This window comes from Hemitrygon akajei, chromosome 26, assembly GCF_048418815.1.
Source record: "Hemitrygon akajei chromosome 26, sHemAka1.3, whole genome shotgun sequence".
NCBI classification, from domain to species: Eukaryota; Metazoa; Chordata; class Chondrichthyes; order Myliobatiformes; family Dasyatidae; genus Hemitrygon; species Hemitrygon akajei.
The window spans coordinates 29,671,205-30,247,920 of NC_133149.1; the positions used below are offsets into that span (position 1 = coordinate 29,671,205).

Consider the following 576,716-nt stretch of genomic DNA (forward strand, 5'->3'; position numbering starts at 1 on the left):
TTCGATCACAGACACACTGGAAAACTGACTCAGAATCATTTTATTGCCTGTATGTAAAACGTACTGTACCATTATTTTATTGTGGTTCGGTGCCGAGCATAAAACACAACAATACTACAACGGAGAACACGATAGCAACCAACAATTTACATACAATAGCGCAAACAGCACTGAGCAATCAACAATTAGCGGAGACGCCAATGGTCAAATTAAAATAAATATGAACATATGAATGGACTAAATAATTATCAATAGAACAGGGAGAGCAAAAATGTCCATTTAACGGATGTTGTACAGGAACAGTTAAGGTATTGCACCGGAGTGAGTTTTATTGAGCTACAGGAAAGAAGCTTCGGAGATGGCGAACAAGCTACTATATTTGGTCATATCTGTCCAGAGAACAGAAAACTTGACATAGAACCACTACTCGTCATATTTATCTTCTAAATGAAAGTTGCCAGCCTGTTGGGCATATCCACAAAATCCTGTTCTTATGGTTACATTGATTTTTGAATCACAAAAGAACAATTACAATGTGCCTGGTTGGTGGATGGGGTATATTTTAGAATTTGATAACATACTTCTTTTTGCGTATAAGATAACTTTTTTGTTAAAAGAAACGCAAAGCGCCTGCAGTAATTATTATAATTGATGTGTATCATCACGCGCTTCTTTCAGTACCTGGGCCAGCTCCTGATAAAAAAACGCTATCTGCGCCAACATGCCCAGCAAGCAGAGTCATTGATTCCTATCCTCCGCCCAGAGCTTCCCCATTGGCTAATCGCGGTCATATTCCCTTGAGAAGTGCAAATCTTTTACTTCAGTAAATAGTCTCTCAGCCTCCTACAAACCTGTTGCATCTAAAATAAGAGTCTCGCCAATAAAAGACCAGTCGGACCAGTTAGTGGTGTTTCCACGCACAAACAGAAAACGAAAGAAACCCTCTTTGGACTGCCAGTCAGAGAAGTTGGAATGATGAATCTGAATTTTACGTCCCCGATACACCAGGTTTCGGCCCAGCGGCCAACGTCTTTCTTCATCGAAGATATTTTACTCCACAAACCCAAGCCCGTGAGAGAAGCCCCTCCCGTTTCCTATGCCAGTTCCTTGGCATCCCGTGTCCCTTTGCTAGAATATGGATACCCTATAATGCCTACTCCGACGATACTGGCACCTCATCCTCATCACCCACTCCACAAACCGGAGCATCATCACCCTTACTTTCTCACATCGCCTGGTAAGTCCATCTGCTAGTTTATAAGCTAGAGTAAATCAGTAAAAGGATGTGTTTTCCAGTGGAAGGAAGGCGAGAGAGGAATTTTAACTTTAAAATGTATTTCTCGGTAGGTGCAGCGCTGTCATCACTGAACATGCAAGCAGCGTCCAAACATTCACACTTTACGTTTATTTAGTTACCTCACTCCTATTATTTAATCGAACACATTAAATATACATTTTTGCAGCTACAAACATTCAACATTTGCATTCCGGCCACTGGTTGCAATTGCTCAGGTTCGGAGAAACCGCGTGGCAGTGTAATGGAACGAAAGTCTTAGACAGCACTGTGATATAAATGAAGGAAATTTAATCAAGTATTCAGGTCATAAGTAAGTCGTAGGCGTTAGGAGCAATGTTAAAATGATTTTGCGAATGCAATGGATTTTAATGCTAACCTCTCTGTCATACTGCAAATTAGAACTTGGCGGGTTAAGTTTCAAACATTTATTTCAAACCTCACGATACAGTTGTTTCTTCTTTAGAAGACTTTGTTTAAAGGGGAACCCTTGCTAAAGTTGATTTACAGTACTTTGTTGCAATGGAATCTCGACTGACTGCAGGCAAATAAACAGTTCTATCAATTTATTTAATGAATGAAAGTTAGCAAACTCATACTTGTTTTATCCAGTCCAGGGGAATAAAAGTCTCGTTTTAAAGAGGTGTTAATCACCGCTTCAAAGTCCCCCGTTTATTAAGAAATCTGAATGTATTGTGGTCTTTAATTCTTAAGGCCTTGTTTTTAAAAGCATATTTTAAATTAATAAGCTTCAGCTACAGTTTCTGCTAAGGAGTTACATGTATTAAGCGCTTAGTTACGTCTTTTCAAACTTCAACTTCCGGTGGGATATTAGCAGGGCACATTTTTTTCTCGACTACTTTGCGATTTCTTTTGAGGGTTTAAGCTAATTTAAGCACTTATTAAACTCATCTCCCGCTCCCGCATTCGGACTTACATCCATTCTATTTTCTTGATAATCCTATAAAACACATACTAGATAAACTGTACCTTTTCGCCAGAATAAAATACAAAACAGGTTTCCAAAACTGAGCTCTAACAACTCTTCATCTTATTCTAAGTGACATTAATATTGAAATATTGCTAAAAATCCATTGCAATTATCTAGAGTAAAATGAAACCAATACATTTCTTCTATTAAATATATGAAATGGTTATTAACATTGTAAACGGCAGACTCGTGCCAATATTACCTACTTTGTTAGCTTACTAGGCATTTCGAGAGACACTTTTATGGGCAGGGCACAGAAGGATATTGCCCTAATACGTGTGAATGACATTAGGGTAAATGGACAAATAAGTCGGCACTCACGAGATGGGGCGAGAGGCCCATTTTGCTCTTCTACAACTCTTTCACTCTACCGCTTATTGATCTGAACTTCCACAGTAACTCAGCAAATTAGTTAGCACCTTTAAAGCACAGTTCAACGTTTCAAAAGGAGCGCTATCAAACAAAACAAATGTCCCCGGCCCATGAAGGCTTGCGGTTAAATGGCCAGAGCATGCTCAAAGTGGGAGGTTTGAAGATACGTTTAACATGTATATACCTTGAAATCGATATTTAGGAAACTGCCGAGTGAGAGTTGTAACTTGCTCTGGAACATATAATCATGGATATAATATATAACGACCATCTTTAAATCGAAGTACAATGAATCCCGGTTTACATTCGGGAAGTTGGCAAACATAAATATCTATATGCCAATTTATGTCTTAAGGATTATGACCTACTAATTAGGACAAAAGTGTGACTCGAATATGTTCCCCTCCGTCACTACACATTGGCTTTCACGCTTTGAAAGACTTCATCTCCTTCTGGAATTTTAAAGGAATTCGTGATATATTTTGTGTCTTAACCATAATCTTTGTAAAACATAACGATTATTTCAAACTGTCAAATGGTTCAAAGCTGTTAAAGGTATATCCGATTTTTACTTGTTATCTCATGACCCAAAGCAAAACCAGAGTTTGAAAAAAAAATGTAAACGTTTTAAAACTTCATAGTGGATCTTCGCTGACGAGTTAAGAGGTGCCAATATGGTGTTAACAATGTTTTAATTGTTATCCATATAAACAAATCTCAGAGATCTACATCATATTTCGTTGTTTTAAAAGGGCGCGGAAAAATCAGGTATATTCAGCTAAGGCCGTCATGGTCGTTATTTATTACAGTGCCTTACGGCGCCGGTCTGATACAAGCCTCCTTTATTGCCCTGCACCAAACGATTCAAAACAAACGCCAGTTCTACCATGAATCAGTACAGAATCGAAAATGATCAGAACGGGCAAAGATTTACCCGTTCTTTAAATAGATAACCCAATCTCACAAAGACTGTCCTGTTAATATATAGAAAATCACATCAAAGAACATTTTGAGTCGCATTCAAAATTTACAATGAAAAGACGTTTTACAGAAGTAATCGTTTAACGAGTAAATAGCCAAATGTTTACGATTTGCACTCTTAAATGCTTCTGTTATTTTCGTACCATCTTAGCGCCTAATGAGATAGTCATTGATTTTCAATCTACCTCTAATGAAATGTATAAATAGGGAAACGTTCCAATGGGTTGCTGCTACAGTAGATAGGCTGTTGTTTAGTGGGGTAATTCGAAACATCTGCCCTTAGTGAACGCCCACTAGAATTCTTTGACAAATGGTGATGATGGAGGAGAATATTCGGCAACCCGCTGATACCATCACTATGGGATATTTTATCGCGCAAAGGAATCTGCGATAACGGTGAGTGCTGATTTGAGAAAACATTAATGTTAAACATTGTGCCCTTGTTATCAGTAGGGATGCACGTGCCGGCTCTCTTCCAGCATCCCCCCGAACTCCCAGGTAAACACTGCAGGCGACGGAAAGCCCGGACCGTCTTCTCGGATTCTCAGCTCTCGGGACTGGAGAAACGCTTCGAGATTCAGCGCTATCTATCAACCCCGGAGAGGGTGGAACTGGCGTCAGCGCTGAGTCTCTCGGAGACCCAGGTACAGCTGGGAGGGTGATTGCATTAAAACCATGTTGACTCAAATGTTTTTTGGTTTATACAGAGAGTCCTTTAGCATTTTTCAAAATAATCTCATTACACAAGATCGACCTAATCGATGTAAGACATACAATGAGCGATAAAAACATCGAGGTTTTCAAATAAACTCACTGATGTTTTACAGCCTCGAACGAAGTTTAATTCGGGCACTTCAAATTTTGTGAGTCGACTGATTACGTTGTTTATGTCCCTACGGGGCCTAGTTGTATTTAACTCCAAAATCTTAATGCTACCGATGAAATCACCCCTCTCCCAAGGCTTCAGTCTCCCTAAAGCGCACGCAAACACGCTTGCCATCACTTAAAACTTTATATTGTAAATTCCACGCCTAAATTCACAAGACCAGGACACAGAGCTATTTCTCAAATCAAAATACTTTCGAATAGAATCAGCAGTGAGCAGATATTGTAGTAGTAAAGGTATATTGTCTATCAAGTGAAAATGATGCAGTAGAGTGACGGACTATCCTTAATTAAAACATGTTTACAGATACTCACTAGTATCGGCTCATTCACTACACCTAGTTCAATAACCAGTCAATAACAAGTCACCTGTAGCAACAAAAGTGATCCCTGTGAAATTTCTAATCTTCCCTCTTTTTCTTCATGCTGTGATTTGTGATGCTGACACTTTGTCAAATCCAACTGACAGCGAAACACTGTTAGCAGTTTGTTTTTAAAATAAATATTATTTGAATAAAGCTTCCGGCCGTAAAGCGTCCAATTTGTTTTTAACCCTTTGAGATTAAGTATAAATTCCAATTAAAAAAACATTTTGTTATGTTTCTCCAGAAATAAGTCACTACGAATATTTTTATAAGCCTCACGGAAACACATTTGATTTGACATTGCGAAATTTATATTTGGGAATTCGTCCGTTGATTTGAGGAATTATTTTAAAATGTTATCTTATGGTCAACGGCTGTTAGTGTCATCCTTCCCCAACAGTAATATCGTCGTGCGCCAGGGCTCATCTTTAAACCCACTTGGGTCAGTGGTGTTCTCATTCCGGTCAAATTCTTTGTGCTTCTGGCTGGTGTGTTTTCCAGGTTAAAACGTGGTTCCAGAATCGAAGAATGAAGCATAAAAAACAATTAAGAAAGTCTCGGGATGATCACGGCCAGAAAAACTCACCCACCGGCGACCAGCGCCTCGACTCCAGTGTCAGTGAGACGGAAATAAATCCGAAAAGTTCCATAGAGATAAAGTCTTTAAGCAGCCAGAACACCTTTCTGTTAGAGAACCATGAAGATGATGTGGATATTATTGAAGACGATGATATTTGCTCTGCTGAACATATAGCGTAAAATTAGATTAAAACTTAAAATCCCGAAATACATCAGAAAGAGCTATTGTTCACACGGGAAATACTTTGAGACTGTTGGATTTGTGAGGGGGCTGGGCGAAGACTACAGCAACCCTACCGACCTTACGCGCCAATCGCCCGACAGTAGCTTCTGATTGTTTCCAAATCGGAAGCTCTTTCCTGTATATAGTTAACTAACGAAAATCTAATATTTATGTCAAATATATTAGGTTGAAATAATCTTGATGCTACCTATATTGTTAATGTTGACTCTTCAGTAGCACTTGTAGAATGCATCTCGTCAATAATTTTAAGTTATATTGATGTTAATAAAATAATTTACAAGCAAATAGTTTTTAAACCATTGCCTACTGCAGTTAAGCATTTAAAAGATACGGAATTAACTTTGTGAAGTCCGTCTGAATTCAATCTGTTGTCAACCGATTTTCCTAGAGATTGATGTAAGCGTAACTTTAAAACAGTGATAAATAAGGTTTGAAGCTAAACCCTGTACAAAGAAACACGGCGTTGGATTTGTGTATATAATGCGTACTTATTTATTACGCATTATTATTGCTAGAAACTAATTGATACTATGCTCCAGATTATTACAGTGTTCACTACATTAATTGTGTTCTTAGAAAGTTTGAATAATTCACTAACTAGACTTTCAAACATGGAGAAAAATTAGATTGTGTTATTCTCTTCATAGTATATATTGTATATGGTATTTTCTATATAATATATGGTAAATGTAATCTTAATTATATGGTATATGCTTTTTAACTATACTGTATGTGTTATCCTATGTATAATATACAGTATAATATGAAACATTCTCTACATAACATATATAATGTGTTGTACTGTACCATACATATTGTTATGTGTGTTATTTGCCAGAAAGCTAAATAACATGGGCAGGGGTTTTAACATTTATGAGTTGCTCACAATCTGTTTCAACACAGTCAATCTTTTTTATCTCCTCTGTCTGCATAATGTCTCCCTGCAGTCAGTCTATTAATAGTATTAGAGAATTTATTCTGATCACAAAATTCAAATTATGACTCAGAAAAAGACAATCAGTTAAAGGCTATAATATTGTATAAGCCTCAGAACATGCTTTTAAATTCATTAAATTCACTTGCTTGATGTCAATATAAAATCAAATAGGATTAAAATTGCTGTCTTTTAATGTCATTTTGAAAGTTATCATATTGTATTCAGTTGCATATCATTGAACGTGAAGCAGTTTGGAACACTTAGGGTCAGGAAAGGTGCATTTTATTCTGTTAACAGTGGTTATAATGATCAGAATAAGACATCAATATGTACAAACCATGTTGTGCTGGCTTCCAAAATATTTTAACAGCTTTATCTCCTTAAAAGTTCCAGTTTTCAGTTTCAAGATAAATTTTCCACCTCTTCAGCAGGTTTATGATAAAACATGCATGAAAACATGAATGAATTTGCAAATATCATTCAAATAATGACCATTCCTTTAAGTTCCAAAATAGTACTCACTACCTGTTAATCACACTTTAATCAGAACTCATTCAGCGCACCATTTAAGCATGTTGAAACTCCAGTATGGAATGAGATATACTTGAATTAGTCTTGGAACATATTTAAAACAATTGTGATATATTTTTCAGTGAAAATATAAAGAAATAATTCAGCCACATTAAGGTATTACCTAAATAATGGAGTACATTTTAAAAACAGTTCACAACAAATAATCAAATTAGTTTAACTTTCTTGCTGCTATTTTAATTCCTTTGGTATGGAAATTTTGCCATTCTACTTAGTTTTATAAAGACCTCATCAACAATTGCGAGTCTGTACCCATGAATCACAATCAAAATCTGGTTTAAAATCATGGGCATATGTCATGAAATTCGTTGTTTTGCAGCAGCAGCACATTGCAATACATAATAATAAAAACTATGAATTACAATAAATACATAGAAAAATTAAATTAAGCAGTGGAAAAAGAGAGGAAAAAGAGTGAGGTAGTGTTCATGGGTTCATTGTCCATTCAGAAATCTGATTGTGAAAGGGAAGAAGCTGTTCCTGAAATGTTGAGTGTGTGTCTTCAGGCTCCTGCACCTCCTCCTTGATGGCAACAATGAGAAGAGGGCATATCCTGGGTGATGGGGGTCCTTAATGATGGATGCCACTTTTCTGAGGCATTGCCTTCTGAAGGTGTGCTGGATGCTGGGAAGGCTACTGCCCATGATGGAACTGACTGAGTTCACAACTTTCTGCAGCTATTTCTGATCCTGTGCAGTGGCCCCTCCATGATGCAACCAGTTAGAATGCTCTCCATGTTATGACCATAAAGCCATAAGACATAGGAGAAAAATTAGGCCATTCAGCCCATCAAGGCTGATCCCAGATCCCACTCAACCCATACAGCTGCTTTCTCACCATATCCTTTGATGCTCTGACCAATCAGGAAACAATCAACTTCCACTTTAAATATATGCATGGACTTGACCTCCACCACGGTCAGTGGCAGAGTATTCCACAGATTTACTACTCTTTACCTAAAAAACTTCTTCCTTACCTCTGTTCTAAAGGGTCACTCCTCAATTTTGAGGCTGTGCCCTCTAGTTCTGGATAGCCCCACGATAGAAAACATCCTCTCCGCATCCACCTTATCTAGTCCTTTCAACATTCAGTAGGTTTCAATGAGATCCCCTCGCATTCTTCTAAATTCCAGTCTGCACAGTCCCAAAGCTGCCACAAGTTTCTCATATGTTAACCCCTTCATTCTCGTGAACCTGCTCTGGAATCACTCCAGTGACAGCACATCCTTTCTGAGATATGGGGCCCAAATCTGTTGACAATACTCCAAGTGCAGCCTGACTAGTGTCTTATAAAGGCTCAGCATTATCTCCTTGCTTTTATATTCTATTCCCCGTGAAATAACTGCCAACATTGCATTTGCCTTCTTTACCACAGACTCAACCTGTTAATTAACCTTCCAGTAGTCTTGCACGAGGGCTCCTAAGTCCCTGTGCACCTCTGATGTTTGAGCCTTCTCCCCATTTAGATAATAGTCCACACTATTGCTCCTTTTACCAAAATGCATTATCATCCATTTCCCAACACTGTATTCCATCTGTCACTTTTTTTGCCCATTCTTCCAATTTGTCTAAGTCCTGCTGCAATTGCATTGCTTCCTCAGCACTACCCACCCTGCACCTATCTTCGTATCATCCGCAAACTTTGCCACAAAGCCATCAATTCCATTATCCAAATCATTGACAAATAATGTGAAATACAGCGGTCCCAATACTGACCCCTGAGGAACACTACTAGTCACTGGCAGCCAACAAGAAAAGGCCCACCTTATTCCCACCTGTTGCCTCCTGCCTATCAGCCATTCAGCTATCCGTACCAGTATCTTTTCTGTAACGGAATAAGATTTTATCTTGTTAAGTAGACTCATGTGTGACACCTTATCAAATGCCTTCTGAAAATCTAAGTAAATGACATCCACTGCCTCTCCTTTGTCCATCCTGCTTGTAACTTCCTCGAAAAACTCAAAGATTTCGCTTTACAGAAACCATGCTGACTTTGGCTTATTTTATCATTTGTCTCCAGTACCTCAAAACCTCACCATTAATAATAGACTCCCACACTTTCCCAACAACTAAGGTTAGGCTAACTGGCCTATAACTTCCTTCCTTTTGCCTTTCTCCCTTCTTAAAGAGTGGAGTGACACTTGTAATCTTCCAGTCCTCCAGGACCTTACCAGAATCAAGTGATTCTTGAAAGATCATGACCAATGCATCCGTTATCTCTTCAGCAACCTCTCTCAGGACTCTGGGATGTAGTCCATCTAGCCCAGGTGACTTATCCACCTTAAGACCTTTGAGTTTGCCTAGCACTTTTTCCTTTTTAATAGCAATACCATTCACTCCTGCTCACTGACACTCATAGACCTCTGGCACACTGCTAGTGTCTTTAACAGTGAAGACAGATGCCAAGTATCCATTAAGCACATCTGCCATTTCTTTGGCCTCCAGTACTACCTCACCAGCATCATTTTCCTGTGGTCCAATATCAACTCTCACCTTCCTTTTACTCTTCAAGTAACTGAAAAAACTTTTGGTATCCTGCTTTATAGTATTGGCTAGTTTTCCCTCATATTTCATGGTTTCCATTCTTACAGCTTTTTTTGTTGCCTTTTGTTGGATTTAAAAAGTTTCCCAATCATCCAACTTCCCACTCACTTTTGCAACCTTATATGCCCTTTCTTTGGCTTTTATGCAGTCCTTAACTACCCTTGTCAGCCATGGTTGCCTACCCCTGCCATTTGAGAACTTCTTCCTCTGTGGGGCATATCTATCTTGCACCTAGTGAACTATTCCCAGGAACTTCAGCCAGCTGTACTCTGCCACCATCCCCGCCAGTATCCTCCTCAAATCCATCTGGGCAAGCTCCTCTCTCATGCCCCTGTAATTCCCTTTATTCCATTGCGAAACTGATACATGTGAATTATGCTTCTCCCTCTCAAATTGCAGTATGAATTCAAATGTATTATGATCACTCCAGCTTGCTAACATGGTCTCTAAGGAGCTGCATCTTGATGCACCTGGAGCAGATATGGCAATCGGGGAGGCTGGGAATCTCCTGGAAATCCCACATCAGAAACTCAGAACGGAACACTGGTTCTGTAGACATACCCCCTATTCTCTCAACAGTTAAATAAGAAATAAGGAATGAACTTCCCTTGCCTCTGCCTGTTCTTGCTGAAGCCCTGTTGTGCCAAAGCCTAACTACTCTGCCTCAGATTACTCTGATGGCAGAGTAGTCTTTTTGTGAGTGTCTTTAGTGACATACCAAGTCTCCTCAAACTCCTAATGAAGTATAGCCACTGTCACACCTTCTTTGTAATTGTATCAATATGTTGGACCCTGGGTAGATCCTCAGAGATGTTGACACTGAGGAAATTGAAACTGCTCACCCTTTCCACTGCTACTCCCTTTATGAGGACTGGTGTGTTTTCCCTCAACTTCCCCTTCCTGAAGTCTATAATCACTTCCTTAGTCTTACAGATGTTAAGTGCAAAGTTGTTTTTGTGACAAAAAAAAACGTGTTATCGGCAAAGTTATAGGTGGCATTTGAGCTGTGCCCAGCCACACAGTCGTGGGTGCAGAAAGAGTAGAGTAGTGGGGTGCTCCAGTGTTGATGTGTGTGAATGTTGATTGTCAACTAGGAGGTGTTATTTTTGATCCGCACAGCCTGTAGTCTGCTAATGAGGAAGTTAAGGATCCATTTGCAGGGGCCCAGGTTTTGGAGTTTGTTGATTCGAACTAAGGGTACGATTGTGTTGAACGCTGAGCTGTAATCAATAAACAGCAGCCTGATGTAGGTATTACTATTATCCAGGTGATTCAAGTCTGAGTGGAGAGCCAGTGAGATTCCAACCACTGTAGACCTTTTGTAGCAATAGGCAAATTACAGCAGGTCCAAGTCCTTGCTTGGGCAGGAGTTGATTCTAACCAGGACCAACCTCTCAAAGCACTTCATCATAGTGGATGTGAGTGGTCACTGGGCGATAGTCATTGAGGCAGCTCACCCTGCTCCTCTTGGACACTGGTAAGATTGTCACCCTTTTGAAGCAGGTGGGGACCTCTGACTGCAGTAGTGAGTGATTGAAGTTATCCTCGAACACTCCCACCAGTTCGTTGGCACAAGTTTTCAGTGCCCTACAAAGTATACTATCAGGGCCTGATGCCTTGTGAGGGTTCACCTTATTGAAAGACGTTATGGCATTGGCCTCCAAGGTGTCAGCAGGGTCACCAGATGCTGGAGGGATTTGCACAGGCATAGTTTTATTCTCCCTTTCAATGCGTGTATAAAAAGGCATTGCACTCACCTGGAAGTGAAGCATCACTGCCATTCATGACGTTAGGTTTCCCTTTGTAGGAAGTAATGGCAAGCAGACCCTGCCAGAGCTGACGTGCATCTAATTCCGTCTCTAACCTCAATCAGAATTGTTTTTATCGCTCTTAATGTAGCCTTCCGTAGGTCATAACTGGACGTCTTGTATAGTTCTGGATCACTGGTCTTGAACGCCAGAGATCTAGCCTTCAGCAGACCATGAATCTGCTGGTTCATCCATGGCTTTTGATTTGGGTATGCCTGGTACATTCTGGAAGGCACACACTCATCTACATAGGGTTTTTATTAAATCAGTGACAACTGTGGCATATTCATTCAGACGCAAAGATGAATTCTGAATATTGTCTAGTCCACGGATTCAAAGCAGTCCTATATCCACTCCTCTGCCTCCTTTGCCCATACTATTATAGTCCTCAACACTGGTCCCATGGCCTTTAGTCTCTGTTTAGATACTGGGAGTAAAAATACAGCCAGGTGATCAGGCTTTACAAAGTGTAGGTGTGGGATGGCACAGTAAACATTCTTGATGGTGGCATAACAGTGGTCAAGTGTGTTGGCTCCTTGGGTTTCACAGGTGATATGTTGGTGGTAGTTGTTCAGAGACTTCTTCAAGCTAGCCTGCTTGAAATCTCCTGCAATGAAAGAGAAGACATCACGGTGCACAATTTTGTGCCTGCTGATTACATTGCTCAGCTCCTCCAGAGCCTGCCTGACATTGGCCTGAGATGAAAGTTACACTGCTACCAGGATGATGGCGGAAAACTCCCTTGGCAGATAAAATGGACGACACTTGACCGCTGGAAGTTCTAGGTCAGCTGAGCAGGACTGAGACAGAAACACAACGTTTTTGCACCACAATGAGTTTATCATAAAGCAAACTTCACCTCCACTGCCTTTAAAAGACTCAGCTGTCCTGTCTTTGTGGAGAATGATGAAGCCGTCGAGCTGCAGAGGGTCTGAAATAGTGGGTGTGAGTCATGTTTCCATGAAGCAAAGTACACAGCAGAACTGAACTGAATTCAAGGTTATTTATTGATGTCAGGGAGCCATGCTGAGTGCATCACAGTCACATGATCACATGAACCAAGCACAGCACACATTCCCTCTACTATTCTCATACATAAAGGCACACACATTTTCTTTTCTCTCATAATTTAAAACATAAAAAGACTTGACAATGTAGAGTAACTAAGCACTCTAATGGTGTTAACATGATATTTTAGTCAACACCAGAAGCAAAATCAGGAAACACTTTCAGACAAAATAAAACAGAGCCAAAATCTAAAACTATCTCACCAAAAATATTCTGCTTGCTGGAACATTTGGCCTTTCCAGTGTAAGGTCAAAGCATTTTCATTTGTTTAGCATATGAAGACATATGGAGCTATGGTGGATAATTGGAGTTAAGGTACTGATCAGCAATGATTTAATTGTATGTTGAACAAGCTTAAGCAACTAAATTGCCCTCTCCTTTGTTCCTATGTTCCCCTACTTGGCCAGTAGCCTGAAGTAACAACACAATTAATAATACTTTTCAGTGAATCAGAGAATGGGCTATGTAATGTTCTGCAATGATAAAAATATGTTAGAAGCTGGTTCAGACTTTGTAGTATTTACCCTGATAAATATCAATTCTATTATTAGATACTGTTTAGACAGTAGCTTGAAAAGATATGAAGAAGCTCCCTTACAGACTTTATATAATATTCTAGGTGAGACAAAAATAAAGGTGTTAAAATTCTAAGGCAGTTTTAACACATACAAACAAGCTGGATGAACTCAGCAGGTCGGGCAGCATCCGTTGAAATGAGCAGTCAACGTTTCGGGCTGAGACCCTTCATCAGGACAGTTTTAGTAGCTGAGCTTTTTTTAAGATTTAATAAGCAAAGTTATTATCAAAAGTAATTTTCTAAAACATTGACCTTGTGAAATTAAGCACATTGGAATTTAATTTAGAGATTCAAAATATATGGAGAAATATTAGAAATAGCTGTATACTTCTCATGAGCACACAAAAAGTCTGCATTGCTGGAAATCCAATGCAACACACACAAAATGCCGGCAGAACTCAGCAGGTCAGGCTGCATCTATGGCAATGAATAGACAACAATCAATGTTTCGGGCCGTGATGCCTTTTCAGTCCAGAAGAAGAGTCTTGGCTCGAAATGTCGATTGTTTATTCATTTCCATAGACGCTACCTGGCTTGCTGAGTTCCTCCAGCATTTTGAGTGCATTGCATACTTCTCATTTTGTTATTGAAATAAATCAAAAATCTAAACATTTATCATTTAAGGTTTTAAATCAATAATTAGAGTCATAGAGTCAAAGAGCAAAGCAGCATGGATTCAAGCACTTTGGCTCAACAAATCCATGCTGACCACGGTACCCACCCAGCTGGTCCCAAGTCTATTTTTAAGATATGTGACTTTCTAGGATCCTAATGTTTAGTTGAAGTATGGGTTCAAATCCATTCTCTAGTGGCTTTAGTCAACAATGGCTCTTTTTTGATCATTTCATTCATGGTGTAGCTCCAAAGGACAACATTGCCTTTGAGTTAAAATTGATGGCCATTTTCTCTTAAAAAGATCTCTGCATAGCTGGTTGACTGGTATAGAAAATCTCATTATGCAACTTTGTTAAGGCATGGAAATGAGAAATAAACTTCATTCTGTTGCGGGATGTAAAAGGCAAGATTGTCAAAGTGTGTTCATAAGACAGAGTTTTGCTTTATTCAAATTAATGTCAAAAGACACTTAGGAATGGATAATGAAGTGAAATAATTAAGGAATTTCTAGAATGACATCTACTGGGGCTCAACAAACACGGGGGTGATGGGTGAAATGAAAAAAAAAAAGAGTTCTGCCACAGAAGCAATTTTACATAAGTCCAAAGTATGGAGTTAGGCTGACATCTGGTCTCATTATCTACTAGTTCTGTCAACTGCATCTAGAAGTTTAAATTACAGACCATAGAGCACTGCAGCACAGTACAAGTCCTTTGGCCCACAATACTGTGCTGACACTTTAACAAACTCTAATATCAATCTAACACTTTCCTCGCGCATAGCCCTGCATTTTTCATTCTATAAGTTTTATTTTACTTTAAGTAAAGCTGCAGATATTACCTGACAACATCAGCTCCTCCTTATAGCTCAAATCTGCTTCAGCTTTTCAGAGGAACTGATGATGAATTAAAATCATATACTGTTCCATGATCCCCCCGGTCCCATATTGTATACCTTCTAGAATGGGCTTTCACAGTCAATGCCAGATGATCTCTCATTCTGACTGGTTCCTAAGCAACAATTTAAATCATAAACTGAAATGCTATTATGCCATTTTATTTGTTAGAACTTTCTACTCTTTCTATATTACATCCCCATATCATTGAAGGGGTGGCAGGGTGGAGATAGGTCTCTATCAAAGGATGTGTAAGGTGTCACCCGCCTTGCAAAGCCATTGCTCAGAAGAGGGCAATGGCCAACCACTTCTGTAGAAAAATTTGCCAAGAACAATCATGGTCACGGAAAGTCCATGATTGACCACGTCATACAATATGGCACATAACGAACAACATCATTGATAACTTGCTATCCAGATACAGTATACCACAGAATTGCAGCAAATTGTAGAAACACCTTAGTCCATCATGAACACAAGCCTCTCCTCCATTGACTCTGTCTACACTTCTCGCTGCCTTAAAAAAAACAGTCAGCATAATCAAAGCCCCACCCACCCTGGATGCTTTCCCTTCCCTTCCATAGATGCTGCCTGACCTGCTGAGCTCCCCCAGCATTTTGCGTGTTGCTTTGGATTTCCAGCATCTGCAGAATCTCTTGCCTTTTCCTTGGCCGGAGGACTTAGAACCAGGGTTTATAAACTCAGGATAAGGCGTCAAACATTTAGGACTGAGGTCAGGAACCACTCTGATGATTATGAACCTTTTGAATGCTCAGTGCTACATAGTTCTGGATGTTCTGTGGATGAGTGCAATTCAAGCAGAAATTGAGTTTTGGAATCCAGAGAAACCAAAAAATATGCTATCAAGCATAAAACTGGACAGGGTAGAAGATCTTATACATCTTGTGGGATATCACAGCAAGTTCAAGAGGCTGAGTGGCTTACTGTTCCCATTACTTGTATCTGGTCTCCTTATAAATATCAGAACCATCATGTTGTTACATTACTTTTGTCTAACACTGATTAACCAGTCAGTATTAAAGTATTTTAATAGTTGTAAAATAAAAATCCAAATAAATTGGTTAAGATTTCTTTGGAGCTCACTTGCAATACACTTTTTTTTTATTAATGCCTTTATTCAGAGCATGAACCACTCACTAGGGGTAGATTTCAGCAATGAGTATCTGATGGTAGATTGGTGGCTTTTTATAATCCTGTAATAAAGACAGGACTGGGAGCTGGCAGTGCTGTTTACTGGAGAAACATAAAGATGACCATTACATCTAAAAAGCTTTTCACAATTAAAGATCAGTTCTTGCCTATTTGTATCACAGCCATCTGCAAAGGAAGAAAATAACTAAATTATCTGGATGAATTCAAAGGATAAAAAGGATAGTAACTGAACCTTCAATAAATTGTTGTTAGTATAATTATCAGACAGCAAAAAGAGTTGAGAATATGGTCATTTATGTGATTTATGACTTTTATTGATATATTTTCAAATACAGCAAAGGCAGTTTCACCATGGGTGGCTGTTTTACACTTAAACCTCTAGCCAGGTGATACATTATCTAATTTTGTATTAGAGTCCAGGATCTTCAAAACCTTTATTTTGTATTGAATTAACAAAATGATAATGGAAAAAAATATTACAGGCTGAAATTTGCTCCTATTGAGAGATCAAAATAATCCCTTCATACACCCCACACCTCCATTCTCCAGAGCATATTCATTCATCAATACGACGCTGTTCATTGAAGTTACTGTTGCTGGTAGTTGGATTTACATTTACATTCTAGTTTAGACTGAAAGTTAGCACCTTTGTCTTTCTAGAACTACTGCACATTTGAGCATTTCATCAGAAAAATAGGAAGAAGGCATGATTGGATTGAGAAAAAGGAACGAGAGAGGAAAATGTCAAAACTTTGATAAATTTGAAGTAAAGACACATAGTTTTCTGGGATGTTTAATTTGTGGCTATCATTCAAATATAGCAACATCACATCATTCAGTACTGTTTAATGATGAAAGAGACATTGAAAATTTGCCTTTTCAAACAGGAAATTTTGTAAATGACTTTTAAGCATCCTGCACTTGACAGTGTGCCCTTGCCACATAAAGTAACATAAAGTGGTAAAATTATCTAATGCATTTCTAAACATTTCTTTATTAGAATTAATATTTTACTCAGCAGGGAATGCCTAAGAAGGGGACTCCATTTTCTATTTTCATTGCTTCAGGTTGTTATTTTTTGTTCTTTAGTTATCGCACTAAGTTTCAATATTTCAGTTGGATTCACTTTTTATCCAGAACCCCTTTATTTTTCTGCTGATTGTCAAATTTTGGTATCTTGTGCTAAAACAAGACTGCAACTAGTTATTGGCTGCAATTTTGTTAGAACAATTACCTGTCATTTAATGATCTTTGTAAATTATCTGTTTGTTAACTAGTCATACTTAATTATAATTCCAGTTTTGTGTATCTACCTTTCCTCTACATTTTGAATTTGTAAATAAATTACATGTGCATAACAAGAGAAAATCTGCAGATATTGGAAATCCGAGCAACACACACACAAAATGCTGGAGGAACTCAGCAGGCCAGGCTGCAGCTATGGAAAAGAGTTGATGTTTCGGGCTGAAACCCTTCGTCAGTCCTGTTGTGTATTACTTGTACATAATGTCATTTCAATTATGAAATAATAGTAATATCTTACACCACAATAATTAATTTAAGATAACTATTAATTTGTTATCCACTAATAATCTACAGATGAAATTGTAACTGATGAGTCACATTGGATATTCTGGGTTTGACGATTAAAACTATTTTGGAAGAGTTAAAGGGGAAAATCTGATGCACTCAGAAATAGATTAATCAGATGCAAATCCTGTTAATAGCTGTCAGAGAAATGTTAATGATTGACATGGCTATAACACTTCCATTGTTCTTTTAATTCCTCCATAATGTTTGAGAATGAATTTGATATTAATTGAAGTTTAGAACAAACTCACAAACATAAATACTCTCAACTTCATTTTCTTTCCGATGCAATAGCATACTTGCTGCAGATGTGTTACACATTGGTAAAGACTTCAATAAAACCAATATGATTATTCCAGAACTATAAAACTCTAGTAATCAACACACTTGGGACTTGTTGGTGGCCCACTGGTGGATTTTCCTGACTAAATGATGGTATTATTAACACTTGCACTTTTTTTCAGAATCTACAAAGTTTTTTTTAACACATTTTCCAGTGTACCAAGGAAGTTTAAAGGGTGTTGGGGAACTGGAGCCTTGGTCAGTTTCACAATGTTAGGTAAATAGGACCCAGGTCAGTTTAGAGGAAGCTTAAAAGTAGTGACTGATGAGCCCAATGCTGAACTAACAGGGCTTAAAAATAATCAGACTGCAGATTCTTGGAGCTTTACTCTAACACAGATTTGAAGTATTTCTCTTTTTCTTCTCCTTTCTTGAATATGCAATTTCAGGTAATGCTTGCAGATACTTCATCACAGTATTTTTTTCTTGTCTGTCTAATTAATAAGCATCAGATAACTCACATTGAATTTGGATGCCACAAAGAAATTAGATGAGATAACAGTGCATTTCATCTGTTAACAGTTCATGGAGGGTTGAAGGGCCTGGACTGTGCTGTAGTGCATTAACATTACTTCCTTGGTTGTTGCCAGATGGAAACTGTAACAATTTACCTGTGTACTCCTTAGAAAAGAATTAAATCAGAGGACATGAGCACGGCAAAATGGTGGTGGAATATGCAAAAATGATTGTGTCAGTAAGATTTTTTAAAATTTCAGTGGCTTAATTGCCCTTTGGCATGTAGGACATCATTCAAAGCATGCAGATGTCTCAAAGCTGAGAAAGGAAATGAATGGCAAGTGGTTACTCCAAGAGGACAGAGAAAAATTCATGAAAGTTGTCAAGTAGAAATATGAAGTGATTTAATTTGGTAGGGGGATTGAGGAGAGACAATATATGTCAAACTATGCAATTTTAAAGAATGTGTACAATTAAAACATAAGCACAGGACATTGAAGATGGCCAACCATGTTGAGCACCATTGATATGTGATCCTTAGATTAATGAATAAAGGTTATAGGAACACAATTGACATCTACCTACCTCTAACCATCATTTCCTAACCAGCCCCCTCAATCTCCCCTCTCAGCCCCATCACCATGAGGTTGGAAAAGCATGTTTGCAATCTAAGTTTTCAACTTTTGTGTCATTCCCTTATACAACTATGCTAATAATGCTACTAAATTAAAATAAATGAACTAATCACCTTTAGTAAATTGGCTATATTATTTTAGACAGTTGTTGCTATTGTCAGTTTCATTTCTTGACCTTATTTGACATTAATTGTACATTGCTTTCTCCAACTTGAGTAATGGCATGGACTCAGTTCCATATTCTATATTCCCTAAGGTGTAATGCTTCTATTGTAACTTCTAATGCTTTCTCGTGTTTATCTGAGGGTTGCTTTGTGAATATTATCAGTACATTAACAAGAAACCATGACACCATGTTTTAAATTAATTTAGTTCCAGTGGAATTATATCTAATGGGTCTCAAATCAGCAGGTTGGCTGGGAAGGCACTGGTAATTTCAGTCTCACCAAAGAAAAGAATGCACAAAGTTCACGGTTTTATGCCCTGCCTGGAAAGTATCTACTTGTTTCCATAATTTATAAAATTTATTAGCCTTTGCTTTTCACAGGTGCATATTAGTCATTTCCTTCTACAGATTTTTTTGTGCATATTGCACATATTCAGTCATGAAAAGCATTTGCATTATTATTTATCTGCAAAACATCAAAAGATCCCCTTTCCTTGTAAAGCACTTAACAGTATACACCGTAACACTTTTTAAAAGTATCACAGATCATGAAAATTGACAAATAATTCTGGTGAAAATTTTTAAATGGTTATGTAAGGAAGCCAATTATTTAGAGCGAACATTATATGTGAAAGAAGAAAATGGAGTGCATTGGAGATCTTATAAGGTAAACCAGTTCATTTTCCAAAATGTGACTTTGATATGCTGCCAATTTAAAAGGAAAGCATTGGTGTACGGATAGTGCGGAAGGTGATCAATTAAGAGATTAAGCATTTTGCAGCACATGGGGCACATCTGCATTTTCTCCTAATAACAAGGCCATCAGCTCATTTTCAGAACACTGTTGTCTACTTCAGTGCAGGCTTCACTTCAAAGACCCAATGTCTGCCTGTGCTATTTAATCAGAGAAGGGATGCTAATTTGGCCTTCTTAATGTGTGGTGGTAAGAGACTCCTTCAATTAACTGAATTCTATAGTAAGAGAATAAAGGGATGCAAACAGAGTCGAACTGGAAAGGCAGAGTTCTCATTAAATCAAAAGGTCCGGCATTCATTAACTCTCGCATCTGAGGCTAAACACTAAATACACACAGAGCATCAAAGGGTCCGTGATGGGTTAAATAGGGAATGCAATCTAATTAAAATATTACATATGAGTAAATAGCTCTTTGATATTCATCTAAAGGTTCCATTAAAGAAATAGGTGCTTCAGATTTGCATTATGGTGGGGATTATCACTTTTAAGTACGGACAACAAGTTTCTGCCTAATCAGAACTGCTTCAAAGTGTCATCATTTTGTGACCCATTTGCAGAAGCAGCCAAGAATGAGAAAATATACTGATATCTGGGCTAAGAAAGACCATTTAATAGTGGCGCAATGTAGCAGCAGGTGCACCAATCACAGAGGCTGTGCAGAAAGGGATGCAGAGAGAGAAGATAGATAAAGGAAGACAGCATAATTCAACAGTTGAAAAGAACAGGATAAAACCAATGACTATACAGTATATATATTTATCCATCTGTGTATATGTACACATCAAGATTCAATCATTCATATAGTGATTGCATGGGTTGACCTTGCAAATTGGCAATAAAAATGCTCTTTTCAGCTGTTAATATTTTTGGACCTCCTACCACTTCTGATGAATTTTGTCAGCTGTTGCACTTGTATGTCATTTCCTGCAATAGGGCTCTGCTTATACTGGATTCTGGATGGGACAATCTGATGAGGTCCCTAATTTTTTGTGAAGTTTTCAAATTATGATTTTGTCTGGGTTGTCTGTCAATTAACCCCAGTGGCCATGCATAGAGCAAACACAATTCTGTTCAGGAGCATTGAATCCTTTGCTTAAGGCATCTGGACTAGGTTGTGACGAAAATTCAAAGAAGGCAGTTTTCAAAACTCAGTGTAATATTAAAATGTTAATGATAACCACCATGCACAAACCACCATTCTCTTTACTTATTATACACTAATATAGAGTCAAAAAATGGGAGGCCAACAGGTTGCATTCTATTTGTGATGTGCCAGCTGCCGTTCAGTAACTGATTGCACATTGGAACAAAAGGAAGAAATAAGCTTGGGCCCTGGTACAAAGGTATATTCCAAATTCATGAAGCATTATCTATTTTAAATCATCACAATGCTCTGTTAAAATTGGCCTCACACCACCTTTCGCATACAGAATGCTTTAAGAACAAATCCTATGTTTTACATGTCAGAAAACTGGATCATTCCATATGCCACTATGTTACCTAGTTCTCTGCTTTAGATTTTCCTGGTAGAATACTTGCATGCACACTATTTTAGATACAGAGTATATTTTGTACAAAGCTAGTATGCAAAATTAAGTACAGCCAGATGACAGATATACACAAATAATGTAATCCATTATTTTTTACTATCCTTTGAAGTAACAAAATAATTGAGTCACTTCAAGGCATTCTACATACTAATAACTTTTATAATGATTGGTGCCACTTCGGGATTACATTTGAGCTCTTTTATTGAAGAATACACAACATTTTCCCTTTTCTGCTTGTCTACAACTGCAGGAAAAAAAATCTAAACTGCAGTTTTATTTGAGATTAGAATCTAAAGTTCTATGTTCACAAATCCACTGAAATAGTTTTTATGCTCACACATCTGTGATTTTCATTATTTTAAAAAAAATTACATTCTTTCTTCATAGTACTTATCTGACTCCTCTGACTTATCAGTCTACTTTAAAATATGACTTAAGCAATGCATGTTTCTTGATGTGGTGAAATACATGTGATTGCTCACCAAAACATTGAGGCACCATGGTAGCAAGTGGTTAGTGTGATGTTATTACAGCTCAGGGTGTTCCAGAGTTCAGAGTTCAACTCTTGCACCATCTGTAAGGAGTTTGTACATTCTCCCTGTGACTGTGTAGTTAGTAGGTCAACTGGTCATTGTAAATTGTCCTGTGATTAGGCTGGTGTTAAATAGGTGGGTTGCAGGGCAGTGTGGCTTGTTGGGCCAGAATGGCCTGTTCTACACTGTATCTCTAAATAAAATAAAATTTAGAAGTGCAAAATATGGAAAACTCTGAAAATACTCACCAGGTCAAGACAAATCAGTGAAGGGTTAACAGTCAGCATCTGATGCTGATGATAATTCACTGGAAATAGAAAATAGGCGAGAAAGATGTACCAGATTTAATGCTTGAGAGGCACACAGAAAGTGGGAAAGAAGAGAACATCTATAACAGAAGAACAGGGGAGAAAAGTTAAGACTATTAACTTGTCTCAGTGAATTTCCTTAAATGTCACGGGCAATGAAAAGCACAGAATATTAGAGAGGTTGAAAGGCCAGATAAGTTGCTTAAAGTCTACAAAAGAAAGTGAATGCTCAATGTTGCATTCAGGGTCAGTGGATTTTACACAGTCAGAAAGCTGGACACGATCACATAATGTTATCCAAAGTAAAAGTCATAACACCATACACTATAAAAGCAAAATCCAAATTCTCCGCAGCCCCTGATATTTCTGACACCAGTCCAGTCGTACATCATCATAGAAGTACTCTTTACAACATTTTGGCTCCGGCCAAAATCAATGATGTCTGTAACAACTTAAATTATTCAACAAATTAATAATAATATAATTTGAGACCATTTTGAAAACAGAGTACAATTAATTTAATTGAAATACAGAGAAGGATTCACAATCTGATCATATTTTCTTTAATTACATAGCAAAAAACTAAAAGTATTTTAAACATTAAAATAATGAACAAATACGATAATTCATAAAAATATATTTTGAAACATTAACACTTCTCATCAAGAAATAGTATATGAAATTAGAGTTGAATCAATCCAGTCCATGTAAAGTTTAATGGATCATACTTTAAGTAGTCTTATCAGAAAAAAAGTCCAGGCACATTGAGATTATGGGCTGATTTTAATAACTTAAAATACAGAATAGATTTTTTTTTAGGTATTTAATGAATGTTAGAAATTGTAATACACATGTGCTTAAACATTTTTTTGTCTCAGTTTCTCTTACTTTCTCTCACTGTTCCATTTGGCGTACTAACAGTAAGCAATAACCTTGCGCTAGTTCATGAAATGGTGATCTTGTTCAATTGTATGGGTCATTAGTCTGTATCAATGAGGTTGATGTGTTTTCTATTCACACAAGGTTGCAAAAGATCCTTTATATCAAGTAAGTTGATTTATATAATTAAATAAAATGTTTTTTAAAAGAATGCTTTCATATACAGTAGTGTCTTTCAAACCCAATGCAACTTAGAACTAATGATGTATTTTTTGAAGTCTAGTCACTATAATAACGCAGAAATAGGAAAACAAATCATTACACAGTAAGCTCCCAAAACAGCACTGTGATAATAATATAAAATACTTTAGTAATGTTGATGGAGAGGTAGGTATTGGCCAGAGGACTGGATGCATCTCCTGCTCATCTTCAATAGTGCATTGATCTTTTATGCTTAAATGGAAGTGTAGATGTGGCTTTGCCTTAATATCTCAACCAAAATACAGGATGGCACTATCTCAATATTACACTGAAGAGTCAATCTCAATTTCTATCCTAAGGCCATAGAATGCGACCTATTTTAAGGCTTTGTGATTCAGAGGCTACTAAATCCAAAAAGGATCATTGGAATGATCATCGAAAATAATGATCAATGTTTGTGAAGATGAAAAGATTAAGATATATTTATCATATATTTAACTGATAAATATATATCCATGCACCTTTTGCAGTTGAACATTATGAAATTAGTTGGGATTTAAAAAGAAATGTAAAACTGTAAGTTAAAATTACATTTAGCACCTATGGAAGTAGAACAAAATGTGTATAAAAGTGCTCATGCTTCAAAACAATAAATAATGGGGCAGTGATATGTCTAGTGTATTTTCATATTATTTGGTCTACAGATGAGAGCTGCTTTTATATTATCTGATGTCATATGTATTGCACTCACTTTGTGATTATATTAAATCCAATTATATTTCTTCACTTCTGGGTGATTGAGAGGACACCAGTTGTAAGTATTAGTTCTTAGGCCTGTGCACATTTGATATTTGGGTTACTAACTGTTCAGTGCTGCCTCGAGGACTGGCAGGATTGAAAGCAACAACATTAAATGTACCTTGCTTTTACCCTTATTAACTGAAATAATAAGATAACAGAAATAATAATATTTTAAAATTACAATAAAATAATCATTAGAGAGGAACACTGGTATAGAATACATTTTATATTCTAATTTACTTTTTCACTAAAATTAACAAAGGAAAACACACATGTATATAAGCTGGAAAAAATGTAAAACTACCTACAATAGTAGGGTTATATCATCAGTGTAATATCTCATTTAATTTTGTTGAACTCAGTTACAAGTTCAGAGTAACCCTGTGCCTCTATCATTATTTCTATGCATGTTATCTCTACTAACAGTGAGATCAAACATAGAGATGATTAATCTTTCAAACAATTTGCCCACTTTAATTTGACAAATAATTTTTAAATTACTATTGGAAGTAATTTACTCAGTGAAGGTTTTTGGTTTAGTTGTATATTATAAAATCAGAGGATCGGGGGAATAGAAGGTAGTCATTAAGTCCTTTGTGCCCGGTCATGTTTTAAAAAAGATCCTTCTATTAATATCCTCTCTCTGCACTTTGCCCATAGCCTAAAAATGATTAACGGCTATGCTGTAGGTGGGGTTGAAAACTGTTGGAAACAACAGCAAATATTGGTTCCCAAATGGCCTTTAATCTGATTTAAATAAGTGTTTAGATATTCTGATATTTCAAATAAGTTTGATATTTCAAAGAAATGCATTGGAAGATATTTTTAGAAAAGAAGTTAAACATAGTTTTCCCTTCACCATCTTTGTGTAGACTGCATAGAGCATTATTTGCTTCTCAACAACAGAATGATTGTTCTATGACATAACATGCAATTGTGATCATTTAAAAAGGCAATATAAACTTAGAGTGCTGTTAATGTGACATTATAAGACCTTTCAGTATGATTCATTATATATACGAAACATTCAAGTATTTCTTATCTTTAGGTCATGTGCATTGCCTTAAAGGCTGCCACAATTTGCTTCTCCTTTTCATGTCGATCCTGCATCATCTCAAGCATTGTATTTTCAGATGGGTCCAGCTGTACACATTGACCAAGTTTTGTTAACTTTTCCTTACCCAGCATCTCGTTGGCCACCTTGGAATTAGCTGGAAGTGGTTTTGGCTTATGAATGCTTTTAGCATATTCTTTTGCCTAGGATTTTGTAAAATAAAACAGGAAAAAGTCTATTTTAATGTATAGTATGACTCATTGTGTTCTGGAACAAAGTTTGTAAATTCAATTGCATTGTGAAACTGAGAATGGTCTTTTCTGAAACACAATAATGACCATTTTCAGGTTAATTTGCATCATTAAGAAAGAATAATGTAGTTCCTTATCATCAGTCACTCCTGCATCCTGAATGGGATTTTCGTATCAGCATATGATAATATCATTACCCATGCTATACTTCTTCTGGGAGCACAAGAACCAAGACCTCAATGGTGGAGATAGCGGAAGATGATGACACTTCACAATGGCAGTGAAGGGTTCCCATTTGTCTTACATTACACCCCACTGGACCCTGACCTTGATCTGTCAAGGACCATGTGGCAGCTTCCCATGCAACAGCCTCTCCACATTAAACAAAATCACACAGAGGCGTTCCCCATTAAGGGAATCCACACTACCATCCCAGAGACAAGCCTTTAAGAGAACATCATACTTGACTCAAGTGATCACACTATTTCTTTTGGAACAAAACATGTAAGTTTATCCAATTTACCCTCTAGACACCCATCATGGACACTCCTGAAGGAAAGTGTTTTTAAAACTGCAACACTGAACTAGAATCGTCCTTTATACTCTCCCTATAATGCCTATAATCCCATAATCCCATCCCTACTGAGAATTTAACTTCCCCAATACTCTTGATTTCTAGGTAGCTTCCCAACCCTACAATATACCCAGAGGCTGACCACCGCTGCCTTCCAAACAATCTAATGGCTTCTGTCTCCAATCTGCATCTCCCATTTTTACCCTACCCTACTAAGTCAGCCTTGGGCCATCTGCTGCCTCTGATCTCCTCCTATCAGAAAAATCACTCAGCTTCTGATTTCCTTTCCTCAATAAAGAAGTGCTGGTCTCATTCCTAATCTCAGTCTCCCATTCCCAGTCGCTGAGCTCTGTTGCTCTCCTGTTAAAGGAAGATTTGGATCTGTAGGTTAACCTCACAATCTGAGCTTTGAGAGAGGAAGTTTGAGAGGCATACTTTTATTATGGGTTTCAACCACAGAGGAACTATTATGCAATATTTCATTCTTAGCACACCGTAATGGATGTGTAACAATTTTTAGCCTATTGATTGTGAAACTGGGCTAAAGCAATTTATCATATGAAGATATAATCAAATCTCAAAGGTGGTTCTTTTGTATAAGAATTGATTTTTGAGGCCTGGCAAGGATAATAGAGAAAATATGTTGTTAGATCCATGGAAACATCCCTCACATTCACAAAGACATCAAACAACACTGATTACCGAAACCATGAAAAAGTATCCTTTTAAAAGTGTTTCAGTAAGTGGCTTAGTAATATTACCCTTATGATATCCATATCAACATGCTTGTAGTAAACTTTCCAGCCATAGCAGCTGCAAAAAATGATTCACTTGGAAATATATTTTCTGATTTTTTTTTATCAGAAGCTCTCTTTATTTGAGGTGTAAATTAAGATTGTAGTGGGCTTACTCCACAAGAATATTTCATTATGCAGATTGAAGTGCAATATAAGTTTACAGGAAAAAAAACTTGAAAGATACATGCAGAAGATTGCAGTCATTGGAATCACAATATCCCTGTTAGAAAATATCTGTATATGTGGGAGGGGAAGCAAATTCAATCGTAACTTTAAAATCAAAAATTGCATATACAGTACCTACATATTGGTTTTAGAAAAGTAAAAGAAATACACAAGGCCAAAGTAACTGACCTAATCATTTAACAAGTGGACATACAGCTACTAAAATCAAGGTAATGCTACTATGATTTCAGGTTAGATTTTATCCCTTTCCCCATTTATTAGACTGAAAATCCAGACATGTATAATATTTTTTGTAAATAATATGGCCTATATTAATGTATTTTGTGTAATGTATTTTGTAATTTTCAAGAAAGGAGGGAGAGAGAAAACAGGGAATTATAGACCGGTTAGCCTGACGTCAGTGGTGGGAAAGATGCTGGAGTCAATTATAAAAGAGGAAATTACGACACATTTGGATAGCAGTAGAAGGACCAGTCTGAGTCAGCATGGATTTATGAAGGGAAAATCATGCTTGACTAATCTTCTGGAGTTTTTTGAGGATATAACTATGAAAATGGACAAGGGAGAGCCAGTGGATGTAATGTACCTGGACTTCCAGAAAGCTTTTGATAAAGTCCCACATAGGAGATTAATGGGCAAAATTAGGGCACATGATATTGGGGGCAGAGTACTGACATGGATTGAAAATTGGCTGGCTGACAGGAAACAAAGAGTAGGGATTAACGGGTCCCTTTCGGAAAGGCAGGCTGTGACCAGTGGGGTACCACAAGGTTCGGTGCTGGGACCGCAGCTGTTTACAATATACATTAATGATTTTGATGAAGGGATTAAAAGTAACATTAGCAAATTTGCTGATGACACAAAGCTGGGTGGCAGTGTGAAATGTCAGGAGGATGTTATGAGAATGCAGGGTGACTTGGACAGGTTGGGTGAGTGGGCAAATGTATGGCAGATGCAGTTTAATGTGGATAAATGTGAGGTTATCCACTTTGGTGGCAAGAACAGGAAGGTAGATTACTATCTAAATGGAGTCAAGTTAGGAAAAGGGGAAGTACAACTAGATCTAGGTGTTCTTGTACATCAGTCAATGAAAGCAAGCATGCAGGTACAGCAGGCAGTGAAGAAAGCTAATGGCATGCTGGCCTTTATAACAAGAGGTCCTTCTGCAGCTGTACAGGGCCCTGGTGAGACCCCACCTGGAGTATTGTGTGCAGTTTTGGTCTCCAAATTTGAGGAAGGACATTCTTGCTATTGAGGGAGTGCAGCGTAGGTTCACAAGGTTAATTCCCGGAATGGCAGGACTGTCATATGTTGAAAGATTGGAGCGAATGGGCTTGTATACACTGGAAGTTAGAAGGATGAGAGGGGATCTGATTGAAACATATAAGATTATTAAGGGATTGGACACACTGGAGGCAGGAAACATGTTCCCGCTGATGGGTGAGTCCAGAACTAGAGGCCACAGTTTAAGAATAAGGGGTAGGCCATTTAGAACAGAGATGCGGAAAAACTTTTTCACCCAGAGAGTGGTGGATATGTGGAATGCTCTGCCCCAGAAGGCAGTGGAGGCCAAGTCTCTGGATGCATTCAAGAGAGAGTTGGATAGAGCTCTTATAGATAGCGGGGTCAAGGGATATGGGGAGAGGGTAGGAACAGGGTACTGATTGTGTATGATCAGCCATGATCAAGTTAGGAAAAGGGGAAGTACAACTAGATCTACAAGTACAACATCATGAATGGCGGTGCTGGCTAGAAGGGCCGAATGGCCTACTCCTGCACCTACTGTCTATTGTCTATTGTGTCTACTTGGTATGCAGTAGGCCGATACATGTTTTGAGTGAGAGAGTCCACTGCTGTTGTTCTACTTCACACGATGCCCAAAAGGTCAAGTACTTTATCACTTATAAAAATAATATACAGTGGATACCAGTTAATTGAGCCATTGGTTAATTGGGGCAGCCATTTATTTGGGACAAATCTTAAAGAACTAAAACTAATTGAGGAAATTGCTGGGATTCCCCTTGTTTATTTGGGACAATATGCCGCTTAGTTGGGAAAGAAGACTGTTGCTGAACAGGGTCTATCTAGTATCAGTCGTGTGCACTTGTGTGGCTGCTAGATGCTACACTGAGCTTAGAGCGAACAACTTTTAAATAGCATCAAATGTGTGCATTTATGTTTTTAAAAAGCAGTGATATTTGTCACTGATATCTTACGAGAAATACATAGTAAGACAATTCAGAACTATTTTGCTCACTGTGGTTTCAAGTACTCAGGCTGGGAGATGCTAGAAATGGCTGGGAGTGAAAATGAAACAACTTCATTACTTTAACAAATTAAGAACTATCAAGAACTAGAAGGTATTAACAATTATCCTGAATGTTACAATGAAAATTAAGATTTTGAGGATGCAATCTTTGAAAGTATTGTATGAAGGTAGCTCGTTATCTTCTCTAGGTATCAGCGCTGATTTTCTTCATTTCCACTTGAAAAGAATACGGCAGCATGCACTGGATAAATTCCTCTGTCGGTAACTAATACACAGTTTTATAGTACTAGTAGTATTGATAGTGTTCTCATTCATTCTGTATTTCAGTTAAATACATAATTAGAAACTCTACTTTTTTTTTTATACCATTTTAGCTATTTCCATGAAACTTTAGTGAATTGGGGCAGCCGCTTAATTGGGCCAAAATGTATTGGTCCTGATGCATCCCAATTAACTGGAACCCACTGTATAATATAATTTTAAATATATTGGTGAAGAAGGTTAAGGTTACCAGGAAAAAGACCTGGACACTAGTGCAGGCATAAGATGAGGTGGATAGGAAGCTTGACATCTGGAGTAGAATATCAAAGCAGGGATCATGATTGACTGCTGAACAGTGAGTCAATATCTTGATCAGGATAAGAGTGGAAAACTTGAAGGTGGGATAGGATTGGAGTCATAATCATATTGGTGGGGGGGGGATTGGGCAAGAGGAATAGTGGGTACCAAAAAAGACTCAATGTGAGATGCTGGTTCTTGGCATTGGACTGCATGGACTGAGACCATTTAAGGAACATTCTCAGTATAAGTGTACTTATGAAGAACTCACTATTGTAAGGAAGGGCTACTTGGAATAAATGCCTATTTATGCATGAATAGGCCACAAAATAAATGTTGTGAAAGTAGATCCCATTGTGCTTTCATGCATTATATGCATGGAGAACTCAGGAGAGACATGACAAACTGCAGAGCAGATGCTGTAAATAACTACCATCTCCAGTACTTAGTTTCCTGATAGAATTCTACACATTACAACAGCTAGGTTTTCCAAAATAAGAAAATGCATTTGGTTCAATAACTGTGTCACAGTATTTTACATCTATTTGAATAGATCTCCATGAAGGGTTGAAAGGTTCAATTTAAATCTTCTTGCTGGTTCATTGTAAAATATTCCTTCAAAATCTTATCATTACCTAAACAGTATGTATCACTAATGACGGAAATAAAATATGAATTAAATTTAATTAGACACACCAGTTTCCAGCTTGAATTAATATTTTTGTTCTCAGTGCTTGTTGGCTGTTTCTGTGGGGAAGATGATGATTTACATCCATCTCTCAGGTTCTGTTCTTTAATTTGCTTTGCATATTCCTTTTGCCGTTTCATTTTCTCTGCCTTCACATATAAACACATAAATAAATATTAAAAGGAAAACCAACATTGTTGTGATTTGAAGAAAGAAAAATACAAAGAATGAGTTTGACATTTCCATTCTCAGGCAGTCCCATGATGTACCAAGTTTACAGCACCACCAGGTATAAAACACTAGATTTTCATGACCACAGTTTGCAAAATCAGATTCTGGTCAGATGTTGCAAGAATTGACAGCTAGACACAGAATGAGGGCAGAAATTTAGGTGTTGATTTGGTTCTATGGATGGTTGCCAGAACAAGGGGGGGATGCAGAGGCTTGTTGAATGTAATGCCATCTGATAGAATGAAGGGGGAATTCAGGGTGGGAATGAATGATGATGGAAATGGGTGAAGGTTTTCTTGAGGGACCAGAGGAATACCTCTAGGTCAAAAAGAAACTTAAAAATATACTGGGCTGTAGCTTTGGTTTTCAGCAGCTCTTCTGACCTGGCAAGACAACCATCACTGCTTTCCTGCTCAACACAAAGGGATAATGGTAGTTTGGAGCCCAAATCAACCTCTGTATGTAATGAATACCTCACCAATGTGGGATATTCTGAAATTTTCCAGATTGAGGATGGACACTAGTGGTTTAACACATGGCTCCATTATAACAAATCCCTGCTTTTGTGATATAGAGAAATGCTGAAAACACTTGCCTTCTCCTGAATGGATTTGTAATCAGGACCCAAACCTCCAAGTTTCACATCCTGTTTTATGTTAATGTGGTCTCTCATCGTATAAGGCTGCAGAAGAAACAAATGGATTCAGATCAACATACTTCAACCTGTAGTGTAGAAAACACACAATCCAAAGAATGAAGAGAACTGTAGGTCAGGGAAAATCAGAAACTTCATCAAAGGGGTTGTGAAGAGTTTACAGATAGTGAGAGCTGAAGGTATTTGGATGTGAACAGGGGTTGAGTGATAGGAAGGTGAATTCTTTAAGGAATCAAAGTTCAATGTACATTTATTATCAAAGTACATATATGTCACCATTAACAACCCTGAGATTCATTTTCTTGGAGGTAATCACAGTAAATACAAGAAACACAATAGAATCAGTGAAAGACCACACCCAACAGGATGGACAACAACCAAGGTTTAGTAATCATGGAATGAAAATTGTTTTCTGGAAATACCCAGATGGAACTCAAAATAAAAAATTATTATAAACTTCTACACTTGAAGTTCGTTGAAATTACATACTTCCATTACTTCTAAAATCTAATGTGAAATATGGTATTGTAATGCAAATAACTTGGGGGAGAAATCTTGAACCCCAAACTTACTGCTAGCTGGGGCCATAGCTATCTTAAATGCCTTACTCATTAAGATGGGCATAGAAAGAAAGGATTAGTTCAACCCATCTGCGGTTCTTGACTAGCAAAGAGTGATGCATTTCTGTTTACTGATCATTTTATGAGAAGCATATATTTCATTCACGCAGAACCTTTTGTGTAGAAAATACCCAACTCAATAGAGCAAAGAAAAAATTAGGTCAGAAAAAAGTGAAAGTCGTTTCTCTTTCTGGAGATAGTGCCTGAGTTGATGAGGACCACAATAGTGTAGCGGTGAGCGTAATGAAATTACACTTCTGAGTGTCAAGAATTCGGAGTTTAATTCCAGTGCCGACTGTAAGGAGTCTTTGTACGTTACCCCCATGGAATGTGTGGGTTTTCCCCGGATGCTCCAGTTTACTCGCACAGTCCAAAATGGCTGGGTATGTTAATAGGTCGATGTAAATTGACCCGTGATTAGGTTAGGCTTAATTGCGGTTGCTAGGGCAGCATGGCTTGAAGAGACAGAAGGCACTACTCCATGCTGTATTGCTAAATAAATGAGTACTTATGGCTTTTAGATTTTTAATATCCACAGTTATTAGACTTTACAATTTAGCAATCAAGAGCATGGGAAGGACGTATTGCTGGAGGAAGTCATAAAGAATTCTGGTGTGGGATAAAGCAATGGAAGGAACTGAAAATAAGGGTGTGGATTCTAAATTAAAGGTTTACTTCAAGTTTTATTGGCAAACAGAATTTAAACAACTAGATTTATGAACTGTTTGTTTAAAATTAAGTCAAAGATTTTGCTAAAAACATATGTTATTAAAATATTTATATACAAGTTGCTCAGAGAAACAACATGCAACGTTAAAAAAAACTATTCAGTTGTATTAGAATGAGGGAAAGAATTTGTGATGTTTCAAGATTCACAAACACAATTCTTGTGACAGAATCAACTTCATAACATCTAGAATTAGTTGAGGATTGTACTGGTGATCCCATAAAGCTTAAAGAAAACTATAATAAATTGAAGAAGGGTTTAAATCTCAGAAGTTTAGAACCAATCTATAAATTTACTCAGAAAAGTGTTTTCAGCATATGTTCACATATATGACTACCTCAATGATTAAATAACAATTCACAATAAAGGAGTCACTAATTCTCCCTGAAAGGGAAAGAATACAAGACTCAAGAGCTATGCCAGCCAGATATCACAGATTCTTCTTTTAAAGTCTTGCAGTTTCAGAATTGATAATATCAACTAATCATTTTCAAAATTCAGTTTGAGAAAACAAGTATTTACTTTCGATTGTAAAGTTTTTCATATACAGCTTCAAGATTATGAGGAAATTTGATAAAGTTCTCACAGGTAAAATGTGAAAAATTCAAATGCAAAATTAAAATCAAGAGGAAGCACAATTACCTTTTTGGTTGATGAAGAGCACAATTAAGACAATTTCCCAAAGAAGGCAATTGAAGAAAGCAATATAAATGTGCAAAAACAAGAATAAATGCACACCTGAACAGTGATAAGATTGATGGTCACAATCAAAAATATCTGGTCCTTGGCCATGTCTAGCAAGGAAATTTTAACAGTTGAAGTGTGATGCCATATTTACTTCTGGTATAAATACTGATTAAGTGGAGGAGATTCCTGAGACACACTTCAGCTTGCAATACAACAGATATCAGATCAAAGGGTCAGTTCTAAGCAACTTCTACCCATTCTTATGTTGCACCATTTAATAACAAGATTACAACTTCTTAATGAGTAAATAAATACCTAAAGGGCCTACAACTGACAGAATTAATAAACACAAAGAGAAATAATTATTATAGTGTAGGGGGAATGAATGAATCAGACAGATCTGTGTTTTGGGCAGAGGTTAATCCCCAAAGCCAGTCTACAGGGCAGGGAGCTGAGAATAGCTAGATCAAAAGTGAAAGACACATTACCCCAGTTTACCAAGTCTGTTTCTAGGCTTTATGCTAACATTCTAAGTGCAGTTTGGTCATGGTTCTGATAATCACTTTAACCATTTGTTGCTTTGGCTGCTTCACTGGTACATTTCAATCGTCCATCAACATTATCAATATTCTCTCTAGTAAGAAAGTGGAACACTTAATTAGAATCCAAGATCAAAAAGATAAAGAAATACACAAGCCACAGTTGGCATCAGTTGATCAGATCCATGACTGGAATATTCACATGCCTCCTCAACTGTGAAACAATACTTTAATTTACATTATCAAAATCAATTAATTGATAGGATGTAAATGTACCTAACACACTTCATTAAATAAAGTATAAAACAATACACCAAATGAATCTACTTATCATGGTGAACTAGTTTCAAGTCTTCTGCTGAATAATCAAACTAATATTCTATTCTAGCTGAACAACTATTCAACCATTCAAAGAATTAGACAACTGCATACAAATCATTGCAAAACAATATTCTCATAGAATATGACAATGTAAAAACTAAAGTTAATGTGTTAACTTCATCTGCCTAGGATTTCCTTTTTCTCTCTTCTACCTGCTGAGAGAAGACAAAGGATTTTGAAATCCCAGAAAACCAGACTGAAGACCAGCTTCTTCCCCACTGCTATCAGATCAGTACTCTTCCTTCACTTACCCTTCCTGGTGGTGCTGCCACGTTATCACACTCTCAACTCTACCTCTCTTGGCTATCCCATTATTACCACTTTAGCAATTCTTTTGCACTGCTTCAGCTTGCAGTACTCTCTTTGCACCATTCTGCTGTATTGCACTTATCACTATATTTATCACTGTGATATTACCATGTTTTCTGTTCACCCTAAGAGCTTTATGAGAGAAATTAATTACATTGCACTCAATGACAATAAACTATTTGAATCAGAAAATCAGGTACCTAGCTTTGCACATCTGTTATCTCTGAAATTACATGCAATATAATTTCAAATATTTTAAAAATTATAACCTAATAGTTTCAAAACTTGGACTCAGTATAAAAATATAAACTTTAATACTAGATCTGCTAATAATTCATTTCAATTTCAATTAATATACAGTGTCTATCACCATGCCAGTGGGAATCACTGTTAGCATTTTCTGCACTGGGTCAATGTGCACCAACCCACCTACCAATCTCTCCCTCCTACCCCATGTCCATTTCATGAATTAAAGCTAACCACATCACAGTCATAATAAAAATCACTATACTACTTCCTTAAAGAGGCTTAAAAGGTTCCCACCTACCCAAATCTTACTGATCACTGTTTAGATTTTAAAATCACAAATTTATTTAAAACTTTATGCTTTGAATTAAAAGCTAGAAAGGGAATTTTGAGAAATAAATACAAAGCATAGTGGATATAATTTTATCTATCATTTTCTAAAAAAATCAATCTGCCAATGTTTAAAGTTTACATTGTGATAGTAAAATGTTGACATAGATCAAGTCTTTAACATAAGCTCTTTGCCAGTCGATACAAAGTATTTTTTTCAACCAAGCTACAAAACAGGGGCACCGCAGCCTAGGAAGTGATGATCTATTGGTATAGTCATATAAAGTGTTCAGTGTTACCTCTTCACTTACTACAGGAACTTAACTGGGGTCCCATCAGTTCTGATTTGAAATTGTGAATAGATTTAAGTAGGTTGCTGATGGTTCATAGTGCAACGAAGGATTTTTCTTCATGTTAAAACAATAACATTAATAGTTCCTGAATGTCTCTTTGAACTCTTCTTTCTTTCTTTTTCAATCTTTTTATTAGTATTAATAATATTATGAACAAAGTACAATTGATATATTAATAAAGGGATTACAAACATACAAATTCCCATTACACATGAAAGAATACATAAGCAATGAATACAGTATAAATAAGTTTTCCCAAAACATGAACCATACAGTATATGTATGAACAATGTAAATCTAGATATTTCATAATATATAATATAAAAAAAGAAAAAATATATATTTGCAAAATTGTCTAACCCACTAATCTAATATCTAAAGAAGAAAAAAAGAAGCAAAAAAGAAAAAAAAAGAAAAACTAAAAAAAAGAGAGAAAAAAGGGCTGTTTATAATATTTCACAAGAATATATAAACATCAATGTCGTCAACTCCGAACCTCTCAACATAAATAAGATTAAAGCTGAAAAATCCAATAAGCTTGGAACAGGGTCATATTACATCATATGAAAATATTGAATAAATGGTCTCCATATCTTTTCAAATTTAATAGAAGTATCGAATACACCACTTCTAATTTTTTCTAAATTTAAACATAACATAGTTTGAGAAAGCCAATGAAATACAGTGGGGGGATTAATTTCCTTCCAATTCAACAAAATAGATCTTCTAGCCATCAAAGTGAGAAAAGCAATCATTCAACAGGCGGAAGGAGATAAATGAAGTGAGTCCATCATCGGTAAACCAAAAATTGCGGTAATAGGATGGGGTTGTAAATCGATGTTCAATACCGCAGAGATAATATCGAAAATATCTTTCCAATATTTTTTCAAAAGCGGACATGACCAAAACATATGAGTTAAAGACGCGATTTCCAATTGACATCTATCACAAATAGGGTTTATATAAGAATAAAAATGAGCTAATTTATCCTTGGACATATGGGCCCTATGTACGACCTTAAATTGTATTAATGAATGTTTGGCACATATAGATGATGTATTAACTAATTGAAGAATTCTATCCCAATTCTCAATAGGAATAATAAGATTAAGCTCTCTTTCCCAATCATTTTTGGTCTTATCAAGGGGCACTGAACGTATCTTCATAATTACATTATAAAGTTTTGATATAAGCCCTTTTTGAAAAGGGTTTAATTCAAACAAACTCTCCAAAATATCTGAAGACACAAAATTTGGAAACGTAGGAAGTACCGTACTTAAAAAATGCCTAACCTGTAAATATCTAAAAAAAATGAAATCTAGGCAAATTATATTTATTAGATAATTGCTCAAAAGACATAAAACAGTTATCCAAAAATAAATCAGAAAATCTTTATAAACCCTTAGTTTTCCAAGCCAAAAAAGCTTGATCTATAATTGAAGAGTGGAAAAAACAATTAGATACAATAGGAATATTTAAAACGAATTGAGTCAACCCGAAAAATTTCCAAAATTGAAACCATATACGTAAGGTATATTTAACTATCGGGTTGTCAATTCGTTTCGGCAATTTAGAAAGAGCAAAAGGGAGAGAAGTCCCTAAAATAGAACCCAGAGCATAACCTGGTACCGATTTAATTTCCAAACTCACCCAATGAGGGTCAAAAGGACCATCCCAGTCTTTCAACCAACATAACAGATATCTAATATTAACTGCCCAATAATAAAATCTGAAATTAGGTAATGCCAACCCACCTTCCTTCTTTGTCTTCTGTAAGTATGTTTTACCTAACCTGGGATTTTTATTCTGCCATATATATGAGGAAATTTTTGAATCAACATTAGTAAAAAAGGATTTCGGAATAAAAATTGGTACCGCTTGAAAAATATATAAAAACTTAGGTAAAATAACCATCTTAATAGCATTAATCCTACCTATCAGAGATAAAGATAATGGTGACCACTTAGTAAACAAGCCTTTAATCTGATCAATTAAGGGTAAAAAATTAAACCTAAATAATTCTTTATGGTTTTTTGTGATTTTAATCCCTAAGTAAATAAAAGAGTCATTAACTAATTTAAAAGGTAAATTACCATAGCTTGGGACCTGTCTATTCAAAGGAAACAATTCACTCTTATTAAGATTTAACTTATACCCAGAAAACTCACTAAATTGAGCCAACAATGATAGAACTGCTGGAATAGATTTCTCAGGGTTAGAAATGAATAATAATAAATCATCTGCATACAAAGATACCTTATGAATATCTGTCCCACGATTAATACCTGAAATATCCTGTGATTCTCTGATGGCAATTGCCAAAGGTTCTAAAGCAATGTTAAATAGTAATGGGCTAAGAGGACAACCTTGTCTAGTGCCCCGAAATAAACGAAAGAAGGGAGATCTTTGATTATTAGTAAACACCGAGGCTACTGGAGTGTGATAAATCAGTTTAATCCAAGAAATGAAGGTCAGACTAAAATTAAACTTCTCCAACACATAAAATAAGTAAGGCCATTCAACTCTATCAAATGCTTTCTCCGCATCTAATGAAATAACACATTCTGAAGTGCTATGTGAAGGAGTATAAACAATATTCAGTAATCTCCTAACATTGAAAAAAGAATAGCGATTTTTAATAAAACCGGTTTGATCTTCCGAAATAATTTGGGGTAATACCTTCTCCAGCCTGGAAGCCAGTAACTTGGAAAAGATCTTGGAGTCCACATTCAATAAAGATATTGGTCTATAAGATGCACAGTCAGTAGGGTCTTTATCTTTCTTCAGTATTAAAGAAATGGAAGCTCTATAAAAAGATTGTGGCAAATTCCCCAATCTAATTGCTTCTTCAAAAACCTTGCATAACCAAGGAGAGAGAGTAGCGGAAAAACATTTAAAAAATTCTAATTCTACTGTATACCCATCTGGACCTGGTGCTTTCCCAGAATTCATTGAGGAAATAACCCCTTTAATTTCTGCATCCGTAATTGGAGTATCTAATACTGAAAGATCATCGGATGATAATTTTGGAAAATTCAATTTCCCAAGAAAATCACACATGGTATTATGATCCTGAGGGAATTCAGATTGATACAGGGAGGTATAAAAGTCTTGAAAAGACTTATTTATCTCATCATGGTTAACTGTCAAATCCCCATTCTGCTGACGAATCTTAGTGATTTGACGTTTAACCAAAACATTCTTCAGCTGACTAGCTAACAGTTTACCCGATTTATCACTATGTATATAAAAATCAGATCTGGTTTTCATTAATTGATTTTCAATCAGAGATGTAAGTAATAAACTATGTTCCATTTGAAGTTCAACCCTTTGTTTGTAAAGCTCCCTACTAGGAGTGGTCAAATATTTCTTGTCAATCTCTTTAATTTTATCAACCAATAAAAGAGTTTCCTTCTTAATGCGTTTTCTCAGACCAACAGAGTAAGAGATAATCTGTCCACGTATATACGCTTTAAAAGTGTCCCAAAGTGTTCCGCAAGAGATATCATCCGTGGAATTAGTTGAAAAGAAGAAATCGATCTGCTCCTTCATAAATTTAATAAAGTCCGGATCTTGCAATAAGGTAGAGTCAAATCGCCATTGTCTAGCACTTGAAGCTGTATCCGTAAATTTAATAGAAAGTTTTAATGGAGCATGGTCAGAGATAGCTATAATATCATAATTACAACCAATTACTGATGGAATAAAACAAGAGTCAATAAAAAAATAATCAATTCTCAAATAGGAATGATAAACATGTGAGAAAAAAGAAAACTCTTTGTCGTTAGGATGCCGAAATCTCCAAATATCAAAAACTCCATTATCAGTTAAAAAGGAGTTAATACAAGTGGCCGACTTATTGGGTAAAGTCTGAATAGATATAGATTTGTCTATCAAAGGATTTAAACAACAATTAAAGTCACCACCCATTATTAACTTATATTCATTTAGATTAGGTAAAGAAGTAAATAAGGACTTAAAAAAATCAGGACAATCCACATTTGGAGCATAAACATTAACCATAGCAACCTTTTTATTACAGAGTAAACCCGTAATTAACAAAAATCTACCATTCGGATCCGAAAGGATATCATGTTGAACAAATGCAATAGAGGAGTCAATAAAAATTGAAACTCCCTTAACTTTGGCATTCGAATTCGAATGATACTGTTGACCCCGCCAAGACCTAGAAAAGCGATATTTGTCCTCCTTCCTCACATGAGTTTCTTGTACAAAAATGATATGAGCATTAAGTCTTTGGAATACTTTGAAAATCTTCTTTCGTTTAATCGGATGGTTTAAACCATTAGTATTCCAAGACACAAAATTAATGGTTTGAGCCATGCTTCTAAAGTCAACCCTTTGGTATAGAAAGGGTTAACCAAATTATAAACTCATGCACCCGGAAGAGGAACAAAAATAAAGGGCGGACCCGGAAGTGACGACATCGTAGACATATTTGTAGTTCAAAAACAGCCCAAATGAAAAAACTAAAACAAACTGGTAAAAGAAAAATAAAATTAGAAAACAGACCATCCCCCACCCCCACAAGAAAAAGAAAAAAAGCCAAAATATGGCTCAAAAAAGGAAAAAATGAGACTAATTCTACCCCCATATCAGCGGAAGACCACTCCATATTTAAAGGATATATATTAAAAAAAACCACCCCAACTTTAAAAATTATAATCACAATACTAAAATCCACACTTCTTAATATACTTAGTTGTAAAAAAAAAGAATATAATCACTAAAAGTTTATAAATCGGGTTATAACCCAAACAAATCAAGAAATATTTAAACTATGATAAGTGATGCATTATAGGAAGAAGACGAAAAAAGAAAACATAACGCCATCTTAAACAAAACCAAGAATATTTTTCCAAAAAACCACCATCTTAATAATAAAAAAAAATCCCTTCGAAAGGTTAAAAATATACCTTCAAGGGAACAAAAATAATAGTCAAAAATATAGTATAATGGTTAAAGTGTATAAAACAGAGCGATTAATATAACAAAAACACACTTTAACTTAAATATGAAGTATAGGATAAACCTACACCAATAACCAGAGACTAACTCTGGTTTGAGGAATCGAAAACCATCTTACACGATCAGAATCACTCATTTATTAGAGAGTAGTGTCTATAGCAGTAGGGAAGTTCTCCTCCAGATACTTTCTCGCTTCAGATGTAGAAAGGAAAACCTGGCGTGGAGCACTTGACGGAGAGATTCTAAGCTTCGCAGGGTATAAGAGCGCAGGTTTTAGATTTTTCTCATAACATTCAGACATCAGAGGTTTAAAAAGAAGCCTTTTTTTCATAACTTCAGGACTAAAATCTTCAACCAAACGGAAGTAGTAATCGTGAAATTTAATCATCCCAGCCCGCCGAGCCACACGAATAAGTTGTTCTTTGTCGTGTACATAGTGAAACCGGACAATTACAACCGAGGGTTTAGCTGGAGCACTCAATGAACGACGCCAAATTCTATGTGCTCGATCAAGTAACGGGGGGGTTCTCTGGGAAAACCGACGGGAACGCATCTTTTAAAAGTTGAGCAAAATATTTCGAAGGATCGCCTTTTTCTATGCCATCTGGGAGACCAAGTATACGTAGGTTCTGTCTTCTGGACCGATTCTCAAAGTCGACACTCTTGGCTTTAAGCGTTTCCACCAATTTAATGGTCGAAATTAAATCCTGTTGCAATTTTTCAATTGTCAAATCTCGTTTCCGAGCTTCTTCTTGCAGAGACGCGATAAGAACTTGCTGCTGGTTAATTACTGAATCCGTCTTAACCATATAATCTTGAAAAGCCTTTATATCTTGTTTAAAAACTTGTTGTAGTTCATCAAATTTTTTATCCAAAACCTCCAATAAACAGTTCATAAGTTAACTCAGTGCGTTGCGGATGAGCTTGCTTCTTTCCATTACCGTTCGGGTTGCGCCCCGGTTCTCGTCCTTTGGATCTAAGAGCCATTTCTGTTTGCACATCTTCAAAAATTCACAATAAACTCTTAACGATAAGCCCAAGAAAATAGCAAGAATCTTTTGGTGTAGGTAAAAATAAGTTGGATAAGGGTGATCAAAGGTTAAAAAAAGTAAAGATTATGGAGCGGATCTAAAACAGTACTCACTCCATGAGCGTCTCCCGCTGACCTCCTCTTTGAACTCTTAAGGGAAACCTGGAATACCTTAAGAAGAACAGTACACTCAAAATAGCAAACTTCTAGCATTTCTAATCTAGCTAGAATTGGGGAGGTGGAGGGTAGGGATGCTAATATGGAAAGGTGGCAGGATATCTGGAGAACCAGTGACAGTAAAGTCAGCTAGAAAGAACTAAGCTCATGGGAATCCTTCCCCTCCCAGGACAGTTTATAGGTTTAGGATAACATAGCTGGGTTTCTTTGAGGAGCAGTAAATAAGGAGCTTGACAGGAAGGCCCTCACTTCTATCTGCAACATACTTAATACTAGCAAGGAAAAGCCACGATAACCAGGTCTTTGGTGCTGAGTCTGCGTCTGTGGCTGACCGGGGGGGGGGGGGGGGCGCAAAGTAGAAGGGAAGAGCAATGGTGACATAGGGGTCAATAGGGGATCAGACAGGAAATTCTGTGGACATGAATAAGACTCCCAGATGGCATGTTGTCTCTCGGGTACCAGGGTCACAGGGACTTCTCAGATTGAGTCTACATATAGCTAGGAAAAAGGATGAGGTCCTAAAAAACGAACTAGGAAGGAAGCTGAAAAGCAGGACCTCAAGGGTAGTACTCTTAGGATTGCTGCTTGTGCCACGCATGAATGAGGGTAAGAATAGGATAATATGGCATATGAATGTATGGTTGAAGATTTGGTACAGGGGGCAGGGTTTCAGATTTGTAGATCATCGAGATCTCTCTGGGAAAGGTATGAGCTGTTACACTGGCTGCACCTTAACTTGAGGGCGACCAATGTCTTTGCTACGGTTGTTGGGGAGGATTTAAACTAGTTTGACAGGAGCATGGGAACAACAGAGATAGGTCAGATGATGGAGCATTTGGTGTAAAGGTAGATGCAATGATGAGAGAAACTGAGAGGAAGGATAGGATATAAATGCAGTCAAACTGGATGGGTTGTAAAGTGTTTAACTTAATGCGAGAAGTATCAGCAACAAGGGTGATGAACTTAGAGCATGTATCAGAACTTGGACCTACAATGTTGTGGCCATTGCATATACTTGGCTATCACAAGAGCAGGATTAATTGCTGGATATTCTGGGGCTTAGATTTTCAAAAGGGACGGGGAGGGAGATAAAAGAGGTGGGGAGTGGCATTGCTTATAGAGGATAGTATCACAGCTGCAGAAAGGGAGGATACCATGGCGATATCATCTACTGAGCCAGTGTGGGTGAAGGTCAGAAACAGGAAGGGAGCATTCAATATTAGGAGTATTCTATAGACATCTAATTGTAACAGGGACATTGACAGCAGATCAATAGGCAGATTTGGGAAATGTGCAAAAATAACAGGATTATTGTCATGGGTGACTTCAGCTTCCCTATTATTTATTGGCATCTCCTTAGTACAAAAGTTTTAGATGGGGCAGAATTTGTTAGGTGTTTCCAGGAAGGATTCCTGAAACAATATGTGGACAAGCCAACTGAAGGAGAGGCCATATTGGGTCTAGTACTAGGCAAGAAATCTGGTCAGGTGACAGAATTCTCAGTGGGCGAGCATTTCGGAGACAGTGACCACAACTCCCTGACCTTTACCATAGCCTTAGACAAGGACCCCAACCTCTTACTCAGTGTCAGCAAAACCAAAGAGTTGATTATTGACTACAGGAGGGGGAAAACAAAGGTCCATGAACCTGTTCTCATTAGGGGATCTGAGATGGAGAGGAACAATAACTTTAAATTACTTAGCATTATCATTTTAGAGGATCTGTCTTGGGACCAGCACACGCCATTACAAAGAAGCAAACGAGACACAGCAGTGCCTCTGCCTTATTAGAAGTTTGCACAGATTTGGCATGTCATCTGAAACTTTAACAAACTTCTAAAGATGCACAGTGAAGTGTGTCCTGACTGCTTGCATCATGGCTTGGTATGGAAACACCAATGCCCAAGAACGGAAAAGGCTTAAAAAACCGGTAGATTCAGCCTGGTCATTGAGCACATCTACAAAGAGCATTGCCACAAGAAAAGTGTCCATCATCAAGGACCCCCACCATCCAGCCATACTCTCTTCTAACTGCTGCATTTGGTAAACAGTTACAGGAGCCTTAGATCCCACACCACCAGGTTCAGGAACAGTTATTCCCCTTCAACCATCAGGCTTCTGAACTAGTGTGGATAACTTCACTCACCTCAACACTGAAATGATTCCACAACCTATGCATTCACTTTCAAGGACTCTGAAACTCATGTTCTCAATATTATTTATTTACTATTTAGTTGTTATTATTTTCTATTTGCACAGTTTGTCTTCTTTTGCACATTTTTTTTTGGCCATCTTTGTTTGAGTGGAGTTTTTCAGTAATTCAATTGTATTTCTTTGTTCAACTGTGAATGCCCTCAGGAAAATGAATCTCAGATAGTATATGGCGACATATATGAACTTTGATAATAAATTTACTTTGAATTTTGAACTTTGAAGGATAAGAACTAATAGTGTGGAGAAGTATTTAATTGGCAGAGGGCTCATTATGATACTACAGGTTGAGTACACCTGATCCGAAAATCAAAATTCCAAAAACCTCCGAGATTCTAATTTTATTTGAGCACTGACATGACGCACAAGTGGAAAATTCCACAAGGCACTAGCAAGGTTCCCAGATGATGTGCAGGTCTCTGTGCACCACAGACAGTTCTTAGAAGTGATCTCACATATGTAATGAACAGAAGTGAATGAAAAATAGAAAAACTGCAGAGCAAAAAATTAAGATCTCAATCGTGTATTGAAAGAGTGGATTCATAAGCGTCTCAGTGAACATATGACACTTAACGGTATGCTGATCATGAAACAATCAAAGATCTATCATGATGAACTGAAAATTAAAGGTAATTGTGAATATTCAGGCTAGTTGCAGAAATTTAAGAAAAGGCACGGCATTAAATTTTTAAAGATTTGTTGTGATGAAACATCTGCTGATCACAAGCAGCAGAGAAATTCTTTGATGAGTTTGCCAAGATCATTGCTGATGAAAACCTAACACCAGAGCAAGTCTACAATGTTGATTGTTTTTATACCTTACATAAAACATAAAAAAAGTAAATTACAAGTATAGTGTACTGTAACCTTTCAATCAAAACATGGTATTGTAGGTGGAGACTGAAAGCCTGTCAATGTTTGTTGTTGTTCAACAGTTGATTCAGGTATTCTCCCAATGCTTTTGTTACCCTGCACACATTATATTTTCATTATAATAATGGTATCTAATAATTTTCACTGTTAACTACATCTGTGTAATGAACAAGTATAAGACACAGACTGCTATCTGTAGTAAATAAATTCAGAGTTGGAAATGATGGCGATCACAATCATCTTATTATATGTTCAAAATCCAAAATCTAAAATACTTCTGGCCTCAAGCTTTTTGGATAAGGGTTATTCAACCTATATTAGACAGAAACTTGGGAGTGTAAATTGGGAACAGATGTTCTCAGAGAAATGTACAATGGAAATGTGAAGGTTGATTAGGGAGTATTTGCATGAGATTCTTGATAGGTTTACTCTATTGAAAGGAGAACTAGAAGTGAAGTCGGATGAGTCGGATTAGGGAAAGCCCCAAGGCATTCTACATGTATGTGAAGAACAGGAGGATGACTAAACTGAAGGCAAGACCAATCAGGGATAGAGGAGGAAACATGTGCTTGGAATTGGAAGAGGTAGGGGAGGTATTTAAAGGTGCTTCAGCATTCATCAGTGAGAGGGACTTGATGAATTTGAGATCAGCACAGAACAGGCTAATGTACTGGAACATGTTGAGGTTAAGAAAGAAGAACTTCTTTGGAATTTTTGAAAAATACTAAAATAGATAAGTCTCTGGGGCTGGACAAGATATACCCCAGGTTACTACAGGGAAGAGATTGCCATGCCTTTGGCAATGATCCTTGTGTCCTAATTGGCTACAGGGGTAATAACAGAAGAATGGAAGTGGCAAATGTTTTTCCTTTGTTCAGTTAATGTAATAGGGATAATCCTGAGAATTATAGACTAGTGGGTCTTACATCAGTGGTGGACAAACTATTGAAGAAGATTCTTAGAGAAAGGATTTACAAGCATTTAGAGAAGCATTGTCTGATTAGGTATTTGTGAGGGGCAGGATGTGCCTCACAAGCTTGATTGAATTATTCAAAGAAATGTCGAAACAGCTTGATGAAGGCAGAGCAATAGTTGCGATACATATGAATTTTACTACGGTGTTTGGCAAGGTTCCCCATGGTGGGCTCATTCAGAAAGTCAAGAAGTGGAGATGGGGATCAATCCAGAAAAGTGTGAAGTGATGCACTTTGAAGGTTGAACTCAAAGGCAGAGTACAGGATTAATGGAGGTACTCTTAGCAGTGTGGAGTAACAGAGGGATCTCGAAGTCCACGTCCATAGATATCTCAAAGTTGCAGCGCAAGTTGACAGGGTGGTAAGAAGGCGTATGTGTGTTGGCCTTCATTATTCAGGTGACTGAGCTCAAGAGCCTTGAGGTAATGTTACAGCTCTATAAAACTCTGGTTAGAACATAATAGGAATACTATATTCCGTTCCAGTCATTACATTATAGGAAAAAAGTGGAAGATTTTGAGAGGGTACAAAAGAGACTAACCAGAACGCTGCCTGGATCAGAGAGCATGACTTATGAGGAAATGTTGAGGAAGCTAGGGTTTTTCTCTTTGGAGTGAAGGAGGATGAGAAGAGACTTGATAAAGGTGTATAAGATGATGAGGCATTGGTAGAGTGGATCATCAGCATCTTTTTCCTCAGGTGCAATGGCTAATACAAGAGGAAATACTTTTAAGGTGACTGGAGAAAAGTATAGGAGGGATGTCAGAGTTATTTTTTTTAAAGCTGAGATTGGTAAATGTATTGAACACACTGCCTGGGGTGGTGATAAAGCAGATACACTGGGGATTTTAAGAGAATCTTAGATAGGCACATGGATGAATGAGGGCCATGTAGGAGAGAAGGGTTAGATTGACCTTGGAGTAAGTTAATAGGTCGGCACATCATCATGGGCTGAGAGGAGTGTACAGTGCTGTTCTCTTCCATATTCTATATTCAATCTATGGTCATGGCATTGTTGCTTCCAGGAAAAAATCTGTACTGTCCTAAAGAGCCTATAAGAGATATCAGTCAGTCTAAAATTCACAACTGTACTGCTCTTCTTTTAAAGCAAAACTGAAAGAAGCAAGCTCAGGTTTGGCGCCTACACATTCTGCTGGGTGTATTGAAGGGTGTTGATAATTTCAATAATAAGAACTAAACTTTTCTGTATACATAAAATGGTCTCATAGTTATTTAATAAAACAAATAAATACTTGGTAATTTCTCATTTTACCTTGTAGTGCTTTTTTTCCTTGAGCTTATTAACCTTCTCCATCTGTGCCAAGTAGCCATCCGAGTTACAGCGTATCATTGATGGTAGTATTTTTTTATTTGGTCTTGCATCCAGTTCAGAATCACTCTCTGCCATGGGATAAATGGAGGGCAAAACCATGTGGGAGTCAGGGTGTGTGTGAGCCAGACGTGGTGTATCCTTATAAATGTTCTCCATTTGCTGAATGAGTCGCGTGCTTGTAGACTGAACCAAATTCTGCTGATGCGAAGATAGAAAGGGAAGTGCAGGGAACCTTGGGAAAAGCAGAAAGGAAATTCAACTACTTTCATTCATCTGAATGTTACCCGCCTACATTATTGTTGTACAAACAGGAATTATTTGGTGAAGATTCTAATCATTCAGAGTAGACTTATGGATGTAGTCCTCATTCCCTGCAATGGCATGGAACAGAAAGCAAGGAAATAGGAGCATGGGTAGTTCACCCAGGCCCCCAAACTTGCCCCAGCATTCAGAATGATCATGCTGATTTACCTCAGGCCTTAACACCTGTTCTGTGATAGTTACCTACTGACATCAATTGCACTTTCTTTCAAAAAATTATCTACCTTTACTCCAATTATATTCCCTCCACAAGTATATAGGATTATTTAGCTTTGGTGCATAAAGGAAAACACTGGATTTCAGGAAACTGTTGGATAGCTTTACGTTACAAAATGTCAAATTTCTCTTCTACCGTGGCCAAAATGATAACATGTAGTTTAGTAAAGAGGAACTTACACTATAAATTACTGTACTTAGAAACAACAGATTATTCTAATTTATCAAAATACCGTATTTAATCTCATCACCCATGGCTTTCATTTTGAGTCGGAAAGCCATAGATGAATTTTTCAATCAACTTCACTTTGCAGGCCTATCATTGAATACCCACTATGACAGGGCATAAAAACATTCTTTTCAGTCCTGATTGCTGAATAGGAGCCATCTGGCAGATGAAAACTAAGTGTCAGCAAGTTAAAGTAACAATTGTTAGGTACACTCAAACTTGCTCAAAGGGCTTACAATGTACAATACGTTAAAAAAAACAAATAACTCTTTCATCTGATTTTTCTGATTTTTTTTTTCAAAATATGACAGAAACCATTCTATTCAATAATTGGAAAACAATTAAAATGTTAGTTATAATAAATATATACAGGTATATGATTAATGTAACCTATATAAAACATCTTAAAATGAATGAGATTTAAGTATATCATTAATGTGTTTATGAGTTGAATGTATTAACTTTCAGGACACCATAGTAACATTGCAGTTAGCACAAAGTTATTGTAACTTAGGGCATCAGAGTTCGGAGTTCAATTCCTGCATCCTCTGTAAGAAGTTTGCATGTCCTTCCTGTGAGTGCATGGGTTTCTTCCAGGTTCTCCGATTTCCTCTCACATTCCAAAGACGTATCAGTTAGTAGATTAATTGGCCATTGTAAATTGCCTTGTGATTAGGCTAGGATTAAATAGGTGGGTTTCTGAGCAAATCAGCTTGTTGAGCCAGTAGGGCCTGTTCCATGCTGTATCTCTAAATAAATAAATACATAGATAATCAAATAAATAGATAAATAAACAAACTTTGCTTAAAAAGAAGCCATGTAATTTTGAGATAACCAGACAAAGTAATCAACTATCTGGCAATAAGTAGAGAGACAAATTCCATACCAAATGAGTTGAAAACACATATTACTACTTCTTGTTTCTTCAGTTTGCAAGGCCTGCTAAGAAAAGCCAGTTCACACAAGCCACTGTCATTGCAACAATGCAGAAACTGATAATCTCTATTGCTGACCAATGGTTCAGTGGTTTTTGATAGATAAATCAGGCAGCAGTCATCTTTAGTAGCACCAGTCACTGAGTGATCTGTGCAATGGTCTGAATCAAATAGCACTTGTAGCTGCCAGCTTTACATGCCTTCAGCAAATACCAATCACATTGATGAGATATACTGTAGTAGTAAATATGAAGAGCTGTATATTGAATGTCAACATATGCTCTTTAATGCTGATTTGTACTAGGAACTGGGGGAACCAGAAGGCAGGAAATTAATTAATTGCTATGTTGAGAGACTGCCCATCTCAAAACAACCAGGCAGTGCTTGGAAGACAGTGAAATTACTGACAGTAAAATCCATATTCCTTTCGTAAAACTGAAGTACTGCTGATCACCAGGAGAAATGTACTAAAATAACTTAATATTTCCAGTGACTAAGGTTCTCCGATTGTCAAAAAGGAGAAGAATCTCAATTTTTCCCCACATTATTCTCGGACAACATGATTGCATACAGATACACAGTAACTCTCCTTATCTATCCTGTCACCAAATAATAGCTTGCATTTTTATAGCAATTTTGTAGTAAAATATCACAAAGTACTTAAGCAATCAAATTTTGATGTCAATATGTTCTAGGATATTTAGGTATAGGGCCACAACTGAAACAAATTTATTGGTTTTAAGGAGATTCTTAAATGAGCAGGAGGTGGGTAGAGAAACAGAGAGGTTAATTTCAAGAGTTTGAAGAATGAAGCAAACAATGGCATGGCTGCTAATGGACAATCATTTACAGCTGGGAATGTGCAACAGCAAGGAAATGGAGGAATACACGCATCACTGTCTGAAGCAGGTGAGGAGGAGACATGGACATGGTGGGATCTGATAATAAATCTGATTCTTCAGCAAGGAAAAAGATTTTGTTTGATCACATAGGCTGAACGCAGTCTATTAGCACTAAATGCTTAACCTATTCAGAAACATCAATATCAACTTAATGAACAAAATCTAGGCACGAAGCATTGACTTCACTGCAGGTATTTTGTCGTTTGACCTTGCAGATTTACATCATTATTTTCCCCAAGAACCACTGGTAGATTTGAATTCCTTTATGACAACTTGTTATATATTTTAGAAACAGATTACTGGCAAACAGAATTGCACATTTATCTGAAGAAGCCAGCACTATGTTTTCTAACATCAAAAGAAGTGAGACATAAATTGATTCCTTGATGTACTTAAGAGTTGCATATGATGTTTAATCTTCAGCAATACTGAGGAAATGTGTTGATGGCTATACTGTTTTCTGATGTTTGTCCACTTATTTTTCTTTTTGACTCTCCCAAACTTGATAAATTACAATTTTCTTCTTGGATACATTCCAAAGCATCCTTTTTTTCAACATGCCTCATTAACCTTAAAAGGATCATATATACACAGAACAAATGAATAAATATTCTTCATTGACATTAAAAGACTCTTTTAAAAAAACTGTAATACATCTTCCATAATCTCTCACAATAATAAAACTTTTCATATATGGGTTTTAGTTAACAGTATTATGATTTCATTTTACAGATGTTGATTCTATCAAAGCTTACTGAAATTTTAAAAGCCAGTGTTATTTTCTGCTTACCCTAAACTCCCATATTCCTTTCCAAAAGAGTTGTGATCTTCTGTCATCGCTTTTTCCTGATTCATTGAGTAGGGCATCGGATTTAATCGAGGTTGATTGTAAAGACCTGGCACTAATGTTCTAGCATATGCAGCTTGGTGATATTTCGGAGTGAGCATTAGATCATGATGAGTCTGTGCATGGCGTACTTCAAAAGGACTTTGTACATTATACATGAGTTGACGCTGCCCATTTTCTCGTGGATTCAAAGTTGTTAAAAATTTTGATCTACCAGTGCTGTATTGGTGTGAATTGTGTATGGTCCCTTGAGAGTCCTGAAAATATGGGAGAGGATTTTGGGGCTGAAGTGCATTATAAACTTTGTGGCTTTTGTAATAAGAAGAGTCTTGGCTCATTGGATGATGTGATGGTACTAGCCTAACAGTTGTTTGTGTGGTATCACTAGATATAGCTGGGATAAAATCTGAGGAAGTATTTAAATGAATGTTGAGATTCACTGTTGGCTGAAGGTTGGGAATAAAAGCTGGACCAACTTGACTGTGTAATGATGATGCAAATGTATGGTCACTGCTAGGGGTTAATGGAACACTGTCATCATCTCTATGAACTATCAGCAAATCAGAAGTATTTTTATTCTGACGAGCTCCTGCATCTTCAATATGTTGCATCTTCTCTTCCTTCTGGGTTTTCTGTGCATGCTGTTTAGTTGAAGGCTTATCAGGAGGCCGTGGAGGTTTCTCTCTCACCATATTCATCAATCCTTTTTTCTTAGTAGATAATTGTTTTGTCTTGCAGTTCTGAAAAAATATCATTAGCATAAACATACAAAATATCAATACCAAAATATTGTGGGTGATTTCCATTTGTCCATTTCCTGCTTGATAAATGAACAATCTGCAATTAAAGAACTCGGGTGCTTTGGTAGTACCAATCATTCCCTGTTTCAGCCAGATGCAAATTTTTGTGATGTCTGCAAATAGGGGATCAGTTCATGTTAAATGAGCAAATGTGCAAATCAAGGTCCTTTTTGTTGGTTGTTAGATGCTGTTTCTAATCTTTGCATACAAAGAGGTAGACAACATGTAACAAATGCTCAACCCTGTTGTATTAGGTGCTCCATGACATAATTTGAGATTATTGAGGCTGTAGGCCTCTCAATAAACAAGTCAGAAATCTTTCACTTATTTGCTCGCCATGGACAACTACCACATTCTTCTCAGAATATTCAGATACCTTGCTGATTAGTTGATACATAAACCTTTTGAGGTCTCTTCAGAGGATTAGTCATCATGAATAAGCCTCTCGTTATCTAACAACTAGGCATTTAAATTAGCTGCTCTGTAGAATCATGGGTTTATTGGCTCTACTTAAAAGTTGCACTTTGCATCAGAAATTTGAAATCATACAATACAATTAGTGATAAATTCTAAGACAGAAGTCATCATTGGGAGGTAAGAAAATCCATCATATGATGAAGAACAATACTGCATCAGAGTGCAGAAAGAGAAAGGAAGATTAATTAGTGGCCATCCAACATAACTGAGGGTACTACATTTTGAGTATGTATCTTTTCCTTTAAGGCAATGTTAGTGATTTGTTTATGTTGAAGTAATGTCTTACTTGAAGGCCAATTTAACTACTAATTTACCACTACAACCATGAGTCAAATTACTTCTTGCACAATATTATTTTGTGCTATCACATATGGATGGCACTCACTGATGGGTTTGCATCTCTGACTGTCAACCTGGTAAGCTTCTGATATGTAAGAACATAAGACAAAAAGAAGCAGGATTAGACAATTCTGCCCTTCACAACTGTTACCCATTTAATAACTTCATGGCTAATCCTTTACAGCAGTGGCACTTTCCTCCACTAATTGCAACTTTGTTTATTACTCTAGTATTCAAATAGCTATTAAAATAGTTAGTGACTGAGTCTCCATGGTCTCTTTTGTAGACAATTTCAAAAATTCACTATTGTCTAGGACCCAGCTGACGAAGCTTTTACTCATCTTAACTGTGAATTGTAGACACCTTGTTTTGAAATTGAGACACTTAGTTCTAGATCCCCAGCCATGGAATCTCTACCTCTCCCCTGTCAAGCCCTTTAAGATTTTTTATATTTTAATAATGTCACGACTCATTTTTCTAAACTGAGGAGATTATTGGAGGACATTTCACAATAATAAAATTAAAAAATGATTATGTCAGGAATTAATCTAGTGAATCTTTGTTGCATTTTTGTTATAATAAGGACAGGAAATCTCCACATTACAGCTGTTTGAGTAATGGAAATTCATCATTTCAAGATTCACAAACTACAATCCAAAATTTGGGCTAAGCAAATTAGCTCTCATGGAATTTGTGTGAGAAAAAGTAAATAAATCAAAACAGTTTTTAAACATTTAAATTCCTTGATAGGTATACATTTGACAAACTTCCTATATGGAAAATCACATTATAGACCATTTCTCGGAATGTAACCCTCTTATAACGTGAGGTTTGCCTATATGTCATTTCTTAGGTAGGGATAACAGATTTGTACACAACAGTTCAGGTGTAATCTCAACAGAGCCTGAAATCCATGCTTTTATCATTCTATTAAAATCCCTTTGCAGTGAAGGCCAACACAGAACTTGCCTCTCTATTTTTAAGATGGATCCCAACTTATTCAATTGAAAGCCATCGCAATGGAACATTTTTTTTCTCCAGCACTGCTGCAAATGCCTCATGAATTGAAATCCATTTTTCCCACATCAATCTCTGAGTGATACATTCAAATTCCTGGTCTCACTGACCCCAAGTTTCTGTTTTTAATTATGTCCATGCAGTTCGAGCAGCAAAAGGACTGTTGGTTCTATCGGAACTAGTAAGGAATAATTGGACAAATAGTTATCAAGTTGCTCCATTTTGTAAGAGCTATTTGGTTTACTCTTTAGAGGCTGTCCTTCTTTGCTGAAGAATAAGCAGGGTGAGGGGAGAGTTGAACCTTAGGTCAGTGAGTATTCATTGTTCTGCAGCCACAGGAATACAGAACATCATATTCTTCTTAGGACCAGAGCTGACAGTTGGTAAAAGGCCCCAGTTAACACCCCTTTTAAACTGTACTCAAGCACATCTACCAATTATTAAGTCACTATGTGTTGTAATCTGCCCCGTATTCTATTTGTGATGACCAGCAATTATTAAAGCTATGTTCAAAATACCACATTAAATTTGCATCTCATTAATTTCTGACATTAATGACCCATTTCAACATTATATTATAAATGACATTGGTCAAAATAAGTGTATTAAATAGTAAGAATTAGCAAATAATCCAACTTACCTGTAATCTCTGTGCCCTTTGCATCCACTTCATTTCAGTACTGTTCTCCTGACCATCCACAGTATTTTGTTTGGATTCCCTAACAGTCATGGTCTTGGAACTTTTCGTTGTGGATACCTATAAACATAAACAATTGGTTTGAAAATACAAAAAAAAATCTACATATTATCAAAATCAGATTATATAATTATATTTAAACATGGTCATTTCAATGTAAATTATGTATCAAATTTGTTGTCCTACCTCAGCATTTTTCCTATAAGATTCCTGAATAAGACTTACAGTGTCAAAGAAAATGTAAAAAGTCTGTGTATACAGTATGTGAAGTTCTATAGTATCATGCTCAGCATATCCCTTTCCAAATTTTTGGGTTCCAATATAAAAACCATCTTGATACAGGTTAGTAATGTAGGGTAAGTACTGAATTTTAGAGGTTCAGCGTTACAAAGATTCATTTATTATCAAAGTATGTATCCATATACAACTTTGAGATTCATCTTCTCCAGATAGCCACACAACAAAGAAAGAACATGGAAGTCATTCAGGAAGAAACATCAACCCCCCCACCCCTGCATAAAAAAGAACGGCATCCCAATCATCAACCCCCAAACCCCTCTCCCCACATATAAAACACAACAAAAACATTGACTCCCCTGGACACTCCAACCCCACACAAAACACAACAAGGACATCGACCCCCCCCCCCAAATCCCCTCTCCTGCACAAAATACAACATTGACCCCCAAACCCTTCCCCACACAAAATGCAACAGGAACATTGAACCCTCCCCAAACCCAACTCCCCTACACAAAATACAACAAGATCATCGACCCCCAAACCCCCCTCCCCATACAAAAAGCCAGCAGAACACAACAAGAACAGCAACCCCCAAATCCCCAACCCCTCACACAACAAAATGGAAAGAAATGGGAGAAAAACACAGAATATAAAAAACATAAAACTGAAAATGTCCACAGCCTATAAATACACTTACTCTCCAATCTGCCAAAAATCTACTTTAATGTCCTCCTTCCCTTGGTTTTGTCACATTTGCAATGCTATTTTTGCCTCCCAGTGAATCCAACACTTTGGCACTTCCACCATTTGCCACTACCAGGTGTCTACATAAGAGGAGTCTATAACATCCTTAAATGATGCCAATGGATGCTCACCTTTTCCATCCCTGGCAGTTGTTGACTTGAACTGCTTATGCTCCGCACCTTTGGTTATTTGCTTAATGTTCACTCAGTTTCTATTGTCTAAGATGGTCATCCACCCATTAGCCTGATGATGTAAGTCTCTCAACCTATTTTTATCAATGATCTGTTCTTCCATTTAAAAACAAGGTGCATAGTAATTCCTCCTCTCGGTGGATAAAGAACCTCTGGAACTGTCTGTCCCAGAAGGTGGTGAGTCACTGGAAATAATTGAAGTGGATATAGATAAACAATTGAAAGTTCTAAGAATTGGGGGCCATGGGAACCGGCACAGAAGAAGTGATGAGGCCAGCATTGATCATCCATGATCATATTGAAAAACCTGAGGGGCCTGGTTTCCTACACCTGCTCCAAATTTTCTCTGTCAATGTGTTCTTGCATTGTATGTTAGGAAGGCTGCAGGTCATAATCATATTACATCATTATTCCAGGCCCCAATCGCTCAAGCCATTTGCAAGCTATTCTGTTCTGTTCAACTTTATCCACCAAACTGGGCCGACATAAACTTTGTAGCATGTAATTAGCACTTGTGACATACTCCATCATCTCCTGTTCTTTTCACCTTTGGCTCACATTTCCGGCCTGCAGGTTCTACATTTGATACACAACTGCCTGCATTTTCCAACATCTCCAGTGTGATTGCAGTATTGAATCAATCTTCCTAGCCTCACCACTTTTTTCAAAGATTAACAATCGTTTTGTGATACCCTTTGGTACCTTGGCACAATGGACTAATTATTCAGATGCCTGGACAAACAACCCAGAGAACTAACTTCAAACTCCACCATGACAACTGCGGATATTTTATGCAATAAATGCTTCAAAGTTTGGGAAAACATTAGTCTTAGTAACAATGACTAGAAATATGACAAGATTGTGGGAAAATTCTTTTTAATTCACTTCTATAGTTGCATAGCTGATGGCTAAACTTCTACCAAGCATACAGTAATTGGAAAAGAAATCAACTTTACATGAAAAATAGGTAATTGTGAAAAGAGCAACAGGTTAAACACAATTATCTCAGAACAGTGTACAAATATCTACAGTTAATGGTCAAAAGCTAAGACAATTGATAACTGATTCCTAGATGACTGCTCTACAGTTTTAATTGACTAATCAAAGAATTGTGCATTGGAAGCTGTCACGAGAAGAAATCTGTGACATTTAAACTATGAGCAGCACTACTTTCAACCTTAGAGGTTTCTCTCCAAGTCAAATATTGTCCTAAACTGAAAATACTGTATACCACAATCCTTTAATTGTCACTGGTCTAACAATATAAAAGTGCCATTCCACTGAGGCAGATGAATAATACCATATGCTAGATGATCCATTAAACTGAGTCAGTACCAATTCACTTCCTGCAGTTTGCAGCAAAGCTTTTGAGCTAAAAGATTTAGGGGAAAAAAATTCAGTGAGGTGTTGCAAAAGATGCTCCATTCTTGCAAAACTTGGGTTATTATTGCATTGTCTTCACCAGTTTTGTAAAGCCATTCAGTTAATTTTGTCAAAATGTGACAAAAATTGTAATTTCAACAGCTATTTGATTAGTTTGCTCTAATAAAAACATATTCTACCCCTGCTTCTATTCACTAAACTGTCTTTGTAAATCCTGTCCTCTTTCCTTCAACCACGCCTAGAACAAATGGAAATAAAAACTCAATACTTCTTTGTCACTAAAAATGAGATCACATATTCAACTACCCCTGCAGTAGTAAAACAGTTTTGCAGAAAGGTGATCGATCTTAAATATTAATTTTGTATTTCTCTCCAGATTTACAGAACCTACAATTAATTGTTATTATCTTTCTTACAAATGATGGTGAGTTGCAGCATATGTTATGTAACATGGATTATTATGATCGCAGACTTCTAGTGTTTGCCTGATAACAGGTAAGACTTATATAAATATATTAAAAAATTAGACCAGAAGGGACAATCCCTCAATTCCCTACTAGATATTTTAGTATCTGTGATGTCAGCATAGATTGTTTGGGTTTCAATACATTTGTAGAGCGAGTCAGATGACAAAGTGATGTTTTTGTGGAGCTGATAGAAGTGAAGAACAACTGCGATTTTCATGTTAACTGTGCATGCATGTTTGTTGGAGGCTGTTGTCCCATTTGTGCACAAAGAATGGAGAGCCTCACACCATTACAGCCAATTGTGAGTTAATTATATCAGTATAAATACCTAAAAATTGTACTGCCAAATTACATACACAATATGCAACAATCAAGGAAGGCAAATTAATTATGTGGATGGTCACAGGGTCAATCAATTTGGAGGATAAAGGGAGTGCATAGGTGAAGCACTTCAGGCATGAAGCAACATCGATGCACTCTTAATCAGCCCCCTCATTCACAGAGATGAATAATGCACATTACAATAATGTATAATTGAAGCAAAGATATTGGTTTGTAATGAAGATACAAATATAAAAGTCACACCAATATGATCTTGTGGCACTTTTTGTTTTTATTTAATCTATAATATGCACAAATGTGATATACAAGTTTCTGAAAATGAATAGGAGAAATCTAATTTCCACCGTCCTTCTTCCCAATTACCTCAAGTTCAATGCCACTAACTTAATCAATTTCCATTGGGTGGTTAAGATTAAAATTGTCCATAAACAGAGAAATGGCATATTCTATTGTCAATAGCAAAAATATTATAGACTCCAATTCAGAATATGTGAATTACATTTCAGCTATGGCTTACATACAAATGCTCTATTCTGTTAGTAATTTCTGGACAGGGCAATTATATGGAGATATTTATTCAAAGGGTAAATTGTTTGTGAAAATATTATGAAGAATCCATTTTCCCACCAAGAAAATGCTGGCACACAGTAAAAACATGATATTATTAGTGCAAGCAGCAAAATCAAATCATTGTAACAAATAGTTGGAAATATTCTAAGCTTAAAGGTGAAATTCCCTTAAGTGAGAAGAAATTATATAAGTAACTTACTACTGTATATGATAACATTTTCTAAGTTACAGATAGCTAAGCTATTTTAAATTATATGTGTAATCATTGTATTAAAGTCCAACACAATACATATTTTGGGGGTATTTCGCTGAAAGAAAATTAATGCTGTCTTGGAGAGAAAACACACAATGCACTTAGCAGGCCGTTAACCTGAAACACTAACTTTATTTCTCTGTTCACATGTGATACCCATTTTTTTCCCATTACTGGATTTATGTCATTATAAATATAATTAAGAATTTTAAGGGCCACATTACGTTCACACATGTGGACAAATAATATTACCTTCTGCTAAAATAATCCACAATATGTCAGTCTTTCATAGAATCTGCTGCTAACCATCTGAATTGGGTTTTGTGGGACACAAAATTTACATAAATGGATGAACTAAATGTCTCGATTTCTCCATTGACTAAGTGCTATAACTTCAGAAAGGTGGCCTGGAAAGTTAATTAAATTGGCAATATCGCTAAAACTCCCTCTCTCGAAATGCATTTAATTTTATGTTGGATGATCAAGAGATGCTCAGCAGAGAAGTCACCTAATACTATAACACATATAATAATACAAAATGCTGGGAATACTCATCAGGTCAGGTCATTTCTGTGCTAAGGGAAAGAGTTTCAGTTTCAGGCTGAAGACCCTTCATCAGATTATCATTTAGCATTATAACACATTGATTTAATTGTACTGAAAACTTGAGGCACATTCATAGTTTAAGGTAGAAATGCAAAATTTGCTGCAACAAATAATGTGCAGGAGGCACCCCAGGGAATGAAGGCACTGTCAACGTTTTAGGATGAAACGCGACATCAGGTCTGCAGATGTTTCAGCAAGCCTCAGGGTTTTGTCTCACCATTCCTTTTCACCTCTCAACTCTCACTCCTAATGCAGACTTTTGATCCAAAATATCAACGATTCATCTCCCCTACAGATCCTGCTCAATCTGCTGAGTTCTTCCAGTGGACTGCTGCATGGGTATGGGTTTTGAATGAAAATTTGTATTGTGCAATTACTCATGTGAATCCTTCTTTTCTAACCTTCAAAATACTTGATGTGGTACTAAGCATCTTTAATATTAGTTAGTCTAATAAGTGCAAAGTAAATATCACCCAGGAAGTTTAATCAATCCCTAACAAATAAATGTATGTGAATTATTTTGACAACCTATTACATTGCCATTATAGTTGTACTAACACAAGAATATTTTGGTTACAAGCTAGATAAGCATTTTTATTTCACTTTGTTACCATGAAGTTTAAAAATGAAAAAGTGAAAATTGATTATATTGTATTAACAAGAGAACAGTTTCTACTGAATACATTATTTTATGTTTAATAGTTGATAACATTTTCTAAAACCCGACAGCTGAATTCCAACTTGGAAAGGATAGCTTACACAATGAATTATTATCTCCATTAATAATTACAGAAATAGATACTGACTAATGCTTAAATAAATTTGCAGTTGCTTTAATGTACAACCATCACTTGATTCCTTGGCTTTAAACCATTTTAGTACTTGTCAATAAATTGAAAAAGAGGATGATTCTTCACCACATGAGACCAATGTTGGAAGCTTTTCTGAATAATATGGTTGTACACCTAGTGAAAAATCAATAAAATGTATTGCTTTGAAGTATTCTTTATCTATTTTATATCAGTGGAGGACGGCAAAAATGGCCTTTGACTCATCAGTGCTGATTACTAGGGCATTTATCAGTGAAGTAATGGCATGATTAAATGTTTACTAAACCAATCTTTGCCTTATGTTTGATACATGCTTTAAATATAAATTGAATTGACTTTATTTCTTACATCCTTCACATACGTGAGTAAAAATCTTTACATTACGTCTCCGTCTGAATGTGCAATGTGCAATTTATAGTAATTTGTAATAAATAGTATGTACAGTAAGATATACAACAGAACAGTCAATATAGCATAGAAATACAATTGTGTCAGTGTGAATTAATCAGTCTGATAGCCTGGTGGAAGAAGTTGTCCTGGAGCCTGCTGGTCCTGGCTTTTATGCCGCTGTACCGTTTTCCCGATGGTAGCAGCTAGAACAGTTTGTGGTTGGGGTGACTCAAGTCCCCAATGATCCTTTGGGCCCTTTTTATGAACCGGTTGCTGTAAATGTCCTGAATAGTGGGAAGTTCGCATCCACAGATGCGCTGGGCTGTCTGCACCACTCTCTGCAGAGTCCTGCGATTGAGGGAAGTACAGTTCCCATACCAGGCAGTGATACAGCCAGTCAGGATGCTCTCAATTGTGTCCCTGTAGAAAGTCCTTAGGATTTGGGGACTCATGCTGAAGTTCCTCAACCCTCTGAGGTGAACAAACAATATGCTTCATTCTAGATGTTTTTGTGACATATCAAAGAATACAAATATAGGTTACTCCCATTGTAGATATATTTATCCATCCTTGCAACAAATTTGGCATAGTTAGTATGATTACTTGGAGGGCTTTCTCAATTAGAGTTAAAAACTTCTATGACTGCAAATCTTTGTGAACTCAGTCATATATTTGGTCACTCTCCTCTTCAGATGTTAGTCCTGAAGACAACTACCAGAGCACAGCTTCACCAGGGACAAAATAGTGTTGCTAATGCATCTCACTTCTTACTGCACCACTGGACTCAATACTTGATTCTGGAGCAGAGCTCAATTGTGCCAAAATTCGCACTTCATATCTGGCACCTCAGCATTACACCAGCCATTTATCTGAGTGTGGTCAATAACTTGAATGGTCAACTTAAAAATATTTTTCTTCCCTTGCAATTAATATTAATATTTTTACTTGTGGAATTTAATTGTGTATTAAATACATGTTAAAGTAATGTTATTATTTAATTATATTTCCTGATTATCAGAGACATTTAGAAATAGTTGAAATGGTCTTTGACGATACGACCCATTAAATGACATTCAGGCAATTCAGAGGGGTAGCCTCAAAATCCACATCTAGAGTCAAATCGCTGCTTACAGACCGCTGCACTTCATGATACATCCATGGCACAGTAGCCTCAAATTCAACTGGAACCAAGGGGCTGTAAATATGTAGTGAAGCCATGGTGAATGCAAAGGGAAGAACACAAGACTGCCCATAACATTTTACACATAAAAGAAATGAGACAGCCTACTGCATTAATTGTCCAATGTGAAAAAGTAACTATTAATAGAAAATAATTTTTATTTCCAACTCTAAGCCAGAAACGTGTAAAATCAAGTGATAGATTTTGTAAAGAAAATTTTGTATCTATAACAAAATGGTGTCCATATTAAAGTACAAAACATACTGAGACTACATGCAAATATTGTACTGCTAATGATAAGCCAGAATTTATACTGTTGCACTGTGCCAGGACACAGAACTACACAAGTACATAGTTGTGTTTAAGAAATTGGGAAAAGGATTTGGAAGGAATCCTTCAAAAGATGGAAATTATTCTGGTGAACAGACATCAATCCGAATGGTTAAATCTGTTTCTCTGTTCACAATGCTTTCTGATCTGCTGAGCATTTCTTATTTCCAGAATTTTCAGTTTTTTTCCGCCTCTTTCAGGTGGTGATGTAATGACTTTCTGGCAGGCTTTCTGAAAGTAAGCAAATATAATGAGCTAGTAGAGCTGCCATCTCACAGCATTAGTGCCAGGCATGATCCCCTTGGTACAGTCCGTGTGTAGTTGGCATAGTCTCCCTCTGTTCATGTGCTTTTTCTCTGGGTTCTAAAGTTTCTTGCACATCCCAAAAATGTGTGTGTGTTAGTAAGTTAACTAAAGATTGTAAACTGCCACTCGTGTAGACAAGTGATTGAATCTATAGCAGAATAACAAAGAACATAGACCAGCACAGTATTGGACAGGCCATTTGGCCCATGATGTGCCGACAGGTACTTGATTACTAGCAGAGATTTGATGGTCTTTGACAACATGAACTATCGAATTACCATTATGTAGTTCGGAAGTGGGGTCTCAAATTCCCCAGCTGGAGTTAAACCACTGCTTATTGACCACTCTACAAGCCTGTTTCTGCACTGTATTTCTCTACATATCTATGATTCTATGACAGAGGATTCTTAATTAACTAGCAACTGTCAATTTAAACAGCCTGCACTAAGTTTGAAACTCTACCCGTAGAGAGCATTTAGCAAATTTCTTAGTGCAATAGAGTACATTAACTACAGCAAATGCATTAACTATGGTTTTAGTACAGTAAGATTTCACTAAAAAGAGGCCAGAATGTCCAAAACCAAACCTTTCTGTTTTCTCACAGCTCCATGGCAGCCTTTCTGGCTGTCATAGATGATTCACTTTGCCATCCCTTACCCACTTCAAAGGTTCATTTTATTGTCAAAATATGCATGTACAATACAACTCTGATATTCGTCTTCTCCAGATAGCCAAAAAGTATAGAAAAAACATGGGCGTCATTGAAAGAAAAGACATCAACTGCCCTTGTGCTCAAGGAGTGACTGCCATCAGTGAACACACAGATTAGATTCCACCACTACACAGTAAGAGAAAAATGACAATAATATCTTAAAATGTTGTTGTTGAGGCACCACTCAGCCAGATTTTCAATCTCCCTCCTATATGTTGATTCATAACCACCTTTGATTTGGCCAACAATTGTGGCCAACAAGATTCATCTCTTTACAGGCAGCCAGAAAATAATGAAACTCAAAAGAACCCATAAAAAAGATTGTCAAACACACAATGTGCAGAGAGAAAAGAAACAAATCATGCAAACAAGAAAAGTAAGCAAACAGTAAGCAAAAGACCATAGACACGAAGTCCAGAGCAGGCCACAGCCTCTGCCTCAGTTCAGTGCAGAGCTGAGTAAACGTCACAGAGCAGCGAAGAGAACTGGCCCAGCCATTGTCTTTGTCCCAACACCTTCCTTTTTCAATCCATCTGCTTTGGTGTTTAAATTGTCTAAATATTGGGATATTCCTCACAGTGGGACCCAGGCCCTGTCACATTGATATGCTCTGGGCCTGGACCCCGCCACCACATTTTGGTCCATACCCGACCTTTCCAAATCAGCCTGGCGCTTAGATTGATCAAACATCACTCTCAATCTAGGTGGATGGGCCTTGAATCTGCCTCTCCTCTGCTCCGACTTTGCTCTGCTTGCCCCAACATTGCCCTGTATATGCCTTCACTTCACCTCATACACAATTCACTTCAAGCCTCACACACAATTCAGCCTCACCTTCGCTTGCCACTCCATTGTTTCTGGTGATCATTTACCATGAATTTTACCAGAAAAAGTGCTATTATTTAGTTGTATTCTTTGTTTAGTTTGCTGCCAGTAAGTAGTTGCTGGTCTTCACCAGCGCCATCTTAAACTGGAAGCTCACCGTGTCATGGATCAACAAACCTTGCAGCCAATATTGATCAAATATTGGACAGCTGCTAATTTCTAAGAACGAGAACTAGTGCAACATGTGTCAGGTCCACTTTTACATTTATAAATTGCAAGTTGTATTTTATTTAGCATGTCTTTACTTAACCTGTCACTGCCATTGGCTACACTTTGGTCATTTGCACTTTATTATTATAATCTTTTCAATCACTGTTTGCTGAGTGTTTGACATGGCTTATACACGTTCAACTGTGATTCCTTGATTATTTATGAATATGCATATAAAAGGCAAACCAATCAAAAAAGTTGCACATCTAATAGTATGAGATCTGAAAATTCAATGTATATTGAATCACAATCAGATTTAATATCATTGGCATTTGTCATGAAATTTGTTATTTTGTGGCAGCAGTATATTGCAATACATAATAACTGTAAACTACAATAAGTATACTGTATATTAAAAAAGAAAACTAAATAAGTAGTGCAAAAAGAGAGGGAGAAAATACTGAGGTAGTGTTCATGGGTTCATTGTCTATTCAGAAATCTGATGATGGAGGGGAAGAAGCTGTTCCTGAAACATTGAATGTGTGTCTTTAGGCTCCTGTACCTCTTCCTTGATGAGAGTAATGAGAAGAGGGCATGTCCAGGGTGATGGGGGTCTTTAATGATGGATGCTGCTTTTTTGAGGTATCAGCTTTTGAAGGTGTCCTGGATGCTGCAGAGGCTAGTTCCCATGATGAAGCTGGATGAGTTTAAAATTTTCTGCAGCTTTTCCGATCCTGTGCAGTGGCCCCTCCATACCAGATACGATGTAACTAGTTACGTGATATAATGCTCTCCATGGTACATCTGTAGAAATTTGTGTCTTTGGTGACATATCAATTCTGCTCAAATTCCTAATTAAATATAGCCCCTGTTGTGCCTTCTTTTGTAATTGCTTCAATTTGTTGGCCCAGGATAGATCCTCAGAGATTTTGACACCCAGGAACCTGAAACTGCTCACACTTCCCATTGCTGATCCCTCGATGAGGGCTGTGGTGTGTTCCCTCGATTTCCCCTCCCTGAAGTCCACAATCGATTCCTTTGTCATACTGACATTGAGTGCAAGGTCTTACAACACCCACCATTACAATCAGCCTTAAGTTCAGTTAATTATTCCTCTCTGTGCCTTGTGGTGCATTGGGTGGCAACTGTGCCTTTTTTTTTAAGCATTTGGCTGGTTTTTATGAGGCTGAGTTGTTAGCCCAATGCTCAACCTAGCACAGATGGAAAGGAGCTGGCCAGATTTGAAACTACGACAACTCGCCTCGAAGTCCAGTGCTGATGCCACTGCACCACTGACTAGCTTGAAACCTAGTTAGCCACATTTATTAAAAACAAGATGGGGAAAAGCACAAAATATGTAGAAAAAAGCATGTATATATTTAGTAAGATCTGTCCAATTAATCTCCAATCAGCAATACATCACTATTCTGTTGATTACTCAATATTATCCATATGGAAAATTATACAGTTTAAAACCCAGCATAAAAATGCTGAGTTCAGGAAGGAAGTTTTGCAGAGAGGGTATGATTAACTGCAAGTTGATTAATTATATTATGTAAAAGCTGGCAATTGATAACAAATAAGAAAACAGGATTGCAAGCAATTTTTGGAATGCTATCATTCCTAAATATTATCTTATACGCAGTGAGTTTTTCTCAATGACTAAAATTCTTCTGAATGGCTCATCTATTCAATACATTCCACTGAATGAAAGATGCACTTTGTTCAGGATTTCAAAATATACTATAGTTACAACACTGAGATAAGTACACTGCAGGAAAGTACTACAGAGGTGTTGATTGTTCAGACACAATCTCAACACAGTCCTCATTATCTCTTTCACTGTGTTACAGGCCTCAACCTCTGTCCATGTTCCTTACAACATCTTTTATGAACTATTCTAATAATACCAATTGAATTGAGAAAATGATCAAATGAAATCACATTTTAAGCATCATAAGCTGTGTTAGGTTCTCTCTGTTAAATCAAGCCTGTAATTACTTCTCTACAGAGAATATACAACAAAGGTAGCAATCATGGAATGCTATTATCCTGATCTAGGGTACAGAGTCTGCAATAGGACTTCAAAGACTCAGGGTTGTTGAATTGCATTTGGCTGTTATTGTGGGAGCTTGGGCTGCCTTGATTAGATGTTCATACTAAGGCGAAGCATGCTGCACTGAGAGCCCAAGCCCTTTGGTCCAAAGCCAATAAACTATTAATAAATAGTACATTATGTCTTCCTACTTTGAAGTGAGAGTTATCAGGAAGGAAAGTAACTAGTTTAAGTGCAGCTGAGGTAGATAGTGCAGCTACGTCTTCTATCAAAAGAAGTCAACAGGTTCTTACAGAATCACTTTTAAAAAAAGCTGAAACTTTTGCGAAACAGGAATTAACTTATATAGACTGAATATCTATTTTATGGAAATATTTTGCATTACTTCATGCAACATAAGCAATTACAAACCAAAATTTAAGCATTTTCTCAGAATAGGTAACTTTAACAAGAAATCTGTAGAGATAGGCATTGTTTCATGACATTTTCTAGTAACACAGCAATTGAGAATTACTGATGATTTTGTTTGTTCTGTTGGAGAGCTCCATAACACAGGCTTTAAAATAATAATTCCATATGGTGACACAATTGGGAACTAGTTTAATATCTCCAGAAATGGCAGTTATCATGCTGGATGATGAAACATACAGTGGAATTACCATACTCCTATTATTTACCAAACAGTAATTTAATACTAAAACTTATGTTTAACAATCATATGGTCCACAACATATTTCATGGTTCTGAAATCCTCCTACTCATTTCCCACACTAGATTAAGTAAGGAAACTAGGTGGTTAAATTACTGGATGAGCAACCAGACCTCTGGATACTGATCCACACACAGGAGTTAGAATTCCAACATGGCATCTGAAGAGTTTAAAATAAATGCATTTGGAATATATATATATATATATATATAAATAAATGTAAGCAATGACAGTAACAATGATATCATAAATCTGTCATAAAATCTCATCCACAATCTTTAGGGGGAAGAAATTTGCCATCCAAATCAATCTGGCCTATTTCTACCTCCAAGCCCAGTCATGTGGTTGGGGCTTAATTGCTTTCTTAGTTCAGGACAATAAATACCAGCTCATGAGCAAATAAATAAAAAACAGACTTTTCAACTCCGCAGCTACAATATCTGAACATATTGTGTGCCACCAAAGTACAAACTAACCAGAAAGATACACCTTCAGAAGATACATGTACTACTAGCAAACCAACATCTAATTCCCATTCTTGACTTAAGAAGTCCCTTTAACTACTACAATCCATGAGGTAAAGTTACTCCCAATTTACTGTTTGGTAGGCAATTTCAGGATTTTGAGTCAGAATGTGTTTCTTCTTCTTTGCTAACACCCCTTGAATGAAACAGTGCTTGCAGTTATTGTAAATATTTGTTGCAATGGAACTGGCAGTGAGGGGGTGGGAGTGGTGGGGTTGAATCCATTATAGTCATATGCTACCATACTCTCCCTCATCTGTTCTTAGTTTTACAAGATATAGACTTCTACCACCCATACTATATACAGTCTCACCCAATTAAAGCCACTAGCTACATTGGAGCCACTGGAGCAGCATTGCTTAATTGCATTGGGGCAAGTAAGGCCACATAAAAAACATACTCTATGGGATTAGTTTATTCTTGTAGACAGAATAGCATGATTCCATTCATATACTTAGTGTGGAATGTTTATATTATACACTTCTATTATTGCATTTTGGTCAGGTGGGTTGCAGTGTTGTTTAATGGAAAAAGGTAAGCTGTTAGTGTGTTCATGAAAACCAGGTAAAAATATTTTTTCTTTTATGTCCTGAATGGCCAGCCAACCCTTTGTATGTCCAATTCAGAGTTGGAGCAGGGCAAAAAGGTAGAAAGACAAAATTTAAAGCTCTTTATCTGAATGCATGTAACATTTGTAACAAGATAGGTGAATTGATGACAGAAATGAAAACAAAAATACCCAATCTATTAGTTATTATGGATAACTGGTTGCAAAATAACCAAGACTTAGAATTAAATATTCAGAAGATTTAACTTATACAAGAAACATAAATTTGATAGATCCAAGCTGATGGCACTGGAGCATCTCTGTCATTTTACAAAGGAACACCAATTATATATATAAAATGATTTACAAGTTAAAATTAAACGTTTCTTTGTAACAATGTTCTGACCTTTCTTGCTGCTGTCCACTATCTTGGTAATAGACATTAATCAAGTAATCTTTTAAGGATAAAATATAGCAAGAGGCTGGGTAATGAAAATGGAGATTCAAGGAGCATTTTGCTAAACGAGCTGTGAATTAGCAGTGATGAGTTAGTATTTTAGGCATGATTATTCTGCTGTGAATGAATAACAAAATAGAGAGAAATTCATGACACACATGTGAGATTGCTTATCTGTGGGAGTACAACAGTAGGTGTGCATTTTATCATGAAGATTCCAATCAGCAGCATATATAAAATCTAAGGAAATCAATGCAATGTTTACTTTAGTGCAGTTCACTGAGATGGCCATTAGTTATTACAGCAGTGCAATATAATTAATCTGTAAATTAATTTGTCTATGACAACGTGAAGTAGCTTTCACTACCACAAATATTGAAGCTTTGATAAGCTTAGTCTTAGCTAAATAGCATGAATAGTAGTAATTTGGTAGGAAATTGAGGATTGCTTACCAATTAATATGTGTAGAACCACAGGCACACTGCAATGTTTTCTTACAACATTAGCCATAATTGGCACTTGAATATGCAAATATTGGTGATAGAGGACATTATCACACTGCTGGGAATAGATGGAAGCCTGAAACAGTCATCTTAGAACATAACTAATGTGAAATTCTCATATTCCTTCATTTTCCTGTAATAATTTCAGCACTGATAATTAAGTTTCTGAAGTTCACACTTTTGCATCAATAAAAAGTAACCTCTCCATCAAATTAGCTCAGGAGATCGCAGTAAGTTAAAAGTAGACAGAGTAATGAGAAGATAACATTTGAAGGCAAAAAAATAAAATCATTGCTTGTCTTCAAATTTGCATCCAGCCTCAGTGTGACAGTGTGTCAGCGAAGGAATGGGATGAAGATTTAAAGTAGCAAGCAATAGGAAGCTTATGGTCTCCTCAATGAGCTTAATACATGTGCACCACAAGCAACCTACATTTTGTTTCTCCAATGTAGAGGAGACCAGATTGCGAGCATAAAATGCAGTTATTAATTAAATATCTGTACTTTCAGTTAAAGTATGAAATGTTCAAAATACACAAGTAATTTGTATATTTTGTTAAAATTAGTATTGTTTCATTTATACAAATCAATTTATTTCTGGTGTGATCATTTTATAGCCTTTGATTTATTTTTCACTATTCTGATTTTTTTTAAATACAACTTGACTCAATAGTAAACATGATTCTTAACAGACAAAAAATTATAGTAAATGGCAAATAAAGAAACACCCCACATATTAGATGGAAACTAACAGCATAAAATGGTGGAAATACTCAGGTTAGGAAGCATCTGTGGAGAAAGAAAGAAAAAGTAAACTTTCAGGTTAGTGACTATTCAGCAGAAGTTGGAAAATGTAAACTTAGGTTGCAGAGAAGGGGAGGGGTGGAGAGAACAAAAATAATTTCTGTGATAGGGTGTAACCTAAAGAGGACTCAAGGGCACCTTGGTGCCAGCAGTCAGTAGCCTTAAGAATTGTGGTTAATCTGTCTGGAAAAGGTTTAAATAGAGAGACAAATAAGGAAAGAAAATAAAGAAGGTTGTAACCATTAGATGTCCACTGTAGCTGGCAAAAATATGAAAGAAAATAAAATGCTGAAAATACTCAAGTGGACAGGCTGTATCCTTTGGAAAAAGAAAGAAAAGTTAAATACTACAGGTTGATAACCTTGTATCAGAATGGTGAGTTGTCATATACACTGGAAAGGCTAGTTAATTGAAATTATTGAATCGTGACCGATGTAACATAGCTAAATTGAAAAGAAGAATCCGTTTACAAAGCTATGTGGGTTTCATTTGGAGGCTGGAAGAAAAGTGCAAGAGACTGCAGAAACAGAGGTCATGGTGGAAGTTAAAACATTAGTCACATGTTGGACCTAATTTAACTCAAACATTTGGACATAATACCAGTATTAGTGGGAGACCTAATTTAAAGTGCAAAGTAAATTTATTATCAAGTATGTATGTATATGTTACCATAAACTACCTTGAGATTCATTTTCTTGCAGACATTTTCAGGGAAAAAAATTAAATACAATAGAATGTTACAAAAAACTATACATTAACAGACAAAGACTGACAAACACCAATATGCAATGTAGAAAAAGGCAAACTGGGCAAATAAAAATAATACTGAGAACATAGTCTGTAGTGTTACGTATCCCGTAACTGGATCACTTACCAGCAAAGATAGAGAGGTCCGTTGAAGTCTGATGGCACTATCTTTTAGAAGTTTTTATTTATAAAGGGGCACAAAAGTAAGGTTAATACAAACATTCAGATAACATACGTTGTCAATACTCAATCTAAAGCGCAGGTATAGTAATAATCAATAAGAAACAAGCTCTATCGTTGTCTAGGGGTAATATTATGTCCGATGTAAATATAAAAGTCTCTTGAGGTCACTGCAGTTCCACCAGCTGCCGTCTTTTGGGTGTCGCGGTGGTGCACTTTGTTGGAGAGAGAGAGAGAGAGGTATAGAATGGAACAGTTACCCGGCGGGTTTTCCAACCTTTATGAGTTCGATCCGTTGGAGTCTCGTTGGGGGGTGGCCGTTCACTTGTGGCCTCTCCTGTAGCTAAAGCCGTTCTTCCGTGGTGAGGTCGCCAATCCCAGGCAAGGAAAGGACGCACACGAGTCCCCCCCACCGGCTGTCGCTATTAAACGCTGTCACAGGATTTCTAGCGTGTCTTCTGGTGCGTCTGAGGGGCCGTCTTTACAACCCCTCTTTTATCTGAACTTACGGGGTCTCAGATGTCAATCAGGTTGGGATGATGCAATCTCTCTCCGTCTCTCCACCCACGTTGCCCTGAGGGTATACACATAGTACAGTTCCCAATTCACAAAGGTGTCTCCACGAGACAATGACCACAGTCGCCAGCTTTTGCCTCGCCGTGAAACGAGGGACACCGCACGTATCTCTCTCTTCTCTTGGGTCATTGACCCCCCCTCCCTTCACTAGGGCTCTTGCGATTCTCACAAAGGAGGGGGCTGGGATCATAACACCTCCCCTCTTAAAAACGTTTTTACCAGCGGTTAAAACGGAGTGGTACAGAGTCTTACAGGGTTTTAGGATCTAACATAGTACAAAAGCTTTTCTTTTAACTACAGAGCTGTACCGTCATACATTTTTCAGCGTCTAAACAGTTAACCATTACAGTGGCACTTCCTTTAATATGGTAACATCTTGTCCCTGACTAAAGGCTGGTAGCATCAGATTTCAACAGGCAGGGTTCCAAGGGGGTTGTCTTTGTTATTCACATGCTTTGTCAAAATCCCGTACAGCTGGTTTTTCTATTAAAAAATGGCGCCCCCATTAACCGTCACCTCTTTTCCGGTGAGTTCCTACGTGGGGGACCTGGGTAATTTGGCGAGGTACTCTCCCACCTTTCCGTTCCATAAGGGTTATTCTCTCAACACCGTGTCCCAAACTTAAATCATCGTGTGAATTTCCACCCAATTCTTTAATGTTACACAGGTAGCTTAACCCTTTTGTCAAGACCATGCAGGCTGATGGGTTTCAGTTCGAACCTTTCCCTCAGGCCGCATTTAAAATTCGGCTTTTTCACAGCGCTGTCTTGAATAACAACAGCGTGTGGGGCACCTTTACATTCCAAATCAACCTGTAATCGATGCGCAGGCACCGCGTTACCAAGCCATCGTTTCTGTAGCCTGGTTGCTTCTTCTGACACCAATCTAAACTTTAAATTTTCTTCATTCGATTTGGGAACCACAAACTTTCCGTTCCCTTCAATAATAATGTTTATCCCCCCATGGTCGAGTTCCACTTTAAGGTTCACCACCCCTTCGTGTACAAACACCTGGGAACCCTCCCTTCCCCCAATTACCAGGGTTAACCCTGTCTTCACTGAACCCAGTCCATCTGACCCACAGGGACTGCATTCCTTTTCAACTGAATCAAATACCTCAGACTTTTTCTGAGCTCCATTACTAAGTTCCGTACCACATCTTGGACACACTCAAACGGGACATCTGCCTCTTCCAGGCTTTCAATACCCGTACCCTTTTCAAATTCTAAATTCCCCTGATCCTCCCAGTTCCTCTCTGGGCAACTCCCTTCCGGAGTAAGCTCAACCCCGCGGGCTGAAACAACCTCATCTGCCAACCCAGCAGACCTCTCCAAGGTAATGGAATCCTTTTCATCTAGGACTGCCTTCATCTCATTATCGGGAACACCTTGATGACTCTCAACTTCTTCAAACAGGGTTGCCACCCCCGACAGATCATCCATGTCCAACTCTGGACCTTTTAACAGCTTTTTCCGTTTCTCATCTTTATTTCCTACCTCTAGGACCTTTTTCTTCACTAAGGGAAGATCTAGCTCCTCTCCCTTAACCCCTTTCACTTTACTACTCTTTGGTTTACCACCCTCAGAACCCTCATGGTACAGGGTCGGTAGGACCGTCTCGGCCAAATCAATACTGGCCAGATTTAAACTGCTCGCTTTCTCAGCTGCCTTTCTCGACAGGAGGACGTCCGCGTCAATTCTCGGGAATTCTGATGGCACCCCTATTTCGACTGGTCCAGATACTAGCTCACAATCCATAATTACCTGATGTAGGGGCACCATTTCTATTCTTGTACCTATTCCCTTCACGGCGACCATTCCCCTTCTCCGACCGAAATCTAGTATCTCACGGCGGATCAACGACAGCTCCGCCCCGGTGTCTCGCTAGATTCGGACGGGAATGGGTGGGTCTCCCCCTTCACGGACACGGTTCCGGGTGACAGCCAAGTCTCTGACCCCTCTTGTACTCTGTCTACCCGGGGCTCTCTCATCGATTTACTGATTACCACGGCACACCCGATAGGGACCACTGCTCTCCCTTTTTCTGGCTCCTTTCTCGGAGCAAAGCACCTAGAGGCAATATGTCCTCCCTTCCCACAATTAAAACAGGTCAAGCCCGGAAATCTCGGGCTGCCTGGCCTTTCCCCCTCAACCTTACCACTAGCTCCCGGCGGGACCTCTGCCTCAGCCGGTGGACTTTCTCGGTCGTTCCCACGGTCTCTCGGGTAACCTTTTGGCGAGGAAAACTTTGTCCTGTGGGTTAGGGCATATTCATCTGCGAACCTAGCAATTTCTGAGATGGACTTATTAGGCTTTTCATTCAAATACATCCGGATCTCCTCCGGAACACACCCTTTTAATTCCTCAATCAGAAATAACTCCCTGATACGCCCATAATCCCCGTCCACCTGTTCCGCGGTGCACCAACGGTCCAAGAGCACACCCTTCTCATGGGCTAGCTCGGTATACGTTTGATTCCAACCTTTCCGTAAATTTCGGAACCTTTGTCTATAAGCTTCAGGTACTAGCTCGTAACTCTGGAGAATGGCCTCCTTTACTTTGGCATAATTCTCTGCTTCCCCTTCCTCGACGGACAATGCCGCATATGCTCGTTGTGCCTTCCCTTTTAACACACTTTGTAACAACGCCACCCACTGCTCTTTGGGCCACTTCTGATTTACTGCCACCTTTTCAAAAAGCAAGAAATAATTATCAACATCCATCTCCCCGAACGGAGGTACTACCCTCAACTCCCGACTAACATTAAACCTCTCCTCTCGATCTAACCCTAGATCTCTTCGCTCTTTCTTTAACTTCTCCAACTCCAAGTCATGTACCCTCTGTTCTCGTCTCTCCTCATACTCTCTTTGCTTTTCAGTTCGGTCCTGCTCTCTCCTGGCCCGTTCCTTCTCGTTCTCGGCTCGTTCCTTCTCTTTCTCGGCTGCTTCTAGCTCTTTTAGCTGAATTTCATGCTGTCTTTGCCTCTCGGCTTGGTCCTGCTCTTTTTTCACCTCTAACCCCTTTAGTTGGAGCTCCTGCTCCCGTATCACCTCTAACACCTTTATGTGGAACGCCTGCTCCCTTTGTTTGTCGGCCCTTTCTTTCTCTCTCTCAGCCCGTTCTTTCTCCTTCTCAGCTGCTTCCAGCTGCTTTATTTTAAATTCATGTTCCAACCTTAATTTCTCCAACTCTAGCTGATCCATCCCACTAGCTGGTACTTTTTCAGGGATATTTTCCAATACCTCAGCTTCGAACACATTCTTCCCAATGTAATACTGAGTTATGGCCCTTCGCACCTCCCGCTTTTTCATGGACGACCTCACTTCTGTGAGGTCCAATCCCTTCACCAAATTTAACAAGTCTGATTTGGTGGCCGCCTCTAGCGCCTCCACAGTCGGGTTTTTCATATATTCACCCACGTCCATCTTTGCTGGTTTCCCGTCTGGCTACCTGCGCAACCAGATCCAAGTTTGGACTTACAAGCCCGATTCACTGGCCTCCCAATTTGGTGTCAAATCCCGAGACGAGAATCCCAAGTTGTTACGTATCCCGTAACTGGATCACTTACCAGCAAAGATAGAGAGGTCCGTTGAAGTCTGATGGCACTATCTTTTAGAAGTTTTTATTTATAAAGGGGCACAAAAGTAAGGTTAATACAAACATTCAGATAACATACGTTGTCAATACTCAATCTAAAGCGCAGGTATAGTAATAATCAATAAGAAACAAGCTCTATCGTTGTCTAGGGGTAATATTTTGTCCGATGTAAATATAAAAGTCTCTTGAGGTCACTGCAGTTCCACCAGCTGCCGTCTTTTGGGTGTCGCGGTGGTGCACTTTGTTGGAGAGAGACAGAGATAGGTATAGAATGGAACAGTTACCCGGCGGGTTTTCCAACCTTTATGAGTTTGATCCGTCGGAGTCTTGTTGGGAGGGTGGCCGTTCACTTGTGGCCTCTCCTGTAGTTAAAGCCGTTCTTCCGTGGTGAGGTCACCAATCCCAGGCAAGGAAAGGACGCACACGAGTTCCCCCCACCGGCTGTCGCTATTAAACGCTGTCACAGGATTTCTAGCGTGTCTTCTGGTGCGTCTGAGGGGCCGTCTTTACAACCCCTCTTTTATCTGAACTCACGGGGTCTCAGATGTCAATCAGGTTGGGATGATGCAATCTCTCTCTGTCTCTCCACCCACGTTCCCCTGAGGGTATACACGTATTACAGTTCCCAATTCACAAAGGTGTCTCCACGAGACAATGACCACAGTCGCCAGCTTTTGCCTCGCCGTGAAACGAGGGACACCGCACGTATCTTTCTCTTCTCTTGGGTCATTGACCCCCCCTTCACTAGGGCTCTTGCGATTCTCACAAAGGAGGGGGCTGGGATCATAACAGTAGATTGTAGAATCATTTCTGTGTAGTGGTGAATGAAGTTATCCACACTGTTTCAGGGGCCTGATGGTTGTAAGGTAATAACTGTTCCTGAACCTGGTGGTGTGGGACCTAAGACTTCTGTTCCTCCTACCCAATGGTAGTAGCAAGAAGAGGGCATGGTCTGGATGGTAAGGGACTTTGATGATGGATGCTGCTTTCTTGTGGCAGCGCTTCTTATAAATGTACTGAATGATAGGAGGGCTTCCCCTGTAATGGACTAGGCTGTACCCATCAATTTCTGTAGCCTTTTCTATTCCTGGGCACTGGCGTTTCCACACCAGGCCATGATAAAACCAATTAGGATATTTTCCACTGTGCATCTATAGAAATTGGTCAAAGTTTGTGGTAACAACTGAATCTACATGCCATAAACTCCTAAGAAGTTTAAGGCACCATCTTGGTTTCTTTGCAATGACACGTATCTGGTTTCAGGACAGATCCCCTGATCAACAGAGGAATTTAAAGCTATTGACCCACTCCACCATTATGAGGAATGGCTCACGGACCTCTGGAGGGTATATGCTATTCTAAATTCTAAGTATCTCTCAGAATCTTTAATAAGCACCTGTAACATAATATACATTTGTCAGATGAGGCACAGAAAAATGGAAATATAGCCAATAAGATTGCACTGCTGAAGATCTGTTCCTCTGCTGTGTTCTCAAGGTACACAAGAGGTAGAAAGAAACACAAGAAGATTAAAATAGGAGCTCAACGATAGATAGCATCTTTGACATTTTACAGCAAATTTTGGCTGATTACTTGTAGCTTTCAAAAGATATTTAGAAGGCTGTTGACTTTCTTGGGCCTGTATTTAGAAGTCTCTTCTGCTCTCTAGTGTCTGAAAGTTGTCACTGAACCTGTAGCTTTCATTGAAGCTTGTAAGCAATATAAGATAACAGCAATCTTAGCAGTTAAACAAAATAATACTGTTCTGTATTAGGAACATAAACACAAGGGCCATTTAGTTTTGACCTTCGACCTTATTCCACCTTTGACCAAAATCCCTCAGCACCTTTGGTAACAAAAATAAATCCATCAATCTCAGATAGCATCAATTACTGGTGAGAAAAAAAATATAGCATTGGATCATTCTTTTAATGTTACTGTATCAAAATTTCAGTCCTAAATTACTTGTCTCTAATATTTATAACTACCTGCAATATTTTGAACTCTCCAGAATGCACCTTCAATTGTTTCAGTTCTTAGTATCTTGAAAGTTAGTATTTTAAAATAAATCACCCTGAACAAGCCAAATTCTAGGGAGCGCAAGCAAAAATTTCTATCAATTTAACATTTCAATCCTCATTTCAATCTTAAATCTACGTTGCAAATCCTCACGATGCCAACACATCTTTCCTAAGATCTGCTAACATGGCTGTTAACAGTGCCACAAGCATGGTAATGTGAAGGATAAGGTGGCACAACTAGTAGAACTGCTGCCTTACATTACCAGAGACTGGATTCAATCCTGACCTTGAGTACTGTCTGTGTGGAGCTTGCATATTTTCCCCTGTAGCCACATGGATTTCCACTAGGTGCTCTGGTTTCCCCCCACATCCTAAATTGGTCAATTAACTGGTCACTATAAATTGCCTCCAGTATGTGGGAGAGTAATAGAATCTAGTGGGAATTAATGAGAATGTGGAAGAATTTTTTTTTAAATTGAATAATGTAAGATTACTGTACAATAGGCAGCTGGTGGTTGACACAAACTAGATGGGCTGAAGGGCCTGTTCCATCCTGTATATTTCTATGACTAAACTTTCCATATTGTAACATATTGTTACAGCTATGTTCTGCAACAGGTGCAGAAATTGCTCGGAAGAATGAATAGTCTGTTGGCCTTTAGACCAAGAGAATTAGAAGGGCAGCCTATATTGTTCTATACAGTAATGCAGACAACTCTTGTAATTGCAGAATAGTCTTCCTAATAACATTTTGAAACTTGTTGGATTTTAATTTAACAGTTTAATTTTTGGATGTCATGCCTTTTGCACATCTGCTTTTATAGAATTGTACGTCACGGTTTTAGTCAAGAATGAATGACAAACAACAATATCTGTCTTCTTTGCCACATTCTGGTTTCCTGGTTGCTTATCTTTTTAAAAAAATCAGTGCAACCTTATATCTCTGATACCCTTGAATTATTTTGCATTCCAATTTTTACTGAGGCACCATAGAATGCATTCTGTCGGGATACATAATGGCTTGGTATGGCAACTGCTCTGCATGTGACTGACTGCAAGAAACTGCAGAGAGCTGAGGACACTGCTCAGGCTCCCCTCAATGGCCTCTGCCTATACCTCTTGCTGACTCAGTAAAGGCACTGTGGAAAAAAATATAAAAATTGATAGCATTAAAAAATGGAGCAAGTTATATGCCAACTAGAAAAATAAAGTAGCTCAGCTGACATCTGTTGCAGACTAAGTTGTGACTACTTAGATTCCGATTCAGATTTATTTATCACATGTACATCAAAGCACACAGTGAAATGCATCATTTGCTTTAACAACCAACACACCCAAGGATGTGCTGGGGACAGCTCGCAAGTGTCAGCACACATTCTGGTGCCAACTTAGCATGCCCACAATGTTCCATACAATAACAACAAAACACAGAACAACACAAGCAGGAACAACAACAGAACAAAACTAGATCCTGATGTAGGGTGTTGGCCCGAAACGTTGACTGTTTAGCCATTTTCATAGATGCTGCCTGACCTGCTGAGTTCCTCCAGCGTCATGTGTGTGTTACTCTGCATTTCCAGCACCTGCAGAATCTCTTGTGTTTAGAACAAAACAAGGCAACAGTTTTTGGAATAGGCTTTTTGTGTGTATTCTGATGTACGTTTCTTCAATGACAAATTTTCTTTTTCACAAGTCCGGTGATCCTTCTTGGTTTCCGGGCCATATGGTATGATTATTATCAAAATTAATTAATGCTTTAAATAATCTTCTAGTTATCGAGACCCCACTTTTAGTTAATATGTGGATTTAGATTTGAAAGGTTGCAGAAATGGAATAGATTTCACTATGAGAAAATAAAACTTGTTTTGCCATTCAATAAAATTATAGCTGACTTGTGTTTTGTTCTTCTTCCAACCCTCAGCAGCACAGAACATAGAACAGTACAGTACAGCACAGCACAGCCTTTTGGCTCATGATGCCTAATTAAACTAAACCTATTGGCCTATACATGATCTATAGCTCTACATTCCCTATATACGTGTGTGCTTGTCTAAATGCCTCTTAAACATAACAACTATTGTATCTGCTTCAAGTACTGCCCCTGGCATTGCATTCCAGACACTTGCCATTCTGTGTTTTAAAAAGAAACTTAATTCAACATATTTCCTTTAAATTTTCCTCCTGTCAGCCTTAAAGCTATGCCTTCTTGTATCTGACATTTCTAATCTAGGAATAAGATTTTATCTACCTCATAATTTAATAAACCTTAATCTGATATTCCCTAAGCCTCAAGCACTCCAGAAACATCAATCCAAATTTGTCTAACCTCTCCTTATAGCTCATACTCTGTAATTCAGGCAACATTCTGGCGAACTACTTCTGCACACTCTTCAAATTCTCCACAGCCTCCCTCTAATATAGTGACTAGAAGTGCACACAAAACCAAATGCAGCTCAAAAACTGTTTTACGCAGCTGCAACATGGCTTCCTAGCTATTATTTGCAATGGCCAATTAAGGCAAGCGTGTCATACACCTCCACCACCCTACCAATATGCATTGCTATTTTCAGGGAACTATGGACTCATATCCGAAGATCCCTCTGTAAATATTTAATACTAGAGGGTGTGGACTTAAAGTTGGGGTGGGGTGGGAGAAAACTTCAAAGGAGACGTGCGGGGCAGGTTTTTTTTTACACAGAGTGGTGTGTGCCATAAATGCACTGCTAAAGGTAGTGGTGGAGACAGATATGACAAAGGCATTTAAGAGGCTCTTAGACAGGCACATGAATATGCAGCAATTGAAGGATATGGACCATGTGCGGCAGAAGGGATTAGGTGTCATTAGCCTATAAATTTGGCACAGCATCATAGGCTGAAGGGCCTGTTCCTGTGCTATGTTCTATATAAATGCTCCCCAGAGTCCTGTCATTTACTGTATATTTTCTCCTCACATTTGACCATACAAAGTGCAACATCTCATATTTGCCTGGATTAAACTCCATCTGCTATTTTTCAGCCTCTATCTACAAATGATCATGCAGCCTGCTGTATCATTTGACAACCTTCTTCACTATCTACAACTCCACCATCTGTTGCGTTATCTGCGAGCTTACTAGTCAGCCCATCAACATTTTTGTCCAAGTCATTTACACGTATCACAAACAGGGGTCCCAGCACTGATCCCTGTTGAGCATTACTGATCACAAACTTCCAGTCAGAATAACACTCCTCCACCACTATCCCATCTTCTATGGCTAGCTAATTTTGAATCCAATCATCATTTTGAAAATCTATTGATCTTAGCCTTTAATAATAACAAATGATAAAACATCCACAGCACTCTAAAGCAGTTAATTTGAAAGATTTAGCATGGTTTGCATAATGAAATTTCTCCAAATCTCAGTCCTAAATGTTCACCCCCTTTAGTCCAGTTCCTTGAATCTTCAACACAGGACAAACCTTCATCAGGGGAATCAATTTTGAAAGTTGACGCAAAACTAACTAACTAATCAACATTAACTAAGGGTAGTATATTCTTCCACTAGTTCTAAAATTAAAACAGAGCACGGTACTCCAAAAATGGTTTTAACCGAAGTCCTGGATGAATTCAGCAACCTATCCTTACCTTGTATTTCAACCTGCTTCCAATACAGGTTATTATATCCATTGCCTTTTGAAATGCATGCTGTACTTACACATTCTGAAAAAGACCTGTTAATACTCTAAACTCTGCTTGCTGTTGTTAAGCCAATTCTCTATATTATGTTGTTGTTACTGTTGGTACCATCATTTCTGAATGAAAATTACTAGATTTCAGCAAATCTTTGATTCAGTCACTAAAACACAGAATGAACATTGATTTTTTTTTTAAAAGGAGAAAACATAATCTTTATTAATCAACCTCAGGGGAAAAAAACCTGTAACTTAACTAAAAGGGTGAAACTGAGCTGTGTATCGTTTGCCGTTCCATATTGACTGCTGATGTTCAGTCAATCTCAGGTAAGGAAGTTCCAGATTTGCTAGACCCAGTGTTCGTCCAGGCTGTACAAATTAATACAAGAGAATACACAACACTCATCCTACTCAAGGCAGGCCTGGTGTAGTAGTGACAATCCCATCATATGAATTGGAATTTGCAACTCAGACATTAAATAGGAATAAGTAAAGCAACTTTAGTTACATTTTATTGCTGCTAATTACTTCCTAGTTTATAATTTTAAATGTATTTTATAAGCTTCTATTATTTTATTACTAAGGCAACTTCAATACTTTTTAAATGTTTCAAAACAATAGAAATTTTAAATTGTTTTTCCTTTGGAAAAAAAGCATCTTGGATTTGACTAGAAGGCCAACTTTGCCTCTTGTCAAAGACTGTCCAGCTATTACACAAATCGGATCTTATCAATAAACTGGCCAAGGACGACTCCTTTCTGAAGCCTTGCATATACCAAATACCTTCCAGGTTCAAAGAGTCAGCCCATTCTGCTGTCCACATCTGGCCAAAATAAGACCAAGTAGTGGGGCAAATCCAGTTTTGATTGAATTGGTAATAGGAAAATTAAAGCAAAATTCTGACTAAGAAATAATCAGAAAATGTTGAAAGTACTCAACAGCTCAGGTAGCATTTGATAAGAGAAAATCAGTTAATATTTCAAATTGATGACCTTTCATTCTTCCTTGTTGTACATAACAAAATCCCAATTATGCAATAGTTTGGTCACTTTAGTTGGAACTCATTAACCAGTTTTCATACACAGGCACTTCAACACTGAAATGTGGGAAGGTTTCTGATCTTGTATAGGGCATGGTCAACAAAATAAAATTACCATTACCTACCTCCTGAGTACTTCTGGTCTTCATTTCATTATATAATTGTTGATATGAGGTTATTTTGCGTGCACCCAGAGTTTGCTTATTACGTGCCACAATGTCATTCCCTGATCTCTCTTTTGTTTGTAATTTCCTGTCACAGGAGATCTCAGGGACATTTCTGCTTTTAACACAATTTGTGCTTTCATCACTATGCATTGACTCACACTCCCAATACTGCATATACTCTTTCTGATAGTGATCATTTAATTTTTCAAAATCTTCTTCATGGAGATGCTTATTTTTCCCCTGGTCATCCTGGGATCCTGTTTCCAAAATGTTGTCTGTTGTTATTTTCATATCTTTTTGAAAGTCACTCTTATTGGTCTCATAAGATCCAAGAGAATCTAAAGAGTCACATTCTTCTTGACTGCTTTCAATATTTTTACAATAAGGAGAAGGTGGTCTTTTCCTTTTAGATTGTTTCTCTTCATTATTTTCATTTTCTCTCAAACTAAATCTAACTCCTTGGGATTTACCCATTTGCCTTTTTTGCTCCAATAAGTTAACAGGTCTATATTTATGGTCCTTTACTTCATTGTCACTTCTAACACTGTGACATTTATTTTTCCTATTTTTAACCCATGGTGCCATTTTTGCAGTATTTTCTGATGTGATTTTCTTGTGGTTTTGCAAATTAGTTGTACTGTTATCATCAAAGTCAAAAGAATCACATTCTTCTTGATTGCTGTCACAGTTGCGAGAAGGAGAAGGTGGTCTTTGTTTTTTAGATTGCTTCTCCGCATTATTACCATTTTTTCTCACACTAAACCGAGCTCCATGAGAATTATTTGTTAACTTTTTATGTTTCAATAAATCTGGGTGCTTAAGTTCCTGGGATATTGCAACATTATCCTCTAATGAGTCATTTGACTCCTGGAGCAAATTCATCAGTGAATTATTGACATGCGGGCTTTGTTGTTGAAGCGTGTCTTTGGACAAAAGAATCTCTGTTCCCTCTCTGGTATTCCTCCAATTGGGATCATACCTTAGGCTGGCGTATTTGTCATTGGTGTGATTTCTGCAGGAGTGTAAAATAAAAATGAAATGAAACCTGATTAATTGGAAAAGCTATTGTATATGTTTTTATAGGTTAAGACTATTATATATTCTTAGGTTCATACATTAACAAGACAGTAAATTCTGAGAATGCTAACATTATAAATGGTTGCAAAATGGGGAAAAAATCCTTACTTGCAAAAGTTAGATATGACAAATTAAGGAAATATATATTGGAGATGTTGAATACAAAAAATACAACAGTAAATATTTATAGGGCTATGTAATGCCTTAAGATATATCACATCAGGTAAAACTAGAGACTGATAAGAAAGTGAGAAATGTGGTACATACATTCAGATGGCACAAATACACAATAGTTGTTTCAATAGATTTTTGAACATTGGGAAAATGGCATCAAGAGTAATGGCTTTTAGACGTTGTGTTATGTGCCCCTTGGGTTCATATTTTCTGTGGGCTATTACTTTAAAATGTCAGGAGAATGAGACTGGCTTTTGGACACTGTTTGAGTTATTACAGAGAGAGGGAGGTGTCCAATGCAGAGACCTTGTTATTAAGAGAGAGAGAGGCAAAGAATGCTCGAAAGATTGTTATTATGGTTTCTCTACAAGTTGTTTACCTTTCCACAAGGACATTTGCCTGCTTGCAAAGTTTTTTCAGAGAGAGGAGGGCGGAGAGCAGGTTGATGGACAACTGGTGTCCAACATGTGGAGATAAAAAACCAGGTCTGCTGTTACACAGACAGACACACAGGTTCGGACACTGAACGAGCTTTGTTGCACCCACAGGAAGGTGGGGTTTCATCCAGGGATATTCAATATTCAGGAGGGATAGACAGGAAAGAAAAGGAGGTGGGGTAGCATTGCTGGTTAGAGAGGAGATTAACGCAATAGAAAGGAAGGACATTAGCCTGAAGGATGTGGAATCGATATGGGTAGAGCTGCATAACACTAAGGGGCAGAAAACGCTGGTGGGAGTTGTGTACAGGCCACCTAACAGTAGTAGTGAGGTTGGGGATGGCATTAAACAGGAAATTAGAAATGCGTGCAATAAAGGAACAGTAGTTATAATGGGTGACTTCAATCTACATATAGATTGGGTGAACCAAATTGGTAAGGGTGCTGAGGAAAAGGATTTCCTGGAATGTATGCGGGGTGGTTTTCTGAACCAACATGTCGAGGAACCAACAAGTGAGTAGGCCATTCTAGATTGGGTATTGAGCAATGAGGAAAGGTTAGTTAGCAATCTTGTCGAGCGAGGCCCCTTGGGTAAGAGTGACCATAATATGGTGGAATTCTTCATTAAGATGGAGAGTGACATAGCTATTCAGAAACAAAGGTTCTGAACTTAAAGAAGGGTAAGTTTGAAGGTATGAGACGTGAATTAGCTAAGATAGACTGGCAAATGATACTTAAAGGGTTGACGGTGGATATGCAATGGCAAGCATTTAAAGATTGCATGGATGAACTACAACAATTGTTCATCCCAGTTTGGCAAAAGAATAAACCAGGGAAGGTAGTGCACCCGTGGCTGACAAGGGAAATTAGGGATAGTATCAAGTCCAAAGAAGAAACATATAAATTAGCAAAAAAAAGTGACACACCTGAGGACTGGGAGAAATTCAGAGACCAGCAGAGGAGGACAAAGGGCTTAATTAGGAAACGGAAAAAAGATTATGAGAGAAAGCTGGCAGGGAACATAAAAACTGACTGTAAAAGCTTTTATAGATACGTGAAAAGAAAAAGATTGGTCAAGACAAATGTAGGTCCTTTACAGTTAGAAGCAGGTGAATTGATCATAGGGAACAAAGACATGGCAGTCCAATTGAATAACTGCTTTGGTTCTGTCTTCACTAAGGAGGACATAAATAATCTTCCGGAAATAGTAAGGGACCGAGGGTCGAGTGAGATGGAGGAACTGAGGGAAATACATATTAGTAGGGAAGTGGTGTTAGGTAAATTGAAGGGATTAAAGGCAGATAAATCCCCAGGGCCAGATGGTCTGCATCCCAGAGTGCTTAAGGAAGTAGCCCAAGAAATAGTGGATGCATTAGTGATAATTTTTCAAAACTCCTTAGATTCTGGATTAGTTCCTGAGGATTGGAGGGTGGCTAATGTAACCCCACTTTTTAAAAAAGAAGGGAAAGAGAAACCGGGGAATTATAGACCGGTTAGTCTGACATCGGTGGTGGGGAAAATGCTAGAGTCGGTTATCAAAGATGTGATAACAGCACATTTGGAAAGAGGTGAAATCATCGGACAAAGTCAACATGGATTTGTGAAAGGAAAATCATGTCTGACAAATCTTATAGAATTTTTTGAAGAAGTACCTAGTAGAGTGGATAGGGGAGAGCCAGTGGATGTGGTATATTTAGATTTTCAAAAGGCTTTTGACAAGGTCCCACACAGGAGATTAGTGTGCAAACTTAAAGCACACAGTATTGGGGGTATGGTATTGATGTGGATAGAGAATTGGTTGGCAGACAGGAAGCAAAGAGTGGGAGTAAACGGGACCTTTTCACAATGGCAGGCAGTGACTAGTGGGGTACCGCAAGGCTCGGTGCTGGGACCCCAGTTGTTTACAATATATATTAATGATTTAGACGAGGGAATTAAATGCAGCATCTCCAAGTTTGTGGATGATACAAAGCTGGGCGGCGGTGTTAGCTGTGAGGAGGATGCTAAGAGGATGCAGGGTGACTTGGATAGGTTAGGTGAGTGGGCAAATTCATGGTAGATGCAATTTAATGTGGATAAATGTGAGGTTATCCACTTTGGTTGCAAGAAAAGGAAAACAGATTATTATCTGAACGGTGGCCGATTAGGAAAAGGGGAGATGCAACGAGACCTGGGTGTCATTGTACACCAGTCATTGAAGGTGGGCATGCAGGTACAGCAGGCAGTGAAAAAGGCAAATGGTATGTTGGCAGTCATAGCAAAAGGATTTGAGTACAGGAGCAGGGAGGTTCTACTGCAGCTGTACAAGGCCTTGGTGAAACCGCACCTAGAATATCGTGTGCAGTTTTGGTCCCCTAATCTGAGGAAAGACATTCTTGCCATAGAGGGAGTACAGAGAAGGTTCACCAGATTGATTCCTGGGATGGCAGAACTTTCATATGAAGAAGGACTTTCATATAAAGAAAGACTGGATCATCTAGGCATATACTCACTGGAATTTAGAAGACTGAGGGAGGGTCTTATTGAAACGTCTAAAATTCTAAAGGGATTGGACAGGCTAGATGCAGGAAGATTGTTTCCGATGTTGGGGAAGTCCAGAACGAGGGGTCACAGTTTAAGGATAAAGGGGAAGCCTTTTAGGACCGAGATGAGGAAAAACTTCTTCACACAGAGAGTGGTGAATCTGTGGAATTCTCTGCCACAGGAAACAGTTGAGTCCGGTTCATTGGCTATACTTCAGAGGAAGTTAGATATGGCCCTTGTGTCTAAAGGGATCAGGGGGTATGGAGAGAAAGCAGGTACAGGGTTCTGAGTTGGATGATCAGCCATGATCATACTGAATGGAGGTGCAGGCTCGAAGGGCTGAATGGCCTACTCCTGCACCTATTTTCTATGTTTCTATGTTTTTGGAGGATCGATTCGGTGAAATCGATCAGTGGCTCTCGCAGTGCAGAAAAGGTGTGACCAGTGGGGAATTATTTGTGTGTCCACCCTTGCCTGGGTGATAATTCCATCACTGAAGAACGGTCACATGTTATTATAGTCACAGTTGGTGACTTCTACAGCATTTCGGAGAACAACGGGGATTTCAGAAGACCACGGAAGACAACGGGAAGATTGACGGCATCACCTCTCTCTCTCTCTCTCTCTCTCTCTCTCTCTCTCTCTCCAACGCTTCTAAAATAACTACCTCAAACTGAACTGAACTCTCTTCATCATTGTAAGACTCTATCCATTTACCCCTAGGCTTGAAAGAGCCTAGTTTTGTTCCTAGTTCCACACATATATCTATCATTGCTAATCTGTTCAAATATATCTGCATGTATAGTACAGTATTGCATAGTTACTAATAAATATTATTGGTTTATAGCAATACCAAACTCCAATGTGTTCTCCATTTCTGCTGGTTCTCTAACCCGTCACGGGGTACGTGACAGTTGAAATATCTGCAAATAATGGTAGAGTGGTTGCATGCATGGGATTGGAACCAAACAATCGGCAGAATTAGGAGGAGGTTTGGATTTATTTTTACTTTTCCATTTGTAACAAAACCTCAGCTTTTCACTATATTCCTTAAGATCAAAAGAGCACATCTGTAAAATTGTTGACAGGCATTTAATATTAAAATCACTATTCCACCTTATGAATTTAATTTCAAACTACTTTGGGGATTAATAAATCTTATTAAAATTGGACTTTGAAATTCACATTTGCATGAGCAATCTGAAATTTGGTAGTGCATTCTGAAGATCTTCAATACAGTCTTCACTAAGCTCCTATTAGCAATTCTATACACTCCAGCATTACTAGGGTGCGGAACCAAGAATAAATACCAGATACTCCAATATGCTGGTTGAAATTTATGAATACTTTATGAAATTCATAAAGTATTATAAGTAAATACATACATCTTGGAGTTCTGTGTGGGTACTGTTTACCACCTAGGGAAATCAGGTTGTTTTTTAAATGTCTTATTTGCAAAAGGCAACTCTCACTTTAAAGTTCAACAAAAGTAATTTCAATACCTGCAACAAAGTCTTCAGGAACATTCAACACAGAGTTTTTCCAAAGGTCTCAAAGAATAGCTGTTTGAAATAATAACAGCTTTTTTTTTGCTATTTAAGTGTGCTTTCCTTTGCATGGCCTACCTTAAGGCAAATTGTGTTTGTGCTTATCAGTCTCTTAGGGAAGTGTCATTTTTGCAAAGAATATATCCATAAACACAACATGAATTAACAGCTTTAAGAGAATAAATGGAAACTAAATGTTTAATAACACTTTGCATATCCATATTGAAAAGCAAAGATCCCTGGTTATTGAAAGCGCTACCTAAGTGCATAAGGTTTAATTTTCAGTAAACTATTCCTACTCAGTCTTTCGTGCTGATTGATGAAGTATTTGTGAAGCTGTAATATATTAAATAGATACTTTGTTTTATTTGACGTGACCATGATGAGCACTAGTAACGTAGTCCATTAGGCTACATAAATATTGTTGCATAAATTTGAATCTCTTGCCTTAACCTCATTAGTTAACCAGGAATCTGAAACACTTGTTCAGCATCTCTTGCATATCTAAACAAGTGTTCTTTATCAATTGTTTGATAATCTTTTATTCAATTAGTAACAAAAGATTTAAAGTATGTTTTAAAGTGGGCCACAAAGAAGCACTTTACACTCATTTTGTTTCAATACAGCAACTTTAATTACACAATATGACAAATTAGCCATGAGATAGTGAAATAAACCTTGTGAAGTTTATATTTGGAAAATTAGTGATTAGTACCACTTGAAATGATCCATTCTGACAATAAGATTTCAAGCAAGGTTTCAAACAAAAACTACTTTTTTATTTATTTTCCTCATTTTTGTGATTTGGTCGCATAGCGGTTAGCGCAATGTTATTACAGCTTGGGGTATCGGAGTTTGGAGTTCAGTGCCGGTGTCCTCTGTAAACATATTTGCATTTTAGCTCCCATGTGCATGTGGGTGCTCCGGTTTCCTCCCACAGTCCAAAGACGTGCCGGTTAATTGGTCATTGTAAATTGTCTTGTGATTAGGCTAGAGTTAAATCGGTGGATTGTCGGGTGACGCGGCTCGAAGGGCCAGTTCCATGCTGTATCTCAACAAATAAATAAATAAATAAAATCTGGATGTCACTGGCAATACCACTCTATTCATCTCAGCCATCTTCTTGAATCGCTGCAGTCCTGGTGTGAGTATTCTCAATTGTGAAACTCATGAATTCCAGGATTTAGTGCTATTGCATTTCTAAACATAAAGGAGAACATACAAGCTATCAGAGTAGCCTGGGCCAGTAATTACAGTGCATCTTGTAGACGGTGCACACTGAAGTCGATGTGTAATCACAAAACATTCTGCAAATCACACAATACACGAAATGCTGGAGGAACTCAGCAGATCAAGCAGCATCAATGAAGAGGAAGAAACAGTCGACCTTTCGGACTGAGACCCTGCAATACAACTGGAAAGGAAGGAGGCAGAAGCCAGAATAAGGTGGGGGGGGGAGGGGAAGGAGTACAACCTGGCAGGTGATAGGTGAAACCAAATGTGGGGGAAGGTGGATTGGAGGAGAGGGAATGAAGTGAGAAGCTGAGAGGTGATAGGTGGAAGAGGAAACGGGCTGAAAAAGGAATCTGATAGAATACAATGGACCATGGGAGAAAGAGAAGGAGGAGGGGCACCAGAGGGAGGTGATGGACAGGTGAAGAGAAGGGGTCATTAATTTGCCAGAATAGGGAATGGGAAGAGAGAGAAGAGGGAGGGGGTGAAATTATGGGAAATTAGAGAAATTTATGTTCAGGTTTGAGGCTACCCAGATGGAATACAAGGTGTTGCTCCTCCTACCTGAGACCGGCCTCATTGTGACAATAGAAGAGCCCATGGACTGATATGTCGGAATGGGAATATGAAGTTGAATTGAAATGGGCGGCCACTGGGAAAGCCAGCCCTTTGTGGCAGATGAGCAAAGGTGCTCGACAAAGTGGTCCCCCAATCTGTTTTAGGTCTCAGCGATGTAGAGGAGGCCACACTGGAAGCACTAGATACAGTAGATGACCCCAACAGACTCACAGTGAAGTGTCGCCTCACCTGGTAGGACTGTTTGGGGCTCTGAATGGTTATGAGGGAGGTGGTGTAGGGGCAGGTATAACACTTGCCCCGCTTGCAAAGAAAAATGACAGGAATGAGATCAGTGGGGTGAGACGAGTGGACAAGGGATTCACATTGAGAGCAATCCCTGTGGAAGTCACTGTATAGCGGTGTAATAGATGTTTAGGGTAGTTGTTTGGACACATATGGACCAGTAGGTGGTAGTGTTGTATCTGTACTAGAACAGGTAAATGAGCTGAAGTATTATTTGGTCACAAATCCTTCATTGAATACAGACAGATATACACACACACATACAATGTGGCTGAAACAAATTCAGTTAAAGCTGGGTTGTGTGATGGTGGGGATCCAAGGCAATGCCAAGGTGGTGAATCTATATAGCACGTCTGGATGAATATGCTTGTGAATACTTGAGCCTTGGCTTGTGCACACACATGCTGGACCCCACCATTTTAAAGATGGAGATATTGTTAGAAACTTCTCTTCCCACAACCAGTCACAAATAAATGTGTTAGGATTGCAGTACTTTGATTAAATAGATCACTTAAATCTGTCTATTGCATACTCTTTCTCCTGCCTAGCATGGATTCCTGCATTGTAGCTTCGTCAAACTACACTTTGTCAACTTGTATAGTGCCTATAAAAAGTACTCACCCTGCACGGAAGTTTTCATGTTTATTGTTTTACAATATTGAATCACAGTGGATTTAATTTGACTTTTTTGACACTGATCAACAGAAAACACTGACACAAAAGAGTCTTTTTCTGTTGATCTGAGTCAAAAAAAGCCAAATTAAATCCACTATGATTCAATGTTGTAAAACATGAAAACATTCAAGGGGGATGAATACTTTTTATAAGCACTGTATATGTGCTCAGTACTCTTGGCAGGCTTTTCTGCATTCACTGAACTATGGTTGATACCCTAGCTTGATAGAACTGGTACAATGAGAGAGATGCTGAGCAATAACATTTAAAGATTGTGGTGATGTACTTTTCTACTGTTGCTAATAGCACCTTTACAAGCTTTTCATGCTTTTGTTTCAAACTTTAAGAATATTATCTCATGTTATATCTTCTAAACTGAAGACTAGATTTGGACTTGGAAATTGTACTATGGCATAGTACACAGTATCTATATGAAACAGTGCATATTAATCACCAGTGTTTCACCATTCACCATTGTAGGACCAGACACAAAATTCAAATGCAAGGTTAATCAATAGAACAACAATAGCAAAAGCATGGTTGACCAGCAGTTAATATTAAAGAGCTATTCTGCAGCACAATAGACATTTTCAGAATTGAAAGTAAGGCTATACCTTTATCAAGCAGTGGAAGTACTACAAAAAAAAGATACAAAGATGATACGTTTCAGCAATCCTTTTACCTCGGCAGTGCCAAATACAATGAGCTGAGACAAAACAAACCTGTCGTGAACAGGCTGGGATATAATGTGCAGCAGGAACATTAACTTGTTGCTTTCCCCTAGTTTGTTTCAGAATGTCTCATTAAATTGTGTATGGGGTTTATTTCTTGAAGACTGGTTCTTATTTTGGCTAATCCATAATTATGTTATTCATAATGTCATAACTCTAGAATAAAGATTAAAAACAGTTTCTGCCAGTTCAAACTGGTTCTCATTTTTTTTCCACAGTCCAGTTGTAGCTTGGCCCAAAACGTTGACTGTTTACTCTTTTCTATCGATGCTGCCTGCCATGCTGAGTTCCCCCAGCATTTTGTCTGTATTGCTTGGATTTCCAGCATCTGCAAATTTTCTTGTGTTTATGTATCAGTATTACAGTGGAGTTAAGGGAACTACAGAGGTCGTATCTGTAATAAAACTTAGTGCTTCCACATATGCTTTTATTAATAGAAAAATGATCATATAGAGTGTAAATAATGCTGAAACGTTCTACTTTTTGACATTTGAGTAAACCCAATAAAAAAATAGCTTGCCTTTAACTATTTAATACCGTGGAGAACAGACTACCTCTGCCCCTTAATGGGTGGAAGAGGTACTGCATTTTCCCTATGTAACCCTATGCCTTGAAAGCTTGGCTCAAAGCTGTTCAGTCTACATAATAAGTGAGACAATGAAAAGTTAATATGCAAAATATGATGAACTTGAATGCCAGAGGTTGAAGGTAGAAGAGACAAACAAAAAACAAGTGCTCTTCTTTCCATTTTTACTACATTCTTCCTTGCAGTCTTGATGATTAGGGAAAAGAATGCCTGAAGTTTCTCTCTCCTGACCTGTAGTGGTCTTAGTGATTATCAGGTCAGTTATAGAGATGATACGATTATTCTGAGTTAATGGAAAGGAATAACATTATCAAAAATGCAATGAAATGCTTAAAGGCATGTATAATACCATGGTATGAGTTGGAAATTAGAAATACATACAGTAGAGGTGGGGGTGTGGTAAAATGTCTAAAATCAAATTTCCCAGGCTTATATTCATAAGAAAAGCAGGGAGTTATAGGTAAGAGTAGTGAAAACAAACATTAACAATAATAATGTAAAAGTGTGAAGCTGAGCATAGAACTGAGAAGATGTATACCAAGAAAGGAGCAGGGAAATTAAATGATTGTTTGTTTAAAACAAATTATTTTGATAAGCAATAGAAATGGAATGAGTTATGGAATGTGAGAAAAAAGTGAAGATTCAGCAAGCCCTACGACTGGAACCAAGAGTCATGTAACTCAGATCAGTGGCCATAAATGCATAGGACATGCTGTGTAAAGTGCAAGCCAAAAGGATACTGTGATCAAAACCTAAATAATGTGAAAGAGGTACAGTTTATATCAAGACGTAAGAGCAGCTTTGGGCAGGGAAGCTAATGATATACATTTGCCTGTGCCTAGAAAGTGTGGAATCTTGATGATAGGTTACTTGGATGATGTAGTGAAGTTCCTACTGTGCCACAGGCACCACAGGCCAGCAAGAATCATTGAAATATTAGCATAGAAGGAAGGCATTAAACCCATGCTGGTTCATTGCAGAGATGTCCATTAATCCCATTAAGCTCTTTAAAGGAGGAAGGCAAAAGACAGGAAGTTATAGGCCAGTTAGCCTGACTTCAGTGGTTGGTAATATATTGGAGTCCATTGTTAAAGATGAGGCTTTGGGGTACTTGGAGGCACATGATAAAATAGGCCAAAATCAGCAGAGTTTTCTTAAGTAGAAATCTTGCCTGACAAATCTGTCGGTATTCTTTGAGGAAATAATAGGAAAGATAGACAAAAGGGGAGTCAGTGGATGTTGTTTACTTGGATTTTCATAAGGCCTTTAATAAGGTGCCGTCAACGAGGCTGCTAAACAACATAAGAGCCAGTGGTATTTCAGGCTGACTGGAAGGAGGCAAAGAGTGGGAATAAAGGGGGCCTTTTCTGGTTAACTGCCGGTGACTAGTTGTGTTCCACAGGGGCTGGTGTTAGGACTGCTTCTTTTCACACTATATGTCATTGATTTGGAATTCATGGCTTTGTGGCCAAGTTTGTAGATGATACAAAGATAGGCAAATGGGCAGGTAGTGTTGAGGAAGCAGGGAGTCTGCAGAAGGACTAAGACAGATTAGAAGAATGGGCAAAGAAGTGGCAGATGAAGTACAATGCAGGGAAGCATATGGTCGCGCACTTTGGCAGAAGGAATAAAGATGTGGGCTATTTTCTAAACAGGGATAAAATTCAGAAATTAGAGGTGCAAAGGGACTTGGGAGTCCTCATGCAGGTTTCCCTAAAAGCTAACTTGCAGGTTGACTCGATGGTAAGGAAGGCAAATACAATGTTAGCATTCATTTCAGGAGGATGAGAATATAAAGGTAAGGATGTAATGCTGAAGTTTTAGAAGACATTGGTCAGATCACACTTGGTGTACTGTGAGCTATGTTCCACCCTTTATCAAAGAAAGGATGTGCTGGCATTGGAGAGAGTCCAGAGGAGGTTCACGAGAATGATCCCAGGAATGAAAGGGTTAACATATCAGGAGCATTTGATGGCTTTGGCTCTGTACTCACTGGAGTTTAGAAGAATAAGGAGGGGCAGGATCTTATTGAAACTTATTCAATATTGAAAGGCCCAGACAGAGTCAAGTCGCTTTTTATTGTCATTTCGGCCATAAACTGCTGGTACAGTACACAGTAAAAACGAAACAACGTTCTTCCAGGACCATGGTGCTACATGAAACAACACAAAACTACACTAGACTATGTGAGACAACTCAAGGTTACACTACGTAAAACAACACAAAAACTACACTGGACTACAGACCTGCCCAGGACTACATAAAGTGCACAAAACAGTGCAGGGCAGTATAATAATTAATTAATTAATGGCTTGGGGGAAGAAGCTGTTGCACTGTCTGGTCCTGAGAGCTCGAATGCTTTGGTACCTTTTGCCAGATGGCAGGAGGGAGAAGAGTTTGTGTGGGGGTGCGTGGGGTCTTTCACAATGCTGTTAGCTTTGCGGGTGTGGTGTGTGGTGTAAATGTCTGTAATGGCGGGGAGAGAGACCCTGATGATCTTCTCAGTTGACCTCACTATCTGCTGCGGAGTTTTGCGATCCGAGACGGTGCAATTCCCGAACTAGGCAGTGATGCAGCTGCTCAGGATGCTCTCGATACATCCTCTGTAGAATGTGGTGAGGATGGGGGGTGGGGATGGATTTTCCTCAGCCTACATAGTCCTGTATAGGATGTTTCCTATAGTGGCGGAGTCTGGGACCAAGCACAGGACACAGCCTTAGAATACAAGGACATCCCTTTAGAACAGAGATGAGGAAGAATTTCTTCAGCTAGTGGGTGGTGAATCTGTGGAACTTATTGTCATTGAAGCTAAGTCATTGGGTATATTTGAAGCAGAGGTTCATAGGCCCTTGTTTAGTAAGCGCTTCATTGGTTACAAAAACAAGGCAGGAAAATGGGGTTGAGAGGGATAATAAATCAGCCATGATGGAATGATGGGAGCAGACTCGATGGGCCAAATGACCTAATTCTGCTCCTATGTCTTATGGTCTTGTAGCTCTGAAAGTTATTTTCCTTCAAATGCCAATCCAATTCAATTTTTAAATTCCTGAATGACTATATTCACTCCATTTACAATATCTACATCCAAAATGATCTTGTACACCTCAAATTTAGCTCATACTTGGAAACACATTGATTTTATTGACCAGATTGAGACAATTTGGCCCATTACTACTTCATTAGTCTTGCGATGAAACACATTTAGTTTTGCAGTCTTTATTTCTGCACTGCAGGAAATTCATAGTATTCAGGTACCTTTTCAATTGCTCTTTAAAATTAAGAATACTTAAGGTACCTGTATCAGCTTTCACCATTTTCTCCCCCGGTAGAATGTTCTAGATCCCAATAAACGGCAAATAATTTTCTCGATTTTTTGCCTATTATTTTGAATCTATGACCTCTGGTTACCAGATCATTCACCACAGGAGATGGATTGTCTCTCATTTAACGAAAACTCATTCGACAGAAACTATCTCTATTACAGTCACCTTCTGTCACTTTTTCCTGGTAACATTATGGTTAACAAGTTGTAGCTAAGGACATTTTAGTTTTCCTGTAGTTTAGTATGAATTCTCCATGAGAGAGCTAGCAGAGAAGTGACTAGTACAAGAAACATTGTTCAAATGCATTTTCAAAACGTACAATTACCTTGCTTCTTCACTACTCTTGTGGTCAGTTTCAGACTTGTTTCCATCAAAGTTATTTTCAACTTCTGGTTCTTCCAGACTATCATAGAGACTCTCATCATCATCTCCATTCTCTATATCAAATTTAATGTCAAAAGTCCGAAATACCAATTCTTCATTTTTCTGAATGCGATGTTTCAGCTCCAATTGGTATTGCTCCTCTTGAATTAAACTGTCAGAATCAGACTCCAGTGAGTCATATAAATTTACGTGAAAAGCATCTCCTTCCTCCAGTGGAAGTGGCCTGGCTGGCACCTCTTTCGATTGTATAAAAGTCTCTTGGTTAAAATGCATTCTGTTCAGTGTTGGATTCTTATTTGCATCCATTGTTATCATTTCCTAGATGGTGAAGCAATTTTATTGATATTCCATTGTAAAGAATCACAGGAAATAATCAGAATTAATGCCTGTATCAAGAGGATTTTCTTGATTTCATCATTTGCATAGGAAAATCACATCTTGGGTAATGTTGAGATATTTGTCTGCAACTGTTTTTAGCTGTTGAATAAAGATAAAATAAAAAGAAAATTAAACTATGAAATTTAACATAAAAATGCTGATGCTAGAAATCTGAAATAGAAATCGAAAATTCTGTAAGTATTTAGTGGGACAGACAGCAGAGGAACAGAGTTAACATTTCAGGTCGAAGAGCTTTGTCAATCCCTACATTTAACAAAGGGTCCTCGTCCCAAAATGTTAACTCTATTTCCCCTTCTGTAGATGCTGCTTGATCTGCTGAATGTTTCCTTGATTAACTTGTGAATGTATTCAAATAGTGATTACAAAGCAGACTAAAATAGGAAGCTAATATGGTAAGAAAAGTCAGAAAGTCCTCCCAGTCAATTGTAGTAAAATACACTACATCCAAATTTTATTCCAATTGACTTCAACCTGCTGCTACTATTATATAGTGGGTTTAGCATTACTAACAAAGGAAGAACTTGAAGGTGTAATTTTTTTCTAAAATATTCTATCACATATGATATTTATAACATTCAACCAGAATAGATAACTTTAGATTTTAGAGAGTTCCTCACATTAGGGCACATGTACTGTACTTTTACCTCCATTGGCTTTCATTTTAATTTATGAAGTAGAAAGCAATTAACTAGAATATATGCAACACACACAAATTGCTGGAGGAACTCAGCAGGCCAAGCAGCAATAATGGAAAAAAAGTACAGTCGATGTTTCAGGCCAAGACCTTCGGCAGGACTGGAGAAAAAAGAATGACAACTAGATTTAAAAGGTGGGGGAAGGAAGAGAGAAACACAAGGTGATAAGGTGAAACCGGGAGGGGGAGGGATGAAGTAAAGAGCTAGGAAGTTGATTGGTGAAAGAGAAACGGGGGTGGGGAAGGTGCCATCTGATGAGAGAGGACAAAAGGCCATAGGAAAAAGAAAAGGGGGAGGAGCACCAGAGGGAGGCAATGGACAGGCAAGGAGATAAGGTGAGAGAGGGAAAAGGGGATGGGGAATAGTGAAGGAGAAGAAGGAGGGGCATTACCAGAAGTTCGAGAAATCGAAGTTCATGCCATCAGATTGGAGGCAACCAGATGGAATATAAGGTGTTGTTCCTCCAACCTGAGTGTGGCATCATCACGACAGTAGGGGAGGCCATGGATTGACATATCAGAATGGGAATGGGAAGTGGAATTAAAATAGCCTTTTAAATATTTCTCATTATTCAATCCTGAGCTACAAAAAAAGGTCATTGGAGTGTTCTGAGAGCAAGGCCTCAGGACCTTCACATGAGGACTTATTACCACTTGCAGTCTTAATCATTCAGAATCAAGGCAGGGTTGACCTGTGGGTCAATAAATGCCATGAAGACAACAGATGAATGCAAATATGGAACAGTGAGTTGTATGGGTGCAGACTGGCATACAGCCGTGGGGTTGGAGGCAAATACATCTGTTCCATCAGCTCAAGGATTTGTATTTTACTGTTGGACCAGGCAGTGAGACCAACAGTGGAGCAGGAGGGTACAGATTTCTCGTGCATCTCTGATTTCCCTATTTTAGTACCTCAGTGGAAGCTTTGAAGTAAACTGACCATCAAGAACAATTTCCCTGGGATCACCAAAAGTTAATACATTTTGATCCAGTAAAGTTTCAGTCATAGACACAAACATCTGTCAGTTCTAGCAAAGGTTAAGTAACAGTCTGTTCTCTTCATAGATACCAAGAGGTTTGTTTTTTTCCAGTTCATTTGTTTTCTTCTCCCTATTTAAAATAAAAACAGCTTGCTTCCTTGAATTTCACCATAAGTATCACCAGATCTTAAGAAATGATTCTAGAGTCTGTTGGTATAATAGAATCTAACATTGAATTTTAAACAAAAACAAAACAGAATAAAAGTTCTGCTGTTAGATTTCCTGACTTCTTGTGGCAACACTTCTGCAGAAATTAAAGAAACAATTGAAGTTCATCCTCAGTACATTTTACACCTCTAAACTTACACAAGTATGATATTTTTAGGTGTCAATCCAGTCAACCCTCACAATACACTTTAACAACGGTTAGCAAAAGAACTTTCCTTGCCAGTACTTCAATACTTATATGCCTTCTCTGAAAGAGAATATCAATTTAATGTTAATTTGCAAACAAAAGTTGTATGGTTTATATGAAGATGCTACAATCACTAGGAACTCAAGAAAATGTTGTTAAAAGTGTCTTTTTAAAATCACCGTAGATTCAAAACCAATTCAAAATGTCACTTCCACAACTTCAAGTCTTTGAAATTTACATAACCATTGCCAAATCTTGAATGGGGTACATTGCTTTATGAAACTTAAGCATTACACTTTATTATAGGCTGCTATTTCATCTAGGCAGTTGATGCACCATCAATAACTCACTCTGAGACGTAGGAAGCGAGGTATCGGCTTTTATTGACTGGAAGAATGAACAACACTACATCCTGGGGAATGAGGCTGGGCAACCGGCCTCAGTCGCCTTTATACAGGGGTCTGTGGGAGGAGCCACAGAAGCAGTCAGCAGGGGTCTGTGGGAGGAGCCACAGGAGCAGTCAGCAGGGGTCTGTGGGAGGAACCACAGGAGCAGTCCAGACAGGTATATGTAGTTCACCACAGCAGTACACTAACTAATTTGAATACCATCACTAAACTTACAAGGTGTCAACCTATCACTACCAAGCAATTCATAATTATTTTATTGAAACCAATATCAACATTACTGGCATAATAACTTCCTAACATACAATGACATTTTAGTCTAGAAATGTGTACCTTTAACATGATTAAATTGGTCCTGTGAGTAACAAAGCCATGCTCTGAAAATTTGGGTGATAGCCTGCAAGAGTATTCAGTTCTGACAAGAATAGTACATGTGTCTGTTGAGTTAAAGGCCAATTGCCCATTAGATCAATGTATTCTCTTGGTCGTACCAATACTTGTTCATAGTAAAACAGGTTGCTATCATGGAAAAACCAGGAGCATCGTCTGCTGTACATAACATTGTATGAAAAAAGGGGTGTCCTACATGTTGAATATTAAAAAGAGAGTAGTTTATTACATTACATTGGTTTAATGGTTCAATATAATTTTAGATGAAAATCAACAAAACAAAAAACACCACATGCAAAAACACTGCAAAGCTAAAATCAAAAAGTATCCTAGGAAAGGATTGTTACAATTAGTTACCATCTTACATTTATCACTGTGATACAGTCTTACACAAATGTCTTGCATCAACAAAAACTGCCTTTATGACTGGAGTATGGCATTGTGCAAATGTGCGAATGCTTAACCCATTCCTGAAAAATTGCATTTAAAATAAATGGGATATGTGGTTCCTGAGTTTCATCCCCTACAGCAAAACTGAAATTACCTTATCAAGGTATCAAATTACATGGTCATGTGTCCTGTTCTTTTTCCAACCTTTGACATGATTGGTCATATAATTTTTCTCCTCTAGCTCCTCCATAGTTTTTGCCAAGAAACTCTGCAATGACTTCATTTGCCACAGCTAGTCTAGAATCCCTCAAGATCTACTGTGTTCTCTTCTATTTATCATGTGTATGCTGAGTCTTGGTAACGTAACATGAAAAATAAAACAAAACACCTAGAACTGCCTCACCACTATCTGTCAAATCTTCTGACAAATCCAATTTTTCACATTATCCCTTCAGTAGTGAATGAGACAAAATGTTTGCAACAATTAGGAAAATTAAAACCAATTATGTTAGACTCCATTTACAACTCAGATCTTGATTTAATTTTTCTTCCTAGCCAACAACTGAGGGTGAATCAAATAGTAAAACCATCACACATTATACTGAACTTCCCTATCAACAAGATGTGCTACTTGCAACACATCTCTGTCCAGGCTTTCCATACAATTGTAACTCAAATTCTCCACCACATCCCATAGTTAGCTGGTATGAGGGGAATAAATCAATTAGACTAATTGTTCATCTTCACATCAAGACAGAATGTAAAAGTTTGGAAAAGCAAGAGACTGCAGATGCTGGAATTTTGTGAAAACAAAAAACCTGGTAAATTACATTATGTGCTTGTGATGTGGCCTCCTTGACATTGACGAGAGCAAGTGTAGGCTAGGTGATCAGCTTACAGAGCACCTGCACTCTGCCTGCAATGGCCAGCTTGAACTTCCTGTGGCATTTAATTTCAACTCACCTCATTCTGTGCTTGGCCTTTACCATTCCCACAGTGCGCACAAATGCAGACTCAAAGAACACCATTTCATATTCCTCTTAGATAGCCAACAAGTCAGTGGTATGGACAGTGAATTTCCCACTTTCAGATAACCCCCTCACTTTCCCACTCCTACCCTTGGCCTCCACAGCTGCCCGTATCAGAGTTCCACAGGTTCACCACTCTCTGGTTCTTTCTTCTGCCTCTCCCCTTTCTTGAAGAGTGGAGTGACATTTGCAATTTTCCAGATTCTGGAACCGTTCTAGAATCTAATCATTCTTGAAAGATCATTACTAATGCCTCCACAATCTCTTCAGCCACCTCTTTCAGAGCCCTGGCATGCACACCATTTGGTCCAAGTGACTTATTTACCTTATTTAAATCTCTTATTATAGATAGAATAGATTCATAGAAAATACGGCACAAAACAGGCCCTTTGACCCATCTAGTCTGTGCTGAACCATTTAAACGGCCTACTCCAATCAACCTGCACCAGAACCATAAGCCATCCATGTACCTATCCAATACCCCTATCTATACCTCTCATAATTATCTATATCATGATCAAATTTCTCTTCAATCTTCTATGTTCTAAGGAATAAAGTCTACCTATGATGCCATTTTCAATGAAATATGGTCCTGTATTTCAAGATCCATTTATTCTATCGCACTCCTCTGTTCCCTACCATTCAACATATAAGACCTACCCTGGGTGGTCCTACCAAAGTGCAGTGCAGCACCTCGCACTTGTCTGTATTAACTTCCATCTGCCATTTTTCAGCCGAATTTTCTAGCTGGTAACAATCCCGCTGCAAACTCTGATTGTCACTGTCTGCTACACCCCTAATCTTTGGTGTCAGCTGTAAATTTTCTGATCCAGTTTACCACATTATCATCCAGATATCTGATATAGCTAGCAAACAACAATGGAATCAGCACTGATTCTCTGTGGCACACCGCTAGTCACAGGTCTCTAGAGGGGCAACCATCTACTACCACTCTCTGGCCTCTCCCACAAACCTAATGTCTAATTGAATTTACTATCTCATCTTGAATGTCAAGCTACTGAATCTTCCTGACCATGCAGGACCTTGTCAAATACCTTGCTAAAGTCTATGTAGATAACATTCACTGCTTTGCCTTCATCAACTTTCCTGGTAACTTCCTCGAAGAACTCTAGAAGATTGGTTAGACATGACTTACCAGGCACAAAGCCATGTGACTATCCTGAATCATTCCATGTCTATCCAAATACTCATATATCCGGTCCCTTAGAATACCTTCCAATAACTTTCCCATGACTGATGTCAGGATTTTTAGAGCAGTTTTTAAACAGTGGAAAAACATTAGCTATCCTCCAATCCTCTGGTACCTCACCAGTCACTAAGGAAGATTTAAATATTTCTGCTCGGCCCCTGCAATTTCTGCACTTGCCTCCCAGTGTCCAAGGGACCACCTTGTCAGGACTTGGGGATTTATCCACCCTAGTTTACCTCAAGACAGCAAATGCCTCCTCCTCTGTAATCTCCTCTCCATGACCTCACTGCTGCTTTGCTTCACTTCTATAGACTTAACAGATTTCTTGCATCTGCACTTACTCAGGAGACAGACCCTTTCCATCACCTGAGTAAATACAGATGCAAAAAATCCATTTAAGGTCTCCTCCATTTCCTTCGCTTCTATGGAAAGATTACCATTCTGATCTTCCACAGGACCAATTTTGCCCCTTGCTTTCCTTTTGCTCTGAATACATCTATAGAATCCCTTAGGATTCTCCTTCACTTTGTTTCCTTGGGTATCCTCATGCCTTCTTTTGGCCCTCCTGATTTCTTTATTTTGTTCTTTTGCATATCTTGTACTCCATAAGTACCTCATTTGTTCCTACCTGCCTATACCTGCCTTTTTTTCTTAATCAGAGTTTCACTATCTCTTGAAAACCAAGGTTCCCTAGCCCTGTTATCTTTACATTTAACTTCGACCAGCATATCATTTCAATATTACACTTTTGAAGGCCTCTTACTTAACACATACACCTCTGCCAGAAAACAGCCTGTCCCAATCCACATTTACGTGATCCTTTCTAATACCACCAGAATTGGCCTTTCTTCAAATTAGAATCTTGATCAACTGACCAGACATATCTTAGTTTGAAACTAATGGCACTGTGATCACCAGATGCAAAACGTTCCCCTACACAAACTTCTGTCACCTGTCCTGTCTCGTTCCCCTATAGCGGATCAAGTATCGCATAGTCTCTCGTTGGGACTTCTGTGCACTAATTAAGGAAACTTTCCTGAACACATTTGGCAAACACTATCCCATCTAGTCCTTTTACTGGGAGTACCAGTCAATACGTGGAAAGTTATAACAACCTTACATGTTTGTTGCAACAGAGTGCAATCTCTCTACAAATCTGTTCCTCTGCGAACTGTTGGGTCGTCTATAATATAGCCCCGTTAACACGGTCATACCTATCGTATTCATCAGTTCTACCCATAAAGCAAAACACTGCAGTGATTTATCTTTTGAGTTGGATAGTTAGGAACTTGACCCTCTCACGGTCCCAGAGCAGTTAGTGCGCAGGCGCAACGGCGCATCCAGTAAGTGGCGGCGAGATTCTGGATCCTCGCTGCGGGAGTTCAAGTTTAACTAACGCCACACATCACGGCCATTCTGCTGACTTTTACTCCGACCGATTTACTAATTCTTCATTCAGTAAACCTCTCATTGCCACGGATTCAGAACGCACACGGATCGGTACGCCATCATAACACTCACCAACAAGTTGGACCTATACACAGCGACAACGCCATGGCAACGGCGCCGTGGCGTCATCGCGTAATCAGTGTTCGGAGAGTCTGGTGGACCGGAAGGTGTTTCCTGAGCAGCTTCCGGAGAGTTTAGTCTAAACTTCCAAAATGTAAGATAATCAAAGCTTCACCTAATTTTAAACGTGAAACAATTCTGTTTGATTAATGCTATTTGACCTGCTAGGTGTCTCCAGCAGCTTCTTTGTTGCAAACATATTTATTTTTCCCTACCAATAATACTATCAGGTTCTATTTCCATATGTAATCCCGAAGATCGGAAAAATCATTAGTTACTTGCATTGAAAGCAAAAAGTAGAAGCACCTGGAGGAGACATTAATATGTTAAGTTGAAAATAAAGATAGAAAATGCAAATATAGATGCCTGGAATTTATTTGTTTATTTTTATTTATTGAAATATAGCGTGGCATAGACCCTTCCGGCCCTTAAAGCCACGCTGCCCAGCAAACCCCGATTTGACCTTCGTCTAATCACGGGGCAATTTGTAATGACCAATCAACCTACCAAAAAAAAACAAAGTTATAGGAAGTACATACACACTCCTTACACACAGCAACAGGAATTGAACCAGGGTCGCTGGTATTGTTAAGCGTTGAGCTAATGGCTATGCTACTGTGCCGTATAATACAAATACGTAGAGGCAATCGTTACGGAGAGAGAGTTGATATTTTCAGATCAATAGATCAAATAGTGTTCAATCTAATGCAGACTGCTCCTCTCACGGCCTTAACCTATTCTTTCTGGAAGCAAATAAGTAAATTATTGAACAAAGCTGACTATCTGTATTCAAGAGACAAGAGATTGAAGTTAAATGACCCAGCCTCAGTTAAATTACTACTAAGGCCCAGGCCCAGATGACATTTGACAGCTCATTATCCTAAAAAGGATTTTGAATAATTTTTAAATATCCTTGATAGAGTTAAAAACTATTCAAATAGATTTGTAATTAAAAACATTAATTATATTTTAAGTACGATTTTTAAAACACTAAAATAATAATAAACCAAACAGCAAAATACAACAAAATATTTTAAACACTTTTTTTCAGGTTTACCAACACAAAAAAAATGAGAAGACTGAGAATAAGCTGAAAATTTTCCACTACAGGACTGACACCTTACTGCCCTATTGTTTTGTTTATTATTTATTGTAATGCCTGCACTGTTTTGTGCACTTTATGCAGTCCTGGGTAGGTCTGCAGTCTAGTGTAGTTTTTCTCTGTGTTGTTTTTTACGTAGTTCAGTCTAGTTTTTGTACTGTGTCATGTAACACCATGGTCCTGAAAATAAGTTGTCTCATTTTTACTATGTACTGTACCAGCAGTTATGGTTGAAATGACAATAAAAAGTGACTTGACTTAACTTGATAATGAACTTGTTCTCCTTAAAACAGTGAAAATTGAATAGTATTCAAAATTGGGAAAAGTGAAAACAAACTTTTGGTGGGATGAGCAAACCTTAATCAGCATCTTATGTTGGGCGAATTGCCTCATCATTAAGGCTCTATTTACATTTAGTCGTCTGTTGGGCAGACTATGTTGATTGCATGCCTGCTATCAATTTCCCAAAATAAACATTCTGCACACGAGTATCGCATTCATGTTTGGTTGCATTCCTATAAAACAATTCTTATCACAATTTCCCATACAGCGAAGCTGCATTATCTGCACATGCATCAAGAAACTTAAAAAAAACAGATTCTGTGAGAGTGAGTTTTTGTTCCATATTTCTAATTACTGATTTGAGAATTCTGTAAGGGTGTGCTTCCATTACCTGAATAGCTGTAACATGGTCATCACCTGTATTTTGATGACTACCACAGCAAGGGATTACCAGGTGAACAGATAAAAAGTTTTGCAGATTCTCAAACACTTAAGAAAAACCAAATCCATTGAATCTCTGGTATATAACCTCTTAAAATAGATAGGATTGGGTTGAGAACATCAAGCCCATTTGCGGGGAACACACAGAAGCCCAACAAAATAGCAGATTAAGTGGAAAATTTAGCCATTGCAGAATCTCCAGAACTGGAGTTCAAGAAAATCCAAGCGACTGCCTCAGAAGAGAAAAATGAGAAGCCAAAAATTATGCAAAAAGATTTGCTTAACTTTGGTGTAAGACCATAAGACATGAGGGCAAAATTAGGCCTTTCAGCCCATCGAGTCTACTCTGCCATTTGACCATGGCTGATTTATTTCCCCTGTCAATCCCATTATCTTGTCTTTTCTCTGTAACATTTGAGGCAGATACATTTTGCTCTTGATATTGATTTGGATTTCAACTTTATCTGGTTAATCAGAGTTTGCTCTGTATTCTTTGTAATTTTGAAATAATGCTGAAATTTAAATAGCTTTGTGCATAATCTTTTTTGTTAAGAAATATCACAAATATTTGTCTAATTGAAAATTCAACTTACTGACAGGTCAGAAACTTGACCATAAAGGCACTGGGCCTTAACCTGGTTGGTTCAGAAGTAGAAAATTGAGCACAGATGTTCTCAGGACTGCAAAAATGCTCTGCTCTTTCTCGACTGTCATGCAAAAAGTGACAACATTTCAAGGATTTCATATTTGCACCTTGGCTCAGTCATGAGTGATTTTCAGAATCAGAATCAGATTTAATATCACTGGCATATGTTGTGAAATCTGTTGTTTTTGCGGAAGCAGTACAATGCAATATATAATAATAACAGAATTAAAGTATATATAATATAGTTAAATTTAATACATAGTGCAAAAACGTAATGAGGTAGTGTTCATAGGTGCAATGTCCATTCAGAGATCTGATGGCAGAGGGGATCATTGAGCATGTGCCTTCAGGCTCCTGTACTTCCTCCCTAATGGTGGCAATAAGAAGAGGGCATGTCCTTAACGATGGAAGCCACCTTTTTGAGGCATCACTCCTTGAAGATGTCCTGGTTGCTATGGAGTCTAGTGCCCATGATGAAGCTGAGTTCACAACTTTCTGCATCTTTTTTTTTGATCCTGTGCAGTAGCCCCCCCCCCCCCGCCATACCAGATGATAATGCAGCCAATTAGAATGCTCTCCACAGTACATCTAGAAATTTGCAAGTGTCTTTGGTGACATATCAAGTCTCCCCAAACTCCAAATTAAATATAGCTGCTGTCGTGCCTTCTTTGTAACTGCATCGACATGTTGGTCCAGGTTAGATCCTCAGAGATATTGACAGCCAGGAAGTTGAAATTGCCCACTCTTTCTACTTCTCATCCCTCTATGAGGACTGGTGTGTGTTCCCTCGTCTTCCCTTTTCTGGTCCACAATTAGTTCTTTGGTCTTACTGACATTGAGTGCAAAGTTGTTGCTGCAACACCACTCAACTAGCTGATTTATCTCGCTCCTGTACGCCTTCTCATCACCATCTGAAATTCTGCCAACAATAAAAATTTGTTCTTACCTGATGCTGATAGGAAGCCGGACCAGCCTAAGATATGGGGCACTGCTTCCTTTTTTCTGCCTGATATCCAGAGATCTAAGCTGGGATGTACAGAGTTTTAAAATTTACTAAATGGTCATCCTATGTCTGCATGAACATCAGCCTGGCATTTTTCACAGAGAGTTACCTACATAGATGAGGACTGGATTGTGACATACAGGCTTTTGCAAATCATTGTGCACCCTATGGGTCAGCTGAAATCAGCATATCCCCTCTACTTCCATGACCCTCAGCCACTATACCTTGGGACCTCATTCACTTGGACTAAGCTGCTTATGATTGACATCCGTTCAAAATGGTTGGAAGTGGTTCCCACAAAACTAACCAGCATTCATTGGGCTGTAAGTAATTTAAGGGGTCTCCTTGCATCAGATAAATGACAAAGAAACTGCGTATCACACAATGATGTTTGATTTGTGCCATGCTAATTTGAAATCTTCCTGTAATTAAATGGGATCCACATTATTTTTCCTCCACCATATATCACCCTGTGCTAAGGAAATAGCTGAGTATGCTGTATATACTTTTAAGAAGATTTGAATGGAACAGTTTTATTTCAGTCTATTCATTCCTTCCAAAATTAAGCTCAGTTTTTATTTTGCAAACTGGAACACAAATCACAGTCATGGAAAAGATACCTGCTGCATTGCTTTTAAAATTTTAACCTTACACTTCAATGACATTGCTCAACCCTAATTTGTCTTCTACGATTACCGTACATTAACTGCAGATGTCAACAGCTCATGATAAGATGGCCAGGCCTGCCCTGAGGTTCTATCCAGGGATAGGATGATGCTTCAGAACTTCAGATATCTAAAGCACCTGTGGATTTTCAAAGAGATCGCCAAGCTTAAGTCACCTTTGACCCATGTGGTTAAAGTACATAACAGACATTTTCATGTTCATGTGAATCACCTCTCACTTTCATGAGTTCCAAAACTGCAAACAGAAGCTGTTCCAGAATAAGATAGAGACATAAGAGACTTTGTTCCTGATTGTGGAATGCAGCAGAACCTGTTCTATGTGTTAGTGATTGCCTAACCTCACTGGTAACTATTACTTTTGGGGAAAAAAATACACTCTATGACAATGGAAAGTAATTGAGAGGGTTTAACTCTTAAATTGATATATCTTCTACATGTGAGTAGAATAAACCTCTGACATTCTGGGGTTCAACACTGTAGTTCACATCAGGATTTGGCACGAGTTTTGTTCTGTATTGATGATTTGTTATATCTTGTATACTTTGGTTCAGAGAACTTTAATCTATTGCAGGAGTTCCCAATCTTTTTTATGCCATGGACCAATATCATTAAGCAAGAGGCCTGTGGACCCCAGGTTGGAAACCCTTAATCTATTGGGAAAGATTATGGTATATTGAGTTTTATAGTATACCTACCGGTAGTTTTTTTTGTTTGTTTTTTTATTTGTCTTCAGTTGCTTTAGCTTTTTTGATATAAAAGTTAACTCTTTCATTGCCCATAATATTCCTCAATTCTGTCTCATTTGCTGCTTCACTTCCCTTCGTGGATAAAGTTGAAATAGAACACAAGAACAGAATAGGACATCCATATACACCACATCCACTAAGTGATTAATTACAGTAATTAATCACATTAGTAGATGAAATGTTCAATACTTCATTGCTTTTTCACTTTTCAGTGAGATGGATGGGCTTGGTGGGGTTATCAACTTCTCAACATCAGGGTCAATGTCACTCAGGAGGAGTCTCAAATCCCCATGTTCAGTAATTTGTAAGCTGTTTCATTGCTTTGAATAAAGTTGGGCAACTGCAGCAAAACTGTGTTCTACAATATATGATGTTGGAAAGGCATTAAATAACATATTGACCTTTTTCCATAATGCAGGGTAGTGCTCGGAGATTTTTTTCTGCAACCAAAAGTCTTAATATGATTTTTTGAACCTCAGCTTCAGCTCAAATAACAACCATGCTTTCATCTTTTATGAAGTGAACATAACAAAGAAGCAAAGATTCATTGCCTGGCAAAGCTGACGCATCCAACTGCACAGCAAATTTAGTTGTCCTAAATACATTGCACAATGTGTATTCCACATTCTCAGACATTTCATATACATTTGTGTTTGAACAGAGTTATCACTGAGTTGACTTTAATTATTTGGTCTGGTGACTTATGCAAAGCTCTACTCAGATCCTCCCTTACTGCTGGCAGAATCAGTTCTTCTCCAACTGTATGGGGCTTTCTAGATTTAGCCATGAAATGTTGTATGAAGCATGCAAATCATTGCTGTTTTGTTGTGAAATGCTGGCAAACATGTTTTTAAGTGTTTTCCATTTCTGGAAGTTTTTGCAAAGTGACTGAAAATACTGTAAACCAAGTTCTTGTCCATTTTAACGGAGTGTATATATCATCTTCAAATGTTCAAGGAGCCTGGGTGGTTTAATTGCATTATTTGAAAAAAAACTTTTTTCCACACAACAGACACATTGGCTGTTGTTGGTTGCTTAGTGCTGGTATAGATCCATACTTCAGATACCCCACACTATACTGTGTACACTTCTTTTTCATTTGGTCTACTTCTGCTATTTTCATTATGGATTAATGACCACAGCAAAACTGATTCTGCCTGAAGGTACACAAGTGGGGCAGAGATATCTCGGTTGGGCCGTGGTCTAGAGTAACACAGTCGAGACCAATCAAAAGGCAGATTTTGAACTTCACACTTTTGAACGCCATACCCTAATTCACAGGAATTCAGTCACTGCATGATTCAAGAATGGAAATCATACGAGATAACATTGTACTACAGTAGTGAATGGAAATAATGCACGAGCCAAGCCTGGAAATAACATGATTTCTTCAGTCCAAATTTCTTATGATATGCTAAACACAGAAGAGTCATATTGTTTTTCAACAACTATGATGTGCTTTCAGCAAAGTCTAAGAGAATGGCTGGTTAGCAAGAGATGAGGTGATTACCTGATCATTATGTGGTACTGAGGATCAAATGTTTATAATAAAGGATTCATTTCTTACATTAAGCCTATACCTGTAATCCCTCAGCTGCCACCCCTCCTACTGAGTCCCCCTCCCCCACTATCCCCTTTATTTTTATCATCCCTTTTAGAAACTCTCACCACCCCAGGGGACAATATCACCTACTTTAGGAACCACTGGTTTATATAAAGAAACGACCAGAGATTGAAAGACACTATTTCTGTCCTTTCATTTTTTTCAAGTTCTTCCTGCAAAAGTCTACTCAAGACAATCGGATACCTAGGAAAAATAGTAAACAGCTACTAAGATTTTTCTGGTTCCAACACAAGTACTTACACAGAAAATTGTTTATTTCAGGTTCCACAGAGCCCAAGATGTAACTTGGTAAAATTAACAAATACAAGTTATGTGACAGTGGTAAAGCAAGAACAGTTAACTTTTGCAAAGAAGTGACTTGGTCTGAATTGCTGCTCTCACTATTCTACTTTGCTGAAATATGTCAAAGGAGAAGCAATAGTGGAAAAGCACAGAACAGTGAAAACATAAAGAACTCCTTTCTCAGATGTCTCAAATAATGGATTATAGTCAAGTAGAAAGATTTTTAAAAATTTATTTAGTGCCCTGTAACATGTACTGCAACATTCTAAAATGGTTTACAAATATGTGTTACTTTTGATCAATGGGTATTATTATTGCATTGGAAAATGTGGGGGATTACCAAGTATGTGAGATCTCTCACATAGCGAGGAAGTGGTAGAGTAACTAGTTTAAATTATTTTAGCTGTCTTTCACATGAACAATTGCAATGGTTTTCTCAGCTTTGTTTTTTTCACACATTTCATTACACCTATATGGGAAATGTGATGCACTCTTTTATCTAGGAATACAGCAACAAATACATTCTATTTCTGCCAACAAGCCATGAAATGACATTCAGTGCTCATTCCCAGCATAAAAGCAAAAACCTGTCATCAGAGCTGAATTTCTACGGATGTACTATGGTGAGCATTCTAACTGGCTGCATCACAGTCTGGTAAAGTGGGGGAGAGCACTACACAGGATCAAAAGCTGCAGAAAGTTGTAAACTCAGGTTAGCTCCATGAGCATAAAGGACATCTTCAAAGAGTGATGCTTCAAAAAGGCAGTATCCATCATTGAGGACCCCCATTACCCAGGACATGCCCCGTTCTCATTGCTACCATCAGGAAGGAGGTACATGACCCTTAATGGTACTCACTCAACGATTCAGTAACCGCTTTTGTTATCTATTACAGTGTATTGCTACTGCAAAATCAACACATTTCAAGACATACGCAGCGATACTAAATCTGATTCTGATACTGAAATTGGGAGACAGATCGTGAGATTGGAGAGAGGAAGTATGTGGGGTAGGGAGAATGAGATATGAGAGTGAGTTACTTTATCTTATCGAGTTCAGTATGTGTGTGCATTCAGGCTTCTGTACCCCCATCCTAATGATAGCAATGAGAAGAGCCTTTTGAGGCATCACTCCTTGAAGATGTCCTGGATACTACGGAGGCTAGTGCTCATGATATAGCACTCATCTCCATAATACTTTCCAAATATAAAAGGAAACATAAAATAAGGTGACTTTCTTGATGTGTCATTTTCTTTAGTTTTTGGAAGAAATCAGTGATGCAGTGATGTGTTTTGCCAAATGGGAATGGTTTCAAGAGGATGCTGTTTTAAAAGAAGTTACTTTGCAGAAATTTAAATAGGAGGTGGATAGTGGGGTTAAAAAGTGCAAGAGAAAACATTTATAACTTTATGGTGTAGCTTTATGTTCAGCTCCATTTTGTTTTCTGCTCCCATTTTCTTCACCCCTATTACCGACAACCGTTCAACCTTCAATTTGTCCTCCTCTTTTCATTCTTTGTATTACTCTCCCCTTTTTATTCTTTTCGGCCTCTCAGATTTTTGTCTGTTCTACTCCCTTTCAGCATTTACCCTCCTTTATTTCCACCGCCCTTAATCCGCATTCCCCATTCGCTCTATTTCTCTTCCATATTTCCCTCCAGTGCAATACTTCCTGCTCCTCGTGGTAAACAAAACGACATACTTTCGTAGCAACTTTTACCACCAATCAAGACAGTACCCAGCTGCTAATTGATGTCTTAATCCAGCTATCAAACTTCGGAGAGGGAGGATCTAAATTGGGTCCAATGGCAGCACAGATTTCTCAGTGGAAGTGGGCGGGTGGTGTGGGAGCCGGAAGTGCTCCAGCCTCCTCCGCCTGTGGTGGTGGTGGTGTTGGTGTTGGTGCTGTTTGGAAATCCATTTTCTTAATGTTTAAGCTGTTGGTACAGAAAGGATCGCGCCCATGCAGATCATTGCAGTGAGGAGGGAGCATGTGCGGAGATTCGGACTCTTTCTTCTGATTGTAGTGCTTCTGGTTTTGTACAGATTCAGGTACTGAGTGGGAAGTCTGCAACGTAATGGTGGCTTCTTTATTTATCGTTCCTCACTTCTCCACGCACGTACACCTTTCTTTTGCAGGTGTACTCTAAGGGGTTGCATTTGCTGTCCTGGAAGGGTAACCCGCAATTCCACGGGATGTCCCAAACTGCTTTCGAATTGCAATGTATGTTAGGGGACTTCTCAAAAACGTTTTCAAAACTACACGATAAAAATCACAACAGTGACACTGACAACAGTGTCATGCTTCTGTTTGAATTGGCTACCTCAAGTAAAGGATGTCAGAGCTGGTCTGATGGAGCAGCATTAAATAACCCTGGAGACTATCGTCGGGGGGGGGGGAGGGGTAGTTGCTGCACGTAAAAGTAACAGTAAATGAAAATCTAGTAGATTGAATGTGGAGATTAGAGGGGTCATGACATAGTGGGGACGATCATATAACAATCACAGCACGGAAACAGGCCATTCCGGCCCTCCTAGTCCGTGCCGAACTCTTAATCTCACCTAGTCCCACCTACCCGCACTCAGCCCATAACCCTCCACTCCTTTCCTGTCCATATACCTATCCAATTTTACCTTAAATGACACAACTGAACTGGCCTCTACTACTTCTACAGGAAGCTCATTCCACACAGCTATCACTCTCTGAGTAAAGAAATACCCCCTCGTGTTTCCTTTAAACTTTTGCCCCCTAACTCTCAAATCATGTCCTCTCGTTTGAATCTCCCCTGCGCTCAATGGAAACAGCCTATTCACGTCAACTCTATCTATCCCTCTCAAAATTTTAAATACCTCGATCAAATCCCCCCTCAACCTTCTACGCTCCAATGAATAGAGACCTAACTTGTTCAACCTTTCTCTGTAACTTAAGTGCTGAAACCCAGGTAACATCCTAGTAAATCGTCTCTGCACTCTCTCTAATTTATTGATATCTTTCCTATAATTCGGTGACCAGAACTGTACACAATATTCCAAATTTGGCCTTACCAATGCCTTGTACAATTTTAACATTACATCCCAACTTCTGTACTCAATGCTCTGATTTATAAAGGCCAACGTTCCAAAAGCCTTCTTCACCACCCTATCTACATGAGACTCCACCTTCAGGGAACTATGCACTGTTATTCCTAGATCTCTCTGTTACACTGCATTCCTCAATGCCCTACCATTTACCCTGTATGTTCTATTTGGATTATTCCTGCCAAAATGTAGAACCTCACACTTCTCAGCATTAAACTCCATCTGCCAACGTTCAGCCCATTCTTCTAACTGGCATAAATCTCCCTGCAAGCTTTGAAAACCCACCTCACTATCCACAACACCTCCTACCTTAGTATCATCGGCATACTTACTAATGCAATTTACCACCCCATCATCCAGATCATTTATGTATATTACAAACAACATTGGGCCCAAAACAGATCCCTGAGGCACCCCGCTAGTTACCGGCGTCCATCCCGATAAACAATTATCCACCACTACTCTCTGGCATCTCCCATCTAGCCACTGTTGAATCCATTTTATTACTCCAGCATTAATGCCTAACGACTGAACCTTCTTAACTAACCTTCCATGTGGAACTTTGTCAAAGGCCTTGCTGAAGTCCATATAGACTACATCCACTGCCTTACCCTCGTCAACATTCCTCGTAACTTCTTCAAAAAATTCAATAAGGTTTGTCAAACATGACCTTCCACGCACAAATCCATGCTGGCTACTCCTAATCAGATCCTGTCTATCCAGATAATTATAAATACTATCTCTAAGAATACTTTCCATTAATTTACCCACCACTGATGTCAAACTGACAGGTCTATAATTGCTAGGCTTACTTCTAGAACCCTTTTTAAGCAATGGAACCACATGAGCAATACGCCAATCCTCCGGCACAATCCCCGTTTCTAATGACATCTGAAAGATCTCCATCAGAGCTCCTGCTATCTCTACACAAACTTCCCTCAAGGTCCTGGGGAATATCCTGTCAGGACCCGGAGATTTATCCACTTTTAAATTTCTTAAAAGCGCCAGTACTTCCACCTCTTTAATTGTCATAGGTTCCATAACTTCCTTACTTGTTTCCCACACCTTACACAATTCAATATCCTTCTCCTTAGTGAATACCGAAGAGAAGAAATTGTTCAAAATCTCTCCCATCTCCCTCGGCTCCACACATAACTGACCACCCTGATTCTCTAAGGGACCAATTTTATCCCTCACTATCCTCTTGCTTTTAATATAACTGTAGAAGCCTTTCGGATTTACTTCCACCTTATTTGCCAAACCAAACTCGTATCTTCTTTTAGCTTTTCTAATCTCTTTCTTAAGATTCCTTTTACATTCTTTATATTCCTCGAGCAATTCCTTTACTCCATGCTGCCTATATCTATTGTTGACATCCCTCTTTTTTCGAACCAAGTTTCTAATATCCCTTGAAAACCATGGCGCTTTCAAACCTTTAACCTTTCCTTTCAACCTAACAGGAACATAAAGATTCTGTACCCTCATAATTTCACCCTTAAATGACCTCCATTTCTCTATTACATCCTTCCCATAAAACAACTTGACCCAATCCACTCTCTCTAAATCCCTTCGCATCTCCTCAAAGCTAGCCTTTCTCCAATCAAAAATCTCAACTCTAGGTCCAGTCCTGTCCTTCTCCATAATTATATTGAAGCTAATGCTATTGTGATCACTGGACCCGAAGTGCTCCCCAACACATACATCTGTCAGCTGACCTATCGCATTCCCTAACAGCAGATCCAACACTGCCCCATCTCTAGTCGGTACTTCTATGTATTGTTGCAAAAAACTATCCTGCACACATTTCACAAACTCTAAACCATCCAGCCCTTTTACAGAATGAGCTTCCCAATCTAAGTGTGGAAAATTAAAATATCCCACAATCACCACCTTGTGTTTACTACAAATATCTGCTATCTCCTTACACATTTGCTCTTCCAACTCACGCTCCCCATTAGGTGGCCTATAATACACTCCTATCAGTGTTACTACACCTTTCCCATTCCTCAATTCCACCCAAATAGCCTCCCTAGAGGAGCTCTCTAATCTATCCTTCCAAAGCACCACCATAAGATTTTCTCGGACAAGCAATGCAACACCTCCTCCTCTGGCCCCTCCTACTCTATCACACCTGAAGCAACTAAATCCAGGAATATTTAGTTGCCAATCACACCCTTCCTGCAACCATGTTTCACTAATAGCTACAAAATCATAATTCCAGGTATCAATCCACGCTTTAAGCTCATCCACCTTTCTTACAATGCTCCTAGCATTAAAATAGAAACATTTAAGATACTCTCCACCTCCTCCTCTCTTTTCATCCCTAACAATGCATTCAAATTTATTATCCTTTTCTTTCTTCTCCCCTACATCTTTGGGCTGAGCGCATCCCTTCTCCATCACCTGCCTTTCCTCCCTCACACACTGTCTACTTACTTGCTCTACTGGTGAACTAACCTCCTCACCCATAGTTTCCTCAAATTGATTCCCGCCCCCCCCCCCCCATCTTACTAGTTTAAAGTCTGCCCTGTAGCCCTAGCAAACCTCCCCGCTAAGATATTGGTCCCCCCAGGATTCAAGTGTAACCCGTCCTTCTTGAACAGGTCACACTTGCCCCAGAAGAGGTCCCAATGATCCAGAAACTTGAATCCCTGCCCCCTGCTCCAATCCCTCAACCACGCATTCATCCTCCACCTAATTCCATTCCTACTCTCACTGTCGCGTGGACAGGCAGTAATCCCGAGATTACTACCTTTGCGGTCCTTCTTCTTAACTGCCTTCCTAACTCCCTATACTCTCGTTTCAGGACCTCTTCCCCTTTCCTACCTATGTCATTGGTACCTACATGTACCACAACCTCTGGCTCCTCACCCTCCCACTTCAGGATATCTTGGACGCGATCAGAAACATCCCGGACCCTGGCACCAGGGAGGCAAACTACCATCCGGGACTCCCGATCACCTCCACAGAACCGCCTGTCTGAACCCCTGACTATCGAGTCCCCTATTACTATGGTCCTCTTTCTTCTATCCCTACCCTTCTGAGCTACAGGGCCGTCCTCTGTGCCGGATGACGGGGACCATTTTGGTAATATGTCTAGAACACTCCTTTAAGTTGTTACGTTGTGTCATAATAAACTTTCAAGTGAGCCCAGTGAGCAGACGAATGCAAAAGGAAGAGCCAGGAAATGGGTTATTGGAGTTTGCCGTATGTAGACTGTGTGAAACTGTCATTTAAGATCCACAACATTGGAGCTGAACAATGCATGGGGAAGGAAGGTGATACTGCTTTTGGCGATAGGTTGGAGGCACGTGATATACTGTACAACTGCGGGTCTTGAATTACTGCTGAGATATCAAGTGGCAGCATTATATAGACCTTGAAGAGACAATGCAATGTGCTGTCATTGGGAGTTGATGAGAAGTGTTAACTGTGCTTGTATTCTAAGGAGGATACAGGATTGCAACTAGCAGGGTGAGACTGTCGGAGAGCTTTGCATAGAGTATTCCAAGATCTATCAGTGGACACTGGCAGGTCACAATGATTGCTAAAGGCAGGAGACATATGGATTGTGCTGGTGGAAATAATGGTTGCCGTTCCAGATGATTAACCTTCAAAAAATTCAAAAATGCAAACCTTACGGTTGCCATTGAATAGGGTACAGTTTATTTCAATATAATACTCCAAGGCTAATTGTGACACTTAACTGAGTACATGCTGCATCAGGTGGGGTTGGGTGGTATCAAAATACTTCCAACAATCAATTTAATGGGCCCGAAGCTGCAGCTTGGGTGAGGTAGTTACAGAAACTGTGAAAGGCGGATGGCTGCAGTGGAACTGCGTGCAGTTGGCGCGTGGCCTAGTGGATAAGGCATCGGTCTAGTGATCTGAAGGTCACTGGTTTGAGCCTCAACTGAGGCAGCGTGTTGTGTCCTTGAGTAAGGCATGTTGCTCTGCAATGACACTGGTGCCAAGCTGCTTGGGTCCTAGTGCCCTTCCCTTGGACAACGTCGGTGGCGTGGAGAGGGGAAGGCTTGCAGCTTGGGCAACTGCCGGTCTCCCATTCAACCCTGCCCAGGCCTGCACCCTGGAAACCTTCCAAGGCGCAAATCCATGGTCTCACGAGACTAACGGATGCCTATTCCTATTAGAAATAACTTGAATAGTGACATCACTGAAAGTGACAGGCCTGCTTCAGAGACCACTGGAAATACAGTTGTCAGCAGTCTTACGAAGAAAAACATTCATTTTATTTTAGTAAGTCCAACAAACTAAGGCAAGTCATGTAAAGATAGATCATGCAAATCAGGCAGCCAATCTTTGGAAAATATTGGAGTTTCTTTCAGGGGGAACGTGTTTTCAGGTGAATTTGAATTGACTTTATTTCTTACACCCTTCACATACATAAGGAGTAAAAATCTTTGTTACGTCTCCATCTAAATGTGCCATGTGCAATCATAGTAACTTATAATAAATAGAACAGTCAATGTAATATAGAGTACACTCAAATCAGCATGAGTTCATCAGTCTGATGGCCTGGTGGAAGAAGCTGTCCTGGGACCTGTTGGTCCTGGCTTTTATGCTGCGGTACCATTTCCTGGATGGTAGCAGCTGGAATAGATTGTGGTTGGGATGGCTTGGGTCCCCAATGATCCTACGGGGCCCTTTTTACACACCTGTCCTTGTAAACGTCTTGAATAGTGGGAAGTTCACAACTACAGATGCGCTGGGCTGTCTGCACCACTCTTTGCAGAAACCTGCGATTGAAGGAAGTACAGTTCCCATACCAGGCAGTGATGCAGCCAGTCAGGATGCTCTCAATTGTGCCCCTGTAGAAAGTTCATAGAAATTAGGGGCCCATACCAAACTTCCTCAACTGTCTGAGGTGAAAGAGGCGCTGTTGTGCCTTTTTCACCTCGCAGCTGGTGTGTACAGACCACATGACGTCCTCGGTGATGTAGATGCCAAGGAACTTGAAGCTGTTTACCCTCTCAACCCCAGATCCATTGATGTCATTAGGGGTTAGCCTGTCTCCATTCCTCCTGTAGTCCACAACCAGCTCCTTTGTTTTTGTGACATTGAGGGAGAGGTTGTTTTCGTGACACCACTGTCAGAGAGATGACTTCTTCCTTGTAGGCCACCTTGTTATTGTTTGAAATGAAGCCAATAAATGTAACGTTGTCGGCAAATTTAATTAGCAGATTGGAGCTGTGGGTGGCGATACAGTTGTGAGTATACAGGGAGTAAAGGAGTGGGCTCAGTGCGCAGTCCTGTGGGGCTCCTGTATTGAGAGTCAGCGGGTTGGTGGTGAGGGATTGTAAGAGTAATAAGACTTCCTTTAGAGGTGTTGGAAGGATGAGTAACTGTGTCTTTGATAAAGTTAATAGACTATTTTTCATATATTAAAGGCTGTGAAGATGATGATGCTGAAACAGTACTTTTGCATAGTAGAAACGCAGGGAATGTGACCAGTTAGAAAGTGGCAAATCTCGTCTGTTGAACAAACATCCTTGAAACCATAAATTACAAATATTTGGCCAAATGGTCCTGACGATGACAAGTAGAAAATGGCACTGCAATGGACAACTTAAAATCTAGAACATGTTGAATGCTGAGTTGCCTTGATCCATTACTCAAGTCTAAGTTACTGGAGGCCCAGTAACTTCCATTTGTTATGAATCTTGAGGAAAAATCTAATTATATTCTTGCTATATTAATGGATGGTACAGTAGTACAACTAGTTGAACTACTGCCTCATGATGCCAGGAATCTGGCTTCAGTCCTGACCTTGTGAGTGCACACTCTCCATGTGATCATGTGGGCTTCCTGTGGGAGCTTCAGTTTCCTCCCACGTCCCAGGAGTATGTAGATTGTTAGGTTAATTGGCAATTGTAAATTACCCCTAGTGTGTCAGGGAGTTGTATGATCTGATGATAGCATTGACTTGATAGGCCCAAGGGCCTATTTCTTAACTTGCAGCTTAAAAGGAGGCCATTGGCCAAATGATTCTATGCTGTCAATGTAATTCCATTTACTCCACATTTTTTTTTCTCTGTATCACATTCTCTTGATGCTTTCATTAATTATGGAAGTAATTTACAAACCCACATATCATGTGGGTGTAAACAGGAGCTTCTGGAGGAAATCATGCTCCCACAGTGTCAGAGGTCATGATTGAACTTGAGTTGCTGAAGCAGTTAAGGCCATAAGTTATAGGAGCAGAAGTAGGCCATTTGGCCCATTGAGTCTGCTATGCTATTCAATCATGGCTGATCCAATTCTTCCAGTCATCCCCACTCCCCTGCCTTCTCCCCAAACCCTTTGATGCCCTGGCTAATCAAGAACCAATCTATCTGCCTTCAATGCACCCAATGACTTGGCCTCCACAGCCACTCATGGCAACAAACTCCACAGATTTACCACCCTCTGACTAAAGTAATTTCTCCGCATCTCCGTTCTAAATGGACATCCTTCAACCCTGAAATCGTGCTCTCTTGTCCTAGAATCCCCTACCATGGGAAATAACTTTGCCATATCTGATCTATTCAGGCCTTTTAACATTTGGAATGTTTCTATGAGATCCCCCCTCATTCTCCTGAGCTCCAGGGAATACAGCCCAAGAGCTGCCAGACGTTCCTCATACAGTAACCCTTTCATTCCTGGAATCATTCTTGTGAATCTTCTCTGAACCCTCTCCAATGTCAGTATATCCTTTCTAAAATAAGGAGCCCAAAACTGCACACAATACTCCAGTGTGGTCTCACGAGTGCCTTATAGAGCCTCAACATCACATCCCTGCTCTTATATTCTGTACCTCTAGAAATGAATGCCAATATTGCATTTGCCTTCTTCACAACCGACTCAACCTGGAGGTTAACCTTTAGGGTATCTTGCACGAGGACTCTCAAGTCCCTTTGCATCTCTGCATTTTGAATTTTCTCCCCATCTAAATAATATTTCTTCCACCAAAGTGCATGACCATACACTTTACAACATTTTATTTCTGTTACGAACCCCGTAACCGGGTCACTTACCAGCAAAGATAAAGAGGTCCGTTGAAGTCTGATGGTACTATTTTTAACAGTATTTGTTAGTAAAAATACACAAAAATAATATCAATGCAAACATACAGATAATATACGTCATCAATACTAAATCTAAAAGTGCGGGTATACTAATAGTCAATAAGAAATAAGCTCTATCGTTGTCTAGGGGATAATGTATTGTCCGATGGAAATATAAAAGTCACTCAGTTCATTCAGGCTGCAGCCTTTGGTTGGAGTCAAGAGAGAGATTTTTAGAAACTTGCCAGCTTTTCCTTTTAATGATTTCGAACCTTCGAGAGTTCCGTTGGTGTGGCCTCTGTTTTAGCCAAAGCCGTTCTTCCGTAGCGAGCCCGCCAATTCCCAGGCAAGGGAACAGGATGCACGCGAGCCCCACTGGCTGTCGCTATTAAACGCTGTCACGGGATTTCTAGCGTTTCTCCTGGTGTGTCTGAAGGGGTTGTTCCCCAGACCCTCTTTTATCCTTACTCACGGGGTCTCAGATGTCAATCAGGTTGGGATGATGCAATCCCTCAACCAGCCCACTCTGGTCACCCCCTGAGGGCTTCAATGAATAGTACAGTACTCAATACACAATTCCGTCTCCAAGAGACAATAGCTATTAGCAATGGTTCCGTCTTGCTGAGGCCAGGACACATTCCAAACCCTTGTGGATTCTGCAGGTCTCTCTCTCATTTCCTGGGTCCCAGGCCTGAATTAATAGTGATCTTGCAATTCTCAAAAAAGGAGGGGGCTACTTTGTACCCTTCGGCCCCTCAGAGTTGTGGCACATTCGTAACATTTCATTTGCCACTTCTTTGCCCATTCCCCTAAACTACCTAAGTCTCTCTGCAGGCTTTCTGTTTGTACAACACTACCCACTCCTCCACCTATCTTTGTAAAGAAGCAGTTCTATTGGCTGTGTCAGCACTCAACCCCATAATAAGAATTTTATGTTGTTCAAGTTACTGGAACAATATGTATTCAAGTTAAGAGCAGGAATAGGCCACAGCCCCTCAACTCTACACTGCCAATAATGTGATAATGGATGATTGTAACTTCTGTAGCCCCAGTTACTCTGCTAGCCTTTCATCTCTGCATCAAGGATCATTTTATCCTGCCTGAGAAATACAGCTATTTCCAGCAAACTTTGGGGAAGAGTTCCAAAGGATGTCAAACAATAAGTACACGAAGTGCAATACAATCAGTGCACATCTTTTGTTACATTTACTGTGCCATGAAGCCAGTACGTGTTCTTATAATTCAGCACTGTTGCTCATGTTTCATCTTTATACAATGCCTCCTCAAAGTGTTTGATAGGCTATTACACAGGACCTATCCCCTCAGTATCCAGTGGCGGCAGAACCTGACATGGTGGTCCTTCCTCACAAAGCTTCCATGTGGCTGAACTAAGCTTCAGGTCATTCTGGATATTCTGTATCCTATAATGTGCCCATTGGCAGCATTCATTTAGACTTCTTACACCTGAAAGCCAATAAGTTTTGAGCAGGTTAAAGGGCTGATGAATTTCAAGTAGTGTTTAAGTGTGTATCCCCAGGGAGAGTGCCCAATTCAGAGAGTCTTCCATGACACAACTGCTCAGACAATTTCCAGACTTAAGCAATCACCCAGTCCACAAAGAAGTGGCCAGCTATCTCATCAACACTGCAGCCATCTGAACGGCAGGTTCAGGTTGGGAGTGGGAATTTGTACTGGAAGGGTCTTAAGTGGAGGGCTCCATTTCTAGATTTTTCCTCGAGAAAACATCCTTTCTATATCTACTCTGTGAAAACCCCTCAAGATTTTGTTTCAGTCGAGTACCTTACTCTTCTTTGTTCCAGCATAATCAAACTTAACTGGCTCAACAGTTCCCTTTGAGACAACCTGCCTAAGTATTAGCCTAGGAAACCTCCTCTGATCTGCTTCCAATGTGTTAAAAGCCCTCCTTTATTTTAGGAGATCAATACTATGTACAATGTTTCTGATGTAATGCCACCAATGACCTATATAATGAAAGCATTACCTTGCTTTTCTTGTATTCAGTTCCTCCTGGGGTAATAAATACATTTTGTTAGCTTCCTAATGACTTGCTGTATGTGCAGACTATTATTCTTGAGTCACTCCTCAAGACACCCAGATCCCACCATCACAGAGCACTGCAGTCACTTGTCATTCAGATAAGAATTTTGGTTTTGTTTCCTGCTAAAATAGATGCTTCCACATTTTCCTGTATTATACCAATTTTGTTAAATCTTTGTCCACTCGCTTAACATATTTATCTTCCTCTGTAGCCTACATATGTCCTTTTCACAGCTTGCCTCTCTACCTACCTTTATGTCATCAACAATTTCAGCAATCATGGTTTGTAAGGAGTTCAGACACACCACCTGTCCAAAATAAATAGATACATAAATTATTTATTGAGCTACAATGCAGAATAGGCCCTTCTGGTCCTTCGAGCCATGCCACCCAGTAATCTCCAATTGAATCCTAGCCTAATCACAGGACAATGTACAATGACCAATTAACCTACCAACTGGTACATCTTTGGAATGGGGAAAGAAACTGAAGCACCCGGAAGAAATGCATGTGGTCACAGGGAGAACATACAAAATCCTTACAGGCAGCTGCAAGAATTGAACCCAGGTTGCTGGAACTATAAAGCGTTGTGCTAACCACTACTGTACTGTGCCACCTTTCGTCATTCTTCATCACTTTACTTTTGCAGTAGTTAATTGGATTAACTACTTGGGTCAGACGGACCATCATGCACATCCCTGGACAACGGGGGCAAAAACGTCCCCAATGTCGCCCTCACCCTGATGGCTAGCTTCGTGTGTGGCTGCATCAGGTTGTGTGTGAATCCCAGGTACGTGGGCACCAAGTACCACTATGTGCCCAGGTTCTACCTGTCGCCCTGGCTACGAAGGATGGGTCTGGCCCCTTTCCCGTGCAACACCCCTGTCAGCTGGTCGTTGCCGCCATACCTGTCCTTCGTAGAGAAGTTCTTTCAGGTCAACGCCTTTGACCACAGGGCCATCAGGCAGTGGTCAGCACGTAAGGTCCTGCAGGCACTGCAGGAGAAGGACGAGATGGACACAGTGGGGTGGTTCCCTGAGCAGACCGTCCAGTTCATCTGGCAAAATGCCTCATCGCCAGACCTCACCAACAGGCACCAAGACCTCGCCTGGCTGGCGGTGAGAGGGGCCCTCCCAGTCCGATCCCTCTAAAAAACATTAGGTGGCAAAACATTAGAACTTTGAAAATGTAAAGACAGTAATGGTACCAACTGTAAAGAATTGAAAGTCTTTGAATGGTTATTGTATATAATTTTATTCTGGAATAAAGTATATTTTGTTTAATAAAAAAAACTACTTGGAAAAAAGCAAACCCTAGCTGGCTGGCTCTCCGGTCCATTCTGCTCTCCAATGGACATTAAATTGGACTACACCTGTGGCAATGAAATACTCGGCGGGAGTACAGTAACGGACGGAATCCCGGGCGCTGCCATTCAGCTGTTTATTTATGTAACAGAATTTCCCCCAAGCCATCGGACTACCAACCCACTGCCCTCTGCTGTGCCTATTGTCTTTTTTATTATTTATTGTAATGCCTGCACTGTTCTGTGTACTTTATGCAGTCCTGGGTAGGTCTGTAGTCTAGTGTAGTTTTTGTGTTGGTTTACGTAGTTCAGTGTAGTTTTCGTATTGTTCATGTAGCACCATTGTCCTGAAAAACATTGTCCTGTTTTTACTGTGTACTGTACCAGCAGTTATGGTCAAAATGACAATAAAAAGTGACTTGCCTTGGATTGGATTTGTCTAGTTTGTTGTTAATAGGTTTATACAGTTTTTTACATTGAATAGATGCCAATGTTGTAAATATGCTGGGATAACTTGGCTATAGCTGTAGCTAATTCTGCAGCACAGATCTTCAGTTCTACAGTTGGGTCACTTGGCCTTTTAACTTTTTCTCTATCCAATGTATTCAACTGGTACTTGATACCTCCTGGAGTGAATTGAAGTTGGCTTACGACTGGCTTCCACAGTCTTGAGAGAGTTGAGATGGATCTTCAAGTGCTTCAGTCTTGTCTTTAGCTGCCATTGTTCTCAGAGCTGACAACTCCTGTTATCTGGTTAGTTGTCCACCACCATTCAAGACCATATGTGGCACGTGTGCAGGGCTTTGATCTCATCCATGGCTGTGGGATCACCAGCTTTGTTAATTGTACGCTGTTTACTATGTAGTCCCATATTTTAGTTTCATCTGTTCGATATCTCATTTTTAGCTTTGCCTGGTGTTCCTGCCATGCACTTCTGCATTCCCCTTTGAACCATGGTATGTAGCACTGGTGGTATACATTACTACTACTATTGATAGTCCACGCCACCTCATTGCTGCCAAGTTTTAAGTGACCTGCTGTCATTTTCTACCACTTAACATGATTTTAATATAAAGTTCTGATAATTAAATACCTTCGAACTTGGGCGCTGAAGTGGAATTGAGTCAGATGCTGAACAAGGATATTTAGAGGTTTCTTATAGTACCATGTAACATGAGTGAATTGTGAAGACTGATATGTCTCCACCAGGAGCAGCTGTGTAAAGAAATGTAAAGAATTGGTATATCTGTGCACATCGATTGATAAGGATAAGCTGGTTGTTGCACTCCTTTCCCACTGTCAAACCAATCTGGCCATTTTATTCTTTGTAATTTCACCATCTCTGTCTGTTGTTGTGCTTCCAACCACTCTCGGTGATGGGTATCGAAGTTCCTCATTTATTCACATTATCAGTCATCCATTCACAATATACCATGGCTTTGCTAGTTTGGTCTTTCTTGTCTATGAGGATATTGGAAGTCAAACTTGGAATATAATTACTGACTTACTTTGTGCACTTGAGTGACATCCTAGAAGTTTCTTGCAGAAAAAGCCATTCAGCTAGCCAAGCAGGTTATTATCTTAATGCTCAGCTCTTGATTTGAGGTTGTATAGGTTGCAACATTGAAGAAGTTTGAAGTACTTACTAGTTTTTGTTAGGAAGAGTGAGAAAAGGCGATAAAATGGGTAAAACTAAAGAGAAGGCAAGTACAAAGAAAGGCTCGCATAGTGTCTGTGCGTAGACCATTGGAAGTGGTAGGGCAGGTTAACAAAGTGATATTTTAAAAAAAATTAAGGAAACAGTGGGAAGTTAGAGGATTGGGAAGCTTTTATAAACCAACGGAAGGCAACTAAAAAGTCATTAAGAAGGTAAAGATGGAATATGAAAGTAAGCTAGACAATAATATAAGAGGATACCAGAAGTTTTTTCAGGTACATAAAGTGTGAAAGAGAGGCGAGGGGGATATCAGACCGCTGGTGAGGTAGTAATGGGGGACAAGGAAATAGTGGATGGACTGAATACATATTTTGCATTAGTCTTTATTGTGGAAGACACTAGCAGTATGGTGGAAGTTCCAGGTGTCAGGGGAAATGAAGTGTTTACAGTTACTATAACTAGAGAGAAGTTTCTTGGGAAACTGAAAGGTCTGAAGGTGGATAAGTCACCTGAATCAGATGGTGTACAGCCCAGGGTTCTGAAAGAGGTGGCTGAAAAGATTGTGGAAGCAATAGTAATGAACTTTCAAGAATGATTAAATTCTAAAATGGTTCTGGAAGACTGGAAAATTGCAAATGTCACTCCACTCTACAAGACGGGAGAGAGGCAGAAGAAAGGAAACTATAGGCCAGTTCGTCTGACCTCAGTGGTTGGGAAGATGCTGGAGTGGATTATTAAGGCTGAAGTCTCAGGGTATTTGGAGGTGCATGATGGTTTTCTCAAGGGAAAATCTTGCCTGACAAATCTGTTGGAATTCTTTGAGGAAATAACAAGCAGGATAGACAAAAGAGAATCGTTTGATGTTGTGTACTTGGATTTTCAGAAAGCCTTTGACAAGGTGCCACACATGAGGCTGCTTAACAAGTCATGAGCCCATGGTATTACAAGAAACATTCCAGCATGGATAAAGCAGTGGCTGATTGGCAGGAGACAAAGAGAGGGAATAAAGGGAACCTTTTCTGGTTGGCTGCCGGTGATTAGTGGTGTTCCTCAGGGGTCTGTGTTGGGACCGCTTCTTTTTACATTGTACGTCAGTGATTTGGATGATGGAATTGATGGCTTTGTTGCAAAGTTTGCAGACGATATCAAGATAGGTGAAGGGACAGGTAGTTTTGAGGAAGTAGAGAGGCTTCAGATGGACTTGGACAGATTAGGAGAATGGACAAAGAAATAGCAAGTGGAATACAATGTCGGGAAGTGTATGGTCCTGCCCTTTGGTAGAAGAAATGAAAGGGTTGACTATTTTCTAAATGGAGAGAAAATACAAAAAAAAACTGAGGTGCAAAGGGACTTGTGAGTCCTTGTGTAGGATCCCTAAAGGTAAATTTGCAGGTTGGGTCTGTGGTGAGGAAGGCATAGTAATGTTAGCATTCATTTCAAGAGGACTAGAATATAAAACAAGGATGTAATGTTGAAACTTTATAAAGCACTGGTGAGGCCTCATTTGGAGTATTGTGAGCTGTTTTTGACCCCTTATCTTAGAAAGGATGTGCTGAAACTGGAGAGAGTTCAGAGGAGGTTCATGAAAATGATACGAGGATTGAATGCTTGTCATGTGAAGAGCAGTTGATAGTTCTGGTCCTGTATTCACTGGAATTCAGAAGAATGAGGGGTGACCTCATTGACACCAATCGGTTGGTGAAAGGCCTAGATACAGTGGATGTGGAGAAGATGTTTTCTATGGTGGGAGAGTCTATGACCAGAGGACACAGCCTCAGAATAGGGGTGGTGTCCTTTTAGAACGGAGATGAGGAATTTCCTCAGCTCAACAGTGGTGACTCTTGTTATGAAACCAGTAACTGGTTTCACTTACCAGCAAAGATAGATACGTCAGTTGAAGTCCAATGGTACTATTTTCAAAAGTTTTATTAATAAAGGGGCACAAAAATTAAGGTTAATACAAACATTCAGATAACATGCGTCAATACTCAATCTAAAACGCAGGTACATTAATAATCACTCAGAAATAAGCTCTTTCGTTGTCTAGGGTATAATACTGAGTCCAATTGGAAATATAAAGAGTCACTCTGAAGTCTGCAGGCTTTTCCCTTTTGGTTTCACGTGTTGGAGAGAGAGAGAGAGATAAACGGAAAAACTTGCCCGAAACATCCGTGGAATCAGGGGAGCGATCTTCCCCGTTGTTAGTTAAAAGCGATCTTCCGTTGGTTCCAGCCACAAACCCCGCATTCGGAATTTAACGCACGTGGCTTCGTTCAAAATGGCTTCCCGTTCCCACGGGAAGTGATATCGTGCTTCTTGGTGTCTCCTTGGTGCGTCTGAGGGTCGTCCTCTTTCAGACCCTTCTTTATACTGCCTCACGGGATCTCAGGTGTCAATCAGGTTGCAGGTGATGCAATCTCTCTCTCAACCAGCCCACTTTGCCCGAGGGCTTTACAATGTCCCTGCGAGTTGGCACGTCTGCAGTTCCCAGGTGTCTCCTGAGAACAATGCCAGTCGCCAGCTTTTGTCCCAGTGGAATGCGGTATCCAGCACGTTGCTGTCTTTCCATTTCCTGTGTCCATTCAGCCTGTCTCTCTCTCTCTCTTGCTCTCTCTCTCTCTCTCTCTCGGGTCATTGACCCCCCTTTCACTAGGGCTCTTGCAATTCTCACAAAGGAGGGGGCTGGTATCATAACACCTCCCCTCTTAAAAAGGTTTTTACCAGCGGTTAAAACCCAGAGTGGTACAGTCTTACAGAAATTTTGAATCTAATACAATACAGAAGCTTTTCTTTTCACTACAGAGTAATACAGTTATACATTCAAGTCAGCATCTAAACAGTTAACAAGTACAGTGTCCCTTTAGTTAATATCTTAACATCTTAATATCTTAAAGTCTTGTAACATCAGACTTCAATTCAATAACCACCTATTTATTTACTGTTTTCAGCAACAAAACTGCGGAGGTGTGATCTTAGCTTAGGTGCATCTACAAAAGTTTATGCGAATACTAATCGTTTCGGTCGGTTTACTTCGCCGGCAGGTCTCCAAAGGTCTGTCTTTATTATTCACAGGCTTTGGCGCAACCCGTAAAACCTGCTTTGCTATTTAAAAAAAATGGCATCCCCATTAACCGTCACCTCTTTTCTGGCGAGTCCCCCCGTTGGGACTTTGAGTAATTTGGCGTGGTGAACTCCCGCCCGCCTCGTTCATCGGGGCTATTTTTTCAACACCATGCCCCAAACTGTCAAGACCCTTCAGGCTATTTGCTTTTAATTCCAACTCCTCTTTCAGGTAGCATTTCGAATGCAACCTCTTCACACCCCACCCTGGCGTAACAATAGAGTGGGGGGCCCCGCTATTTCCCGACTCACTCTGTGAGCGATCTGCCAGGTTTAAAATTTCCTCCTTCGACTTGGGAACTACAGACTTTCCGTTTCCTTCAATAACAATCCTCATTCCCCCCTTAAATTCGGCATTAACCTTGGCCCCACTCTCGAATACAAACACCGTGGAACTCACACTTCCCACGGTTACCAAGGTTAACCCTTTTCCTACTGAACCAACCCTATCTGATCCACAAAGACGGCCGCCCCGTCCCCCTGAATCAAACACCTCAGACTTCCCCTGAGCTCTGTTACCAGGTTCAGCACCACGTGCGCCCCCATCTTGGACACACTCAAAAGGGACATTGGCCTCTTCCAGGCTTTCAATACCCGTACCTTTTTCAAATTCTAACGTCCCCCGATCCTTCCAGTTACTCTCTAGGCAGCCCCCCGTTGGGGAAGGCGCAACCCTGCGAGCTGAAACAACCTCCTCGGCCATTTCAGCTGACTTCTCCACAGTAAGGATACCCTTCCTCTCTAAGACTGCCCTCATTTCACTCTCGGGACCATCGAGAACACCTTTAGAACTCTGAACTTCTTCAAACAATTCTGCCAAACCAGACAGATTAACCATGTCCAACTCTGGACATTTTAACAACTTTATCCGTTTCTCAACTTTAGTTCCTACCTCTAGGACCTTTCTCTTCACTAAGGGCAGGGCTATTTCCTCTCCCTTACCCCCTTTTACTTTACTGCTTTCTGTTTTACCACCCTCGGAACCCTCATGGTACAGGGTCGGTAAAAACATCTTGGCCAGATTACTGCTGGCCCGATTTAAACTGCTCACTGCTTTTCTGGACAGGCTGCGTGTGACCGCGCATGCGCGATAGCTTTGGGACTCTAGGGGCGGGGCCACCGCACTCGCCAGTCTGCGGGTCGGCATCATAGCTGCCACCGTTTCAAAAAACAAGAAATAACTATCAACATCCGTCTCTTCGAACGGAGGTACTACTCTCAGCTCCCGACTAACATTAAACTGCTCTCTCCTTAGCTCCTCCCTCTCTCTTTCTCTCCCCGCTGCCGCTCTCTCGGCTGCTGCTAACTCTCTGATCCGAATTTCATGCTGTCTTTGCCTCTCAGCTTGATCCTGCTCGTTTTCCATCTCTAACCCCTTCGCCAAATTTAACAAGTCTGCTTTGGTGCTCACCTCTAGCGCCGCCACAGTCGCGTTTTTCATAAATTCACACACGTCCATCTTTGCTGGTTTTCTGTCTGGCTACCTGCGAAACCAGATTTAAGTTTGGACTTACAGCCCGATTCACTGACCTCCCCCTTTTTTGGTGTCAAATCCCGAGACGAGAACCCCACTTGTTATGAAACCAGTAACTGGTTTCACTTACCAGCAAAGATAGATACGTCAGTTGAAGTCCAATGGTACTATTTTCAAAAGTTTTATTAATAAAGGGGCACAAAAATTAAGGTTAATACAAACATTCAGATAACATGCGTCAATACTCAATCTAAAACGCAGGTACATTAATAATCACTCAGAAATAAGCTCTTTCGTTGTCTAGGGTATAATACTGAGTCCAATTGGAAATATAAAGAGTCACTCTGAAGTCTGCAGGCTTTTCCCTTTTGGTTTCACGTGTTGGAGAGAGAGAGAGAGATAAACGGAAAAACTTGCCCGAAACATCCGTGGAATCAGGGGAGCGATCTTCCCCGTTGTTAGTTAAAAGCGATCTTCCGTTGGTTCCAGCCACAAACCCCGCATTCGGAATTTAACGCACGTGGCTTCGTTCAAAATGGCTTCCCGTTCCCACGGGAAGTGATATCGTGCTTCTTGGTGTCTCCTTGGTGCGTCTGAGGGTCGTCCTCTTTCAGACCCTTCTTTATACTGCCTCACGGGATCTCAGGTGTCAATCAGGTTGCAGGTGATGCAATCTCTCTCTCAACCAGCCCACTTTGCCCGAGGGCTTTACAATGTCCCTGCGAGTTGGCACGTCTGCAGTTCCCAGGTGTCTCCTGAGAACAATGCCAGTCGCCAGCTTTTGTCCCAGTGGAATGCGGTATCCAGCACGTTGCTGTCTTTCCATTTCCTGTGTCCATTCAGCCTGTCTCTCTCTCTCTCTTGCTCTCTCTCTCTCGGGTCATTGACCCCCCTTTCACTAGGGCTCTTGCAATTCTCACAAAGGAGGGGGCTGGTATCATAACACTCTGTGGAACTCTTTGCCACAGGCAGCTGTGGAGGCCAAGTCTTCATGTATATTTAAGGCAGAAGTTGATAGATTCTTGATTGGTCAGGGCATAAAGGATGCAAGGAGAAGGCAGGAGATTGGGGCTGAGAGGAAAATTGAATCAGCCATGATGAAATGGCAGAGCAGACTCGATAGGCCAAATGGCCTAATTCTGCTCCTAGATCTTATGGTCTCATTAACATACAAGAGATCTACCGAGTCTTATAATAAGCGAGGCAGTGTGTATTTTCATGTTTTTGTATCTTTTGCCAGATGGAAGAGGAAACAAAAGCGAATGACTGAGAGGAAAATGTTCAGTTATGTTGAGTATTTTTCCGAAGCAGCAAGGTGTGTAGGCACAGTTGAGAGGGGAGTCTGATTTTTGTGGTGCACTGAGCTGTGTTTACAACTCAATGCAATTTTCTGTGGTCTTGGGAGAGCAGTTACTATACAAGCTGTGAACCATCTGGATAGGCTCTCTTTAAAAATGGGTAAGGGTTAACGGGGGGCCCTTCAGAGGAAGTGGAGGTGTTGTTGTGTTTTCTTTGCTCCGATAGCATCTTTGTGGTTGGACCAGTTCTAGCTATGGGTAATGTTTACACCCCAGTACTTGAAGCTCTTAACCATCTCCTCGTCAGCATCATTGAGACAAGCAGGTTTGTGCTCCACTCTGCTTTCTGAACTCAATGAACAGTTCTTTTATTTTGCTGATACTGAGGAAGAGTTTGCTGTCTTGACACCATACCACTTGACTTAATTTCTCTCCTCTCTCTCTTTCCTGTATTTCCTGTTATCATTGTCTGAGATCTACCCACTGCGTACTGTATAAGCTATGTATAAGCTAACCACTTCACATAAGCTAGTGTATGTATTTATATTTATGATGTTTCATTATTCTTATTGTGTTCTTTATCATTTGTTTTTTTTTTTGTGATGCATTTGATCCGGAGTAACAATTATTTTGTTCTCCTTACACTTGTGTGCAGAAAATGGCATTAACCAAACTTAAGCAATACATTGGTGTTATCTGCACACTTGTGGATGGAATTAGAGCAGAATCTGGTCTCAAAGTAGTGAGTATATTGGGAGGAAAGTAGAAGGTTGAGGTCACAGACTTGCTGGGTACCAGTGATGGGGATAATGGTGGCCGATGTGCTGATGCCATGCCTTGCTGATTGTGGTCTGTTGATAAACAGATCAGGAATCCAGTTGAAAATGGAAGTGCTAAGTCCTAGATCTTGAACCTTGAAGATGATTTTCATTGAGATGGTGGTATTGAAAGCAGAGTTTCAATCAACAAACAGGCGTCTGATGTAGGTTTCTTCGTTAATCCAGATGCTCCAGAGATGAGTGTTGGGCCAAGGAGATAGCATCTGCCATTGTTGACCTGTTTCGACAGTAGGTGAATTGCAGTGGGTCACTGTTGCCTGGTCTGGGGGCAGGTGTTAATGTGTGCCATGACCAGCCTCTGATTCTGGTGGCCTTGAAGGAGGTGGAAACCTCAAATTGGAGGAGGGAGTGTTTTAGTGTGGTTCAGCTCTAGAGGTAGTCTGGATTACAGAAAACTCTTGGTAGATGTCAGTTGTTATCAATAGGTGGTTTATTGTTTTCCATGTTTGGGCACCTCTATTCCTTCACTTCCAATTTTCTTTTGCAGATTGCTCTCATATGTTACACATTGTATATGTAAAATATTTTGAGATTTTCGTTCTGTGAAGCTGCAGCTATCTTCTGCCATGTGAAAGCTTGGTTCATGGCAATATCCTGGCATCTTGCAGAGAAATCTAGATGGTGGAATTGAGCACCCTTGTTTAAATACATTTTGCCCTTGGTTAACAGGTGTTTTTATTTAAATATGCTGTCAAGTACATTGAAAGTACCTTGAGACAAAACCCCCAGAATATCTAAATAAAGTTTGATTTGCATATAGTGGCAAAGACAAGGGTGAGCAGTTGGTTGTGAAAACAGTCTTGGTCAAATATGTCAAGATGTTTTGGACAAGATCTATGGTCTAAAGTGTATGCTGTTTGAAATGTGTGACTGTAGTGGACTTGTCTTGGCTCTATCTTTCTTTTTCTGCACTTTGTTCTACGCAACGTTAAATTCTGAACTGCAATTTAGTTTGATCATCTAGTGTTGTGGCTGGTTTCTCCATGTGCAGTAATAAAATAACTTTTATTTTCAAAGTTCAAAGTAAATTTTATTATCAAAGTACATATATGTCACTGTATACAACCCTGAGATTAATTTTCCTGTGGCCATACTCAGCAAATCTGTGGAAGAAGACTGCAGAAGGCAACAAACTATGCAAATGCAAATATAAATAAATAGCAATAAATAATGAGAACATGAGATAGTCTTTGAAAGTGATATATAGTAATTGGTTGTAGGAACATCTCAATGATGGGGCAAGTGAAGTTGAGTGTAGTTATCCTCTTTTGCTCAAGAGCCTGATGGTTGAGAGGTAGTAACTGTTCTTGAACCTGGTGGTGCGAGTCCTGAGGCTCTCATACCTTCTACCTGATGGCAGAAGCAAGACGAGTGCATGGCCTGCATGGTGGGGATCTCTGATATGCAGCTTTCTGTCCAGTAAAATAGGATATAGACTTTAAACCAGCATGAAGTTAATCTTTATTAAAATACTTTAAAAAAAAAGTCCATTTCCTGTGAGATGCTTATTTTCTCAAGTTAGTGTAGAGCTAATTTTCAAAGTGGGTTTTTGTGACCCTGCATGATGGTGGTTGAGTGGAAAATTGTACTCTTCTAATGACTTCAGAGCTCAAAAACTTCAGTCAAACATTTACATGGTCTGACTGCAGCTTCTAGAGCTATTGCGGTATATTATCTCAGGCTGGTTTCAAACACTCTGCTGATAATGTTTTTAATCACTCAGTGTAGACTTTGCCCTGAGTTCTGGCCTGTCCCAGGTTCTGATAATATCTGTGGTGTTGCATCATATGCTAATACTGTCTGTGAATTTGTGTCCAGCTACCAGTGACTGCAAATGTGTTTAATTGTTTTCACAGTGATGGCGATCCAATACCCAATGTAATGAAATGGTGTAGTAGCTGACTCTGTCAAGCAATCCTGAGAATAAAGAATGATATTTATACTGTTTGCTAATATCATCCAAAACAGGAAGCCTGCTCCCATGTTATGAACTGGGCGTGTGGCAAGGCTCTTGCGTTCTGTGGAGGGCCATCTGGATAAGAACGAGCACACTTGATTCTCTGCATATAGGAATCTATCTGAACCTTCCTGCTTCTGAGGCAGAGGCAGTGATCTTCTGGAATAGTTACAGCACAGGAAGAGGTAATTTAGTGCACTGAGTCCACGTCCAGCTTATCATGGAGCGACCTATTTATTTAGAGATACAGCTCGGTAACAGGCCCTTCTGGCCCAACAAGCCTGCGCTGCCCAATTACACCCTTGTGACCAATTAACCTACTAACCCAGAGCAACATGCACAAAATGCTGGAGGAGCTCAGCAGGCCAGGCAGCATCCATGGAAAAGAATAAACAGTCGATGTTTCAGGCCGAGACCCTTCATCAGGACTGGAAAGGAAGGGAGAAGAAGTCAAGACTAAGAAGGTGGAGGGAGGGGTGGAAAAAGTACAAGGTGGTAGGTGATCGGTGAAATCGGCAGAGGGGGTGAAGTAAAGGGCTGGAGAAGGGGGAATCTGATAGGAGAGGATAGAAGACCATGGAAGAAAGGGAGAGGGGAGGCGTACCAGAGGGAGTTGAAGGATAGGTAAGAAGATGAGGTGAGAGAGGAAAACAGGAATGGGGAATGGTGAAGGAGAGGAGGGGGACAATTACCGGAGGTTCGAGAAATCGATGTTCATGCCTACTAACCCATCCGTCTTTGAAATGTGGGAGGAAATCTACACAGTCACATGGAGAACATACAAGTTCCTTATAGATAGCAACTGGAATTGGACCCGGGTCGCAGGCGCTGTAATAGCGTTACGGTGACCGCTACGCTACCATGCAGCCCCTAGTAGGTCCATCCCATTCAGCTAGAAGTTCATTTTACTTTCTGCTTCAATGTCATTAAAAGATCTGGATTTAAATAGTGCCTTTGCCAAAAGTTCGGAGTTTCCCAAACTAAGTATTTTTGAATGATTGCTTTTGAAGTGTTGTGGAACCAAACAAGCAGCTAGATGTACAGCAAGCTTCCATATCCTGACAACGGCCAGGTCATCCGCCTGATTTCAGATTATCGTCATATACACCAGAATGCAATGAAATCCATTGCTAGCGTGGAGCTCACTGAGTAGTCAGAATCAGAGTCAGGTTTAAACAATATACATGGTAATATGAAATACAACAATAAATAGAATAAGTGTAAAATATCAAATGGTGCAGATAACAGCAGAAAAATCCTGCCCACTCTTTAAGGTGACAAAAGCCATGGGACTCTTGAATGTATAGAATCTTGATAATCTCAAAATCTTGGTCAATAGATTTTTCACAGTCATTTTCATTAATGTTATCTAGTTATTTTTACTGTTTTGTGCTATGTGAAATTTCCTACTGTTTGCTACTTCACGGAATGACTGCAGTTCAAAAGGCACTTGGACCTTAATGCACTTTGGGAGGTCCTGAAAAATGAAGGTCTTCTCCAAAATGCAGGCCATTACTTGCCTAGTTGAATAGATAGGTTCCCAAATAAATAGCACTCGTGGAAATTGTGAAAATTACAAGAAATTCTAGTCACCACAGCAAAGTAAAAAATCTTTTTAGAAGTCGATTGTGATGATCAGATGTGCAAGTGATCGCTTTTGCTGAGTGCAGTATGTTGTGATGTTTGTTATGTAATGAAAGGACAGAAAGCTCAGTACAGTTTATTTTCAAGAGTTAGTGCTGAGCTATGCACAAACTGCAGCATATTCACAGTAGTTATTAACAATTCCTTTTTGAAAGACTTTGTGAGTGTGTGTAGTAAAATCCTTTGTTTTGTTAGCAGTTGACATTCCCTTCATCCCAAACTCTAGCTCAATGATTTGGTCATATGATCTCGGACTGCCAACAAATCACACAAAGTTGTAGACGTTGAAAGCATTTTGGCCGGTCTCAACTCATTTGTTGTCAGTGCTGTCTGGCATTCAACACCACGTTTGGACAAGCTCACCATGTGCCGTCTCCATCACTGGTTTGCTTGGCTGCGTACATTCTTTAAACTAAGATGTTTCCCATCTGATTTTAGGTTCCATTGGGTAAACCTCACTCCAAAAAAAATGCAGAGCAGAAATTTGGGATTGCAGGCCAACAAAGAATACTTTCAGTTGGAGGAAGAGAAGTTTTTAATTCTGGGTGGCTCAATGCACTATTTTCGCATTCCACGGGCCTACTGGACTGACCGCATGTTGAAGATGAAAGCCATGGGATTGAATACTTTAACAACGTAAGTGATATATATTGTATGCAAAGATTTGCTCCAATGGGCTTTTAATAACTGCTATGATTTTTTTTAATTCCTAAAGCAGTTGTGCTGGGATTTCTAGAGTGCACAAAGCTTTATGGCTGTATTTTCCAGATGTTTTAATGCTGATGGCAGATTAGGAAACATAGCCACTGTTGCTTTTACATTTTTCCAAGCCTGATTTAAGAGTGAAAATAAATTGTTCTTCAGTTATAGTGTGCTTTAATTGTTTTGTATACTCAGTCTCCATGTTCTTATTACAGATATGTTCCGTGGAATCTTCATGAGCCACAGAGGGGGACATTTAATTTTAAAAATGATCTTGATCTTGAGTGAGTAGCTAACATATTTTTCCTTGATTTTTTTTTCTAATTTAAATACTCCTCTGAAAACTTTCTTGCGGATAGGGTTGCTGGACGTTGGTTGTCTGTTGGTGGCCCCATCAGCGGAAATCTACTGTATAAACCACATTGTTGCAAGAAATGTCAGAGCCACTTCTGTATCTTTCGTCATGCAGTCTGAACACAGGCTTTCGGCTGCATTTCAGGATAAAGGTTAAGCTGGCTCTGAGTTTTTTTTGTTCCTGTTGTTTTTGTTTTAAGTCTTGGTCATAGAATGCTACGGGTCAGTGCAGAAGAAATAACGTGTTATCAAGAAATGGTTGAGGCAGTTATAATAATATCAGTTAAAAGACACGTGGAAGGGTGCTGCTCAGAAGGTTACGGGCCGAATACAGGAAATTGGGACTAACTGAATGGGCACCGTGATCGGTATGTACTTGTTGGTCCAAAGGTCCTGTATCCATGCTCATTGCCGTATGAGTCTATCAGAGATGGGCAGTCAAACCTGCTGTCAATTTGATTCTATAATTGCTTCCCTAGCGCAACTAACCAGCCGCTAGGAATTCATAAATGTGGCTGTATATTTTTCTTATGGTTGTTAGTGATGTGTTCTGCAATCATGAAATTGAGTTATAGCAAAAACAACGGCATGAAACAGGCCTTTTGGTCCATCTAGTCTGTGCCAAACCATTTAAACTGCCTACTCCCATCGACCTGCACCGAGACCATAGCCCTCCATACCCTGACCCATCCATGCACCTATCCAAGCTCCTCTTAAACTTTGAAATCGAGCTTGCATGCACCACTTGTGCTGGCAGCTCGCTCCACACTCTCAAGACCCTCTGGGTGAAGAAGTTTCCCTTCGTGTTCCCCTGAAAGTTTTTATCCTTCACCCTTAACCCATGGGCTCTAATTGTTGTCCCACTGAGCCTCAGTGAAAAAAGCCTGCTTGTATTTACCCTGTCTATACCCCTCATAATTTTATATAACTCTATCAAATCTCCCCTCATTCTCCTACATTCCAAGGAATAAGGTCTTAACCTATTCAATCTTTCCTTGTAACTCAAGTCCTCCAGACCAAGCAACATCCTTGTAAATTTTCTCTGAACTCTTTCAACCTTGTTTACATCTTTCCTGTAGGTCGGCGACCAAAACAGCACACAATACTCCAAATTAGGCCTCACCAACATCTTGTACAACTTCAACATAACATGCCATCTCCTGTACTTAATACTTTGGCTAATGTACTAAAAGCTTTCTTTACATCCCTATCTACCTGTGACGCCACTTTCATTAAATTATGGACCTGTATTTCCAGATCCCTTTGTTCTACCACACTCCTCAGTGCCTTACTGTTCACTGTGTAAGACCTACCCTGGCTGGTCCTACCGAAGTGCAACACCTCAAACTTGTCTGAATTAAATTCCACCTGCCATTTTTTCAGCCCATTTCTCCAGCTGGTCCAGATCCCGCTGCAGGCTTTGATAGTCTTCCTCACTGTCCACTATACCCTCAATCTTGGTGTCATCTGCAAATTGCTAATCTGGTTAACCACGTTATCATCCAGATCATTGATATGGATAACAAACCACAACGGAACCCGCACCAATCTCTACAGCACTCTACTAGTCGCAAGTCTCCAGTCAGAGAGGCAACCATCTGCTACCACTCTCTGGCTTCTCCCACAAATCCAATTTAATACCTCATCTTGAATGCTGGGCAACTGAACCTTCTTGATCAACCTCCCATGTGGGACCTTGTCAATGGCCTTGCTAAAGTCTACGTAGACAACATCCACTGCCTCGCCTTCATCAAGTTTCCTGGTAACTTCCTCGAAAAACACTTGAAGTTTGGTTAGACACAACCTACTACATACAAAGCCATGCTGACTGTCCCTAATCAGTCCATGGCGAGTCAGATACTCATACAGTATGTCCGGTCCCTTAGAATAACTTCTCTTCCAAAAACCTTCCCGATGCCGATGTCAGGCTCACTGGCCTGTAATTTCTTGGGTTTTTTTTTAAAGAGTGTTTCTTAAGCATTGGAACATTATCTATCCTCCTATCCTCAAGTACCTCATTTGTCGCTAAGGATAATCTAAATAAAAACAAATGTGCTGGGAAATACTCAACGGACCAAGCAGCATCTCTGGAGAGAGAAACATAAAGCTCTGACGAAGGAGAATTGATCTGAGAAAGCTGGCATCTTTTTCCTCTCTCCACCAACGCTTGACTTGAGCATTTCCAGCACTTTCTGTAATTATTTCAAATGAATACCATTAGTAGATGTTTTTTAATTTATCAATTATAGTGTTGAAATAGTGTTTGGTTTAACATTGCTGAAGATATATTGTGTAAAATCTTAATGTATCCTTGCACTATTTATAAATATACTTATGTACTGTATTTTTCAACTTGTCATATTTATTTAACATACCTAATATAATTATATTTCAATAGATTAATTTATATTTTCCGTCATGCTCTTTAAGTGGACTAGCAACTGAAAGGCAAGCCTTCTTTGAGTTAGATTTACAGTAGTTTATAACTCAAAATATGTCTTTTTGGTAGTAGATCAGTATCTGAAAGATGTAGAAGTCGAGCAAGTTACAGTTTTCAAACTGAAGCTTTAAATACTTATGCTTAATTGTTTTTGCTAATTCTCCAATAAAAAAAATCCCATGCGGCTGTTTACGATTATACAGTGGTTGATGCTGCTGCCTCATAGCATTGGTGATCTTGGGTTTGCTCCTGACCTTGCATGGAATTTCTCTCTTGAAGAGTCAGCGGGAGACGCTCATGGAGTGAGTACTGTTTCAGATCCGCTCCATAACCTTTACTTTTTCTAACCTTTGATCACCCTTATTCAACTTATTGTTACCTACACCAAAAGATTTTTGCTACTTTCTCGGGCTTATCGTTAAGATTTTATTGTGAATTTTGGAAGATATGCAAACAGAAATGGCTCTTAGATCCAAAGGACGAGAACCGGGGCGAAACCCGAACGGTAATGGAAAGAAGCTAGCTCAACCGCAACGCACTGAGTTAACTTATGAACTGCTTATGGAGGTTTTGGATAAAAAATTTGAGGAACAACATCAGGCTTTTCAACGAGATATAAAGGCTTTTCAAGATTATATGGTTAAGACGGATTCAGTAATTAACCAGCAGCAAGCGCTTATCGCGTCTCTGCAACATGAAGCGCGGAAACGAGATTTGACAATTGAAAAATTGCAACAGGATTTAATTTCGACCATTAAACTGGTGGAGACACTTAAAGCCAAGAGTGTCGATTTGGAGAATCGGTCCAGAAGACAGAACCTACGCATACTTGGTCTCCCAGACGGCATAGAAAAAGGTGATCCTTCGAAATACTTTGCTCAATTTCTAAAAGATGCGTTTCCGTCGGTTTTTCCAGAAAACCCCCCGGTACTTGACCGAGCACATAGAATTTGGAGTCGTTCACCGACGGTTTCAGATAAGCCCCCGGTGGTAATCGTCCGATTTCATTACGTACACGACAAAGAACAACTCATTCGTGAAGCTCGAAGGGCTGGGATGATTAAATTTCATGATTATTGCTTTCGTTTGGTGGAAGATTTTAGCCCAGAAGTTATGAAGAAAAGGCTGCTTTTTAAACCTCTGATGTCTGAATGTTATGAGAAAAATCTAAAACCTGCGCTCTTATACCCTGCGAAGCTCAGGATCTCCCCCCCGAATGCTCCGCGTAATGTATTTCTGTCTACCTTCGAAGCGAAAAAGTTTTTGGAGGAGAACTTCCCTACTGATACAGTTACTACTCTCCATTAAATGAGTGATTCTGATCGTGAAAGATGGTTTTCGATTCCTTAAACCAGGGTTAGTCTCTGGTTATTGGTGTAGGTTTATCCTATACTTCATATTTAAGTTAAAGTGTGTTTTCGTTATATTAATCGCTTTGTCTTATACACTTTAACTACTATACTATATTCTTGTCTATTATTTTTGTTCCCTTGAAGCTATATTTTTAACCTTTCGAAGTGAATTTTTTGTTTAATATCAAGATAATGGTTTTTTGCAAAGTATTGGTTTTGTTTAAGATGGCGTTATTGTTTCTTTTTTTTCGTCTTCTTCCTATAATGCATCGCTTATCATAGTTTAAATACTTCTTGATTTGTTTGGGTTATAACCCGATTTATAAACTTTTAGTGATTATACTCCCTTTTTCTTTACAACTCAGCATATTAAGAAGCGTAGTTTTTAGTACTGCGATCATAATTCTTAAAGTTCGGGTGGTTTTTTTAATATATCCTTTAAACACGGAGTGGTCTGCCGCTGATATGGGGGTAGAGTTAGTCTCATTTTTTCTTTTTTCTAGCCATATTTTGGCTTTTTTTTCTTTTTCATGTGGGGGTGGGGGTTGGTCTGTTTTCCTTTTTAATTTTTCTCTTATCAATTTGTTTTAGTTTTTTTACTTGGGCTGTTCTTGAACTACAAATATGTCTACAATGTCGTCACTTCCGGGTCCGCTCTTTATTTTTGTTCCTCTTCCGGGTGCATGAGTTTATAACATGGTTAACCCTTTATATACCAAAGGGATGACTTTAGAAACATGGCTCAAACCATTAACTTTGTGTCTTGGAATACTAATGGATTAAACCATCCGATTAAACGAAAGAAGATTTTCAAAGTATTCCAAAGACTTAATGCTCATATCATTTTTGTACAAGAAACTCATGTGAGGAAGGAGGACAAATATCGCTTTTTTAGGTCTTGGCGGGGTCAACAGTATCATTCGAATTCGAATGCCAAAGTTAAGGGAGTTTCAATTTTTATTGACTCCTCTATTGCATTTGTTCAACATGATATCCTTTTGGATCCGAATGGTAGATTTTTGTTAATTACAGGTTTACTCGGTAATAAAAAGGTTGCTATGGTTAATGTTTATGCCCCAAATGTGGATTGTCCTGATTTCTTTAAGTCCTTATTTACTTCTTTACCTAATTTAAATGAATATAAGTTAATAATGGGTGGTGACTTTAATTGTTGTCTAATTCCTTTCATGGACAAATCTACACCTATTCAGACTCTACCCAATAAGTCAGCCACTTGTATTAACTCCTTTTTGACTGATAATGGAGTTTTTGATATTTGGAGATTTCGTCATCCTAATGACAAAGAGTTTTATTTTTTCTCACATGTTTATCACTCCTATTCGAGAATTGATTATTTTTTTATTGACTCTTGTTTTATTCCATCGGTAATTGGTTGTAATTATGATATTATAGCTATTTCCGACCATGCTCCATTAAAACTTTCTATTAATTTTACGGATACAGCTTTAAGTGCTAGACAATGGCGATTTGACTCTACCTTATTGCAAGAGCCGGACTTTATTAAATTTATGAAGGAACAGATCGATTTCTTCTTTTCAACTAATTCCACGGAGGATATCTCTTGCGGAATACTTTGGGACACTTTTAAAGCGTATATACGTGGACAGATTATCTCTTATTCTGCTGGTCTGAGAAAACGCATTAAGAAGGAAACTCTTTTATTGGTTGATAAAATTAAAGAGATTGACAAGAAATATTCGACTACTCCTAGCAAGGAGCTTTACAAACAAAGGGTTGAACTTCAAATGGAACATAGTTTATTACTCACATCTCCGATTGAAAATCAATTAATGAAAACCAGATCTGATTTTTATATACATAGTGATAAATCGGGAAAACTGTTAGCTAGTCAGCTGAAGAATGTTTCAGTTAAACGTCAAATCACTATGGTTCGTCAGCAGAACGGGGATTTGACAGTTAACCATGATGAGATAAATAAGTCTTTTCAAGACTTTTATACCTCCCTGTATCAATCTGAATTCCCTCAGGATCATAATACCATGTGTGATTTTCTCGGGAAATTGAATTGTCCAAAACTATCATCTGATGATCTTTCAGTAATAGATACTTCGTTTACGGATGCGGAAATTAAAGGGGTCATTTCCTCAATGAATTCTGGGAAAGCACCAGGTCCAGATGGGTACACAGTAGAATTTTTTAAATGTTTTTCTGCTACTCTATCTCCTTGGCTATGCAAGGTTTTTGAAGAAGCAATTAGATTGGGGAATTTGCCTCAATCTTTTTATAGAGCTTCCATTTCCTTAATACTGAAGAAAGATAAAGACCCTACTGATTGTGCATCTTATAGACCAATATCTTTATTGAATGTGGATTCTAAGATTTTTTCCAAGTTACTGGCTTCCAGGCTGGAGAAGGTACTACCCCAAATTATTTCGGAAGACCAAACCGGTTTTATTAAAAATCGCTATTCTTTTTTCAATGTTAGGAGATTATTGAATATTGTTTATACTCCTTCACACAATACTTCAGAATGTGTTATTTCATTAGATGCGGAGAAAGCATTTGATAGAGTTGAATGGCCTTACTTATTTTATGTGCTGGAGAAGTTTAATTTCAGTCCGACCTTTATTTCTTGGATTAAACTGATATATCAAACTCCAGTAGCTTCGGTGTTTACTAATAATCAAAGATCTCCATTTTTTCGTTTATTTCGGGGCACTAGACAAGGTTGTCCTCTTAGTCCATTACTATTTAACATCGCTTTAGAACCTTTGGCAATTGCCATCAGAGAATCACAGGATATTTTGGGTATTAATCGTGGAACAGATATTCATAAGGTATCTTTATACGCAGATGATTTATTATTATTCATCTCTAACCCTGAGAAATCTATTCCAGCAGTCTTATCATTGTTGGCTCAATTTAGTGAGTTTTTTGGGTATAAGTTGAATCTTAATAAGAGTGAATTGTTTCCTTTGAATAGACAGGTCCCAAACTATGGTATTTTACCGTTTAAATTAGTTAAAGACTCTTTTACTTACTTAGGGATTAAAATTACAAAAAACCATAAAGAATTATTTAGGTTTAATTTTCTACCCTTAATTGATCAGATTAAAGGCTTGTTTACTAAGTGGTCACCATTATCTTTGTCTCTGATAGGTAGGATTAATGCTATTAAGATGGTTATTTTACCTAAATTTTTATATATTTTTCAAGCGGTACCAATTTTTATTCCGAAATCCTTTTTTACTAATGTTGATTCAAAAATTTCCTCATATATATGGCAGAATAAAAATCCCAGGTTAGGTAAAATATACTTACAGAAGACAAGGAAGGAAGGTGGGTTGGCATTACCCAATTTCAGATTTTACTATTGGGCAGTTAATATTAGATATTTGATATGTTGGTTGAAAGAATGGGATGGTCCTTTTGGCCCTCATTGGGTGAGTTTGGAAACTAAATTGGTATCTGCTTATGCTCTGGGTTCTATTTTAGGGACATCTCTCCCTTTTGCTCTTTCTAAATTGCCGAATCGAATCGACAACCCGATAGTTAAATATACCTTACGTATATGGTTTCAATTTCGGAAATTTTTCGGGTTGACTCAATTCGTGTTAAATAGTCCTATTGTATCTAATTGTTTTTTCCACCCCTCAATTATAGATCAAGCTTTTTTGGCTTGGAAAACTAAGGGATTATTAAGATTTTCTGACTTATTTTTGGACAACTGTTTTATGTCTTTTGAGCAATTAGCAAATAAATATAATTTGCCTAGATTTCATTTTTTTAGATACTTACAGGTTAGGCATTTTTTAAGTACGGTACTTCCTTCATTCCCAAATTTTGTGTCTTCAGATATTTTGGAGAGTTTGCTTGAATTAAACCCTTTTCAAAAAGGGCTTATATCAAAACTTTATAATATAATTATGAAGATACGTTCAGTGCCCTTTGATAAGACCAAAAATGATTGGGAAAGAGAGCTTAATCTTATTATTCCTATTGAGAATTGGGATAGAATTCTTCAATTAGTTAATACATCATCTATATGTGCCAAACATTCATTAATACAATTTAAGGTTGTGCATAGGGCCCATATGTCCAAGGATAAATTAGCTCATTTTTATTCTCATATAAACCCTATTTGTGACAGATGTCAATCAGAAATCGCGTCTTTAACTCATATGTTTTGGTCATGTCCGATTTTGGAAAAATATTGGAAAGATATTTTTGATATTATTTCGGCGGTACTGAACATTGATTTACAACCCCATCCTATTACCGCAATTTTTGGTTTACCGATGATGGGCTCACTTCACTTATCTCCTTCCGCCTGTCGAATGATTGCTTTTCTCACTTTGATGGCTAGAAGATCTATTTTGTTGAATTGGAAGGAAATTAATCCTCCCACGGTATTTCATTGTCTAAATTTAGAAAAAATTAGAAGTGCTGTATTTGATACTTCTATTAAATTTGAAAAGATATGGAGACCATTTATTCAATATTTTCATATGATGTAATGGCCCTGTGCCAGGCTCATTGGTTTTTTCAGCTTTAATCGTATGTATGTTGAGAGGATCGGAGTTGACGACATTGATGTTTATGTATGCTTGTGAGATACTATGAACAGCCCTTTTTTTTTCTTCTCTTTTTTTTTAGTTTTTTTTTTAGTTTTTTCTTCCTTTTTTGTTTTTTTTCTTAGATATTAGATTAGTAGATTAGTTAACTTTCATATATAGATTTTTTTTCTCTTTTTTTATATTATATATTACCTTGTTCATATATATACTATATGGTTTATGTTTTGGGAAAGCTTACTTATACTGTAATCATTGTTTATGTATTCCTTCATGTGTAATGGGAGTTTATATGTTTGTAATCCATTATTAATATTTTAATTGTATTTTGTTCATAATATTTTTAATACTAATAAAAAGATTAAATAGAGGGAATTTCTCTCTTATGACAAGAATTTAATCCATGCTCCCCAAAGACATGCTTATCAGTAGATAATTTGCTACTGCAAATTGCCCATACTGTGCAGGTGAGTTGTTGAATTTGGGGGGGGGGGGTGGGATGGTAGGGGGAGTTGATTGGAATAGGGGAGAATAAAGTGGGATTATCTGTAACTGGGTGCTTGAAATCGGCATGGGTCTAGGTGGTCAGAAGGGCTTGTTTCCTTGCTGTATGGGTACAGGTAGTGCGCAAGGACCACACGACCTGTGCTTTGAGAATTTAAACACTTTGATAACAACCGAGGATCAGGAACCTCCAGTGAGTGCAGGATGTGCAGTTCATTTTGTAAGGCACCACTTTTTTAAAAAATGGTTCAACATGTTATACTTTCTTTTGCAGGGCATATCTCAAATTAGCCAATGATTTGGATTTATGGGTAATATTGCGCCCAGGAGCTTATATCTGCTCAGAGTGGGACCTTGGTGGTTTGCCCAGGTAAATGTGGCAGGAATCTTGTTTGAAACAAAACAAAATAGCTACCTTTGCAGTTATGCAAGCTGAGGTAAAATCGTCAGAATAATACCCCAAGGTGCAATGTTCACTTAGCTGAAAATAGATTTGAAACCTCACCATCAATGCTGATGTAAACAGGTAGATCTAAAAATAGGCCGCATTTTGTGGTAGGATAAGAACTGGGCATCAGATGACCCAGTAAACCGAGAATCGAAACCTTGAGTCAGTTTAATTAAAATTTCTCCCTGATGCACTATTCTTTAAAACTGAGATTCCTGAACTTTTCTTCACTTCACACCTACTTTCCTGTGTGCCTTTACCTGGTTACATGTTTATGTTTCGTTCCATGAATGCTCCTCAACAAATCATCCACATAATCAATTTCCCTGATCGAATCCCGTTATCTTCCCTGACTTTGGGTATGAATATACAGTACATGGCATTATTAGCAAGTTTGCTGATGATACTAATTTAAGGGGTCTTGTTGATAGTGAAGCAAGTTACAATTAATTGCAAAGAGATCTTGATCAGTTAGGGAGTTTGGCTGAGGAACAGAAAATAGACTTCAACTTGGATCAGTCTGAAGTGATACAATTTTGACAGTCAAACCACAGTCAGATTTGGACTTGTACAGGGTACTGATGAGTGTTGTGGAACAGAGCGACTTGGAAGTACAAGTGTACAAATTGCTGAAGGCAACTCCACAAGTAGACAGGTGGTGAAAAAGGCATTTAGCAGGTCAGGGTATTAATTTTAGGAGCAAGGACATTTTGCTGCAGTTGTGAGACCGCTTTTGGAGTATTGTATACAGTTTTGGTCACCCTTTTATAAGAAAGATATTTTCAAGTTAGAGACTGTGCAGATGAGGATAGGGAGAGGTTGGCCATGTTGGATCTTTATTCACTAACATGTAGGAGAATGAGGGGTAACCTTATAGAAGTTTATAAAATCATGAGAGGTATAAAGAAGGTGGATGATCATAGGCTTTTCCCCAGGGTTGAGAGTCCAAAACTAGAGGGCAAAGGTACAAGATAAGAGAGGAGACATTTAAAAGTGACCTGAAATATAATTTTTTTACATAGAATGAGCTCCCAGAGGAAATGGTAGAGATGGGTAAAATTGCAGCATTTAAGAGGTATTTGGATAGATACAGTACGTAGAGGGGAGGTCTTTCGATAGTTATGGCCTAGCAGGGAGGCTGCTGTAGTTGGCATCAAGCAGTTGGGCTGAAGGAATTGTTTCCACACTGGGTATTATTGTCTCTGCTCCCTGAACACCCTACTCTCGGCTCAGTTCCAAAAATACCTTCTAATTCTGCCATTGCAGGATTATGTACACACAATTAGCAAACTACTGGATCAAAGCTACTGAAAAATGTATAGAAATGTAGAAATTCTATATCCATCTGTATAAAATATGTATAGTCTAATATTGTTGGTAGAAAGGAGCCATATCCTTTCTGTTTCGGTTATACACTTATTCTTCTCTTCAGAGAGAATAATTCTCTTTTGAAATGTATTTGCAACATTAGCAAGAACATTCTTGTATTATAAAGAGTAATGCTGAAAGTTTAGTTGAAGGCAGTAGAAGAAGAACTCGTGCAAGACTAAGTAGTGGAGATGGAGATAATAAAAAATCACAAACGAGAAAATCTGTAGGTGCTGGAAATCCGAGAAGCACACACAAAATGCTGGAGGAACTCAGCAGGCCAGGCAGCATCTATGGAAAAGAGTACAGTCGACATTTCTGACCGAGACCCAGAATGTCGACCGTCTCCCATGGGGATGAATAAAGTATCTATCTATCTATCTTTTCCATAGATGCTGCCTGGCCTGCTGAGTTCCTCCTGCATTTTGCGTCTGCTGTTTTAATAACAAAAGATGAGTTCTATAATTGCGTAGCATGGCAATGGACCATTTGGCCCAACTCATCTATGCTGACTAGTGAGCATCCTTCCATGTTGACCCATTGCTCAGCACTTGGCCCATAACCTTCTTTGACAAAGTGATTCATGTGCTTATCTACACATTTCTAAATGCTTAGAGGTTGAATTGGTAAGCTTTTGAACCAAAGTATTTCTTTGTGTTTACTTCAATGTTTTGGTTGGTGTCACAGAAGTTTTTTCTTTTATGGATATCAATTGTATAAGTACACCCTATTCTCGTTATATGCGTCTCCAGACAATGCAGATTCACAGTTATGCGTAAAACCTATTTCTACCAACTTCCCCTTATATGCGTCCAAAACTCACAGTTATGCGAGGCTGTTGGGACGAGAAGCACCACTTTCCAGCCAATACAATTCACGTGCGCACGCCTCACAGTCTCACTCCCGCCAGTCTTGCATTGGTTTTAGCAGTGTGTGTGGATGTGCGATCTTGCGCACTTAAATTTTTGTTGTTGTTACCTACGGTGCACTGATTTTGTGCTTGAAATATTTAACTGTGCCTCCTAAGCTTTAGTAAAATAGAGGGCTATAGGTAAGCCTAGTAATTTCTAAGGTAGGGACATGTTCGACACAAGTTTGTGGGCTGAAGGGCCTGTATTGCGCTGTAGGTTTTCTATGTTTCTATGTTTTTAAGCATTCTATGTCAAGTCCTGGGCCGTCAACCAAGCGGCAGAAAACCGCTTTAACACTTGAAAAAAAGTTGGAAGCTATAAACAGGGCCGCGTCAGGTGAAGGTAACACAGCTCTGGGATGCTACTTTGGCCTGGGTGAGTCCACAATCAGAAGCATAAAGAAAAATGCTGAGAAAATAAAAAGTGCAGTGATTGATTCATCACAAGTGTCTTCAAAGATTGTTACCAAAGTGCGTCACTCGATTATGACAAAAATGGAGAAAATGTTGAGTTTGTACATTGAGCATGAAACAAAAAAACAACACTCAGTTCCGATCATCTTCGTGTGAAAGCTTTGGAAATTTATGGTCGCCTTTGTTCACTGGCTAGTGAGGAAGTGTCAAGTGATATTGTTAGCTTTAATTCAAATAGGGGGTGGTTTTCTAAGTTTGTTAATCGTCACAGGCTTCACAACTTAGCTGTGTGTGGTGAGCAAGCTAGTGCTGACCACGAAGCTGCTGAACGCTACCCTTTGCAGTTGCGGGCCATGATAGCTGAGTTAGGCATCACACCAAAGCAGGTGTTTAATGCAGACTAGACCGGGCATTTTTTTGGAAGTGTATGCCGAAACACACTTACATAAGTAAGGATGAAAAGACTGCGTCAGGTTTCAAGGTTAGTTTCTCAGCTAACAGGAAACCATGGATCACTAGTCAAATCTTTGAATATTGGCTTGCTAAATCACTCATCTCCCGGAGCCAACACACCTGCCATTGTTGGTGAATACTGTACACCCTAGTATGTTAACTTTCTATGATTTATTACATTGAATATTACCTTAAATTGATGAAATATAATATGAATGTTGCCTTGTGGTACTGCTTTTGTGTCGTATTGGTATGAAAATGTGGATAAATTACAGATAAAACATATTTAAGAAGCCTTCCGGAACGCATCCCTATTTTCTCCATTTAAATAATCATTCACATTATGAGTTTCCACACTATGCGTCGACTGCGAGGAACGTATCCCCTGCATATAACGAGGATAGGATGTAATCATATTTTCTAAATACATTCATTTATATAAGGAATAGTTAAAATTAGTCAAAGTAATAATAATTATGAGCTATAAATTTTACTAGAAAAGTTTATTATATGGTCCTATGCCAATATTGTAATTTCCATATGTGGCCCTGAGTCTCGTAGTACATTGAGAGTATTACTTCACGTGCTGCAAGTTTGCATATCATTTGCAAGAATTTACTATGTAGATTATATGTACAAAGGATACATTTGACTGTGTCAGACTCGGTGTACTGATTGCACTGGAACTGATCCATTCCAACCAGCGAGCACCCTTCCATATGAAGGATCTCTGCCCAAAAAGTCGACTGTTTATTTATTTCCATGGATGCTGCCTTACCTGCTCAGTTCCTGCTGCATTTTATGTGTATTATTCTGGATTTCCAGCATCTGCAGAATCTTTTGTGTTAGTAACTAGAATTATAGATTCAGGTCACTGATAACTGGCTGTGTTAGCACTAACATAACTTTAAAAAAAAGACTCATTGTATTTGATTATGGCTCTTAGAACCTTATTTAAATAAAAATCAACAGGCTGTCTTTAAGTGTTAACAATTTTCCAGTAGTGGAATCCTATGCTGGACTGCTCTCCATATTTTGACTGCTATAATTATATTTGATTTTATTATGTTAATAGATATGGGGGAATATATAGATTCTTTATGTTTAAGTGTATTAATGCTGAGGGGAAAAAGCATGGGTCATTGGAAATTCTGATCAGTATGTGATATTTAATTTTACTTATTATCTGATCCTTTTGCTTTTAGTTGGCTGCTCAGAGACAAGAACATGAAACTGCGCACAACTTATCCTGGGTTTACTGATGCAGTAGATGCTTTTTTCAATGTGCTAATTCCTAAAGTCCTCCCCTTTCAGGTGAGTCAGACCAGTTCACTAAGTTTGCTACTCTGTGGATGTTCAGCATCTCTAAGAAATGTGGTTTATTTTGTAATAATTGGACAGATTCTTCTATCACTACCAACTTGGCAGATTGTTTCTCTGACAAATGATATTTGATGTGCCCCATCTAAGCTTGATTTCCAACCTGTAGGTCTGTTGGTATTGTAAAAGAACATTTAGATGATGAACATCACTGGATTGGTTTCCTATACCTTAGGTTTATACTGAACACTGCAATTTTAAAGTTAATTATGTTAAGGCAGAAGTCATGTGACAGTATTCAGTATTCCTCATTCCTTTGTAAGGATTTTTTTCTTTATGCAAAGCTTTATGGCATATGAAAATTTATGTTCGTTGATGACAACAGCCAAAATTTGGTGCAGTGCATGAGTTGTGCCAACAGCACCCCATCTAGGATTAGAACTTAGACATGCTGCTTTTGAACCAAAAACATTTCTTATTTATTGAGAGATACAATACAGAATAGTACTTTCTTGCCTTTCAGCCCCCAACAACCATGATCTAACCTTAACCTAATTGCAGAACAATTTACTATGACCAATTAACCAACCCCATATATCTTTGGACTGTGGGAGGGAACCCATGCATTGCACGGGGAAGGCGTACCAACTCCTTGCAGAGGATGCCGGGATTGAACTCTGAACTCTGACGCCCCGAGCTGTAATAGCATCATGCTAACTGCTACACTACAGGGGTGCCCAAAAAAGGCCCATATCTGGCCTTTAGCTTAATGCTGGGATAGTTGGGTTCTGCAGAGTGGCCCAATTCACTTGCGTGTCGGAAGCAGTTTAAAAAGGTGAGCAGTCCAAAAGGACAGTAGAAGGTGGGCCTCGGGATCCACCAGCTGAGGACTGATCAGCACCCATTGATCGCTGTGCCGATTGAGTTGGCTGTAAAACAGAGCCCAGAGCATGGCTTGCCCACAGAACTGCAAAGTTTGCTGTTGTATGGAGTAACCTGAGACATGGGGTTGACTCAGGAATGACTCGGTCCTTCGTGCTCTTAGAAACATCAGCAGAAACATTTAAAAATAGTGACTGAGAATGCAGATTTAGAGTAAATAAAGGAATGAACCATTAATGAGGCCATGGGAAATTAGCTGCATTTGCCAATTCTTGCATGTACAGCAACACTTGCTAGTAGTGTTTGCATTTGAATATTTTCTCATCTAGCCTTTCACTCTCTCAACCTTCCATGAGACCCATCTTGGAACCCAGATGTTTGAACAAACCTTTTTTGTCCACCTTTCCGATATCTCCTTCTTTGGATTCTAATCCATTTATTTAGTTGTTGTGATGTGCACAATTTTTAGAGGCACATCTACATGGTAAATACACACATGATTTACTAATGTTCTCCAAGAAAGGGAGCATAATATCTTTAATTCTTTGTGCCTACAAATGACCCCAGTCCTTCTCTAATGTCTAGTTCAGTTAACTACTCAATTGCATTCAGTTGCTATTGGTGATGTACCACAGGCTTCTCAGTGCAAATTTGGATGGGCAGCGAGTCAAACTACATTCTGAGAAAGGTCAAGAATAGCTCAGACTTGGCTGTGAAAGTGGTACTAGAGCTATTGTTTACTGATGCTCCCTACCTAACCTTACTAGCTGAAGGATAGTCAGTCGAACAAAGCATTGGCAAATGTCCCCAGTGAGAGATCAACACCTCCCGGGATGTAGAGAATTGAAGAAAATAAATAAAACAGGAATAAGTAAGTGAAATTAGAGCAGGTTCTGACCCTGTGTTTTTGATTTGTAGTACAAACGGGGAGGTCCAATTATTGCTGTACAAGTAGAAAATGAATATGGTGGCTACGCCAAAGATGATAAGTACATGGAATATGTAAAGGAGGTAATAATGTTTTTTTAATGTTTTAGAATGAAAGTATATCTTAGTGTGATTTAAGTCAGCTTCTTCCACCAGGCCATCAGACTGATTAACTCATGCTGATTTGAGTGTATTTCTATGTTACACTGACTGTTCTATTTATTATAAATTACTATGATTGCATGCTTAGACAGAGACATAATGTAAAGATTTTTACTCCTCATGTATGTGAAGGATGTAAGAAATAGTCAATTCAATTCAAGTATTGTCCCTCTTTCTTCACTTTGTTAATGATTGGGCAGGAAAGATTGGCATTCCCTGAAATTCTGATAATTCTGCCTGGAAGAAATTTCTGAAAAGGGTGCAGGATAACCTTTAGTAACTCACTTTTACCTCTGTTCTTTGTTTTCTTGTTTTCTTATCATTGACTAAAATATTTTAGTGTCAGCGACCAATATCATTTATTGTTGCAAGTTTCTAGTAGGCTTTGTGGATTTTTGCTAAATAGAATAAAGAAACATAACTATGATATAGCACAAATCTAGCTCTTGGCATTCTTGCCATTCCCAGCCTATGCAGCAGCAGTATCTGCATGGAAGAAAGGTCTGCTATATCTTACCTCAAAAACTCTATAGACGCTATATCCGTAGGGTTGTCATGAGTTGACGACAACTTGACAGCACTCAACAACAACAGTACCTCTTCTCTAAGTTTGTTTTGGGTCACTTTACCCACACACATTCCATGCTGATGCACAGGACAAAGTGTAACTTGCCACTTGAGAATTTCTCGGAGACTATATATGAGCTTCGAAAACAACTGAGGCTGAAACGGTGGTTATTTTACTTTGCATCTATTCTGTGCGCCATTCTTTCAAGACCTAGTTAGCAGTATTTACAATCAGTGCAAAATATATTTCTGTTTAATCCTGAAAGGCCTTGTTGAGCAGAGGAATAGTGGAATTATTGATGACTTCTGACAACAAGGATGGATTAAGCAAAGGATCCATTGCAGGAGGTAAGCACTAACATGGGGATTAGGGTGATGAATAATATCGTAAAGTTTTAATAATTATTGTGCAGGGATTACAAGGTAGAAGGTAAATCATACCTCCACTGTTATGTATGAAATGGCTTCAGTTAATTTTTCTTTGAGAAATTAGAAAACAATTTTTAATTTGCAAACTACCAGGCTCATTCCAAAATGTATTGAAGCAGCAAAGTATAATGTCCTAAACATGATGTTCCTAATTGCTCATTTAAATCAGCTTTGCCCAGGTACTCTTTCATGTTGACAACAATTATCATGCAACTGTATGTGGGGTCTGTGCATATAAGATTAGAAATACGGAGATTTTATGCAGAAAGCAGGTGTACGCGAGAAGATGATTGTGAAGCTACCTTTAATGAAGGAACAAGAGAAATGAATTTCTTTAGGCCAACTTAGACCAACTCATTCTCACCACTTGTAATCTAAATTGTCTTGCCTAGCCAGCTACATTCAGTATTGTTGCGCTGCAAAGTATTTGTAAAAGTGAATTTCTTCTTTGTGTGATTGCTGTTGACAACACTAATACATTTTGATACCTTTATAGCTTTACCAACTTTCAACTTTCAGAAGCTGGAAACTGGACTAGCATTAACGAAAGATCTGGACGTAAGATTTTTTTCAGTATGTCTTTGGACATATCTTAAGTCGTGCTTAGTTATTGACAGGTATAATTTATGAAGGTCAGATTTAAAATGAAACTACAATAGCTGGAAATCTGAAATACAAACAAAATGTTGGGAATGCTCAGCACATCAGGCAGCATTCGTGTGAAGAGAAACAAAGTTGAGAATTCACACTGCAGATCCTTTGTCAGAACATAGAAACAGAAAATAGGTGCAGGAGAAGGCCATTCGGCCCTTTGAGCCTGCATCGCCATTCAGTATGATCATGACTGATTATCCATCTCAGAACCCTGTACCTGCTTTCTCTCCATACCCCCGATCCCTTTAGCCACAAGGGCCATATCTAACTTCCTCTTAAATATAGCCAATGAACCGGCCTCAACTGTTTCCTGTGGCAGAGAATTCCACAGATTCACCACTCTCTGTGTGAAGAAGTTTTTCCTCATCTCGGTCCTAAAAGGCTTCCCCTTTATCCTTAAACTGTGACCCCTCGTTCTGGACTTCCCCAACATCGGAAACAATCTTCCTACATCTAGCCTGTCCAATCCCTTTAGAATTTTATATGTTTCTATAAGATCCCCCCTCAATCTTCTAAATTCAAGAACAGACAAGGAAAGAAAGTAAACTTGTGTCAAGCTGCATGGAGGGGTGAGCAGGGGTGGATAGAATGATGGGAATATCTGAGAGGCCAAGGTTGCCATGGGAATGTGCTGTAAATAAGGTCATGATGGATGCATTAATAGGAGCAGTAAGGAAGAGAGGGAGGAGATGATTCTTCATTCCCGAAAACCATGAAATGAGGGGAGTTAGCGTGGGAGAGTAATGACAAAGGAGTGTCGGTGTTGTGAAATGCAGGGCATGTCCAAAAGGTCAGGCTGTGCTACTGGATAAAGGCAAACAACTGATATTGCAGATGGAAGAGCTGGCCCGTTCTGCTACAGATAGAGAAGGCGAGTCACCTAAGTTGTAGAACTCAGTATCGAGTCTGGAAGGCTGCAACAAGCCCAGGCAGAAGATGAGTTGTTGCTCCTCAAACTTATGTTGGGCCTCGCTGTATCAATGCAGGTGGCTACAGACTGATGGGACAGAGTAGAAGTGGGATGAAAAAATAAAGTCAGAAGCAAAACGAAGATGAGGGTTATCCTTGCGGATTGAATGCAAGTGTTCTGCAAAATAGTCAATAAATCTATATGTGGATCTCCTGTGTCAAAGAGACCACGATGTAAGCACCAAATTCTGTACACTATGTGGGAAGTAGGGTAAGTTCAATGTAAATTTATTATCAAAGTACATATGTCACCATGTACAACACTGACATTCATTATCTTGTAGGCAATCTCAATAAATCCAATAATAGAATAATAACCTTAATAGAATCAATGAAAGACCATTTGTCTTTTCTTCTACCAGAATGCAAAAGACAACGAACTGTGCAAATACAAAAAAAAATAAGCAGTAAATATCAAGAGCATTTGATGAGTCCTTGAAAGAAAGTCCATAAGTCATGGGAACAGTTCCGTAATAGGGCAAGTGAAATTGAGTGAAGTTATCCCCTTTGGCTCAAGAGCCTGATGGTTGACAGGTACAGGTTTCCCCCGCTATTCGAAGGTAGAGCGTTCCTATGAAATGGTTCGTAAGCTGGAATGTCGTAAAGTGAAGAAGCAATTACCATTTATTTATAAGGGAAAAATTTGTGAGCGTTCGCAGACCCAAAAAATAACCTACCAAATCATGCCAAATAACACATAAAGCCTAAAGTAACAGTAACATATAGTAAAAGCAGGAATGATCTGATAAATACACAGCCTATATAATGTAGGAATACTTTTCTGCAATTATTGCAGCAACTGTCCACCGCAGCGAAAATCTCACGCAAGCGGTCTCGGCAGCACTCGCGGCAAAAACACACGGCGCAAACGCTCCTGGCAGAAACACACGGCGCAAGCGCTCTCGGCAGAAGCACTCTTTCCAGTAACCTTTAAGCTATGAAGCTACCAAATAACACATAAAAATACACAGCCTATATAAAGTGGAAATAATGTATGTACGGTGTAGTTTCACTTACCGGAATCGGGAAGACAGCGAGCGCACTGATGATGGTGTGTTAGGCTGAGTCGTCAGAGGTTGGGGTGGTGGGAGGTAGAGGAGACTGGGGTGTCATCTCATCGTCTTCTGTTTCCATCAGGGCAGGCAGGTCACCTTCTATGTCTGCCTGCCTCGATGTCGAAGGTCGAGGTTCGCCGTCTGCTGTGGCTGATGTGGAAGGATTGAAAAACGAAAGTATGCTTGACTGCTTAGCCTCGCGCATTTTTTCTATCATATAGTTCTCTGTAAGCACTCAAACCATCCTGCAAATATGCCCTAAACCTATGTACCCTTTCATAATTAAAGTCATACTTTTCTGCAATGAGTGCAGCGTTGTCAATTGCAGCGAAAATTTCATGCAATTGCTTCATGTTCAGTTCCTGGACGACTTCACTTTTGAGACGTTTGCTACTGCGTTCTGTTTCGATTGTTATCCTTTCCTCTTCATCAGCTCTTCATCTCTCAGTTCTTGGTCATGGGATGCCAAAACCTCTTCAACATCATCTTCGTCAACTTCCACAAACACTTAGCCAAACTCACTATATTCTTACTTTGTTCACCATGATCGAAACGCTTAATTATGTCTAGTTTTATGCTAAGTGTAACACCCTTAGCTTTTCCGATACTTTAGAACTCATCTTGCTAACGGGCGCACAAAATAAATTGACATAAAGCACAGATGCTCACAGGCATGTATTTAAGCAATGGCGGCTAGAATGCAGTTCCGGGGGAGGAACTTGGTTGCTTGGCGTGCGCGCTGCCTTTTTTTCGTAACAGTGAAAACGCCTTCTGTTAGCGAAAACAGGTAACTAATGTAGGTGTTTCGTAACAGCGAGGTGTCGTAAAGCGAACATTCAAAAAACGGGGGACACCTGTAATAACTGTTCCCGAACCTAGTGTTGTGAGTCCTGAGGCTCCAGTACCACCTTCCTGATGGCGGCAGTGAGAAGAGAGCATGGCTTGGGTGGTGGGGCTTCCTGATGATGGATGCTGCTTTCCTGTGACGGCACTCTGTGTAAATGTGCTCAGTGGAGGGGAGGACTTTACCCGTGATGGACTGGGATGAATCCACTACTTCTTGTACGATCTTCCATTCAAGGGCATTGGTGTTTTCATGCCAGGCTGTGATACAGCCAGTGAATATGCTCTCCAGTACACATCTTTAGAAGTTTGTCAAAGTTTTAAATGAAATGCCGAATCCTTGCAAACTCTTAAGGAAGTAGAGGCGCTGCCGTGCTCTCTTCACAATTGCACTGCGTGCGCTGGGCCCAGGACAGGTCCTCTGAAATGATAACACCGAGGAATTTAAAGTTTTTGACCCTCTCCACCTCTAGTCAGCAGATGAGGACTGGCTCATGGACCTCGGTTTCCTTCTCCTGAAATCAATAATCAGCTCTTTGGTCTTGCTGACATTGAGTAACAGGCTGTTGTTGTGGCACCACACAGCCAGATTTTAAACCTCCCTCCTGTAATGCTGATTCGTCACCACTTTTGATTCGGCCTATGACAGTGGTGTTGTCAGCAAGTGAATCACTACTTCACCTAAACTGACTATTTTGGTTCCTGGATGGTGGGAGTAAAGAGTTAAAACGCCAGGTGTTTCCTCTTCTGCAGCATCATGGGAAAGTGCAGTAAAGGGGGGTGGGGGTGTTTGTGGAGATGAAAGAGTGAACCAGGAAGTTGTAAAAGGAAAGCGAGTTGGGTCGGGGAGGGATGGAATACAGTTGTATTTGACGATACAATCTTATTGAAGCGCAGTTGAGATGGGGACTTGAGGTAGGGCTGAAACAAAAGCTGTTCCATGCCTCTGATATAATTTATCGTTGGTTTCTTGGTTTGTGTGGGGACAGAAAAGACTCAATATTGGTAAATAGGTTAACTATTTATTTACAAGGCAGAAATTAAACATTCAGTAAACCCTTTGATCTAAACTCAATTACAAATACTTATCTAAACTGAGCACCTGAAGCGGCAGGACAAAATAGACACTAACCCTATGCACCATGGCAAATACTTACCTAAAGTGCGTGCATGGGCCCTCTTTACTGCAGCACACCTCCACTGTTTACTGTTCCCATGACACTGGCAATAAGCCCGTAATAACCCAGAGAGTGTTTGGTTACCACGCACTAGATTCAAACTCTGCGGGCACCGTGAAGTTAACAGCTAAATGGAAGCTAGTGGGAGGGCTGCAATGTTCCTTCCACGGGCCAATCACTATTGGAGAGCAGTTTTCACTTAAAAGGTAAGATGGACACCTACTGCGTTGTTCCACCCCTGAAAGATGCAACACTGTGAAACTCAGGTCACAAGCTAGTATAATCCCCGCAGACGCTCGTCGTCGTCATGACGTAGGTGATCAAGGTCCCAAGACTGTGATTATTCTTCGTAAATTTTTCTACAGAAGTGGTTTGTCCATTGCCGCCTTCTGGGCAATGTCATTACAAGACGGGTGACCCCCGCCATTATCAACACTCTTCAGAGATTGTCTCCCTGGTGTCAGTGCTCGCATAATCAGGACTTGTGACATACACCAGCTGCTCCTACAACCATCTATCACCTGCTCTCATGGCTTCACATGACCCTGATCTGCGGGGGGGGGGGGGGTGTTGCTAAGCAGGTGCTACACCTTGTCACCTTGTCTAAAGTTGACCTGCAGGCTAGCAGAGAGAAGGAGCTCCTTCTACCTCCTTTGGTAGAGACATCGTATCTCCACCCCACCATCCACAGCACTATACAGAAAAGATAACCCAATAATACGCAGAATTATCAACCCACCAGTTATGACCCCATGTATTACAGCAGTCCACCAGCATCCCAGTGCCCCAAAAGACCACCAAACTTCTCCTGGGGTGTAGAACTTACGGAGCTGGCCTCCCACTTTCCTCTCTGCTGGATATGATCCCAGACTCATTGGCAATGTAGGTGCAGCACTCCTGACCAATTACAGGCAGTCCAGGGTCATCCTATTTTTCAATGCCACCAGTTGAATATCCATCATCTCAGTTGCTACTCAGCTGATCCCCTTTTCCTAATTTATACTTGCTACTTTATTTCTATGCAATTTAAAGTTCAGTACGTGCAAGTATGTAGATGAGCAGTGGACTGCTGTTACATTTGGGCAGGAACCAATACCCCATTTACCACCCACCTATCAGGCTGCACACCTGTCTTTACTTTGACTGCACACTCCCTCAGTATGACTGCTGGAATTAGCTCAACAATTTGGAGTGATAAACTTTCACAAATAAACTTAAGTTAAGGGGAGGGAAGTTTAAGGGGATATTAGAGGAAGGTTTTTCACTCAGAGAGTGGTTGGTGCATGGAATGCACTGCCTGAGTCAGTGGTGGAGGCAGACACACTAGAGAAGTTTAAGAGACTACTAGACAGGTATATGGAGGAATTTAAGGTGGGGGGTTATATGTGAGGCAGGGTTTGAGGGTCAGCACAACATTGTGGGCCGAAGGCCTGCAATGTGCTGTACTGTTCTATGTTAAACTGCAAGGAATGATTTTTTTTTTAATACATCCTCCCTCTCCTTCCACATCTAGAGTTAATTGCCCCCAGCAATACATCTACCACGTATTTTGGGCTATCAATAGTCTGAAAACTGCTCAACAGGCAACGGCTATCTAATTTGTTCAACTATAGTTTACAATAAAAATAGAAAATCTTGAAAATTCTCAGCAAGTAAGACAACATTTTAGTGTGTAAACAAATAGGTTGTGTTTCAGATCAATAGCTTTTCATCAGAGCTTCTTCCATTATGTTGAGTTTTTATTTCAAATTTCCAGCTTCTGCAGTATTTTGTGTTTGGACGAATAATCAATTGGAAACTTAGTTCAGTGTCTTGCATTGTTTTTAAAGAAAGTTTAAAAGAAGTAACTAGTTTGCTCACTTTGGGAAATGAGTCCAGTCATATAAAAGATTCATAAAATTAATTAATTTCAATCTGACCAAGGTCTAAAGAACTAAAATGGAATGGATTATCAGTGCCAGTACTGAAATTGAGGATTAGACAAATAATACTCGGTCTCAAATTGTGCATTGTTATTCATCTTTGCAAGTGCCTTTGTAGAAAAGCAGCATGAAAGCTTGCGTGATCTCATTTCTGTAGTGCTGCTAAAGTTTCTTGTGTTTAGTGCGCAAATGATTGTATATTTTGTCTGAATATGCAATTAGATTGTTATTTAACACAAATTAGTTCCATTCTCTTTGCAGATTCAGAATGTGCCAGATCTGCGATTTTCCACCGTCCCATGACAATTTCCAAAGCATGATTAAGAATAGTTACTGGTCTGAAGCACCTTTCCTTCAGCAAAGCCTTTAGAACAGACCAGTCTTCTCAATGAGCAAGGATGCAACAGGGATGTAGCTTGTACATTATTACTGGACAATGCAGGATGGAAGAGGAACGATGTTGCAGTTGGTCTCAGTTTCTTGGACAAGGAGAAGTTTTGGAGAGGAAATAAATTGCTGTGTGTTAGAATTCTGGGAGTTCTTTGTTTATGTGTGTGTCCGCAATGAACATATTTTGGAATGTGGTATGTTGCCTTTAGAAGTCAAATAGCTGACGAATTTTAAAAGAAGAAACTGGGACAAATTACTACCCAGCTTTAGAATTTAACAGATTTTATTGTGAATAATAATCAGAAGGAAGTCTGAGCAGTTGACCTCCCTTAGTAATGCTTGCTCTATGGGAAAACTTTTGCCTATGTATTTTAGTTTACCTATTTTACATATCTTGTAAAATGTCTTTTAAATTGTGATCTTGTACTTAGATTTTTCTCATCTACTTTTAGCCTGGCAAACCCAAGATGGTAATGGAATACTGGAGTGGCTGGTTTGACCACTGGGGCAGTACTCATCACATCTATCGGGAAGGTACGTGGAATTGTTTGAGATTTTTTTCTTGTATTTTGAATGAATTTCACTGTCTTTCACTGGCCCTGTCCCTCCTCTCACTCTCTGGAATTCTCTACCTAGATGATTGTGGACAGTTCATTATTGGAGGTATTTAAAGAGGAAATAAATAAATCTTGGAGTGATCAGGAAATTGAGAGCCATGTGGACCTGGCAAAGAAGGAAAGTAGAGACCTGGGGCAGATGATCTATTGAACGGCAGGATGGGTTTAGAGGCCAGGTAGCCTCTCACTGTGCCTATTTTTTGCTGTTCTGGGTTCATGTGTCTGTAATAAAAATTGTTTTTGTGAAGTTGATGAAAGAATTCCATTGCTTAGTTTGCTTTTGATTTATGTGAATTTTCTGCAACCTATTTGTCAAAACAATAAGGGCCAAGCAAATCCTTGCCATGGTCATTAAGTTCCTGGCAGATTTCAAGGAAATTAAAATGTGTCATATTGGCTCTTGGCTCCCAGGTGAATTATTTTCTTGTGCAATCTGTTATTTACTCGGTAAGAACCACATTTAAAATGAGATTTTTGCCCAAACCTGTACAGCAGTTATGGTTTAGTGCATCCTAGTGGAATTCTTAGTCATCAGAGCAAATGCAATTCCTTCGAGCTGCTCCAGGAGAGAAGAGTTGAGTGTCATTACTGCAGTCTCTGTCTCTGCATGATTGCATGAAGCATTTTAGATTTTCTGATAACATGGGCAGAGCAAACAAGCGGGGAAGGATTTTTATTTGTGTAGCTTCTTTCACGAACACAAGACATTCTAAATCACTTTACATCCAGTTGGTGATGTGACGTAGAAAGTCACTGAGTTAGAGGGATGCACAACAGAAATGGGATCTTTATCCCTTCTAGTCCACACTATCAACCACCCATGCAGACTGATCATACAGTATAGCCATACTTAATTCTCCTGATATTCTCATTAACTCCCCCACACCAGACTCAACCAATCACCTTCATAGTTGGGGCAATTTACAGTGTCAGTTAACTTACCAGCTCAAACATTTTGGGGATGTGGGAGGGAAGTGGAGAACCTGGAGGAAACCCACTTGCTCCCAAAATTAAACCACAATGTCTGGTGCTGTGAGGGTATTTTTTTTGGTCTCGTTTTGCACTCTGCTGCTTTTGTTGGAGTTGTAAGTGCTTGTATCAATTTGTACTTTGCCAAGTTCTTTTATCAGCAATATGGCATTACTGCCTAATCTCTTTCAGTGGCATTACTTGAGGGGTAAAAATTATGCAGGTTATGGGGGTTGGGGTTGAGAGGAAACTGCATAGCTCCTGTAGAAAATAGTACAGCAAGCTCTTTTATGAGAAAGAAGTTGGGGAACTGATGTAACATTTTATTTTGAAGCATGATAGTTCCTCTGGATGCAGCTGAAGAGTGAATCTGGATTATGCAAGAGTGGACTTGGGTCAAGCCAGAGACAGAACACAAGAGTCCACTCAGAACAAGTTGAACTATCTGGAAATATGTTGAAATAGAATTATGGAATTTCATTGAACCTGAAAGGGAGTACTCCACTGCTGGCTCCTGGAAAAAGTCCTCCACCAAATCACATGGGGACACTCTTTTGCTCAATTTCCAAAATGATTTTTGTCAAAAATTTCTCCTTCTCCTTTTCACAGATGTTTATGGAATCTGCTATCCCTCACTGGCATGGGATCAAACAATCCTTTTTTCCAAAAAGACCCTTCTTAAACAAATAATTTCCCAACCTTTCTTCCTCCGTCTTTGTGTTAATGTTAACTTTAAACAGATTTTCCGCGGTTGCTATCAAGTTGCTAATTTGCTTTCATGATTTTTGTATGGTGTGAGTTTTAAACTGCTATATTTTCAAGAAACAATTAGTACATACCTCACGTTAAAGACAGTTAGTTGTTTTGGGCAAATATCAACATGCAAGAAATCTGAACAAGGTGCCATCAAGATTTACATGTATAAAACATGTAGATTGTGCTAGAAATGGAAAATAACTGATGAGAAGCAGCAATTGTTGGCTTTGAAGTCCTGGGAACAAATGATTTAGGGTGTGCAGGTATGTATTAAATCTCTGGAGACAGCATGCTCATTTACAGCTTTGTAGGAATAAGTAAAGAAAATTAAGTAAAGCATTGATTATGGAAGTATAAATAAATGGGGTAAGGCTGTCATTGCTCCAATTGGAAGGTAGCAGTGAGCCTGGGTCTAATCAACAATACAACCATCAATCTGCCTTCAATAAGTTTTTCTATACAAATGTCTGCTGTGTAATTCAGTGGCTATATGTAAGGCTTTATGTTAAGCTTCCTATGCATGTAATATGTACCAAAATCCCCTCTGCACATTAGAAATAGATTGTAGTTGAGCCTTGATAAGTATGTTTCCAAACTTTATCTCGTGCAGAGATTTTAGACTTGTTTGATTTCTCCTGCAGGAATATTGAATACCATTGAGGCTCTTTTAAGCAAAGGAGTTTCTATCAATCTCTATATGTTTCACGGTGGGACTAACTTTGGCTTTATGAATGGTGCTCAGGATTTTGGCACCTATATTGCTGATGTCACCAGTTATGGTAAGTTTATGGGAGATGCTGTTGGATTTCTCAGTGGAATGGCAATTGTTCATTTTTGAGATCAGAATCACAATTGATTTTTTTGAATTGGAGATATCAGTTTGATCATACTCAGTAGATGGGGCCTGTGATTCGTTCTGGACTGCTTAAGCCAGTCTTTGGCTGAAAGACAGGTAATGGGTTACAGCATAGACAAATAAAAAAAAAAATCACAGATGCTGAAAATCTAAAATAAAAGTGAATGCACCGGAATCGGTCAGCAGGACAGGCAGTGTCTATGGAAAAAGAACAAGTCAACAGTTGAAATGTTTTTGTCAGAATTAGGAAAAAGTATTCAGGTTATTTTAATTAGCAGAGATTGTGCTGGAGGTGGAAGGTGGATAGGATGATGGGAACAACTCTGATACAGTGAGGCCAGGGATGCTGTGGTGATATGCTGATGAAAGATTAGTGAGGGCAATTGGAAAAAGAATATAAACAGAAGAATATATAAAATCTGTGAAATGTGGAGCAGCAGGAAATGTCCAGCTGGTTAGACCTTGAGTGGAGAGAGAAAGTGGAACTTAATATTACAGATAAACTTGTAGCAGAACTGCCAGTTCTATAAAGGAAGTGAACTACATGAAATTGCTCTATCTAATATAGAGTCTAGAATTAATAAGACAATATTTTCTTGCACCTTGCCTTAATTTTGGTCTTTTCCAGATTATGATGCACCCTTGTCTGAAGCAGGAGATTACACAGAGAAATACGTGCAAATTCGGAAACTCTACAGCAAGTATTTGGGTGAATTCTCTTTACTTTGTGAAATTTATACATTTTGGGGGGGGGGGGGTGGAACTATGACTGCATTTGTTTGTTCCTTCCTGTAGTAACAAGCCAATTCAATGTTGGGTGAGAAGAACTCAATCATCAAATTCAGATGAACATGTTTCAAAAAGAGGTTTCCTGAAATCCCGAAAACCCTGGCAATTTCTGTAGAACATCCTTTACTTTGCCTGTGATCATTGACTTGACAGTGAAATTTGTTATTTAAAACATGAATTGCAAAGAAATTCCGAATTGTTTCTGAATTATGCCCAGAAATGGTGGAATAAAATATCCACAATTTACCATTTTCTTAGTGATTGCTGCTTAACTTTCTGTGTCGCTACTATGAGATAGGCAGCTTTAGCAGAGAAAATTTGGACATCATTATTTATTTTTATTTATTGAGATAAAGCATGGAGTAGACCCTTCCGGCCCTTTGAGCTGCGATGCCCAGCAATTAACTGATTTAACCCTAGCCTAAGCATGGGTCAACGTACAATGACCAATTAACCTACTAACTGGTACATCTTTGGACTATGGGAGGAAACCGGAGCACCCAGCGGAAACCCACACTGTCACAGGGATGACGTGCAAATTCCTTACAGACAGCAATAGGAATTGAAATTGGGTGGCTGGTACTGAGAAGCACTCTATGCATGGGGCATAATTATTTTGCACTTATTCTATGCTATAGCTGCTTTTTGCACAATGCTGACACCAACAGTCTATTCACAGTACTTTTTGCATATCACAGACTAATTATTTAGTATACTGCATCATCCTCGTGGAATAACTTCCTACCTTTTTGTTTATGAGGATTCAACTTGAATACAATTTACCTTCTTGGGTGCTGACTGTTAATGCATATTTACTTACTACACGTCATGAACCAGCATAATGTTTCATTGTACATAATGTTTCACTGCATATTAGCATTTTCTAATCTTTGATCATTTAAAATGTATCCTGTCATATTGTTTTTTCCATCAAACAGGTTTTCTCATGTTGCTCAAAATTTGCCATTCGTGCCAACTTGTTTAACTTGTCCATAATCCCTTGTAGTCTGTTTCCTTACACTTATTGTCCAGTGCTTCAAACTTGTGCATGCAAGTCCTGAAGAAGGCTCTTGGCCTGAAATGTCGACTGTTTATTCTTTTCCATCGATGCTGTCTGACCTACTGAGTTCCTCCAGATTTTAGTGTGTGTTGCTTTGGATTTCCATCGTCTGCAGATTTTCTCATTTTTATGATATACTACTCCACTGCAAAGTCCCTTTGAGGGATGCCTACCCCAAAGAAGTTTAAATCTTCCCTTCAGACATTCAGTGAAACCTTCTCTCACTGCTCCCCCTGTGTGATCTCTGCTGCCCTCTGACTGTCCTGAAGATGGGTCTTGGCCCAGAACATCGACTACTTACTTTTTTCCATGGATACTGCCTCACCTGAGTTCCTCCAGCATTTTGTGTGCGTTGCATATAAAATTTTGTTTTCTCATCTATGCCATTCACAGAACATGTGAAAAGCAGAAGGATCATTATTGATTCCTATGCATCCTTTAACCAAACCTGGATTACTGTTTCCCTGGACCTCATGAGCCCATATTTCTGTAACTACTTTTAATATGGTGCTTTGTCAAGTGCTTTTTTTTTTGAAAATGCTGAGTTACTAAATCCACTCTTTACCCTACTAATTACACCCTAATGATTTAGTCAAACTTGATTTTCTCTTCATAAAGCAATGTCTTTACTGCATACTGTTAAGACATATTACTGCATCCTTAATGGTGAAGTCAAGCATTTTGCCAGAATATGTTCTCTTTTTATAGGTTATGTTAGATCACAGGTTGCATTTTAAAATTAGACAAAATTTTCTCACACTTTCTCACAGGTGGAGAAATACCTGAAATGCCACCTATGATGAAAAAGCAACGATATGCTCCTATTCAACCAAAGGAATACATTTCATTATGGGATGCACTCGGTCAGGTAGAAAAGGTACATTTTGTTGATTATTGTTTACTACGTAGCCATCCATTAAACCTAAATGTGCAGGGTGAGTGATGCTGACACACATTGGATGCAGTTGTTAATAGGTTTGGCAAAGTCAGTCCTGATCATAAACATTGGAAGTGATGGCATTTTCCAGTTGGAGGCAACCGTTGCTTTTAACTTGAATGCTTCTAATTTCCATCTTGCATAATGGAGTATCACTTCAAAGTGAGACTTGAAATTTGAATGTTCATTGCACTTACACTGGGTTCCTTATAGGTGAGGTTGTACACGGTTTGGCTTTAAAATAAATACTTATATAAAACTCTGGTTAGGCCACATCTAGAGTATTGCATACAGTTCTGGTTGCCCCACAATAGGAAAGATGTTTGAGGCTTTGGTGAGAGTGGGAAGAGGTTTACCAGGATGCTGCCTGGTTTAGAGGGCATGTGCTATCGTGAGAGGCTGGGCAAACTTGGATTGTTTTCATCGGCGCAGCGGAAGCTGAGGGGAGATCGGAGAGTTTTACAAGATTATAGGAGGCATAGGTAGATAGGGGGTATCTGTTTCCCAGGGTAGAAAGGTGTAAAACCAGAGGTCTTGCATTGAAGGTGAGAGTGGGTAGGTTCAAAGGGGATGTGAGGGGTAAGTTTTTTTACTCAGAGAATGGTGGATGCCTGGAATGTGCTGTCTGGTACGGTGGTAGAAGCAAATACATTAGAGGCTTTTAAAAGACATTTAGATAGGTACATCAATGTGAGGAAGATGGAGAGATATGGACATTTGTGTAGGTAGGAGGGATTAGTTTTTGGGGCTTTCAAATTTACTTTTTAACTGATTCAGCACAACATTGTGGGCCGAAAGGTCTGCTCCTGTGCTGTACTATTCTGTGTTCTATTAACCAATCAGTTCTTCCTAAACGAGTTTCAAATATAGGAACTATGTGCCTCCTGAGATGAGACTTTCTAATAAGTGCCCTGACATTTACTCTGGCATGTAACTTCATTGCATTCTCACTACATCACTTTAAAATGTAAACGTATGCCAGGTCTCTCAGATGATGAACGGTTTGGGGGGAATAAACTAAAATTGAGAGGAAAGTTAATGCAATGGAAGTATCAGGGGACATCATAACATACATGCATTATATCTTTGAAAATCGGAAATGTTGAAATGATCAACATTTCAAGCTTCTAATGCCTGGATTTTCTAATGTAAGAGGAACAAAAAAATAAACTTTACGAAGCTTGAAATGTGCACTTTTAGATTTGCTCTGAAGTTAAATTCCCCAGTCTAAGATTAGTTCTTACCTTCAGTCACATCCAGTAGCATTTATCTACTGTGAGTCAGTTGACCACATTGCTATATATTTCATAGGGATTAACATGTAGGTGACTGAATAGTCTAAATATGTGGATATACAGTATCTGAATGATTGGTAATGCAGCTGTTTGTTTGCACAACAGAAAGTCCTTGATTTTGTGAATAGTTTGCTTGATTCATCGAAACATAATACATTTACCAGCAATAAATGTTGTTTGTTTTATCCATTGTAATGCATCATGGGCTGGTTGAGCAATGCAGCCAGGCTTGTAAACATTAGGAAGCTGTTGGGAAAGTAAGGAGGTCAAAGAGGCTGCAAAGAGATATCAACATTTAAAGTGATTTGGTAGGGTCTACAGATGGATGTGTTATATCGGCCAATGTATTAATCAGAAATGGAGGCAAAGTAAGCTGTGAAGGCTTTAATCACTGAAGTTTAGAAGAATGAGGGGAAACCTATTGAATATTGAAAGGCCTAGGCAGAGTGGATGTGGAGAGGATGTTTCCTGTATTGGATGAGTCTTGGACCAGAGGGTACAGCCTCAGAATAGAGGGGCATCCACTTAGAACAGAGATGAGAAGGAATTTCTTTAACGAGAGAGTGGTGAATCTGTGAAATTCATTGCCACAGACAGCTGTGGAGGCCAAGTCATTTGGTATATTTAAAGCAGAGTTTTATAGCTTCTTGGTTAGGCAGGGGAATGGGGTTGAGATGGACAATAAATCAGCCATGATAGAATGGCAGATGAGGCTCGATGGGCCAAATGGCCTAATTCTGCTCCTGTGTCTTACGGTCTTGTACAGAAGGCAATCAGCAAGACAAATAGTGGCAGTTGTCTTGCTTGAAAGTGTGGTGGGGATTAAGTAAAACCATATGAAAATTTTGCTTTGGTTATACATTTGGAGACTTATTTATGATAAATATTTATGTAGAGTGGGGAAATTAATGTATTTTTTACAGTGTATAATGTGGTTGTATATTGCTGTTGAATTTCTAGACAATATCATTTTAGTGCGTCAGGCTGTTTGCTGGGAGACTATCTTGCCTTGCTGAAAGCTTAGTATTAGATCCATAGTTTCAGGATAAAGTATTAGCTATGCAGGTCTGAGGTCAGGTTTTTTTTAACTTGGAATGCATGATTTTTTTGGAATTCTGCTTCCCAGGATCTTGTGGATAATCAATCATTTTAGGCCTAAAGAGAATACAAAGATATTGTAATGAAGTAGGACAATAGAATTAATGAAGAAACCAACTCATTAGGAACATTACAGTGCATTTTTTTTGTTCTCAACCATTTAGCAAGTCAGGTGATTTTAAAGTTTTTGTGCGTTTGTTGTCTGTTGCTACTTGACGATTAGTACTTGGCAATTAACCAGGTTTGTTGAAGAGGATTGAATTAATGCTATTTCAGGTTATTTCTGTTTGTTCCCCTACTGAATGTGTGCTGTTTTAGCTGGCTTAGTACCACAGCATGAAGGGCCTTAACATGCAAGCCAATTGGGTTCAATTACAAAAAATTCTTGAGTTTTCAGTGTGATGTTTTAAATGTACTGGTTTACTGGTTAACCCTTGGGATCGAATGACGGACAAGTCAAAGGTTTGAAACAATTGCAAATGTTTGGATCTATAGAAGCTCCTGTTTCATCCTTGCTTTAATGTCTCTGTTGCTCTGTAACCTCTTCGCCATCCTCCAGCCCCAGATCTTGGCTATTCCTATGACTTCTAACAAGCTTTCATATTTCAAGATCTTTCTTGTATCTTGGATGCTGGTCCTTTGCACTTCTTCAGATTTTAATCCCATGGAATTGCTTTGGTGCTGAGCTCGGGAATTATATCTCTGAAGTTTTGTTTGTTCATTTAAGATGTTCTATAACTATAACCATTGCCTTGGGAAAGGAAGGGTGTCGGGACCAGGGGCGAGGGTCGGGCCGGTTCTGCTCGCTGCTTTGCAGTGTTTACTGAGCTCTGCACTGAGCTGAAGCTGTGGCTTGCACTGGCTGCAGCTTTGCCTGGCTTCATGTCTGAGGGCTCACTTTCGTTCTGAAGGCTATTTGCTTACTTTTGTTTGCACGGTTTGTTTTTTCCCCCTCTGCACATTGGGTGCTTCATGGTCTCTTTTTTTTAAATGAGTTCTTTTGGGTTTCTTTGTTTTGTGACTGCCTGGAAGGAGACGAATCGCAAGATTGTATAATGTATACATACTTTGAACTTTGTGGTCAAGTCTTTGGCTATGTGCCCTTTTCTCAATCTGTATGGGTTTCAGATTTTTGTTTGATAATACAGGTTTCCCCCGCTATCTGAAAGTAGGCCGTTCCTATGAAACCTTTCATAAGCTGAAATGGTGTAAAGCAAAGAAGCAGTTACCATTAATTTGTGTGGGAAGAATTTTTGAGTGTTCCCAGACCCAAAAAAAACCTACCAAATCATACCAAATAGCACATAAAACCTAAAATAACACTAACATATAGTAAATGCAGGAATGATATGATAAATACACAGCCTATATAAAATAGAAATAATGTATGTACAGAGTAGTTTCACTTACCAGAATCGGGATTTAGCCAAAAACTGATTTGTAGAAAAAAAATCAGCACGTACACGCATGTGCACACATCTGCCCGCGCAAGGCCTCACGGTCACGGTAGTCTTTCTCAGGGTAAACACAAGTTTAAAGCAGGCGCCTTTTTCATAAAAGCGAAAATCCTCCAGATATCTTTCGGTTAGCGAAAACAGGTACTAATGTAGGTCTTTGGTAAAAGCGAAGTGGCGTAAAAGCGAACTTTCGTAAAGCACGGGACACCTGTATGTCAATACAGTGCTTTGGGAGATTTCATTATGCTAAAATTATTATTTTGAGTGTAGATTGTTTTTATTAAAGCTACTATGTATTCATCTGTCTTTGTAGTCAATCAGGAGTGAAAGACCAATCAATATGGAGAACCTGCCAATAAACAATGGAAGTGGGCAGTCCTACGGATACACGTTATATACTACAGTAATAAGTAGTGGTGGAGTACTACATGCTGGCCAGAATGTCCGTGACAGAGCACAGGTAAACAAGTTTGATTTTATATAGACAATGGTTTCCGGTTAATTGGGACACATTGCGACCAGTACATTTTGACCGAAGTAAGTGTCTGCCCCAATTAACTGACGTTTCGTGGAAATAGTTGAAAATGTTTTTTTTTAAAAAAGAAAACTGCTATTTAACCAAGTAACGAATGGTGTGTCTAAATGAAATGCAGAACAAATTAGAACACTACCAATCCTACTACAGTACTATAAAACTGTATTAGTTCCTAATAGTTACCAACAGAGGAATTCATCCAGTGAACGTTGCTGGGTTCTTTTGATTGACTGGAAATGAACAAAATCAGTACTGACAACTAGTGCAGCTATCAGACTGCTTTCATTGCCTTCTTGTACGTTCTCCCCATGACCATGTAGGTTTCTTCCAGGTACTCTGGTTTCCTCCCACAGTCCAAAGATGTATCAGTTGGTAGGTTAATCGGTCGTTGTAAACTGTCCTGTGATTAAGTCGGGGGTTGCTGGACAACACAGTTTGAAGGACTGAAAGAGCCTGTTCTGTGCTGTGTCCCAATAAATAAATAAATAACTGCTATATAGGCATCCATAGCATAGTAAATTTTAAATTGTCCCATTTAGGCCTAAAGATTTAATTGCTGTAGAGGCTTTCTTACTCTTGTGGGATAACTTCTTTCCTGATGAGGAGGATCACTGTGCTTGGCAGCTGAGACTTATGGCTTTGTAAACAATCTGGGGTCTGGGGCCTCCTCTGTGGTGGTTGTAGGAGTTAACTCTGGAACTGCAGGAACTGAATCTACTTTGATCATTGCTTCTCTCCTGTTCAACTTCTTGTCTTCCTTTTTCTCACCTTCCTTTTTCTTCTAGTTTCTTGTATCTCTGAATTTGTAATACCTTGAGCAATCCGGTGGGACTAGGTGAGAGTAGCGTTCGGCACGGACTAGAAGGGCCGAGATGGCCTGTTTCCGTGCTGTAATTGTTATATGTTATATGGTTATATTAGGTGTTGTTTATCCTCTTTCATTTCCGTAGCACTTATGTAATCCTCCTTTTTTCTTTTCCTTTTTCTTCTTTCTAGTTTGTGCATTTTGATCTTGGGAAGGTACATTTTGTTCACTGAAGTATCCTCTCATTAATCCTTCTATTGCTCCCTTTACAATCTGATCTTTCGACTTGTTTTTTTCATCCACAACATCATCTGACTAACCCTCTCCTGTGGCTCCATGTTTACAAGCAACTTTTTGACTCCCACAAGAAGTTCATGTAATAACCTTAATTTCCCTTCCAGCTTAAAACCAAGCCACATTTCACAACCCCATATGTTGGCCCTCCTGTTTTTACCATGTATAAGCCCAGTTTGACTTGTTGGTTGTTGTATTTCACTGTTACGAATGTCTGTTATGAAAGATCACAGAAATGATTTTTTCTCCAATACAAGTTCTTAGTTAGATATCCACAGGCTTCAGTACAGCATCTTTGAAATGCTGTTCAAACTCATCTTGTGGAATGGTTGAAACAGCTGAATCAGCATCCAATTCCATTTTAATTAATTTGACGTTCACTTCTGGTGTAAGCCATATTGCTTGTCTGTTGCTAGTTTTCACATTGTAAATCTCTAGACTGCTCAGTCCCATGTCACTCTCATTATTGTCAGATTTTTCATCAACAGCATGTAGATTAGTGCTCTTTTTGAAACTGCAACTTATCTTTTTCACTTCCTGTAAAGTCCATTTGTTTTTGTTTGCCCAGCATGTTCTTTGTACGTGTCCTAGTTTGTGTATGTGAGCCCCGGCCACAAGGGTAACACAGTTCATTCGGCCAAGTACCGTAGATGTCGGATTATAAGCTGCTACTTTTTTCCCACATTTTGAACAGCTTTGAACTCTGCGGCCTTTAATACGGAGCGGCTAATACATGATTTTTTTCATGCCGCCAAAAACATTTTGCCTCATAACAGTAGACCAATAAAATTGATGAGTAGTTCACAGAGGTCCAATGAAATTGTACGATAAATCAAGCGCACTTTCACAATTAAATTATTGTAAATCAGTCATTTGTACTCACCCTCATCAACATGGAAAACACTCGAAGAAAAGCATTGTGCTGCCTTTATGGCAGTTATTTAGTTTATAATATTTTCGCTTAGTAATTCATTTTCTAGTTAAAGTTAGAAGAGTTTTAACTATATTTGTTTTCTGTACTACATCGCGGGATGCTATGACGTCACACCCGGTTTCGCCGCGTCTTGTGGGATACCGGTTTGAGATAAACGGGACGGCGGGGGGCGAGCGGCGGAGCGAAAACGCTGCTTTTAAGTTAAAGGCGATCAATAACTTTTCCTGGTAGGCTGCAGTATATATATTTTTTACCAGTCGTTAGGAGATATTGGAATGTTGTTCAGTAAAAAAGTATACGCAACGTATATTTAAAAGTAGCCGCGTTACAGGCACGGTTCGAAAAAAAGCATTTGCAATATGTATTTGTTTATGTTACCATATGGATTTAATTAAAAGTTAAAAAATCCTCACGTGTAATATCTTTCTGTGTAAATATCTCATATTACAATGTGGGACACCTGCGGCCAAAAATCCGGTGCGGCCGAAAATCCGGTGCGGCCTAAAATCCGGTGCGGCCCGTACAAGTAAAAAATTGATTTTCTTTCTAAAATTAGAGCCAGCGGCTTTTAATCAGGTGCGCTCTGTAGTCCGGAATCTACGGTAGGTTTTTGTTTAGATGATGCAATTTTGTTCACCCTCACTTTCATTCCTGACTGTAACTCTGTCTGCAGTTTCCAATGAAACAGCAATTTCAACTGCTCTTAAATGTAAGTCGTGCTTCAGTTAGGAGCCAATTTTTAGTGCTTTCTTGTAAGATTCCACAAACTAAATGATCTCTCTGTTCATCATTAAGCCCTTTACTGAACTGACAATACTTAAGCCAACTTCTTCAGTTTAGTGGCGTAAGCTGAAATGAACTTCTCTTCCTTTTGATTCTGCTTATGAAGCCAAACTGTTTTGCAGTCAGCAATTATATTCATGATATCAGCAAAGCTAGATTTGGCTGGTTTTGTTGGAGCAGTCAAAATTCTAAGGAAACTGTATGCCTTTAAACCTAATGCACTCTACAAAATTGGTACTTGTTTCTCATTGGCTATTTAATTTGCTTTAAAATACGGATCAGTTTGCTCCTTATCTCTTGTATAATCAAACGTGTCAGTCTTTCCAATGTCGTCAACCTATTCTGATTTTTTTTAAAATTATGATTAGTATCACCTGGTACATATTGTTTATGAACCCTTGAATTTGTCCCTGAATTTGTCCATTTCTTGCCTTATTTTAAAACTTGATCCACTTTATCCCCTCGCAAAGAAAGAGTGCTGCACTTTTTTTTACTCCACCGTTTTTCTCTGCTTTTATTTTTTATTCGAATGTCTCGCTGTGCTTCAACAGGTAGGTAGTCATCTCTGGTTTGTTTAAAACTTCCTCGTTGCCACTGTTATGTAACTCCAAAACATCAAGCTATTCAAAAGAAAAACAAGTCCGAAACGGCGTGATGACATAAGCAATCTACATTTGTGTGCACTTTTACGTATAACCCATAATGAATTATTTAAACAACAAAGGATGCTTAATCAAACAATTTATTTACAATATTACTGAAATATCAAATACACAACAACTAGCAGCACTGGGACCCTACGGGGGATGGTATTGGCTCCCTTCCTGTTTACCCTGTATACCTTGAACTTCAGATGCAATACTGAGTCATGTCATCTGCAGAAATTCTCTGATGACTCAGCAATAGTTAGGTGTATAAAGGGAGGATGAATACAGGGCCCTGATGGAGGACTTTGTAACTGAGAATGTATGGTGACGTCATGCAGCCAATGCAGTTTCTGCCTTGGGCACCTACAAACTGATACTACATTGAGATTGAACAATAATGAGCAGATAATTCTGCCCAGTACCTTGTAAGACAAATTGCCAGCATCACCAGCATTGTTACCATCACTACTGTTTACTGTGGTTAGGTGTACCGAGTGGAATCTGTGTAGAGTTTGCATGTTCTACCAGTGACAGTGGGAACTTCCTCTGGATACTCCAGCGGAATCCATATCCCAAACTTGCGTTAGCTGGTCGATCAACAGGCTAGTGTAAATTATTTGTCATATATGCACGTGACAGGAGTTAATTGAGGCATTTGTGGGGGGAAAATAGGTTAACTGGAGAAATAAGTGGAGGAATGAGTTTGAGGGAATTGCTCTCAGATTTGATAGGCAGAATGGCCTCATTCTATGACCTAAGGGAAATCTTGAAAAATGGTATCACGTTGTGTTTATTTTGTTACTTTGTATGCACCTATTTGTTGCTCTGTCCCATTTCTGTTAGGAGTTTATTGTCCATGCTTCCTGGTTTCTATTTACATAATTTACGGTAGTTCATTTTATTTTCCAGGTATTCCTTAATGATCTTTCTATTGGATTCCTGGACTACAAAAATGTGGAATTGACGGTCCCAGACATTACGGTGAATGCCCTTAAAATATCATATTTTTAGATCAAGGAGCAAACGGGTATTTCTTTTAAAGGTAGCAGCCATACAAAATCATGCTATAAGATCACAATATTATAAGAATATTGATTACAGTAGAAGGTGAGGTCACTTTCATGTCATGCCTTTCATCCCTTCTGGGCATCCAAAACTCATTGATACCTTTACTTTGAATTATGAGCAAACGGACAGAGGAGTTTGTATACAGCAAATGAGATAATTATCAAGTTCATCATTTTCTGAAGCAATAGACCAAGGGATAAATATGAAACAAAATGGACTCTTTACCTCAAAATCTACCCCTTTTGACTTTGCACCTTATTGTCTACCTGCAGTGCACTTTCTCTATAACTGTAATACTTTATTCTGCACCTTGTTATTGTTTTACTTTGTACTATTTAAATGAACTTTTGTAATGAATTGATCTGTATGAACAGTACATAAGACAATTGAAAGTCTTGCATAATAAATAAAGCAATTTCCATGGGGAGAAGATTCATGGAATTTTAATGGCTCAAGCACAAAGTGTATCTATTTGATCCACTAAGCTCCTGCTAGCTCTATTCAAGAACACCTCATCTAGTTGCACCCCCTACCCTTTGACCCTACAATTGCTTTTTTCCCCCTTTCCTTTCAAGTACAGATCCAGGTTCTGATTTTGAACAGTATGGTTGAATCCCTGACATGAATTCAGATTTGAACCACATGCTGAGTGAAAAGGGTTTTCCTTTGTCATCTCTTTTGGAAATTTTGCAAATTATTGCATTCCATCTCCTCTAGTTTTTAAGCCCTTAGATGATCTGAGAACCTAAAAATCAGGAAGGTTTTATATTAGATCAACAATGTCCTTTTTTTTTACAAAGAGAACAACTTTCTTCTCCTGTTGAACACAAAATGCTGGAGGAATTCAGCAGCCCAGGCAGCATCTAAGGAAAAGAGTAAACAGGCCAAAACCCTTCAGCAGCACTGGAGAAGAAAAGCTGAGGAATAGATTGAAAAGGTGGGGAGAGGGGAGAGAGGAACACCAGGTGACAGGTGAAATCTGAAAGGGGGAGGGATGAAGCAAAGAGCTGGGAAGTTGGCTGGTGAAAGAGACAGAAGACCATGGAAGAAAGAAAAGGGGGTGGGAGCACCAGAGGGAGGCGATGAGCGAGCAAAGAGATAGGGTGAGAGAGGGGAAAGGGGATGGGGAATGGTGAAGGAGAGGGGGAGTGGGGGCATTACCAGAAATTTGAGAAATTGATGTTCATGCCATCAGGCTGGAGACTACCCAAACAGAATATGAGATGTTATTCCTCCAACCTAAATGTGGCCTCATCACAACAGTGGAGGAGGCCGTGGATGGACATATCGGAATGGGAAGTGGAATTAAAATGGGTGGCCACTGGAGGATTCGGCTTTTTCTGGCAGATGGAGCGTAGGTGCTCGGCAAAGTGATCTCCCAATCTATGTTGGGTCTCGCCAATATACAGGAGGCCACACCAGGAGCACCGGATACAGTAGATGGCCCCTGCAGACTCACAGATGAATTGTCCCTGGAAGGACTGTTTGGGGCCCTGAATTGCAGTGAGGGAGGAGGTGTACGAGCAGGTGTAGCACTTGTTCTGTTTGCAGGGATAAGTACTAGGAGGGAGATCAGTGGGGAGGGACAGATGGACAAGGGAGTCGTGAAGGGAGCGATCCCTGCGGAAAGCAGAAAATGGGATGGGAGGGAAAGATGTGCTTGGTGGTGGAATCCCATTGGAGGTGGTGGAAGTTTCGGAGAATTGTGTGCTGGATGCAGAGGCTGGTGGGGTGGTAGGTGAGGACAAGAGGAACCCTAGCCCTGGTAAGATGGTGGGAGGGTGGGGTAAGACCAGACATGCGTGAAATGGAAAAGATGCAGTTGTGGGCAGCATTGATAGTGGAGGAAGGGAAGCCCCTTTCTTTGAAAAACCGAGGGCATCTCCTTCGTTCTAGAATGAAAAGCCTCATCCTGAGAACAGATGTGGCAGAGACAGAGGAATTGAGAGAAGGGGATGGCGTTTTTACAAGTAACAGGTAGCTGTGAGAGTCTGTGGGTTTATAATAGACATTAGTAGATAAGCTGTCTCTGGAGATAGAGACAGTGAGATCGAGAAAGGGGAGGGAGATGTTCGGAATGGGCCAGGTAAATTTGAGGGCAAGGTTGGAGGTGAAGTGGATGAAGTCGACAAGTTCAACTTCTCCCCCCCCCCCCCCCCCCCCCACCCACCTTTTGAATCTACTCCTCAGCTTTTATCTCCAGACCTGCCGAAGGGTTTTGGCCTGAAGTGTTGACTGTACTCTTTTCCATAAACCCTACAGCATTTTGTGTGTGCTGCTCGGATTTCCAGCATTTGCAGATTTTCCCTTGTTTGATAATGCAGATCAACAGGAGATGAAACAGAGCCCCTCATCCCTGCCCCGATTCAGCACTACCTCAATGGTCTTCACATTTTTCCTGGAGTCCAATGCCCAGCACTAGGCAGAAGAATCAATTGTGGCTGAAATAAGTGTTTTATAAAGGTGCCTCAAATCTCTCTTGTTCTTGTGTTTTTATGCTTTGTTTTCTCCATTATGCTTTCTTAATGTTGCTATGCCATTTCATTTGTCTCTGCATGAATATTCTCTGATCTCTCTGTGTCTGTCCCTATTTGTGAATTTTGTCCTTTGTCTCTCTGTTGTGTTTTTAATTGTTGTGTTCTTTTCCAACAGCTGAACATGATTTAGACTCTCATCTAAAAGTTGGTCTATCTCAACCAATGAAGTACTTTGTACTGTATTTTAATATTAGCTTAGATTATGCTCTGACACAAGAGGAAGATTTGGAGCACAACTTATGATTTAGATGCAGTTATGATGGTAAATTCAAGAGTAACACTGAAAGGAGTCCAGAATGTAGGTTGTGAAATATTTGATATCTCAAAGGACATAAAAACTGAAACATATAATCTTTATGTAAACTCATGCATTGTAATTGGAATTGAATGAATGGGCTCTGTTTGTTTAGTGGAACCTTCAATTGGATTCAGACTTAAAACAAAAACATTGACATTGCACATTATGACCAAAGTGGAAGGCTGGCATAGGGAATAGTGGAATAATTGAATTTGAAGCAGAAGATTCTAACAGCTTATAGCTAAATGCATCACCTAACTTTGCAAGTGGTGTGTTTAATTTGGCGATCTTGGTAGAAGGTAAATGATTTACAATAAACCCAGTCTGAGATGCCTACATTAGCTAATTATATTAAGAATTTCATTTTGGCCCACTGTGGTGAGACCCCCCCAAAACAGAGTGACCCTTCTACACAGCCAGCTGGCTTTGGAAAATCCTAGTCTTAAGAACATTTAAAATGTGGAAACCATGTGGAAAAATTGAAAGGCCTAGATAGAGTAAATGTGGAGAGGATGTATCAGATAGTGAGGTAGTCTTAAGACCAGAGGGCCTCAGAATAAAATATATTTATAGATAAAAGATATGTGTATATGTAAGCTCGTGGGGTGAGAAAGGAGGCAAACGAGTGGGGTTGAGAGGGAAAATAAATCAGGCATCATCAAATAGCAAAGCAGCCTCGGAGGTCTAAATTCTGCTCCTATGTCTTATTGCTAAACCAAAGCCACAATTCCTCCATCTGCATGTGGAGCTCCAGCAATGTGAGATTTGGTCACATGTCTTATTGTTGTAATTGGCCATTTGTGGAAATATACCACTTCTATTCTGTGATTTTTAAATTGCTGTTATGCCTGCTTTATATTATCCCTTTTTTAATTGCTCATTTCCATTGTAATTTGCAATAAGATTAATATTGCCCAGTTACTTTACATAATGATTTCAGAAATTAATTTTATTATGAAATTCTCTTGTTTCTTTATTAAAACTGGATTATTTTTCTTCAAGGGTAAACAAAATTTAAGCCTTTTGGTGGAAAACCGTGGTAGAGTGAACTATGGCTTTAAAATTGATGAACAACGTAAAGGTAATTTGCTAAAACGATTGACAACATAGTTAGTGTTGTGTAGCACATGGTTACAATGTACTAATTCCCTAAGCTATTCCATTAATTTCTTTTTAATTCCCACATATAAAATCTAACTACCAAGAAGAATCGTGCAGTTTAACAAAAATACAAATATCTGATGGGCTCAGATAACTAGATTGTTATCTAGATTTAATTTCAGACATGAGAAGACTTTCCCTCTGATAACTGTCTTGTTATGCACCAGAGGATCATTTTTCAATTGGATGAGCAAGCCTCAGTTTGCTCGAGGTGGTATTAGAAGGATAAATTGTTATTTTCAGCTAAGGTAGTTAAATTAACAGAGTACTTCATGTGATCACTTGCAAAATATTTAGTTTTTAGCCCATCAGAACTTCAAGGCCTCTTTCAACGTTGTCTTATAAGCCTTGTATCTTTTGCCTTCTATCGACTTGGGTCAATAAAAACCCATTGCTCTGATAGTAACTCCTTCAAATGTTGTTTTCCTAAAACCTTAAACATACTAAATTACTCTGATCTCCAGACTGAAATTCTCATTGCATGTTTAAATCACTTTGAGCTGCTGTCTGTTCTTTTACCCTGCAATGTTTGCCAACCTGATAATTCTCTAAGTTCCTCTGACTCTGGTCTTATTTACATCCCTTCTCTATCACAATGCCTTACAAACCCACTCACCCTCCCCCACCACTTTTTTGACACCCCGCTCTGGCCTTCTGCCTGCTCTGGATCTTTTTATCACTTAACTGCCAGCCAGACATCAACAGTCTCGACTTTAACTCTCCTCTCTCCAATTCAAACCTCATTCCTTCTAAGGGAATTCTTTCTCTCCACACTAATCCCAACCTCCCCATCAAACTCACAGATGCTGTAATAGACTGGCGGGCTGACCTCTACCTTGCTGAGGCCCAGCGCCAACTCTCAGACACCTCCTCTTAATTACCTCTAGAACAGGACCCCACTAAGGAGCATCAGGCCATTGCCTCCTGTACCATCACTGACCTCAATGACTCTGGGGATCTCCCATCCACTGCCACCAATCTCATGGCTCCCGCACCCCGCACCTCCCATTTCTACCTCCTACCCAAATCCACGAACCTGACTGTCTATGTGAACCCATTGTTTCTACTTGTTCCTGCCCCACTGAACCCGTGTCTCTGTCTTATTCACTCCCCCCACACCCTCGGTTCAGTCTCTTCCTACCTACATCCATGATGCTTCATACACTCTGGATCTTTTCAATGACTTCAAGTTCCCTTGCCCTGATCGTCTCATTTTCACCATGGACATCCAGTCCCTATACACTTCCATCCTTCATCAGGAGGACCTTAAAACTCTCCGCTTCTTTCTGGACAATAGACCCAACCGGTCTCCTCCGTCTGGCAGAACTGCTCCTCGCCCTTAGCAATTTCTGTTTCGATTCCTCCCACTTCTTACAAACCCAAGGTGTAGCCATGGACACTCACATGGCTCCCAGCTATGCCTGCCTTTTTGTTGGCGATGTGGAACGTACCAAGCCTACACCATTATCGCTCACAAAATGCTGGTGGAACACAGCAGGCCAGGCAGCATCTACAAAGTATAAGGAGAAGCACTGTCGACGTTTCAGGCTGAGACCCTTTGTCAGGTTGTGCTGTTTGAATTTCCAGCATCTGCAGATTTCTTCGTGTTTGACCATTATCACTCCCCAAGTCTTCCTATGCTACATTGACGTCTGCATCGGTGCTGCTTCCTGCACCCATGCTGAGTTCAGCGACTTCATCAACTTTGCTTCCAACTTCCACCCTACCCTCAAATTTACTTTGTCCATTTCTGACACCTCTCTCACTTTTCTCAATCTCTCTGGCTCCATCTCTGTCTATCCACTGATATCTTTTATAAACCTACTGACCCAGGCCTGTACCAGAAAACGAGGTATGATTTGTGGAGGACTATTTCAAGGGTGAAGAGACAATTTCGAATGAGGTTGGAGGCAACATCGGATGCATGGCGACTCTGGCAGGGTCTGCAAGACATTACTTCCAACAAAGTGAAACATGAATGGCAGCGATGCTTCACTACCAGATGAACTTAACACCTTCTATGCACGCTTTGAAAGGGAGAACACAACTACAGCTGGGAAGATCCCTGCTGTACCTGATGACCCTGTGATCTCTGTCTCAGAGGCCGATGTTAGGCTGTCTTTAAAGACTGAACCCTCACAAGGTGGAAGGTCCCGATGGAGTACCCGGTGAGGCTCTGAAAACCTGTGCCAACCAACTAGTGGGAGTATTCAAGGACATCTTCAACCTTTCTCTGCTACGGGCAGAAGTTCCCATTTGCTTCGAAAAGGCAACCATTATACCACAAGCTTAAGAAGAATAACATGGGCTGCCTTAATGACTATCACCTGGTAGCACTCACATCGACAGTGATGAAATGCTTTGAGAGGTTGGTCATGACTAGACTGAACTCCTGCCTCAGCAAGGACCTGAACCTATTGCAATTTGCCTATCGCCGCAATAGGTCAATGGCAGACACAATCTCAATGGCTCTCCACACGGCTTTAGACCACCTGGACAACACAAACGCCTATGTCAGGATGCTGTTCATTGACTATAGCTCAGCATTTAATACCATCATTCCCACAACCCTGATTGAAAAGTTGCAGAACCTGGGCCTCTGTACCTCCCTCTGCAATTGTGTGGATTGGTGATAACATATCCTCCCCTCCTCACTGATGATCAACACTGGCGCACCTCAGGGGTGTGTGCTTAGTCCACTGCTCTACTGTCGATATACACATATCTGTGTGGCTAGGCATAGCTCAAATACCATCTATAAATTTGCTGATGATACAACCATTGTTGCTAGAATCTCAGATGGTGATGAGAGGGTTACAGGAGCAAAATATGCCATCTAGTGGATTGGTGTCACAGCAACAACCTGGCACTCAAAGTCAATAAGACGAAAGAGCTGATTGTGGACTTCCAGAAGGGTAAGACAAAGGAACACATATCTATCCTCATAGAGGTATCAGAAGTGGAGAGAGTGAGCAACTTCAAGTTCCGGGGTGACAAGATCTCTGAGGATCTAACCTGGTCCCAATATATTGATGTAGTTATAAAGAAGGTAAGACAGCAGCTATACTTTATTAGGAGTTTGAAGAGATTTGGCATGTCAACAAATACACTCAAAAACTTCTATAGATGTACCATGGAGAGCATTCTGACAGGCTGCATCACTGTCTGGTATGGAGGGGCTACTGCACAGGACCGAAAGAAGCTGCAGAAGGTTGTAAATCTAGTCAGCTTCATCTTGGGCACCAGCCTACAAAGTACCCAGGACATCTTCAGGGAGCGGTGTCTCAGAAAGACAGCGTCAATTAATAAGGAACTCCAGCACCCAGGGCATGCCCTTTTCTCACTGTTACCATCAGGTAGGAGGTACAGAAGCCTGAAGGCAGACACTCAGCAATTCAGGAAGAGCTTCTTCCCTTCTGCCATCCGATTCCTAAATGGACATTGAATCTTTGGACACTACCTCACTTTTTTTAAATATACAGTATTTCTACTTTGCAAGCTTTTTAAAATCTATTCAATATACGTAATTGATTTAATTTGTTTAATTATTGTTATTATTTTTACATTATTTATTTTTTTCTCTCTGCTAGATTATGTATTGCATTGAACTGCTGCTGCTAAGTTAACAAATTTCACATCACATGCCGGTGATAATAAACCTGATTCTGATTCTAATTCACAGCTGTCTTAATTTTTGTGTTTTCCTATCCTGTCGCTTGTAAAAATGCCATCCCCTTCTCTCAATTCCTTTGTCTCTGCCACATCTGCTCTTGGAATGAAGCTTTTCATTCCAGAATAATGAGATGCCCCCCTTCTTCAAAGAAAGGAGCTTTGCTTCCTCCACCATCAACGCTGCTCTCAAACTGCATCTCTTTCATTTCATGCACCCACCGCCACACCAGGGATAAGGTTCTTCTTGTCCTCACCTACTGCCCCACAAGGCCACACATCCAGTACATAATTCTCCGTTAACTTCTGCCATATCCAACGTGATCCCACCATCAAGCACCTCTTTCCCTTCTTTCCTTTGCCCTTTGTCCACTTGTCCCTCCCCACTGATCTCCCTCCTGGCATTTGTCCTTGCAAGCAGAACAAGTGCCACACCTGCCCCTACACCATCTACCTTTCAGGGCCGCAAACAGTCCTTCCCGGTGAGGTGACAACTCACTGTGAGTCTGTTGGGGTCATCTACTGTGTCTGGTGCTTCCGGTGCGGCCTACTGTACATTGATGAGACCCAGCATAGATTGGGAGACCGCGACATTGGGCACCTTCGCTGCATCTGCCACAGAAAGCAGGGTTTCCCAGTGGCCACCCACTTCAATTCTATTTCCCATTCCCATTCCAACCTGTCAGCCCGTTATTACCACAAAGAGGCCACACTAAGGTTGGGGGAGTGACACCTTACATTCTGTCTGGGTCATCTCCAACCTGATGGCATGAGCAGCGATTTCTTGAAGTTCTGCTAATTGCCCACCCTCTCCTCCCCTTCACCATTCCCCGTTCCTGTTTCCCTCTGACACCTCCTCCTTACTTGCCCATCACCTCCCTCTGGTGCTCTGCCTTTCTTCCATGGTCTTCTGTCCTCTCCCATTAGATTTCCCCTTCTCCAGCTCTCGTTCTCTTTCACCAATCAACTTCCCAACACGTTAATTCATTCCTCTCACATCCCCCAGTTTCACCTTTCACCTATCACCTACAACCTTGTTCTTCTTCCTCTCCTTCCCCCACCTTCTTGCTCTGACTTTTTCCAGTCCTGATGAAGGGTCTCGACCTGAAGCATTGACTGTCTACTCTTCTCTATAGACGCTGCCTAGCCTGCTGAGTTCCTCCAACATTTTGTGTGTGTTGCCTTTCAAAGTTCATCTTTACTGTCAAGATCCTACTTAAAGCATACGTCTTTGAGGTGTTAGCCATCCTGTTAATATTACCTCTGGATTGACATCCATTTTTGATGTAGTAATGTTCTTTCTATGATAAAGATGCTTTGTAAGTGCATTTTTTAAAGTTTGCAATGAAATCAATTGATCACATTATGGGCACTTGAAGATGTTCTGTTCCCTTGGCATCACTTCTGAGTTTTGTTTCTTCAGGTCTTCTGGGAGATATCTTTCTCAATAAGCAGCCTTTGAAGGACTTTATAATCTATCCCCTAGAGATGAAAACAAACTTTATTGAGAGGTAAGGCATTATATTTATCATGCTTTCAACTGTCCCGTCTCTGATCACTGTGTTTAAAACAAATGTTGTAAAGTTGGTTTACAATTTTTGGAGGTATTTGAAATATTTGTGTTGGGTCAAATGAAGACGGTTGTTGCTTCTGCAGGTTAACATTTAGAGTGGGAATTTTCTCCCCTTACTCCATTAAGTATAATGAATTTTCATTGTTCCCCACCCCGAGGTTATCATAGCCCATACATGAAATATTTAAAATATTGGTGCCTGACCAAAGATTCAAAGGTTCATTTATCATCAAAGTATACAACTCCAAAGTTCTTCTTCTCCTCCAGATAGCCATGAAACCAAGAAAGAAAAAAGTGGCATGGTCATCAACCCCCAAATCTCTCCTCCCTGCACAAAAGAAAGAACAAAAATGGAACAGGCACTTCGACCCCCAAACCCCCTCCCCGCACACAAAAAAAAAACAAGAAAGATCAGATGAAAAACATAGAATACAAAAAAATTTAGACATAACTCCACAGTCCAAGTCCACCTCCAAAACGCAGAAAACCATTTTCCCTCTCCATAGCAGAGCGATCTCACCAAGCAAAAGGTGTTTGGATATTAATATTGTCTTAGTTATTGACAGTTTATTGAATTTGAAACAAAGCTTATAAAGTCATAGCTTCAATAAGTTTTTAAGTAAGTATACCCAAGAATGATTGTAATTGTAGTTCAGATAGAACTGAAATCAGTCCAGAGAAGTTATTACAGTCTTTACAGCAGGTAAATTAAAATCACAGATTACTCCTTGTATCACTGATCTAGTTTAGATGAATTTTGTATTCAGCACTATGTACCTCTGATGACTTACCTTGATTGCACACTACAAACATTAAACCCTCCAGATCCTCTCAATGCCAGCCATTGCTCTCTGCACTGGATCAGTGTTGATATATTTTACTCCTCACACTGTTCAATTAGTTTTCATTTTAGTGACCCTTTAGTTTTTGTGAATTACATTCAAATTGATTATGGGCTAGACCGTAGTTATCATTTGATCATTAATTAAGAGCTCACTGGCCTCAGCTATGCTATCCTTGTATATGTGTGTGTATGTGCGCGCGCACACACACACTCTCTCTCTCTCTCTCCCTCTCCCTCTCCCTCTCTCCCCCAACATAATGACATCCCCTGGAGGGTCGACATTTCCAGACATGAAAGACTTCAAGGAAGGAATTCCTCATCTTAGGTGGATGTCCCTTCATCTTTTTACTTCAAGATTCTTCCACTCATGAAAGCATTCACAGAGCAACTAGTCTTTCACTCATTACCCAGGTGCATGGATACTTTGTAAAGAAACTAATTTGTGGGTCCATTTTCATCCAATATTTAGTCTATAGACATCAGCCAGTGTAATTTTGCACAAGGTTTCTGATATGAGAGGTTAAATTCATTGAATGGTTAATTTCTTAACATTGGGAATAACACTTTTATTGTCTCCCTGGACTAAAGTTTCTCAGCTATCAAACTGAATCGTGTTCCGGAAAAACCTGTCCTTCCTGCCTTCTTCTATGGCACACTCTACTTGGAGTCATTGCCCTATGATAGCTTTATACAACTCAAGGTGAGGAGAATTAGTTTTATTAATTATAGCTTCCTGCTTGGGATAGTATGTTATAGAATGACTATTGATTTATATATGAAATTTGAGACTGAATGAAGCAGTTGAAAAAGCATCAACTTCTAAATCTCAAACTTGTGAAGATACTTGGAGATGTTTTGGTATATTGATGACATTATTCAGATTAAAGTTAATTTGAAGTTATCTTTTGATGTGTCTTATACAGTAACTAAGTAATGCTCCTCTTCTATTTGCTTGGACTGAAAGTGCAAATCCTACATTTCCTTGTATTGAAATCAGGATACCTTAGTCTCTGATTCTTATTGAAGATGCCAAGCCAATGTGATACCATTCCTCCTGTCTGTGTTTCGCCAGTAACATTAAAACACCTGCTTAGTATCGGTTGTTGGTTGTTGCAGACTTGTCTAACCTGTTAGCTCCAAGTTAGCATTCTAGAAGAAAAGTTCAGTTTCAGTTTATTGTCATTCAACCGTACGCATGTATACTACCAAATGAAACAACATTCCTTGGACCAAGATGCACAGCACAGTACATATAACTTGCATATACTTTACATAACACATCAAGTAATAAACACGAGAAAGTCTGCTGATGCTGGAAATCCAAAACAACACACAAAATGCTGGGAGGGCTCAACAGGTCAGGCGGCATCTTTGGAAATTAATAAACAGTCAATGTTTCAGGCCGAGACCCTTCTTCAGAACTGAAGAGGAAAGAGGAAAGACGCCAGAATAAAAAAAAGTGGAGAGAGGGGAAGGAGGCTAGCTGGAAGGTAACATTAGCACAAATAAGTTAACAAATAATAAGGTACATTTATAATACATGTTTAAAAAGTAAACAGTATAAAGCTACTGGCGCTTCATATGTGATGAGACCTGAGAGGTAGCAGGGAATTCAGTAGACTTGTGGCCTGGGGAAAGAAGCTGTTTCCCATCCTAACAATTTGTGTCTTGATGCTATGGTACTTTCTGCCTGATAGTAGATGGTCAAAGAGATTATTGAGCAGATGGGAAGCATGATTGACAAAGGATATTGATCATTACTACTGCCCATAGAATCACTGAATGATCTGAATGAATCACTGATGTCAGCTGAAAGTTCCTAGTATGAAATATGAATTCCTGAGCCTATGCATGTGCATGCATTGTTTGATTTGTTAAGGAGCTGTATTTGAAATGGAATTGAAAATCATGCAACTGAGAGTGAACGACCCTACTTCTGATTTGTGATGGAAAGAAAATAATTGATAAAGCAGTGGAAGGGTATGATGCTTCCAGAGGTGAACTCCTACAGTTAAGTCCTTGGGTTGAAAGAAGTAAAGATTAGCTTTAAAGATTTGTCACATGTATGTCATAGCGTACAGTGAAATGCATCATTTGAGTCAGATCAAATCAGTGAGAATTGTGCTGAGGGCAGCCCACAAGTATGCCACAATTCCACCACCAGCATGCCCACAACTTACTAAACCTAACAGTACATCTTTGGAAAGTGGAAGGAAACTGGAGGACCTGGAGGAATCATAGTCACAGGGAGAACATACAAGTTTCTTACAGACGGCGGTGGGAATTGAACCCTGATCTTACAGCTAGTACTGTAAAACAATTGTGCTAACTACTATGCTACAGTGCTGCCCGGGTAGCTAAGATGTTTCCCCACCAACAACACAACTTGATGCATAGCACCAACTACTGAAAACTTGTCCGCCTTGATGCCCATTGTCTTCAGTCATATCAGGACTCCTTGATGCCACACTTGTCAGCAACCATGTCTCTTACACCTCACTTTTGAAATTCATCTCCTTGGTGCCTTTTTTGGGCAAGATTGTAAATCTGGGGCTAAGTGGTCCTGGTAGAATGAAACCAAAGTTGATGATGAAGCTGATGGTGAGAAAATGCTGCTTGATAGCATTGTCAATTACATCTCCCATGACTTTGCTGATGATTTTAGTGTCGATAATTGGATAGGAGTTAATAAGGCTGGAATTGATCTGCTTTTTGTAGGCCTGACGTACCTTGGCACATTTCTACATTGTTGAATAAATGCCAGTGCTATAATTACATTGTAACAACATGGCTAGAAGAACAGCTAGTTATGCAGTGCAAGTCTTCAGTTCTGGAACCTGGATGTTTTCTGATACCACAGCCTTATCTGTATGGAGTTCTCTTGGCTGTTTCTTGAGATGACATTGAGTGAATCAAATTGGCTGAGGACTTTGTTGATGGGGAGATCTTGAAAGGAATCCGAAATGGATCTTTCTCTCAGCACTTTCCTCTGAGTATGGTTATGAATGCTTGAGCTTTATCTCTTGCACCTTTTTGCTGGGCCCCACCATTATTGTAGATAGAAATGTCCCATTTTGTTAGCTGTTTTCATTAACTGCTGGCTGTGACAGGACTGCAGGGGTTTGATGTGATTCCTCATGCGTGTGTTTGTTTACCTGTCATTTGCATGATTTGTAAGCTGGTTCTGCTTGACTCTTTAATTGAAGATATACTTTGTGATGACCCTCACCTGCCCTTCAGTCCTCCTTTGATCCAGATGTGATCCTTTGTCTTGTTACCACAGGGAGGTGAGAGATATGATGGACTATGAGTTTATAGATTGTGGAGGTTTATAGTTTTCTCCTTCTGCTGATCATCCACTGATCTGCGATGTCCACGAACTGTCAACCCATGTTGCTGAGTCACTGTTGAAGGACATGGAAGTCATGCAGCCAGAATACGTTCTGTGCTCCTCCTCCAAATGTCGTTCAAATTGGAGGAATATTTGCTGAGGAAGCATGGTTGGGGAGAATCAAGAGGCTGTTTCCTTGTTTAATCGAGTGCCATGAGACTTCATGGGATCTGGAATCATGTTGAGGGCTCCCACTGTTATTCTGTCCAATCTGTACACCATTGCTCCATTCTATTTTCTGGGCCTATCCTGCAAATGGGAAGGACCTACCCAGGGATTGTGATGGGGCAGCACACAGTGTACTTATCTGCAATATCAGGCAAATATAGGATTAGTCTGTGGGATAACTCTTGACTCCAGTCTTCAAATGTGTTAAGGATTTCTTTGTTGTGAATGGCCTTTGCATGTCTGAATTCACCACTTGAGTTATGCTGTGTGGTCAGTCCAAATTTGCCCTTGTAGTGATCCTGATGCAATTGAGTGTCTCGCCAAGGCTTTTCAAGGGAAATTTAACTACATCAATGTGCTTAGATTGTGGACAAGTCAAAGGTGGTGAGGGCAGCAGATAATCCCCCATCTAATCCAAATAGTATTGGTGAGCCACATAGGTTTTATAATTCTGTACTTTTCAGTTCACTACCCTCCAACATTAGTTCAAAAGCAGTTTGCATTTTTTTAAGTATCTGCAAACGAGTCCTTATGTACTTCTGATGTGCATTTTAGGGCTGGGAAAAAGGTGTGGTGTTTGTGAATGGATTGAACTTGGGCCGCTACTGGGATATAGGGCCACAAAAGACACTATACTTACCTGCTCCATGGATACAGCATGGCAACAATGAGGTAAGACAAACTGATGGCAACAATTCCTGAAAATGTTGGATTCTTTTTGCAGTGACAGTTGAGAGTCATGTTTGCAAGAAATTGGATGATTCAAATTTCACACCTATTGCAAGATTCTAACTTTGTTGTCTTCCGCTGCCATTTAAGTTTTTAGAGCAGAATAGCCCAGAACTCAAAGTATGTGAGGATTTGGTGATCAGGTTATTCCAGTTTCCCTTTAGCTAAAACATTTTAACAATAACTTTTAAAACAAAAAAAACTTTGTATTATTTTCATGCACCTTCTGCATTTTGTGAAAAAGGCTTTGATTAATCCCTGTGGAAGTGTTGAAGAAGCCCAGTGCCAGAGATATTAGCTCAGTGGTAGCACTTTGAGCTAGAAGGCTAAGAGACTTAAAGAGCACAATTTAACCTAGTATTCTGATACGCTGCTGCATTGCCTTTCAAGTTCACTGTTAAACCGCATCCTGTTTGGGTGTTTGACACTAGCTCAGCAAGAAAATCTCATGTTCTCTCAGCTGTTGAACTTACAACTGTGTTCAGCCAATCCCTCCAAGTCTAGATAATTTATTTTGCCTTTTGTGGGATTTGCCGTGTACAAACTAATGCTGAGATAGAAATGTCTGCAGTGTACACGCTGAAATAAAAGAATATTCTATAAATAGAATGGAAATTTCTCTGTGTGGGGCAATAAAAACAAAAGTGGGAAGAGCTGCCTTAAATTGGAACATCTTTATGGCTTTTGCTCTGTTATCAGAGCCCAAGTTGGTAATCAGTCATAGCCAGTAATGGCTGCTGTAGAATACAGACCAATCCTCCTTCCTGTCTTTGGAATTGCTAAGCGTTGTCCAATGAAAGGAAATTTCATGCACAGGATCTACTGACAGAAAATCCAAGGTGATTTTTCATTAAGAAATGACATGCTTTAATAGTCTTTTATTTAAGTCTGCATCACGATCCACCCTTCTGCCTTATTTGCACAGTTTTTTACTATTTTATCTTTTTTTACAAATTAGATTGTAATATTTGAAGAGAGTAAAGCTGGAAAAATAATTGAATTTGTTGACCAGCCAGACCTTGGACAAAGTGTATATGTGTGAAGACAAGCAAAAATATATTTTTGGTAACTTCCTGAATTATTTTATGTTCTGATAAAGGGGAGAAAAGTGTTACTGTGACTAATCAGCACTACATTTTAAATATTGAAATTAATTTTCTTTGAAATGTAATGGGTCAAATTATGGTTAAATTGGTTAGAAATATAACAGAATTGTCACCTTTTAAAGTATTCGTGTTATTCCGAGTAAATATGAAAATTTTTGATGTATTTTGTAATGTTACATCAGATTTTTAATTGAGGAATTAACTTGTTTGAAATAAATATATAGATGTTTCAACTGAGGGTGGAACATTAAGAAATATAAGACTATTTTTTTTGTATAGTATTTGGTGAAAATCAATTTAATATGTTTGGGTATAATTAATTTTACTGAACTTTTTATTCACTGGATATAAATTTGTAAAGCAGGGTGATTGCACTAAAATTCTTTGTGGCTTTCTCAGGAAGCATTGTGTAGCAAACTGTTTTTGTGCTAAACAGGAGCTATCCTCACATCTTAAACTTGTGAATTAGTTGTGCACAGTGCCATAGGGTCTTGTAGGAAGTGGCAGGTAGATAATTATTTTTGCTTGTTAACAATGGTGTGATTTTCTCCCTGTTGCTATTAAGGGAACTCAACCAAGTCATAAAGTAACAATTGAGCTGCTTATGAGCAGTATAACTAGTCAATAAGTCTAACCATGTCACCAGTAGTTTACAGCCCAACTTGCACTACATTGGTAGATATCAAATATGAGAGAGATCAGAACTGTTTCACGTCTAGTTAATTGTTCTTGGTTAGCTAACTCAGAAAGAAACAAAATCATGTGAATGTTCTATTTTTCTTGAGAATCCAGTAGTTGCAGCATTCCCAGGAAAGCTCTTTAATATCAGGCTCTTCCCAGAAAACAAAAATCAGCATTGATCCCAAAGATATAAAGAGAAGTGACTGCATTCAAACTGGTTGTATAGTTAAGGACAGAATCAAGCACGAGCAATTCCTATTAAGTTGATTTATTGAGGAGAAGCATTGGAAAGTGATGTAGATTGCAGTGCAGTGAAGGGGCATAACACACCACACTTACCACCATGAGAGATGTCAATGAAATCAGCCTTATCAAAATTGCAATTAGCTTCCTTTGTGACAGTGATCTGAAGCCCTATGCTTCATTGAACTTCTCCTAACTGACCTCCACACTCTCCAGAGATCAGCATCTTCCTTCATTTAAATGGTTTCTCGATTACTTTAAAAGCTGCATTTCTCACTATCTCCACTACTGCATTGATAAGACATGCTGTTCTTTGATCTCACCTTTCATTTTCTTGGTAATATTTTTTCTTTCTAACGCTGTTAATATCTTTGCAGCTTTTAACGACTTAAGGGAGTTCACTAAATGTTATTTTACATGGCTACCACCGGAAGATGTTGAGTCCATCAAAACAAAATCCTGTAACATTTGTAACTGCTAGTTCCATAATGTTCTTGAAGTGCTGTAACTAATGGAAGATTGTAAACTTGCACAATTGAACAAAACACAGATGTCAAAGGGAATTAAATCTCACTGATCTCTTGTCGTCCTGCCTGTTTGTTTTGTCAATGTTTTAATGTTCAAGCTCATTCTCTCTAGTTCCTGGAATAGGGATGGGAGTCAAAAGGGAAAGTTGAGCTTTATCAGGTGTCTTCCAGGTCCTGTAAGAGACCTAATGCTGAAATAAGTTATACTGAATGTGAAGAAAAAGGGTGGTTTCAGCTGTGCAGATAAATAAGTTGTATTTATGGATCAGCTCATGGGTAAGCCTAAATTACTGATGTTCTGCATGTATTATTTATAAGTTCTGCAGACAGAACCAAAGAAGTTAACAAACCATTTGAACCTTTGACAGAGAGGTCCACATCTATTCTCATGGGCTGTGTTGGTGGGTATTACTGTTGTGAGTAGTTTTTAACTTGGCACGGCCTTTAAGTTGCGAATTTGGGTTGTTAATACTGACAGATTCAAATGTAAAATTTATTCACCAAGGCAAAGGTCATCATATAGTAGTTTCCAAATGTTGCAGGTTTAGAGGGAAGTCAGAGTGTATAGAATAAAGTTGAGTGGCTGCAGCTTAGACCTCCAGTTTCATTAGCAGGAGAGGTGGGAGAAGCCGGAAATTTTCTCCTCAAGCCCTAAAGCTTAATAGTCATAATCTTCAATGCCACCAGTCATAGTGTCCAACAGTACTGATTAACTGTCACTAAAGAGAAGTGTCACTTGTTTTTTGAACTTACTCAGATGATTTACAGCTTTAAAAAAAAAGAGAAAGTCTATCAGTTATTTTAAGTAACATCTATAAACTGGGTCTGTTTCAAGCAGGTTTTTTTTTTAGTTGACATCTAGAAATTTATTATCTTGGAATTCTTGAGCCATTACAAATTGATGCTAATGTACTGGTAATTATCTATTCATTTGTCATTGAGGAAGATTAATGAGAAAAAGTGCATTTTTTATTACATGTGGAAAATTGTGGGATGGTGAATAAACTTGGGCATCAAACATCATGACAGACAGCTCAGTGTTGAGCTGATTGATTTCTTTTTATACTCCCCGCCCCCCCACCCCCACTATGCTTGAGTCAGATGTCGATTGCTCAATGGATGAGAAAATCGAGACTAGGTTGAAAGCTGCTAGACAGCTTAAAACTGACTATTAAAAACAAAAAAAGGCATTCAACTTTTCAGGTTCTTTGTCTCCTACTGGACAAGAGCAGATCAGGCTGGTAGTGTGGAAGTTTTCTCTAAAAATATTGTGTGCTACACTCTAATCCAGTTGGTAATATAGTTAGATTCTATAGCTGGTTCAACTACTGCTCATTATGAGCAAGGAAGATCCAAAAGTCCCTTTCTGCTCTGTTTATCCAAAGACCAACTGTTAACTGTTCTACATTGATCAATGAAACTTGTAGGGTATCTTGTCCCATGATCCACAGTTGGAAGCAAATACTGTTCTCCTCAAACAGTGTCATGCTATTTGTTAACCTGAGCCACCAGTTAAGGGATTCAGGCTTTAATCTTCCATTAGAGGAACATTCTGAATCATTTCAACAACCTGATATTAAAAAAGGATCTAGTGCTTTTCCAGCATATATGATGAATAAACTTCTCGGGCTTCAAGACGGGTACGGGTATCAATTTTATAACCGGCATTTTGATGACAAAATCTGCCATCTTCTTCAGGGATAATGCCTGGGTAAGTCTAATCCAGTGGTATTTATACCCCAGTAGTTCATCCCTCCTGATTGGTTGACCCTCATCCAATCAGGTTTTCACTCTCATACCTTGTTTACAATCGAATTCCAGTTCTTTCTTAGAGTGGGACCTTCGCCTTTGTTAAAATTCTTTTCCTCTAGTGTTATTTCAATGGCTTCCTTCACAGGGCAGTCCCAAAAGCCATTAGTGTGGCACAGTAGTTTTGTGCCGTCGAAGTCAATCCTATGGCCATTGCAAATGCAATGTCCTGCTACCACTAATTTCTCCGGGTAACCCAAACAGATACACCTCCTACGCTCCTTGATGCGGGTTTCCACCATGTGTCCCATCTGGCTGATATACACTGCTCCGCATTGACAGGGAATTCTGTAAACGCCAGCTGACTTAAAGTGAGTGTAAACAAGGTGGGAGAGCGGACACCTGATTGGTTAGCTCTCACCCAATCAGGAGGGACGGATGACGGGTGTATAAGTACCACTGGGTTTGACTTACCCAGGCATCATCACTGACGAAGATGGCAGTTTGTCATCAAAACGCCAGTTAAAATCGATACCTGTAACTGGCTTGAAGCCTGAGAAGAGTTTTTTCATTAACCTGATATTAGTTGGAAGCAAGCAACTAGGCGGGTGAAAGTTAATCACAATGAATCAATCCATTTTGCCTTGTATGTTAACAATTTGGATAAATACAATTAAAAAAACTCCTACAATTACTTCAAATCAGTTGGAATGTTGAGAAACTTGGGTTCCAGACTTTAATTATATTTAATCCATGCAGTGATATTTTCTACAAAGAATTGGTCATAAAATCAGCTTGCCAACAATTATAGCAGATAGCATTGCTTTGTCAGATTTTATTTAGGGTTTTTTTTAAACTAAAATGACAAGATGAGGAATTGTGTGCAATCAACAGTACATTAACATGCAAAAGAAAGTGCAACCCTCACAGAGACAGAAAATGTTGCAATCTATGGAGAAAAAAATCAAATACATTTATTACATAGAAATAAAACTCATTCTGATATTAGGACAGCCTTCTCAGCAGTGTGACCTAAAAATGCTCAGGGAAGTAGCAGTTTTGGCATTCTGGGTGTGGGGAAAATTGTGAAACCTTTTCTAGTGGGAATTGTGTGACTGGCAGGTTTAGAATAAAGTTGGCATTCATTGTATGTCTTGAGCATTTAGATTTTAAAATCCCTCTACTGAGCCCAAGCTGAAGTCCAGGGTTGAAGCCTATTTGGTAATCTTGTTTTCTCACACAGCTAAAACAACTCTGCAGTTGCTGCATTAATCAAATCTAATTTTTATCCAACAGAACTAACATGATTTCAGCTTTTATGTGGAGCGTCAAAAAAAGATTTGTGACGGTATTTTTGCCCCGTCTGCAAAACTGCATGGTTATTTTGCCACCTGGTGGTATTAAAGAAAATGGCAGGACGAGTTTTAGTTTGCTTTTGAAAGTTACTGGCTTAAAATATGAAAGCTAATGTAACAAAGTGAAATGTGAGAACTTGAAGTGTTTTCAAATAAAAAAGAAAACAGGGAACACTTAGGGTAACAGTGTAAAGAAAAATTTCCTAAAATGAAAGTGTCAGGAAATGATTGGAGTATTCATTTATTGCAGCTTGTTTGGTGCTCTGAGTCTGTCTTACTCTCTTTGAATACCAGAATCTGGTAACTACAGCCAAGGATGTGACTAACGTGTAGTGTATGTTTGCCGTTACTGATTGTGCATATGAAATGTAAATGTTTACAATAACCAAGATGTAATTGTTGTTTATTGAGAATCAGGAAAGAGAAATGCTTTAGAAAAATAGCTTTAATGTGTTATAGATGTCCTTCCACTTTTCTCACTAATTTCAAACCTATTGATTATTAAATTCTCCCAGTTTTGTTGGAAGGCAGTCAACCGTAATTATTAACTCTGTTTCTCTCTGTACAGATGTTGTCTGGCCTACTAAGCATTTCCATTATTTTTCTGTTTTATTTCAGACTTTTAGCATCTGCAACATTTTGCTTTTGTCTGAGTGTTTGAATTGTGATGAGGAGTAGAAGTAAGAGGCTAACATGGTGATTCTAATTCACAGCGACCATAAATGTGAGGGCCATCTTAGGGGTAAATCTAAAATTTGACTCCATCAATTTGTGTAGCAGATCACAAAACTATGCTGTGGAAGCAAGAAGGCAACAGAAGCTGCAAATTCAGCTGCAGCTTGCAGGCTTGGGGACCCACCTGTAGTAATCTGGAAACAAAATTACTGCAGATGCTGGGCATCTGAAATAAAAACAGAAAATGTGAATACTGTATTCAGCAGTACTTCCTGAAGAAAAAAAATTACAGTTTTCCTCAGATTTCATGATCTCTCTTTTCAGATAATACTTGACCAACTAAGTGTTCCTGTGTTTTGAATTTTTATTTCGCAACTACGTTTGTTTTGTAATTTGACAAGGTGTCTGTGTATAAATTATCAATGCAAGGATCCATTTGTCCAATTATGAGTTGAGGTTTATTGAGTTCATGTTAGGTTACAGACTATACTTGGTTAATGTCAGTCCCATGTGTAACAAAGTGAATCACATTTAGAAAAAAGAATCTGCAGGGCTAAGAGTTTGAGTGTGGTTGAAACCGAGCAAATGTGTGCTCATAGTTAATGAGCCCCAAGATGAACATGATAGTGAAGGGAGTGGATCTTATTTTTAACTGTCGTGCATGGTGTATATCTTTGTGATTGTTTTAGATGTATTGCAAGCTGAATAGGTTTGGTGTGAAGCATTAGGCGCCCTGCAAGTTGATTCTGGATCATAGAACTTAGTTTACCTTTGTTTTAATAAACAAATTTCACATTCAAGCCCATTCTCTCTACAACACACACAAAATTCTGGAGGAACTCAGCGGGTCAGGCAGCATCTATGGGGAGAAAAGTACAGTTGATGTTTCGAGCTGAAACCTGTCTCTGTCATTCTCTCTACATCTCACTGAACACCAGGGGGAATGGCAGGTAAACTAGTAAATGGATTAGACTCTCAGATCACTTCTTGTTCCTCAGAAATAATTTTCAAACTGATAGGTAACCGTGATCCTGGTGTCAGAACCATCATACCGCAAATCTATTTGACCTTGACTGGGGGAAAGGAATGGGGATGTGTGAATGGGACACAATGTCCTGGTTAAAGCCAGCATCAGCACATGAGATCTGCGAACACTACTTCAGTAGTTTCTATTTTGAATTACCCTGCCTTCTATATTCTGTTGCTTTTTTTTTTAACAAGGAGGTCAGCAAGATTATTGTGATGAATAAACTTCAGTGGAATCAATGTCCTGTTCTCCCTAAATTGGGAGCCTGTTGCACATGTCCAGCACTGTGCAAGGCTTTGGTTCAGTTTTGAACTAAATCATTTTCTGCTTTTGCTCTCCCTGCTTCACACGCTCACACTCAAAACTGCTGGGCATTAACCATGGCTTGAAATACTTCAGTCATATCTCCTTTTATTCCAATGATGCCCAGTTTTGTGAACTTCTCCTCATTAGTGAGAGTCAGGCATTTATTTGCCAATTCCTCTGCATCATTCGCATGCAGGTACCTTGAAAAGCAGTTTACCATCAAGTACTATGAAGCTCTGTCCAGAAAACTGATTTGTCTGATTGATAGCAAGCCCTGAAAACTGCCTCTGAAATTGGTCAACAGTCATTTCCCCCCTCTCTCACGCACAGTTTACTGTGTAGTAATAATTAATACTTGCTTGCACCTTGTTTTAATTTGCTTTTGTTTCTGCCTTAATTATCTGGTCATGTCAGTGAAAAGTGTAAGGAAAATATTGGATATACTAATTAATGAATTATCTTACCTCGGGTAAAGATGTTGATAAACTGGCTCCAATGCTTTTCAGACAGTAACTAGCTGTATCACAGTGTCACTCTCGTGAGGTGCACACTGTCACAGAGTTAGTTCTGTCTCTGGTCAAGAGAACGTGACCTTTGTGCTTAAACATACTGCAAAGGCAAATCCAATATATTAGAGTTGATGTAGTAGTCTTGTTACCTAGAAAACAACTGTAAACTAGAAGGCTACTTTTACATATTCAGCCAATTCCATTAATATAAATACAGTTCAGATCAATTGAAAAGAAATTTTTTAAAAAGCTACAAATGTTCCTGTGAATTCTCCCATCTGACTTCTTCTGTTGTTCTGATGAAACACTGAAAGATGGTTGATTTGCCATGATCCTTTTTTAGGATTGTTGACCAGTGATGTCTCCTTGAAAGCAGCAGATTACATCAGGTCCCTTTTTTTTTTAACCAGAGCAATGAAGCAATACAGAAAAAAAGGCAGAAAGTTGGCATTTGATGTTTATCCAAATTGCAGTTGCCTTACAATCTCTTGATAATTTTCTGTTTGGTGGCATAGCACAATAAGTAATGGAATCATCTCTGCCCTTGCCAATGGACTGTATGTATTTTCAAGCACAGATTTGAATCACAAGATAAAATTACTCAGATTTGCTGTTTAAAAAATCATTAATCATTTTTTTAAAATCATAAATAGAAATAAATTAAACAGGGTAGCAAGCGGCACATGTTAGAGAATTCAGCAGAAAGTATAAAGAGAAAGATTTGTTCAATATTCTAATAGTTCTAAGAGGATAAAAGGAACACTCATTTGTCAAGTGTTAAGGATTATATCTAGTAAAATTGTGCTTCACATTTTAGATTTGATACCACAGTATTAACTGTAGCATGTTCTGCTCCAGCTCCTCATGAGGTGTGTAAACATCAGTCACTGTAATGTTACACTCTACCCACATACTCATCCCATAATGGTACAAGATGTTAGCCAGTCTTAATTACTTGTAGAACTCAAATGTAATTAATTTCCTGTCACCCACAGCTCCTTCAGTCAATGTAATGCATTTACAAGATAATCCTTCAGCTGGCGTTTAAAATAGTTCCTCAAGAAGAAATATGCTGCTAGACCAAACTAGTGGTCAACTGAAGCTAATGGCACTTTTGAGGTCATCTCTCCTGCTGGAGATGATGTGTCAAATAAGAACTAATTTCCCTCTGACGTGAATTATTCACATATTTATGCTAGAAGTTCTAAATGTTGGGTCCTATGATGAGAGCTTTAGCTTTAAAGGGGGAATTTCTAATGAGTCTTCAGTGTGAATAACATGATATTGCAGTAGAACTAAATTTAAAAATAAAAGTTTGTTGTTTGGATGGTAAAGTCAGCATTTGTTGCTCATCTCCAGTTGCACTTCAGAGTTGGCCACATTACTGTAAGGCTGGGGTTGCACCAGTTCAGGTCTCTAAGGCTGAATTTGCCCTGATAATTCTGAAAGCTGATTATTTCTGATTCAAAGTATTGGAGCACACTCAAAACACTGGAGGAACTCAGCAGGTCAGGAAGCATCTATGGAGGGAAATGGACAGTTGACACTTCCCTCCCAGATTTTGGCATCAGCAGTCTCTTGTGTCTTCAAAATGCAAGTCCTTACTCTGCCATTTCACAATTAATACCTTATGACTTAATGTTGTTTAATTCTATGATTTTTAATTATCTTTCACATAGGTTTCTGAACTACATCCATTTCTTCCTTTTCTCTCCATCTTAGCTGTGCAGGGGTTCCCAACCTTTTTATGTCAGGGAGCCTTACCATTAACCAAGTGGTCCATTGACCCCAGGTTGGGAACCCCTGTGGTCTTATATAGTTTCAAGCTGGTATGTGCAAAAATTTAAATTCATCAACTCCAGGAGGGATAAGCACATTTCTCTTTAAAATTATGTGATGAGTGAGCACTAGCACACCTGTAACCAAATTTTTTAGATGGTTATTGCTGATGAGTGGGTTTGATCTCTCACTCCCACTTCTCTTCTCCAGTCCCACCTTGTATATTCTCTGGTTTCAAAGCAGGAAACCCTTATTGTGCCCTACTCACACAGCAATTCCTCATGAGAAGCCCAATGGCTTCAACTTTGAAACTTCAACACCGTACCTAATCCTATCCTCCAATTTGTAGCCACATGATCAGCAGATAGTAATGGGAAGTAGGAATTCAGACCAGACTTGCTTTTCTATTGCCAAGAGTTGATGAAGTTGATTATGACACTAATTAGTTAATGTGGGGAGGGTATGTAGGGGAAGTAAATTACTAAATGCAATTTTACGGATAATAAATGGTCTGTGGATGTTAAAATTTTTTAAAAACTCTTAAACCTTTTTGCATAGCCTCTCTAAAGTTTAATGAAATTTTGTGAAACTTGGTAATAGTTTAATGTATAAATGGCAAGTACAGTATTCCTGAAAAGAAATGCACCAGTGCAGATGCCTTTCCTGGTGTTCATTATTGTTTAAATAGAAGCAATTACTTTTGTACAGCAGAACCTTGATATGACCCAATTCATTTAACAAGGAACAATGTACAATGTAATGTTTTCTAGTATAATGGGAATACGTTAAGAAAGTTTGCTTAATGTATATAGTGTATTTCTTATAAAATTCCTAGTGATGACATAATGAAAAGGCTTTCCTTTCTCTTGCATTATCCTTGAAAGGATACAATTAATTTGAAAAGTTACTCGAAGTCCAAAATAACTCCAGTTGCTGAAATACAAATGCTGGAAATAATCAACAGGTCTATAGAGAAGAGGAGAACTAATTGCTGTTAAGTTCACTGCAGCTTTTCTTCCAGGAATGAATGTCCACCACGAAGATGGTTTGCTGCTTTGTGTGATGGAATTTCCATTTGTTTTCCTTACTCTGCTCACCTTTGTTGGTTTCCATTCTTGTTTCCGATAAGCTGTTGATCAAAATTTGCTCGCGGACTTATGTGTGTTTTCTTAAAAATTGTCTCCAGCGCTGTTATTCCACAGTCTTACAAATGAAATTCCAGCTTTAAGGATTGGATCCACCAATGATTACGCTTTATTGTTGAAGGATATAATTTCTTGAATTGCTATTCTCTTTGCATCCTGAGATCCATACGTAATGCACATGCATGGTCTTGTCCGCACCCCAACAACCCTGATCAGCTCTTTCTCAAAGTTGTTCTAGCCCACACTTCTCTTTATCCTTCTCAGTCTTATGTCCTTCAATGGAAAGTTTTTGTTCTTCCTCTTGGCCATCAAAAATCATATACTTCAACTGTTGAATTCTTGTACAATTGCACTCTGTGTTCCATTTTACTCGGATACCATCTCTCTGCTCAATTTTATCTGTTGCCATGTTTTCAGTATTACTTTAGAACATCTCTGATCCTCTGTGTTTTTCAGCAAGGTTCTAATTAAAGGTCAGCAGTCTGAAATAGTAACCGATTTTCTGTTTAGCCATCCTGTGTGACCAACCACGTATTTGAGTTATAAAGTTGAAAAGCCCAATTAGGCCCTTGAGCTTAGATCCACACTAACCATAAAGCACCCACATACACTAATTCCATACTCATACCATTTTATTCTCTCCACATTCCTGTCAATTCCCACACTCTTTATCACTTACCTCTACACCAGGGACAATCTCCAGGTCAATTAGCATACTAACCTAGGCAAAAATAAAAACTGCTGGAGGTTTTTTCCTCCAAATTCCAGCATCTGCGTTCTCTTGCGGGTTTGTAGTCTGGCAACACGTGTCTTTGGGTGTGGGAGGAAACGGAGAAATCAATGAAGTCACAGGGAATGTGCAAACTTCACATAGACAGAACCAGAGGTCAGAATTGAATCTGGGTCATTGGAGCTGAGAGGCAATGGTTCTGCTAGTTGCACCAAAGTAAAAAGTCTACAAGATTTCACAAAAGCAATGAAGTCCAAGATTCCAGTGGCACTTACTTAATTTGTTACAATGACTGAATAAGCTGAGATATCTTGCTTTTTTTTGGGGGGGGGGGGGGAAGAATGTACCTTGATGATTTATTGGTGCTAAAATATCCATAACCTTGAATCAAAATGGTTGTGCTGAAATATTTTTGTGTGCTGCTGAGTTCATCCAGCTTATTGCTGTCATATGATCCAAATTATAACAGTGGAGTCCAGCAAGTTAATTTAAAATGTTTTGTTTTAATACAACAGTGCCCTCACTTATGGTTTTCTGCTAAGTAGACATTGGAAGGTTTAATGCTCACAAGAAACCCTGCACTAATATCAATTGTAAGTTGTTTTCAGAATCCAAGGAAATCTTACCACGGTGTTTTGAGGTCTGGGTAAGCAGTTTCACTTGGACAGCCAAAGACATAAAAACCAAAACAGGTTCAGTTCTTGTCCTGCACATTTTCTTTTAAGACAAGCCACAGCTGGTTCACAGTTAAAATCTAAGAGATTGTTTCCAAGTTCCATAATTATAGTGAGGATTCTGGATTGCATATGGAAATATAAGTGGCACGTGGTTTTCTAATTGCTAAAATCAATAGTGGAAATGATCAGTAATATGTAACATTTGGATGGGTTTATTAATTATCTGAGGCTCCAGACTGATTACACTGGAATACAAACATCCTCGATATGTGAACTCTATAAAGGGAGTAAGTTGTTATTTACAATGTACAATAATTGGTTAACTTGGAAATGTATCCAAATGTACAAGTCTGGATGCCCCTGTTCCCACTAAGGTGCTAATGATAGAACTTGCCACATGAAAGTCCTGTTGCCCAGAGGTGTGGTGTGAGCCTAAGTCAGCGTTGTTTCTTTCAGCACCTGTGGACTCCTTTAGTGTTGAAGGAGACAATGAGAGAATCTCAAGTCTACCAAGCCAACAGGCTGGGAGATTACACTTAGCCAGTGCTGAATTAAATATGCCACAATTAATACAACCCCTCCCCCCATGAAATGAATGGAAGAAATCTGCTATTGGGAGAAAATATATATTATTTACTGAATAAAATGTAAATAATAGTAATTGATTCTTAGATTTTGGTACACAAAGGGCAAAGAAAATCAAAAAGACTTGACACGCTTAAAACTGTACTGTGCATTATTGCTAATGATACTGCTCCTGTTAACACAGATTTCAGTGGAATTTCATATTAAACCATTAACCTGTTAACTAATATGGCACCCTATTGCTTAGTGTTTTAGGTGTCCATGGTTCTTATTTCATACTGTGCTAAGATTCTTTACTTTTTTCAAGAAAACACATCAGTTTATGGGTTTGAGCCAAAATTAAACTTTTCAATACAATTGATTCAACCAGATTTGCAATGGTTCTGACTTGGACTCGTTTGCTGCACAGCTTTTATGATACAGTTAATGAAAATCAAATAACGGCAGTTGCTGGGATGTGAATTAAAGACAAAAAATGCTAAAGATACTCAGCAGATCAGGCAACATCTGTCAAAAGGGAAACAGAACTTCCCAGATCCTTCACCATAAAGTTAGCTGTTTCTCTTTCTGCAGATGCTACCTGACCTGCATTTCCAGCTTTTTATTGCTATACTGAAATTGTTAGATCAATGCACACAAAAATGTTACAGCATGCCATCTAAGTTAAACATTTCACGATCTCTTGAGTGAACATTCTGATATACATTTTGTGAGGCCATTTCCACCAGATACCCGCTAGTTACTGAAGACAGGCAGGTAACAGATGCAGTGATGTTACAACTTCGAATAAGAGTTTATTGGACCAGATGTTCTCCCCTGAATCAGGAGGAGATGGAAAGGAAACTGAAATAAACTGTTGCTGTGATATTTCACTCATGGAACCATTAGGATCTGTAAGAAAGGTATGGAAAACTGTTTGACTCTCATTGACATTCAACCTCTAATTTAGGTGCACCATAGTAATATAAACTGAGCAGAAATAGAAATCATGCCCTAATCAGTAAGCATCATAAGAGAAATTGGAGGATAATTTTTAGGTGGGACAAATAATTAGACACTCGCTATCTACAAATTGGTATAATTTCTTGAGAAATTGACCTTACTAATTGCCTTCCTGTTTCAAGCATATTTTCAGTTATTAAATTATAGGTTAGATGCTCTCTGCATTCTTTTTTGCAAAGAAGGTGTAATGCATACTATACACCAAGATTAGGATCAATTTATCCTGAAGCAGAATGACCTTTGCAATTTCAATATCACCCATCCAACAACATATTCAGGAGATATAATCAAACTCATGCTGAATCTGCTAAAATCTTGTGCATATTAACCTATAAAAGACTAGGTATCACTAAATCTGGATTGTATTTTCTTACTAAAAATTGCAGGGAAACTGGCAACCATAGCAGTAAAAGTGTGGTCATATCATATGAGGTGGGGGCACTTACATGGCATAACTTTAGGTATTTGTACATTTGTCACGTCCATTAAGCATAACCTAATCTGTAAAGGAGGCATCTTTGTTGCATTCCATTGAATGTAGCCTTCCTTGATGACTGACTTGAGTCACAGATTTTTTTTTCCTGGTACCCATTTTCCCCTCAGCTAACTAGCACAGATGATCAAAGTTATCAAGGTTCACGTATGCACCTCTCAGAATGCAGTTGCCCTCTGAATATGCATATGCACTACTGGAAGCAAGGTGAAGAAATAGGATGTGTTTTTTTTTCACTAAAGTTGTGGTGACTGATAAGTTACCAAGACTCAAAGGAGCCCTTGCTAAAAGGAGATGAACACTACAGTTTGACAACTTTACACACCTCGTGGAAACTTTGAGTCCAATTTCACATGGTCTGAATGAAGGTGGAATACAATACGTACACATGTAAAGAATAAACAAACAGTAACAGGCTCACGAGGTATGTAAACCAGAACATTCTTTTAAGTATCCTCAGGTTAATGGTAGAAAGGATTTCTTGTAGAAAGTCACTCCTACAAGCCAGTCTTCTTCACCGCTTTTCTGTACTTTGTGGAAGCCTTTTAAGGCTGGTGTTTATTTCTGGTTTGGAATTCACACTGAGTGCATGCATCCTTCCCATGCAACAGAACACATTGCAACAGAGCCAACTTTACAGGGATATACTCACACATACAAAGGAATCTAGCATCCTTGGTCATAAGTAATAGAACCTCGCCTAGTGAAATCACACGTCGCAGTCCACGCTTCAATTATTACAGATCATTTCTCAAGGATCTCCTCTGTGCTTTTTTTTCAGTTTAATTATTCTTTGTCCAGTTACGCTAGGTACATCATCTAAAATTTTTGCTTTTGCTAAAAGTAAACCACTACCATTAAATCCATTGTATGTGTGGTGAAGGAATAGGGCAATCAGATTTTAGCCTGATTTAAGGTCAATTCATCTGCAAGAAAAAAAAGGCAAATAAGTTGAATGAAAATGCTTGTGAATGAGCTTTAAATCCTGTGAAATAATATGTTGATCAGAGACTGCAGAAAAAATGAACGAAGTATTTAATCTCTTGGCAGTCTAGTGGACAGATATAACAGATCCGCTGAAATAGTGAACAACAGCATTCATTTGTGTCACTTATATTCACCAATGTGCTTTTCATCCACAAACACAACAGCCCTTGCTGTCCTATATCAATTTTCATTCTTATTTAAGAAGCAAAAATAAGTCATTTGGCGCTTCAAGCATGCTGTTCCTTCAGAAAGTTATTGCTGATCTCCCACCTCAATCCCATATTTGCTGGCTGATCCCAAATCCTTATTTTTTTTTTTGGCATTCAGACATCTAACGAGCCCTGACCTAAAATGTAAACAATGGCTGAATCGGGTCCATTTGAGTTCCAGTTAAGAAATCAAATGACACATCATAGGGGTAATTTGCCACCGACCATCGTTAGTTTTGCCCCCGGAAAAACCCAGGGGAAACCTGTATTAGATCCACATTCTAACCAGTGACTAACGTACAAAGTTACTGATATGATGGTCAACGAAAAAAACAGCTCCATCTTGTCTATTAACCAAGATTATAACATCTATAAGAACAATCTTACGGAGACACGGTATTGCGTGGAGGGAAAGCGATTTTAAAACAAGCAAGCGGGGACAGTCAGTACATTTTGCGCACCACAGTTACGATGAGACACCGGATTGCACAGAGGTAGAGTAGGTTTAAAGAAGCGAGCGGGGATAGCATATTTTGCGCGCCACCGTCCTGAGGAAACACCAGATTGCGCAGATGGAGAGTTTAAAAGAAGTGAGCGGGCCAGTCGGCACATTGCGCACCACAGTTGCCGAGGAGACGTTGGATTGCGCAGAAGGAGAGAGTTTAAAAGTTGTGAGCTGGGACAGTCGGCATATTTTACGCGCCACAGACTCCAGCAGACATTGGATTGCGTAGAGAGAGAGAGCCAGACAGACGACAATCAGAGAAAAGAGTGTTTAAAAGAAGGGAGCAAGGGCAGTTGGCATATTTTTGCGCGCCGCAGTACCCAAGGAGGCATTCGATTGCGTAGAGGGAGAGAGAGTTTAAAAGTTGCGAGCGGGAGCATTCGGCACATTTTGCATGCCGTGGTCCCGAGGAGACACCGGAATGCTTGGAGATAGCGAGGGTTTAAACGAAGCGAGCGTGGAGTCGGCACATTTTGCGCGGAACAGTTACCGAGGACACTTGGGATTGCATCGAGGGAGAGAGTTCAAAAGAAGCCAGCGGGGGTAGTCGGCACATTTTTGTGCGCCACAATTCCTGAGGAAACATTGGATTGCTTATAGGGAGAGAGAGCGGGGCAGCCGGTACATTTTGCACGCCACAGTCCCGAGGAGACACCAATTGCTTGGAGGTAGACTGAGCTTAAAAAGAAGCGAGCAGGGGCATTCGACATATTTTGCGTGCCCCGGTCCCGAGGAGACACCGGATTGCTTGGAGGGAGAGAGGACTTAAAAGAAGCGAGCGTGGAGTCGGCACATGTTGCGCGCCACAGTACCCAAGGAAACATTTGATTGCGCAGAGGAAGAGAGAGTTTAAAATTTGCGAGCGGGGGCAATCGGCACATTTTGCGTGCCACGGTCTCGAGGAGGCACCGGATTGATTGGAGAGAGAGAGGGAGCTTAAAAGAAGCGAGTGTTAAATCGGTACATTTTGCGCGTCGAAGTTACCGAGGAGACATGAGATTGCATAGAGGGAGAGAGTTTAAAAGTTGCGACCGGGGCGGTCGGCACATATTGCACGGCACAGTCCCGAGGAGACATTGGACTGCGTATAATTAGGCACTTGACAAGGGCCAATTTAAATAAGTTAGGTTTAAACGTAGTGGCCATTGTCGGAGCGGCCATCGTGTGAGTGGGCTAGTGTTGCATTGGGGAGTTGAGGCTAGGCCATAGCTAAATTTTTGTGTTTATTATTCTTTATTTCTTATTGTCCATTTAGAGCAGTGGAGATGCCAGACAGGAGGCAGGAATGCTAGTCTTATGGGATGTGGGAAGGTAGAGGGACATCCTGTGTCCCCAATGACTACTACTGCGAGAAGTGCATCCAGCTGCAGCTTCTAACAGACGTGTTAAGGGGTTGGAGCTGGAACTGGATGTACTCTGGGTCATTCGGGAGGCTAAGGGGTTGATAGACAGGACATACAGAGATGTAGTTACAACCAAGCTGCAGGACACAAGTAACTGGGTGACCATCAGGAGGGTGAAAGGGGATAGGCAGCCAGTGCAGAGTACCCCTGCTGCCATTCCCCCCCCCCCAACAATAGGTGTACCACTTTGGATACTGTTGGGGGGAATGGCCAGTCAGAGGAAAGCCACACTGGTCAGGTCTCTGGCTCTGTGGCACAGAAGGAAAGGTGGAGGGAGAAGATGTGAGTTGTAGTGAAAGGGGATTCGTTGGTTAGGGGAACAGAAAGAGGTTCTGTGGACAAGAATGAGATTTCCAGATGGTTTGTTGCCCAGGGTCAGGGATATCTCAGATCTCGGATCAAGCTTCCAACTTGAAGTGGGAGGGTGAGCAGCCAGAGGTCATGGACCACATCGGTACCAATGACATGGGTAAGCTGGGTGATGAGGTCTTGCAAAGTGAGTTCAGGGAGTTTGGTTCCAAGTTAAAGGACAGGATCTCCAGGGTTGTGATCTCACAATTGCCACCCATGCCATGTGCTAGTGAGGCCGGAAATAGGAAGATCATACAGTTTAGCATGTGGCTAAGGAGATGCTGCAGGGGGAAGGGCTTCAGATTTCTGGATTATTGGTGGCTCTCTTCCAGGGAAGGTGGGAGCAGTGCAGAAGGGTTGGTTTGCACCTGAACTGGAGGGGGACTAATATCCTAGTGGGAAGGTTTGTGGGAGAGTTGCAGAGGGATGGGAACCAGAGTGCCAGAACAAATAGTTTAGTGGTTGTGGGGTAAGATGTTGTTAAGCCCACATACAAAGTCAAGAATCAAAAGGTTGAACATGGTGGGACTAATGTTCGGAGCTGCATATATTTCAATGTAAGGAATATTTTAGGAAAAGCAGATGAGCAGAGGGCATGGTTCAGCATGTGGAATTATGACATTGTGGCCATTAGTGAGACTTAGTCGCAGGAGGGGCAGGACTGGCAGGTCAGTGTTACAGGGTTCTGTTGTACTAGACATGCTAGAACAGGAGGGATTAAAGGAGAAGGGGTGGCAATTCTAGTCAGGGAAACAATCACAATGATGCTCAGGACAGACTGGAGAGCTCATCTAGTGAGGCTTTTTGGGTAGAACTGAGGAAAAAGAAAGATATGGCCACATTAATGGGATTATATTATAGCACACCCAAAAGTCTGCAGGACTTGGAGGAGCAAATTTGTAGAGAGATCACAGACCATTGCAAGCAATATAAGTTTCTGATAGTAGGTGATCTTAACTTTACATATATTGACTGCGACTTCCATATAGTAAAAGGGCTGGATGGGAAAGAGTTTGTCAAATGCGTTCAGCAAAGTTTCCTGAATTAGTACATAGAAGTCTCCGATAGTATGTGATACTTGATCTCCTATTAGGGAATAAGATAGGGTAGGTGACAGAAGTTTGTGTAGGGGAACATTTGCATCAAGTGACCATAATGCCATTAGTTTCAAGGCAATAATGCAGGAAGATAGGTCTGGTCCTCAGGCTGAGATTCTAAATTGGTGAACGGCCAATTTTGATGGTATCATAAGGATCTGGCAAGTGTGGATTGGGGCAGGTCATTTTCTGGTAAAGGTGTACTTGATAAGTGGGAGGCCTTCAAACGTGAAATTTTGAGAATACAGAGATTGTATGTTCCTGTCAGAATAGAAGGCAAGGATAACAGGTTTGGGGAATGTTGGTTTTCAAAAGATATTGAGGCCCAAATGAAGAAAAAGAATGAGGTGCATAACGGGTATAGGCAAGCAAGAACAATAGAGGTACTTGAGGAGTATAAGAAACACAACAGAATACTTCAGAAAAAAAAAAACAGGCTAAAATAAATCATGAGGTTGCTTTAGCAGACAAGGTGAAGGAGAATCCTAAGCACTTCTACAGATATATTAAGAGCAAAATGATAGCAAGGGACAAAATTGGTCCTCTGGAAGATCAGAGTGGTAATTTATGTGTATAGCTGAAAGAGATGGGGAAGGTCTTAAAATAATTTTTTGCATCTGTATTTACTCAGGAGAATGATACGGGATCAATAGAAGTGAGGCAAAGCAGCAGCAAAGTCATGGACCTTATACAGATTACAGAGGAGGAAGTGTTTGCTGTCTTAAGTCAAATTAGGATACATAAATCCCCAGAGCAGGGTGTTCCCTCAGACCCTGTGGGAGGTTAATGCAGAAATTGCAGGGGCCTAGCAGAGATATTCAAAATCTCCTTAGCGATGGGTGAGGTGCTGGAGGATTGGAGGACAGCTAATGTTGTTTTGTTCTTTAAGAAAGGCTGTATGACTAAGCCAGGAAATTACAGGCCAGTGAGCCTGACATCGGTAGTGGGAAGGATATTGGAATGTATTCTAAAGGGCTGGATATATGAGTATTTGGATAGGCATGGACTGATTAGGGATAGTCAACATGGCTTTATGCATGGTAAGTCATGTCTAACAAATCTTACAGAGTTTTTTGAGGAATTTACCAGGAAAGTTGATGAAGAAAAGGCAGTGGATGTTGTCTGCATGGCCTTTGATAAGTTCCTGCATGGGAAGTTGGTCAAGAAGGTTCAGTTGCTTGTCATTCAAGGTGAGGTAGTGAATTAGATGATACATTGGCTTCATGGAAGAAGCCAGAGAGTAGTTGTAGATGGTTGCCTGGCTGACTGGAGGCCTGTGACCATTGGTGTGCTGCAGGGATCAGTGCTGGGCCCATTGTTGTTTGTCATCTACAGTGCCTATAAAACGTATTCACCCCCCTTGGAAATTTTCATGTTTTATTGTTTTACAACATTGAATCACAGTGGATTTAATTTGGCTTTTTTGACACTGATCAACAGAAAAAGACACTTTTGTATCAATTGAAAACTCATTTCTACAAAGTGATCTAAATCAATTACAAAAATAAAACACAAAATAATTGATTGCATGAGTATTTACCCCCTTCAGGTCAGTAGTTAGTAAATGCACTTTTAGCAGCAATTATAGCCTTGTGTCTGTGTGGATGAGTCTCTATCAGCTTTGCGCATCTGGACACTGCAATTTTTCCCCATTCTTTACAAAACTGCTCAAGCTCTTGTCAGATTGCATGGGGATCATGAGTGAAAAGCCATTTTCAAGTCCAGCCATAAATTCTCAATTGGATTGAGGTCTGGACTCTGATTTGGCTACCCCAGGACATTAACATTGTTGTTTTTAAGCCATTCCTGCATAGCTTTAGCTTTACGCTTGGGGGTCATCATCTTGCTGGAAAACAAATCTTCTCCTATGTCACAGTTCTCTTGCAGACTGCATCAGGTTTTCCTCCAGGATTCCCTGTATTTTGCTGCATTCATTTTACCCTCTAACTTCACAAGCCTTCCAGGGCCTGCTGCAGTGAAGCATCCCCACAGCATGATATAGCCACTGCCATGCTAGGAATAGTGTGTTTTTGATGACGTGCGGTGTTTGCCTTATGCCAAACATAGCATTTAGTCTGATGGCCAAAAAGCTCAATTTTAGTTTTATCAGATCATAGAACTTTCTTCCAGCTGACTTCAGAGTCTTCCACATGCCTTCTGGCTAACCCTAGCTGAGATTTCATGTGAGTTTTTTTCAACAGTGCCTTTCTCTTTGCCAATCTCCCATAAAGCTGCAACTGGCGAAGCACCCGGGCGACAGTTGTATGCATGGTCTCTCCCATCTCGGCCACTGAAGCTTGTAACTCCTCCAGAATTGTCATAGGTCTCTTGGTGGCCTCCCTCACTAGTCCCCTTCTTGAACAGTCACTCAGTTTTTGAAGACGGCCTGCTGTAGACAGATTTACAGCTGTGCCATATTCTTTCCATTTCCTGATGATTGACTTAACTGTACTCCAAGGGATATTCAGTGCCATGGAAATTTTCTTGTGCCGTTCAATAACCTTTTCGTGGAGTTGCTTGAAGTGTTCTTTTGTCTTCAGAAAGTTTTTGCCAGGATACTGACTCACTATAAGTTGGACCTTCCAGATACAGGTGTATTTTTACTACAATCAATTGAAACACCTTGGCTGCACACAGGTCTCCAAAAACAGATATCTATTTAACTAATTATGTGACTTCTAAAACCAATTGGCTGCACCAGTGATGATTTGTTGTGTCATATCAAAAGGGGATGAACACTTATGCAATCAATTATTTTGGGTTTTATATTTGTAATTAATTTGGATCACTTTTTGGAGATGTGTTTTCACTTTGGCACAAAAGAGTCTTTTCCTGTTAGAAAAGCCAAATTAAATCCTCTGTAATTCATTGTTGTTAAACAATAAAACATGAAAACTTCCAAGGGGAATGAATACTTTTCATAGTCACTGCATATTAATGATCTGGATGATAACGTGGTATACTTGATCAGCAAATTTGCGGATGATACCAACATTGGGGGTGTAGTAGACAGTGAGGAACTCTATCAAAGCTTGCAGTCGAATCAGGATCAGCTGGTGAAATGGGCTGTAATATGACAGATGGTATTTAATACAGACATGTGTGAGGTGTTGCACTTTGGTGTGGAGCAACCAGGGTAGATCTTACACGGTGAGAGGTAGGGCACTGAGGAGTGTGGTGGAACAAAGGGATTTGGGAATACAATTCCATAGTTCCTTGAAAGTGGCATCACAGGTAGATAAGGTTGCAAAGAAAGCTTTTGGTCTTCATAAGTCAATGTATTGAGTACAGGAGTTGAGATATTTTGTTGAAATTTTATAAGACTTTGGTGAGGCCTAATTTGGAGTATTGTGTCCAGTTTTGGTCACCTACCTACAGGAAAGATGTAAGTAAGATTGAAAGAGCATGGAGAAAATTTGCAAGGATGTTGCTGGGACTTGAGGACCTGAGTTATAGGGAAAGGTTAAATAGGTTAGGACTTTATTCACTGGAACATAGAAGAGTGAGTGGAGATTTGATAGCAGTGTACAAAATTATGAGGGGTAAAGAGGGTAAATGCAAGCAGGCTTTTTCCACTGAGGGTAGGTGAGACTAGGACTAGGGATCATGGGTTAAGGGTGAAAGATGAAATGTATAAGGGGATCATGAAGGAGAGCTTCTTCAATCAGAGGGTGGTGAGAGTGTGGAACAAGTTTTCAGCTCAACTGGTGGATGCAGGGTCGATTTCAACATTTAAGAAAAATTTGGATAGGTACACAGATTGGAGGGGTATGAAGGACTGTGGTCCATGTGCAGGTCGATGGGACTTGACAGATTAATGGTTCAGCATGCCTTAGATGGGCTGAAGAGCCTATTTTTGTGCTGTAGTTTTCTGTGACTCTATAACAACACTGATTCTGAAGCATCTCTCTCTGTCTCCTTCAGACCTTAAAACTCTTCCAATCAAACTTTTGGTTAAATTCCTTAATACTTTTGGTATGTGGCTAGACATCATGTTTTGTTTAATAGCATCTTCAGATATTTTGCTAAGCTACTATATAAATGAAAGTTGTTACTCTTCGCGTTCCATTTACATTATGTATTTCACTCAGTATGCTGACAATTCTGAAACCCAGAAAGAAGGATGTGAATTCTGCTAACTTTTATTACCTGTGCATTTATATTTCAACATTTGGATCCGTGAAACCTTTTTTCCCTTCATTCACCAGTACAGGTTTCTCAGTCCGTGTATGCCATGCTAATATCTGTTAGCAACAAAAGAAAAAGTAAAGTTTAGAATCAAATAACATCCATCATAACATAATGTTCAGTAGGAATGTAATCTCCAAAGCACAATTTGATCTCCATTCTTATTGAAATACATACAGAAACTGTGAGTTGTGGTGGGAGGACTGATTGCATTAATTAAGTTGTTTATGAAACATTGTGTGAATTTCTGAACATCAAGGATCCACTGAAAATGAGATGGAATTAAATAATGCTTGAATCATTCAGCCATTTCTTCCCTGCTTTACTCATTGCCTGAACTGCTTATTTCCTTCATTCATATATCCAACCCTATTTGTACAATACTCTGTTAAAAAAATCATGATTGAAACCAATTCCGTCATTATTTCAGGCAGAAAGATCCAGATCATTAAACCATGTTGCCTAATATTTTTTTTTCATTTGTAAATTGTTTAGTGAAATGTTGCCAATCATATTCAATCTGTCTTTTCTGGTTTGTGACACTGTGATACCATTCTAGGATCAGAGCTGTTTAATCTGGAACTCCTTGTAAGTTAATAAAGGTGAGCAGTGATCCTATAGAATTTAAATGTTTGAGTTCTGTATCAAAAAAATGTAGACCCTGGAAATCTGAAACAAAATCTGAGAATACTAGAAGTACTAGTAGGTCAGGCAGCATTTGTGGGGAGAGAAACTGAGTTGGCATTTTGATTCAAAATCAGAAATGGAAAAGTGAGAAGCATGTTTAAAGTTGCAAAGAGGGGGAGGTAGAGAACATGGGTGGGTGTCTATGATAGAGTGTAGGCTGAAAGAATTACAGCCCTCGGGACTTAACAGTGACTTTAACAATTTCAGGTAAATCCTTTCTTTGTATATATGTGGCTTTTGTTTCTGTGCCATTTTGTTCCAATTGCCATTTTTAAAACATTATTGACAACTTTGGCCTGCACCCTATCACAGGCATTCCCTCTGTTCTCTGTACTAACCCCTCGATAGCTTTCAAGAGGCATGATTTCTAATTTTTCCATTTTGATTGAAGGACCTTTGTCCCAAATTTTCCACCTTGCTTCGTACCTCACTGTTGTGTGATCTATGGGCGCTTCCAGCATTCTGTGTTCATTAATAATTTGGCACCGTTACTTGCTGAATTAATGTGATATATTACATAATGGTTTATCTTCTTGGCTGGGCCATAAATGGAAGAATTTATGAAAGAAGTTCCTTCCACTGCAACCCTGGATGGCCAAAAATTCAAAGCCAAGAAGATTGTTAAATCTGTTGGTAATAGAATGCCTCATGCAGAGATTCAAGTTGTCAAATAAGTTTCTCGAGCTATTAGAACTTGCTTTGATCTGAGTTGTTTTGTGATTCAGTTAGGGAATTATATAATTCTTGATTTAAAACAACAAAGAATGCTACATACCTAAACCTCTGAAAACAAAGCAGATCATTTTAAAATCCTTTGGCTACAGTAGCTTGCTTCAAAGCAGTTGATTCAAATTAATTCAGCCAAGGTTCGCTGGTGTCTGCAGCTGCACTAGCGCATGATAAGGAACTGCTACGTACTTGTTCTCGCAGAAACATGGCTCCAGGACAACATCCCATGCACCAACAACCTTCAGGCCATGCCACTCATGGACTTGGGATAATTTTTTTTGTGACTGTATGTGCAATCGTAACTACTTTCAGTGGCCATTTTATTAGGCACATCCTGTACCAAATAAAATGGCCACCGAGCGTACATTCATCGTCTTCTGCTGTAGTCCATCCACTTCAAGGCTCAACATGTTGTGCACTCAGCGATACTCTTCTGCTGAAAATGGTAATGCATGTTTCTTTGATTTACTATCACCTTCCTGGCAGTTTGAACCAGTCTGGCCATTCTCCAATGAACTCTCTCATTAACAAGGAATTTTTGCTGACAGAACTACCACTCACTGGATTATTTTTGTTTTTTTTCCACCATTGCTTGTAAACTCTGGAGACTTGTGCATAAAAATCGTAGGAGATCAACATTTTCTAAGATACTCAAATCACCCTGTCTGGCACCAATAATCGTTCCACTGTCAAAGTCACTTAAATCACATTTCTTTCCCATTCTGATGTTTGGTCTGAAAAACAACTGAACGGCTTGACCATATCTGCATGTTTTTACGCATTGAGATCCCACCATATGATTGGCTGATTAGATATTTGCATTAACGAACAGATGTATAGGTGTACCTAATAGAATGGCCACTGAGTTTGTATGTGCTATATGTGGCTGCATATGCTGGGTTTTGCACTTTGGCCCCAGAGGGACACAGTTTCATTTAGCTGTACACAGTGTATAGTTGAATAACAATTAAACTTGAATTGAACTTTAAAATTGTTGTACCCACTGCTTGCGTTGAACAGAGGGTTACTTCAATTTTTAGTGGGCCCAACAATGACATAAACCATTTAACTGGCAAATTAATCAAAAAAGTTATCTTAACTAACTACCACCAGTGTGGAACAAACTTTTTTATAGATGGTGTGGTGGAGGAGGGGAACGGGAGACATTCAAATTCTTATGGTTATTTTTCTTTATCGCAAGTATATACTGCTGTTCTTAGGTAACTATAGTATACAGATACCCAGCATTCAACTGTTCGCTTAAAGCACTCAGTGACCCCAATGACTGTCGCAAAACGTCAGCTGCTGAATGCTAGCAGGCATGGATAGATTCATTAATTGTAATTACTAAACTAATTAAAGTCATTAATACGCATTTTTATTTGAATTTAAGCACTCATTCACTGGTCAGAATCTGGAACCATTTTGCAGGGATCTTTGTCCTCTTGAGCACTGAAGTAAAGATGTACATTCAGTGGCCACTTAATGAGGTACACCTGTACACCTGCTCATTAATGCTATTGTTTTATCAGCCAATCGTGACAGCAACTCAATGCATAAAAGAATGCAAATACGGCCAAGCGTTTCAGTTGTTGTTCAGACCAAACATCAGAGTGGGGAAGAGATGTGATCTAAGTGACTTTGACCTTGGAATGATTGTTGGTGCCAGATGCTGTGATTTGATTGTCTCAGAAACTGCCGATCTCCTGGAATTTTCATACACGACAGTCTCTAGAGTTTACAGAAAATGGTGTGATAAACAAAAAAAACATCCAGTGATTGGCAGTTCTGTGGATGAAAATGCCTTGTTAATGAGAGAGGTCAGAGGAGAATGGCCAGACTTTTTCAAACTGACAGGAAGGTGGCAGTAACTCAAATAACCACAAGTTCCAACAGTGGCGTGCAGAAAGGCAGCTCTGAACATATAACAGATTGAAACTTAAAGTGGATGGGCTACAGCAGCAGAAAACTCTGAACCTACATTCAGTGGCCACTTTTTTAGGTACAGGAGATACATGTATTTGATAAACATACAATCACAGGGTGGAAAGGAAAAAAAAAACAAAGTGCACATTTTTATTTTAGTCCCTGAAAAATTGTTGGATGAGAAATTTGACAAGAGGTTAAATAAGATCTAATGGATACAAAACCAAGCTGAGATACATATATCCAGTTTAAAAGCCTCACTCTTACACCTCCCTACAAGTGAGTTAAAGATTTCCTCATCCGATTCATTCCTCTAGACCAAGGGTTCCCAACCTGGGGTCCACGGATCCCTTGGTTAATAGTAGGGGTCCATGGCATAAAAAAGGTTGGGAACCCCTTCACTAGACAAAAGTCATTGCAACTTCACAGGAAATTTAAATAAATGAATTTAAACAGTAAAAGCTACACCAGGCCAGTTATTGAAGGAGAAGAGATGAGTTTACAATTTCTGGAAACCTTCTATCAGAGCAGTTGTAGAAAAAACTTCTCCAAACCATTTTTTAAGTATTTATCTCTTAGAGTCTGCTAATATTCACAGAGTTTCTTAAATGAAACTGAACTTCATGTTTAATTACGAATCATCATAAAAGATGAGGAAAATATGAGGCTAAATATCTCAGGAAAAACTAGAAAAAGAAACTTATTAATGTTACCTTCGTACTCGCTGAAACAAATAGAAATGTATTCATCAAAAGTGTTTATCATATAATTTTCTTATATCAGAATTTCAGCAATGTCTCTTTGGAAAATTATAGCATGGGGCAAATAAAAATCTCCTTAGCATCAGAATGAAAATTGGTGGTGGGAATGGGGCAGAATTTAGGTGGGGTCAGTACACAGAAAAGTCACATGAAGTTTGAGGGAAAGATTATTGAAAAGTGGGCTAATGTTGAGAAGAGATGGTGGATTTGTATGGAGGCCATGTTGCTATGAGCTATGTTGTGTACTTAATGCTTTAAATTGGCAATGTGAATCACTGTGGTGTTGTGTTAAGATTTATATTGTAGATGTGAACTGCAGAAATTGAACTTTATTGCACAGTGCTTTAAATACATCTTTAGAATAGATGACTTATTATCTATAGTTCTTTATGTAAGGTTATTATAATCTCTTTTCTCCTTTCACGAATTCTGGTCTAATAATGGATTTAGAATTCTGAGGTGAGGCAAGGTTACAAAATATCCCCTCCAGGAAAGGTTTTCTGGCTGAAGTGACCAAATGGGGATTTACAAAAATAAAAGTTCATCCAGTGATGGACATGCCTATATGAGCACCATGGAAATACTCCGAGATATTTTTCTTTTATTTTTAATTATAGAATCATAGAATAATACAACACAGAAACAATTCCTTTGCCCCAACACTCATCCATGCTAACTAAAATGGCCATCTAAGCTGGTCCCATTTGGCCTATGTTTGGTACATTTCCTCTAAACCGTACCTATCCATGTACCATCCAAATTTATTCTTTCATCACACTCTCTATTTCTTAAACAGTTTTCTTCTTTCTTCTCCTGAAGGGACATAGAGTTCTCCCTGAGCAGGATACTCATGCCAAGACATCATCCTTCATTTGTGGATCTTAACCTGCAGTAAACATCACTGCCAGACGTAAACCTTCCCAAATGAGCTCCTTTATCAATTGCCGTTATACAATGATGTAAATAGAAACTCTAGCCAACTTTCTAATATCTAAACCACTGGAGCCAATTGGCAGAGATCAGTTAATACACAACAGATGGAGATTTGGCTCAGTCGCTTTCTACTTTACACAATAGGAGTAGCTAATATGTTTGTAGAGGTACTTCCAATCAAATGCCACAGGTCCAGGCAATTTAGACAAGTTCTATCATAATGAGAATACAAAGACATGGATACTTTTATTTTAGTTTATTCATTATTTTTGGTGCTGTTCCACAAGTGGAGGCTGCTCTCGAATATATTTTGAAACTCCAGTCTCTGAAGTATATTTTGCTGAAATGTAAAGGCTGCTTTTTAAGATGGATAGTATAGGTCATTCACTTTATCTAATTGTTACACTGCAATTTCACGCAAAGGAAGTCTCCCCACCTTAGTTCATGCACAGTCCAAACTTGATGGCACAAGTGACAGAATGATTCAGCCCTTTTTAGGCAGCTTTTTATTGATAAGTACCTCAGTTGCCCATATTTGGCATATATTTGGCAAATATGTTGCCCATATTTTTCTTCTTCCGCTCACTCTGTACAATATTCTAAAAATTCTTCTCTTCAGTACTGAGAAGCACTCTACACAGGCTCAGAAACATTGCCCAGTGAATTGAAATATGATGAAAGAAAGTCTATTAACACAGAATATAGAACAGTACAGCACAGGAATAGGCCCTTTGTCCCACAATGCTAAAAAGTAAATCAAAAAAACCCTAAAAGCTATTTCCTTCTACCTACACAATGTCCATATCCCTCTATCTTCCTCACATTCATGTGCTAGCCAAACTTCTGTTAAATGTATTTGCCTCTACCACCATACCAGGCAGCGCATTCCAGACATCCACCCCTCTGTGCGTAAAAAAACTTAACCTCTCATATCCCCTTTGAACTTACTCTCTCCTCACTTGCAATGCATGCCCTCTGGGTAGTAGACATTCCTACGCTGGGGAAAAGATACTCCCAGTCTACTCTATCGATGCCTCCTCTCAGAGTCTTATAGACCTCCATCAGATCTCCCGTCAGTCTCCGCCGCTCCAAAGAAAACAAACCAAGTTTGTCCAGCCTCTCATGATAGCACATGCCATCTAAACCAGGCAGCATCCTGGTAAACCTCTCCTGCACCCTCTCCAAAGCCTCAACATCCCTCCTATAGTGGGTGACCAGATCTGTATGCAATACTCCAGATGTGGCCTCACAGATTTATAAAGTTGCAACTTAACCTCTTGACTTTTGAACTCAATGGAAACTTAATGAACTTAATGGAAACTCTCTTATCTTCATATCTATCATATAATCATTTGATATCTATCATATCATATTCATACCAATGCCCATCATTGTTTGCACCTTAGGAGTTTGCCCTTCACAGTTAGAATCTGTTCTTTATTAATATCAGGCTATTGTAAGTATTATGGCTGCACATAAATAAATCCAAATAACATTTAAACAGTATGTAGTCCATTGTATCCTTAGTAAGTTACTAATTAATTAACTTAGTAAGCCTGGACTGGCTTCACTTGCCTCAGTACTGAACTAACCCGGCTGCCCTGTACTCTGCAGCTCATGTTCTATGTATTATGTGCTTACTATTTTTTACTATTTGCACGATTTGTCCACTTTTGCACATTGGTTGTGTTTTTTTCATGGATTCTATTGCGTTTCTTTGTTTTGTGGGTGCCTGCAAGAAGATGAATCTCGAGGTTATTTGTGCTATACATACTTTGATCCTTCAAGAGGGGTTGGAGGCTTTGACCCAGAGTGCAGTATTGGCTTGAGTCAGAGCCTTGTGCTGTGTCTCTTGGTAGGGTCACCCATGCCAAACAGGTCAAAGGGTAAAGGCCAAACTAATAGTGGTCCAGGTTCAGTGTTTCACCTCAATCCTAACAACCCTGACTGGATAAAAATTTTCTTTTAACCAATCAGGAAAACAGCAATGAAGAATCCTTCTATATCTGCGTGTGATGGTATGGACAGACAGAGATGGAGTGGCATAACACCAGTGGCATAACGGGCAGTTTAAAAAAACATACTTCGATAATAAATTTGAACATCGAACTTAAATTATAACTAACTAAGCCCATCTTGACAGAAATCTTTTTGAAGTATTAAAGGTTTTACCAGCATTCATTCCCTTCAGGTTCAGAATAAGAATGTAGCAATTGATCATTGGCATAGTGATTTTACTGAAAAATAAACAATTGTATTTTTGAAATTATAGTTTTCTTTCTTGCCCTTTAACTTGCATCTTGCAAAGTGCTTTGGGATTGTTGTGCCAAATTATAGAGTGCTTGATAGCAGCCCTCTTGACTTTCTCACTACCTTCTCAAGCTATAGATTTCTACATCATATAAAAAAAATTATCATTTTAATTTATACAAGGGCTTCTGGCACTGGACACTGTTATTTCAAGATCCCCTCCTTCATTTAATGCTGTCAAAATCTAGTGTTTACACATTTTTCTTAAGTTTGCTTGGGTAACTTGATAACCAAAGGAGAAAATAACAGACAGCTTTATGACTGATCATTACCTCGAAACACAGTGAATATATGAAAGAAAAGACCTATGCATGTTTGCTTTTGAAGGGTTCGCTAACTTGGGAAAAGCAGAAAAAGGGCGTTCAAAAATGGAAACTGGTTCTTTTCTACATTTTATATATAGCAAATTTATTTATTTTCTGTATTCAGAGACCATGTGTGTGGTAAAGTTTATTAACTGAGACATTAAAATTTCTTTAAATTACTTGAGTGTATTGACTTTGCAGCATTGTATGAGAGTAACAAATTTGTACGAAAGATTTATTAGATACAATCGCATGGGAAATATTCTAATACAGTTAAAATTGATATGAGGTACCAGAGGTACTTTAATCGCTATCCAATGATTACACACTCGATAACTTATAGAGCAATCATGAGAACATACCCTCATTATTACACACATTAACAGTACATTTTCTGCAAGCATGTAGGCTGATCTCTAGTGCTTTCTGGGAGAAGGAGAAAATGTCACTTGGTTGTTAAACCTACTCTTTATAAAAACATGGATTGAAACTCTGGTCTATAACCTTAGCTATTAGAGACATAGAGCACTAAATATAGAAACAGGCCCTTTACCCCCATCTAGTCCATGCGAATATTATTCTGCCTGATCTTGCTGCAATTCTGAAAGCTGTACTGTTATTTAAAGGACTCAACTGGACTTTATATTTCTTAAGAATCTCACACAAACCAATGCAAATGATTTGGAAGTTAGTGCCATTTGAGATTCCAGAAGTCTTCAACACTTGTTTAAAAGACTTTATAATAAAAGTTGGTGCTGGTCACTCTCTCTAATAAAATTTATCATTACCTCGTTTCTGATTCTGCTTCTTTCATGTCCTTGTGGAGGCTCTAAAATTTACCTGAATTTTTTCTGTTGCATGGATATTAATGAACACATTTAAACACCTTTAAATGGAGCAATGTTTCAATTTACTAGAGAATAGACTACACAAATGATTGATTCTATCTGGCTTTACTTTGTGTAGTTTTCAAAGTTATTTTAGTCAGTTCAAATTAACTTTCTCACAGACAGTACTATTCTGACCCAAAACATATTTCTTGTGTGAAATGTACTTTTAAGCCAAATGCGTAGTTGTTACTTTTTAATATTGCAAAGCAAAGGTTAAAAGAAAAAGATACTGTGATCTAAAGTGTTCTATTCTGTGATAGCTCATGGCAGATTTAGTCATGGATCAGTGAATCTGCTTGGAAACTCGGTGTTGGGGGGAATATAAATACTTCTTAAAACAAACACAATCTTGGCACATTTTGTATCTGGGTTGGTGACTGTGGTCAAAATGGAAATCCATCCCTATATTCATTCTGATCAAATGTCAAGTCTTTTCTCTATAGTGTGTATGAAAATCCCAAGACTCCAGACGAGCATGACAGAAAATTCTCCCTGTTGTGTATTTAATATTTCAGTAATATTGTAAATATATTGTTCGGTTAAGCATTATTAGTTGTTTACATAATGCATTGTGGGTTATATGTAAAAGTACGAAAACACCATACATCATTATCCCACCACATCATAAATGTGCACTTTGCTTAAAGTAAAAACAAAGTTAGACTCATATTCCTGGTGCTATATCTTTCTTTTAATTAGTTTAATGTTTTGGAGTTACAAAACATAACATTCCTGATCATGTGACCAAAATTTATTCCTGTGCCAACATTTAAAGATTCAAATTTAACTACTTATTCATTGCATCTTTCTCTGCAGGACTTGCTATAAAATGCTGTGTTTATCTACAAAACAACTCAAGAAGAAAGCATTTGGCCATATAGTAATACCTCATGGATGTGAATATTGCATCATATAGTGCTCCTTTTGTTATCAAGATTGGGATTTATACAAAAAGAGCTACCTTAGTGCAATTGGCTGCTTTAGGTTCCAGGTCATTGAGTGTCACCAACTCTCGAAGGAGACTACTTTCTTGATAACCTCCCTTGACTCCACGCAGCTTAAAGTAAGCTTGAGGTCTCTGCAGAATTAATCGGAGATTTATTGCAAACCCTGCCATGTCTATGGCAAAGGGTCTGTGTGGATCAAACACTGTTTTCCATCCATAAACCTTTCCTGCTGCATTTACTTTTGGAGATTCGTAGCGGAGTCCGCCTACAAAGGCAACAGGCCAGACTGAGACTTTCCTTGTAGTGCGCATCTGTAAGTAAAGAAAAATAAACAATTATTCCCTTTACCTACTTCACAAGGATTTTATGCTTCAAATTTGACATGACTGCTTAATCAATATGGATTGAGGACTTGGACCAAAGGCCTTGTGTTTGGAGCTAGTCTGGCCATTCAGTGTAATCGATTATTCTTAGGCCAGTTATTGAACAGATACATGGCATCTGTTTTACTGAACAGTAGAAGTCTCAAAGACTGACTTCACCAATGAAGAAGACTACATCAAAATGAAGTGAACAATTCGGGTGACAGAATCAGCAACCATTTGAGATCCCTCCAGTTGCTGAAAATTAACTAGTTAAATATTGCGGCACAAAGCAATTGCTGTATTGTGTTTTAATATCTGTTTTTCTCTTGTGTAAGAGAACTACAACAGGAACATTTTCCCCATTCAGCAGATCAATAGTTTCATTTCATTGAAATTCACAGTGTTAAATTATCTTGGTCTAGACTTACCTCCCTGAAAAAGAATCTGAAAAAGAACATAGTAAGAACATTGATGTCTTTTACAAGAATGTACTTTTGATTCATTTTCACTATTTAATATTTTTATTCCTTTGTTACTCCCCTGATTTTTATGTGTCAGCATTTTCTATGGAAAGATCAAGTCCTCTTTAAGTTCTAAAGTGACTGACTTACAAACCAGTTGCATGCCAGTGCACTGCATTTTTGTGGAATTCACAGAGAGCCAGTCTTTCACATGGATCCATCAGGATCGCATCACTGGAATTAACTCAATATTGGTGGAATACAAGTCTAGTGATTGATGAGTCTCCATTGTCAACATAAAAGTACATGTATTTCAGCACATATGTACACATTCACTCATCCACAAACATTCATATACTAAACTAATAATACGGACACTTACACATCAGCACTCAGTGCAAACACCAATTGTGTACATTCTTTAACAATTATATAGAATCCTATTACTGGTAAATTAATATTCTTCCACATATATTAAGCTGTTTTTCCTCTCTATGCATCTTTTGAGGTATTATTGCCAAGCTCCTGACCCAAGCTATGCAAATCCTCAATAGGTTTTGGACTATGTAGACTTATAGGCATTCTTTATGTCATTGGAACTATCTTTCTCAGCAGTGGGAGGCACTGATCTTCACAAGAGTTAACAACAGTTAACAGCACTAAAACAATATGACTTTGCCTCATTTTACTTTCTGTTGGTGGCATGATTGAGTTGTGTCTGTGATATGATGTTTCTCTGATGAGTCCTGATGAAAGATCTCAGCCCGAAATGTTAACTGTTTATTCCCTTCCATAGATGCTACATGATCTGCTGAGTTCCTCCAGCATATTGTGTGTGTTACATTAATTCACCTTCTTGTGACCCACTTCATCCATGTTGTAAGTATGCATCTCATTTTGTCACCCCCCCCCTCATCTTATGACCCCATGCTTTTGTCTATGAACTTACTGTCCCACCTGGCTTGACCCTAAGCTCTAGGACAGGAAAGCAGGATAATGACCCATCACATGATCTGATGCTCATAGCCTTCAGCTCAGATACAGGCATGCTGCACACTTGGAGGATATTTTAGAAGCAGAATTTAAGCAGTATGAGTTATTGGGAACATGACCCAGAGGGCTAATGACAGTGTGGATCATTGGAGAATGGATGAACCAAATGAGGGCTTCAGTGGGACCTGCCGGAGAGAGAGCCTGAGAGGCTCTGCCAAGAAGACAGGGATAACATGGTTTATTGCAGAGCTTAGAGACTGTTTCCTTCTGTGTGACACTGGTGGCTGGCTTCAGTTCAGCAGTGTTAGGTCTGCAATAAACCATGTTGAAGGTCGGGCCTGGACTCACAGAGTCACTGCGCCACACTGGAAGCCATCGTGCAGTGTGGCAGAAACCATGCAAACTGATGTTGTATTCAGGGCTTTGGCTTCTCGCACCGAAGCTCCGATTGATGCCCTCATGGTTGCAGATACTGAAACTCTGAAGAAAGCCTGTGGCACTCGAGCAATGTGCTGTCCAACAGGGGTGCCTAGGGTGTCCTTCAGGGTGGCAACATTCACCGACCCTTGATCAGAGGTGTGGACCTTCTGCCAACCATCCTCAGCTATTGCTGCTTATGCTGTGATGACTCAGTCCAAGGCCACTTGAACCCGAGAGTTGCTTAAAGGACTCATAGCCTTCCTCATTTTGCAATGGAGCCAACTGAAAGCTGGCTGTAGGTCTAAAGGGAGCACTCCTAGCAGCAGTGAGATGTGTAGAGACTGGTCAGAGGTAACTGGTTAGAGACTGTGTGGTTTTAATCTTGTCTGGATGTATAAACAGTTTGAATTGAGCTTCAAATTTGTGAATTGTGAATTAGATGCTGAGGCAATCAATTGCATGGAGAATGTGGAGGATGAGGAAAGCTTATTTCTTAAAAAAGGATCTAGTGCTTTCCCAGCGTATATGACAAACAAACTCTACTTGGGCTTCCAGCCGGGTAAAGGTATCGATTATAATCAACGTTTCGATGACAAACTCCGCCACTGTCATCAGGGATGATGCCTGGGCATGTCTAGTCCGGTGGTGTCTATATCCCCCATCGTCCGTCCCTCCTGACTGGTTAGTCTGTATCCAATCAGGTTTCCGCTGTCCCACCTTGTTTACAATGGAATTCCAGTTTTTACTTAGAGTGAGACCTTCGTCTTTGTTAAAATTCTTCTCCTCTAGTTTTATTTCAATGGCTTCCTTCATCAGGCGGTCCAAAAGCCATTGGTGCAGCATAGTAGTTTTGTGCCGTCGAAGTCAATCCTATGGCCATTGCAAATGCAATGTTCTGCAGCTGCGGATTTCTCCAGGTAACCCAAATGGATAGACCTCCTTGATGTGGATTTGCATTGTGTGCCCTGTCTGGTTGATATATGCTACTCTGCATTCACTGGCCTGAGTCCCAGGTTATCTTTGACCCACATCAGCTGTGATTTGAGCTTCCTTACGGATATGTGGATGGTATTAATCTGGTATTTCTTGGTGATCCTTCCAGAAACTGTTGAAATACAGGGAAGACAGACAGTAGCAGCAGGTTTCCTGGTTTTTCTATCAGCCCATTTAAGGGTCTGATTGATTTCCTTCACCTGGTAGCCATTCTGTAGAAACGTTGTGGGTAATCATTTTATTTCCTTGGGGAGACTCCCCAGGTCTGAAATAGTTTTTGCACGATTAATCAAAGCAGAAAGAACTGCTCGACATTGGGGGGCATAATGGTGGCTGATACTGTTGAGGTACAAGTCCATCTGAGTGGGTTTCCAACAGACACCGTGTCCAAGGCTCCGGTTTCCATTGTACTAGAATGTCCAGGAATGGGAGGCTTCTTTTCTTCTTCTTGAATAAAGTACCATGTGTTGGGCTCAGCTGACAGTGCAGTCCATATGCTATGGTCTATTAGATCACCCAGATCTGCCACTGGCAATGCACTGCTGTGTATGGATTGCAGCTCCTTTCCGGAAGGAATGAGAGGCAAAATAAAATGAAGATCATGGGCAGCTGGTCTTTGGCTGTCTTCAGCAAGTGGCAGATCCTTCTGAATACCTCTTTATGGAACCTCCGCCTCTGCTCAGATCAGACCTCTGGAAAGCATTTGGCAGTTTGAATTCATGTTCCTCACTCTTCAGTGCCCTTCAAATCCCCCCACCCATCCTCAAGCCACTTTTGTTGTGAGGCTCCCTCCTTCTCTCTTCCCTCTTGTGCACGTGAATCATTGGGGAAGTCTATTTATTTCTGTATCCAGCAGCCTATTCAAGCAGCAGATGACCGATGACTTCAATGTCATAGTGTCATATAAAGATACAATACAGCGACAGGCCCTTATTCCCGCTCAGTCTGTACTTACCATTAACTGCACATTAATGTAACACAGGTGTTCCCAACCTTTTTTATGTCATGGACCCCTACCATTAACTGTGGGGTTCATGAATGCTAGGTTGGGAAATCCTGTCCTAATCTAACATTCATTATTCTCCCGTCTTTCCTACATCCTCATCATTCTCCTCGAGTTGTTACATTTGCTTGCAAGTTCTACCATGATAGGCAACTAAAGGAACTAAGGTCACTCGCACTGTGAGGCAACAACACTTTCTGCTGCATCACTTTGTCAAACACTCAAGAAGAGATAAGGATTTTCTGTAGGATTTTGTTTTTTGCTGGGATTCTGAAAGAATGGTTAAAAATATCATCCCAATTAAATGACACAAGGATGTGTACTTGAAGCTATAGGTCAGAGCTCATTCTCTACAAGCAAGGACACAATGGGCTGAATGGCTTCCTGTTATACATTTTCCAAGATTGAACAATCTTCTGGCCAAAGGGTCTCCAACTTATAGTTGCTTAGAATTCCTTATAACTTTCTATCTGTTTGGTTGTCATCAATCACCAAATAATAACCAGGCTGGAATAATGCTTGAAGGAGCATGATAACTGTCAGAGATGCAAATTTAAATGCAAAGCTTGTGAAAGACAAATGGTGGAAATATGTTTCATCTGTCACTGTCTCATTATCATATTTATCATTATACTGTCACTGTGGGCTATCAAGCATTGTGATTTATGTCAGCTATATTACATACTGTTACTATTGTAATGGGCTGAACATTGTTTTTCATGTTGAGGCATAATGGGCCATGTAAGACTGAAAGTCAACTTGGAAAAAATTTGCCCTGGGGTAACATTGCTGACTCTCAACCTTCCAATGAGCTAAGACACTGCTTGGAGTCATCATAATTCTGGGACATTTAAAAGTTGCTTGCAATGGACCAAAACATGACCATTTGAATCAAGAATTAGCTGACAAAGATTGCAATTATAAAATGGAGTGATAAGATTGAATCTATGAAGCATTATGCGGCAGAGTGCTGGATTTAGGTTGGAATGCGGAGAATTTTGCATCATGACCTTTGGTGGATGCTGCATAAAGCTGTTACAGGAAAATTTAACAGAGAAACCTGGAAGAGTGTCAGAGGTAAAGTGGAGGTCAAAAGAAAGAGAAGTGATGATGAGAAAGATTAATGATAATGATTTGGTTATGTCAGGCTTGGATATGTAAGGTTTGCAGGAGGAAGGCCGTGGATGGTATTGGTAGAGCTGCTGCCACATCCTGACCTCTAGTCCCATCCATACGGAGGTTGTGTGTTTTCCCTGTAACTGTGACACTATTTTTGTGGTTATTTTTTCCTTGCACTATCTTGGAGTACTTAGGTTTTGAAATTATATGCACAGATGGCATAGAAAACAAAGTTTTTCTTCAGCATCTTGGTATGCGTGACAATAAGAAACGAATTATCAAATGCCCTGGATGTTCTGGGTTCCCTCCATCTTCCAGAGACCTGTGAATTAGCCACTGTAAATCGGTATATGTGTCGTGGGACTGAGGGAGCTGTTAAATGGAAAATGGGGAGAATATGTCACAGGGAAACTCTTGAAGGAATGGGATAGCTCTGTGAGTAGCAGAGTCTTAATGGATTTCTTTGCCATAAGGAAGTATATACTCAATGGTCACTTCATTATGTACCTCCTGTAGCTAATAAAGTGGCCACAGAGTGTACGTTCGTGGTCTTCTGCTGTTGCAGCCCATCCACTTCAAAATTCAACATGCTGTATGTTTAGAGATGCTTTTCTGCACACCACTGTTGTAATGTGTGGTTGTTTGAGTTCCTGTAACCTTCCTGTCAGCTGGATCAGTCTGGCCATTCTCCTCTGACCTCTCTTATTAACAAGGCATTTTTGCCCACAGAATTGGCATTCATCAGACGTTTTATATTTTTTGCACCATTCTCTGTAAACTGTTGTGCATGAAAATCCCAGGAGATCAACAGTCTCTGAAATACTCAAACCACCGCATCTGGCACCAACAATCATTCAACAGTCAGTCACTTAGATCACATTTCTTTCCCATGTTGATGTTTGGTTTGAACAACGACTGAACCTTTTGACCATGTCTGCATGCTTTTATGCATTGAGTTGCTGCCACGTGATTGGGTGACTAGATATTTGCATTAATGGATAGGTGTACGGGTATATCTAGTAAAGTGGCTGCTGAGTGTATATGATATAAGAAACTTAATAAGTTCATAGATATTAACAGAGAAAATCAAGCAGATGAAGCAAATGGGAAGAGAATGTGTGAGGGACATAGTGGTGTGATGTAGGGCAATGTTAACAACATTACTCTGTGCTTGAACTTAAAGAACAGGTCAGATTTTAGGTGTTCTAGAGTGGGTGACCTATCTACTGATTTCCTCAATTCTTTCTACCATCTGTAGAATGCAAAACGAGAATAACTGCATTTCAACAGCAGAAAAAGTATCAACAAGATGCCCTGCAGCAACTCATCAGGGATTTCTCCGTAGCACCAGACAAACTGAAGAATCCTATCACACAAAAGAACAGAACAACAGCAGGCCAATGGTAATACTGCTTTTTTTAAGCACTGTTCCAAGATGGCCACCATTTTGATTTGTGGGATGTTATTTGTCCATTTACTGATGGTGGATAAAGTCTTGGAAATCCATTTGTGTACTCATTGTGGGACTCTTCCCACCACAAAAGCTAGTCTCTTGGGTGATTGCTCTCTTCTTATGGGTAATAGGAATGGGAACTAAATATTGATTTAGCATTATCAAATGTCCTGTGAATATCAGCCTCAAATGTCCTTCTTGAATGACCTGTTTAATATCTCATCCTGATTTTATGTAACATGCACAATCCTACTTTCAGATGACCTACTGTTCTCCATAATTTAATACAGTCAATGCCCTCATTTTAAAATTCTCCTTTTTGCCTTCAAAATTTTCAATAGCTTCACCCGTCTTTATGATATTATACTCCTTGAGATCTTTGCACATTTACAGTGAACTCTACACCCCCCCCCCAGAATAACTGCCCCACCAATAGTGGTAGATCCTTCAGCTGTGCTGACCCAAATCCCTTGAACCACTCCACTCCTTCAGATACTTCCTTAGCTTCTTTGATTGACTAAGTAGCTCAGTGAGAAATTTTGTTTTGTAGCACTCTGGCTGCACACAGTGGAATGCTTTACAGCATTAAATCTGCAAGTAAGCAACGGCTGTCTTCCTGTCCTTCCTGTCCTGCCTTGTTCTGATTGTCAAAAGTCACTTCCGTTGTGATTGGTTAGCTTAGAAGCTGCAGCTGCTTTTCCCATTGGATAGATGCCTGGTGTCCAGTTTCAGATATCCTGGGTATATGAAATAGCATATGGAAGAGGCTTTCTTTCTTCTTCCTTTGTTTAAGGCGAGGCCATTGGGAAGGTATGCTTTGTGCACACTTTTAACCAAGTATGTTTATTGAATGTATGTGTGTTTGTTGAGTATTCAGCTTTGTATTGTCTGTAACTTGGGGAACATGAATGTTTGGTTGAATTTTTACTGTTTGTAAATGTGTAGGCCTCCGTTAGTCTCGATAGACCATGGATTTGCGTCTTGGAAAGTTTCCAGGGCGCAAGCCTGGGCAAGGTTTTTTTTATGGAAGAACGGCAGTTGCCCAAGCTGCAAGCCTCCCCTCTCCACCGTTGTTGTCCAAGGAAAGGGCATTAGGACCGATACAGCTTGGCACCGGTGTCGTCGCAGAGCAATGTGTGGTTAAGTGCCTTGCTCAAGGACACACACGCAGCCTCAGCCAAGGCTCGAACTTGCGACCTCATATCACTAGACGAACACCTTAACCACTTGACCATGCACCAACACTGTTTGTAAATAAATTATTAATATAACTATTTAAAGTCAGTGCAGTTCCTGTCTCCTTTGCCAGACCTGCGAACCTGATTGAACATTACAATTCTTTAACCTTTATGCCATGTTATCAGATGAAACAACAGAACTTCCTTCCAGACGCCAAATTACATATTCCACTTTGATGTGGAACTTCAGATTGTTAATATTCCACAATAAATAAAACATACTGAAGGGAACAAAGCATGCAAGCATTTGAGGTTACTGTACTTGTAACTAAACATTTAAATAGAGAAATGTTGACAAAATACATCTTGAGCACATAATGTGTCATATTCTCAAATGGACAGGTTCATTATAATCTAAATCATCTGAGATACACAACTAAAATTAATTTTTGTAACTCATTCCATTTAACTTCATACATCACTCTTCATTCTGTTTCATTCATTCGTTTCTAATATAATAACGAGATACTTTCCTAATTATAGCAAAACCATAAAATGTCATGTTTTACAAGGACATGAGATCCTAGACTGAAAAGAGTTTTTTTTTGGCAAACGTGTTCTATTCACCAACCATATAATTATTATAATACATAGTTTCCAGTAGTTAACCAAGGAATCCTACCTTCCCTCCTCTACTAATGAAAAAGCAAGTATATCTAATGGCGTTAACATATCTTTCTCAACAACAATCATTAACTGGCTTTGATGAAAATCTCTCCCATTATCAGGTGGTAGATGGAGCTGTGTAGGGAATGGGGTAAAACTAATTTTAGTTCAAAAAGATATGAATATTATTCTTTTGCCGCCTGACTCACGGCTCATTGTTCATGGCCGTGATTAACTCACATGCGTCACCATTTTGAAGACTACATTATGCTCCCTCTTAAGGGTTGGTAAATTGATTTTTTTTAAATTCAAGTTCCCAGCCCTTAAGGATGATGCCCTTGATCAGGAAAACCTACTAAAAGTAGAGGATACAGCTCAGTCCATCCACGGGCAAAGCCCTCCCCACCATTGTACACATTTTCAAAGAGCACCGTCGCAAGAAAACAGCATCCATCGTCAAGGATCCCCACCATCCAGGCTATTCTCTCTTCTTGCTGCTGCCATCGAGAAAGAGGTACAGGAGTCTCAAGTCCCACACCACTAGGTTCAGGAAGAGTTATGACCCCTCGATCATAAGGCTCTTGAACCAGAGGTGATAACTTCACTCACCCCAACACTGAACTGATTCCACAATCAATGGACTCACTCTTAAGGACTCTATAGCTCATGTTCTTGATATTGATTGCTTATTTATTTATTATTATTATTTTTGTATTTGCAGTTTGTTGTCTTTTGCACATTGATTGTTTGTGGATTGTGTGTGGTTTTTCATTGATTCTATTGTGTTTCTTTGTATCTACTGTGAACGTCCATAAGAAAATGAATCTCAGGATAGTATATGGTGGCATATATGTACTTCGATAATAAGCTAACTTTGAACTTTTAAATCTCTAGGAGTCTGAGGAAACAAAACTGCAAGTAATATTACAATTGCTCTGTATAATTTTGATACAACTAGTTCTAACAAACAATAACGTGTCTTGCAGACAGTCTAGCTTATTGATAATTGCTTCATGCTCCCTCAAGATTTTCAGAATTTTTGAAGACATTAATTCACACTATGCACTTCTACTGTTCTCTGGTCACACTTATATTGTTCACATTTCTCAACGTTTACAGCCCATCTCTCTGAGCAGGAATTCTTTTGTCTCTTTGTTATCAATTTACACAATTTTTGGATCACCTTCAATATCTAAGGTTGTGAATACAGACATTACAGAAACATATCTAATACTGGGAAATCTTTTTCAATTCAGTAGGTATCCTATCACCATTGTTCATACAAAAGTTTCCTCTTCCACCCCAGGCCAAGAGTGTGTGCAGAGAAGAATGCTTCTCGGCAGGATAAATAGCCCATTTACACAAAAGCCATATGCTTTTTGTAGAGTTGATGTTTGGAACTGAGAAATGAGGCAAATAATCTGAGATTCCAAATGCAAACTTTTTGGGTTATTGAAGAGAATAGGAGCACAGTGTTGCAGGCTGTAACTCGAGGATTCAGACAGCGTTTCTGATTGGCACCATTTCTGAATCCATTATTCAGTGAGCAGTCTTGATGAAAGATGACAGCTTTCTCAGAATCTACCTATTTATGGGAATACATGACTAAATTATATACTAAATATCAAGAAGATAACTCCCAATCAATAAAACTTTTAACCAATATTAAGATCCTTCTATAATCCAACAACATAAAGGTTGGTGATTGGGACATAAATCTACCAGCTAAACATTGAAGGGATATCAAGAGCAAACATGATATACTAGGTTCATTAGTAACATCATCGATATTCTCACACCACAAGAAATCCTCATCTTTAATGATGAACAAGTACAGTATAACAATCCAAGTTCAGGCCACAAATTATAACCTGTTTTAATTGTTGTCACCCTTTTTGATACAACTTACCTCCTCAAACAACTCTAAACTGTATGTATTGTCATCATCTGCAAAATATACGATTCCTTGTTGGGTGTTGTTCAAATTGAACATTTCCCGCAACCACCTCAGTGCCAGGTTTCTCTGCATGGTGCCACGCGGAAATCGAGGATCCCGAATGTCCCCTCTCAGCTTGTAACTGCGCGGTGTCTCTACATTCAAGTGTGTGTAGTTAAGGCCCGTCTCTTTGAGGAGTCGGGTCACCAGTGTGGTTCTTCTCTGTGAATCCTCCACCACTATCCAGTGGAGGTTGGGCACATGAAGCAGGGTGTTAGCAACTCGCGTCAGTTCTGCCTTCTGTACAGGCCTACTGTAAGTTGGAGTGATGACGTGAATTGTGGGGAGGATGTCTGACCATGGAGGAGGTCGAGTGTAAACATACTCTGTTCTGATCACCTCCACAATATCCTTATCTGATGGGCAATATTCCTTGGAGTCTGATGACTGACCAAAATCTCGACGGTTGCCAACCTCACTCCCATCATCTGAAAGAAAAATGACACAAGTTCACCAACATAGTTTTGCTTGCCTACATTTGCAGAAAATGATATTTGACCAGGTATCCAATTCCTTTGCCAGGGAAATCGAGCTCTCACTCCAACACTAGATGGCACTCTACTACTTCATTGCATCTAAAAATCTGTGGTATGCCATTATGCAAGATGATATCACAACATTGACTACAACTGGATTTATATAGTATTTAACAAGCCAAATTTATCACTGTACATCATCCAATTAATTATTATTAGAAGATAGTTACCCATAGAAATTGCTATTGTACACAAAAGAAAGACTTATTGATTTGGTATTGTCACCAGATACACTGAGAAAATCTGCACTTTTCATTTTAAAATCTATATACAGCCAGACAATTAGATGGGATGTTGTGTTAATAACACATCAAAGTTGGTGCTCTTGACATTGCAGAATGCAGTCAATTCTATGATACCATTACAGTTCGGATGATGTACTCAATGCGGGCACTGGGCAGATGACATGATTCTCTGACCCAAAATGAAGAAAGTTAGGAGCTGAGCCAAGATGCCATTCAATGACGCGTTCAATGCATTTACAGTCCAAAGTGTTGAAATCTATATTTGGCCAAGTGTGTGGATTCATCATAGCCATTTTGCACCAAGCTCACTTCTATCTGTTTCACTTTGCAGCCAAGAACTTGACTGGAGATTGAGAACTACCCAAAAGAAGGAGGGGATCAAAAAAGTTGGAGGAAATTACCTCGGGCTGCATGTAGTTCACAGGGATTAGTTACAGAGCATTATTAAAGACAGTTATAAGACCAAGTGTTTTAGCCCTTGATCAAAGACCATGGATAAAATAGGTAAGCTGAAAATGTGCCACCTAGTGCTGGAGTGTTGGTTCTTCATTTTGGGTCAGAGAATCATGTCATCTGCCCAGTGCCCGCATTGAGTACATCACCCGAACTGAAATGGTATCATAGAATTGACTGCATTCTGCAATGTCAAGAGCACCAACTTTGATGTGTTATTAACACAACATCCCATCTATTTGTCTGGCTGTATATAGATTTTAAAATGAAAAGTGCAGATTTTCTCAGTGTATCTGGTGACAATACCAAATCAATAAGTCTTTCTTTTGTGTACAATAGTAATTTCTATGGGTAACTATCTTCTAATAATAATTAATTGGATGATGTACAGTGATAAATTTGGCTTGTTAAATACTATATAAATCCAGTTGTAGTCAATGTTGTGATATCATCTTGCATAGTGGCATACCACAGATTTGCCTAGTGCCTGATTTCACTGGCAAAGGATTATTATTTGTTTCTAAAAGCACAAACATGTTTAAAGTATGTTAATTTATGGAGTATCCCATTTGCTTTAATGCTGCAAAAATCGTAAAGTGTTTGTTCATATTACATACTGTACAGTATGTCCAAAAATATAGCAGCTCTTCCCATCACCAACACTAGTTGTCAACTCTCATTATCCAGTACTCCCAGGCAATTATGTTATCCATCTTTAACATGCAGCTTGGAGCTTCCAGTGATTCATGCCTGACTTAGACTGTTCCAGGCAGATATGAATTCCTTTATTCATCTTAATAAAAGTTGAGTGCTAATGGGACTTTATAGAATGAGAATTCTCAGAATGGAGAATGGGAGAATGTGACTGTTGAACAGGTGCAGCATTGAATATCTTAGCAAAGTTTTGATTTTATCGGTTGAAAGACTCATTCAAAAATTAACCCTCAAGAATAAATAATGAGGATAATAAACTGAGTATTACCATTGTAAACCTGAGCATTAGGAATGCACATACTTAAAAATTAGACAAATATGATTACTCTCATTTTGATTATCTAAAAACATTGACTGAAACACAATCAATTTGGTTAAATCTAAAACATTATCAATATTGCTGTTTAATTGCAAAATAAAAGGTAGTTATATGTTAGTATAATTAAATTCCAGGTTGTTTTTCGGCCTTGATCTACAGAGTATTTTCAATATTCCTGTTTGATTTCAGAGTTACTTTTTCTGCCCGATTTTGCTTTTTGTTGTGATTTTCAATCTTTCCTGTGATAATAAATTAAGAGAAGACAGGGGAAAGAGAGGGAGAGGGAGAGAGCAAAGGGTGAGGGGGGAGGGGAGAGAGAGAGGGAGGGGAGAGAGAGAGAGGGAGGGGAGAGAGAGAGGGAGGGGAGAGAGAAAGGGAGGGGGAGAGAGAAAGGGAGGGGGAGAGAGGTAGGGGGAGGGAGATGGTGAGAACAACAACATCATGCCTAGTCCAGCGAACTTTTTTGCTTGGGACAAAGGCGAGACACCATCATGTCCTCTCTGCCCGGCTGAGGGACACTGGAGCACATCCTCAGCTGCGTTTAAAAGCTCTGGGAGAAGGCCGCTACTGCTGGCACCATGACCAGGTGCTGAAGGCAGTGGGAGAAAATATCTCCTTGGCCATTAACAACAGTAGGCACCTCTGCCAACCCAGAAAGCCCATAGCCTTTGTCAAAGCTAGAGACCAACCACAGCCTCAGTCCAGATCACCAGCAGGCTTGGTCGTCACGGCATCTGACTGGCAACTGGAAGTTGATATTGGCAAGCAACTAAAGTTCCCCAACTTCATCACTTCATCATCATCCCTGAGGCCTGACATGGTCATTCTGTCAGAAACCTCAAAGCAGGTGGTCATGGCAGAACTGACAGTGCCCTCAGAAGACTGAATTGGGAAGGAATTTGAGTATAAGAAAGTCTAATACCAGGAGCTGGTAGAGCAGTGCCAGAGGCAGGGATGGCAGGCATGATATGAGCCTATAGAGGTGGGGTGTAAAGGATTTTCTGGCTGCAGAACCTACTCTCTCCTTGGAATTACAGAGGCTGCAAAGAGGAGAGCCATTTGGACCATCACAGAGGCTGCTGATTGAGCCTCCAGAGGCTATGGAGGTGTGACCCTGTGGACCAATGTTGCTGGGACACAAGCTGGTGCCTGATCAACCCTGGCTGAGTTACCTGTGTGAAGGTGTCTGATGTTGAAAGACCTGAAACATCCGATGACCCTAGGTTACATCACTGATGATGTGTCCCAACGCATCCTAATATTTTCATATACTCCATGCTGGAGGGATCAACCGTTTACTGAAGTATTAAATATAATTTACTCAGTGGATAAGTGTCCACGTGCAATGTAGAAGCACATTGTGAACTATCAGGACCACAGAGCTAGGGACTAAACAAAAGATAACCTGCTGATATTGTGCAGATATTTGGGACCTGTAAGTACTGAGTAACCTGCACCCATGGAATTAAGTGGCCATTTATTGTTTCTCTAAATTCATTGCAACAAATTCTTGGTCCTATGTACCTTGATAAAGCTGAGTTTTCATTATGAAAGACTCATAAATAAAGGCTCATAGATCATACTCAGCAATTCAGGAACAGCTTCTTCCCCTCTGCCATCCAATTCCTAAATGGACATTGAAGCTTCGGACACAACCTCACTTTTTAAAAAAATATACAGTATTTCTGTTTTTGCACATTTTTAAAAATCTATTCAATATACGGAATTGATTTACTTGTTTATTAATTATGCTTTATTTTATTTATTATTATTATTATTTTTCTCTCTGCTAGATTATGTATTGCATTGAACTGCTGCTGCTAAGTTAACAAATTTCACGTCACATGCCGGTGATAATAAACCTGATTCTGATTCTGATTCAAGGCAGCTAGGAATCTATAGAGGTCTCTCATAACCTGTAAGCAGCAGTAATGATTTCAGTCACTAGTGAGTAGTGGGATCCCTCAAGGATTGTAATTAGTGCTGATTTTCTTCACTATTTTTGTCAATGATTTTGAGAACTGGAACATTATTAGTTGATAAAATAGATTGCAGTCAGATATTGATCTGGTGATAGAGGGGCCCATATCTGGGAAATGTAAGTTGGTAAACTGGTTTACTATTGTCAAGTATATCAGGATACGTGTAAAGCTTGCTTTGTATACTGTTGTACTGTGGGGGGTGCAGCTTATGCTGATTGTCAAAAGTTGCTTTGTTGTGATTGGCTAGTTTAGAAACTGCAGCTGCTTTTCCCATTGGTTAGCTGCTTGGTGTTCAGTTTCAAATATTCTGGCTATCTGGAGAGCGCATGTGGGAGGTCCTTTCTCTCTTGTTTAAGGGAAGTGGTGCTGATGACCAGTGGGAAGGTATCTTCTGTGCACGCTTTTAAGTAAGTATGTCTATTGAATATTCAGCTTTGTAGTTTCTGTAACTTGGGGAACATGAATGTTTGATTCAATTATTACTGTTTTTGTGAGTAAATACATATTTGCAGTCGGTGTTTTCTATCTCACTTGCCAGTCCCTTGACCCTGATTCAACATTACAGCTGTTCATCCAGATTACTTCATTGCATCAGTGCGCTGAGATAGTACAAGGCAAAGCAATAAAAGTATGCAGAATAAAGTGTCACAGCTATAAAGAAAGTGCCAAGTAGGTAGGTAATAAGGTGCAAGGTCATAACATGGTAGACTATGAGGACAAGTGTCCATCTTATCATATTAGGGAACCAATCAGCCTTTTAACAGCACGGTAGAAGATCTTAAACATGATGGTACTTGCTTACAGGCTTTTTGTATCTTCTGCAACACACACAAAATACTGGAGGATCTCAGCAGGTCAGGCAGCATCCATGGAAATGAATAAACAGTCGATTTTAAAATTGCTCTGTCCATTTTGGTCAGATCATCACTTACCTTTTCGCAGTGTCAGCAGTGGTGAAACAGTGTTCTGGTGCCAGACAGTTATAAGCAGCGTCCATGGTAAAACAATCAATACAATTGCGAGGATGTCTCGTCTCTTCGGCATCTCCAGGGCTAGTCCAACATTTCTTCATCACCTAACACAAAATCCAAAGATTCAGAGCCACATGATATTCAACAGATATTCCACACAAGAAATTCTTATTCTATACATTGTTATGAAGGATGAACAACTCTGATGGGCAGAAGGGTGCAGAGTCACCCATGCCCCCCCTTTTGGAGAATCGCAAATCGCTACTATTCCGATGCTGTTATCAAGGAAGTGAGAGAGACACAGGAAAGCTGCCAGGACAGTTGTTATTGATAACAGCTCATGAAAGTTAATGAGAGAGAGGCACAGCTAAGGTGGAATGTCTCCTACTAACAAAAGAGGGACGGAACCATTGATTACTGCTATTGTCTTTTGGAGAAGGATTGTTTACTTGGTACTGTTCTATTCATTGAAACCCCTCAGGGGGCAACCAGAGTAGGCTGGTTTGATGGGTTACATCATCCCAACTTGATTGACACCTGAGACCCCGTGAGTGAGGATAAAAGTGGGGTCTGGGGTAACACCCCTCAGACGCACCAGGAGGAACGCTAGTGAGCATCAGAAACCCCCACGAGACAGGGTGGGAGATCGGAAACCGAACGAAGGGTCGGTAAATTTTAACTCACAGTGTTTTGTAGCGAGACTGGTGGGGGCTTGTGTGTATTTCCACCCTGTGCCTAGGTGAGGAGTCCACCACGGAAGAACGGTCTAGCTAAAGGACAGAGGGGTCATAAGTGAATGGCCACAACAACAACGCATCAATGGATCAAGATTGTAAAGGAAAGTTGGCAAGTCAATAGCTGTACTGTTCTCTCTCTCTCTCTCTCCAACAATTGCAACACAGCGACCAACAACTACCGCAGCCTGCATGAACTGAACTGAACTTTATATTTCCATCTGACAATTCATTATCCCCTAGACAACGATAGAGCTTATTTCTTATTGATTATTATTATACCCGCACTTTTAGGTTTAGTATTGATGACGTATATTATCTGTATATTTGCATTGATATTATTTTTGTGTATTTTTACTAATAAATACTGTTGAAAATAGTATCACCAGACTCCAACGGACACTTCTATCTTTGCTGGTAAGACACCCAGTTACGGGGTTCATAACAACATGAATGGTAGGACACAAATACAGTATAGCAGATCTTACACCATGGTGTTGAGGTACCATTTTATCAAGCTTTGAGGCAAAGGGTGACAGCAGAGTGGGACACAACATAAACAAAATGCTGGAGGAACTCAGCAGATCAGGCAGCATCTATGGAAATAAATAAACAATTGACGTTTCAGGCCAAGTTGTAATGTATGGATCTATTCCTGTTAGAGCAATGATCAGCCACCCCCCCCCCGGAACTACATATTGACCTGTTGTCTGCATATGTGCTGTTGTCTACGCATGCTCATTGTTCTCTCTCTCTCTCTCCCTGAATACACCAGTTAAAGCCATCTCCCGCATGTATGCTTTTAATTAATTGATATGTAGTTGTGCACAGACACAGCAACTTGCTGACAAGTATGATCCTGAATGTCAGAAAATATCACCAACTGCACCGATAGTTACGGGACAAAACAGCGGGAGGTAAGCAGTACAGAGAAGGGCTTCACAGACGCTAACAAAGGCGTGAGTACAGTGCACAGTAACGGTGAAAGATGCGCTGAATTTAAAGTGAAAATAACATGGCGATAGCTTCAGTCAGGGAAGTTGAGGAATTTGATAGCGCTAATGAAGGTTGGGAGTCATATATTGAGAGGATTGAACTTTGGAGGAGTGAAAGAAAGCCCCTGCACTTAGCTTAATGGACCCAAGAACACACAGTCTCTTACATAACTTAGTCACCCCTGAAAAGTCAGCAAGCAAGACGTTTGACAAAATTGTTACAATTTTATAAAATCACTTGAGGCCTGAACTGATGGTATTAACTGAGAAATTTGGATGTTACGAAAGGAACCAGTCAAAATTTGAAAGCTTTACTGAATATATTGCAGGACTGCGCAAACTTTCCCAGTACTGTGACTTTAGAGATGGACTTTGTGATGTATTAAGGAACAGGCTTGTACGTGGCATGCATACTCAAAGCACCCAAATGAGGCTACTGGTCAAAAGAGACCTAACCTTAGATTGGGCATTGACCATTGCAATATCGTTAGAGACTGCAGCAAAGGATGCAGCAGAACTACAGAAAAGGAGGTTAAAAGGGAAATGCACAAAATGTTTCCTGAATGGTGCAAGAAGTCAAAAATGTCATCGATGTGGTAAATCCTGCCATGATGCAAATGACTGTTGGTTCAAAGAAAAAGTGTGCAGAAAGTGTCAAAAACCAGATCACATAGAGAGAGTGTGCAAGGCAGACAAAAAGCACAATTGAGTGAAAGTCAAACACAAAACTATGTAAGTACATAAAGTTACCGAATGTAAAACAGAATCGGACAACATAGAGTCTGACAAAGGTGAGCTGTCATGCCTAGAACTGGGCAAAGTATTACTGAAGCAGATCGCATTATATGGATCACAATAGATGTCTGATGTAAAACTGAAAATGGAGCTGGATACAGGGTCAGCTCCAGAGGCTGACTATAACAGACTGTTTTCTAAGATACCGGTAGAGAAGACTTCAGTGATGCTAAGGTCTAACACAGGCAAAAAAGTGTCTCCCAAAGGCAGACTGAAAGGAAATGTGACAAATGGAGGCCAAACACAACAGTTAGAGCTTTATGCATTGAAAAGTGGAGGGCCAGCACTTTTTGGACATGAGTGGTTGAGAAAAATCCAACTAGACTGGCACTCAGTCAATGCTCTCAGTGTGGCATCAACAGGCAATGGCAGCCCAGATGGTAGCTAACTGGCACAGCTGCTTAATGCAAATGAGAAGGTGTTTGAGAAGGAGAATCGGTAAACTCAAAGGCAGTAAGGCCAGAATTGAATTAAATGCAAGAGCAACACCAAGATTCCACAAAGCGTGTCCAGTGCCTTACACACTACATCCTAAAGTGGAGATCTTGGAGGCATCTGGAATTCTCTCCAAAGCTGAGTGGAGCGATTGGACCATATCCATTGTCCTGGTGATCAAGAAAGGGAAGGCTGGAGCCGTTCGCATATGTGGGGATTTCAAGGTGAACATCAACCCTGTGCTGCATACTGTGCATGTATATCCCCTGCCACGAATAGAAGACATTCTTGCATATTTGACAGATGGGGAGAGGTTTTCAAAGATTGATAACACAAGCCTATCTGCAAATGGAGATTGAGGAGTCAAGCAGGAAGTTCCTCACAATCAACACTCACAAGGGACTGTTCCAGTATAATTGTCTCACCTTTGGTGTTTCATCAACTCCAGCAATCTGGCAAAGAGCAATGGAACAAGTGCTCCAAGATATTCCCAGGAACACAATGTTACCTTGATGACATTATCATGCCTGGCAAGAATGATGAAGAGCACCTCCAGAGCCTTGGTAAAGTGCTGAGTGAGAATGGTCTGCGAGACATCGGAAACCAAGAACGTTGTCTTAGACAAGACACCTACCAAACTTGGTGCCTTCCCACAGGCCCAGAGGTGCGATGAGAGCATTGTCGTTGACAAGACACCTGTCAAACCTGATGCCTTTCCACAGGCCCAGAGGCGCTATCCTGAAAGAAGCAAAGTGCCACCCAAAAGACTGAATCTTTAGAACTGTGAAGTTAGTTATGGACTGTTATTGTGAAAGCATGTTTATTTGGAATATGGGTTTATGAAAAAAGTGGATGTTTTGTACATGTACAGTTTTTTGAGAGTGGACCTAGAGAAACAACTCAGATTCCCTGAGCACATCTCCTCAACCATGCTTAGGCCAGACTTAGTGCTGCTGTCAGTCATCTAGACAGGTGGTCACGTTGGAGCTGACCATTCCCTGGGAAGACCGGATGGAGGAGACCTATGAAAGGAAGAAGACAAAATACCAAAACTTGATAGAGTGCTGCAGTAAGGGGTGGCGGACACACTGTATGCCCATAGAGGTGACCTGCAGAGGGTTTGCTGGTCAATTCCTCTGCCTAGCTGACTGTTAGATGGGCATCTCAGGAACCCAGAAGAGGAAAGCCATTAGGAACACCATAGAGGTAACAGAGCAAGGATTGAATTGGCTGTGGATCGGGAGGAGTGATCCGTGACAGAATGCTACTCAGACACAAGTCTAGGCCTGATCAATCCTGGCGAGGGTGTCTGATGTTGAAAGACCTGAAACAGCCTGGTTCCATCACTGATGATGCGTCTGAGTGCATCGCAAGATGTATCATTCTATCTATAATGTTGCATTAATCTAAAGGAAGAGGAAATATAATGTACGGATCTATTTCTTTTCGAGCAATGAATTCCCCTCCAGCACTACAAATTAATCTGTTGTCAGCACATGTGCAGTTGTCTACGCATGTGAATTGTTCTCTCTCTCTCTCTCACTGCAATGTGAATACACCAGTTAAAGCCATCTCCATGTGTGTGCTTTTATTTAATTGTTATGTGGTTGTGCACAGACACAACACAAGTCTCTTCATCAGGATCCCCATCAAGTGGGAGTATCTTCCACTCATTTTCTTCCCATTGTTGAATTCTTGACTTCAGCTGTATCATGTAAACCAGATGAGAAAGCCAAAGGAAACTGCGAGAAGAACTGCTCCAGATATTTGAAGTGTTTACTGAAAAAGACAGTAATAGCCCACTTCGATTTTCTTGTCTTATGTTTAGGTATCAAGCCAGGAGTTATCAACTGGACAGAAAAGTGGCAAATGGATTTAAATTGGGCTAACTAGGAGAATTCATTCAGTAATAAATTAAAGGAATATACAATTAATTGGAGGGAATGTATATCCATGGATGCCTGAAAACAGGTAATGGGTACTAAGGCATACAGGATAGCTGCTTTTATTGGCACAAGCATAGGGCAGGGACGTCATACTAAAACATATGAAACATTATTAAAGCCATAGCTGAGGTACTATGTTCAACCTTGATTATAATTTTACAAGGATCAGTTTCATGAGTGACATTCCCAGGAAGAGGTTCGGCCATGAGAAGATACTGTTTGAGTTGGGCTTGTTTTGATTCCAAGGAAAAAACTGAGAGGAAATATAATCAATGTATATAAAATTAAGAGAGACCTAAACAGAGTGAACCAGTTTCCAAGCGATGTCATTAACTTGGAGGGAAAGATTTAAAGCAGAAAATAATTGAGGAAAGGTTCCTTGCCAATGAAAGAGTTGGCGTCTGTTGCTCATTGACTATGGTTTACTGGGGACAGAATCTCATTGTAAAAGTACTTGGATATGCACATGAAATCTCAGAATCTACCAGACTATAGTCCAAAATCTTTCAAGTGGGATTAATGTAAATAGCTTTTGTTGGGCCAGCATGGAATAAATGAACCAAATAGCCTTTTTTGGCAACATTAATTAATCTGAATCATGAATCTCTGATACAACAATACAAAGTCAAACTGCAAGGCACACTCTACTGTAAATTCCAACCCCAAAACAGTGCAGCAGTAATATGTTAATTTAGTGGAATACCATTAGGACAATCTCATTCCTAAATGTTAATGTTTCACACTTCTCGCTAAAATAAAGAGTTAAAAAGTGTGCTTGAATATTACATTTTTACTTAATTACTGTGTGAAGTAGTTAGGTACATCATGCTGCATGCAAGATTCGGAGAACAATGAGCTGTTAGTGTGAAATAATGTCAGGTACATGACATCTCACTAAATCATGCATTATAGCTACTGTCAGCATAACTGTGCATAAATTGGACGAATTATGATAAAAATCAAATTCAAGGTCCATACCTATTAATTTCTAACTCTTTTACCTATAAAACATTTCAGTCAATTAGTTGGAGTAAAGTGTAATGCACTGATTAGCTAAACACCATGCTTTCATGTCTGACTGCGATGTCACTGTAGACAAAGAGGATACTTAATACCACTGAATTAAATAAGGCTGACTTTCAAAATATTACCTTGCAATGTTTCAAAAGAGTCCCGTCTATATGTATTTTACTATGTGATGTAGGCAGATAGATTAATTAAGGAACTCAAAGTAGCAGTTGGTTCATTTAAAATACGTGCCTCAATCCCATTTAATGATATTCAGGAGGTTGCCTGCTAGTGCTCAAATAGTAACAATTAAGGCTGTCTCCTTCACCACACACAATAAAATAAATTACCTTCAGTGAGCCAACTGAGAGCCTTTCCACTTCACACTGGTCTACAGTTATATGGTGAGTTAAAACTAATACTCGGAGGAGAATCCCTTTCTCCATCTCTCAGACCTGCCAAATTTTGTCTAAATTAACTCTGGGTGATAGTGCAGCATAATTAGAGCACATAGTTTCTGTTTCGCATATATACAACTCTTCAGTAGAACTGACCAGTAACTGCAGTTTACAGCCATAGAGAATTTCCTCTGTGCACTGTAGGTGTTTATTAAAAAAAAGATTTATCATAACACTGCAAGATATGCACAGAGGAATTCTTCCCTCCAAATGAGCTGAATTCATTCCAAAGTGCTCTAGATTGAAAGTGCTTACAATTACTCACACATCAGGAAATTTTGTTTCTGAGTTACATATACTTTGAAATGCTTTTGACAAAGTTCAAAATGACAACATTTGTCATTGATGAAACATTAAATAAAGCAGTCTGTCCTTCAATTTTTCTTTATGTGTATGTGCGTGATCAACATATGCAGACACACACACACATTTACAGTGTCATGAATATCACAGACACACACACACAGAGTGGCAACGGGGAAATTATAATCATAAAGAATATGGAAAACACACCTGATCAATAAAGTGAATTAATAGGCATGATAAACATGCAATTCAAAGTGCTGTCAATTACTGGACTGGAATGTTTCATTATGCTGCAGGCACCATGTAAATGCAAAGTTGTTGGTAAATATGAAAAAAAATGACTGTACGGTTAATTGTATAGACCAGAAACAGGTTAATTAAGACATAACTGATAGGACAACGGTACCACAAATATGCTAAGATTTAAAACTCACCTGTTTTAATCTGGCTCACAATAGAAAGACATTCCCTATTTCAGCCACCTGGGGCAGGAACTAGTGATACTGTATGGGAAATCAGCAACTCTAGGCAGTTCACTGAAGGATGGATATTATCAGCACTGGTGATTCCTATGCTAACTGAGCATGTTAGAAAATTGCAGAGAAATTGTGAGAAGTAAAATGTAATTAATTTGCTGGTTTGGGTTTAATTCAGTGTTAATTGGTTGGTTAACAGAAGACTCTGATTGAGCCATTCATTAAGGGGCCAGAACTAAATGCTGAACTAATACATAGATTTTTCAGTTATTATAGACTATCAAACTGTATCAGTTATGACAATAGTCATAATGATGTAAGCTATGGGGATGGGGGGGGGCATAATTCCTACTCTGAATGTTATCCAGTGACAGAAGCAATGACAGTGACATTGTGAAGCAGTGACACCACCCTCCCTCAAATTTGTAAGAATCACTGATCGGGGTGATTGACAAGTTCGTGGCCTAAGGTAGAAGGAGATGAAGTATTAACTTCAAACTTCTCAACTCATTATAGAGCTGGCAAAGCTTGATTAAAACAGCTGAACTCCAAAGGGAAAGTGAGAGCAATGTGGTATCATGGAGCCCTGGCTAAACTGAAGACAATGGGAATCGGGTGGAGAGGTGGGGACCATACCTAGTGTGAAGGAAGATGGTTATGGTAAAATGGTAAACCTCTCAGCCACAGGACATCATTGCTGGAGTTCCTCAGAGTAACATCCTAGGGCCAAGCATCTGCAGCTGCTTCATCAATATTTTTCCTTTAATAATAAGGTAAGAAGTAGCTAATGTTTGTACAATGTTCGGTGCCATTTATGAGTCTTTAGATAATGAAGCAAGACTGAGATAATATCTCGTTCAAGACTGATAGATGGACGGAGCCATTTACACCACCCAAGTGCTTGGCAATGATGACACCCAACAAGAAAAAAATTGAGCTGTCACCCTTGACACTCATTGGCATCACCTTCTCTGAGTCCTCCACTATCAATCTCCTGGCATGGTTGCCATTGACAAGAAACTGAACCAGAGTAGCCATATACACAATCGGCAATGAGGCCGCCGTTGGTCGGGGCCAACCATGGACGTTGCGTTCTAGCTGTCTAGATACGCAAGCCTGGACAGCAAGCTGTTGCTCATGTAGCAAGCTCCCCCTCTCCACACATATGATGAACCCAAAGCAATCACAGAGACCAAAACAATTTGGCAGCAGCAGTGTCGCACGAGTTGCCAGCCAGCATTGAACTCAACGTAGGATTGCCTTAGGGAGTCAATTGGAGTAGCCTGTCTGTGACGTACAAGACTGAAGTCAGGAGTGTAATGAAATACACTGCCCTTGCCTGGATGAGTGCAGCTTCAACAACACTCAAGACGCTTAACACCATACTGGACATAGTAGCTGGCTTCGTAGGCCCCCTGTTCACACCACCTGGAAATTGCTTCCCAAGTGACACACCATCTTGCCTTGGAATTATATCATGGTTCTTTCACCATCACTGGGAAAATCAAAATCCTGGAACTTCCCCTTTACAATAGTAGGTATCCACAAACCTCAAGGACTGAAGTGGTTCAAGCTCTCCATCACCTTCTCAAGGGTAATGGGCAATTAAATGCTGGTTTAGTCTATGTCCAGACCCCTAGAGTGATTAAAAAAAAATAAGAAAAGTCTTATTTGTGGCTATTGCTACTGTTAAAGAGTCCAGGCCTTTAGTAAAATGGAGCCTTTTAATTGTTAATATCAGAGGTTTACCCAAGACCAACATATTTATCTGATGCACAGAACCACACCTTTGGAGACAAAACTGTCAAATTTCCTCAGTATACAAATTCAGAAGTAGATAGTAGACGTAGGAGTTCTTGTAATAATAAATGAGGCTTTTTGCCAGTTTTTGCAAACTTTGCTCCAAATTAAAATACATTCACAAACATTAATGCACACAAATTTCTTGGCAGAATAGTCTTGCATAATTTATGTATAATTTATGCTCTGTGTGTAGTTTGAACCTATCTGCCTGTGATGCTGCTGCAAGCAGGTTTCTCATTAGACCTGTAATTCAATGTACTTGTGCAAATCACAATGAGAAGGATTTGACTTCATGTTCTCATGGCACAGTATCACAGAAGAACAGGTGAGTTACCTCCTGGCTATTTGGTTGGCCCTAGCTATCTGATAATGTAATGTTTATTCAAAATTACATTAACAGATAATCTGCCTTTTGTCATTTTACTGATCAAAGAGATTTGCTGTACACAAAATGGATGTGCTGTTTAGGACATTACAATGGTATAAAAGATTATTTCAAAAATTTCAACATGCCTTGAGGTATCCTGAAAGGACTGTGAAAAGCATTATGTAAATACACGTTGTTCCATTTTGTTGTCTGGTTGAAGGTCTAACAAAGAACCATGTATGGAATATTGCAATCGTTTGAAGGACATTCTGAGCTTTTGACCAGAGCTGCTGTTAACGTAATGGATGGGAAAAAAAAGTGACGCAATAAATGCATATTCCAGACCAGGAATCTCAACATCTGGAAGTGCATTTAGGAAAATTATAGTCAGTTAAATCATTGAGTGAAAATGAGATCTGGGATTTCCCCTTTTATATGCACTATAGTAGGTAGAGCTAGTGAACACGGCACGGAACTCAGAAAATCCCTTCCTCTGGAGTCATCAGTTCAGCAACCCCACCATTCAGCAGTGCAATTTCTTCAGGACAACGCTACTTCAGAAGCCTGGTACATTTTCTCCTCTCCCACTAGCTACCCCAATGCTACTTGCTTGGGCATCCTGCCTGTAGTCCATATGTAACACAGATGGAATGTGACTGTTCAATGGATCACATTACTCAAATGCATGTTGCCTTTTTCCACAGTCGTTTGATGTCTAAAAGAAAGCAGTAGCATTTTGTAATGAATACACAATTCTAGATATATAACCAAAAAGCAAGTATGCTAAGAAGCATTTGGAACAGTGCTACTTATTATATGAGCACTCTACTCTTCCACTAGATTCAACGGCTTTCAGTTGTATCCATCTCATTTGGGGTGATCGATGAATTACAATCAAACTCATCCTCTATTATACACAACTGATCCTGCTCAAAAATAGATCACTTTTAGCATCTCTGTCAGCATTACTAAGATTCTGCGTAGTCCTCTGAGAGTGACATGTAGTTCTATTTTAATAAAAAATCTTTATGAAATATACCACTGATAGGGAAAGGAAAAAGTTTCACTCTGTGCACTAAATCTGTTCTTAAGTGCTCTATTATAAATTTAGCACTGAAGTTATCTACGGACAGGGGTTACAGCTATCCTCACCCTTGTCCACCCTCGAAAGACATGTATTGGCAGTTAAAGCTGTCTATTTCAAATACTGTATTGTCCAATTCCCTTTAAACAATCATTCTGGCAAATTGAGCAGCAGTGCCCAACATTTCCAAAGAGAACGACTGCTTTTCAACTGATCCCATGCATGTCTATCTCAGATTTACATGTAGCCATTTGTCACTCAGTGTTGCTGCTGGTGTTTAGTGGAAAAGCCTGGTAATAGTGCAACTCTCCAACATGACACGGACAAATGCACCTCTGCTGTCTCACCGCAGTCACTGATGTTGGAGTGGTGACACCTTTAATTTAAATACAGGTGCCCATCTTTGCAGATTAGGTGGGAAAGGGTATTATTTATTTTATTGAAATATTCAGGTTTTAATGTGTATATTATTGTTTTGTTCACACAATTTGAGATATTAAGGAGTGACTGTCATTTCACTAAAGCCGGACTGATTCTGGACATAAAAGTTGCAAGTTTGGAATTTGAGATTGATGTTTTCCACAAGAGGATTTAATCTGGAACTTCAGACAGAGACAGGTCATTTAACCTGGTCAGACTCTGTCTATGCTTAAGCTCCCCAAGGTTCTCTTCTCTCCCTACTTCATCTTAATCAGCATAGCCTTCGATTTCTCTCTCTGTATTACTGTTTTTTTTCTGTCTTACACTTAAAGACACCAATGTACCAATGTGAAAAAGTTTCACGTTCAAATCATAGAAAACACTTGGAACTTATTAAAACAATCACCGCTCTGATCCGGTGGATGAAAGAATATTCCCTTTTCCACCTTATTAGAACCCATCAAAATTAAAAGGAAATTTCACTTGGTTATTTTCCATAGAACCATAGAACATTGCAGCACAGAAACAGGCCTTTTGGCCCTTCTTGGCTGTGCTGAACCATTTTTCTGCCTAGTCCCACTGACCTGCACCTGGACCATATCCCTCCATACACCTCTCATTTACCACTTCATCTGGCAGTTCATTCCACACTCCCACCACTCTCTGTGTGAAGAAACCACCGCCCCCCTGTTCCCTTTAAACTTTTCCCCCTTCACCCTTAACCCATGTCCTCTTTTTTTTTTCTCCCCTAGCCTCAGTGGAAAAAGCCTGCTTTCATTCGCTCTATCTATACCCATCATAATTTTATATACCTCTATCAAGTCTCCCCTCATTCTTCTACGCTACAGGGAATAAAGTCCTAACCTATTCAACCTTTCTCTGTAACTCAGTTTCTCAAGTCCCGGCAACATCCTTGTAAACCTTCTCTGCACTCTTTTAACCTTATAAATATCCTTCCTGTAATTCGGTGACCAAAACTGCACACAATACTCCAAATTCGGCCTCACCAATTCTTTATATAACCTCACCATAACATTCCAACTCTTATACTCAATATTTTGATTTATAAAGACCAATGTACCAAAAGCTCTCTTTACGACCCTATCTACCTGTGACACCACTTTTAAGGAATTTTGTATCTGTATTCCCAGATCCCTTGGTTCTACTGCACTCCTCAGCACCCTACCAATTACTTTGTATGTTCTACCTTGGTGTATCCTTCCAAAGTGCAACCTCTATTTTGTAGTGAAAAGAGCTCAAGCCTGTCTAACTATTTCTGATTGCTATGTCCTCTGTTTATCACGATTTCCGTCACAGACTTGATGCTATCGACACTGAAAGATTCTACTTCAACAAAGATGGAACAGACTTGTGACAAATATTAAAATATTGCTTTAAAATCAGATTTAGTTAAAAGAATTTCTGAGCTTGTAAGGAAGCTTGTAAGATGTGTGTGAGGATCTGGAAGTGTGTGTGTGCGTGGAGTAGTGCTAGCACTGTATCATTCTCCTCAGAGACAGCGAGAATCATTAACTCATGCCAGATAAGAGATTGGGTGATAATGCTGATTTATCTTCTTTTCTCTGAGCCATTGCTCATTAAAACTAGACAATTTTATTAATTTGTGAAATTGAAGTAGTTTTCAAAGAAGATGCTACCCAGAGACAAAGTAGTCCGTCTAAATGGCAGCCCTCCTGGCCAATCTTGGAAAGGGGTCAAATGGATCACTTGTTGTCTGGCTAAGAGCAAAGGATGGCTTGGAGTCAGTTTGGGAGCAACAGCTTTCTTGCAACAACAGACAGGTTGGCTTCAACACCTTTTCCCTAAGATAAAACAAACACCTGCCCAAACAGGTGAATATTTTGCTTGCAAGAGGTCGAGGCTAATTTAGTTCGATTGTGAAAGGACTATGAAGTATCAGAGAAATGGTCTTTGTTTACTTAAGAATTACAAAACATATCAATTTGTACAGAAACAGAGAATGATGGAAATACTCACCAGGTCAGGCAGCACCTGACAAGTGAGAAACAGAGTTTCTAGGCAATGAACTATTGTCAGTGTTTTTGCTGAGGTGAGTTTGCTGAGTGCTGAGGATAGAGCTAAATGGGAGCTCTTTCAAAATCTGGCAACAACACAGTGGACCCAACAGCCTCCAGGTGGGTATTGTTACTCCGTGACTCACAATTCATGACCAAGGTTTAATCTTCTGTCCTTAAGCTGAGTGTTTGTCCCCAATGGAAATGATAGCATGATAATGACAATGGTATCCATTTTATTCAACCTGAGCCTTTGTTATTTTGTTATTTTCCACCTGCAATCAATCTGCACCATATATCTGCTCTTGCCTGAGCCTATTTCTTATTTGGATCAATGTCACCTTTTGTTTTACTTAGAGGTGTACATAGATCATAGAGTGCTCATCCATGCCAACTAAGGTGCCCACCGAACTAGTGGCATTTGCCCATGTTTAGTACATATTCCACTAAATATTTCCTGTCCATCTGTATTTTAGGTGTTATTGCTGTACCTGCCTCATCCTCTTCCTCTGATAGGTTAATATTTCTTTCCTATGAAATGTGCTTGGAAATTTTATTATGTTCAAGGTATTATTACAAGTTACTGTTGGGTTAAAATATATGTCTAAATGAAGTGCAGTGAAGCCCTTTTGTAAAGGAGCATGTGATTTGCTAAATGTGAGCTTGCTGTGGTGAGGGTCTATCGACAACTTTTACACAAGGAGTGCTTTAATTTATTCCCGCTACCGTAGAATGAAGACAGTTGCAAGGAGATGCTCCTGCAGTGTGGGAAAGGGCAAGCATTCCAGCCTTAAACATTGATTGAAAATGCACGCGGGACATGCTTGAATTGGACTAACTGAAGTTCCATGTCAGTCTTGAACCATCACAAGTTGACAGACACAAATTACTACAGGCACCAAGCCACCTACTCTCTATGTAGAATGTTTCCACCAAAATGCAGAAGTTACATAGGATTTGCAGTAAAGCAAAAGACTAGTTAGCCCAGTCACAGTTGGTATTTATACCCAATATGAAGTTTATTTTTTTCATACAAATCTATTAGTGTAAATTATATTTCCCCGCCTTAAAAGCATCTTAATACTCACCTCTCTCTTTGACTCTATCTCGGCTTGTCAATTTGTCTGTCTGTCTATCTGTCTCTCTTTCTTTCTCTGTCTGTGAACATATTCCACATTCTTACTGTCTCTGAGTATAGAAATTCCCAAATGGAATTCTACCAACACCTTCTCCCTACTTCCCCAAAGGCTAAGCCAATCACTACAAAGCAAAAGCAAATAAAAAAATAAACAACCCCTTGAAGGACTTTAGAGAGCTCCCACATTGCCTAAGATCACACTTCCCCTCTTCCAACTGAACTCCTCAGCTGACTTAACGTTCTTTATCCTTAAAACTGAACAGAGAGTCTTTGAGGATGACACAACTAAGCCATGCCACTTTGTTATTCAGTTCCTGAAGATCAACATCCTCATTCTCTGAAGACCTCACAGGACAGAAACAATGCCCTCTACCTAAACTTCTGACTTGTTCCATCCTGATGGTAAGACTTCCATAAGACTGTATGTCATAGGAGCAGAATTAGGCCATTCAGCCCATTGAGTCTGCTCCACCATTCCATCATGGTTGTGTTATGAATGTACCACAGCTCTGAGGGGCCGAAGGGTGCGGGACCAGCCCCCTCCTTCCGGAGAATCGCAAGATCGCTATTAATTTGGGTCTTGGACCCAGGAAATGAGAGACAATGCAACGGATTTGACCATTGTTCTTAGAGGCACCTGTGTGAATTGCAACTCTATAGTACGTGTCAGCTATCAGGGACATGGACACCCTCGGGCAATGTGGGGTGGGGATTGTATCCCCCCACCTTGATTGACATTTACAAATCTGCCAGCCATGATAAAAAGGAGACTGCAGGAGGCGGTACTCCAGTGACGCACCAGACGGAGACACCATCGCTCATCGCTCCCGTAAGGACGGGAAGCTGCTCGGGAGCCACGTGTGATTTGGTTCCCCTAGCTAGGGAATCGAGTGGCTAATAACCCCGAAAAGGATTCCGAACTGACAACGGGGAACACGATTTGAGTCCAACAGGCTGGCAAGTTTATTTTCTCTCTCCAACCCGTGAACACCCAGCGGTTCCACGATTTGAGTCCAACAGGCTGGCAAGTTTATTTTCTCTCTCCAACCCGTGAACACCCAGCGGTCCCTCAAACGGCTAAAAGCCTTCATGAACTGGCGAGACTTTTTATATTTCCATCGGACAATAGTTTTACCCCTAGACAAACGATAGAGCTACTTCGAATTGTTGATTATTACTATACCCGTGCTTTAGATTGAGTATTGACGATGTATATTATCTGAATGTTTGTATTAACCTTACTTTTGTGCCCCTTTATAAATAAAAACGTTTAAAAATGATACCATCAGACTTCAGCGGACCTCTCTATCTTTACTGGTAAGTGACCCAGTTATGGGGTTCATAACAGTTGACTTATTATTCCTCTCAACCCCATTCTCCTATCTTCTCCCCATAACCTTTGATGCCCTTACTAATCAAGAACCTCTGCTTTAAATATACAAAATTATTTGGCCCTCACAGACACCGATGGCAATGAATTCCACAGATCACCATCTTGTGCCTAAAGACATTCAGACATTCCTTCTCATCCCTGTTCTAAAGGGATGACCTTCTATTCTGAGGCTGTGCCGTCTGGTCCTAAACTCCCTCACTATAGGAAACATTCACTCCCACCCGACATCCACTCTGTATATGCCATCCAAGATTCAATAGGTTTCAATGCAATATCTCTTCATTATTCTCAACTCAAGTAACTACTAGCCTGGAATCATCAAATGCTCCTCATATATTAACCCTTTCATTCCCAGAATCATTCTTGTGAACCTCCTCTGAACCCTCTCCAATGCCAGTACATTCTTTCTTAGATTAGGGGCCCAAAACTGCTCACAATACTCCAAGTGTGGTGTGACCAATGCCCTTTAAAGCCTCAGCATTACATCCTTGCTTTTATATTCTCGTCCTCTCGAAATAAATGCTAACATTGCATTTGCCTTCCTTACCACTGACTCTATCTGTAAGTTAACTTTTATGGAATCCTGCACAAAAACTCCTAAGTCCCTTTGCACCCCTGATTTCTAAATGTTCTCCCCATTTAGAAAACAGACTTAAGTTTTTAATCCTTTAACCAAAGTACATGACTATACACTTCCCTACACTATATTCTATCTGCTATTTCTTTGCCATTCTCCTAATCTGTCTAAGTCCTTCTACAGGCTCCCTGCTTCCTCAATACTACTTGCTCCTCTGCCCATCTTTGTATCCCCTGCAAGCTTGGCTACGAAACCATCAATTCCATCATCCAAATCATTGGCATCTAATGTGAAAAGAAGCAGTCCCAATACCGACCCCTGTGGAACGCCAATAATCACTGGCAGCCAACCAGAAAAGGCTCCCTTTATTCCTACTCTTTGCCTCACACCAGTCAGCCAATCTTCCATGCTAGAATCTCTCCTGTAATACCCCACACTCTTATCCTGTTTAGCAGCCTCATGTGCGGCACCTTGTCCAAGGCTACTGTAAAACCAAGTAAACAATATCCACTGACTCTCCTTGGTCTTTCCTGCCTGTCATTTCCTCAAAGAATTTCAACAGAGTTGTTAGGCAAGATTTCCCCTTAAGGAAACATTGCTGACTTTGGCCTAATTTTATCATGTGCCTCCAAGTACCCTGAAACATTATCCTTAATAATCAACTCCAACATCTTCCCAACCACTGCGGTCAGGCTAACTGGCCTATAGTTTCCTTTCTTTTGCCTCACTCCCTTCTTGAAGAGTGCAGTGACATTTGCAATTTTTCAGTCCTCTGGACCCATTCCAGAATCTAGTGATTCTTAAAAGATCATTACTAATACCTCCACAATTTCCTCAGTTACCTCCTTCAGAACCCTGAGGTGTAGTCCAGCTGGTCCAGATGATTCATCTGCCTTCAGACCTTTCAGCATCCCAAACATTTTCTCCTTAGTAATTGCAACTACACTCACATCTGCCACCTGACACTCTTGAATTTCTGGCATGCTGCTGGTGTCTTCCAAAGTGAAGACTGACGCAAAATGCATCTTAAGTTTGTCTGCCATTTCTTTGTGCCCCCTTACAGGCTCTCCAGCATAATTTTTTAGCAGTCCATTATTCACTCTCACATCACTTTTACTCTTTTTCTATCTGAAAAATGGGCACTATGGTAGCCTCATGGTTGGTGCAACACTATTATAACTTGTGGTGTTCCAGAGTTTGGAGTTCAATTGCAGCGCTGTTCCGTAAGAAATCTCTGTATGTCTTCCCCATGGAATGTGTGGGTTTTCCCCGGTGCTCCGGTTTCCTCCCACATTCCAAAGTACTGGGTAGGTTAATTGGTCATTGTAAATTCTCCATGATGAGGTTAGGGTTAATTGGGGTTGTGGGGTTGATGGGGCAATTTGGCTCGAAGGGTCTACTCTACGCTGTATTACTAAATAAATAGAATTTTTGGTATCCTCTTATATTATTGGCTAGCTTACCTTCATATTTCATCTTTTCTCTCCTTATTACTTTTTTAGTTGCCTTCTGTTGATTTTAAAAGTTTCCCAATCCTCTAACTTCCCTCTATATTTTTGCTATATTATATGCCCTCTCTTCTGCTTTTATGCTGTCATTGACTTCCCTTGTTAGCCATGGTGCCTCATCTTCCCTTTAGAATACTTCTTCTTCTTTGGGATGTATCTATCTTGTGCCTAGCAAATTGTATCAGAAGCTCTAGCCATTGTTGTTCTGTCATCATCCTTGCTTGTGTCCCCTTTCAATCAACTTTGGCTAGCTCCTCTGTCATGCCTCTTATTACCTTAGCTTCCATAATCAAACCTGGTTCCTTACACAACACCCAATTCAGAATTGCCTTTTCCCTAGTGACCTCAACCATAAGGCTGCTCTACAAAGCTATCCCATAGGCATTGTATAAATTGTATAAATTCACTCTATTGAGATCCAGTACCAACCTTATTTTCCCAGTTTTCCTGCATTTTGAAAACCCCCAAGATTTCCTTCTTATACTTTGGAAAGGAATTATAATTTTACCTTGTGGATGCATTATTTACATGGGAAACCCCTCCCCAGGTCATTTTATTCAAATATACTTGAATTTGGAGCTCTGTGATATCAAAGGAAACTTCACAGGGAAGTAAATTCCTCTTTTTAAAAAATCTTCCATTAGAACAGGGCTTTATAAAGTAAATACTGCAGGTATTTTGTCAGAGACTGTGGCCTTTAAACTATAGCTGGGTTAAATGGACATATTAGATTTTTGTATGTGTTATGGCACGTTCATCCAGCCAAAAATGACTCTTTATGTACTTCTGGCAAAAGGCATTAGCTGTGCTGGTCCCCATTCATAGGTTAGACTGCCCCTCTAATCTCGGTTGCTGGAGAAGAATGGCACTTGTAAGAGAGGCTATTGTGTTGACAACAGTCACTCTGAGTGAGATACAGAAGTCAATGGCTGCAACTGGAGATGAAGTTCATGGCTCCACAATTTCTGAGGCTTTGTATGAAATGGGTATTTATGGAAAAGTAGCAAGGAAGAAGCCCTGACTGAAAAAAAAGCATATCCTTGGCAGTAAAGACTTAGGAAAACATCACTTAGAAGATACTATAATGATGTGGAAGAAGGTCTTGTGGTTGGATGAGACTAAAGTGGATCTTTTTGGCCTCAACACTAGCAGTACATGTGGTGTAAATCTAACACTGCACATCAGCCAGGTAACACCTTCCCTACTGTAAAGCAGCAGGGACTTCAAATCTGGTTAGGATTGATAGGAAGATGAATGCTGCTAAATACAAAGAGATCCTTGGTAAAAGCCTGCTAGCCTCTCCCAGAAATCTTATGATGGTATTTAACTTCTTTCTTTTCATTCTAGTCTTGTCAAGACTTGATGAAAAGCACGGCAACATTTACACTCCCTGCTTACTCTTGTTCTTGTCCAGGAAAGAGGACTGCCATTTCAACCAACACTGTAAAGGAGTGGTATTCATTAGCATTTGGTTATTGCTTCCAGCCGCAATGTTGGCATTCAACTTTCAGTTTGAGAGTTTTAGTTAACTGACCTGGTGGCCTAGCATTTATTGCTTTTCTATTCCTTTAAATTCTGCAACAGTTCTCATTAAAATCAGCGAACTGTTGACCAGCTTCAGCATCTTGGGATATATCCGAGTTTTCTGACACAAAATTATCAATCTCAGAGTCACACCACCAAAAAAAAGTGCAGAAGGAAACACTGACCAAGCACATAAAAAAGCGAGTAAAGTGTTGCATGTTAAAGCTGTTAATACCTATTTCATATCCCTGTTATTTCTAATGAATGTATTAGTAATACTATATAAGACTGAGAGGTGTAGAACAGATAAATAGTACAAAGACTTTTTCCCATGGCAGAGGTATATAAAACTAAAGCAAATGAGTTCCTGTTGAAGATTTGAAAGAAGAAATTTGAGGAAGAAATTTCCTCAGGGCATCTCCTTTTTGCAAAGGGTGGTGTGTATTTGGAATGAGTTGATGTAATAATATTTGAGGTGGGCACATTAGCAACATATAAAGACCATCTGGAGGAGTACATGGATAGGAGAGGTTTAAAGGGCTATTGGCCAAAGATGGGTAGATGTGACTCGCTCACTGGGCAACATAGTTGGCATGGATGGTTTGGGCCGAAGGACATGTTTCCATGCCTTGTGTCACTATGCCTCTAAGATATTGAACCAGGGGTGGTCATAATTTGGAACATGATTGTACTAAACAGTGGTGCTCTACAAGGTTGTGTCCTCAGCCCCCTACTCCCTGTACACTCATGGCTGTCTGACCAGATTCTGCTTGAACTTCATCTGCAAGTTTGCAGATGGTATCACCATAGTGGGCCACATCTCAAATAACAAGGGGGTCAGGAATGAGATAGAGAGCTTAGTGGCATGTTGTCATGACAATAGCCTTTCCTCAATGTCAACGTACCTAAAGAGTCGATCATTGACTTCAGAAAAGCTGATCATGTGACTTCACATGCTCCTGTCTACATCAACTGTGATCAGTTTGAGAGGATTGAGAACTTCATGTGGTGTGAACATCACCAACAGCCTGTCCTGGTCCAACCATGCTGGTATCATGGCCAGGAAAGCTCATCAACACCTCTACTTTCTCAGGAGGCTAAAGAAATTTAGCATATCCCAGTCAACTCTTGCCAACTTTTACTGATGCACCATAGAAAGCATTCTGTCTGGATGCATAATGGCAACTGCTCTCTACATGACTGACTGCAAGAAACTGCAGAGACATGTAGACTCAGCTCAGCATGTCAAAGGGACCAACCTCCTCTCTATAGATTCTGTCCATAATTGTCATTCTTCCAGTAAAGCAGCCAGCATAATAAAAGACCCCACCCACCCTGGACTTTCTCCCCTCCCCTCTTCCATCAGGCAGAGGATTCAAATGCCTGAAAGCATGTACTAGCAGACTCAGGAAGGCTTCTATCCCACTGTTAGTAGACTCTTGAACAGACCTCTTATGCAATAAGATGGACTCTTGACCTCACAATCTACTTTGTTATGATCTTGCACTTTATCATTTATATGCACTGCACTTGGTTATTGTTATTGTTTTATCTTATTCTAGCTCAATTCACTCTGTAATAATTTGATCAGTATGAATAGTATGCAAGATAACTTTTCCACTGTATCTTGGTACATATGACAATAACGAACCAATACCAATACAATACTGCTGAGAAAGTGGTGGGGGCAGGCATTCTCATATTTACAAAGCAGCTGGTGGAGTACTTTAGCTACCAATACCTAGTAGGCTATGGACCAAGTGCTGATAAAATGGGGTTAGTATAGATAGGTATTTGATAGTCAGCATGGCAATGATGGGCCAAAGGGCATGTTTCTGTGCTGTATGACGTTAAGATCATGTAACACTGCTTCACATAATTAACTGATAGGCTTTATGTTATTAAAAATATCTCTAAGACAATTTTACCAATATATCACATGAAAGGCCAGGTGTTACCTAAAGACTTTCTCTATCCTTGTCATTTCTTTTTGCAGTGCCTGATAGTACCGATTATTTCCAATATCTCTACTGTCACATCTTACCCCAAAAAAGTTGTTTTCTGTGGTGGCACTTTTGAGGATCAATACAAAATCCTTATATACAGTACATGGCATAAACTCAGAATATCAGCCAGTGTTGATATTCCCTGTACTATGACATTGCTTAGAATTTAGCTCCAGCATTTTATTCTTTTCCTCTGTATAATTATTGTGTGTGACAGGCTCAATCTGAAGAATTGTTTTAACTGTAATTGGATTATTTATGTAAAATTTCAAGGTTTTAAATCACTTCTTGATTCTTCAGTGTTTTCAGTCTCTGTGGTTTAGAATAATACTTTCTGGGATACAGCTCAACAAATGTTCAGCCTCTGAAATGTAAATCATGAAATACTAGTCTCCTTCAGTTATTCAGTTGCTTGGTGCTCTACAATATTTGTCATTGAGAAAATGGATTGTATGGAGCTAATTTTTGAGGTGAAAATGTATGGGTGAGAAGTCTGCATGTAAAGTACTGTTTCTATCCTGGAGAATATTGCATGAAAAGTTAACAAACATGTTCCAAATTCATGGACTTCCTCCTTTATCCTTTCCTCACTTCAGCTTAAAATATAGATCTATTCATTTGCCTAAAGAAGGTTAAGGATCTTTTCCAGCATCCATGGTGGGAGAGCAAATCTGGTCCTCAACCAAGTTGTAAATCCAAAGCATAAAGAATTTTCTGAAAAGTTGGAACAGATTTTTCATAATGATTTCAATGCAGAATATTCATACTCAAATCAAGAAGCTATCTGCTCCCTACTCAGATACTGCCTAATATATGAGTTATTCCAACAATTTGTATTTCTTGCATTTGCATCTTTTTTTTTGTTTATCTGTTTCAGTTCAAAAACTAGTTAAATCTCCAGCTGGATCTTTTGCAGATTGTTAGCAAAAAGGGTTGGTCAGAGGAAGCTCAGGAAATTGTACAGAGGTTCTTTAAAGATCATGATAATTATTTATAAACCATCAATGATTTTTTATTTGGTTGTAATCCAAAATAAAAATAGAAAGTGCGGATCAAGCATTATCACTCAGCACATCAAGCAGCATCTAATGAAAGATAAAAAATAAACATTTCAGGTTGATTTTCCTGCAGGGTGTGTCTACAAATTTTCTGGCATATTTTAAGAAAATTTGTTAAATAACCAGAACAAGGTGAAATGAGATGCAGTCTTTATACAGGATTTTGACCTTTAATGTCAACAGTTCCCCACAACAGATGCTGCTTGACCCATTGTATTTGTCCAGCCCATTGCCTATTGCTTCAGATTCCAACATCAGCATCTCTCGTGCCTCCAAGATGATAATGTTCCTGTTTTAATGTGGATTCTTGTTATGATTTTGAAAGAAAACATTGAAACAGTGAGTTGTTGGTCTCCCCTCTCGCTGTGACAGGAGTGATACCTCTCTCACTCATTTGTGAGAGAGAGAGCCTGTGGATGTTGAAGTGTTGAGATGAACGGTGGCTTTTTCATGGACTCTAGATCATTGTCTCTTTGGAGGCTTTGCTGTTGCTTACATGGCAGGTGGTGGGGTGGTGAGGCAGGTGGGGGGAGGGTTGATACTTTACTGCTGCTTGTGCATGGGAGGGGGAAAGGGGCTTTAGGGTTCTAATGTTTTTCTGTCATTCATTCTTTGGGGTTTTCCCTCTGTTTCATGGATGTCTGAGAAGAGTAAGAATTTCAGGTTATATACTGTATATATTGTCTGATATTAAATGGAACCATTAAACCATTGAACTGTGGTAACAGTACATTCAATAATATTTACAGAAGGGAACTGGATGATTGCTTGTAAAAGCTTGTCCAGGTGTAGGGCACAGATATACATGCAATTTAAGTGCTTTCAAAGGGACGAATAGGCAAAATGGATTGAATTTTCTCCTTTATTGTATCATCCTATAAAACCTGTTGATTTACAATTGGCCATTTTGGGAGGTCACAATCTAATATCAGAAAACATAAAGTGGAATCTGCTATTTACATTCATTTGCTTTAAGATCTGTAATTCCTGGACGTTTTTTTAACAGACCTACATAAACAAATAATTCAAAGAACAATGCAATAGAAATACCAGGGTGCAGGAAGAGAAAAATAATGAAAACCAAAGAGTAAAGAAGAAATCTTGTTTCTTTTTTGTGATTAAAGTGCTATAGATTCATGGATTCAAGATTGAATTCAAGATTGTTTATTGTCATCCTTCAGTACACGAGTGCAAAGGAGAACAAAATGATTGTTGCTCTGGGAGTGATAGGGAGCCGGAAAAAGCTGCTGCATCTCTGCGCATTTTAAGCAAAACAAAATTGATTGCAGTCAAAATGTAACAGATTAAAAATGTAAGTGAGATGGATGTCTATTTCTTTTCCTGATAAGCTCTTTCTTTCCCAGTCACCAACACTGGGAAAATGCAAAGAGAACTCAATATTATATCCCCAGAAAGAAAGGAAACAAAAACAGCTTTTTCAGTTTTAATTGGTTTTGCAGCAAGTATTGAAGTGGATATTTTTATCTGCTGTTAATATTCCTCACCATGCTGACCAGTGAAGAGGTGTGATATTATCTAAAGCATGTTATTATCTGTAAAAACCATGACCACATTATTCATTGCCCATTTTTGGCACTGTGTAATCCTGAATGAGCAATGACAAGACAACAGTAATAAATAGATTGTCATGAAGAGTCTCTTTCCTACAAAATATACATCTGAAAACTTCATTCATTCTGGTTCCTATTTCTTGTAAAATAAACCTCAACTTTCCTTTAGGTAACTAATTTTAATACACATCATCTCAGCACCCTGCAGCTTGTAATCATGTTTAATATACTGTATTTACATTACTAAACTGCAATTATTGTAAATCTGAATTAAAATACATAAATATCATAGATGTGAAAAAAAGGCTTGCCAGGAATTTAAAATAACAGTTTCATACACATACTGCATGAATTGTTAACCTAGATTTTCTCCTTACTGAAGCTACTGACTTGCTTTGTTTTAGCAGTGTTCCCAGATTAGTTCTGAGGTTCAGTTGCCCTCTTTAATAAATGCAAAAAAATTGAAAAGGCAAGTCAAAATAGTTCTCTCTTCTTATTTTATACTTGCAATGACACAAAAGGAGGTCATTACGGGTGTACAGAGACATAAGGAGAGAGGAAATGGGACTAATAGGTTGCTGCCCTGGGAATGACATAGACTGAAACTGGAGAATGTCCTCTTTCTGTGTCATATAAGAGCAGTGCATTATCTCAATGTTGAAGTCAAATTTTATTGTCATATGTATGCACATGTGCAATGAAAAACATAATTGCAGCACCGTCAGAACACAAATATTCACAAGAAACAGAAACAAAGTAAGCACAAAATATACAAAATTGTAAAAGAACACAAAACAAAGCGAGTCCATTATAGTGCAAAGTGGTGAAAGTGGTCATAGTGAGGTAGTGAATGTAATTGATGCAATTGATTTAAGAGAACTCATGGCTGTTCTTTAACAATTGCATACGAGCTCTGCTTCTGAAATTCAGTTCTGCACATTTCATATATTATTGCATTGCGTGTTTAGAGCAGACAAACAGTTGTAGTTCTCACTGTGTTACTGGTGTCTCTAGCAGGGTAGCATAGTGATGCAGCAGGAAATGCCTCTTCCTCATAATCCCAACGCCTTTGCTTTGGTATGGACCTAGGTTGCTGTTTGTCCATGTTCTCTCCTTAACTGCTTGGATTTCCTCTGGCTGCTCTGTTTACATTCCACATCCCAAGGATAGACTGGTAGGTTAATTGACTACTGTACATGAATCTTTAGTGTAGTTATTAACACAAAACATTCAAAGGAATATTAATGGGCATGTGTGAGATAGAATAAGTTGCTGGTGTGCAGGGAAATAAGGGGAGTGGAAATGGGACAAATAGGATACCTCTCCTGGGAGCTAGCATAGACTCAATGGGACAAATGTAGTGTAGGCGTCTGTTAGTCTCGATAGACCATGGATTTGCAACTTGGAAAGTTTCCGGGGTGCAAGCCTGGGCAAGGTTTTTTTTTATGGAAGACCGGCAGTTGCCCAAGCTGCAAGTCTCCCCTCTCCACGCCACCGATGTTGTCCAAGGAGAGGGCATTAGGACCCATACAGCTTGGCACCGGTGTCATCGCAGAGCAATGTGTGGTTAAGTGCCTTGCTCAAGGACAGACATGCAAGCCTCAGCCAAGGCTCGAACTAGCGACCTTCAGATAACTAGACGAACGCCTTAACCATGGGACGAATAGCTTCTTTCTGTGTCATTATAACCATACAAACTTCTATTCTTGTTGAGCTGCAGCATGGTCCTCATTATACATTACCCACCAGAAGTCAGTAATGATTATTAAGTTACTCCAGCCATGATCATTCAGTTTTTATTTGGATCCGGCTTGTGTACAAATTTCTGTATAAGATTATCTTAAAGTTTGGATCAGTGTGCAGTAGCAGCTGAACATCATATGCTCTGAGCACACCAAGCAAGCAGAAAGTGGGAACTTTGATTTGTAAAACTAAGCTAGATGCAAGCACACATAAATCTGAGGAACTAGAAGACATTAATGCATATTACTATTTCTGCTCATATTTAGACCTAAGGCAATAGATAAATGAGCTTTTAAAAAATTCATTAAGCTTTACTATATCAGTTACTCATAATGATGATGAAAACCTTGCTCAGTCTATCTCAGTGAAATTCCTGGGGAGAAAAGATCATGGAATTGTTTCACTGGAGAAATACAACACACATAAATTGGAAATTCTAAGCACACGCTTCAATGGTATTCTGAGTGTAGCATCCTGACAAAATCTAACAGGTTTGTGAAAGGATTACTCTTTGAATTCTCAGGAGCAGAAGGTATGTTTCCCTTCTTGCTCTGACACTCTGATATACCATCGCATCTCTTGTACAACTTAAATTCCACCCAGGTCCCTCGCAGTGTCAAGAAAATCACTATTCTCAAACTTGCCCGTGACCTTAACAAGTTTGCTTTATTTCCCACCGACAGCATTAAGAATGGACTCTAGACTATGTAATCAACATCAAAAGATAGCTACATTTTTAATCAAAGAAGCAATTAGATTATTCTTGTATAATTATCTTCTCTGAAAAGATTATGTGTGACAAATGGAATGTTAAAAGAGCACACTAAGAATTCTATTATCACCTACTCCTTATTCATACACATGCACACAGCAGGATAAAGTTAGAAAGGAACTTTGATGTTATTTACAAATCACTAGAATTCCTACACTGACAGAAGCAGCATTTTTACAACAGTGTATGGGTTTCCACTGACAGCTCCTGATAAACATATATCCTTCAGGGGAAAATTACTGCATTTCTATAACAACTTTTACAAATTCTGGAGTTTCTCAAAGGAATTTGTAGCTAGTGATGTCTTTCTCAGATGTATTTACTGCTGTAATATAGGAGAGGTAGCACTGATTTGCATCATTTATGTTCCATAATTAGCACTGAGATATTGATGGATCAATACGGGCCAGGATGCCAGAAGTAACTGCACTGTTCATCAGAATGGTGTTTGGGAATATATTTTGTCTACCTGAGAGAACAGACAGAGCTCTCATGCAAGTCTCATCCGAAGGGCAACAACTCTGACAATGCAACTTTCCTTCAGTTCTGCACTGGAATGTCAGTCAGATCTTGACCCACAGCCTTTTGACACAGAAGTAATTGAGTACAATCAACTCAGCCAGAGGAAACTCTCCAATAAGGAAAGAATCCCTCGTGCTGTCAGCAAAATATAAGACATGTGGTGGGCACTCCATCTCTCTGAATTAAAAGGATTTCAATAGATTTCTAAGCATGGATTTTACATTGCTATATAACTTTCAGATAGGGGGAGCCTAGTTGGTAGATTATTTGGCTGTTGTAAATTAGCCATATTGTGTAGGTAAGTGATAGAATCTGGTGGGGAGTTATTGGAAAGTAGAGAAGATGATCTTCTCTATGGACTGGCTGGTGGTGTGGTGGCATCAGCACTGGGCTTTAAGGCAGATGGTCCAGAGTTCAAACCCAGCCGGGTCCCAACCTGGGCAGCAGAAGTATCTGCACGGAAGAAAGGTCTGGCAATCTACTTCCATATCTTGCCATGAAAACCCTATGGACCCTACAGTCCATGAGGTCACGAAGAGTCGGACTTGACTAAACAACTGAACAGCAACAAGAGAAGATGAAATGTGATTATTGTTGATTAATATAAATGGGTACTTGATGGATAGTGCAAACCTGATGGGCCAGAGCCCGTTTCCTATATCCCTATGAGTTTATAATATATTTTCAAAGTGTAATCTGTATTGTAATATAGAAATAAGCATTATATTTATAATTTGCATTTTCATAACACACATCTAGATATATACTGTATATATAAATTTATTATTCACAAATATATAAATAATTCATTCAAAGATGGCCGATATTTGACATTTCTGGTATTGGTTGCTGATTTTAATTAATGTATTCCAGTTAGGCTGCAGGGGAAAAGAAGCTGCAGTATCAGACTCGACATGAGGTGTCAAGTGAATGAAGCAAACAATAGTGCAATAGTTAGAGGTCAGATTTGTGGGACAGCTTTTTTCCTGAGGTGATTAAGTATGTCAGGCTGAATGAGAACATCATCTATGAGAGGAACAGATTTGTTGCTTACTTTGTGTTTTTTTAATGTCCTTAAGTTCACATCATTTTAGATCAATTCTGGAAATTTGTACTCATGGGATCAGACAAGGGCTGTCATTTAGGAAATGGTACTGTACATTTTACTGGTCTTGCTCCCCATTTAAAACCTTGTCCAACAGGAACTGGGGGATGTCCTTCTTAGGAACTTCCAATCATTAGTTTCAGCTACCCTGACACAGACCATTTCAACTCATGCCGTGAATTCAGGTGCAGAATGGATTTACTATTCATTAAGATTAATCAGGACCTTCAAAATCCTGTCTTTGATTTTCAGGAGTTAACCACCCATCCATTGGAGTGAGCAGCTGGAGGTGGGGGAAGATAAACTAGAGCCATGATACGCGTTGCAAAAGGGACGGAAGAAGATTTGACTGAAGGGAGAATCAGCTTATCAGAGGGCAAGTTTGTCAGTTGATAATGTGTGATAAGGATGGTGTGACAATGGGGTAATGGCAGGAATTGGGGACAGGTGAAGAGCATTGGAAGTGCCCCACTGACACCATAAACAGTATGGAGTCTTGTGGGTTATTTCCAGTCAAGGTTTGAAACCAAATTGAAGATTGTAATGGTAATTATTCATCATGGATGACAGATAGACCACAGGATAAACTTCAGGCAACTGTTGAACTTCATCCAAAAAGTTTTATCCTGCATTTCTCTTTCAGAATTTTTCAAAGACCGTAGTTTATTCTTATTTTCCAACCACACTCAGCACTTGGCTTTTCAATGTAAAACTACAAACCAAGAAAAGTGAAAACCTAAAGTCTTTTGACAAATGCTGTGTTTTTCCTTCTGAAAATTAGAGCCCTCTGGTATCTGTATTCCATAGAGATACACCTGTATCATAAGATAACAACTTGCCCTTGCTCAAGGAGTCTCGACGTTTACAGAAAGCCTTCTGCATTATTTTCATTATGTCAGGGCAAACACAAACCATTGACTCTGAAGTTTGAAGTCACACAGGGATCTGTTTCCAGACATGTTCCAACCAGGTGAAGGGCTCAGAGTTAAATAGCCCATGCTATTGCCTGGTCCTTGTATTTCTTTCATTGAAAGTGCTGGTAAGGCCCCTTTGATATCACCAATTTGCTGGTAAAGGACACCATTCTTCTCAGCTGCAGTTGATGTGGTGCCTGGATTGCCAAGTAGTAACTAACATTTATGCCACAGGAAAATCAAGTGCCAGGTATTGAACACCTCTACCTAGAGAGTGTCTAACTGCATTACCATGATGTGTAGTGACATTTTCATCACCACCTTCTCTAACAAGCAAGTCACCTCTTGTACTGAAGCAGCCACAAAATACCGTGGCTACCAGAGCAGTTAACTCTTGGCTTAAGTTTTTCTCACAGTCTACAATGGGCAAATGAATAGTGTTTTGGGATTCAGAGTACTTGCCCAAATGTTTACAGCTCCAACAGCACTCAACACACATCTCCATCCAGAGTGAAGGAGCTAGTTTGATTATCACCTGAGCTATCACCCGACACATTCATGGCCTTGACCAACGATACATCAATCACAGTCTATGCTTTTCTGCAGCAGCTTAATGTGGCTCCTTTAACGCAATATTAAAAACACACGGTATTTAATGCACAAATAAGGTCAACAATAGTAGGTCCATGGAACATTATGACTTCCAAGTTCTCTCCAAATTCAAATACTATCCTGACATACATTTTCAACATTATCACTAGGTCAAAATTCTATTCCCCCTTGCTATTGTACTATGAGGGTTCCTTCACTTGATAGGCTGGAATAGTTTAAGTAGGCAGCACATTTTTCACGGGTGATTGTGGATGCACAATGAGTACTGACTGGCCTTACTAGCAATCCCTATGTGCCATGATAAAATAAAGGCACCTCATGTGATACTAAGGACTGAATCTTAACAATAACATGGCAACTCCATTATCCCATTAATAAGGACATGACTAGAATGACTTGGGAGGAATTTATCACTCTTTTCAGTGCATATCCACCTGGAATTGAATGGAAAGAAAATTAGGACTTTTCTAGGACATATCTCTAAGGACATGGGAAGAAATTCAATTCAAATTCAAGCTTCCAGTGGGGTTTGTTTGAATGTTTTTTGTTCTTTTTTAAAGCAGGAGAGACACCGAATCCTCGCCATACTATCTGGTTACATTTTCAGTGACACCAAAAGGCTACGGAGATTGCTTCTAGCAGAAATAGTATTTGAAATAGCAGCTCTAGATCACCTTAAGATTTAGAATGGTGAAGTATAGTTCTTTAATTACTTTCTTAAAGAAAGGATAATTACTGTTCAAGAAAGGGCTAACCAGTCTCAGCTTATGGTCTACTACTTGTCAATTTAAAGATTAATAAATTTAATTCACAATTCATAGTTTAAGCTATGGCACAAACCATTGTTCACTCTCCCATTTTCCAAAGTCAAGAAATAAAGATAGAATAACAGGTTTTCCAGCTGATCCCTGGACACATTCTAAATTAGCCATCAAATGGTTTTGATGGCCAATCAAAAGGGCAGCTCAAATTGTACTTAAAATATTTGAAAGTACTGAATTGATAGAAAACGTATCCAGAATAAAACTGGAAAGGCATAAAATTCATATTTGCTCATTCCTCTAAAAATTCCAATAAATTGATATAACCAAATTTGATCACAACCAAATTATAATCATTAAAAATCTACAGAAAATGCTGGCTATAATAATTAACCAAAATGTTTTATAAGGCCGTAAGACATAGGAACAGACTTAGGCTACTTGACCCATCAAGTCTGCTCCCTAATCCCATTGTGCCTGATTTATTATCCTTCTCAATCCCATTCTCCTGTCTTCTCCCCATAACCTTTGATGCCCTGATTAATCAAGAACTTATCAGTCTTCACTTTAAATATAGTCACTGACTTGGCCTCCACAGCCACCTGCCATAATGAATTCCACAGTTTCACCAACCTCTAGCTAAAGAAATTACTTCTTATCTCTGTTCTAAGGGGATTTCCTTCTATGCTGAGGCTGTGGGTGCCCTCTGGTCCTTGACTCCTCCACTATAGGAAACATCCTCTCCACCCACTCTATCCAGACCTTTCAATATTCAATAGGTTTCAATAAAGTCCCCTTCATTCATTTAAACTCCAGCGAGTACAGGCCTAGAGCCACCAAATGCTCCTCGTACATTAACTCTTTCATTTCTGGGTTTGGTTGATTTCTGGTTCACTGGTTGAAAGTGAAGTCTGCTAAGATATCAGCTGCTCCATTTTGAAATCATGAAGCAGAAATTGATAAAACAGCATAATTACTATAGAGTGTCATAAGCCAAAATACTGTGAAGTAGCTGGCTGCAATTGCTCTGTTTCACTGTTTCCCTGATCGATGCTGAACATATTCTCCATCCACAAAGGTATTGACTCATACCAATAAGTGGGATCTGCATTTGGTCCTAAGCTTGTAAGGAGTTAGCCTGTAATATGAAAGCTATAACTGATCCAAGTTCCCAGGAACATCTAAACAGATACTTGGTTGCATTCCTGTTCAGAATCGTCATGCTGCATGTTTGTACAGTGTGCAGAGAGGGACAGTTTGGTCTGACATTTGCACTGGTCCAGAATCTATAATGCTTGATTCTATTCCACATGCAGAAAATTCATCTGGCCAGGGTCAGGGGTAATGTCCCAAATATCTGGCAAAGAAGGTGAGAAGCCTGGTGGGCAAAAGAGAGATATCAAGATTCAGGACAGGTTGAAGTCAGCTTTATCATAACTGATTTCCAGAAAATAAATCCATACAGACTTTAAAGAAATGGAGGTTTAAGAGGTCACCCCACTACCACACCTTCCCCACTTCACACTGGCCACAGGTTAAACTATCAGAATCAGAGCTAGCAAGGAAAGAAACACAGAAAGATCACATTGAAAGAGTCACTGGGAGGCAGTTTAAACCAATGCAATCATGATTGTTCTAAGGTAGTTTAAGATCTTAAAACCAAGATTGATTTACTTTAATTGTTGCAATGCTAATAACCTATCAAAATATTATCTTTTTCCTGAAATTCCTATTCTGGCCTAGCTCTTGAAGTACTCTTGCCTCTCAGTCAGTTGTTGCTCCAGGATACTTAATGTATTATCAAAGCTGACTCTGCATTACTGAGGAGAGTCCCCCCTTTGGATGTCCCCTTCAGATCAGACAATGAACTCATTCTGCATTCTCAAGTGGACCTAAATGGCTATTTAAAGAGGAAGGTAGTCCTAAGTAACCTGAAATCCTTTAATCAACAGCAACAAAACAGATTGTTTGGTTATTGTTCAAAGTTCAAAGTACATTAATTATCTTAAGTATGTATACATTATACATAATGCAGTCTTGAGATTTGTCTCCTTACAGGCAGCCACAAAACAAAGAAACCCAAAAGAAACAATTAAAAAAAGACCGTCAAACACCCAATGCACAGATAGAAAAAAATACAAAAAAAAATCATTGGTGTTTGAGGGCCCTCTTATGTGCAACTTTGCTGATGTGCTTCCTTTGTTATAAATGAGGATTATATTCCCTAAATATTTTATTGGTTGCCAAATGCTATAGAATGCACAAAAGTCCCAGCGGCACTATGTGAAGTCAAGGTTTGCAATATGTAGCACTTTGCTTATCACGCAATAATTTCAGTTTCACCTGATCATAGATTATATTCTAGAAATGGATGTGGGGAGTACTTGAAAATGATTTGCATTTCTATAATTATAATGTTATAATTTTTTACCAGTGCATGGCATATGATTGTAAAGAAGTTGTGGAATGAAAATTGTAATGCTATATATGGAACCTAAAATATCATGTGATTTCAGCAGTGCAAGGGTTAAAGTGAAGAATCAGTCACAAAGTTAAAGCAATTTGATTTATTTAAATGTCAAGCACTCTTATCTAAGTGACAAGTGGGTGTATGAGACTAATGCAAGCTATGCAGGGTGTGATTCAAGCTATACAAGATGCAGCAGCCCTGCAAGCTTTGAGATGAGAAGAAATTTCTTCAGCCAGGGTATACTGGATTTTTGGATTCACTCAAGGCTGTGGAGGCTCAGTGCTCAAGTATATTGAAGACAGAGATAAAGAGATTTTTTTAAATATTAAGAGAATTAAGAGATTACAGAAGAAAAATAATATTGTGGTAAAAGATCAGCAACAAAATTATTGAATGGTGAAACAGACATTAGGAGCCTTTTTTCTTATATGTTTGAATATATGCAATAGGAAAAGCTTAAATAAATTCCAAAATAATCTGTAAGACCAACTGGGAGGATCATAGGGGTCTCCCAACCATTCATCAGGGACATTTATCAGGTATGCAGGGCTCTTAGTATTATTAAGGATCCCATCCATCCATCCATCCATCCAATATCCCTTTTGACTTTCTGCCATCAGGCAGGAGACTCTGATGCACAAAGACAAGAATAATCAGGGTGGAACACAGTTTCTTCCCTCAGGCTATTGGGTTTCTGAACTCCCTGACACATCGTATTCAACGTGTCACTTGTTAATCTGTTCTGTACCTTACAATATTTAATTTATGCACTTTAGTTTGTTTATTTATGTATAATCCATCTGTAGATTTCAGTCTTACTTTCATAAGTTATTGTGTGTTTTGTGTTATGTGTACTATAGTGCTTTACACCCTGGGCAGAAAAAAAACGTTGTCTTGTTTGACGGTATATATAGTTAAATGACAATAAAGTTGGCTTGTCTTGACTAATCTTGCCATTGTGATGAACACAGTATTCATTCCATCTTCCACTCAGAAAGGGTCTGTTCCAAATGGAATTGTTTTCCAATGTAGATTTTCTATCAATACAACACATAATATGGCTGCAACAAGCAATCTGCTGAGGGACCTCAGCAAGTCAAGCAGCATCTGTGGGAGGAAGGGAACTTTCAACGTTTTGGACTGAAACCTTGCATCAGGACTGAGAGTGGAGAAACGAGGTGGCCAGTGTAAAGAGGAGAACGGGAGAGGTAGGAACGGTGTCTGAGGTGTTTGGTGGATTTGGGGGGGGGGGGGTTGTAAAATGAAAGATGGGTTGTGCCAGGAAGGGAGGGGAAAAGGGATAAATTTCAGGTTTCTAATCTTTACAATATGTACTTATTGAGATATAGCGCGGAATAGGCCCTTTGAGCCACGCCATCTAGCAATCCCTTGATTTAATCCTAGACTAATCACGGGACAGTTTACAGTGATCAATTAACCTACCAATATGGGAGGAAGCTGGAGCACCTGGAGGTGCTGATACCCAGGCAATCACGGGGAGAATGTACAAACCCTTTACAGACAGCGGCAGGAATTGAACCTGGGTTGCTGGTACTGTAGAGCATTGTGCTAACCATTATGCTACCATGCTGCCCCACATTAGCAAACTTTAAGAAGGAACTTACTATTATAATTCAGATAGAGTACAATTGTATTCATAATTGCACAAAGTTTAATGTTCTGTTAGTTAAAAATTGAATGAATCATCTCCTTTTAAATATTTCAAGAGTACTTGTCTTTTTTCAGACCACAACATTATCTTGGAAAAGCACAATTATCAGGAAAACTCCTTGTCATATCTTTCCAATAACTAATCAGTATGTCCAATATACCTGTAGAAGAAAAATATATTACCTATTTGAAATCATTAATTTTAGGAAAGATTAATCTTCTCTCAATCTTGATAAAATAATTAATTATCCAATTAATTAAGGAACCAGCCAATGAAAGCTGTATTTAAGATACAAAATTATTAATACCTTTTCAAAAGAAATTGCTTATGGAAGTCCTTATAATTAATATAATACAGGTGGTTAGTTAACAGCTGCAATTCACACAACAGAGAAAGGAATACCTTGACATACAAGGCAAAGCTCGAAGAATTGAATGTCCATTTGATATCAGTTCAACATTTTATCTTCTCTCAAAGTCCCAAAGAACATTTAAAATTACATTATAAATGATATATGTTGGTGAGATCAAATGCATTTATTTGTGGGACTTGCATAGAAATTTCATTTTTATTTTAGCTTCAATACACCATGCCCCCAGGGAGTCACAGACCCTGTGCTGCCACTGGTAATTGCATTGAATTTATACACTATGAATATTTGTAATGCATCAGCAATATAATTCGTTGCAATACCATCTCTAGTCCTTGGATTTTTTAGCCTTCAGCATCTTTTAAATGATCCCGCTGTATAAATTGCAGGGAATTAAATAGTACAAAAGAGTTTTTCAGCCCATTTAAAACCAAGAGTGAATTCTGAATTCTGCAGTTTATTGGAAATAGATACAGAATAGATCTAAAAATCTGATGACAAGCTCTTATCCTTGTCCCTTTCTATTCTTTCTCATAGGAATTTTATCAATAGAGTATTGTCTTTCTTAATTCTGAAGGCACTGGAGGTTATAACAGCCTTTGTAAAAACAATTACAACTCTTACATCATTTGTTCACCGAAAATTCTGAATGGAAGAAGAGGTTCTGGGTAAAATCAGTGATCCAGATCACTTCAAATGCCCACAAATGAAATAGAACATAGAATAGTACAGCACGAAAGCAGGCTCTTTGCACCACAATGTTGTGCCAAGCCAATTAAATTAGCAAATCAAGTGGCCAACTGTACCAATTCTTTCTGCCTACACAATTACCATATCCATCCATTTCCCTCACATTCACGTGTCTATCTAAACATCTCTTAAAGTCCCTAATTGAGTTGAGTTGAATTGAATTCACATTTTTCATATATCCTTCATATACACGAGGAGTAAAAATCTTTACATGATATCTCTGTCTAAATGTGCAATTTGCAATTTATAGTAATTTATAATAAATATATAACACACTCAATATAACTTAGAAATACAGTTGAGTCAGCATGAATTAAACAGTCTGATGGCCTGATGGAAGAAGCTGTCCCGGAGCCTGTTGGTCCTGGCTTTTATGCTGCGGTACTGTTTCCCAGATGGTAGCAGCTGGGACAGTTTGTGGATGGGGGTGACTTTGGTCCCCAATTATACTTCGGGCCCTTTTTACACACCTGTCACTGTAAATGTCCTGAATAGTGGGAAGTTCACATCCTCAAATGTGCTGGGCTGTCCGCACCACTCTCTGCAGAGTCCTGCGCTTGAGGGAAGTACAGTTCCCATACCAGGCAGTGATGCAGCCAGTCAGGATGCTCTCAATTGTGCCCCTGTAGAAGGTTCTTAACCACCAACCCAGCAATGCATCCCAGGCACCCACCACTCTCTGCGTAAAGAAACTTGCCCCTCACATCTCCTTTGAATTTACGCCCTCTCACCTTAAATGATGATTGCAGGGAGATTGACAAAGGGCAGGAAATATACTAAAGATCTATCAGTCTGGTCTCCATTTATTCTTCTTTCCATTTCCAGATGGATCTTGTGTGGGAATAGGGAATAGGGTGATTGGCGGATAGGGAGAAGATTGGTTGGGGTTACCACTACAGAAGTCAAATTTGAGACGGACATGAGTGACGTTGAAGTAAATAAACTGGGATGGGGAGATTCTGCATGCAGTTCCTCTATGACTGGGCAAGCACTAATTGTAATTCATACCAGGAAACATTGCAGTAAAGGCTGCTACAGTTTGGCAATCCGGTGGGAGTATAAACATAAACTCATTCAAAACTCTGTTATCTGGATCTGATCATTATGGGAAATTGGTCTATAAATTTCATGCTAATTTTCTCAAGTCTACCTTCAGAGAAGAAAGAGTCAACATCAGCACACAGTGATGCAGCTTGCCGCTCCAGCATCCTGCATTATCAGAATCACAAACAGGTTTATTATTACTGACATATATCATAAAATTTGTTTTGTGGCAGCAGTACAGTGCAACACATAAAAAGGATTACTGTAAGTTACAATAAACAAATAAAAAGTGCCAAAGATGAAAAACAAGGTAGTGTTCGTGGGTTTGTGGACCGTTCTGAATGACAGAGGGGAAGACACGGTTCCTGAAACATTGAGTGTGGGTCTTCACTGTCATCTGTGTGGAGTTTGCACGTTCTCTCTGTGACTGCACCAATACTCTCTGGCAGCCTCAATTTTCTCTCACGTACCTAAGATATAAGGGTTGTTGGGTTAATTGCCTCAAGTGATCTTTGAATATTAGGGTCTGGGTTGTAGGGGTACTTGGTAGGGATTTAGGAAGAATAAGGTGTAAGATTAGTGCAAAGCCATGCTTGGTGGTTGGCACTGATTTAGTGGGCTGAAGGGCCTGATTCTGTGCTGTGAAATATCATAACTAAACAATATATTGTAGAATTTTTAGCTGCATGTGTTTGAACTGAAATTAGGAAGAATAAGACCAATATCCTCCAATGTATTTGCATTTTCCATTACCTGGGAAGGTCTGAAAAAACTTGTACAGGCTTACAATAACCCAGCTATGAAAACTAATGCTCTGTCAACTATACTAATCACTTGCTAACAAATGAACATTGGATAGAAAGCCGTGCAGGTCATGGAGTGGGCAAGCTGACCTCCGCACTGATCTCGCTCTTTCATGTGCTCTTTCTTGCTCTCTATTAAACAATATAATGCCACTGTAACAGCACTTGAAGGTTGTTCTCCAAGTTTCAATACAATTAGGTTTATATCATTTTACAATGCCTCAGAGAACCTGGGATCTTAAGGTCAGAAAAAGGCAAATATACTATCTTCTTCACTCTTGGTTGTCATTCACCCTGCGTCTGAGCCAAAAGGTTGTGGATTCGAGTCCAGTCAATAATTTATGCATTCAGGTGCAATATCTAATCATATTTAAAAGAGTAATTACAGATCAGCTGAAAGTAGAAATGAGGTGGAGAAAGAAGACTAAAGAAGCATGTGCAGTGAATATAGGACAGAATAGTAATCGTTGCAGAGTTTAACTACAGCCAAATAAACTGTCTAGAAACATTGGCAGAAGTGGTGCAGGGAACAGAGATTTTACGATTTATTGGATTCCTAATTTAAACAACATATACAAAGCCCAACAAGAGAAAAGTAGCCAAGGATGATAGAAACCAATAATAATCACTTCAGAAAGAGTGTTATCATATTGAATGAAAGGTGAGGTGAAAACCTTACTTCTCATTCAGTATCATGGCACTTTTAAGAACAATAAGTAATAAGAGCAAAAACTTATTTTTAAGGGAATAATTTATTATTATTGTTCCTCTTTGTGCCTTGTGGTGTATCGGGTGGTAACCTTGCCATTTCTTTAGCATTTGTCTGTTTTTTTTATATGAGGCCGAGGTGCTAGCTCGATGCACAGATGGAAAGCATGGAAGGAGTTGGCGGGATTCAAACCCAGGACCACTCATCTCAATGTCTGGCGTGGATGCCACTACACCACCGGCCAGCATATTTTAAGGGAAAGAAGGAAGAAATTGATAATGAAATGAAAAAGAAAAACATGCTGACAAACTAAGAACTGGACAAGCAGTGGAAAGTATGCAAATTGGTGAATAATACAGTCAAGGAGATGGATATTCAACCAATTATTAATGTCAGGCTGGTCAGTTGATTAAGAATACAATTATAGACCAGCTTTGATTAACAATGCAGACATTCACTAGTCTAGGGGCAACAACAAAAAGAAAGTTTAAAAAAAGCAATTAGGAAGGCAAATGAAATGACACAATGAGGATATCTAAGAATAGACAAAGAATACCATAGGAAAATATAAAAAAGCTGAACTAACAAACCAGAAATCAGGATGGGATAGCACTACAAATAAACCCAATAAACTCATGGGTGACAACAGCAAATCAGTAAAACTATTAAGTAGTTACTTTCACCTTACTTATCATAAAGATTAACATAATGGACATAATGTTAGTAAGTGTGTTTAAAGATAATTAATGTAGAAAGAGGGAGATAACTAATAAACTAATTAAAGATAATGGGGTAAAACCCATTGTCCTGATAGACATGTTAATTTTAAAGGTATTTCTGGAAGAAATAGCCAACATACTTTTAAAATATGAAAATTCATTAGTCTACATCATGCTGCGATGGATCTGCTGCCCATGATCACTGCCCAAGATTCCTGGAGATCTGGATTTAATCATGGCAGATGGAGGGGTTTATCACATTGACCTTCTGCATCTTAGACTCCAGGGCTGAGATCCAAAAGCCTTTATGTGCTCTAATACAAAGATCCATTGCCTGAAGCACTCCTGATTGGCGTGAGGTAAAACCCCAACGTAGAACTTCTGCTTTTGCAATGCTGTCATTGAATTTAAATGACATTTACTATTGAATTCAATAAAATATACTGTAAAACATGTTTTCAAATGGTAAAAAGTAAAAGATGAAGAAATAATTATAAATATCAAACTAACACAAAATATTTTAAAGGATTTCTTCCTCTTTCCCTCCTAATCTGAGTGTCTACATTTCCCACTGAAGTCAATAGGGTTTCAGATCTCTACGTTGTTCACCTTGTGAAAGATCTATTCATGTTTCCCTGGCACACTACAGGATCATTCCACTAAAGTGAAGCCTTCTTGTTGAACTGAACATGAAGAGAACATCAAGAAGCCATGAGGAATGAGAGGCAGGCCTGGTCCTGAGTCCAGAACTTAAATGATTTTGAGTGGCTGAATGCTGATAAGATCCGAACACAACCACCAGTCACAGTCAACACAGTTCAACTCACAAAAAAGCAATGGTGCTACTAGAGCAATAGTGGGGCAGCTATTGAGATTCCAATATTTTATAAAGATCAATTCCATGAACTATAACTTAAAAGTTATATTTTGGTAGGATAAAAGTGCAGGAGTTAGTGCTGCTGCCTCCCTGTTCCAGGGACCCGTATTTGATCCTGACCTCAGGTTCTGACTGAGTGGAGTTTGCACATTCTCCCTGCGATTACAAGGGCAGGTGCTCTTCTTTCTTTACACGTTGGAGATTAATTGGCTACTGTAAATCTTACTAAGTGTTGGCAAGTGGCAACTGAAAGGGGAATTGGTGGGTCGTAACAGAGAATAAGTTGCAGGGCTGCAGAGAAATTAAGGAAATGGAATTTAAATGATGGGATTGCTCTCCTGGGAGTTGACATTAACCCACTAGAATGAATGGCTTACTTGTGTGTCATAATAAATAACAAAGTAGTGATCATCAGCCAATTTATTATCTCTGACTGTGATATCAGAACAAATATTACAGGATGTACAAAGCATTGTTGCTCCATGAATAAGGCACTACTATACATGAATTGTCCCATTGTCCACATTCCTTTATTTCTGGGTGGATTAATAAGAAGCGATGGTTTCCTTTGTCACAAAGTTATATAGCACAGACACAGACCCTTTAGACCAACTTGGGACCAACTGGAGCTGCACAGTAACGTAGTGGTTAGCGCAGTGCTTTACAATACAGGTGACCTGGGTTCAATTCCCGCCGCTGCCTGTAAGTAGCTTGTACGTTCCCCCGTTTCCTCCCACAGTCCAACGACCTACCAGTTGATAGGTTAATTGGTCATTGTAAATTGTCCCGTGATTAGGCTAGGGTTAAATCGGGGTTTGCTGGCCAGAGTGGCTCAATGGGCTGGAAGGGCCTATTCTGTGCTGTATCTCAATAAAATAAAACAAAAATTATCCAGGATGACCAAATTGTGTACTCGAGTTAATCCCATTTTCCAACATTTGGCCCATATGCCTGTAAATCTTTTTATCCATAGACCTGTTCCAATGTATTTTAAATGCCATGATTGTACCTGTCTCTACCATTTCCTCTTGTAGCACATTTCATAAACCCACCACCTTTGTGCAAAAATGTTGGCCCTCAGATCCCTTTTCTTCCTGAAAGATGTATTAGAGAACAGCATCGACAGACTGGAAATAGGATTAACAGTGGTCAGTGTGTAGCTACAAAGAAAAGGTCATGTTGAGCAGCTACATGGAATTCTTTGAAGGAGTAATATAGAAAGGAATATAGCAGTTATTGTATATAGTGGATGTATTGTTTTCATAGCACACGACTGAGTTGATAATTAAGTAAGGTCAGTACTCATGCAAAATAGACTACTTATTTGCCATATTGAATTCTATGTTAATGTCCAAGCCTACGCCAACTTGAGTTCTAACAAGAAACATGGTAAATTCCAACTACTGTGGAAGTCATTAATGGTGACACCTATCTTTCATTGGCTTATTATGTGGAGTCAGGTGTCAAGTTGCAGAATGGGCAGCAAAACACAAACACTGAGGCACGTTTACCCAGTCTGCGTAAAGTGGGGACATATAGGCACGCAGCAGGCAAATGTACTTCAGTATAAATAAATGCCTTTTGGTTTACGTTGGTGGAGAATATGTCAAATTGGACAGGGAGATCTGGAAGATGAGTTCACAATCACTAGTAACTGGTTGGCAAAGCAAGTGAGGGAGCACGATCACAACCAGAGTCAAAATTATGTTTAACATCACTGACAAACGTAAAATATGTTGTTTTGCGACAGCAGTACAGTGCAATACATCATAAAAATATAAATTAATATAATATATATTTATATTTATATTTTTGAATTTTTTTCTCACCCCTTATGGGTGGTGTGTATGTGTATTTTTCCCTCAATCTCGGGTCCTCTACCGGAGACCTGTGAGCATGAAGGTTGGGTGCGGTGTCCTTGCTGTTCCTAGTAGTCCGCTCTTCCATAATGTGATCTCAGATGTTGTTCTCAGGACTTGTTGGAGCCACTCTCTCAGTCCAGGTGTCACAGCTCCAAGTGCTCCTATCAACACCGGGATTACTCTGGCTTTAACCTTCCACATCCTTTCTACCTGCCTTTTCAAGCCCTAGTATTTCTCCAGCTTCTCGTATTCTTTCTTCCTGATGTTACTGTCATTCAGGATTGCCACATCTTTTACTATTGCTTTCTTCTGTTCCTTGTCCAGTATTACTACATCTGGTTGGTTGGCCAGTACCTGCTTATCAGTCTGTATTTGGAAGTCCCACAAGATTGAAGCTCTGCCATTCTCCACTACCTTCCCAATTGTTTCCATTTGGACTTGGGAGTGTCCAATCCATACTCAGTGCAGATGTTCCTGTACACAATTCCTGCAATGTTGTTGTGCCGTTCAGTGTATGCTGTCCCTGCCTGCATCTTGCACCCTGCTTCTATGTGCTGGATGGTTTCAGTGGACTCCCTGCACAGTCTGCACCTTGGGTCCGTGTCTGGTGTGATAGACCCCTGCTTCTATTGCCCTTGTGCTCAGCGTCTGTTCTTGTGCAGCCATGATCAGCACCTCTGTGCTGTCCCCAGCCCTGTCATTTCCAGCCATTGGTAGGACTTTCTTATGTCAGTCACCTCTGATATCTGGTGATGGTACATCCTGTACCGTGGCTTGTCCTGCCACGCCCTCTGGTCCCCTGGCTCTGCTTCACCCACTCCTATTTCCATATCCCCTGTCTGCTGTCTGAGATATTCTCCAGCAGGTCGTCCTTAGTGGCCATCCTCCTGACATACTCAAGGATGTTTTGCATTTCTTCCAGGATTGTGACCTTGACACTTCCAAGCCCTCATCCTTCTTTATTCTGGAAAGTGTACAGTCGCTCAATATTAGACTTTGGGTGGAATCCTCCATGTAAATGAGTAGTTTCCTGGTCTTGATGTCAGCAGCTTCCAGTTCATTCCTTGGTCAGCATACTATTGTAGCTGGGTATCTGATGACTGGTAGGGTTAATGAGTTGATGGTTCTGTTCTTGTTCTTCCCATTCAGCTGGCTTTTTAGGACCTGTCTCATTCTTTGGAGGTACTTGATGTTGCAGCCTTCCTTGTGTCCTCATCCTGGCTTCCATGCACCTGCAGGATCCCCAGGTAATGTAGATGTCCTATACATCTGGTATGTAGATATAATTAAATTAAATAAGTAGTGTAAAAATAGAGCAAAAAGAAGAAAAAAAACAGTGAGGTAGTGCACATGGGTTCATTGTCCATTCAGAAATCTGATGGTAGAGGGGAAGAAGCTGTTCTTAAAATGTTGAGTGTGTATCTTCAGGCTCCTGTACCGCCTCAGTAGTACAATGAGATGAGTGACATGGGTCCTTAATGATGAATGCCGCCTTTTTGAGACATCGCCTTTTGAAGATGTCCTCGAAGCTGGGGAGGCCAGTGCCCATTATGGAGCTGGCTGACTTTAGAACTTTTACAATCCTGTGCAGTGGTCCCTCCATCCCAGACAGTGATGCAACCAGTCAGAATACTCTCCATGGTACATCTGTAGAAATTTGTGAGGGTATTCGGTGACATACCAAGTCTCCTCAAGTTCCTAATGAAATATAGCTGCTGTTGTGCCTTCTTTGTAATTGCATCAAAATCTTGGGCCCAGGGTAGATCTTCAGAGATGTTGACACCCAAGAAGTTCACCCTCTCCACCAATGATCGCTTGATGAGGACTGATGTGTGTTCCCTCAAACTCCCCTTCCTGAAGTCCACAATCTATTTCTTGGTCTTATTGACACTGAGTGCAAGGTTGTTCTTTTGATACCACTCAACCAGTTGATCCATCTCACTTCTGTATGCCTCCTCTTCACCGTCTGAACTTCTGCCAACAATATTTATGTCATCTGTAAATTTATAGATGGCGTAACCATACTGTCATGGGTGCAGAGGGAATAGAGCAGTGGCGTAAGCATGCATCCTTGAGACATTATTTCCAATCATCACTGACTGTGGTCTTCCCAATGAGAAAGTCAAGGATCCAGTTACAGAAGTCCAGGTTTTGGAACTTGTTTATTAGAACTGAGGATATGAAGGTGTTGAGTGTTGAGCTGTAGTCAATAAACAGCAGCCTGATGTAGGTATTACTATTGTCCAGGTGATCCATGACCAAGTGGAGAGACAGTGAGGTTGCATCCTGCAAGGATACAAATGCAGGATACATTTCTACAGGGGTATAAATGAAAAACAGAGAAGTGTTGTTGAACTCATATAGAACACATTACTTTGAGCTATCATTATCCCTAAGTTCTGTCCTTTTCAGTATTGGACAAAAGATAAAAGAAGAATTACTAGAATGATTCCAGATCTGTGTTATACATACAGTGTGAAGATTGAACTGGTTCTGAACCTTTTTCCAGAAAATGGAAAACTTAATTGTGACCAAGTAGAATCTTCAAGGTTATGTAAGGATAGAGAGTGGAGCTTTCACTTGCTTAGAAAGCTAGAACAGGGAGCTGTAAATACTAACATTAATGCTAAAAGAAATTGCAAACATTTTTCCCAAGGAGAATGTGGAGTTTGTTTACATCAGGAGTAATTGAAGAGATATTATGTCTGATTTAAGAGGTAAATATGACAAGGTTGCTTGAATAGGTTCATGGAAATAGATGAAGTCTTTTCTCAACTTCTCTGCATTGCTGAAATTGTCATGAAGTTAAGCAGCAGAGTGCAAAGTGATAGTACTTCTCCAACAGTTAAACAGAAACTGTTGAAAAAAACAGTGTGATATCTGAGTGGGTGAAAAAAAAACATACATTAATTTTATTAGCAAGAAAGGGCTGCAAGGTATCAGGGTAAATATTTATGTTGTTTCTTTCATTTTGCCAGAATGTTATAAAGAATCCAAATGTATTTACTTTTGAGTATGGTCCTTGTGTTTATGCATGCAGATAACAGCTACTTGGAAGCTCCACTTCCTTAGAAGTTTGCAAAGATTCGGCATGATATCTACAACTTTGACTAACTTCTACAGGTATGTCATGGAGAGTATATTGACTGGCTGCATTACAATGGATATGGAAACACTAATGCCCTTGACCAGAAAATTCTGCAAAAAGTAATGGATACAGCCCAGTCCGTCACAGGTAAAGCTCTCTGCGCCATTGAGCACATCAACACGGAGTGTTGCCAGAGGAAAGCAGTATCTACCATCAGGGACCTGCACCACTCAGGGCATGCTCTCTTCCGCTGCTGCCATTGGGAAGAACGTAGAGGAGCCTCAGGACCCACACCACCAGGTTCAGAAACAGTTCAACCATCAAGATCCTGAGCCAATGGGGATAGCTTCACTTGCTCCATCACTGAACTGTTCCCACGACCTGTTCTCACTTTCAAGGACTCTTCATCTCCTGTTCTTGATATTTATTGCTTATTTATTTGTTATTATTATAATAACAATTTTTTTCTTTCTTTTTGTATTTTGCACACTGGTTATCCTCCCTGTTGGTGCGGTCCTTCATTGATTCTATTATGGTTATTGGAATGAGTATGCCTGCAAAAAAATGAATCTCAGGGTTGTATATGGTGACATATAATTTACTTTGATAATAAATTTACTTTGAGCTTTGAACTTTGAAAGAGAGAATACTCAACCTGAATTCACTCTGCTGTGCAGATAAAACTGTATCAATAAAAGCTACGAGTACATTAAGAATAAAGGTTTAACAGTCAACAAATTGTTTCTATTAATAATATGTGCCTGTACTATACTAATCTATATAACATTTTTGTTCGATTTTTATTTAAAAAGTTATTTATTCACATGAAGGCTCTTGGTCTATTTTTAATGCAAACCTGAGATATTGGGTGGTTTCTGGATCATGCATCTAATCTGCCCAATACCAATTCTTCATGTGGTAAGCAGATTGAATATTGACCCACTACATCTTGCTGAAATATTATCCCATGAGCAGCAATGTTGTGATCATCACTCAAGTTACTACATGTTGTGAAAAATATGTACAAATAGATCTAATTTATCTTGGCCAGAAATGCAAGATGAGCAATAGGAAAAGAAATGATTGCAAAACAAGATGATTACTTGTTTTCTATTTTGTATTTTATGCTAACACCCAAGTCTTTGATGAGTTGAGTTCTAGCAAGTAAGTTCCAGCTACTGCAGAAGTCATTATCTGTGACTGATTTTTCCTCAGCTTATTATTAGGTGGACTCTTCAGCAATGGTTTAAGAATTAGGAGCTATGGTTTTTTCTCCCCCTTTTTAGTGAGGGATGGGCAGAATTTTGACTACAAGGGAATAACTTTAATTTATGTTGTTTCTTTTGTACAGCCAGAATGTTACAAGAAATCTCAAAGCATTTGCTTTCGCATATGATCCTCACCTTTATGCAAGCAGGTAACTTAGCCATTTGGTAAAATAGAGAATTAGGGTACAATGCAATGCATGATAAATGTAGAAAAAAACTAAATTAATTACAGTAAGTATATATATGTATATTAAACAATTAACAAGAATAGTGCAAAAATAGAAATTAAAAAATGAGGTGGTGTTCATGGGTTTCAATGTCCATTCAGAAATCAGATGGCAGAGAGGAAGAAGCTGTTCCTGAATCGCTGAGTGTGTGCCTACACACTTCTGTACCTCCTTCCTGACAGTAACAATGAGAAAAGGGCATGTCCCGGGTGATAGGGGTCCTTAATAATGGACACCGCCTTTCTGAGGCACCGCTTCTTGAAGATGTCTTGGATACTACAGAGGCTAGTACCCATGATGGAGCTGACTAATTTTACAACTCTCGGTAGCTTCTTTCGATGCTGTGCAGTAGCACGCCCACCCACCATACCAGACGGTGAGGCAGCCTGTCAGCATCTCCAAGATGCAGTACCCCCATACTCTTTACAAAATTTGTCGAGAACGTGGATTTTAGAACTCGAGCATGGATTGAACACATATTGACCTTTTGCCTCACGTCATAGAGTAGCCCACTGACTCAATCTTATTAAACAGTGTAAAGGAGTCTAGGAACATTGTGTCATTTCCTGATCAGAATCAGGTTTATTATTAATGACATTAGTAAGGAAAATTGTTTTTTGTGGCAGCAGAACAATGCAGGCATAACAAATTGCTATAGATTACAATATAAATAGATAAATAGGGCAAAAGAAGAATAGTTCATGAACTATTCAAAAAACCGATGACAGAGAGGAAAAAAGCTGTTCCTAAATCGTTGAACTGTTCCTAAATCTTGTACGTCCACATTGATGGTAGTATTTAGAAGGGGACATTTTGTGGGTGGTGATGAACATTAATAAAGGGATGCCTCCTTCTTGAGGTACTACCTTTTGAAGATGACATCGATTTTGGGGAAGAATGTGGCTGTGATGAAACGAGCTGAGTCTACAACTCTCTGAAGCCAGACAGCGAGGTCACAAGTGAGAATGTTCTCCGTGGTAACATCTGCAGAAATTTGCCGGAGCCTTTGATGATGTATTGACTCTCCTCATGCTCCTTATGAAATATAGTTGCTGGCTGCATTTGTTGTGATTGCATCACTATCTTGTGTCCCAGGTAAATCCTCTGAGATGTTGATGTCCAAGAACTAGCAGCTCACCCTTTCCACTGCTGACCGCTCAACAAGGACTGGTGTGTGTTCTCCCGACTTCCCCTTCCTGAAGTCCGCAATCAATACCTTGGTCTTGTTGACATTGAGTGCAAGGTGGCACCTCTCGTCCAGCCTATCTGTTTCACTCTTGTACACCAGAATTCTATCAGCAACAGTAATGTTATTGACAAATTTATAGATGCTACTTGAGCTGCGCCTAGCTACACAGCTATAAGAATATTATGAAAATATGCAGTGAATTATGCAGTAAAAATGCTATGAATCATTCAGGACCCCTAACAACTAGCACTATGCAAAATATGCCGATGCTGGTGGAAAGTGATAGAAGCTAATGCATATCTGAAGCTGGCAAGGTGTCTGACATTTAACCGATTAAAGGAACTAATTTTCATGGTAGATTATGCGAAAGTAGGTTTACACATTGACAAAGTATACAATCCACAGAGAATGAGAGGATGAAAAACAAAATTGAATCTAATTATTGGAGGTGCTGATCTTTACTGAATAATTACAATTTCCCTGCATGGTATGTATTTTGTCATTTTGAATTAACAGATGAGTAGTTTATATAAATGCAATTTAATGCCAGAATTTTTAAAGAGCATTATGTGGTTAGACACATACTTGATAATTTTGTTTTACTGATTGGTTTCCTAGATGGAGTTGGAACATTAATGAAATGAATTAAGCAATATGCTGTAGGTTGTAGGAATGGACATATGTCACTTGGAATAGTATGCAAATTTATTTTCAGGAAAACCAGCTAAAAGCCTCTGTTGGAGGAATCACTTCTCTGGTGCCTTTGGATTTTGTAGAGCGCAGGACTGACTTGTATAAATTTGTGTGTGTGCACGCATCTGTACGTGTGTGTGTCTGTGAGCGTACATGAGTGTACGTGCATAGGGTGTGCATATGATTTTGGCTGTGTGTGTGTGTGTGTTGAACAGAAGGCCTCAAGTTGGGAGAGGAATGTCATTGGTTTGATTGGAGTGAATTTGGAGGGTTTTACAGAGACAGCGGTAAGGATATCCTTCCAGTGGCTTGAGGTGGTGATGTAGGTCGTCTAGATCTGGAAAACATATTGGACATTAGGGATCACTGCTGTCTAAAATACCATGAACTTTGAGCCATTTCTGAGGTCTTGACCTTCAAATACCCTTCATCTCAGTCGATGAAAGGCTATGCATTGAATGTGATGGTGAATTTCACCACTGATGCCAGAGATGGTTCCCATGCCTGACACTGCACTCACAAACTGGCCATTCTGCTCTAAGTACTCTCATGGGAAGTACTTAGTGGGTTGAGGATTCCCTGGGTAGAGGGATGTACTCAAGCCTCTTTGTAAAAATACATCGATCACCCCAATTCTTAGAAATTTCTAGCTCAGATTGGAAAAGGAGCAGTGGGTGGGTGGTTTATTATTGACACCTTTAGGTTCATGCACTGGAAGCCTGTCTAGATGACAGAAAGAATGTATTGTCTCCAAACTATTACCCATCTGATCTGTCAGTTGCTCGTGCTTTACATGCGGAAGTGTCTGTTGTTTTCACATTGACATCACCGGTAGCCTCAGAGTCACAAAGCTGTTGTTGAACAAGTATTGGGCTCACCTTGTTTTAGTTGCACTAAACATGAGCTGGTATACTGCTGTCACCATGAGCCCTGCGGGCCTCTGCGGCAAGTCATTGATCACTGAGATTCTAGGTTTCTTGAACACGTATTTACTAATTGTTGTCTTAACTAGAGTCACTAAGCCCTTGTGCTTTCTGTTTAATCTTGTCAGGTTAATTGTGACTGGCATGGGTTTTCCTCATTCTGTGATTATTTAAGTGGACTCCCTAGCAGTGCTTATTGTGGAGTCCTTGTTTTGAGAATGATTCATCTTGTGGTGTCATTTGGTTGTGCCAATATTCAGTTAGAATTCATAAGTATAACCTCTTGTTTCCGTCTTTACACGGGAGTCTGCCGTTCCTCCACTCATCAGTTCAGTCGTTGCCAGCGCTCACCGTGACAGCTATAGTGCTGATGTCCAATCAGACCCCCCCAAACCCCCCTTTACAACCAGTTCTACCCAGAATCATGCAGTAAAGAAGAGATCTGAGGCTGATAGGATGAAAAGTTCCTGACTCCCTGGCCCTAGCTGGAGAGGTTGCTTGATCTTAAATAAGCTCTTCCTTTGGAAGGCACAGAACAGCTGTAGAGGTGCGGATGATGGAGGTGAGGTGGGATACAGACCGAGGCAATCATCCATCCTGATCTGATCCTTTGCATCATATGGTTCACAGCAAAACAATGTGACAGATGCTATGTGCAAGGCATCAGTGCCAGGTTACAATCACTTCATTTGATGTCTTATTGAGGATCTCAGCATCTTGTGCTCCTTTACCCCCCCCCCCCCCCCACGTTTGCTCAACAGAAATTGTAGGTAGTGCACAGAAGTGCCAATTTTAGCTAGTCTGCGAGGAAACATGGAGATAACATACAGTGCTATTTGTGGCGTGCAGCTGACACTGGGAGAACCTGCTTAAATGAACAGCATATGGAATGCCCAGATCAGTTTCCTGATGGATTTGCTGCACAGATTTGTGCCTATAAAGGACACAGTTTTTAAGCTTTATTTGTGAAGCAATGCACTGGAAATTCTTGCTAAATTAGTGGGTGGAGTGTGGGGGGTTGATTTGCATTTGTTTTTCTGTTGTAACAGTATGTATTGTTTATCTGCCAACAAATGTGAATCAGCTATCAGGAATAACAACAATTTTGTCTTTGTTGGATAATGGTGCTCAAAGGGTTAGCTGAGTAATACGTTAATCATATAGTAAGAGCAAGGGTGAGTTATCATCAGTACATATTGAAATATTGCAAAACACAGCCAGATCCTTTCTATCTACTTAAACACAGAGCTCAGATAATCTTTTCAATAAAGAGTGAAACTATTGTACTCATTTGAATTATTCCACAGAAAGATTAATTGGGTCGATTTTCCACACTTTTTCCCCGGGCAATGCTGATTACACTGTAACGAAGGATATTTAACCGGAATAAAGCTGGTGGGACCTTGATGTATGTAAATTGGATGCCCCATTTCCCTCCAAAAGTGACAACACTGCAAACGTTCTTCATTGCTTATGCAGGCTTTTTTATGATTTGAGAATGTGGAAAGTATCTTATAATTGTGAGTCTTTCTTTAACAATTACTACACTTCAAAAAATGTCTCGAACACTTCAATAATCATTAAAAAGGCACACCATGTTATAATTGTTGATATTTGTTATAATGCCAGTGTAGAATTTGCCTTTTTTAGCCTTAGACAAGATGAAGTTAAATGAAAAAGGAGCTTTAATCAGTGTAGACCACATATTAAATTGATCATTTACATCTCTCTCAATGTTCCCAATGCATAGATTTCCTGATTTCAGCTTAATTAAAAAAGCAGATGACAATTTTTGATCCCAGATCATTTCAGTATGTTGATTTAAATTGCTAATGACTTCATCAGTGTAAATAACATAGGAGCTGTCTAATATGAGTGAGTTCAATGTGCATGCGTGACTATTTCATGCAACTGATTGCTAGACTGAAAATGTCTGCCCTAAATCATGGTTCTATATTCTTTCAATGTAATCATATTCAGATTTGATTTTTTAGGTAAAATAAATTTGTGAAAATTTCAGCAAAACAAACTTTGCTTCCATGTCATCAACAGTTATAATTGCCAAATAAGTTAATTTGACATTCATGAATAGTGAATACTGTAAAAGGAAACTTACTTTTAAGTGCTACCTAAAAGAAGTATTCCAGTCTAATCATATGGTAGTGAAAGAGACAAATGAACTTAATTAAGACACAAAATGCTGGCAGAACTCAGCAGGCCAGACAGCATCTATGGGAGGAGGTAGTGACGACATTTCGGGCCGAAACCCTTCAGCAGGAGTGAAGTAACATGGGATGGTCGAGGGGGGATAAGAAGTGGGGGGAGGGAACTTAACCTGTTTTTGAAAGAACCATCCAGCCACATAGCCGTCATAATACTTGGAGACTCAAGATACTGCAGATGCTGGAATCTGGAGCAGCAATCTGCTGAAGGAATTCAGCAGGTCAGGCAGCATCTGTGGGAGGTAAAATAATGTTGATATTTTGGATCAAAACCCTGCATTAGGACCGGCTGCAGGTTTTCGAGTCGAAATGTTGACAACTTCTTTCCTCCCACAGGATGCATGACCTATTGAGTTTCTCCAGCATATTTTATGTCCCTCCATAACACTCTCCTGCTGGCTGTGTAACGTTTTCCTATTCAGTGTCCCGACTGAAATTTACTGTTCAACTTGCTTCTATGAGTCGTCATACCTCAATAAGAGTGGGTAACTGTAAGGCTGGTTGAACAAAAAAGCAGTTTGAGACTGCACAGTGCTTGTTGTTCTGCCTGTTTATCCATGATGATGTGGATGAACAATCACATCAAATCCAACTTTTTCTGACTACCAGCAGCTGACAATCACAGATTGCCATCCAAAAATAGTGAAAAATCTTTAGAATTAAAGCAATTGAATTAACCTCTGGAAACCTAGACTATTGGTCAAAAAATTAAGTTCAAATCTCACATATGAATTTTCAATAGTTAATTAAGTGAACCTGAGTTACAGGGAAAGGTTAAATAAGTTAGGAATTTATTCCCCAGAGCGCAGGAGAATGAGGGGAGATCTTATAGAGGTATATAAAATCATTGTGCGTGCGTTTCACTTGGGCCAATAAAAAGAAGTGAATATCAAGCAGAGAGGCCATTGTGGCAGCGGCCATTGTTGGAGTGAGCAAAGTTAGAATGGGGAACTGAGGCTCTGCCTCAAGTTGCTTCAGTGGGAAAAGCCAGAGGCTACAGTGAGTTTCTGGTAAGCTTCTCATTCTTTCTCTTTTTAATATTGCACAGAATGAGCAGTGACAATGGGTCCCAGTACAGTAGTGTGCATCTCTTCCATGGAAAGCGGCCAGTGAGTGAGTGGGCCAGTGAAGGAGTGGAGATTTGAGGCTTTGACTCGAGAGGCTTCGATGAGAAGAGGTGGAGGACGAGCTTCACTCCAAGTGAGGTAAGGCCGGGTAAGTTCCTTTCAAAGGAGAAAGTTTCAAAAGTTGACGCAAGTATTGGGTAGGTCATGGCAGCTGAGATCGGCCCCGTGGTTTGTTCATCCTGCAGCATGTGGGAAATCAGGGATACTTCCAGTGTCCCTGATGACTATGTGTGCAGGTAGTGTGTCCAACTGCAGCTTCTGGCAGACCGCATTGAGCGTCTGGAGCTGCGATTGGATTCATACTGGAGCATCCACGATGCTGAGAAAGTCGTGAATAGCACGTACAGTGAGTTGGCCACACCGCAGGTAAAGGCTACACAGGCAGAAAGGGAAGGGGTGGCCACTAGACAGCATAGCAGTAGGCAGGTAGTGCAGGAGTCCCCTGAGGTCATCTCCCTCCTAAATAGATATACTGTTTTGGATACTGTTGGGGGAGATGTCTCATCAGGGGAAGGCAGCAGCAGCCGAGTTCATTGCACCATGGGTGGCTCTGCAGCACAGGAGGGAAGGAAAAGGAGTGGGAGAGCTATAGTGATAGGGGATTCGATTGTAAGGGGAATAGATAGGCGTTCCTGCGGCCGCAAACGAGACTCCAGGAAGGTATGTTGCTTGGAAGGCATGGCTCCAGAGTGACCAAGGATGGGAGCTCAACATCCAGGGATATTCAATATTCAGGAGGGATAGACAGGAAAGAAAAGGAAGTGAGGTAGCATTGCTGGTTAGAGAGGAGATTAACGCAATAGAAAGGAAGGACATTAGCCTGGAGGATGTGGAATTGATATGGGTAGAGCTGCATAACACTAAGGGGTAGAAAACGCTGGTGGGAGTTGTGTACAGGCCACCTAATGGTAGTAGTGAGGTTGGGGATGGCATTAAACAGGAAATTAGAAATGCGTGCAATAAAGGAACAGTAGTTATAATGGGTGACTTCAATCTACATATAGATTGGGTGAACCAAATTGGTAAGGGTGCTGAGGAAGAGGATTTCTTGGAATGTATGCGGGATGGTTATCTGAACCAACATGTCAAGGAACCAACTAGAGAGCAGGCCATTCCAGATTGGGTATTGAGCAATGAGGAAGGGTTAGTTAGCAATCTTGTTGTGCGAGGCTCCTTGGGTAAGAGTGACCATAATATGGTGGAATTCTTCATTAAGATGGGGAGTGACATAGTTAATTCAGAAACAAAGGTTCTGAACTTAAAGAAGGGTAACTTTGAAGGTATGAGACGTGAATTAGCTAAGATAGACTGGCAAATGATACTTAAAGGGTTGACGGTGGATATGCAATGGCAAGCATTTAAAGATCGCATGGATGAACTACAACAATTGTTCATCCCAGTTTGGCAAAAGAATAAACCAGGGAAGGTAGTGCACCCGTGGCTGACAAGGGAAATTAGGGATAGTATCAAGTCCAAAGAAGAAACATATAAATTAGCAAAAAAAATGCGGCACACCTGAGGACTGGGAGAAATTCAGAGACCAGCAGAGGAGGACAAAGGGCTTAATTAGGAAAGGGAAAAAAGATTATGAGAGAAAGCTGGCAGGGAACATAAAAACTGACTGTAAAAGCTTTTATAGATACGTGAGAAGAAAAAGATTGGTCAAGACAAATGTAGGTCCTTTACAGTCAGAAACAGGTGAATTGATCATAGGGAACAAAGACATGGCAGACCAATTGAATAACTACTTTGGTTCTGTCTTCACTAAGGAGGACATAAATAATCTTCCGGAAATAGTAAGGGACCGAGGGTCTAGTGAGATGGAGGAACTGAGGGAAATACATGTTAGTAGGGAAGTGGTGTTAGGTAAATTGAAGGGATTAAAGGCAGATAAATCCCCAGGGCCAGATGGTCTGCCTCCCAGAGTGCTTAAGGAAGTAGCCCAAGAAATAGTGGATGCATTAGTGATAATTTTTCAAAACCCCTTAGATTCTGGATTAATTCCTGAGGATTGGAGGGTGGCTAATGTAACCCCACATTTTAAAAAAGGAGGGAGAGAGAAACCGGGGAATTATAGACCGGTTAGTCTAACATTGGTGGTGGGGAAAATGCTAGAGTCCGTTATCAAAGATGTGATAACAGCACATTTGGAAAGAGGTGAAATCATCGGATAAAGTCAGCATGGATTTGTGAAAGGAAAATCATGTCTGACGAATTTTATAGAATTTTTTGAAGGTGTAACTAGTAGAGTGGATGGGGAGAGCCAGTGGATGTGGTATATTTAGATTTTCAAAAGGCTTTTGACAAGGTCCCACACAGGAGATTAGTGTGCAAACTTCAAACACACGGTATTGGGGGTATGGTATTGATGTGGATAGAGAATTGGTTGGCAGACAGGAAGCAAAGAGTGGGAGTAAACGGGACCTTTTCAGAATGGCAGGCAGTGACTAGTGGGGTACCACAAGGCTCAGTGCTGGGACCCCAGTTGTTTACAATATATATGAATGATTTAGACGAGGGAATTAAATGCAGCATCTCCAAGTTTGTGGATGACACGAAGCTGGGCGGCAGTGTTAGCTGTGAGGAGGATGCTAAGAGGATGCAGGGTGACTTGGATAGGTTAGGTGAGTGGGCAAATTCATGGCAGATGCAATTTAATGTGGATAAATGTGAGGTTATCCACTTTGGTTGCAAGAACAGGAAAACAGATTATTATCTGAACGGTGGCCGATTAGGAAAAGGGGAGATGCAACGAGACCTGGGTGTCATTGTACACCAGTCATTGAAGGTGAGCATGCAGGTACAGCAGGTGGTGAAAAAGGCAAATGGTATGTTGGCATTCATAGCAAAACGATTTGAGTACAGGAGCAGGGAGGTTCTACTGCTGTTGTACAAGGCCTTGGTGAGACCGCACCTAGAATATTGTGTGCAGTTTTGGTCCCCTAATCTGAGGAAAGACATTCTTGCCATAGAGGGAGTACAGAGAAGGTTCACCAGATTGATTCCTGGGATGTCGGGACTTTCATATGAAGAAAGACTGAATCGACTAGGCTTATACTCACTGAAATTTAGAAGATTGAGGGGGGATCTTATTGAAACGTATAAAATTCTAAAGGGATTGGACAGGCTAGATGCAGGAAGATTGTTTCTGATGTTGGGGAAGTCCAGAACAAGGGGTCACAGTTTAAGGATAAAGGGGAAGCCTTTTAGGACCGAGATGAGGAAAAACTTCTTCACACAGAGAGTGGTGAATCTGTGGAATTCTCTGCCACAGGAAACAGTTGAGGCCAGTTCATTGGCTATATTTAAGCGGAAGTTAGATATGGCCCTTATGGCTAAAGGGATCGGGGGTATGGAGAGAAAGCAGGTACAAGGTTCTGAGTTGGATGATCAGCCATGATCATACTGAATGGCGGTGCAGGCTCGAAGGGCCGAATGGCCTACTCCTGCACCTATTTTCTATGTTTCTATGTGGGAATTCAGGGTGATCACTAGTTTCCTGAATTGCTACACCTGCAAGAAGTGTATTTGGCTGCAGCTCCTTACAGTTAGGGAACTGGAACTGGAGCTGAGTGACCTTCAAGTCATTCAGGAGAATGTGGAGTTGATAGATAGGAGCTACAGGGTGAGAGTGAAACCTGAGCTGCAGGAGGCAGGTATCTGGATGACTGTCATGAGAGGAAAAGAGAATAGGCAGACACTGCAGAATACCCTTGTGGTTATTCCCCTCAATAAAAAAATAAACTGCTTTAGATAGTGTTGGGGGAAGCACCAGCGACCAGGTCTCTCGCACTGAGTCTGGCTCTGTGGCTCAGAAGAGAAAGGGAGGAAGAGAAGAGTGGTTTTGAAAGGGGATTCAATATTTAGAGGAACAGATAAAAGATTTTGTGGACTCCCGGATGGTATATTGCCTCATAGTTGCCAAGGTCAGGGGTGTCTCAGATTGAATCCACAGAATTCTTAAGGCAGAGGAAGAACAGCAAGAGGTCAATGTACCAACAACATAGCAAAAGGGATGAGATCCTGAAGAGCAAATATAGGAAGTTAATAAGGAAGCTGAAAAGCAGGACCTCAAGGGTAGTAATCTTGGAATTGCCATATGCATTGAGGATAAGAGTAGAATGATATGGCAGATGAATGTGTGGCTGAAGTATTGGCATAGGAGGCAGGGTTTCAGATTTATGGATTGTTGGAATTTCCTATGGGGAAGGTATGACCTGGTACAAAAGGGATCAGTTACAACTGAATTTGGGAGGGGCCAATGGCTTTGTGGACAGGTTTGCTAAATCTGCTGTGGAGGGTTTAAACAAAGGTAGCAAGGGTATGGGATCGACAATGATTGATCAGAGGATGGAGCAATCAGGGTAAAGGGAGATGCAATGTGTAGAGAAACTGAGAAGGGTATGCATTTGACAGGGCATAAATGCAGTCAATTGGATATGCTCAAATATATTTAATTTAATGCAAGAAGTATCAGTAACAAGGGTGATGAAGTTAGAACATGGATCAGTACTTGGAACTAAAAATGGGTGGCCTTTTTTAGGGGCTGGGCTTGCAACAATACAGGCTTTGTTTCTGTGCTGTAGTGCTTTGTGACTCTGTGACTCGATCTGGAATAAAAAAACTGTCATTCATCAAACTGATGTTGAAACTACTGGATTGCCACAAAACCTTCACCAATGTAACTAAAAGCCTAGAACAGATCAGCTGTGATCATATTGAATGTTGGGGCAGGCTTGAGAGGTCAGGTGGGCTGCTTCTGCTCCTATTTCCTTGAATTCTCGTGTTCTTGTGTTCCTCAGTTCAGAGACAATACGTGCTGGACCTCTCTGCAATAAACTCATCCCATGAATACAAATTAAAATATGCCAGGAAGGAATCAACACAATCATGTTCTGGCAATAAAAGAAACTTACCATAACTTTCTGGAAGAATACCTAATAACTTTAATGTACTTGTGATAGATGGAATTTAATAAGCTGAGCCTCCATGGTAGTTCAAACAACACACACAAAATGCTGGTGGAACACAGCAGGCCAGGTAGCATCTATAAGGAGAAGCACTGTCAACGTTTCGGGCCAAGACCCTTCGTCAGGACTAACTGAAAGAAAAGATAGTAAGAGATTTGAAAGTAGTGGGTGGAGGGGAAAATGCGAAATGATAGGAGAAGACCAGAGGGGGTGGGATGAAGCTAAGAGCTGGAAAGGTGATTGGCGAAAGTGATACAGAGCTGGAGAAGGGAAAGGGTCATGGGACAGGAGGCCTCGGGAGAAAGAAAAGGGGAGGGGGGAGCACCAGAGGGAGATGGAGAACAGGCAGAGTGATAGACAGAGAGAGAGAGAAAAAAACAAACAAACAAACAAACAACTAAATATGTCAGGGATGGGGTAAGAAGGGGAGGAGGGGCATTAACGGAAGTTAGAGAAGTCGACGTTCATGCCATCAGGTTGGAGGCTACCCAGCCGGTATATAAGGTGTTGTTCCCCCAACCTGAGTTTGGATTCATTTTGACAGTAGAGGAGGCCATGGATAGACATATCAGAATGGGAATGGGTTGTGGAATTAAAATGTGTGGCCACTGGGAGATCCTGCCTGACCTGCTGTGTTCCACCAGCATTTTGTGTGTGTTGTTTGAATTTCCAGCATCTGCAGATTCCTCGTGTTTGCTCTATGGTAGTTGTGGGCCAGAGCTTTTGTTTTTTGTTTCCTTTGCTTTGTGAACATAATCTGTTTCTTTAATTAGAAATATTAGAAAGCTGATGAATAAAATAAATTGTATGGATATTTCACTGAAAAAGGTCAGGAATATGAAATTCAGTATTTGACTGCTGAACTGGTTGTGATGCTGTGATTGTGGATTTTCATGTGTGCTCTGTTTACAGCCAAGCCTTTGCCACCAGTTCAATGAATAGACTGCGATTATGCCAAGGAATTTTTAGTTTTATTCAAAAACTTACCAGGAGGTCAGATGAAATCTAATTCATAGGCATATCCCATGACAGTGGACTGATCGTGAGTGGGTACTGAAACAATGCAGAAAATCTTTCTGTGAGGCTGTGCTTCTGCGGTGTTACTATGGTAACACTACAGTATTTCTGCAATGCTTCTACAGTGACTCTAAAGTAATTCTGTGGTGTCACTATGGTGATTCGGTGGGGTGTCTGCAAAGGATTAAAAATAGGTTTACAGACATCTCCTTGATACTGGTTTCCCATATACAGAGGCAAAGAAAACATCTCAGCATTTGTGATTGGATGAAGATTCTTCATGTATTTATCCTGAACAAGTCAAAGATCTGCAGAGAATATAAAGAAAGCCTTCTGAAGAAACAGGAACAAGGTGCTCAATAGAGTTTCACAGATGTAGTTAAAGAAATCTAATTTGCACAAGGAAGACTTCTTCACCATGTTTGTATGAGATTAAAATTTATCAAACATAGTCAATAAGACAGGTCCTTTTAGTTTAAGTTACTTTTAAATACTTAGTCTGAGACAGAAGGGATGCATTCAGACCCTTGAGTTCAGGCCAGCTTTCAACAGAGCCATTCTTTCAATCCCATTCCTTCTCTTTTCCCTGCCGATATGATCTCACATATCTATATTCTTTCATTTGATTTGTTTGTCACTTTAACTAAAGAAGAGGTAATTCATTGTAGCCAATTAACCTACCAGCATGTCTTTGAGACAAGCTGCTAGCTTAATTGGATATTGTAATAATTAAATAAAACTTTGAATCAGCTAGAAACGTGTCTTTGGAAGCATTAAATGACCTAGTCCTGTCCCAGTTTCTCTTGTTTTTATAGTGCTGGTTGTTCATTGTACTCATTTTTTAAAGTTTAGTTTTATTTACTTCAATGAAGACAAATTTCGGAAGTGGATTACAATGCAAGGCTGTCAACGTGAATTTAGCATGGACCTAGAAGATGGGTATTTAGCTGTTCCTGATTTTTCAGGTATTTGTTTCTCCAAATAAAGTCAACTCAGTCTTCAGGAATCAAAAATATCCAAATTCTAGTTGGGAAGGGGCAGATGACATTGTCCTAAGTTAACTACATTTGAGCAAAGAAATGAAATAATCATAGTATTTATTAGTCATAGTGAATCATAAGCCTAAAATGAATATAATAAAGAACTGATGGATTTACTAAGGAGACTATCTCTTTAGGAAGTCTACTGATGAATTCACTATGTTTTGTATTTTAATTGATTGCTTTTGGTTATTTCTTTGTATTGTGGCAGTGATGTTTTTGTTTACCTTAAATTATATTGGCTTATCTTAGGTTTATATATAGGCAATGCATGTTTGTTACAAGGAAATTCTGAAGTTAAAATGCACTTCATGACTTAATATATTGTCTGTATTTAGGATATTGAACCAGGAACAAAATGAATTGGAAGTTTCTTATTTTATCAGCAGATGTCATGGTGCGACATTAATGTTATGTTTTAAAATTGTCCACCTAGGAAATTGGAGCTAGAAACAAATTACTGAATGACTCAGTGTGTTGGGCAACATTCTGTGATGCAAAGGGAAATTCAAAGTTTTGACTCCAAGACCTTACTGTGTCTTTTGTGTCTCCATCTAAAAAATTATTCATCTGTAGTATTATCTACAAGTTCTCAACAGACCTTAATGATAGAAGAACCATGGCTTTCAAGGAAAACTGCATTAAGATGTTATATATCATTATAACATTAATTCAAAACAAAAGCATAATAATAAAAGTATTAGACAGTTCTTTGGTCCTTTTATCAGAGGAAAGCTCAGAAGATGAGCTTGGTGAGAGAGAGTCACGAAGTGCAAAGGAAACAGCCCTTTTAGATGAACTATATCAGTCAACTAGACCTTTTTATTCTCTGACCTTTTTATTTATGAAGAACAAAACATCACTCTAAACAATCCATCCTAATATTATTTTCTTCTAGAAACTGCTAGAATCTAGACCAAGGTGGTGATCAACTCAAAACATTTTTAACCATTCAGTGAAGTCTTTGGCAGCTTCATGGCTCTATCTTATTTCATTATCTATCCTAAAAGAAAATGGCTAAGAGAGATAGAACTATGTACCAATACATTAGAAAATAATGTGAAAGTCAAAAACGTGAACTGCTCAGTTCAAACATTTTCAGTGAGAAAGTACACTGCTGATCATACTTTGTAATACTGGACAACGTTGTTCTGTCAGTCTCTTTTCCTTGTGTAACACACTTTGATCTTCACTTGCTTAAATAAACTGCTCAACCTACATTTTTGTTATTGACTTGCTTTACTGAATTACTCAAGCCTGGACTCAATTATTGATCCCAATTGGGGTAAATTGCAATCTACATAGAGTCATAGAGCACTGCAGCACAGAAACAGGCTATTTGGCCCATCTAGTCTGTGCTGAACTTTTATTCTGCTTAGTCCCATCGACCTACACCTGGACCACCCCTGTACTTATCCAAACTTCTCTTAAATGTTGAAAGCACACACACATCCAACTGTTCCGCTGGCAGCTCATTCCACACTCTCACCACCCTTTGAGTAAAGAAGTTCTCCCTCATATTTCCCTTAAACATTTCATCTTTTAGTCTTAACCTATGATCTCTAGCTCCAGTCTTACCCGACCCCAGTGGAAAAAGTCTGCTTGCATTTGCCCTATCTAGTAGTAGGCAGCCGTCAATCCCAGGGATCATGGGTTTGTGCCTCTGGTGGACTGTGTCCTCTCCAGGGTGCAAGCCTAGGTGGGAGGATTTGAAGAACGGGCTGTTGCCCATGCAGCGGGTTCCCCGTCTCCATGTCACTGATGTAGTCCAAGGGAAGGGCAAGTGCCAATACAGCTTGGTACCAGTGTCGTCGCAGAGGTTGCCAGAGTGAAGTTGTAAACAACATCAAACAGACTTAGGGACCCTGGCTCTGGATTTCTTCCTTGGGGTTTACTCCCGAAGCCTTTCCCATGGGTGTGTATGGCCACACGGCAGCAGAAGTTTAAAATCAGAGTTTTCCTTCTCCTAGGCAGACTGCCGTCCAAGGCTGATGAGCCCCATCTGCCTGATTGCCCTATCTATAGGGCAGGGCCTGTTGCACGCTGCATAAGTAAGTAAGTAAGTAAATAAATAAATAAATAAATAAAATCTTTCTTCACGACCCTATCTACCTGTAACAACACTTTCAGCGAATTATGCAGTAAATGAGAAATACTACAACAGTGAACCACAGTGGGCTACAACTACTGTTTGCATTTTTTGACGATCATAAAATAATTTACAGAGGGCAAAATCATTTTAAAGGCAGAATTGGCATCTATACAAAGAACAAATGAGTACCTTCTATAAAATATTCCTTAAAGCTCTTTTAAATGTCACAGCTTTGTTTGAAGAATTAGATAAGCTTACTCTTATTGCTTTGTAAGAGGTAAGGATTGCAGAGCAGTTTTCAGGGCAGCACTGAAGACCAACAGCCAGAATGGGTACATCCGTCTTGTTGAAAGATGGCAAGCAGACAAGATGTTGGGATAATGCACTCCTTCCCACATTTTAATGAGACCATGACAACAATCTGTAAGTGCATATTAATATGATGAATGCAGCATCCGTTAGATTTTAATTATGCTATTCTCATCAAAAGGAATCCTTCAGCAGCTAATTCACGATCTCACAATCATGCCAGGGTCAAACTTTCACTTTCTATGATTAATTAGGGGCAATAAACACTTGGGTCTTTCTTCAATTATTCCATTTACAGTACTTGTGCATGGAGTAATGGAACTCTCTGATTTTCTCATCTCACAGCAGACAACCCTCCAAACATTTTCTTTCCTACTTTTTCTTCACCTAAATCTAATACCCCATTTGGGAAAGTTCAGTTCATTCTTTGAGTCCTTTATTCCTCTTACGTTGAAGAGACTCAAGTGACTATAGATGCTGGAATCTGGAGCAAAAGAAAACTACTGGAAAATCTCAGAGAGTCAACAGCATCTGTGGAGGCAAAGCCTTAGTCAACATTTCAGGTCAAGACCTGCTTTAGGACTGAGGGTGGAGATTGGAACTGAGAGAAAGGGGTGAGACTGGGCTGGTAGATGATAAGTAAAACCTAATGAAGGAAATAATTGACATATGGAACCGGCTGCGGGAGAGAAAAGAGAAAAGAGAAAAGAAAACATGGTTTTACATTTTAACTCAATATCAGTTCAATTTTTATGTTGCATTTCATTTGTGACATGTATGCTTGTGAATGGCGAGTGCTTGCAGTATAATAATCTGTATGATCACTGGAAAAATTCACTAAACCTGGAGCAATCATGTGGATATATCATTGCAGATTAACTGCAAACTATTCAAAAGGCTATCTCATTCTCAACAATCACTAAAATAATTTTGCTTATTTTATTTTATTTTGATATACACATGATAACACATCATCCCAACACAACAAGCCCATGCCACCCAATTACACCCATGTGACAAACTAATCTACCAGCCATATTCCTTTGAATGTAGGAGGAAACCGGAGCATCTAGAGGAAACCCACATAGTCACGAGGAGATCGAAAAAATTTCTCACAGACAATGGCGGAATCAAACCTGTGTCACTTTCTCTGTAATAGGGCTACATTAACTGCTATGCTACCATGCCATATCTTCAGTTATAATGGCTTCTCTGCAAAATCAGCACCTACTCTCATTTGCTTTCCTCTTTCCTCTGTCTCATTCTGTAGAGTCCTTTATTATATCAAACCTACCTTTCTAGTATTATACTCATTTTCAAAATTTAGTTTGGAGTTACAATATTTTCTGATCATGTCAGATTTGGTTCATTGACTCTGGAAAACTCCTTTATCCCATTTTATTTCCCCTATGGGACCTTAATTCCTAACTGATAGAAGTTATTCCTTCTCCATTTTGTGCCCACTACACTAAGAAGTTACTTTCCCCACACAAACACTAATGAGCATTAAAACAAGAAATTGCTGGAAACATTCAGGAAGTCAGACAGCATCTGAGAAAGAGAAAAACCTAACATTTTAGTTCCAGAAATTTCTGCTTTTATTTCAGACTTCCAGTATTTGAAGATTTTTTGATTTTCAATAAACATGCAGTAATTATGTAATCCATTATTAGGCTTTGCCTTTTGATTTAGCTAATGAAAAGCATTCTGAAATAAATGAAGAAAAAAATATAATACAGAAAAAATACAGTCTAAAAACTTCAAATACATGCACAGCATGAGGAAAATTTTGGAGATAACCTTATGTGCCATTAAAGTAAAATATCACTTCAGCTAATTATAATCTTTTACCATAAACGCTGTGAGGAACCATTAACATTTCCAAAGAAAGTGTGATCAGAATGCATTAGCAAAACATTAATATTTGCATGATGATATGATCCCTAATAGTTATGCACCAAATTGTGTTGTAATATTTATATGAAATACAGGAAGAAAAGTTGTGCAATGGTTATAGGCCTGCAAAAAGGAGGAAATTCAGAAGAGAACAGATAAAATGGTAGTAGGAGGGAAAACATAGGAAAAGCATCAGTGGAATTTAAGGCAGCCAGTCAGAGCCATGTTTAAATAATCCTCCGTGTGTACTTACAGGACATTGTGTCACTGAGCTATTGCGTTGGCATAAAAAGGGTTGGATAAATTTCCAGATGCCCAATTTTTCTCTGAAGAACAGGTGAAAACTGAGCGGAGAATCAGCTCATCCATTCAGATTCTGAATTCTGCCAATGTGTAAAACAACCTCTGTGAAAAGCCTCTGCTATAATCCAGGGTTAGTATCATTCATGCCTTCACTAAGGTATCAGGAAATTCTCAGCAAAATTTCTAAGTTTGATATATTGGCAAATGGAACTTTATTCCAATGCGTGTGAGGTAATACATTTTTGTAAGTCAACTAAAAGTTAGAACACGCAGGGTGCTAGGGAATGTAGATGGTTTGAGAGACCAAGGTGTCCAATTAATAGTTTACAGAAGGTGGAAACACAGATAGTTATGGTGGTGAAGAAACCATATGGCATGCTTTCCTTCATAGATCATTGTATAGAATATCAGATTTGGGATTTTATGTTACAGAACGTTGATTAGATCACACTAAGAGTACTGTGTACATTTCTGCACAGAAGGTTCACCAGGATGTTAGGTGGATTGGAGAAATTTATTTACTAGGAGAGATTGAATAGATTGGAGCAAAGAGTGCTGAAGGGAGCCCTGCTAGATGTAAATAAGATTAGATTAGAAAGAAAAGAAACTCAAAATCATTTTTCCCATTGCAAGGTTATCAAAAAAAAGGCGTCACTTTAATTTGAAAAGATAGGCAGATTTAAAGAGATTTTTGGTGTGGTAATCTCAGGATTGTTTCCTAATATGCTGGCAAAGGTCTGAAACTATTGCAGGACTTCAATTGCAATTGTAAAGCATAATAGATAGTCTGTGGTTAGTTATGTGGTTAGTACATGATTTCCCCCATGCATACCAAGTTCTTCAAATCACACGGCATCTTCATTTGGAAATATTTGCTGGTCCTTCAATGTTACTGGTCTAAATTCTCCAGCTTCCTAACCAATAGCACAGGAAGAGTTCCTTCACTGGCAATGCAAAGGTTCAAGAAACTGACACACCACCATCTGCTCAAGGGGAATCAAGAGGCATAGAGTCACTGAAAACAACCTTTTACCCCACAGAGTCTGAATCATTTATGCCAATCTGCACTAATTTGATTTGAATGTCCCACAATAAAATCTTAACATGCCTGGAATTCATCTAATCACCTACTGATGTGGGCAATTTACAATGGCTGGTTAACCTACCAAACTGAGGGAGGAAACCAGAGCCCCTCGAGGAAGTCTGTGTCATGACAGAGGGATCAAATGGCACCAGCAGGATGGGTTGAACCCAAGTAACTGGATCCATGAGGAAGAGCTCCAGTTGCTCCTCTTTTTTTCCTACACCAAATGGACAGGCAGTAAATGCTGCCCTTTTCACTGATGCCCAGTTACTCAAAAATAAATAAATAAACTTTTAAAGTTGTTTGCCCTTGTTTTCCATTCAGTTGTGACCAATCCAAAATGTCCCCAGAAAGCCCTCAGACATTTACTGAGATTGTATTTTGAGGAGTCTTGGTATGTCACTAAAGACACTTGCAAAGAGTGGACACCCAGCGCCTCTTCCACAGGGCACCACTGCTCAGTACAAGAGGACATGGCTTTAAGGTAAAGGGAGGGGAGTTCAAGGGGGATATTAGAGGAAGGTTTTTTACTCAGAGTGGTTGGTGCGTGGAATGCACTGCCTGAGTCAGTGGTGGAAGCAGATACACTAGTGAAGTTTAAGAGACTACTAGACAGGTATACGGAGGAATTTAAGGTGAGGGGTTATATGGGAGGCAGGGTTTGAGGGTCGGCACTACATTGTGGGCCGAAGGGCCTGTAATGTGCTGTACTATTCTACTGTAAAATCTATTGTAAATCTATTGTAAATTTCATGGAAAGCATTCTAACTGGTTGCACCAGCATCTAGTATGGAGAGGCCACTGCACAGGGTTGGAAAAAAGCTGTAGGAAGTTGTAAACTCAGCTGTTGTCAGCTGTCACATGAACACATCTACAAAAGACAATAACATCTTTGGTCGACCTTGTAGAAGCTGCTGCAATCAAACGCATCGCCATCTTACTGGAAGAATGGATAGCGAACCTGTGGACACATCCTCAATATTTTCTGCCCCTTTTTTTCACTACTTATTTAATTTAATTTTTCTATGTACTTACTGTAATTTATAGTTTTTATTATTATGTATTGCAATGTGCTGCTGCCACAAAACAACAAAGTTCACAACATATACCAGTGATATTAAACCAGATTCTGATCCTGATTCAATGATTTAGACCCAGTAACAATGAAGGACTGGCAAATATTTTCAAATGAAGATGCTGTGTGATTTGAAGGACTTGGTATGGATGGGGAAATCGTGTACTGATCACATAACAGACCTACCTACTGTGCTTTACAATTGCAATTGGAGTCCTGCAATAATTTGGGACCTTTACCAACCTTTATCATCAAAACTGTGCCGCAGGCTCCTCCTTAAGCCTTAAATTGTGAGTTTCCCACCCTCAACACACTATTTCCAGATGGAAATGCTGGCTAAGTAGTCCCATCACATGCAACAGGCACTGTACAAGGGAAGACAGAGCAAGCACCATCCAGTAAGTAGGAACACAGCCACTGACAGCTTGCTGCTAAAAGATTTTGAATAGTTTTTAATGTCTAAAAGTGAGATTTAAATAATTAAAAACAATAAAATAATTAAAAATTAATACAGCTACATTAAAAAAATAAAAAATCATTAAAATGATGTAAAATAAAACAAGCATTTGCTGCCACTAATCCTCCCAACAGGTTTGGAGAAACCCTAGTGTCAGGCCACGAGGCTGGATGCACACAATCTTAATCAAGGCAATGCAGATCACATATTGTAAATTGCACAGTAAGTAGAGACTTGGCCTATAAAGCCATCTGTGTCATCAAATTCCATAGTTTCACACCCCCGGCTGAATGTCCTTTTATTCTGAGGTTGCGCCCTCTGGTCCTAGACTCTCTGACTAATAGAAATACCCTCTCCACATCCACTCTATCCAGGCCTATCTGGTACGTTTCAAGGAGATTCCCTTTATCCTTCTGAACGTCACCAAATGAGAAACCAAAAACTCCTCAAATGTTAAGCCTTTCATTCCTGGGATCATTCTTGTGAGCCTTCTCTAGACTCTCTCTAGAGCCAGCAGTATTCCATCTGCAACTTCATTGTCTACTCCCTCAGCCTGTCCTACCTGACTAAGTCCCTCTGCAGACTCCCTGCCTCTGTGACACCGCCTGTTCCTCCACCTATCTTGGTATACTCTGCTAATATGGCTATTATATGGCCAATATGGCCATATATGGAACTAATATGGCCATTAGTTCCTTCATCCAGATTATTAATGTATAAAGTGAAAAGTTACTGTCCCAACACCGAACCCTGTGGAACTTCCCTAGTTACCAGCAGCCATCCTGAAAAGGAATCATCTATCCTCCCTCTCTGACTTCTACCAGTCAGCCAATCTTCTATTCATGTTGGTAGCTTGGCTCTACAGCATGGGCTCTTATCTTGTTTAGCAGCCTTGTGTGTGTCACCTTGTCAAAGGCCTTCTGTAAATCCAAGTAAACACCATCCATTGACTGCCTATCCTGCATGTTGCCTTCTCAAAGATTTGTAAGGGATTTGTCAGGCAAGACCTCCACTTAATGAAACTGAGCTGAATTCATTTTATTTCATTGTATACTTCCAAGTACTTTGAAATTTCATCCTTAAGAGTGGACTCTATTCATAAATCAAGACAAAAATGGGAATCTGATTTGAATGTTAAAATTGATGGAAAAAACTGGTCAAGATTATGTTCTGATAGTATGAGAAATACAATAAATGTTCGACTTAGATTAATACAATATAATTTTTTACATCAATTGTATATAACACCACAGAAAATAAATAGATTAAATTCAAATATGCCTGACCAATGTTTTCGATGTAATCAAGAAATTGGTACTTTTTTACATTTTACTTGGTCTTGTTTTAAAATTCAACCATTTTGGATAAATTTAAGACTTTTATTGGAAGAAATTACTGGAGTACAACTCCCACATAGTCCACTATTATTTTTATTAGGAGACATTGAAGGGACAGTGCTGAAACTTAAATTGAATAAGTATCAGAAAACATTTATAAAAATTGCACTGGCAGTAGCCAAAAAAGTTATCGCAGTTACTTGGAAATCTGATTTATATTTAACTATGGATCATTGGAATAATGAAATACATAGTTGTATTCCACTTGAAAAAATTAGGTACAATCTAAGAAATTAATATGATATATTTTTGAAAATTTGGTTCCCATACTTACAAAAGATAGGATTAAATACATAGGTCCTTTGAAGATAAAATTATAAAGTAATGGGGGAAAGTAAAAATAAATATTAAAATTATTTTAAACTCCATGGAGCATGTGGGGATCCTCCGATATCCAGGCAATCTTTCTCTTCTTTCCTTTTTTTTTCTTTCTTTAGATAAGAGTTAAGGGGGGGAGGGTTAAGGGGAGGGGGGAGGGTTAATACTATTTTTCTTACTATTTTATATCACATTTATTCTTTGTAATTTCTAAAATTTAATAAATAAATAAATTAATAAAAAGGGGTGGACTCTAAAATCTTACCACCCACTGAGATCAGACTAACCATCTTATAATTTCCTATCTTTCGGCTCCCACCCTTCTTAAACAGCGCTGTTACATTTGCGATTTTCCAGTCCTGTGGGTGCTCCCTGGCTCCAGTGATCTTTGAAGGATCACTAATCATGCCTCCACAATCTCTTCAGCTATGTTGTTCAGAACCCTAGGGTGTGGTTCACCTGGTCCATGGTATTTATGCGTCTTCAGGACTTTCAGCTTCCCCAGCACCTCATCCTTAGAAATAGCCACTACACTCACACCTGCCTCTTAACTCCCTTGAATTTATGACATGTTACTGGAGACTAAGTGAAAACCATTTCTATGAGTCACCATATGCCAATGTGTAAATGTATTGAAAATGTGCATTCAAAGAACAGCATGTTGCCGATTTACTTCCACTAACTGTGAGTATATCTATTTAAATAACTGACACCAAAATATCATATGAAACCTTTTGCACAGTATACAGAATTTTGGACTATATCTCTGGATATTTATACAATAGTATTATCATTGTCTCCATTTTGTTATCGATTCCTGCAAATGGCCCGCTACATCCTGGAGATCAATTGCTTCTTGTAATTACTAGATGTATGCCAGTTCTATCATGGTATGCTTGAAGATGCTTGATTCTAATTTGAGCTGGGCCAGTAGTGTTATGCATTGAAGATCACAGAGTGAGAGATAAGAGGGATAATTGTCCTTTATTCTGGGGCCACAATGCTTAACAAAGCCAAGAGCTGGAGAGAGAAACAAAGTCCTCTTGCCAATGTCTCTGTAGGGAAGTTACATTCATCAAATCTAAAACTGGAAAGTAACCTCAATAGAAAAGCTTTTGTGGGAAGATCATAGTTTTGAACTTGTCCAGAATTAAATCTAATAAAGCTGATGCTCAAAAATCAAAATGGAACAGCTGATACTGAAAATCTGAAAACTAATAATCCTGGAAATTCTAAGCGGGTCATGTTGCATCCATGGAGTTGCAACTTAAAGGATGTTTTACATATGACTTTCTTATTTTTAATCAAAGGTTATTGATTAAAACATTAATTTACATTATTTCTTATGTGGTTGCTGATTGACATGCTGACTATTTTCAGACTATTTTCTATTTTTATTTTATTATGATCATTGACATTTCACTGTAACCAAGGTTCATGCCTATGAATGATATAACACTTGGCAAAGCTCCAAATTCTATCAGGATAAAACAAATTTGATCTCCCATCTTGCCTAGAAGCACAACATCTACATCACAGAAGTAGGTCATTTAGTCCAAAAGGTGCCCTTATATTCCACACAGCCTATCTGCAGTTCTAATTGCTTCTTCCTACTCCACCACTCTGTCTTTCTCTCATGTGCCCATCAGACCTCTGTAAGTGCAATAACTCTACCCGTATCATTGAAAAAACATTGCACTTTATAACACCAGCTCAATATGTGCAAAGAAATGCTATATTTGCTCTGTTAGCAGCTACTTAATTTGAGGTGAGGTGGCGTAATGTTTGTATTACCAATGCAAACAACAAAGTGTAGGAGCTGTTTCACCTAAAGGGTGGAGATGGGCACTGCATAAGCACCATTCTAATGAGACTCACTTGTTTGAAAGTTGAATTTAATGCGCAGTTTTGCACATAATTGCTGATTCGCATTATTTTGAGTGAAATTGCTCCGTGACACACTGACAGATTGAATATAATTTTATTGGAACAGTTTCTCTGAAGGCTTGGAATGTATTGGCTGGCTGTCAGGTAACTCAGGGACTGAAGGTCTGGATATAAAGGTCCACTAAGCTGTTGGACTGGACGTCACAGAGGAAGGATGATACACCACACCATCCTCATTGTTGAAATCTCTAATACATAGAGGGATGCATTTAAAGTGAAGGGGCTAAGTTAAAGGAGATGTGCCGGGCAAGTATTTTTTACACACAGAGTGCCTGGAATGCCCTGCCAGGGGTGGTAATGGAAGCAAATAAATCAGAAGCATTTAAGAGGCTCATGGAAATGTAATGGAGGGATATGGACCTTGTGTAGATAGAAGTGACTAGTTTAGTTAGGCAAATAATCACCAGTCTAATTAGTTCAATACAACATTGTGGGCCTGAGGGCCTGTTCACGTGTTGTACTATTCTGTTTTTGATATCCTATCCTCCTCCTGATCTCCTGCAACAGCCTGCTTCAAATCCTTTTCTTTTAACTCATTCAGCCCAAAGTGTTCCTTATCAAGATGCTCCTGACCAAACACAACCTTACCTTTGGAACAACTATAAGTTGGAATCGCTTAATCTTTTTATGAACCCCCTGGAAAATTGCTGGAATAAGTTCTGGTTAGGAATTGGTTTGCAGTCCTTTTCACATTGACCATCAAGTGTCCCAGTAAGCCGTGAATGTCCTTTTAAGAATTAGCTAAAATAAACATCATAGCTCTATCTACTCCATACCTACTGGTTACTGTTAGCAGAAGTGCAAGACACCAAAATAGTATTCACTGACTGGATGCTGACAGCTGTTGAGATGAACATTTAGTCAGTTGGTCCCTGTGTAGAGTGTATGCAATTCCTATACTAAGACAGCGGCTCACATAAAGTACAGCTAAGCTGACAAGGCCCTTATTTTGAACGGTTAATTTGTTTGGTAGAAAGGGTCTTCCATCAGTTTAAATTTCATGACAGGAATTTAAGAACTTCATTGCAGTTTTAAAAGATCTGGAAGCCAAAAGCTGGAAACAGTTGACATTGGCACAAAGAGGCTAGATTGCCAAATAAATCCTACCTTGACCACAATTGCCTTTAGAACAGAGAACATTGAATAGGACAGCACAAAAGCAGGTCCCTTATCCCATAATGTCTGTGCAGAATACAATGCTGAACTAAACAAAATCTCCTCAGGGTGCAAATGATCCATATCTTTCTCATCCTGAATATTCATGTGTAACAATGCGATGTAGCAGCACGACCCTTAAATGTTTTAACATTTGCATAAGATTTCTGGCATTCAGAAATATTTATGCACTACACAAGAGAATATAATTATATTCAAAAAATAAATACAATAAAAAAAATTTTAAAACCCAAACAGTTAAATATTATGAATAATTAAAGCACAGAACCTATTCATATAATCTATGATATCATGGTAGCACCATGTTGGTTCCTCTGAGTACCCCAGTTTCTTCCCACCTTCCAAAGACATATGGCTAGTAGGTTATTTGGTCTGTTACGATGCTGTATCTCTAAATAAAACAATTATAGAATGAAGTGAGCAGCTCCTTTGCCTCGTTTGAGTGGCCTTACAATTCCCAGTGAAGTGAACAGAGTCACAGATCTATCACTAGGTGTCAATGGACATAAAATTCAAGAGTCAATTCCCAGGTTAAACACTGATCTCTTTTCACTGGAGACGACATGGAGTTCCATGGTGAAGTGTTTTGACCGATACTGTGTTTGCAATAGCAAAACCATTTTGGGATTTCTGAAGTTGGTTACACATGCATAGAAGTCCCAGTCTGGCTGGGATTTACCTGCAAATTCCCATTGTAAAGACATGACCCAGGCCTCTGTACTTTTCTTTTAGCTCAACAATCTGCTCATGCCTTTATGATTTTCTTCTCACAAATCTTTTCTGCACAGTCTCTATAGTCAGGACTTGCACAAGATACTCTTTCTGATTAGAGTTATTAAACCAAAGTTATTAAGTCAAACTAAAATTTATCATTGTCTCTCTGTTTTTTAAAATATTATATTCCTCTACAAACAAACAACAGTATCTAATTTGCATTATTTATGGAATGAATCACTTTATGTCTTACTTTTTAAACATCTGTGTGGTTTTGCAGAAATCTTTTATTTCATTTAGGCTCTAATTTTCTTATTTCTATTACCAAAATTAATCACCTTACATTCAAAATTCTGACTTTTTTTATATAGTTGTCTACATCATGGTGTGGTACTCTATATTGGTTGCATCTGATCTACCATCAGACATCAATACAAAATTATATTTTCTGCAAATGTCACCATCCATCCAGCTTCCAAATCATTTGTGTACATGGTGAGCATGGAGCCCTGCAGAACTAAACTTCCTGCTTATCAGTCCGACATTGTTTCCTTAAATTATACACTCCATTTTCTGGTTGGCACCAAACAGTTACTTGTTCTGACTCCCCATGTCCTGACCTTCAGCTTTAATGTATGTGTGCATGTATGTACGTGTTATAGAAAATAGAGCAATACAGTGCAGCAACATACAATTCAGCCCACAATGTCCCCATAAACTAATTAAGCTATCGATGCCTAATGATACCATTCCCTTTGCCAGCATGCGTCCATACTCCTCTATTTATTGATCTTACTGAATATACACATCCATTGCATAATCGCTGGCGACCCTGTTTGTAGCAAAACAATAAAGAGCAAGATGAAAATCCTGTGAACATTGCAAATACCTCAGTTGCTCTTGCTTCCTTGCTTGATCACCTGAATTCTCCCATTAATATGATCCTATGGCATAGAATTGTTTTTGTGTATGCTTGCTGTATGGTGTGTGTGTGCATGGGGTTGAAGGGGGCAGGCAGAAATTGTAAAGAGGATTGGTGGGCTGCTGTTGGGGTATGGTGGGACCATGGTGGGAGCATTCAGTGGATTGAGTGCCCTTGGAGTGACCAACAAAGGTTGGTGTACTAAGCTTCCTTCCTCTGGATAACCAATCCACCCCAGCCCCTTCCCATCCCTTAACCATGTTGAGCTCTACAACAGTCTTCCACACAATAGTCTCTGCTCCCTCAGTCACTCACTGGAATTTAGAAGAATGCGGCGGGGTGGGGGGGGGGGGGAAGCTCATTGAAACCCGAATGTTGAAAGGACCAGATAAAGTGGATATGGAGAGGATATTTCCTGTGGTGGGATTATCCAGAAGTAGAGGGCACAGCCTCAAAATTGAAGAGTGACCCTTTAGAACAGAGGTAAGGAGGATTTCTTTTAGCCAGAGAGCAGTGAATCTTTGAAATACTCTGCCAAAGACAGCTGCGGAGGCCAAGGCCATGGGTATATTTAAAGAAAAAATTGATTGTTTCCTGATAGGTCAGGTCATCAAAGGATATGGCGAGAAGGCAGGTGTATGGGGTTGAGTGGGATCTGGGATCAGTCATGATGGAATGATGGAGCAGACTTGATGGGCTGAATGTCTTATGGTCTTACTCACTGCCTCACCTAACCATTGCTCAGTCACAAATGTTCTGAAACTCTGATGGTCTGGTCCCATTATGGTCCACACTTAATTAATTCCCTACTCCTTTGATTTCATTCCCCACATCTTCATTCCCTTGAGCAGTCTGAGAAAAATAATAAGTTTTTGAAGGAATGATAAAGATGCCTGATAAATGTAAAGCAGAAGTAATGAAAAATAAAATTGATTAAGAAGCTTTGAGCAAGGAATGCCTTCATAACGTGCGTCCAGTATTTAATATTAGATGTGTAATCAGGATTCAAGTAGAGTCCAGAGAATTTCCAGAGCAACGTGAAACAGCCTGAAAATGGCTGTAATTTCATCTCACTTCATCCATGGTGCATGTTCAGTCAAGTAGTGCTGAAAGAAAGTGCTTGAAAATTAGATTTACAGGTTCATGTATTTTATTCACCCTTTGTACCCCCTAATACTTGGCAATGTAGTACATTCCTAACTGTGTGACTAATCCCTTATTGTGGCACATGTAGATTTTAGTTCTTTCTTTATTAGTTATGCCCACTCTTACTACCATCATTCCGTCTTTTCCCTCTGATTAGCATTCCAACCCCTTTCCTTTCTTCCTTTCCTATCGTTTTTGATTATATTGATTTAATTGCCCTTCCTGAACAAGTTCTTCTTGTTAGACTGGCCCTTGGGAATGAGGATGACTTACTTTCAGTCTTTGAGTTCAGAGATGATTAATGAGGAGTTGACGTGTCTGTTTGATCTACAGACTCGTCCACAGCTGGGGCAGGAGGCATCTAACAAGGTTGTGAAGTGGTTCACTGCTTCCACTGTTTACAGAAGGCTTCTCTGTGCCCTGATGCATGACATCCAGGTGCTACATACCATCCCAATGCTACTTCTCTGCTTAGAGCAGTCATGGGTCAAAATTTCCCAAGAGCCAGTGCACTGCTACATTTTTTCAAGGAGGCTTTGAGTATATTTGAATTTTTACCTCCATCTGTCTGGTATCTCTTCCAAAGGCAGGGCTCTGAATACAGTGTCCAATAACCATCGGTCCATGCTTTTGTTACCAATTGCTCATTATTAATTCCTTCTCTTGCTTTGTGTCTAATTCCCTTGTTTAGCTGCTGATAAACCATATATTTCCACAAGGACAGCTTAACAATTTTATTTTCATTATCCAGCTTTAGTTGTATCTCATTTTCATTATTCTTTCCATAATCCTTACTTTACTCTGAGTAATCTTGCCTTTTTTTTTAGCTTTTTACCTTACTTCTTGTCATTGATTCATTTTTTTCTTATCTTTAGGTTACTCTACCAAAATCTTTCATAGAAACATAGAAAACCTACAGCACAATTCAAGCCCTTCAGCCCACAAAGTTGTGCCGAACATGTCCCTACCTTAGAAATTACTAGAGTTACCCATAGCCCTCTATTTTTCTAAGCTCCACTTACCTGTCCAGGAGTCTCTTAAAATACCCTATTGTATCTGCCTCCACCACCATTGCCAGCAGCCCATTCCATGCACTCACCACTTTTTGCATAAAAAACTTACTCCTGACATCTCCTCTGTACCTACTCCCAAGCACCTTAAACCTGTGTCCTCTTGTGGCAGCCATTTCAGTCCTGGGAAAAAGCCTCTGACTATCCACACGATCAATGCCTCTCGTCTCATTTTATTCAGTTATGTTCTGATGAAGACCTTGGTCAAGATAAGAATTCCATATTGTGCAATAAGCCATCTTTCCCCCTGCTTGAGCTGTTAATATTCCTATTCTCCTCTGAATGTTGTTCTTTTAACCATGGTATTGTATTTGTATTATCAGCAAAGATTTTCTCCTCCCTCCTTTATTGTTCGATGGAATTGGTGACTTGACACACCAACTCATTACCTAACAATAATCTTCTGGTCCTTAGCAACACCTATGCTGCGAGTCAGCGTTTTACATTCTTCAGGGGGTTTTTTTTGTTTAGCATCATAGAACGTCAAAAATTATGGAAGAGGAAGGGGCCTATTAATCTATTTGTGTAATTGCCATCTAAAGATGGACTTCATGCCAATACAGGGACTTGATCTGTGGCTCTGCAGTTCATAGCTCTCCAAGTACAAAGCTAACTGTGTTGATAACTTCACCTTCACTAAAATTCCAGACAGTAAGCTTCATGCAACTTTTTGAGTGAAATATTTTTTCTCAAATGTTCACCTGTCCTTCTATAACTTAATTTTAAATCTATGCTCCCATGTTCCTTATTGCTTTGTCAAGGAGAATTTTTTTTTGCTGTTTAACCTTTTCTTAGGCCACTTAATATTTTATACATCTCAGCAGCACTCCACAAATGTAATGTGCTATTTGTTGAAATGGAGCTGGTCACTAGCTGTTTCCTGCTTCACCTATTTCTTCAAGATAACTGGACATGGCCAAAAGCGAGCATAGGATCTACCACTGACGCATTTTTTAAGGCAGTTGAAAACCCTCCCTAAGGGTGAATTCTGGTGGAACAGAATCTCTATTAATTTCACACATTAAATGCTTGCTTTTTTTGCATGGCTATAGTGAGACCTAAGCTCTGTTTGTTGAGTTGAGTTGATTCCTTCGGGTACAACGGTCACAGTAGATCGCAAAGCACGTGGAAAAAATAATTAAATATCTAAGCTGTTCTCCATATTGCTATTATCTGACCCTAACATTCTGATGGCCAGCATCCACCCTCACAAAGATTATTAACTAGCTTACTAGTTAATTACTCCCAACTTGCTTGAAGAAAAAAATACAGAATGCAGCAGCCAAGTCTACTTAACAGACCAAAATATCCTTCAGACTGACGTCAGTTCATTTAAAAGTGAAAACAGTTTTCTCAAGTGTTACAATTAATATTTATATATGAGAAAGGTTTTGATTGGACAGTACTGTGTACTTGACCCTGAGGGAGCCAAGATTATATCCTGAACCAACGTTTCCACTTAGTATCTTTTGTTCTCCTTACAGTTGAGATATAAATAAAAGAAATTGCTTCAGTCTTTAAATTAATATGCTTGTGTCATCTGCACAGGGAGACAAAAAAAAGGTTCAAAGAGGCTGTTTGTAGGTCACAGATCGCAGCTATGCTGCAGAGCAATTACTGGAGCATCCCTGTCACCGGACCCTGGTGTTGTGTTTCTTTCTCCTGAATGAAATGAAGCAGAAAATATTTTACTTTGAGGCTTGTCTTCTGATGCATAAGTGAAAATAAAAGATCTCCTGCTGTCAAATGCATGCTAAAAGTTGTTCTATGCGTGAAAATACCAACAAACAACAACATGGTTTGGGGAGGTGTTTAGGGGTTCCTCCTCAGAGAATTATTTCCTCTTTTCAGCACCAGCACCCCACCTCAGCCCCATCTATCCAAAATCTACAATGCCATCAGCTTGAGTAATGTCATATATCCAGTTTTGGTTCAGTTTGGCAGCAGAACAATTGATTCTGGCTGAAGCTTTGTTTCTCTGGTGGCATTATCATGGGAACAGCTCGGCATTCAATATAAAAGAAGATTTATGGTCCCTGTACAGACTGTAAAGCTGCTATCCCTCGCAGAATCATTGCAAGCATCTGTTGTCTTTATGCCTGACAGAGCAGATTAGAAACTGAAACATATTCAAGTGTGGGTCAGAGAGTTTCAGATTGATTACCAGCTAAGACTTGCATTGAAATCTAAAATTCAATTCCTGTTCTATGTTTTGCAACTAATGAGAGCTGAAAATCTTCACATCAGCTTGCTTTGATTGGCAACAAGTGAATGAGAGTGGAGTAGGAAATGCAAAGCAATATAATATCACCTTGTAAAATATGTACATTAACTATGAGGCAGAATTTCTAATGTGTTACTGTATGTATTTTGCAATACAAAGATCTTGAAGTAAGTAAAAGCCATATTTGGGCTTTAAAAATGATCATTACATTTTTCTCGAAGATGTTGAATTGTAAATAAGATTTCTTATTTTGAATGTACCAAATTAAATGTAACAGTATCAGCAATGTGATATCAGTTACTCTGCAATGTCATAAAGCAGGATATTAAACCCTAGTGCAAACAATGATAATTACAAAATATTAAACTTCCTTGTAACTTCTACGTTTTTCCCAAAATAATCCCCGGTTTACCTTGTCTGTATACTAAAGACTGAAATAAACTAATTGTCCAGTTGAGTTTAGAAATCATGATAAATTATAAGCTACTCATCATTGTTTATACACAAATGATTTAACAGCTTCTGGTGAATACAGTATATTTGCATGGGTAAATGCACAAATCTGGAAGTAATTATTGAGATGTGGTGCTCCACATAAAATGTTGAAAAAAATAGCATCTCTCACCTCTGCCTTCCCATTCAATCATCACAAGAGCATGCAGGTCCTGTTCTGAAACTATAGGTATGAACAAAACTCACTAATGAAAATTAGGCTTATCCAGTTCAGTCAAAGTAATGTTGTGATTACTACCAAACAATCTCTCTAGCATTAAAAATTAATTTTTACCTCCACGGAATATTACCTCTTCAGATTGTAATTGCTGCAGTTTTAAAAGCCTTAAAAATTAGTTTTGATTTTTCTTTCCTTTTGTCCTCAATTGTATCTTTTTTCTGACTATAAATTTGACATTGACTTTGACCTTCCCTTTGTTTACAATCTTGTCTTTGAGATCCCTCTGTCTCCAGTGCATAATTTGACCATGAACTGGCTTTTCCAAAATGGTTCAGATTCTGTGCTGTTCATGAACGATCCTTCAACGTATTTGCCCAAGGAGGTAAGTGGTGCTTTGCAGGTCTGTTTCCAAATGTTCTGCAGAAGATGCTGAACCATTTTGGTTTCCAACTTGCTACAAGTGTACATCAAAATTGAACAACAGTATAGGTCTCACTTGTTAGAATAAATTGTCATCCTATATTTTTATTGCAGTTATCACAGGACCATTTGAGGTAATTTGATATTGATTTTAGATCTGCATGTAAATTGGAACTTTAAATGCTAGGTCAGTCTTGTTTTCATTGATATCACTTAATTGCTTCACAAGAGCCCTGAGTGATTTACCTCAGCCACTGGACAATCATTGTTACTTGTCATGCAGGCAACAGCATAGTTCCAATGCAAGACAGCAAATAGCTTCAGGAAGAAAAATTAATATCTCATGGAGTTCTTCTCTTGCCTGCCTGATAGTGCCGCGTGTGGGAATTGTGAGGAATTCCCTATAGAAAAACAAAGAACACTATATGATAGCAAGTCCACCAGCTTTCTTTGTTGATCTAATTCACATCCTGTTATGTGTTTCAGATCTAACAATTAAGCACCACACAACTAATTTTCAGTTAATTTCTTTACATCAGTTAATCATATGTGATTGAAAAAAACATTGCTTAGATTGGCTAGTTTCAGTGGGTTTCAACTCTGACTGATGTTATTTGCTTCAAATGTTCCTGACAAGTGCCAATCAATTACCTGTCAGAGTGACAGATGCTGGAAGTCTTGAACTATACACACACAATGCTGGAAGAATTCATCAGGTCAGGTGTCATCTACGGAGGGGAATAACCAGTCAATGTTTTGGGCCGAGAATGTTGGCTGCTTATTCCCCTCCATAGATACTGCCTGACCTGCTGAAGTTATTCCAGCATTTTGTGTGAGATTCAAAAGATTCAAAGATTCAAAGCACGCTTATTAGCAGTGTATATATACAGTTTACAACTCTGAGATTCGTCCTTCCGCAGCCAGCAACGAAACAAAGAACCACCATGGAACCAAGAAAACATCAAACACCCAAAGGCGCGAAAATAGGACAAATTGCGCAAGCAGCAAAAAAAAAATCAAGCAAAAAACGCATAGAATATCAAGCATCAAACCAGAAGTCCAGTTGTATTCAGTTCAGTTCATTTCAGCTCCGCTAGCCCCAGTCCGCATTGATCATCCCGATCATCCTCTCAGAAACAGCAAAATTAGAATCCAGGAACACATGCAACATAAACCTCAAAGTCCCCCAAAACAAGTCCACGGTCTTACTGATCAATCCTTGCAACGTGGATCCCAAGACTCCTGCACTTTCCTCTGACAGCAGCTAGCGAAAGGGAGAGGAAGACTAGTCAAATGCAGGCAGACGGCACCGAACACCCACCCGTCCTCTGCTGTCACCCCTCTTGACTTCATCTTTGCTCAGCACCTCAGTCAGAGAGGAGCTATGGGCTCACACCCTGTCTCCAAGCTTCCAGGACGTATACTCCGCTCCAGTCCTCATCAAACTCCCTCAGAGACAGGGAAGTGCCAGATCGCTCAATCGGCCCAAAAACACACCATCAAAATGTAAATCACAAGTTCCAATTGCATGCAGCTCAGTAGTAGAATTATATTTGAAAAAAGAAGTAATAAATGTAGTTTTGTGAACTGTCTGCAGGATGTCACCATTGTTTGCATTGTTTGCTGGTGCCATCTTTATACCTCTGTGGTTTCTAGTCATTCTGTGTAGCTCTCAAAATTCCAGAAACCTTCAATCCACAATCTCAATCTCTGATGCCACAACACAGACTATAGAGAAGAAAGCTCCATGTTCAACTAAAAACTAAAGCTTATCTTACTAAAGTAAGAAGTAGGGAGAATTAGGTAGAAAATGCTATTATATTGTGTTATATGTTTGCATGATTTGAAGGCATTGACATGCTCTGGAGAGGAAAATTTTGGTTCAACTCTTCTCAGTACCTTGTTGCATTACAACTGATTGCACTTTAGGACAATAGGCCTATTCTGTGTCACCTGGTTCTTCATTCCCTTTATCATGAAGCCTTTGAGATTGTCTATTTTCAAAAATAGAAGGACATAATTTGCAGATTTGCTAGTCTGCAGAAGTTAATCTTTATCTTACTTCTTCTCTATATAATATTTGGGCTATGATCTTCAACAGAAGGCCCTCAATGAATCCAATCTCAATACAGACTGGTGCCAAGGAGCACTGTTATCAGCTCAATACTGCTCTTAGTCTTTCTCAGTGTAGTGCTGTTTCTCATCTCCAAGAAGCTTTCTACTAGAATGGATTTACATTACTGGTCCAGAAGGTGAAACAATGAAGGCAAAGAGAAGAGAGCCTCATTTACTTGAGATAAAAGGAATGCAGGTTCCTGTGTATTTTTGGGTGTGTCCTAACAATGAGGGTACTGTCCTGGGGACAGACAGGCAGAGTAAGGCAGGTGCTATCATAGACTCAGGAAAAGGAGAAGTAACATGGACAAGACAGGAACAGCGAACAAGTGTGACCCACAGAGCAGACCACATGGAAACAGCCCCAAGAAGTGAGAGGACATGGGATTTTGTGCATGAATCATGCCAGTAAGTTCCAAAGGTAGGGGCCAGACACAGTCAAGAGGCGTTAAAAGCAGTGCAGCTGCCTGCAGAGGTAATAGATATTAAAGTAAATGCTCACTAGAAATGGCAGAGTAAGAAGCAGAAAGGAAAAGAATGTGCTGACCACAGGGCAAAGAGAAAATCATGAGACAATGGAAAATGGAGAGAAAGAAACTATCAACGCCAATTTAGTAAGATGTGAAGGACCTTTGTAGCCAGCTTGAATTGTTGAGGGACTGAGCAAAGCAACAGAATAGGTTGCTGATCAGAGAGAAGATAGACTTCCACCGGTAATGGTAAGGAAGCTGCCTGAAAAGGAAGGGTTCTCTCCCGGCTGATAGGACCACAGGTGGTGCTTCTGACAGATGACAACTGTGCTTGTGTGCAGACCCGGCGAGGCAACCAGTGGAAACACTGGACTCAGGTTAAACCCTGTGACTCACCTTGTCACCTTCACAGACAGAACAAGGGATCAAGTCCACCCATTAACAATGTCATTAAAGAGATCTTAAGTGATGATTACCAGCCTGATGCATCACATCTGACCACAGCTGATGGAAGTAGGCACACAAATGAAAGAACGGAAGCGCAAATGCAGAAGACACAAAGAGAGCATGACAGAAAGCCATGAATAATGTGTTAAATATAATGGTAACAGTACTCTGTAATGAATGTTGGTTCTTGGAGGTAGACGATTAGTTGTATAGATTAGAATAGAAAGATATTGGAGAAAATAGGTGGGAAGGGATCTGAGTTAAGAAAGAGAGATCAAGTTCCACAACCTTGACGGCAAGGAAGACCGAGAAAGAGAAAAGAAATTGCACACAGCATCGGAAGGCAGCCACTCCAGCTGAATGGGGAATGAACACAAATAAGCTGGCAACACACACAAAACCAGTCCTGGTGAAGGGTCTCGGCCTGAAACGTCGATGATTTACCCTTTTCCATAGATGCCGCCTGACCTGCTGAGTTCCTCCAGCATTTTGTGTGTGTTGCTTGGATTTGCAGCATCTGCAGATTTGCTGGACCCTTTCAGGGGTAGAGCCAGTGATTGAAAGGATAGTCTGGGAAGGGGTGCTATCGGGGTGAGGGCCTTACAGCTATTGCAATAGAGACCACCCCAAATAATCTGCGCAAAGGGACTGAGAGACTTGTCATACTATTTTGACAATTGACTGTCATGGCATGAAGTGTGAACTGTTGCCTTGAACCTGAAACAAAGTTACCTTGCTGTGCCCCTGCTCACAGAGTAGCTACTAACAGCCACTGCTGAGTTTTAGCTATCAGATATCAAAAGGGTGGAAGTAAAGATATGTAAACCGCAATGAGCCAGCAGGGAAGGAGGCAACAAACGCATAAATGTCAAAACTGCATTTTAAAGACTGGTTGACACTGAGAGGGTAAAAGTATCTAAGAAGAGGGCGTGTTCAAATCTCTGGGACATTTTATTGCCATCTCTGCTTAGTCTTATGGATAGGCAGTTAGGGATGATTGTGCAGATGTGGATGCACATAGAGAGATGATGGGTAAGTAATTGAGAAAGAGATCTGAAGTGAAGGGCATTTTTGCTGCCCTACTTAATTAGTTGCTCCTTAAAGTTTGGCCTGCTGGGACATATTTCTGTCCAGGGGCCAAGAGGAGGTTATGTCTGGAAGCATTCTGGAGTTATGGGAATATAGCAAATATTAATTCAAGCAAGAATCTGTCTTAATTTTTTTTACTGTAAATTACAAGCAGTGAACTGAAGTTAAAAGCCCTCAGACCAAGAGATATAGTTTGCAAAATGGTGACCATGAGATATGTACCTTTGAGTTTGTGAGACTCTACCAAGACAGTCGTCAGAATGATGCCAGCTTGTTGTGATGAATAAAGACTTCTATATCACCAGCTTTAGTCTCTCTCTTGTGACTTTGATTACTTTCACAACAATGAGATTGAGTTGAATTTCCCTGCTGTGCCCATTTCTTCCACCTAAAACTGGCACTGGACATGAATTCCCTCAACAGTTTCCGCCACTTCCCTTTACTTGCTGATATCTTATTCAGTTGTATTTTCTTGCTGGATCTCTTTCCTCTTACACCGCTGTTTGCCTGCAACAGTTCCAAAGTTCCTTTGTTATTTGTCATATTTGACATTCCACCCACGGAGACCGAGCGACCTTATGTATTTGCTTTCGATTACTGGCAGACTCCTGTTCTCGCTCAATGTTTACATATGTTCTCTACCAAGCAGAAGTCCTGGACGAGCTCTCCTTTTCCGAGTCAGGAGATGCTACAATATGTTAAAAGGAAGATTACATTTCACAGATTTCAGAGGTCCACAACGAGCTCTATACAATAAAATTTAGCAGTGTGTTATTCTGTGCCGCAGGAGTGCTCAAATTAGCTATAATCCCAATTTGATTCCAGTGCTTGAGATGTGGGCAGAGGGGGGTGGGGTGGCCCTGTTGATGAGGAATGAGATTCAGTCCTTTGCAAGGGGGGGCATAGGGTCAGGAGAAGTAGAGTCTGTGTGGATAGAACTGAGGAACAGTAAGGGCAAAAAGACCCTAATGGGTGTTGTCTACAGGCCACCAAACAGTAGCATGGATATTGGGTGCAAGTTGAATAGGGAGTTAACATTGGCATGTGGCAAAGGTAATGTCGCAGTAGTTATGGGGGATTTCAACATGCAGGTGAACTGGGAGAATCAGGTTGGTGCTGGACCCCAGGATAGGGAGTTTGTAGAGTGCCTACGGGATGCATTCTTGGAACAGCTTGTACGAGAGCCGACCAGGGACAAGGCTATTCTGGATTTAGTGTTGTGTAACGAACAGGATTTGATAAGCGACCTTGAAGTAAAGGAGCCATTAGGAGGTAGTGACCATAATATGGTAAGTTTTTATCTGCAATTTGAGAAGGATAAGGGCAGATCGGAGGTGTCAGTGTTGCAGTTGAACAAAGGAGACTATGGAGCCATGAGGGAGGAGCTGGCCAACGTTAACTGGACGGATATCCTAGCAGAAAAGACAGTAGAACAGCAATGGCAGGTATTCTTGGGAATAATGCACAAGGTGCAAAATCAGTTCATCCCCCGGAGAAGGAAGGATTCAAAGGGGGGAAAGGGGCCACAGTGGTTGACAAAGGAAGTCAGAGATTGCATAGCATTAAAAAAAAAGGAAGTATGACAGAGCTAAGGTGAGTGGGAGGACAGATGATTGGGAAATGTTTAAGGAACAACAGAACTTAACTAAAAAGGCAATACAGGGAGAAAAAATGAGGTACAAACGCAAGCTAGCCAGGAATATAAAGGAGGATAGCAAAAGCTTTTTTAGGTATGTGAAGAGAAAGAAGATAGTTAAGAACAATGTTGGGCCCTTGAAGAATGAATTGGGTGAAATTGTTATGGGAAACAGAGAAATGGCAGAAGAATTTAATAAGTACTTTAGATCTGTCTTCACTAGGGAAGACACAAGCAATCTCCCAGATGTATGGATGGGCCAAGGACATAGGGTAACAGAGGAAATGAAACAGATTGACATTCGGAAGGAAACGGTGATGAGTAGACTGATGGGACTGAAGGCTGACAAATCCCCAGATCCAGATGGTCTGCATCCTAGGGTACTAAAGGAGGTGGCTCTGGAAATTGTGGATGCATTGGTAATCATTTTCCAATGTTCCTTAGATTCAGGATCAGTTCCTGAGGATTGGAGAATGGCTAATGTTATCCGACTTTTTAAGAAAGGAGGGAGGGAGAAAACAGAGAACTATCGTCCTATCAGCCTAACATCAGTAGTGGGGAAGATGCTAGAGTCCATTATTAAAGATGAAATAGTGGCATATCTAGATAGCAGTGATAGGATTGGGCCGAGCCAGCATGGATTTACCAAGGGCAAATCATGCTTGACTAATCTATTGGAGTTTTTCGAGGATGTAACCAGGAAGTTAGACGGGGGAGATCCAGTGGATGTAGTGTACCTTGATTTTCAGAAAGCATTTGATAAGGTCCCACATAGGAGATTGCTGGGTAAAATCAGAGCTCATGGCATTGGGGGGAAGATACTGACATGGATAGAAAACTGGTTGGCAGATAGAAAGCAAAGGGTAATGGTGAATGGGTGTTTCTTGGAATGGCAGGTGGTGGCTAGTGGGGTGCCACAGGGCTCGGTATTGGGACCACAGCTGTTTACGATTTACATCAACGATTTAGATGAAGGCATTGAGAATAACATCAGCAAAGCTTGCTGATGATACTAAGCTGGGTGGCAGTGTGACATGTGATGAGGATGTTAGGAGAATTCAGGGTGACTTGGATAGGCTGAGTGAGTGGGCAGATACTTGGCAGATGACATTTAATGTGAATAAGTGTGAGGGTATCCACTTTGGGAGTAAGAACAGGAAGGCAGATTATTATCTGAATGGTGTAGAGTTAGGTAAGGGAGAAATACAAAGAGATCTAGGAGTCCTTGTTCATCAGTCACTGAAGGTGAATGAGCAAGTGCAGCAGGCAGTGAAGAAGGCTAATGGAATGTTGGCCTTTATTACAAGGGGAATTGAGTACAAGAGCAAGGAAATCTTTTTGCATTTGTACAAGGCCCTGGTGAGACCACACCTGGAGTATTGTGTACAGTTTTGGTCTCCAGGGTTAAGGAAGGACATCCTGGCTGTACAGGAAGTGCAGCGTAGATTCACAAGGTTAATTCCTGGGATGTCCGGACTGTCTTATGCAGAGAGGTTAGAAAGACTGGGCTTGTACACGCTGGAATTAAGGAGATTGAGAGGGGATCTGATTGCAACATATAAGATTATTAAGGGATTGGACAAGATAGAGGCAGGAAATATGTTCCAGATGCTGGGAGAATCCAGTACCAGAGGGCATGGTTTGAGAATAAGGGGTAGGTCATTTAGGACAGAGTTAAGGAAAAACTTCTTCTCCCAGAGAGTTGTGGGGGTCTGGAATGCACTGCCTCGGAAGGCAGTGGAGGCCAATTCTCTGGATTCTTTCAAGAAGGAGCTAGATAGGTATCTTATGGATAGGGGAATCAAGGGATATGGGGACAAGGCAGGAACCAGGTATTGATAGTAGATGATCAGCCATGATCTCAGAATGGTGGTGCAGTCTTGAAGGGCTGAATGGTCTACTTCTGCACCTATTGTCTATTGTCTATTGCTTGATTTTTTTTTTTTACTGGGCCATTATTAAAATACTGTACTGTAGATACCTCCAAACATTTATTTATTACAGCTGTGGTCCCACAATAAATGTCATCTATTTAAACAGCACTCTTGCCATCCTCTCTACCCAAATTATCTTTATCTGATGTCTACCCAATATCCCTATTCTAATCATTTTCCTGCATCCCAAGGTCACCTATCCATTTCCCATTCAAGTCAATCATCTCGCCCTAGTTATCTGCCCAATCTCATCCATATGCTGAAAAAGCCCAACGCCAGATGGCAGGGACTTCCCATCAGCCTACAACTTCCCAGCCACTCTTATCATCTGCCCAAACATCTCAGCAAAACATCAGCAAGCAGCTTACCATCTCCTGATGATCTCACCAAATGATCTATTTGGCACCGTTGTAGACACCCACTTGTCTCCCAAGCCCCCGATCAGCCCAAGTACCACAAATACCTGATTACCACCCTGCTTCCTACCATCATCTTTAGTTCCCCCTCTCAGTAACTTCCCCAACCACCAGTTATCTGCCTAACTCCACCTCCATTGATTAACCCACCGCAATGTTCAGCCAAATGACCAACCAATCACTTAACCATCTAATCCTGATAATTTCCACAAAAAACACTCAATCATTGAATGACTCCCAAGTCCACCGCGTGCTCCCAATTGTCTGCCAATCATCTCAACCAATCATTTGCCTGACATTACTCTTCCTTGATCTGCTCAATGCTCTCACCCACCAGCCCCACCCCACTGACCATCTGTCCGTCCACCCCCATTGATGTTCTAGTTGATCATTTCCAATCACCCTCCCTCCTTGCCTACCCATTGGGGAAGTACTTACTTGGGAAGGTTACTGCTTCGAAATCAGGGCCTTTTCATCTGTATTGTCGAGTGGGTGCATGCCTATATGTTGTGATGACATGAATCTGCAAGTTGCTTTCTGATACAGAATTTAAAGTGATTTTTGCTGCTCTTGACTTACATCTGTGGTTGCTTTTGAGCTAAGATTTGACATAATGCTTATTACATACTTTTTGCAGACTTGAGTTTGTGAAGGTCAGGAGAATGTTCTTCTTCTGGGAATGCTGCCAAGCTCAGAAGTCAGAGATGGAGCAGCCAGGGAGGATAGGAAAGGCTTGTTAGTTGAAGGTGAAGGAGGTAAGGCTGCAGGAGGCCTGACAGTGTGAGGTCTTCAGAATCAAAACATCATGTCTGAAACTCGTGGAGGTGCAATGTGTGAAGCATCTGCATTTCAACAAGGAGGCTCAGAAACCTGCACCAGTATTTGAAACAGGAGCAGGAGCTCAGACCAGTGATATATGCCCCCATGCATATTTGTGAAGTCTACTATGGCTATAAGTGCTCTATGCCTGACTACTTCCAAACTGGTTAAAGAACACAATACAGTACAGCACAGGGTCATTAACCTGAACAGATCTAGAAATACTCACCTCCTTAGACTGCCTAAGTTGCTGGCCACTTTGTGTGTCGCAAACATATCCTGGATGAGCCCCCAAATGTTGTGGCTGTGAAGAAAGTCACCAGAGAGACACTGAAGCTGGTGATATGGATGTCTTTATTCAGCACAACAAGCAGGCATCATTCTGGAGACACTCTCAGTAGAGGCTCACAGATCCAAAGGTACATCACATTTTATGCCCTGAAGATCAATGATAACAGTAGGTGATCCAATATAATTTCAATAGTTACAATGACAACATTTATTTCAATACTTTGGGCTAACAAAGCTTCCTTTGAATTACATATTTACAGTGGGAGATACCTCTGAATGTTCAAATATCTTTGCTAATTGCAAGCTTCCTTGAATTAGTTTACAATGTTGCAAATTACTTAAACCAATAGATGCCTGGGTTGCTGCAGGCCAATTAACACAACTCCATTCTCTGAAGCATATGCAAATATCTCATTGCCACCATTTTGTAACAAATTACTGCTTTAATTTACAATAAAAACTTTAGGCCAGTTCTTGCTTGAATTACTATCTGCTATATTCCCGTACTCCAGAGTACTCCAGAATGCTTGTGACATATTTTTCAGACTGAACTGCTAAGAAAAGATCAACTGCATTGCTAGCTCTGTCACTCTCAGCATGCATATTTATTTACAATATTCAGCATTAACTTAAAGTTATGAATTTGTTATGGCTGGACAAGACAATACATGAGTGAAGAAGAATTTTCAAAATAATATTTGGAATGAATATTGCAAAAATTTAACAGAATAACTGTTAAGATTGTTATTATTTCATAACTGACAAACATTTAAAACAAATTTATGTAACAGCTGTTTAAAAGCAGGTCATACCCTGTGCATTGCTGCCTGCTTATAATCAGTCAGATGTTTTTAAACTTCTAAATATATGTTGGAATTGTTGAATGAATGCATGAGCCTGAGTCATGTATGATGTCTTTCTATTTGGCTTCAGACTGGCCTTGCAGATGCTCCTAAGTAATGGATTTTCTCCAAAAGTCCAAACACTTCTTCCAGTAAGTTAGTGATTCACTTTTACTTCTTCCAATTTAGTCCTAATTCGGTGTTCATCATGTGGTCTCGTCTTCACTTGGGAAACTAACTGCCAAATGGGTGAATACTTTGCTGAACACCTTCTTGATCCTGTGCATCCAATTACCTGTCACTTGTATCCTCCTTCGTAGTTCCTCCCTCACTATTCCAATGAATTCCAAGCTCAAAGGTGATCATTATATCCACTGAGTTACACCTTCAGATATCAATATTTTCAAATAATCAGCTATCCATGTCTTGCTTTGCAAGTTTTCACTGTTTGTTTATTTTTTTCTCCCAACATTTCAGATTTCCGTTGTCTCCTTCAGTTTAGAACTACTCAAAACGTATCTTTCCCCCTCTTTACGTTGGCATTATCACAACAGGCAGCATTCAGTGTTGTTGTTGCTCGTTTCTATTGTTTGCATGATCTGTGTTTTTTCTCTGTGGGCACTGGGGGTTAGTCTTACTTTTTTTAAATTGGGTACTTTTGGCTTCCTTGCTTTGTGACTGCCTGTTAAGTAAACAAATCTCATATAACTTATACATTCATTAATAATAAATGCACTTTGAATTGTATTCTCCATCTACTACACACTTCCCCTTTCATTGTTCTCTCCTTCAGCCACCTGCACATTCCCTTCCCCACTTATCCCCTCTATCATCACCTCTGCTCTGCAGGTCACTTCATTTCTAGCCTCTCTCACTTCTGACAAAAAGTCATCTGTGTGAAATGTTTTGAATGTTAATTCTGTTTCTCTCTCTCTCTCCACATATGCTGTCTGCTCTAACGAATATTTCCATCTTTCTCTTTTGCCATTGCATAGCTTCAGTATCTACAGCATTTCACTTTAGAGTTTCTTCAATATGGCAGTGAGGAACCTTTTCATTATCTAAGGTGCTGTTGAGATGGAGGTCAAAATCCCACGACATATGGATTTTTACTTTCAACATCCCTCAATCAAATTTACCACCTGATTTAACACAGATCATTATTCTCAGTGCTGATTGAGGGGGCTTGCTATACACAAATTGATGACAGCTTTGTACCTATAAAACAATAGCACTATCAAGAGTTATTGTATGGTGATTAATTGATAAGGCACATCCAAAGACATGAAAGATACAAATGCAAGTTCTCTTTTTTGTATCATAAGAAATTATCATCCATATTTGCTCTTTTTTTTCAACTTTGTGTCGAGGATTGGTCTTTAAGATGGTGATAAGTATGAAGAATTGAGTTGAAGATTACCATGTGATCCAGCATAATCCACCGCCTTCACATGTAATCAGAGTCATTCTATAAAGTGAAACTGCTTAAACGACTTGTTAAAATATATGGTAAATGAATTACAGAGCAATGTGATTAAATGTGAGACTATCTGCTTTGGACATAAAAAAAGGATAATAGAGAATATTTTTAAAATGCTTAGAAATCAGAAGTAGTGGAGTACAAATAAATTTGGGGGACCTACATAATGAAATCACTTAAATATTATGAACAGGTCTAAAACTGTTCAAAAGAACATTTTCTTGCAGGGGTTCATGGACCCCTTGGTTAATGGTAAGGTTCATGGCATAAAAAAAGTTGGGATCCCCTGATGATGACCTAGTGGACATAGATTCACAATAAAGGGGATCAACTATTTTAGGCTCCTGGAGGTCCACGGCATGGACCAATAAATGTACAAACCCTGGTTAGACCATAATTTCTTGGTTTTCACCTGGTGGAGAATCTCACCTGATCCCTCAACACCAGCTCCACAGCAAAGAAAGCCCAGCAGCGTCTCTACTTTCTGCGAAGGCTGAGGAAAGACCATCTCGCACTCCCCATCACATTCTACAGGGGTTGTATTGAAAGTATCCTGAGCAGCTGCATCACTGCCTGGTTTGGAAATTGCACCATCTCGGATCGCAAGACCCTGCAGTGGATAGTGAGGTCAGCTGAGAAGATCATCGGGGTCTCTTCCCGCCATTACGGACATTTACACTACACGCTGCATCCACAAAGCAAACAGCATTATGAAGGACCCCACGCACCCCTCAAACAATCTCATCTCCCTCCTGCCGTCTGGGAAAAGGCACTGAAGCATTCGGGCTCTCACGACCAGACTGTGTAACAGTTTCTTCCCCAAAGCTATCAGACTCCTTAATACCCAGAGCCAACCTACTGCCCTATTGTCCTGTTTATTATTTATTGTAATGCCTGCACTGTTTTGTGCACTTTATGCAGACCTGGGTAGGTCTGTAGTCCAGTGTAGTTTTTTTCTTTGTTGTTTTTTACATAGTTCAGTCTAGTTTTTGTACTGTGTCATGTAACACCATAGTCCTGAAAAACGTTGTCTCATTTTTACTATGTACCGTACCAGCAGTTATGGTCGAAATGACAATAAAAAGTGACTTGACTTGACTAATAGGGGTAGATCTGATGATCTCTAATGTAGATCTATGAAGATTTGGTGCACACAGCTTATAAAGGATATAGTGGCCTTCAAAGGTTCAAATGTTCATTCATCATCAAAATATAAAACTCTGAAATTCTTCTTCTCCAGATAGTCACAAAACCACGAAAGAAAAAAAAACAGCAGCACAATCATCAACTCTCAGATCCCTCCTCCCTGCAAAAAAAACCAAAAACAGAGCAGGCACATCGACCACCAAATCCCCCTCCCCCTCACACAAAAAATGAGAAAGACTGTGCGAAAAACACAGAATATATTAAAAAAACTATAAGACTGAAAAAATGTCTATAGTCCAAGACCATATCCAAATCACAGAAATCCTGGGTTACATTCGCCGGGCACAGCTGTAGCCTTTCCCCTCTCCGATAGCAGAGCGATCCCCCAGTGATCAAAAAGGCAGGCAGCCGGTGCTCACCTTCCGCATTCACCTATATGTTTCAATCTCTTTCTTCGCTTTAATCGGCAAACAATGGAAGCTTTAATTGGCGTAATGAAGTCAAACATCGGCTCATGCCCTGTCCCACTGCCATCTCGCCTCGAGGCTCGCATTCGCTGCCTCTCTCTCTCTCTCAGAATTCCAGAACCCAAACGAGCTCCAATCTGCAAATCGCAGGCTCAAACGGTTCCATAATCACATTCAAGACAAAAACACAAATGTAAAGGACATAAACGAAACGAAGTATGTGGTTTCATGATCTATCCAGATGATGTTGACCGAAAGAGCGTTGTACGCATGCGCCATCTTGGAGAGCGTCCACAATGGATTTACGAGGACGGAGTGCAGAGATTTATTTCAGTGTGTGTAGCAATTAAACAAGCAGGTAGTATGGAACTTTGAAGGTTAAGAGGAAATTTAACCAGAATTTCTATTTGTCATAAGGAACTAATGAAATAGCTACAGAGAGGTAATTTCTTAGTTTTGGAAGCCAAAGTTAGAGACAATCTTTTTATGAGCAAATGAAGAATGTATCTGCCTATAAATGCTGGTATAAGAATAGATCTCTCTTCAGCAAATGATCACCAATCTAGGCAATTATTAATTTTAATGTGCAAGTCCTTATGCAGGATCACAACCCAAATCACTAGCAATCTCTTTGCCTTCACAGATGCGGCTTCACTTGCTGAGTTCCTTCAGCAATTTCTTTTTTGCTTCAGATTCCAGCATTGGCAGTCTTTTGTGCCTCCATTAATTTTAACTCTGAATTACTTATTTTGTTTTTGTTAATCTAGGAAGTCAAAGACATATTACTAATATTTATAGGGCTAGTGGTTCCTTAAGGTTTTCATAGCCAGGGAGTAGGGGTAGTGTGGATAGTGTGGATAAGCTTCCACTACCTTTTAAATGCTCCCAATGGCGTGTTTTTAGCTTACATTAATGATTTGGATAAGCACATAACAAAAAAACTAGTAAAGTTTGCAGATGACACAAAATTAAGGGGACAGACTGATAACATTCAGATAGCAGAATCAATACAGTTAGAACTAAACAAAATCGAGATGTGGGTAGATAAATGGCAGATGAAATTTAACATAAGTAAATGTAAAATGTTACATAGAGGAAGTAGAAATGTTAGATATAAATATACAATGGTGGGTCTTGAGTTAGAAAGTGTACTGTATGAGAAGAGTTTGGATGTCTTGGTAGACTCATCACTAGACGATGCACAGAAACGATTAGGAAGGCTAACAGAATGTTGGTTATATAATGCGCTCAGTGGAGATCAAGCCTAGAGACGTTTTCCTTAAGCCGTATAATGTGTATGTGAGGCCACACCTTGAGTACTGTGTACAATTTTGGTCTCCATGTTTTCTGAGGGATATAAAGGCACTGGAGAGAGTTCAGAGAAGGGTGATGAGACTCATTCCAGGTCTGCATGATATGAGCTATGAAGAAAGATTGAAAGAGTTAAAACTTGTTAGCCTAATAGACGTAGAATGAGAGGAGACATGGTAGAAGTGTTCAGAATCATTAAGGGTGTAAGTAAGGTGGATACCAGCTGCTACTTCAAAATTAATCCATCATCGAGGGAATGGGGGCCGTAGATGGAGACCGGTTGAAGGGAGATTTCAGACTAACATCAGGAAGCATTTCTTTACACAGTGAGCTGTAGACACATTGAACAAGCTACCTAGTTGTATAGTTGAGAGTAGTACCTTAGAGACTTTCAAATCTAAACTTGATAGTTATTTCAACACTCTATCTGAATAGGAATTTGGCAAGCTTTGTTGGGCTGAATGGCCTGTTTTTGTCAAAAACTTTCTAATGTTCTAATGTGTCTCAAATAGTCTCTGACAACCAAATCCAGCTCTTGGCCTTCACATCTAGCTTAGCTACCAAACCTGGTGGAACCATTCCTAGTGACAGGAGAAGGGGCAAAGGTGGGTTGCTGGTGCCTTAAAAACAGTTGCTTTGGGCTTGTTAGCCATGTTCGATAGCTCATCTAGGAGAAGGAAAACTCCGATCTCAAACCTGCAGTGCCTTGTGAACCATGCAGAAGGCTTTGGGAGTAAACCCTGAGAAAAAATCTGGAGCTGAAGTCCCTAAGGCGGTCCTGCATTGAGCTCACTGCTGACTGGCAACTCCTGCGACCCCACTGGTGACAAACTGTATCGGTCTCTGTCGTTGCTTTGGATTCATCAGCTGCATGGAGACAGGGAGCCTGCTGCATGGGCAACAGATGGCTCTCCATATCATACTGCCCTGGCTTGCATATCACATGGACAGCTAGGACACAGTATCCATGGTTGACCCCAACTAATAGAGGGCCTCATAGAGTTAGGTCACAGATCGGTTTGATCCCATTGAGTGGTGGATGTCTTGAGTCCGTTTCATCACTCCTCAGTTTCTGTATTCCAGCAATGAAGTACAAATTAAAAAAAACTATGCTTCAAGTATTGATTAGACTATTTATATATATGGTATCTATTGCAAACACAGGCTTTTCATTTTTATCTCATTTTGGATGTCACCTTCTAAGAGCTTCAGAATTACAGTAGGTTTACAACATGTTACTAATTATTAAAAAATTATTTAAGAAAATGCATTCACACTGTATTTGTGTTATTTAAACTTATTAATTTTTTATATGGCCCAAAGTATTCCAATGTAATTACTTTAATTTAATTTTAAATTGTGGCAGTAATGAAGACTGGGTTTATTCTTCATCCGGTAAGGTGACACATCAGCCTTGCGTCTAAATGATAGTTTAAGACAAAAATATTTAACGTAAACTACATCCATTTTCACAGTACAGTATCATAGAACTGAAATCCACAATGGTGAGCAATGGCAAGAATTGTCCCAAGTCAAATCTGAAATACCATTAAATGGACAGACAATTTACTTTTCCTTCAAAGATCCTAAATCTGAAGTCCAGTCAGTAAAAGGCAATTTATTGACAATGTCTTCTTTCCTTTCCTGTTTCTTGATATCTTACTTTTCATTTCTTCATGATATACCTTTCCCAGTTACAGCAGTTCAGCAGCGAACTCAACACTACTATTTTTTTATACTGTGGACTACTTTATTGCTTTATTTTAGTCTAGAGATCAGAACTTTAGTTTATCTTAGTTTTACCTTCCTCAATTGAATGTCACTGTTCTATTTCCTCCAAATTATATCACACTTTGCAAGTTACAATGGATAAATCTCTGATAATTTAGTACTGGCACTATTTCTGAGAAAAGAAATGGAGCCATTTTCAAGATTCTGCTCAACTAACATCAATAAACAAATCATATACAGTATCTTATTGTTATCTCATTGATTTTTATGGGAACTTGTGTGTAAGGTTCCTCCGAATTAGAACAAAGACAGTTCATGGAACATCCTGAGGTTTTGAAAGGCTCTCCATAAATGCAAGTATTTTGTAATAATGACCCTAAAGTTGTTGTTGGATTTACTAATGCATGTTTTGAGGCTTGTACCATAACATTAGCCACAAAAGCAACCCCTCTCCCAGGTGAACAGTTGTAACAGCAGCACAAGTGAGAAAGACTCTGAATCCCAGGCCGGATCCTCAGCAAGTGTGCACACTGAAATCACCACGGACATCTTCAACATTTCACTCAGCCAAGCTGCTGTCAGCACATCAAATCAGCCACCGTCGTCCTTGTACTAATGTACACTACACATTCAGAACTAAATGACTACCACCCGGTGGTACTGACGCCAATCATCATGAAGTGCTTTGAACAGCTGGTAATGGCACATATCAAAAACTCCATTCCTGCCACATTGGACACTCAGCAATATGCTTACTGACAGAACTGCTCTACGACAGATGCCATGGCATCTGTCATGCACCTGGCTGTGACACACCTGGAAAACGAGGACACTGATGTCAGAATGCTGTTTCTGGATTTCAGTTCTGCATTCAACACCATTGCCCCACAGACCTTGGTGAACAAACTCCTACTTCTTGGTCTAAATACACCACTGACCACCGTGCAGCTGGGTGTTGGACTTCCTAACCAGCCGACTTCAGATAGTCAGGATGCACAACCGCTCCTCCCTCCCCATCATCCTCAACACAGGTGTCCCCCAGGGCTGTGTGCTGAGCCTATTGCTGTCCACTCTGCTCACACACAACTGCCCGGCCAAAACCTGATTAATCACATTGTCAAGTTCACCGATGACATGACAGTGAAGGGGATCATCACCAACAACGATGAGACGGCCTATGGAGAGGACAAGGAAGAGTCAAGGGCCATGTGGTGGCTGCCCAGGCATCAGCCTCCCCACATTAAATATAGTCACATACAGGCATTCTCCATTAAGGGGATAGACAACCCCTTAGGAGAACATCATATTCGAATCAAGTGATCGCGCACTAGAACTAACTTACCAAAGCACAGAAGTCACTGGCTTCATGCCAGCTCCCAAAAGAGAAGTCCCAACAGTCCCATTTCCCCTGTAACCTTGCAATTGAACATACTGAACATCTATTGATCCCTCTTGGTTCTTTTGCCATTTGTTTACACAGATATATAGAAGCCAGTTAACTTAACAACTTATCTATGGGATGTGGAAGGAAACACATCCAGTTTTAGGGAGAATGAGAAAACTACACAGAGGGGACACAAGGTCAGGATCAGGGTTGAACACAGGTTCCTCGAGCAGTATAACAGCTGCGTTAACTGCTCTGCTGCCATTCATTACAAGTGTGGAAGGAGTTTTGTGTGGGCCAAGAACAATAATATTGACTGCTTGGACTAGCTGCCCTGTCTTTATTCTGTATTTTTTGAGGTAATTCTATGTACAGCCATGCAAGGTTATCTAAACTACAGATTATGACAAGGAAATTAAAGTCTTGGAAATGGTTAAGTTAGGATTCATTGGCAGATAAACTCAAAAGAAGGATGTCAGAAACTGTCAGTGAGGCAACTAGAAATATATGTGAATTCACATGGACATGTATTTAATGGCAGTAATATTCCACTGTGACATGGAACAGAACTGGCATCATTACACACTCTACCCAATTTTCCTCATCATTGTCTTCACTGGAGAGAGGAATCGGGTGGTTCATATAACATACAGTCAATCTGTTACAGTTAAATTTAACTATTACTCCTATAATTAGCACCCAATGCTCTACATGGCCCATGAAGATTAGATGCCTGTCAGAAAGATTCCATTTGCCATCAAGCAAATCTCTGCTTATATTGAGAGGCTGATGATTAATTCCCAATCACCCTTTTGTATTCTGGGTATACTTATATTTAGAAATTAGATTAGGTTTTCTTTAGTAAAGAAGCATATAACCTATATAAAAGAAATAATATATAAAAATATATGTTATTTACAATATAATATAATTAAAATAATAATATACAGCACATGATCAGAACAGTAATTTAATCTTTCACTGTCCTACCAGGTTGGTTCAGTTCAATAAATTATAGCCTGGCAGCTGTCTGTCAACTACCCATTTTCCTGTATTTATATGTGGCTCCCTCACTACCACAGAGGGTGCAAGTAGCTTTCCATTGTTCATCAGAACAGCATTACCATATTTCCCTTCCAGTTAAGAGGTATCTAAATAGGCCTTGTTCATGAGGTCTGACACATTAAGGCTTTGAAAGTTAAACCTAGTTTCAAGTTGCTGATAGTGTGGAAATGACCTTTCCTAGTGAATAGGAAATGGAAGCTGAGCTATACAAAACTAGCTCGTCTTAATACTTATGTAGAGCCCATTATGAAGTGACAAAGCCTTTATGGCCACTTTGGTTTCTATCTTAAATTTCTGCCTTGCTCATATCTTCTCTCATTACTTGGTGCCAGGTAGTAAGAAACTCAATGGATTTATACACAAATAAATTGCTGCTAATTAGTACTGCTGATGGTCTTCATACTGTATGAAACAGGTGAACCTCTTGGCTTAATAATTAGGGATACAACCAAACCGATAAACCATTCTTCAACTTTTGAACACACATCAGCTCTGATTCTCTCTCCTTCTCCTCTCCAGCTCTTAGTTTCTTCAGAACAATGTTGTTCCTTTTTCAATACTACCAAATTTTGTGCTTTTGATATTGCTGTGTGAGTGTTCACCCTCCTGCAACAGGTATGTAACCTGAATTCATTCATTTTAATAGATTAAAATCCATTCAGAAAGGTCTAAAATGAATTTGGAAAGGACCAAGTTTGTTTGTGGAGTAGGTTTATATAGGTCAGCATAATGCTACAGGCCAAAAGGCCCATAGTGTGCTGTACCGTTCTCAGTATATGACAGAGAGTACTCAGTAAACACACTCGATACCCAAATCTGCAGACGCTGGAAATCCAAGCAACACACATAAAATGCTGGAGGAAGTCAACAACCCAGACAGCATCTATGGAAAAAAGTACAGTCAACGTTTTGGGCCGAGACCCTCCAGACAAGACTATGCGCAATTACACACACGCACGCACAGACATTGCCTTGTCATTCTGCTGTCGTTGCACTGAGCATATGCGCCTCAGTGTCTTTACCCCATATAAGAGGAATAGACAGAGTGGACAGCCAGCGCCTCTTCCCCAGGGCACCACTGCTCAGTACAAGAGGACATGGCTTTAAGGTAAGGGGAGGAAAGTTCAAGGGGGATATTAGAGGGAGGTTTTTTACTCAGAGAGTGGTTGGTGCATGGAATGCACTGCCCGAGTCGGTGGTGGAGGCAGATACACTAGTGAAGTTTAAGAGACTACTAGACAGGTATATGGAGGAATTTAAGGTGGAGGGTTATATGGGAGGCAGGGTTTGAGGGTCGGCACAGCATTGTGGGCCGAAGGGCCTGCACTGTGCTGTATTGTTCTATGTTCTATGTTCTATTCTCATAATGGTTTGGCTTTATGGTGCTTTCCTGCCATACACAGTGAAATATTCCATTTCTTTACTAATGGAGATGTGTAAATGATGTGTATATATCGTCTACTGTACTTAAGGTAGATACTTCTGTTTATTTTGTAATATAATTGTAATTACATTGTGGGGTGCTTCATAATCTAATTCATGTGCAGTCTTAAGTTAACTTTGTGGGTAATTAAAGATGGTATGTTCTGGTGCCTAAAACAGGGGCAATTTACTATCAGTAGGACAAAATGGTATGGAACTACAAATGTGTTTTCTGGTACATATCTCTTTTTGTAAATATTGGCAGTTTTCTTTTCACAATTTTGCTGATTTTTGATGCACCTAATAAACATCCTTGCACTAAAGTGCTACGCGACACCAGCCACTTTTTTCCTTCGGTCAAGACACACGTATTGTATCAAAGTATTTATTTTAAATTTGGAATGAAGGCACATGGGGTCAGGTTGTGCATATACTCCACATAGGAATCGTCACAGTATTCCTGAACCTACCTGAGCTGTATATGTAGGGCCAAATTTAATGGCCCTCAAGTAGCCCTAATAGAGGGGCAAATCTGCAGGTGGACTTCTGGTTAAGTTCTTTTTTTTAACAGTATTTATAATTGTAGTAAGTAATCAAAAAGGTTAAATAAGAACATATAAAAGTTCTTTTGAAATAACTAAAAACATTAAACCAAAACTAAATAATCGAAAACAATACCTTTGTCTCTATGCCCAAAATCTGAAGCTTGCAATCCAAATTGAAAACAATGGACCTTGAATCCTATGTCAGCTCTGACTTGGCAAAGAACTGAAGTAGGAATTACCCAATAGAATATTCAGGAATGCCAGCAGAACCTTGTTGAGCTATTGGCTTCCCAAATCTGTCAGCATGCTCCTGATATCCATGTCTCACATCACGTGTGCATTAGCCCAGGACTTGCCAGTTTCAATGGCTGTGGTTTCATTTAGAACTGCTGGTCGCAGCCAACACGTTCCTGCTCATGATCACAATGAGTTTCAGCATTTCAATGTAAGTCCTAATAACCATATCTTTCATGCAACCTTACCTCGATTCAGCAATCAATGAGAGGCAACTACCCTTGGACAAGACCCTGATCAGATCAGCAGCATTGATCCATGTACATGCACACTGTTACCAAAAGCAATAAAGAAGCTGGACATGACAACAAATCAAACACATGGAAAAAGTTTTCCAATTATCTCATCAAATCATTCTTCAGCTAGCTGGTATCTTAGCATTGTCTGCCCATATGCAAAATATAGATCCAATTCTAATGGGGGGGATTGGAATAACAATAAGTAAAAGTATTCTGCATTTTTATTTCAAGAACAGTTCCAATGATTTTTTTTTTTGGAATAACTTTAGATGTTATTATATAGCCTTCTCAAAGGGTTCTGTTGATAACTTCCTAAAGTTCACAATCATAACCTCTAAAATATTTGTAAAACTCATAAGGTTTTCATTAAGTTATGGTTTAGTGCATTCAAATTGCTTCCCTCTAGATCAGGCAACAATTAGAACTCACATAATCATGACAGCATGGTATAAAATACTAGATGGATTGCTGATGTTTCAAGTCAAGACCCTTTAGCTGGGCAGAAAGATAGAGGGGAGATAGTCAGTATAAAGAGGTAATATGAATGGGTAAAAGCAAGTATTGTCAAGCAATAGGTAGATCCAGCTGAGGTGAAGTTCCCACTGAGATATTCCACTTACTTTCTTTCTATCTGTTCACCCCATCTCCATTATTTGGTTCCATATCCCCCCTTTCCACCCCTCACCTGTTTATACTGGCCACCTTCCTTTGATCTTTCAGCTCAAGTGAAGGATTTTGATCCAACACGTTAACTGTCAATTTCTTTCCACAGATGATGCCTAACCTACCGAGTTTCTCCAGCAGTTTGCTTTTTAAACAAGATTCCAGCATCTATAGTCCATTGTTGCTCCATAAAACATTAGTTCTTACTGTAGATGCAGTTTTCTTCATTCCTACCATTCCTCCATCTCTTCAGCAGAAATAATAGGATGCCTCAGCAGCTTTAGCGCTGTTGATTCTCTTGTGTAAATCATTTGCTGGCTGGGTCTTGTCCCAAGTGCCAGCACAGGAAATGTAAGTGTAGCATTTAGCCTGTGGCTGACCAGGTTTCAGGCCATCTATTATGGAGCCCTCATATTTCAGCTGGAGTATATCAGTTAGATGTCCAGCAGTCCAAACGTCCAATGGAAGATAATAATACTCCCCTTCAGTGAATCTGTCTTCAAACCCTCAATATTGTCCACAAATTGCCATTTAGTAACACAGAGAAGTGATTGAGCTGGGTGGAATACACAAAGGGACACTAAACCACAAACACCATATTTCTCCCTCCACCCTAGGGACCCTCAGAAATTCTAGAGCTAAAAGAAGGACAAATAGTTTTCTGTCCTTTGTTTCTGATCCTGCAGCACAGTGCAATTTTCACTTAAATGGTTATGAACAACAGTAGATTTTTCATAAAGTGGCATGCATAATATATCAGCTGGCTGTGATTTGGTTGGGAGATGAGCTGAAAATAAGATTAAGTCATAGAATCATAGAGACATACAGCATGAAAACAGGCCTTTCAGCCCATCTTGTCCATGCCAACCAAAGTGCCCACATAAGCCAGAGCTATTTGCCTGCTTTGGCCCATATCCCTCTAAACTCAGGCCTTTGATTACTATCACCACTCTCATCAGTTTCTTGAAGAGAGAGAAAATTAGTCAAAAAGTAAACAAACAAAACAAAATTCTGTTTATTAGCTTTGTAAGGAGCAAATGTAATATCACTAAAAGACCATTCAACAGATATAAATGGAGTGACTTGGAGATAGAACCATATTTTCAGCAAATGATGGAAAGATCCATCCAATGTACAATGGTCACTGCAAATCTGAGTTAAATCAATTTATAACATAAACATCATTCACGCGAGGCAGCAAAGAGAGAAATAAAAAGCTTAAGATATTAAATTTAACTTAGTTTAGACTAAATTAAGTTATTGCAGGTAGGCACACTAATTAATTTCATTTCACTTTTGTGCATCATAAGACCTTATACCATTATTATGTATGAAAAACACCTGAAATAACAAAAAAACCTTCACCATTTCTATCCAGAGTTATTCATGTTTACAAATATTTATAATAAAGGAATAGGCTATTATATCCAACAGAAGATGTCATTATTGCTGCTAACATAAGCATAATTCCTTCCTTTTTCATTATACCACATTTCTTCATCATGTACTTAACCTGATTAAATGAATCAAAGCTGTCTGCTGCTCTGGTAACAAATTCCACATTCCAAGCAGAATTCCATATTGGATTTATTAATGACTATATTACATTTATGAGCCCTAGATTTGGACTTGTCCACATGCGTACCAATTTTGATGAATCCAGCTTTTCAAATCCTTCGAGCAGGTCACTATGTTTTGAGAGAATAAGCTCACAGCTTAACGAATAAACAATATGTATGTTACTACATTCAAATATAATACCATTCAAGAGAAATTGCATTCTTGGATATCTATGAAATTATACAAACAATTATTAGCATATACAGATGGTCATCGAAGTAAGGAAGGGTCAAATAAAAATGAAAGATACTAGAAACACTCAAAAGGCCAGGCAGCATTATAGAAAGAGAAACAGGTCTGGAATTCCAGGTCAAAAATTAAAAAATCTTAAATCAGAAACAGCTCACAAAGGGTCCTTAATTTGGAATGTTAACTCTGTTCCTCTTCATACAACGCTATCTAACCTGCTGAGTATTTTAATATCTTCTTTTATTATCTTAGATTTCCTGCATCTGCAGCTTTAGGTTTTTGAGTAATGATAGGTGGATTCACAGAGGGAAAGAGGAAAGAAATGCAGTCATTTCTTGACATATCGATAGCCATTCAGCTGGTTGCTGATATTTTACTGGGTTATTATGGTGTGAGAGATGAAGAACAACATGTGTATCTATAATGCATTTGTAACAGATCTGAAGATCATGAGAACCTTAGAAATAGAGTAGGTCATGCACCCATAAGCCTGTTCTGACACACAATATTATCACTAATTCTGTACAATTGGACCACTTTCAGATCAGATTTCCTGATCTCTTGATCCCTCACTTCGAAGAATGTGTTAGGCTCAGTTATTAATGTGCTGAATGTGGATCCACAGCTCTCTGAGGGAAATAATTCCAAGGAAATTTCACCTCATCTGAGTCCTAACTGATTGACCACATGCTGAAGTTATACTCACTGGTTCCTGAATCTCTCTCCAGGGGAAGCTACCTCTCAGCATCTACCCTATCATTTCCTTTCAGAATCTTTAGCAATTCAATCAGCTCACCTCTTATTCTTTTAAATTTCATTAAATGGATGTCATTCTTTCTCACTAAAATCTATGGTGCATGAAAATACATTAACATGCAAGTGTATGTCCTTTGATTCCAAGACCAAGGCTACCAAAGTAAATGACTTCACACATTGTCTCACCATACACAGTTTTCTTTCCTTTCACTGACATTTATACTTGATAATATGTTACACGTAACCAAAGGCTCTGAGATTATATAACAAAAATTTGTATTATATCTCCTCAAATGCTTGATCTCCAAAGCTAGTGGATATATATATCCACTATTGTATCCACTAGTCTGATTGATCTCCAAAGCTAGTTCCACCTTTAACAAATCAAATTAAATTTTCTTGTCATAAACCATGTTATCTCTGCTTGCTCTAACTAGTTTGCAGTTTCTTATTTTGTTTCTCTCAATTTTCTGTAAAAGCAGTACAATATTTACTATTATCTAATCTGCTCATTCTGTTCCAGATTTCAGGGAATCTTGCTAATGAATATTTTATCTCTGCAGCCACCTCTTTTTAAGAACCCCGGGTTATGAGGTAATTTGTCAACTTCTGGTTCGCTTAATTTCTCTTCTTTTTACTAATATGAGTTACTTTGTTCCTCGTTGTCATGAGATTCTTGTAAGATTTATTGTATCTTTCACTGTGAAAACAAATACAAACTATTTAATTCTTCAGTGTTTGTTCCTTTTGCTAGTTTTCTCTCACTTTCTGCCTGCTACTTTTCATCATTTGTTTCAGTCATCTGTTGCTTGATTCTAAAACGCTTGTCATTATCAGGATTACTACCTTTTTTGAATCATTGTATTCTTCCTCTTTTAGTCAAACGTATTCTTAGTTCCTCAGTTCACCACATTTCTCAACTGAATGTACATTTGTTGCCAATTTCTTTAAACATTTGCAATTGTTTATTTACTAGCAGTTTTTCATCTCACTTCTCACTGTAAATTATTATTGCCTCTGTTTAAGATCACAATCTAGTTTTTGACTGAGTTAAGCCAAAAGTATTAAATAAGTACCATACATTTGTTTATAAAAGATATAATAAACTCCAGGACTCATGGAATCCTATGAAATTATCCTTCAAATCCAGGTCCTAGATCCCACTGAGATACAGCAGCCTCATTTAACTCTAAGCACCGTGCACTATATGTACAGATTTTTTTGTAGCGATCTTTAGTTTTAATTTTCTTCACTCTTTTTGGTTTTAGCTATGTCAACATAAAGAAGGCTTTGGGAAGTGCAGAACAAATTTACTCTGATCAGGGATATGGAACAGTAGAACAGTTCTAGTCATTTAGAATGCAGACTACAAGTATCACCTAACAAATGACATAGGACATTGTGGAATCAGGATAGTTCAAAGCCAATTTCGTGATTTTCCTTTCCTTCCTTAGGTTAATGATCTTCTCCTGACTAATACTTGGGGCTACACAAGTCTAAAGCCTGATTGACTCTGTCTTTGTTCAGAATGTAGATGATAAACAGCATCAGCATTTGCTTAATTCCATTTCACCCCTGGAAAACATAAACTGAATATTACAGAAACACCATAAGCCAATGTGCTTAAAATGGAAGTTACGGTTTCAATATATTTTTAGAAACAACACAAAATATTAAAATTCTCATGCATACATTGAAGATCATCTGACTGTGATTGGAATGAGATAACTTCCAGTGTGTTTGACACAAGCTTGCTGAAATCTGCTTATATCATTACATTGCCAGTTTTTTCCCATATCAATTTACTCCTATTTCTTATCGATCACAATCATGATATAGTTCAGTTCAGCAATTCTGCTGTAACACCAGGGGACCAAGCTTTTAAGAATTACAAGTCTCTCTTTAACAGTAGCCATGAAACTATTGGATTGTTTTAAAAATTAATTGGCACACAAATGTCCTTCAGTGAAGGAGATCTCACCAATCTGACCCAAAGAGAGAGCCCGGAAAAGAAAGAACATGTTTGAATAATAAGTCTGAAGAATTTTGCTGAACAGGATCTGGGGCAATCACATCTAACAATGGAATACTTACATGGTGTTTATTCGACAGTGGATATAAAATTATCCTTTGTTCAAGATCTAATCTTATCCTTGTGAACACAACAATGGCAAAACAGCCAGTAATCAAGGACCACAGACAGTTCTCTCATTTGATTCAAGGACATGTCTGTCAAGGCAAGCAGTAAAGAATAGAATGTTTCCTGAGAGGATCGATGTTTTACCAGGCACCCAGAGGTCAGAGGAAGGTTAAAAAATATATTTCTTATGTGAAAACCATGTAGAGAAAAGAAAAGGCTGCACAGAGATCATACAGCCAATGTTTTGAATAAATAACATTTGTCAGAACCTGCAGTTATTAATACAAAGCATTAGCAAAAAGGGCCAGGTTAAGACACTCTTCTCAGTTACAACAGGCAGCATATAATAAATTACTTCCAAACAGACAATAAGCCTTGAAATATTACATTTCAGAAGTAGGATTACTTAAGTGGCATGAGTACTTAATCTGCCATAGAAACTCAAATATTCAACACGTGCTTTGGATAAAATACTTTTTGAGTGTTCACCATCAATCTACAGGCCATGACACTCAGGGACTTGGGCTATATTATTATAATTTTGTAACTGTATGTTTTCTGCTATCATAATTATATGTGCTATACGTGCTGTGTGCTGTGTGTGAGTGTCGGTTCTGTGTTTTGCACCTTGGCCCCAGAGGAACGCTGTTTCATTTGGTTGTAACCATGGGTATGGTTGAACGACAATTAAATTTGAACTTGAACTTGAATGAAAGACTGACAGAATTATTTTTTCAACAGTTTTTTTTTTCAGCACTTTTCTTATCAAACATGTGAAGAATTTTCTAAAGTGACACACAATTTGCACGGGAGAAAAAGTGTTGAATTATGACAAAGAATGTGGTGTCACCTAATTGAAACCTATCGAAGGGTGAAAGGCCTTGATGGAGTGGATGTGGAGAGGATGTTTCCAATGGTGGGAGAGTCTAGGGCCAGAGGACACAGCCTCAGAACAGAGGGGTGTCTATTTAGAATGGAGATGAGGAGGAATTTCTTTAGCCAGGAAGTAGTGAATCTGTGGGATTCTTTGCTGCAGGCAGCTGTGGAGGCCAAGGCTTCATGTATATTTAAGGCAGAAGTTGACAGTTTCTTGATTGGTCAGGGCATGAAAGGATACAGGGAGAAGGCAGGAGATTGGGGCTGAGAGGAAATTTGGATCATCCGTGATGAAATGGCAGAGCAGACTCGATGGGACAAATGGCCTAATTCTGCAACTCTATCTTATGGTCTCATGGTCTTTTCTACACTTCCCCTCCCCTTTTTCTCTGCTCCTCACTCTGGCCTTTTACCTCTTCTTGCATGCTTACCACTTCCCTTGGGTCCTCTCTTCCTTCGCTTTGGCCTATGGTCCACTCTCCTCTCCTATTAGATTCCTTCCTCTCCAGCCCTTGACCTTTCCTGTTCACCTGGCTTCACCTATCACTGTTCAGCTAACCTCCTTGACTTGTCCCCACCTTCTTATTCTGGTGCCTTTCCCCTTCCTTTTCAATCCTGAAGATGAGCCTTGGCCTGAAATGTTGACTTTTCCATTTCCATAGATGCTGCCTGACCTGCTGAGTTCTTCCAGCATTTTGTGTGTGTGGCCTTGGATTTTCAACATCTGCAGATTTCCTTGTGTTTATGGATTTCTTGCGGTTATTGATTTTCTACCCTTACTAGCATTACTTGGGCATCACTGGGGTTCAACCTACAAGCATAACTTTTTGGCAACCATGTAGTTATGTTAGTTTGCTTAATTGCTTAGTTGAGGAGGGGTCACTCTGCAGACACCAAGATACTTGAAATGGCCACTGTCTGCTGCTTGACCATGCCCAGAATTCAATAAGTGTGCTACTAAAAGTAGTGAGTTCTTTCTTCAGCATTTAACAGCAGAGATACTCAGTTAACGGACACAGTGCTGGTAAGTCTGAGAACAATTCATTTCTCAAGGCCTCAGCATGGCTATGACTGGCCTGCCAGGAGGTGTCAGAGACTTCAGTGAAGACAGACAAGCCAGTCCATGTAAATCAAAATCCCAGATAATTTCAGGAGACATCATATCCTCCCTGGACCCCTCAGATGAACAGCGTATTCAAAGTTCAAAGTAAATTTATTATCAAAGTATGTTTATGTCACCATGTACAAACCCATGAGATTCATTCTCTTGCAGGCATTTATAGGGAAATAAAGAAATACAATAGAATTAATGATAAACTATACATAAACAAAAGGCCTGGCAATCCACATCCGTATCTTGCCATGAAAACCCTATGGGCTCTATGGTCCAGGAGGTCACGAAGAGTCGGTCTCGACTAAACGACTGAACGTGCAATGTGAAAAAGAAGACAAATTGGCGCAAATACCAAAAAAGTACATAAATAATACTGAGAATATGAGTTGTAGTGTGCTTGAAAGTGAGTCCATAAGTTGTAAAATCAGTTCCGAGTTGAGGTGAGTGAAGTTATCCATGGGTTTTCAAGCTGTTGTCGCAGAGATTTGTGAAGTTCTGCAGAAAGACCTTGTGTTGTGATTGGCACGGACTGCCCTCTGTGTGGAGATAAGCTTCAGCTTCCTCAGCACAGGATCTACCCAGTATTAGTGCAGTAGCTCTCTGCAGTGCCTCTCAACCTGTTGCTCACCACAGCATTAGGAAAATTACCCAAGCACTGCATTCATGGAGGAAGATGTAATTGTTAGATTTCCTTATGCCATTCAAGTTACTGAGTGCATGCTAGTTCCCAGACCAATTGTATCAGAATCAAAATTAAGTTTATTATCACCGGCATGTGTCGTGAAATTTGTCATCTTAGTAGTGCAGTTTAATGCATTACATGATAATATAGAAAGAAAAAAATAAATAAGGAAATCAAATACAGTAAGTATAGGTATGCATAATAAATAGATTAAAATAGTGAAAAAACAGAAATAATATATATTAAAAAGAGTGAGGTAGTGTTTATGGGTTCAATATCTATTTAGGAATTGGATGGCAGAGAGGAAGAAGCTGTTCCTGATTCGCTGAGTGTGTGCCTTCAGGCTTCTGCACCTCCTTCCTGATCATAACAATGAGAAGAGGGTGTGCTCTGGGTGATCGGGGTCCGTAACAATGGATGTCACTTTTTTGAGACCCTGCTTCTTGAAGATCTCTTGGGTACTACAGACTAATTTTACAATTTTCTGCAGCTTCTTTCAGTCCTATGCAGTAGCCCCTCTGCCATACCAGAGAGTGATACACCCAGTCAGAATGCTCTCCATGGTACATTATAGAAGTTTTCGAGTGTTTTAGTTGACATACCAAATCTCTTCAAACTCCTAATGAAATATAGCCGATGTCTTGCCTTCTTTATAGCTGCATTGATATATTGAGACCAGGTTAGGTCCTCAGAGATCTTGACAACTCAGGAACTTAAAATCGCTCACTCTTTCCACTTCTGATCCCTCTATGAGGATTGGATCATGATCCCTCATCCTGCCCTTTCTGAAGTCCACAATCAACTCTTGGTCTTACCGAGTTGAGTGCAAGTTTGTTGCTGCGACACCATTAAACTAGCTGGTATATCTCGCTCCTGTATGCCCTCACATCTTCATCTGAGATTCTACCAACAATGGTTGTCCAATACCTCACCTCATTTCCTTGCAAACTCTTCTGTCCATCATCTCTTTCCTGGATCTCCTATCGCCCAACTACACTATGGGTAATTTATAATCCCAATGAGGCATGTCTATGGGGCATAGGAGGAAACTGGAGCACAAACCAGTTATTGACATGGAGAACGTGCAATCTACTCACAAGCACCACTGGAGATCAGAATCAAACTCAGGTCCCAGGAGTTATGAAGCAGTGAGACAACAGACTGTTCAACTATGCTTCTTTACTTTGAGCTCAATAAGGAGTAGGTGGCATCTTAGGCATTAGGATTTACCTGAGATGCTTCTTAGTTCATTGAGGTGCCTTCCTATGAGTGCTGACAGCCATCAACCACAGTGATATACATGTAAAAATTTCCAAATATAAACCAAAACACAAAGGATTCTGCAGAATGCAGAAATCCAGAGTAACACACACAAAATGCTGGAAGAACTCAGTAGGTCAGGCAGCATCTATGGAGAGCAAAGAGTCAATGTTTTGGGCCGAGACTCTTTATCAAGACCTGAAATGGATGGAAATAGTAATCCGAAACTTCCCTTAACAGGAATTACTACTGCTTTCTCTGTTTCCTGATGTTTGTGAATCCCTGATGGTTGATGTTCTGTTTTCAGTGAATGCACAGGGCACATTCACAGTCACGGGCAACACCCTGACAGCATTTCCAATAATACTATTGCCAAGTTCCATACCTGTCTAACTTAGTGGACCCTCAAATCACAGCTGCTGTATTTGATTAAAAATTAACTTTATTTATCACATGTACATCAAAAAATACAGTGAAATGCATTGTTGCGTCAAATCAAACTAGCAAGTATTGTGCTGAAGCAAGTGTCACCATGCTTCTGGTGCCAACATAGCATCCCTACAACTTACTAACACTGGAATATGGGAGAAACTGGAGCACCCAGAGGAAAGCTACACAGTCTTGAGGAGAATGTACAAACGCCTTACAGACAGTGGCGGGAATCGAACATCAGTCTCACAGCTGGCACTGTGAAGCATTGCACTAACTGCTACGCTAGACAACAATATCAAACAATTACCAACAACATTGTGGAAAATCCCAGTAGCTTTATCAAAATGAGATTCGAGTGGTGACGTCCATCAGGAGTGTTCCGCAGTTTTATAGCCTGGAGATCCCTATCTGCTGGGCATTGCACAACTCTACCAGGTAGCGACTGAGGAAGAGTAGAATGGAAGACAAGAAACACAAGGCAGAGCGTGAAGGAGAGACAGGAGCTGAACGATGAAGTTCCTGCTCAATGCCTGCAAACCTGAGGAGAGAGGCATTGACTACAGGGGCAATAGAAGATTCCCTCACTACTAAATCATAGTCTCCAATCTAGGCACATTGACCATCTCCATAATACAGTCCTTAACTTCTACATAGCTCACTCATAATCAACGAGAAATACTGGATGATACATAATAAGATTATGTCTCCATTCCTATGCACAGCCACCTACACTAGTAGTGGCATATCAATGAACAAATTCCTCATCTAATTATTCACTACAATAGTCTTTGATGGGATGCACCTCATCCTAATATTTCTTGTGAGGATGTGGAATGCATTTTTTGCTTTGCCTGAATGAGTTTGGATTCTCACAGCTAAAGGAGACACTGTGGGAACCAAATTTCCTGTCAGGGTCTTCCAACTAATTCATCTTGAAGGAAGGAGCTTTCTTATGACATGCATCTCAATTCATCAAATTTCTCTGCTTTCTGTTGTCAATGGCACCATATTTTGCAGGGGAAACAGTTGGATGCTAACCCAAAATACAAATACTATTTCACGAAAGAGATTGAAATTTCTAGACATTACTATTTAATTAGGTACTTTTCAGAGACAGAGGACAATTTACCGAACAAGCTTCACTGGAGCAGATTCATATTAGAGTCAGAGACTAATCCAGCATGGTAACAAGCATTGCAGCTCAACTCCTACATTCTGACTCTCTGGAGATATAAAATATCCCATGATTCTTTTTGGAACAAAAATAGGGAAATCACTTTAGTGCCATCACCCAATAATTACCTTTTATCTTGCAACATTAAAAACAAATTATCTGGTAAATATTAATAAAAGAGACCCGAAGGGCAACTTTTTCATGTAGAGGGTGAGAAGAAATATGCGTGGGAGTAGCTCCAAATGTTAGTTCCAAGTTAATTCCATTTGCCTATGTTTGGTCCCTCCGATCCACACATTTATCCAAATGCCTTTTGAATGATGTTATTGTACTTGCCTCAACCACTTTGTATGGCAGCTCATTCCATATACTGTAAGTAGGCTGTTGTGCAGTGTCATGCAATATTTTATACTTCCTGAGATGAAAGACTGGGCCTTAGTTTTACATCTAAACTTATGAACGTGCATGTAATTTCAATTCTGTTTAGGTGTAGCGTTTTGACCCGCATTGTTGACAATTCCTTCATGTCCCCACCAACAGATTCTACGCGACCTGCTAAGTCCCTCCAGAAGATTGTTTTGTTGCTCAGGATCCCAGCATCTGCACTCTCTTGTATCTCCAACAACACTGTAGCAGAGAGTCAGCCTGAATTATGTGCACAAATCGTTATGCAGGGAATTAAATATAAAACGAGACCATGAAGTGACCATGCATGCTGTGAGCTGAGCCATGCCTGACAAGCAGTAAATTGGGGACTTCCCTAATTTGAATCGTTCAGGGGCATTTATCTGAGCCATTTATTAAATCAATTCATTGAACACATGTGCAGTGGCTCATTTCAAAGAAAACAGAAAACTCAGGAGTTAAAATATTTGCAAAGCCTGTAGCCACCCCGAAGAACCCTCAATGGAAATAGAAGAAAGACGTGTTGATTTTTTTTAACGTTGATTTTCCCTCAGAATTGTGCAATGAAATTGAAGCTGCTCTCCTTGGGTAACAGGTTTCCCGACAGTTGGAAAAACAGACGCAATATTGTCTGCCTCACGCAAAATGATCCTGCAACCAAAAATGTATGTAACTGAGAAGACACAGGAGACCACAACACTTGGCCCTTAAAGGATCAGTTCGGTTAGTGTAAGCCTTCTCTCACAAATTACAGTGTGACAGGATGTTTTCCACGTTGCCACCTTGTACAGGCAACCTTATTTTTGGTGATCTTCTCAAACGAATAAAAATATTTTTTTAAAGGAGAGAAGATGCAAATAGCTCCAGAGGAACACTACTGCATTGTTGTGGAAAATGTGCTTGAGGCCCAAGTGTGTCATCAGACTGATGCCTCGTTTCGCAGAAAATTGACAGTCAATTAAATGTGGTTTAGAAAGCTGAGAATAGGTATGGCAAAGAACATTGTTGTAAACGGAGCTGAGGTACCTGAAATTAGACCAAAAGATGGGACAGCAAGACAGAAAAATTACTGAATCAAATACTGCTGTAGTTATCGATTAACATTGCATGAATCCTTTCGAGGAGTATACAGGAGCAAGGAAAGGAGATACCAGAAAGAACAACAATAAAGATGAAATTCATTCTCATTAGACTGAAGCAGAAAAGGTTACGTGAGATTTTCAAATATATAAAAATGTTTTGCAAAGGCAAATAGCAAAGGAATATTTGGAAAGATAGCAATTAAAACCTAAAGAAACCAGAAGCTAGAGGACATTTTTGAATGAAAATTTCTTAGAGCGCTGAATATTTTATTAATTTATTCCATACAGATATCGAAGCACTTATTGGAATATAATACAGAAAGAAATGAGGTAGCAATTAAAAAGAAAAAAATGTATAATATGAAATAGGATAATGGGGTGAATGAGTGTCACTGTTTGAACAGCTGCTGATGCCACATCTGGTGATGTTAAATGGTCTGTATTGTAAGTCTCATGATTTAATGACACTTAACCCTTTGAAATTCTTCGTTTCTCAGATTACTTTTCATCCTGCATCAAGCTTCCCACTCACATCCATAAGTATATAATAGACAGATTTTCTGACTGTAAATCTATTGAGGAACTTGAGAATAAAATATAGAGTATACATGTAAATTTGCAGATAATTCATATTTTAAAAACTGTGTTCTGAGAAAGACAATTAAACAAGTACTTAGTAGTCATATACTGTATATCATCTAAGTAATGCACGGACAGCTTGGGATAATTTGCAGAGAGCACCTTGGTCTCAAGGGAAGCTTACTTAACACCAATGGCATTGGGACACCATACCCACTCAGTCTCTGATTTTTCAATATAATGGTAAGGCCTCCATTACTGAAGTGGATTTTGAAAATGACTCATTATATTTCAAGAGCTAAAACTGTCAGGGAGTCCAGGGAGTTTGTCGCAAATATTATTTTGGCATAATCCTTGATTATTTCCATTTTTCAAGTTACAATTCAGTTTTGTTGCCAGCAAGAGACTATCAGATTAAAGTCAATAAACAATTAAAGTGTTATTAAGATTAGATGCTTCCTTTTAAACTTCTGATTAAAATTTGAGTGACATATTAGGAAGACTTCTGGGAATATCAGTGAAGAATAGAACAGAGATAATTGTCCAGAAACTAATATGACCTCCTCATGCAGACCCTGCAGCCTAGAGTGACATGCTTTGTAATAGCTTCAGTTACCATGAAAAATAGGATAGGAAGGGTTAGTTTTCATCTGTTCTTGTCAATTGAAAGCTTTGTAAGTGGTTCACCATGTTTTTAATCCTGTTTCTTGTGACTCTGTTTCTTCAGCACGTATTTATGCAGTTTACGTAGAAATATAAATTTTGACCTAGAAATTATTTACATTCTGAATAACTATTTTGGAATTGCTGCAAAATATCAAATTGTTATAATGCAAAGCCAAAATTGCAACCAACAATAAATATGGAAATCCTTTTGGGATTCCTCTGTACATTAACATTCTCCTGTAGCCTTCAAAGTGGGCTTTGAAGGCTTAAAACATAGTGTTTGTGCAAAGGTGGAGGAAATACACCAGTTATTAATTTAAAGATTTGTATAATATATCACTGAGCTTGTGTAATGGAATTGGATTAAAACACATAGTACAGTGAGAAAATAATAACCAGTGTAAATAAGAAGTAAAACCGAGTTAACTGATCAGTTCTCAGTCATGTGGTCCCTGCCATTTTGTTTACTGCTGATGGTAAATTAATTAATTAATTAATTTGTTTATTTATTGAGAGCCAGCGCAGAATGGGCCGCTCCAGCCCTTCGAGCCGTGCCATGCCGTCCAGCAAGCCCCTGATTTAACGCCAGCCTTATCACTGTACAATTTACAATGATTCACCAGCTGGCGCATCTTTGAATTGTGGGAGGAAATCTGAGCACCTGGAGGAAATCCACACATTCATGGGAGAAAACGTACAAACTTCTTACAGACAGCGGCGGCAATTGAACCCGAGTCATTGATGTCCCAATGCCACTGGTGTTATATAAGCTTCCCTTGAGACCAAGGTGCTCTCTGCAAATTATCTCAAGCTGTCCCTTTATTATTTAGATGTTACACTGTTGTGCACCTTTTGCACTTCCTTAATTATCTTTCTCAGAAACTTTTTAAAATCATGAATCCTGTGTGATTTCAGAATTTAGGCAAGGCAATGAAGAGATCCTGTTCTCAAAATAATATGATTGGTCTCTGTACTAAATTTACAAGTTTCTCCCTAGCCGGCTCAAAAATCAGACTGTCATTGTGACTAGATTTCAGTTCCAGTCAATGGAGAGAGAAAACAAAACAAAGTAAATCAAAGCAACCAGAGAAAAATGGGAAGCTGAAAGTCTGCGAGAAGAAAAAAGTAAAGGAGTGAGAAATATACACTGTGGGGTTGGGAATGATCTGAGAAAGGATTTCACCTAATCTGGGGGGTTTATTTTCTTGGCTTGTTCTCAGGACACAAGAAAGTGTATAGCAGCGGATTGGGCTTAAAGAAAGAGATATGGTTTCCCCTCAAGAGGCGACTAAAGTGATACTAAGATCGAGTTAAAGCCGTTAACTGTTATTAAAAAATGCTGTTGGGATTAGTGTTCACTATTGATCTGTTGCCTTTCCTTGTGATCCAGGCAGTAAATTGGTGTTACCTCCTGATTGCTGGGACTGGTGTCTTTACTTCATTCTCATACCTTTGCTGCCACAAGAAAGCGGCATCTATCATCAAGGACCTCCACCATCCAAGCCATGCTCACTTTTTGCTGCTGTCTTCGGGAAAGAGGTTTGGAAACCGTAGGTTCCACATCGCCAGGTTCAGGAACAGTTATCACCCTTCAACCATCAGGCAACTGAACCAGCATGGATAACATCACTCACTCCAACACTGAATCGATTCCACAACCTCCGGACTCACTTTCAAGGATTCTACAACTCATGTTCTCAGCGTTATTTATTTGTACATTATTATTATCATTTGTTCCTTTTGTATATGCACAGGTTGTCTTCTTTGACAGGTTCCTTAAGGCTGTTGTAGCTGGGGTGGTAATGGGGGTAATCTCCCACTACCTGTTAAATGCTCCCAATGGCAGGCATCTCAATAGCCTCTAACAACCAAGTCCAGCTCCTGGTTATCACATGTGGCTCAGCTACTAAGTCCGGCAAAACCATTTCTACTGACAGGAGACAGGGCAAAAATGGGCTACTGGTGCCTTAAAACTAGTTGCTTTGGGCAGATGAGACTCATCAGTTGTGGTTGCCGGTTCATTGAGGAGAAGGAAATCTCTGATCTCAAACCTTGGCCATCCTGTGGCTATACCAACTCATTGGGAAGGCTTAGGAAGTAAACTCCAAGGAAAAATCCGGAGCTGGAGTCCGTAATTGAGTTGAACATTGAGTGCAACACTGACTGGCAACTCCTGCGATGCTGCTGGTGTCAAACTGCATCTGTCTCTGCCCTTCCATTGGATTCGTCAGCTGCATGGAGAGGGGTAGCCTATTGAATAGGCAACAACTTGCTTTTCATATTGTAGTGCCTTGGCTTGCGTATCACATAAACAGCTAGGATGCAATATCCATGGTCAACCCTGAAGCCTCATTGGTTGTTTGTATATAGTTTTTCATTGATTCTATTGTATAAGACCATAAGACTGTAAGACATCGCAGCAGAATTAGGCCTATTCTTTGTTCTATTGTGAATGCTTGCAAGAAAATAAATCTCTGTAGTACATGGTGACATAGAAGTGATAATAACTTTATTTTGAACTTTGAACTATTGCAAATCTTTTATTATAACCCAAGATTGCACACAGCATCAGCTATTCAACCATAATAGCCACATGGGTGTATGTTTTGGGAACTGCAACTGGCATGGGAGATTTTAATCCACATGTTGATTGAACAAGCCAAACTGCCAAGGGCATTGTTCATAAATCTTTTCTTCTAGGACAAGACTGTGCATAATATTGGATCATTAATATTATTGGGGAGGAAGGTGCAGGAGCCTGAAAACTCACACCAAACATTTTAGAAGCCGCTTCTTCCCCTCCACCATCAGATTCCTGAACAGTCCATGAACACTACCTCACTGTTCTTTTTTATTAAGTCTCAGTTATTAACTTTCGGTCGTGAGACTCTTGAACCAGACTTCACTCACCCCAACACTGAACTGTTCCCACAATCCATGGACTCACGTTCAAGGACTCTTCAGCTTATGTTCTCAATATTTATTGCCTACTTACAGTGCTTTGAAAATGTATTCAGCCCCTAACCCTTTGTTCACATAAATGAGTATTACCACCAGGGATTTTGATCAATTTAACTGAGAATTTTGATGTGTGAATCATATGCTCCTTTTTCATGGTAGGCCCAAAATACAGGGAAAATTGTAAAGCATGAAACACTAAAAACTCAAAAACTGAAATGTCAACAGTTCAAAAGCATTCACCCCCTTTGCTCAATACTTAATTGAACCATCTCTCACAGCTATTACAGCTTGTAGTTTTTTTAGATAAGTCTCCATGATGGAACAAGGTTTGCTCATTCCTCCTTGCAAAATTGTTCAAGCTGTGCCAGGTTAGTTGGGGAATGGTGGTGGACAGTAACTGATGCACCATCAGTAACTCACTCTGAGTTGTAAGAAGCGAGGTATCGGCTTTTATTGACTGGAAGAATGAACAACACTACATCCTGGAGAATGAGGCCGGGCTCAGGCCTCAATCGCCTTTATACAGGGGTCTGTGGGAGGAGCCACAGGAGCAGTCCAGACAGGTATATGTAGTTCACCACACTAACCTTGAGGTCTTGGCAGAGATGTACCAGAGATGTTCAATTGGGTTAAGGTTAAGGTCTGACTGGGCTACTCAAGGACATCTATTTTTTTCATTTGAAGTCACTCCATGGTTGGTCTGGCAGTGCTCTTTGGGTCGTTGTCCTGCTGCTAGGCAAACTCCCTCCCCAGTTTAAGCTTTCAGGCAGGGCTAGCAGGTTTTTAACCAGGATCTCTCTGTATTTAGCAGCATTCATCTTCCCATCAATCCTGACCAGATTTCCAGTCCCTGCATCCACACAGCATGATGATACCTCCACCATACTTTACAGTAGCGATGGTGTTACCTGGCTGATGCATAGTATTAGATTTACGCCACATGCACTGCTTAGTGTTGAGGCTAAAAAGCTCCACTTTAGTCTCATCTGATCACAAGACATTCTTCCACATCTGCACAGTGACACTTTGTAAAGTCTTAATGGAAAAGCATATGGTTCTTTTTTTTAGGCCAGGACTTCTTCCTTGACACTCTTCCATAAATACTCCTTTTGTGCAAGGCCTTTGAGATAGTGGAGCCATGAACTTCATCTCCAGTTGCAGCCACTGACTTCTGCAGCTCACTCAGAGTGACTGTTGGCATCACAGTCGCCTCTCTTACAAATGCCATTTTTCTCTGGCGACTAAGTTTAGAGGGGCAACCCGACCTAGGCAGTATGGCTCTGGTGTAATATGTTTTCCACTTTTTCATGATGGACTGCACTGAGCTCCAAGTTCAGTACCTTTGAGCTGATCTCGTACTCTTCCCCAGATTCGTGTTTCTCTTTTAACATTTCCCTGACTTGCCTTGAATGCTCTTTTGTCTTCATTTTGGTTTGGTCTGTTAAAAATCTACCATACTGTTGAACATTACAGAGAGAAGCGGTACTTATTCATGAATTTATTGAAAACATCAATTTTCTACATCATCAAATTGATTCAGTTGTTAATATTGTACTAAAGGATGTTAGCATAGTAATTAAAAATGGGATGAATACTTTTTCAGCCTCACAATTTTGGTTTTTAACTTTTAGTAAATCTGGAATTTTTCTTTTGGTTTAACATGATGCACAATGTTTTATAAATTAGCTCAAAAACCCTAATTCAATATACAGTACTTTAAATTTAGAAAATGAGACAATAAAATGTGAAAATAGTTGTAGGGGCTGAATGCTTTTTCAAGACATTGTATTTACTATTATTAACATTGTGCTTTTTTTTCTTTTTGTATTAGTACAGTTTTTGTATTTTGAATATTGGTTGTTTGTATTGTTGTTTGCAGTTTTTCAATTGTATTTCTTTGTACTTACCGTGGATGCCTGCAAGAAAATGAATCTCACAGTAGTACATGGTGAGATATATGTACTTTGATAATAAATTTACTTTGAACTTTAAACTTTGAAGAGATGAACTATGGGAAATTGTTGGTCCATAACACTCAACAGGAATTGATCCCTTTTATAAATAAGGGATTCCAATACACCATGCACCGATTCCTTCTCTCTACCACCCTCTAACATATGCACAGTATTGTTCTCTGAAACATTGGCTGCATATGTATTATCCAGTAATAGTTCCTCTTCAACTTTGCGGTCGCCTTCTTCCTTTGCTGATTGGAAAGATTCGATGTCCAAGATATCTGATATTAAAAATGGGAAAGAGTTGTATTCTGATCTGTGGAGAGGTGAATGTGCATACTTAGATCTTGAGTCAGCTGGCAGAGATGTGGCACAAAAGATACTATGAAAACACTTACAATTCATTGCAATGGCCCTTCTAATGATGGCTGTCACCCAGGAGGAACTGCATTTGAGTTTCTTGAGCTACTTCCTCTTGACTTGCAGGAAAATAGATTATTATTAACCACAAGGATTGTATTGATAATGACGCAAATGCTCTAAATTGCCTTATGAACAGTAAAGTAGATTAGATAGCTGCACAAAAGTAATAGGCTCATGCCTTATTGTATGGGTCTATCATCAGAGTGAGAAGTTTTCCCAATGGATTGGTTAATGTTCTTCAGGCAACTAACTGCATCAAAATCAGATTGCCTAGTCCTTTATCTAGTTGTTGTTTGTGGAAATGAAGAAATTAACTACAACGTATGTCTACATGAGCACTTCATGTCACTTCATTATACAGAACTGTTATGAGATGGGAGGCCTGTTGCAGTAAAGATTGAATGAGGATCCCGCTAGGTTCACTTGGTTGTGCTATATCTCAGTTGCAGTTGGTGCTGCTGTCTCACAGCTCTCGGGATCTTGACTTCATTCTGACCTTAGGTCCTGTTTGTACAGTGTTTGCAGGTACTCGCTGTGATGGCTGAGGTTTCCTCCTCGATCCCAAAGGCATGCAGGTAGGCTAATTGACTACCCTTTATGTAGGAGGAATCAGCGGAGAGTAGACTGACATGTGAGAAAGAATAATTAGCAACAGTACAAGGAAAGAAGCATCTGGCAGAAAACCCAGTGGGTCATATGGCCTCCATCTGTGCTGTTATAAGTATGAAAATAATATTGTTTTGGAAATTCTCAATTTAAATTTCCTCAAATGCTTTTACTTTATAGGACTTAGAGTAAGGCAGCATCAATTTTCTCCATTAATATCAATAAAACGAACTCCCATATTGCAGTGGTAGAATAGAAAGTTTATTCATTAACAAATGCAAGGGAACTGGTCTGAGTTGTGTGATGGTGGGCATAATCACCTCCCAGCTTTTCATTTCATCACCTCTCCCCACCCACCCATCTCCCCACCTCTCCTGGTTACCCCCCATCACCTGCCAGTTTGTGTCCCTTCCCCACCCCTACCTTCTTATTCTGGCATCTGCTCTCTTCTTATCCAGTCCTCGGCCTGAAATGTCAACATTTTGTTTCATTCCAAAGGTGCCGCCTGATTTGCTGAGTTCTTCCAGCAACTTGTGTGCATAGTGCTAGAGAACCACCATAAAATTCTTCAAATTGCATTGAGGAGGAGGAGCTTAGGAGAAATAATGGTGCCTAACGGTGATTCCTTTGCTTGCATCTTTGGAAACAGCTCTATTTCTATCTTTAATATCTCTATTTTCCCTTTCAGAGTACTTTTGAAGACCCTGACCTGGAGTTACACGCTGACTTTGGTTCTTTGCAGGAATGGGACCCGCTTTTGGGGTTTCACGACTGGCCGTTATTCGACATGCCCAGGATGCGGCCTAAGAGTTTTGCTCGCCTTCAGGGGTCTGAGATCTTGTGGCTCTGGAGGCCGGCAGACTGAAGGTTGGTGTCTCTGCAGGAATCCAGTGTGTCGTGGGAGTACACGGAAGATCGAAAGCAGCGAGCTAGCTGCTGGCTGTGTACCCAGAGACCCGAGTTCTTTGGGCACAGGGCTTGGAAAAAGCGATGCTTTGGACTTTTAACATCGTAAATCAGTGAATTGTTTGTTATATCTCCCCTCTCGCTGTGAAATGGAGACATCTCTTTTCCCCTTATTAGGGAGAGAGAGAGAGTCTGTGGTATGCCAGATTTCTGGGTGAATGAGTAGTCTTTGGGGTACTGCAAGTCTGTGTTTTATTGATGCTTTGCTGCACACTTGAGTCATCGGTGGTGGTGCCAATGCTTCTTTTTGCTGGCGGGGGAGGGGGGATTGTTGCTCTGCTGCTTAAATGTGGGAGGGGCTTTGGGGTTCTTCATTTAACTGTCATTCATTCTTTGGGACACTCCTCTGTTTTCGTGGATGGTTGCGAAGAAAAAGTATTTCAGGATGTACAAATGTATATTGTATACCCTTCTTTGACATTAAGTGTACCTTTGAAACCTCTGAAAATAATTTTACAAGGTCTTTACATTAACTTCAGAAGAGAGCTATTCAACACCTCAGCCGAAAAGTGATGCCTCTAATGGTGCTGCATTTCCTCAGTATTACAGTGACAGATCAAATTTAGAACATGATAAACAAATTCCCAGAAAGGAGTTAAACTTCTGCATTGTGCCTTCGCAGCCCATGGTCACTGACCTATTATCAGCATCAGGTTTCATATCACTGGCATATGTTGGGAAATTTGTTGTGATGTGGCAGCAGTACATTGCAATATATAGTAATAAAGCTGTGAATTACAGAATGTTGTCAAAAAGTTAAATTAAATAAGTAGTTCAAAATGAGAAGAAAAGAAGCAGAGAGTTAGTGCTCATGGAATCAATGTCCATTCAGAAATCTGATGGGAGAGGGGAAGAAGCTATTCCTGAATCATTGAGTGTGTGCCTTCAGGCTCCTGTACCTCCTCCCTGATGGTAGCAATGAGAAGAGGGCATGTTCTTAATGATGGCTGATGCCTTTTTGAGGCATCACTTCTTGAAGATGTCCTGGATGCTTGTGAGGCGAGTGCCCATGATTTAATTGACTGAGTTTACAACTTTCTGCAGCTTATTTCAGTCCTCTGCAGTGCCATCCCCATACCAGGCAATGACGCAGCCAGTTAGAATGCTCTTCACAGTACATCTGTAGAAATTTGCAAGTGTCTTTGGTGACATACCAAATCTCCTCAAACTCTTTATGAAATATAGCCGCTGTTGTGTGGCTATATTTCATCATAGTGATCAATGGACAGAAAAACAAAAGTGAAAATGCACTTCCAGCAAACCTCTATGTCGAGTTCCATTGGGCAGTAATGTACAGAGAGCAATAATGTCTGTCTGTAAGGATTGAACCCAGTGATTGATATAACAATATAATCGCAATGCAGGTATTGCTTTAGGATCATGTGAATGGACAACTGGAACTATATTTTTGAGTAATACTGCATTCCAAATTAAAATGGAAAACTCTAATTTGTGCCACATTTAGGATGTTCAGCATGAAAAGGTGATTGACAGTAGTATCTGTTATATCTCATTATATCTTTGTTTTTTTATCATTAGCTCATTGGCTGATAATTTCAGATTGCATAAAGTCAAGTGCTACACAGGTCAGACAACATGCTGGCAATAACCTCAAAAATAGGACTTTATTTCCATTCATCTTTCCAGTTCATCAATGTCCCTTTGTTAGCTGCCCTGCTCCTGTCCCCCAACTCCACCCCTAATTTGGTAATAGAAGACTGAAGATTTGGAACAGGAGCAACTGAGGAAATTAGAGTAATGTCGAATAGGACAGGCTTAGCGGGTATGATACGATGGCCAGCAATAGAGACTGGTCCTTGGAGGGTGAAACGAAAGCCAGAGTCAGTTTTGCATTTTAGTGAAGGCTGAAATGCCTCTTTATGAGATGAACAATGCTCTGCTTTTGGTATCCAGTTCAATGAGTTTTACCAAGCAGAAGAAACTCTGCATAACTAGAGTGATTCACACCAGTGTAGATTATATCTAATATTGTCTCAGTAAAAGGACAAGACCCAGCATTTATTTTAATTGCTAAATTATTATAGTTCCCTTGCTTCATAATATAATATTAGGTTTTACACAGAACACAGAATACAGTACAGGCTCTTCGCCACATGATGTTATGCCAACCTTTATAAACCTACACCACAATCAATCTAACTCTTCCCTGCTATGCAGTTCATAGCCCTCTGCCTTCCCTGCATCCATGTGCATATCCTGGAATTTTGCATCTACGGTTCCGGTCTTCTACTCCACCTCTGGACTTAGTTCACAGGTAACTTACTGAACTGAGAAGTCACATGCAAGTTGTATCTGTGTCCCCAGTATTATGTCAATGAAAACTGGCACATCTAGCATGGTCTAATTAAATTAAAGGCACCTAGCAAAACCCACTTGGTGATGGAGATGTTGTCTGTATTGAGATTAGTATTCTCACTGACTCAATATTATCTAACCAATTATTTATTGACAAATAAAAGGATAAGTGGTTTCTTTTTATCTGATTGTGCAGTTTCAATTAAATTAAGTCTATTAAGTGCTAGGTCAATTTATTTTTTACAGTTTCGAATCAATAGTTTTTAATTGTTTTTTTTTACTGTTTATAAATGTATCCAATAAACAGAAATATTTTGACAGCATGAGCCACCGGGAGACTATCACAATTCTGTGAGGACATGGTCTTAGTCCCAAACTTCAGAAATTACATTTCCCTCTCCCCTTACAATTGGTCAGTTTTATTTTAGGCATGAATTTGCCTTGATTATTTACTGACAATTTTTACTAAATGATCGTCAATTTTATGTGTGTACTTTTTTGACCATTAGGCACTAGTTAATTATACAAAATCATAATTTCAAGCATGATTCTTATGTAAACAAAAATACCGCAGAAAATTTTAGAGTGATAATAGCAAAAAGAAGCAATTCAGCCCTTCAAATACTTCCTCGCTTTTGCAATACCAATGCTGCAAATTCCACAGCTCAGCTTCTTGGGATGTAGACAGTGCTAATGATGCCAGCATTTATTAACAATCCCTAACTGCCCTACACAAAGTGCATCTCTAACTATACTTGAGCTGCTGTAATCGTTTCGGTGAGGAAGCTCAAACTATGCAGTTGGGTACGGGGCTGCAGGACTTCCAATAGCAACAATGTAGAAATGTGATATTGGCAGTCCTGCATTCATGCTTCTTTCATGTATTGATCCAGTTTCGATACACGTTCATCTTCTGCAGACTAAACAGCATTAAGTGAACCCCTCAGCTTTCACCATTTATAAGAGGGAAGAACAGAAAGGAAGAAAGAAATATTACTTTTATTTATCACATGTACATTGAGACATACAGTATAATGTGTCAGCTGCATTAAATCAGATCAGTGAGGATTGTGCTGGGTAGCCCACAAGCCCAATATAGCATGCCCACAACTCATTTACTCAAACTGTACACTTTTGGAAAGTGGGAGGAAACTGGAGCACCCAGAGGAAACCCATACGATCACAAGGAGAACATACAAATTGGAAGAATTGAACCCCAGACTTACAGTTGGCACTGTAAAGTGCTACACTAACCATGTCACTACTGTGCTATTTTCTCTTCCAAAGGATGGATTTGTATTGAAATGAAGCCTGTGCCATAGGGAGTATATGCAGACAATTTATTTAAATATTGTCTTGTGAATGCAATGTGCTTAAGTTACCTCATATTAATATGGCTCTCTGTGAAAAGTTAATGTGTGCCTCTGTTTCTAGTTAATGTGAGTTGAACACTCATATTTCACATCAAGCACTAATAATTCATGGTGTGGGTTTTGCTGACACTTTCAGAATATTGCAGCTCTGCGGTTTCCGATGTTCTGTTATTTACATGTTGAAGATACTAGATTTCTGAGATTGTGAATAATTTTGCTTTACAACTGTGAAATAATAAGCACTATAGTGTAACAGCCAGTTGGACTGTTTAATCAGATAACCAACTGACAAATGAATAACTCAGCTCAATAATCCACTTTGGACTTCTTGAAACCCAAATCCACAGCTGTAAAATGATAATGGGAAAGTTTGGAATATATATCTTAATGTGAGTTAGCTAAAAGGAGACTTTGCTAACCACCAAGCTTGAGTAGAATTTTTGGCATCATAATATCAAAGAATAAAGTTTGGACTGATGCCAAAGTGTTCTGGTGAACAAATTTCTCTCAAAGCCCCATTAGGAGCTAACGGCTTATGCCTATTTCAACACCATTTTCTTGTCTTTGATTCACACCTCTTGATATACTTAACACACAAAAATATATCAACGTGACTTTTGAAAACTCTGCTTAATTAAGTCGCCTCAAATTTTTTGGGGCATAAGTTCCAGATTTCCTGTATGCTTTCTATGAAAGAAGTATTTCTTGCATTTGCTATTGAATAACCTTGCTCTCATTGTAAGATTGTCACAATGTTCTTTATTCGTTCATTTGAGGAACTGATTTTTCTATATAAGTCTTAATTCATTTTTGAATGTTTTCAATATCTTCATCAGAACACCACCCCTGCTCCACTGAACCTCCAGAATACTCCACATGCAAGAGTTCTAGGCCAAGCTAAGGAGGTACAGGACGCTTAGGTCCTACACCACCAGATTCACAAACAGTTATTACTCTTCAACCATCAGGTTCTTGAACTGACATGGATAATTTCACTCACCTCAACTCTGAACTGATTCCACTAACTATAGACTCACTTTCAAGGACTCTACAACTCAAATTCTTAGATTTATTTATTCATTTATTTATTATTCTATTTGTACAATTTGTCTTCTTTTGCACATTGGTTGTTTGTCAGTCTCTGTGTGTAGTTTTTCATTGACTCTATTGTACTTCTTTGTTCTACTTTGAATGCCTGCAAGAAAATAAATCTCAGGGCAGTATATGCTGACACATATGTACTTTGATAATAAATTTACTTTGGATTTTGCTAAGTCAAGCTTGCAGAAGCAACACAAAATTGGACAATAAACTCAGCACTATTTGTAGGACCTTACTGTGTGATACATAGCAGCTATGACTGGGTATATTAAAGCCTTCTTGTAGACAAAATCAATCATTATGGGATAGATTTTACAACATAGAACCACTGGCTCACATCTTCTGGGAATGTATTTTGGGTACTTAGACCATAATCTAATGAACACTGACCTTCAATACTTGTTCCTTTGCATCAACGGCACTAATTTATAAACTCCACCTCTATATTTCAGGTTCTCTGTGGTGCCTGTAGAAAATGTGATAAAGCCATACAGATATAAGTCCTTAATGTCTTCAATAAGAATGATGCTCAAGATAAAATTAATATCAGTAAGTCATTCTCAATTCCCCACTAATTCTGCAGAACATACCGTGCATTAGCTGAGACTAATTTATTTGATTTTCACTCTCTTTTATTTTAGTCAGACTCCAATATTAAGACAGATGCCAGAAGCCAGGGCTGTCCATGCAGCTGATGTATGACAAGGCCTGTCCTCAAGGATTAATGATTGTAATAAGATCAAGACAGATTTATTGAATGATATCGGCAGTAAGTTACAAGAGGTAACACAGCCATTGCTTGTTGCAATTTAATCCCTGGATTATGGAACAAACACAAAAAGCCCAAGCACTCTTATAAAGTATCTCAGAGCTGTTGATTAAATGATGACCCTGTTACTCATATCAAACATGCATCTGTCTACATGTGGAATCCTCCTGTGACATTATTCAGCACAAGATTCTCAGTGTCTTCAGTCACTGTCACTTTTGCTCCATTTTATTTCTTTTCATGTCACTGGCACAATGGTTCCTATTGTGTGTAACTCTGGGTGGTTATGTGTGAAAAATAAGATTATCATTCATTAAGACTTTTGCATTATAAACAATCTAACTCATGGAATGAAATAATATGTTTTAAAACAGTTTTCTCTCTATACAGTATATGGTCTATTTTTAAGCATTGCTTTGTGGTTGCAGTAGGATAAATTAAATGCAAATACAGCATTGAAATAACAGTTGTTGTTGTTGTTTCTCTCTGCACTTTGTGCCACATCGAGTGGCAGACTTCAGCATTTGTCTGTGTTTTATGAGGCCATGATGCTCAATCTATCACGGATGGAAAGCAGTCGGATTCGAACTCAGGACCCCTTGTCTCAAAGTCCAGTGCAGATGCCACTACACCACTGGCTGGCATAACAAAGAGCTGTACAGCACAGAAGCAAGTTCCTTTGCCCACTATGCCCATGCCTGCCTTTGTGGCCAGCTGCACTAATCCCATTTACCTGCATTTGCCTTCTAATCCTTACCCGTGTAAGAGCCTGTCTAAATGTCTCTTAAACATAGTGATTGCATCTGATTCCACCAGCACTTAGTTCCAGATATCAGCCACTCTGCAAAAACAAAATTGTCCACTTAAATCTCCTTTAAAACTTGTACCACACACACCTTAAACCCATGTCCTCTTAATTTTGATAACCCAGCCATGAGAAAAAAAAAACCTCTATGGTCAATCTGTGCCTCTCATAATTTTATATACATCTATCAGGTCATCCATCAGCCTTCCATGTTCCAGACAAAACAAGTTCAGCCTATCGATCCAATCTCTCCTCATAATTGAGCTCCTCCAATCCAGGCAACATCCTAGTGAATTCCTCTGCAATCTCTCCAGCACAGCTACAATCTTCCTATAGTGTGGCAAAGAGAACTGCGCACAATATTCCAAATGTGATCTAACCAGTGTTCTGTAAATTTGCATAATGTGATTCAACTTATATATTTTATATATAAGTAAGGTGATGAATCAGCATGTAGGAGGGAGATTGAAAATCTGGCTGAGTGGTACCAGAACAACAACCTCTCACTCAATGTCAGCAAGATCTGATTATTGACTTCAGGAGGAGGAAGGAAACTAGAGGTCCATGAGCCAGTCCACATCAGAGAATCAGAGGCAGAGAGACTCAGCAACTTTAAATTCATCAGTATTATAATTTTGGAAGACCTGTCCTCGGCCCAGTATGTAAGTGCAATTATAAAGAAAGCACAGCAGCGATTCGATTTCCTTAGGAGTTTGTGACGATTCAGCATGACATCTAAAACTTTGATAAACTTCTATAGATGTGTAGTAGAGAGTAGTAAAGACTGCATCACAACCTGATGTGGAAACACCAATGCCCTTGAACAGAAAATCATCCAAAAAGTAGTGGATACAGCCTAGTCTATCACAAGTAAAGCCCTCCCCATGATTAAGCACATCTACATGTAGCGTTGTCGCAAGAAAGCAGCATCCATCATCAGGGACCCCCACCACCCAGGAAATGCTCTCTTCTCACTGCTGTCATCAGGAAGAAGATACAGGAGCCTTAGGACTCACACCACCAGGTTCAAGAACAATTATTACTCCTCGACCATCAGGCTTTTGCTCCAAAGGGGATAACTTCACTTGTGCTATCATTGAAATGTTCCCACAACCTATGAACTCACTTTGAAAGATTCTTATCTTATGTTCTCAATATTTATAGCTTATTTACTTATTTACTTATCTTTCTTTTTGTATTTGCACATTTTGTTGGCTTTTGTGCACTAGTTAAATGCTCAAGTTGTACGGTCTTATATTGATTCTATTATGATAATTATTCTATTATGGATTTATTGAGTATGCCTGCGAAAATGAATCTCAAGGTTGTATATGGTGACATATATGTACTTTGATAATAAATTTTCTTTGAAATTTGAAGTATGCCCTGACCTATGAAGAGAAGCAGACCAGATGTCTTCTTCACTACGCTATCTACATTTCTGTCACTCTCAGTGAACTTTGGACTAAAGCACAAAGTTCACCTCTTCTTCAACATTCCTGAGTGCCCTAAAATTTATTGTATACAGTATCTCACACCCTTATTTGCCTTCCCAAATTACAATACCTTGCACTGCTGGGATTAAATTCCATCTGTCAATATCTACACAACTTCCCATTTGATCTATGGTATATCCTTTTGCTGCTTTGACAACATTCTCTGCTATCCAAAATGCCACCAACTTTCGTGACATCAATAAACTTACTAATCATGCCTCCTGTATTCACATCCTAGTCATTAATTTACATCTCAAACAACTATGGTGCTATACCAATAATCCCTGTGCTTCACCACTGGTCACAGACTTTGACCCATCAAATCATCTGTCTACCACCACTCTCTGCTTCTTATCACACACCCAGTTTGCAATCAACCAGCTCTCCATGGATTTCATATTTCAGGGACCCATTTTGCCCTCCTAATTTCTTTCTGAAGTTCTCTCCTGCAAACTCTACATTCCCCAAGGTACAGACAGAAATCAATCAAAGTAGTAACTTGTTAAATTGGAATTAATGGATGTCATTTTTTCACCACATTTTTAGAAATATTTAATAGGCCTTTCAACATTATCATATTTATTAAATTATCTTAGTGTTTAGTGATTACAGCAGATAAAAATTGAGAATAATGGGTATCTCAATACTCTATTATGTTTTTTTTAGTTTTGGCTTTGTGCTGCTCAGGATTGAAGCAATCATCATAATTGGTTGTGACATTCCAAGCCACTGGGACTTCTTTACGATCTTGAAAGACTTTTTCACTGGTAGATTGCCTGCAACAAAATATGTAAAATCAGATCGTATTTACATCAGACCCAATAGTTCCCAAAGAACTGGAATATTTCTTAATTAAATCTCCATGACCTCCGGTTGTTTTCTCTTTGCCTTTTGCTATTCTGCTTCTATTCCACTGATATCTCCGCAGGCCACACCAAAACATTTTATGTCTAGCTTAGTTCTGAAACATTGTCTTTTCATGCCCTAAGCAGATGCCTACGTTGCTTTAAAAGGTGGTTTTTAGTATTTCCGGCTAATGTGACAGAAATTGCCAAAAATTGACAGTGATGTGACTCGAGAAAATAGAAGTATTACTCCACCCAGACCATGCGTGTTGGGTGTATAATATTTTGGCATGATTCCTTTTATGTTTAACCAGCAAATGCCTCAAATCTACAGAAAAAAACATTCTTGGGATATAGATAATTCAAGGAACATTATTATGTTTGGAAATTTAGAGATAAAAATTTAGAACACCACAGGTATGCATTGTTCATATTTATTCATGAAATACCTAATGTGAAAGAGAGGTTTTCATAACTTCTGTTTGTTTGCCTCAAAATACAGGATTAAGTAAGTTGAAAGTTGACGAAGTTCACAACGAGAGATCCAGAGTATCAAAATTAGAATTTTTTTTAAAAAGCACAGGTGCTGAAAATCTAAAATAAAAATAGGAAATGTTGAGTCCTGATGAAGTGTCTTCAACCTGAAATGTTAATACTGTTTTTCTTCCCATAGATACACCCTGACTCCCTGAATATTTTCAGTATTTTCTGTCTTCATTATGGAATCAAACTATCATTGTAAGGCAGGAAATGTCTAAATAAGAGTGGCAGGAAAATCGATATAGGATAAAATATTTGCTGATATAATAGGGACAGTTAAGAGATTCTTGCATAGGTACATACAGTAGATATATGAAAAATGGAAGGCTATGGATTGTGTAGAAGGAAAAGGTTAGATTGATCGTTGTTTCTAAAGGCTGGCATAACATTGTGGGCCAAAGAGCCTATACCGTTCTGTACTGTTCTACGTATGTTCTATGTAAAATTAATATACTATTAAAAAGCATGAGAAGTATAATAATTTTGTAATTAAAATAACTGTTAGGTCTTGTCTTTTTATCAAGTCAATATTAATGCAGTAATGATAGGGTTTCCACACTCAGAGGAGCAGACAGGAGATTCTGCGGACGTGAAAGAGACATCTTTGCCTCCCAGGTGCTAGGGTCAAAGATGTCTCAGATCAGGTCCACAGCATTCTAAAGGGAGATGGTGAGCAGCCAGAAGTCATGCTACATATTGGTATCAACAACATAGGGAGGAGGTCCTGAATAGAGAAAAAGGGAAGTTGGTAGAAAGCTGAAAAACGAGACCTCCAGGGTAGTAATCTCTGGATTGGTGCCTGTGCCGTGTGCCAGTGAGGGTAAGAATAGGATGATTTGGCAGATGAATGTGTGGTTGAGAAATTGGTGCAGAGGGTAGGGTTTCAGATTTTTGGATCAATGAGATCTCTTTTGGGCGAGGCTTGACCTGTAGAAAAAGGACAGGTTACACCTGAATCCAAGGGGTCAAATATTCTTGTGGGCAGGTTTTCTAGAGCTGTTGGGGATGGTTTAAATTAATTTGGCAGGGGGATGGGAACTGGAGTGATAGGGCTGAGGATGGGGCATTTGGTAAACAAGTAGATGCAGTGTGTATTGAGACTGATGAGGACAGACAGATGATAGGACAACATTGCAGTCAGTAGGATGAGTTGAAGTGTAACGGGGGAAAAATTGAATGTTGAAAACAGGCCTGAAAGCGTTACATCTGAATAAGGTAGATAATCGTGTAATGAAGTTAGAGATTGGCATCACTGAGTCATGGCTAAAAGAAGATCATAGTTGGGAACTTAACATCCCAAGGATATATATTGTATTGAAAGGACAGACAGTAGGCTGAGGGTGTGGAATGGCTCGGTAGATAAAAAAACAAAATCAAATCTTTAGAAAGCGGTGACATAGGATCAGAAAATGTAGAATCTAAGAAGAGTTAAGGAACTGCCAGGGTAAAAAGACCCTAATGGCAGTTTTATACAGGCCTCCGAGCAACAGCCAGGATGTGGAATACAAATTATAACAGGAGATAGAAACTGCATGTATTAAGGACCATGTTGCAATTGTGATGGGGTATTTCAATACGGAGGCAGATTGGGAAAATCAGGTTGGTGCTGGATCCCAAGAGAAAGAATATATAGAATGATGGTTCTTACCCGCTGACTATGGTTCTTTGCAGGAATGGGCCCCAATCTTGGGGTTTCATGAATGGCCGTTGTTCAGCCAAGAGCTCGGCCTAAGAGCTTCACTCGCCTTCGGAGGACCGAGATTTTGTGGCTCTGGAGACGGGGGCATCAGAGGTCGGTACCTCTGCAGGGGATCAGTGTGTCATTGGAGATGGAAGACCTCTGGCTGAGTGGCCAGAGACCCAAGAACGTTGGGTACAGAGCTTGGAAAAAGCGACGCAACGGGCTTTTAACATCGTAAACCAGCAAATCGTTTGTTATGTCTCCCCTCCTGTTGTGAAATAGAGACACCTCTTTCTCCCTTATTAGGGAGAGAGAGAGAGAGAGCCTGTGGTATGTCAAATACTGGGTGAATGAGTAGTCTTTGGGGTAACTGCAAGTCTAGGTCTTTGCTGTTGCTTTGCTCACGTTTGAGTGCTCGGTGGCAGGTACCAATGCTTTTTTGTCGGTGGAGGGAGGGGGAGATTATTGCTTGCTGCCACTTGCACGCGGGAGGGAAGGGAGCTGGGGGGACTTTGGGGTTCTAACATTTAACTGTCATGCATTCTTTGGGGCACTCCTCTGTTTTCATGGATGGTTGTGAAGAAAAAGCATTTCAGGATGTATATTGAATACATTTCTCTGACATTAAGTGTACCTTTCAAACCTTCGAATGGTTACGAGATGACTTTTTAAAAGCAACCTGTGGTTGAACCTACCCGGGGAAAGGAACTTCTGGACTGGATATTGAGTAATGAACTAGATTTGATTAGGTAAAGGAACACTTAGGAGACAGTGATCATAATAAGACAGAATTCACCCTGCAGTTTCAAAGGGAGAAACTAAAGTCAGATGTATCAGTATTACAGTGGAGTAAAGGGAATCGCAGATGCATGAAGGAGGAGCTGGCCAATGTTGATTGGAAGGGGGCAGGGATGATGGCAGTACAGCAATGGCTGGAGTTGCTGGGAGCAATTCGGAAGGTGCAGGATAGATTGATCCTAAAGATGAAAACGTATTCTAAAGGCAGAGTGACACAACTGTGGCTGGCAAGAGAAGTCAAAGGCAGCATAAAAGCAAAGGGGAGGGTATATAATAGAGCAAAAAATATTGGGAAGTGAGAGGATTGGGAAGCTTTTCAAAGCCAAGAAAAAACTAGGCAATAACATAAAAGAGGATACCAAAAGTTTTTCAGGTATATAAAGAGTAAAAGAAATGTGAGAGTGAATATTAGACTGCTGAAAAATGACACAGGAGAGGTAGCAAAGGGAGCAAAGGAATGGCAGATGAACTTAATAAGTATTTTGTGTCAATCTTCACTGTGCAGTATGACAGAAGTTCGATAGTGTCAGGGGGCAGGGAGAAGGTACTTGGGAAGCTGAAAGGTCAGAAGATAGATAAATCACCTAGACCAGATGGATGGCACCATAGGGTTCTGAAAGAGGTAGCTGGAGCGATTGTGAGGCACTAGTAATGATCTTTCAAGAATCACTAAATTCTGGAATAGTTCAGGAAGACTGGAAAATTGCAAATGTCACTCCTCTATTCAAGAAGGGAAAGAGGTAGAAGAAAGGAAACTATAGACCAATTAGCCTGACTTCAGTGGTTGGGATGATGTTGGAGTCCATTAATAAAGATGGAGTTTTGGGATACTTAGAGGCACATGGTAAAGTAGATCAAAGCCAGCATGGATTCCTCAAGGGAAACATCTTGCCTGACAAATCTGTTGGAATTCTTTGAGGAGATAACAGGCATGATAGACAAAGGAAAGACAGTGGATGTTGTTTACTTGGATTTTCAGAAGTCTTTAACAAGGTGCCACACCTGAGGCTGCTTAGCAAGGTAAGTGTCAATTGTATTACAGGAGGGATACTAGTATGGATAGAGCATTGGTTGACTGGCAGGAGGTTGGCTGCCGGTGACTAGTGATATTCCACACGAGTCAGTGTTGGGTCCATTTCTTTTCACGTTATATGTCAATGACTTAGATGAGAAATTGATGGGTATTGTAGTCATACTTGCGGATGATATGATGATTAGAGGAAGAGCAGGTACTTTTGTGGAAGCAGGGAGTCTGCGGGAGAACTTAGACAGATTGGGAGAATGGGCAAAGAAGTGGCAGATGGAATATAGTGTAGGGAAGTGCATGGCCGTACACTTTAGTATAAGGAATGAAGGCAGACAATTTTCTAAACAGGGAGAAAATCCAACAATCAGAGGTGCAAAGGGACTTGGGAATCCTCATGCAGGATTCCCTGAAGGTTAACGTGCAGGTTGAGTTGGTGATAAGAAAGACAAATGCAATGTTATAATTCATTTTCAGAGGATTAGAATATAAATGCAAGGATGTAATGCTGAGGCTTTAAAAGACACTGGTCAGACCATGTTTGGAGAATTATGAGCAGTTTTGGGCCCCTTATCTAAGAAAAAATAAGTTGGAATTGGAGAGGGTCCACAGGAGGTGCATGAGAATGATTCTGGGAATGAAAAGGTTAATGTATGAGGAGCGTTTGATTGCTCTGGGCCTGTACTCACTGAAGTTTAGAAGAATAAGAGAGATCTCATTGAAACCTATCGGATATTGAAAGGCTTAGACAGAGTGGATGTGGAGAGAATGTTTCCAAAAGAGGGAGAGTGTAGGACCAGAGGGCACAGCTTCAGAAAAGAGGGATGACTAATTAGAACAGAGATGAAGAGGAATTATTTTAGCCAGGGGGTAGTGAATCTGTGGAATTTATTGCTGCAGATGACAATGGAAGCCAAGTCATTGGGTATATTTAAAGCGGAGGTTGATATGTTCTTGATTAGTGAGGGTGTCAAAGGTTACAGGGAGAATGCAGGAGAATGGGGTTGAAAGGGACGACTCTATCAGCCATGTTAGAATGGCGGCGCAGACTGATTGGGCTGAACGGCCTAATTCTGCTCCTGTGTTTTATGGTCTTAGGTCTAATATTAGGTATAATCTACACTGATGTGAATCACTCTAGTTATGCAGTTTCCTCTGCTTGATAAAACTCATTGAACTGGATACCAAAAGCAGAGCATTGTTCATCTCATAAAGAGGCATTTCAGCCTTCACTAAAATGTAAAACTGACTCTGGCTTTCGTTTCACCCTCCAAGGACCAGTCTCTATTGCTGGCCATCGTATCATACCCGCTAAGCCTGTCCTATTCGACATTACTCTAATTTCCTCAGTTGCTCCTGTTCCAAATCTTCAGTCTTCTATTACCAAATTAGGGGTGGAGTTGGGGGACAGGAGCAGGGCAGCTAACAAAGGGACATTGATGAACTGGAAAGATGAATGGAAATAAAGTCCTATTTTTGAGGTTATTGCCAGCATGTTGTCTGACCTGTGTAGCACTTGACTTTATGCAATCTGAAATTATCAGCCAATGAGCTAATGATAAAAAAACAAAGATATAATGAGATATAACAGATACTACTGTTAATCACCTTTTCATGCTGAACATCCTAAATGTGGCACAAATTAGAGTTTTCCATTTTAATTTGGAATGCAGTATTACTCAAAAATATAGTTCCAGTTGTCCATTCACATGATCCTAAAGCAACACCTGCATTGTGATTATATTGTTATATCAATCACTGGGTTCAATCCTTACAGACAGACATTATTGCTCTCTGTACATTACTGCCCAATGGAACTCGACATAGAGGTTTGCTGGAAGTGCATTTTCACTTTTGTTTTTCTGTCCATTGATCACTATGGGCCACTGACCATAGGCTGTGAACTCACGATACAGTAACTTCAATGACCTTCTGGGAATTTGTTGATCCTGTTCCAAATTTGAGCTGTCACTGCACAATTGAGTGAATGCAGGACTCTTAGAGGCATCACTTTTTGTATGAAATGTTAAACCATGCTCTGATTTCTCTTTTGAGGTTGGTGTAGAGTTTTTCAACATTATTTTGAAGAATTGCAGGGTGATTCTCTGGCCCTGGTTAACAGCTCTTCAATCAACATCACTAACACAGATTATCTGCTGAATTTCATGTTTCTGCTCACGGCTTAACATGTATGGTTGTGCTTCCTTCAAATTAACTTCTTTGTATGATTTTAGGATATTTTGAAATCACAGAAGTGTAGTGAATGTAGCAAAGTAGTGAAATTATGGGATGAAGTAATCTTGAGACCTGGACCGATACACAGGAAACATGAATGCAAATAATATAATAGCCTACGGTATGTGTAGAGTACATTTAAAAACTAGTTTTAGGCATTATACTTTTTTAAATATTTACAGCTCTGCGGTGACGAAAGCTCTGATTAACTTTTCTTTACATTGTAATGGTTGGCTTGGAGCTTAGTAGTGGGAGGGTGGGGAGAATACTAACTTTATATGATTTCATTTTGGGCGCTTTTTCTGTATTGTTATGAATTGTATATTAGACACATTTGTTTTGCACTGTATAAATCTCCATTTTGTTGGTGGTTTCTTTTCTGTTGTGGTGTAGAAACTCATAAAAAAAATTAATTAAAAAACTAGTTTGAATGGCTATTGATACATCATTTTATCCAAACACTGCAGTCTAGTTCAGAGCTACTACCTTCTATAAAGGATGTTATATTTATCGTTCTATCTTTGCCTATTTGGAAATGCTTGCAGGAAAACAATTAAACCCATGCACTGTACTATGACATGACAGGTTAGAAATAAAGTTCAGTTTACTAACTTGCCTGGAATTATAAAGCTAGCAGCAAGAGGCTGCACAAAAATTATTTACCAATTTCCATTAGGGAAGAATAGGCCAATTTATGACTCCAGGTCCTGAGCGACATAGTACTCTATTAAATATCCTCTCTATTGGCCCATAAAGTCAATTTTACTTGGGTGTTTTGAAATTGCTATGATTAAACATAAAAAGAATGAAATCACTCAAATCTCCCAATAAACCTCTGAAGTCCTCATTACTAACAGCCAGGGTCTAGTGTTCTAAATAATAGAGTTGTTCTTCAGATGAATCAAACAATAATCTGGTCTGACCATTTTCTTGGAACTATATTTTTCAGCCAATGCAACAGACCTCCCACTGGATCCATTCCGCCTGAATGCTCAAACTCCATCACATCTCTGGTCAGTCCTCTGCTAACCCTTACTCTCCTTCCACTCATGAATCTGTACTCATCCACAATTAAAACCATTTTGGATAGCACTGGGAGTGACAGGACCTAGAATATACACAGACTGGGTCTCTTCAATGTTTATCATGTCAAGTGCCTTGGTTGTACCATCACTGGCTAATTCAATGAGTCATAGTCATGTAGAGATTTAGCACAGAAACAGGCCCTTTGGCCCACCAAATCCATGCTGACCATCAACTGCCCATTTACACTAATATTCTAGCAATTCCCTCAAGATTTGACCACTCAGCTACACAATAGAGACAATTTGCAGTGTGGAATTATTCTACTGGCCTGAATATCTTTGGGACTTTGGAGGAAACCAGATCACCAAGTGGAAACCCATGCAGTCACAAGGAGCATGTGCGAACTCCACACAGATAGCACCCAAGGTCAGGATTGAACCTAGGTCTCTGGCACTGCAAGGCAGCAACTTTGCCAGCTGTGTATGTGACAAGCGAGGCAAATAGTCGTGAAAGAACTAATACGATGGATAAGTTTGCTTGATGCTCTCCTCACAAATTTACTTGTCGTTGATGTGTCTATCAACAACTTCTGGTGAAAGCGAGTAACATAATTCCTTTCGTAGACAAAGCTCCACCAGATGGCTGCCATGCTGGTATTCCTTTCCACTCTTCTGCCTTCTGAGAGAAGATGCAGGGGCATGAGAGCTTGGATGTCCAGTCATTAGGGACAAAGAGGGAGGTAAAAGCGGTGGGGAGTACCATTGCTAATAAGACATAGTATCACAGCTGCAGAAAGGAAGCATTTCATGGGGGGATTGTCTACAGAGTCAGGGGGTGGAAATCAAAAACAGGAATGAAGCTATCACTCTATTGAGAGTATTCTATAGGAACCGCAATCACAACAGTGACACACAAGGAGCACATCAGTAGGCAGATTTTGGAAAGGTGTAAAAATAACAGGGTTGTTGTCATGTTTAGTGCAAATGGTGTAGATGGGGCAGAATTTGTTAGGTGTGTTCAGGAAGGATTTCTGAAGCAATATATAGACAGGCTGACTAGAGAGGCCATACTAGATTAGTACTGGGCAACAAACCAGGTCAGGTGACAGATCTCTCTGTGGAGAAGTATTTTGGAGACAGTGACCACAACTCCATGACTTTGGGCCTTGGGCAAAGATAGGAGCAGATGACATAGGAAAAAAAAATAATTTGGGGAATGGGGTAATTATGATGCCATCAGGAAGGAGTTTGGGAGCATAAATTGGAAACAGATGTTTTCAAGGAAACGTACCATAGAGATGTGGAGGTTGTTTAGGGAGCGCTTGCCCGGTGTTCTGGATAGGGAGGGAAAGGATAATTAGGTGAAGAATCTATGGTTGTCAAGAGATGCCAAATATCTGGTCAAGAGGAAGGAAGCATACTTAAGGTTTAGGAAGCAAAAATTAGACAGGGCTCTTGAGAGTTATAAGATAGTCTGGAAGGAGCTTAGGAATATGGACTTAAGGGAGCGAGAAGAGGATATGAGAAGGCTTTGGCAAATAGGAATAAGGACTAGCCCAGAAGGACAACTTGAGTGAGGGTAGGATCAATCAAGGATAAAAGAGGAAACATGCATCTAGATTTGGAGGGGGGTAGGTGATATTCTTAATGAATACTTTACTTCAGTATTTACCAGTGAGGGGGACCTTGATAAATGTAAGATCAGTGTAGAACAGGCTAATGTGCGGGAACATGTCGAGGTTAAAGAGGCAGTGCTGGAACCATTAGGTGTGACTGGAGGAAAATATAAGGGGCATGTCAGAAGTAGGTTTTTACACAGGGAGTGATGAGTGCTTGGAGCACACTGCCAAGAGAAGTGGTACAGCCAGATACATTATGGACATTTATAGATGAAAGAACTATAGAGGGCTATGTGGGAGGGATAGGTACATTGATTTTGGAGTAGGTTAAACAGTGGGCACAACATCATGACAGAAGACACTGTACTGTTCTGTAATGTTCTATGTTCTATGCTAGAAAGAACTTCTTCCCCATTGCTGTCAGCCTTTTGAAACAATCACCTCTTTTTACCAACCTTCTCATGATCTTAACTACTTCTCTCAGTTATTCTTCATTTTAGTGTCCTTTTGTTGCACTACTTCAGATTGCATGATACTCATTCTGCTGTTTTTGTGCTCATCGCTATTTATTGTTCTAATTATTACCATCTTCATTGTTTACTCTGTGAGTTTCATGTGAACATGGAGTTTCATTGCACCTTGAAAATAAATCAATCTAACCCATGCACGAAGGACATCACTATCAACTCTCTGAATGGGATAAATTCAGAGCACATTTGCATTATTACTGCTGAGGATCCAATTGTCAGAGAGGGCTGGCAAAAACTAAGGAATTTTATTCCACTGTAATGCCATGAGTCATGAATCCCTCCTATTTTACCAGCAGCCACTGGAAACAGCACTGGCTCAATAACAACGGTGAAAGAGCAACTAACACTGAGGTATCAACCTGCTGATGCTACGTGCAGCTGATAAACCAAGTCAAAGACAGAATTAAGCCATAGTGACCATGAGTCCTACTGCATGGAAACAGGTTATATGTGTTTAATATTCTGTGCCTTCACTCATTTTTTGCTGCCGTTTGTGCAATTTTTTGCATGTGGGGGAGGGCTTTGATGTTTGGTATTTTTCTTTGAATTGGTTGTTTCCATGGTTCTTCTTTGTTTTGTGGCTGTCTCTGGGAAGACAAATCTCAGGGTTGCATACATACTTTGATAATAAATGTACTTTGAATCCACCGAGTCCATGTCACACACCATGCACCCATTTACCCAGCTCCTAAACTTATCCTGTTTATTCTCTCCACATTTCCAAAATCTCTCTCTGATTTCTATCACTTACACTAGCAGCAGACTACATTGGCCAGTTACCTTACTAATCCATATGTATTTGAGATCAGAATCAAATCAAGTTTACTCTCACTGGCATGAGTCGTGAAATTTGTTAACTGAACAGTAGCAATTCAACACAATACATAATATAGAAGAAGAAAAATAACAATAATAAATAAATAAGTAATTCAATTACAGTATATGTAATAGATTAAAATTGTGCAAAAACAGAAATAATATATATTATAAAAGTGAGGTAGTGTTCATGGGTTCATGTCCATTTAGGAATTGGATGGCAGAGGGGCAGAAGCTGTTCCTGAATCGCTGAATGTGTGCCTTCAGGCTTCTGTACCTCCTTCCCAATGGTAACAGTGAGAAAAGGGCATGCCCTGGGTGCTGGGGGTCCTTAATAATGGACGCTGCCTTTCTGAGATACCACTTCTTGAAGATATCCTTGGTGCTTTGTAGGCTAGTACCCAAAATGGAGCCAACTAGTTCTACAACCTTCTGCAGCTTCTTTCGGTCCTGTGCAGTAGCCCTCCCCATACCAGGCAGTGATACAGTCTGTCAGAATGCTCTCCACAGTACATCTATAGAAGTTTTTGAGTGTATTTGTTGACATACAAAATCTCTTCAAACTCCTAATGAAGTATAGTCACTGTCTTGCCTTCTTTATACCTGCATCGATATGTTGGGACCAGGTTAGATCCTCAGAGATCTTGACACCCAGGAATTTGAAGCTGCTCACTCTCTGCACTTCTGATCCCTCTATGAGGATTGGTATGTGTTCCTTCGTCTTACCCTTCCTGAAGTTCACAATCAGCTCTTTTGTCTCACTGACATTGAGTGCAAAGTTGTTGCTGTGACACCATTCCACTAGTTGGCATAACTCTCGCCTGTATACCCTCTTGTCTCCATCTGAGATTCTACCATTAATGTAGACGTACAACATTGGTAGATGTGGAAGGAAACTGAAGAGTGTGCAAACTCCTTTTAGATAGCACTAGATGTCAGGATTGAACTGGAGCTGAGAGGAAATCTAATAGAAAGGATAAAAGTTTTGTATTGCTATCATAGGTGGTACTGGCCCTACCAGGTCAAGGCCACAGACCATGGTTGGCATTATATCTAAGCCTAATAATGGCAACCACTTTTTCCTTACAGCTTAAAGACTGCAATCATTACTTACTGCTGATCAGAGAAGTTGAGACCAATCTGAAGCTTTTATGGTCTGGAATGTGGACCAAGTGCCTACAAGTTGCCATATGGGAAGATTGTTAAAAATTGGTTGAAATAGTTAAAATAATAACTGACTTTTAAAATAGTCAATTACAAAGTGTGAGAAAAAACATCAAAATATTGTATATTCATTTTTCACCTTTAAGGGAATTAAAGATGTAAACATTAATTAATTAGTTGCTTTACAAGACAGTTTATTGTGAAAAATAACAGCAAAGACATTTTTAATTTTAATTCCTGATGCTATTAATCAATGAGCCTATATTCATCAAAAAATAAGCAATGTTACCTGTCAAATGGAAAATTAATAGCCTAAACCTACTTTTTTTTTCAATTAGAGTAAAATAAGTGAAACAAATTGCATAGGTAAGACAAAAAGGAGCTGGGCCTTAAGCAAACCTTCCAAACTAGTCCTAGAAATAACTCAATTATGAAACTTAAATGCATTTTAGTCTTTGTGTAATTGGGTATCAGGGTTTGAGGCTGCATTTCATGGATTAACGCCACTAGTTCAAGTGACATTTTAAAGGACACAAAGAACTGCTCATTTTATACATTTGGACTTCCAAAGCATGGAAAGCATAAGCATAGAAATTGCTTTGCAATCCTTTAAAACACTGCAGGTCTCTTTAATGCTGTCTGCAGAAGTTACATAAAGGTCAACATTTTTAATTGTGTGGCTCATGAACAGCTTTGTCCGGTCTTCCCATGCTCTGCTAGCTTCGGTGCAGCATTATGTATTGGCCTTCTGCAAGTTATTGAAGCTGCCACATGATGCCACACGGCTACAATCTCTGCGGCCATCTCTTAAAGTGGCAACAACATTACAAGCCTGGAAACTGCTTAACAGCTATTTTATGAATGGACGTGGCAATGATGCATTGGGTGTGGGAGAGTGCGTGGGCAGTTGAAGGATAGTGATCAGAGGAAGCATGTACTTTGTACAAGCTGGCCATGGCTACAGCCAGGCATCCCTGGGTGGGAGGCTGACCAGAAAGATCTTGTGAGTTGTAATGCAACATCAGCTCCTATTCTGTTCCTATATCTTAGGGTCTTAATGCTTGCAGTTTGGGGAACTTTGAAATGTAGGCAAATCCTCTTTCCCATTCCGCCTGTTTCCATGGGCTGAAGAAAAAATCTCTCTAGTGAGTGACATGCTGTACAAAGGAATATGTGTGTTTGAACATGGTAAGTAAATTGCAGCACTCAAGAGAAAATATTAACTGGGAACAGAGGATTACTGGAGAAAGGAAAAAGTAATGCAGAACAGATAGCTATAATTTAATTAGTAGGTGGAATAAATGAAATGGAATATAATTTTTTAAAAATATGATACAGTTAGATTCAGAAATAAATCTCAAAATTTTAAGGGATTATTCTAAAAGATCTTTGCTGTAGTATTTATTCAGCAGTGAGGCACTGGGTTGTATCAGCAATGATTGAAAATACACTCAGTGGCACTTTATTAGGTATCTCCTGTACCTAATAAAGTGGCCACTAAGTGTATATTCATGGTCTTCTGCCGCTGTAGCCCATCCACTTCAAGGTTCAACATGCTGTGCATTCAAAGATGGTCTTCTGCACACCACTGTTGCAATGCGAGTTTATTGAGCTACTGTCACCTTGAACCAGTCTGGCCATTCACCTCTGACCTCTCTCATTAACAAGGTATTTTTGCCCCAGTACTGCTGCTCACTTTTTTTTTGTTTTTCCCACCAGTCTAAATAACTCTAAAGATTTGTGCATAAAAATCCTAGGAGATCAGCAGTTTCTGAGATACTCAAACCACCCCATCTGGCGCCAACAGTCATTCCATGGTAGAAGTCACTTAGATCACATTTCTTTCCCCATTCTGATGTTTGGTCTGAACAACAACTGAACCTCTTGACTATGTCTGCATGCTTTTATGTATTTCTGCCACATAATTTGCCTGATTAGATATTTGCATTAATGAGCAGGTGTGCAGGTGTACCTGATAAAATGGCTACTAAGTCTATATCTAAGGCATTTGTATTATTTTACTAGCATCTGGCAAACCCATCTGGAGAACTATGTAAAATTCCAGGAAGAATTGTGCTAACTTTAGAATAGTACAGGTGAGAAGTCAAAAATGATTCCAGGTATGAATCATTAAATTATGAGAGCCATTTAATGAAGTTGGTCTTACTAGGGTAGAAATTCAACTTGCACCTCTGCATTAAATGAGCAATATTGCTTCAAATGCCTGTTGTATATCAAATTCAATATGTAGTGTAATCAATTAAATTGAATACCAGTCAGAACATGTCTTCAATGAAAAACACACACTTTGAATTCCTGTCTAACCTTGTCCTCGGAATGAGCTGTTGAGGTGATTTCCTAAACTTGCATTCAAATTATAAGTGAAGTTGGTCATGCTGAGCTGTACAGATTGGCAAACCGATGGGTTCAAATAACATGGCAAATGGTTTTGAATCACAAGATTAAAAAGAAAGTCAAGTGAAACCTTCTCAGACAAAGGGTGACGGGACTGTGGAGCAAATTATGTTAGAAAGCCATTGGAGCAGACCACAGAGAGAAACAACGAAACAATTCGATTTTTTTCCCCTGTGAGAGATTGAATTGACAAATTTGAAGAAGGATGGTAGATATTTTGTCCCCATAGAAAATAGATTTGGCTAGATTGAACTTTATCTGTTAAACTGAAAGCACACATACTATTTTAATGTTGGTTCTCTAAACTGTTACAAATTAAATGCCAGTGAAGCTGTTATGTTGTTTGTAAAGTTAGTACACGGCATGACAATATTAACTAATTATATGACAATACAAATATATGCGCATGGACTCAAAGATAACACCATTCCTATGTTTAAGAAAGTATAACAGGGATTTAAAACTTCCTTTCGAGTATACAATAGATACAGGCTTTACTGTTGTTGCAGCCACCTGAAACTCCTACAAAATAATATTCCAATGCTTAAAATTATAGGGAAAAAATTATGTTAAAAATCAAAGACATTTTGCAGATAAAGAAACAGTACTATATTATAGAAAATGGTTTAAAACAGAAGAAATGCTATCTTAAATCCTTTATCCTGTATTACATATTCTAAGACCTGGCACTGTATACATCTTAAAAATTCTCAGTGATTAGGCGACCAGATGAATTACAGACAACAGAGATCTTGTTTGCCATTGAGAACTGGATGAATCCAGATTGGATTAAGGTTTAGAATATTATCCATTTCCAACTAAAGCTGAATCAGGCTGAAGCCTGAGGATAGTGTTACTTGACCAAGTTTTTTACAAGGAACTTAAGGAAGACTGAAAATAGCAATACGTGTTGAATGATAAATGCTTTAATGATAATTCCTGCATCTCCAGTTATCTTTGTTCATTCAGCCAATTCATTTCAAAATTAAATGTAAATAGTAAATTAAAAAATGAGTATACCATAAATGTTTAAATTACATACACTCAGTGACCACTTTATTCAGTACACCTGTAATCACTACATAAAAGCATGCAGGAGTGGTCAAGAGGTTCAGTTGTTGTTCAGACAAAACATCAGAATGGGGAAGAAATTCAGTCAAACTGACTTTGACTGTGGAATGTTTGTTAGTGCCAGATGGGGTGGCTTGAGTATCTCAGAAACTGCTGATCTTCTGCAATGTTCCCTCTACGGTGTGCACATGTGTGTGAACACACATCCTTTACTACTAGTGCACAAAGGAATTTAAGCTGCACACAAAAGGTTGTCACCTGTTAACTGGTTATATGTTAAGTATATTTCACAATCGTACACAATCACATTTCCTTTTCTGGTTTCTGATCTGGACGGTGTTGACAATGTGGAGTTTGCAATGATTTGTCTGCAGATCTTAGAACTGGCTTATTTATACTGTTTTCTAATGAAGAAATTGTTGATTCACTATGTTGAATTCCAAAGAAGCAAAGGGCATGAAGTACGAAAGAACTGCTAGTTCATTTAAAGTGGAATGACTTCATGAAACAGTAGAAACTGTGAGACCAAAAGCTCGTGAGGTCAGGAGCGTGCAGCTACAAGAAATATTTATGTACAATACAGAAACTGGTGTTATTGCGTGTATTGTCATGATGCAAAAGTTGCTGGAGAATTTGCAAATGGGAAGACATGGAGTGATATTTGGAAACTTGACTTTTTGAAGCATCATTTAGCAAGCAAATCACAAATGGACATGGTGCAATAGCTCTGGCGAGAAAATCCTTCATTACCCCTATAGGCCTGTTACATATGTTTTGTGAGAGTGCAGATGAACGAGAGTGAAAATGATCGAGCCCAAGGTTCTTATTGACAGTGTTTTGCTAGATGTTAAAATGAATACCTCTATATATAAAATTCAGTTTGCACATGTTGTTGGCAGTGGGCAAAATATTGCACAGCACAAGATTTTTGTGCATGCTGGTCATTCCAAATTAGAGGGAACATTGATCTCTTAGGATTTTTATGCATAACAGTCTCTGGAGTTTTCAGAGAATGGTGCAAAAAGCAGAGGGAAAAAAAACATCCAGTGAGTGGCAGCTCTGTGGGTGAAAATGCTTGTTAATGAGAGAGGTCAGAGGAGAATGACCAGACTGTTTCAAACTGACAGGAAGGTGACACTACTTTAAATAATCATGCGTTACAAAAGTAACGCGCAGAAGAGCTTTCATGAATGAACAACACATTGAACCTTGAAGTGGACAGGCTACAGCAGCAAAAGACCATGAACATACACTCAGTGGCCACTTTATTAGGTACAGGAGGTACAGAGTATAATTGTCCCAGCATAGTCCATGGACTGTCATAAATCTATTGCAAATTCACTCAGTTCTTCCAGGAATTTCTCATGCTTAGAGCTGTACCTAATGGATGACATAGGTCTTGCAATATTATGAATATTTCACATGGAGGAAACAGAATGGTTTAATTTATTTTCTTCATCAATTCAGAAATTGTGCTTGTTTAATTCTCCAGATGATGACAACAATTGCATAGCCTGTTGTCATTGCCAGTACTACTATATAAGAAATAGACGGACCACCTACACTACCTGCCTAAGCCACTCAATTGGATCTTTTAACTTAGAAATTTGTGTCATTGTTGGCTGATGGTAGCCATGATTTTGGAGTTAAGTGTGCCCCTGAGGGGGTGACCATCTTGCCACTGACTCTGCAGAACTGTTCTGAAGTACAGCTCTGTGTCAGTGGCCTTGCGTTGCAGCCTGTGCCATGGTTAATCTGCACACTGGTGTATTCTCAGGCTTCCAGCCAGATGACAGCGTAATTTATCCAGCATCTGCTCAAGGATTTTAAATCCACAGATGGGACTTGTCAAAGATTAGGACAATTTGTAATGTTCTCAAGACTCTCATTCTGTTGGGTTTACGTGGCTGAGCCTCTTTGTGCTGTTTAATGATTCACCACTGAAATGAGAGACAAACCGATGGTATGTGGCAAAAAGAAATCTAATATAGTCTGAGAAATCCTTGGACTACTAGATTTTAGTTGGGATTTTCAAAGTAGCAGCCTGCTTTGATGATGTTATCTGCATTTACACTTGCAAAACCACCATCATTGAGCAATACTGACCTTTAGAGGCTACAAGACTATTCTCTCACTTGAATGAAATATAAGTAACAGAATTACAGTCAATGTAAATGAAGACTTGTTGTACTACCCTGTAAATTCTCCCTCTTCCATTTCATACTAGGGATAAAGAATGTACTGAAATTATCTTATACAGATGTTTTTAGGCAGATAACACAGAAAACTGTGGTGGATTTTTAGGGCAGTACGGCTGAATATGGTATGTGTTCCTGCTTCAGTCACTTCATTGTGCGTATTAGGATGCAAATATCAACATATTTTTATGTAGAAATACTGTAGACTGTAATATTGGACACAGATGATTTGGCACTATTATTCTGAAAATTGAATGCATATTCTGATATAGTCTGGATTTTGAGTTAATGTCGTATTAGACACGCATATTTGCAAAATCTAAAGAGATGCATTTTTATGGGAAGTCATTTAATTTTAGTGGATGAACCACTGAAGCTCATGAGAAAAAGGAACTTTGTTTGTAGTGGAGGAACAGTAGAAGCCTCAGGAGAAATTTACGCCTAGAGGTTCAACCTTGATGCAGATGATCGAAATAAAATGCAGAAGCCCCTGACACATCTCTCCCCTCACCAGTTATATATGATGATTTATTTCCAGTGAAGAATATATAGGATGCAAACATGGTGTCAGACAGCTAATGGCTACTGCATTCAAAGTTGATTAACTCAATCAAATGGGATCCATGGAATTGAAAGTTAGCATTATCTGAAACAACTTTATTCCTCCTTATTGCACAAGTTAGCTATTTTGCTTCCACAGGGACCTGTCCAAAAACCCTTCTTCAAGTCATAATACGATATGTTGTCAACTCACCATGTTCATCTTTCCACCAAGTAAAAGTTTTAAGAGTTTTTCCTTTGGAAAATTGATTGCCAACTGATTTTGTCAACTGAATAACCTCATTTATTCAGGGTGTTACTATCCTTAATCGAACATTAATATAACATATTTCATGTCTCTTTCAGGGATGTCACCTTATGGCTTACAGTCAATAAAACACCTTTTCAAGCATAGAAACTGTTGTGATACAGAAAAATGGAGAGGCCGATTTTTCATAGCAAACTCCCACCAATAACACTGAGAAAATGGCAATCTGCTTTTAATAATGGTGAGTAGTTAAATTTGGATCAGGATACCAGGGATAACTGATTTGTTTATCTTTGAAATAGTGCCTTAGGATCTTTTATGATCTTCTTATCAAAAAGTTGCAACATCTGATAATGTGGCACTACCTTCGTGCTGTGCTTAATTACCAGAGTGAGCATTTGTGGTGAAGTTTCTGGAAGGATCACTTACAGTGCTCAGTTGTAATGTTTTCCACTTTGTCACTGCTATAGCAAACAACTGCCAGTGATAACCACCATGCATACAAATGGGGATTAAATGGCCTAACAAAATCACTTACACTAATGCACTATGCCTAAAGACCATGGCAAGTCGGGAAGCCATCCTAGCATGGAGGCAAACAACCTGGGTTATCATTACATACTGATAATAATTAACTGACTAAGACAGAATGCACAATGAATTTGAGAAGGCTGGTTGGAGAATTGGCTGTACCAAATCCACGACAATGAGTGCATCAGGTAGCATGTACATGCTCCCCTACTGATGTGGGAAGATACTTACTTATTTGTTGAGATACAGCCCTTTCACCCCTTCGAGCCACACTGCCCAGCAACCCCCAGATTTAACCCTATCCTAATCACAGGACAACTTATAAAGACCAATCAACTTACCAAACGGTACATCTTTCGACTGCAGGAGGAGACTGGAGCACGCAGAGGAAACCCCCACGGTCACAGGCAGTGGTGGGAATTGAACCAGAGTCACTGGTACTGTAAGGCATTGATTTAACCACTATGCTACCATGCCACCAAATGCAAGCTTAGCATTCTGCCATGAAGGAAGTAGAATGATCAACAAAATATCATTGCAGCACCTTGACTAATGGTAGGACAAACACTGTCAACAACTTGCTCTGGTGTAAGTAAACTGAATCCAGTAACACTGGAAGTCCTAAGTAAGCATGAATTGCAGCCAGAGATGCAGAAGGCATCTTAAAGTTATTTGTTGATTCCCAGTGTTAGAACCATGAAGTGGCAAAGAGTGAATAATAAGAGAAATTGTTTGCAAATATTTATCTTCTGTATATGTAGTTATAGAGAGAAAGTGGAAGTTTTCTATTGTCTCAGACAGCAAAGCTGTTTACTCTATGGAGGGCTGTTGAGGCGGAGGTGGAGATGAAACACTATTTGAATTATATCTGTGGCTAATCCAGCTCCCACTAACTTCAGATACTTCTGTAACATGTGAAAATGAAAAATAGGGGATAAAAACAAAAGTATTGTATTTGTCAATGTAGAGAGGAGAGCAAGTATGTAAATTTGGCGAGAGCAAAGGATGTTGGGAATGGTAATGGTGGAGCGCCATGGGAGGGGTGTGGGACAGGTGACAGAGAAGGAGTGCCAGGGGCGGTGGGGTGGCATGGGTGCAGACACACCCAGCCCCATGCACCAGGCAGTGTCATTTGATTCCAAACAATTGGTTTATTGATCATTACAGAATGTCGCTCTGGTGCTTCCCTTGCCCTTCCCTCTTCCTTTCCCTTTTTCTAACCATGATTCCACTCTCCCTGGTCCCTTCTCACTCTCAGTCCACAATAGAAGCCCATATCAGAATTAGGTTTATTGTCACTCACTAATGTCATGAAATTTGTTGTTTTTTGTGGCAGCAGTACAGTTCAATATACAAAGTTACTGCAGTATTGTGCAAAATTCTTAGGCACCCTAGTTCTATATATATATATATATAACTGTGCCTAAGACTTTTGCACAGTACTGTATAAGGAGGAGGGAAATACATATCTAAATGAAAAGGCATCAAGGGAGAAAGCAAAAAATTAATATTGAGATGGATGATCAGACATAATTGCATTGAATATGGGTTTATTATGGGTCACTTGTGCTCCTTTTTTCGATATTGCTATGCTATTAAGCTGTTCTAAAATAATTACTGTTTGCCAGAAAAATTTTATGTTTTGCAATATTTGATTCAAGAATTAGGAATATTCTACTAGCACCGTCACCCTCTGCATCCAATGTCACATTTTGCAAAATTGCCCCATTGTCAATGCTTGCTGAAGGCATGAATGTTTCTCAGTGTGCTACCTTCTGCTTGCATTGCTAGTTTGCTCTCTGGCTCCTCGTAGTGGGCAACTCAAGAACATCCATGACGCAGTGTTACATATTCTCAGCTTAACATCCTGACTTGGAAATAAAATGTCTCAACAGGTCATAAGTAAAGAAAAAGCAATAAATTCATTAACTTGCCAAAAACACTAAAGTCTAAAATTTTGCAGGGATCTCTGAATCTACTGCCACAATTTCAGCAGAAGATTGGCAAGAATTCTATAGAAACTTGGGAAGTGCCAACTCATAGTTTTGCCACTGTTCCTGTGGTAGAATGACTTGTTGAAATTCTGTGATTTGCTATTGCACCAAATCTATTAAAATGCTAGTATTGTCTGGAAACAAAATAATCAGGATTGTAGGTACCTTTGACTCAAACCTTCATGGTATTTTCGCAAACTAAAACTATTGCATTGAATCTTAAGAAGAGCGATTCATAATATTTCTATTTATCACTGATTGGAAATCTCCTGTCCTGTTATTATAGTATCTGGAGAAAAAAGCAGGACTATCCTGACACAATTAAACAAGACTTCTATCAAACTTCCCACAGATTAAGTCCTACAATAATTGCAAGTAACTTCCTTGTCATGCTTTTAATAATTCATCTTAAACCATTCAAATCCAGCAAACCTTTTATGTTACACTTCTGTGCAGACAGTGTTTCAATAATTGGGTGAAAAAAAAACGTTTTTGTATGGTTTGCCTGCTAGGCCTCTGCATTGATTAAAATCATCTCAATTTACTTTATCCTTTAAGATATCCAACCTCCTGTCATTTCTTAACGTTTGCTTTGAGATCAACACTCTAACATATAATCAGTCCTGAATTTGCAATTTTATATGGGATCACCATTACCATCATTACAAATAAAGCTATCTCCAATCACTTCCTCACAAATCTTACCTTATCTTCTGAATTCAATTCCCACGTATCCATTCTCATAAAATAATCACTGAACTGTCATCTGGAATCATAATTTCAAACTTACTGTTCCTTGGTCACTTTATTTTGTTTTTTTAATTGAAATCTGGATGCCATTGACTAGGCCAGCATTTATTACCCATCCTTAAATGCCCTTGAGAAGGTGGTGGCAGGGCATTTTTCTGAATTGCTGTGGTCCCTCTTGTGTAGGCACTTCAACTGTGTTGCTGGGAAAAAGGAGTTTCAGAATTTAGACTCAATGATTAGTGCATTTCTAAATAGGAAACCTGTAGATGTTCCCCATGAGCTTTGTATCTTAACCTTTCTTGGAGGATGAAGTTACAGATGTGGTAACTACCATCAGAGTAACTGCAGTGTAATTCTCGGTTGGAACACATTACCATTACTAGCCCTTGATAATGCAGGAGATGAATGTTTGGGTAATTGATGGGGTATAGATCAATGGTTTGCTGTGTTCGGGTTAGTGTTAGGCTTTGTGAGTTGTTGGAGCTGCCTCCATTCAGGCAATCAGGGAGTATCCCATCACGCTCCATATTTGCATCTTGTAGAAGGTGGAAGGACTTCAAGGCTTTATGAGGTGAGTCCTTCACCAGAGGATAACTAGCTTTTGTCCTGCTCTAGTAACAGCAGTATCTATGTGGCTAGTCCTGTTGGGTTTCGGGTCAATGGTCACCCCGTTGTATTGATGGTGAAGAATTTGTCAATGATCATGCTAGTGAATGTCATGGTTAAGTTGTTAGATTCTCATTTTATTGGAGATAGTCATTGCCTGGCACATAGAGACATGCATGTTACTTACTGCTTAACAACCAATGAAGTGTCACTACATGCAAAGGAGTTGTATATAGAATTGAACATCACGCAATGATCATTGAATCTCCAGACTTCTGACCAATTGATGGAAGAAAGATCATAACTGAAGCAGCTAAAGATGGTTGGGCCTAGTACACTGCACTGAGAAACTCCTGGTATTGATGTCTTGTGACTTCCAATGACCACAACAATCTTGCTTTGTGCAATACGTGGCTGCAACAATTAAGATATTCTCCACTTGATGATTTTTAACTTTAATCTTACCAGGGCTCCTTGCTACCACACCCAAGAAGCTTATGTGAGCACAGTTACTGTCATCTCACCTCTGGGGTTTAGCACATTGATTCATATCTGGGTATTGGTGAGCAGGCAGCTTAGTGGCACTATTGATCATTACTTCCATCAATTTACTGTTAGTTAGCTGGCCAAGTGTGTTGTCTTAATTTGTTCCCACTCTCCCAATAGTACACACAGAATCCCTCCAGTCTGGTTTCCATTTTAATCAAAGTCAAAGTGACAATTTGTATGACTGTCTGTGTACGGTGTATTGATTCTTCATTTGCCTTGGCCTTTTTTGCAGCCATTGGCATGACTGATCAGGCCATACTTCAGCAACATCTCTTCTCCCTTGTTCAGCTCAGCATGATTTCTCATTAGTGGTTCTAGTCTCTGCTCTCCAGTCATTAAGCAGGGAATTCCTTGCAAGATATGCTACTCATGTCCAAATTGTTATCACCAAGTATCTGTCAATGCCCCGGTTTCTCTCTTACATGTTGACCCTTGGTATTGTACTCTGCATATATGCTGTCTTCTTACATGGCTTCATATATATTGATGTTAATACCAGCAGTCATTTGCTGCTGACCTAGTCACTGTCTCCATTGTTGGACTGTTTAATCAATGTGCAGTCCATGGAAAGGCATGATTGCCTCAAGCAGGTGTTGAGAAAAAGAAAACATACCGTCTTTGGCCCATTGATAAAAACCCATTCACTTCTGTTAAAAGAACTAACTCTATCCCAGTCCCCAACATTACCTAAGCTACTGTCTCAGGCTAGTTGATCCTAAGCTACTCTTCCAATTCCAACTACTCTGAAAATCACCTGGAAAACATTTTATCATCACTGACTCTCTCGATTTGTTCACTGAACATCCAAGTTCTTTTTACCCTCCAGATGTATCTAATACAGGCTGATTTCACCCTCCATACATTAATCACATTCAAGACTTTGCCTCTTTATGCAGGTGCACATACCTATTAAACCAGTTTTGATGATCTACACAGCCCTGATTATGTCAATGCTTTAATGTAAAAAGAAACTCATCTTGCTGTATCTTTGCATCCTCTTACAGCCTAAAAATCCTTCCAGAACTCTGTGTTCCTTTAACTCTAGTCACCTACACATGTCATACTTCATTCATTCCATAACTGGCTTGTATCGTTCTAGAATCAGTGCTTTACCACCCTTGTTTCCAATGACTCTGTTTCCTGATTTCTATTTCCTTTCTTTCTTCTTTTCCAATCCATTGGATTGGAAAGTCCACATTCACAATAACTGTGAGCTCGGTTTAATTGGCAAGAGGTTTTCGCTTTTTAAATCTTCTTTATTTAGAGATACAGCACAATACTAGGCCCTTTTGACCCAATGAGTGCATGCCTATTATACCTAGGTGACTAAATAAAATACTAATTGGTATATCTTTGGGATGTGGGAAGTAACTGGAACACCCAGAGGAAACACGTGTGATCATGGGGAGAATGTGCATCCTCCTTACGGACAACAACGGAATTGAACCCGGGTTGCTGGTGCTGTAATAGCATTACGCTAACCCGCATGCTGCCAAGCCATCCTCTCTGGTTTTGAGTTCCAGCATCAGCCCCAGTCCTGATATTTCAATATGGTTCTGAGGGAATGCTGTGCATCTGGAGTTGACCTGAAGCCTTATTTGTCCATTGGTCTAATGCAGGGGTCTGCAAACTGGGGTCCATGGATGCCTTGCTTAATGGTATTGGTCCATGGCATAAAAAAGGTTGGGAACTCCTGTTCTAATGTAATCATGGGGTATTGTGTTGTGCAATATTCTGATTCCACAAATTATAGACTCACTTTCAAGGACTCTACAACTCAGGTTCTCAGTATATTTATTTATTTACTTATTCATTATTATTATTATCTGATTTTTTACTGTATTGTACAGTTTCCTTATTTTGCACATTGGTTGTTTGTCTACCTGTTTTGTGTATGGTTTTTCATTGATTCTGTTGTATTTTTTTGTTCTACTACCCTGAGATTCATTTTTTGCAGGCATTAAAAAGAACTAACCCTAACCCTATGTGCGCTTTGATAATAAATTTACTTTGAACTTTGAACCATTGATCCATTCTTAGCCCACTCTTTCAATTTATCCGCACAATTCTCCTTAGTAACATCACACGAATAAAGCTAGTTTCTACAGAGCTGCTGACAAAGCCCATCTCTACCTAACCACTATGACCTTTTTATGATCCCTCTAAACATCATATTGTCTATTATTCCGGAGAAGATGAGTGCACTCCAACTAAATATCACGAAGATCAAAGAGAATTTTGCGCCACTGGATTACAAAGGATGGTGAAATTACAAAGATATATCTGGTTTGCTGAGCTTTCAGACTATATGCTCTGAGTGAGCATCATTGTCTGTTTACAGAAATAATAAGATGGGGTGGGTGAAGTTGTAATACTACTTACTATTCTCCCCTGGGTTTTTTGGAAGTCTTTTTTCAATACTGTCCAATCTCCTTTGAAATTATGAGAGCAACATAAACCTAAGGTGAATTTTCCTGAAGATCTTTTCCACTATTAGCTTGTTTAATTTCATCCTTTCCTTTTGTCTCTTTTGGGAGATTACATAGCTGCAGGAAGGGTAGAGAGAGGAGGAAGGAAGCATTCTACCCTGATGGTGTATCTTTCATGTAGTGGGGCAAGTTTGATGAGTTTCGCACCAGCCTGTCCGTTTTGTGTGTTCTTGTGTATAAACTAAATTAAAATTTTTAATTCCCAGTTGGGGAGAAATGGATTGCTCACTTGTGGTAGTATTATTCTTGTCTTCCTAATTTGGGCACTGAAGGGAATAAATTACATAAACAGTTAACCATTCCCCTGATAGTATTAGGAAGCTTCTGAATGTAGCATATAATAACAGATCTGTAGAACGTGTGTGGCTTTGTGGGCTTTTTAGTTCTTGTCTGTCTTGGCATCAATAAAGGCGTAGTCACGGTTGCAAGGATGAAAAAAGCTATCAGTAGTCATCTCACAAGGATCTCAGCTAGAGTTGTTACTTCAGCAACAGAAGCGTGTGAGCAGGAGCATGGGGAGGGGGAGGTTTGATGGGCTTTGTGGAGGGGAAGGAATTGAAAGCCATTTGGAGAAAAGCCAGTCTACCAAAAAGTCTATTAAGTGACCACAAACAATGGGAAAGGAGGACAGAGCATCTCTTTGTCTGTCTGCAGTTACTTCTGTTTCATCTAAACAAGGACAGACTAGCTTTTCATCACATAACCATTCAGATCGAAGCCTGTTAATAAAACTAAGGGCAGCTACACCTGCTCCACTCTGCAATGAGTGTCCTCTGCTCCAATCCTTTCCATTAACATGCCACTAATTTTGTTTAATATTAAAATGGTACAGCAAGAATCAGACTCTTTCAGTAGGTTCAACACCATTAACAGTAATCCAAAAAAAAAATCCTTTGTTCTTTTATTTTATTTTCCCGCCCAGAGTAATAGGAATGGATAATTATTGTAAAAATTTTGGGTGAGTGGGAACAAATTTTAGATCTGATGCGTAACTTAATCAAAATTAAAAATCTGTGAAGCCCCAGTGAAATGCAAAGTATTTTAGTTACTCTTGACCATCCAGCATTTTAACAATTCTTACGGGAAACAATGATACTTAATTCACAATCCCCATGATGTTTCCTTTGCCCTGCAGTTATCTTCCTTTCTGTTTCTGCTGAAAAATTTGCATAGCCCAAATATCTCTTGGACTGTCCTGATATAATCCATATACTCATCATTATAAAATTCTCATACCTGTGACATTATCAAGATCAGTACAGCAGTTATCGAATCCTAAACTGTCAGAGGATTGTACACCACAAAAAGGGCTCTTTGTCACAGTCGTCCATGCTGATGTGATACATGTTGATGCTAATTCCTTGTGCCAGCATGACCCATATCCGTGAACTCCCATCCTATCCAAGTACCTGTTCAAATGCCTTTTAAATATTGTAATTGTATCTACCTCTACCACTTCCTCTGGCAGCTCATACTATCTACCCATTAAAAAACTTGACCCTCTTGTCTCTTTTAAATTTCTCCCCTCTCACCGTAAACCTTTGGCTCTAGTTTTTGATTATCCACCATAGGTAAAAGACTTTATCTGCTCCATCCATGCCTGGCATAATTTTATAAACCTCCATCAGATCATCTCTTAGTCTCCTATGTTCCAGTGGGAAAAAAGCCAGCCTATCTAATCTTTCCTTATAAGTAAAGCCCAGCTATTCAAAGTAACAGCCGGGTGATTCTCTTCTGCATTTTTCTAATACTAACATATCCTGCAATGTTAGGACCAGAACTATACACGGTAGAAATTTTATATTTCACTCAGCTCCTCTGAACTTAAACTCTTATCTGTGTCTTCCTCATTAATATATGTTAATTCCAATACATATCTGGTTGGTTGCCTCATTCTCCACTCTGTCATTTAAAACTGTGCTACACACAGTAATCCTGTGCTATCCATTATGATACCCAAACCCTAGCACTAATCCTATCCCCAACCTTAACTGTAATTTTCTGTGCTCGCTGACTTGACTGTAGCCTCAATTTTAAATCCCTTCTTGGTCTTATGCTTCTATATATTTGTGATTTACTTCCATTTTCAAATTCTTGGACACAGCAATACAGTTGCTCAGTGGCCTCATCCCTCTCTTAACTCTAATCTTCCTTTGTCACAGCCCTTGCAAGAGGGTAGCTGTCCTCCAATCCTGGCCTCTAGAGCATCTTTGATTTTCATTATCCCCTCACAAGACACTGCCCCTAAATGTTAAGGCCCCCAAATTTCTTTCCTAAGCTATTCTGCTTATATGTCTTGATGTCAACATTTTGTTTCACAAAAGTTTTAAGAAGCATGGTTATGGTCACTATAGTAATACAGAAGCTTCAGTCATTCTTGATACACACCCCTCTGAGCTGACCAATATGCAAAATTAGACTAACTGCATCTGCCTGCACATCATTTATACCCCTCCATTACTTGCCTGTTCACATCCTGTCTAAATGCCTCTTGAATATTGCTATCATACACCTACACGTTTGGCAGAGTGTTCCAAGCATCTACCATTCTCTATGTGAAAAAAACTTTCCTCATATATCCCCTTTAAACTCTTTCCCCTAACTATCAAACTATGCTCTCTACTATTTGACATTTCCATCTAGAGAGAAAAAAAAGTATCTCAATCTCTGCACTTTAAGCCTCTCATAATTTTATATACTTCTATCGAGTTACCCCTAAGCCTCTAATAGTCAAGAGAAAACTATCCAAGTTGGTCCAACCTTTCCTTCACAGTTAAACTTCTATAATCCAGACAACATTCTTGTGAACCTCAAATGCACCCTCCCCAAAGCCTTCAAATCATTCTTCTAATGTGACCATCAGAACTGTACACAGATCTTGGCCCAAAATGTCAACTGTTTATTTCCGTCCATAGATGCTTCCAGACCTGCTGAGTTCCTCTAGCATTTTGTAAGGGTTGCTCTGGATTTGCAGCATCTGCAGAATCTCGTGTGTTTGCATACTGTGCTGAAAATGCCCATATCAAAGTTTATACAGCTGCAATGTGACTTTTATTCTCAATGCCCTGACTGAAGAAGGCAAGCATACTATATGTCTTCTACAGCACTCTATCCATTGGAGTGGTATAATGTTAGATGGAGCACTGTGATAGATCCCACTCCTTTCCAAAGCACTCAAATGGACCCCGTGTCTCTCAAAGTAGCATTCTGATCGACAACACACCACCAGAGACTGAATGCGAAATGTAACATTCTGACAGATAGCATGCATCCTAGTCCAACACTGTGACAGACCCCACACATCTGGGTCAAGCACTCTGATAGATATACACCCATCAGTCTTACACTCTAATAGGTGTTCTTCTTGGAATACGGTCAAAATATTCCTGAATATAGGATCTGAAGTCTTTTCAATGCAGCATCCTACCTTTGACTAACATCATAAATTCCCCAGCAGCACTAAAATCCATTAATAAAATAGATCCGGAGAGTGACTCATGGTTGAATGAACCATTTCTTTCCTGGAGCAATGAGGCTAATTGAATAGTGTCTAGTCCTACCCATGCTGGGATAGATAAGTCACTCTACATCGAGGCTCAAACCTGAATCTTTCTTACTAGATCACTGAATAACCTATTAAAAGAGACAAGGAAAAAATCCACTTATTTATTGTCTTTCATGTCAACAGAAAGTACTTTAAAATCTTGGTATTCTTATAATGAAGGAAGCAAAGAAGTAATGGGAGGATAAGGTAAGAGTTTGCAAATGATAGAAGAGAATAACTAGATCACCTGATTTAGTAATATTGACTAAGAAATAAGGAAGAATTATCCTGTAATTTTTCAAATTAATGGATCTTTCATGCCCTCCCATCAAAAGGGATCTCAGCTTATCCTCTCATATGATAGACAGCACCTCTGGTAATGATGATAATGTAGCGACATCTCAACACTACAATCCAATCCAGATTTTATCAGAGAGACTCTATGGTGACATTTGAAAGCGCCTACGTTGGATTCAGGTAAGTATGTTGCAGACCAAATGGGGACTGGGAGCGCTAAACATCAAATACCTTAATTTTATTGATCAAGAGTTTGGTAACGTGATGCTAAATGATGAAAAACAATCTGTAACCTTTGGGTTAGGGAATCCTAATCCCCTTTTTGAGTCTACTCCGGCTGCTCCGGAATTTGGGTCTATGGACTCAATTTTGTTCAGAATACTGGTGCTTGACTTTATTGTTCGCATTATCTGTGGGTTTTTTCCCCTCTTTCTCAGTGCATTGGGTGTGGCTTTTTTTAAGTGGGTTCCTTCCTTCAGGTTACTTGCTTTTTCGCTGCCTGTCAGCAGACAAATCTTAAGACTGTATAATTTACACATACATTGACAATAAATGTACTTTGAATCCTTTGTGTGGAGCTATCACCCAAAAGAACAATGATAATTTTCTAAGACTAACACAGAAAATCACTGGCTGTGACAGGGATGTAAACAGTTATGTATTGATATAATTAACCATACCTACTGTATAAAGTGCCTGCATACGGTGGGAACCATGTCTTTGAATTCCTTTCTGCTCTGCTGGAGTGTTCACCCTCTGATTCTAATTTGCTTGAGACATACAATACACTTGACCAGTTCTTGTCTAATATAACCAACTTGTTGATACATTTACAAAACGTCATCCTCCTTGTTCCAAAGTGAATAAAGCCATACATTAAGTTAAAACATCACCTGAAAATTTATGTATAAGTTGTGGAAACCAGGGGCTACAATTGTACATTTTATAAGATGCATTTTTGGTTAAATAAACAATGAAGATATTAGAACAGAACTACTTACAAAGTTGAGCTGGTAAAGCAGAGCATTAATTTTAGTGCTTGGACCAAATACTGAAGGCAGCTCTTTATTTTCTTTCTGAAGCCAAAGCAAAACTTAGAATAAAGGGATTTCTGAGTCCTGTCATGGTCTCTTCGACAAAATTCACCGCACGTCACTGTGAGCTTTCTGCTCCGTACGGCCACTTGAAATTCTGCTTGGAGATGGAATTCTGCAGCTCGAAGTGCTCTTTGTTCTAATATGGGGCTCGGCTAAATTCTACATTATCATTAATTCAGTAGTGAAGCAGCGTAAACTCCCACAGGAATATTTTCAGATCCCCGTGTATTACATTTCGTGGCAATATCCTTTCCTTTCTGCAAAGTAGCTTTGTGTTGCAGTATGCTACACTCAATCTGTCAGAAGTTTGCAATAAAACATTGAAATGAGGTCTGGTTTTCAGTTTTTGGTTACATCAGTGAGTAGTAGCAGCTACTTCTTAATGTTATATTGCTCAATATTTTACCTATATTTCTTGTGCACATTTCATATTATTTTTTAAAGAGCTTTAAGTTAAAATTTAAGGAATATCTTTTAAAGTAATTGAACTTATTAAACTATTTTAATATTAAAACAAAGAGGATGAATTCTCTCTCCACTTCGAGTGACATAAGCAGGAAATATTTACAATTTAGTTACAAATACCCTTCTCACAAAAAAAAAGATCTGTGAAGTGTGAATGGCATTGGAATTATGAAGCCAACTTATATATTCTACATTTCTTTCCAGTTTTGTTCTACTTATGTTCCTGCTGGTCAAAACATTAAAACATCTCCTGGAATACAGACTTATAGATAAGCCAAGAAAAAAATGCACCTTTTACATCATTTCTAAAACATCGCATTGGTTTGTGCAGCATATGAGGTAGCTTTTAAGTGTTGTCACTGCTGTAATGTATGAAATGTGACTGGCATTTTGCTGACAGCAATATAATAGATATATCAACTGACCTTACAGAAAAACTGATAAAGTTAGAGCTGGATACCAAGCTAACACCCCTACTATACTTCAGAACAAATTTGTTTCCATCTCCTGGAGGGAGAAAGAGAGAGTTAATGTAACTTTAGTTTAATGTTTCATTAAGACATCAGGTACTTTCTTGGTACTACATTGGAGTATCAGCCTAACAGGGCGGCATAGTAGCGTAGTGGTTAGCACAATGCTTTACAGTACAGGTGACCTGGGTTCAATTCCCGCTGCTGCACTGTAAGCGCATGAAATGTTTGGGTTTCCTCCCCCACCCCAAAGACGTTCCAGTTAGTAGGTTAATTGGCCATTGTAAATTGTCCTTTGATTAGGATTAAAACTGAGGAATTGCTGGGCAGTACAGCTCAAAAGGCCAGAAAGGCATATTCAGTGCTGTATCTCAATAAATAAATAAACAAACAATCTTGAATGGAATTCCAACCCAGAAGCTCCTATTTTTTCATGTAATCCATCCATGTTCTTTCCTAAAAAGTAAAGCCTGGATGTATCTGACATCAATGGGGGCAGAAATTCAATTTCAAATATCAAAAGCAGAAAGAACGGTTAAAACATAAAAAGACTTGCATTCATATATCAGCTTTTATGACCTCAAGACTTCTGAAAGTGCTTTATATCTAATGAATACTTTAGAAGATTAGTCACCATTGAATGTAGTGCTAAGATTGATTAGACATTTTTCACTAATATTGCCAATTATAATTATTAGGTCAAAGCTTGCTGTCACCTTCCAGATCTCTGCGATTATTTTTCTTGTCAGAGACATCACATGGATGAAAAGAAAGATGGATTGTAAGACAATTCTAGAAGTAGTGAAGCAAGAAGATAGGAAAAGCCATGGTTCATTCCTTTAATCTGGTTTCTGCTTGAGTTACAGCACTGAGGGAGTTCTTACCAAAGTCACAAATTGCAATCTGTGTGACTGAGACAGTAGGAAGCCATCTGGTATCACCCTCGTCAGGCTGTCTGTACCATTTTTTTTCACATGAATATGAAGGTGTGGTAAACTATGTATACCTGTCTGGACATGCCCCTCTGCTGACTGCTCCTGTGGCTCCTCCCACAGACCCCTGTATAAAGGCGATTGGAGTCACTGCTCCTCCCTCAGTCTCCAAGATGTCGTGGTCACGTTTACAGCTAATAAAAGCCTATCTTTTGCCTCCCGTCTCCGAGAGTTATTGATGGTGCGTCAGAAGGGAATGGAGAGATAGAGACAATATACAGGAGGAGGACATTAGTATAAATGGGTATCAAGATCAGGACATCGTAGTCTGAACGGTCCGTCCAATGATATGATCCATGTTCTAAGATCAATGACCATATTATCTTTGTCAAATGCTTTCCCCCTGTTGTCTATATTCACCTGGTTCCATCCTTCACTATCTGGATTACAGTCCGTCAAAAATTTGCAATGGCTTCTCTTCTCATCCCTTATCACTTCTTGGAATTTTTCAAGAATCAATATATGAGTTTCTCCTCTTTCTCGTTATAAAGATCTGAAACAGCTTCTAAATACATGCTGACAAAACGTGGCTCTACTGCACGGCCATCCCCTTGACCACAACATTGCCACTTTATTGATGCATAATGTCCCTGACACCCATTGTTGAATGATTAAGTGTTTCCTCCCAATTAAGTAATGGAGAGAGATAAATATTGTCTATGGCCCACTATCCTATTTCTTGGCAAATGTCTGATGTACTAAATTGTTTTACTTTTACTCCTGAAATGAGGTTTTTGCACACATTTGGTCCTATGATTAGGACACCATGTTGAGCCTTGATTATTCCATTGCACTCCTGGCCAGCCTCTGACCTTCTATCACTATCAACAGTAATTCACCCATTTCATAGCACGTCCATTGTTTGCTGGCTCTTTGTTGAGTAATGCCTTGATTTAAAAATTCTCAGACATAAAACCTCGGTGAGGCCAAATTTGGCATATAGTGTGCAGTTCTGTTCACCTACGTACACAAAAGATATTAATAAGATTGAAAGAGTGCAGTAAAAATTTACAAGGATGTTGCTGGGACTTGAGGGCCTGAATTATAGGGAAACATTGACTAGGTTGGGACTTTATTCCCTGGAGCATAGGAGAATGAGGGGAGATTTAATAATGGTATTCAAAATTATGAGGGCTACAGAAAGGGTAAATGTAAGCAGTCATCCAGTAATGTCTACTTTTCCACCTTGAATTATGAGATGTACAATTCTCAGCCTCTGCTCCCTTTGCTAGTATGACCAGTTTTATTCTCATATCAAACTGACTTTTAAGGAGAAAAAATTCCAATTTCTGAATATTTCTAGGTGTTACGAAGTCCCAAGTGATTTAAATCTCTCCCTCAGTAGCTCCTAACTTATCGTTGACTCAGAACCATATCACGACAAAGGGGAAGTTGAATATAACCACTTAGCCTCTGTATGGCTGTAGTCTCAGCATGATCTCCACCAATCCATTATTTCTTGAAATAACGAGTTAGAGACCTCACTGGCAAGGCCAGCGATAATTGGCCTTAGAGCATCTATGGAGGGAAATATGCAGCCAACGTTCCTGATCCTGATCCTGATCAAGGGTCTTGGTCTGAAATGTTGACTTTATTGTCTCTGAAGATGCTGTCTGACCTGCTGAGCTCCTCCAGCATTGTGTGTGTGTTGCCTAAGATTTCCAGCATCTGCAGAATCTCTTGTCTCTAACTGCAGAATTGAATGTTTTACCAGGCTATTTCAACCATGCTAGTAGGTATTGAATCGAATGCATCCCACACCAGATAAGGCAGCATTCATTATCTGATGGCGATGATTAAAATTGATGAGTTTCTACAATCACTATTACGGATTCTAGCTAATTATTTAATTAACTGAGTTAAAATTCCACAGTTTCAAATTCTGGGATTTGAACTCTCACAATGGATTAATAGCCTAGGTCTCTAGATATCAGACTAGTAACTTAATCATTATGCTATCATGCCCACTGCAGACTAGATATTAAAAAATGCCATACATCCTGAAAGGAAACCCGGTGAAGAATGCAAATTTGATACTCCTTTGCTTAACTGTACAAATGGTCGCAGATAGGCACTTGACTCTGCCACATGAAGGTCACCATCTGAAACTGAAGACTAAATGGAATTTGTTTGGTTTGATTGTCGCGATATGCTTAGACAAAGCAAGCCTGCTCAAACAGAGCAGCAGGAAGCGAGGAATTGCTTCATCATTGGGAATGCACAGGAAGGAGCATTTGGGGTAGAGAGACATGTCAGTTCACCTCATTGTCTCGACAGTCTCTCACATCACCCAACTCCTGATTCTAGTGAAAGACATCACACTCTTGTTGAAAGAAGGTGCTCAATGGCAAAGCAGTAAATGGATGAAATCTGGAGATTAAAAATGAGGAGAAAATAAATTTACAATGGACGGAAGCAGGATTGTACAGTAAATTATTCTATTAACTCCATTACACAATCTAAAACTAAATAGAACTGCCAGAAGCAATCAAAACCTTATGCCAAGCAAATTATCATTACAAATTAAATAGCTTGCAAATCAGATCTTGCAAAAATGGAGCCAGCCCCATTTCTTACTTTATCAGTAATTTATTGAAATATATTGGTACAATGCATTAATAGTAAAGGTAGCCAATAAACTACTGAACATATTAAAAAAGCATTGCTGAATATTTTGTTAATTAAATGCAAGTTTTACTGAGATTTTCACTGATTCCAGTTAAATGCTTGTTCAGAAATGTGCAGTGGAAAATCAACAAAGATTTCTGTACCTCCTCTCTTTGCAGTGCATCCATTTAAAAGTGTCTCATAGTTAATTAAGGATGGATCTGGGCTCAGACTGCGTCCCTCCCATGACTCATTGACTTATGAATATATAGGGAATGAAACTAATCAATATTGCAATTTCTAAAACATACTGAAGTAGACCTTAGGGTGACTTTACAACTTTCCCAGTGCTCCTTTCCATTGATGTTAAAAGGAACAATGTAAAAGGAACTCTAAATTGCCAGCAAATCAGCCCATTGTGTACTCCTGGTATTGATCAATGTTCCCTTGCAGTGTGGGTGCATATGCCAAGTAAGTCTACCTGGGTGAAGTATTGGGTTCCTCTTTCCTCACGAGGCTGGGGACAGCATATACTAACAGCTCCATAAGAAGAAAATAACATCAGAGTGTAAGGCTTAGTAAGGAATATGATGAAAGAAAGTATGGTAAAATATGCTACATTAAGGACATTAACATGAAATGGGAAATTAATGGATAGGATATGGGGTAGCAATGGAAACTAGAATTAAGTTAATAACATTCTTCAAGCCAAGATTTAAATCTATGACTTGATGAACTTAGGATCAGTCAACAGTTTATGTAATTTCATTAATTTCCAGTATTAACAAGATGCCACATTGTGTGTATGAGTATATTACTTGGCTTGCTAGAATTGCAACAATGCAACAAAATAACAAATTGATCACTGGATTCTTTCCACAAATTCCTAAGAAAAATAAGATGAAATGCCATTATGATGCTTGTACACTTACAGCAGAAGATTTGTTTGAATAACTCATCTGTTCATAGTTAACAATTATAACAATTTATAGTACTGGGATGTCCAGATAGTAAATATTGTCTCACGTGTAAGTTATTTTAGTCTGAATTTATTCCTTCTTTCCATGTAAACTAACAGTACCCTCTTCACTAATAATACACTTAAAAAGATAACTAAGTAAAATTAGGAGAACTAATCTTCACATGATAATATCTCTGAACTAAGTTTAACTTGGATAGATTAATTTTCTTCTGGCACCTTCCCCCTTCCATTTCAGTACTGAAGAAGGGTCTCGGCTTGAAATGTCGATTCTTTATTCGTTTCTATAAATGCTGCCTGAACTGCTGAGTTCCTCCAGCATTTTATGTATGTTGCTTTGGATTGCAATTATCTGCAGATTTACTCATGTTTATTCTTTTCCTTCTGTTTAAACTATTAAATATTTTCAACAATTTATAAGCTGTATTTGCAATCCTATTATCAACTGCAGATATAAAGATTCTTGCATCTCTTGAGTTCCTGACATAAAAGCATGATGCATTTATATCAACATCTCACTCGGCTGCTTGTTCATTTATGTACGCCGATGGTTTGTTCATTTCCATACATGCTGCCTGACCTGCTGAGTTCCTCCAGCATTTTGTCTGTGTTGCTCTGGATTTCCAGCATCTGCAGAATCTCTTGTGTTTCTGTCAGATGTGTTTTATTCTTTACCAATCCGTGTATTTTGTGAAAATATTATGCAGATTAAGTATAGTTTGGTAAGAAATGACTTGCAACCAGTTGCTTTATGAAAGGCTCATCAAGGATGAAGCAAACTTTCACTATTACTTCTTATAAAAGTAGCTTCCATTGTAAAAATAACTCATTATAACTTCAGGTGTATGTTAATCACCAAACAAAAATAAAATGCTTACTCTGGACAAAATACACACTGCATAATAGCTGCTTGTGTGAGGATAGTTGTCCGAAATCTCTAGTAGAAAGACAATATTGTTTTAGCTGCTATGAATCTCAGTAGTTATTAAATATTGTTGAAGACTCTTACGTATGTATCTTCCTACCTATTTATATACTTCTCAATCAACTTTCAGCGAAGAAAATACCAGATGAGTGTCAAGCCGTTGCTTATTCATCCATACCTTATACTAACAAAAGAATACCTTTATCGCTTGGACAATATTCAGCGTGCAAATGAGTTATGTATACCATTTTTAAAAAATCAGTGGAATGATTGATACCTTATGTGTCCTGCTATCACACACAAACATTCAAGAGGGGAAGTTGAACCTTTGGGAAGTCCTACTGCTGCACTGAAATGATCAAGATGCAGCAAAATCCAGCGAACAGATATCCAACCCTGAATTGAACTAAGATGACAGCTGCCCATAATGACTTCATTATACCACATATCAGGTCAAGGCTGAAAATTGTGGTGCTGGCTACTAGCAATTAAGGCGATCCAGATGCTTTGCACCCTCAAGCCATAATATATCTCAATCACCGCTCTAATCTGTTAACGATGCGGATGCTTTGAAGCGACTGAATGCATTCATTCCTCAATAAAAGTGTTAAGCAAAACAGATGCTGAAAACCTTCAAAATAAAACTGACAATTCTGGATCCTTTTTGAAACAAAGGAAAAAAAAGCACAGAGTCATCTGGCTGCAGGTAATTTCCAAATTGATCTAAATGCATTTTGGAAAGTTGCAGTGGAAAATATGGTGCTGAAAAGGTTAAATCTGCTGGTAATTATTTCACTCCGTCTTGAGAAAGGCTTTTAATGTAGAGAAGATATAAAACAATAAGTCAAAGATATTTGGTGCTGGCAACTTGAGTATTTGTGAGTACAGCACGAGGAAACCATGGTAAATCCCTTGCTGCCCATTAAAATCAGCTAATAGAAAGGATCTCCAGCTGAAAGGAAGCTCTTGTTTTCAGTCAGTGTGCCATTCCATTCCAAACAAGACACTGCGGTCCATATTGAAGCTTAATTCTCAGAACATTTCAAGTTTGGAATCCTACATGAAAACTAGGAATAGTGGAATTAGCACTTGTTTCAGTGCTTTGTCTAAAAGAAGTGCCGGGATATCTTAACCATTTAATACCTCCAAGTAGTATTTTTCCACTGTGAAGCATTATTTGGAATCAGAGCGTTCCCCAACACCACCTCCCCCCATTAATTTTTCTTTGTTCTTTATTAAGGAACCCAGTTACTTTACAAGAGATCTTAATATGAAAAATCTAGCAAAGGAACATTTCCTGCTTAGAAATAAATATCAGAAATAGGCATTTTGTCCTCAAAGAGTTAAGGATTAGCGATAAGTCTATTTGCACAAAATACATATCTGTGGTAATATATACAGCAGACATTTGACTGAAAGACTTATTTAAGCATCTAATAGCACTGCTCTAAAGCTAGACAAGGAGCCACAAAAACGGTAAACAAATCATGCAGACTTTGAAAGAGATTGAGGTACCTTAGGTCTGGAGAGTGAATGATCTGAGATTCCCACCACATGCTGTTAGCTGACTTCCATTCAGTCATAATCCTTTCTTTAAGCACAGAAACAGAATTCAAAGCATCCCTTTATCTAATCCTGCAGCTGCTGTCAGTCCCCCAAGTTAATGCAGCCCATGAAAAACAGCTCTACATAAACCCAACCAACCTACAGCTCCTTCAAGCCAGCTCTGCAAATGAGTCTGCCCAGTAGCAGCAAAATGATCTGAAGCGTGGAGTAACATCTGTGTGTTTTTGAATAGAGAAGCTAGTCCTGGTACCCTGAGAGCCCACCCCCATGGGGGCATGGGACTTGTACTGCGAATGGCCCGTACCACAAGATAAAGCTACCCAGGGTGGGTTACGAGTACCCTCACAATAACAGCTGCATGCAAATCAGCGAAGTCTTTCTCAATTATCCCCGAGAAAGAATGGTTCCTGCCACCTAACAGGAAATAGTCCAGCTAGTTGCAATATAAATCCACAGAATGTGCTTCATTCTTGTAGAAGCAACAATGAGATATCTGATGCTGTTGTTTAACTGAACATTAATGCTTTTGAAATATTTTAAAATAACTGAATATGAAGATAAATTGAAAATATACACATGCTTTATGCATGCAATTGCTTTTGATGCTTAGGTACAAAATACATGGATACAGAGATTCTACATTAGCTGTAACAACATATAAAATTTGAACATTACGAGTGCTCACAGTGCCATAGATGAGCTTGATTCACACTTTAAGATCGTAAAACTTAAACTCCAATAGATCTGGTAATCCCAGCATTTCTCTTTAGTGTCTCCCTCGCCCTCGCTTTCTCTCTCTCTGCCTCACGGATAGAATTGATTCAGTACTTTTTCTTACGAGTCATTAAAATTTAATTCAATTTTCTTCTTTTTGTTCATGAAGTTGCTGATTTAAAAATGGCAACAATCCCTGATATGATCTGCATCATTCATCTCTGGTAATCTGGATAATGATGTGTATAGCAAAGTATGTATATGCGAGTCAGTATGAGAGAAAGCAAATTGGTATGTGTTTATGTGGCAATGCGAGAAGTTTAAGACACAAAGGAGTATCCCACCTGAGTCCAGTCTATGGTTGATCAACACACGTATTCCGGCCAGCAGGGGTCATTGGATAGTGTTCTGTACAGAAACCCTAATGAATTATCTCCAGACTAGTGTGCTGAAACTGAATGTAATAGTCTGTCTTATTTGCTTAATACAAGTGCAAGGCAACTGGGGATTGAACCGAGAAGGGGTTTGGTCTTAAAGGTTCAGTTACAAATCAGGCAATGGAAATGATTTGTCAATATTCGTGCTGATTGTTCTTTAATTAAGTTTGGCTATTTGATGTTTGTAGCATTGTCATTACGGTGTGCAGCACCCTGTTGGAAATATGCAAGAGTCCAATAATCTATAAGTCAGCCACCTCCAAGAATGAAACTATATTTCTGCATCATGATTCAGTCTAATGGAGAATAATACCACCTTTGTCTCATATTATGACCCAGAAAAGTGTTCTTGTATTTATAGATGGAATAATGAATACAAATACTTGAAGCAGACGATGAACCTGCGTAGAACATTGATGGTTATGTGTCTAGATTTGTACACCCTTTTGTAGGAAGGACAATGAAGCCTTGAAAAAGCCACAGCATGGATTAATTAAGATAATATCGGGAATAAGAGGATATCGTTATGATGAGAGATTTGAATAAGTAGAGTGCTAGTGGTTCCGGGAAGGTGAAGGGGATTTTAGCAAAGTCATTCAAAGTTATGAGAGGCTACATCGTGAAAGATTATTTGTGGTGTTTGGTAAATACTCCAGTGTTAATAGACTCAGAAAGGAGGATCGAATAATTTTTTTTGACATAGGTAGCTTTGAAAAAATATAATAACTGGCTGATGAAGTCATGACAAATGTATTTGACAATGTGTGACAAATGTGTGAGTGAATAATGTAAGTGTCTGAAAAAGAGAAAGGTATAAGGAGAAGTAATCTAAAATTTGACGAGCAAGTTTGTGAATGATACAAGAATTGATAGTGTTATACTGTAGATGATATGGAAATCTGTGTGGAGCATTTGATGCCTCAGCAAGGATCTGGACCCATTGCAATTCGCCTATTGCCATAATAGGTCAACAGCAGATGCAATCTCAATGGCTCTTCACATGGCTTTAAACCATCTGGACAACAAACACCATCTATAAATTTGGCGATGATGCAGCCATTGTTGGTTGAATGTCAGATGGAGATGAGAGGGTGTACAGAAGCAGGATGTGCTACCTAGTGGAGTGGTGTCGCAGCAACAACCTGGCACTCAATGTCAGTAAGACGAGAGAGCTGATTGCGGACTTCAGGAAGGGTTAGATGAAGGAACACATACCAGTCCTCATAGAGGGATCAGAAGTGCAGAGAGTGAGCAGTTTCAAGTTCCTGGGGGTCAAGATTTCTGAGGACCTAAACTGGTCCCAACATATCAACCCAGTTATAAAGAAGGCAAGACAGTGACTATACTTCATTAGGAGTTTGAAGAGATTTGGTATGTCAACAAATACATTCAAAAACTTCTATTGTTGTACTGTGGACATCACTGATTGGTATGGGGAGGGGCTACTGCACAGGACTGAAAGAAGCTGCAGAGGGTTGTAAATCTAGTTGGCTCCATCTTGGGTACTAGCCTACAAAGCACCCAGGACATCTTCAAGAAGCGGTATCTCAGAAAGGCAGCGTCCATTATTAAGGACCCCCAGCACCCAGGGCATGCCCTTTTCTCACTGTTACCATCAAGTAGGAGGTACAGAAGCCTGAAGGCACACACTCAGTGATTCGGGAACAGCTTCTTCCCTTCTGCCATCCGATTCCTAAATGGACATTGATCCCGTGAACAGTACCTCACTTTTTTAATATATATTATTTCTGTTTTTGCATGATTTTTAATCTATTCAGTATATGTATACTGCAATTTATCTATTCATTCATTCATTCATTCATCCATTTATTTATTTATTTATTTATTTATTTATTTATTATTTTTCTTCTAGATTATGTATTGCATTGAACTGCCACTTCTAAGTTAACAAATTTCACAACTCATGTCGGTGATAATAAATCTGATTCTGTGGAATTTAACCTGACAAAGGTCAAGCCATGCACTTTGGGAAATCAGAAAGGGGTAGAACACATTTCTCAGGGTCGAGATGTCTAATACTAGAGGGTATACATTTCCTTTAATGTGAGGGGGGGAGTTCAAAGGTGGCATGCAGGGCAGTTTTTGTTTTACACATGGAGAGTGCTGGGTACCTCGAATACACTGCCAAGTGTGTGATGGACACAGATATGTAAGGGCATCTTAGATAGGCACATGAATATGCAGAGAATGGAGGGATATTGAACATGTGCAGGAAGAAGAGATGGGCCAAAGGGTTTGTTCTTGTCCTGTACTGTTCTATATTCTATCTTTATAAATGGTTGATAAATAAAGAGACCTGGGGGTTCAATCCATAGCTCCCTGAAAGTGGTAACACCATTGGATAGGATGATGAAGAAGGCATATGGCATGTTAACTGTAGTAGATCAGGATGTAAGAGTTGGAGTGCAATGTTGCAATTTGACGGAACACTTGTGAGACCACACTTATGTGTACAGGTCTGATTGTCACATTCCAGTAATGGTGTAATTGTACCAGAGTGGAGAGAAGATTTACCAGGATAGATAGATAGATACTTTATTCATCCCCATGGGGAAATTCAACATTTTTTCCAATGTCCCATACACTTGTTGTAGCAAAAACTCATTACATACAATACTTAACTCAGTAATAATATGATATGCATCTAAATCACTAACTCAAAAAGCATTAATAATAGCTTTAAAAAAGTTCTTAAGTCCTGGCAGTTGAATTGTAAAGCCTAATGGCATTGGGGAGTATTGACCTCTTCATCCTGTCTGAGGAGCATTGCATCAACAGTAACCTGTCGCTGAAACTGCTTCTCTGTCTCTGGATGGTGCTATGTAGAGGATGTTCAGGGTTTTCCATAATTGACCGTAGCCTACTCAGCACCCTTCGCTCAGCTACCGATGTTAAACTCTCCAGTACTTTGCCCATGACAGAGCCCGCCTTCCTTATCAGCTTATTAAGACGTGAGGCGTCCTTCTTCTTAATGCTTCCTCCCCAACACGCCACCACAAAGAAGAGGGCGCTCTCAACAACTGACCTATAGAACATCTTCAGCATCTCACTGCAGACATTGAATGACGCCAACCTTCTAAGGAAGTACAGTCGACTCTGTGCCTTCCTGCACAAGGCATCTGTGTTGGCAGTCCAGTCTAGCTTCTCGTCCAACTGTACTCCCAGATACTTGTAGGTCTTAACCTGCTCCACACATTCTCCATTAATGATCACTGGCTCCATATGAGGCCTAGATCTCCTAAAGTCCACCACCATCTCCTTGGTCTTGGTGACATTGAGACGCAGGTAGTTTGAGTTGCACCATATCACAAAGTCCTGTATCAGTTTCCTATACTCCTCCTCCTGTCCATTCCTGACACACCCCACTATGGCCGTGTCATCAGCGAACTTCTGCACATGGCAGGACTCCGAGTTATATTGGAAGTCAGATGTGTACAGGGTGAACAGGACCGGAGAGAGTACGGTTCCCTGTGGCGCTCCTGTGCTTCCAGGATTAAGGTCCTTCATTATGGGAGCAGATTGGATAAAAAGGGCTTGTTCTCTCTTGAGGGGAAGAGGATAAGGGGTGATTTTACTTAAGATTGCACAGAAAAGGCTCAGCTAAAGATGATTGCCAAAAGCAAGTAGCTTGAAGGTGGGAGGTAAGTAGATTTAAAGAGAGTCTTAAGGGTATGCAAGAGAGTGGTTGATATCTTGAACATGCTGCCAGAGGAGGTGGTGGAATCAGATGCAATCACTACAAACCTTCACGTCTACCTTTCTGCTATGTGCAGCAAAGTGCACTTCACATTTGCCCACATTATATTACATAGAAACATAGAAAACCCACAGCACAATACAGGCCCTTCAGCCCACAATGCTGTGCTGACCATATACTTACTTTAGAAATTACCTAGGGTTACCCATAGCCCCCTATTTTTCTAAGCTCAATGTACCTATCCAGGAGTTTCTTAAAGACCCTATTGTATCCGCAAATATATTGTATTACATCTGCCATGTTCTTGTTCATTCACTCAACATTACCCCAACATCTGTCATCCATTTATATTATGCAAATGACACTTGTGTTTGTGCACATTTGGAGGCTGAACACTAAATCATCATTATTTGCTTGACTGAAGTGTACACCTGACAGCTAGCCAACCTATAGCCAAAATAATGAAGAAGAACCACTTCAAAGTTCAAAGTTCAAAATAAAGGGGGGATCATTGCTTGCTGCCGCTTAGGAGCAGGAGAGAAGGGAGCTGGTGGGGGGGCGAGTACTTTGGGGTTGTAACGTTTAACTGTCATTCATTCTTTGGGGCAATCCTCTGTTTTCTTGGATGGTTGCGAAGTAAAAGCGTTTCAGGATGTATATTGTATATATTTCTCTGGCATTAAATGTACCTTTGAAAACTTTGAAATTATTGCATTACAGCAGCAATATTTAAAAACACACTCAGCAATAATAATAAATAAAATAAGAATAACTAATAATAGAGTACAGAATAATAATATACAAAATAATAATTTACCAATGTGCAATACTGTGCAATAATAATGTATGGAATAATAACACAGAGACTATTGTACTATGATGTGTGTACTCCCGTCACACAGAGATGAACTGTTGTACAGTATATGCTCATTCCATTTGGTAGGAAAGGTTTTCTGTAATGATCCTTGTCACAGCGGAGCTGAATGAGTCTGTTCGAAAGGTTTCTCTGCTGCTTATTCAGTAGGTCATGGAGAGGATGTGCCTGTTTGTCCATAATGGATAACAGTTTGTTTAGTGACCTCCTCTCCACCACTAACTCAAAAGAGTCCTGGTTGTAGCCAAGGATGGATCCAGCCTTTCTGATGAGTTTATTTAGTCTTTTTGCATCACCAGCACGGATGCTGCTTCCCCTACATAAAGCCGCAAAGAAGATCGCACTCACTACAACAGTCTGGTAGAAGATCTCCAAAATCCTGCTGTACAAATTGAAGGATCTCAGCTTCCTTAGAAAATACAGTCTGCTCATCCCCTTCTTGTAAACAGCCAAGTACTCCTCCACCACTGCAGCTTCTTCTCCCAGGATGTATACGGGAGTCGTCACAGTCCTCTTCATCTCAAACTCAATCACCATCTCGTTGGTTTTGTCCGCATTCAGGAGCAGGTGATTCCTCTCTCACCACTCCACGAACTTGTCCACCAGTCCTCTGTACTCTGACTCCTGCCCGTCTCTGATACACCCAACCACCACAGAATCATCAGAGAACTTTAGCAAGTGACAAGACTCAGGTTTGTACTGAAAGTCTGTGGTGTACCGTGTGAACAGAAACGGAAACAGAACAGTCCCCTGTGGAGCTCCAGTGCCACTCAACCACCATCTCAGACAGAGAACTACGCACCTGGTCAAACTGGGGTCTATCTGTCAGGTAGTCAGTAATCCAGGAGATAGTGGATTTGTCTATGCCCATCCTTTGTGGGATATATAATAGAATATATTATGGAATAGTAACTATAATAGAATCAATGAAGGACTGCCTAACTTGCACATTGCAACCAAAGTGCAGAGGATAATGAACTGTGCAAATACAAAAGAAAGAAATAATAATAATGCATAAGGAAGCAATAAATATTGAGAACATGAGATGAAGAGTCCTTGAAAGTAACTGTAGGAGCATCTCCATCAGTTGTAGGAACATTTCAATAATGGGGCAAGTGAAGTTGAGTGAAGTTATTACTTTTGGTTCAACAGCCTGATGGTTGTGGGGTAATAACTGCTCCTGTACCTGGTGGTGTGAGTTCTGAGGCTCCTGTCCTTCTACCTGATGGTAGTAGCAAGAAGAGAGCATGTCCTGGGTAGTAGGTGACCCTGATGATAGATACTCTTTTCCTGTGACAGCGTTTCATGTAGATCTGCTCAGTGGTGATAAAGGTTTTACCCCTGATGGACTGGGCTGTATCCACTACTTATTGTAGGATTTTCTATTCAAGGGCACTAGTGTTTCCATACCAGGCTGTGATGCAAGCCAGTCAATACACTCTCTACCCCACGTCTATAAAAGTTTCTCAAAGTTTTAGATGTCATGCCAAATCTCCGCAAACTGCTAAGGAAGGACAGGTGCTGCCATGCTTTCTTCATAATTGCCCTTAATTGCTGGGCCCAGAACAGGTCCTCTGAAATGATAACACCAAGGAACTTAAAGTTGCTGACCCTCTCCATCTCCGATCCTCCAATGAGGACTGGCCCTTGGACCTCTGGTTTCCTTCTCCTGAAGTCACTAATCTGCTCCTTGGTCTTGCTGACATTGGGTTGTTATTGTAAGAGGTTATAAACACTTATAATGTTGCCCCAAAATTATTGGTAGGATACCCAAACCGATGTCAATGTTGCCTCCCAGACCAATAACCCTAGCACTGAGGCTCTAATCCTGCTCAACCAGCTACCAGACTCCAGAAGCAAGCATCCTACTCTGAGCTTAGTCACAGCAAGAGGTTTTCCAAGACAGAGTGGGTGCTTTAAGGCTGTCCTCAAAATCTCCTTGAGAAAGAGAATTAGTTGCAGGGAAAGTAAGTGGGGAAATGGATCTGATGGGAACACCCTAAAATCATTATCTTTGTGGGCAACATGGTCTCCTATTTAAGAAAAGTCAAAAAATAAATTTGAGAAAAAATACAACATCCCTGTGCCACACAATGCTCATGTAAGATTCGATGTGCTGTGTTTTAAGGCCTGCAGTGTACAACAGCTGCTCTCTGGATAGATTACATCAAAATTTATATCAAAACTTCAGGGAAGTTTCTCTCAAGCCAGCTGTTGGCTTGCCTTTGTGCAGAAAACACAGCACAGAGAAAAGCTGTATACATTGCTCAAGTCCTTCCATTAAAAAATGTTTTAAAAAATTACCAGCTCTCTTAGTAGGAAATGATACTTATACTAACCTCTAGATGAACTCAGCAATTCAGGCAGCATTTATGGAGCAAAATGGACAGTTGGTGTTTTGGGTTGAGCCCCTTTATTTGGATGTCACTTCATCTGCAGTCTCTTGATACAGACCTCACTGACTCAGGAATGTCTGGCCTAAGATCACACAAAAAGACACATTGGAAAGCACTGAGCTCCTTGAATCTCCACAATGGGAACTTACGAGAGCCAAAGTAAAAAAGAACATACTGACCAATGATCAACGATCAAACACCAACTGTCCAAAAAAGCAGAACATACCGATCAACTCTTCCTCGCAACATTACCAAGCACTGCAACCCCATCTGTGGCAGAGTCTGCAGACTGCATCTAGGCCTCATCAATAACCCCAGCAGCCATACAACTTGATTGTAATTTTGCAGAACATAAGTTTGAAGGGACAACAAAGAAGAAAGACGGGCACCATGAACAACAGGGTTTGTTCTGGAAACACTTGCATCCAATAATTCAACTAATCTTAACATTGCTGGTGACAAATAAAAAATAATCATGAAGCAAAACATGACATGCTGCAGAAACATAATGCATCACTTGTGGAGGCAAAGGGACAGCTGTTGTTTTGGGTGGAAACTCTGCCCCACAGCAGTCAGTTTGTTAGCACAAGAAATTTTGCAGATGCTGGAAGTCCAAAGCAAAAGATACAAAATGGTGGAGGAACTCAGTAGGTCAGGTAGTATCTGTGGAAATGAATGAACAGTCAATGTTTCGGGCCAAGACCCTTCTTCAGGACTAGAAAGGAAGGGGGAAGATGCCAGGATAAGAAGGTGGGAGGAGGGGAAGGAGGGCCGCTAGAAGGTGATAGGTGAAAACAGGTGGGTAGGATAGGTAAAAGGCTGTAGAGGAAGGAATCTGGTAGGAGAGGAGAATGGACCATAGGAGAAATGGAAAGAGGAGCGGGTACTAGGGGGAGGTGATAGGCAGGTGCAAAGAGGTAAGAGGCCAGAGTGAGGAACAGAAGAAGAGGGGAGGGGAAGGCAAATTTTCATACTGTCAGATTGGAAGCTACCCAAATGGAATATAAAATGTTGCTCCTCCACCTTGAGAGTGGCCTCACCTTGGCACAAGAGGAGACCATGGACTGACATGTCAGAACTGGAATGTGAATAGGAATGAAAATGTTTGCCACCAAGAAGTTCAGCTTTTGGCAGATGGAGCGGAGGTGCTTAATGAAGCAGACCCCCATTTTATGACAAGTCTCATCAGTGTAGAGGAGGTTGCATCAGGCGCATGATGGACGACCCAGCAGATTTGCAGGTGAAGCGTTGCTTCACCTGGGAGGATTGTTTGGGACCCTGAATGGAAGTGAACGGCAGGTATAGCACTTTGGCCACTTGCAGGGATAAGTGTGGAGAGGGAGATTAGTGAGGAGGGATGAATGGACAAGGGAATTGTGGAGGGAGCAATCCCTGCAGAAAGCGGAGAGTGTGGGGGAGGGGGGGATGTAAGGATGTGTTTGGTGGTAGGATCTCTTTGGAGATGGCGGAAGTTGCAGAGAATGATGTGGAGGAACTCTATCACTGTTAAAGCAGCAGGAAGATCGGGTGTGCGCAGATGTCTGAGAAATGAAGGAGATGCAGGTGAAGGCAGCATCAATGGTGAAGAAAGGGAAACCCCACTGTTAGAAGAAGTGGGATATCTTTGATGTCCTGGAAAGGAAAGCCTCATCCTGAGAGCAGATATGGTGGAGACAAAGGAACTGAGAAAAGGGAATATAATTTTTGCAGGAGATAAGGTGAGAAGAGGTATTGTCAAGTTGGCTGTGGGAATCAATAGTTTTATCACTTATGTCAATTGACAGTTTATCTCCAGAGATGGAGACAGAGAAATCAAGAAAGGGGAGGAAGGTGTCAGAAATGGATCAAGTGAATTTAAAGGCAGAGTGGAAATTGGAGGCAAAGTTGATGAAATTGATGAGCTCAGCATAAGTGAATGAAGCAGCACTAATGCAGGCATCAATATAGCAGAGGAAGATTTGGGGAGTATTACCAGGGAAGGCTTGGAACATGGACCGTTCTATGTAGCCAACAAAAAGGTAAGATAGCAGAGGCCTATGATAGTGCCCTTTTTGTTTGTACTTTACTCCAGAATATAACATCTGCAGATCCTTGTTTCTGGAAAATAAGTAGGTTTGATAGTGAACTTGACTTTCTTAATAGCCAAATAATGTTCAAGTAGCATGCCTCTAGATATCACTTATCATAGCCAAAGATATAAAAATGGATTAGTGTGGTATAAGTATGAATAGTGTCGACTCAATGGGCCAAAGGGCCTGTTTCTATGCCTTATTTTTCCATGACTCTAATTTTTACTAACATCAGAGACACTTGCTGAGATTCTTCTGGTCATCATTGTGCTTGGTGGTAACACTGTAGAAAGTTGTAAACTCAGTCAGCTCCATCATGGGCACTAGCCTCCCCGACATCAGCCTTAGCAAGGTGGCATGCATCATTAAGGACCCCCATCACCCAGAACCTGCCCTCTTCTCATTGCTACCATCAAAGAGGAGATACAGGAGCCTGAAGACACACACTCAACATTTCAGGAATAGCTTCTTCCCCTCCACTATCAGATTTCTGAATGGACAATGAACCCATGTGCACTACCTCACTATTTTTAAAATCTCTTATTATTTAATTATCCTTACGTAATTTAACTTTTATATACACAGGATATATACAATTTCTAATTGTAATGTTTTTTTTTATTATTATATATTGCAATGTACTGCTGCTGCAAAACAAGAGATTTCACAACATATGCCAATGATATTAAACCTGATTCTGATTCTGAATCTGATGGTGTGATCTTGCTACCTGCTTGCACTACCAACTGAAATGTAAAATTTATAATTATTAGTTTGGCATATCGCAAGTGAAACCATTTTATCTTAATCTGTAGCAATGTAAAAATCAGGGCTCATGCTATGGAGAAAATGCTTGATTGAAATGTTTACAATCCATTAGCTGCAAAGAGTAGGCTCTACATTTACATCCTATTGTTTTTGATTAAGCTGTTTCATTTTGAGAGCAATTTATGTCCCCTGTATTGCTGCAAAATTGTGCACCAAGTGACTTCACAAGTTTGGAAAAAGAAACATTGGGGGTAGAAGATAACAGAAATATTGGAGTATGGATAATTGGATAATAAAGCAAAAAGAGGCATGAAAATGAGCACACTTTGCCAAACAAGTAATGAGGTGTGCACAAAAGGTGTTTTGGTGCTCTTATCTAACACTGACAGAAATAAAAGACTTCAATGCAAAAGTATTAAAATAACAGTGGCTTTTCTCAGTAGAAAGACAGCTTATGGAGCCAATTTTTCATCTGATGATTTTGCAATTTGTAATTTTGAGGCTGAGAAATTCAATTTCAGTTCTTTTCCCTATGCATTCCCTTGATAATTTTCTGCAGATGCTAAATTTCTGTCCTTACATCAGCATTACATCCAGTGTAAATTGAATAGTACTCTTGTAGTGTTGACAAGAAATACAGGTTCCCACCTGTTCTAAGATGTACTGTAAGCATCTGCTGTTTTCATTTCAGCTGGCACATGACAATGGGAAAAGCTATCATTTGAGAATCTGACTTTCCACAAATAATAATCAAGTCATATGAGTGCATTGGAATGCCCAATTCCAGAACATTGCAAGGAGTGACCCAGTTTTTCTAGAACAGGATGTGGAACATTTATGGCCAAGTGTAAACTTTTGCTAGCCACTGAATTTTAGCTTCGCAATGCATGAAGATAATATTTCAGGAGAACCACATCAATAGATCTGGCTGCTTGTTGGACAGTTAGTGGGACCAATAAAAAAGACCATAGCCTGCAGTATAACGGTAATGTGTAATGCAGTCAGAGAGAGAATTCTAATGGAAGGAGATGAGGGTCAGAAAGAGGTGGCTTAGTGGAGAAGGGATAGAGGAGAAGGGATAGAGGAGTGTGGCCTGAGAAAATACTTTGGTTCTTACCAATCCAAAGCAATGCTGTTAAAGCTCGTACTTTACAGATTCAGGTTGTCTGACTTTACTAATTAAGCTTTCGAGGGTTTGGAAGCAAAGACCAAAGTATAAGCCATGTAAAGATAAAGCCTCAAACAAGGCCTCCACAAAATGGCTTCAACCTCTGAACTATATCCTGAGACCTGATTGATCAGCTGCTGCTATTCCATCTCCATCTGGATTTCAATGGGGTGGTACACTTGATTCATGCTCATAGCAGTTTACATAGACCCGTTTTCATTGCCGCAGTTCAAATTACTCCCAACGTCTTACCAAATGAAATTTCTGGATCAATTGTTTGAAAGAAAACTGGGGGTGGAATGCATTGGCTTTCTCTGAGGCTTAGACAAGTTGTAATATTAGCTCTTTTGGATGTGGCTGTTGCAAGGGATGGTGGAAAAAATACAAACCTCAAACACTTGCTTTTGATACTGGAGATCCAACATTAAGATCTATCTTTCATATGCAAAATTGTGGAGGAACAGGAGAACAATAATGCATCTCGACTGGTATGTTCTTTTGAAAATATGGAATATGTGGTATAGATACATTAGTGTCAATGAGATTGCAGGGAGAATAACAAGTGAGAGTAATCCAGGAAGAGCATAAGTAGGCAGCATATGGTCAGTGCAGATTTGGTGAACCAAAGGGCCTACTTCCAAGATGTAGAACTCTGTGAATTTCTTTAACTAGGGAGATCAAGATGAAGAGGGCAAAAATGGCACTAGGAAATCCAACATATCCTTGGTTCAGCTGAACATAAAGGCAGGTCTAGGTGTGTATCTCTATTCTTCATTTCTGGGCCACCAGCCAGCCAGATTACCTTCAACAGGCCATTGGTAACAACTAGGGAAGGGCAAATTTGGTGATGTGGGTGAAAATAACAGGGAAAAGGTCATTGGAGTCTGGAACTGGGGGTGGGGGGGGGGGGTGGTATTGGAAACCAGTGGAGTGATTTCATTTTCCAGAATCGTAGTGATACAACATTGAGGTAGCTTCTGCTACCAGTCATCAAGTTGCTCTCTATTCTAACCTTGCATTCCTGGACTATTCCTGAAGTCTTCCACGTGGTGGCCTTTCAAGTTCTCATTTAAGTACTTGCTAAATGTTGTGGGGGTACTTTGCTCAACTGTCTGGACAGGTAATATATTCAAGATTTCAATGATGTTCTGGATAAGAAAATCTTAGAACTTCCTCAGAATCTCCTACCTTTTATGTTTTGTTATGGACACCTCTACTGGGTTGAAAAGTTTCTCAATCTCTTCCACTTTTCCGTGCCTCATATTTTAAGTTGCTCAGGTAGATCACCCTCAGCCTTCTCCACTTCAAGGAAAACCAACTCATTCTATTCAGTCTCTCCTCATTGCTGAAATGCTCCATTTCAGGAAACATCCTGATGAGTTTCCTTTGCACCCTCTCGAGTATAATCATGTCCCACCTGATTTTGTGGCAACCAGAACTGCCTTCTGCATTCTAGCTGTGACTGAACTAGCGATTTGTATATTTGTATCGCTACTTCATTGTTTTGACATTGCATGATGGTTTTTATTCAATATGCCTTCTTCACCGTCTTATCTACCTTTGCTGCTTTCAGTGATCCCTTAGATCGGTCTACCAAGTTTCTCCTAGGCCTCCTATTAGAGTAAGAGAGCAGTACAGCACAGGAACAGGCCCCTTGGTGCATCTTGTCTGCGCTGAACTATTATGCTACCTAATCCTATCAACCTGCACCTAGACCACAACCCTCCATACCCATCCATGTGCTTATCTAAATTTCTGTTGTGCTGAAAATGAACTCACATCTACCACTTCTGCTTGCAGCTCATTCCATACTCCCACCATCCTCTGAGTTAAGAAGTGACTCCTCATGTTCCCCTTAAGCTTTTCACATTTCACTATTATTCCATGACCTCTAGATCAAGCCTCACCCAACCACAGTGGAAAAAGCCTGCTTGTATTTACCCTATCTATACCGCTCATAGTTTTGTATACCTCTATCAAGTCTCCCCTCAGTCTCCTACACTCAAGGGAAAAAATTCCTCACCTATTCAATTTTAACCTATAACTCAGGTTCTCAAGTTCTGGTAACACCCTTGTAAGTTTTCTTTGTACTCTTTCAAACTTATTGATATCTTTCCTGTAGATAGGTGACCAAAACGGCACACATTATTCCAAATCAGGCCTAACCAAAGTCTCGTACAACTTCAAATTAACGTCCCAACTCCGGTACTCAATACTTCGATTTATGAATGCCAATTCACATCTAAATCCTAGCCTTATTGTCCCTTCAAAATGCATCACTTGATGTTTTTCAGGATTAAATTACATCAACCATTATTCTGATATTTTCCCTCCTCCAAGTTATTAATATCGACGTTAAATAATTAAGGACCAAGGACTGATCATTGAGGCACTCCATTAGTTTCCTCTTTCCAATCTGAGAGCCTATTTATTATAACTCCTTGCCTTTTGTGTGATATGAACAGTCCTCAATCCATATGATCACATTTCTTGCAATTCTGTGAATTTTGACCTTGAGCAATCCCTTTTTGTGTGACACCTTTATCAGATGCCTTCTGAAAATCCAAACACTAACTATATCTACAGATTTCTCCTCTTTTATATCATCAAAGATCTCTAGCAGGTTTGTCAAATATGATTTCCTTTTCATGAATATTTTGTTCACCCACTCTGATCATATTAAACTTTTTAAAAATCATGTGCTATTTTCTCTTCTAGTGTACTCTCCAGTGTCTTCCCAACAGCAGATATTAAGTTAGCTGGCCTGTAGTATTTTTTTTAAAACTCTTTAATCTCCCTCTCCTCCTGACAAGGATGCTCCATTTATATTTTCCATTCTGCTACTTCCCTCCTGGAACTCAGTGAGTTTTGAACAACTTTGTCAATTGGTTCTACTAACCTCCACAGGGAAGGCTGGTACAAGTAGTGGTTCAATTAAGCCTCCACTTAATTCTCCAGTCCCATTCTCCAGCAGGCCTACACTTACCTTGGCTACTGGTTTCATTTTCTATTATCCATAGAAGTTCCTGCTGTTTGTTTTGATATTACATTCCAATTTACTCTTCCAATCAATTTTCTCCATCCTTATTAGCTTTTGAGTCTCTTGCTGGTGGTTCCCGAAAGATTCAAGGACATGTAGTCTACCACTAGTTTTTGCTTTACTGTTGTACTTGATATTTTCCATAGCCTCTTTTGTTAACCACAGATGATTCCTTTTTCTGATTGAGTCCCTCTTTCTGATTGGGATGAATTCCTGCTGAGCATTATGAAAAAGCTACCTAAGTATCTGCCACTGCTCGTGTACTGACCTTTCTATATACTTTCCCACTCTACTGGAGACGACTGCTCATTTATATATTTATAATTGCTTCTATTGCAGTTGAGGATGCTGATTTTTGGATCTGAGATATTCACCCTTAAACTGCAGCAAGAGTTCTACAACGTTGGCATCACAGCTCCTTAGAGAATCCTTAATTACTGCATCCTTTATTAATTCTACCTCATTACATATGACCACATCTAAAATAGCCTGTTCCTAGGAAGGTTTTGTAATGTTTTGCCCCATGAAACAATCCCTGAGGCACTCTTTAAACGTATTTTCCATGGTGCCAGTTTGATTAAACCAATCAATATGCAGATTAAAATCACCCATAAAATTGTGGTTTGCTCATTTGGTACCTTTGCCATTTCCCCATTTATGCTCTGTCCGACCATGAAGCACAACTTAAGGGCTAATAGATCAGTCCCTCCCATGTCTTGTTTCCTCTCCTATATCTTCTTTCCACCCAAGCTGATTTTACATCACAATCCACTGCATTGATTAACAACATTACTCCACCGCGGTTTTGTTTTTGCCTATTCATTCAGAACATCAAATAAGACAGGAAATTAAAATCTCAGTCCCGGTCGCCTTGCAACCACATTTGCAGATTGACATCAAATCAGATTCATTTTCATCTATTTGTGCAATCAGACAATCTTGCTATATCTCTTACATGCATGCAGATAAGGAAAGAGCATTAAGCTTTGACTATTTATCATTGTTATTTAGTCAGGCTCCAATTTCTGCTGCACATATCGCTTATATTTTTTGCCCCTTCCTGTCACACTTTGATATTCATTCATCTCTTCTCTACTGTGTATCACTGCTCTTTCATTTTTTTTCATTTATCAAACTTCACATCACTTGAAGTCATCCCCCCCTCTAATTAGTTTAAAGCCATGTTTCAAATCCTTACTTATTCAATTTGCCAGGACACTGGTTCCAGCATGGTTCAAATGTAGCTTGTTCCAAATGGACAGCTCTTTCTTCTCTCAGCACAGAGAATGACTGGGGAAATAGCAAACAATCTGCATGAGGAAATCAAAAGGTTGAGCAGCAACTGTTTGGGAGAAAGGATCTGGTGATGTTTGGATCAGAAACTCTGTAACAGGACCGAGTGTGGAAAGGGAAGTGGGAGCTAGTGTAATGAGAGGAGGAGTGGTGAGACAGTGGCTGGTGGGTAATAGGTTAACTGATGTTTGGTGAAGGATGACAAACAGATGGAGCCAGGTGGGGGAGGAAGGAGTGAAGGTGGAGACAACTGCTGGAGGTGGATATGCAGGAACGTATGGGCTGTTAGTGCTGTAATATAATAAGTAAGGTTATTGATAATGGGAACCATTAGGCGAGAAGTAGGCAGTTGAACCTCCAAGAGGACCAGAACCTTGTTGTAGTTTGTAGGCTTACATGTCTCAATGACCTGGAGAGCTATGTTAGCTGGAGTCAGGACTTTATGTTTCTGCTCTTGCTAGGGTCACCCATGCCAAACAGGTCAAACGGTAGAAGAAAGACTAAGAATGGTCCACCAGTCCTCCAGGTTTGGGGGTTCAGCTCAGGACTAACAAGCCTGACTGGTGAAACAAACTTGCTATGGAAACAGTAATGAAGAATCCTTCTACATCTGTGTGTGATGGAATTCCTGAGTCTCCACCCGGGACTTGCATGACTGACAGTGGTGCAATCCAAAAGGAAGCTACTGACATGATGAAGGAAGTCCTGAACACCGCCAGAAATTGAGGCCCTTCATTGCTGCCTTAAATGGCAGTGGCATAACAGGCAGTAAGGCTGCTGAAACTGGATAGGGGTGGGGGATTTGGTGGGTTAAGTGTGTGGGTAGAAGGTGGAGGGACCAAGTGGCGTGATTGTGGGGGGGGGGTGGATTGGGATATATTTTTGCAAATTAGATGACTGCGTGACTTTGAAGGAAACTTGGTAGTGTTCCCATTCTTCTGATGCCAGTCAGCTCCACTCTTTAGCCAGGGGAGTATTTAGCTTCTAGATTATTGCTGGTTCTGCACTCATCCAGATGAGTGGAGAGTATTCCTTTACAGACCCAAGCCCGGAGGTAGTACAAATTATTTTGTACTTACTGACATTTATTATCAAATGCCATCTATAAATGCTCTCATGACACCACTATTGTTGGCAAATCTCAGATGGCAACGAGGAAGCATGCTGGATTGAGATAGATTGGCTGGTTGAGTGCTATCACAGCAACAACCTTGCACACAATGTCAGCAAGACTAAGGGATGGATTGTAGACTTTAGGAAAGAGAAGTTGAGAGAATATTCACCATTCCTCAATGAGGGTCAGCGGTGGAAAAGGTGAGCAGCTTCCTGTTCCTGGGCAAAACCATCTCAGAGGATCTATCCTGTGCCCAATGCATTGATGCGATCATGAAGAAGGCACAGCAGCTGTAGTACTTCATTAAGAGCTTGAGGGATTTGGTATGTCAGCAAAGCCTCTTGTAAATTTCTATAGACATATGATGGAGAGCATTCTGAGAGCATCACAGCCTAGTATAGAGGCTCCAATGCACAGGATCGAAAGAGGCTGCATAGGTTGTAGACTCAGTGAGCTCTATCATATGCACAAGCCTTCCCACCATCAAGGACATGTTTGTGGCTTAATGCTTTACAGTGTCAGTGATCTGGGGTCCACTTCCTGTAAGGAGCTTGTATGCTCTGCCTGTGACAGTGTGTGCTTTGTCTGGTGCTCCGGTTTCTTCCCACGTTCCAAAGTTGTACAAAGTTGTAAGGGATAGTAGACTGCAGCCAAAAGCATGGTGACACTTGTCGGCTGCCCCCAGGTCATATATAGACTGTTGGCCATTGATGGAAATGACACATTGCACCGTGTGTTTCGATGTTTCAATGTGTATGTGACAAACAAAGCTAATCTTAAAAATAAACAAATTTTTAAAAAATCTGAAAAAGTTGGCGTCTCACGAAGGTGGTATTCATCATTAAGTAGCCTCATCATCTGGGACATGCTGTCCTCATTAGTACCATCAGTGAGGAGTACAGGAGCCAGAGGACCTACACTCAATGTTTCAGGAACAGCTTCTTCCCCCTGCCCTGAGATTACTGAATGATCCATGAAAATGACCTCACTATTCCTCTTTTCCACCTTTTGTTTGTGTGTAACTATGCTCTTGCACCATATTACTGCCCTAAAACAACAAATTTCACAGTATACTGTATGTTGGTGACAATACACCGATCCTGACGGCAGGACAACCAACTTCTGACCTACATCTGAAACCACATCTGTGCCTGGTCTGGTTAAGCTGCTGGTCAACCTTGGATAGTGATTAACTGATGGTGATGCCATTGAGTGTAAGGGAAAATGTCTAAGAACATTGGACATTCAACTGAAACAGGAAGCAAGTCAGCTTCTATTCAACAAGGTCATGTCTGATTCTCTACCACAACAACTTCTACAACTTTCCTGCAATAACTCCATAACTTTGATTCTTTAAATATCTAAAAATCTGTCAATCACTTTCTTGAATATATTGATCCTCCAGAACACTATGATTATAGAACTCTAAACATTCACTACCCTCTGGGGAGGTATATGTTCAAGATATTACAGCAATAGGAAACACCAACTCTGGATCAACTCTCTCAAGCACTTTAAGAACTCTGTGCATCCTAATGAGACCATCTCCTCTATACTCTATAGGAATTAGTCTTTCTTACACTGATTATTGTCTGACATCTGTATGCTGCAAATGTTATTTTCCCTTAGATCATAATTGAATTCTGTCCAGAAGTTCAAACTTTGAACTTTGAACTTTGAGATGTCAAAGTTGCGAGGGTGAATTATTCATGCTGTTGCAAATGGAATTAAACATTGCAATCACAGGCAAACCTCCCTTTTCTAACTTCACAATGAAGGAATATCTCTGAACTTGGTCTTATTCATAAAAGCAGGTCACTGTCTGGCTGAATCACAATGCTAGAGTGAGAGATACAATGGATCAAGAGGTTACAGATTATCAGTGAATTTAGCCTTATTGTAGTTGGTCATTAGTATTTTATCAACGTCCAGCTTTGAGCTGCATTTCTGAATGTATTCTGAATCGCTTCTGAATGTATCCCATTCAGTACTTGAGAACAAGATGGAATGAATTGCCTCCGTGAAATGAATAAACATGGGAATATGCCGAGAATGAAGGTGAGTGGTGGCACACCAGAATCATAACCTTGCCTCCCCTTTAACCACATTATTGGCTAGAGTGTTGTGCTCCTTACTGCCACTTTAATGAATATGACATCCCTCCTTCCTCCCAGATATCACAATGATAACACGAGAAAACCTGGAACCCTCTAGCCCTCTTGCCGGACCTTGCGAAACTTCTATTGCTGCTCTAAAAGAATTTACAGTGGTATTTTCTTTAATCAATAGTGCCTCTAAGGTAAACATTTACAATAAAATAACTGCAACATCCTTAATTCTGATAGCACCTTTAATACTGCAAATGGTCCCATAGCAGTATACAGCAAATTTACAAGCAGAGTTGTTACTAAGATGTATCAAGCAATATTAAGCAGGTGTACAAAGATTGGTCAATGAATTCCTCTCTAATATTGCTTAATATTTAGGTCTGATTTAAAGAAGAGGTAGATAGAGAAATGGAAAGGTTCAGAGGAGCAATTCTGGACATTAGGACTTGATAGTTTGAAGTGTACTGTCAGTAGTAGAGTAAAGAATTTCAAGAGTGAAGGGGCGGTATGATAGCGTACTGGTTAGTGTAACACTACTACAGCACCAGGAACCTGGGTTCAATTCAGCTGCTGTTTGTAAGGATTTTGGACATTCTCCCTGTGAGAGCACGAGTTTTCTCCCACCTGCCAAAGACATTCGGGTTAATAGACATTGATCACATGGGTATAATTGGGTGGAAACAATCCACAGCACCTGTAGAAAGAAACCTGTGGAAAGAGTTAATATTTCAGTTTGAAAAGACTTTATCAGAAGCTCATTATTGTGCTGTAGCCAGAACTTGAAAGATAAGGGATCACAACAAGCCTGGTGCAGACATGAAGGCCAATGTGGCCCCTTGTGTGCCATAACCATTTTGTGATTCTCTTCTATGAAAGGATTCGAGCCAAGGAAGAGAGGTATGTTATGTAGGATTTAAACTCAAGGCTGAGACATTTAGAATTGAGCCTGTCGTGCAGTCAACGTAAATAATTAAATATGGGGATTGTCTGATCAATGGGTCTTGGTGTGTTTCAGGATAAAAGCAGTAGAGAGTTGGTTGAGTTTGATTTATAGAGCTTCCAAATGGGAGACCAGCCAGCAATATTCAGTAGGAATTTTCAATTTAAAGTGTAAGCACTTTAAATAGTGGACATCAGAAACTGCTTGTGTGTGTGGTGGGAGCTGTAAACAGTCTGCAACTTAGAAAGCAGGCTGGCCAGTCTGCCAAATGTGAAAAATGACTTGGTTGTTAACATTCCTCATGTTTCTTAGTACTCTGCCACCCTGGTGTACAGTACATTCTCCTGTTAAAATAAGTGGATAACACAAACACAATCATCTAGATACAAAAAGTTCATTCCACCTGGAAACCCCACTTTATGCAGAGTCAAAATCTATTACGGTATTTTGCTTGCCCTCTATCATGACTTACAAATCAGCGGAAATAGAATAAACAGCCTATTGAACTTGAAAGCAAGTTGAATATCCTCCCTGTGCTGATTTTTATAAACAGAGATTTGAATATCATTATCGATAAAACAGATGCAGCATTTGCCAAATTCATTTTTTATAGGGCCATCATTGCCTTTGTAATTCAGGAGCAGCAGAGTGAAGAAACATTCTTCAAAAGTAAACACTTACCTGGCATGCAGTTTAATATCAAAGTTCAAGTAAGGATCCCTTCTCCTAATATTATCCTACTTTAATGACTTTAGATTATAATGCTTCCAATGAAACTTCCAATGCAGTTTTATCTGTACACAAATCCCAATCTAGAATGCATATTCCATTCACTTTATATACTGTAATATGGAACTATGAACATTTTCCATTTTGTCAGATAATTCGGAATATTCCGATATACTGCAAGCTCTGTTAGGAAAACAAATTGCAGCCCCATCCTACTGTAGTGTCTTGTATCACTGCCCAGTAAGTTAGGACTGCTGCTCATTTTTCTCCCAAATCCAATATTAGGAATTCACCAAGGGAGTGCTGGGTCTACGCAGCTGACTATCCAAGAATTCATTGGAGGCATTGTCACAGAACATAATTGAGGCAGAAATTGATAGATTTCTAGAAATTGAGGGAATCAAGGGATATTGAGTTAAAGCAGCAAAGTGGTACTGAATTAACGCCATCTTATTGAATGGTGGAGCAGACACAGTGGGGGGGGGGGGGGAATTTGAATGCCTGTGTACCTACTTCTATTCCTTATGTTCTTTTATTCTCAGATTTTATATCAAGTCAAGCCAACTTGGAAAAGGATTTGAATAGCAGTTCCCATCACAACTTGATGTAGACTCCTGTGAAATCCGACAGCTGATCCCTAGGCTCAGAGGGCATGTGCTTCAGTCTGGAGCTTGCTTGCCTGAATGGTAGTGGCTTCCTTCAGAACCAATGATCCCAGCCAATGGGATTTAGCCCATTGAATTACAATGATACACAAATAAAGAATCCATGTATTTAGTATCTGTCCAGTTCTCAGCTTATTCTTAGTTAAACTGCCAGCTTGTCGACTTCTTTTGAAATCTTTTCAATGGATCAGGCAGATACTTCAACCCCTAGATAATGTGTTTCTGGTGTCTTTGAACAAAGAACGGATATGTTTAATCTCATTTCAGTATTAGTATTATACCCAAATCGCTTGGGCAGATTTTTAACTTCAACATCTGGGTAGTAATCTACAGGAGCTGACTGCTATCACAACAGTTTTGAGTGTTATTAATATAAGTCATCTCATTAAGGACACAGTCACTCCATTTTCCAAACTTACTGCTCAGGCATGGAATATAAATTTACCTCATTATTCCAAGGTTCATAATGCTATTCAATATTTTTAAAGCTCCAATCTCCATTAATTTTGCCAATATAAATAGGTTTTATTCTTCCTTAGGATATAAAGATAATAGTATTAAAGAAGCTTGATTAGATCCCAAAGATGTAGAATTCAGTTCTTGTGTCTATTGTCAAGCCAAAAGATTTCAATTTCTATTACATTGGAATAATTATCCTTGCCCTTTCACTGAGCCCAAGCCCTTTCCATTCTGCTCTGTTGAGCACTAATCTCTACATTCAACAAAGAATTTCTTTTTCTTTGCAGTAGAATTAGAGGAAATTCTTTGTACTTAACCTTCGCTATCTTCTAATATACTTTCCATTAATGCATTATTGTTTTTCATTGAAAGACAAGTACTGTTTAAGCCTGAAAACTTCCTTTTTGACTTGATCAAATCAAGCGATGAGATTTCCTCCAGGCACTATCTCCTTCCAGATTTCTTTCACAGCAAGACAGCCCTTAAAACCAATGTCTTTGACCAAACATCTTGTTCATTAGCGTGATATGTCCTTTTTAATTCAATAATATTGCTATGAAGAATTCTTGATACCTTTACAGCATTAAAAGATGTTCTCTAAAAAGAGGAAGAGGGGTCTTGGCCCAAAACGTTGACTATTTATACTTTTCCATAGATGCTGCCTGACCTGCTGAGTTCCTCCAGCATTTTGTGTGTGTTGCTCTGGATTTTCAGCACCTGCAGACTTTCTTGTGTTTATGACCTCTAAAAAGAAGTTGGTATTGCAAACAAGAGAAAATCTGCAGATGCTGGAAATCCAAGCAACACACACAAAATGTTGGAAGAACTCAGCAAGCCAGGCAGCATCTGTGAAAAAGAGTAGAGTTGATGTTTCAGGCCAAGACCCTTTATCAGTCCTAATGAAGGGTCTCAGTCCAAAACATTGACTGTACTCTTTTCCATAGATGCTGCCTGGCCTCCTGAGTTCCTCCAGCATATTGTGTGTGTTGCTTGCTTTTGCAAAGCTACAAGTTTACCCTCTTCTAATAAGATCTTAAAAATGCAAATGGCTTACTAATATTATTTCTAGCAAAAGGTGTCAGGAAATGTAGAGGAGGCTTGACCCAAAAACAGAGCAGTGGAGACAACTTAGCAGTGAGCGATAACTTTAATAATAAACTGTAAAATAACAAGCCACGAGGAGCCGCAAAACTCTGCTGGGTCAATCACTGGTTCACCCATCCTGTCAGGTAATCTCAAGGAGGATTGATCTAAAAGCAGAGCAGTGGAAACAATATAGCAGTGAGCGTTGGCCCATTTACCCTGAGTCTATGGTTATGCCTTAGGGTGAAAGGATGTAATCCAGGAAGGAAATGACTGGGGTGTGGAACTAGCATTCTTCTGACTTGCAGTACAGTTAGTTTTCAAGGAGATGCTGAAGGACTGATTGGACGTGACAGATGTGATCTTAGAGATTCTTGGAGAAGATGAGGATGTCATCAGGATAGAAAAACACATACCTGGGGAGCATGTTGGAAAGTCTGAAAGGCATCACCAAGTATTTGGTAGGGATTCCAAGCTGCACACACAGAATCTGGCCCAGAAAGTTGCCCGCTGTGCTGGAATTCTCCAGAGCCTCATGTGCATCGAACTGTCGGGGTGTGGGGGAGGGCAGAGGTAGAGTGAGTCAAGCTATGGTGCTGGAATGAAGGACCAGGGGAGCTTAGCAGATGGAAGTCTCCTCATCTCTGCCTGGTGGTGCCATTTTCCCAGATGCAGTGGGCATTTGATGTGTGGGTGACTCCACAATAAGCGCACAAGTCGTTTCTCCACCAGCACTCATGCTCTTCTTGGTGGGGAGGGGGGGGGGGGTTAAGGAACTCTTCCTAACTGCATGGGCTATGAAGGCAGTGCTGATGAGAGTCCTGTAGCCCGAAATGATTCTGGGAATGGAATTGGGGCTCTGGCTGATGACCAGGAAACCTAATAACGAGGAGGAACCTGTCATTACAGCCTGTCGTCCCTATATTTCCACAGTTTCTGAAAGCATCACTAGGATCCTGAAGAAATCCCAGATTAATACCATCTACAAACCTGTAAGGAAGCTCAAATCACAGCTTATGCCAGTTAAACATGACTTGGGACTCAAGTCGGCTGGCATTTACAGGATTCCCTGTGAATGTGGAGCAGCGTATATCGGCCAGACGGGACTCATGATGGAAACCCGCATCAAGGAGCTGGGGAGGTTTTTCCATTTGGGTTACCCGGAGAAGTTAGGCAGTGCAGAAAAGTGCATTGGCAATGGTTATAGGATTGACTTTGACAACACAGAACTACTGTGCTGTGCCAATGGCTTTTGGGAGAACCCAGTAAAGGAAACCATTGAAATAAAACTCGAGGAAAAGAATTTTAACAAACATGAAGGTCTCGCTCTAAGTAAGAACTCGAATCTGATTGTAAACAATGTAGGAGAGCAGAAACCTAATTGGATGAGGACTAACCAATCAGGAGGGATGGACAACGGGTATAAATACCACCTAACTAGACATGCCCAGGCATCATCCCTGATGAAGATGGTAGACTTTGTCACTGAAATATCAGTCATAATTGATATCTGTACCTGGCTGGAAGCCCAAGAAGAGTTTCTTTGGTGTTTTTATTGTCTAACTTAGTGGTGGCTCTGATCAGAGCTCACCCAGTGGAAAGAGAGGTGGCAAAGCCAATCTTGGCTCAGTCTGTAGAGTACAGTGATGACTGGAGCTTGAAGTGTAAGACACACTGGGACAGAAAGATGTGGCATTGGGTTGGAGATCTGTTGAAGCATTCGGGCACCAGAATATGGGACTCCAAGGGAGGTGGTTGACTGGTGCAGTGTTGTTGTCATGACATGGAGTGTTGGTTGTAAGTGAATAGTTTCCTGCTGTTTCTGGTTTGTGTACTCCTATCAGTCGATGATTTCCTTTAGGCAAGCAAACTCTGCTGGGTCAGTTGCTGGTTCACCCATCTTGTCAGGAAATTTAGAGGAGGCTTGATCCAAAAGCAGAGCAGTGGAGACAATTTAATTGTGAGAACTTGTTTTAATAAAAAATCTGCAAAATAACAAGCCACAAGGGGCCACAAAATGAGAGAGAACAGATACTGAACACAACAAGGCAACAAGTTTCCTGAAAGCTAGAAGCAACTGGTTGAAGCTGGCTGGTTCAATGAGAGGTGGGTTTAAATAGGCTGCAGGCGATGAGTTGGAAATGAGTGGCCTGTTACCTGGGTGGAGACTGGGAGGTATCTGCCTGTGTAGACCTGACAAAAGCAAACAAAGAAAATCAACACTTCCTTTAGCAATGCAGCTAATGCAAGAAATCATTCCTTTATTGTCCATTAAAATTCTGCCTTTCATTGAAGAATCCTTATGGAAAAAGATTTGTTAACTGATAGCCTCTCTCAGCGTAAAACTGTCCACTATATGCATAGAACTTTAAGAGAGCCCAACAGCTGTTACCTTTATTTTACTTCATTTAGAAACTTGGAAGGGACAAGATTTTAATCACAGCTGACATGGCTGTATCACAAATCAAGTCATACTGACATCTATTTTTGCCATTAGTTTATGTGATCAAATCAGTCTGATTCCAAACCCTTTAACTCAATGATGCTTTTGGTGTGATCTTTTATTGTTAGTCTCATTTTCATTAAATTTTAAGTATCCAAATGATCCTATTCAGAATTCAGCGACCTTCCAATTGGTCACATCTAAGTTATGCCTTTATCAATGTGTAGTTATGTTATGATGGAAAGAGAGGAAGTGAGAAAAAGAGAGAAAGTGAGAGAAAGAAATATTGTCACTATTGTCTGCCAATAGAAAGTTGTTCTGGCATTTCAAAACAAATACCAAGTATTTGTTTTAAAATGTCAAATTGTTCAAAGAAATTGGTTATCAATTAATGTCTTCACACAACTAAGTTACATTTGTCCTAATGACTGTTATGCTCCTAGGCATTTTTGCGTCAGCTGCAATGGTTTTTGTCTGTAATTAGAAACCTACCTTAGACTAAATGTCATACGATAGATTTATTAAATAATGATTCCACAAAATAGAGTTGGTCTGACATAAATCATACAGCCCACATTATATTATTGACAAGCATTATTACAAAGCTTTACAAGCTTAAAAAAGCCACACTAAAAAAACACTAGCTGACTAAAGGAAGCAATTGCACAATGCATTTGAAAATTCCTCAGTTTGGCATCTGCTATCAGTTAGCTTGCTTTAGCTAATCCATGATACAGTCCAGTTCTGTTAGAAATGTTAATTACACTATATAAAACAATTCACTACAATGATGATATCTAAAGGTTAGCCATTGCAATATTTTTTATGCAATGCAAAAGATTTCTGTGTTTAGTTTTTAAAAACTTGCTAATTATGGGACTAAACATTAATATTATTGTATTTCTGCAATTGCATTCAATGTAGTTCTTAAATGTTTTGAGATAAAGGATAATATAAAATCAAATTTGCAAGGAATCCTAAACAATTTCTTTAGAAAATTGCAATAATCTCAGTTGGGTCCAGGATAGCTCTAAGGAGCTAGTAGAGATTTTAGGACATGAAGTTCCTTAAGGGTTATTTGTAAAGAACCTTTTAGGAAGAAAAGTAAAGAAAAGCAGTTAACTTGATTTGTTTAATTAACAATTCAAGCACTGTAATTTTGCAATGATTTCATCAATGATAAAGAGTTCTGAGTATGTTGCAAGAAATAAAAATGGTAATACAACTCCAGCGTTAGACATGGCTTAAACATGATGTCATCTCCTACAGCACCTAGGTTTCTGATAACCCTATCAATGACGAGCATTATGCCCTGATTTTCAAGATCCATTTTAAATTAGATTAGATGAGATTTATTTATTAATGACATGTGCATTGAAATATACAGTGAAATGAATCATTTGCGTAAACATAAATGAGGACGTGCTGAGGGCGGCCTGCAAGTGTTGCCGCATATTCCGGCTCCAACATAGCACGTTCACAATGTTCAGCGGAACACCACACAGTCAACATTCAACAAGCAGAAGCTGCAAAGGAAGCCCCTTCCACCCCAACACCTACCTGCACAGACAGGCCTCCAACCGCAGGACAAAATCCATTTTGGCATTAACAGCAAATGTAAATCACTCTATGCATTTACTCCTAATAGAACTCATATATCAGCATCAGAATCAAAATTATTATCATTGATTTATACAGTGTGAAATTTATTATTTTGCAGCAGCAGTACAGAGGAAAGACATAAAATTACTATAAATTACAATAATGAATTATAGATTATAAGTCTTCAGGATCTCTTAACTCCTCCCTGATGGTAGAAAGGAGAATAGGGCATGTCCCAGAATGTGAGCATCCTTTGTGATATATGTTGCCTCAATGGTGGGGAGGGCTACACCCATTGTTATGTTTTGTAGAAACTAATCAAAAGAAAAGCACAGGACCTTGTATACTTAGTTTCTTCTTTTAGTGAGGCACTCACATATGTTATGATGGTGTAATGACATATGCTATTCACGTACTTCTTACAAATAACCCATAATGAATTATGTAAACAAAGAATGCTTCATGAAGCAATATATTTACAATATAACCCAAATATTAATGAGATATTAAATACACAACATTCCTCACTGCTTAGTTATAAATATCAGCTCAATATAGAATACATCTCAACTCAAATATGTAATGTATTGCTCTCTAGTCATTATATATATACAGTATAGTATACTCTGTTGGTGCGTGGCCTAGTGGGCAAGGCATCAGACTAGTAACCTGAAGGTCACTGGTTCGAGCCTCAGCTGAGGCAGCGTGTTTGTGTCCTTGAGCAAGGCACTTAACAACACATTGCTCTGCGACGTCACCGGTGCCAAGCTGCATGGGTCCTAGTGCCCTTCCCTTGGACAACATCGGTGACGTGGAGAGGGGAAGGCCTGCAGCTTGGGCAACTGCCGGTCTCCCATACAACCCTGCCCAGGCCTGCGCCCTGGAAACTCCAGGCGCAGATCCATGGTCTCTCGAGACTGACGAATGCCACCACAATAGTATACTCTATAATACAACTACTATATAGACATCCTAGACATCTACAGCATGGTAAATTTGAAATTGTCTTATTCAGGCCTAAAGATTAAATTGCTGTGGAGGATTTCTTAGTCTTGTGGGATGCTGTCTTTCCTGACAAGGGGGTGGGGGTCATTCTGTTTGGTAGGTGAGACTTGCATCTGTGAAACATGAATCCTCTGCTAGGGCAATGCAGGTCATTCCCAGGGATGGAGAGGTGCTGCTCTTTGCATCTTCTGGACGTGTTGGCATTCTGAACAGTGCACGGCAAGCTGCTAGATCTGCTGATCTATCCCGGCCACCAGACAAATCTTTGAGAGAATGCTTTCGTTTTTACCACACCTAGATGAACAACATATACTGTAGCTCCTTCAACACCTTAGCTCTCAGCTTGGATGTAAAAATCCCCACAAAAGGCAACCCTTGTCAATGGTAAGTTCATCCTGGTGCTGGTAAAATGGGGGAACTGAAACTTCCACTGCACATTTCAGCCATTTGGGGTTGCCATGTAGATCTGAGACAGTGGGTGGTGTTTTCTGGTTTCCCTTTGGATCATCTTTGCTGTAATAGGGAGACTTTCAATTTGCCTTAGGGAGAATACACCAAGCGGAGTGTCCTCTTTTGTCATTTTTTTCTGGTACTTCCTTTTCCAAGGGTAAACGGGACAATCATTCAGCATTTCCATCATCAGTCATCCTCTTGAATTTGACCTTGTAATTGTGTCTTCCAAGAAACAGAGGCCATTTGTGCAGCTACTGTTAGTGGGACACCCTCCTATGGACTGAAATTAGACACTAGTACTTGATGATCAGGAGGAGGATAAACTCTCTCCTGTACTGGTTGAAACGTTTTACACCCCAAACCCAACTCAAGGCCTCTCTGTGTGTAATTTTTCTCTGAACTGGTAAGGAGACATGATGCAAAGTCTATGGGGTGTACACTTCCATTACTCATAGCACGTGATATGACTGTACCAAATGGTGAGGCATCGCATGCAAGTTTGACTGGATGATATGGATCATATTGTGTGAGTACAGAGTCTGACATCACCATTTCCTTTGTCTTTTGCAAAGCCACCTCACACTGCTTTGTCCATTGCCATTTCTTCCCTTTCTGTAGTAATGAGTTCAAGGGATGCAGCGCAGTAGCCAGGTTGGACAGAAACCTGTTATAGTAAGTGACAAATCATAAAAAGGGCCACAACTGTGGCATTCCTTTGGCCTTGGAGCATCCACCACTGCTTGTGTTTTCTCAGTACATGTGTGCAATCCTTGTAAGTCATTGTGACCACTGCAAGTGGTGTTTGGTTTAAAAAATTCACATTTGTTGTGTTGTGCTCTAAGCCCATACTCTTCTCATCTTTTTAACACTGCCTTGAGATTTTGGAGATGTTCCTTGTCATCCTCACCGGTAACAATGATGTGATCCAGGTAACACTGAGTGCCTGGGCATCCTTGCAGCACCTGGGTGCAGGTGCAGATGCTCCTCCAAAAATAAGTCTGTTATCGCGATAAAGCCCTTTGTGAGTGCTTATGGTGAGAAACACTTTGGATTCTTCTTCCATCTCCATCAGTAGGCAGGCCTCAGTTAGTCCACTTTGCTGAAGTGTTTCCCTCCCAAGGGTTTGTGAAGATATCGTCTATCCTGGGCAGAGGGTATTGATCTACTTTCAGTACTTAAAATCACCACAGATCCTGACAGACCCATCCTTCTTGGCTACTGGGACCACTGGCATTGCCCATGGGCTCCACTCAACCTTAGAAAGAATTCCTTCAGCCTCCATACAATCTCACTCACTGGCTACTTCATCACGGATGATATAAAGAACTGGATGAGCATTGTAAAACTTGAGCATGGCATTTTCATTGAACACTATTTTACCCTTGATATGCTTGAATTTTCCAATGCCATCCATGAACACTGCTGTGGCATCATCCAGTATCTTTCTTAATTAGCTTTCAGTTGACTCTGTTGCAGGGGATGAGGCATGCAAATGGTGGATGGATCTCCAATCAAGTTGTAATTGTCTCAGCCAATCACACCTCCACAATGCTGGCTCTCCTGTTTTTACAACATACAAGCCCAATGTGGCTTGTTGGTTCTTGTATTTCACTGTTACAAATGTCATTCCCACAGGAGTTATCTTTTCTCCAGTACAAGTCCTTAGTTGGGTATCTACAGGCTTCAGTTTAGTATCTTTGAAATGTAGTTCAAACTCACTTTGTGTAATGATAGAAACAGTTGAGCCAGTGTCCCATTCCATTTTAACTAATTTGCTGTTCATTTCTGGTGTAAGCCATATTGCTTGTCTCTTGTTAGTTTGCACATGTAAAACTCAAAGCTACTCAGTCCTGTGCCACTCTCATCATTATAAGAGTTTTCATTAACACAATGCAGACTAGTGCTCTTTTTGAAACTGAAACTTGACTTTTTATGTTTTGCTCTTCCCTGTGCAGTCCATTTATTTTGTCTGCCCGACATACTCTTTGCATGTGTCCTACTTTGTTGCATTTTCTGCAACTTTTGCCTTTAAACTTACATAGGTCTAGTGTATGTGAGCCTCTGGCACAACAGTAACACAAATTGTTTGGCCAGGCAGGCTTCTGTTTAGATGTTGCAATTTTGTTCACACTCACTTCCATTCCTGACTGCAACTCAATTGCGTCTCTGTCTGCTGTTTCCATTGATGCAGTGATTTCAACTGCTCTTTTAAATGTGAGTTGTGCTTCAGTTAGGAACAATTTTTGAATGCTTTCTTGTAAGAGTCCACAAATTAAATGATCTATCAGTGCATCATTAAGCCTATCACTGAGCTGACAATGCTTAGACAATCCCTTCAATTCAGCCTTGTAAACTGAAATATACTCCTTTTCCTTTTGAAGGTACCCTTATTAAACCTTACCCTTATTAAAGCTAAAGCAATCTGCAATCATCAATGATTTTGGTTCTTAATGTTCCTGCATGACCTTCATGATATCAGCAAATCTCATTTTGGCTGGTTTGGTTGGAGCAGTTAAACTTCTAAGCAAACTGAATGCTTTTTCACCTATCACACTCAGTAACACTGGCTCTCGCTTTTCGTCAGATATTTCACTTGCTTCAAAATACTGCTCAATTTGTTCTGTATGCATTATCCAATTATCTGTTGTGCAATCAAATGCATCTATTTCTCAATGTAGCTCGCCGTTTCTGCTTTTTTAAAATTTATGATTATCATCATCCTGTATGCACCATGGCCATACATGTTGCCTGTTAACTTTGTCAATATTCTGCCTTTTATTTAACTCAACTGTCTCTCTCCCCTTCTGAAGAAACACATGCTGAACTTTCTTTAAAACTCAATCTTTTCTCTCCTCCTTGAGATTTTGGAGATGTTCCTTGTCATCCTCACCGGTAACAATGATGTCATCCAGGTAACACTGGGTGCCTGGGCATCTTTGCAGCACCTGAGTGCAGGTGCAGATGCTCCTCCAAAAATAAGCTGATTATAGTGTTAAAGCCCTTTGTGACTGTTTATGGTGAGAAACACTTTGGACTCTTTTTCCATCTCCATCTGTAGGTAGGCCTCAGCTAAGTCCACTTTGCTGAAGTGTTTCCCTCCAAGTATCATCATCCTGTATGCACCATGGCCATACATGTTGCCTGTTAACTTTGTCAATATTCTGCCTTTTATTTAACTCAACTGTCTCTCTCCCCTTCTGAAGAAACAAAAGCTGAACTTTCTTTAAAACTCAATCTTTTCTCTCCTCCTTCCAAAGAAATATGAGCTGCGCTTCAATTGGCTTTTCTAAAACTTCCTTGTTCTCACTGTTATATTCTTTAACTCCAGAAACTAATCAAAAGAAAAACATAGTAGCCTGGGATATCTGTATACTTATAAACATAAAAAATTCCACAGATGCCGGATATCCAAAGTAACACACACAACATCCTGGTGCATTTGTGTACTTAGTTTCTTTCTTTAGTGACGTGTTCACAAGTGACGTGGTGGAGTAATGATGTATTTCATTTATGTACTTCTCACATAGAACGCATAATGAATTACATAAACAAACAAAGAATGCTTAATCAAACAATATATAGTACTCAGTAATATTACCTAAATATTACTGAGATATTGAATGCACTACATCCATAAATAGGTTGCGCTGTATAAGTTGTAAATATAGTGTTGTTGTCACTTTACTTCAGATACTCAAGTCAAGCCAAGTCAAGTCACTTTTTGTTGTCATTTTGACCATAACTGCTGGTACAATACACAGTAAAAATGAGACAATGTTTTTCAGGACCATGGTGCTACATGAAACAGTACAAAAACTACACTGAACCATGTCAAAACAACACAGTAAAAAGCTACTCTAGACTACAGACCTACACAGGACTGCATAAAGTGCACAAAACAGTGCAGGCATTACAATAAATAATAAACAATACAATAGGCACAGTAGAGGGCATAAGTTGGTGTCAGTCCAGGCTCTGGGTATTGAAGAGTCTGATGGTTTGGGGGAAGAAACTGTTACATAGTCTGGTCGTGAGAGCCCGAAAGCTTCGGAGCCTTTTCCCAGACGGCAAGAGGGAGAAGAGTTTATATGAGGGGTGCGTGGGGTCCTTCATAATGCTGTTTGCTTTGTGGATGCAGCATGTAATGTAAATGTCTGTAATGGTGGGAAGAGAGACCCCGATGATCTTCTCAGCTGACTTCACTATCCACTGCAGGGTCTTGTGATCCAAGACGGTGCAATTTTCGAACCGGGCAGTGATGCAGCTGCTCAGGATGTTTTCAAATTATCTTTAGCCAACAGAAAAATGACAAATTTGGAGCAATTCCAAAATCTAACATTCAATAATCATGTGGGCAATTCACTCCAAATGGCCATAAACCAAAATTATCTAATATTAAATAAGAAAAAGAGCAATTTAAAGCCAGTAAATTTATATCAATTACAAAAGCAGAAAAATGTAAAAGGACAAAGATAGCTCTATACTCTACCTTTGTGTGAAAGAAGCTAGTTAAGAACAACGTTGGGCCCTTGAAGAATGAATTGGGTGAAATTGTTATGGGAAACAGAGAAATGGCAGAAGAATTTAATGAGTACTTTAGATCTGTTTTCACTAAGGAAGACACAAGCAATCTCCCAGATGTATGGATGGGCCAAAGACATAGGGTAACAGAGGAAATGAAACAGATTGACATTCGGAAGGAAACGGTGATGAGAAGACTGATGGGACTGAAGGCTGACAAATCCCCAGGTCCAGATGGTCTGCACCCTAGGGTACTAAAGGAGGTGGCCCTGGAAATTGCGGATGCATTGGTAATCATTTTCCAATGTTCCTTAGATTCAGGATCAGTCCCTGAGGATTGGAGAATGGCTAATGTTCTCCCACTTTTTAAGAAAGGAAGGAGGGAGAAAACAGAGAACTATCGACCTGTCAGCCTGACATTGGTGGTGGGGAAGATGCTAGAGTCCATTATTAAGGATGAAATAGTGGCATATCTAGATAGCAGTGATAGGATTGGGCCGAGCCAGCATGGATTTACCAAGGGTAAATCATGCTTGACTAATCTGTTGGAGTTTTTCGAGGATGTAACCAGGAAGTTAGATGGGGGAGATCCAGTGGATGTAGTGTACCTCGATTTTCAGAAGGCATTTGATAAGGTCCCACATAGAAGATTGGTGGGTAAAATCAAAGCTCAGGGCATCGGGGGGAAGGCATTGACATGGATAGAAAACTGGTTGGCAGATAGAAAGCAAATGGGTGTTTCTCGGAATGGCAGGTGGTGACTAGTGGGGTGCCACAGGGCTCGGTATTGGGACCACAGCTGTTTACCATTTACGTTAACAATTTGGATGAAGGCATAGAAAATAACATCAGCAAATTTGCTGATGATACTAAGCTAGGTGGCAGTGTGATATGTGATGAGGATGTTAGGAGAATTCAGGGTGACTTGGATAGGCTGGGTGAGTGGGCAGATACTTGGCAGATGGCGTTTAATGTGAATAAGTGTGAAGTTATCCACTTTGGGAGTAAGAACAGGAAGGCAGATTATTATCTGAACGGTATAGAGTTGGGTAAGGGAGTAATACAAAGAGATCTCGGAGTCCTTGTTCATCAGTCACTGAAGGTGAATGAGCAAGTGCAGCAGGCAGTGAAGAAGGCTAATGGAATGTTGGCTTTTATTACAAAGGGAATTGAGTACAAGAGCAAGGAAATCCTCTTGCATTTGTACAGAGCCCTGGTGAGACCACACCTGGAGTATTGTGTACAGTTTTGGTCTCCAGGGTTAAGGAAGGACATCCTGGCTGTAGAGGAAGTGCAGCGTAGATTCACGAGGTTAATTCCTGGGATGTCTGGACTGTCTTACGCAGAGAGGTTAGAGAGACTGGGCTTGTACACGCTGGAATTAAGGAGATTGAGAGGGGATCTGATTGAAACATATAAGATTATTAAGGGATTGGGCAAGATAGAGGCAGGAAATATGTTCCAGATGCTGGGAGAGTCCAGTACCAGAGGGCATGGTTTGAGAATAAGGGGTAGGTCATTTAGGACAGAGTTAAGGAAAAACTTCTTCTCCCAGAGAGTTGTGGGGGTGTGGAATGCACTGCCTCAGAAGGCAGTGGAGGCCAATTCTCTGGATGCTTTCAAGAAGGAGCTAAATAGGTATCTTATGGATAGGGGAATCAAGGGATATGGGGACAAGGCAGGAACTGGGTATTGATAGGAATTGATCAGCCGTGATCTCAAAATGGCGGTGCAGGCTCGAAGGGCCAAATGGTCTACTTCTGTACCTATTGTCTATTGTCTATTGTTTATAAGTGCTGTAACACTTCAGAGAAAGTTAAAACTCTTTCATATGAATATAACCTATCACACAGCTAGCTGATTAGCTCCCTACCCTTGGCAGTTGCTAATACATGTTCCTAAATGCAAGTCTGAAAATATAAACTGTTGGTCACAGAACTGCCTAGCAAAAGGTCTATAAAGAACAGTGGTATTTCTTGCTAAGTTAACTGTACCTGACTTTTAAATTTCTTTAGAATGTTAACTATAAAGAATATTTGAATATATTTTGCTTCTCTGAAATACCTAGGATTGATTTCACACAGCAATCAAGAATATTGTTGCATAGATTAGCAGAAATGTATTTCCATTTAAGATTCCTTAAGGTTGTTATAGCCAGGGGTGGTAATGGGGACAAGCTCTTATTCCCTATTAAATGCTCCCACTGGTGTGTGTTGTTGCATGAATGAAATCACCAGAGAGAGAGTTACTGGTAGATACAAAGCAGCTTCTTTATTCGACAAAACCAGGTATAGCAGGCATATACAGCCTGTGGAAAGGTCTGCTGGCCGAACATGGGGCTCGAAATTTATTTGCTAAACACAAAGGACAATTCCATATTTACAAAGTATAGACAATGCTTTCTTTTGAAGCTACATACATACTTCACACCTTCTGATTCGCATCCATCCCACAGGTGCCAGCAGTGTCTGGACTATGCTTTTAGGAATCCATTGTTCCAAACTGAACCCACAATACTTTTATTTGGTTTTTATGTGCTAAACATAAAGGACAATTCCATATTTACAAAGTATAGATAATGCTTACTTTGAAACTACATGCAAACTTCACACCTTCTGGTTCACATCCATCCCACAGATGTCAGCATCATCTCTGGACTGGGATCCACAGCTTTTAGGAAATGCATTGTTACAAATTAAATCCACAATACATTATCAAGGAACAGAAGACTGGTGGCCAAAGCCATTTGCTAAATGTAAATGACCTAAACCCAAAACTCACTCTAACAGCGTCTGACAACTGAGTCCAGCTCTTGGCCTTCATGTGTGGCTTAGCTACTAAGCCTGGTGGAATCGTTTCTACTGACAGGAGAATGGGCAAAGGCTGTTTACTGATGCCTTAAATCTAGTTGCATCGGACAGATGGGTCTCATCAGCTGTGGTTGGCAGCTCATCTAGGAGAAGGAAAACCCTGATCTCAAACCTCCGTTGCCTTGCAGCTATACCCACTCATGGGGAAGGCTTCGGGTATAAACCCCGAGGGAAAAATCCAGAGCTGGAATCCCTAGGACAGTCCTATGTTTAGTTTAATGCCGATTGGCAACTCCAGTGATGCTGCTGGTACCAAACTGCCGTTCCTTTGGGTTCATCAGATGCATGGAGCAGGGGAGCTTGCTACCTAGGCAACAGCTTGCTCTCCATATCGTACTGCTCAGGCTTGCATTTCTAGACAACTAGGATGCAACATCCATGGTTGACCCTGACTGACAGAATCTCACTCATTCACTCACACACATAACTGTATCCCATAGTTACAGGTACACACTAAACTGCAATGTGCACCTCCCAGAGAAGCAGTTGACAATTTAAAATAGAAAACCTCTCCCTTTTTTATGTACAGTATGACTGAATCTAATAGTGAGTTCATAAGAGTCAACCATTTTTGTTTCCAGAGCTGCCATCATGTTTAACCTTTGACAGGGAAGACTAAATATCTCCAAAATATTTTTCCATTTGTTGTTGACATAATGGCTGCAGGTCAGGGGATTTCTAGGCTCTCTCTGCCTTTCTTACCCTTCACTCTCAATGTGCTGTGGTTTGTGTAGGTATTTGAGAATGATTAATATATATATTTTAGTGGCAGTAACCCCGACATGGACTGTCATTAATAACGACACATTTCAAGCAATCAAGACAGCACTATCTGTGGCCCTATCTCTGCTGCAAAATTAATTCATTACTAAGTTTCTGAAGACTACTTAACTGTGTTGCCTTTCACAGCTGAACTCAATTTTGTTTCCATTCACACAAACAATCCAGCGTAATTATAATGTGATGTATGGTTTAGGGAAAAAGAATCAAAGATCAGCACTACAAAGCAATGACACACAGAGTAAATGCTAGGCGCTGATGCCCAGATATCTGAAGGTATAACTCTTATTGGTGGGAGGGATGTGACAGAGGGGCTTTGGTCTGGAACAGAAAAATCTACACCTGAATATTTTTTGAAAAGGCACATAGACAGAAATGGATGCATAACCCCTTTCTGTGCTGCAGGATCGCATGAGTTACACACAAAATGCTGACGGAACTCAGCAGGTCAGGCATCTGTGAAAGGAAATGGAAGTCAACATTTTGGGTTGAGACCCTTTATCAGGATCCAGGTTTCCTGCAGCTGCAGTCTCTCTGTGTCTCCAGATTGCATGAGCTGATCCATTTAAGTGAGATAGAAAGAGGATAAAAGAGAGATCCAAATAATTGAATAAGTTGAAGCATAATAGAAAATGGATTATACCCCTGAGTCAAGAACAATTCCCTTGGTTTCATGATTTGTCACATTTGGCACTCAGATAATGAATACGGTGGACTTAGTGCCACATGCTTTACCATGGGTCAGCTGTCTTACAATCTATGGTTAACTTTTTTTTGATAATGATAAATGGTGTGATCAATGAAGAGAAGAAATATAATTACCCTATTGTTCAATGTATCACATAAGATGAAACCAATGTCTCATGGGTTCCTCTGTTTTAAGAGGCCCCCACACAACATAGCTGCCCTTTCACAGCTAATGGATTAGGTCAGAAAAAATTACCATCTTCAGCCCTCTACTGTATTAAATCATTTGATGGAACCATTGAAATGCAAATTTTGTAAGTTCAAACAAACAGATGAATGTCATTACTTTTTACCTCCAGAAGAAAAAAAATGAAAGCGTTTACAGTATTCTTGCCAGCTAACATAAGCTCTTTTCTTAGGAATGTCCCTTCATTTCATCTTCTCAATACTTATTGCTTATTTATTCAGTATTTTTTTTCTCTCTTTTGTATTTGCACAGTTTGTCGTCTTTTGCATTTTGGTTGTTTGTCAGTCCTTTTGGGTACGGTGTCTCTTTGATTCTGTTGTGTTTCTTAGATTTACTGTGTATGCCCGTAAGGGTTGTATATGGTGACGTATGTACTTTGATAATAAGTTAACTTAGAACGTTGTAAAGGGGAGGATACTGGTGAGATTAAAATCTGTGTTTTAGGCATGCTTGGGCTCATTGTACAGCTGGTCTAATCGAGAGACTTCAGGGTATGGTGGCCTTTGCAAAATCACTGTAATATAACTAACAAGCTAAAAAGTACATCACAACATTTGGAAAATAAAGTTATAAACAGTTATAACGTTGAACACTCTGAGGGTTCCTTCTGATTCTTTATTTCTTTTACCAGCTTGAATCAGCTAAGGAATCTCCACGACTCACAACTGAGAGGCTGTAGATCATGAGTTAGTGAGGGTGATCACTGATAAAAGTGAAATAAAACTCCAAAAATCACAAGTGAGGAGCCTATAGCAGAAACCTCTTTGGGAAACATGTATCTGCAGGACATTCAATTTCAAAAATAAAAAGAGAAACAATATACATTTTTAATAAGAAACCATTTGAAAAACCAGAGAGGAAGCTTGGAGTTAGACATGAGCAATATATACACAAAACCGAAGATTTAAAATCCAAATGTGCGCAATACCTAAATTTAAAAAAGACATGTACTGTATATTACACGCTTCTTTACAGGGTGAGTCCTGATGAAAGGTCTCGGCCCAAAACGTCAACTGTTTATTTGTCTGCCTGACCTGCTGAGTTCCTCCAGCATTTTCTCTGTGTTGCTCTGTATAATTATAAAAAAGATGCTGAGCTCCTGGCGTTGGGAATATTGGAGCATCCCCTCTTAATAACAGGCATTTGAGTTTCTCCAAGCTTGTCCTCTATCAAAGGGTAATTCAGATATAAACTGTTCCAATAGTCTTCAATGATTTTGTGGAAAACAATATTGATGTGAGCTCTTGTTATATTATGAGAATGATGTAGAATATACAGAGTAGAAACAAGCCACTCTGCCTAATTGGTCCATTGCTAGTCTTTAGTTTCCCATTCCACCTTCCTCCATCCAGTCTCTATACCCTTATATTCATGAAGTACTAATATTACTTTACTTAAAATTCATCTATAGTATTCACCATAGTACTCCTTGTGTAGCGAGTTTCAAATCCAATAAGAACATAAGAAATAGTAGAGGTAGGGCATTTAGCCTCAGGTATTGCTCTGCTATTCAATTCAATCATGACTGACACAAAAGACTGCAAATGCTGGAATATGAAGCAAAATAAATGAGTTGTTGGAAGAACTCAGTGGTTCAGACAGTATCTGTGTCTGAGTATTCACCTCAGTGCCACTTTCCAGCACTAATCCAAGATCCCTTGATTCGCTTAACATCTAAAAATATACAGTATCTATCAAAAGTAGTCACACCCCAAAAATTGAGATTGAGATCACTTTGTAGAGATCTGTTTTCACCTTGACACAAAAGAGTCTTTTTCTGTTGATCGGTGTCAAAAACGACAAACTAAATCCACTGTGATTCAATGTTGAAAAACAATAAAACATGAAAACTTCCAAGGGGATGAATACTTTTGATAGGCACTGTATATAGCTCTGTCTTTAATATACTCAACCACTCTACAGGCCTCGCGCTGATAAGGACTGATCATCCTCCTGGCAAAGATAATCACAATCCTGATTGGCTGACTCCTCACTATGGGGTATGTTCCCTGGTTCTAGATACACTAACCATAGAAAGCATAAACTCCACATTCACCCTTTCAAGTCCTTTAATTTTTTTTCAATGGTTCAATGAGATCACTCATCATTATTCTAAACTCTGGAGAGCTTAGGTAGAGGCTATTTAATCACTGTCTTGGGTAAAGAATATTCTGCTGAGTTTGATATTGTAAAGATTTATTAATGACTATCTTCCTTACATATCTCTGGCCTTTGCTTTCTTCACAAGTTGAAACAATATTTCTATATGAGAATAATAAGTTACTTTATTATTGTAATTGTTATGGACATTTATTCTTGCTGATATACGATTTCTACATGTCCTCCTAGGATGATCATCTTATATAGATTTTAAATTACAGAAAATGGTTAAAGTATTTGAAGGAGCGAATATGTGATAGAGTGAAAATATGCAAATGAGTAATGGTCTTACAAAAGTGGACTACGAATTGCTCTGTTCAGTAGACAGAAAGTTCTGCATCCTTGTTGCTGCACTTAACACACAGTAGAGATCTTACCTTCCTTATTAATAACTATATTGCAGAATGATATGATAAAATAGTTCATAAATCAACTATTTCAAGATGAATTCAAATCCCCAAATAATCCTAATCACATTTTAAAGGGCCAATTTTGGGAGCCAGCACGGCTGACAGGGAGAGTACCTGGAGAATACAAAACATGTCACATTAATGAATGAAAATCATGGGCTAAGCAAAGAGGTAGAATTTTGTCCTCTGTCGCTTCTGCTAAACTTGTGATTTAACAGCTCTGAGCCTTGTGCCCCCTTCCAAAATTCAACTAGACAGAAGTCAGAAGGCCTGAATTAAGAAACAGGATAAAACACATAAATGCCATTACTTCAACCAATTGTATTAATTACCATACACCTTGTTTCAAAAGATGAGAGAGATAATAAGTTGTAGGGTGACAGGAATGGCACTGAATGATATGTCTAGAAGAAGCATGCATGGATCAATTGGCATGGTTGAATGGCCTGCCTCGCTCTCATAATAAGTATGTTAGTCATCTTGCATTCACTTTTAACTAATATATGCCATTCACCTAATTATTCAATACTACATCAATATTCTGAATTTAATATTTTTATTAGATGAAGAACTTTAAAAAAATTCAATGGCTCAAGGGAGTCTTTAAAGAATATTTATCTTATTATGCCTCATTAGGCACAGAATATTGCTGACTTGTGCAGATAATTTGATATTATTTTACTTTCAACTGAAGAACATTTTCCAGCCTGCGTAATGCTGGGAGCCAGAGTCAAAGCTTTTTACTGAATGGCAATCACTTTGACTTGAACAAAAATTCCAAAATGAATTAACCATTATTTTTGCTTGCCAATTCATTGAGTTGAAACCATATTCCAAATAGATAGAAGTCGCCCTAAAATTCAGCTTTTGTGCTCTTTGCTGCAACAAACTGACTTGGAACACAAGCTCCTGGATTCCTTTCCTCCACGAATCTGATATGAGATTATTGTCAATCTTTAATTCTACCTACCTCAAACCATTTCAGTAGCCTGCTGAGACCCCCAAACACTTTGACTGGTGTAGAATAAATGTGGACCAGATTGGTGGAGGATGGCAGACTTTCCTTTGCAGGACATTAGTGATAAAATTATATGTTTACGACAATCTAGTTATTGTAATCATTAATTCAACTGTTGAACTCATAAAGCTACATTACCATAGCCTGCACTTGCGAAGAAGATATGAAGAAGAGCATTAGACAAATTGATGTGACACCCACTTTAATGATCTTATCACTGCAACAGAATAAACCAAAAATCAATAGCAATGCATCAGAAAATAGAGTAATGACTCAGTAGATCAGGTAGTTTATACAGGAGAAAACAGAGTTAATAATCTGGTAGTTGAAACTTCATCAGAACTAAGACAAGGATTGGAAATAAAACAAAAATGAAGGCGTTGAGAAAGTATGAGGAGAGGAAAGAACAAAGAGTAAGGTTTAAAATTAGGAGGAAGACAGGAGAGGTTAGAAAATTAAACTATGGTGTTGGCAGCAAAAGATGAGGAATCATCATGGAATGAAAGAGAAACAGTGCAACATTATAATTCAAAGATGGTCATTGTCTTATTTTTTGCCAGAAATGCTGTTTGATCAGCCATTTTCAACATTTTCTGTTGGCATTCTGTTTTTGTTTTAAAACAAATGATATAGTAAAGGAGACAGGACAGGCGGGAAACACATGATGAATTTGTAGGAAGTGTAATTGGGAATGGCAGAAAATTATCTGAAATTGTTGAAGTACACATTCAGTCTAATACGTCCAGTCGAAAAATGAGGTACTGCTCCTTGAGCTTTATTGGAATTGCTTCAAAATCAAGCTCAAAGTGGGAGTTCAAATGACAAGTAGCCAGAAGCCCAGAGTTATGCTTGTGTTCTGAACAGATGCATTCTGCAAAATGGACTCCCTGGTTTAGAGGAGAATGCATCATGTTCAGTGAATATAGTGTACAGAGAGAAAACAAGCCTGGGGTGCAGAGTACTAATAATTGGTTCTACAGGCAGACACAGTATTTGCAAAACAGCAGCAGGAATAAAGGTCGAACTGACTGCATTGTAATCCAGGGTACAGGCAGTAGTTTTTCCTTCCCGTAATATTCATGCATTTTAATAAGTAGTGTGCATGACTTGCAGCATTGCTATTTGACACTGTAAATCAACCTTAATAAGGTAGAATGAGCAGAACATATGTATTGGTTATAATTGCTGGGAAATTAATTCCACTTCTTCAATTTGTTATCTTAATTATTATACAAAAAAAAGGAAATAAAATACTCCCGGCTTGGCTGTGTTTTCTTGGAATGCTCTTGCACATTTTTTTTTTGGCAGAACAATCTAACTGAGGCAATCATAAATACAAATTATGCTTCTAATTATATTTCAGCTAATCCCAAATAGAGCAGTGATGGTCAGGACTTTTTATTCTAAAGATATCCTGGCAAATTTACAGAAGTTCTATTTACTATGACCGAGACATTACTGTTATTGATTCCACTTAATAAATGACTAACACAGTTGTGAACCTCACTGTGTGTTCTGATTAAAAGAGGTGCTCATTCGTTACAAAAAAAATCAGTAAGAGCTCCTTCAATGAAATTACACTGGGCAGCAATTTTTTTTTCAAGCGTTGCTTCTGCAGATTTTGTTTTGTTTATGATGGACGGCTTGAAGCTGAATACAAAGGCAATTTCAGGCTACTTGTATCACAAAGGAATTTGGAGAAACAAGAATTTAACTTTTACTGAATATAATGTGCTTAATTGCATTATGGTGCTGACACCTTGCGATAGTTCAACTAAGCCTAAAATATTTTGTTGATGATTTTCATTTGTACTCAGAGTCTGAGGTTTCTCGCTTAAGTGTCCAACAATAATCAGCTAACATTGATGGATTCCAGTTGCCCTGATACCGTTTCTCCATGACCGCAATGTCCCGGTGAAGCCTTTCACCGTACTATCACTGACAGCGCTAAGATTTGCAGGGAATAAGTCTAAGTGGGAATGCAGAAAATGAATCTTTAGTGACATGTTGCATTTCATGGTTTTGTAAGCTTGAAGCATGTTGTTAATCAGCTGCATATAGTTTGGTGGTCTGCAGATGCCAAGATAATTTTCAATAAAATCCTTGAACACCTTCCATCCAATTTTCTCCAGTCCCACTAGAAGTTTTTCAAAATGCCTGTCATTGATGACCTGTTTGATTTGTGGACCAACAAAAATGCCTTCCTTAATCTTGACATCAGTTATTCTGACTTGAATTATGAATCAAAATAACAAATATAGGCAATTTTTAAAAAATGGTGCATGATAGGGAAATTTCATGGTGATGTTCATGATCAACAGCTCAAAATCCATATAATACACCCAAAAGTATTCGAGAAGCAAATATTTGTTGTCCAATATTATCAGATTGTTTTTTCCAAAGTTCAAAGTAAATTTGTAATCAAGGCATGCATATGTCACCAGATACTACCCTGAGATTCTTTTTTTACAATAGATGGGGTGGTACGGTAGTGGAGCAGTTGACACAACACCTTACAACTCCAGTGACCCGGATTCAATTCCTGCTGATGTCTATAAGGAGATTGTACATTCACACTGTGACTTTGTGTGTTTCCTCCGCGAGCTCCGGTTTCCTCCCACATTTCAAAAATGTACTGGTTAGTAGGTTAATTAGTCACATGGGTGTAATTGGGCAGCAAGGGTTCATTGGTTCAGAAGGGCCTGTTACCATGCTGTATCTCTAAATACAGAAATACATCAATCAATGTAAAACTCCCTGCCACATTGCATTTGAAGTGTCACTGGTTAATCTGTTCTGTACCTTACAATGTGTAATTTATGCACTTCAGTTTTTTTATTTATGTATGTTAATTTGTTGATTTTAACCCAAGTTATTCTGTGTTATATGCCTGTCATGTGAACTACTATGCTTTACACACTGGTTTGGAGAAATGTTGTCCCTTTTGATGGTATACCTGTATATATATTTAAATGACAATAAACTTGACTTGACTTGACTTGACATTTGTTTTCTATTTTTGATGGTGTGATTCACAACGTGGTTTATGGAGCACTCTTGGGTCATCCCCACTGGTGTTCAGTACCTCTTCATGTTTCCAAGCTTCACAGTGTGTCTGCGCTAGGGATCGGTGCATTTTCTCTTGATTTCTCTCTGCCCTGTATCAGAACACAATATATTTCTTTGAGGGGGAAGTTTCCACACAGTACTGAATGGGCTAAACCACAGGATCCAGGCTTTAGCTGAACTAATGAGCGCCTGCCTTTAAAGGGTAGGCATGACATGTCTTCACTTCAAACACATGATACCAGAAGCTCAATATGTGGGAGAAAGTCCAGATCCCACCAATTGTCTGCAGAAGAAGAAGCAATTCTCAAGTAAGTTCTGCTGGATTTAAAGCTCAATATAATAATAAGCCATGAAAATATGCTAATGGTATATCCTGGGCAAAGTACATTTATGGTAACATTGGCATTACTTTAGTTCACTCAAAAGTGTTGTTCTGTGGTAAATAGTAATAAGTAATACAGTTCTCACAATGATTGGTTCACAAATTTATATTTACTAAAAATATTATTCCACCTGAACGGAAAATATTAGGTGCCTAAGTTTTACAATATAAAATTTACATCAAAATATTTGTCTGTAGTTGTAGTCAATCACCATTCCACGTTCTGTAGGTTCCTTCTGACCCAGTTAAGAGTTTACCGTGGGTTTGCCTGCATTATTTATGCGTGGCAATTTTGCATTAAGCACAATGAGTTAGACTTTACATATTAGCACTCTTGAGACAAGGCTTTACACAATGGTAGCACATTTTGGGAATGTGTAGCCATAAATATTAGGATTCTCTGCCTGTTTTTTATGCAATGCAGACATGATAGGCAGTATGAGCTTGCTTACAGTTGTAGTCTCATAAGCACAGGGATAGCTTTTCAATTAGGACTGATATAAAACTGGAATGACAATCAATGGCTGAGAGTGAACATTGAGCAAGTTAAATTCCCATTGACTTTGTTCATTATCACTGATTTCAATACACTTTTCTTTCTAGAGCCAAATCATCTTGAGCCTTCATGATGATGATTACTTGTACAATTAAATGGGATGAAAGTTCACATCAGAAGGCATCAAGAATCAGCTAGGGCAGGGTTTGCCAATCTTTTTCTATGCCATGGACCCCTACCATTAACCAAGGAGTCCGTGGACCCCAGACTGGGAACCCCTGAGCTAGAGTCATATGAAAGTTTGATTGAATGAGTATAGGCAAATTTATGTCTGAAGATTATTCTGTGAATCAATTGTGCTTTCTTTAAAAAAATATGGATTATTTGTTCCCATGATATTTTTGTTGCTGGTCCTTAATTTTTTTAAAAATTTCCCACTTTGCTGTGAAATTAGAACTTATGACCTCCTGCATTCTGGGCTAACACTCTAACCACAACCACACATTAAATTAATTTGATCAAACTTACCATCTTTCTGTAAAATACTTCTTTCGTATCACCACTTTGGAACTTTTCTCTCCTGGTATTTAACCCATGTATCCCATCGATACTTGCCTGAAACAGCTTTCCTGACATACCTCAAACTGATAAGAACTTCATTTACGTTAACCCTCACATTTTACCTAAAGTGTTAAAGACTGGAAACCCTGCCTCTAAACTTGTTTTTGTTGAAGATTAATAAAGTGAGGTGAAGGTGTCTGTTAGTAATCTGATCAAACCCATCACACTTAAAGGCTTGTTCCCAACTTATAGATCATCTTTTTTATTTTTATGATAAACTCACCGTGATTTTCCAAACCTTCAATAGGACAAACTTTGAGATTGAAAAGTGCAAAAAGAATAGTAAACACATGCACTAATGTAATCCCTTCCACCATTTTACAATGTTTTAGAACACTTTGTTACCACTGAAATGTAATGATAGCCATTGTAATTTGGAAATGAGAAATTCCATTTTTCTTTTTTTTAGAAAAACTTTCTTCTGTTGTTTATAGTCATGACTGCTCTTGGAAAGATCTTATGCACATCTCTGCTTTCCCCCACACCCCAGATCCTATAGGAATGATTATCTTTAGGATATATCTTACCTTGATCTTATTGACTCCCACTTTCCTCTCTTCCCCACAAAGGAACAGCTTGAGCCTCCTTGTCTCTTTATTTTCTTAGTTTAGTTGAAATCAATATTCCCTATACAACATGTTAAAATTCACTGAACTGACAATGGTTATGAATGTTTCTGTTGGTGGTGGGCACCCACTATCTTGAGAAATGGAGAGAAATGCATCACTGCCTGGTTCGGAAATTGCACCATCTTGGATCACAAGACCCTTCAGCGGATAGTGAGGTCAGCTGAGAAGATCATCGGGGTCTCTCTTCCCGCAATTACAGACATTTACACTACACACTGCATCCGCAAAGCAAACAGCATTTTGAAGGACCCCACGCACCCCTCATACAAACTCTTCTCCCTCCTGCCGTCTGGGAAAAGGTACTGAAGCATTTGGACTCTCACGACCAGACTATGTAACAGTTTCTTCCCCCAAGCTATCAGACTCCTCAATACTCAGAGCCTGGACTGACACCTTACTGCCCTATTGTCTTGTTTATTATTTATTGTAATGCCTGCACTGTTTTGTGCACTTTATGCAGTCCTGGGTAGGTCTGTAGTCCAGTGTAGTTTTTTTCTGTGTTGCTTTTTACATAGTTCAATCTAGTTTTTGTACTGTGTCATGTAACAGCATGGTCCTGAAAAAACGTTGTCTCATTTTTACTGGGTACTGTACCAGCAGTCATGGTTGAAATGACAATAAAAGTGCCTTGACTTGACTTGACTTGAAAAAGGAAGTAAATAAAGGAAGTTGGATATTGATCTGTACGAATGAGAATAAAGTAACACTTGGATTGATGTGGGAATAAACCTTCCAGACTATCCTTTATGCCAATAGTAGACTGATCTGTATCAGATAAATTTTCATATTTCTCTTCTGCTTCTTTTAGTTGACAGTCTAAAAATGACTCAAAATTAGTGATGGCTTTTTTTAAAAGAATACAGACACAAAGGAAGAGGAGGAGCCCATAAGTATCTCAGACCTGTTTCATAATTCAGTTTAGGAAGTTAATTAGATTTCCATTATACCTAGTGTGAAGAATGACCTCGGTCTTATTTTAAGGTTATGCTCCATTGATCTGTCTTCTGTACTAAAGGACATAGTTTAATTTGATTACTTAGAGCTTTTTGATTTAAAGCGAATCAAATTGATACTTTGTCAGTAAGCTTCCATAAAGTACTGTGTATGTTAGTATCATAGTTTCTCAAAATAAGTAGAATCAATGAATAGGTAAAGGTATGGATCATAACTGTGTAATAGACAACACTCATTTGTTCTTCTGATGCACAGCAATCTGCACATCTCTCATCAGTGTCACAGAGTCATAGAGATAAACAGCACAGAGACAGGACCTTCAGCCCATCAAATCTGCACTACCAAAAACTCACTTCCTCACAGCCACTGAACATTATATCCATTATATCCACTGAACATTCCTATCAACTCCTCCATCTTCCCAGATTCTACCACTCACCTGCACACTTGAGGCAACTTACAGGTTGTCAGAGAACAATCAATCTATCTATCTGCATATTTTCCTATCAGCTATGATACTTTGCCCCCTCTGAATATGTCCTGTCCACTTTACAGAAATATTAAGTAATACCTGGTGCACTACAGTTGATTCTTATACTTATCTTTCATACTCATGCAATTGGAGAAACATTATGGAAAAATGAAGCAATAATTAGGATTATTGAAGTGCTTCACATGTGAAGCTTAGACCTTTAATTTGAGTCATTGTTATTATGAGGATAAATAGGGAATTTTCTTTTAAGCAGAGCAAGCTTCTATCATGTTGGATGACATAAACATAAAATTAATGACCAGTTAAACCATTTTTTGGCTGTTTCAATAAACAGTTAAACATGACTTCTATTTTCTAATGATCATTTTCATGACAATCTGGTCTAAGATTGCAGTTTTGCAAAAAAATGTGTCTTTTTATCCCCTTGAGCTTGTGGTTATACAGGAGAATGCCACTTACTGTTAGCATCAAGCATTTTTAGGTCAGTTATATCAAAGGTTTCCTGTTTTTCATTTCCCATACAGTCATCTTGTGGCCTGTGAGTGTGATAGCCATTTAGTGTCAGTTCTGTGCTGTCGGCCTGAGCCACTGGGAACTAGATCACAATTATCCAGACTTTTTATTGAGCACAGGACCCATTAAGCCATCATCCTGGCTGGAGTTGAACTCAAGTCCCTGTTGATATGACAATCTCTCATCCACTGCTCTAAATACAATTTTAAACACTGATAACACTTCATAGACTCCAAGTACCTCATGGAAATAATGTTAAAAATGGTTTAATAAGAAATTACATGAAACTATGATTTAAAACAGCAAGTGCAGAGGAAATAGTTATATTAATTGTGCAAGGTTTTTGAAAAGTGGAATTCTTTTAATATGAGACTGAAAATTAGTATATTTGATTGCACTTTTTATAATATAAAGAAAATACTATAGAACTTGATAGTCCTGTTATTATTATTTGCATGTTGGCCTCATTTAGTGTCTGGTTTTCTTCCCAAATACAGTGTGTCTCAAAATACTTCATGTGATCATCATGGTATTCTGAGAATAACTGTGTCCTACTTAATAATCCTTTGACTTTTCTGTCCACACTAGGTCCACTTCCACGACTAAATGTGAACATGAATTAAGATAGCTGCCTTCTGCAAACCCACTGTTGGCACAAGGTGCTTTTGATGTGAGTGTACCTTGCCAAAAGCTTTCTTGTATAAGTTACAATCAACTTCAAAACTCTCAGGAGATTATTTCTGGTACCTAATCAAGCATTTCTCCCAATGTAGATGTGCGACCCGTGGCATTAATCAATGCAGCATCCGTTAGTCAGCTCTGCATTCCTCCTGCTAAACAGATCGCTTCTGACAGCTATGGAAGTTACAATTAAATTTGACCAGATACAGCAGCTGGGCGTTTGTTTTAAGAAATACTGCCAGAGGATACTATTCCTTTTTTTGTGATTGTCATCACTTCATTTACAGATATTTGATCTACAAAGGTTTGTACGTTACAGTGGGTCAAATACACATAATATTTGCCAGAATACTATTGAAGACCTTTTTTCACTCAACCACATGTCCTCTATAATTCTTTACAAAGGGAATGGGTAAAAAAAAATCAGGATTATTTTATCATTTTCAAAATCTAGTAAGGAAATATGAATGTTCAAACGATGATTTCCTGACAGCATTTTTTGTTTCCCATTTATCTTCATCTCTTGAAGGTCATTTGTTCTATTTTAATTTGGACTTCTGAAAATGTTTGAGGGAATGGCTTCTTGTGGCAATGATAGGCGTTTACATTTAGAAACAAGATTCACTCTATTGTCTCAGTGGAGTCATGAAGGAGCTGAAGTGGACAGGATTTGTACGTTATTTGATATAAAATCACTACTTATCAAAGTATCCTCTTCGTTAACATTTCTCATGTCTTCTACAGTCAATACAGTATGTCCTGAAACTGTCAGCAGTTAGTTGAGATACTTGCATAGATAAAAGTAACAAATTTGGTTCACACAATAGCATGTATTTATATTCCACTTTTAGGTTAAGGAATGATCCAGAGTTGTCCACAAAGAAAAGAAAAAAAAATTGCAGACATGGAAATAGATATAAGGAAGGACAAACCCCGAGTCAAATTAATAGTTCAAAAGGAGGAGAAAAAAACTGAAATATGAAAAGGCTTAATAAGGCTTAAGTTTCAGAATTATGACCTTGGAATTTGAATGGCAGGACACTGAAAATTAGGGACCAGCCAGAAGACAGAAATTGTGGAATATGGATATTATGGAGCTTTGTATGACTAGAGAATTTATAATGAGAAGGAGGGGAAATAACAAAGGGATTGAAAACAATTTTTTTTGAAAAATAGACGCATAGTCAGACTGTTTGCAAGCACAAGGATTATGTCTAAATAGAACTTAGTGAAAGTGAGAACCAAGGTGGGGAAGGAATTCTTGTCAGTGGGCAGTAAGAATCCCTTCAGAACATTGAATGGGAAAATTGAAATTAATGAATGGACAATAAATACATTCAATTGTAGATAATCCAAGATAGGGGCTAAAGAGAGGTGTGATTACAGTTGTGTGAGTAAATTATCTGGGCGATAATACCAGCACGGACAGAGATTGGCTGACTGGCAGGAGACAAAGAATATGAATAAAGGGGTGACAAGTGGTGCTCTGCAGGCATTGGTGTTGGGACCACTTCTTTTCAAGTTATATGTCAATGATTTGGATGACAGAATTGATGGCTTTGTGGCCAAGTTTGCGGGCATTACAAAGGTAGATGGAGAGGCAGTTAATGGTGAGGAAGCAGGGAGTTCTCATCAATTTCTCTCAGAGTCCACTCATCTACACTCTTGCACTGGCAAAGACAACAAACAAAATAACATGCATATATTTGAAATGTGGAGGACACTGGTTCATTCCACAGACAGACAGCACTGCAGGTCAGAATTGAGCCCCGGTCACAGCAACTTCGAGGCAGCGTTACAATACAAAGCTGCGTTACAATACTCTTGGACCTTAGTGCATTTACTCCACATTTGACACGAAAAGGCCAATTTCAAACCTCTGCTGCCTTGTGGCCATACCCACTCACCAGGAAATGCTTCAGGAGTAAACCTTGAGGAAAATTCCGGAGGTAGAGTCGCCAAGGCAGTCCTATGTTGAGTTCAAAGCTGACTGGCAACTCCTGCAATGCCACTGGTGCCAAACTGTATTGGTCTCTGTCATTCCTTAGATTCATAGTTGTGTGGAACGGGAAAGCCAGCTGCATGGGATACAACTTGCTCTCCATTTCGTACTGCTTTGGCTTGTGACTGGTTTGGAATCACATAGACAGCTAGGATGCAACAGTCCATGGTCAAGCCCAACCAGTGGAGAGCCTCTCTCTCACATGAAAGTCAGACAACATACTACAATGGCATATTAGGATAAAAATGATCAGTGTACTGCAGATGAGTCTGATTTTTACTCTAGAAGCTCTTGGTGATTTATGGGTCTGGGTTAGATCAAGAGATGGTCAATGTATGTTCAACTTCCCAAAGCTCTAGGGCCCAATTCAGATGTGAAAGTTGTCTGTCAGGTTATTCTAAAGACGTATATTAAATATGTAAGGTCCAGGTATTGTTTACCATGGTCAGAGGTGGAGACCTGCGCAAGAAAGATATTAAAGTGCCACAGGGGGTGTGCCATCACCAGTAGCACTATCTTCACCATGATGAGGTAAATCCCGATGGCAAGGGTGAACCCAGGACAACCGGTTCCACATCTTGGCTGCAGGAGGCTGCCGGGTCCTTGGTCTGTTAAGGCCTGCCTATTGCGCATCGCCAGCGCATTGCTTTTAATTGTGTATGGAGGGATGGAATATTTGCTCACAGGGTGTGTGTGAAGCGTCTAGTGCAGCAGTGTAGTAGTACTTGTCCTTAGTGCATGTTGCATACCGCATAGTGCTCTGTGCTTACAGATATTGCCGCTGGCTAGCCTTTGCAAGAGGGTGAAAAGAGGAGCCGAGTGTGTAAGCCTCCTCCTGCCAGTACAGAGCCTCTCCACCACCAAGACTCCTGCAGTGCCTCCTCGGAGCCACACGCGGAAACTGGGTATCTTACGGTCCCAGGCTAAACTACAGGGGATCTCGGAGCAACAGTGGGCCTCAGAGACGTGGCATGCAGGCCCACCACTGTGTGGACACGCCCTGGCGCCCATCAACCACTGTCCCAGCTATGGGTAAATAGCCCCACTGCCTTGTGGTAAGTCTGTTGAGACAAGGCTAAGGGAGCACACACTTCCAGAAAAGTATTAAATATACAGTGTATGTATATACACAGTATACTAATAATCCAACTTCTATACAGACATTCACAGCATAGTAAATTTTTAAATTGTCCCATTCAGGCCTAAAGAAAAATTGTGCTGTGCTTCAACATGTAGATAGTTGTCTTGGGTTCATATTAAAACTACCTCATCACCACTGTTATGTTTTTTTAACTCCAAAAACTAATAAACAGAAAACACGGGAGCCCAGAAAAATGTGTCTACTGTGTTTTTACTTCAGTGAGGTGCTCACATATGATGTGGTGGTGTAATGATGTATGGCATTCTTTGTACATATAATCTGTAATGAACAAAGAATGCTTAATGAAACAATATATTTACACTAATTTACTTAAAATTACTGAAATATTAAATAGAATACAACCTATATCAAGTTTACATAAAAGGTACAAGCAAAAGCTGTTGGAGGCAGGAGTTATGTACATTAACATTGGATTATAGATTATAACAGAATTCTTAAATGCAAAATGCGACTTCTTTTTCTCTCCTATGAAGATATCTTTCCAGCTCATCTGTGGAATAAACTCTGCCCTTCATATTCAGGCGTAGTTTGCTTTGATGTCCATGTATTCAAAGCAGATCCATAGTACATTAGCTCTTTTTGTTCTGTTATTAAAAGCAGTCTTTCACACATCTGAAGTGTTGTACAACAACATCCATTTTCACGTTTTTTTCTGCCCTGAATTCGCTGTGGAGCTCCACTCTCCATTTGCAAGAGAGCTGTCCGATCACTTTCTGATGTAACCAGATCAAACAGCATTTTCTTCCAGAAATGAGCAACATTATAATACTTTGCACTTCATGTTTGTGAAAGATCTGAACCATCTGATGCTGTGCATAATAGAAAAAGTCTGAAACACTCTCATGTTTTTTAGATGCCAAGTTCACCATTCTGATCACTGGATTTTCAGAATCAGGCTTAATATCATAAGACCATAAGATATAGGAGCAGAATTAGGCTATTTGGCCAGTTGAGTCAGCTCCACCATTTTATCATGGGTTAACCAATTTTCCTCTCAGACACAATCTCTTGCTGTGTCCCCGTATCCCTTCATGCCTTGACAAATCAATAATATATCAACCTCTGCCTTAAATATACATAAAGGCACAGCTGCCTGTGGCAATGAATTCCACAGATTCAGCACTCTCTGGCTAAAGAAATTCCTTCTTGTCTCCATTCTAAAGGGATGCCCCTCTAATGTGAGGCTGTGTCCTCTGGTCTTAGACTCTCCCACTATAAGAAAATCCTCTCTACATCCACTCTATCAAGGCCTTTCACCATCCAATAGGTTTCAGTTAGGTCACCCCTCATTCTTCTGAATTCCAGTGAATTCAGGCTCAGAGCCATCAAATGCTCTTCATACGATAAGCCACTGAATTCTGGAATTATTTTTGTGAACCTCCTTTGAACTCTCTCCAGCTTCAGCACATCCTTTCTAAGATAAGGGGCCCTAAACTGTTCACAATAATCCTTTTGAGGCCTCACCAGTGCTTTATAAGATCTCACAATTACATCCTCACTTTTATATTCTCGTCCTCTTGAAATGAATGCTAACATCACATTTGCCTTCCTCACCACAGACTCAACCTGCAAATTAACCTTCAGGGAATCCTGCACAAGGACTCCCAAGTCTCTTTGCACCGCAGGTTTTTTTAAATATATTTTGTCTCCGTTTAGAAAATAGTCAACCCATTTATTTCTTTTACCAAAGTGAATGACCATACCCTTCCCGACATTGTATTCCATCTGCCATTTCTTTGCCCATTCTCCTAATCTGTCTAAGTCCTTTTGTAGCCTCCCTATTTCCTCAAAACTACCTGCTACTCCACCTATTTCATATCATCTGCAAACTTTGCAACAAAACCATCAATTCCATCATCCAAATCATTGATATATAATGTAAAAAGAATCGGACCTAACACAGACTTCTGTGGCATACCACTAGCCACTGGCAGCCAGCCAGAAATATTTCAGAACCCAAGGGTGTGCACCATCTGGTCCCGTTGACTTATCTATCTTCAGACCTTTCAGCTTCCCAAGCACCTTCTCTCTAGTAATGGTAACTTCTCACACTTCATGATCCCTGACACCTGGAACTTCCACCATACTGCTAGCGTCTTCCACAATGAAGACTGATGCAAAATACTTATTCAGTTCATCCACCATTTTCTTATCCCCCATTACTGCCTCTCCAGCAACATTTTCCAGCAATCCAATATCCATTCTCGCCTTTCTTTTACACTTTATGTATCTGAAGAAACTTTATTATTGGCTAGCTTACTTTTGTATTCCATTTTTACCTCCTGAATGACTTTTTTAGTTGCCTTCTGTTGGTTTTTAAAAGTTTCTCAATCCTCTAACTTGCCATTAACTTTTGCTCTATTATATACTCTCTCTTTGGCTTTTATGTTGGCTTTGACTTCTCTTGCTAGCCACGGTTATATTATCTTTCTTTTAGAATACTTCTTCCTCTTTGGGATATTTATATCCTGTGCCTTCTGAATTGCTTCCAGGAATTCCAGCCATTGCTGCTCTGCCCTCATCCCTGCCAGTGTTCTTTTCCAGTCAATTCTGGTCAACTCCTCTCTCATGCCTCTGTAATTCCCTTTACTCTACTGTAATTTAATACATCTGACTTTAGCTTCTCCTTCTCAAATTTCAGGGTAAATTTGATCATATTATAATCACTTGCCCTGAAGGTCTTTTTCTAGTTTAAGCTCTCTGATCAATTATGGCTCATAATCCAATGCCCAATCCAGAAAAGCTGATCCCCTAGTGAGCTCAACCACAAGCTGCTCTAAGAGGTCATCTCATAGACATTCTAGAAAATCCTGCTTTTGGGATCCAGCATCAACCAGAGTTTCCAAATCTACTCTCAAATTGAAATCCACCATGACTATTGTAACATTGTCCCATTGTAATTTGTAGACCGCATCCTTACTACTGTTTGGGGGTCTTTTTACCCTTGCAGTTCCTAAGCTCTATCAACACCTTCCAACTGTATGTCACCTCTTTCTAATGATTTGATTTGATTTTTAACAAACAGTGTAATGCAGCCCCTTCCTGCCTGTCCTTCCAATACAATGTTTATCCTTAGAAATTTAGCTCCCGGCTATAATCCTCTTTCAGCCATGATCCAGTGATGCCTACAAGATCATACATGCTAATCTGTAACAGTGCTACAAGTTTATCTACCTTGTTCAGTATATGGCACGCATTCAAATGTAACACCTTCAGTCCTGTATTCATCCTTTTTGATTTTGGCCGCCTTTTACGTTACAACTCATCCTGTTGACTGCAATTTTGCCCCATCAACAGCCTCTCCTCACTACGCATTGCCTCTGTTTGTAAACCAGCTACCTCATCTTCAGGAATATCCGCCTTTCCTACGACATTTGGTGCATTGAAATATACACAGCTCAGGACACTCGTCACAACATGCTCAACCTTTTGATTCCTAACTTGGTCTGAGGTCTTGACAACATCTGCTTCCACAACCTCTCCACTAATTGTTCTGGCACTCTCGTTCCCACTCCACTGCAACTCTTGCTTAAAGCCCACCATGCAGGATTAACAAACCTTCCTGCTATGATATTAGCCCCCCCCCCTCTCCATTTCAGGTGCAAACCGTCCCTTCTGTACAGGTGTCATCTACCCTGGCAGAGAAACCAGTGATCCAAAAATCCACTCCCCTCACTCCTGCATCAATTCCTTAGCCACGTATTAAACTGTATAATTGCCCTACTTCTGGCCTTACTAATGCATGGCACAGGCAACAGTCCCGAGATCACAACCCTGGAGGTCCTGCCCTTTAATTTAGCACCTTACTCCCTGAACCCCCTATGCAGAACCTCGTCTCTCGTCCTACCTTTGCCAATGGTACCTGCAGTGACCACGATCTCTGGCTGTTCACCCTACCACTTAAGAATGCTGAGGACTCCATCCGAGATGTCCTGGGCCCTGGCACCCAGGAGGCAACATCTGGGAATCTCATTCTCGCCTACAGAACTTCCTGTCTGTTCCTCTAACTAACAAATCTCATATCACCATACCGTGCCTCTTCTTCCCCCTTCCCATCTGAGTCACAGCGGCAGAGATCTGACTTTCCTCAATTAGATCAACAATTCATTGAGGGGGATGGCCACAGGGGTGCTCTGCACTGGCTTCTTAATTGCTTTCACCGTCTAGATGCACTTCTCGCAGTTGTAGTCGTCAGGGACACTGGGTGTCTCCCTGCCTTCCCACACTTCCACCATCATGCCTGGCATCTCTACTGTCCAGGCTAAGCAGATATATCACCGACATATGTCGTGAAATTTGTTAGCTTTGTGGCAGCAGTACAATGTAATACATAGTGAACCATCTCACACTACAGAAAAGGACCTTAGCAATTGTAGGGATGACTTACGGTGGACTGAAAAGATTGAGCATGTAGACATTAAGAAAGAGGATGTGTAAAAGCTTTTGAAAAGTGTCAAGTTGGATAAGTCACCAGGACCTGATGAGATGTACCCTAGGCTACCATGGGAGGCTAGGGAAGAGATTGCTGAGCTTCTGGCAATGATTTTTGCATCATCAATGGGGATGGGAGAGGTTCCGGAGGATTGGAGGGTTGTGGATGTTGTTCCTTTATTCAAGAAATGGAGTAGAAATAGCCCAGGAAATTACTGACCAGTGAGTCTTACTTCAGTGGTTGGTAAGTTGATGGAGAAGATCCTGAGATGCAAGATTTATGAACATTTGGAGAGGCATAATATGATTAGGAATAGTCAGTATGGCTTTGTGAAAGGCAGGTCATGCCTTATAAGCCTTATTGAATTTTTTGAGGATGTGGCTAAACACATTGATGAAGGTAGAGTAGTAGATATAGTGTATATGGATTTCAGCAAGGCATTTGATAAGGTACCCCATACCAGGCTTATTGAGAACATAAGGAGGCATGGGATCCAAGGAGACCTTGCTTTGTGGATCCAGGATAGCTTGCCCACAGAAGGCAAAGAGTCATTGTAGATGGGTCATAGTCTGCATGGAGGTCGTTGATCAGGGATCTGTTCTGGGACCCCTTCTCTAGATGATTTTCTTTTAAATGACCTGGATGAGGAAATGAAGAGATGGGTTAGTAAATTTGCTGATGACAGAAAGTTTGGGAGTGTTGTGGATAATGTGGAGGGCTGTCAGAGGTTACAATGGGGCATTGAAAGGATACACAACTGGGCTGAGAAGTGGCAGATGGAGTTCAACCTAGATAAGTGTGAGGTGATTCAATTTGGTAGGTCAAATATGATGGCAGAATGTAGTATTAATGATGAGACTCTTAGCAGTGTGGAGGGTCAGCGGGATCTTGGGGTCCAAGTCCATATGACACTCAAGGCTGCATTGGCCTTCATCAATTGTGGGATTGAGTTTAGGAGCTGAGAGGTAACGTTGAAGCTATATAGGACCCTGGTGAGACCCCACTTGGAGTACTGTGCTCAGTTCTGGTTGCCTCACTATAGGAAGGATGTGGAAACCATAGAAAGCGTGCAGAAGAGATTTACAAGGATGTTTCCTGGATTGGGGAGTGGGCCTTATGAGAATAGGCTCAGTGAAATTGGCCTTTTTTCCTTCGAGCGATGGAGGATGAGATGTGACCTGATAGAGGCGTATAAGATTATGAGAGGCATTGATCGTGTGGATAGTTAGAGGATTTTTCCCAGGGCTGAAGTGGCTAGTATGAGAGGGTACAGTTTTAAGGTGCTTGGAAGTAGGTACAGAGGAGATACCATGGGTAAGTTTTTTTTACACAGAGAGTGGTGAGTGTGTGGAATGGGTTGCCGGCAATGGTGGTGGAGATGGATATGATAGTGTCTTTTAAGAGACTCCTGGATAGGTATATGGAACTCAGAAAAATAGAGGGCTATGGGTAACCCTAGGTAATTTCTAATGCTTCTATGTTTCTATAATAATAGGGATAATAAATTGTGAATTACAGAAAGTATAGAAGTAAAAAAGTAATGAGGTATTATTCATGGGTTCAATATCCATTCAGAAATTGGATGGCAGAGGGGAAGAAGCTGTTCCTGAATTGTTGAGTGTGTGCCTTCAGGCTTCTGTACCTCCTTCCTGATGGTAGCAATGAGAAAAGGGTATGTCCTGGGTGATGGGGGTCCTTAATGATAGACATCATCTTCTTGAGGCTTTGCTTCCGAAGATGAACTGGATACTATGGAGGTAAGTGCCCATGATGGAGCTGACTAATTTTGCAACTCACTGCAACTTACTTCAATCTTGTGCAGTAGCCCCCACTGAACCCCCCACCCCATAGCAGATAGTGATGCAGCCAGTTAGAATGCTCTCCACAGTGCATCTGTAGAAATTTGTGAGTGTTTTCTAGCTGTGGAGGCCAAGTCATTGGGTGCATTTAAGGCAGAGACAGATAGGTTCTTGATTAGCCGGGGATCAAAGGGTATGGAGAGAAGGCAGGGGAGTGGGGATGACTGAAAGAATTGGATCAGCCTATGATTGAATGGTGGAGCAGGCTCGATGGGCTGAATAGCCTATTTCTGCTCCTATATCTTATGGTATTATGGTCTTATGGTCTTTTTTGGGACATACCAAATCTCCTCAAACACCTAATGAAATATAGCTACTGTCTTGCCTTCTTTATGGCTGCATCGATATATTGGGTCCAGGTTAGGTCATCAGAGATATTGACACCCAGGAACTTGAAATTGCTCACTCTCTCCACTTCTGAACCCGCTATGAGGACTGTTGTGTGTTCCCTCATCTTACCCTTTCTAAAGTCTACAATCAGTTCCCTGGTTTTACGGAAGTTGAGTGCAAGGTTGATGATTTTGATTTCTTATGAAATGAAATTATACGAAAACAATATCTAATTGTGTGCATATACATTATGACGTTTGCACAACATGTTTATAAGTCTTCCTGGAAGAACAGAATAAAGTAGTTCTCCTTGTTTGAAGCTTCTGTGAAGCTCCCATTGTCTCGTGATTTGGATTTAAATCATTCCTGCTGTCATCTGAGACAGATCACTAAATATGGCTGGTGACAAGGAGAGTTTTCAGCTCCACCATGAATCAGCACTGGTAGGAAAACATCTTGAGTGGAAACAAAATCTGGTTGCATCTCCAAAACTTATTTTTGCCTGGGGCTCATCATAGGAGTCTGGAACAAGGTCCGTATGTGCAAAGGAAAAGGAGCAAAAATACCAAAAGAACAGCCAAAATGTGGAAGCCCCCAAGATCAGGCACAGTGGATGGATTGGAATGGATACCAATGAGTCTGCTCAGAGAGAAGAATTGCAGGCAGCAGCAGCCACTTCTAAAGATGCACCAACTGTTTTTAAGTCGAATTATTTCTTAAAAATGGACAAGCTTCATTAATCTGTACCCTAGGTCACATTGGGCGTCGAATGCAAATGCAGAGGAGGCCTGAGTATTAAGGCATTGTTTTCTTTCAATAAGACAATGACAGTTTGTGCTTCAGCAGAATTTAGCCTGGGGGTGTACAACAAGGCTTGTGAATTGTTTACCTCTTACATGAAGGAAATGGAGATATTTGTCATAACCAGTACTATTTAGGAGATGTAAGGAAGTGCTAAAACTGCACAGACATTGAATGCAGCATTGAGGGAATGAAATGAAGAAATCTCACTAGCTAAAATTCACGCCAGAGCAGATCACACACTTTGTAAATTAACTACCTCATAGGAAGCTAAAGATACCCTTTGACTGAATATCTATTAGAAGCACTCAGCAGCTGAGAGCAGAAGAGAAGGAAATAGAGGAGATATGACTGAGAATTAACCATGGTAAAGAGGAAGCTATGTTTAAGGGGAAAACAAATATCTTAAAACTGCTAGTCCCATCTTGCTTCTTGCTTCCTGTAAGGACTTTTCTTCACAGAGGCAATTGCTTTATCGGAAGAGGAAATAGGGGCAGTCTTATTACTATTTCAAAAGAAACATAATTTACTTTGTACAGCACTAATACTACTGGCAGCCATAATGTGAGAGAGCAAGGCTTATAAGATCACAGCACTGATAGAAGTTGGGTCATTAGTGATCCAAAATAATAAGGTTCTATGACGTTTCATTATGAGGAAGGTTATTCTATGGATCACAGTTCAGTCACCTACACTTGGGAAGGAATACAGTTAGTCCTAAGACTTACCGAAGATTACTGAAGAGCTTGATGGGCTACAATGGCCAGAGTTCCAAGTTACCATTTGTTGAGATGTATGGTTTTGAACCTTCAACTCCATTGGTTAAAGACTGTCTTCCTAAAGTAAATCCATTTGGAAGGAAATATTCAGTGTTCACACAAGTACACTGAATCATGTTTGGAGACACTGCTGTCCAAATATGATGGCATTTGCAAAGATGCTCACACAGGAATAAAATGATATAAAACACACATGTAATGAATTTAGTGTCAAAGAACCCACTGCAAATCAAAGCCACTTTATTATTCTTTGACCGAGTGGAAGAAGGGCTCAAGAAACTGGAAATAAAAAATGTTCGGTGAGTAACTCGTAACAACTGGGAAACTCCAATAGTCGTCATTTAAAAGGAGATAATAATAATAATAATAATCTGTAATTACAGATAGGACAATCCATAATAACAATCCAGATATAATATTCCAGGATAAACAAGCAAGAAAAACACCAGAAATATGCTGAATTAAAAGAGGAAATTGAAAGACTTTGGAACATGAACAGAGCATAGAGTACATTGTCCTAATGCTAATATTCTCAAATGGTATCATCCCAAAGGCACAATACAATACCATTAAACAATTAGGGCTACACAGCAATATCTATGTAAATCTTCAGAAAGCCACCGCACTGAACACCACGAGAATAGTCTGAAAGTTCCTTCCAATTGAGAAATGAGTGTGCTTGGCTACACCACACCTCAGGTTTTACCAGCTTGAGCTGAGAAAAAGCAATAATAAAAATAATAATAATACATTTTGATAACCACCATTATAAAAATAAGCTGATGCATTTTACAAGGCAATTCTCTAAATCCACTATGGCTCTGTCTAGCTTTAAACCTGCTTTCTAAGTTACTGAATCAGACGAAAATTGGCTATCAAATCAGAAACAATGAAATGAGCTATACTTATCACACCTATAGATGGATGATTTGAAATTATACACTCCTTCATCAGTAAAGTTTAACCAATTAATTCAAATAGTAGAACTATTTTCGGAAGATATAAACATGAACTTTGGAGTGGATAAATACAGAACACTAAACATAAAGAAATTGTGCAATAGCGCTAATAGAATATAAAACAGAGCAACAGGATACAATACAACTGATACAAGTATCTGGGAAATCAACAAGTGAAGAAAACAGATCATAATGTGATAAGAGAAAAACTTTTGACAGAAGTTTCTTCAAGGCTTAAGAAAATCTGCCAAACAGAGTCCAACAGCAAATATTCCCCAAAGGCAATAAACACTTTTGCTATACCTATATTAATGTATTCTTTTGACATAATATTTTGGTCCAAAACCAATCTGGAGAACTTACAAAGAAAAGTAAGAACTGAAATGACAAATTTCAGAAAGCATTATGTACACTTGAATGTGCTTAGATTAACACTACCAAGAGCAAGAGGGGAAAGAGAAATAACAGGCATTAAAAACTCTACACGACAGTCAGATAAAACTTCTAAGGATATAGCTTAATCGATGAAAACAGGATTCAGCACTCCACACAAGCATATGCAATTCCTATAAGATGTATGAACGACTAAACTTAAATGAGAGCACAACCCAGAAATGAAGAAATTATCACTATTGAAGAAACAGTTAACCAGTGGAAGAGCATGACCCTCCATGGAAGACATCCCCACAATCTGAGCAGACTAGATGTTGACAAGGAGGCATTGAACGCCTGGCTCAGAGTTGGAGACCTCTTCCCAGAAACAGAAGGGTTCCTTGTGGCAATACAGGACCAGGTGGTTAACACAAAAAAATGATCAAAACTGCATAATAAAAGTCCAACAAATTCAGAATGATAAATGTAGAAAAAGCCAAGAAAAACCAGAAGCAATCCAACACATTACAGGATCTTCTAGCAGTTTACACAATCTGATTACTTACACAGGCACAATCAAGTGGCAATCATCAATCATCAAAAGCTTGCTTTAAAATACAAACCCATAAATGAAGTCACACCTTACTATAAATGCAACCCTGATCCAATTTTAGAGACAGAATACCACAAATTATATTATGTTATTACAGTTATTACAGATGAGACAATCCATAATAATGTCTGGATATTATAATAATACAGGATGAACAAGCAAGAACAACTTCTTTACTAGATATAGCTATTCCAAACACACAGAATTTACAGAAATCAGTAAGTGAAAAACACCAGCAATATGCTGAATTAAAAGAGGAAGTTGAAAGACTATGGAACATGAACAAGGTATACATTGTCCCTGTAGTAATATCTACAGCAGGTGTCCTCCCAAAGGCACTACACAATAGTATTAAACAATTAGGACTACACAGCACTATTTAAGTTAATCTTCAGAAAACCACAATGCTAAACGCCACTGGAATTCTCTGAAAGTTCCTAGCAATTGAAAAATGAGTGTGCTTGGCTATGCCCATACCTCAGGTTTTACCAGCTTGAGCTGAGAAAAAATAACAATAGCAACTTATTTATAGAGCACTTTTCATACAGGTAACATAGTTCAAAGTGCTTTACAACGGGATAAAGAACAAACATAAAAATAAATTTGAAAATAAAAATGAAAATAAAAGACAAAAAGATGTTAGTTAAAAGTAAGGTTAAATAAATAAGTTTTGAGCAGGCATTTAAAGGTGTCAACTATGTCTGCATTCTTCATAACTTTAGGTACGGAATTCCACAGTTTAGGAGCGTAGTTAAAAATGATGACCTGCCAATTATTTTTAGAGGAAAATTGTTTAAATTTAAGAGACTACTGGAAGAAGACGTGAAATCTTGAGCAGGACTATGAAATGAAAATGATTCTGTGATGTTCTCTGATCCCAGACCATTGAGAGCTTTAAAAACAAGTAAGATAACTTTAAAATCAATTCTAAAAATACAGGAAGCCAATGCAGAGTAATTAGGAGGGGTGTGATATGTCCCATCATCCAGGTATTAGTTAAGTCTAGCAGTGGTGTTCTGAATGAATTGAAATTTGTCAAAGGTTTGCTTTGAAAGGCCACTAAGAAGTCCATTGCAGTAATATAGACTATTTGATATAAAGGTGTGAATGAGTTTATCAGCATTATTATGTGACAGAAACAGACATACCTTTGCAATATTTCTTAAGTGTAGAAATAATAGATAAAACAGTAAGATTGTGTGGAGACCTTTCAGTGCAAAACCAACAGTGGATAGTAAATATACCTCTTTTGGACTTAGAGATGTAGTTGGTGGAATCAATTCTTGATGCATGCCATATAGAGCTGAACAGAAAATGAGGCCAGTCAGAAGTTTTCTTCTGCAGTTCCCTGGGATTGAGGTTGACTTACTGTCACAATTGTTTCATGCGTTCGCAGCTAGCTAATAAGACCAATGTGAAAAGAGGTAGACCCTTTCATAGATGGGGCAGCAGGTGATCAAGAGGGTAGGGGTATGTGCAATTTGTGAGGTAATATGCTCCTTTTGCACCTATGTAAAGCCTCTGTGTTCCCCTGATACATTACCACAAAGTTTTCAATACTACCTTGAATACTTCTTTTCCAGTTGGGGCAGAATTGCACCAGGAATGCCCAGGAATTAGAATGGATATTACATTGCCTCAAGGAGAACATGGGCAGGTCCTTTTATATTTTCCTTTGTCCAGCTGACATTTTTGTCCCAAGATGGATTTCAGGAGAGAGATGAATCAGATGTATCCCATTAACAATAGATATTAAGGTTCTACCTTGTGCTAAATTGCCAAACAGTTAGATCCTCATTAAACTTCTTCCAAAAACAATGGACAAGAATTTGTTGGGCATTGATAATTGTCTGAGCAATGAAAACCAACTTCTGATCAGCAGAGTGGGCAATTGTATTTTGCAGGAAGTACGGAAGTGACACCATCATCACTATTCAATATACCCCAACCTGTTCACTGTCCATGATCTCAATCCAACCTTGAAAACAGTCAGCAAGGACAAAACATCATTCCTGTTGCAACAGTGAAACAAACTGAAGAGTCGTGGGAGATCTTTGCTTTGCATGGAATATCAGCAGAATAAGTGTTCAACAATGGACCATAGTTCCTGATACATTTATTTGCAATTGTTATGCAGCACCATGGCATGAAACACTCTGCTGTGGGAATTAGTGAAGTTTATACACACGCTAAAAGAAACCACAAGGAAGCAAGTGTTCCAGGGTTCCTCTTGCAAATCAATTTGCTAACTTCACTGCTGAGTTTTCCCCAGCAGAGTTGCTAATGCATCATTTTCTCAAATATATCTACACCTGGACAGCTTAACTTAAACTGGAGAGGCAGCAATTGAAACAAAACACAGTTTACAGCAAAGAAAAAGTTATTGTAATTGAGTGAGAGAGTCACCTGAGCTGCATGTAAGTACAAAAAACAGTAACAAGACCTTGGTGGAGTTGTGCATCTATGGTCTTAGCTTTTACCAGAAAAATGCTGGATATGTTCATGTTGATTAGATAATTAAAGCAAGGGATACACTTGCAGACACAGAAAAAAAAATATAATATTGAATTTATTCTTGATAATGACTCAGATTCCACCACTGCTGGAATCACAGAATGTCCATAAGACCATAAGGCATAGGAGCAGAAACAACCCCAGTCTCCTGCCTTCTCCTCAATCTTTCACACGCTAATCAAGAAGTTATCAACCGCCACCTTACATATACCCAGCGATTTGGCCTCTACAGCTGCCTGTGGCAACAAATTCTACAGATTCACCACCCTCTTGCTAAAGAAATTCCTCCTCATCTCCGTTCTAAATGGACATCTCTCTATTCTGAGGCTGTGCCCTCTGGTCCTAGACTCCCACACAATAGCAAACATCCTCTCCAAATCAACTGTATCTAGGTCTTTCAACATCCGATAAGTTTCAAGTGAGGCCTGAACAATGTCTTATAAAGCCTCAGCCTTATATCCTTGCTTTTATATTCTAGTGTTCTCATAATGAATACTAATATTGCATTTGTCTTCCTCACCACCGACCCAACCTGCATAATTAACCTTTGGGGAATTTTGCACAAGGACTCCCAATACCCTTTGCACCTTGGATTTTTGAATTTTCTTCCTGTTTAGAAAATAGTCTATGCTTTTATTCTTTCTACCAAAGTGCATGACCATACACTTCCCCACACTGTATTCCATCTGTTAATTCTTGGCCCATTCTTCTAATCTGTCTATGTCCTTCTGCAGCCTCCCTTCTTTCTCAACACTACCTGCCCCTCCACCTATCTTTGCATTGTCTGCAAACTTGGCCACAAAGCCATCAATTCCGTCATCCAAATCATTGACTTATAACATAAAAAGAAACGGTCCCAACATGACCCCTGTGGAACATGACTAGTCACCGGCAGCTACTCAGAAAAAGCTCCCTTTATTCCTTCTTTTTGCCTCCGCCAATCAGCCAATGCTCTATCCTTATTGGTATCTTTCCTGTTAGTACTATGGGCTTTTATCTTGTTAAGCAGCCTCATGTGTGGCAGCTTGTCAAAGACCTTCTGAAAATCCAAGTACACAACATCCACTGATTCTTCTTTGTCTATCCTGCTTGTTACTTCCTCAAAAAATTCCACCAGATTTGTCAGATAACATTTTCCCTTAAGGAACCATGCCGTCTTTGGCCTGTTTTATCATGTGCCTCTGAGTACCCCAAAACCACATCCATAACAATCGACTTCAACGTCTTCCCAAACTCTGAAGTCAGTCCAACTGATCTCTACTACTTTCTTCTGCCTCCCTGTCTTCTTGAAAAGTGACATTTGCAACTGAGTTAGGCCAAGAGACTGCCATTCCTTCAGTTCTTGAACTAATACAACATCAGAGATGAGTGCACCACTGAAGAAATCAAACCAACGAAAGGCGAAAGCCAACAGAGCAAATGTGTGATAACTGTGTATGCATTTGGAAAGTGTTCACTCAATTTATTTCAAGGAGAGAAAGCCATATGGTGCATTTATGGACAATATGTAAGTAATTCATTTGGTTATTGGAAGTTCATGCTATCATTGCATATGAATATGTTGCTAGCATCACTTATTGGCATGCTTTGTTGTTAGACTGGAATATGTTGCACAACCTTGCCTGAAACTCCTGCAGTGCTAGAGATAATATTGTCATAACCAACATTCCCAGCATAGTCTAATACTCACCTGAAGATATAAAACAGATCTGAGAGTTTGAGTCAGAACGAAGGAGGACATTGCCCCCTCCACAATAATAATACAACATGTTAATCAATCATAAGTATTGACCTAAAATGTGCCTTTCCAGAAAGTCACATTTACATCCCTTTCCACATCCAGTGTGTATATGGGCAGGGATTGACGTGTGACTGTTTTTATAAAGGCTCGCTCTACACACACATGCAGACAAACACATTCATACACACAGTGAGGATGCATGCACACACACAAATAAACAAAGATATAGAAATGATAATGTGTGCCATTAAGCTTTAGTTATGAAGACATTAAGTCGTAAAGCATTGAGGTCATGGTACCTAGCATTTCAAAATATTGACCATCCTTAATGATTTTAGGGACTGGTGAATTGCCTTCTGGTTGATATTGGGCTTTAACCTGTTGTAACAGTGAACAAAGTCACTGGAGAGATAGTGAAGCTGGTGATTTCAAAGTCTTTACTTAGTGCAACAAGCAGGCATTTTTAGGGAGCCAATTGTGGTAGAGGCTCACAAACACAGAAGTACATCACATTTTTCTGCCCTTAAGATCAATGCCAACAGCCGCTGGTTCAATACAGTGTCAATAGTTATAATGACATCATTTATTTCAATACTTTGGGTTGATAATGCTCCCTTTGAATTGCATATCTTCAGTAGGATACACGTCTGAATGGTCAAATACCTTTGCTAATTGCAAGCTTCTCTGAGTTTATTTACAATATTGCAATTTACTTAAGTCCATAGATACCAGAGCTGCTGCTGGGCAATTAATACAACCCCGTTGTCTTAACATTGTCTTAACATGCCAATGCATGCGCAAATGTCTCATGGTCACCATTTTTCAACCAAATCCCTTAGGGACAGTATTGCTTACTTGCAAAGCTGCAAAAGTTCAATTTACTGCTTGCAGTTTACAATTTGCATTAAGAACTAATGACTGGTTCCTGCTTGAATTAATATCCTTCATATTCACACAACTCCTGAATACTCCCTAACAAACCAACATCTGCAGTTTGGACTAAGATAATTTTCAAATCTGTTTAATCTATTAAAAACTTTGCTAAACTTTCATTTTGACGATGAGAAAAGTATTTTATTAATGCCCTTTCCAGTGTCTCTATATACATTTATGATATACCAACTACAACTGCAAGGATACTTCAAGTGTGGCCTAATCAAAATTTTATCAAAGGTTTACTCAGTTTCTAGCCGGCTGCTGGCATAGTGGCATCAGTGCCGGACTTCGGAGCGAAGGCTCCCGAGTTCGAATCCAGCTGGCTCTCTTATGCTTTCCATCCATGTTGGGTTGAGCGTCGAGCTAGCAACTCGGCCTTGTAAAAACAAGAAAGCCTGCTAAAAAAACGCTGTCACAATGGTGTCCCAATGACTCCACTCGGAGTTAAGGGCTTTCTTCTTCTTCTTACTCAGTTTCAGAGTAACCCGGTGGTATAGTATATTAAAAATTTTAAAAAATTGCCAGAAATATCCAGCAATTCTGGGAACATTTGTGAAAATACAAGAGTTAATCGTTCAAGTTGGTGGTTTGAATTCAAATTTCATTGTTAATAACTGTAACCCTGCTCTTTCCTTGTTTGATGTAATAGAATGATTATGCAAAAGGGAAACCATACACCCGAGCCAAATTACTGACCATAGTACAGCCTGCGAATGAAAGAACAATTATGCATATGTGCAGTTAAGCAAAAATCTGCAAAACTTTGCTCTTGAAATTTGAGTTTATTTGTGGGGATTCAATATATGAAGCTTGTATCAATTGCTTATATTACACACGTAGTTTAATTTAGTGCTTAGCTAACTGATGAAACTGGACAAATAAGGCTTTTGTTGTCAGCAGTTGGGATCTGTGCAGTATTATGTTCTTATGATAGAGAATGAAGATATTTGGCCCATCAAGACAATGCAATCCTATAAATCCCAATCCCCACTTAATTCCCAGTGTTCTGTTCCCATCACGTGCCCATGAACTCATTCACAATGCTCCTGCCACCCTCCAACTGTAGAGTTAATTTTCAGCAGTTAATTAATCTATCAACCAGCACCCCTAGGGTGTTAGAGCAAAGCAGAAGAAACCCAGGTTACGAGGAGAACAGTCAAGCTTCACAGAGTAAGCACCAGTGTGCCTTAGCCACTGCAACTTGAGCTACCAGCACTTCCTGTGGTGCTACTGTATCACCCAACCACATTGGCACTCACCCGACGCTCGTTCGGTGCTGCTGTTTTTAATATCTAAACCTGTGAAAGCATTCATCATTATAACCTCCACTGTATGGTATATTGCACTAATGTCTTGTAAACCTCTTTGGCTGCAGAACAATATAAAATTTATCAAAACCTGAAGAGATAATCATGTTTTGCTTACAGCATTCTAGAAAGGTTTCTGACACAGTGCAGCAATCTGTCTTCTCATGCTCTTCAGCATTTATCATACCTCTCCTTGGCAACATCTATTGCTTTCCACTGTCCGAATATAAACAATATGAAAACTGCACTAACAGCAAGGACCTTTTTGCAACACCACGATAGCATAGCGGTTAGCGCGATGGTATTACAGCTCAGGCCGGCAGAGTTTGGATTTCAATTCCGGCTTTCTCAGTAAGGAGTCAGTACGCTCACTCCATGGAATGTGTGGGTTTTCTCTGAGTCCTCTGGTTTCCTCTCTCAGTCCAAAGACTTACCAGTTGGCAGGATAATTGTTCATTGTAAATTGTCTAGGGTTAAGTTGGGTTATACTGGGCAGTACAGCTTGAAGGGCCAGAAAGGCCTGTTCTGCACTTTATCTCAATAAATAAATAGTGTCATCAGCTCTTGACAAACTATTTGACATTTTACTCATGGTTTCAACAACCCAAATAAGCGCACAGACAAAGATGCAATTGTGGGAACTTGCTAAAGCTAATATATGTCTAACTATTAAACAACTCCTCTTATGTCAACAGACACCGTGTCATGATATTTTATTAACTTCGGTTTTACTATACATCGACTAAAGCAATGTGTTGTGGGACTATCTTCAGTAGTTGGTCTTGAGCTCAGCTTAAGGTAGAGCCAAGCTCAAAATGATTGGAATGAACCAAAGGAACATTTTTTTGGCATGAAGGGAGGGTTACTTTTATAGTACTCCATGAACATTTAAAAATCCGATTCTTGCCAAATGAGCTCTTTCGTATTCAGTTAGCTATCAGTAGTAGCTAGCAGTATAACTCTGATCTGCTGCCTTAGTATTGAGTTCCATAGCTGCCGGACTCAGCATGGAGGTACCACCAGTGCAGTTAAGGGGCTACCTTCAAGATGGGGTCAAATGGCATTACGATAACGTTATTGGATTTGTGCACTAATAACATAATCACTAATTATCAAAAGGCACAGGCTCAGATTTCACAGTGTTATCAGCAGAATTTCAATTATTTTTAGTAAGATAAACTGAAGTAAAAAACATTGGTAATAATAACTCATAATCCTGCATGCCATTATCAGGACACAGCTAGATCACAATAATCATTTACAAGAAAAATTGTTGTTCTTACTTGGTCTGACCTTTTATAGCTCTGTGATCACAGTAATGTGTAGACTGGTAACTGTACTTTGAATGGCCAACAAGAGGCTCAGTTGCGTCAAAGCTGGCAGAATAATCTTTTACCAAAGCAAAACAGGGTGGAACATCCAGAATTGCTCATGCAGATTGAATTTCACAGCCACATATCCTTCCTGAGCACTCGCCTCTTGCACCTCATGGCTTCCAGCTGCATTTCGAAATTCAAAGTGCATTTATCACCAAAGTATGTATACGTTATACAACCTTGAGATTTGTCTTCTAACAGGCAGCCATGAAACAAAGAAACGCAAAAGAACCCATTAAAAAGACCATCAAACACCCAAAAAAAAAACCAAATCATGCAAGCAATAAATGCAAGCAAACAGCATTCAGAACTGAAGTCCATGAAGAGAGTCCTCTTCCAGCTTGACCCCAGCAAGGATCCCAGGTACCTGCATTCCATTGACTGCTTCTCCCTACATTTCTCCCATTGTATTCTACGCACTGCCTTCAACTCAATGTACAGATAACTGTGAGCCCTGTCTCCTTCTCCACCACAGATCCAGGCCTCACTTTCTACCTCCTACTATGGAACTTTCCAACAGCTTAGTTCTCTGCCACTTCCATGCTTTTAACTGCTGATTCTCCTCAGCCAGTCCTGATGAAAGGTCTCAGCCCGAAACGTCGACTGTTAATTTCCCTCCATAGATCCTGCTGAGTTCCCCTGACATTTTTTGTGAGCTGCTCAAAATCATCTTGCCATTCTTTAACTCCTGCCAGCTAAAAAATTCTGTAACTCTGACATCTGATACACCCGGAGAGAACCTTTACCTCAAATATTGGAATAATTCAAGAAAGTGGCTGACTACCACTTTCTCAGGAAGTGACCTATAAATGCAGGCATTGCATTCTGTTCCCATACCCTGTAAGTAAATTGAAAATAGCTTTGCAGCTGTGTAGACAACCTAACTTTCAAAATTCCCAGAGGAAGCCTCAACATGTTTAGTTCTCAGATTTTTTGCTTATTTGATTTTCTTTGTAAATCCAACAAATTTGCCACTTTGACCCAGTGCAATAAGAATAAGGATGATGCTGAATTAAAATCTATCCTCATACCACAAATTTCAGATCCATACAAAACAAGAATACATGTACTCAAATCTAAATGTACTTCTTTTGGGGTAGGTGAGATGGTGGGGGGAAAGGATTAAGATGGCAGTGGTTTCTATCAAATTTTCTGCAAAGCTGCCCAGGCAAAGATTAAGTAGAAAGCAAGGTTTGGGCATTTTTTTCTGAGTAAGAAACAGATGGTCGTTTTATTCTTTTGACGTTCCAGTAATTATATATTTTTCTCTGTGAAACTGCCTTGCATACTGGAGAATACTGTTCTATTGTGTGATGCTCAAAGCTCGTTTTAATATTTGCCTCCGTTGTTCCACATCCCAACAATGTAAGTCACAGGATAATAATGTAGACAATATGCAAGCCACATTTTCTTTATTCAGTAAATAGGCTGCGAAAGGTAGATTAATTGCTTATTGACAACATGTACTCAAAACACCTTAATATTGTTCAGGTTGCCAATGGTTGAGAACTATTAATCAGCAATATTTCAGGACTCTTGTATTGAACTGACTAATCTCAACTGGCTTGCTTTGTGTAGTAACTAAACTCAGCTCTGCTTCACTTCCACATTCTACTCTGGTTTTTCACTAGTTTCATTCAAAACTTTTAGAGAGGAACTTCATGAAAATGTAACCAAAACATATAACTACCTGTTTAATCTCCACAGTGATTTCAACAAAAGTTTGCTAGTTAGGATGTGCGCTTGCTCCAATTTTTTGGGGTGCTTATACGTTATGCTTATTGCAATGTGGAAATATTCCAACTGCTCTATGTCAGTCATAGCTCCGTGGTAGCACTAATGTTTTGCATCAGAGAGCTGTGCGTTCAAAACTCATTCCCCAGACCAAAGCACAACATTCTACTTATGGGAGTGCTGCACTGTTGGAAATGCACTGTACTTCAAATGAGATGCCTTTCTTCGACTGAGTGGTAGAGATTCCCAGACACTAATGCACAGAGTATCATTCATGCCCTTCCAACCAACATCATGAATGCAGATGATCTCTTTGCTGTTTGAGAAATTTCAGTGTGCACGTCAATTATATTACATTTTAGCAGTGGCTTCATTGGTAAGGGTTTTCCTGATGTTGTAAGAGGAATGATAACAATTTGAGTCTGCCTTTATTTTTTATTGATGCTCATCCTGTGAGCCGACACTGTCTTGGATCAGATTACTGACTCCTTTAGTCTGAATCTACCATGTTTCCTTGTACTTCACCGCTGTCCAAGAGGCATCAGCCAGTGCTCAATTATATTTTTATTCACTCACGGAACATGGGCAGCACTGACATTTAGTCTCCAGTTCGATAGTTCAGGCTATGGAAATTAGACGGCTAACTCAACCATTGTATTATAGCACTCAATTCATTAGTTTATTTCCATCATCAAGGGAAACGTTAACACCTAAAATTTAACATGTATTTGTTTCAAACTGCTGTTAAAAAATTCAGGATACAGGAAATGTTATGGATAATGTATAAGGTAATAAACATTTAACTATTTAATACTTTTCTTTAACTACTTGTAGTTAATGATAATCAACAATTAGTGAACTGAAAATGAAACAAGTGTAGAGTTATTCTGGCAGAACAAACACAGCAGTAATTGCTGAAGAACAAATACAAAATGCTGGATGAACTCAGCAGTGTTGTGTTCTTTATACGTACCATGGGTTTCTAATAACAAAACATATTCTGGAAGAATAGAACTAGAACTTTTATTTACAACAACAACAACTACAAGTGTGTCTTACAGCGCCATGCTTCTCGATGTTTCTATCATTTCTGCGCATGCTCCAAACTCTGTCCAATCATGTTCTGACATGTGATATCACCACAAGCAGGTTAGGCAGCATCTATTTACTTACTCACTGCCCGTTACGCCACTGGCATTTCGGGCAACAATGAAGGTCCTACATCTCTGGCAGTGTTCAGGGCTTCCTTCATCGTGTCTGTAGCCTCCTCTTAGTTTTCACCACTGTCAGTCATACAAGTCCTGGAAGTCCTGGGTAGATACTCAGGAATGCTGTCGCACTCAGATGTAGAAGAATTCTTCATTGCTGTTTCCGTAACAATTTTGTTTTTCCAGTCAGGGTTGTTAGCTTTGAGCTAAACCCCCAAACTGGTGGACCACTCTTAGTCTGGCCTCTACCCTTTGACCTATTTGGCATGAGTGACCCTACCAAGAGCCAAAGCATAAAGCCCTGACTCCAGCCAAGACAGCTCTCCGGGTCATTGAGGCAGACAAGCCTCCAAATGGTCCTCTTGGAGGAGGCAGCATTCACGGAGAGGAATAAATAGTCAACGTTTCAAGCTAAGACATTTCATCAGGACGTGAAAGGAAGGGGAGCAGTAGCCAGTATAAGAAGATGGGTTATGAATTACATATCCAAATTCCTTCCCTAAACACTTGCAAGTCACAAACCATTTGCACAGCCTTTACATTTTTCTTATAGGTTTATAAAAGCATCTATGGGTCAAGAAATGTCAGATGGAGTTTAAAGACGGGCAAGTGTGAGTCTTACACTTTGGGAGGTCAAATGTGAAGGGAAAGTATCAACAGCATTGCTGTTCAGAGACATCTTGTCCATAATTCTCTAAAAGTAACTGCATAAATGAATATGGCTCTAAGGAAGGTTTATGACATTCTTCCCTTCATTGCTTAGAACACTAAGCCTAAAAGTCAAGAAATCATGTTGGAGCTACATAAAACTTTAGTTTGGATGCACTCACAATACTGTGTGTAATTCTGGTCACCTCTTTACAAAAAGGATGTGGAGGCCTTGGAAAGGGCACAGAAGAGGTTTAACAGGATTAGGGATATGAGCGAGAAGGAGATGTTGGACAATTTTGGGCTGTTTCTCAATAGTATTTGAGGCCAAGGGGAGACCTGATAGATGTTTACAGGATCATGAGTGGCATAGACTCATGTAGACATTTTTTCCCCCAAGGATAGAAATGTCGAGGACTAGAGGATTTTGTGAGAAAGGGAAAATTTAAAGAAGATGTGCAGGGCAACTTGTTTTACACAGAGTGGTAGGTGTCCGGAACATGCTCTCAGGGGTGGTGTGGGAGCTAATATGACAGTGGCATTTCAGAGACTGTTAAATAAATAATGAATATGCAACAGATTGAGGGATAGGAATTATGTGCAGGCAGAAGAGATTGGATCAATTTCAGCAATGAACTGTGGGCTAAAAGGCCTGTTCCTGTACCTTTTAGCGATGTTCTATGCTATCCCTGCTTTTCTCTCCATAGATGTACCTGACCTGCTTAATGGCTCCATTGTCTGTTTTTATTTCAAATTTCCAGAATCTACTTTTTTTTTTACTTCTCAGTCATACAAACACTTTTGCTCCTCAGAATGACTTATGCTTTAATGACTTAAATAATGTATCTTTCCCCCTAGACACAGTCCTTACTAAATTATGAAAGGATTAACATTTCCTTTTTTTTCCATTTTCTCTTCACTGTATTTTAGCTGTTGTAATTGCACTACATGTGTATCTTTGGTGTAAAGTGAAATAGCATCATTCTATTGACCGCAGTTCTTGAATGGATCAGTATCATATATTGTATATGCATTTTGATGCACCCCTGTAATGGTGGTCCTTACATTTCTTGTTAGAATTAATTCTCAGTAAAACCCAATTAATCCCTTAACCAATGTCAGAATTATAGCTTTTGATCTCAGTATGTTGATTTGATACTTAAATGACTTCTTTGATTGGGTACCCAGCATTTTCAATTTTTTCCTCAAAAAATTTTAACATTACAAACATTAGTTTTTGGACTGAAACCAAATAATATTGGAGTCATCCAATAGATAAGGCAATATTTGTAGAGGAATGGAAAGAAAGTGAAGCGGTGGGGTGGAGTGAGGTAACTGGGAAACTAAACCATCTGAAGTGCTACTGCTGCTTTGATTAAATTAGTAAGATCATGCAGTATGCTTGCCTTGACTTCAAGAACTGTTACTGTCAACTTCACTTGCATGAAATGTTTCCTTTTGTAAATTTCTGAAAACACAATAAAAAAGATCAATCTTCAATACAAGTAACTACAGTTAGAGCATTATCTGTCCTTCAACCGATTTTAAATGGACTGTGGCATTTTGGAGAAGATTGGGTTAATGTGTGGAGTTCTAATGTATAGTTGTGGAATGAGCAATCAGCTAATAATATTCAATGTACTCAGCAATGACACATTGCAATTATTAACACATTTGAAATCTATTTTTGGAAGGTTGTTCATTCTTTCCATAGCTTATCTTGATACTTTTGCTCGAAATTTCTGTTTATGCATCTGCTCCTATCCATCAAGGATAAGCACACGCTATGAGGCTGACACATGCTAACTCAAGTTTTGACTGGCTTTAACCCTTTTGCTATGCATTAAAACTTCCTTTTATTTTCTCCTTAGAAAGACAATAAAATACTGTGCAAATATTTCTGAAAATCATCAACATCCTTTGAAATTATACAAATAAGTATAATTTGGACCTGTCTTTCTTGGCAATTCTAGGTCAAAGATGGTTGCTTTTCCCTTGTGCTCAGTTCAACAACTCCTTATGTCCATGGTATAAGAACTAGGGACACCACAATAGAACTAGAACTGTTTATAATATAAGATATCATCATAGTCTTAACATCAGTATTGCTTTCCTTATATTTTATAATAGCAGTTGTTCCAGCACTAATAGTTATTGTGCAACCATACATTCTGCTTTTCTATTCTGAATAACAAACTTCAACCCTCCAAAACAATATGTAGATGAGATAAACCTGAAATAAAAATAGAAATACTCATAAGGTCAGCATAATCAGAGCAGAGAGAATTGGAGTTATGGTTTTAGGCTGAAGATCTTTCCTCCGATTTGGGAAAAGTGAGGAGAGGACTAAGTATTAAGTTGCAGTGAAAGGGGGCTGGGAAATGGTAGGGGAAAGCGAATGTAACAGGGTGAAGACCAAAGAAAGTGACCCTTAGCCATGTCAACTAAAAGAGGATTGTAAAAGTCTGTCTTAAGGGTTGTAAATAGGAGAAGACAACGTTTGAAATATTGGAAGAGGTCAGAGAAATCAAAATAGAATAATAGGAATACCCCTTATGCCTTTTACAGCATTGAGCTCTCTGGAAGCCATTAGGATAGGGTCTCAGTATGTGGCAGTGGTTTTTAATAGATCAGCAGAGATGTCCATCAAGGATAATGGTTGGTTTAAGCATGATCTGCTCATTGTCTTTATGTCCAAAATTTAATCATTTCAGTAAATGATACTCTGAGGATGTTGCATATACTAGGATGGGTTTTTAATCTTTTTTTCTGCTTCATTTAAAGTAATAATGATCTTATTTATGCATCATCTTTTATGACCTCAATCCCAATGTACCTTGTCTGTCGCTTTTCAACTTTTGAAAAGTCCCACATAGAGAAATGAGAAAATGTCTTTGTAATATAATAATATAATAAGTAGACTGGTTCAAACCACTAGGGAATGTAAAAGTAATCATTTCTTGCACATCAGTTGTTCACTTTTGAAGTCAAAAGAACAAATGTCAGTAGCATTTCTGCTATTATTAAAAGTTAGGGAATATTCATTTGATAAGGAGAAAGCACATGTGAACATGATCTGGGTCACAGATTTGCTTTTCACACTCGGCCAGTTTCAGACTGCTGTAACCTTTCCCAAGGGACTGACAACTTTGGAAGAGATCCCAACTCATGCAGTACGTGTGGATTAATTGGAAATGGGTTTCCAGAGGAGCTGTGTATCATTACAAAAATAAGGTGAGGGATGGTGAGTAAGTTACTGTGATTTTTACCATTTTCTAGATGGTTTTCAAGAGAGATCTTCCACATTTCTAATTCCAGGTAAATTTCCATCAATGTTTTTGCTTCTCAAGACCTGGCTAGCTTTACCAGAACTGTCAGGTGGTGTTATCTATTTACACCTTGGTTAAAAAAGATTAATTCAATGAACCAGCATTTTCAAACAATAAAACAACAAAGCAATCCAAATATTCATCATATACTCCTATATATGTAAATATGAGAATACATGGAGCAATTTAAATCTATTTTCAAAGAGACTGTAAAGCTAATAATTTAATTCAACACTCTTATCTCCAATTTTTATGTCTCATAGAAAAACATCCAGGCATTTGAACTTTATATCCTTTGGACATTTCTTTTGGTCAGAAGAACATCGGGATATGGTTTGATCACTTAGAGGTTAAATTGGATAAAAATATTATTACCTCTTGCCATCTGTTCAAAGCAATAAGAATAGAAGCCTGTGAAATTTAGCCAAACCTTATTGAAAGCTGTTCTGGCATTTATTATTTTTTTATAAATCTGAAGAACTAAATCCATGCCAGTGAATGGCTATTTTGGCAATTGAGAATACAGGTCTCAGAAGCAGATGGTGGTCACAGTAAAGAGAAGCCAATCCTTGGTCTACCAGAGTCAGCAGATGCTTACCACATCCAGACTTGTCTCCATTCTGAAAGATGGTCTTGATTGCAGTAACCTGATGTCCTCTGCTATATACTCCCCTTATATGACATGAATAATGAGATTTTGGATTTGTGACTGAAACCTTTAAAGTTCACAGTTCAAAGTACATTTATCATCACAGTATGTATACTATATCCAACCTTGAGATTCATCTCCTTACAGGCAGCCACAAAACAAAGAAACCTAAAAGAACTCACTAAATAAAAAGAAGGCTGTCAAACACCCAATGAGCAGAGAGAGAAAAAAACAAATTGCCCAAGTAATAAAAGTGAGCAAGTAGCACAAAAACAGAGTCTCGGTTCAGCACAGAGCCAAGTAAATGTCGCAGAGCAGTAAACTGAACTAGCCTGGTCCTCACCTCCAGCCCCGACACCCTGATCTTTTCAATCAGGCCCAGCGCTTAATTTGTCCAAATGGTGGGCTATTGGACCTGGGCCCTGCCTCTTTAATACCCTTTCAGGCCTGGGCCTTGCTGCAACGACTTGGCCCATACCCAACCTTTCCAATACAGCCTGGCACTTAAATTGATCAAACCTCGAGTTCTCCCTCTCTCTCAGGGGATGGGCCCAGCCGCCACCTCAACTCTGCCTCGCCTACGCTCACCTCAACTCAGTTCTGCAGCATCGATTCACCTCCAAGTCCACTCCAGCAATGCCATACATTGGCTCACTCCCCACTCCTAGCCTGGAGCTCGCCGCGCCACAACCGTACTACATCTTCGAGACTTCAGTTCACACCACAAAAATGCCAGGTCATTTAGATGGTTCAAAATCTCAGCTCTGAAAGGAAGTTACAGGCTATTAATTCCAGTGATCATTTACCAGAAAAATTGTGATTAATAAAGTAGTCAGTAGTTTTCTTTGTTTAGTTTGCCACTGACAGGTAATTGCTGAGCTTCACCAGCACCATCTTAAATCGATTTTTACTGGCAGGTTTTAAGATTTCTGTGAGGATATAGGATACTGAAGATAGAACACCAATTTGCTCTACAGTGCCAGCAATCACCGATTGGGGTTCAATTTCTGCCATTGTCCGTAAGGAGTTCGTGTGTTCTCCCCATGACCACATATGCTTAACATGGGTGCTTCAGTTTCCTCCACATTCCAAAGACATCAAGTCAAGTCACTTTTATTGTCATTTCAACCACAACTGCTGGTACAGTACAAAGTAAAAATGAGACAACATTTTTCAGGACTATGGTGTTACATGACACAGTACAAAAACTAGACTGAACTACGTAAAAAACAACACAGAGAAAAAAATCAACTATACTAGTTCTAAAGAAACTAAAACTAAACTAAACTAAAGAAAAAGACTAAAAAGACTAAGGAGCTGGTGGTGGACCTGAGGAGGGCTAAGGCACTGGTGACCCCTGTTTCCATCCAAGGAGTCAGTGTGGACATAGTGGAGGATTACAAATACCTGGGGATACGAATTGACAATAAACTGGACTGGTCAAAGAACACAGAGGCTGTCTACAAGAAGGGTCAGAGCCGTCTCTATTTCCTGAGGAGACTGACGTCCTTTAACATCTGCCGGACGATGCTGAGGATGTTCTACTAGGCTGTGGTGGCCAGTGCTATCATGTTTGCTGTTGTGTGCTGGGGCAGCAGGCTGAGGGTAGCAGACACCAACAGGATCAACAAACTCATTCGTAAGGCCAGTGATGTTGTGGGGGTGGAACTGGACTCTCTGATGGTGGTGTCTGAAAAGAGGATGCTGTCCAAGTTGCATGCTATCTTGGACAATGACTCCCATCCACTCCATAATGTACTGGTTAGGCACAGGAGTACATTCAGCCAGAGACTCATTCCACTGAGATGTAACACTGAGCGTCATAGGAAGTCATTCCTACCTGTGGCCATCAAACTCTACAACTCCTCCCTTGGAGTGTCAGACACCCTGAGCCAATAGGCTGGTCCTGGACTTATTTCCACTTGGCATGATTAACTTATTATTATTTAATTATTTATGGTTTTATATTGCTATATTTCTTCACTATTCTTGGTTGGTGCGGCTGTAACGAAACTCAATTTCCCTCGGGATCAATAAAGTATGCCTGTCTGTCTGTAGACTACAGACCTACCCAGGACTGCACAAAGTGCACAAAACAGTGCAGGCATTACAATAAATAATAAACAGGACAATAGGGCAGTAAGGTGTCAGTCCAGGTTCTGTGTATTAAGGAGTCTGATAGCTTGGGGGAAGAAACTGTTACATAGTCTGGTCATGACAGCCCGAATGCTTCGGTGCCTTTTCCCAGATGGCAGGAGGGAGAAGAGTCTGTATGAGGGGTGCGTGGGATCCTTCATAATGCTGTTTGCTTTGCAGATGCAGCGTGTGGTGTAAATGTCCGTGATGGCACGAAGAGAGACCCCGCTGATCTTCTCAGCTGACCCCACTATCCGCTGCAGGTTCTTACGAATCGAGATGGTGAAATTTCTGAACCAGGCAGTGATGCAGCTGCTCAGGATGCTCTCAATACAACTCCTGTAGAATGTGATGAGGATGAGGGAGGGGTGGTGGGAGATGGATTTTCTTCAGCCTTCACAGAAAGTAAAGACGCTGCTGGGCTTTCTTTGCTATGGAGCTGGTGTTGAGGGATCAGGTGAGATTCTCTGCCAGGTGAACACCAAGAAATTAAGTGCTTGTAACGATCTCTACCGAGGAGCTGTCAATGTTCAGCGGGAAGTGGTCGCTCCGTGCCCTCCTGAAGTCAACAACCATCTCTGGATATATGTTTAGGGTTAGGATTTGTGAGTTCTGGGCATGCTACGTTGGCTCTGGAGGTATGGCCACACTTACAGGCTGCTCTGTTGATGGGAAATGATGCATTTTGTTGTACGTTTTAATGTTTCGATGTACATGTAACAAATAAAGATAATCTTTAATCTTTACTGTTTGTGCTGATGCCTTGATGTCTTGTTAGCTTTATTTTAGAATATGGCCTTCATGCCTTTTTGTCACAGAAAAGTGCAGCAAGGCTAGCTGGGATAGGTTGCTATGGGATAATCACATGTGCTCATATCAAGGACAGGGTCAAAGTTGAAGAGGTCTTCAAAGGTTTCCTTCCAGTGTGGGGAAGCCTCTCTGTTCCTGATGAGTTCACCTAGTCTTAGCCATCAGTTGCATTCAATATTGTAGCCTTAAATAACTTTTATAAAGCTGAAGAACCTATATAAGTCCTGATTATCAGCAAACTACCGAGCCTCCAGTGCTCTCTCCATCCAGAGCTTCTTTAAGTCCTGGACTTTCCGCTAGATCTCTGCCTTCCGGTGATTGTGGTGATATTTCTTTCCCCTTGAGGAAAAGTGAATCTTCAAATGCAGGAACATCTACCAATCCTGTCTGGGTTCGTTTTGGTAAAGAAGCCAAAAGAGTCTTCACGGGTTCCAGTTATAGTGGAGTAATGGGCAGCCCTTAAGTTGCTGCTAATACGAGATGCATGGAAGTTTCACATTGATATGTTATTCCTGAGGCACCGGTTGAGATGAGCTATAGTATTGTGCAAATGTCTCAGGCAACACATATATAGCTCGGGTGCCCAAGACTTTTGTACAGTACTGTATTAATTTTATGTATTGCACTGTACTGCTGCCACAAAAAAAATCAAATTTCATGACGTATGTGAGCAATGATGGAAGTGATACTGATATGAGCCTCTATTGTACACTAAGAGTGGAAAGGGGGTAGAGAGAAGGGAGTGGGAAGCATCAGAGAGATATTCTGTCATGATCAATAAGCCAGTAGTTTGGAGTCAAATGACTTTGGCTGCTGTCTCAGGGCTGGGTGTGTCTGCACCCCGCACCCCTGGCACTCCCTCTCTGCCACTTATTCCACACCCTTCCCATGGCACTTCACCCTCAACATTCCCAACATCCTTTGCTCCCACCAGATTTACAAACTCGCACTCTGCTCTACATTGACAAACACTGTGGAAAGGTCTTAGACTTTTGCACAGTACTGTATTTTTGCATGAGTCTGATGTCAGGTATGCGAACAATATGACTGAATATGATATTTTATTCCAAACCCTGACATAGTCAGAGATTACCAGAGAAACAGAGGGAAAGGTTCAAGGTCCCATCACCTGTGCATCACCCATCACATTGACTGGAGTATATGCCATCAACAAAATGCACTACAACACCAGCAACATCTCCTAAACTCGTGACTACCAAGGAGATCAAGGGCAGCAAGCATAGTTGAACACCACCTTCTGCAGGGTCTCCTTGAGGTCTCTTAACTTGGAAATATATCACACTTTCTATCATAAATTATTCCATTGTTTTCAATTTGACATTCTTAACGTAGGTAAAGATGATAAGGCACTTCACAAAATTTGGACATCAGGCCAGATCAGATAATTGATTAGGTCACTATAAACCTGGTTAATGATATAGGATTTGTGGAGTATTGTGAAGGAGGGAAGAGAAGTGGAAATACAGAGTTTAGGATTTGGGCTGTATATCTGGTATAAACAGGATGATGAAAACTAGGGCAGTCAAAATTGTTACGTACCCCGTAACTGGGTCACTTACCAGCAAAGATAGAGAGGTCTGTTGAAGTCTGATGGTACTATTTTTAAAAGTCTTTATTTATAAAGGGGCACAAAAATAAAAATTACTCAATAAAAATACTCAATCTAAAAGCACGGGTATAATCATAATCATCAATAAGAAATAGCTCTATCGTTTGTCTAGGGGGTACTGTATTGTCCGATGGAAAAATAAAAGTCAATTGTCATTCAAGATGCAGCTCTTTGGGTTTTAGAGAGAGACAGTCTTAAACTTGCCCGTGTCTTTTATGAGGCCAATCCGTTGAGTCAGGGGAGTTGGTTCCCCGTTGTTAGTTCAAAGTCGTTTTCCGTGGTACTCGCCACCAACTCCCAGGCAAGGGAACTGAACGCACGTGGCTTCCTTCAAATGGCTTCCCGCTATTACGGGATCGCTAGTGTTTCTTCTGGTGCGTCTGAGGGGGCTGTTCCTACAGCCCCTCTTTTATCCTGACTTGCAGGGTTGTAGATGTCAATCAGGTTGAGGTGATGATGCAATCTCTCCCCGTCACCCAGCCCACTTTGCCCGAGGGCTTGCATGTAGCATAGTCCCCAATCCACAAATGTGTCTCCAAGAGACAATGGCCAATGTCGCGTTACTTTGCATCGCTGGGGAACGAGGCATCCGGCACGTCTCTCTCCCATTTCCTGGGTCCCCTGACCCAACCCAAGAGTGCTCTTGCAATTCTCACAAAGGAGGGGGCTGCGGGCATAACAAAATATTTGAATTTTGGATGGATGTAGTGTTGGAAATGGTTGCTAAGATAGAGGAGTGAATCCAGGGAAAGATTTAAAAATTCCAGTGACTTTAACACTGAGACATTTGTACGCTGAGAGTCAGCATCCATTTTTATCCGGTAAGGATATTGATGAAGAATGAAGGGGACATTGTGAGTTGATTTGGGCAGCTGAGTTTTAAATAAGCATATCAACCAATTATCTGATCTTAACATTGGTCGTAAGTCAAACTTAAGCTTAGCCTGTTGAAGCTGCTATACCAATCAATTATTTAATCAGATAACTATTATAGTAACTTTAAATGTCCAACTACACAGTTTTCTTTTTAATATGTGTAGCTCTTGATTACCTATGCTTAATATACCTGAGTGATGAAATGATGCCACAACTGAGAACGTGCTGCACTAGGGAGAAGTGTTAATGTGATTAATTTGGATCACTTCAGCAATAAGTCAGTGCAGACACAATGGGGCAAATTGTCCCCTTCAGTGTTGTAAGCTTTTTATTGCTTCCTGCACTGTTTTAGCAGCTGCATTAACACAGTTATTTAAATCAGTAGTTAAAAGAATTAAATACCATTGCTTAAGGATTCATATGCCAATACTGCATATATCAATTTGTAGACTAAAGGAATTTAAAGAGCTTAATAGCTAAATATATGAGTAAATTTCAACATTAATGTATTATGTGAAAACTTAAATTACAATTAAACTGTGTGCATTACCTACAAGGCAATAACTTGCACAATTAATTTATTTCAGTGCATTTTTCTTGCTCCTGGCAGGCTAGAGAATAAAAAAAATGCAGTCCTCATCTTTCTGAAATCTTCCTGATCTAAGAACTTGGCCAGACTGTACAGCATAGTTAACCATTTTGAAGCAAATACTAACTGCAGCACTGACCTTGACATCTGCACAGATTAGACTTCTGGGAGTGACTCAAAGGTTAAAAGCTGTTTAAAAATGGAAATATCAGCCCTGCGCCTTGTGTGGTGGATGGGGCTGAGTGTTCTGTGGTCCATGGAGTGTTCAGAGCAGAAAACCGCTGCTTACTATGCATTTCATATCAGCATTCAGCGTACAGTGGGCAAATGAGTTGGCAGTGCTGCTGTCACAGTATTTGATGAATGTGTGAGCTCAAAGCCTCCATGTGCTGCTGATCTGTTGAGGCAATTGCAAAAAAAAGCAAGCATGAAATGTTATCGCTCATAAGTGCTGGGAAAGGTTGCTATGCTTGTGCACAATATGGCCACCTTCGGGCAAGTTTCATCTCACAGCAATGAACCCTGTGGGCCTGCTGCCTTCTGTGCAAGGTTCAGACTTTACAACAGAATTTTAAGTAAATACAGTCAGCAGAATATACCTTGTGATGATTATTTCATCAATTAGGCTGTGTTCCTTTGGCACATAATAATTATCACTACAATCTTCTGCATACAGATCACCATGTGTTCCAAGTTAGAATTCAGAGGTTGCAGAAATTTCACCTGATGGTCTGTAGATATTTACAAATTTTTTTAACCTCAGCATTTTTAAGTTGGGAGTTATTTACATTTTATAGAAAGTAATTAGTTTTCCTAATTGTAAAGAATTATTTTCAATCATCAATATAATCTTCAACCTGGTGAATCTAGGGATAAATAGTAAATAGGTAAATTGGTATTATAAATGAGTTGCCGGTGCTGCTGTCACTGTATTGATGAATGTGTGAGCTCAAAGCCTCCATAATTGGTTTATTATTATCAGATGTACCGAGGTACAGTGACACACTTTGCTTTGCATGTCATCCATACAGAACACTTCATTACAACAGTGCATTAAGGCAGTACATAGGAAAAACAATAAGAGAGCAGAATAAAGTGCTATAACTACAGAGGAAGTGCAATGCAGAAAAATAATGAAGTGCAGGGCCATAATAAGGTAGATTGTGAGGTCAAAGGTTGATGCTAGGGGTCTGAAGCTAGTGGGCTAGAAGCTGACCTTGAGCCTGGTAGTTTAATAAAAACAGAATTCTCTGTTAATTCTGAAACAAAAACAAAAAAAAAATTGCCAACACTCAGCAGGTCAGGGAAACTGTCAGTGTTTGGGATTCATCGGAACTGGGAAAGAGAGATGAAAGAGAGTCCTGAGTCTTGGGCTGAAACGTCGACTGTTTATTGCATTCCATCGATGCTGCCTGACCTGCTGTGTGTTGAGATGAAAGTTAGTTTTCATTGGGGGCGAGGTGAGGATGGGATGTAAAACAATGGGAATGTATGTGAGAGGATGATACAAAATGTTCTATTGGCTGTAGCTCCCAACAGGTTAAGTCTCTTGTCCATATAATGCTGTTAATGGTGATGAGGCCTGCCCATCAGGCTAGACTTACATGAATTGGTTAGGCCGCATTAGTGGAAAGAGAAACAGAACTGATTCACATAAACTCAGTTTTTCTTTGATTTTCATTCAGAGACTGGAGTAAAACAAATTGGGTACTAATGTTCAGGATATCTGTGCACAATGTGTGTGTGGCCTGAGGTTTTTGGTGCTTCACCTTCATCATTGGTCTCATTTTCATTTTAGCTTGTCTGTCCTCTGCCTCTAGTGTTATCAAAAGGGGCACAAAAACAACACCTGCTCGTTCAGTCAGGCAGCCTCCTGAACACTACATTGAGCACAGCTATCTTATATCATAACCTTGGCTCATTTTTGGACAAGTGTTGGCAATGAGCTGGATCTTCCTGGATTTGGCTCATTGCCCAGACTCATTGCTGGCAATACTTTCTTCCTTCCAATACAAAGGGCCAATGGGGCTGACTTTCTGCGCCTAAGAGGTGAAGTGGGCCCCAGGTACAGCACCATTGAGGTCACACTTTCAAAATGCCCTGATAGCCTTTAATACTCTGCTAAAGAACTTTGAACTATTTTAAAACATCTATAATTAAATAATAGTAATAAAAATTCTTAGAGTCCTAAATTCACAGTAAAAAAAGCATAGAAACAGGCTTGCTGGGTTACGTTGTCCAAGGTTTGACTGGTTCTGTCTGCCTGCATTTGACAAAATAGCCCTATAAACCTCTCGTATCCATATATTTTCTAGATGGCTTTTAAATGTTGCTAATGAGGCCACCTCAGCCACTATTCCTGGTAACTCATTCACGCATCATTCATGCATTCATGCATCACTCTTTACGTGAACAACCTGTCCCTGGTATCCCTTTTAAATCTCTTGCCTCTGATCTTAAACCTATGTCCTCATATTTTAGCACCCCTATCCCTTGGAAAAAGATTATGTATTTTCACACTGTCTCTTCCCCTCATGTTCTTACATACTTCTGACAGGTCAGCCTACAATCTCCTACATTCCAAGGAATAAAGTCCTAGTCCACACAACTTCTCCTTACAATCCAGGTCTGCAAGTCCAGGGAAACATCCTGATAAGTCTTTTCAGCAGTGTCTAGTTTAATAACATCTTTCCTATCATAGAGTGACCAAAACTGTGCACAATACTTCAAGTACAGTCTCACTAAAGTCTTATATAACTGCAGCATAACTTCCCAACTCCGATACTCAATCCTCTATCTGATGAAGGCCAGCATGCCAAAATGCCTTCTTCACCACCCTATCAACCTGTGACATTGAACTATTCACTTGCAATCCAAGGTCCCTTGGTTCCATAACACATCTCAGGGTCTTAACATCCACTGCATCGGAGCTACCCTGGTTTGATCTCCCAGACTGTAGTGCTCAGATTTATCTTGATGGAAAGCCACTTTCCAATTCTCAGCCCACATGCCTAACCGATCTAGCTACCCCTGTAATTTTTCATAACCTTTTACACTACCTATTACACCACCTATATCTCCAAACTTATTGAACATATCTTGTACATTTACATCCAGGTTGTTTATATTGACTACATACAACAGAGGTCCCAGCTTCTACACCTGTGGCACACAACTAGACACTAGAAACAACCTTTGACAAATACCTTCCTCTTCCTGCAGCTAAGCTAGGTATGAATCCACACCACTAGATCCCATATGATCTAACCTTCTGGACTAATCCGTCATGAGCGATCTTGTCAAGGCCTTACTAAAATCCTTATAGACCACATCCACTGCCCTTACTCCCATCTACCCTCTTGGCTATCTCCTTGAAGAACTCTGAGATTTATCAGAAACAACTTCCTATGCACAAAGCTATGCTGACTGTCCTGAATTAGACCCCATCTCTTCAAATGTAGTCATGTAGTTCCTGTTCTTCAGCATCCTCTTCAGCAATTTATCCATTTATTTTATTTAAAAACATAAATACAATTAAAACACCTCAAATACTCATGTAAAACAAAATAAAGTGAATTCTCCTAATTAATTGCGATTTTAATTAACTGCACTACGTGATCTTTTCCATCTCAACAGGTCACCGTCCACACGCCAGCCTTCTCTTGAGTAAAGCTGAAGAAGGTAATCTGAGTTACACCTGGACCCTCTCCTCGACAGTCAGTGTCCCACTGCTCAATGCTAAATTCATCTGTGGACTGGAAGGTTTGGGGGCATCAGTGAACATCAGTTTGTCTCAGACTCCTACATTGACAGAGTATGTCATTATGAAGACCATGAGACATAGGAGCAGAATTAGGACATCTGGCTCTCAACTGTGCTCCTTTGTCTATCCTGCCTATTACTTCTTCAAAGAATTCCAAACTGTAGAGTGACATTTGCAATTTGCCAAGTCCTCCGGAACCATTCCAGAATCTAGTGATTCTTGAAAGATCACTACTAATGCCTCCAACAATATCTTCAGCCACCTCTTTCAGAACACCTGAAGCAGCCTTTGGCCTGAGGAGCCAACAATTTTTCAGTCAGCTCTTCAGTTCAATAATTCATCTGTTATCACTTATACCTCTTCATCTAAGACCTCCCTTTCCCTTTATCTTGCTTCAGCATCCATTTAGTCAATTATTCTCACTTGCCTTTCATCCCACAGCAAGATTTTCCCTTTTGTTCAACCGCTCCTTTCCTACCTTATAGATTCTTTCAGTTTGTTACATCGACATTTTTCAGTAAATTCTGAAAGCCCACAAATCTGAAACATAAATTCTGCTGTTACCTTCATAAACACCGTATGACCTCCAAAGTATTTTTAACATTTTCTAGTTCTCTGTAGCACATATATCATCAAAATCACATTTGAACCTTAAATAAGCATTCAAAACTAACTTGACTGTAACTCAAATTGTAGATTATATAAGATCATGATTATCAGAAGGCAGCTATAATTCATATTTTAGGTGATCATTCAGGATCAAGACTGCTTCCACTCCAGTTTTCTGGATCTTTTAGTGACTGATGGGGCCAGTGCCACAGCTGGGGCAAGAGATGGTTGGTGGGGCAGTTGGGTGTGTTGTGCTCTTTTGATTGATTAGGCTTGACCCCTGTGTGCGCTTGACATACACACACACTTGAAGTTTTCAATACAGGCCTACTGTATATGTCCCTTCTCCGCTATGAGCAATCATGGGTCAGGGGTATCCAGGAGTCAAAGGAAGACAGTGTACTTCTTCAAGGAGGCTCCATGCTGGAAATATTGGCTAGGGAGGGAACTCTGATGTTGGCTCTCCTACTCTGACAAACGAAAAGTCAAAAATCCAGCTACTGCTTGGAAAATACTAGGGCTTAGAAGCTGACAATATCACACTGAAATCCTGAAACTTGCCAATGAGAAACTTCTGTCACAACTAATTAACCCCATCTCCCATATCTGAATCAGGAAGAACTTAGGGAACATCTGACATTTAATATTTATGACCTTTTTACGAAAGGAGATAAAAATGATTATAACTGTATCAACCTGTTACCATTGTACAATGAAGATCCACATCAAGACCATGGAAATATTGTGCTGCTTCCTATATATCAGGAGCCACTTGTCTACAAAACCAGACGTGGTTAATGAAATTCACCATTGCCTTCAGCGAACCAGCAAAATATTTGGCTACCAGAGGAAAAGGGGACTGAAAGTTAAAACTTCAGATCCAACTTAACCCTCATGGTCTATTGGATAGCAATGTTCTGTGCCCTTCTGTATAGTTGTAAGTCCGGGATTACGAACAGCAGGTGCATCAAAACATCTGAGAGATAACACCAATACTTTTTTCACAAATCCTCAAATCCATTTCTAGATTTTGTTAACCTACAAACAGCATCTGCAGGATGAATCAAGCAATATACCTGTAGTCAAAGTCAAAGTAAGTCAAAATAAATTTATTATCACCATGTACTACCTTGAGATTTATTTTCTTGCAGGCATTCACAGCAGAGCAAAGAAATACAGTAGAATCAATGAAAAACTACACACAATAAATACTGACAATCAGCCAATGTGCCAAAGAAGACAAATACAAAACATAAAAATAATAAAACATAAGTGAACAAATAACTGAAAACATGAATTGTAGAGTTCCTGAAAGTGAGCCATGCTTGTGGAATCAGTTCAGTGTTGAGGTGAGCGAAGTTATCCACATTAGGTCAGGAGCCTTATGGTCGAACCTGGTGCTGTGGGACCAAAGGCTCCTGTACCTCCTTCCCGATGGCAGCAGTGAGAAGAGAGAGTGGCTTGGATGGTGGGGGTCCTTGGTGATAGATGCTGTTGTCTTTTGGTAGTGCTCCTTGAGGTGAGCTCAGTGGTGGTGGGGAGGGCTTTGCCCGTGATGGACTGGGCCATATCCACTACTTGTTGCAGGATTTCCCTTTCAAGGGCATTGGTGTTTCCATACCAGGCTCTAATGCAGCCAGTCAGTATACTCTCCACCGTGCATCTATAGAAGTTTGTCAAAGTTTTAGATGGCATGCCAAATCTGTAAGAAAGTAGAGGCACTCTCATACCTTCTTTGCAAATGCACTTACATGCCAGTTCCAGGATAGATCCTCTGATATGATACCACCATGAAACTGAAATTTATTGATCCTCTCCGTCTCTGATTCCCTGATGAGGACTGAGTCATAGAACTCCAGTTTCCTCCTCCTGAAGTCAATAATCAGGTCTTTGGTTTTGCTGACTTTGAGTGAAAGGTTGTTGCTGTGCCACCCTTCAACACGATTTTCAATCTCCCTCCTATATGCCGACTCGTCACCACCTTTGATTCGGCCAACAGCAGTGGTGTTATAAACTATCTTAAATATGGTATTGGAGTTGTAATTATCTTCACAGTTAATTGGAAGTGGATCAGAAGTAAGCATACAGCCTTCTGGAGCACCTGTGTTGATGGTGATTACAGAGGAGATGTTGTTGCTAATCCATAATGACTGGGGACTTCAACGGAGGAAATCAAGGATCCAATTGCACAAGAAGATATCTGAGGCCTCAGTCTTGGAGCTTAGTGATTAGTTTTGAGGGGCTGATAGTGTTCAATGTTCAGCTATAGTCAATGAAGAGCATCCTGATGTATGCATCTTCACTCTCCAGATATTCCAGAGCTGAGAGAAATGGCATCAGCTATTGATCTGTTGTGACGGTAGGCAAATTGGAGTGAGTCCAAGTGCTCCTCAGGCAGGAATTGAAATGCTTCATAACCAGCCTTTCAAAGCACTTCATCACAGTGGGTGCAAGTGTAACTGGATGATTGACATTGAGGCAAGTTACCTCGTTCTTCTTGGGCTCCGGTATGATTGAAGCCTCCTTGAAGCAGGTGGGTACCTCAAAATGCCGAATCGAGAGGTTAAAGATAATCAGTAAACTCTCCAGCCAGTTGATTAGCACAGGCCTTCAATATAATCAAAAGGTGCAACAACAGGCCGCTTCAGATCACCACAGCTTAACTTGAATATCCCAGCTCCAACTGAGTAAAACTGAAACTTCAGGATTCCCATTATAAGCCACTCCAACGTCACTGAACTCTGCTGAAAAATGCCCTTCCTGAGATATTACCCATGGTCAGAAATGTCCTGGCTTATTGGGGAATCCTAATTCTTAGTATTCTTGAATTCCCTTCTCATCTCAAGTTTCACTTTTGTAGCTGGTGCCACAGTTCCCTGGTGCTTACATTAAATACAAAACGTCAAACATAGGGACAGACCCCTTGACCCACATGTCTGCATTGACCATGATGCAAAGCCAATCTAATTCCATCTACCTGTACACAGTCTATCCCCTTCATTTTATGTCTGCTCTTCTGCCTGTCTTACTATATTGTAAGTACTGCTATTGTAACTGCTTCCATCACTTTCTCTGTCAGCATGTTCTAGCCACCTACATGTCTCTGTGTAAAAATCTTGTCTCATAAATCTCCTTCCAGCTTTTCCCTTTTCACCTTAAAGCTAAACCCTCCAGTATTTGACATTTCCACTCTGGGGAATAAAGAGATTCTGACTATCTACCTTATCTAGTTCTCTCATTTTATATGCTTCTGTCAGATCACCTTGCAGTCTCTGATGACAGACTAACGATCAGCCCTAATCACTATTAATTTTAATAATTTTAGGATAACAGCAATTGTGTATTTTATTTGTGTAACTTGTTGCAATGTTGGGGGAACATATTTTAAAGTGGAGATTGTCATTTTAATAGCCTCCAAAACTAAAGTGGAATAAATGTGTCTTCCTCTCTACACTAACTACACTAATGAGCACTGAGGTATTGTTTATTTTTCTAAAGATTTTCCCACATTATCTCTAATCACCATGCCAGCCCCTCATTCTTGTTATGCAATTGCTTGGCTTCCCATCATATCCCTAATATCCAGAAGTGGGTTGGGATGGATGTCCATCCATTCCAAGCCACTAAACTGACTGTCGCTGCCATTGTATAGCTATGGACTTCCGTTGTCAACTGGGAATTATTCAAACTCAATCATCACCAGGATAATCCAAGAGTCTTTTCCTTTATCACGTAGACCCCATCCATCACAGGCTTCCTCTGCCTGGCTGAAATATCCTCACATTGAATAATATTTCTTTCACTTAAACATAAAGAAAGATTATCTTTATTATTTAGTATTATTAAAGATAAACATGTTGGGAGTTCTTGTCAATTCTAGGTCTTCCTGTCATTGTTCCACTTCCACTTAGGACCAATACTTGAACCTTTCTTTATAGCATTGCTTAATGATTTGCTGCTATTTTTTACAATAGCCATATCCAGAGCTCTATGTGAATTTCCTGTAGTTTATTACTGGCACACGTAGTGAGATATACTGAAGAGCTTTTGCTTTGCGTGATTGTACAAAGAAAACAGAATGCAGAGTATCGTGTTGCATTTACAGAGAAAATACAGTGCAGGTAGACAAGTAAAGTGCAAGGGCCATGCCAAGACAGAATGGAAGAATTCAAGAGTTCATTGTGCATCGTGGGCTAAATGGCCCGCCCAGTGCTGTACTGTTCTATATTTTAGCTGTCACCTCAGTTTAAAGAGGATGGACTTCCCACTGTAATCTATTACAATCCTGTTGGCTCTCAGAGCGTCGATGTTACTTCATCCCAGCCTGCTCCCTGTTCCCCTCTCCAGTGCCTGTTACCTCAGTGCAGGGCCTCAATAGTGTCTGGGCCTATAGGACTATTTGTAAGAAGGATCCCACGTCGGCATGCCCTACAAGACAGCACTCAGGGTTGTTCTGGGAACCTTGGCTGAGGCCACTGAAGGTCAGGGTCATGTTCTAATTCAGAAGCATCCACAGGAGTGAAGGTAGGACCGATTAGAGATAAAAGTGGGAAGATGTGCCTGGAGGCTGTGGAAGTGAGCGAGGTCCTCAATGAGGGATATTAATATTAAGGGAGATATTAAGGGAGAGGAGGTGTTGGAGTTGTTAAAATACATTAGGACGGCTAAGTCCCTGGGGCCTGACGGAATATTCCCCAGGCTGCTCCGCGAGGTAAGGGAAGAGATTGCTGAACCTCTGGCTAGGATCTTTATGTCCTCGTTGTCCACGGGAATGGTATCAGAGGATTGGAGGGAGGCGAATGTTGTCCCCTTGTTCAAAAAAGGTAGTAGGGATAGTCCAGGTAATTACAGACCGGTGAGCCTTACGTCTGTGGTGGGAAAGCTGTTGGAAAAGATTCTTAGAGATAGGATCTATGGGCATTTAGAGAATCATGGTCTGATCAGGGACAGTCAGCATGGCTTTGTGAAGGGCAGATCATGCCTAACAAGCTTGATAGAGTTCTTTGAGGAGGTGACCAGGCATATAGATGAGGGTAGTGCAGTGGATGTGATCTACATGGATTTTAGTAAGGCATTTGACAAGGTTCCACATGGTAGGCTTATTCAGAAAGTCAGAAGGCATGGGATCCAGGGAAGTTTGGCCAGGTCGATTCAGAATTGGCTTGCCTGTAGAAGGCAGAGGGTTGTGGTGGAGGGAGTACATTCAGATTGGAGGGTTGTGACTAGTGGTGTCCCACAAGGATCTGTTCTGGGACCTCTACTTTTCGTGAATTTTATTAATGACCTGGATGTGGGGGTAGAAGGGAGGGTTGGCAAGTTTGCGGATGACACAAAGGTTGGTGGTGTTGTAGATAGTGTAGAGGATTGTCGAAGATTGCAGAGAGACATTGATAGGATGCAGAAGTGGGCTGAGCAGTGGCAGATGGAGTTCAACCCGGAGAAGTGTGAGGTGGTACACTTTAGAAGGAGAAACTCCAAGGCAGAGTACAAAGTAAATGGCAGGATACTTGGTAGTGTGGAGGAGCAGAGGGATCTGGGGGTACATGTCCACGGATCCCTGAAAGTTGCGTCACAGGTAGATAGGGTAGTTAAGAAAGCTTATGGGGTGTTAGCTTTCATAAGTCGAGGGATAGAGTTTAAGAGATGCGATGTAATGATGCAGCTCTATAAAACTCTAGTTAGGCCACACTTGGAGTACTGTGCCCAGTTCTGGTCGCTTCACTATAGGAAGGATGTGGAAGCATTGGAAAAGGTGCAGAGGAGATTTACCAGGATGCTGCCTAGTTTAGAGAGTATGGATTATGATCAGAGATTAAGGGAGCTGGGGCTTTACTCTTTGGAGAGAAGAAGGATGAGAGGAGACATGATAGAGGTGTACAAGATATTAAGAGGAATAGACAGAGTGGATAGCCAGCATCTCTTCCCCAGGGCACCACTGCTCAGTACAAGAGGACATGGCTTTAAGGTAAGGGGAGGGAAGTTCAAGGGGGATATTAGAGGAAGGTTTTTCACTCAGAGAGTGGTTGGTGCGTGGAATTCACTGCCTGAGTCAGTGGTGGAGGCAGATACACTAGTGAAGTTTAAGAGACTAGTAGACAGGTATATGGAGGAATTTAAGGTGGGGGGTTATATGGGAGGCAGGGTTTGAGGGTCGGCACAACACTGTGGGCTGAAGGGCCTGTAATGTGCTGTATTGTTCTATGAAGCACTGCTACTCTAGGCAAAGATAAATAATGCACCTCAGGGCAAAGTGAAGCAGTATAATGCTACAAAAGTTGAGATCTGTGTCTGGACAGTAGCTGTTTTCAAATCACTCAAATCACTATAATTAATTTTATTGTTTGCTTAAAGTATATAGAATGTTACTCTGAGATATTTTGCATCCAAGGAATAGATCCAGCAAAGCCTCAGTTGACCTCTTAGACTGTCCCTTTGATTGTGTAGCACTCCCCCAATATCAGCCTGCATTTTGTGGTATGAATTGCCATCCATCAGTGAGACATTAAGCCAAGGACTTCTTTGACCTCTCAGTCAGGTTTAAAAGATGCCGTGGCAGCAAATTGATGAAGAGCAGGTCGCCGTGTCTGATAATCGATTTCTTACATTGACGTCACTAAGATAGAACTTCTGATCATTGACACATTACTGCCTGTGGGAGCTTGCTCTATGAATGCTGCTTGCTGAATTATCTGTATTATAACCTCTGAAAAGCTGATGGACTATAAATTGCTTTGGATGTCCTGGATTGAAAAAGAATCTGTGCAATCTTAACTCTTTGATTTTCCCTTAAAGCTGTCCTGCAAATAATGTCATCTTTTGTTCCTGATATTCCAAAATGTTCTCCTTGTCCCGTGTCTAAATGTTCTCTTCCCTGGCCTAGGCTGCTGGCTAATCCCATCCTAGTTTTTGCGCTTTGCCTGGGTGTTTCACTCATCCCAGCCCTTTGATCAAAGATAGTCCCTGATCTTTACCTATCATTTCAAAATGACAGATCATCGACTATTTCTACGTTCATACCACTGGAGTATTTAAATGTACACTCAGTGTTCACTTTATGAGGTAAAGGAGTGCACCTAATAAAGTAGTCACAGGAGTGTATGTCCGTGGTCTTCTGCTGCTGTAGCCCATCCACTTCAAGGTTCGACAATTTGTGCATTCAGAGATGTTCTTCTATACTGCACTGTTGTAACAGGTGGTTCTTTGACTTACTGTTGCCTTCCTGTCAACGTGAACAAGTCTGGCCATTCTCCTCTGACCTTTCTCATTAACAAGGCAGTTTTGCCCACAGAACTGCCACTCACTGGATGAGTGATCAGCAATTTTTAAAATACTCAAACCACCCTGTCTGGCACCAACAATCATTCCACAGTCAAAGAAAGTAACCAAGATTGCATTTCTTCCCCATTGTGATGCTTGGTCTGAACAACAACTGAACCTCTTGACCATATCAGCATGCTTTTGTGCATTGATTTGCCACCACATGATCAGCTGATTAGATATTTACATTAATGAGCAGGTGTACAGGCATACCTAATAAAGTGGCCACTGAGTGTACTTGCAAGGCAAAGATGGATAGATTATTGATAAGCAATTTGATTCATACGTTTGCATTGATGTAGCATTCTGTCACTTCTCTGCCAACATAACACCCTGTCCTGTAAAATCCACTTGGCGAGTGTGTGGAATGAACTGCTAGGGGTGGGGGCAGAGGCAGATATATTAGGGGTATTTAAGAAACTCTTAGAGAGGCACATGGATGAAAGAGGAATGGAGTGCCATGTTGGAGGGAAGAGTTAGATTGATCTTAGCATAGGTTAAATAGTCGGCACAACATCATGGGCTGAAGGGCCTGTACTGTGCTGTATTGTCCTATGTTCTATGTTCTATGTAGAATTAACAAACATAAAGTATGGACATATTTATTTCAAGGACTTTTGCAATGATGTAATTTTGCTGTCAATTGGCAGAAGCATTGTGGTGGAGTTGTTAGTGCTGCTGTTCACAAGCTCTAAGGGCCTCACTTCATCCTGGAGGCACAAGGGACTGCAGATGCTGGAATATGGAGTAAAAAAGCAAACTGTTAGAGGTATTCAATGGGTCAGGCAGTATCTATGGAGAGATATTGACAGGCAATAGTTCAGGTCAAGACTCTTCATCTATAGGTAGAGAGAAGATAATGATTTGAAGGGAAGGGGTGGGGCAAGAGATGGCAAACTAAATGTAGATCCAGGTGAGGAGGTGTTGAATGGCAGATGGAGCCAGGCAAAAGGAAAAGGAGAGCACAAGTAGTGACAGATAGTGAGAGGTGATAGGTGGAGGGAACAAAAGGTTGTAGATGATGGAATATGACAGGAAAGGAACGCGAAGTACAGTTTTGTGCAAAAATTGTGCATACATATATATGTGTGTATGTGTATGTGTGTGTGTATATATATCAGCACTCACATATGTCATGAAATGTGTTTTTTTTTGTGTGGCAGCAGTATAGTGCAATACATACATAAAATTACCACAGTACTGTACAAAAGTCTCAGGCACCCGAGCTATATATATGTGCCTAAGCCTTTTGCACAGTACCGTAGGAATCAAAGAAAGGTGTTGGGTGGGGAGATGGGAACAGAGGGGAATCGAGATCCAATAGGAGGAGTGTGTGGGCAATAGGCAGGTAGAGTGGTCGGGAAAGGAAAAGAAACTGGGTGATGGGGGTTGGGTGTTTCTGACCTGATGTGCTTTCAGCCTGGAGATTTGCACATTCTCCCTGCTACTGCATGGGCTTCTCCTAGGCGCTCCAGTTTTGTCCCACGTTCTAGAGATGTGTTGCTAGGTTAAATAGTCTCAATAAACTGGTCTCTTTTGTAATAAGTCACAATAAAAAGTTGATTGGTATATGAAAGAGAATAAGCTATAGGGACACAGGGAGATAAGGGGGATTGGTTAAGGTGAGCTGCAATGGACCCAGTGGGTTTGCTGTCTTCCTTTGTGTCATAATTAATATGCAATTAGTGATTATCACTCTATATATGATTTCTGATCCTGACATCACTGCACATATCACTGGATGTGCAAATCAATGCAGCTCAGTGAATAAGACACTTCCTGTGTGTCACTTTGTTTTATTTTCCCTGGGCTTTTGTTTCTGGGTGGGTTTGAAGGAGTTTTATTAACAGACTGCTTTGTGCAATCTATCATTTTCCCCAACAATGAATTCAGTGACAGTTAATTAAATTTCACAAAGCAGAATAAGTACCGCCGTGTTTTGAGAGCTAATCCATCAAACGACAATCAATTCCATGGCTCCACCACATTGCCTAACAAGTGTGACATAACAATTATCATTCAAGGAACAGCTCGCTCAAAGATTTTACAAAAATTTAACGGATTTTACAATAAACATTTTTTTAGTTAGGCACCAGAGTGAAGGGGACAATTGTGTCAGAATATGGTAAAATATAAATGACTGATGGAAGGCTTTTGTGCAGGTTAGCATCGTTTGACAAAGAAATGAAAAAGCCTGAAGGTAGAAATTCATCTTCTGATGTGTGCGCTAAATGCATGCGTGGTGAACCTGACAACGTGGACTCAGAGAATCGGCTTTCACTGCAGAGTTTCCCCTGGATTCTCCAGTTTCTTGGACAAGGAGGTAAAACCAGCTGAAGAAGCATAAACCTCAGTGAGACAAGTTGCATGTACATTCAACCCAATTTTGGTTAAGCCCTTCTATGAGTGAATAGACCTATACATTGCTCTGCCTCAAAATAAAGTCTACAAACAATAGAAAATCTGCAGATGCTGGAAATCCAAGCAACTCACACAAAATAATGGAGGGACTCAGCAGGCTGGGCAGCATCTATGGAAAAAAGTACAGTTGACATTTCAGCAGTCTGCAATGTTGGTCTATTGGCTTTGCCGTCTTCCACACATGCTCACAGCAGTGCACAGTTATTTAAAAGAGAAATATACAATGCTGTTAAGAAAGAAATAAAGTGATGTCAAAAGCACAGTAATCTTTAAAAAAAAAGTCATTGCAGGGAAAGCAAGTTGACCCAGAAAACAGTCTATATCAGCAGAATGAATTAATTATTATTGCCTGTTTCCACTTACTGCGTTCACCCTTGGGCAGCTGAGACTCTATAGTTAAGCAGCATTGTGTGAGCACAAGGACAAAACAGAGCAGTTTAAAAACATCTGAACATCAACTTTTGCTTAATGTAGTAAAGAATTGACCACTAAAATGCCAATATAAAGAAAGCAAATATTTCAGTATAAAATATTTAAAGTTTAATTTTATAAAGTAGACCCTTTGCAGACTATGGAAGAAACATTAATTAAAATGCTTATTTTATATGATAAGCCCATCTTCTGCTATATTAAACAAACATCCCCACATTATTACTTCTATATATCAGTGAATATCTTTCAAGCATTTTTCTTTAATTTTAAAACCTTGTTCAATTCTGTTGGTTTATGATAGATTTTATTTCTAGGAGGAAGTAACACATCTCTGAACTGAAATTATTTTGCCTCAGATTGTGTCTGAAACAGAAAGTCTTCCAACACATTATTTAGAACTTTGAAACAAGGCACAGAAATTAAAGTGCACCCTAGAGCATTATCAGTTCTCCAGGACTTTACTAAGAAACACCTCAGTCATGGGCCCATTGCTTATAGGACAACCTGACTTAATTTCCTCTGCCTTACATGGGAATATTGTGTTTTGACATGATTCTGTATAAGGTGTATAGTGTCATTTTGCTCAGGGAAGGGTCTGGTGGAATTCGCAATGTGACATAAAACAATAAGGAAATTATTGTTCCCATGTTTGGCTCAGTGCTAAGTAAATTTTTAATCAGCAGCACTGAAGAAACAATGCTACGCAATCTAATTTCTGGGCAACTAGCTTTCAACAAAGGATTATTCATCACCTTTAGCTTCTGAAGAAAGGTAGATGAGAGAAAAAAACTAAACAATGTCAATGTCAATGCTGAGTGACTTTATGATGGATTAATGTAGCACCCATAGTGGCACCCATCCCAAAATAAAGCATCACTCACAGGACTGATATGTATACAGTGCTGAATTCTTGTTCTGACTATTCTCATTCTCAATTCCCATTCATTAATCCCTGAACGATTAGGTTTGCCTGTCACAGTGTCAAACAAGGTCTTGGAGAATAGCCAGGGCCTGTGAAGATGGATTCCAGCTTAGTCACTTTCTTCAAGAGTGAATAATGTGAGAGCTGCTTTCAACAAGGTGCATGATTCTTTCTGTGTTAATAGTTTCCCTGCCCTGTTTGGCTTGCTATAGTGTTTCTTCTGTACCTAATATGCCCTAATATGAAGAACAAGTTCAATTTGAAATGTTAACTGTCTTGTCTTTGCAAAGATGCTATCTATCCTGATCAGTACATCTAGTATTTTATGCTTTTGTTTCAGATTTCTACCTCCTGCATGTTTTTTATGTATCCAGTACTGTGAAAAAGTCTTATGCACTTACATACGTATATAGTTGGTGTGCCTAAAACTTTTGCGCTGTCTTCTCCTTTGGCTGTCCATCGATTTTCAATGATGACTGAGGCCTGGGCAAGGTTGTATGGAAGACCTGCTGTTGCCATGCTGCAAGTCTCCCCTCTCCACACCACCAAAGGGCATTAGGACAGCTTGACTCTGGTGTTGTCACAGACCAATGTGTGGTTAAGTCCCTTGCTCAAGGACACGACACGCTGCCTCAGCTGAGGCTCAAACTAGCGACCTTCAGATCACTAGACCGGTGCCTTAACCACTTGGCCACGCGCACAGTACTGTATTTGTCAATGTGGAGTGAAGAGCAAGTTTGTAAATCTAGTGGGAGCAAAGGATGTTGGAAATGGTGAGGGTGGAGTGCCACAGGAGGGGGCAGAGAAGGGGTGCCGGGGTGGGATTGGTGTGGGTACAGAGACACCAGCCCTGAGACACCAGGCAAGGTCACTTGATTCCAAACAATTAGTTTACTGATCATTACAGAATGCCTCTCTGGTGCTTCATACTCTCTTCCCCTTTCCCAACCATGATTCCCCTCTCCCTGCCCCCTTCCCACTCTCAGTCCACAATAGAGACCCATATCAGAATCAAGTTTATCATCACTCACATACGTCATGATTTTTTTTTGCGGCAGCAGTATAGTGCAATATGTGAAATTACTATAGTACTCTACAGAGGTCGTGGGCACCTGAGCTATATACTGTATTTGTGCCTAAGACTTTTGCACAGTACTGTATAGGATTTTCATCCCTTTGTATTTTTCCTTCAACCCTGGCCCGGATGTCAATTTTGTCCCCTTTGCACACCTCTTCCTGGAGATAAATTGATAAGCTTTCCAGTTAGATCAATCAAGCTGTAAAGCATGCGAGAGGTTTGATTTGCATGGATCACAGTGATGAACAAAATATGTCTCATGAGAAGCAACAACCCAGGTCACAATTCTCCTGTGAATGCCAGAATTCTACTCTCTGTTCTGCTGACATGCAGGAGGAGAGAGAATGATGATCAAGCAGCTGAGTGCCCCAATATTGACCACAACAGACTGCCTGCTGCAAAACATACTTCAAAATAGGTGAGTGTTCTGTGGACAAATGACAGAAGCCTGCAGATTTCTTATTGGACTCAGAGAAAGCATTAATGCACACCCCCACCTCTCTCCCAGTGCCCCTGGGTCCAGTGAAAGTCATATTTATCTTCTGCCAGTATTGGTGACAATCCCACAGCATTGTGTAGAGGGCTGGATGCTTACAATGGCATGAGAAATACTAAACATGGACCACTTGTCATATCTCAAAGGCAAGTATCCATGATGACATTCAATGCACCAGGGCAGACTTTGGCCAACTGAGGGAAAGTGTGTTTCGAGATCATGAGCTCAAACTTGGCACACAGCTCAGCAGTATTCTCTCAGCCTCTCTGTGCTTCTCGGACTATTTACAGCAGGTATTTGAAGGGATTGGAGAGATGTCACCAAATGTTGCTTTTGTAAGATCCTCCAAATCTGCTGGATATCAGCACCTCTCCCAGGCCAACATCCCCAGTTCTGAAGCCTCATTTGTACTCAGTCAGCAACATTGGATGAGCCATGTCATTTGCATGCGATACATAGAACAGTACAGCACAGTACACGCTCTTTGGCCCTTGATCTTGTGCCAACCTTTTAACCTATGCTAAGAACAATCTAACCCCTCTCACAGATTTCCATTTTTCTTTCATCCATATGCGCAGCTAAGAGTCCCCTAAACGTCTCTAATGTATCTGCCTCTACTACCATCCCTACCAGTGCATTCCTTGCACTTATCACTTTCTGTGTAAAAGAACTACCTCTGATGTTTCCTCTACACTTTCCTCCAATCACCTTAAAAATATGTCCACTTGTATTAGCCATTTCCACCTTCGGAAAAGGGTGCTTGATGTCCACTTTATCTATGTCTCTTATCATCTTATCCACCCCTTTCAAGTCTCCTCTCATCCTCCTTTGCTCCAACGAGAAAAAAACATTAGCTCACTCAAACTTTCCTCATAAGACATGTTCTCTCATCCAGGCAGCATCCTGGTAAATCTGCACCTTATCTAAAGCTTCCACATCCTTCCTAAATGAGACACACAGAACAGATCACAATACATGAAATGTTGAAGGAACTTAGAGTTTGAAACATGCATTCTGCTCTGAGCTCTGTCAAAGCAAGAGATTTTCCAAGAGAGAGAATTTCAAGGATGTCCTCAAAATCTCACTGAGAAAAAGAATAGATGGCATGCCTGACACATGTCCTGAAGCAGATATTTAGTTCTGAACTCTGACACAAGAAAAAAAATACCAGATGGAAAGAAGAAAAGATCTAAGCACGTTCCCAAAACCTCCTTGAAGAAGTGCCACAGCCTCTCTGATCATTGAAAATCTCTGGCCCATGACTGCTCAAGTAGAGAAGGGACCTGTTCAGTGATACTGAGAACCTCAGACAAGGTCCATCATAAACTTGCAGAGAGAGACCATAAGACCATAAGACGTAGGAGCAGAATTTGGGCATTCAGCCTATTAAGTCTGTTCCACCATTCCATCATGACTCATTTATTTTCCCTCTCAACGCTATTCTTTTTCCTTCTTTCCATAGCCCTTACAAATCAAGAACCTTCCACTTTAAATATATCCAATGACTCGGCTTCAACACCTGTCTGTGGCAATGAATTCCACAGATTCACCACCCTCTCAATAAAGGAATTCCTCCTTATCTCTGTTCTAATCCATCCAGAGACAGAGAAGCAGTTTCAGCGACAGGTTACTATCGATGCAATGCTCCTCAGACAGGATGAAGAGGTCAATACTCCCCAATGCCATTAGGCTTTACAATTCTACCGCCAGGACTTAAGAACTTTTTAAAAGCTATTATTAATGCTTTTTGAGATAGTGATTTAAGAACTTTTTAAAAGCTATTATTAATGCTTTTTGAGATAGTGATTTAGATGCATATCATATTTTTACTGAGTTAAGTATTGTATGTAATTAGTTTTGCTACAACAAGTGTATGGGACATTGGAAAAAAGTTGAATTTCCCCATGGGGATGAATAAAGTATCTATCTATCTATCTATCTAAAGGGATGTCTTTGTATTCTGAGGCTGTGCCCTCTGTTTCTAGACTCTCCTGCTATTGGAAACATCCTCTGCACATCCACTCCATCTACGCCTTTCAATATTTAGTAGGTTTCAATAAGATCCTCCCCTTATTCTTCTAAACTCCAAAGAGTACAAGCCTGGAGCCACCAAATGGTCCCCTTATGCAAGATTATCAACCTAAATCTCCTGTGAGCCCTCTCCAATATCAACACTTTTTTTAGATAGGGAGCCCAAAATTGCTCACAATTATTAGGTTGAGTTGTTCTCCGATCTTGGCAATTTATTTGCAAAAGTTTCATCGCCACGTGGAAAGACATCGTCAGTGCGCCATTGATTGCAGTGTGTCCTCTGAATGCTTGGCCTTTATATACTTTTCAATCAGTTGATTGGACAACATTTTGGAAACTCAGTTGTGGGGAGGAAGCCTCAGCGCTGATTGGCTGTGTGAAGAACTTCATGCATTGTGGTCCAGAGCTTTGCCCAAATCAGCTCAAAGATAAATAGGATTGCGGCCTATGTGTTCATTTATAGAATTCTTCGCCTCAGGACTATTGTAACATTGCCCTTTTGATATGCATTTTATATCTTCCATTGCAAATTATAGACCACATCTTTACTACTGTTTGGGGGTCTGTATATAACTTCGATCAGGGTCTTTTTACTCTTTCAGTTCCTTAGCTCTACCCAAAATGATTCTAGATCTTCCAATCCTATGTCACCTCTTTCTAAGCATTTGATTTAATTTTTTCCCAATGAGGCTACCCATATGACTTGATTGCCCCATAAATTTGTGTCTCTAATTGACAATACTAACATATTACATTTCTTTAATGTAATTGACAGAAAATGACATTTTACATGATAGAATTTTTTTAGCGTCATTCTTAGCTGTTGGAGAGAGAAGAGAATTTCATTCCCTTGGCTCCTCATTCCTCTTATATCAGTTTCATAAAAAGCTTATTGACTCAACCCATCAGGCCTTCCTTCTTCTGAAATTCTTTGGTGAGAGGGTCAAATACAGCAGCCTTCCAATAATGGCAAGCAATTTTCCATAAACAGAGCTGTCAGTGAACCATGCTTCTAGGGAATCTCTGGCATGCTGTGTGTTTACTTATGCCATGACTTTCACTGATGCCCAGTTGAGTTTGTACCCCTCTCAGTTTTCAAGGGTAGAGACTAGGGAGAATTGGTCATGCCACTTTACAGCCATTTGATGTTCATGGATCCTTGTGGATAGCTTTCCCCCAGTTTGGCCAACATAATATTTGCTACAGTCCTCACAATGGATTTTGTCTACCAGATCCTACTTATGACTTGATGTGGGCAGAATTCCAGACCACAATGCACAAAGTTTGCCACACAGCCAATCAACAATGAGATTTCCTCCCCACATCACAATTAAGTTTCCATAATAGCATCAAATCAGCTGATCGTAAAGCATATAAAGGCAAAATATTCAGAGGACACACCACAATCAATAGCACAATGGCGATGTCTCCTCACTTGGTGACAAAACACTTGCAACTATATTGCTAAAATGGGAGAACACTCAACCCAACCATCAACCACCCGAGCTCACATCTTCCGAATTATTTCCATTGCTCACGATATTCCAAATGTAGTCTGACCAATACCTTATAAAGCCTCAGTATCACATCACTGCTTTTATATTTTAATCCTCTCAAAATGAATGCTAACATTGTACTCCCCATCACTAGTAGTGACTCAACCAACAAGTTAACTTTTAGAGAATACTGCTCTAGGACCCCAAAGTCCCTTTGCACCTCCAATTTCTGGACTTGTTTGCTGTTTAGAAAATAGTCTGTGCTTTGATTGCTTCTACCAAAGTGCATGATCATATACTTTCCTAAACTGTATTCCATCTGCCGTTTCTTTGCCCAATATCCTAATCTGTCCAAGTCCTTCTGCAGACTCCCAGCTTCCTCAATACTACTGCTCCCACCATCTTTGTATCATTTGCAAACGTGACCACAAAGCCATCAATTCTATGAGAGTGCATCATCTCATGAACTACCCACCTGCTTGCTTGTACCTTCAGGCACTTCCTGCCCCATCTGGTGCAAAGGCTGTAGGTTCTTCCTTGGCCTTATCAGTCTCCTCAGACCCCAGGCGAGGAAAGATGTCAACCCAGATCTGGAAGGACTATTGAAGAGAAGAACAGGAATCTGAGGCATTGCGGTATCCCATTGTCACGTATTAGATAGATAGATAGATAGATAGATAGATACTTTATTCATCCCCATGGGGAAATTCAACATTTTTTTTCCAATGTCCCATACACTTGTTGTAGCAAAAACTCATTACATACAATACTTAACTCAGTAATAAAATGATATGCATCTAAATCACTAACTCAAAAAGCATTAATAATAGCTTTAAAAAAGTTCTTAAGTCCTGGCAGTTGAATTGTAAAGCCTAATGGCATTGGGGAGTATTGACCTCTTCATCCTGTCTGAGGAGCATTGCATCGACAGTAACCTGTCGCTGAAACTGCTTCTCTGTCTCTGGATGGTGCTATGTAGAGGATGTTCAGGGTTTTCCATAATTGACCGTAGCCTACTCAGCGCCCTTCGCTCAGCTACCAATGTTAAACTCTCCAGTACTTTGCCCACGACAGAGCCCGCCTTCCTTACCAGCTTATTAAGACGTGAGGCGTCCTTCTTCTTAATGCTTCCTCCCCAACACGCCACCACAAAGAAGAGGGCGCTCTCAACAACTGACCTATAGAACATCTTCAGCATCTCACTGCAGACATTGAATGACGCCAACCTTCTAAGGAAGTACAGTCGACTCTGTGCCTTCCTGCACAAGGCATCTGTGTTGGCAGTCCAGTCTAGCTTCTCGTCTAACTGTACTCCCAGATACTTGTAGGTCTTAACCTGCTCCACACATTCTCCATTAATGATAACTGGCTCCATATGAGGCCTAGATCTCCTAAAGTCCACCACCATCTCCTTGGTCTTGGTGGTTATCACCTATCCTAGTCCAGACGATACATCAACCACTGGCAACACCATTAATCTCAAAGATCTCAAAGAGTGAACAGCAATATAGTGGGAAACAGAGCAGTTAAATTTGAGTGGCTCCCTTTAGCAAATATTAAAGATCTCATGCAACCTTTCCCAAAAATCAACCATGCTTATTTTCAATTCTGAACCATTTATTCATGATAAAACTATGTCAATTTACAGAATTCATGCTTATCTTTATATTATGAGATAGAAGGGAATCATTCAGGTCTGAGTTTGTGCAGCTCTCAGAGTAATCACATCAACCACAATCCACAATTATTTCCAGGTGAACTGCAGTCTCTCACATGCTCATCAATTCCTCATATACAGCAGAAGTTGATGAGCAAATTTTCACAGTAAGTTTATAGTAGCCATTTAGCATACCGATCAGCATCTTTTTGGGATGTGGGTGGAAACCAGAACAGTTGGTGGAAACCCACATGGTCACAGGTATTTTGTGGAAATTCCACACAAGGGGCATCAGAGACCGTAAGATCATAAGACATAGGAGCTGAATTAGGTCACTCAGCCTATCGAGTTTACTCTGCCTTTTCATCATGGGTGATCCCAGATCACACTCAACCCCATACTCCTGCCTTCTTGCCATAACCTTTGATGCCCTGAGGTCAGGGTCAAGCCATCGTCCTGGGAGCTGTGAGGTATCTCTGCCCCTCAGACTAATCTTAACAAGTTACTTCAGTTGGGTTGTCATTGCAGCTGGGTAGCAAATTGGAAGGCCATTTCTGGGCATCCCTCAGTTGGTGTAGGATTTACTAAGCTGGATTGAATTGCCTGTTAACTGACAGTTCACTGGTCAGCCACAGTTTGTCCATCAGCTTGCTTCCACTCTGGTTTTGTGGGATTTCCTGCACATGCAACACAAGAAAGCATAGAAAGATCTGAAGTTTATTACACTTCTCACCTGCTGGACTTCCTAGTAAGTCCAGGGACATTTTGTAACTTATTGTGGTAAGGTATCAGATATACTCCATAATCAGGCCTTGGCTCGTACAGGCAGATAGGGCACTGTCTGATTCACTGAACTTCATTTAAGTGAAGATAAGTGTTTTACTTTTCATTTTATTTGAATTCATATTTATGTTTTTAGTTAATGTTCTGTGCTTTAAATAACATTTATTATTTTTAATTATTGATGAATATTTCTTTATATTTAATTAACTATTTCTAAGTATCTCTAAGATCTTTAAATTATGAAAAAGAACAGTGACATTTTGAAATGTAGAAAGACCTTTGACATTTTGTGCTGTCTGAAGCCCGGTGCCACTCATCAATTGCCTAGCTTCAGACTCAGACTCAGAATTGGTTTAATATCACTGACATATGCTGTGAAATTTGCTGTTTTGTGGTAGCAGTGGAGTGCAATACACAAAAAGCTGCATAGGGTGTGCATAAATAGTACTGTGCGAAAGTCTTAAGCACATGTATATAGCTAAGGTGCCGAAGAATTTTGCACAGTACTGTAGTAATTTTATGTATTACACTGTACTGCTGCCCCAAAGAAAAATTTAATGACATATGTGAGTGATGATAAACCTGATTCTGATATGGGTCACTATTGTGGACTGAGAGTGGGAAGGGGGCAAGGAGAGGGGAATCACGGTTGGAAAAGAGGAAGGGAGTGGGAAGCACTAGAGAGATATTCTGTAATGATCAACAAAACCAATTGTTTGGAATCAAATGACAAAAATATGTTGTTCCCATGCCACTCACCCATCTGCCCCTGGCTCTTCTTCTCTACCACCTATCCCACACCCCTCGCATTGAGCTCTCACTATTCCCAACATCTTTTGCTTCCACCAGATTTAGAAACTTGCGTTTTCAGGCTCTGTACCTCCTTCCTAATGGTAGCAAAGAGGCCATGTCCTAGCTGATCGGTCTCCTTAATAGTGTATGCCACCTTTTTGAGGCATCACCTTTCGAAGAAGTTCTAAATGCTGGGGCCGGCTAGTGGGCATGATGGAGCTGGGTAAGTTACAACCTTCTGCAACTTTTTCCATTCCTGTGTAGTGGCCCCTCCTTACCAGACAGTTAGAATGCTCTCCACAATACATCGGCAGAAATTTGTTAGACACTTTGTTGAAAACTCCTAATGAAATATTGCTGCTGTTGTGCCTTCTTTGTAATTGCATCAATATGTTGGGCCCAGGACAGATCTTCAGAGATCTTGACACCCAGGAACTTGGAACTGCTCACACTCTCCACTTCTGATCCCTCGATGAGGACTGGTGTGTGTTCCCTTGTCTTCTCCTTCTTGAAGTCCACAATCCAGTCCTTGGTCTTAGTGATGTTGAGTGCAAGGTTTCTGTGGCAATACCACTCAATAAGCTGATCTATCTCATTCCTGTGCATCTCCTTGTCACCATCTGAAATTCTGCCAGCAACAGTTGTGTCATCAGAAAATGTATTGATGACATTTGAGCTGTGCCTACCCATACAGTCATGTGTGTAGAGAGAGTAGAGCATTAGGCTGAGCCTGCATACTTGAGGTGAGCTGGTATTGATTGTCAGCAAAGAGGAGGTGGTGTTGTCTCCCGAAGAGGAAGTCAAGGATCTATTTGCAGAGAGAGGTACAGATGCCCAGGTTCTGGAGCTTGTTTATCAGTAGAGGTTTTGAAAACTGAGATGTAATCAATGAACAGCAGCCTGATGTAAATATTGCTATTGACCAGGTGATCCAAGGCTGCGTGAGAGTCCATCCTCTATGGACCTATTGTGGCGGTAGGCAAATTGCTGTGGGTTCACTCCTTGCTTAGGCAGGGGTTGATTCTGGCCACAAGCTCAGTCTGCTCTTCTTGGGCACTGGCATGATTGTTGCTTGTTTCAAGCAGATGGGACCCTCTGACAGCAGCAGTGAGAGTTTGAAGATGTCTTTGAAAGCTCCTGCCAATTGGCTGGCATAGGTTTTCAGTGCCCTACCAGGTATACTATTGGGGCCTGATGCCTTGCAAGATTATATGTTGTGACATCAGCATCCAAGACAGAGATCACAGGGGCCACCAAATGCTGCAGAGATATGCACAGGGTGTAGCTTTATTCTCCCTTTCAAAGTGTGAATAAAGTGCGCTGAGCTCATCTGAGAGTGAAACATCATAGCAATTCATGATGTCTAGTTTTGCCTTGTAGGAAGTAACGGCCTACAAACCCTGCCAGAGCTGACATACATCCGATTCCATCTCTAACCTCAATCAGAATTGTTTTTTTTCACTTTTAAAATAACCTTTCATAGGTTGTACCTAGAGTTCTTGTATACTGCTGGATCACCAATCTTGAATGCCACGGATCCAGCTCTCAGCAGACTGTGAATCTCTTGCTTTATCCATAGCTTTTGGTTTAGGTATGTCCATTAAATTCTCGAGGCGCACACTCATCCACACAGGTCTTGATGAAGTCAGTGACAACTGTGGTGTGTACATTCAGATTCCTGAATACTGTCCAGTCCACTGACTCAAAGCAGTCCTGTAGGTGTTCCTCTGCCTCTCTTGACCATGCCTTTGTGGTCCTCATGACTAGTGCTGCAGTCCTCTGTCTCTACCTGTACACTTGGAGTAGAAGTCTAGTCAGTGATCGGACTTCCCAAAGTGTGGGTCTGGGATGGCACAGTGAGTGTTCTTGACTGTGGTATAACAATGGTCAAGTGTGTTGGTCGCTCTGGTTCCACAGGTGATATCACATCAGTGTCTCTAACAATGTTGCTCAAGCTGCCTCAGGTTCAGAGCTGACTTCTAGTATTGTAAGCGTGGAGTGTGCACAATTCCAGTGATTGCTTGGGTTTGCTGTGCGGGCTTCAGTTCTCTCCCGTTTTCTAAAGGCATGAGTTGATAGGTTGATGGGCAACTGCAAATTGTATGTGAGAGGCAAAATCTGGGGAGAGCTAATGGGAATGTGAGAAGATTGATGCACCATCAATAACTCACTCTGAGACGTAAGAAGCGAGATATCGGCTTTTATTGACTGGAAGAATGAACAACACTACATCCTGGAGAATGAGGCCGGGCATCAGGCCTCAATCGCCTTTATACAGGGGTCTGTGGGAGGAGCCACAGAAGCAGTCAGCAGGGGTCTGTGGGAGGAGCCACAGGAGCAGTCCAGACAGGTATATGTAGTTCACCACAAAGACCATAGTATATGTAGTGAAAATTAAAGGGTAAGGGAATTGCTCTAAGTGTTAACATAGACTCGATGGACCAAAGGACCTCACTATATGTTGCAAAGATAATTATGAACGTGAAGTGTGGGCTGGGTCCTGTGTGATGTAGCCCAGCAAGTAGCTTTGTTAAAACCATTATCATTCTGGCCCACAATGCTCATCTCAGAGCTTCAGCTGACCTCTCGTAATTGTCTCTGAAACATGGTGATGAGTACCACTGGCTCAAATTGTTTAAAAAGTTGTAAGATCAAGGTTTATTAGTTGTTATTTATTATTTTCATTCAAGTAGAAATAAGGCATAGAAAGACATACTGTATGTATTTCTTTAGTTACTATGGGACACAGAGTATTTGCTGGAAAATGGAAAAGTACATTTCTCTATTGTTTGAGGTGAGTCACTTAAATCAGAGCACTTGATCTCAAACTGACCCTTTGTCAAATATTTTCAGTTCATCAATCTAATCTCTTGTTAAGTCACTGATAGGAAATTGATTTGACTTCCCACATAAATCCTATTGTACTGCAAGTATGTTCTGAATTAACAGCCATTTTTAGACGCTGTCCCTTGCACAAGAACTTGGGTTACCAGAGATGCACATTAAAATTGCAAAAGTTAAAAGATTGAATTTCTAATCCAATTTTGTCAAGTGACTATCGATTAGCTAATAAAATATTGTTGATATCTTGCTGATCTTTTTTTGTGAATGACACTGTCTTGAAATTATTTGACGAAATAATTTCAAACATGTTATTGTCTATTTAACGAGTTTGGAAGTTAGGATGACAGTTTTCAGACTCAAATTGAATATAGCTTTGAGCATAAAAAATATTGCCTTGAAATTCTCATGCATTGTCAACTTGCAAACTTCAGCAGCTAATTAAACTACCAACCTGCATTTTTGGGATGTGGAAGGAAATCCAGGCACCTGGGAATATGTACATGGTCTCAGGGAGAATGTACAAACTCCACACAGGTGTCACTGGCTCTGAACTGAAAACATTAGCTGCTCAAGCTGCAGACTTAACATTCAGTCCTCTTTTTGGAGGGCTGGTTTTAGATGGTTGGTAGCCACAGGCCTATGCTTTCAGAGAAAGAGGCTCAGCCTAGCATTTCAGAAGAAATTTTCCTTGTGATTTAATTGTTCAATGCCAGCACTTTAAAGCCATCCTTAATTGCATCTGGTCTGAAGCAAAGTCAACCACATTGGTGGGCCTGGAGTCACTAACAGGCCAGAGAAAATGACTTACTCCCTTAAAGAACACTAATGGGTTTTTAACAACAATCACATAATGTCATGTTTACTGGTACCAAGACAAATAAGATAAAATACCAAGGAACTAGACACTGATCTTCTATCTTTTCTGACAGTACTGAATTGATCATGTAAAGTTTTTGCTAGTTGTTTATCCAAAATGCAAAGTGTGCAATATCATGATGGAAGTGTGATCATATTGCCTTTTAGATCTAAAGGCTTTAGTTTGATGTACTGAAGCGCAGTGTTATTAATATAACAACATTAACTTTTTCCCCCAAATCAGTATGATATATTGGACGTAGAAGTGAATGTATGTATTTCAAGTCTATCATTAAGAAGAAATCAATTCATTTTGTGAGAACTCTTCTCACACTTCTATACATTAACTTATTTCTAAAAAGACTTTTACTTGGAAAATTAAGTTTGCTTTTAAGTACTGCTACAGTGTCGACAGGAATGGTATTGTACATCGCCGTTTTTCTTCTGCAGCAGGATGATGAAACTCTAGTTGTACTGAATTATGAGCAAGCAGGGATCAAAGACTAATCAAAAATAAAACTTTGCTGTGTAAATTTTAATTTGGGATTCAAGGTTATTGTTGTACCAACCAAAAGGAATGTTACTCGTCATAGAGAGATACACTGAGTCCACAATGACCATTAAGTACCCATTTGGTTTGGGGACATTTAATGAAGTGTATCTTCCATGCCCAGGAGCTGCTGATCACTTTATCTGTGCCTCACTATTTTTTTCAAGCGTAGCCCTATGTATATTCTTTCACTGGACAGCCCAGCTCTCAGAACTGCAGAATATAGCACTGAGGCACAGGCAGCCTGCCATAATGGCTTTGACCCTGGTGAGACCCTGCCCTAATACCTTCTAGTTGTTAACTCTGTCAGGATGGTCTAGATGGCTGAATAATTGTGAATGTCTTTCATATTCCTAAATACTGAGATAACTCGAACTACTACAACTTCTTTAAACCAAAAAAAATTTAAATAGTGAAATTATCCTAAACTTTTTTTTACTTAATAACATACTTAGTTTTTTAAATAATAAGCTCAATAATTCAGCTTACTTTTCTCCCAGCAGCTGATATTTCTTGCTGATTTGAATGGAATTCATGATACCTGTACCCTGCTTAAACTGGTGAAGGTGCATTGAGCCGCCTGCAGAAGTTTTTACCTTCCTAGACCAAAGTATGAGGACCCCCATGACCATAACACGGTGACAGGGGTATCCGCAACTGCTGGTGGTAGTGCTGAAAATACCACTGATGTCAGCATTGGAAGTTGGGGAAGCTGGCGTCACTGTCAGTTTTTTTGGGTAGACAATAACGGGGGTTTGTGACAGAGTGGTGAGGCAGATAGTGCTACTATCTGACAGTTCCTGTGATTTGAGTGCAATGTATGGATCTACTTCTTTTAGTGCAATGACTCCCCGTGGCACTAATTATTGACTAGTAAATTACCCATGCATATTGACTTGTGGCTCTCTCTGCAAAATGAACTTCTCCTCTGAGTGTGTGCCTTTATTTATTTGATATGTAGTTGCACAGACACAACAAATTGGCGATAAGTACAAACCTGAATGTCAGCGAATATCACTAACTGTTACGACATGACAGAACTTGGAGGAAGGGAGGGAGACAGCGAGAAGAAAGAGTGAATCTGTACAGAAAAGGCAGTCATGAATGTTAGTAAAGGGATGCATGAGTGACAGTGCACAGTACACAGTAAGAGACGCACAACTAGCAAAGCTAAAGTGGATATAACGTGATGATGGCCTTAGTTGGGAAAGTTGACGAATTTGATAGTGCTAATGAGGACTGGGAATTGTATATCAAGAGGGTTGAACTGTATTGTAATGCTAAAGATGTGGACGAGGTAAAGAAAGTCTCCCAACTTCTTCACTTAATGGGTGCTAAAGTGTACAGTCTCTTACCCAACATAGTAATTCCTGAAAAGCCAGCGAGTAAGACGTTCGACGAAACTATTGAAATTTTACAAAATCACTTGAGCCCAAAACTGCTCGTAGTTGCTGAGAGATTAAGATTTCACAGAACCAGTCAAAGATTGAAAGCATTTCTGCACACATTGCAAAACTGTGCAAACTTTCCCAATACTGTGATTTTGGAGATGGACTTTCTGATGCATTAAGGGACAGGCTTATATGTTTTAAGTTCAAAGTAAAATTTATTATCAGAGTACATACATGTCACCACAAACAACCCTGAGATTCTTTTTCTGTAGGCATACTTAGCAAATCTACAGAACAGTAACTGTAAACTGGAAATGTAAACTGTAAACAAACTGTGCAAATGCAGATGATAGTCAAATAACAATAATTAACAAGCATAAAATAACAAGATAAAAGTGTCCTTAAATGAGTGTAGTTAACCCATTTTGTTCAAAAGCCTGATGGTTGAGGGGTGGTAATTGTTCCTGATGGTGTGAGTCCTGAGGTACTTGTATCTCCTACCTGATGGCAGTCGCAAGAAAAGAACATGGCCTGGGTGGTGAGGATCTTTGATGATGGGTGCTGCTTTGCTATGGCAATGTTTCATGTAGATACACTCAATGGCTGAGAGGGTTATATCCATGATGTATTTGGCCAAATCCACTACCTTCTGTAGGATTTTCCACACAAAGGCATTAGTGTTCCCATACCAGGCTGTAATGCAACCAGTAAGCACCCTTTTCACTACACACCTATAGAAGTTTGCCAAGGTTTTTGATGACATGCTGAATCTCCACAGACTTTTGAGGAAGTAGAGGCGCTGTTGTGTTTTCTTTGCAATTATATTTATATGATGGGTCCAGGACAGGTTCTCTGAAATAGTGCCATCCAGGAATTTAAAGTTACTGACCCTCTCCACCTCTGATCCTCTGATGATTACTGGCTCATGAACCTCTAGTTTCCCTCTCTTGAAGTCTACAATCAGTTCCTTGATCTTATTGACATTGAGTGAGAGGTTATTGTTACTACACCACTCAGTCAAATTTTCAATCTTCCTCCTGTATGCTAATTCATCACCACCTTTGATACGGCCCACAACAGTGGTGTCATCAGCAACTTGTATACGGTGTTGGAGTTGTACTTAGCCATGCAGTCACTGGTGCAAAGTGAGTAGAGTAGAGCAGGGGGATAAGTACACATACCTGTGGTGCTCCTGTGCTGATGGAGATTGTGGAGGAAGTGCTTTTGCCAATGTGAACTGACTGGGTCTGCAAGTGAGGAAATCCAGGATCCAATTGCACAGGAGGTATTGAAGCCCAGTTCTTGGAGTTCACTGATTTGTTTAGAGGGGATGATGGTGTTAAATGCCAAGCTGCAAACGGTAAAGAACATCTTGATGTATGCTCCTTTGCTGTCCAGATGTTCCAGGGTTGTGTGAACAGCCAACGAGATAGCATCTGCTGTAGACCTGTTGCTTCGGTAGGGGAATTGGAGCAGATCCAAGTCTCCAGTCAGACAGGAGCTGAAATGCTTCAACACCAGTCTCTCAAAACACTTCATCACTGTGGATGTAAGTGCCACTGGGTGATAGTCATTTAGACAGGTTACCATGCTATTCTTATACGATTGAAGCAGGTGGGTACCACAAACTGCCCGAGTGAAAGATTGAAGATATCCGTGAATACAACAGACAGTTGGTTGGCACAGGACTTCATTACTCAGCCAGATACTCCATCTGGACTGGATGTTGTCGTTGGATTCACTCTCTTGAAGGCAGCCTGCACATCACCTTCAGATACTGAGACTAAAGGAGACATGGGGGTGTGCGATGGTTCCTCCCTGTTCTGATGATCATAGAAAGCATTGAGCTCATCTGGAAGTGAAGTTCTGCTGTCCCCTATGTCGCAAGATTTAACATTGTAGGATGTTGGAGATCATACATGGAGACATCGTGTGGGCTAGATACTGGATGCTCAGCTGAAGAACACACCCAGGACATCTGCATGCAACAAGACAGACACATTGCAGCCACCGAACTTCATTTTCAGTGATGAATCATAGTAAGAAAGAAAACCTGTCCCAATAACTTTAAAATCTTGAAGGGACACCTTACGTCACTTATGTTGTAGTTTTCTGAAACAAAACAAAAATACACTTAAATACCATCATGGTTACATGTTGGGTTAACTAAATAAGAGAGGAAGAATTGTCAGTAACTCAGATTATGTGAGAGATGGAAACTCTGACATCACAATAATCCTTCAGAACTGTCCTAAAACACCGCCCTGTATGATACAGAGTGATGCACACATATTCCTTGTGATTTTGTGATTTTTTTTTTGCATGACTTAGTTACAGTGCAAGAATACCTACAACACAGACCAGCTTCCTCAGACCCTTCAGTTATTGGTAGGGATCTAGAACATAAAAAAGGTTGGGAACCACCCCCTTGTACTCTAGGAAAGCAATTTTTTTAACATAGTATCAAGCCAGCACCAAAGTTCTTGCTACCTGCAAACTCCTTTTTGTGAAAGTTTCCTGATTTTGGCAAATAATAAACATATGTTTAAAAGGAAGCCATCCCACAGGTTGTCAGGTTGAACAGGTTGTCTTGCAATGAAGAAGTTTTCCCTTTTAGATTTTTTTGTGATGACAATGAGTTTCAGTACAAATACTGCATACGTTAGACAGGAAATCTGAAAACAGAATTTCACCTTCCATGAGAAAGCTTTCATTTCAGCACCCAACGGCTGAAGTTGTGTGAACAACTGTTAAGATGATCGAAGTAGTTTCTGAACTTTCTCGAAGAAATGTGCATAAACATTTTATATAAGTGTAGTAATTATGTGGCAACAATAAAATGCAGAAGTCTTTCAGTCCTGTCACTTACCTTGTTTATCCATAGTTTACTTAAATCATGCATATTAACCATATATCTTTCCAAATAGCCTAGACTTCCCCATTTAAAGTATGAGAGTGGGGTACTCCTATCAAGTTCTGTAAAACTGCCAACGTGTTTCTACAGCTTGCACTCTACTTCAGAAAATAAGGAAAGGTAACTGAAAACTTGTCACAGTTCATTTATTCCACATCATCTAGGTTTTAAGCTCCATGGATTCTTGTTCTTTTTTGAAATGAATGGAACATAAGATTTCTTTGGGGCGGTCCTTTTATAAACTGTACATTAAATTGATAGGGTTCATTGCTTTCCAGAGGTGGTCATTGAGGTGTTTAATGTGTTCTGACGGATATTTTTCTCATTTTTCTTTTTGTCTTTTTGATCTTCCATTATAATTTTCATCACCACATGCTACTTTTCAGCAAAGCTTAGAAACAAAGGGACAACAATTGCTGCCTGGCAGTAGAGTCACCAGCAGGGTTAATGACTGCAGAGAGATTGCCTCTCACCCTGCCAAGATTTCACCAGCCCTGAGCCTCGGGGATTCCCTCAGAATGGATGAGCTATCATTGTTTGGCTGCCTTACCTAACTGTTAGCCAATACACAGAGTTCTAAGCCATCTATAGCACTGGAGAACGGGCACTGCATGCAGCAAAACTTTTGCAAGCTTTGACATTACAATATGAATTTTAGTTTGATATTTTTAATCTAATATCAGCTGTCTTTATTGTAAAGTAAATGAATATCACTAAGTTTTTGGGCAGCTGTGTTCATAATATGTGGACAGGATAAACAATTTTCACTGTCCAGACTAACTGTATTGTGGCCCATTTCAGAGAGCACTTCAGCACATTGATCAGCCTGGAGTTACACTTAGGGCAGACCAGGTAAGCATGGCAGATTTCCTTCTCTTAAGTTATTTGTAAACCAGATGGATTTTTATGATAACCCAGTTGCTTTTAATCACCATTCATTGTAATTTTATTTAATGTCCTGAATATAAAATCCCCATCTGCCATTCTGGGATTTCCCCTCTACGTCAATAGTCCAGGCCTCCAAGATACTTATCCCGTAACTTAACCACTATATATCCTTAGGTAGCTATCATTCATGAGTAGATTGTTATGAATTTGGACCATCATCTATAGCAAAGTGACCGCAGTGAATAGATAGGAAGAAAATAGAAGAATTCATTGATGCTAACAAGCCCAAAAATACATTTGTCTCGATTGTGCTTCTAAAATAAAGGACACATGTTAATCAATCAAATTAACTAGACAGTGTGAGTAAAGGCACATAGCTAGATTACTTCCTTATTTTTCTAACTGTGCAAGGATTTGAAGTGTTAGCAGCGAGATATGATTCCTGAACAATACAGATACTTCTTTACTTTGTTAGATGTTAACAACCTAACAACTTTCCAAAATATAACTTTTAAGACATGTTCATTTTCGTAAAAGAAGCTTCCAGGAGCATAATGCACTACTGCCTTTTGTGAAGGTTGTTTATCTTCAAGACCAGTAACAGATGCTACTTTTTGTTAAGATTGGTTTCTGGCATAAGGAGGTTATTAACTGAGTTGTTATGAGCATTTCAGAGACAGAATTAAAATAAGGATTGAAAAAATTACAGGGGTTTGCAATGTTGCTGAGTTTTATTTGGTAGATGTGCTAAGGTACAGGAATATTATTTGTGTAGGAACATTATAACATTGATTGATGCCTTCAGCCAATTGAACCTTGCCGTCCCTCTGCTAGAACAAGCTAGAGTTTCCAATTCTGCAATACACACATTATTTCCTTATACTGTTTTTCACTCTTAAGTATCTCATACATTGGCTTGCAATGGGGATTTGGTCTTGGTTTGAGCGAGTTACAGTTCCAAAGTATGGAATTATTGAAAACTTTTTTTAACTTCATATGCGATGGAAGTCCCTTTTCACAAACTTAGTAGATGAGTCACTTGTATCAAGGAAACTGTCGTCCATGAGAAGAAGACAAGAGATATGGGACTGGCTCATGTTGACTTTTATTGATGCTCCAGTAGAAAGCTACCTTGCTGCAGCACATGCATCTGGTCATAGAGTCATAAAGCACAGAAACAGGCTGTTCAGCCCAACCAGTCCATGCCAGCCAAGATGCCCACCTAACCCAGTTTTATTTGCCTGCGTTAAGCCCACATCCCTCTAAATCTTCTAAATCTTTAAACCTAAACCTTCTAAACCTTCCCTATCCTTAGGCGTCCCAAATCTCTATGTCTGGGGACCAGCAGTACAGAATATACTGGGGGTCAGATTTAGAGGAACGTCCTGGACATTACAACATCCATGGGCATTCAGGAACTTATTGAACTGAAGGGCAGTGTGCACTTTAAATCTGGCTCCTCAGATTTACAGCAACCATAGATGGCCCGTATCACACAACCCCATTTTTTAAAAGCTGTCTCTGCCTTCATTAAAAGGTTAAGCAGAGGTAAATAGTTTGCTTTTGTTCAATATTTTAAGTAATTCCAGAATCAGGTTTATCGTGCAGACATAACAAATTATTATAAGTTACAAAAAATGCAAAAGAGTTATAGCAAGGTAGTATTCATGGGTTTACAGACTGCTTAGAAATCTGATGGCAGAGGGGAAGAAGCTGTTCCTAAGACACTGAATGTGGGCTTCAAGCTCCATTACCTCCTCTCTAATGGTAGTAATGAGAAGACGGCATGTCCTGGATGGTGAGGGTTTTTAAAGATGGATACTATCTCCTTGAGGCACCACCTTTGGAAAATGACCTTAATAGTGGGGAGGCTTGCGCCCATTATGGAGCTGGCCAAGCCTACAACCCTCTGAAGCAACTTACAGTACTGTGCATCCATAACACATCCATACCAAACAGTGATACAACCAGTCAGAATACTCTCTACAGTACATCTGCCTAAATTTACTAGTTTTTGGTGACATGCCAAATCTCCTCAACCTGCTGAGGGAGATTTACGCCATCATCCTGATAGCAGTGCACATTCCATCTCTGGCGAACGTCAGGCAGGCATTGGAAGAGCTGAGCACTGTGATCAGTAAGCATGAAACAGTATACCCCAATGGCTTCCCTATCACTACGGGGGATTTCAACCAGGCCAGCTTGAAGTAGTCTCTGAACAACTACCAACAACATATTACCTGTGGACCAGTGGAGCCAATGCACTTGACCATTGTAATACCACCATTAAGAATGCTAACTGTACCATCTCATGCCCACACTTGGGAACGTCCAATCACCTGGCTGTAATTCTACTCCTGGTATATAGGCAAAGAATAAAAGACCACATCACCAGTGGTGAGGACCAAGAAGATACAGTTAAGGGAGGTGGAAGAGTGCTTACAGGATTGATTTGAGTCAGTGGACTGGTCAATATTCAGGGATACGTCTTCAAATCTGAATGAATACACCACAGTTGTCACGGACTTCATCAAGACCTGTATGAATGAGGGTGTGCCTTTGAGACCATACTGAACATACCCAAACCAAAAGCCTTGTTTGAGCCAGGAGATTCATGGTCTGCTGAGTGCTAGATCTGTGGTATTCAAGATCAGTGATCCAGAACTATGCAAGAAGTTGAAGTACAACCTACGGAAGGCTATCTTAAGAGCAAAAATAAACAATTCCAATTGAAGGTAGAGAGGGAATTGAAAGCACATCAACTCTGGTAGGGTTTCCAGGCAATTACTTCCTATAATGCAAAACCTAACATCATGAATGGCAGTAATGCTTCACTCATTTGATGAGCTCAGCGCATTTTATGCACACTTTGAAAGGGAGAATAAAGCTACACTTGTGCGAATCCTTGCAGCATCTGTTGACCCTATGGTCTCTGTCTCTGTCATGGTGAGCATTGGCAAGGACTGAACCCAGGTGCAGAGGAATGATAGACTTGCATGCAGAGACCGAAACAAGAGTTTATACATAGGAACTCCAACAGAACATCAGTGGCATGACTGAACAACACTGTGAGATGAATCATTCTCAACACAAGGATCCCGCGAAAAGCACTAATCTGGTTTGCTATAAATAATCACAGAATGCAGAAAACATGTGCCAGTCACAATTAACTTGAAAAGATTAAACAGAAGGTACAAAGACTTAATGACTCCAGTTAAAACGACAACTAATAAACACAGGTGCTCAAGGAACCTGGTAGTCCAACACTCTACGGCTCGCCACAAAGGCCCGAAGGGCTCATGACTGTATTTCTCCCCCTCAGGCCAGCAATTGACAGCCCAGGGAGCCCTGATGCTCTTGAGACTGGACTGGTAAACCTGAAACAGTCCTGATGCTCTTAAGTCACTCCTGATACTCCCGAGACAGCACTCGCCAAGACATTCTCAGTGGCAACGTCAGAAAATCTTCCAAGAGGGTGAACCCTTGCAAGACATTAAGCCCTGGTGGACACTGAAAACTTATACCAACCAACTGGTGGGAGTGTTGCTGCTGTTGAAGTTTAACACCTGCTTCAAAAGGGAAACAATCAAACCAGCGCCTGAGGAGAACAGCGTCAGATGCCTCAACAATAATCGCCCAGTTGCACTCACATTTACTGTAATGAAGTGCTTTGAGAGGTTGGTCATGGCCGGAATCAACTCCTGCCTAAGCAAGGACCTGGACTCGCTGCAATTTCCTGTCACCACAAGAGGCCGGTAGCAGATGTAATCTCACTGGCTCTCCACTCAGCTTTGGATCACCTGGACAATAGCAATACCTACGTCAGGCTGCTGTTTATTGACTACAGCTCAGCGTTCAACACAATCAAACTCTCAGTACAAGCTCCAAAACCTGGGACTCTGTCCCTCCATAAGCAACTGGATCCTTGACTTCCTCACCGGGAGACTGCAGTCTGTGTGGATCAAAATAACATCTCCTCCTCACTGACAGTCAGTACCAGCACACCTCAAGGTTGAGTGATTAGCCCACTACTGTACTTTCTCTACACCCATGACTGCATAGCTAGATACAGTTCAAACATTATCTATAAATTTTGCAATGACACAACTGTTGTTGGCAAAATTTCAGATGATGACGAGGAGGTATACAGGAGTGAATAGATCAGCTGGTTGAGTGGTGTTGCAACAACAATGTTGCACTCAATGTCCATAAGATCAAGGAATTGACTGTAAACTTCAGGAAAAGGAAGACGGGGAAACACACAAGAGTATTCATTGAGGGATCAGCAGTGAAAAGACTGAGTAGTTTCAAGTTCCTGTGTGTCCTGTGAAGATCTATCCTGGACCCAACATAATGAAACATTTACACAGAAGACATGACAGCAGCTATATTTCACTAGGAGTTTGAGGAGACTTTGCATGTCACTAAGGACTTTCGCAACTTTCTACAGATGTACCATAGAGAGTATTTCTACTGCTTACATCATCGTCTGGCACGGAGCAGCCACTGCACAGGATGAAAAAAATCTGCAGAAGGGTGTAAACTCAGCCAGCTCCATCATGGGCACTAGCCTCCCCAGCATCCAGGTTACCTTCAAAAGGCAATGCCTCAAAAAAATGGCATCCATCATCCAGGACGTACCTTCTTCTCGTTGCTACCATCAAGGAACAGGTACAAGAGTCTGAAGACACATAATCAACATCTCATGAGGAGGTCCTTCCCTTTCGCCATCAGATTTCTGAATGAACTATGAACCCATGAAGACTACCTCACTTTATTTTGCTCTCTTTTTGCACAATTTAATTTAATTGTTATATATATTTCTTACTGTAATTTATAGTCCTTTTTATTATTATGTACTGCTGCCACAAAACAACAAATTTCATGACATATGCTCTGATATGAAACCTGATTCTGAAGTACAACACTCGTGGGCCTTCATCTTGATTGCATCAAAGGGCCAAGATCCTTTGAGATGTCAACATCTACAAAACTGAAACTGTTCACTCGTTCCACCGCTGGGCCCTCAATGAGGATTGGTGAGTGTTTTCCTGACTTCCTCTTCCTGAAGTCCACTATCAATTCCTTGATCTTGCTGATGTCGAAAGTAAGGCTATTGTTGTGGAACCACTTGACCAGTTGATCTATTTCACTCATCGCCATCTAAGATTCTGGCACAACAGTGGTGTCATCGGAAAATTTATAGATGGCGTTTGAGCTGTGCCTAGTCACACAGTCATGAATGTAGAGAGAGTAAATATTAGTGAGTGTAAATATGAATACTTTGAAAGAATATTCATCAATTAAGTCCATTATCAATTTTGTTTCAATGTGTTTTTAGTAAAATAAAATCCTTTCTTTTCAACTATTATTCCTTGTCTCTGATCATTAGAGAGTGAAATGTTTCCGGAGAGCGTAGGCTGTCAAAAAGCTATCAGAACAGTCAGTAGCTAGGGTCCTAGTGTCTGCTGCCAGTAGCCTTGCCACAATTTGCAAACTTCTATAGATGCACAGCGGAGAGGATACTCACCTGTTGTATCATGGCCTGGTATGGAAACACCAATACTCTTGAATGGAAAAGCCTACAAAAAGTAATGGATGCAGCACAGTCCATCACAGATAAAGTTCTATCCACTATTAAGCACATCTACAAGGAATGTTGTCACAGGAAAGAAGCATCCATCATCAAGGCCACCCCATCCAGGCCATGTTCTCTTCTCATCGTTGCCATTGGGAAGAAGATACAGGAGCCTCAGGTCCCACACCACCAGGTTGAGGAACAGTTAATATCCCTTAACTATCAGGTTATCCTCTCTGGTTCCTGAACCAGATGGGATAACTTCAATCACCCCAACACTATACTTACTCTACAACCTATGGACTCATTTTCAAAGACTCTACAACTCATGTTTTTAATAATATGTGTTATTTATTACTTTGTTTTTCTTTTTGTATTTCCGCAATCTCTTGTCTTTTGCACATTGGTTGCTTGTCCATCTTTGTTTGTGTGTAGTTTTTCATTGATTCTCGTGTATTTCTTTGTATCTACTGTGAGTGCCTGCAGGAACATGAATCTCAGGGTAGTATCTGGTGACTTATATGCACTTTGATACTAAATTTATTCTGAACTTTGAACTTTGTTGCGCCCGATGGGACATCTGCAGCTACAATGCCATCAAGATGTCAGGAGCTATGGAGCTGTGCAATCTAGCCCATGAAGTACAACGCTATTCCATACTTCCTTATGACATAGAAGAAAAGCATTGGCCATTCAAGCCCATGTCAGTTCTCAGGGCATTTCCGTTCCTCCACTAATTTCTCCTCCATATTCTCTCCACATTCCAAGATTCTCACTCACCTACACAGTTGGGACAATTTACAGTGACCAAATAACCCACTGGACGTTTGTCATGGGAGGAAACTGGAGCACCTGGAGGAAGTCCATACGGTCACAGGTAGAATGGGCAGACTCCACACAGACAGAGCCATGGGTCAGAATTGAATCCAGGTCACTGGAGCTGTAAGAAAGCAGCTATGTCACACTGAAGCCCTTAAGTATACTTGACAGGAGACAATTAACATACAATGCAATTCCCATTTTTGCAGACTGTATTTCTGGACATATAAATTATTTTAAAAATGAAGACGCAAAGCCATTTTAACATTCAGAAGAACAACCGGAGTTAACTTGATAATGAAGCAAACAAGTGCTTAATGCAGCTGAGTAATTTCCTGTGTCCGTGATTACAATGGAACATATTAACCTATTTAAATAGATTAAACCCTCCGCAGGCAGTGGGATCTAGTGTCAATGCAGCCACGAGCTCTTAGCAGCAGCTGTACTTTCTTTACTGTCATTCATTTGAACGTGACAGAAATGTGCAGCAACTTCATGAGGATTAACAGAAGGGTCAAGATTTTATACCTTCCTTCATCATAATTTCCTTCTACAATTTTGCTTCAATGCTAATGATCCACCTTTCCTTCCAGCTACATTAAAAAATGCAAACTGTATCCAACACCCACAGACAAGGGCATATGAGAATAAGAATTAATAATCTCAGAAAGATAATCTTCCAAGGATGTGCTAGTGCTTGGGATTATCGAAGGTGCGTGCCACAGGAAGTTTCTGTTGCTCTGGAGCTTAATTTACTGGTTTTGGAAAGGTTATATTGACACCTGCACAATTAATACAGCCCTTCTAGGAGACAGTAGTTTGATGTAAAAAATAATGTGAATCTTTGTTCATGAGCATCAGGAATTCCTGAAGCTCATGAACTCCACTAAATAGAGCAAAACCTTCCTGTGGAAAAAATGGAATCAGCAGTCACGGAGTCATAGAGATATTTGTCGCAGAAGTGGGCCCTTTGGCCATTAATATCCACATAATTTTTTCCCTGCCTGCAATAATCCTGTTTCCCTATGTTAGGTTCTCAGTTGGTTTCTTATAGTTCTTGTTAACATGGGAAACTGCCTCAAGGTCCTTCACCGAGCAGACTCTAAGAGCATTTCTCACTGAGTCACACAAGGAGTTTAGTGAACGTGGAAACAGAAGTTGCAGAGAGTGAATTCTTTTGGACATTGGATGCTGATTAACTAACTAGAATGGGGTATGTGTGTAAGACTAGAATGGGGAGATGCTGATAACTTTGGATATTGGGTGCAGAAATTGAGAGGATGAGATCAAGGAGGAAGCTCCAAACAAGGATTAAAATTTTCATATTAGAGTACTTCTCAATCTGAGGTCAACAGTGGTAATGCTGGGTATACAAGATTTCATGTGAATAGGCAGAACAGCTTTGGATGATGTTCATGGCAGGTGGGCAGTGAAGGGGATAAAATATGGGAGGTGGACTGGGAATATATTGAATTAACAAGGTTATAGCTGCATCTCACCATCTCTCTCATTCACTCTATGTGCTGCTGCAACATGGTTGGTAATTCAATCTATCTACAAAAATACTAGATTAATGTAAAGGTTTATATTGTCATCTAACATTCTTAATGTGGCTTCCTACCACACTGAGAGTCTCCAGCTCCTCTCCATCCAGTAGCTGCAAATTGAGAGATCAGTGGCCCCACAAAATATGAAAAGGTGACAGCATAAAGAAACAATTATTATTCATAATCCAATGTTACACATGGCATATGTTACATCCTTTTCTAGTGATTAATGACAGAGATGAAACAATTGTCCAGTTTCAATGGACTTTACTTGGGTGGAAACTTCTCACGATACTTGGCTTGCATATTAGACTGTTGCTACAGACTTTGTCCTAAATAGTCTGTCAGACTGTGATGATGTCACTCTGTGAAGTTAATGCAGCACCTTCTAGTTTCTTTATATCTGTCTCGGTTAGAAGCTGATTCAGTGTTTTCTCCTAGCTGGCGACTGTTCACACAAACTGGGACTCTCTTCTTCAAGGCATGACCTTCACTTTGGTTGGTTCTGGCTTCAGGCCTGCTCTTGTAACCACATGACTCATGAACAAGACTTCTTTTATATTGAACTTCAACTTTTAGTCATTGATCGTTGACTCTCCCTGCACTAGCTCATGAGTGTCAGCTCTTGATCATATCTCCTTCTCCAAAGATCAATATGCCACCTGGAGAGGGATTATAGATTGCAGTGTCTTGGCCTACAACCTAAATCAGTGAGAAGTATTATTAAAGCAGAGGAGGAAACATTTTACTTAATGTCTTAAGCCTGATCTGGAATTTGTTTACCTGCCCTAGTGGTTGCGCACCTGGAGATGCAGGCAGGCCAGTGGAATAACTAGGGTGAGAGGCATAATAGTTTGAATGAGAAATAGAATTTAATAGTTGGAGGTTAGTATGTGGTAGAGTGCACTGCTGGGTAAGGAACTTTACCATCAGAAGGGCCAAAAAGGAGGGCTGAACACTGTGTTATGTTTTGTAACTTCAAAACATGAATTCAAAAGAAGACAGGGGAGTCCAAAATTTGAGTCTAACTTCAAGTTTACTTTTAAGCAAGGTGGGCATGTATCGTGTGGTAACGTAATGGCGTATGAAATCCATGTATTTGTACATATAACTGTTATCAAACTTAATATATTTATAAGATTACTCAAATATTACTGAAATATTAAACACACAATACTCCTCTCTGCTTGGCTATAAACTCTAACTCAATATAGAACGCATCCCAACTACACACTATATATAGACATCCACAGCATAAGTTTTAAGCTGTCCCAATTTAAATGAGAGAGAGAGGAGAGAGGAAAAAGGGGATGGGGAATGGTGAAGGTGGGGGGGGGGGAATTACCGGAAATTCGAGCACCTATGCCCCGTCCGCCAGAGGAAGCAGGATCTCCCAGTGGCCACCCATTTTAATTCCACGTCCCTTCCCATTCCGATATGTCAATCCATGGTGTCCTCTACTGTCGTGATGAGGCTACAGGTTGGAGGAGCAACACCTTATGTTCTGTCTGGATGGCCTCCAACCTGATGGCTTGAATATCAATTTCTTGAATTTCCAGTAATGCTCCCCCCCACTTCACCATTCCCAACCCCTTTTGCCTATCTCACCTTATCTCTTTGCCTGCCCATCAGCTCCATCTGGTGCTCCTCCCCCTTTTCTCTCTTCCATGGCCTTCTGTCCTCTCCTATTAAATTCCCCCTTCTCCAACCCAGTATCGCTTTCACCAATCAACTTCACAGCTCTTTACTTCATCCCTCCCCTTCCCAGTTTCTCCCTCCCCCTCCTGAACTTTTAATCTCCAGTCCTGCTGAAGGGTCTCAGCTCAAAACATTGACTGTACTCTTTTCCATAGATGCTGCCCGGCCTGCTGAGTTCCTCCAGCATTTTGTGTGTGTTGCTTGGATTTCCAGCACCTGCAGATTTTCTCTTGTTTTTGCTTGTTTATTGCTAGTTTTCACATTGTAAATCTTAAGGCTACACAGTCCTGCGTCACTCTTATCATTATCAGATTTTTCATCAACAGCATGCAGATTGGTGCTCTTTTTGAACTGCAACTTGACTTTTTATTTTTTTATCTTCCCTGTGCAGTCCATTTATTTTTGTCTGCCCAACTTACTCTTTGTATGTGTCCTACTTCGTTGCATTTTCTGCACGTTTCGATTTTGAATCTGATGTATGTGAACCCTGGCCACAACGGTACCACAATTAGTTCTACCAGGCTGGTTTCTGTTGATGATGGACTTTTGTTCACATTCACTTCTGTTTGCATCTCTGTCTGATGTTTCCATTGATACAGCAATTTCAACTGCTCTTTTAAATGTAACTTGTGCTTCAGGTAAGAGCTATTGTTGAAAGCTTTTATGTAAGATTCCACAAACTAACCAATCTCTCAGTGCATCATTAAGCCCATTACCAAACTGTCAATGCTCAGACAATCTCTTCAATTCATATATGTATGCTAAAGTGGACTCATTTCATTTGCTTCAAATTCCTGTTCAATCCATTCAGTATATCCAATCTAGTTGTCAGTTGTGTAATGAAATACATCAATCTTTGTGATGTACTCAGCCATTCCTGTTTTTTTGTGATTATTATCACCCAGTAGAAATATTGGAGAAATATTTCTGCCACTTTGTGAGGAAGGGTGGCCTTCTACTGTGGATCGAATAAAAAAAAATCAGTCAGGCCTTTAAAAAGGGTAAGTAGGCCACACATGTACACAGAGAATGGAATATTACAATTGTTAGTTCTAATATGAGATTTTTTTTGTTATGCAACGGTTGAGGGAAATGGGACAAAGGCAGATATAACTTTGAATGACAGAGCAGGTTTGTGTGGTAACATCTATTCTCATCTACCATTTGCAAAATGACAAATCATCCAACATTCTGACGTTCCACTCTGGAACTGACACAAGTAATTACAACACTCTCTCCCATAATTCCCCTATGTTGGAATTTTTCCTTAGTCCTTCATTTAATATATTCTCTGGCCTGTAGAAGGGTTTGCTGTGGAGGTTAATTCATTGAGTATATTTAAAGTAGAGTTGGGTAGGTTCTTGATTCATAAGGGGATCGAAGGTTACAGGGAGAAAACAGGAGACTGGGGTTGAGAGCAATAATAAATTAGCCATGATGGAATGATGGAACAGACTTGATGGGCCAAATGACCTAATTCTGCTCCTGGTCTAATGTGTTCACTCTCAGTGGGGCAAATGTTTCCTGCCATAATTCTCATGTGCTATCCATGCTTGGCTTTAGTGGCATTTAAAGTGCACTATGTAAATACCAAAAGAATAAGTAAATTACTGCAGCAAAATATGGAGAGAATAATGCACAATTTCTAATGATTACATTGTATTTATTAAGCTTCTTCCATTTTATAGGTGGGCTTAGACCCTAAAGCCGCTTTGTGTTTTAGAATGCACTTACAATGACAAGAAGTCAAGTCTTTGGCAACCTTACCACCATATGGCTTCTTTTCCATAGAAACAATGTTAGAATATGACTGTTTTGCTATACTTCAAATTACTTTACTGATAAAATTCCATTGCATCATGTGACGGAGAGCACTCAGAAAACGCACTCCTTACACGTGTGTGTGTGCATGCACACACACACTCACTCTCTCACACACGCTCTATCTCTCTCTCACACACACACACACATGCACACACACTCTCGCTCTATCTCTCTCTCACACACACTCTCTCTATCTCACACGCACACACACACTCTCTCTCGCACACATACACACTCGCACACATACTCACTCTCATACACACACACTCACACTCACTCTCTCTCTCACACACACGCATTTCCTTGTCATTCTGCTGTTGTTGCATTGAGTGTAGGCACTTCAATATCTTCCCCAGTATATTCTCAAAATTGGTCCTAAACTGAGCTGCTGCACTCAGTTTGGCTTTATGGTGGTCTTTCCCGCCATACACGGTGCAATATTCCATTTCTTTAGTGATAGAGATGTGTATTTGTTGTTTGTGTACTTTGTTAAGGCAGATGCTTCTGATTATTTTGTACTATGACTGTAACTACTTTGGGATGCATCATATTCTAATTCATGTGTAGTCTTGAGTTAACTTTGTTGCTAGTTGAAGATAGTGTGTCCTAGAGGCGAATAAGAAGGAGTTCATCACCCTCAGTACGAGAGAGAGATAGGGGCTGGCAAGAGTTTACACTGTACAAAAATAAGTACATAGCTATTATTGTGTTTACAGGTAGATATCTTTTTGGAAATATCGGTAGTTTTCACGACTTTTGCAAATGCTTGTAAGTTTGTTTTTTGACGCATCTAATGAACACCCTTGCACGAAAGTGCTCCGTGACTTCAGTAATTTTTTCTTTAGTCATAACCCACATATCTTACACATCCACTCTGGGAAGCACAGGAATGTACATCAAGGAAGTCATGAGCTGTCCGTCTGCATTTCACCCCCACCCCCCACACTCCCTTCTGGCCTTTCCAAAACAGAGGTAGTAAGGAAACACCTTGAAAATGTATCCAGTACTCTGTTAATTAGAAGGGTTGCAAAAACTGTATTCTCCTACAACGATTGCTGCTCTAGGTAAAATTATGTCTACTAAGTAAATACTGGTAAGCTTCTCCCAGCATTCTGGGATGTCTTCACATCTGAATCATGGTAACTGACGAAACTGGAGCAATACTACTAGTGGTTTTATAACTATCATCATCTGCAGAATACTGTATGCCTAGTTTGTGATATACATAGGTATTACTGGTCTTATATTAAGTGAAAATCCAGTAATAATGTTATTGATTTTATCTATTTTATACATTAAATATTATCATTTATAATGATGGAGACAGTCAATTACATTCCATTGATGTATGCTCACTTGACTCTAGATAATGCTCAATTAATTAGCTGTGTGAGGGCTGAATAACAGTACATGTCTTTGCAGAGTCCATGTTGCAATTACTCTGCATCATTTATTAAACAGGGTGGGTTCAGGCGACTTCAATCATGCCTTTTTCTAAGCAGTTCATGATTAAATTCTGTACCCCTCAGTCCTTTCATCAAATTCTGTTCTCCATTTTAGTGCTGTTACTAACACAAACCGATGGTGTTAGTAATTGATGGGAGAGGGAATAGAAGGATATGCTGGTGGAGTGTGATGTCATAAGGTGGGAGAATAAACCAATAGTAGATATAAATGCCAGTGTAAACCTATTGTGTTGAATGGGCAGCACCATGCTGTAACTACAGTAATGATATGTAAAGTCTCCTTTATTAAATTTTAATAGCATACATGTTTATAATGTAAAATAATGTGTACATAAATGGTGTCCTCTGCTAAATAAATACCACTTAGTGTGATGTCAAGGATATTTTGCAATTGATAAAGATATCTTTTTTCTGCAGAAACAGTTCCATGTTCCTTCCTCATAGTATTTACTGAATTGGCTGTAGTGCCTGTGAGGCCTCACTTTCTTTGAGCAGGATTCAGCTTGTGATCATTTAACAACAATGCCTGCCAGGCAGAGTGTGCGGGGGCTGTGTGAGAGTCCGGTTCAGTAACGCAGACTGGGGAAAACAGCTGGATATTCACCTGAGGACTGAGAATTACTGGAACTGTCACACAGCATTTGTGACTGCCTCCCAGAAGAAGGTGGTGAGCCAATGCAGATTAAACAACATATCTTCTAAATGGCTTAAAGCTATCTTTCAATTTACAAATACTGTAATTGCTGAAGTGGGCCTAAAATAGTGATGGTCTCTCACTGACCATCAAGCAGCCATTTTGCACTAAAGCTCAAGAATCCCCATCAACTTTCCACAGACTCCCCTGCTCACCCACACACTATTACAAATTCCAACTGCCAACCCACACTCGTTCAGATGTGAGGGATAAGCTGGAGCAGCTGAGAGAAACTCAGATGGTCACAGGAATAATTGTACACACTCAACACAGACAACACAGGGGTCAGGATTAAAAACGTGTCACAGACCCTACTGAGCCACCTCACGTTAATGGCTGGTGGTGGTGCAGGTCTAAACTCTGCGCCGAGTTAGGCCTCAGACGTTATTCAAAGGCCGATAGTTTAGGTAAGTATGCTGCTGTCACTCATTGTCAGCAAGGGAATAAATTGTAAACTCACCTGGAAGAGGTCAGGCAGTGATACATTGAACATGGCATCTGTGGATTATAGGTTCACTGTGAACACAGATGCCAACTTTCTGTCCAATATCTTTACACTTGGACATGTAGAATATTGTCTGTGAGTGTTCAGAAAGTGACACTAATTGGACAGGAGAGCCCAAGATGAACAATTTAACAATGAAAACTGCACCTTTATCACTAGGGATATCTGAATGGTTATGAAGACCATCAAGTAGATTTTATTTGTAATTAGTTATATTTATAAATGTGTCCAATCTACTGTAAAATACACATCTGAAAATATTTTTATTGGTATATTTTCATTTTAAAAGATGTAGATGGGTGTATATGAATGAAAGGCATTGATGTGTGGCATGGTATGGCTGGTATTCTTTATTAAAGCAAATTCCCACTGTTTCTTTTGTTACCTCTGCATTTCTTCAGTAAACGGGAGTAACAAAGAGTGTATGGTCACAACAGCTTTCATTGATGTGACTAGGAGAGTCTGTGCTATGATTTTTGAAGAAGGAAAGTCTTGCCCTCTCCTGCCAGTCTAAAGCAATTATAATGAGACTTGGCTGCTTCTCAAGGGCAATTAGGGATGGGTAATAAATGTTGACCTTGTCAGTGATGACCACTTCCTGAAGAAGAATAAATCTATTGGGATTGCAACTCTATGTTAATGAAGTTTTCAGAATTGGCCTGGTTCCCAAACTCTTTGTCTTGGTTTAGCTCTGCAATATTGCTGTAGCTAATAGACTGGAGGGCAAAGAAGGGTAGATGTACTGAATTGTAGCATTTTTAACAGTGTCATTAACTGCATAGTTTGTGCTGGAAGAGTTAATACAAGTCCTCATTTGAGTTTCAGCATTCAGCTATTTTTATTTGAAATCTTAATTGTTAAGTTTACTGGAACATATTGATATAGTCAATCTTAAGAAAATATTTTAAAAATTATGGGATTTGGGAAAATATACTAGAACGGATGAAGAAATGACCAATTTAGAATTAGGACTATACTCCTTGGAACACAGAAGATTGAGTGGAAATTTGATAAAGGTATACAAAATTATGCGGCATATAGATAGTGTGGATAAAAGGAGGCTTTTTCTTATGAGGTTGGGTCAGACTACAACTCAAGGTCATGAGTTAAGGGTAAAAGGTGAAAAGTTTATGAGGGGAAGCTTTTTCACTCAGAGGGTAGTGAGAGTATGAAACAGGCTGCTAGTGCAAGTGGTGTATGCGAGCTTGATTTCAACGTTTGAGAAGTTTGGATAGGTAGAAGGATGGTAGGGGTATGGAAGGTTATGGTCCAGTTGCAGGTTGCTGGGAGGAGACAATTTAAATGGATTGGCATGGACTAGATGGGCCAAATGGCCTGTTTCTGTGCTTTGTGTTTTCTATGATTTTATAATTTACAGAGAATAAGGAGGAGGGATAAATGGATCATTTCCAGATAAGAAAGCTGTAACTCATGTAACTTGTGCTGTGTGACAGGATTGGTGCTAGGGCTCAGCTGTCTAGCCTCGACCTCAGTGGCTGAGATGAAGTTTGCTGATATTCAGTGGCCAGATTTGATGATGATACAAAAATAGGTGGAAAGTATATTGGGTGGAAAGTGTGAAAAATATACAATACAAAAGCAAAATATTGTTTAATGGAGAGAGACCACAGAAAGCTGATGTTGAGAAGGATTTGATCCCACTTCCAAGAACACAAAGTTCGCAAGTAGATTCAGCAAACAACCACAATGGCAAATGGGATGTTCACCCTTATTAAAATTGAGTTTAAAAATCAGGAAATCTTGCCACAGTTGTACAGACTATTGGTGTGATCTTTTGTTCCCTTTATTTGAGGAGATATTGTATATTCTTATATGGGAGGCAGCTCAGAGAAAGATGATAGCTAGGATGAAAGAACTGAATTATGAAGAAAGGTTGAGTAGATAGTGCCTATACTCATTGGAGTTTAGAAGGATGAAATGGGATCTTACTGAAACAAGAGTTTCCAAGAGACCACGAAGTAGATTCTGAGTAAACATGTTCCCCCTTAAAACTTCAAAATTCAAAGTAAATTTATTATCAAAGTGCATATATGTCACCATATACAACTCTGAGATTCATTTTCTTGTAGACAATCACAGTAAGTGCAAGAAACACAATAGAATCAATGAAAGCCTGCACCCAACAGGACAAACAACAACCTAGAACCTCGAACCTCAAACAAGGGTCCCTGGTTTTACAATGAGGAGGATTTTTTTCTCTCTCTTAGGGAGTTAAGAATATTGGAGAGCTCTGGAACAGAGTCAATTAATATATTCAAGCTAGAGCTGTATGAAGTTTTCACCTGTAATAATATCAAGAATTATGAGCAAAATGCTGGAAAGCAGAGCAGAAATTCAGATGTTTAGCCAGAAATGTGTTTGATGGAACAAAACCAAGACACAGCTTCTATTTGTTATGTTCTTGCAAAAAGATATTATGCTTGATGTCAAAGTTATCTGTGAATAGTTGTATTTGGAGTGCCGTGTACTTAGAGTTAAGAGCTGAGATAATTAGTGGACAACAGAATTATAAATGTGACTTATAACACTATGGCATAGACCATGTAGTCAAAGAAATACATTCATTTTAATATCTAATCCAGTCAAAAACAGCAGGTGTCACAACAGTTGTAATATTGAGGTCAAATCAACACATACAAACAAGCTGGATGAACTCAGCAGGTCGGGCAGCATCCGTTGAAATGAGCAGTCAACGTTTCGGGCCGAGACCCTTCGTCAGGACCTTTGTAATGTTGAATTAGGTCTGCAGGTCTGGCAAGTGAGACAATAAACACTGACTGCAAATAAGCATATTAGTCATTTTTCCACAAAAACAGCAAAAGTTCAACCAAACATTCATGTTCCCCAAGTTATAGAAACTACAAAGCTGAATATTCAACAGACATACATTCAGAAACATACTTAGCTAAAAGTGCGCACGGAGCATTCCTCCCCAATGGTTATGTGCACTGCTTGCCTCTGGGAAATTTGAAACTGGATACCAGGTGACTAACCAATGGGAAAACAGCTGCAGTTTCTAAACTAACCAATCACGACAAAGTGACTTTTGGCAATGAGAATAACCCTCACCCCCCCCCCCCCCCCCACCGCAAAGGAGAGTAGTGAACTCATAATTCTCTATTAGTATAATTATCAGACTTGTGCAATATCTGTAGATTGCTCACAGCTTGCTTCATTGGGTACTGTGATCAAACACAAAAAAGGCCGTAATTTTGCTTGTTGCTCAATGGATAGTTACTGCTTGACTTGTTGTACAGCTATACAGACTGCACTCTATCTTTCAGTCTAGATCAGGGGTTCCCTCGGTTAATGGTAAGGTTCTATAGCATAAGAAAGGTTGGGAACCCCTGGTCCAGATGAAGGGTCTTGGCGTGAAATGTTTGACTTTTCAATTAACTCTACAGATGCTGCCTGATTCCTCTGGCAGCTTATGTGTTACTACATTAGAAATGTCTGCAGCACAACCACGTCCTCCCTATAACATGGTGACCAAAACTGTACACAATACACCAAATGTGCTCTAACCTGTGCTTTGTAAAGTTGCAACATGATGTTCCTATGCTTGTTGTTTTAAGGAGTGAAGGAATTTCCTGATCAGCTGGATCACAGTCTGGTATGGGAACTGCAAGGAATCTGATTGCAAGTCCCTATAAAAAATTGCGAGGACTGCTAAGAGGATCATCGGGCAGCCTCTCTTCCAGCCATCATAGATATTTATCAGGAGCCCACCCATCCATCCAGCAATCCCTTTGACCCCATACCATCAGGTAAGAGGTACTGCAGCATTTGGACAAGAACTGTTAGGATACAAAACAGTTGAGACTATTGAACTCCTTGTCACCACCCAGGTCTCGTCACATAGTGTTATATTGTTTACTTTTTAACGTATCATAAATGCACCTTATTATTTGTTAATTTATTTGTGCTGCCAGAGGAGAATGTGGCATCAGATACATTTACTACATATGAGACATTTAGATGACATGTGAAGGCAAAGTATAGAAGAATATAGACTTAATGTGGACAAATGGAATTAATATTGATGAGCAAAAAGGCTGGCATGACTATGACTCTGAGCCTCTTGATCAACAGGTTATTTCTAGTGTTTTCTGTTTTTATTCTATTCACTGAAATACACATAGGCCTTGTAAAACTCCATGGAAATTCAAGGTTTTTTTTTGGTTTACTTAGGAAATGAAGTATTGATACCCATAGTGTTTAGGCCAATGTAAATGGCCCAATAAGTAATGGTCCTTGAGGCAAAAACCGCACAGAGATGGTACATCAAGCTACAGTATGTCACAGCAACATGCCTGCAGGCTGTAGGTATTACTGAGGAGAACGCATCTTTGAGTCACTGCAAAATAATAGGATGAGACAGTTTTTGTTTGGGATGCAAATTTTAACACTTTTAAGAGGTGGTTTTACTTCTGAACCACACATCACATGAACACAGTAAACATGACAGAAGCCACAGATTGTCAGCATGCTGTTACGATGCAACAGCGTCAATAAATTATCCATTAAACCAATAAACAAAACATGCCTTTCACATCAAAAATGAAAGACCTAAGCCAAGAATTAGTTAAAAAGTACTTAGTACCTTAAGGGTAAAGACAAAATCATATGCCTTTTGATTACTACAGGAGCATAAAAGAATAATTTTTTGATCTTCAATTATTGAAATACATGTTTCATTTTTCATAATATAATATTACTCATATTTAACAGTTAGATGAGGACAGCATGTGGATATTAAACATGAACCAGGCTGGACTCATACTCTCTGCCATCTACTTTGTCTGCACGTTAACTTTGGGTTCATACATCAAGCCTGAATACTTGGGATCTCTTGACAAAGGTTTTTTTGACCTGAACCATGAACTCCATTCCTCTTTCCATAGAAGCTGTCTGATCTGCTGAATGTTAGATTTTAAAAAAAATTCAGATTTCCAGTATTTAAGGTTTTTGAGATTTTCATTAAATGTGTTTTCATAGAGTGTAATAACACGCTTACTGTTAAAACCAGTCACTCAAATATTTGAACAAAATATACTTCACAATATGTTTTTATAAATATTTTATAGCACTCTGCTTATATTTATTACAGGCACATTCGAGTTTATAAAGTGCACTTGAATTGCAGACAGTTTGTTAGAAAGTCTTTTCTCATTTGTGTTAAGATATTTTGATCCAGTAATCAATACAATTGCTAGTCCATGCACATGGAAAAGTGTTCAGAGGAACCATCGCAGGTATTAAACAAACAAACCAAAGCCTTGCCAGGTCTCTTATTAATGGTCACAAGAGAAAAGGAATCACCACCCCAGATAAATATTGATCTGTGTTAATCTCAGCAAACTTCTGAAGCATGGAACCCATCACAGAAGCAAAGTAAGCCTTTCAGCTTTCTGTCTCTTTCTGACTTCTCTCTGTCTATTATATGGTTACTCGTGTTCCATTTGAGATCCATATTGGATAATAATTAGGCAGAAATCAATGCGAACATGTGATGTATCACACCACTGACCACTGCAGCATAGACTGCGGAGTGAAACATTGCTATCACAAACAAATCCTTCATCTTACTGGCTTAGGTCATCCATTTGTGTTTCATTTCTACATAGAAAAAAAGAAAAACAAACATTAAGTTATTGTTAACATACCTTCATTTCTATCAGGTCACCCCTCAGCCTCTGCAGCTCCAGAGAAAACCAGCATTCAAAATCTCCTTATTACAATGCCCTCTAATCCAGACAACATCCTGCACCCTCTCCAAAGCTTCTATGTCCTTCCGGTAAAAGGAGTCCTGAAGTGAATGCAATACTCTTGATATGGCCTAACCTAAGACTTGATGAAGTGTCACAGCTGACCTTCATTTCTCATCATATTTCTGAATTTTCTTTTCCCCAGCAAATTTTTCAATGAATTTTCAACTTTCCCCTTCGTGGAGGGGTTTATGTAAGAGGTGTAGGATTTAGGTAGGAGGCAGGGGGTATAAAGGGGGTTTGAGAAAGAATTAATTTCACCCAGAAGTTTGTTGAACACTGGAATGCATTGTCTGAGTGGGTGATGGAGACAGATATATCACTACTCTCAGAGGTACTTGAAGGTCATGGCTTAGAGGAAACAGACATACAGGCCGAGGGTTGCAAAATGGAATGAGTAGGTTCATGATGGTACATGCATGTAGAGGGCCGAAGGCCTAAGAATCAGAATCAGGTTTATTGTCGTTGACAGATATCACAAAATTTGCTGTTTTGTGGCAGCAGTACAATGCAATAAGTTGGAAAAAAATAGATAAATAGCACAAAAGAGGAATACATGTAATGCCCTGGTTAAGATTTCTACTGCTATGCTGTAGGTATTTCATTTTAGCAGTTTTCTGCAGTGTGTCTTGCTGGTAGAATGTTTTGGTTCTGGTTAAAGATAAGAAGCCATGTTGTTCAACTTGGGAATGCTGTGCCAGCCAATCAGTTTGGTGGGATCGGGAGAAGGTTCTAGAGAAAACTGGGCAGAAAGAGATATGTGATGGACAGTAGTCTGGTTTGGGCTCTTTAGGCGGGAGCTGCAGAGTGGGACACAAAGGAAAATGCCATTGGAAGGAGAGACCCCATTGCAAGAATGGCTCTACGGAGGAAGGGCTAATATGCCTGAGAGAGAGATGGACTTTGAGGGAAGGTCAGAATGTGGCGGGTGCTTTCAGGCAGATCATGGGTCCAGCATGTGAGTAAGGGGATACACCCCCAACAACTCTAATATGAGCTCCAGTGTTATGTGCACATTAGACTGGTTTAACTGTAATGGGCCCTTTTCTTTACTCCTGTTAGCTGGTTGATAAAGCTAAAATTGGTAAATATACTCTCTTTATAATTTTATGCAGTGTACGATCTGTTATTTCTTGCCGACTGATGATTGTGCATGGGCAGTATATACACAGTACTCGCTCAAATCGAGGTTCCTTTAACTGGAATTGCACAATGTTCCTGTTTGGTTGAATCCCAAATCATCCTGACCTTAGACGCATGTTGTTTATGAAAGGTGGCCTTCTCACCACTGAGTCATGTGGCCGTTAGCGGAGTTAGCTAATGGGCCGAGATTGTATACGAGCCCCGGTGAGAGGTTGCATACAAAAGCAGTGTTCATGGATTCATGAACTATTCAGAAATCTGAGGGCAGAGGAGAAGAAAATGTTCCTGAAACGTTGAACCTGATTCAGTGTTTTCTGATTCCATGAGGGTAAGGTGGTGCCTACAACAGATAAAGATATCCTGATCTAGAAAAATATGCGCTGGCATTCTTCAATTTAAGTTCAAAATTCAAAGTAAACTTATCATCAATGTAATAAATTTATAATATGTCACCATATACTAGATTCATTTTCTTGTAGGCATTCACAGTAGAACAAAGAAATATAATAGTATCAATAAAACACTACACACAAAGACTGGCAAGCAACCAATGTACAAAAGACAAACAGCAAATTAAAAAAATAAACAAAGAAATAAATTAATTATCTTGAGAACATGAGTTGTAGAGTTCTTAAAAGTGAATCCATGGGTTGTATTCAGTGTGTTGAGCTGAGCAAAGTTACTCACTCTGGTTCAGGAGCCTGATGAGCAAGATAATTAACTGTTCCTGAAACTGGTTGTGTGGGACCTAATGGTAGCAGTGAGAAGAGAACATGGCCTGGATGGTGGGGGTCCTTGATGATGGATGCTACTTTCTTGTGACAGTGTTCAATGCAGATTGGCTCAATTGTACTCAATTTCAACATCCAGGATAATAATAAGCAAACATATTTTAGGAAATGAAATCCAAAGATACCCTTATCTACACTTTTGGTATGTCAGAAATACATTACTTCCCAATATGAATCATGTTGGACTCTCATTCCAGTATATCCTCGGTAATAAAGCACTTTACTGATCATTGGGCAACAAATTGCCTCTCAAGTATCCTGTCATATAAAGATTTTAAAAATCAATAAAAAAGGAACCAAGGCAGTTTTGTGAAACCTGCTACTTTTAAGAACACTTAATGAAAACAGGGAGAAGTTGCATCTGAAAGCAACTTGTAAGATTTGTAAAATAGTGTGTAAGAGTAAAGGATTTGTGTTAGCTTAAGTTATATCAATGGATTCTGGTTGCAAGTGGCCAAACACAAAAAGATGACAAATATAAATGTTAATATATTAATATGAGGGATCTGGGCCTCACAGGCTGAGTCAGTAATACCCATTCCAAATTGCCCTTGAGAAGGTGGTATTGGATCCTGGTAATTTTGTTGGTTACAGTTGTTTATTAAGTTACAGAAATGAAGAATGAACAATAAAAAAGGACAAAGAATGAAGAAGTCATTGTTGTCCTATACTAAAAATTAGCTCAGACTAAAAAAAACATTCCAGTGGGAGGAATAACCCATGAAATAGTCAGATTCTGACACCTGATACCTACTGCAGAAAAACTAAGCTTTGGAAAATACCGAATTACCTAAACTACAATTGCTGAAAAAAATCACTGAACAATTACATGTATATAGGTAAGCTACCATTTTGAATCACTGCAGACCTTAAGGTGTGGGTGTACCCACAATTCTGTTTAGGAGGGGGTTCCAGGATTTTGACCCAATGATGGGGAAGGAACTGTGATAGAGGCAGGATTGTGTGTAGCTTGATGGACAACATCCAGGTGGTGGTATCCCTAAGCCCTTGTAGCTCTTATCCTTCTATCATTTGCTTGTCTTTACTAAGCAGTACGAGGGGTGATTGATATGTTCATGGCCTAAGATAGAAGGAGTCAATTTTAGAAAACCTAGCACATTTATTTTTCCTACATTTACACACTTAGTCCAGCAGTCGTGGAGCATATGGATCCCTTCTTTGTAGAAGTTGGTGCCTTGGACCTCCAGAAGTGGTCCACAGCAGTGGTGATTTATAAGTTCGTGGCCTAAGGTAGGAGATGAGTTATACAGCTCTCATTACATGAACATGCAGTTCAACTCTTTGAGTGATTATGCAGAAAGTTTGAGTTAATAACTCATCTCCGTCTACCTTAGGCCACAAACTTATCAATCACCCCTCGTACCCAGGAGTCAGAAAGTTATGTTGCACCTTCATAAAACTCTGGTTACAACAAATGCACAAAATGCTGCAGGAACTCAGAAGGTCAGGCAGTATCCATAGAGGGAAATGGGCAGTTGATATTTGGGGCTGAGACCTTTTGTTATCTCTTAGGTTAGGCCAGATCTGGAGTATTGCATTGCATTCTGGTTCCTCCACCCCCATAGGAAGAATGTGAGGGTTTTGGAGAGAATATAGTAGAGGTTTAACAGGATGCTGTCAAAATTTGAGGGCATGTGCAATGCTCTATGGGAACTTGGGTTTTCTCTGGAACGGCAGAGGTTGAGGAGATAGCTAATAGAAGTGTAGAATGTTACGACAGGCACAGAGAGAGAAGACATTCAGTATCATTTTCCCAGGGTCAAAATGCTTAATCTGAGAGGAAATATATTTCAGGTGAGTGGGGCATGAGGGTAAGTACAATATATGTGTACAGGGAAACTGGTTTACACAGAGATTACTGGGTGCCTGGAGTGTACTGCTGGAGTGATAGAGAAGGCAAGAATAATAGAGGTGCTTAAGATGCTCTTAGATAGGCACATAAATGCACAGAGAATGAAGAGATATGGACCTTGTGCAGGCAAAAGGGACTAACTTAATTAAGTGTTTGATTACCAGCTTAATTAGTTCAGCACCACAAGCTTGTGATACACCTTCTTTACCACCCTATCAACTGTGCAGCCCCATTCAAGAAGCTATAGACTTGGATCCGCTGTACATCAGCACTACTAATGGTCCTGGTGCTGTGCTTTACAGTTCTGTGTTAAATGTGACTTGCCACCTATCGATCCAGGCCTGGTCTTGCTGCATTTGTATGTGGACTGTTTCATTACCGGAGACATCACAAGTGGTTCACAAACATTGTGAAACTATCTGAGAATATACCTACTTCCAACCTTACGATTGGAGTAAGGCCGTTCATGAAGAGCAAAAGACCTTTGGGCACAACTCCCAGAAATTCCTGCAGAGAAGCTCTATGGCTGAAATAATTAATCTTCAACTACCACAGTCATCTACCTTTGTGTTAAGTATGATTCAAAGTTTAAAAGCTCAAAGTTCAAAGTACATTTATTATCAAAGTAAGTATAAATTTAAAACCTTGAGATTCGTCTCCTTACAGACAGCCACAAAACAAAGAAACCCATTCAAACTCATTAAAAATAAGACCGTCAAACACCCAATCCACAGAAAGAAAAAAAACCAAATAGTGCAAACAATAAAAGTAAGCAAATAGCATTCAGAAATGAAGTTTTTTGAAAGACAGAAAGCCAGGAATCACTAGAGCTGGAGCAGGCCACAGCCTCAGTTCATCAAAGAGCCGAATAAACTTTGCGAGACCACAGATGTGAAGCCAGGCATCAATGCAGTCAGAAAAAGCCACAGCCTCACTTCAGCGCAGAGTTGAGTAAACGTCACTGATCAGCGAGCAGAACCAAGCGGAACTGTACAGAACCAGACCTTGCCTCGCCTCCGGTCCCAACACCATGATCTTTTCAATCTGGCATGGTGCTCAAATCATCCAAATATCAGGTCGTTCCTTGCTCTTGGACTGCTCTGGGGCCTGGACACCGCCGCCACAACCTTATCCAACCTTTCCAATTTGTCCTGGTGCATAAATCAATCAGACATCAGGACTTTCCTCACTCTCAGGGATGCCTCAACTCCACCTTGACTCTGCCTCAATTCCACCTCTGCCTCAACTTGCCTTGGCCATGCCTTACCTTTGCCTTCACCTCCTCTCCTGCCACTGTTCACCCCTTCATTGTTAATGTGGATAAAGTGTCATTACTAAAGTGTCATTAATAAGGTATTTAGTAGAATTTCTTTGTTTTGTTTTTTTTGCCACTAATAAGTATTTGCTGGGCATCACCAGTGCCATCTTAAACTGGAAGACTCTAACCAGAAGAAGGTTTCCTCCATTTCCCATTCACTACAGTTTGGCCCGGGTTTTTGGATGCCGCACTTGATAAAATGCAGTCTTCATGTCAAGGGCAGTCACTGTTGCTTCACCTCTGGAGTTCAGTTCTTTTTTCCATGTTTGGATGTGATTAGGTCAGGAGCTGAATGACTTTGGTAGAACTCGAACTGAGTTTCTGTGATCAGATTGTGGCTGTGCAAATACCACTTGATAGCATTGTTGATCATCTCTTCCATTATTTTGCTGAAGATTGAGTGTAGACTTAGTAGATGTAAAATGGCCAGGTTGGATTTGTCCTGCTTACTGTAGCCAGGACATTCCTGGAAGATTTTCCACATTGTCAGATAGATGCCAGTGTTGTCGCTGCACCAGAACAGCTTGGCCAAATATGATGAAAGCCAACCTTCTTATGCTTTTCCACAGTCCTTTATATTAGACTTTGTTTCAATTTAATCAAATCAGTTGCTGTCTATAAAGCTTACTCTGTTCCTCAAAACACTCCAGCGATTTCTTCAAAATGTTAAGGTTCAGGCAATTCTCCTGGTTCATGCTCTTCAAACTGTGCTCTGAGGGCACACATGATTTATGTGTTTCATTTTAAGATAAAATGCAATTTACTTCCTATAAATGTTTGGGGCAGCATGAGAGCTTAGAAGCTGGCATAACGCTGTTACTGTACCAGCAACATAAGTTCACTTCCCACTGCCATCAGTAAGGAGTTTGTACATTCTTGCCATGACATGTGGTTTCCTCCAGGTTCTCCAGCTTCCTCCTATGTTCCAGGTGCATATAGGTTAGTACGTTAAATGGTCATATGGGTGAACTGGGCGGCGTGGGCTCATTGGGCTGGAAGGACCCATCACCATGCTGTATCTCTATATTTAAAAACTGACAAGTGTATTTCAATTAAATAATGAAATGATTCAGAATAATATATTGTGGTTCTTAATAGTTTTTTTTTATATATCTGTTCAATTGCTGATGGAGATCCTGACCATCTATTTGCTGTTAAATCCATTTTCATTTGTATTTAAGCACATTATGTTACTATTCTTTTTTTTTGTAATTTATTTTTTTATTGAAGTTCATCATCAAATAAACATTTCCATAAGATGTATTTCAGACATTTTTACATATATATCATATATATCACAAATCTCCACAAAGTATTTATCTGAGGTATACACTTATAGAAAAGAGTGGAAAGAAAAAACAAGCAAAAGGAAAGAACTATGTACAAGTACGGAGTGATTTTTTTTACAACAGATTCATTGATTTTTTCTTAAATGCATCAATGCATCCTTTAAATGGAAAACAAATAATTGCATTCTGCTGAATTGTCAATTACATTGACTTTTGTTTGCAAATATGGAAATGAGTGAAAGTGGAAACATGAGGTATGTACTGTAATCATTGGAATTTCAGGTTAACTTTGGGTACAATATCCTGATGATACAGGAATTCTACCCTGAAATGCCATCATGCCACAAAATGTTCACATTCTGAACATTAGCCTTAAATTTGACTCTAAAACTTTAAGGATGAGCAATAAGCTTTAGTTTGATTGTATCTTAAAAGGTAACATAACAAGTTAATCAAAACCAAGTTTTCTTTACACGCACACATGGGTACAGTAAGTGACAAGGCTACTCGCTTTTGGTATTGTCGTCAATCAATAATCTTGCTTAGGTGTTGCTTAGCTGAATATTTACTCGTCATTTTCCAATGATGTGCATGTTTAAGGACTACAAATCAGAATGAATATATCAATTGAGATACAGCACGTAATGTGTACAGTTTTTCCTCTATTGAATACTTAAGTAACATGCTTAAAGAATAGTATAGAAAAGGACAACTGAATGCTGCTAGTTTAAGATTTTACTAATTAATTATCTAAATAAGGTTTATCTTCCATAGTATGTTGAATGAACCAAGGCTCAGGAAAATTGGCCAATATTTATAAGCTGGTTAAATGTTTTAACAAAGCAAAGCAGGAGAAAATGTTCACATTTGCAGTAACCCAAAGCTAAGGCCCATAATTACAAAATATGCAGTAATGAGTCCAGTGAAGAATTTAGGAGCAACTTCATCAACCTGATTGTTTCTGTAAAGTAGAACTTGCTACCACAAATGGTAGTTGAGGCAAATAGCAGGTATGTAACAAGATGAAAGCACAATGGATGGAACGATAAGGTTAGGTGAGGAGCTGTGGGGAAAAGAGCCAGATGTATAAATGGTGTTTTACACGTATGTTCTGTGTGATTCATGTATTTGGAATCAGTTAATTAAGAAGCAAAATATGTATGTGTAGCCAACTATTGAATTACAGGAGTCTGTGTTCTTGAATGTTGATTTTTCACAATGCACGTGATTGAGCACAGGATGAAAAAGAATTATGTTTATTTGTTTACTTTTTTCCACATAAACTCAACAAGAACAAATTTCATTTCATCGCAGATTATTGAATAATAAAGTATGAATTCTGTTAGGGGCAAATTCTGTAACTGAAATAGCCATAGCACAGAGACTGCCTGTACTTAAAACATACACCTGCATCCAAACCGTAACGAACAAAATGAAGAGCAAATTCTTACTCCCTTTTGTATTTTAAGAGGAAAACCAATTAGCTCTTCTCACCCTATGCATTGACCTGGCTGTACATAATCACTCCAATGAATGCTGCTACTGAGCAGTCACTTAATAGTGATGAATAGAAATGATGAATTACAACCAACCTTTACACTGAAGAGGTAGCTCAACCACTGATCAGCTGTCCAATGTCTCATTAATCAGTTGATTTGTACAATGCAATTCACAAGATCACAAGATACTTACAGATATGGAAGGCTATTAAGCCATCATACTTCACTTGCTTCCTAATTCAGAACAACTATTTAATCATCCTTGTCCATTGCTCTGTCCACTTGCTTCTGAAATGATTCCTGAAATGAAGCCACTGTTTGCTTGGCAAAAAATTCTTAGCATCATTTCTAGTGCTATAACTCACTAGTTTGCACTTAGCTTTCTTTGATTGAATCTGGTCCTCCAGGTAAACCTTATTCATATTGTCTACTGCTTTGTGATTGTCTATAACATCTACATAATCTTGATCCACAAACACTAATTGTGAGATTGCAGAAACAAAAATAAACTAATTATTTATTTTTATGGGCTGTGCACAATGTAGTCATCTCTGGTGCAATGACTGACATTCATTTTTGTTAACAATAAAAATAAGCAAATTTAAGTGAACAATACAGAAGTACAAAGTATGACCTAACTCCCTTAAACTCTGTTCACACATCATTGTTCTTCTCGCAGACCAGTTTGGCTCCCGGTCTGGAAACACGTCAGTTTTAAAATATTCAGCTTTATTTTCAAATATTTCCATGACCTCTCCCCTCAGCCTCTGAACCTTCTGCAAACCTACAATCCTCTGATATCTCAACATTCTTCCAATTCTGTCCTTCTGTGTATCTTCACAGTTAATTGAAGGGAAACTAAAGACTGGCAATAAGTCCTGGCCTCAACAGTGAAGCCCAGATCTCTTGATTCCCATTTCCAACCTCTTACCCCTTTAAGGCTCTTCTTAAAGCAGGCCTCTTTGCCCAGGCTTTTGGCCATTTGCCATACCTCTTCATATGGCTTGGTGCCAAATTGTACTGTATGTTGGTTCTGTTACATATCTGGAATATTCAATCCATTCAAGGCATCATATAAACACAAATTGTCGTTCCCATTATAGAAGTCGCCTTGATCTCTTGTAGCATTGTGAAGTAAAAAAGTGCTTTCTTTGGCATTAGGATGCCAAGGCATGATGTCAAAATCTGTGAGCACAGTCTACTATCTCCTTGTTGAAGCATTCGTTGAACTACCAATATTTTTTCTAAATTATTTTTAGAACGTACTTGTCAGAGCACACCCTGTATTTATTGCTTATCCCTAATTACACTTGAGAAGGTAACAGAAAGCTATCTTCTTGAACCATCGAATATGGCATGCTTGGCTTTATTAGCTAAAGAAATGAGTTCAACTTATGTTGCAGCTTTATAAAACTCTATTTGGGCCAGATCTAGAGAACTGCATTCAATTCTGGTTGCTCCATTATAAGAAGGATGTGGAGGCTTTAGAGAGGATGTAGAAGAGGTTTACCAGGATGCTACCTGAATTAAAGGGCAAGTGCTACAAAGTTTTCTCTGGAATGGCAGAAGATTATGAAAAACACCTATAGAGCAGATAGCCTATATCTTTTTCCTGGGCTGAAATGTTTAATACCAGAGGCCATACATTTAAAATAAGGTGGCAAGTTCAAAAGAAATGTGCGAAGCAAGATTTTTTACACAGAGTGGTGGATGCCTGAAATGCATTGCGTAGGATGGTGATGGAGGCTAATGTGGATCCAGTGTTTGAGTCATAGATCACTGGATTATTTAAAGATGAGACCAACTGCCAAATAGGCTGGGACCTAAAGAGTTTTTTTTGGTTTCTGTCTACTGCCTAGAACTCACATACTTTGCTAACTGCATTTTGGCAATCATTGTTCCAACAATAGTAATACTTAGATGTTGTCCAGAAGCCAGAAAAGAACTAAAAAAGGGAATTAGGAAAGCCAGAAGGGGCCATGAATGTTCCTTGGCAAGTAGGATTAGAAAGAATCACAAAGCATTCTGTACATACATCAAGAGCAAGAGGATGACTAGGGAGATAGTAGGACCACTTAGGATAAAGGGCGGGGGGGACATTTACTTGGATGAGGAGAATGTGGGTGAGGTCCTTAGTGAGAACTTTACATCAGTATTTACCAAGGAGAAGGACGTATTGATGTGCCAAGGTATTTCAGGGTAAGGGAGGAGATAGTGTTGGGTGTCTTAAAGAGTATTAAGGTGGATAAATCCCCAGGGTCTGATGGGATATACCCCAGGTTATTGAGAAAGGCAAGAGTAGATATTTCTGGGGACTGGTGAGTAACTAATATTGTTTCATTATTCAAGAAGGGAACCAAGGGATAATCCTGGAGATTATAGACTAGAGAGTCTCACATCAGTGGTAGAGAAGTTACTGGAGAGAATTGTTAGGGATAGTATTTATGAGCATTTGGAAAATCATGGCCTAATATGGGAGAGCCAGCATGGTTTTGTGTGAGGCAAGTCATTTCTTACTAACTTGATTGAGTTTTTTTGACGCAGTGACGAGGGGGATTGATGAAGGTAGAGTTGCCTACATGGATGTTAGTAAAGTGTTTGACAAGGCCCCTCATGAGAGGCTTATCCAGAATATTAAGATGCATGGGATCCACGGTGAATTGGCCAATTGGATTTACAATTGTCTTGCTCACTGAAGATGAGGTAATGGTCAAAGGGACTTTTTCTAGCTGGAGGTCTGTGATTAGTGGTATTCTGCAGGGATCTGTACTGGGACCTCTGCTGTTTGTGATGTATATAAATGACCAAGATGAAAATGGAGATGTGTGGGTTAGTAAGATTGTACCTGATATAAAGATTGGTGGTATTGTGCATCGTGTAGAAGACTGGCAGAATGCAGCGGGATGTAGATCAGTTGCCAATATGGGTAAAGTAATGGCAGATGGAGTTTAACCTGGCCAAATGTGAAGTGTTGCACCTTGGTAGGTAAAATGTAAAGAGACAGTGCACCATTAAGGGTAAAACCCTTAACAGTATTGACGAACAGAGGGATCTTGGGGCCCAAGCTCATAGTGCCCTGATAGTGGATACATAGATTGATAAGGTGGTTAGGAAGGCAAATGGCATGCTTGCTTTTATCTGTCGAGGCAGTGAGTTCAGAAGTTATGTTGCAGCTATATAAAACCCTAGTTAGGCTGCATCTGGAGTATTGTATAGAGTTCTGGTCGCTCCATTATAGGAAGGATGTCGAGGCTTCACAGAGGGGGCAGAAGAGGTCTACCAGAATGCTGTCTGGATTAGAGGGCAGGTGTTATAACCACAGGTTGGACAGACTTAGAATGTTTTGTCTGGAGGATCAGAGACAGAGAGGAGATGTGATAGAGCTTTATAAGAGTATTGGGGTTTATGAGAGTATTTTTCCCCAGGGTTGAAATGTCTAATACCAGAGGATCTTTAAGGTGAGAGGGATCATTTCAAAGGAGATATGAGGGGCAAGTTTTTTTTACACAGGGAGTCATGTGTGCCTGGGGTGGTGGTAGAGACAGACGCATTAGGGATTTTTAAGAGATGTTTAGGAAGGCACATGAATCTGAGGAAAATGGAAGGATTTGGACATTGTGTAGGCAGAAGAGAGTAGGCCATTTGATTATTAATTTATTTGGCTTGGCAAAGCATTGTGAGCTAATGAGCCTATCCTGTGCAGTACTGTTCTATGTTCAAAATCTTTATTTACCAGATAACGGGGCTCAGACCTGAACTCCTTTACAACCAGTAGCCACAAAAAGCCAGACCTTCTGGCTACCATAAGGATGTCTACTCAATGGGAAATATTCTCAGGATCTGCCCTACACTGTCAATACCAGTATTTATTGCTAATCCCTAATTTCACTTGAGAAGCTCGAGAAATCTTCTGGTGAGGTGTTCCCACAGTACTATTAGCCAGGGAGTTCTAGGATTTAGACTAAGAGGTGATGTAGCACCAGCCATATATTCTCAAATTAGTGTGTGACGTGGAAGGAAATCTGCAGCTGGAGGTATTTCTCTGTACCTGTTGCCCTTTTCATTTTTTAGTGGTCGGGTTTATGGATTTGGAGGTGCTGTTGAAGTAGACTGGACAATTAACAGCAGTGAACTAGTGGTGAAGGGAATTAATGTTTAGGGTAGTGGATGGGTACCTTCAGTCAGGCTAATTTGACTTGCATGGTGTAAATGTTCTAGAATGTTGTCAGTGACTCACTACTTGCATCATGGACCTAGAGAAAGAGTATTATATCACACTTCTAACTCAGAATTTTTTGTGTATATGAATTATTTATTTAATGTTTACTTATTTAGAGATACAGGCCCTTCTGGCCAAATGAGCCCATGCCACCCAATTACAACCACATGACTGAAGTACGGCATCACTTCTATTTCCTTAGAAGTTTGCAATGATTCGGCGTGACATCTAAAACTTTGACAAACTTCTATAGATGTGTAGTAGAGAGCATATTGACTGGTTGCATCACGGAAACATCATCATCCTTGAAAGGCAAATCCTACAAAAAGTAGTGGATACATCCCAGTCCATCATGAGTAAAGCCCTCCCCACCACGGAGCACTGTTCCAGGGCAGCAACATCCATCATCAGGAACCCCACCATCTAGGCCATGCTGTCCTCTCACTGCTGCCATCAGGAAGAAGGCACAAGAGCCTCAGGACTCACACCATCAGGTTCAGGAACAGTTATTACCCCTCAGCCACAAGGTTCTTGAACTAATAGAATAACTTCACTCAGCTTCACTTGCTCCATCACTAAGTTCACTTTCAAGGACTCTTCATCTCATGTTCTTGATATTTATTGCATATTTATTTATTTTTCTCTTTTGTACTTGCACAATTTGTTGTCCTTTGCACATTGGCTGTTTGTCCGCCCTGTTGTGTGCGGTCTTTTATTGATTCCATTATAGATCTTGGGTTTATGCCACAAGAAAGCAAATCTCAGAGTTGTATGTGGTGACATATATGTACTTTGATAATAAATTTACTTTGTACTTTGTGCTTTGTACTAACCCATATGTCTTTAGAATCTGGGAGAAAACTAGAGCACCCGGAGGAATCCTATGTGGTCATGGGTCGAACATACAAATTCCTTAAAGGCAGCAGAGTTCATACATTCTCCCCATGACCACATGGGTTTCCTCCAGGTTGTGAATTAGGAGCGGGAATTTAGGATCTCAAACCTGTCCCCATTTAATAAGTTCAAGGTTGTTTTAATTGCAATCACAGCTTTATATTCCTGTGCATGTGCTGCAAACTTTTACCCTCATGCTTATCAGTCACTATCTGACTGCACCTTAAAAATACTCGTAAACTCAATTTCTTCCATACTTTAAGGAAGAAAGTTCTAAAAACTCACAGGCATCCAAGAGAATGGATTTTACCTAATCTCTGTCTGAAATGGATGCCCTTTTATTTCTCAAATCCACTCAATCAAGATCCTTCAGCATTTCATTTACCCTCTCTGTAGTGGATGGAAGTCTAGCCTGTCTATTTTTTTCCTCATAAGGCAATATATCCATAGGTTCCTATGGTTGTTCTCGCCAGGGGTGGTAACGGGGCCAAATTCCCACTACCTATTAAATGCTCCCAATGGTGTGCACCTCAAGTTGCCTCTGACAACCAAGTCCAGCTCCTGGCTATTACATGTGGCTTAGCTACTAAGTCCAGCAGACCCATTTCTACTGACAAGAGAAGGGGAAGAAGTGGGTTATTAGCACCTTAAAACCTGTTGCTTCAGGCAGATGGGGCTCGTCAGCCGTGGTTGGCAGCTCATCTAGGAGACGAAAAACTCTGATCTCAAACCTCCGCTGCCTCGCGGCTGTACACGCTCATGGCTTCAGGAGTAAAACCCCAAGGGAAAAATCTGGAGCTGCAGTCCCTAAGGTAGTCCTATGTTGAGGTTAACGCTGACTGGCAACTCCTGCAATGCTGCTCGTGTCAAACTGTATCAGTCTCTGCCCTTCCTTTGGATTCATCAGAAATGTGGAGATGGGGAGCTTGCTACATGGGCAACAGCTTGCTCGCCATATTGTACTGCCCAGGCTTGCATATCTAGATAGTTAGGATGCAACATCTATGCTTGACTCTGACTGACTGAAGCTTCTCAATATATCCTTTCCATTAGGTATTAGTCAAATAAACTTCTGAACAGTTTCCAATATATTAACATCCTTCGTCAACCTCAGAAACCAATACTATACACAATACTCTAGAACTTTTCTCCTCAATGTCTTCTGAAATGTAAGCACCTGTTTTCATAGTCTCAATCATAAAAATGTAACATTATGTTAGGTTTTTCCATTGCTGTACATGCACAATATTCTTGTTGTGAATCGTGCGTTGGGACACCCAGGTTCCTTTGCACCTCAGAGTTCTATAATATTTCACTTTTAAGGTCACATGCCTGTTTTATACTACTCCTGCTAAAATGGCCAATTTCATATCTTCCCACATACAGACCATCCATTCATTTCACCTGTCTATATCCCTTTATAGCTTTATATATGATTGTACCTTGGAGATTGTTGACACGATTTGAGGTGAGTCATTTGCATACAGCGTCTGACTGCCCTAGTAGATACAGTATGGTACTATTTAGTTGACGGAGGAATGCATAGTGGAAGCTGTTTAGATGTTCAGTTGACTAATACCTGAGGAATAGATATATTGTATTCTGAGGAAAGAATGGACAGACTGGATTATATCCATTACAGAGAGGGAAAATTAAATATATAAAATACTGAGGGATCTTGACTATCAGGAGTAGTCTCATTCCTGATGGAGATGATCATTTCCTGACCATTTTCGGGAAAGCATGTTTCTTACCACATATCAGTTTGTGCCTGATTCTGACTAGATCTTATGCAGACAGGTTTGAATAGCTTCATTTGACAAGAAATTACAAATTGTGCAATCATAAGTAAAGATTGCCATTTCTGACCTTAGTGACATTTGGACATTGATGATGCAGCTGGGGACCATTGAGCTGGGGACTTTGTCTTGTGAAATTCCTATAGCAATTAACTGGGATGCAGATGACTGATATCCAGTAACCACAGCAATCTTCCATTTTGCAAGGTATGGGTTCATCTTCATGAAAGTTTTTCCTTGATGACCTTGACTTCAGTAGATGCTACAATTGGCCAGATTCTGCATTAATGTCATGCTCTATCATATGCACCTCTTTGATCCATGTTTGGGCCAAGCTCATGATAGGTACAGCTGAGTTTTAGAGAAAATTTCAAAATTTGCATGGCTGAGCAGGTTATCAGTAAGCCCAAATGTCACTTCAGAGCCCTATCATGCCATGCCATGCAGTTCTACTTTGTGATGATGGAGATTCTTACTGCTGATTGACTAGGGCACCTCACGAACATCTGGCTTTGAGCTGCTAGATCTGTTCTATCCTGCCGAGTACAAATAAATATATTTTTTCAGATAATCCCTCCTTTTCCTCTTGGTGATCTTCCTCAGCACAAGTATTGCTTGGAGTGTCTTGAATGCAAAGATTTTTGTGGTGCATGTACAGAAAATGATGCTTGGAAAATCAGTTTGGCAGTTGTCACTGACAATTGGCACTGTAGTGATGTTGACTCAGTTCCAAGAGATGAGAAGAACAGCAGGAGCACATTTCACAAGTGACACACAAGCCTAGCAATATAATTTTTCCCTAGGTATGAGAAATTATTCAACATTAACTGCTTTAATTGAACTAATGTCTACAATGTATGCTTTGCTGCACAGAAACCTTTGTAGGGTCGATATACTGGAAAAGTGTGCATGGTGCTACATTCTGAAACTGCCTATGTCATTTCTCTAAATTATATAATAAAGGGTATTTATACCAACAGTAACATTTGGGCTACAATTATTAATGCAACATTTTCCCTGAAAGCGATTCATATGGTAGACAGGGTGGTGAAGGAGGCTTTTGGCATGCTGGCTTTCGTCAGTCAGAGCATTGAGTATAGAAGTTAGGATATCATGTTGCAAATGTACAAGATGTGGTAAGATTGCTTTTGGAGTACTTGGTATAGTTTGGCCACCCTGCTATAGGAAAGTTGCAATTAAGCTGGAAAGAGTGTAAAAAAGATTTAGGAGAATATTGTTCAGACTTGAGGGACTGGGTCATATGGAGAGGCTACGTGGGCTAAGGCTTTATTCTTTAGTCCAGGGATTCCCAACCTGAGGTCCACAGACCCCTCAGTTAATGGTAAGTGCCCATGGCATAATGAAACTTGGGAACACCTGCTTTAGACCATAGTAGAATAAAGGGTGATCTCGTAGAGGTGTATAAAATTTTAAGAGGCATGCTCTGTGTTAGGTGAACGCACAGTCTCTTCCTCAGGATTGTGGAATCAAGAACTAGAGGGCACAGGTTTAATTTGAGAGGTGAAAGAATTAATAGGAACCTGAAGGGTAAATTTTTCTCATACAGGTGGCACATACAGTATATGGAATGAGCTGCCGAGGAAGTGATTGCGCCAGGTATGATAACAATATTTAAAAGATACTTGGACAGGTACATGGATAGGACAGGTTTTGAAGGATATGGGGCACACATGAGCAAATGGGACTAGATTAAATGAAGATTTTGGTCACTGTAGGTGACTTGGGCTGAAGGTCCTCCTTCTGTGCTATATAGCTCTATGAGTTTACTTAGCAGTAAATTTGCAGCTGAGCAGGATTGTACATGTATGGGAGAAGAGCTTTCTTTCCACATATCTTCACAATATATGTCACTATAGACTCTATCAACACCAAATCACTTATTTATCATGCTCTGTAGACTACTGTTCTTCAAGACAGAGGAAAAGGCTTTACAGTTGCAATAATTTGTTTCAACAGAATGTCTGGAAAAAGTAGATAGATAGATAGATAGATAGATAGATAGATACTTTATTCATCCCCATGGGGAAATTCAACTTTTTTTCCAATGTCCCATACACTTGTTGTAGCAAAACTAATTACATACAATACTTAACTCAGTAAAAAATATGATATGCATCTAAATCACTATCTCAAAAAGCATTAATAATAGCTTTTAAAAAGTTCTTAAGTCCTGGCGGTAGAATTGTAAAGCCTAATGGCATTGGGGAGTATTGACCTCTTCATCCTGTCTGAGGAGCATTGCATCGATAGTAACCTGTCGCTGAAACTGCTTCTCTGTCTCTGGATGGTGCTATGTAGAGGATGTTCAGAGTTTTCCATAATTGACCGTAGCCTACTCAGCGCCCTTCGCTCAGCTACCGATGTTAAACTCTCCAGTACTTTGCCCACGACAGAGCCCGCCTTCCTTACCAGCTTATTAAGACGTGAGGCGTCCCTCTTCTTAATGCTTCCTCCCCAACACGCCACCACAAAGAAGAGGGCGCTCTCCACAACTGACCTATAGAACATCTTCAGCATCTCACTACAGACATTGAATGACGCCAACCTTCTAAGGAAGTACAGTTGACTCTGTGCCTTCCTGCACAAGGCATCTGTGTTGGCAGTCCAGTCTAGCTTCTCGTCTAACTGTACTCCCAGATACTTGTAGGTCTTAACCTGCTCCACACATTCTCCATTAATGGTCACTGGCTCCATATGAGGCCTAGATCTCCTAAAGTCCACCACCATCTCCTTGGTCTTGGTGATATTGAGACGCAGGTAGTTTGAGTTGCACCATATCACAAAGTAGACACTGTTATTAAAAAACATGACAAAAGAAAGAATTGCATTTACGAAGTTCCTTTCACATCCCTTTCTGGACATTAGAACAGTTGTAATGGAACAATCAGGCAACACATCAGGTTTGTCACCATATTAAGCTGCAACATGAGGAGTAAAATTAAAAAGGGGGATTCCACAGGCTGGGAGATGGTCCCATTTAGAAGAGAGCTGAGGAATTGGAACAGGAGGCCTAATATTATACTACTTGCACTACAGTACTTATCCAAGGAATGAGGGTGTGACCTAGGATGCAGTCATTCAGCAGTGGCAGCTTTTCTAGCCCACATCAGATCACAGATAGCAATGTCTATGGCTGCGCAGGTGACTGATCTGCAGGATCAGTTGGTCCTGGAGGATACTAACAAGCCCTTGGTGGCATCAGTGATTCCATGGAAGCACTGTGGATGATCAATAGTACAACAGCCAGATGCCCATGCACCAATGTGCGACTGACTGCAAATGCTTCTAGTCAATCCTTGCAAGGATCCAAAGAGAGTGCTGAGGGTGTTGGTTTCCATGACAAGCAGTGGTCAATCAGCAATTCTTAAAAATATTAACACTCTCATAACTTTGTAGATGCTGACACTTTAAAAATGTTGCATCACCTTACCCAGCATAGTGAGCCTCCAGAAATGAAGGTTGTTCAATATGTCATTGGCAGTTTCTCACGTGGATGATGAGAACATTCATGCTGTACCTGACCTTCCACCACTCACTGACCTGTTCAATCCATCTGCCGCTTGCCTTCCATAATGCCATCCTTCATGGGACAGTTGACATTACCCACACATGTCTCTCTTTGGAACTTTGGATCAGTGGGAATGAATAACCTCACAAATTATTTCCAAGGATTGAAGTAAGAGTGGTGAGTCTGAGACCTGCCAACCAGGCCAAAGGACCTACCTGCTCATCTTCATTACTGCAGCATTCACACTATCAAAGGTTTTATATTGCATATTGTATATTGAGTAGTGTCCTCTCATCAAAATGAGTTAAGTTCTAACAACTCTGAACTTAGGAATTAAGGACACTGTTCTTTAGTTGTGCAAAGTCGAATTCAACAAGTAAAAATAGACCAACTCCTCTTCCCTGTTGCTGTCTTCTTCCCCTTCCTCTTCTTTTTGCAGGTGTGTCTCTGCCTTCCTCTCCTCTCCTCTCCTTCATCTGCCTTCTTTCCCCCTCTACCTTTCCCCACTTTCTCTAAAGGCATTCCCTACATCTCTGCATCCCTTTTTCTCTTCAGTCTCTTAAACTGCCCTAAAGTTAAAATGCAAAATAAAATCACCTGAATCTAATGCTCCTTATTTCTGTGAGAAGTGCTTTCACTGGGGAAATAGAAAATCCTCAGGGGATAGGAGATAAATCAGTTGGACTGAAGCCCAGTGGGAGGTGGGGCTATCTGCAGCACCTGACTTATGCTTATGTGACAGGATGAAAATCCACTCCATCATTCTTTTCATATTGTCAAATACATTTCATATTAACTACAAATGTAGGTGGCTTCTGGAAAATTAATTCAGGACATTATTTAATGTCCACAGAAACATGGAGACTCAAAGGCGCCGGTGTAAAATTTAAGAAGATTTGCAGCTTGTCTGCCTGAAGGAATAATACTCTTTCTGCTCAGGCCTGACTTGAGTGAAATTGAAGTACATGTGACATGGATCGGCAAATTACATTTATTAATGTTGTAAAGATATTTTTCTTTAAGAAGTTTGATGTTGATTCATTTCCTAGCAAACAGATACGAATCCCTTCCCTCGTCTCTCCAGTCGGTGCGGAGTTATGACTGAGCCACCTCATGTAAACTGTGGGTTACTTTGCCTCAATTTACAAGGTGAAGAATTATGACAAACCATTGCAGATACTGGATAAACCAGGTTTAACTTCAAATGCCATGGTGTTGGGTACAGCCAGATGTATGTGCCTTGTAGGTTCATTATGAAGTCAGCTCCGATGCCCTGATTCCTCATTCCACACCAGTGCTCCGCCTTCCTGTAGTTCCAGCTCAAATTTAATTTCCAACTTCAGTCTTCCTTGGTATTATTTCCCAGAAGAAATCATCCAATGAAATCCATCCCTTATGGAGTAATGCAAAATGCACCATATAATCACATCAGCTCCTTGCTTCTAAAGTTCAGTTCTATTTGACATCAATGAAATGAATTTAGCATTCAGCATTCCCTGCTGGGGACCATGTTTACAATATATTCAGTCATCTATTTGTTACTTTATTACCCTTAATCCTGTTTCCAAACAGACATTCATCCAGTAACTTTTTAAAGAATTAACCCCTCCAATACTAAGTGCTTTAAGTAGGTCTTTTATTTCATATATGTATGACCATAGAGAAAGAAAACATTCTAAATCTCAAGTACTTAAGTCATATTATATTTTGTCTTGAACTCTATCATTCCAGCTGAGCTTTCCTTATCTTCAACTTTTATTGAGCCCAGCTTAACGTTGGTTGTGTTTTTGTCCTCTTATCTTCCCATTCTGCTCCCAATCAGTCCTCAGCAGAACTTCATCAGCCTACATCGTTGCATCAATAAATCCTGTAGATAGCAGGATGTTCGAGCTCTTCCTCCACGACCTTTGAGCTCACTTCAATTGTGAAGATTCTTCAACCCAAACAGAGGCTAAAGACTCTCTAATATCCAGCTTTCCCAATCCGACTGACTCCTCCTTTGGCTTCTTGCCTTCTCTGGATTTAGCCATAGCTAATTGTCCATATGATATTCACCTTCTCATTTTTTTTTCACCCTTGCCTCACTCTAACTTATTTCCTCTGAATTTGCAGTATTGTGCCCCTTAGAATATCATCAACTGCGCCAACAAAGGTGATAAATTAATAAAACAGCAGATTGCTGGAAGTCTCAAATAACATTCACAGGAATCACAACAAGAAAGGCAGAATCTGCAGAAAGAGAAACAGAGTTAACATTTCAGATTGGAGATCTTTTACCAGAATTGGGAAAGAGAGATACAAGGGGTGATTGATAAGTTTGTGGCCTAAGGTAGAAGGAGATGAGTTATTAACTTCAAACTTTCTGCATAATCACTCGAAGAGTTGACCTGCATGTGCATGTAACGAGAGCTGTATAACTCATCTCCTTCTACCTTAGGCCACGAACTTATCAATCACCCCTGCTGTGGACACTTTCTGGAGGTCCAAGATCCATATACTCCACGGCCACTAGACTAAATGTGTAAATGTAGGAGGGGACTATGTTGAAAATTAAATGTGCTGGGTTTTCGAAAATTGACTCCTTCTACCTTAGGCCACGAACTTATCAATCACCCCTCATAAAAATGGTAAGCTTAAATTGCAGAGGTGGTGGTGGTGGAAAGGATGGATGTGACAAAGTAAATATTTGAAATAGGTGAGACCCATTCAGGTGGATTAATGGGAGCATTTGGAGTATGATTATGGTTCTTTTCCTTTGTTAAGTGTTGCTCAGAGTAATGTTGAGGAATGTGTAGTTGTTGGAAACATGGAACAGATTTTTGTTTCAGTCATATTGTGTCCCTTCCATCACCTAATTTTCTGGCACGTTGATAAATGTCCCGGTGCCCTGTCTTACTCTCGTTAAGAATTTTAAAAGACCTTTAGCGCTGTTGCGAATTTGTGTCCTGTTGTTACTTTCAGAGGGTCTGTCTCTGTATGTTCCATTTCTTTTCATAACTTCATCACAACAGATAGGTAAGCAACCAATATCAATGGGCAGTCCCCTCTGACTCCCACAGACACCTTGACTACACCTCCTTCCACTCTGCTAAAAGGGTATTTCTCACATTTTCTGTTTTTATTTGTTTATTTGGACATTGAAATGCTGCTTTCTCTGTATTTCTGATTGTGTTTGTCTTGTGGTGTGGTAATACATCAAGATCAGGTGATGTTCTTGCTTTACAGATTGACAGACATTCAATCTGCCAATTTAAAGGCTCAATGCGTAAATAGATATCAGCTGTATTGTAAATGAACTTCTGCTTCTTCTGCTCTTCTCTGGCATTTTGAAGACAATAATCAGTTCCAGACTGTTGGGTCAGTTTATTTCCTTATGCCTTGTCATCACGCAGAGAGTCCAGAACACAAGATCAAACAGAGGCCTGAATCCTGAGGCTTGTGATTGTCCTCATTCCCTGACCCTGTTGGGGGGGGCAGAGGAGGAAGAGGAACTGGTGTCACAGTAATTTACGTCTGTTGGAGGATTCCAGTCGTCACATGGCTTAGACAGGTAAAGTGACACTTGGATGCAAGGTTTCTCCTGAGTGGTTTATATAGCCGAAGGTGCAGAGTTACCACAGGGTTACCAAATGGGATATTCTCCAGTAGATTGTCGAATCCCAGTGCACAGACACCAATGCAAAGGAAAAGATGTTGATGAATGAAGTAACAGACAGAAACCCTGAAATGTCAAACGGTTAACTTTTTAAAATCTAGAATATTTAACAAATATTTTTCTACAGGCTATTCGTCCTGGTGGATGGACACTAAAGGCTGTGGTTAAATGCTGCAACAATATAAGAAATTGAGTGGATTGCAATGTGAGTGGGACAGACTGCACCTAAGCAACCAACCAACGGAGTAAATTGGCGGTAAGATACCAACTAAAAACCCTGCTGGTGCGAAAAAAAATCTAAAGTCAAACCAGAAAGTGCTCGAAATATTCAACAGATCAGGAAGTAATTGTAGAAGGAACAAAGTAACACTAGTTGACATAATCTGCATCAGGTGATGGGCTTAGTTTACATCTTGGTCTGAGAAAATAATGTTCCTCCTCTTCTGATCCTGAATGGAGTACTTTTGCCTTTTACCTTTGTCTTTTTTACACATCAAATTCCCCAAGACCAGGGAAACAACGCTGACATTAACAAAGAATAGCAAGTGTGTTAAATTGGAGGCACTGTCTGTTACTTACAGAATGGTTTCCTGAAAGCAAGTGATTGCCTTCATCCTAACCTCACCTCTTTCTCAATGTGTTCAATTCGGATTTGGTCTGAAACCTATTCATTTTTGGGGCTAAAATGCTTGGACATATGATTATCTCTGAGTAGCCCAATGAGAAGAAGATAAACAATTGAAGATGAAATGGTCAAACCCAAAGAAAAGTCCTTAGATAAATAAGCACTGCACTATTAGTGACAAAACTTAACTAAAACAAGTCAGCTGCTTCTTCAAAGTATTTTCTGAACTATAACTAGCACATCTTAAATCAGGCCATACATCAAAGCTCAGAATCATATATGCAGGAGGGGAATTAGGATCTAAAGGTTTAGGACTAGGTTCATTAGTGGTTTTCAGATTGACCTCCATCCTGGAGCTCTCTATATATCAGCTGCATGGAATATCTTCATTTCAAAGTGTGTGGACATTCAAGAAGGTGGCTTCCCACCAGCTCTCAGTTGCAACACACTCCATGAATTAATAATGAAAATATTTGGCTACAATACAATTGTAAAGGAATCCAATAGTTCACCAGATTGCAGTTTAGTTATACAGTTATGGAGCTATATAGCATGGAAATTAATCCTTTACCCAACTCATTCATACTGGCCATGTTGCCTGTCTGAACTAATCACTTTTGCCTGCATTTAGTCCATATCCTTTGAAACATTTTCTATCTATGTAACTGTGCAAATTTCTTTTTAACATCGCATTTTACCTGCCCTTACATTTCCTCTGACAACTTATTCCACATACAAATTACACTTTGTGTAAAAAAAAGTTGCCCCTTAGGGTCCTGTTAAATGTGTCTCCTCTCTCCTTAAATCTATGCCCTCTAATTTTAGACTATCCTATCCTGGGAATAAACAGTGACCGTTCATCTTATCTGTGTCTCTATTAATTTTATATACCTCTATAAGTTCACCCTTCAGCTTCCTACATTCCAAGTAAAAACAACTCCTGCCTATCCAGTCTCTCCTTATTACCCAAACCTTCCAGTTCACTAACATCCTTGTGATTCTTTTCCAGATTAATTATGACCTTCTGACAGCTAAGTAACCAGAACAGCACACAATACTCAAAGTATTGTTTCAACAATGTCTTGGGCAGTTCCAACAACATGACATCCAAACTCTTGTATTCAATGCCCTGATTAAGGAGGCAAGCAATGCTATACAACTTATTCACAACCTGCTCTACGTGTGTTGCCATTTCCAGGAAATTCTGTACTTATACCCTCAACCCTTGATCTTTCTGTTCAGCAAAAAGCTCCAGCACCCTAGCATTTACTGAGCAAATCTTACCCTGGTTTCAATTTACCAAAATGCAACACTTTGCACCTCCCCATGATAAATCCCATCTGCTATTCCTTGGTCCACTTTCCCAGTTGATCTAGATCCTGGTGTAGATAAGTTTCATCATTGTCCACTATACTGCCAATTTTGATATCATCCACAAACTTAATAAGCATTCCAACTACATTCTTAGCCAAATTGCTAGTATAAATGAGAAACAATAGTGGATCCAGCACTGATCTCTGCAGCACAGTGCCGGTCACACATCGTGAATCAGAAAAGCAAACCACCACCACACCTTAAATTCTTCATCCAAACCAATTGTATATCTAATTAGCTGGCTCACCTGGATTTCATGTGATATAACTTTCTAAAACAGCCTGACTTGCTAAAATCCTAAATTCAACAGTAATCACCCTGCCCTCATTAATCCTCTTGGTCACTTCTTAAGAAAAAAAAACTTAATCAAATTCATTAGACACAATTTCCCATGCACAAAGCTGTGCTGACTATCCCCAAACAGTCCTTGACTTTCCAGATGCAGGTAGATCCTGTCTCTTAGAATCTCCTCCAATAACTTCCCCATCACTGATGATAGGGTGGCCAACCTATACTTCCATGGCTTGCAGCCCTTCTTAAGTAAGGGCACAACATAAGTCTCCAGTCTTTCTTATACTATACCTGTGTCTAATGATGAAAGAGATATCTCTGCCAGAGCCCTAGCAATGTCTTCACAATGTCCTAGGATAAAGTTAGTCAGGACTCAGAAATGTATTCATCTTTATGGATTCGAACCTTGCCAACACCTCCTGTTTTGCCATATGCATATGTTTGAATACATCAGTATTCTCTTCCCTGAATTTCCTTGCTTCCATGACCTTCTCCACTGTAAATACAGATAACAAATATTCATTTAAGACATCATCCATCTTCTAAGGCTGCACACATAGATGACTACATTGAACTAAATGACTACTATTCTCTCCCTTCAGGTACCCTTCTCATGGAGAGAGACAGATCTCTGATCTTTACCCTGGAGGTTGTGAAGGATAGGTCATTGAGAGAAGTCTGAAGAGGAAGTAGACACATTTTAGAAAGATCAGGGAAGTAGGATTTGTGAAACTGGCAGAGAAGAGCAGGCAAGGCAGATCAGCTATGAATATACTGAATTGCAAAGCAGGTTTGAGGGGGTGAGTGGCCTTCTGCTCCTGTTTTTTCTGTGTTCTTAAGTTCTTGTTCTTTGGAATCAAGGGGGGAATTAGATTATTGATTTATTATTGTCATATGTACCAAGATACAGAGAAAAGCCTGTCTCGTATACTGTGTATACAAATCTAATCATTACCCAGTGTATTGAATTTGAATAAGGTAAAGCAGAACGAAGCAGCCAAGAAAGTGCCATGCAGGTAAATGATAAAGTGCAGGACCATAACGAGGTAGATTGAGAAGCCAAGAGTCCATCGTATCATACCAGAGTCTGATAACAGTGGGATAGAAGCTGTCCTTGAGCCTGGTGGTACATTTCAGGTTTTTGTATCTTCTGTCAATGGGGAGAATAAAGAATGTCCTGTGTGAGCATAGTCTTTGATAACGCTGGCTGCTTTACTGAGGCAATGAGAAGCACAAGCACAGGGGAGGCTGGTTCTTGTGACATGCCGAGCTGTGACCACAACTCCTTGCAGAGCAGGTGCTATATCAAGCCATTATACATCAAGGCAATATGATTTCTATACTGTATTGATAAAAAAAAATTACTGCATGAATGAGGAACATGGAGATGAGGTTTTAAACTGTCCTAATCTTACTGAATTGCAATACATGCTCAAAGGCTATGAGGCCTCTTCCTCCTGTTAATTTAATTGTTTGTTATTATGGCAATTTGAGAGTTGTCCAAGCCAGATGTACATATTCCAGATTGTCTCCTCAGGTTTCTCTGTATACTCTGTATTGCTTGGGTTCAAAGTAAGGGGCAAATACACATACAACCTTACTATGATAGATGGTGAAGACAGGGTATTGACCATTACAGACCATGACATAGGAGCAGAATCAGGCCATTCAGTCCATCGAGTCTGTTCCACTATTCCATCATGGTTGAATTATTTTCCCTCTCAACCCAATTCTCTTGCCTTCGCCCCATAACCAATGTCAGCCTTACTAATCAAGAACCTATCAAACTTCTCTTTAAATATACCCAATGACCTGGCATCCACAGCCATCTGTAGTAATGAATTCCACAGATTTACTACCCTTAGGCTAAAGAAATCCCTCCTGATCTCTGTTTTAAAAGGATGTCCTCTACTCTGAGGCTGTGCCCGCTTGATTTAGACTCCCCCACTATTGGAAACATTCCATAGGAGAGAAGAGACCGTGATTCTTTAGGAAAAGATGTTTTCGCTGGGACCTAGTTAATAAATGGACTGGAGAGGTTAGAGAGAGATAAAAGAACAATGGTTTGGATAGTGGGGTGCAGTGCATTGGAGTAGTTGGAAATTGAAACACAATAAAATGCTGGAGCAGAACACACACACACACACACACACACACACACACACACACACACACACACACACACACACACACACACACACACACACACACACACACACACACACTAAAATTCTACCCTGGAGGATATCTCTAAACTTCTTTTGTAAGAGTGTGTCACTATTTCTGTAAAAGAGGGTTGTGTGACCTGCCTCTGTAACCTGTTTAGCAATTTGAACATTAAAAAAATCATTTACAAAGGTTGTTGGTACAGAAAAATGCATTGAGCAGGCTTTGAGCAAAATCTCTCCTGTGTTAAAATTTAGAAACTGACACATTCACATGGATTTGTAAGCATTTATAGGGCAGAAATACAGAACTACTGAGGGGTATGGAGTTGAAGGACACCTTTGGAAGTCTCACAGGGAAGTTTAAGCTTACCAGAACTTAACCAGCACTTAACCAGTAAAAATAAAGGAGTCACATTGAAACCATTAGGAAGTAAAGCATATCTACAGATGGTAACTAGATACTGGTATTTGAGTTTGATAATTAATTTAAATATATTTAATGTCTTTTAAATCTGTGTATTTCTTAGTATTTTAATTTTTTGAAATTTTAATAGTTTTTATTTTTTGGCTAATTTTGAGTGGTGAAACTGGGGTGAGATCTCATTGGTTGTTAAACCCATCCTAGGGGAGGATCCTGATATTTGGTGTTCAGAGGCACCCTGGGCCACAATAGGATTCTCATCACTGGGATCCAGCTTCCCAGCAGAAGACAATACCAGTGGGTATGCTGTAGGAAAGAGGGAAAATCTGGGATACTTGCTAGTCAGTGGAAGATTCCTCCCGCCCCCCATCCCCGCAACCAATCCCCTTGTAGTCCTTGAAGCAACAATCACACTGTATTAGACACTTTATCCTTAGGTCATGGAAGGCTATCTAAATGCAAGCACAAAATACTCTGCAGATGCTGGGGTCAAAGAAACATGTACAACATGCTGGAGGAACTCAGCAGGTTGGGCAGCATCCATGGAAAAGAGCAGTCAATATTTCGAGCCGAGACCCTTCGTCAGGACTGAAGAGGGAGGGGGAGGGGCCCTATAAAGAAGGTGGGGGGAGGGTGGGAAGGAGAAGGCTGGTAGGTGCCAGGTGAAAAATCATTAAGGGGAAAGGTCAAGGGGTGGGGGAGGGGAAGCAGGGAGGGGATAGGCAGGAAAGGTGAAGAAAGATTGTAAGGGGAAAGCACTATGGGTAGTAAAAGGAGGCAGAACCATGAGGGAGGTGATAGGCGGCTGGAGGAGGAGGCAGAGTGAAACTGGGATGGGAGAAGGGAAGGGGAGGGAATTACCGGAAGTTGGAGAATTGGATGTTCATACCAAGGGGCTGGAGACTACCCAGACAGTATATGAGGTGTTGCTCCTCCAACCTGAGTTTGGCCTCATCATGGCAGTAGAGGAGGCCATGTATGGACATATCCGAATGGGAATATGAAGCAGAGTTGAAGTGGGTGGCAACCGGGAGATCCTGTCTGTTGTGGCGGACGGAGCGGAGGTGCTTGAGGAAGTGGTCCCCCAATCTGCGTCGGATCTCGTTGATGTAGAGGAGTCCACACCGGGAGCACCGGATGCAATAGATGACCCCAACAGGCTCACAAGTGAAGTGTTGCCTCACCTGGAAGGACTGTTTGGGGCTCTGAATGGTGGTAAGAGAGGAGGTGTAGCACTTAATGCAAGTCTTCCCACTCACTGGTGTTAAGCTTCTGATCAGAAGGCATGATGCAGAAAACTCCACAGACACAGGCTCATTCTACAAAAATTCTGTCTTTACTTATGAAGCCAAAAAGAGAATGAAACGATTTTCCTTGGCAACGTAAGCACAATGAGGTTTCAAAATAAAGGAACCTCTATGATTTTCCAACACCCGTGGCTCGAGCTTTCATGTTCCAAAAGAGGTATGTTCTCTTGATATTGTCCATTTCCCCTGCCCACCAGCTGGACAGCTGCACTTGTCCTGGGCTGTGAAGCAACTTAGGGTAGAAGTGGGGTGAATGGAACTCATGTCAGGGAATTTAGAGGAAGATTGACCCAACAGCGGAGCAGCAGAGTTGATTTATAAATAGATAATATTTTACTAATCAACTGCCAAATAACAAGCCATGAGGGGCTACTGAACAAGAGAGAACAGATACTTAACATAAAAAGGCAACAAGGTACTGCAACTGAAGGCTAGGAGCAACTGGTTCAGGCTGGCTGGTTCAATGGGTGGACAAAGGGCTGTAGATGAAAGTTGGGTTTAAATAGGCTGCAGGTGATGAATTGGAAACAAGTGGTAAGTGATTTCTGTTAGCTGGGTGGAGACTGGCAGGTGCCTGCCTGTGCAGGCTTGATAAGACCTCCCCCTCCTATGGCTGACTTCTGAGAGCTCAGGATAATCCAGATGGGTCTATTGCAACTTCTTGCTGAGCAATGGATCCAAGATGAATCTGGATGGCACCAAACACCTCTCCTCTGGGCTGTTCCCTTCCCAGTCAGCCAGGTACAGCACAACCCATCCATGATAACATGAATCCTTCAATCGGCAAGTCGTGTACACTGGACCATCTTCAACCATCCTTGGTTCCAGAGGTGCAGTCTCAGGTGGATTGAGACCATTCATGGAGAACGGGCTTGTGGCAGGGCACGTGGAAGGTAGGTGTGATCCTGACGGATGGTGGTAGCTGAAGATGGTAAGTGACTGGGTTGATGGTGGCAGTCTTAAAGGGAACAATGAGCCCGGGAGAGAGCCTGTGGGAGTTGGCACGCAGAGGAAAATCTCAGGTAGATATTCGGACGTGGTTCTTATGCCACAGTAGTCTGGCTGGATACCAATGGTGGTGAGCCTGGCAGCAGTAGGCACTGTTGGCAGCTAGGATGGTCTTCCATGTGCTCTTTTGGTTGAGTGAACCAGGTCCCTGGCAGATGGGACCTTCACCAATGGCTCCTCTGTGGGAAACAATGGGGGTTGGTAGCCATGAAGCACTTCAAAAGGTGACAGACCTGTGGCAGAGGAGGTGTGTAAATTGCGGGACAGTTTGACTCCAAGCAGATATTTCTTCCATGTGGAAGGGTTAGAGGTGATGAAGCAGCACAGAAACTTCTCCACTTACTGAATGGCTCTTTCCGATTGACCATTGATCAGCAAATGATAGCCGGAGGACAAACTCACTGAAGTGCAGAGGCGGGAGCAGAAGCCTCACCTGTACTGGGAGATGAATTGTGGTCCCGGGTCCTACATGATGTCCTGAGGGAAACCATGGAGGCGAACTACACGTCTTGGAGAACCAGTCCACCACTGTCATGATCAACATGGCCCCATCAGAAGGTGGCAAACTCGTGATGGAATCCATGGTGATGTGGGACCAAGGGTGTTGGGGTCTGGTAGGGACTGCAAGAGCCCAGAGTGCCACTTGTTGGAGGAATTAGACTGGGCACATTGAGGGCAGGCAGTGGTGAATCCATGTACGCCTGCAATCATGATGGGCCACCAGAACCGGTGTTGCAGAAAATCCAGAGCCCGTCCTATGCCTAGATGGCCAGAGAGGGGTGAGGAGAAGGCTCACTGCAGTGCCTCAGAGCACATGGCCGCTGGTATATACATGCAGTTGTCACTTGTGTTGGCCGGAGCAGGCTCATGCTGTAGGGCCTGGCGAATCTGGTTCTCAAGATCCCAGATGATCAAGACAAGGATCTGTGAGGATGGTATGATGGGCTGAGGGTCTATCTCCTCCTCAGCTGGATTGAGCTGTCTTGGCAGGGTGTCTACTTCAAGTGTTCTTGATGCCGGGTCGGTAGGAGATGGTAAAGTTGAATTATCCAAAAAAGAGATCCCAGTGAGCCTGATGTGGGTTGAGTTGGCAGGTCTATTGTTGAATATGAGGTTCTGGTGGTCAGCCCAGATCAGGAAGGGCTTGGTGATTCCCATCAGCCAATGTCTTTGTTCCTCCAAGGTCCGTTTAATGACGAGTAGCTCCCTGTCTCCTATTCCACAAAGGCATTGTGTAGAATTGATCTTGCGAGAGAAGAAGGCACAAGGGTGTGTCTTCCCATCCGGTCCTCACCAGTGCCCAAGTCATATAGAGGATGGAAGCAGTGGTGAAATGTCTCTTGAATTCTTTGAAAGTGCTTTAGTGGTTTGAGGGAGCATGGTTCCTAGCAAAACAAAGTGTTACTGTAGACAGTGAAGAAGGCTATCAAAAATTACAGGGGAATGGTAATCAGCTAGGTGAGTGGGAAGAGGAATGGCAGATAAATATGAGATGTTGCATTTTGGAATGTCATATCAAGGTAGGTTTTTCACAGCAAATAATAGGTCCCTGGAGAGTGTTGGACTTCAAGTATATGGATCCCTGAAAGTACTGGTAAACAGGGTGGTGAAAAAGGCATTTGGCATGTTGGCCTTCAACAGTCAGAGCATTGAGTATAGAAGTTGGAACGTTATGTTGCAGTTGTACAAGACATTGCTGGGGTTGCACGTGGAGAATTGCATACAGTTTTGATTACTCTGTGTTAGGAAAGAAAACATTAAGCTAGAAGGAGTGGAAAGTTGATTTATGAGAAATTTGCCAGGACTCGAGAGCCTGGGTTAAAGGGAGAGGTTGGACAGGCTAGGACTTTATTCCTTGGAATGCAGGAGATTGAGGAATGACCTCACAGTGGTGCAGAAAATCATGGGTGACATAAGGTGAAAGCACACAGTCTTTGCTCGAGGGAAAAGGAATCAGAAACTAGAGGGGAATTGGTTTAATGTGAGAAGGGAAAGATTCAAAAGGGACCTGAGGGGCAACTTCTTCACACAGAGATTGGTGAGTATAGGCATGCACAATGACAACATTTAGAAGGCACTTGGATGGATACAAGGATGGGAAACATTTGGAGAGATATGTGTTAAATGTAGGTAAAAAGAACTAGCTTTTGTTGGCCTGGATGGGTTGGACTGTTTCCATGATGTAGTGACTCTTTGACTATATGACTCAAAGTCCGTGCCAAATTTCGAGCACTCATTCCATTAATGCCACAATAATCCCCCATGTTCCCAGCAACTCCCCCGAGATTCTACCACTCACCTAGACACTAGGGGTAACTTAGAGTGGTGAACTAAGCTGAAGATTTATGGGAGGAAACCATGCAAACTCCACACAGGCAACATGCGTGGTCAGGACTGAACCCCAGTTGCTGAAGCTGTGATACAGCATCACGACTGCCTAGGGCATTTGCAGACGCTTTGCTTCTGCTTATTTGTAAACCATTAGGTAACGCAGCTTGGAAACAGACCTACCAAATATTGAAAGGCCAAGGTAGAGTGGATATGGAGAGGATGTTCCAAATAGTAGGAGAGTCTAGAACCAGAGGGCACAGCCTCAGAATAGAAGGAACAGAGATGGGAAGGGATATCTTTAGCCAGAGGGTGGTGAATCTGTGGAACTCATTGCCACAGATGCCTGTGAAGGCAAATTCATTGGATAAACTTAAAGCAGAGGTTGACAAGTTTCTGATTATTCAGGGTTTGAAAGGTTACAGGGAGAAGGCGGGAGGATGGGTCTATGAGGGAAAATAAATCAGCCATGATCAAATGGTGAAGAAGACTCGATGGGCCAAATAGTCTAATTTTGCTCCAATCTCTTACGGTCTTTGGCCCAACTCATCTGTGCCAACTGAGGTGCATGTTCCTAAGTATGTCCCATTTGCCTATGTTTAGCCCATACCTCTCCAAACCTTTCCTATCCATGTCCTTATCCAAATGTCTTTTAAATACTGTTATCGTACCTGCCTCAACTACTTTCTCTATTACATGCTCCACTCTCTGTGTGAAGAATTTATACCTCATTTCCCTTTTAAATCTTTCACCTTGCGCCTTAAGCATATGTCCTCGAGTTTCTGGCTCCCTTTCCCTGGAAGAACGACCCTCAAGATTTCATACACCTCTATAAGCTTTTATAGGACTGTGTGAGAGCAGTTCTATTCCACTGGCTCTAATTAATTTGTATCAAAGAAAAGAACAAAACCAAGCCGTACACATATTACCACTTTCCTGACAGATCCTCCTAGTCTGATTAATAGTGACTGGGATACTTTCAGAGTGCCGTCCCTGTTAAAATGCTGGAAAATAGTTGGTTTGTTAAGGTTGCAATGCTGTTTCAGTTTACTGCTGAAATCGTCTGATGCTCCAATCAATGGCATGTGAATATGCATAAAATAAAATATTTATATGTTTTGAAATGATAAAAATCATTTAATTTGTATTTTCAAAGTTTTATGAACTGAATAAATCATGAATAAACTCCTTTCTGCCTTCCAGCCGGGTACAGGTATTGATTATAACCGATGTTTCGATGACAAACCCTGAAGCCCGAGAAGAGTTTATTTCTCATATCCACTGGGAACACACTAGATCCTTGAAAAAAATCTTGTTTTGCACATTTGGAAATTCCTTGCAGTTTGCTGAAGATTAACAGTTGATTGATGCTCCCTCTCTCTATCCTATGAATGTAATTTCTGTTGAATCCAATCATTCAGAGCCTGGGAGCCTGGGCTAACTTTGGCCAAGTAGCACGGCATTTGCTTGGAGGCCCATCAAAATTGTCTGATTGCCCATTAGGCAATCGTTGTCACTGACAGTTTGATATTAGAACTTGTCAAACTGTTCCTGTTCGCCTAGCATTCTGATTTTTTCCAGTAATTGGCTGCCTCCTCCACTGCATTTTTACTCTGCTGTTCCGCTGTGTTACTATCAGTACAGTGGAGAGAAATTGGATTTAAAGCCATCAGGGAGTCTGTTTCAGTTTGTATTTGTAATTTAGATCCTCGGTCCTCCTTGGAGTGCCTGCTTCACACTCAACTTGTGTGCATGGTGATCTTTCCAATCATGAAAGTGCTATCAAATATTACTGTTCTGATACCCATTAAACACAATTCCACAGCCAAGATTGGAAAATAATGATAATTTTCCAGCCTGCTATTGTGCTTGCGTTGCAATTTTTTTTACATTCTTGTTAGAGGTAAAAAATGTTCTTGTTTGTCATTGAGAATCCTCCTTCAAAGTACGTCACACACCATCTAAACAACTGTCACCTTTACATTTACATGGCCAATCCTTAACCCTTGACTGCTTCTGAGTAGCTCCTTCATCAGCTAAGCAACCTGGATAGACCGACCAAGATTCCGAATTGCCCAGGAGCAGAAGCAGAAGCAGAATGAAAAACAAACATTGCAGAATCTGTGCCTCTTTAACATTCACCTTGGAGTTTCTGAAATTTCATATGCTCTCCTATATGAGTCTTTTCCCCACTCCACTCCTCCCTCTGCTTTGGGGTATTACGCTGAGATCTAAGCTCAGAGATGCCTTGAAAATTCTGGCATTGGGTCTTACTCCAAAGCCCACAGGATCAGGTGAAAAGTCTGTTGGTGACACACAACTCACTAACTTACACAGGAAGTTTATCAGCAGCTTTGGACTGCTGATCTTGTTGAATGGGAATCTTTCCATCTACCCTAGTTTTCCATGGGCTGATGATTGAACTTCCACCAGCTATACAAGAACGTGGCCCATGGATTTAGAACATTACAGTAGATTGGATTTTTCATTCAGTGGTAGTCTAACCTTACCTTAGAATAAGAGAATAACAGATTGGAATGGTTAACACCATAATACCCTTCCTCTTCCCAACTTCATAGTTTCTGTGCTTATGCCTGTCTCTGGGTTTAATCTGCAGACAAGCTGATGAGGCATGAATTTTGGTGTGTGAATTGCTTACTCTTCCTGCCCGACAGTAAACCTGCCAGTGTCTGCCGGTGCTTGAGAAGTCATCCCTCTCCAACTACAGTAATTCTGTGGTTTAGAGTCATCTGTGCTTTAAAGCTAATTCCACTAGCTATTGTCAGCTGTCTCCATGGCCTTCCCTTTGACCTTAAAGTAAGTTTCATGTCATTTTAGCTCCTTGGCCAAAACATACTGGAGATCAAGCAGAGGCACTTCCCCTTTATTTTCCTGGGATCATGTGTGAGCTTGGTATTACCTTGGTACTATTTCAGGAGTTATATTTTCATTGGGAATATACAATTTTAATAATTCTTCCAATTCCTTGATTGTACCATTTTTCTGCCATATGTTTGTTGCAATCATGTAAGTTAACCAAGTTCTAGTCACTGGTGAAACTATCATTCCATTAACAAACTGACTCTTGTTGCAATACAATGCTTTAACAAAAATAGTCCTGAGATTGTCTACATTTTTGAAAATTGGAATTGGCTTGTTATTGTCAGATGTAACGAGGTACAGTGAAAAACTTGCCTTGCAGACTGTTCATACAGATCAATTCATTACAATAGAGCATTGAGGCAGTACAAGGTAACAAAAAAAACAGAATGCAGAATAAAGTGGAACAGTTACAGATACCATGCAGTGCAGGTAGACAATAAGGTGGAAGGTCATAACAAGGTAGATTGTGAGATCAAGAATCCATCTCAGCTGATTAATAGACTCCATCTCAGCGACAATCTGACCATTAACATTTCCAAACCCTCAGGAAGGAATAATAACCTTTTGCAGGCAGTTTGTTACAGATTTGACAACTGCAGAATCTCAAAGACAGTCTACACCATAGGACTGTAGAGAGAAAAAAATAAGCTTTATACTAATTTCAGCAATATGTATCATTTCCTCCATCTCCCTTCCACATCTATTCTTTAGAAGTCCCTTACAAAGTCCTTTGTTTCCTCCAGGCATGCTGACAAATAAAGTTTTGAACAACTTCTGGGTTTGTGAGCTACAGAACGAGCTCTACTGTATGGCATCATTAATACTGATGCTGTAACTTAGCCTCTCCTACAGATTGGCTACAGTCTCTGTTGGCAGCTAAGAACCCTTGATCTCTGAGTACAAAGAGACCTATCACAGCATAAGAAGCTTGAAGCTGCTCTGTTTTTTGTTTTCACTTCTGAAGCAGCTCAGCTCTGGCTGGACCCATGCTGGTGTTCTGCGCCGGGTC

The 576,716-nt window shown here is 39.6% G+C and overlaps 4 protein-coding genes across 15 annotated transcripts; 2 read left to right on the plus strand and 2 right to left on the minus strand.

Moving 5' to 3' along the window:
- The first annotated feature begins 851 nt into the window (after positions 1 to 851).
- On the plus strand, positions 852 to 6,643 carry bsx (brain-specific homeobox). Of its 2 annotated transcripts, none has more exons than XM_073029756.1 (3): positions 852 to 1,237; positions 4,089 to 4,282; positions 5,390 to 6,643. In XM_073029756.1, exons 1-3 carry the CDS (start codon positions 973 to 975, stop codon positions 5,645 to 5,647), a joined length of 717 nt encoding a protein of 238 aa, XP_072885857.1. In that variant the 5' UTR covers positions 852 to 972; the 3' UTR covers positions 5,648 to 6,643. The 2 variants fall into 2 exon arrangements, with proteins under 2 accessions (XP_072885857.1, XP_072885858.1); XM_073029757.1 differs by having other exon boundaries at positions 4,092 to 4,282.
- Positions 6,644 to 22,785: 16,142 nt separating this feature from the next.
- jhy (junctional cadherin complex regulator) lies at positions 22,786 to 102,161 on the minus strand. The gene is made up of 9 exons (XM_073029760.1): positions 102,117 to 102,161; positions 94,624 to 95,159; positions 81,090 to 82,143; positions 53,900 to 54,016; positions 50,570 to 51,366; positions 47,117 to 47,408; positions 31,335 to 31,425; positions 30,521 to 30,657; positions 22,786 to 25,392 (listed from the first exon to the last, which is right to left on the minus strand). Exons 2-9 carry the CDS (start codon positions 94,995 to 94,997, stop codon positions 25,180 to 25,182), a joined length of 3,075 nt encoding a protein of 1,024 aa, XP_072885861.1. The 5' UTR covers positions 94,998 to 95,159; positions 102,117 to 102,161; the 3' UTR covers positions 22,786 to 25,179.
- An 8,672-nt stretch (positions 102,162 to 110,833) lies between these two features.
- Positions 110,834 to 191,153, plus strand: glb1l2 (galactosidase beta 1 like 2). Its single transcript, XM_073029761.1, has 19 exons — positions 110,834 to 111,028; positions 134,907 to 135,104; positions 135,386 to 135,454; positions 144,651 to 144,746; positions 149,175 to 149,283; positions 151,090 to 151,182; positions 152,094 to 152,175; positions 152,753 to 152,814; positions 159,720 to 159,801; positions 162,251 to 162,388; positions 163,094 to 163,174; positions 165,085 to 165,191; positions 169,415 to 169,561; positions 174,009 to 174,080; positions 178,005 to 178,083; positions 183,256 to 183,343; positions 184,838 to 184,949; positions 188,364 to 188,480; positions 189,496 to 191,153. Exons 1-19 carry the CDS (start codon positions 110,940 to 110,942, stop codon positions 189,577 to 189,579), a joined length of 1,905 nt encoding a protein of 634 aa, XP_072885862.1. The 5' UTR covers positions 110,834 to 110,939; the 3' UTR covers positions 189,580 to 191,153.
- LOC140716827 (galactosylgalactosylxylosylprotein 3-beta-glucuronosyltransferase 1) lies at positions 185,406 to 404,008 on the minus strand. 11 transcript variants are annotated; one of them, XM_073029766.1, is made up of 7 exons: positions 403,683 to 404,007; positions 362,424 to 362,499; positions 237,183 to 237,325; positions 231,915 to 232,429; positions 221,369 to 221,665; positions 211,828 to 211,922; positions 185,406 to 185,670 (listed from the first exon to the last, which is right to left on the minus strand). In XM_073029766.1, the coding sequence occupies exons 3-6, from the start codon at positions 237,292 to 237,294 to the stop codon at positions 211,836 to 211,838; spliced, it is 1,011 nt and encodes a 336-aa protein (XP_072885867.1). In that variant the 5' UTR covers positions 237,295 to 237,325; positions 362,424 to 362,499; positions 403,683 to 404,007; the 3' UTR covers positions 185,406 to 185,670; positions 211,828 to 211,835. The 11 variants fall into 11 exon arrangements, 10 of the variants coding, with proteins under 10 accessions (XP_072885867.1, XP_072885869.1, XP_072885866.1 ...); XM_073029768.1 differs by lacking the exons at positions 185,406 to 185,670; positions 362,424 to 362,499 and adding exons at positions 193,664 to 204,052; positions 298,679 to 298,841 and having other exon boundaries at positions 403,683 to 404,008; XM_073029765.1 differs by lacking the exon at positions 185,406 to 185,670 and adding an exon at positions 193,664 to 200,121.
- Between the last annotated feature and the right edge of the window lie 172,708 nt (positions 404,009 to 576,716).

Excerpts from the sequence above, each read along its gene's own strand:
- bsx (XM_073029756.1), top strand. The coding sequence starts at position 973 with ATGATGAATCTGAATTTTACGTCCCCGATACACCAGGTTTCGGCCCAG. Across the intron at positions 1,238-4,088 it reads TTACTTTCTCACATCGCCTG|TAGGGATGCACGTGCCGGCT; the intron begins GTAAGTCCATCT and ends CCTTGTTATCAG. Across the intron at positions 4,283-5,389 it reads TGAGTCTCTCGGAGACCCAG|GTTAAAACGTGGTTCCAGAA; the intron begins GTACAGCTGGGA and ends TGTGTTTTCCAG.
- jhy (XM_073029760.1), bottom strand. The coding sequence starts at position 94,997 with ATGATAACAATGGATGCAAATAAGAATCCAACACTGAACAGAATGCAT. Across the intron at positions 54,017-81,089 it reads AGACCAGAAGTACTCAGGAG|GTATCCACAACGAAAAGTTC; the intron begins GTAGGTAATGGT and ends TTATGTTTATAG. Across the intron at positions 31,426-47,116 it reads AGGAAAAAAAGCACTACAAG|CCTTATACGATGAGAGACCA; the intron begins GTAAAATGAGAA and ends TTTCTTCTGCAG.
- glb1l2 (XM_073029761.1), top strand. The coding sequence starts at position 110,940 with ATGCAGATCATTGCAGTGAGGAGGGAGCATGTGCGGAGATTCGGACTC. Across the intron at positions 162,389-163,093 it reads TGCTGATGTCACCAGTTATG|ATTATGATGCACCCTTGTCT; the intron begins GTAAGTTTATGG and ends GGTCTTTTCCAG. Across the intron at positions 174,081-178,004 it reads TGACGGTCCCAGACATTACG|GGTAAACAAAATTTAAGCCT; the intron begins GTGAATGCCCTT and ends TTTTTCTTCAAG.
- LOC140716827 (XM_073029766.1), bottom strand. The coding sequence starts at position 237,294 with ATGCCGAAGAGACGAGACATCCTCGCAATTGTATTGATTGTTTTACCA. Across the intron at positions 221,666-231,914 it reads GTTTAGAGTTGTTTGAGGAG|ATGCGCACTACAAGGAAAGT; the intron begins GTAAGTTGTATC and ends CTTTACTTACAG. Across the intron at positions 211,923-221,368 it reads AAGCAGCCAATTGCACTAAG|ATATTAGCATGGCATACACG; the intron begins GTAGCTCTTTTT and ends TGTTGCTAACAG.